The sequence below is a fragment of the Felis catus genome, chromosome A1, assembly GCF_018350175.1.
Source record: "Felis catus isolate Fca126 chromosome A1, F.catus_Fca126_mat1.0, whole genome shotgun sequence".
In the NCBI taxonomy this organism is placed as follows: domain Eukaryota; kingdom Metazoa; phylum Chordata; class Mammalia; order Carnivora; family Felidae; genus Felis; species Felis catus.
The window spans coordinates 192,056,420-192,515,122 of record NC_058368.1 but is presented as its reverse complement, the minus strand read 5'-3'; the positions used below and the strand labels follow the sequence as shown (position 1 = coordinate 192,515,122).

The window sequence follows — 458,703 nt, the reverse complement described above, 5'->3', positions numbered from 1 at the left end:
GGGCCAGGCAGCTCCTGTGGGCGGGTGTCCAGGGCTAGGTGGCCCACAGCAAACCAGCAGCCAGAGTCCACACCTGCGACAGGCAGCCTCTGCTCAGCCCCACCTGGAGGAAGTCAGGCCAATGGAGGCAGAACCTTGAGTCTTTCACAACAAGCTGGGAATTTGGAGGTAACTCTCCTTATTTTTAAGTGTCGGCCTCTAATTCAGAATATTAGTTTAAGCTGGGAACTGAAGCACCGAGAAAGAACTACTCACGGCCGGAGGAGGAAGCCCGTCAGCCTGGGGAGGGGTGGGGGTGACCCCACCGAGGGGTGACCTGGCCCAGGTTCCTGGGTTTCGCTCAGAATGGCAGGGACACAGGTTCTGACCGTCCTCCCCCTTCCCTCCCTGAACAGATGCCCCCTGGGAGAAGGAGCCAGCTCAACACCGAGTCCAAGGAGGCACCACAGCTGCTTCCAGGGCTGATCACCCAGGTAAGCAGCAACTCCGGGGGTGAAAGTTTGAGAGGCTCTCCCAGGGAGGCAGAGACAGAGAACCACCAGGGGGCCAGACCAAAGCAAGTCCCACAGCAAGGAACTGCCAGGCCGGGGGAGAACCAGCCTGCAGGCTCCCTGCCCAGAGCTATTTCCGTTCTCCCAGGACACCTCTCAGAGGACTTGCTGCTGCTCTCTGTCCCCTTAAGGGGAGGGCAGGGGAGGGGGAGGGGCTGGGTTCGTCCCCCAGGCCCGGGATCAGAGGGCGGGCAAGCTGGAGAGGTGGAGGACAGAGGTGGGATCTGATCTTATTTCGTACTTCCCCTCCCCGACAGACACACACCCATAGTCTCAGCACGGAGCTGGGCACGTGCAAAAAGTGGAAGTTAAATGTGTGATGACAAACCGTGCTAAGACAGGGGAAGCTCCACCATGCTTGGCAGGTGGAGTTCTGTATCTCCCCTGTCCCTGCACCTCCACTTTGGGGAGCCCTGGAAAGTGGGGAGGGGGGGGATTTCTCAGAGCCGGTGTGTTGGGAGCGCCACATCACCGTGACCTCAGTTGTTTGCGGACTGGTGACACCTGCTGTACCAGTTCCGAGCTCTCGCGGCCGAGAGCGGGGCGCGCTAACAAATCCCGCCACGAGGGGGCGATAAATCCCAAAGCCTGATGCTGGGGACCTGGAGGTTAGGGTCCTAGAATTTGCGCGCATCTTTGGGCCCGAGACTCGCCACGCGCGCCTGGACCGCACATCTGCTAGCCGTCGGCTGCTCCTCCGGGCGGGCTCTCTAGAGTTTGGATGAATGTGCATGAACAGGGCGAACGCCCTGCGAAGACTCGTGGCCCCCAATCCTGAGAAAGTGATGGCGCGTTTGAAAAGCTGGCATGGTGGGAGGAGGGGGCTAGAAAATGATGGAAAATCGCGAAAGGCTACGGTTAAGGCACATGAGGAGACTTCTCGTCCGTGTGGCTTTGTCTCCCTCTAGTGGAAATCAAGGGACCTCTAAAAATCTCATTAACCTGGAAGGCTCCTCGTCTATTTTCCTCTTCAAGATCTCCCGCCCTTCCTCACCCTTGCTTCATACGCTTTGTTTCTTGTTTATCTTTTCGTTTTTTTACTATTAAATGGCCATCAATAAGGAAATGGAGTACGGGCCAACAAATAAAATAGTAAAATGTATCTGGTTCCTCGCAGAGTTCCAAATCATACTGCTAATTTACCAAACCAAGTTATGAAATAATATAAACACATAACTCCATGTTTACATGTGCATATATATGAGTATGAGTAGCCTGAAAAGTCTGGGGGAAGATCTGCAGAAATGCACACCCAACGCCGTGATTTCTGAGGAGGAAGAGACAGAGATTTTGCTTTACCTGTAATGTTTGCATTGTTACATGAGAATGCACTTTGTGAAATTAAAAATTAATGAAAGTAGCCTTTTTAGTATAAAATTATGCCTTTGGAAAGAATCACAGTATTCAATATGTATTTAAATTGCTAGTTACAAAGTAATACATATCGTACGATTCCATTTCTTTCAATAACATGTGTGCATGCATGGAAAAAAGGCTGGGAAAATATAAACAGAATGTTTACCAGTAATTATTTCTGAGCGGTGGGGTCAAGGCAATCTTTGTTATTTACTCAATCATCTTTGTCAGTGCTGTTGGTCTATACTTTCGTTTTTAATCTTTTGTGATACTTGTGTTGTATGGGCATACCATGATTTATTTGACCAATCTCTTATTGATGGACGTTGAAGCAGCTTCCAACATCTTCCTATTGTAAACAATGCCGTTAAGAGACATCATTCATGACATAAGGATAAATTCTGGAGGGGGATCCTCTGGGTCAAGGAGCATGGCACATTGCATTTTGATATATATTACCAAACCCCTTCCCAGGAATGTTTGACTCATTCTCAATCCCCCTACCTACACGTGCAGACATCAGTGTAGAGAGTGTCTGATTTCTCACGTGTCCCCAATCCTGAAAATTGTCATTCTTCATCCTTGGCCGTCTGATGGGTATAAAAGGTGACTGTGTTTTCACTTGGGTTTCTTTCACGACCAAAGTGGTGAGATAAGACTGGTTTTCCTGATGCTTTTTCTTTTCTTAATATGTAGTCCCAGAGCAGTACTCTCTTAATTATAGGTAAAAAGCCTTTATACTAAGTCTGGCTATCTGATAGGAGATGTGTCCCTTCTGCGTCTTCCAGTTTCGCGAATTTCTTGACTGTTGTTTCCTCTTCCATGTCATTCTAGAATAAGTGTATTAAATTCTGCAGAAGCCCTCAGTGGTGTTTTGATTGTATTGCTTTGCACTTATAAGCTGGAAAGAGTTGACATCGTCTACGGCTAATCATGATATATCTTGCCATAAGTCAGATTTTTTTTGTTTGGCATTCTTCATTAAAGTTATCTAATTGCCTTTACAATGGCGACTCTAGAGTTACATCCTTAGCCTACAGCACACGGTCAGGGAAACAAAGATAACAACCAACAAAGGAGAACTGAAAAGCAGGACCTGACTCCTAAGAGTCTAGTAACCATATGCATCTGCCCATAGTTTTGCAGGCAGTGGAATGTTCTGCAGAAGAGGGCCGGCCGCGGGTTCCATCCCCGTTCCTCCCTGATGTGCTTGGGCAGGTCACTTGGCCTAGCTAAACTTTAATTTCTTCATGGGTAAAATGGATTTAATGATAGTGGCCCCCTTGTGCCGGCAATTGAGATAATATATTGTCTATAAAAGTGTTAGCCCAGTGCCTTGCATGCAGGGATGAGGATTTTTAAATGTGGCCTTTCCACCTTTCAGCTGTGGCACCAAATACTTGCTGTGTGATTCGGCCATGTTCACCAACCTTTTGGTTCCTGGGGCTTTTTTCTGTTGTGAAAAGGGGTGACCGTAGCATCCAGTCTCGGGATTTTGTATGTGGGTTGAGAGTGGATATTCCTGGGTACAATAAATACCAGACGAGGGTGGCCATTTCACTCCAGTGATGTCACTGGTCACGTGCTCTGCTGGGAGGTGGGGGTGCAGAGAGAAGCCCCAGGGGGGTGCTCCTCAAGAAGGGAAGGCATAACTAAACCAGGGAATATGCAGTGGAACGGGCCAAGTGGGCAAGCGGCACCCTGTGCAGCAGGGGCACCCTGGGGACTGGGCTGAGGGGCTGGGATGGGGCAGCTTTGGCCCAAGTAAAGGGCAAGTGGAAAAAGCTCTGAGCTTCTGAGGCTAACTTGGCTGCTTGCTCTAGGGTCTCTTGCCTTTGCACTGGGGCCATCTGACTCAATGGTACCCTGGTGCCACCTGCCACAGCGCTGCCTCTGGCCTGACTTTGGAGGAATAAAGATGGCTCGTGGCCCCAGAGTTGCCCCCCCTAGAACTGACTCCCCACCTGGGAGACTGGTCAAATGACCCCTGCTGGACCCTCCCTGCTCAGTAACCCTTGCTGCTTTTTTTTTTTTTTTTTTAAACCTCCCTCAGCCCTCTCCGGGTCCATGCAAGGTGCTTAACCTCTCTGAAACCGTTTGCTCAGTGCTAACATGGGAAATGACAAACTTCTTCCCACAACCAGGGGCATTGAGACTATCAGCTTAGCTAATGGGTGCGGAAGGGGTTTGTGGAGAATAGAGCACCCTGCAAATATAGTGTCCTTTCTAGCCCTGAAGGCTTGGGCCCAGCTGTCACTTAGCCTTACAAGGCTGGGTTTCCTTGTCTGAGAGCTGGGGGTAAAAGTGACACGTCCCCATGAAGTTTCTCACTGATGTATTCATTCATTCAGCCAGCCAGCTTGGGGGGGTGGGCAGTGCTAGGCACTGTGTGGGCCCCAGCCATGCTCAGGCCAACCCACCCCCTCCTCTCTTAACTCCACCCACCAGCTGCTGTGTTATCCTGCTTCAGGCAGGAGAGGAGGTTCCTGGTGCTAAGCCAGACACCAGAGCTCTGCAGAGGGAGAAAACTGAGGACCATGCGGGCATTTTGCACGAGGCTACATTTATTCACCCACAAGGGACTACCCCTTATTGTGAAATTATCTCTTTGTATCTAGACAAATTGTAAAAAGGTCTATTTCATTTATGAAGTTATGGTAACCAGAGGTGGGAGTTGATTTTCTAAGTGTTCTTCTCTGGCAAAATTAAAAGTTGGCGACTGGTGTGGCAGGCAGAAAGGTTCTAGAATGGCCCCCTGTGATCCCCTCTTCCTGGTATTCAAGCCCCCGTGTACTCTCCTTTTGTGCAGGATGGGCTGGGCCCAGTGACTCACTTCTAACAAATAGAATACGGCAATAATCCCTTCCACGATCAGGCTACAAAAGATCGTGACTTCCACCCTGCTCTTGCTTTCACGCCCGGCTTGCACGCTTTGATGAAGCAAACTCCCACGCAGGAGACACTGATGCGTGGAACTGAGGAACTGAGGGGGGCCTCTGGCCAACAGCTGGGAAGACATCAGTCCAACAATCCTTGAGAGTAAATCTTGCTAGCAGCCACATGACCTTGGAAGAAGGTAGCTCCCCAGTTAGTTCCCTTCAGATTACTACGGCCAGCTGCGGGCCCGGACTCGGATGAGAAGACAGGAACATCTAGGACACAAAATCGGTTGTAAAGCAATTTGTTAGACAGCAACAGTCAGTATGTATCTCAGTATATTTTTTTTAATGTTCCTGGTAGGTGCGATCCAAACTTCGGGCATGAGTGGTGGTAAGAAACTGCTCCCTACAACTCCTTTGCAGATGAGCATGTGAAATGGTAGCCTAAGGGTGGGGAGGCAGCTCCTGGGCAGGCCTGCAGTCTCATCTTGGCTGGTGCTCTCTTAGCCAAGTGGCTGCGGGCAAGTTACCTCGGCTTTTCTGAGTCTCGAGCTCCTCATCTGTGAAATGGGTGTAATACAGCTCTCCTAAGCAGTAAGGAGATAAGTGTGTAAATACCAATAATTACCATTTCTAGGATGTTCTTTTGTGTCAGGGCCAGTGTCAAGTGCTTTACATGCATTATTGCGTTTTATCCTTACAAAGGTATGAAGTAAGCTGTTACTACTCCCCTTCTTGAGATGAGAAAACCGAGACTCAGAGAGGCCCCGGGACCATTCCGGAGTCTGCCAGTCTCCAACCCCAAGGCACAGGAGTGCCTGACGCTTTGCAGGCCCTGGAGGAACCCAGAGGAACTTGGGTTGTGGAGAGACAGGGTGCTCTATTCTCCACAACGAATAAAGGCAGCAGGAGGGGAGCAGAAAGCGCTCCAGTGTGTTTCTTACTGTGACCGCTAGGCGACAGCAAAGGCAGGCAGACCAGCCTCCAGCACTGAAACTGAGCTGAAAGTTGACTCCTGAGAATAAATTAGTTCCGCTGAAAATGGATTCCTGCTTTATTTCCCTAAATATTTATGGACTGCTTGTTATGTGCCAAAGGATTTATAATAATTACATGAAGGCTCCTCACAGCCCTGTGAGGTTTGTTATTCCCAACTTTCAGGAAGAGGAAGCAGGCTAAGTCACTTCCCAAGGTCACACAGCTAGAAAATGGCATGCATTAGGTTAATCATTTGGTGTGACTCTTTCCAGAACTTTCCCATGCCAATAGACTTGAGTTGCCATATATGTGACTTGTTAATAAGGGGAGAGAGTTGCGGCGCCTGGGTGGCTCAGTCGGTTAAGCGTCCGAGTTCGGCTCAGGTCATGATCTCACCGCTCATGAGTGAGTTCAAGCCCCGCGTCGGGCTCTGTGCTGACAGCTCGGAGCCTGGACCCAGCTTCGGATTCTGTGGCTCCCTCTCTCTCTGCCCCTCCCCTGCTCATGCTCTGTCTCTCAAAAAAATGAATAAATGTTGAAAAAAAAAATTTTGTTTTCAAAAAGAAAGGGAGAGAATAGTTTTGTTTTACATGTGTTTTTTTTTCAGAGTTCTGTTTTTGCATGTTCTTCAACTTGCTTCTCTCACCGGCAGTGAATTTTGGAAACATTTCCAAGGGAGTCCATGCTTTAGTTTTCCATAGCGTGGTTGGATCACACGATGTCTAGACAATCAACCTCTGTGGACAATCATTTGAAATACTTCCAATATGGTTATGCTTTTACCCGCTCCCTCCCGCCAAAAAAAAAAAAAAAAAAAAAAAAAGCTTTCACAAACATGCACGAACAGATGAGCCTGTGGTAGCATTTCTGTTCCATTGATTCCCAGGAAGGTGACCCATGGGTTGTTGGTCATGTGTGTGGTTGTGTGTTGAGAGAGATGCTAATCACCCACCTGGGGGGATGTGCCCACTATCATTCTCATCCACAGTGAGGGGGGAGTATGTCTCTCCAGCCCTGCTGGTGATCAGTGCTCACACTTTTTGCCGATTTAATACAAATGATTTTTTGGTATATATTTCAGCATCCTTCTTCCTTGAGGTGGGTAGTGAGAGTTTGGGGAAGCAAGAATGTCCCAGCGGGAGCGCCCGGGTAGCTCAGTCGGTTAAGCGTCCGACTCTTAATTTCAGCTCAGGTCATGATCTCACAGTTGGTGAGTTTGAGCCCCGCATCAGGCTTTGGCTGGCAGCATGGAGCCTGCTTGGAATTGTCTCTCTTCCTCTCTCTCTCTCTCTGTCCCTCCTGCTCCTTCTCGCTCTCAAAATAAATAAATAAACTTTAAAAAAAAGGAATGTCCCAGGGGGAGAGATGAGAGAAGAAAGTGTCCCCTCCCAGGCAGACACTCAGGCTGAAGGCATACCCCCTGTGTGTGCACAGGGCACAGACACATTGAAAAGCTGCCAGTCTTTTTTAAGTTGCTGTGTTCGAATCCCATCTCCACAGCCAGACCACAAGCCCACTAGGTTATGTTTGTGCTTTTGTTGACATAAGCTGAGAGATTGCTTAAGGGCGGTGGCTATGAGAGGGATGAATGGGTGCCGGGGGGGGGGGGGGGGGGGGGGGGGGGGGGGGGAGGGGGGAGGTAGGACTGCAGGCAGTTGGGAAATACCACTGGGGAGAAGGTGGAAAAGGACAGGCAGGAACTTCTAGGCCCCACCCTGTGACATCAGGCGCAGACGGAGACCCCTAAGCCTCCTTACAGTGCAGAGGGGGTTTCCAGAATGTGGAGCTATCCCTAACATTAGAGACCCCTGGGTGAAGCCCCTCCCACTCACCTGGCATAATCAGGCCTTAGCCCCAGGGCTCCACTCTGCCCCCTCTCAGGAAAGAGCCGTGATTATCCCCATTTTACAGATGAAGAAACTGAGGCTCCACGAGGTGAATACACCACGTGGTGTCAAAGAAGTGGTGAGCGGTACAGAGCGGGCATAGGCTCAGGGAAACCAAGCTAAGTGTTCTCGGGGGCTCGTAGGTGCTCAGGGGAGGTGGAGACTCCCCAGGCAGGGCCCACAGCAGCAGAACCAGCAGGCGCTCCCAGGAAGGGAAGCCTGGGTGTCACTCTTGTCCCACCCTCTCCTGGGGCTGCCCGCCCCTCCCCGGGGCACATGTTATCTGTGTCCTGGGCACACAGCTGCAGACTCTCACCAGCTGAGGCCCTCCCTGGCAGGCAGCATCTGACCTTTGGACATGTAAACAAACCTTGGCCTGGCCCAGGGTGGCCCTGCTCGTTGTCCTTGGGGCCTGCGGATGTGGGTACACACAGACAGGCATGCGCGCATGCGTTCAGCGTCCTAAGAGCGCCTTTGAGCCTCCACGCGTCCACTTGGAGTTGAAGCTGGGGGCCGAGGATGTCATGTGCATCCTGCTGTCTGCCTACACACTAGGACTCTCAAGACTGGTTTCAGGGCCCAGGTTACTTCCTAAAAGAGGACCAAGCTGGAACCAAAGGATCGCAAGGGAACCTGAGGATCAGAGAGGGCATGAAATGTGCCCAGAGCCACACAGCGGACAGAGCCAGGGCCATACAGACTAAACAGGTCACACCTTCTCTGGGTCTCAGCAGCTTCGTCTGCCCAGTGGGGAGAAGCCTGCTCACACTTCTGACTCACCACCCCATCCCCCTGCTGTAGACCCTCACCCTGCTGGTCCTTACCACCAAGCTCCTGTTATCTCCAGGGCCACGGAGCCTGCTGATTTCTGGAACAGGGCCCACCCTCCCTGGGGGGACCAGATGGATGGGACTGCAAAGGGCTGCTCAGGCCTGATACGGGTCTCAGTGTGCCCCAGTCTTTATCAGTGGGCCTTGGGGCTCTGGGCAGGCATGTGGCCCCGTCTAGGAGAGGGAGCAGTGAGGAGACGGTGCCGGGATCCTGAGCAGATGAGATACAGGACAGGAATGTTTTCAGTAATTTTTTTTTTTAAATCTATACTGCTTTCTCTGATTGGGAAAGTAATTTAGGCAAGTTACAGTAAACTCAACAGAAATAGTTTTGGAAGTGAAAGTACCTATAAATGCACCTCCCAGACGTAACCCGTGGGCCCAGATTGGGATCACCCTTGCAGATTTTGCCTATGCATAGACTAACATTGCCAGTTATTGGCTACACTGAAATCATACCGTAGAGCTCAGTGTGGTGGCTCAGAGTGTGTCCCAGGTCCCAAGAGCGTGGCTCCTTGGCTTCATACCCAGAGTCCCGCGTGGCCTCATCTCTTTGGACCTCAGTTTTCTCTTCTGTAAAGCCTCATATGGACATTGTCGAGGTTTAACAGAGTAATGCAGGTGAGGCTCTTAGCCTGGGCCTGGCCCGCAGTGAGCTCTCAACAAATGTCAGTGTCAACAGGTCTGTCACATAATTTGCCTTTATTTTTCATTCAACAACAAAACATGGACGTCTGTCCATGCTGAGGCCACAGTTGTAGCCCTCTCGTTGTGACAAATCCAGAGCTTTCTTTGTGTGTGTGAACCATCATTTTGTTTTTTAATCAATTTTATTATGGTATAAGTTGCATACAATAAAATACACTCATTTCGAGAGTACAGTTCAGTGACTTTCAAAAATTATATAGTCATGGGGCACCTGGGTGGCTCAGTCGGTTAAGTGTCCGACTTCAGCTCAGGTCATGATCTCGTGATTTATGGGTTCGAGTCCCACATCGGGCTCTGTGCTGACAGCTCTGAGACTGGAGGCTGCTTTGGATTCTGTCTGTCTGTCTGTCTCTCTCTCTCTGTGTCCCACCCCCGCTTACTCTCTGTCTCTCTCTCTCTCTCTCTCTCTCTCTCTCTGAAAAATAAACATTAAAAAAATTTTTTTAATTATATAGTCATGTAACCATCACCATAATCAAAATCCAGACTATTTATGTTACCCCAGAAGTTCTTCCATGCCCCTTTGTAGTCAATCCTTTGCCCCCACATCTTGCCCCAGGCAAACCCTAGACTGTTTCCTGCCCCTATAGCTTAGCTTTCCTTTTTCCAGAATTTTGTTTCAATGGTTGCATACAGTAGGCACTCTTTGGGGCTTCTTCACCCCAGGCAGTGTTTTTGAGCTTCACCCACATTGTTGTGTTGCCACGAGCTGACTGCCTCTCATTGCTGAGGAACATTCCTTCATGTGGTTGTCTCAGTTTTTAATATCTGTGCACCTGCTGTGGGACATCTGGATTACTTTCAGTTTGGGGCTATTATTCCCTCGTGTTTAAAACTCCAATGAGGAAGGGGACAGAGACGGTTTCTAAATGTTTACTCTTGCCTTATAAATGATACTGCAGGGAGTAGTCGTGCACATTTTTATGGTCAGTATTGCCAGAGAAATGCCATGGCACTAGAGGCACAATAGAAATTTTATAAGAAATAAAGCTCCCCCCCCCCCCCGTCCAGCTGGGGACACAGAGGCCCAGGCATAGTGAACAATGTGCCCCAAATCACCCTGTGAATCAGTTTGCAGGCAGGAGAAGACAGAACACAATTCTGTGCTTACCCATCTGTCCCCAGGGCCTCAAACGAGGAACACCCCCAGGGTATCCCCTAACGATGTTCAAGACCTCGATGATGATGATGGTGATGACGGTGATGTGGTCACAGTGTTGACTACCAGTATTGAAAGCTAGGTAGTGTTCTAAGTGTTTTGTGTCGATCGACTTACTTTAATCCACACAATACCCCAACGAAGGAAGTAAAATTGTTATTTCCATTCTATAGTTAAGGAAACTGAGGCACAGAGAGGTTAAGCATCTTGCCTGAGGTCACACAACAGCACATGGGCCTGAGTCCCTGCTGAGCAAGGGAGGAGGGGGGCTCAGCGCATGCAACCAGAATCAGATGCCAAGTGGCCTGGGCCGCTTGTCCCCAACTTGCTGTGTGGTGCGAGTGGTCCAGCTACGTCTCTGGGGCCCAGGTTCTTCACCTGCCAAAAGGGAAAGGGAGCAGTGTGGCCAGATGGTTCTCAGGATCCTCTGACAGTGTGGTTTAGACGATTTTCTAGGGCTGGGATGCCGGGAGAGACAGGGAGCCGGGGGCTTCACCCCCTAAAGGGGGTCAGGAGAGGAGGTGGTCTGGTGGCTTTTCCAGGCGGGATATTGGAGGTCTGGTCTAGGTCCCAGTGACCAGGCTGCTGGCCCTGAGCAGGGGATCTGGCCTCTGTGCCCTGGGACAGGTGAGGCCGGCTCCCCTGTCACACTGCACGTCACTGCTGGCTCACACGCCCAGAGTCCCTGGGCATCTGTGCCCACCACCTGAGAGTGATGTGCTCCTAGTCTGGAAGCCCCTCCTCCGCCCTCCAGGCCACGTGTCTTCTCCCTCCCTTGGCCCTCCCTTCAGGACCTGTGCTATATCTGCACCCCCACCCCCCAACCCCTGCCTCCAGCTTCAGTGAAACCATGTCCATGGCCCTGCTCACAAATCTATGTCATCTAAAAGATGTGAACTATATACATTTACTGAGCACTGTTGTAATTTGCATAAATTAACATTTAATCCTCCCAATGACCCTGTGATGTAAATATCATATCATCACATTTCACCGAGGGACTATCTGAGGTTCAGAGGGGTTGAGCACTTTGTGCCTGGTCACACAGCACATACAGGGCATAGCCAGGATGCGGGCCCAGGCACTGCTTCCAAGTCCAGAATCTCGACAACCGCACTACCTCTCCCTACTTGGGGTACCCCAGAACCTCTGGCTCCTTCCTGATCGCATTCCTCCTACGACATCTGTCCATCAGCGAGGGGCTGGAGTATGATGCTGCTGTTAGGAACACAGTTCCCTAGAGCCGATTATCTTGGGTTGATACGACTGTTACTGGCTATGTGCCTTTGAGCGAGCCTCATAACATCTCTGAGCCTTATTTTGCTCATCCATAAAATGGAAATGACAACAGGAAGCACCTCACAGAGTGCTGACCACTGGTTCTAAAGTATGGTCCAGGGACCCCTAAGTTCCCCAAGACCCTTGCGATCCATGAGGTCAAAATTGTTTGCACTCTAAGACCAACGTATTACTTGGCTTTTTACTCTCATTCTTTCATGACTGTACAATAGAGTTTTCCAGGGGCTACGTGTCACGATATCTCACAACAGACTGAGTACAGAAACAAGTATGAGAACCCAGCTGTCTCCTTTTCAGCCAAACATTAAAGAGATTTGGAAAAGTGTAAGACAATGCTACTCGTCACAATTTTTTTTCAAAAATAAGGTTATTTTCATAAAATAGGTTCTATATTAGAATGTGTATTGTTATTTTTATATTAATCAATATCTATTATATATGTTTTAATTTTTGACACAGTGAATGTTGATAGATATAATGACCACAAAAAAGAAGATCTTTGGGGTCATCAATTTTTAAGAGTATAAAGGGGTCCTGAGATTAGAACGTTTGAGAACGGCTCTGGGAGTACAAGGCACTGGCTACTTTTGTGGAGGGAGACACGCTCGACCTTAAACTTGCTAAAACACATCATTCTTTTTCACCAGGGCTGTGTCTCCCCTCCTCTGCCTGCCCTGTTAGAGGTCACTGCTAAACCGCAGGTGGCTGAACACTGGCCAAGAGACACATGTCAGACCTTGGCCCTGGTTCCACCATGGTTGATTGCTATGTCACCCTGGACTAGACCCTGGGATGCTCTTGGCTTTCCTTTTCTTCACCTGAAGGACAGGCATGGTCAGCCAAGCAGATTTCTCGGGCACCTTGAACTGCTAACATGTGAAGAAAGTGTGAACAGTCTATCCTAAACCTGCCAGCCTTGAAGTTGGAGCTTGAGAACACCGGGAGGAATGCAGCCATTTGCCCCCAGCCTGGGTGGTGACACTTGCTATAGCCCTGGTCAAGAGACAGGATGCCAGTGTGGGAAAAGCTCCACAGTGGGTGCTTCTGGTCTGGGTTTCTAGCCTCTGCAAACTCTTTGTGGTGCAGGACCCGCAGCCTCATGGCGCCTCAGCAATGACATCTGTGAACGGAAAGATTGCTTGCTGATGTTCTAGCTGGGACCGGGGAAGCCCCAGTCAAGCACACCTCCTTTCCCTTTGTCTTATCATCTAGAAGATGACAGGGTACAGAGAACACTAAACAGGGAGAAGGGCTGGATTGGAAGCTGAGCAGCCTTATCTGACTCTGCTACCACCCCAAGTGACCTCAGGCAAGTCCCTGTCCCCATCTGAGCCTCAGCTCCCAGGAATTTGAAATGGGCACAGCCTGGTTGAACTTAGAGTTGGCTTCTGCATGCCCTGCAAATCTGATGGCTGGTTGGGGATTCAGCAGACACTCCTTTCTCAGGGCCTCATATCCCACACTGAAATGCCATCCCTAAACATCCTTGTCTTTCTCCAGAGGGCCAGTCTGTTCCTGAGTCACTTAATAAAACTTTATTCAGCACTTACTATTAAGAAGCCACAGGGCAGACTGGAGCCCAGGTATTTTCAATTCTTTGTATTCCATTCTACTTAATCAGGACTCCAGGTACATTGATTTGCAGCCCAGGGCTGCACTAAAGAGAAGAGAGGAATGAATCATGGTCTTTGTCTCATAATGTGCCTGGGACCTCACTAAGAGAGGCATTTGTTCATTCGTTCAACAAATACCCACTGAGCACCGACTTTGTGCCAGGTCCTGTGCTATGAACAAAACAGACCCGAGCCCCGCCCTCATGGAAATTACAGTTTAGCAGAGGAAGCAGACATTAAACAAATAAACACACAAGTACAGGTATTATTATACATTCCGATGACTTACATAGATGGTATGAGGTGGAAAAATAGGAAAGATTTTTCAGTGGGGATTGTGAACAGCTGTTACTAACACATCTTAAAGAGAGTAGCATAAGCACATAAGAGTTTACTTCTCATAATGAGCAGTCTGAAGGTAGTGGCTGCGGATATTCGTTCAGTAACTCAGGAACAGAAGCCTCTGTTGTACCTCATGTTCCCAAGATGGCTGCTAGAGTGTCAGCCTTCACGTTTGTATTCCAGATGGAAAGCATGCAGGATGGGAGAGGAAAAGGGTACACATTGGTTCTCTATCCCCCTTTTAAGGAGCCTTCACAGAAATCCACACAACCTCTGCTTATATCTTATTGGCCCGAACATAGTCCCATAGCCACACCTGGCTGGAGAGGAGGCTGATAAATGAAGAAATGAGCAGGGTATCCTTACTGAAATGAAAATTCTGTACGAAGAGTGAATGGGAAAAATGATATTGAGTAGATGTATTCATTGCCTATTGTCACCGTAACAAATTAGTAGAGGCTGGGTGACCTAAACAACAGGCATTTATTCTCTCACAGTCCTAGAGGCTGGAAGTCCAAAGTCGGTATCACTGGGCCAAAACCGAGGGGTTCACCGGGCTGCACTCCCTCTGGAGGCCCTTCAAGAGAATCTGTTCCCTGCTTCTTCCAGCTTCCAGGAGCTGCTGGCATTCTTTGGCTTGTGGCCATGTCACTCCAGTGTTCGAGGCCAATATCTTCACATCTCTCCCTGCTTTATCTTCGTGTTCCTTCTCCTCTATATATGTGATGAACCTGTCCCTGTGTCTCTCTTATGAGGATACATGTGATTGCATTTGGCCTGGCTCCCCCCACCAGATTGCCCAGGATAACCTTCCCGTCTCGAGGTCCTTAATTTAATCACACCTGCAAATGTTACCCTTTTTCTAAACAAGGTAACACAGGTTCCAAGGATTAGGGACGGATATCTTTGGGGGCCACTTTTCAGCCCTCTACAGTAGGGTACCTCACTTTCTGTTCCCTGCAACTCCATTTAAACTGACAGGTGCCCAAAGAAGAGATACCGCACCTGAGGTGGAAATGGCACATGGGAGTTAGCCTGGGGAGGAGTGGGGAAGAGTGTCCCCAACAGAGGGAACAGCATGTGTGAAGGTCTGAGGTGACAAAGAGCTGGCCATGTGGCCAGTGGGACTGGTAAGGGAAGAGTGCAGGAGAGAAAGATGAGCTGGGGTCCGAGAGCACGGAAGCCATGTAGGGTCGTTGTCTTTATTCTATTTTTTTTTTTAATTTGTTTGTTTGCTTGTTTTAGTAACCTCTACACCCAGCATGGGGCTTGAACTCACAACCCTCCTGAGATCAAGAGTTGTATGTTCTTCTAAGCCAGCTGCTCCTATTCTATTTTTATCAATTTTTTTTAAGTTTATTTATTTTTGAGAGAGAGAGAGCATGTGGGCACACATAGGCACGAGCAGGGGAGGGGCAGAGAGAGAGGGAGAGAGAGAATCCCAAGCAGGCTCCTTGCTGTTAGCGAGGAGATGCTCAGGCAGCCATTTGAAGACTGACGTTGTCGCCATAATCCAGGGGAGGAAGGATGGCAGCTTGGTCGGGGCTGTAACTGGGGGCCAGGAGCAGTGGTCAGAGAGGGTATAGGGGTTGGTGATACATTGGATGGGGTGGACCTACACTGTTGATGCTGGACCATAGGATTCAAGGCTCTCTCAAAAAATAAAAACAGAATCCTGTAATTCTATGGTTGAAAGAGACCTTCTATCATTTCCCATTTGGGGAAAATGCGTCCCAGAGAGGGAACTATGAAGGGGCCAGAGTGGGCCCATGGAATCCTGAGGGGCTTCCTGGAGGAGGTAGAGGTTAATAAGCTCTGGATGGAAAAAGGGAGGGGTTGTAGGGGCACATAACATATTTGGCCTTATAATAGCACTTCAGGAGCGCCTGGGTGGCTCAGTCAGTTAAGCCTCTGACTTCAGCTCAGATCATGATCTCGCGGTTTGTAAATCCGAGCCCCGTGTTGGGTTCTGTGCTGACAGTGTGGAGCCTGGGGCCTACTTCCAGTTTTGTGTCTCCCTCTCTCTGCCCCTCCCCTGCGCTCTCGCTCTCTCTCTCTCTCTCTCTCTCAAAAATAAAATAAACATTAAAAAAAATAGCACTTCATTTTTTCCAGGTTTCAAATCTTGCCTTCTCTTTCTAGCGTGGGAGCACTTTGGGCTGGGGATGTGTCTGAGTTTATTCACCAAACCCAAGGTATGTAGGACAAGATAGTGTGAAGGTCACAGTGGAGAGCAGATGACCTGGGACAACCCAGTGCCCTTCTAAGCCTCAGTTGTTCTATCTGTGAAATGGGGGTACTCACGGTGCCTACAAAATAGGATTGTTCTGAGGATTCAATGAAGTAGAGAATTAAATATAGGGTTTAGTAAAAAGCTAACGAAGCTTAAACCTGTCAGAGCCCCTCACTAGCTCTCACACTTCCCCTGGGAGGGGCCCTCAAAATGCATTCACACAGTGATCAGAGGGTGTGGGGCCAAAAATGTAAGATGAAGTATAACAGAGGTGTGTCAGGCAGTTAATTAGTGAAAGTGTTATTTATTTTGATTTTGTGATGTTTACGGAATTGGTCGCTTTAAAAACTATGTTATTTGCTGTGCTTTTTCTCACGTGCTAAGTAAACATTCCCGTTGGCACTAATTTCATACCTAGAATTGCGTGTCTTGCACTCGTCTTCCTAAGGAAGGCTCCTAAGATTGTGTGAGCTTCGGGCTTCACCACCCCTGCGCCCAGCGGCCCAGAGGCCCAGCGGCCCAGCGGCATGCGCTGTCCCAGTCTGCCCACGGATGGACTGAAGGTCGCCTGTCTGGAACCGGTGCCGAGAGCAAACAGCAGGCACCTAGGGCCATCTCTCTTTCTACCTGTAAACTCTCTTCTCAAGACTGAACCCTGTGGGGGCAGGAATCTCTTCTTCTTGACCCTCAGCAGACCCCCAACACTCACCGCAGCACCTGGCATGGGGCAGGCGTGCTGTCCAGAGCAGGTGAATGAATGAACATGAAGGAATAAAGGGTGCCCCTGCCTGGTTCTTGAGACACAGGAGTTGGAGACCAAACCTGAAGACAGGGCAGTTCATGAGCAGGCTAACCTGAGCTTTCCCAAGGACTCCTGGGTGGGCTGACACTGGACCAAAGCCCCCCCTCGGGGCTGATTCAGAGAGAGGACTAGATGGCCTTGGCTGATTAGAAGAACAAGTTCTACCCCCATTGCTGAGCCCCAAGAGCACCTCTCAGAGAAGCCTCTGGTTGGGGCCACCACACCCCTGACTGCATGTCACTGGGACCTGCCCCTTTGTCCCCTGACCTTGGACTGAACTTCAGACTCAGGGCAGGCTACCTGTGGGTTCTCAGGGCACAGGGCAGGCAGAGAACAAATCACCTGGAGGTAAAGTGGGAACTGACACGGTTTACTTAACCTCTCTGTACGTCGGGTTCCAGATGTATAACTTTGAGCAAAATTTTTTTGTGTGTTTATTTATTTATTTTGAGAGAAAGAGAAAGGCAGAGAAGGAATCCGAAGCAGGCTCCACGCTGTAGTGCAGAGCTTAATGCGGGGCTAGATCCCATGAAACCATGAGATCATGACCTGAGCTGAAATCAAGAGTTGGAGGCTTAACCGACTGAGCCACCCAGGTGCCCCTTGAGCAAGCTTTTACTTCACCTTTCTGAACTTCAACTTCCATATCTGTAAAATGGGGCAATAACAGTTTCCACTTCAGGCTTGTGGTGAGGACAAAGCGGGATGAGCCGTCTGTAGCTTTTAGCACAAGGTTTGGCACATAGGAAGGCTCAACAAATACCATTTATTATTATTCTTTCTTATTATTATTTCTAAACACCTATTTGTGGAAGTTTTCTTTGATTTAAGGTGAGATGAGAAAAATTAATATGGGAGAAAGCCTATTAATATCAATATCTCCATTTCCTTTTGGTTTTTTTTCTAAATTTCCATTAATGTATTGCCTTTACAATAAGAAATAAGGCACAGAAGCCACATATAAATTACAAATACACCCACTAGATCTGTTTAATAAATACTGTGAAGAAAGAGCTGAAATGTTAATGGTAATTACCCCCTCTGGGTGTTAAGAATAAAGATGGGTAATTTTTATTCTGTTAGTAATACATTTTCCAAATGTTCTACAGTGAGTACGTGTTTCTTTCACTAAGTTACTGGAAAACAAGACTAAAATCTTATTCAACTCTCTATTCTGTGATTGTGTCCTTCCCACTAGTTTCACATTAGTGTTCTTTCTCTGAAATCATGATCAGAATAGATCATTCATTTTTTAAAATCTATTCTGGGAAAAATTTTAAATGGACATCCCTGTTCCCATTTGTTTGCCTGCAATTTCATTGGTCTGTGAAGTCCTGTTATCTGATACCCATCCACTGTTCTAGGTGAACTACCTTATTTTAGAGATGGGGAAACTGACCTAGGAAGATGAGCCTTCTAAAAACACAAGCTTGCATTCTAAAAACACACACAAAATACAAACAGTAATATTACAAACATCCAAGTCTCCTCCTCAGAATTGACAACTGTTAAGAATAAGTTATATTTGCTTAATCCTGTGTTTTTATTTTTTTAATTACAAATAGACTCAACGCCCCATTTGCCCCCATCTCTGCCCTGTCCCTCCTCCCCATGGCCCCTCAGCCAGCCCACTATCCACTATCGACTATCGTATGCAAAACACAATATGGGCAGCATTGTTTAGCACATGTATTTCAAAATTACATAAATGGCATCAAACTGCACATATCATATCATTCCACCACTTGCTTTTTTCCCTCCCTTCTCAGCATTATGTTTTCTAGGTATATCTGCATACATATATACTCGGAATCATTTCTCTTTAGTATTTAGTATTCTAGCTGGTATATCCATTCCCCTTTGAGGTCCATGTAGGTTGTTTCCAGATGACATTTCCAAGGTCACAGAGGAGTCAAATGCCCTTTCTACTACCCAACAGCACAGACCCATAGTCACTCTGACAAATACAGTTCAGAATTCAGAGCTCCACCACTGTACCCCTGGTCACGGGTGGGATCCAACTGTGTCCCTGGACCCAGACTCCTCTGTTCTCCTTATATCCTGGGGCCCCAGAGATTCAAGGCAGCTGGGCTTCACAGTATGGGCAAGAGGGGGTTTACAGGCAAGGGTCTTTCCTCAGGGACGGAATGCTGAGAGACCCCTGGGCACTCCTGGCCTGGACTTCGTTATTCCAAAATGTGGTTAGGATTGCCAGACTGTTTTCAGTGATCAACAGAGGACAAGGCCTGTGGCAGTCATCCGTGCTGTTCACCAAATATTCCAGTTCTCTCCACTTGGGGCACACGGGAGAACACACATCACTTCCCCTTTAGAGTTAAGCCTATAGGATTTGCTTCATCAAAAAAAAAAAAAAAAAAAAGTGAGAGGAAGTAACAAGTCACTTCCAGGTGAAGCTTGAGGAGCCAGTGTGCCTTTGACTACATTCTCTCTTGCCTCCTGGAACGGCAACCGGCAGTGTTCAGGTTGGGGACAACACACAACAGAACCTATGGCAACCCCATGACCAATGCCTTAAGCCCTTATCTCGGGGTTGTTTGTCACTGCAGCATAACCTGGCCTATCCTGCCTGCTACAGGGCCATGTCTGGTGGGCCCTACCTACTGTGAGCCTAGTGATAAGCTGTCCTTTTTATTATTATTATTATTATTGTTTATTTATTTTTGAGACAGAGAGACAGAGTGCAACTGGGGGAGAGGCAGAGAGAGAGAGGGAGACACAGAACCTGAAGCAGGCTCTGAGCTGTCAGCCCAGAGCCCGACGCGGGGCTCGAACTCACAAACCATAACATCATGACCTGAGCCGAAGTCAGATGCTTAACCGACTGAGCCACCCAGGTGCCCCAGGACCTGTCCTTTTTTTAAACACAGGTTTGCAGAGTGCAAGATAAGTACTCCTCAGGGGCCCTAGTGGAATAAAGAACTTTAGGGCTGAGAAAACAAGGAATTCTCCATCCTTAAAAAGCACTCTGAGTTAGACAAAAGCCTGAAAGTGTCGTTGTCTGGCTGAGTTTCGTCTGGTGAAGGATTAAATGAGGTACACAAACAATAGGTACCTAGGACAGCCCTCGGCACGTGATGAGCTCCGGGCTCCAAAGATGTTCACTGAAACCTCATTGGTAACAAGAAAAACTTAGAAGCCGAGTACACAGCAATAGGGGAAATAGTTAACTAATCGTATGTCCATATATAGTCGTCCCTTACTTTTGGAAAGGTTGCATTATGCCACTTTGCTTTTACAAAAGATCTATGCTAGCACCTACCTTAGTACTCCATGAGCGACTACAAGCCAGAGACTGTGCAGCTAACTCACTCCTGAATTCCTGATCCGCAGGAACTTGGGAGATAATAAATAATTGTTTTAAGCCACTAAGGTTTGGGATCGTTTGCTACATAGCAATAGGTAACTAATACAATTACACAATCACAGCACAAGGAAAAATGATACCTTGGATACCTTTAAAGGAAAACAAAACAATTGCCACATGACTCTCTTGGTCCCCGAGAGTTGGAAGAACACTTCGGCACAGACCATCCTCTCTTACACGCTCACCTGGCCACGTTCTCACAGCTCCTGATAAGCACACCATCTTTCTCTGGCATCAGCTCTAAAACGGGCCTCCCGTCTGTCCCTGTGATGGCGTTCTATACCTTTCCTACAACCCAATTCAAATAAAAAGCACCAGAACAATATATACCCTGGCTCGGAATAAAAATAAACTTCATACACTGATAAAAACTTGGCACCACCCCTCGGAGGTCATGAGACCACAGTCCACTGTGCTAGGGATTTCATCAAAAGCTGAAAAAGGGCAACTTTTAAGCCGACCCCCTCCTTCTGCCCAGGCACCTCCCTGCCTTCTCCATGCCTGCCATATTTCCCCTGCACACCCCAGCTGGAGAGGAGCCCCCCTTCCTATGGAGAAATCTGCTTTCAGCGGAGAAGATCAGGGTGGTTAGACTTTGCAGTGACAACACTCAGGTTCAGATTCATCTTAGTTCTGTCACCCTGAGTAAGTCACTTAGCATCATGGTATCTGAGCTTCCTTTCTCTGCTGTGAGGCTAATAATAGCACTTTCCTTCCAGAGCTGTTGAAGGGATCCAATGAGAAAAAAATGGTCCGGGGCTTAGCACAGGGCCCGGCAAATAAATAAGTGCTCATTTGCATTCATTGTTCATCAAGAATCACAGCAATAGTGGTAGCTGCTATTTATTCAGGGCTCAGTAGATGTCTTGTATCCTTTCCGTGTACTATCTCATTTAGCCCTACCAGATAGGGCCTCTCAGTATCCCCACTCTAGACATGAGGAAGCTGAGGCACAGAGAGGTGAAGCGCCTTGCCCAAGGTCACACAGACTCAGGTAATGAGGTGCCAGAACCTCCGTCTTTAACCACCTTGTTCTACAGCCCCCCCAAGAGGAAATGGACGGAGGCCCTGTGAACATAGAACACCGCAGGGATTGCAGGAGAATAGGAGTGCAGGGAGAGATAGCACAGTACAGGAACACACAGGCAAGAGACGAAGGTTTCCGGAGTGCCAGAGACAGGAGTGGTGTGAAAGTGCTCTGCGGGTGTTGTCGCCTCTGTCTTGTCTGTAGCAGGAGCCTGAGGCCTCCTGCTTGCCTGGCACTGCTACAGCTCTCCCCTCCAGCTGCCACCCAGGCCCTTGCCCAGCAGCATGGATGCCCTGCCCAGGCCTGGACAGGCCGAGAGCCCTGCTAATGGCTCCACCTTGCCCTTCCTGAGCACCTGCTCTGGCTGTAACGTAGCTCTTGCTCGTTAAAACCAGGCTCTGCTGGTGGGGAGAGTCAGGCTGTTTTATTTGCAAAAATGAAACTGCATAATGATGATAGCGTCAAACGGGACCAGTTTTGGCTCAACACTATAGCATTGTATTCTCACTGAACCAGGAAAGCAAACTCGCAGAAGCAGCAGCAGCGTCTATAGCTCTGGGCCAGAGAGAGCTGGCTGGCGTGGGGCCTTCTTTCTCCACATTCGTACCCCAGGAAACCCTGTGACTTGAACGATAATAGTAAGGGCTGTAGAGGTATCACTGAAGTGCCAAGCTTTCTGTGGCTGGGGTGCATAGAGGTTCAGTTGCTGAACAAGGTGGCCCAGCTGGTAAACCTTCTGTTTGTGGCAAAGGGAAGGGGCTACCTGCATGAAAATGAGGGTCGCCGTGACAGCTGCAGCCACTGGACCTGGTGGAGACAGTGCAGCCCCTCAGGAAACATTTATCCAGGGGGGCAGTGGTTCTCAGTCGGGGGGGAGGGGTGATTCTGTCCCCAGGGGACATTTGGAACTATCTAATGTTGATTTATTTTTGAGAGAGACAGAGACAGAATGCGAGTGGGTTAGGGGCAGAGAGAGAGGGAGACACAGAAGCAGAAGCAGGCTCCTGGCTCCAGGCTCTGAGATGTCAGCACAGAGCCCAACGCGGGGCTCGAACTCACAGACCGCGAGATCATGACCTGAGCCGAAGTCGGACGCTCAACCGACTGAATCACCCAGATGTCCCGACATTTGGAACTATCTGGAGACATCTTGCTTGTCACAACTGGGGAGGCAGTTGCTACTGGCATCCAGTGTGTAGAGACTGACAATGCTGCTGGACATCCCACAGTGCCCAGCGCAGCCCCACATCACTGGATTATCTGGCCTCAAATGTTAATAATGCCGAGCTTGCAAGACCCTGGTCTAGCAGTTGAGAAGGAGGCGGCCTCTGGAGTCCGAGGCACCAGAGGCACCTTCTTAGCTGCATAAACAGGAATAGGCACTTGACCAACTCAGTTTCCCCTCTGTAAAACTGGGGATATTAGATTTCTGCCTCACAGAACTGAACCAATGCCCATTCATGACTTTGGGGGTCTAGCATACAGTGAGTGCACCATAATGTTGCTATTGTTAATTACCAAGGACGTGCACTCTGCAGAAGAGCACTGGCAAGATAAACAGTGAGGAGGCCACTAGAGAAACAGACCAAGCACCTGGGAGGGCCCAAGGAGGCCGCAAAGAATCATTTTGGCATTCAAGGTCTTGCTTTAGCCTACATTGTTGGCCCAACCTGTCACTACTCTGGATGGTCACTGGGCTGGCACAACCAGATCTTTTTCCTACTTCCACGGTCCCCACCCCATGCCCGCCAAGGGCCTCTTCCTCCAAGAAGCACCTCCACTAGCCCAACCCTTAAGAATCACATGGCCATGGGGCGCCTGGGTAGCTCAGTCTGTTCGGTGTCTGCCCTCGGCTCAGGTCATAATCTCAAGGCTTGTGGGTTCAAGCCCCACGTCAGGCTCTGTGCTGACAGCTCAGAGCCTGCTTTGGACCCTCTGTCCCCCTCCCTCCCTGTTCCTCCCCCCTTCAAAATAAAGATGTAAACTTAAAGAATTACCCGTGGGGCACCTAGGTGGCTCAGTTGGTTAAGCATCAGACTTCCACTCAGTTCATGATCTCACAGTTCGTGGGTTTGAGCCTCTCATGGGGCTCTGTGCTGACAGCTCAGAGACTGAAGCCTGCTTCAGATTCTGTGTCTCCCTCTCTCTCTGCCCCTCCCCTGCTCACGCTCGTCTTTCAAAAATAAATAAACAGTAAAAAAAAAAAAAATCACATGATCCTTAAAAAAAACAAGGAAATCCTATCATTTGCCACAACCTGGCTGGATCTTGAAGACATTATGCTAAGTGAAATAAGTCAAAGAAACATAAATACTGTATAATCTCACTTAAATGTGGACTCTAAAGACAAAAATAAAAAACAACTGATAGAAAAAGAGATCAGACTTGTGGTTACCAAAGTGGGGGGCAGAGGGGGAAATGGAGGAAGGTGGTCCAAAAAACATAAACTTCCAGTTAGACTAGGGATGTAACGTACCACATGATGACTATAGCTAACACTCCTGTATGATACCTCAGAACATTGTTACGAGTAAATCCTAAGAGTTTTCACCACAAGGAGAAAATTTTTTTCCTTTTTTCTTCTTTCTTTTCTTTTAATTGTATCTACGTAAGAAGATGGATGTTAGCTGAACCTATTGTGGTAATCATTTCACAATATATGTAAATCAAGCCATCATGCTGCACACCTTCAACTTACACAATGTGTGTTAATTATTTTTCAATAAAACTGGAAACAAAGAATACCATGCTCCTTATCTCAGACGGAATCCGCAGGATAGCTACAGAGATACATCAAGACACACACATAGTCACATCCATACAGACTCCGAAAAACACATACGTTCTCATTCATACACACAGACACACACTTGCAGCCTCAAGACATACTGGAGCCCTGGTCAGACTCAAAATGTATTCTCATACACACAGACACATCACCATAACACAGTCTCACCAAGACACATGCTTTCCCGCTCCCCGGCCCTGCCCACATATGACATTGACACATGAAAGCAATACACACCCAAGGAGTACATAGTCACATACACAAATATATAAATTCTTGTACATATATATATTTACATACAAACTCAGGCGTGCCCCTAGATCTCACCGACACACAAGTTTAATATTAAGGCACATAAACACCTATACATATACACAAAGACACATTCTGGGCACACAGATGCATACGCAGCTATCAGTGCACTTACATGCATAAACATACGAGTACATACATCACCCAAGACACACACACACTCCTCCTCCCAAACACACATGAACACACATAAAGACATTTTTAAAAAATTAGCCCCTCATAGACACACAAGTATGTTCCTACAGCACGTTTTATTCATTCATAGATTCATTTATATTATCAGAAAGTTGCTAAGGAAACTTTCTTAGGGCACCTTCCAAATCCCACCTTGTGTTTCCAGCTACTTACTTGTGTAAGCCCAGCACAATGTGCCACTAGATCATTCCTCCCTTTAAATTTGCACTTGTGGATAGGCGACGTGGGTTTTCTCTCACCCGCAAGGCCCCAGGATGCAGGGCTCCGGCTGTTTCATCTCGGTCTCTAACTGCCCAGGACCCAAGGCCCCCACCTGAAGGTGCTCACTTTTAAAAGGTCCGTGGCTAAAGGTGCATTCCCTGGCACTGCTCCAGCAAGGGCAAGGGTGGCCTGTGGGTGTGGCTAGGAGGTGTACTTCCACAAGAGCTTTCGAGAGAGGGGATCAATGGGGGGTAGCATACGACCCTCCCTTCTCCTCCCAGCCGCGCCCCTCCACTATTCTCCACCCCGCCTCCCGCACCCTGCTAGCCTGCTGTCCGCAGGCCCCCAGCAGCGGGGGGGCGGGGCTTCGGCCTCCAGGAGCCCCGCCCCTTTCTCTCCTCTCGCCCCTCCTCTCCGCCCTCCCACTCCTCCTCTCCGCCTCTCCCCCTCCTTCCCCTCTGCTCCGCCCCTCTTCTCCCCTCCTCTGCAGCCTCTCAGCCCCCTCCCTTTCCCGTCTACCCTCCTTCCTCCTCCCTCCCCTCCCCACCCTCGCCCTCGCCCCTCCCCCGCCGCGCCAGGGCCGCCGGAGGCTGAGTCATCGCTGCGGCGTACGGCGGCAGCGGGCGAGCAGGTAGGGAGAGTGAGAAGAAAGCGACGTCGTGCGCCCCATCACCGCCACCGCGAACGGGTCGGAGTCCCCGTGCAAGCCCCTCTGCCGGAGAGGCCTGGGAGGGGGCACCGATGGGGGCCGGGGCCGCGGTGGGGAGGGGCGGCCAGCCCCGGAGGGCGCGGATTCGGCCGCTCTTGCAGCAGCCGCTTTGCGGCATTCTAAAAGAGCTACACGTAGAATGGAGTCCTAAGCTTACCACATTAGGGTGGCATCCAGGCCAGGCATCTCAAGCTGGCGGCCCACGGGCAGATGTGCCGTGCTCCTGATCTCTTATGTGACCCACAGAGTGTCTAATTTTTAGCCAGATGCCAGCATTGAAAAACCATATGATATTTCAGAGTGGGAAAATCAGATTCGCAACACTTGAGAAATTAGAATCCCTAACAACACTGGACCCCTATTTCCCAGGACAACAGTTGCCTAATGCTAGGTGTAGCTGCCTTTTTTAGTCAGGGCATTGCCTTCAGTCATTGCCACAGTCCCCACTATTTCTGTTTCATCTCCTATCCTTTTCTATTTCACCTAGGCCACTCAACTTCCTTTATGTTACCTGCCAAACCCTTGATCTAGCGACTCCTAGTTCTGTCCAAGCTACCCATTTCTCAGATGCCGGTGAGGAAGTGGAGGTGGAAGTTTCCCAGAGTCACCCATTAATCTTTTCTGACAAGCCATTTTGCCTCCTCAGATATGCAGACAGAGAAAGGGAATTGTCTTGTGAAAGGTGGGTCCCAGAACATGATCTGGGGGTCAGAGTGGGCCCCCAATGGAAGATGATTCGGAGCAGAAATTAGCCCGGAGAAGGGTCAAACAGCTTTATATTTATTCCTGGGTGAGATCATAGTAAGAAATTGAGCAGAAACCCCTCCCTGGAGTTGATGGTATATTCTAATAGTCTTTCTCTTGGAGTCACAACAGAAGGCAAAACTGGGGCAGGTGGATGGATGGAACAGTTGGCAATTCTGACAAATTTGGTTATAATAAGCTGTTTTCAAGTCACAGGAGACCTGGCCTGCGAGACACTAGGCTGTTGTGGAAGGGTTATTATTGCTTGGACTGCTTTCTAGTGCTTCTCAGCCTGTGATGTGTACAGGGGTCTTGTAAAATGCAGACTCTAAGTCAGTGGTACTGGGACAGAACTTGCAAAGCCTACACTTCTGACAAGTTTCCAGGTGATGCCAATACTGCAAGCCCCGACTCCCCACCCTGACCAGCAAAGGCTCTGGACTCCTCGTGCCTTCTGTTTATTCATGAGGGTCATTGCTACATGGTAACCCAAAGGAGGGGCTCAGAATCCCGCAGACCTGGGCGTAGATCCCTGCCCACCCCTGAGTTGCCAGGTAATGTTGGGCAGATGGCTCATCCTCTGTGGGCCTCAGTTTTCTTCATCTGTGCAATTGGAATCAGAGAATACTGAGAATACTTACTTCCTTAGGAGGCTGGGAAAGGAAGAATGGACTGGACACGTGGCCCCAGCATAGTGTACGGTTCATGATGGATGCTCTGTAAAGGTAGTTTCTGGTATCGTGCACTCTATGGGCCTGCCCATGAGCGGTGACACCCATCAGTAGCATTGTTCGAGAGGGGGAGTATATAAGACATTTCAGGATAAAAATCAACCCCCCTAATATGGCCTTCTAGGCCATGCATGGTATGATCCCAGCCCACCCCTTCCTGTCCTTCCCCTCTCTGTCTCATGCTGGACATTTATTAGGTGTCTGCCACAGTACTTTCCTCAGAGGGCTGGCACATGCTGTTGTTCCTCATACTTCTACCTGCCTGGCCTCTTATCCTGCAGCCTCAGTTCCAATGTCACTTCCTCAGAGATGCCCTTCTTGACCCCCAGAATCTTTCAAGTAAGGATTTCGGGGGTATATTCTGGTAGAAAGGGAGAACGGTTCCATCTCTTGAGGCTGCACATAAATAGGGAAGTCACCATTTTTACTTAGATTCTACATTTATTTAGAGCAGCTTTTGGCTGGGTGGGGGAGGGAGGTCGGGGAGTCAGAGGAACTAAACACTGTCCCCTGCCTTTCTTCAAATTAGAAAAGGGCACAGCTTGGGCAAGCAAGCAGCTCTCGTCTGCCCTCTCAGCTGGTTACCTTTGTGCAGTATACAAACTATGCAACCTTATGTAGCAGCCCGAGTGCTAATGCTTCCTTCCCCCAAGCTGCCTCGTGACCTGCTTAATCCTCCTGACTGGATTAAGCTCCTTTATAAACTTTCTTAACTTCATAAAACTCATCACAATTGGAATTAGGTATCTTGGGAATGGTTTATTTAAAATCTTCCCCCTGTAGTAGACTCTGTATTCCATCAAGGCAACGTCTATCCATCTAGTTCTGGATTCCCAGAGCTTAGCCTGGTGCCTGCAACAAAGCAGGTACTCCATAAATATTTGTTGAATATTTCAGGAGCTCATTATCTACCAGGGGAGATCGGACTCATGGAAATAGCTATGGCATGAGATGGACAGGCACAGAGCTGAATGACTGGTGCAGCCCCAAGGAGGGAGGTGTCCCTTCCAGCAGAGGTCATCCAGGGGTGCTCATGGAAGAGGTGTTTTAGCTGGACCTGACAGAATAGGTGGAGTTCACCAGATTCAGATGAGTGGGATGGTGTTCTTGGCAGCGGGAACAGCAAAAGCAAAGGTATAGAGAGAGAGAAGAGTTCAGTGTGTTCCTATGACCAGTCACAAATTACCATCAGCAGACTGGCTAAATGTGTTTTGTGAATTAGCTGCCAATATTTTTTTAAAAATCATGAGATTTCACATAAAGATCCGGATTTCCTGATCTTCTTTAAAAAACTGGAAGATGCCACCAACGAACAATTGACTGGCACTGAAAAGTGACAGTCCCTTTGGAAAGTCTGTGCTTGCTGGAGTTCACCACAGCCCCTACCTTTCCCCGGTGCGTTCTTACCCCCAGCTTTCCTTGCTTATTACTCTTCCTTCGTGGCCCACTGTGCAGCTGGCTAGAAGACCATTTGATTGACCCACTGGAGATGTAAGGAAACTTGGTTCAGAGGGTACAGGCATTGAAATGCCAGACTAAGGAAGTTGGCAAATACCAACTGAAGGAAATGAGAAGCCATTGAAGGTTTTTGAGCTGTAAACCTTTAGCTGTAAATCACAGTAAAGCTGTGGGGGGACTCAGAAGTTCCTCATGGCCTGTAAAGAACACCCAGAAAAGTCATAATAGCCCAAAGTGAGGGAGCACGAATGCCCCAGCTCTTTTTTTGAACTGGTAAATAACAGGCCTCCTCAGTTAACTAAGTGAGCTGGTAATGGCCGGGATTTCAGGGTCTTCTACGGCTCCACAGAGCACAGCCCACAGCTGCCCTGGCCAAGCCAGGCCTGACTTCATAAGCAGGAACTCTGGGCCAAGGAGGCTGGTGAAGTTCTGGAAGCCAAAAGAGTGGGGAGCTCTGCATGGGGCTTTCAAAGAAGATAAAACGTGGACTGACCCATGGTCGGGAGACAGGGTGCTTCCTAAAGGCTTCCTAAAGGTGCTTCCTAAATCTTAAAAGGTTTCTGATTACTCACACATAGGTGACCTCTAACTTGCTTTTGCTTGGCCTTGATTGTTTTCAAACACATTTAAAAAAAAACTGTAGTTTTCTTCTGTTTACAAAAATCGTATACTTATTAGAAAAAGGAAAATTTAGAAAAATAGAGGTGAAGGTAATCATCAGTAATCCTGCCACCCAGAGGTAACTCTGTTAATATGTTGGTGGATTTCCTTACCTTTATTTTTATTTTTTAAAATTTTTTTAATGTTTATTTATTCTTTGAAAGAGAGAGAGAGCACGAGCAGGGGAGGGGCAGAGAGAGGGAGCCACAGAATCTGAAGCAGGCTCCAGGCTCTGAGCTGTCAGCACAGAGCCAGATGAGGCACTCGAACTCCCGAGACCACGACCTGAGCTGAAGTTGGATGCTAAACGGACTGAGCCACCCAGGCGCCCCACCTTTATTATTTTTTTCAGTGTATTTATACTTTTAAAAAATGAAGTAGGGGTCACATTTCATATACAGTTGATTGCCCTTTTTTGATGAACATTATCCCATGAATGTTTTACCGTGAGAATATAATAATGCATCTTTCTGTAAAAAATTTAAATAAGAAATTTACAACGGAGAAGTAAACATTGCATGTTGGCATCATTTTTCTGGGTTATTAAATATGCTTTGAAAAAAACATTTTATATGCTTGTTTCCTTCCATTCTCAAAGTAGTCAGGAATCTGAATTTTTTGTCTTGCAAGACAGATAAAAGAGGAATTATTACCCCCAATTGAAAGAGGATACTGAATCACAAAGATGAAGTGAGTTATCGGAGTAAGTAGCTAGTGGGGGGCTGCACTACAACCCCCAAGCCTTCTGAGTCTAGGTTAGTGCTGTGGGCAACCAGGCTGCTCTTCCCCACCCCAGTTATAGTTAGTTTAGATCATGTCAGCTGTGCTTTAGATTCTGTGAATCAAGGAAGGCTTTAAACAGTGCAGTTAATCTGGGTGGACTTTGTGGAGGAGGCAGGTTTTATTCAGGATCTGGAATGTTTGTCCTATTCATAGGTAAATGAGTGCCAGGCATCCAAGCCTCCTGACTCCCAGATTAATAATAATAACCAGCTTGGGGAACCTTGGATGGCTCAGTCTGTTAAGCGTGGGACAATTGATTTCAGCTCAGGTCATGATCTCATGGGTTAGTCAGATCAGATGGAGCCTGGTTTGGGGTTCTGCATGGAGCTTGCTTGGGATTTTCTCTCTCCCTCACTCTGTGCCCCCCCCCCATGCACTAAATAAATAAACATTAAAAAAATAAAAATGATAACCAGCCTTTATCATGTGGCAAGCACCTTGCTAGGCTCTTGAATACTTATGTTACTTAATCCTCATACCAAACCCTAGGAAGCACTGTTATTTTCACCAATTTAAAAATGAAAAAATAGGGGACGCCTGGGTGGCTCTGTCGGTCAAGCGTCCGACTTTGGCTCAGGTCCTGATCTTCCAGTTTGTGACTTCAAGCCCTGCAGTGGGGCTCTGTGCTGACAGCTCAGAGCCTGGAGCCTGCTTCAGATTCTGTGTCCCCCTCTCTCTCCGCCCCACGCCTGCTTGTGCTCTCTCTCTGTCTTTCCAAAATAAACATTAAAAATATTTTCAAAAAAATTTTTGAAAAAATAGAAGCACAGAGAGGGGAAGTGCTCAGCTCAAGGTTGCATGGCTGGTGAGTGAGGACAGAGATTTGAACCAGGCAGCCTGGCCCCAGAGCAGTTCCACTCCATCCCCGCACCTTCCCTGTCTAGGCTGAAGGGAGAACAGCCAGAGCCCAGACAGCTGGGAGTCCCCAACACGGTGGGCACCCCCACCTCCCCTACTGGTCGTGCCCCTCGGGACACGCAGGCCAGGAGGGGATGACAGACGCACTGGCTGAGGGGCTGTGCCACAGGAGCCAGCCAGGGGTCTGCCCGGAACCCCCGCTTCTGTGGCCGTCCTGTCCCTCAGAGAGGCTTCCCCAAATGGGGAGATAATAAATTTTAAAAAGGAGGTAGTCCCCAGAGTGTTTGGCATTCCCAGTGGCTAGTCCAAAGCGGTTTTGTCTTGATCCCTCTTTGATTCTGAAATAGACTCCATCCTGAAAAAGAAGCGGATTTAGAATTAAGAAGCACCACGCAACTTCTAGTCCTTCCTCTGCTGAGATCTGACTGATCCTGGGCCCGTCGCTCCCCCCGCCCGCTGGCTCTCGGAGGTTGAAGCTGGTCCCTCCACCGGTCTTTGCCACTCACGACTCACCGCGATGTGGCCGACCAGTTGCTGGGACGGGGAGACGATGCGGTGGAAACCGGGGCGGCTCGAAGGGCGCTGGGGTCCCGGAGTGCCGCGCCCAGCCGGCTCCAGCCCGCCCCAGCCCGCCCCGGTGGCTGCGTGCGCACGGGAAGGCTGCAGGTGTCCCGCAGAACCTAGCCCACCCCACCCTCTCTTCCCACCTCTAATCCCTTCCCCCAACCCTCCGACGCCCGCCCGGGAGAGTTGAGGATCCGCGCACAGGTCCGGGAGACACTTGAATTCCTCCCTCGATCTCTGTTCACCAGGGTCCCGCTCGCCTGAAGGGACGCCCACCCTTCCCCCTAACAGCTCACCCCAGCAGCTGTCCACTCATCCTTCACAGGGCCGAGTTCCAGGGTGTGCGTTCCCAGACACAGCCATGCCCAAACCCGGAAACCTTCACTGGCTCCCCCACTGCGGCGGGAAGAACACCCAAACTCAGAGTGACTAGAAGGCCTGTCTCCACCTGCCCCCAACCTGCCTCCCCAGCTGCTTTGCCCTGTCACCTCAACACAGAGCTTGGTGATTTTTAAATGCAGAGGCCCAGGAGTCAGGCACCCAGATTCAAATCCCGAGTCTGCCTGTTTCTAGCTATGTGACCTTAGGCAAGTTACCACATATCACTCAACTGTGACTCCACACCCTTAAAATGGGGGTGGTAGTGCCCATTCCATAGGACTGTGTGAAGAATTAAATGAGTCACTTAGCATAGTTCCTGGAACATGGTAAACTCACCCTAAGTGCTTGGTGTTGTTATGACAGCTCTCAACCACATTTGGCTACCACCTCCTACTTCCTAAAGCCAATCATTCTCTTTCCCAACACTGTGCCTGCCATGTATACCTGGAAAACCCTTCCTCTTCCCTTTTCTCCACCCGGTAGGCTCCTACACACCCTTTAAAGCCCTATTCAAATGTCACTGTGGGGGTGCCTGGGTGGCTTAGTCAGTTAAGCACCAGACTTCAGCTCAAGGCATGACCTCACGGTTCGTGGGTTCGAGCCCCGCGTCGGCTCTGTGCTGACAGCTAGAGCCTGGTTCCTGCTTCCGATTTTGTGTCTCCTTCTCTCTCGCTGCCCCTCCTTGGCTCACACTCTGTCTCTCTCTTTCTCAAAAATAAACATTTAAAAAAATTTTTTTAAACATCACTGTGAAGACTTAACCATCCTTCCCAGTTGCTTCCTCCTCTACCTGCCTGTCACCACCTTAACCCAGGGACCACACAGTATCCCCAGTGGTGGGACAACCAGCATTTCATGCCTCCCAATAGGATGCAGTAGACTTCACAGTTCTACTATTTTGGCTCTTGCCGAAAATGTTGAGCGTAAATATAATCAAGTCTTTAGAGCTGGCTGCAGTTTACTGGAATTTCAGGGGTAGAGGAACACATTAAATAACACCCAGAAAAGCAACCAGACAAATCCAGAATGTGGGACAATTTATAAGACAACTGGCATGATCTCTTAAAAGTCAATGTCGTGAAAACAAAGCAAAAGCAAGGAGAGGAGGTTCTAGATTTAAAGAGATGTAAGAGTCCAACAACTAAATATGAGATGTGATTCTTTTTAAAGTTTTTATTTTAACGTTTATTTATTTTTGAGAGAGAGAGAGAGAGCGAGCGAGTGCAAGCAGGAGAGGGGCAGAGAGGGAGACACAGAATCCAAAGCAGGCTCCAGGCTCTGAGTTGTCAGCACAGAGACTGACAAGGGGCTCAAATTCACAAACTGAGGTCATGACCTGAGCCAAAGTCTGATGCTTAACTGACTGATCCACCTAGGCCCCCCCCCCGCCCCGTGTGATTCTTGATTGTATCTTGGTTCACTTTTCTTTTAAAGCTATAAAGACCATGTTTTTACACAATGGGGGGAATTTGACTATGAATTGGGTATTAGATGATGTAAGGAAATTATTGTTAATTTTGTGAGTTGAGATAAGTCTACTGTGGTTATGGAAGGAGAATTCTTAGCATGGAAATGCATGCTAAGTGTTTAGGGCTCAAGTGTTAGAATATCTGTAATTCACTTTAAAATGGTTTAGCCACTAATTTAACATATAGTGAGATGAGGTAAATATGGTGAAATGTTTACAATTGTTGAATCTACATGATCAATATGTATTCAGTTTACAATTCTTTCTACTTTTCTGTATGTTTCAACATTTCCTTAAAAAGGGTTTTTTAATACTGAAATATAATTGACATGTAACATATTATTTCAGGTGTACAACCCATGATTCGGTCCATGTATATATTGCAGAATGATCACCACAATAAGTCTAATTACCATCCATCACCATGCATAGTTACAATTTTTTTTCTTGTGATGAGAACTTTTAACATATACTCTCTTAGCAACTTCCTAATATACAATATTATAACTATAGTCACCATGCTGTATGGTATAGCCCCAGGACTTATTTATTTTATAAATATATATTATGTATATAAATACACACACACACACTCACACACACACACACACATACAGGTATATACCTTTTTATAAATACATAAAGGTTTTTAAAAAGCTCCTTCCCCTGGGCTCCTATAGCAGGTTTCTGGGCCTTCATTAAAACACGAATCACAATATTTGGAGGTGATGTTTGCCAGTGGGTCTTGCCATTCAGATTACAGACTATGAGCTCCCCGGGGTAGGATCCAGATGAACTGTATTTCTCTCGTGGTGCCACGTTCATAATAAACAGGCAATAAACAGGTGTTGAATGAATGAAGACTGTACTATTGCCATAGTGCATGATTCCTCAGTAAACTTACTCTTAGGAATCTCCCAGAATGAAAAATGATAATGCAAACTTTTATTGAGAACTATATACCAAGCTTGGTGCTAAGTTCCTAATTTTGTTCATCATGGATTTTTTGCATTCATTTTGGTTTTTAAAATATTGTGTTCAAGTATTATTTACCTAGGTTACTAACTTTGGGGGGCCTCCCATATTTTAGTGCCTGAAGCAAGTGAGGCACCCTGATATGATCCCTATAAAACAGGGTTTGGGGCACATGTCTGAGTAATGCCCCATTGCCCTCTGGGAATCCTTCCAGATCCTATCACTTTATTTGTCTGACAGAATTGACGTTTGTTTGGTCTCACTGTACCATTGCTCTTGTCATCTGACCTAAAGAGAGGGTTTGCAATCTGCAGTGCATATTTATTTTGCTGCCCCAGCAACATTCTCCCTGCTCTGGCAACAACAACTCTATGTTGCTTGGGGACCCTCCCCTCCCCATCCACCAAACTGACTCCAGCCTATTGCCTAGAGGTGGGCATGTGACTCAGCTCTGCCATCAGAGCCTTGCAACCACTGGCCATAGTCGTGGCTTCAGAGTAGTCATATGACTCAATTACAGCCAATGAGACTCAATTCTGGGGGTTTGATCTCAACTTTGGAGAAGGGATACTTTCTCTTTTCTGGTACTGGAGATGGGATGTAAGCCACGTGGGGTGTTGAGCCTCTCTGAGACTGGAGCTCGTACAGAAGACAGCAATATGGAGTGATGGAGTCAGGGAGGAGACATCCTGATAGTATTGGAGCTCCTGGATCCAGCTGTACATGAAGTAAGACTGCTATCTGGACTTAAGGGATGTGTTGGCCAACTTTTGCCTAAGTCAGTTTGAGTTGTCTTTCTATCACTTACATGATTCACTCCCTCTTGCCTGCTGTGTGGTCAGGTTGGTCCCAGGAGATGCTTTGGTGAAGCCCAGCACCTATCACCAGACTTCCACCGTGAAGTTCTCCAACCAAGGTGCCCTTCATCACAGGGCAGCCGTGGGAGGCAGAGGATTGAGAGCAACAACAGTAGCCCCACATAGCATTCCTGAGCACTGGTGCACTGTTAGGTCCTGTGGTTAAGATTTCCACATCTGTTTACTCCTTTTGTCCTATAACAACTCTGCGAAGTAGATGCCATGAACTCCAGGCTGAAATCGTCCATCTACTTCTACACCAACTGTCCCAAATCGCCAACCAGAGGCAAAGAGAAGGCTCCAGTTAAACAGCAAACAAAGGCTGCTTCCCACTCCATTTTGTCTCTCTTGTAAATGGGTAGACTTCCTAGGGGGTAGGCTCTTTCTAAGAACAGCTGAGCCTGGGTATTAGCAAACCCCTCTCTCTATGCTTTCTTTTTTTTTTTAATTTTTAAAAAATGTTTATTTATTTTTGAGAGAGAGAGAGACAGAGTGCAAGCTGGAAAGGAGCAGAGAGAGAGAGAGAGAGACACAGAATCTGAAGCAGGCTTCGGGCTCTGAGCCTTTAGCACAGAGCCCGATGCAGGGCTCGAACCCACAAACTGCGAGATCAGGACCTGAGCCCAAGTCAGACGCTCAATGGACTGAGCCACCAGGCGCCCCTCCCTACACTTTCTCATAACACTGTCAGCATCTTGAAATAAAGGGCCTAAGGGCAGCTTCCTTTGGCCTGGTAGTGGACTCAGCACCTTCGGCAGTGTTGGCCCTCAAGACTGACAGATGGGTTGACCCACTGGCTGTGGCCATCTTTGCCATCTGTGTTCATTTATTCATTCAACAAATACTTATTGAGTGCCAGGTATATGCCAAATCCCATTCCAAGCACTGGGGATACAATAGTGAACAACACTGGGGGCACACAGAGAACACAGAGCAGTCCCTGCCTCCAGGTTGCTGACAGTCTTGTCAGGGAGGCACACATTAAACAAATAATTGCACATGTAATTATTTAATTACAAGCATGATAAGCACTGAGAAGGAACAGTTCAGGCTGTTATGAAAGTGTACAACAGAGACATCTAAACCCGTCGGCTAACTGTCTGACCAAGCAACTTCATTCGCTTCCTAGGTATTTTTTGATTGACCATTCGGTGCTAGGCACTGTGTTGGGGGCTGAGTGCTGGGCAGAGTAGGGAAGCAGACATAGCCCCTGCCCACGAAGAGATCGCTGTGCATAGCAAATACACCACCTGACCGGCTGTGTCTCCAGCCTGCAGCCTGTGAGCAGCTACAAGTCGACAGCTTTGATATCGGCTTGAAAGAACAACTTCGCTCCTGCTTCTACAGGAGAACCAAATACATTTAACTGGTTTCATTCATCTCGCAATCCTTTCTCTGATCCTTAATGGTTTTCATTCTCTAGGATTGGGGAAATTGGGACCGATGGTCACGGGGCCAAGTGGGAACATGTTTTGTTAGGCTCTGTAAAAATAGGGTCTTGGATGAAAAATATGCGTGGTTTCATTGAGAGGAGAAGGCATCAGGAAAAGGAAGGAACTGGATATTGAAACTCCCTGTGCCCCATGGCTCCAGCATACCGGGGACAGGAGCTCGGCTTTGAGGGCAGGCCTTTTATGATATTTTTGGCTGCCTGGCCCCAAGGGTGCAGACCAGAGTGTGGTGCCCAGCTCGCCGCAGGGAACTTTCTGGATGGCCTTATTATTCAGAGCATGTGATGCTTTGGCTCCAGCAGCCTGAGGTAGTCAGGGATTCTGCAGCGCTGAGAATGGGGTTCTCACTAAAAGAGGTGAGAGTGTGTGTGGGTTCAGACCTGGCAGGTCTGGCCTGGTCATTTTTAGAGCCAGCTTCCCTGCAGGATCAAACAGTCAGAATCACTTGGCCCCCTGGGCCCCAATCCGGGCCTGAAATGTGACAGCATGGGGAAAAATAGAAAGGAAGGCGTGGCCTCTGACTATCCCCCACTGGACTGAAGCACCCTGTCGGTGAAAAACGCAGCGGATTCTTTTTTGTGTCTCCTGACACCCTGGGATAGATGGCTTGCCTGGTCAACATCATAGCTCCTATATCTTGAGGGCTTACTCTGCAGTAGGGATTTGTTCATTTAACCCTCACAACAACCCCATGAGGTAGGTTCTACTGTTACCCTCATCTCACAGGGACCTGGGGCTCCAGTTAGTGGAGCAGGATTGACAGAAATCACAGAGCTGTCATGTCTCAGCCAGAACCTCCGAGAGCAGAGACAGCAGAGTGAGAGGGTGGTGCAGAGTCCTTTATGTGTGCTTTCTGTGGGGAGGGTCCGGAACACAGAGCAGCTAACTGACCTGGGACAAGTCTGCAACTTGGTACAGAGCCTCGGCCATCCTGGCTGTAACAAGTGTGGATTTAATCATTTGAGAGCAACATAGAATATAGCATTTTGTCCTTTTTGCTAAGGCTTTTCCTCGTATCAACAATAGTAAAAGCAAATAACCTATCCATTGAGGTTTTATTCCTTTATAGTCACTGGGTCAAGTGCTTTATGTATATCATTTCATTTAATCCTCCTATTGACCTAGGAAGTATTTATTATTATACTTCTAAGGAAAGAGAATAACTTTGCCAAGGTTACAGCTAGTAAGTTGCAGAGCTGGGATTTAACTTAAGAATGTATGGCTCCAAGATCTGTTTTCTGCTGAGCATCAGAGACCTGGTTCAATTCCCGCTTCCTCCACAAACCAACATTGTGCCTTGGCAAGTCATTTAATTTCTCCGGGCCTCGTTTTCCACATCTGTAATATAGGTAGGTTAGACTCAATGATATGTCAGGGTCAGGCCCTCTCTAGCTCTGATATCTAGACTTTAAACCCTTTGAGGGATATCACGTCTATATCCTCAGCACTCAGAAAAGGGCCTGGCCCAGAGTGGGTAACAGGTCAACATAGGTTGAGCTTAATCTATCCTGATGGGACCCTGGCTCCTATCTCCACATGTAGTTGCTATTTCCAAATCTCTACATTTCATAGCCTCCCCCTACCTCTTATGGTCCAAAGATACCATAATTTATCCATTTGGGTTGTTTCCCATTTTTCCTATTAAAAAATGCTTCCATATATCTCTTAATGGGCTGAAGTTTCCTTGGAATGAATATATATATATATATATATATATATATATATATATATATATATCCAGATGGGGAATTTTTAGATCATGGGATGTATACAAAACCCGCTCAAAAATTATAGGAATTTATATTCCCACCAGCTGTGAGAGTTTACCTTTTCCCCTGTATCCTTTCCAAACTTAGAGTTTGTCAGATTTTTAAAAATTTGTCAACTGGTTAAGTGTGAAATAGTATAAATATATTTTAACTTTTCATAGTGGAAAGTTTCAAGTACCAGGAAAACCTCATTCCGGAAACATACTTATAATCCAAAGCACTTGTATATCAGAGCAAATTTCAAGAAACATCGGGTCTGTTGAGATCATGTGACATTTGGCTAATGTGCTACTCGTATTGCAAGATATCACTTGTTTATCAAGTTAAAATTTATTAAAAATGTTTGCTCGTCTGGCAGACCGCTCTCAGAACAAGTTAGTCACAATCCAAAGTTTTACTGTATTTATAAAATAATAGAAACGGGTAATAAATTTATGTACCTGTCACCCACCATCCAAATCCTTACCAATTTTGTTTCTTTATATTTCACCACCCATTATTTAAAAAAAATTTTTTTAAACGTTTATTTGTTTTTGAGAAACAGATACATCATGAGCACGACAGGGGAAGAGAGAGGGGGAGACACAGAATCCGAAGCAGGCTCCAGGCTCCAAGCTGTCAGCACAGAGCCCAACGCGGGGCTCGAACCCACAAACCATGAGATCATGACCTGAGCTGAAGTCGGACGCTTAACTGACTGAGCCACCCAGGTGCCCCATCACCACCCATTATTTTTAACCAAACCGGAGATATTATTCCATTTTATCTTTAAATATTTCAGCAAATATCTCTAAAAGATAAGGATTTCCTCTTTTAAACATAACCACAATGTATCATCAAACATCTCCAAATGTCAACAATAATTCCTTCATATTACCAAATATTCGAGTCCATGTTCACATTTATCAAATTACTCTCTATATTTTTTTTCTTTTTATGCTTGCTTGAATTAAGATTCAAACAAGATCCATACAATGTGATTGGCTAACATTTCTTAAGTTTCTTTTAATCTAGAGGTGCTCCCCTCTCTCTCTACCATTCATTTGTTAAAGAAATCAGGTTGATTTTCCTGTTAGACTTTCCCCCAGTCTGGCTTTTGTTCATTATGTCCCCATGGTGTCATTTCACGTGTTCCTCAGTCCCTGTATTTCCTGTACACTGTAGTGTGGTCAGGATCAGTTGGGAAACCCATGGTCCGTGGGCCAAATCTAGCATCTACCTTTTTTTGTAAACAGGATTTTGTTGGAACACAACTCTGCCCGTTTGTTTAGCTATTGTCGGTGGCTGCCTTTTGTGTTCCAACAGCAGTCTTAAGTACTTGCAACAGACTCTAGACACTGTATAGCCTGTAAAATTTAAATTACCTGGCCCAGGGGCGCCTGGGTGGCACAGTCGGTTAAGCGACCGACTTCAGCCAGGTCACGATCTCGCGGTCTGTGAGTTCGAGCCCCGCGTCGGGCTCTGGGCTGATGGCTCAGAGCCTGGAGCCTGTTTCCAATTCTGTGTCTCCCTCTCTCTCTGCCCCTCCCCCGTTCATGCTCTGTCTCTCTCTGTCCCAAAAATAAATAAACGAAATAAATAAATAAATAAATAAATAAATAAATAAATAAATAAATAAATAAATTACCTGGCCCACTGGAGACGAAGTTTGCCAACACCTACTCTAAAGGCTTGTTCAGGGGCGCCTGGGTGGCTCAGTCGGTTAAGCGGCCGACTTCGGCTCAGGTCATGATCTCGCGGTTCATGAGTTCGAGCCCTGCGTTGGGCTCTGTGCTGACAGCTCAGAGCCTGGAGCCTGTTTCAGATTCTGTGTCTCCCTCTCTCTGACCCTCCCCCATTCATGCTCTGTCTCTCTCTGTCTCAAAAATAAATAAACGTTAAAAAAAATTTTTTTAAAGCCTTGTTCAGATTCCTGCTTGATTCTTGGGCCATGCTTTCTTCATAGGATATGGTGTTTAATTAGATCAACTAATTCATAAAGAGTTGCAAAATGGTGATATTCCAAGTTAATCCTTCTTCATTCCTGTTTCCTTTTCTTTATTGGAATGCTTACATAAAAAGCACCTTCTTCTCATCTACTACTTGGTTGCCTGAAGCACAGTTCGTACAGGAAAGACAGAATAAATGCTTAATTGTCTCTCTTGATTTTCAAAATAATGAATTGATTTCCTAATATCCTCCAAAGATGATCGCTGAGGTTTTTTGTTTATTTTTAAAATATCATTATGAACTCATGGATTTAAATGTGTTTGATATTTTCAATTCATTGCAGTTAATTAGACTGAAATTGTCTGGACTTTGGCAAGTGGGACTCCAGGGTCCCTTTGCCACGACTCTGGTTTCCTTGATTTGTGTTAAAAGTCTATGAACACGTACATTTTCTGCCCCAAAGCTGGAATCAACTATTTATTTATTTATTTATTTATTTATTTGAGAAACCTGGGTTCCTTTAAGGGGAAATAGTATTTAGAGACCACAGTCTGGGCACTAAAGATGCTCACTCAAGTGTTGGTTGTTGTTTCTAGACCTGAAAACGATAGGCAGAGCTAGAGAATATGGTATGTGCTTTCAAATCAGTTACATCAGAAATTCATACTGGAACTTCCAATTTAAATCCAGGATTATAAAGTTTTTACTTAACCCCTGTCGTCTTTCACTTCTATCTCCTTTCTCTCACACCAAAAGTCCTGGTTCTCAACACCACCAGCATGAAACTCACTGGCTACCCCACACTACCTATCCAACAGTTTCAGAATAACAATCCCAGTGTTACCACCACAATACGATGACTGAAAACAGGCAGCCCTTTTTTTCAAAATCAGAGTAAAAAATTCTGAAAGTGGAAGTGGAAAGGAATTCACCGGGAAGGGTCTGTGCTGACCCCATGTCACTGTATGGCAGTTTGCATTGCTGCTGGGATTTTTAGTACTATATTCTGTTGGTGAGGATTTGGTTCCTCACTGTGGGAAACTCTTAAAATCGTAGCCCTTGCCCTTTGGGAAGTGACACATGTCTACAGAGTTGGGGAAGCGTGAGGTTAAAGCAGTGTAGGCTCATAGAATGATTGTTTTATTGGTAAATTAAGTGTGCTGATGAACTCCAGACTTCAGTTTCCGTCCATAATGAATGATAATAAAGAAAGGAAGGAGAAATTTGCAAGAGGGAATCTTGGGCAAGCCATTGCTCTGAATCATTTCCTTATTTACTAAAAAGGGAGTGCAAGGATTGGGCTATACTCTAGCCATGGCAGCGTCTTTCTCTTCTCCTAATACACCTGCCTCAGGGCCTTTGCACTTGCAGCTCCCAATGCCTAGAATACTCTTGCTCCAGCCTTCTAATGACTGGTTCCTTGTTATTATTCAAGTCTCAGCTTCAATATCACCTCCTCAGAGAGGGCCTTGCTGACTAGATAATCTAAAATACCCCTCCATTACTTTATCATATCAGCCTATTTTATTTCTTCATGGTACTTTTACCTATCTAATCTGTTTACTGGTTTATGTCTATCTTTCCTCTTCTAGAATGCAAACCCAATAAGCCCCTTGACTTTCTTGTTCACTGGTGTATCCCTAGGATCTAAAACAGGCCTGGCACATAATAGGAATGAATGCCTGCTATATGAATGGATGAGCTAGATAATCTCCCAAGTCCTTTTTAGCTCTAATATACACTCAATATATTGAGTGTAGACAACATACAAGCATGACTGTACCGTCTTACAGATGTGGAAACTGAGACAGTGAGTGGCTTGCCAAAGGCCTCACAGAGAAGAGGGTGGTGTGGTCCAGAGGCACTGTATGGAAAGTCAAAAGCAACAGACTCAGGTTTGGGTCCTCATACCATCCTCCCCTGTCAACATTCCTTCCAAGAGCCGTGTGAGCTGAACAAGCCATTTCATCCCTCCAAAGACAGTTTCTCCATCAAAAGAGAAGACCTACAAATAACTCTGGTCTAGGGCTACCGTGAGATAGTGAAGCTTTGTGGACTGAATGGCCCTAGACACTTTGCAGAACGTTTATCCGGTCTTTACCTCCAGCCGGTCCTGGGGTTGGGGCGGGGATAAGGAAGGAAGCCCGGGAAGGAAGCGCTGTGGAAGAAGGGAGAGCCAGCTGGTCACCACGGTTTGTTTTCTCACCTGAGTCCCCAGCCCTCCCCTAGCCTGGCTTCTCTCACCTGCTCAGGTAAAGAGGTAGGGGGAGCCTCGCTCAGCCAATGAACGGCAATTATTCTCTTAAAGGCACCCAGCAGCTGGCAGGGAAACCAGCCATGCCACCTGGAGAGCTCCCTGCTGGGGGCCAGAGGCAGCTGTGCCATTTAGGTGTACTTAAGCCCTCCATGGCCACTCTGTGACCCCAGGGCCTGGTCGTTTCATGTCCGGGAGAGTGCTTTCTTCAGAGACGCCTCCTTCGCCTGGCCCAGAGCTGGCTTTCCAGAAGGCTCCCATGCCTAGCTGCCCTGGCAGACGCCCAGGGAGGAAAGACAGCGTGGCCTTTGGCAACTGCTCGGCAGGAAGGAGCCCAGAGGTGTGAGGGAGAAGCCATTTCCCTGTCCTGACCCCCTTCGACAAACCCTGGTGAGTCCTGACTGGTCTGGGTTTCTCGAACCTCAACAGAGCAGGGCCTGGTAGGAAAATGCTCCCACCTGAGGGGCGGAAACCTCGGGTGCTGGTTCCAGCCCTGCTGTGTGACCTTGAGCAAGTCACTCCAGCTTTCTGAGCCTCATGTTCCCCATCTGGGAAAATGTGGAGCTCAGATCTCCATGTCAGCTTTCTCCTTTTCTTATTCCCACCCCCCTTACACCCATTGTTTTGCAAGATTTTTGTCTGCCAGGCTGTACCTGTTACATAATGTCATTAATTGTTTTTCCCCTTCTTTGTTAATTGGGACCGTGTAATAGCCAATCAGTGTTTTCTGGTCAGCAGAAACAAACCGCGGTGATACCATTGAGCTGATATAAGTTAAACCAAAAGCAAAGAAATGTGGTGTTTTGGTCTGCCTGTGCGAGCTTATCTAGAGTCAATGTTTGCTTTCCATTTGGCCTTTTGAAATATGAGAAATAGGGCAATTTTCAGAGAATGGGGAGCCTTAGGTGGGATCTGGCTTGCGTGGTTTATGAGGGCACCAGGCAGAAACACTGCCATCACACCCCAAGCCCGGCTCTGGCCTCTACAATACATGAGATCCATTGTTGAAAATGGGCCTGCAAACTTCCTATTTGGGGTTGGACCACTCCTAGGAGACCCCACACTGGGTTCATTCCCCCTCTGACAGGCTGGACAACCCTGGGAGAGCTGAGGTGTCTCTCAGGCCTCTGCTAGGGGTCGGCCAGGGGGGTGATGGAAACAGGCAGGTGTGAGCACAGAGCCTGGAGACCAGGAGCATAGGGTGGACACAGCTTGTGCTGGGAATCAGGGCACAGGGCTAATCTGCATTGACTAGCTCTGTAACCTCAGGCAAGTTGCCTAACCCCTTTGAACCTCCGTTTTCCCAGCTGTAAAATGGGGATTGTAATCTTGACAATGCTTGCCTATCAGGATGATTCCTAGGGCCAAATAAAATAGTGTATATCCTGGAAGCTCAGAGTCCACCGAGTTTTAAATGCATCCCAAATTCAAAAACCGAAAAAACCCCCACAGACATGCATTTTAGAATTGACGAAACAGAGTAATGGATGTTTTATAAAATGTGACCTGCGTGATAGAGAATTATTCTGAGTGTGATGGATTATGGTTGCTTGTTAAGTTCTTTTACTTTTTTTTACAATCCCATTTATTGGGACTTTTTGAAATACAGACTCATATAAACAAAAAGCAGGTGGAAACAGCTCACTGAGTCATGGTATTTTCTAATGACTCCTGGAACTGAAACCCAGGCCGGGAATGTGGCCCTCATGTATGAGGCAGTCTAATAGGTGGTTGGAGCACACGCTTCGGAGTCAGACGATCTTGTGTTCACATTCAGACTTTAACACCTACTGGTGACCTTGGGTGTAAGTCACTTTTCTCTACCTCAGTGTCTTCTAAATTCTAGAATGAGGTGGGAGTGGAGAAAAATCAAAAGAGTTGGCTGGCTAAGTGGTAGTGGTGGTGGTGGTAAGTTGGGGTGCAGCTTACAACAGGGACTCAGAACCCACATACTTGTTCCCTTAGAGTCCCAGGTCGGGAGGGCTCCCGATCCTTAGAGAGGACTGAATAAACGGATTCAGTGCAAGACATTTGGGTCTGTCTCCCCATCCGTAAAATGGAACCCCTCCCAGCCCTGCCATCATCCGGGGCAGCAGGAAACTCCTGAGGATGCCGGAGGAGCAGCGGGTCTTTGGAACCAGTCCATGCCCCTGAGTGCAGGGGTGGGGGTGGGGGGTGTTGTTGTTCCTTGCTTCGGGGGCCCAGTCAAGGGATCAAGCCCCTCCTGTTCGGTCATTTGAACTTCTTTTGCCCTGTCCATCTCCCGAGGCTCCCTGCTGAGCAAATCCGGCTCAGGGAATGCTGGTTCAAGGGTTGTGACAGTACCTCCCCTCCCAGTGAGCCTGCAGGAGAATGAGAGAATAGAAGCTTCCCAGGAGCAGGAAAAGCAGCCACTCTGGCCCAGGCTCGGGACAGATGGTGTGTGACAGTGTGTATGTGTGTGCCTATTTGTACACACGAGCTAACAAAATTCAAGGTGAAAAATTCTAAGGCTATGAAGGCCCCCATCAGGTTTCATTAGCCAGTCCCCTGCACTGGGCAGGCCTCTCTTCTCAACAACACTAGAAGGTTGTAGCTGCACCCCAGGGAAGCCTCCTAAACATCTTTCCTTGGTAACCAATCTTGGCATCCATCTCAAAATCCTCCTGAGGGTGAATGCAGATTGTGTGTGAGCACGTTTGAGAGCCTTGGGTGTCTTGTTAGTTGCATGGACACTGAGCACCATGACCTTGCAGGAAAATAAGTCTGAGGTGGATAGACTGGGTGCTTTGGGGTTGGGGGTCCATCTGATCCATCACCATGAAGCTTAGAGGCACTTTGGTAGAGGAGCTACATCTACTGAGCACCTACTCTGGTCGAATGATTGTGCTAAGTGTTTAAAATTCATTACCTCATTTAATCCTCACGGTGTTCCACTTTAGTATTCCCATTTTACAGAAGAAAGCACCAAGACTCAGGGAGGCTACACATCTTGCATAAGATTGCTCAGCTAACAAATGGCAGAACCGTGATTCAGGTCTGTGTACAGCTAAATCTAGAGCCTGTCCCACCCAGAGGTGCAAATCAGGCCAAATACTAACGTCCCCAGATCCAATTTGTTTGGTCTACACAGTGTTTTATTTTGTTTTAGCCCTTTAATTTTTTTTAATGTTTGTTTATTTTTGAGAGAGAGAGAGAGAGAGAGAGAGAGAGAGAGAGAGAGAGAGCAGGGGAGGGGCAAAGAGAGAGGGAGACAGAGTCTGAAGCAGGCTCCAGGCTCCAAGCTGTCAGCACAGAGTCCGACGTGGGGCTTGAACTCACATACCAGGAGATCATGACCTGACCTGAAGTCGGATGCTTAACCGACTGAGCCACCCAGGCGCCCCCTGTTTTAGCCTTTTTAAAATTTAGATGACCACATGTGAAAATGGGGCTATTTAATATCAAAATCTCGATTCTGACTTCTCTTTAGTAATCAGGGGAATGTGGGGCTCCTGGGTGGCTCAGTCGGTTGAGCATCCGACTTCAGCTCAGGTCAGGGGATCTCACAGTCCGTGAGTTCAAGTCCTACATCGGGCTCTGTGCTGACAGCTCAGAGCCTGGAGCCTGTTTCAGATTCTGTGTCTCCCTCTCTCTGCCCCTTCCCCGCTCATGCCCTGTCTCTCTCTGTCTCTCAAACATGAATAAAAATGTTAAAAAAAAAAAAAAAAAGAAAAAAAAAAGAAATCAGGAGAATGTGGCACTATAGATCCACACCCTTCCATGCCAACAATCAACTTAAACTGATTATCAGCTGCTGCCTTTCTTTTTTTTTTTTTTTTAATTTTTTTTTCAACGTTTTTTATTTATTTTTGGGACAGAGAGAGACAGAGCATGAACGGGGGAGGGGCAGAGAGAGAGGGAGACACAGAATCGGAAACAGGCTCCAGGCTCTGAGCCATCAGCCCAGAGCCCGATGTGGGGCTCGAACCCACGGACTGCGAGATTGTGACCTGGCTGAAGTCGGACACTTAACCGACTGCGCCACCCAGGCGCCCACAGCTGCTGCCTTTCAATAGAACATGTGACCTCTGGCTTGCTGCAATCCCCATCTACCCAACCCACTGTCTCATTTATGATACCAGCCCGGCCCCACAGGCCTGGAGAGACCTGGGCCCCAGTCCTAACACTTGAACTGGCTATGACCTTAAGTAAGCTGTAACATTTGTCTAGGCTTTAGCTGTAACCTGGGATAGTTAACACTCTGAAATAACTTTCTAAGTGGCTTTCTGTGCTGTTTGGGAGAGAAGCCACAAGTCTCCAGCATATCGACATCTTGCCCACCTGGCTGTGTGCATGAGTCCACGTAAATTACACTAGGAGCTGTGGGTGGTGTTCACTCTTTGTCACCATCACTCGGCTGCACTACATGTCTGATCTTAATTTTGTGACACGAGACATTTGGGGACAGGTAGGGCCTGGCGGTACTGATCCTGGAGTGACGCCCATTCCCGACACTGCTCAGAGTTTGACTTCCATGTGCCTCTGCTCATCTCTTCCAGGAAGTCTGACTGAGATTTCACCATCCAAGTGTCCTATTCTGACCCCATTTTTGCTATAGAGTGCATAAGAGAAAATCCACAGCCCATCTTTGTCTGTTACACACACACACACACACACAGGCCTATGAGTGAGAAATAGTCATGCTTTAGGTGTCTGCACGTCTATCTAGGGTCTTACTTGGGTTCCTGGGATTAAATCTTTAGAGGCACAGACTAGTACAGATAGAAATGTGTAGATCATCTTGTCCAATAATAGCAAATATGCTTCACTTCATTTGCTAATTCCAATTGATCAGTAGAGTGTCGAAAAGGCTTCTGAAGCTGCATGGAATGATCGCACGCTGATACCTATCAGCAATGTCTACTGTGGGCATGGCAGGACTTACGCCAGCACTCATACCTGGGGAAGGGAGGTGACCTGCCCAGAGTCCCTCAGCAAGGCAAGGAAGAGTCAGATCCAGAAGCAGGGTCGCTCTTCCCCTCAAGGCCACTGTTGCTTCCACTATAGTAGCTCAGAGAAGAAAACAGAGACTGGGCAGAGAAATGAGAAACAAGACGAGGGCCCACAAGTCCTGGCTCCCCCAGAAGCCTGGCTGGGACTGGGGCTGAGGAATTCAGTTTTGTCCCACTAGACCGAGTCCTGCCAGCCTGGCCTGTTGGCTTCTGCTCCACTTCTCAGAGTCCCTTTGCTCCTGCCCCAATTTCCTGTCTCATTTTCCTCAGGCTCAGAGTGTGCACATCGGAGCACAAGGCCTCCGGAGATCCTAGGTCCTACATGCCCTCTTTTGGCAGCCTTCATCAAGCTCCCCAGCCCCCTCCATTCTGAAAGAGAAGTCCCAGGACAGGGGCTCTTAACCTACTGATGCCATGGACTCCTCTGGCAATCTGTGAAGTCTGAAGGACCCCTTTTTCACGATGTTTTTAAATGCGTTAAAGAAAATACTCAGGACTGTAAAGAAAACGAATCATATTGAAATATGGTTATCAAGGTATTTTTTTTAATTGTATGGCATAATAATGTATACTTCTTTATTAACTTACAAATGAGATCTGGCAGCAGATAGAATAACTATTGTCATTTTAAAGTAATGATGAGCATAAATGATAGTTTGTGAGATCTATGACAACTATAATGTGATAGGAAAATATCTGATTTCTCTTAGTGACATGGTCACAGGAACTGTCAATATTACTCTAGTCACTGTCGACATTTGTAATGGAATAAAGCGTTTAACTTGAGTTAGAGGTTAGTGAAAATGAATACGGAATTTTTCATTTTTTAAGTTCAGAGACCCCAGAATTCTATTTGTGGACCCAGGCGGAGAATTCCTCACTCTAGGATGTTCAAGTAGGAGTTCTCCAGTCCTGTGGTTTACAAACTCTGGGCCATGGAACCCTGGGGATTCTGAAAGTGTCACGGAGGTTGCCAGATGGTGGGAGCAGTTAAGACCTCTGCTTCAGCCTCAGCAGGTTCTTTTTTATTTGAGTTCACGTTAGCGATTCATGTAAGTTTCCTTTGTAAATAAGGGATCGCCTGTTTGTGTCTGAATGTTGAGAACCTGCACTTGGCCCCACCCACCTCTTCATAGGACATTAAAGAAAGCCCAAGTGGGGGTGTGAAGGTGCTGGAGGCAGGCTTGGGGCTGCGGAGCCCAGGGGAGGCAATGGGAAGCAGCTGGGCGGAGGCAAACTTCCCACCACCTCTGCCTGCCCATCAGTTCAGGAAAGACATCTTCTCTGGCCAAGTGCGGGGCCAACGATTAGGAGATCTGAGTTGGAGGTTCTAATTGTGCCACGATCTTAAGCTTCCCATCTACAAAACAGACAAGTGTTGGGAGGACCAAGTGAGAAAACATTTTAAGAAGCATAAAGAACTATTGAAGAGATTTTAATATATTTGTCTCTAAGCCTGAGACCCTTTTCTCAACTCTTCCTTGAGGTCTTGTTTCCCATACCAACAAAGCAGATAGTCCCTCGGGCCCATGACAGTGTAACTCCAGTCACCCAGCCCACGATACAGTTAGATTTGTGGTGGAACAACCAACCGGGCACCCAGTCTGCCAACTCACCCCCTTAATTCCTCCTCTTTGCTCTCCCTACTGCCATGTCATGATCTCTGGCCTGCGTTCTCTAACAGCCCCCAGGCTCTCTCTCTCTCTCTCTCTCTCTCTGCTCCAGTCTGCCTTCCATGGAGCCCAAACACATTGTGACCTTAAGTTTTGGCCATGTCCTTATTCTGCTTCAAGGCCCATGGTGTCCCTTCCCTGTACACCAGTCCAAGTCCAGCCTCCAGAGTATTGTACCCCAGATTCCTCGGAGGATCTGCCTCTAGCCTCCCCACACTCTTCCTTTCCCTAGCATCCCTACCTCCTCTTACAGGGAGGCTGTTGTGCTTCTGCTGCTGGTCTTCCCTGCCTTCTCCATGAGCCCAGATGGTAGTGCAAGCCCTGGGAGCTGTGGGGAGAAGAGATGATTTGGGACACTAGGAATGCTCCCGGAGGCTGAGCTAGCGGGCAGGGGGAAGCTGAACATGCACGGGACTCAGAGGAGTTCCGTTGATGGGGGCACCGGGTAGGTGTGGCTCTGCCCTCTGTCAGGGCCAGGCAGGGGTTAATTTCAGAGACCAGCCTGTAACATGTGGGGAAAGCTGGGAGCACCTGCACAGTCAGAGAGAGTACTATTTGCTACACTAATCTGAACCAGAGACAGGAACTAGGTCACCAGGAACAGAATACTGCTGAGTGATGGGGAATTCATAGAATCCCTGATTCTTAGAATGTCAGAGCCAAAAGGGACCATGTAGATTTTTCCTCTAGTCTAATTCCTTTCTGCTTCAGACAGAAAAGTAAAGCCCAGAAAAGGGTCATGGCTTGCCCAAGGTCACATGAGTTGAGGCAGAGCCTGGACTGGAGCCAACGCCTGATTTTCTTCCCAATCTCCATGCTCTGGGCTCTGGCCTCTGGACTCCTACCCGTAGACTGAATTAGCTGGTCCAGGACTGATTTACCAACAATGGGTTAATGTGTCACTTTTGGGCAGTGCAATGTTGGCTCTTACTGGAGACTGTCAACATCTTAACTGAAAGATTCTCAGCTGGGGGACAGTGACAGGTTACAAGTATGCTGAAATACAGAGCCCTCAGTTCTCAAGTGGCCAGGTGGAGCCTGGCTCCAAAGCTCTGGAGCCAGAGCCCCCAAATCTGATGAGACAGTCCCCTGCAGGCCTCAAGCAGCCTCATTATTATAGTCCAGAGGATGTCCAAATGCTATTATGTACTGTGATAGGAAAAGTTGGGAAATACTGCCTCAACCCCAGAGCAGGAAAATTTTAGGGGTGGTGTGGGCAAAGTGGGGAAAGGGAGAGTCTAAAGACACAGGTTCCAGTTCTAGCTATACTATCTCCTTCTGACTAGTATATTCTGGAGGAAAAATAAAAGGAGAAAAAATAAGAGATGCTATTTATTGTGCCACATTTAATCTTTCAAATAGTTCTGTAAGTAGGTACTATTATCAACTCCATTATACAGATGAGGAAACTGAGTCAGAAAAATTGAGGGCTTTGAATAAGATCCCAAAGTTAGGAAATGACGAAGCTAAGATGTGAACCCAATCTGTTTCTCTTTGGATTCTGTGCTCTTAACTGCTCTGCCATAGGGACTTGTTGGGGGACTAGTGGAAGAGAAAGATTTGGAGTCTTTCAGCCCTGCTGCCCTGATTTCTGAACTGCTGATTCTCCATCCACCCCAGACTACCAGGCTTCAGGGAGGCCTTCAGCATGGGGGAAGCCGGCAATAAGGTCCTGAAGACACCTAAGAAGACTACCCAGCCCCCCCCCCCCCCCAGCCTTCATGGGTTTGAGCTTGTCAGCAGGACTTGGGGGTGGGTATTTTGCATGATTCCTCTGGGAGTAAAGCCCCCAGCCCTTGGGGAGGGAAAAGTGGTGAGATATCATTGGTTGCTGCACTACCCGTGAAACTCATAGAATTAAGGCACCTTGTTTATCATGCTGACACCCCCTAAAGAATAATTCCTATTTACAGACCCAGTGACCCTGCCAAGTACTTTATACACATTGGCTCACTTTAATTTTCACAGTAGCACTTTCTTGAGTAGCTCCTATTCATCTCCACTTTACCATATGAGGAATCTAAAGCTCCAAGAGTTCATGTAACTTGGCCAAGGCCGGACAGTTGGTAAGTGGCAGAACCAGGATTTAAACTCTGGTCTATTTGACACCCAAACTCATGATGGTCTTGACCATCACATTACAGAACAATCTGGTAGAGTGGGGGAAAGCACTGTTCTGGTTCTGTATTCAAGACCCAGGTAGGCCACTCACTTCTTAGTAGACCTTAATCAGGGAACCTTTGGGCAAGTCTTCTCTGGGTCCAATACCTTGGACTATAGAAGGGTCATTTCTTTTCTGTGTACAGGTTAAAATTACGTAAGTAAAAGCAATATATAACTGTTATCCATGGTGCTATTAAGAACTTAAAGCAAGGGGGCCCTGGCACTATGGAGAGGGGTAAGGTATGGTTTTTGTCCACTTAAAAATATAACATAAATGTTAGATGAGCAAGCATTTTGTATTTCCAACAATAATGGAATAGCTTATTGAAGACCAACCTTCCCACTGAGAATTGTTAAAAGAGGTGGACAAAATAAATGTGTGTGTGTGTGTGTGTGTGTGTGTGTGTGTGTGTGTGTGTATTTGAAGGTATTAGAGTGTTACCAAAGCAACATGGACCTGAGGGCTCAAGATTCCAGAGATAAGAGAAATGCAGGGAGGTAAGGCCCATATTCAGCTGCTACTTTGTCCTTCAAGGCATATGCCATTTCTCAAGATGATTAAGAAGGTAAGCAGAGACTGAAAATCTGAAGGTGTTATGAAACTGAGATATAAAAAAAATGGATTTCAGGGTCCACCAAGTAGGATTGTCCCTAATAAACACCCCAAGCTTTCAAATGGAACCCCACAAAGATTCTACCCTAGGAAGAGAGGCGAATCAGAAACAGACTAGCTCCACAAAACTGAAGACTAGCATATAATCAATTAAACCCCTTACAAGACCTACAAGACTCTTACTTGCCAAAAGTAAAGGTAAAAAATTCTCTGAAGGAAGATAATACCATTTGGGGTCTCAAGTTTTCCTATAGTTTTTTCACACACAATATCTAGCATTCAATAAAAAAATCACCTGACATCTCAGTAGGCAAGACTAAATGGCTGAAAACCAAGACTAAAAGTAGATAATAGAAATAGGTCCACAGAAGATTCAGCTGTTGGCATTATAAGACATGGACTTTAAAACATGTGACTTACATATTCAAGAAATTAATTGACAGGATGGAGAATTTCAGCAGAGAACTACCAAGGAAATCTACCAAGGCAAATCAGATGAAAATTCTAAGCCTGAAATACAGTAACTGAAATTAAGAAGCCAAGGGGTGCCTGGGTAGCTCAATCAGTTAAGCATCTGACTTCGGCTCAGGTCATGATCTCATAGTTTGTGAGTTCAAGCCCCACATTGCGCTCTGTACCAACATCTCAGAGACTGGAGCCTGCTTTGGATTCTGTGTCTCCCTCTCTCTCTCTGCCCCTTCCCTGATTGTGGGAAGGGGCTCTGTGTCTCTCTCTCTCTCAAAAATAAATAAACATTAAAAATAATTTTTTAAGAAGCTAATAGATGGAGGGGTGTCTGGGTGGCTCAGTCAGTTGAGCATCTGACTCTTGATTTTGACTCAGGTTATGATTTCATGGTTCATGGGACTGAGCCCTGCATTGGGCTCTGTACTGACAGAATGGAACCTGCTTGGGATTCTCTGTCTCACCCCTTCTCTGCCTCTACCCCCACCTCTCTCTCTCACTCTCAAAATAAATAAATAAATTTTTTAAAAGTCTATTTTTAAAAGATGGATGTAACAGCAAAGTATATTAGCACAGCTGAAGATAAAATTAGTGAACTGAAAGACAAGTCAGTAGAAAGTACCCAGACTACAGCACATGTAATACAGAAGAGAGTCATATAAAACATGGTGAAAATGTCTAAATATGTGTAATTGAAGTCCCAAAGGAGAGTGGGAGAAAAAGAGGAGTAGGAAAAAAAAGGAGGGAGATGGAAGGAAGTGAAGGGAGGGAGAAGGAGAAGAGAGACCCAAAGAGAAATGAAGTGATACTGAAAACAATATGTTTTGATGGTCAGTAATTTTCCAAACCTGCTGAAACACATCAAGCCACAGATTTAAGAATCACTTTAAACCCCAAGCAGAATAAATAAAGAGAAAACTGAACTAGGGTCTACTATGGTGTAAATGCTGAAAAACAAAAATAAGGGGAATATCTTGAAGGTAGCAATAATGAAATTGACAGATTCTCAACAGAACTAATGAAAGCCAGGAGGCAATGTAATAACATCTTTAAAGTGATGAATGAGAACAGATACTGTATGAGCATAAATGAATGGTTCTCAAGTTTTATTGTGGGTATGAATCACCTGGTCTGGGGCTGGAAGAGGAAGGGTGTTAAAATTTTAGACTGCCAAATCCCACCCCAGATATTTGGATTTGGCAGCTCTGGAGTAGAGTCAAGGAATAGACTTTCAAAAAGTATTCTGCTGTTTCTGATGCTGTTGAACTATGGTAGGTTGTTTGCAATGATGGCTGCCATGTTCCTCCCATTCCTGTGCCCGTGCCCATTTGCAATGTGACTTTGCCACTTTTCTGATCAAGAGATAGAGTTTATTTTTCCTCCTTTTGAATCTAGGCTTGCTCTATGGCTTATTTTGACCGATAGATATCAGTTAAAGTGATGTTAGGGGACATCTGAGCCTTGGCCTCCAGAGTCCTTACATTTTCAGCATTCACCTTTTGGAACCCAGCTGCCATGTTAAAAAAAAAAAAAATCAAGACTATCCTGCTGGAGACATTTGGAGAGAAAGCCACAGACAACAGCCAGCATCAACAACCAATCTCACAGTTAGAGGGTTTGAGCCCCACGTCGGGCTCTGTGCTGACAGCTCAGAGCCTGGATCCTGCTTCAGATTCTGTGTCTCCCTCTCTCTCTGCCCTTCCCCCATTCACGCTCTGTCTCTCAGGAATGAATGTTTAAAAAATTAAAAAATAAAGAATTATTAATTATAACAGGGGGCTGGAGTAACAAGGGACTGACTAATAAGAAGTAAAGAGAACTCTAAAGAATTTCTACAACAAGAGCAAACATAAGAAGCAGCCACTATCCCTCGGGTGGACATAGAGCACCTGAAGAAGAGCCTCCCCAAGGCCAAAATCCAGATCTCACTGCAGAGGACATGGCTGTGGCCCACACAATGGCAGATAAGTCACTGTGGTACCACACCAGGCCAGTGGACATGGCAGAAATCATTCTTTTAAAGTTGCTGAAATTGTGTCCTGTTGGGTTCCAGAAAAGCCGTTCATAGGGAAATGTCTCATCAGAGACACTTTGATACAAAATCACTTAAGAGAGATTCCTGGGGAAGCCTCGGGCTGCCAGGTACTGCTGGCCACGTGCACTCTCGGAGCCTGATGCTGGAGAAGCCATGCCCGGCAGGAGCTGGGCATGGGAGACCCACACATGCCTCAGGGAGGGTGGTGAGCTGGCAACTAAAACCAGGAAGCGAAACACTTTCTTACTCTAATATCTCCCCAGCACCCTCTACTGTCAAAACTGAGCATCCCGCCAGCTGGCAAAATAAACAGGTATTTAAGGGCCCAGATTCGTTTTCCCTGAGCAGGCAAAAAGGGTGAAGTGCACAGGCCATCTTGGGCTATATAGCCCAAGTCAATCTCTCTGACTACAATCTCTTCAGTGACCTTAGAAAAGATGGCACTATCTAGCTAAGCCCAACCCAAACCGCCAACTTTCAGAATTATGAGCAAGTAAGTGTGATTGTTTTTAATGCCTAAGTTTTGGGATCATTCGCTTATTCAAAATATTGTAATACCAATGTTGCAAGAAAGCTGCCTTGTTTTCCACTTCCCACTCTTGCAACTTTCTTTGTGCTATTTCCTTTGCTCAAAGTGACATCCTCGGCCCTCTCTACCTGACGGATTTATTTGCCTACAACCACTTCATTAATTAATGTTTTATTGATGTATAGCACATATGTAGAAAAGTACACAGTAATAAATGTACAGCTTGATACATTTCTCCAGGAGCTTATACTGTGTTACCTGCAGAGAGATGCCTCCCACTATGGTCCCTTCCACTCACTAGCCCTGCCCCCAAGCGTAAACAGTGTTCTGATGGCTTACACCATGGTTAGTTTTGCCTGGTTTTGCACTTTGTATCAGTGGGTCATTGTGTCTCTCTTGTGTCCAGCTTCTTCTGCTCAACATTATGTTTGTGGATGTATCCATGTTGTTGTGTGTAGTGATAGTTCATTTTCATCACTGTATACTTTCCATTTTGGGGAATTCAGCATAATTTATTGGTCCATTCTATTGATAGATACGCAGGTTGTTTCCAGTTTGGGGCTATTTTGGAAAATGATGCTTGCACAATGCCTTTGGGTGAACATATAGACGTATACATTTCTGTTGGTTATTCTTAGTAGAACTACTGGGTTGTGGGGCACTCTCATAGTATATTAAAACTTCTAAAAATCAAAATATAAATGACACACACAGATCAACAACCATGTGAGCGGAGAAAAAAACCAACTATCTGTGCATAGAGTAAAGATACAAGAAGAGAAAAATAAAACAAAATGTTGACATAGCTTATGGGTAAAGGGAACAGGAGTGATTTTGCCTCTTGACATTCTGTCTTTTCCAATAATTGTGTAATGACCATGTATTACTTTTTTAATTAAAGAAACATTCAGTCCATTTGATCTCCGAAGTCTTGCTCAAATGCCACCTCCTTCCAAGTTGCCTTACCATGGCCAGATGACTGTAGCTAGCCCATGTCCTACTTCATTTTTATACTCTCTGGAGCAAAACCACATCACAGCAGGAGCACATTACCTTGCCTAGGGAAGGTGCTCTCAAAATATCTGACCCTTTCCCTACAGTCAGAGAAATTTTAGCAACGGCTCACATTCCTCAAAAGAGCACACCAGCGTGCCAGTAGAAGAGGCAGGAACATGAATCCAGATTGCTGTCTCCCTTTTCAACTTGAAAACACCCAACACACAAAGATTTTAAGCAATAGGCCTGGTGTCGCTCAGCAAATCATTGGTAGGGGCATTCTACACAGGTCATCCAAGAAAGAGGAATCTGCTGGACAACATACAATCTACCAACTATATTTTGAACAGAGCAAAAAGGCAGGGGTGGGAGGTTAAGAAAAAAGTGAAAATTTGGAAACCTCAGCTTTGCATTACCGGCTGTGTAGCTTTGAGCAAGTTAATTTACCTCTCTGAACTCCAGTCCCCTCTCTATCAGATTGGAGGGATGAGAGTGAACTAATTTCCAGGATGGCAAATAGGGTTTGACACTGATTAGGTGGTGGTAGCTGCCTAGAATGCTATGTTGAAAACAATTCTGAGGATAAGTCCAGGCTTAGTGAGAAAGAATGCTGTCATTGATTAATAATTTCTGCCATGAGCAGGGGGTTTTAAATTGGTTAGTACCAATATGTTTATTACATGTTTATTTGTCCTTTTTAAACAAATGGCTCTTCAAGATCCTTTCTAGGCCCTGTGTTCACAGTTCCTGGGTTTAGATCTGTTCGTGTGTCTGGTGGGCATCATATTGTTCCCATAGGCAATTCTCTTGATTCCAAAGGCAAAGGAATTTTAATTATCTTCTAAAACCATAGACTTTTCTCCAGTAATGTATGTGGTATATATTTAAACAATCTGTAAGACTCTCAGAGATCCTTAGAGATGAAAATGTTTGAATAAAAAGTGTTAATTACATAATCACAATCATTCTTTTGAGATAAATCATATTATTACAGTTACCATATTTGACAGCCTTTCCTGTCTGCCCATTGCCCTCTCCTCAGGTTGGAGATGGCCCTGGGAGGGGGGTGTGTGTCCTTCTTGGTTGTAGTGGGCAGTGGAGTTAGTATCTAAGTGGATAAGGTGAATGCCCTGGATATAGTCCCACAATCCCAAACCACTCAGAATCCCCAGGATTGGCTCTGTCTGGACCCATCTGGAGCATAATGTGGCCTGGAAATTCTGGAGGGAGGTCGACCTTTGTCTTATCTGTGAAACAAATATCCTACAACCATCAGGAGAGTGGTAGGGGTGCTGACTGAACAATTTAACACATAAATTATATGTTCATGGCTGCTGAAGGGGCCCATGCACAGGATGACAGGTTAGTACATCATGTGGGTCTAGCAGAATACCCAGGCTATCAGAAACACGGGCTTTGGAATCAGACTGCTGTGGGTTTCAACACAGCCCTGACATTTATTTATTTATTTATTTGTTGTTGTTTTTTTTTTAATTTTTTTTTTACGTTTATTTACTTTTGAGACAGAGAGAGAGACAAAGCATGAACGGGGGAGAGTCAGAGAGAGAGAGGGAGACACAGAATCTGAAACAGGCTCCAGGCTCTGAGCTGTCAGCACAGAGCCCAACGCGGGGCTCGAACTCACGGACTGCGAGATCATGACCTGAGCCGAAGTCAGCCGCTTAACCGACTGAGCCACCCAGGCGCCCCAGCCCTGACATTTATAAATGAGTTTGTACCAGCTACTTAACTCTGTTTCCTCATCTGCAGAATGGGTTTAATAGTGGTACCTATTTCGAAGAGTTATTGTATAGAATAATTCATAAAAAGCACAGATTAAGTTTTCCCTACATAGGAAATATCACTATTGCTATTATTATCTTAAAATTAATTATTAGCAGTGATTTCTAATTATATATACAATAAAACCTCAGAAATGTGAGTTCCACTTTTGTAAATCTTTTTTTTTTTTTAATTTTTTTTTTCAACCTTTATTTATTTTTGGGACAGAGAGAGACAGAGTATGAATGGGGGATGGGCAGAGAGAGAGGGAGACACAGAATCGGAAACAGGCTCCAGGCTCTGAGCCATCAGCCCAGAGCCTGACGCGGGGCTCGAACTCACAGACCGCGAGATCGTGACCTGGCTGAAGTCGGACGCTTAACCGACTGCGCCACCCAGGCGCCCCTCCACTTTTGTAAATCTTGTGGATAAACAGAGGGACTGGAATGGGATGAAGCTTTCATTATTGTTTTAATAAATAATATAACGCTTCCTTTAAAAAAAAGTTAGAGGGGCGCCTGGGTGGCTCAGTCAGTTAAGCGTCTGACTTCGGCTCAGGTCATGATCTCACAGTTAGTGAGTTCGAGCCCCACATCAGGCTCCGTGCTCATAGCTTGGAGCCTGGAGCCTGCTTCGGATTCTGTGTCTCCCTCTCTCTCTGCTCCTCCCCTGCTTGCACTCTGTCTCTGTCTCTCTCTCTCAAAAATAAACATTTAAAAAATAAAAAAAAAAAGTTAGAAAATACAAATGGTAGAAAAAACAAAATAAGTACTCAGAAATAGCCTATTGTTCATCTTCCAGTGTGTATTCTAATGATAATATATATATTAAAGTGGAAAAGGATATTTGACAAAAATAGGATCATACTGAACAGGCTGTTTTATAACCACTACTTTTCAGTGAGTAAAGGAAGGTCTACAGGCAAATGTATCGGTTTCTTGTTTGTTTTTTGTTGTTGTAATAAAAAAAATCTAACATAAAATTTACCACTTTGAAGTGTCCAGTTCAGTAGTGTTATACATCTATTGATATCGTTGTAAAACACATCTCTAGAGCTTTTCCATTTCGCAAATCTAAAACTCTATGCCCATGAAATAGCTCCCCCCTCCCTGTTTTTCCCCAGTCCCTGGTAACCACCATTCTACTTTCTGTTGACTACCTCATTATTTTTTTTAATGTAAAACCCCGAGGTCGGGAATTGCATGCTCTGTTGACTGAGCCAGCCAATGGATTTGATAGACTTTGACTAGTTTGGATGCCTCATTATAAGCGGTATCACACAGTATCTGTTGTTTGGTGCCTGGCTTACTTCATGTAGCATAGTGACTTCAAGGTGCATCCATGTTGTAGCATGTGGCAGAATTTCTTTTTAAAAAAATTTTTTTAATGTTTATTTTTGAGAAAGAGACAGAGCAGAAGCGGGGGAGGGGCAGACAGAGAGAGAGACACAGAATCTGAAGCAGGCTCCAGACTCTGAGCTGTCAGCACAGAGCTTGACTTGGGGCCCGAACTCACGAACCGTGAGATCATGACCTGAGCCGAAGTTGGACGCTTAACCGACTAAGCCACTCAGGCGCCCCAGAATTGTCTCCCTTTTTAAGGCTGAATAATATTCTTTTGTAGGTAAACACCACATTTGTTTATCCATTCATCCATTGATGGACATGTGGGTTGTTTTCACTTCTTGGCTATTTTGAATAATGCTGCTATGGCCATGGGTGTATATACCCATGGTGTGTATATATGTGTGTGTATATATATATATATATGTGTGTGTGTGTGTGTGTGTGTGTGTGTAAATATCTCTTTGAGACCCTGCTTTCAATTCCTTTGGGAATATATACACAAAAGTAGGATTGCTGGATCATATAGTAGTTCTATTTTTAATTTTTTGAAATTAATAATAGTAAGTGAAATATTTCATATTCCCACCAGCAGTGTACAAGGGCTTCAGTTTCTCCACACCTTCACCGACACTTGTTTTCCTTCCTTCCTTCCTTCCTTCCTTCCTTCCCTCCATCCATCCATCCTTTTTTGATAGTAGCCATCCTAAGGGGTGTGAGATGAACAAATGTATTGTTTTAATACAATTCTAGGGAAAATGTTTAAAGTCCTCAAAAGAACAAACTCTTTGACACTGAGAAGTGTGGAATCTTCCTTTTTATATATAAGCAACTAACAAACTGTTCTGAAACTTATCAAATCTAATCTCATTAAACATATTATGCTTTGTGGATTAACATCCTCCACCTCCATCACTCCAAACTTTAGGGTGTTTATTTATTAAAGGATGCTTATTAGTTTTGTGATGCTGTAGAAGGTGACAACCCTATGTACTTAATATCTGCTCAAAATCTAAGCTGCCTTCAAACGTCTCTCTCTTTGATGTCTTCCAGCTGTTTATCTCCTCCTTCCCTGTTTATCTCCTCAGTTCCCCACCACTGCCCTCTCATCTTGAATGAAGGGTTCTCCATCATTCGGCTTCCCAGCCCTGCTCCAACCCCTTCCCCTCAGCCCTCCCTCTTAGAGGCTGAAATCCCCCTGACTTAAGTCACATGCTGGGTTCCAGAAACCCTCAGATCCTTGTCCCCAGATCCAGGCCTTCCCTTAACCTGCTCTGGCACCTGCTCGGGGAGATCTGTGTGTGTGTATGAGATGTGGTACCATAAACCACCATTCCCTTAGCAGTCTTTTTTTTCTTTTTTTTAATGTTTATTTATTTTTGAGAGAGAGAGAGAGAGACCACTCCTGAGTGTGCACGTGTGTGAGCGGGGGAGGGGCAGAGAGAGAGAAGGAGAGGGAGAATCCCAAACAGGTTCCTTGCTGTCAGCTCAGAGCCTGACATGGGGCTCGATCCCATGAACCATGAAATCAAGAGGTCGCTGCTCAGCCGACTGAGCCACAAAGGCACCCCTCCCTTAGCAGTCTTGGTCTCCACATGTGCCTCTCACCAGGCTGAGTATCATCCTTTTGTAGAGATACATTCTTTCTCTCACAACCTGAGCCCTACATGCCAGCCACAATCTAATCTGGACCTTCTGAAGAAGCAGCAGGCTGTTGCAATGCCCACAGAAACACAGCTGAGAGACCATGTTGGCTCTGACATGCTGCCTTCCTAAGGGCTTTTCTTGAGTCCTTTACATTTTACATTATTTCTGCCTTAATGCTGGCCTTAGACACTGCCTCCTTCATTAAATAGGACTCTGCCACACCATTTTATCATTTTTTTTATTTAAAAAAATTTTTAATGTCAATTTATTTTTGAGAGAAAGACACAGAGTGTGAGCGGGGAGGGTCAGAGAGAGAGGGAGACAGCAGAATCCAAAGAAGGCTTCAGGCTCTGAGCTGTCAGCACAGAGCCCGATGCAGGGCTAGAACTCACAAACTGCGAGATCATGACCTAAGCTGAAGTCGGCTGCCCAACAAACTGAGCCAACCAGGCGCCTCACCATTTTATCGTTTTAAAAACGTGAGTTAAGTTTAAAACAATATACTGTCCAGATTTTAAGTATATAATTCAATGAGAGGTTTTCTTCTTTTTCTTTTCTTTTTTTAAAAGATTTTATTTATAAATAATCCCTATACCCAACATGGGTCCCCACAACCCTGAGATCCAGAGTCCCATGTTCCACTGACTGAGCCAGCCAGCCTCCCCCAGTTCAGTGAGTTTTGACACATGTGAACCCCTATGTAATTACAAGATTTTGAGACACAGTAAGCTAATTTAGAGAAACTGCAAGACTCCATAGAACTGTTGGAAAGAGTACAGGGTTTGGAGTCAAGAGACCTGGCTACCTGGTCAAGCCTCTGCCATTAACCAGCTGTGACTTTGGGCAAATGCCTTCCCCTCTCTGGGCCTCTGTTTCTGATCTGTGCAGTAAAGTCGATTCTAGGGGCTTCCTCATGCTGTAGGCCCCCAAGGCATGACAGGGGTCGAACAGAGATCACACCAGGCTTCCTGAAATCATGCAGGGCTACTGTGTTCTGCCTACATTTGCAAAATGAACACACCTCACCTGGGTCCTTCAAACCAAATCCCTGAAGAAGAAAAAGGGAAGAAATAACAACAATAAGCAAAGACACCAGAAATCAGCCAAACCGAGCTCTACATCCTGTAGGAATGTACCAAATGGCTTATAAATAAATCCTTCTCAAATTTGTTTGCTCTGGTACATTAACGAAAGAAGATTCTGAAGGGATTAGCTTCAAATTCACAACAAGTATCAAAAACACACTGTTTGCCAAATAGGTTGAGTTTAGCTATTTTGCTGTTTTGGAGCTAATGTGCCTTTGCTAAAAGAGGAAAGAGCTCTCTAATAAAATAAGAGGGGCATGTCGGTGGCTCAGCTGGTTAAGCTCAGGTCATGATCTCCTGGTTGGTGAGTTCAAGCCCGACATCGGGCTCCATGCTGACAATGCAGAGCTCACTTGGGATTCTCTCTTTCCCTCTCTCTGCCCCTCCACTGCTCTCTCTCTCAAAATAAATCAATAAACTTTATTAAAAAATAAGATGAATCCCTCATATCTATAGAGCTTTTTTTTTTTTTTACTTCTCAAAGCTGCCTTGTTTATTTCTCATTTGATCTATACATCAGTTCTCTGACAAGAAGCAAGACAGGGATTTTTCTCTTTCCTTTTTTCAGGTGGGGTCCTGAGGCCTGGAACAATGAAGTGGATATTCTCATAGATACCAGCGAGCCCACCCCCTAGGTTCCCAGCCCTGTGTGTTTGGGCTGGGCCCCACTATCTCTTTTGCAAACAAATCGATCAACACAAAGAACAGAGTCCAAGAAGATCTAAAAACAATAATAACAACAAGAACACTTCACAGGTAGCAGTTAACAGAAACCGACATTATCACCTTCACTCTATTAATGCTTATGGTTTTCTCAACAGCCTGATGAGGGTTCTCCCTATTTTGCAGAAGATGAACAGAGGCACAGCGAGGGGTCATGGCTTGCTCAGGCTCACATAGCAAGTAGGTTACAGAGCTGGGATTCTGCAAACCCCCTGGCTTACAGCCCAGACTTTTTGCCCCTATGCTACACTGCCTCGTGTTCCACCAACCATCTGATTAAAGGACTTCCTAAAGCTGTTCACTGGTGAGATGAGCAGCCCTAAGAGCCAGCAAGGCCCCTATTCTGAGCACTACAAGTAGAACCCAGGTGACCATGACCACTAGTGAGCAAAGTTTAGAAGGCAGTTACCTTTAAGGCAGAGGGCTGGGCCAAACGTCCAGAGATTATAGGATTTGATGAAAACTCCCAAAGATTGCAGTCTTTCACATCAGGACAGTGACAAGGCCTCTTGGCCCTTGGGCTTCCAGACTGACCAGCCTCACCCAGGTGGCTGTGCATAGATCATCCTGAAAATCTGACAGCATGGTTCCCAGCCCAGGGACTGAGGAGGAGGGACAGCAGAACACAAAATGACAGGGTGTCTGCTGCCCGATTAAACCAGTGTGCTGTGTGCAGGGCCACAGTGCTGTAACATACTAGGCTCACTCCTGGGCCCGAGGCCCAGATATTAGTCACAGACCCGTAGTCAGAGCTCTAAAGGCTCCCAGCAGCACCCCGTTCAAGCACTGCTTTTCACACGTGGGGAGACAGAGGCCCAAAGAAGGGAAGCACCTTGCTAGAGGCCACACAGCATTCGTTCAACCAAATATTAAGTGCCTACTGTGCGAAGCACTATACTTGGGACTGGGAATTAAGGGTGAAAACACAGCCACAAGCTTCAGTTCCGTGGAGTTCAAACATTAGTGAAGGAAATGGGAAAAAGGAGGTAAACACATAAAATCAGAGATTGTGATCTGTGCTATGAAGAACATGGAGTGCTTCAGCCAAGTTGATCGAGGAAGGTCTCTCTGAGAAGGGGCCCTCTAAAGCTGGGGCTTGAAGGATGAGAAGAGTATGGTGTTCGAGTGTGTGCATGTGCTGGGGGTGGGGTGGGGGGGGGGAATGTGTTCCGGGCAGTGGGAACTCTTTGCCCTAGAGCCCCCGGGCTGGAAGGGCTCTATGTGTTTAAGAAGCTGGCATTGGGGCGCCTGCGTGGCTCAGTTGGTTAAGCGTCCAACTTCAGCTCAGGTCACGATCTCGCAGTCCGTGAGTTCGAGCCCCGCATCGGGCTCTGGGCTGATGGCTCAGACCCTGGAGCCTGCTTCCAATTCTGTGTCTCCCTCTCTCTCTGCCCCTCCCCCATTCATGCTCTGTCTCTCTCTGTCTCAAAAATAAATAAACGTTAAAAAAAATTAAAAAAAAAATAAAGAAGCTGGCACATGGCAGGCAGGGGGAGAGGAGCAGAGAGGGGGGAGTAGGGGGTGGGCAGAGTCTTGAGCACATAGGGTCTTGTGGGCTGAGGTGACAGGTCTGGAGTTTATTCTTGTTGCAATACAAAGTTGCTGGAGGGTCTTTTGCAGGAGAGTGGCAGGCATGCCTTAACATTTCCTGCTTTTCTTGTTTGAAGGGCCCCCTGGGAGCCCCATCACCCTGGAGGCTGGCAGAAAATGCATCAGGCAGTGCTACTCACACAAAATGAGCCTGGCTCTCCCTTGTCTTTATCTAGGGATCATCTCTACGCACTTTACCCACGTTAAGTAATTAGACCACTCACATTATTTGAGTCACAAATCTAGAAACTCAAGTGCTGTGTGACCCTGTGGGAATTGGCAAACCTCTCTGATCCAGTGACTGTCACTGGGACAGGCAGTCAGGAGGCTTCATCAGCTTGCCACAGCCTTTTCCCTCCCACCTCATTCCTGTGACCAGCACTCATCCTCTTTGTCATAGAGGTATGAAACATTAGAAACTGCTATCAAGACTGCTAGGATGGGAAGAAACTTCCAGGACCTTCAGACTTTTTTTTTTTTTTTTTTTTTTAATGGGAAAACTAAAGTCCAGAGAAGAAAAGGGACTTATCTAGGTTCCATAAGAAATAGTAGCAGGGCCAGACCTCTTCCTACATCCCTTTGTCTGAAACCACCCCAGCAGAAAGGGAGTCAGTGTTTCTCAAAAGGGGTTCTCAGATTTGCTCTGTGTCACATGAGTTTGGGGAATGCTCTCCTTCTGAGAGATTTACCATGAATGCTAGAGGCCCCAAGACACCCCAGAGCAAAACATTTATTTAACATTGCTTAAATAAGCCCAATGTTTTCCCAAATAGTTTGATGGCAGATTCCATCTTGGTGGATTATCTATTCACATTCTTGGGAATTTCCCTTGGGAACTGCCACCCGGAACAAAAAAAGCCCCTGTCTACAGACCCTGCCGTTATCATTATTATTCTTGCTATCATTATCATCGAGGGCAGGGGCCATCCTTCATACTCCATTCAGCTCATGTGATCACACCTCCCTCCAGGTGTCCTGCATGGTGCTGAGTACTCAGGGGTGATGACACAGATGAATTACTCAAAAACAGTGACAATGCGTATTGACTCTGGACCTCCTGAGTCGCATGGCCTCATCTGAGATAAGGGGCAGCTTATTTCTTTTCTCTTCTTGACCAAGGGAAAGGCCTGCGGAAGCCTTGGCAGGGAAACTCATAAACATCCCTGAAGGTCACCAAATGCTAAAGCAATCTGCCCCCCCACCCCGTTTATACTGGACAAAGCCCATTCCCTAATTTTAAGTTTTAACTCAAGTACAGCCACCTCCAGGAAGGCTTCCCTGACTACTTCGTCCCTGTCCCTCTGGCCTGTGCTCCTCTCTGCCTCCCCTTTAGTTTCCAGAACTTGTCTACACCATGTGTTTAGTGACTGGCATTGTATCAGCCTGTGCAGGGATCTAAATAAGGGTAGTCGGCTGGTTGGCTGGGAGTCACAAACACCAGAGGAGGGGTTGGGCCTGAGGCTCACTAGCGTGTGCTGGGCCCATCTAATCACAGTTAAATTCAATTAAAAAAAGAATACTGTGTGGGCCAAACAAAACATGCCTGTGGACTGAAATTGGCCAGAAGGCTGACAGCTTACAACAGCTAGAATATTATCTGGAGAAGGAAGGCATTGCATTTGAAATCTAGAGAAGTCCTGAAGCTGCCATCAATTAGCATCAGGACTCTGGATAAACACCTCATCTTTCTGAGGATTGGTTTCCTCATCTATAGATTAGACACTTGCTCTGATTTTTTTATGGGATTTTTGAGAATGATTCTCTTGATTCTATGCTACTATAATAATAGGGAACATTTGTTCAGTATGTACTATTTGTGAGGTACTGTTCTAAGCACTTTGCATGTGTTAACTCACTTAATCCTCACAATAACCCTAAAGGGAGGTGTTTTCTTCATCTCCAATTTACAGATGAGAAAACTGACACAGAGAGAGGTGAAGGAGGAACTTGCCTGAGGTTACAGGGCTGAAAGGTGGCAGAGCTGGGACTATAAAACTCTTTCACAGATGTTGGTTTATTTAATGTTCTCAAAACCATAGTGAATTTTATCAGCTATTTTCCTTTCACCATTTTATAGATGGAAACAATAAAGCTCAGAGAAGTGAAGTAACTTGCCTAACATCACACAGCTAGAAAGTAGACAAACCTAAACTTGGACCTAATTCTTTTGACCTCAAACCCTTTACCTTTTTCCCCCTGTGCTATAGGCAAAGGACAGACAAGTGGTGTGTGAACAGAACACCGTGCTGGTGTAGAGAATTTTGTTCCCTGGGGCAGAGACCATGTCTTGCCCTTTATTGTTTCCACTCTAGTCCCTAAGTCAGGGCCCTTCTCTTCTGGGAGCTCAGTACTTGTGACTAACTATGGTCATGTTGCCAGGAAAATTGCTGTCTGCCTTTGTTTTGGCTGCTAATTTCTACCTGCCTCCGTGAACTGAGATGTTTCCAGTCACTGGAATGATTGAACATGGTTACCTGAGTTTGTCTGACTGGTGTGGTGGGAGGTTTGCATTTCCAATGCGTGCTGTATCTCCTGTGGGATGGTGGAGGGGTCTGGAATGAGAGGGTGTGACCTGGGTTCTCATCTGATTCTGCTGTCCTGGGATCCTAGAGCATTTATCTGAACTTCTGTGAAGCTCAGTTCTTCAGCGGCCAATTGGAGACAATCACATCTGTCTTGTCTCCATGAAAGCCCTTTGGGAAATGCAGTGTGGCACAAACCGAAGATGGGCAGATGTGAGCAAACCATAGGTGCTCAATAGATGACACAACTAACTGTGTGAAGGGCATTTGCAAATGATGTGGGGACAGTGCTCATAATACAGTGTTAAGGCAGGGAAGCAAGAAATAAAACTGCTGAATTTGCAGTACTGCCTCAATTAGATAAAATATACATAGAGAAAAGACCGGAAGAAAATACACCAATACGTTGCCAGTGAGTGCCTCTGGGCTGTGGGCTTATATGCGCGTTTTGCTTTGTTAGACTTAAAATACTTTGTTTGCTAAAGTTAGCACATTTTATTTTCACATTATATTTTATCATTTCAAAGTATATATATAATTTATATAATTATACTAAACATTTATTATCTACATTATATATTAAGTATACATGAAAGTTAGCACTTGGTCCTTGACAGTATCATTCTAGTTACTGAAACACTGATGTGATCAGGAGCGATCCTGCACTCATTCATTCATTCATTCATTCATCCATTCATTTGTCCAGAAAATACACTGAGGGCCTGCTGTGACGGCACCACTGATGACTACAATAAGAAACACTAAGAACAATGGGATGCAATCCCTGCCTTCAAGAAACATAATCTAGATGGAAGATAAGACATACTTATAAGTAACCATAATTGAGGGCAGAAAGGAAATAAACAATACTATATGCTTTAGGGAAATTGCCACTAGGAGTTAAGACTGGGGAGAAATCAGGGTGCCTGGGTGGCTCAGTCAGTTGAGTGTCCGACTTCAGCTCAGGTCATGATCTCATCGTTCATGAGTTTGAGCCCTGCGTCGGGCTCTGTGCTGACAGCTCAGAGCCTGGGGCCTGCTTCTGATGCTGTGTCTCAGTCTTTCTCTGTCCCTCCCTTGCTCATGTGGTCTCTCTTTCTCTAAAAATTAAATAAACATTAAAAAATTTAAAAAAGAGTGGGGAGAAATCTATTCTAGTTCTGGAAATTAAATAAGATTTTGTGAAAAGTTGGCATTTTGTGTTGAGCCTTGAAGGATAAGTAGAATTCTGGACAAATGGAAATGGAATGGCATTACTGGCAATAATAAAGTAATGAAAGGTAATGTTTACTTATTGCATACTATGTGCAAGCATTGTCCTATTAAATTATACACATTATCTCCTTTAAAAATCACCAGAGCTCTATGAGATAAGTAGTATTATCATCTCCAATGTACAGATGGGGAAACTGAGGCTTAGAGAGAAGTTAAATATTTGTTCAAAGTCAGCAGACGGTCAAGCTGGGATTCACACTCAGGACCTCACTATGAACAGGAATGTCACAGTGAAAGAATTTACATGAATTGAGGCAGGAAAGCGTGGGGGCCACAGGGTGTAAGACCAGGAGCTTCCCAAAAGCAGGGAATTTGTGTATCTTGCTCACTTCTCTATGTCCAGGGCCTAGGCAGTACCTGGCACATTGTAGATGCTTAATAAATATTTGTGGAAGGAAAGAAACAGTGAGTGGTCCACTGCTGCTGGGGTATTGGGTGTGGTAGAGGCAGCAGGACAGGGAGGGGTGCGAATGGGAGTTGTTAAGCAGAGGCAGGGCTCGGTTCATGAAAGAGTCCAGAGAACTGGCTCAGGCAGTGTGGTAGGCTGCATCGAGGCGGGAGGCGGGGGACAATCAGTGGACAAGCTCATCATGAGACCATCTGAGGAGTGTAGGCATGCCAGGGAGGGGCGTGGGGCTGGGGGAAGGGGGAAGAATGGAGGAGAGAGAGGCTGAGGTGAGGCCTGTCTCTGCGTCCAAGTGGTGAATGTGTTGGAAGTTAAATTCTCTGTCAGACCTTCTTCATTACAAACCCATGCTCCTCTTTTACTAACCCCCTGGGGAGGCTTGGCTGCCTCTGAGTCTACTTCCTCATCTGTAAAATGGGAATAATCATACTTACACAAATTGTGTTGCTCTGGGGGCTAACGAGGTACTACGGGAACACACAGTACCCCCGCCATCCCACCTCAGTTAACTATTGCCGTTTCCATTTACTTCACAAGAAGAGATCTAGGCTGAGCCTCCTCCCATGAAGTGAAATAAATTTTGTGGCATGTGCCAAAAAACCCAAGAGTTCTCAGAGTTTGGAAAAACACTCCCCAGCTGGCACTGTTCGTATAGGCCAAGGCCCCTCCCTTGCTGACCCCACCCACTCCTCCATGTCTGCTTAGAGGCCTCCTGCCCAGGAGCCCCTGATATCAGAAGATAAGTTATACAGCCCAAGTTCTTCCAGAAACACAAGGTCCTTTGGAAAATCAAACTGAAAGAGGAGAAAAACCGTACATCTATGTGTATTAAAATTTTTCATCCTAACACAGATAACTCAAGGAACCTCACCACCTTTTACCAATGCTTCCCCCAAAAGAATGAAGTTTCATGGAAACTGTACCTTTCTTCACCTTGATAAGCCAGAGAGGCAGGTATCATGCTTCCCATTTTGTGGAGAGAGAAATGGAAGCCCGGGAAGGCACAGACGCTGCCCAAAGTCATTCAGCAAAGCCAGAGATGGTCTGCAGCTTATCAATCAGGTCTCTAGGTTATCTGTCCCTCATGTGACCTCTTCTGTCTTCAGGAAGTTGTCAGCACTGGGAGCAAACAAGCACATAATTAAATACAAATAGGTATTTGGACCCACTTTATATTATTTATTTATTTATTTAAAAATTTTTTTTAACGTTTATTTATTTTTGAGACAGGGAGAGACAGCATGAATGAGGGAGGGTCAGAGAGAGAGGGAGACACAGAATCTGAAACAGCAGGGGCTCGAACTCACGGACTGCGAGATCATGACCTGAGCCGAAGTCGGATGCTTAACTGACTGAGCCACCCAGGCGCCCCCATAATTTTTATTTTTTAAGTTTGATTGTCTCACTGTGTGTCTCTGTGTTTTTAAGCACATGGGGTGTTGAAGCCCTGGGTGCCACACAAGTTAGTTTGATTCTTGTCACTTTCTGCCCAAAGCAAATCTTGTCTTACCTCCTTTTTGGCCTGAGGTGAACTATTGCTTAATTACTTGCCCCTCTCCCCCCCATTAGAGTTTACTTTTGGGGGAAACAAGATTCCATATCTTTAGGATCTTCCCTAGGCTTATGTATTTGATGGGTTCTCCATAATTACTTGTGAATTTTGCAATGGAAGGAAGAGAGGCAGGCCTTACAGTGTCGTATGGGGGTAAGGATACGGTCTGGGAAGTTACACTGCCCTGAAAAAGGTCACTCTGATATTCAGCTGCTGCCTGTGACTCCAGACACCCACCTAATTTTCTTATTTTCTTTGATGAATTTCAGTCACCTTCATTTGTGATTGAAGATAACAGCTACCTGGCCTTGGCATGCCTGGCACATAGTAGGGACTCAATAATTATTTGTGGCCAGAATTAACACCTATCTCATTGCGTTATTGTGAGAATTAAGTGAGATAATGAATGTCAAGTATTTCTCATAGAACCTGGCATATAGTTGCTACTCAGTAAAAGTAACTACTAATTTTGGTCATTATTAACATTTAGAACTGAATATAGAATGCCACATTGGGTCAGGAATTTTTAACGTTTATTTATTTTTGGGACAGAGAGAGACAGAGCATGAACGGGGGAGGGGCAGAGAGAGAGGGAGACACAGAATCGGAAACAGGCTCCAGGCTCTGAGCCATCAGCCCAGAGCCCGACGCGGGGCTCGAACTCACCGACCGCGAGATCGTGACCTGGCTGAAGTCGGTCGCTTAACCGACTGCGCCACCCAGGCACCCTGGGTCAGGAATTTTTAAAAACTTGAATTCAGGGGCATCTAGGTGGCTTGGTCAGTTGAGTGTCCAACTCTTGATTTCGGCTCAGGTCATGGTCCCAGGGTCATGGATCAAGCCCCATAACAGGCTCCACGCTCAGCATGGAACCTGCTTAAGATTCTCTTTCTCCTTCTGCCCCTCTCTTGCTCACACACTCTCTCTAAAATTAAATTAAATTAAATTAAATTAAATTAAATTAAATTAAATTAAATTAAATTAAATTAAAATTAAAATAATAAAAACCTGAATTCAAATCCCAATTCCAACATTTTATGTAGAAAAGGCTACTGGACGTAGGATCAAGAAATTCAGGTGTGAGACCTGGTTCTGCCATGAACTAGCTGTGTGATCTTGCTTAAATAACTTCAGTTCTCTGAACCTCTCTGCCCTCATCTGCAAAACAAGGAAATTGAGTAATCGTTGAGATTCCTTTTTCCAGTTCTAACAGCCTTAGTTTAAGATGTAGTCTTTTTATTTTGTCTCTGGCCCCAGTTCTCCCATTTGCAAAATGATGCACTGGTGTTTAGGAGCCCCTTTCTGGGGCAGAGCAGGCCCAGTGCATGCAGATCCCAGTGCCCCTCCAGCCTTCAAACAGCAGGCCTGGTGGTGCTTGTTCAGCTCAGACTGATGGCTGGGTAGTGTGAATGGGATACTTGTGCACACAGTCCTGGTCCCCTCACAAGTTACATGGGGGCGCCTCTACCCTCCAACTCCAACTATAGGCACATAGAAAAGAATGACCAATGACCATAATGTCCCTTATTAACAAGGTTCAGAGAAGGTCTAGTGTGAATAACCTCTTCAGGAAATACCAGTTAAGTACGATAAAAAATAGTGCATTCCAGTGGCAAGGTACAATAATTTACCTTCCGATTAAGGGCATATATAATACAATTATGAAGAATCCTGCTCAAATTCATTGAGATTCCTGTGATCATTACCTTCCTTGGTACCTCTTTTGAAGCACCAGTCTCAGTCTCTATAATTTACACCGCACTTTGACTAACGTCTCATTTGACCCCTCACAGAAGCTGAGAGGGCAGAAGCAAGTTAGGCATAATTTTACCCCCATTTCACCACCAGGAAAGGGGTGCCCATGGAAGGTTGGAATGCTGACCAATGTGCAGAGGCTGAGTTGCAAGTTATGGAAGAGCTGGAACTAGACGTCAGATTATCCCCCAACAGCACCTCTCCCCAATAGTCATGGTTACAACCAGCCTCATCCCCTGGGGCAATTCCAAGAGGCTTTTCAATAAGCCTTTTCCCATAGCCAGCAGGTCATGTATTCTAATCCTTGCCTTGGAGATGGCCAACATTCCAGGCTGTTATGTCTTGAGGTGGTGGGATCACAGCCAGTCAGAACCAGGAATTCTCCAAGTGAAGTGTGGGACCACCAGATGGGTAAGCATCCAAGGTTTGTTAGACTTGCGGGTTTCAAGGTCCCATCCCAGACATATTCCATTCGAAAACATTTGGAATCTGCATTCAAGGTTTTCCCTCATCATCCATACTGAAGTAGCAGATCTAGTTTAACCAACCACTGTAGTAGTTATCGTCTTCATAGAAAGGAAACAAGCATTTATCACTGTTTATTGTCTTTCTCCACCTCGGAGTGTAAATTCCAGGATAGAGACCTTGTTCGCCTGATTGCCAAACTCCCTTTCCTAGAACCCTTCAGGCTCTCACAGTACGAGGTTAGTAAATATTTATTGAATGTGCATTGAAGTTTGAAATCACTGTCATTTACCATTGGTTCGTTTTACAACAGAGAAACTGAGGTCCACTGAGGAAATGACTGCTGCAGAGTTGGTAAGGGGCAGGGCCAGGATAAAATCTCAGGTATCTGAGTCCCAATCACGTTGGTTCAACTCCGCCCTAAGCAATTCTTTAGAAAAAAAAACATTTCCTGCCCATGAATATTCGGTTTCAGGGGCCTGGCCAGGTTGGGGGTTGGTAATTCCGTTCCCACTTCGTCGGCACTCTTGTCCCCGTGGGTTAAGGGCCTGCCTTCGGGGCCGGGCGTCGAACCGAACTCCGGGCAGTGTCCTGGCCGTCCGGGGCCGCAGGGAGGAGCCCAGTACGGCCCGGAGAGGTGAGGGCGACTCGCCCAAGGTCACCCGGGCGGGCCCGGAGGGGCCAGGCCCGCGGGGCGCCAGGGAGCTGGCGGCGTCGGCGCGTCCTCGAAGTGGATGGGCACCCCTCTCCTTCACTCTGTAAATCCGGGATGACATTAATGGCTCCTTCTCCCGAATTCGGTGCACTTAGCCTAAAGAGCGCGAGCAGGCCGGGTCGGCCGCGTGGCCCGTTCCCATGTGCTCCACCTGCGAACGCTCTGACGTGCTGGCCCTTTAAGACACCTCCCCCTCTTCCCCCACCCACCTCTCCTGCCCCCCTCAATGCCCTCCCTCCCGAATTGCATCAGGCACGTGCTCGCCCCCGTCCGGTCGGAGCACCCCTCACCCCCCAGCCCGGGAGGTGCTCCGAGGAGTCAGAGGCTAGGGGCGGGGTGAGGGGCGGGGCCGCGAGGCTGTGCGCGCGCGCTCCCGCCGCCTTCGCCCGCCCGCCCGTCGCCGAGGGCAGGCCTCGGCGGGCGCGTCCCCGCGGCGCCGTCCCCTCCCCTCGCCCGCCGCGTCGCGAGGCGCGCGCCCGCCCGCCGCCTGCCGCGGATCGCGTGGTCGCCTCGGCTCGCCGCGCCTCTCCCCCGTCCGTCCATATTGCTGCAGCCCCCGAGCCGGGAAGCCCGGGCCGCCCCGGCGGCGGGGGGGAGGGAGGGACGGGACGAGAAGCCTGCCGGGCTCGGGGTGGGGGCGCCCTGCGAGGAACGGGCGGGGGGGGACGCGCGCCGAGGAGGCCTGGACCGCAGAGTGGGGGGCCTTCCTCCCCCCCCCGCCCCGCCAGTGGGCCTCGGATCTACGGCGGCTGCATCCGTCCGCGAGGGGGGCCGCGCCTAGCGTGAACCCCGACCCTTCTCCGCAGGGACTGGGGCCCAGCGCCCCGGAGGAAGGCGTCGCGGGTGCCCTGAAAGCCAAGTTCGAGGCGGGGGAGGCAGCCTCGGGCGCGCCCGGCTTCTCCGGGGGGGCGGGCGCGCAGATGGCCACTCAGGTGGAGCCGCTGCTGCCGGGGGGCGCCCCGCTCTTGCAGGCCGAAGAGCACGGGGGTCTAGTGAGGAAGAAGCCGCCGCCGCCGCCGCCCGAGGGCAAGGGCGAACCCGGGGCGAACGACGTCGGCGGGGGGGAGCCGGACGGCGGCGCCCGGAGATCTCGGCCGCCCTGCGCCAAGCCACACAAGGAGGGCACCGGGCAGCTGGAGCGCGAGAGCCCGCGGCCGCCGCAGCCACCCGGCGCCGAGGGCCTGGCCGTCAGCGACGGGGAGGAGGGCGGCGGCGGCGAGCCGGGAGCAGGCGGAGGAGCGGTCGGAGCCGCGGGCGCCGGGCGCCGTGACTTCGTGGAGGCCCCTCCGCCCAAGGTGAACCCGTGGACTAAGAACGCGCTGCCGCCGGTCCTGGCCACGGTGAACGGACAGTCCCCTCCAGGTGGGTCTCCCTGTTTGCTATCCTGGGTCCAGGGACCTCTTCCGGGGACTTGGGCGTCCCCTCCCCCAGCGGCCTTCAGGGCCCGGGGGTCCGCCACTGGTAGTGGTGACTCGGGATTTTTTTTTTTTAATTGCCTCTTGGGTCGCCGTGCCCTCCTTCCCGACATACTCGGGAAGCTGCCCCTGCCGGAGGGCCCAGCCCTCGGGAGCCCGCGGCCACCGCCTGGGCCTCAGCGGTTAGTGGGCAACGGCGTGGTCCGGGCCTACCTCGCCAGGAGAGGGTGGGCGCTGGTTTCGGTGAAAAGGGCCCACCTACCCCCCTCCCTCCGCGTGTTGGGTGTCGAGGACGGTTTCTAGCCTAACCCCTTCTTGGGAAGCCCCTTTTCCCACCCCGCCCCATGCTCCCCGTTTTGGTAGCGTTGCGATCGTCCCCATGTTGTAAATGTTTAATGAGCATATGTCATGGGCAGCGAAGCGCCGGGTGATGAGTTGATACCGACCACACGGATTCGGGATTTAAAAGTTAACAAGTTTTGTTCTCTGGTAGACGATTATAGGCGGTAGAATCGCCATTGGTGACGGGTTGAGGGGTCGGTTACGGGGAGAATGATGAGAAGAGGAAACCCAACGTGTCATTGAATTCGGTGGTTTCCCTTCCCGATCCCGGGGACCTTCCGCCTCGAGAGGGAGCCGGATGGCGAGTGTGCGGGGATCCAGTTAGGGGCTGGCGGAAAATGTGAGGCGAGGAAAGGGGCATGCGGCGACACGAGGGGCGTGTGGCGACGGGGGAGGGAGTGGCTGGGCTGGGCGGGCGGGTGACAGTTGGGCGCCATGCGCCGCCGGCCCGCGGACTGCTCGCGGCCGCTGGGCCTGTGCGTTCGGCGCCCGCCGCCGCGCTGGGGGTGGAAGGCGGGTGCGGGCCGGCGGCGCGGCGCGGCCCGGACTGTGCGTGTGCGCGAGTGTGAGTGCGCGGCCCCCCTTCCCGGCATTCCTCCGCAGCCGGGACAACGTGGTGCCTCCCCGCGCGGGGAGCGGCATGTGACTGCCGGCCGGCGCTCCCCGCGCCCTCCCTCTCCCCGTTCGGATTTTCGGTCCTAAGGACCCGGCCACTTGGGAGATCCCGGCGGAGCCGTGTCAGCGTGGGGAGGGGGGGGCGGGGAGGCGGTGCAGAATTTGGAGGCTCGTCTGGGCCTCCCTTTGCCGAGACTTACGGTCGGCTTGGGTGGGGGGCGCGCCCTACCGCCTCCCTTTGCCGGCGTATAGAGAGGCACAGCGGATCTGTTTTGGGTCCTGTTGAAGTGGACCAGTGTCCAAACCCGCTTGTAGTATAATGACGGCCTGTGGCCGTAGCGTTACTGCTTTTTCAGTGTTCCTCTTCTGTAATCGCTGGTTGAAGCTGACTGGTTTAAACCATCAAAATGGGGAAAGTTGAAGGAGATTAATGCCTTCACATTCAAGGGATTAGAATCACCCTTAGTCCTAGGGAAACCAGAGCAGCCAATTCTGAAAATGTCATGTTGCAATTTTATTTCTTTTAAGGTTGCTTCATTTGGAGGAGGGGACATTTGAGGTTTACTAATAGTACCTCAAACTGTGTTCTCTTCCTTCTGCCCTCTCCCCTTCCCCCCTTTCCCTTCCAGAACCCTCTTATGCAAAGGGCAGTGCTGAAACCTCCCATTTTCTTGCATATCCCTCACGATCCACCCACAGTAGGAGGGAAGGCAACTTTTAAGACAGTCTTTGGTCCTTCCCCCCTCTTTAAACTCAAAGGGGTATAATCATCCCCAGGAGAGAGCACTCTTCAGAAGTTTAAATGGGGCTACTCACCCTGGCTGCTGCTGCTTAGCTAATGGTGAACCTGCCTTGTGGGTTTTAAATCAGCCATGACATCAGGTGGTATTGGGTGCCTGAGCTGGCATTTTGTGCAAGTGCAGGGGCCCTTGATAGGGTGCGTCACTGGGGTTATTGATCGTGGGAAGAAGACAGCTTGGCTGGCATCTTGCCTTTCCTTGGAGTGGAGAAGCCAACTTGCTTTAAGTGCCCAAAGCAAAATTCTGAGTCTGGGAGTTTTGTTCTGTTCTTGTTTTTCTGGAATCATAAGGCAAGAAAGTGTTTTGTCTACTCATCCGTTTTTGAACCTTTGGACTAGTCTTTGACAGACTAACTCTCAATTAATTCAGTAGCTTCTCTGTTGTTAGGGCTTGGGTGCTTTTTGAGGGAGAATTTTGTGACTGAATTGTCTGATAAGGTTAGATGGTGGCCCTTTCTTTGGAGTCCACATGGATTGCTAAGGCCATTTTTTCAGCCCTGATATTATTTGCAGCTTGGACAGGTTTAAATGTGACACCAATGCACAGTGTGGTCTTGGGAAATTGTGTGTTCTGTGATGCATATGTTTTTGGGAGTCTACAGAAATGAGTGCCTCATAAGCAAAGCTAAAAGCTTCCAAAGCTTGCTGCAAATGCCTATTTTTAGCCCTCCTTTTGGCTCAGATGCTAGTGTTTTAGTTCTTTAAGGGACACATGCAGTAACTAGTAATAAAAGATGTTTTTCAATATCCCCCTTTCTTGTGCTGTTTTCTATTCTGGTTTAAGCTTCCACATCTTACATTTGTAGTTTTCAAGTCAGGATTTGCATTTTGGCTCTTTGTATTTCCTTCCCCTAGAATGTTTTGAAGTCGTTTAAAATTTTTTCCTTCTAGCCACAACTCAGTTTTGAGTATGAGAGAAGCAGGATGGGAAATGATACATGCATAGCAAAGGTTCTGGGGTTAAAACTGCATTGGCTCAAATGTCAGCTCTACCACTTGGTAGTTGTGCCTCCTTGGCAAGTTGCTTAGCCATTATGTGTCTGAGCTCCATTTGTATAAGAGGGATTAAATTATGATTTATTTGCTTCCTGGGGTTGTGATCATTCACTGTGGTGGTAGCCCAGTGCCTGGGAGACTGGGAGACTATGGGGCTTTCCAGGACTTTTTCTGGGTCTCCGTTTTTTCCACCTGTAAGATAAGGGCAGTGGACAATGCAGTACTTTCCTTTTCTGGTATTGTGTCACTAGTCTGTGAAATACATGGGACCCATCTCCTTAAAATGGAGTTTTGCTTATCCGCAGACACAAAGGGCATATTATGGATAATCTTAAGGGTTGCTGACCCAAAGAATTGGCTCTTTTTGCTCTGGAATGTGGTATGATGCATGTTTTAAAAATAAATTTTAATTTGTTTATTTGCCTTTCGTTAAAAGCTACCTTTGGGAGAGTGCCCATGTGCTCTTGGGGCAGTGGGGAGAGGCTATAACTGAACTAAAAGTTTGCTGTGGCTAATGCATGTGCAGTGGGTTGAGACTTGAACGTGTCATCACCACAAGCTTCTACCCACCCCAGCAGGGGGAATCAGTGGGTTGGTTGTGTGGCACCTTCATCTCCATGTCATAAGAAAATTAAGCAGTGCTGTGGTCTTTTTCTTGACTGTAAAGGAAAGCCTAGGCAGAGTCTCAGCCTTGAGTATTTATGTTCTGGGCATCACTTTTTTGTGTGTGTTCCTTTGAAGTGCAGCTAACTGATGGCACAAAATAAAGAAGACTTACAATCCCAGCTAACCCAGGGCAACCCCAGGGATTCTGTACCCCACCGAGCTGGCCCCAAATAAACCTCTACTCTCTTTCTTTACTTTTCTTCCTAGGTTTAGGCCCTTTCCCAAATCCCTCCTAGTTGCACTAGCGTGGGGCATCTCTGTGGATCTGGAGTATCAGTTTTCAGCATAGCATCAGAGCTCCTCCAGACCTTGGCCTCTTCCCTCCCCACCTTGAGAAGTGGACTGGGAGGAAGCACGAGCTCTCTCTGCCTTGGAATCATACAGTCTGCAATTTTGAATCCCAGCTTTACCTGTTTTGCTGCAGCTGCTGCTGTTTTTTTTTTAAATTGAGGTATAATGGACATATTGGTTTCCAGTATGCAACATCATGATTTGATATTTGTATATATTGAGCTTTGCCTCTAACTTGCTGTGCAATCTTGGGTGAATTACTCAGCCTCTCTGAGCCACTATTTTCTCATTCTCAAAATGAGAATATTGATAATTAACTATTTCAAAGAGTTTTGAGAATTAAGGAAGATAACGTTTATAAAGCCCTTAGTATGATGCCAGGCACAGACCATCTAATAAGTGTTGCCTATCCAGTAACTGCTATTTAATACTTTTTATAATAAGTGATGACCATTATTAAGCATGCTTGTTCCACTTCTGATTCTGTTGGTGACCAGCCTTGTGGATACCAGCCACCCCCATGCTTTCTCTGCCTCTGTTTCTTCATCTAAAAATGAGGGAATCTGATTAGGTCTAAATGTCTTCACAGTATTTTTAGTATCATAAAAACTTTCTTTCAAGAAATCCTTTCGCATGAAAGACAGAAACCAAAAGAGAGCTTTTTGTATGTGTACGTGTATGTCTGTCGTGGTGGTTAAGAACTCCAGTTTTGAATCCAAGTCCTGAGAGGGCTAGACTCTTCTGGCTTCACGAACCTTGGTGGATCACTTGGGGTACATATCAGACATTGCGGAGCAAGCAGACATTATGTGCCTTGTAGTACCCTATTAGGAAGCACACAGCACTGCTTATGAAAATCTCCCCCCACCAAAGAACTGAACCCAACCCAATAAAACCGTAGATGTGTAGATGTAGAGGAACAGATTGACCACGAGGTAGCAGTTATCTAATTTTTGAACGTGAGCGATTCTACAGGACAAACAACCAATAAATGACATTTTTTAAAGAGGGAACTGTTAACAGACAAAAAGACTTGAGACATCAGTCAGATGCATTGTGTGGATTCTGATTTGAAACAGTTTCAAGAAGATACTTTGGTGACAACTGAGGAAATCTGATCACTTTAGATGACTATTAAGGAATTACTGGTCAGGGGTGATGAGCTCCATAACTGTTTATATTGTGCACCCTTGGCTAAGAACTGCTAGGTTAGCCTCCATAAATGAGGGTTCAAAGCTGTTTTCCTGCAGTTCAAATTTCTTTCTCTTCTAAAGAAAGCACACAGTTAGGACCCTCTGAAGGGGAGGTAGGGGGTGGGGAGTTGAGTTGTATACTTCTCTGGGCAGTGAGTGCCTGCCTGGGGAAGGAGACCTTTCCCTGGTCAGGCTAGGGTCAGTCTCTGCAGTCTGACCCCTAGATCTCCTGAGGGGTGGAGTCTCTTGGCTGACCCACCCACTGACTGCTGTGGGACCTAGGCTAGAGTAAGCATTTTAGAGCTGTTACTCAGCACTCACTCCCTCCCAAAGGGAGGCCGGCAGGGAGAGGAGGAGGAGCGGGCCTGAAACCACAAAAACCTCTTTAAAATGGAGAGCTCGGCAGATGGGAGTGCCCCTGTTTGCAAAATCCAAGACAAGCTCACAAAGTGGGTAATTAGGGTGCTGGGGCCTCAAGAGGGCTTACAGGTGCCTCAGTCTGGGCTCACAAACACCCCTGGCTAGTCCAGAGTTACCTGACAGAGTGGTCAGGAGAGAGCATGGCCTTACCTTGCTGGGGGTTCATGAAAGGAAGTAAGTTTTGACACCTGGCTAATGAAAGCATAGGAAAGAGCCAGGTGAAGGAGCAGAGGGAGAGGTGATTTAAATCTGAATAGGGGCAGAGTCCCTGTGTCTTCTCTCACTTGGTGACCTTAGCTTGCCTAACCTCTGTTTTTCTTACACACAGAATGGGACTAATCTCTGTACTGAGGTTGTTTCGAGGATCAAATTAATACAAGTATGGGGTAGCCTCGTTTATTAGATAAAATGTCCCACACAGGTGTAAGCGATTTATGTTCCAGAAGATGCATTCCAAAGCCAGATACGTGTGCAGTGGTTTCAGTGACCTCATCTGAGGAGTTATTCGTGACTTTCCTAACTGAGTATGGATAATCAGGAGTTGGCTTAATTTTCAAGTAACACTATTTGCAGAAGTTACCAGGGCCATTTGGCCGACTTGTGGCAGATAGCCTAGGGTGTCTCCCTGAGGGATTTTCTGAGAATTCCAGGGACATTCTTGACTTGTTACCTTTCTGTTGGCTGTACCTCTGGACTGGCAAAGCTGTAGGTATAGGTGTGAGGAGCGTGGGTCTTTATTGATGAATTTTGTAAAGCCAGCCATCTAAATCTGTCACATGTAGTGAGGGGCTTCTCCATCTCAGTATGAGGTACTGTTAGTAAACCCAGATGAGCCCCTCCATCAGAGGTCCTGTTTATAGGGCACTTTGTAATAACCCTCCGTACTTGTGGTAACCACCTTACCCTCCAGACATGCATTCCAGTAATTCAAGGTAGGCTTTTCTCTTCTGTACTTGAAAATGAAGTTGCAACCCTCTCAGAGGAACTGAAGTCCCCCCATAGCCAGGAACCTTCTGGATGAATGGTCCACCTGGGCTCTGTATGGTTTTTGCTCTCCTTTTCGCCGGCTTAGTTAAGCTCCTGGTGATCGCAAGATCGTTAATAGTGATACCATAGTCCCCACTTACTGGGGACCTGACATGTTCTAGCCCCTGTCATCTGCCAAACAGGTTATCTTTTTTATCCCAGCTTCACAGATGAGGAAAGTGAGATTCAGAAGTTAGTATGGAACTATCCTCCTAATTGCTAGGATTGAGAGTCTTGGGGTCATCCTTTCAACCTGTTTAATTTACCAGTACATCCTTTTGGCTCCTAAAAACTGGATCCATAGCTAAACACTTCTTACCACCTCTTTTTTTGCGAGCCTGATCCATACGACATTGCTTCTCACCTAGATTGCTGCAGTGGTCTCTTACCTGGTCTCCTGTCACTCTTGCTCAAGATCCTCTCATGGCCTCTCATCGTGGAATAAAATTCCAAGTCCTTTGAGTTCATCCTCTCAGACTCCACTTGATGTGGCTTCCCACACCACCCATCTCCACCCCCCCACCCCCCCACCCCCCCCCCCGCCCAGTGCTCTAACCTTATCTTTTGCCACTTTTCCCTTCCAACAGCATTGCACCTTGCTTTTCCTAGAGTAGGTTGTGTACTTACTCTCTGCTTTAGGGCTTTAGTTCTGGAATGCTCTTTCCTCAGCCACATGGCTCCCACCGTCACTCTTTTCAGGTTCCTGTTCAAGTAACACTGTGATGGAGAGGCCTTCCCAGACCACCCTGTATAAAACAGCAGGCCTCCATCCCGTACTCTGTATCCCTATCCTTCCTACCCTGCTTCGTTTTTCTTTTTAAACCCTTAATCACCATTGAGTCAGGGACTTGGATATTTGGCTACTGCTTATCCCTGCGTCTACAACATGACTGGCACATAGTAGGCAGCTCAGGGAACATTTAATTAGTGAATGAATGGATGAATCTCTTACTTTGACAGCCTCACAGCACATTTTGAGTTTGGTAGAGAAGATGCCGTGGTGAATAACAAATCTGTGCTGGGAGAGAAGCACATGCACTCACAATCCAGTATGGAAGGTGCTGTGTAAGAAGGTGGTGAGATTCTCTGGGAGTGTAGCAGGGGCACCCAAGTCAATCAAGGTCAGAGAATTCTTTCTGGAGGAAGCAGTGGCTAAATCGCTTGAAATGGGAAGGATAGATAGGAGTTATTTGAGAAAAAGACTAGAAAGAAAGCTCATTCCTGGTGGAGCAAAGGCCCTGGGGTTCAGGGAATTGAGTAAATTCCCTGTGGCTGTACTGTAGATGATTTAGATAAATTGTGATTTTAACTGGAAGGCAGTGGAAAGCCATTAAATGTTTGTTTTATTTTTTATAGGAACCAGAGAACAGTTTATTTTTATTTTTTTACTGTTTGTTTATTCTTGAGAGAGCACGCACAAGCATGAGAGGTGCAGAGAGAGACAGAGACACAGAATCCCAAGCAGGCTCCAGGCTCTGAGCTGTCGGCACAGAGCCTGACATGGGACTCGAACACAGCTGTGAGATCATGACCTGAGACAAAGTCTGATGCTCAACCGACTGAGCCACCCAGGCGCCCTGGAAAGTCATCAAAGATTTTAAATGAGAGAGTGGCATGGTCAGATTCTTTTTTGAAAGATTACTCTGGCCACATGAGAACCTCTTAAGAATAGATGGTTTGGGGTTTCCTGCCTGATCTTTTGGGGCAAGGTTCCCAGATTACAAAAGGGAGCAGATTCTCAAGTCGTTCCTTAACTGTTGGGCAATTATCAGCTGTCATCCTTTAGGCGTAGGGAGCAAGCAGCTCCAGTTTATGGGATTTCTCTGACCTTTCAGAAGGCCGCACTACTGGAATGCATCTCAGTTGTCGGAAGAAGCACAGTTTCTGATGTACTGGCCTAAGCTGAGCTCATGCTTGAGCTTAGAGCCACCAGCCCGCTTGACACTGATGCAGCAGGAGAAGCAGAAAGAGGAGGAAGCACCGGAAGTAGTGGCAGGGGACAGGCTTGCAGGTGGCGTGGCAACTCCCATCCCCACCAGGGGAGGCGCCCATGCCGCAGGACTTCCTAGGCTTAGGCCGCCTGCTGTCAGCCGCTCTGCAGGCTTTTCCACAGATAGCCACAAGCACGAAGTTTCTTTCCTTTAGAGGCACCTCCCTTCAGCTTAATTCAGCTGTTTTTAGACTTGTGCTGGGAGTAGTGGGTCTGCATTTGCCCACAGATAGGCTGCTGTAGTGAGTCCCTGAGGATGCTCACCCAGCCCAGTGTCCAGTTGTCAGCTCTGTCCCCATTGCTGTGCTCTCAGGGGCTGGGATTTCCTTTCCTTTTTTTGTGAGAGGAAGGAGTATGTAGAGCTGGAAGGAACCCCAGAAGTCATTGAATCTAAACCCTTCGTTTACAGGCTGTATACCTCAGGCCTAGAAAGGAAGTAGGAGTTGCTCAAAATCACAGTTCAGAGAAAGGCAGAGACTTGAACCCAAGCCTCTTGGCTCCCACTCCGGTTCAGTTTTCACTCCACCTCTGGAGGAAGAAGTAGAATGGGGTGGTTGAACGGAGCCTTGGGAGTCCGTCAAGCGCAGTTTGCGTTAGCCCCAGCTGCTTAGCAACTGGGTGTCCTTAGACAGGTTGGTAACTTTTAGGCTTCAGTCAGTGGTGTTATATCTAGAGTCCTCATGTGCTGGAGTCTTTGCTGAAATGGGGTAGGTGAACATGAGAGCTTAGCCGGAGCCTGGCAGATAATAAGAAGTGATAGTTCTGAGAGTGTTGAGGACTTGGTTTTGACCTAAGTTGTCTTCTGGAAACAGAAGTCAGGTGCCAAAGCCAGCCTTTCTCTGTCTTCCTGGATCCTTTGCCCCTTGATCCCTTCTGTTGGGCCCTGAGCATACATGGGAAGACAGCCCATGCTATTTCTTAGAGCCAGCTCTTCAGACCCTGTCTTGGGGTTTCAGGCAATTCTGGTAGAGGGGGAATCAAGGAGTCAGTGGGGGTTATAATCCTGTAGCAAGAAGCCCACATTGTGGTGCTTAGGAATGCACTAGCAGTAGAATGTCAAAAAAATGGACTCATGTGGTTTGCAGTGAAATCCCGCCCCCTACTCTGTCTTTGATGGCTTTCTCCAGCTTTAGGGGTGAATGGGGGAGTGGAGGCCTCTGCTTTTCCTGTTCTCTGTATATGTATTAACAGCAGCATGAGGAAGAGATACCAATTATGTGCATGGAATAGCCTGGCTTAGGTTTTCTCCGAAGTGGAGCTGAGTGTAGGGGTAGAGTTTGGATGCGGTGAGAGCAGAGTTGGGTGTGGGAAGCCGGATGCTGCTGCTAGGGAATGTGGGAGGGAGACAGGAAATCAGGAACACACAGAGGAGGCAGCTCACTGGGATGCATGCACCTTTCTGTGAGGAGGGAATGGTTGAAGGAGCTAGGATTATTTTTCCCAAAGAATCAGAGCTTGGGGTGGGTGGAAATGCTGGCGGTTCTGAAATACAGCATTTGAATAGACCTACTTCCTGTGGCCCTATGGGTAGAGCTCTGATGGCAGGTGGGAGGTAGAGGGTCAAGTAATAACTTCCAGCAGTGCCCCCATGTGGAATCAGCTGCCATAGGAGGTACTGAGTTTCTTGATGTGGTGATAATATTTAAACAGGTTGGATGGTAATGTGCTGTAGGGCTCTCTCTGCAGCTGCAAATTTGCAAAGTACTTGCCCAGAATTGTTCATTCAGAAGTTTTTGAGTACTTATAGGTGTCAGGCCCTGAAATCCATGGGTAGACAATTCAGGGGCTGTCATTTTCAATGGGCATTCCTTACCTTATGTCCTCAGGCCCAATCCAGCCTACTGACAGGTTTTGATTAGTCTTGTGTTTTAAAAAGTTTAATCACCTATATTTTAAAATCAAGAAAATATATCTGGAAACCTAGAAATTTGGAGCTTCTCTTCAAGAGAGTAGACTCCACATGCAAAGGAACAAAGAAAACCCATTGAATTTTGTTTGTACTTTAGATAGATGAATAACGTGGCATGTGAATTACATCAGTAAAGCTGTTATGGGACACCTGGGTGGCTCAGTTGGTTTTGGCTCAGGTCATGATCTCACAGTTTGTGAGGTCAAGCCCCGAATCAGGCTCTGTGCTCTGCGCTGACAGTGCAGAGCCTGTTTGGGATCCTCTCTCTCCACCCTACCCTGCTGGTGCACGGGCAAGCCTGCATCTCCTGCCCCCCCCCCCCCCCCCCCCCCGCCCAATAAATAAAAAAACTTAAAAAAAAATAAGCTGTTATAGAAATAAATGAGAAGATCTAGCCATACTGAACCTTTGTTCCTTTATGACTGCTGTCCAGTGGCAGTACCTACTCCACTTTAGACAAGGACACCAGCATGCAGCCTGTGGGCCCGGACTTTGTATGTTTCATCATACAAAGTAGAGAGAATAGTAGTCTGTCCAGCCCGCAAATTGAAGAACATCCTTATGGGAGAAGAGTTTGAGAGGAGAAGGTAGAGAAGACTTTAAGGCCTAGGGCAGAAATTGGAGGCCCTAGAGGAGGACTCTGTACCCAGGACACCACTGGGTATTGTGTCCTGATGTTCCAGAGCAGTGATAGAAAGCTGTCTGAGGGCTAAGGGATGGGGAAACTGGCTTATGTTAGGTCCCATTGAGCCTTCACTTTCCTCCATCTGTAAAATAGATACGGAATCTAATCTCAATCTCTAAGGTCTCTTCCAGCTCAAACACTGTGTAGGTGTGGGAGCAGCTCAGGCAGATATTTCTAGGTCTCAGATGGAAAAGGAAAAAGATCCTGGCTTCGAATCATTGGTGTGTCATTGGTGCATTGAATTCTCGCTGGGGGCAGAGACACTGGAGAGAGTCTTCACCAAGGCAGGCCTGCTTCTCATACCATTTTCGGTGTGAGCGCTGTAGTAGGGGTAGAATAGAGTAGAATAGAGAACTCTGGGCAGGAAACTGGAGACCAGCCTTCTAGTCCCAGCTGTTTGGCTCACTTACTTGCTAAAACACTTAGGGCAACTTACTGATGAACCTCTTTGGATTTCCTTTTCCTCTTCTGTAAATGAAAGTGGTTAAGCCTGAAGACCTTTTCAAGGTCCTTTCCTGCTAGGGTTATGTTCGATATATCAATTTGGAGATGAAGACTACAGTGTGTTGAGAAAGATTTCCTCTAAAGGGAATTGCTTTCCCTCACCTGATTGGACCTGCTTTAGTGTTAATCCTGAGAGCTTGGGCAGGGCTGTGGGATTTTTCTGCCTAGACATGAGGCATTCTGCCTTAGGCTTCTGGAAAATGCTGGGCTAAGATGAGCTGCCCCAGAAGGTTGTGAGTATTCATAGCAGTGTGTAAACAGTGGTGATGCCTTGGTGTCTCAGTCAGTTAAGCATCTGACTTCAGCTCAGGTCTTGATCTCATGGTTTGTGAGTTCGAGCCCCACGTCGGGCTCTGCACTGATGGTGTGTGGAGCCTGCTTGGGATTCTCTCTCTCCCTCCCTCTCTCTCTCTCTCTCCCTCTCTCTCTCTGCCCCCGTCCTGCTCATGCGCTCTCTCATTCTCTCTCTCTCAAAATAAATGAATAAACTTTAAAAAATACATACCAAAAAAAACCACGGTAGTGGCGCATCTGGTGACAGAAGTGTTCTTGAGAAGATTCGCCATCTCGTACCTGGTTACACCGGGTTGTTACTGAGAGCTCCTGCTCTGGCCCTGAGATTTAGAACCAAAGTCTGGTGGAGGCTGGGGTCAAAGTATTAACTGGCTCAGTGGAAAAGAAGCTGGCCCATCTCAAGAGACTGAGTATTCAGAATCATCAGGCTAGTCAAGAAAAACACTAGGGCTTGAGCCTAACCTTCTTTTGTGTGAAAGGAACTAAGTTGGCTACCACCAAAGTGAAAATCATTCATTTAACACGTTTATTTGAGTAACCTACTGAGTGTTAGACCAGGGCAATACTGATGGGAACAAGACAGAAGGGAGCTGCCTTCATAATTTACATTCTAGTGGGGAGACATAGTAAACCAACGGGGTGGTTCTTGCTATCTCTTGCTGCCTACCCAGTCACCCCAAACTTGGTAACATAAAAAAACAACCATTTTGTTCCTCGATTTGTGTGTAGGTTGGGATTAGGATAGGGCTCAGCCAGGTGGTTCTTTTCTGTATGGCAGTGTTAGAGTAGTGGGTGTCCTGGTCTGGAGGGCCCACCAAGCTTCGCTAGCATTTTTGGTGCCGAGGCAGGGATGGCTGGAAGTCTGAGTTTAGCTGGAAGTGGAGGGCTCTCAGGTGCCCTCTCCAATGTGCTGGTTTCAGAGCAGTAGGACTTACTGTGCAGTGGCTTGTGCTCCCAGACAGAGCTTTCCAAGAGACAGGAAGTAGATGTCAGTATTCTGAGGTCCCAGACCTGAGCACTAGCACAACGTCACTTTTACCGTGGCGTGAGGATACAGGTTACGGATCCTGCTGGGAATGAAGAGAAGGGGTCATGGGCCTGGCCTTTCAGTGGGAGGAGTGTCAGTTTGCACCCATCTTTAATACTACATGGCAGCTTCTGGTAGCGGTAAGGGCCGTGAAAGAAACAGAGTAAGGCAGTGTGCTAGAGAAGTGTTGGGGATGTGTGACTGAGGACAGCTTCAAACTCCACATCAGGGAATGCCTGTAAGGGTGAGTGAGCCAAGATGGGATTGATAGCTTGGTGTGGGTATTCTTGCCTGGAGGAACAGCCAAGTACTAGGTGGTAATGAGTTCAGAGTTCTCCAAGGAAAGGACCAAGAGGCCTGTGTGGATGACAGGTTAGAGGCTCAAAAACTCAGAAGCAAGAGGCCTGGGGAGGCCAGCTTAGGGAGTTTGGATCCTGTTCTGAAAGCATTGAGAGAGGTAGCATGATACAATTTCTGCCTGAGGGTTACTTTGTTTTATGCAGAATGGACTGATTGGGGGGGGGGGGGGGATGTGGGCAGGGAGAGGCCAGATCGGAAGCTGGGAGACTGCTTGGAGACTTCTACAGAAGTCCAGGGAAGAGGTGGAAAGGCATGGAGGATGGCATGGTGACCGGGCCTGATTTTTTTTTTTTTTTTTTTACTTTACTGTTTTCCTTCGAGCTTAGCCTACTTTAAAGAGGAAGTTTTCTGATTGCTGTTTCTTACTTCCTCTCGTCTGTCCAAAAGGCAAATTATTGTTGTATTGTGCCCATTAATAAGAAGAGGATGGCCTGAGGCAGGCAGAGGTCATTCCCCTGGTTCTGGGTCTCTGGGTTGCAGGGCCGCAGGGCCGGGAGGGGTGTTGGTGTTGCCATGCTTGGCGGCTCCCCACCCCACCCACCCCCACGCCTGTCTCAGGCTCCATGCCCCAGGGTGGAGGTGGAGTGAGAGTGTGGGGGAATGGCATGGGGGCACCATCAGGAGCTCTGGGGCAGGGGTGGCAGGGCCTGGGGATGGGGAACAAGCCCGACACGAGCTCTCAGTGTCACAGTTTTCTGTTCCGAGTTCTTGTCAGAAACTGCAGTGGCTTTCTTGTTTCAGGTAAGATCTTCAGGGTGGGGTCAGAGCAAAGTCTGTGGGTCCAAGTTCTGTTTTCAGCCCTGCTGTCTTGTTTCTCCTGGCTGGACCTTCATTTCTTGACTTGTAAAAAGGGATTGGGTCCTGTGGTTATGAATGCTTTGCTCGTCTGTCACTGATGTGCCTTTATCATGTCCCTGGGCTTAGCCAGATGTCCTAGAATCTGCCTCATAAGTAGCTTGCCTCGAGGACAGATGGGCCAGGGAGCCAGGCCAGACTGCCCCAGACTCCCCACTCCTGACACGATTATCAAACTTGTGAGCCACCACACCATCTCATTCATTATCTAGGTTCATTTCCACAGTGCTGTGGGATCTGGAGTTATAATCCTCGTTTTACAGATGAGAAAACAGAAGAGTTCACAGAGGTTCAGTAATTTGCTTAAGGCCACGCAGTGTTTTATACATAGCTAGGATTCCAGCCCATGGCAGACTGACTCCACAGTTCTGTAGTACTTAGCATCTGACTTTGCGTTCTTCCAGACCACAGAAGTATACATACTTCACCTGGAAAAGTGTTTCTGGGAGAGGGAGGACCACACAAATCTTCAGGTAGCAAGAATCTCTTCGGGACTCTAGTGGCCCAGCCTGGAGTTCCCAGTTCTGCCCCCTGGCCACCTTTAGTGGGTGTGAGCCAGGCCCTGGAACTTCTGATCTTGCAGAGGAGCCCTGGCCCCTCTTCCCCCAGAGAGGTTCCTCTTCAGCTCTGTCAGGCCACATGCAGCCTGCTGGAAAGGGCCCTGCTGACCTTGTGGTTTCTCAGGCATGGCCTCTGGGCCCATTGGGGGGTGGGAGGCGGCCCTCTACTGGCACCGGGAGGCTCTCTGGCTCTTCCCAAAGGGGATGGGAACTGCTATTATGTGTTGGGCCTTTTAACTTCTTTCAAAGGGAAAATCTTTTTAGCTTATTCAGGCAACACCAATTCATTGTAGAAAAATGTCCACGAGCCACCATAAACACTACTAAGCAACCACATCCTTTAAGACCGGTGTTGCCTAATAGAAATACAACACAAGCTGTATATATAATTTTAAATTTTTTAGTAGTCCTATTTTAGAAAAGTAAAGACAGGTGACAATTTAAATGATATAACCCAACATAAGAGATTATCATTTCAACATACAATGAACATAAAAATTATTAGTGAACTATTTCATATTCTTTGTACTAAGTCTTTGAAATCTGGTGGGTCTTTTACACGCAAAACACTTTTCAATTTGGACTAGTCACATAACAAGTGCTAGTATCCACATGTGGCTAGCGACTGTTGTATTGGAAAGCACGTTTCTATATTTTGATGGAGTGATACATACATTTTATATATATATATATATATATATATATATATATATATATATATATATATACACACACACACACACACACAAAAGCCTTTTTAAAAAATGGGATCATACTATCTCATGAGCTGGATTCTCCCTCCCACCCCACTTAGAAACATAGGCTTTCAAGGGCACTTAACTGCTTATAATCCTCAAAGCAACCCTTGATAATAAAAGAACATTTTCCGGATGATGGAGGTTGAGGAGATGGCAGGCACACACACCCCAGCTCTTCCGCCTCTGAAGCCTCCACTCCTTCGCTGCCCCCTGCAGGCGCCTGGAGTTGATCTGAGAGCACTGAGCCCAGTCCAGAAATCACACGTACCACGTGCATATGTCTGCACACACCACGCACTTTGCTGACGAAAGCAGGCCCACATCGGGGAAGCTACTGACTGAGGCGGTCATGCAGGGATGCAGTGTTTCAGACACAAGCACACTGATGCCCAGGTCAGTGCTCTTTCCACCACACTCCTCTGCCCTCCAACAGCTTAACTGCTTGTATTTGCAACCAGCCAGATTACGAAAAGAAAACCCGTGTGGGGTGGGCAGAGACTTTCACTTGGGTTTGTTCTGGGGTGCTCCCAAGCCCACAGTACATCCCCAGTGGAGGCTGGTCAGCAGTGGAGAAAAGAGCACCTAGGCCACAGTAGGTGCAGAGAGGGGTATGGTTTGACCTGGATGAGGTTGGGACTTAGAAATCTGTAAATAATTGATTAGTTTGTCAAATCACCCTGCCCCCGTGATGCTATTGCAAGGATGTACCTGCTTCACACCAGGCCACTTGGGTGGCAGGAACCTCATTCCTTGGCAGGTCTGAGATGTTTAGGAGCCTGGTTTCATTCCCCACCCCACCCCCACCACACACACACACACACACACACACAAAAATTGTGCTTTAGTTTTTCAGACTGTAAAATGGGGCTCCCTTCTAAGTGTATCACTTACATGCCACTGGCCACCCCGTTCCCTTTGTAGGAGGGCTGGGGATGAGCAACAGACCTTGGATTAGCTCTCAGGTAAAGGGGATTAGCTGAAGGTTTTTCGTTTTGTTTAGTTTATTTATTTATTTATTTTGAGAGCATGTGCCCTGGAGAGGCAGAGAGAATCCTAAGCAGCCTCCTCACTGTCCGCACAGTCTAATGCGGGGCTTGAACTCATGAACCCCTGAGATCATGACCTGAACCGAAATCAAGAGTCAAACGCTCAACCGACTGAGCCACCCAGGCGCCCTCCCCCCCCCCCCCCCCCCCACCGCCCCGATGATTAAGGTTTTGAGGATCCAGGGAGGCTGGCCTTCTCCCCTTTTATTGTGACACCCAGGAGCACTGAGCCAAATCTCCACAGGCTGGGAGGGGCTTGCTCCAGGGAACGAGGAGATGGCTTCGTTTGTACTCCTTTGGGAGCTCTATTGCCTGAGGTAGGATACTGTCCAAGATGGCAGCTACCAAAGCTGAGGTTTCTGAGCCACCATCCATTTATTTATCCTAGGGTCTAGTCTTCTTCATCAAGTCCTTGGATTGAAAGGACTGGTACTGCATTTGGGATAGCCCTTAAGACTTCAGAAGACTTTATGTGTAAACACTTCTTTATTCATATTTCACAAGTGCCCTTGAGGTGGGTGGTCGTTGGCCCCCTCTTAAAGATGCGGGACTCTCGTCAATCTTTCCCGGAGCTGTGAGCACAGCAGTTTGTCCATGGAGCCGGAGGCCCTCTGGCCAGGCATGGGGAAAGGAGTGTGCGGGCAGTGGCAGCCTGGGAATGCTGGACTACTGGCTGAGAGTGGAGAGGCTGCTGAAGTTCCCCATTGGCTGCAGCTAGGCTTGGGAGTTCTCTGGAATGTTCTCTGCCATTCCAAGCCTTCTCTATCCCACCCCCTGATTTGCATCATCACTGCCATTGCCCCTCTGAGGTAGCAGCTCTTTGGAGATTGTAGACTTGAGGAAGGCCAGAATCCAAAGGGGCTCTGGAAGCCATCTGGCTTCTCCTTTTATAGAAAACTGAGGCTGTGTCTTGGCCAGAGTCTCCCACTTGGCACTAAGGGAATCATGATGCCCGTGCTGGGTCTTTTTTCATTCTGCCTTGTTCTTTTCAGGGAAGGAGAAACAGGAGCCCTTTGCACTGTCAGTGCTGCAAGAGTGTGGATGAGGAGAGGATGAGGTCTGGCAGCACCAGCCTCTAGGGCTGACAAGCACATGCTGGGGCTCCTGGGGCTCCAGCTGACTAGCCTCCAGTTGGCTTCCCTCCCCCACATGGGCCAGCGGATGACACACCCTGAGCCCTCAGAAGGCCAGGAAGGCGTGCCCAAATGGAGGAGGTGTTGCCCAGAAATGCTCTAAATTTCCTGAAAATAGGCCCACCCTTCTACTCTGCTTTACTGATGAGCTCTTTAAGCTAGAGCATAAAGCATGGTTCTGGGAAGGGTGGGGGCACTGAGCAAACTTCCAGAACTAGATACCTAATAGGAAGCTCACCTCAGAAACTGAGCTTGGGGTGGGGTAGAAAAATTTGTTGGTGGCCTTTTAAAAAAATCCTCTGCAGTGAATTTTATTGAATTCATGGGGAGAATTCCTTTATGAAAAATAAAAAATTAAAGTTGTACAGGCCCGTTTTGTGAGACAAACCAGTGATGAAGCCTGCTCGGATACACAGAGATACCTCTAAACTTCCAGGATAATAGCTAAAAAAACAAATATTGAATGCTTACCATGTGCTAGGCACGTTTCCAAGCACTTAACAAATATCAACTCATTCAGTCCTCACGGTCCCATTAGGTTAGAAACTATTCCCATTTACAGAAACCCAGAATTACCAAGGTAGAAGAGCTGCTGGAGTCCAGGCTCTTTTTTTTTTTTTTTAAGTTTATTTATTTATTTTGAGAGTGAGCGGGCACGACCAGAGGAGGGGTGGAAAGCAAGAATCCCAAGCAGGCTCTGCGTTGTCAGCACAGAGCCCGATCAGGGCTCAGTCCCACAAACAGTGAGGTCATGACCTAAGCCGAATCAAGAGTTGGACCGACTGAACCACCCAGGTGCCCCTGGAGCCTAGGCTCTTAACCATTGCACCACCCTGCTGCTGGGGGTGAAGTAGGCAGTTTTCCTGACTCCCAGCCCAGTGCTCTTTCCACAGAGGCACCCATTCCTTAATTCTCACTTGTGTTTCTGCTTTTTGTTCTTCCTGGGGCTTGCCTTAATTCCTCTAGAAGAGCCCATGCCTAAGGGTTGCAGATCTTTTCGGAGGTGAGGACCCAGTGGCTTTTGGACTGAAAGCATGTTGAGCCCACCACACCCATGTCAGCTCTAAACGTCAGCTACTAGTTTCATGGGCTGGGTCCTTGGTAATCTTACCTACTTTCTATATCCACAGTGCATAGTGTGTGTCATATATAGTTGTTAAGAAGAAGAGCATTTTTTTAGTCATTACCAAATGACATTTCTGGGAGACTTGCTAATTGATCCTAGGCTTTTCTTGAGCCCATTTACTACCTGAGGATCCTCGATACAGCATCCCAGGCAGTCAAGATCAAGCAGTCACATGTGGAGTTTCACATTAAAGCCCTTGTATAAATTGAACCCTGAGAGCATAGAGACGGTCTTGTTCACCACTGCTTCCCTAGTGCCTTGCACACAGACCCCTCCATACCCAAGTTCCTAATGGTCAGGTGACACAATAGGCTGGTCGGAACATAGGGCTGGGATCTCAAAAAACAAGTTGATATTCTTGGGACAAGTCAGGAAGCTTGCTCTGGGGAGAACTGCATCTTCCTACCTCAGACTGAGACTTAGACACCGTGGTGCATGAGGAAGTATCTTAAAGCCGATTAGCCCTGGTCAGCAAGGGTAAGGAAGGGTAGTTTACCTGGATGGGTGGTTTATGCTCTGTTCAGCTCTCCTGTGCCCCATAGCAGAAACTATACAAAGTCCCTGCTTTTTCCACCACGCTTTCCCCTCTCTCCCTGTCCTTTGTACTATAAGGTATTTACAGTTTTCTCCATCCTTTGCTTTCTGATCTGCTGGAGGAGGCAAAATCCTCTTGGGCTTGGTGCTGGCGAGGGCTCAGGCCTTTGGTTTGCCGGTGACCCTAGAGCATTGCCTTTCGATAAACAGTGCTTTGATTCCTGACTGTGCTTTGCCCTTTTCCCCCTGTGCTGAGGAATGGCATCCCCACCTGGCAGGTAAGCTAATAGTCTCAGAGAAGTGGATTCTAGTGCTGGTGGCTTCAGTCGCCTGTTGGGCCCACGGGTTTGAGCTGGAGACCTTTGAGAACCTAATACTGATCTCCTGCAGTGCTGAAAGAGGCCTAGGGTAGTCTGAGATTTCAGATTCTTGGGTCAGATACTTTCTCACCGTGTGACTTTGGCTAGCTACTCAGTCGCTGAAACTGGGATGGTAATTCCACCATTGTGAGGGTCAAAACGCACAAAAATCCTGCAACAGGAAGCTTGAGGTGAATGCTTAGTAAGTGATAGCCATTATTGTGTAGCGGACCCAGGCCTCAGGGCGCTGGGTGAGCAAAGAGCAGGCTTAGCCTAAGAGCGTGGAGGCTGGCTGGCTGTTAAAGGAGGCAGGCAAGCTGTTCCCTTCAGAGCCTCCGTTCTTCTTATGCACAGCCATAGTCTGGAGCCTGTTGTGAAACTGAACCCCGAACCCAGCCCAGATTGATCCTTTGTGACCTCCCATCTGTCAGGACGCTCAGCTTATGGCTTCTTGGTCTGACCAGTCTTGATTCCTGATGCTAGAGATTGGACTGGGGTAAATGGAGGGGATGTGCTTCTCATGTACCCCTCCTGTGGCTGCTGTTTGTGTGTGTAATTAAAACATTCTCCCTCCTGCTCTTGTGAGCCAGGTCATTTGTGTCTGCAAACATGAGGCCCTGGACTGGGGGTTGGGGACCAGGGTTCCTTCCCAGCAGTCTCCGTTCTAACATTGATTGGCATCAGCATTGCATCGGAAACTTGTTAAAACTGCAGATGCCCAAGCTCTGCCTTCCTCACCAGACTGATTCCTGGAGCTTGAGGGACTTCCAGGAGTATGCATTTAAACCAAGCCTGCCCCTCTTCGCCAAGTGGTATTGCCAGCCTGCTAGCTCACTGTTCCCAGTTTCCACAGCTGTGAGGTGAGGGTTTTTCATATAGCCTTGTGCTCAGAAACCCCAGCTGAGTGGAAGGTTAACGGGTAGGGGGCTTGGGTTCCGTGTCCATCAGACCAGCCCTGCTACATCAGAGCATGCAACTCTTGATCTCGGGGTTGTGAGTCTGAGCCCCATGTTGGGTGTAGAGATTACTTGAAAATAAAATCTTTAGAAGAGAACTTAAGTGTACCTTTTAAAAAGAACATAAATGTAAATTTAAAAATATTAAATATTTTAATTTTAATCATCAAATTAATTATATTAAACTTAATTATAAATATATGGATATGATAAATACTAATTTTAATTAATATAAAATATTAAAACAACCCATGTACCCACTACCAGTTTAAGAAGTGTAGCCCTGATTTTAAAATATTAAATGTGGTGTTGTGGTTCTGGTAACCCCTATCAGAATTAGCAGTTGAAACTCACTGGGTTAAGTTAAAAAATTTCCAAGTATGTCCAGAGAAAACCTGCCTTAGAATTAGCTAGCAGATTCCTGGCCCTACCATTTCTGAGCAAAAATCTCTGGAGGGTGCGACCCAGGAATCTACATTTTGATAAGCTCCTCAGAGGATAGGTAGTTCTGCATATTAAAATCTTAGAGCTGATATACTTTGTAGCAGTGGTTTTGGAGGTAGATTGTGCCCCTGGACATCTGGCTTCAATTAAGTTGTAGTTAGGATGATCAGTGAATACAGGGATAAAAATCAAAGCATGTTAGGCCTGGAAGGACCACAGATGACAGGCTCCCCTCCACCCCAACCACAGGCCTCTGAATGGCGAGACTGAAGACACCCAGGTGGGAACTCATGGCCATCTCCCACCACAAGGATACCAGTACCAGCATCCAGTCTCCTGACTCCCTAGCCCAGGGCCCTGCTCACTACCCCACTGTGATGGAACATGAGCAGTAGTCCTTCCTCCCTCCCTCCCTCCCTCCCTTCCTTCCTTCCTTCCTTCCTTCCTTCCTTCCTTCCTTCCTTCCTTCCTTCCTTCCTGTGGTGGTCAGGTTTAGCAAATAAAAATACCAGACACCCAATTACATTTGAATTTCGCATAAATGGTGGATAGTTTTTTAGTATAAGATGTCCCAAATATTGCATAGGAAAAATTACTTGCTGATATGAAACGCACATTTAATTAGAGATTTTTTAAAAATCTGGCAACCATTATCCATCTCTCTCTTTTTTAAAGCACTAGAGAGGGGCGCCTGGGTGGCGCAGTCGGTTAAGCGTCCGACTTCAGCCAGGTCACCATCTCGCGGTCCGTGAGTTCGAGCCCCATGTCAGGCTCTGGGCTGATGGCTCAGAGCCTGGAGCCTGTTTCCGATTCTGTCTCCCTCTCTCTCTGCCCCTCCCCCGTTCATGCTCTGTCTCTCTCTGTCCCAAAAATAAATAAACGTTGAAAAAAAAAATTAAAAAAAAAAAATAAAGCACTAGAGAGATTCAGGAGTTGCCTCAAAGAGCCAAAAAAATAGCCATGTATTTATGATAGTTCTGTGTTTCATGATGATGTCATTTAAGCTGTAAATCTGTGAGCTAGCAGCTATCATGAACCTCACAATGAGAGATTAAGTCTGATGCTAGAATTTCCCATGTAAATTGTCTTTTTGCCTCCATCATGAACCTGCTTGCTTGGCTCATTCTTGTGTGTCTCAGTGGATGCCTATCAAATTACAAGCTCCACGAAAGGTTGGTCTGATTTAACCATGTCCCCTGGTCTTGTGGGTTACTTATTTGATGCAGACTGGTGGTTAGAACATCTTTGGGTGAACTTGAGTCCATGTTCTTAACTGCTGCTCTGTCCTGTTCTTAGCCCAGCAGCCTGGTAAATTGGTGATAGAGTGGGTTTTGGATAGGACTCAGACCGCCCCCCCGCCCACTACATTTGCTGAAGGGGAAGGGACTGTAGAGTAGAGTAATAGGGTACCTGGCAGTGCTTTGAGAACATCTGTGAGAAGGGGTGGGGTGTCTGCAGGTGGGGCAGCCCCTGTCTCCTCATCTATGGCATCCCAGGGCTCTACTCTTTTCCAATCGGGCTGTAGCATGTGACACTGAAGCAGTCCCCTGGCCCAGACCCCTCAAGAGGGGCAGATCAACTGCTTCTGGGAAGCAAGGCCTGCCTTTTTGAGTTGGATCAGTATAACTAGCCCATACCTAAGACCTCCCAACTTGCCATCTGTTTCTGGGGTACCTGGCAAGTCTCTTCCATTTCTCTGGGATTTCCTGTTGCCAAGTATACCTAGCCTGCAGGGCTGGAGCTGTTAGGGCTCAATGATTTCAGAGAGCAGGAAACTGAGGGCTAGTGAGGGAGCCTAACCTGGCATACTGCATGGGTAAGTGATCAGGACTTACCTACCCCACATCTTCCAGAGGGAGCCGAGAGGTTTGGCCTTCCCGGGCGAAGTGTGATGAAAAAAGATGGGGGCAGAAGTGAGGTCCCCCTCCTAGATCCATTTCAACAAGAGCACCCCTCCTTTTCTGTCATATATTACAATTTCATGTGAGAAATTGTTGATCTTAAAAACAGCAGGGTGGTTCCTGGAATGCTTGGGTTTCTGAACCTGCCCCCCCCACCCCCCACCTCACCCATGCATGATATGCCCCTATGCCATGAGTGAGTGTCGAGGTGAACAGAGCGTATTTTGTTGAGGCAGGAAGTTGGCTTTCCCACCAGCTGGAAAAGCTCTGGATTTAGAGGCAGGAACTGGATATTCGGTGCCAACTCCACAACAATTTACTGGGCACTTTGGGCACAGCCTGGTCCCTCCTGGGCTCAGCTTTCCTGTCTCTCTACAAGGAGAAGAGTTCTCAAGTCCCTTCTAGCCTTGGCTGGGTCTGAGAGCCTCTCCACTCCAATAAAGTGGTAATCCAAAGTAATTTGGGGAAGGCGGAGGACTCAGAAGCCTCTTGAGAATGCCCTAGATTAAGACAATAAAAGTGAATTTGCATTACCTGAAGTGGTGGGTTACGGGGGGGGGGGGGGGGCGGGGGGGGGGGGAACCAGCTTTGAGGTCACTAGCTTCCCACATCAGAACAATGAAGTCAGGTGGGCAGTGGAGGGTTACTTGTGCCTCAAAACCTTCCTGAAAGGGGTGGCTCCTGAAATCCAGGGCCCAGCTGCCCAGTGCTTGGCCTGTCCCTCAAGAGAGCATGCAGGAGCCCACTAGCAGAATATGATGCATGGAAGAGGTTGTTTTTTTTTAATGTGAATTGATTAGCAGTATTTATAAAGCCAGAAATTTCTTTTTAATCTATTTTTTTACTTTTCTTGAAAACTCAGAAGCTCTGGAAACACTAAGTCTGTGTTTGAGGGTAGAGCCTTGGCTGCTTTTGCACAGATGCTACCCCCTTAGCTATAGCTGTGCTTCCCAGCTCGCCGGGGTTGCTGGCCAGACTTGTGATTTCTAGTGTGGCCCGAGGCCTGGGGGCTTAAGTCTGGGACCTCTGGGAAGTTCCTGTGCTGGCTCGTCTGCCACATACCCTCGCGGTCCTCTGTTTTCCACGGCTGGCCCGTGGTGTTTGGATTAAAGCACCCTGATTCCAATTCTGAGTACAGAACGCAGGTCTAGACCCCAAAGGGGTTGCAGCTGCTGGACTGTACAGCTGTGTGCTGCTCAGTCATAATGCAGAGGGGCACTAACCTCTCTTCCCTTTCAGAGTTCTTTGAGAAGCACCTGTGCTTCTGTAAATTGCTTCATTCAGTAAATGTTTACTGTGGGCCTGCCATGTACATGCTGCAACCCTGGGTTTCAGAGGCCAGTGGGCATGGTGGAAGAGATCCCCACCCTATGGAGTTTGCAATCATTGTCCACAAAGGATGTGTTATAGGCCGACAAAGCCCAGGGGTAGGGTCAGGCAGTACCTGGGATTCAGTCCCAGCTCCGGAAGTTCATAGCCTGCTGAACTGTGGACAAGTCATTTAGCCTCTCCGAGCCTTAGTTTCCTCTATAACCTGGAATCAGCATCATACCTCTCTTGAACGGTTGTGAAAAAGAAATGAGTTACCGTATGTAAAGAACTTTGGCACCTTCCAAGGATGTATGTAATACAGTCTCAGTAATTGATTAGTGAGGTTGAGATACAAGTGCAGCTGTTTCAGGGGGTGGCTCTGAAGACCCCAGGTTACAGACTGAATTAGGACTTGATCCAGAGTTGCTAGTTGGGTAGTTCTTTATAATGGGCCCTCAACAGGGAAGGCTTCCTTGGAAGAAATCTGAAAATAATGCTGAGATGTGTGAATAACGTCACACAGAATATATACTGTGTGACCCTAGGCAAGTTCCTTGCCTCTATTTCATTTTCTGAGGGACAGAACTAATAGTGTCTTTTTGAGGCAATTTAGTAAAATCACACATAACAAAACAACTTAGACTAGCACCCTGTAAAAGGGGGTTGTTACTATTATTACTGCTCTATTTAGAACCATATGTGCTCTTCAGAAAGGCTGTGTTAGGGTGCTGGCACTTGGAGACCAGGAGCTTCACTGGCTGTTTGTGTCTTCCAGTTGTAATATTATTAGTTAGCTTTTGGTCAGACTTTAGGGGCTAGGACCAGCTGTGGGGGCAGATTCCATGTCTGATCATGAAGAGTGGGGTTATCAGGCTGCCTGGGTCACCACAGGCTAAAGATAGTCTACTGAGGTTGGGCCTGGTCCAGGCCAGGCAGCATCATGTGACTGGAACCCAGCAATCCTGCCCCTCCTCCCAGGCCAAGGGGCTCACACTGGGGCTGGCAGCTTCCTTTGAGCAGAGCCTCTAGATGGTCTGATGTTCTGAAGCCCCCTACACACACACACACACACACACACACACACACACACACACACACTCTCTCTCTCTCTCTCTCTCTCTCTCTCTCTCTCTCTCTCTCTCTCTTTCTCACTCACTCCTGCACGCATGGATGCCCTCCAGTCCCTTCGTGTGTTTCATCTGCAGGTCTTGGGTCTGGGGGGAAGTCGGGGCAGGAGGGCTGGGCAGAGAGAGACCTCTGAGAAGTGGCGGCAATGGCAGTGACAAGAACTGGTGAACAAGGTGTGGAAGTTAACCCAGTGTACTTTTTACTCGGTAGAAGAGTGTTTCTGCTTAAGGGGTGTTAGGATGAGTGGGGTTAGGCTGAAAGGCCTGTGGTCCCCAAACTCTTTCTCCCTGACTCTGTCCTCAGGCTGGCTTAGGAGGGATGAGCACAGTTGGGCGATGTAACCCAGGCTCCTTCTGCCTCACCTTCCCCTTAGATGGTTTTGCTCCCTTCCACATTTGGGGTCTCAGTTTGCAAATATCTTTGGCAAATAATCTTTCCACCGTGTGCTTTAGTTTCCTCATTTATAAAATGAGACCAGTTATGGGGCGCCTGGGTGGTTCAGTCGGTTGAGCGTCCGACTTCGGCTCAGGTCATGATGTCACAGTTCGTGAATTCAAGCATCACGTTGGGCTCTGTGCTGACAGCTCAGAGCCTGGAGCCTGCTTTGGATTCTGTGTCTCCCTCTCTCTCTGCCCCTTCCCTGCCCATGCCCTGTCTTTCTCTGTCTCTCAAAAATGAATACATTAAAAAATATATATTTTTTTTAATAAAATAAAATGAGACCAGTTAGAAAAACAAGCTCAGTGTTAAAACAGCACATGGCACCTAGTAAGTGCCTAGTACATATCGTGTGCACTTGTTAATATTATCACCACAGCTTGTTGCTAGCATCTCTTTGATGAGAAATCTCAGTGGTTGAGGTCTTGCCTTCTCTCTCCTCACCCCTCCAGATCTCATGTTACTACCTTTTGTTCAGTTGAGAAAGATGAGACGCGGAGAGGGTGGTCAGTAGTGCCCCCCAAGATTATACAACTGAAGAGTGCTGGAGTCTGGACTAGGACCCAGCTCTGATTTCAGGTAATCAGGTGCCTCAGAGTCAAGGCAGGGCTGGGCGTGGGGTTCCTCTGGAAGCCAGCAGTGCCAACGATACTTGTTCTTTGCCTCCGGAGAGCTGTGGCTGAAGGTGGAGGATGAAGCTGTAGCCTGAGGAATTAGTACTCGGAAAACAAAGCCTCTTTCCTTGGTGTGAAATCATAGAGGAGATGGGTTTTGTGAACTTACCACTCATTCAACAAATGTCAGCGCATTGCCAGGCCCTGAGCTAGACGCTGGGATTACTGCTGTCAGAACGGTCTGCTTCCTGGCCTCAAGGAGCCACATAGGGGGTGACGGTTCCAGCGCTGTGAGAGCATGTAGGAGGTACACTTTACTTGAGGTCTGAGAGGGTCCCCGAGGAGATTAACCTCATGGCCACATACAGATTAGTGAGTGTCAACTCAAGAAATACAGCCTAATAAATAACCTTGCTCCCCAAAGTAGAAATTCTTTCTGGTTAGGCTAAACTCAGCCTATTCAGCTGCCAATCTCCAGGAGATGGTGCCAGCCCCAAAATAAACATTTGGCCCTCCCCATTCTTCTGGCACTGAGGCCGAGATCTCTGACCATCCATTCTCAGTCCCCAGGCTTTCTCCCATCCGGCCTAGGCCCGTCTTGCCTTTTACCCACATTTGTCCCCCAGTCTCATTTCCAGCTTCTCCCTCGTACTAGTTCTTTGTTACCATGACCTGAAGAGTTTGACTCAACCTGTGTGCCTTCTCACCCTAAAAACCACTGGCTTCCCATTGCTTGACCAAGTCTTTGCTCCTTAGATTTCCTAGATCTAGTCCCTCTGGGTAGCTTTTATTTCAAAGGGTCAGCAGCATTAGGATGTTTCTAGAACAAGACAGCATAGAAAATATTTCTTTTTATCTGGCTTTGTAGTGGGTGTTGATGGGTTTGGCCCCTGGGTAGGCTGAGAGAGATTCTGGAGGGCGAGCTCTGTCCCTCTTCCATGCTGAGTAAAAAGTTGAGTCACTAAATTTCTTCAACTGAAAGGGAACTCCAGGCCTTCCCTGTGCTCTTCCTTCCTCTACTGCAGCAGGGGCTGATGTCACAGCCCACCACCACCCCCACTCCGCCCCCCAGGACTTGTGGTGAATCCTCTCTCTTTCTTTCCTCTTCCCCTGGGAAACCTGCCTTGGAGCCAGGACAGCTTCTGGAGGGCGGTGTCCGGAAGAAGGGCCAGGCTGGAGCTGGACAGGGGATGGCATTTGTAATCTGAATCAGTGAATTGAACCACTTGATTCCCAGAAGTTGCTCTGATTGCTCTCATATTAAGAGATTATTTGATGGTCTCTTTTTCTCTTTAGCCCTGAGGATGAGGGTTACTTGGCCATAGTAAACTTGGTGTGTGAATCTGAATTGAAATATTTAGCATTACTGTATGCTGAGCACTCTTATGCTCTGTTCCTTTAACTGTCACAGCAGTCCTATGAGATAATGGTGACTTTAGTTTTACAGATGAGAAAACTTAAGTTCAAAAAGCTTCTCTGGATGCCTGGGTGGCTCAGTCGGTTAAGCATCAACTCTTGATTTCGGTCATGAATCTCCTGGTTCATGGGTTCGAGCCCCACAATGGACTCTGCACTGACAGCACGGAGCTTGCTTGGTATTCTCTCTCTCCCTTCCTCTCTGGCCCTCCCCCACTCGTGTTTTTTTTTCTCTCTCTCTTACTCTCCCTCCCTCCCTCCTTCTCTCTCCCTCTCAAAAAAAAAAACAAAACAAAACTCAAAGGGCTTGTTAAGGGACAGAGTATGTAGGGCCTCCAGCCAAGTGCAGTGGATGACAAAGTCCATGTTCTTATGATGGGCTGTCTGCTTTCCTAGACAAGTGTTTGAATGAAGGGGTGACAGTTGAGGAAGAGAGAACCTCAGAGGGTTAGATAGTCAGTGTTGTGCAGTCAGCCTCTCCGCTTTGCAGGGAGAGCCGCTCTCTGCCCTGCTCACCCTCAACGCCCACATTCTGCCCCCCCTTGTTTCCCGGTATCCTCCATTAGCCATAGTGGTTTAGCTGCCTTGGTCCCCACCGCTCTCAGTAATCTGAAGGGAAAATAGTGGGTTTGCCATGCAGATACAGGTGCATAGTCTTCTGGTGTTCCACAACCACACATAGACATTCTGGTGTGCTTCATTTAATACACAAATGCCTGTGTGTCTTTAGGGAAGCCCCTTCACCCCCTGGAACTAGAGTCATTCAGTATTGGCTCCTGGCTCAGGATGTTCCTGTGGGACAGAAAGTAGCTTTTCTCCTTTTCCAGATGCCTGTTAGCCCTCGACTTGTTTTAATCAGGAGGAAGGTACTCCTAGGGCCTCTGTCTGCCATCTGGCTCCCTTAGAATGCTGGGCCTCAAGTAGGGTCCATCTCTCCACAGTTCTACTTCCTTCTGTACGTGAGAACCTTTCCCTGTCTTCAGTAACCCTGTTTACCAGGAAACACCAGGGAAGCGCCCCTAAGATTGCACCAGGAAGGAGTGGGTTGTCGTTTGTTTGTTTCTTTGTGAAAGCCAAAGTGCGAGTGGGGGAGGGGCAGAGAAGGAGAGAGAATCCCAAGCAGACTCCGCCCAGTCAGCACAGATCCCGACATAGGGCTCAAACTCACGAACCTGTGAGATCATGATCTGTGTTGAAATCCAGAGTCTCGTGCTTAACGGACCGAGCCACCGAGCCACCCAGCCGCCCCCAGGAAGGACTTTTGACCCTACCAGTGGCAACATGGGATTTGTGGCAAGCTGGAGGGAGCACTTAAACAAAAAGAGTGGAGACCTGTGGCTGTCATCCTGGTTCTTCCCTAGGGAAGCCCCTTGAGGGCCTCTGCTCCCTATCTGCAAACAGGGGGGATTAGAACCATGGGTCCTTTTTTCTCACCTTCTACAGTCGTTTCCTTGGGCAGATGCAGAGTGGTGAGTTTAGTGTTTTTTGAGCTGGGCTCTGGTCACTGGCAGCTGGCACAAGTTTGAGAACGCAGAAGTGGGAAGAGGGGGCTTGTTCCCTCTTTGGGCTGGGATGATGCTGGACTTAGGGACTGGCACCTGCGTAAAGGATTGGTTTTCCCTGGGAACCATTTCAGATGCTAGGCCCTGTATATTAGGGAGCCGGAGAGAGACTCTTGGTTGGTTACCTGGTGAAGGAGGATGGCTGGAAGGGGACCCAGAAAGGGACGTGTAATTGAAATCAAAAAGCCGAGTGTTTTTTCTTGTCTCCCGCAGGGCCTGAGAGCAGTGCATCTGACTGAGCCCTCCTGCCTTTGCTTAAGCCCCACAGGATCTTAACAGATCTAGGAATTTTACGTAAAGGTAGAAATAGTCCTCTCTCCCTAGTGGACTTTTCTGTCTGTCTGGGAGACTTTGTTCCTCCTTGGAGCGGGGGCAGCATGAGGATGTAGCTGTGAGCAGAGCAAGAGCAGGGCACTGTAGGTCCCGGGGGCAGAGGGAGACTAGCTAGGGATGGGCCTTTTTCAGCAAACTTCACACAGGACTACTTGAATATTCCTGTGTATGCTCAGACTAGCCATATTCCCTTAGTCATCTTGGGGCTAGTGGGAGAATGGGGACATTTCCCAGGATGACAGGATGACTCTCCCATTAATCAGAGACTGAACTTTCAGTACTTGACCACGTCCCTTTGTGATCTCGGCAAATGGAGTGTCAGGCAGGGTGATCGCAGGATAGGACTCTTTCCAATTTTAAGAGTTTTTCTTAGGTTTATTTTTTATTAGAAGAAGCAGACAATGCCCTGAAAAACTTTGCCTCACTTTTTCGAGGAAAGTCTTCAGGAACACCTTGCCCTATGAGCCTGATTCGCCCTTTCCACGTCTTGTTAACGAGCTTGAAGTTGCAGGTCCTTTGGCCTGCTCTTGTCCTGATAGCAAGCAGGGGGGTCCTTGGAGAAGTGATTACTCCCGTAACTCAGGTATAGTCACGGGAGATGATCCTGGGGTGGCTCCCTCTACCCAGTTCTGGTTTTGTTTTTGTTTTTTTAATATTTTAGTTTTTATGTATTGGGGGGGGGGAGGGGCAGAGAGAGGGAGACACAGAATCCGAAGCAGGCTCCAGGCCCTGAGCTGTCTGCACAGAGCCTGATGTGGGGCTCGAACTCACGGACTGCAAGATCATGACCTGAGCTGAAGTTGGACCCTTAACCAACTGAGCCACCCAGGCACCCCTATGTGGTCCTGGTTTGAAGCACCAGCCTAGTCTGGGAACTGGGTGGTATTAGGCTTCTCAGAGCCACCGAGGATCAGCAAGAAAGTCGGTGCATAGTAGCTCCCTGATCTATGGGCTCCATCCTCTTGGCATTGAGAGATTTCTGGGTCTCCACTATCCAGTACTGGGTGTAGAGGATGTTGTGGGCTGGGTTCCATAGCTCCAGCTCTCAGAAGGCATGAGGGGTGTCTTGAGGGGGCAGTGGTTCTGGTAAGGGTTGGAAGCCAAAGATGCCATGGCCTCATAGTTAGGAGTCAGGCAGGGACTCGTTCTACTCATTAAGAGAACATGGGTGTGCTCAAGGACTAGAAAACTCCTTTTGAGACCAGCTAGGCAGATTTCTCTGTTCAGGGACTGTGGGGGCAACATGATGGGAGAGAAGTGGGTGAGTAGAGCCCCAGGATGTACCTTTCCCGTGGGTCTCTGAGGGAGGAAGGGTTTAGAAACCCTTGTTCTTCAGAAGTGTGTTGGGAAAGCAAGTGTAGGTGTAGAAGGGACCAGACCTATTAGAGTTCTTCCTTTAAACAAACAAACAAAAGGTTTTCTTTTTAAAAAGCCCATGTCTCATTGAAATGACTGGAAAATTCCAAACAGAATTAAATCACTGTTAACATACTACTTTACTCCTGATGATACTTAGTTATATGGCCTTCCAGAATTTTGTGAATATGTGCATATACACATTTTTTCTTTGCTTTACAAAAATAGAATTGCAGCTTTTCTCACTTACTGTGTTTCACATCTTTTATCTCTAGTAGAACATTATCTTTTTAATGACTGCTCTAAAAATTGCTTAAAAATTTTTTTTTAGTGTTTATTTTTGAGAGAGAGACAGAGTAGAGTGCAAGCAGGGGAGGGGTAGAGAGAGAGAAGGAGACACAGAATCTGAAGCAGGCTCCAGGCTCCGAGCTGTCAGCACAGAGTCCAAAGTGGGGCTTGAACCCACAAACCGTGAGATCATGACCTGAGCCAAAGTCAGATGTTCAACCGATGGAGTCACCTAGGCACCCCTGCTCTAAAAATTGTTAAGCTTTAATTTCTGTAGCCAGTTTTCTACTGTTGGAAATGTAGGTTGTTTTCAATTTTTTGAACTTACAAACAGCACTTTTGTTATGGACGGCTTTGTACATAACTCTAAACACTTGTCTAATTTGTACTGATAAATTCCTAAAAGGAACATTGAGTCAAATGGGTCTCATGTTTTCTTTGGGAACTTGGAGAACAGCAGAGTCTTTCCTAAGTGGCTAACCTTTCTGTTGACTGCAGGTCATTGAGGACAGAGCTGGTCCTGGTTGGGGGTGGGGATGCTTAGAAGAGAGAGCCCTGGATTTCTTGACTGCCAGCTCAGGGTTCTCCCCTTACCTTCCCCATGATCACTAGCCCAGGTCTGCTCACACACAGACTTCCACAGTGTTAGTTAGAGCCAGAGAAGGTCTTTCAGATCCTTCCTTCGTGGAACCTGCTGGGATTAGGGAGCCTTTAATTACAGAGCCAGCTCTGGCATGGCCCCAGTCTGTTGTAGACTTACCCTCTCCAGGCCTCAGTGCCCTCTTTATAGGAGAGTACAGAGCTGGGAGGGCCCTCCTGCCTCACTTCATGGGTGTTCATGGGGTGTTGTCCATTGGTTGTTTCCATGGTCTCATTTTCCACAACTTCTTCAGAGAGAGGCTGGTATACTTGTTACTGGTGTTTGAGCACGTGTCCTTCCCTCTTCACCATGTCTTCCTCCTTTGGAAACCTGCAGGTTGCTTGATGGAGTAGAGGCGGTCATGAGGATGAGCTAGCGGTGGCCACCTCCGTGGGCTGTGCATAACCATCTCTCCCTTCTTGTTCCCACAGAACATTCTGCTCCAGCTAAGGTGGTGAGGGCAGCAGTTCCTAAACAGCGCAAAGGCAGCAAGGTAAGGAGTAGGAGCGGGCTGCCTAAAGGGGGCTTCCTTGAAGAAAGAGGTGATGGCCTCTTCTGAGCTGTGAGGTAGTTCTGGATCCTCTCAATAGCGGGGGAGCCCCTCTGGGCCTCCACTGTGGATGGTCCTAGTGGACAGATGATTGTGGGTTCTGATCTCTCGGGGGAGCTGTATTTTGTTTGGGTGAGGGGCTGAATGGCAGGGGCATGGCCACCCCAGGGCCTTCACAGAACGTGCCTTGCAGGTTGGTGACTTTGGAGATGCAATCAACTGGCCCACACCTGGAGAGATAGCCCACAAGAGTGTGCAGGTGAGTCTTTGGTGAAGAGGGGGCAGGTTTAAATGCTATGTACAAATGCACATTTGGCCTAAGTTCTCAGAGCCTCGGGTCTTAACTTTCTCGGTTTTTTCTTTTGAGAGGAGTGGTTGGTACAGTATGGGCAACTCTGAAATAGCTAAGGATCATCATCATTTGAGCCCTTGCTGTATGTCAGGGACTGCCAAGTGCTGCTTACCATTTCATCGAATCCTCACAGTGACTTAAAGATAGGTCCTTTAGTAATTCCCATTTTACAGATGAGACCACTGAAGCTAATAACCAGCCGTTGGGAGAGGCTAATAATGAGCCCTTGATGGTGGGCCTTGGAAGTCAAGTCTGTTGTATTATTATTCCAGAGCCTGTGTTCTCCATCAGCTATACTTGGGTTGCCAGTGAGTGAAGCAGGAGAGTGGTCATTAGGCCAGGTACCCACCTCCAGACTGTATGTCTTGGGGAAGCTTATGTAGTGCTCTTTAGTCCCAGCAGAGGAACTCCTGATCAGTCCCCCCCTTCCAGTGCTTTTGTTCTGGACTGATGGCCTAGATCACTCACTGGCTGTGGCCATTGGCCTTCAGTTCACACACAGGGTTGCTGTGGACAAGCCAAGGGCTAGCATCTCTTTCGTCCCACAGACTACCTGGACGGTCTGGTCCTATAGGGAGTAAACGTATGGCTCCTGTATCCTGGTGGGTTGTCTCATCTACTGAGACTCAAGGAAGATGAAGAAACAGGTTGTTTCCTACTTCCTGCCTGTTTGAGCACACTTCCCAGTGGAGGCATCTCAGGCATAAAAACAAGACCTAAGAATATATGTAGTCCAACCTGCCGTTGCATGCTGCGTCTTCCCTGCCCCACCTTTCTAGTGGCAGGGGTCCTTCTGCCCCATCCTAGGAGGCTCTCTGATTCACCCCACCCCCTGTTACTCTGCTTCCTACTGCAGCCACAGCCCCACAAGTCCCAGCCTGCCCGGAAGCTGCCCCCCAGAAAGGACATGAAGGAACAGGAGAAAGGAGAGGGGAGTGATAGTAAAGAGAGCCCGAAAACCAAATCGGATGAATCTGGGGAAGAGAAGAATGGGGACGAGGACTGCCAGCGAGGGGGCCAGAAAAAGAAAGGTGAGTGGCTTGGAACAGGCTTGGGAGAAGTGTGCAGGCAGAACTGTGAAGTATCAGAACTCGGGGCTGCTGGATGAGTTTCAGGAGCCCCGAGAAGTCCTTGGGAGGCTGAGTGGTGTAGGCCACCGGGCCAGCAATCTTCACTTCCGCCTGCTGTCCATCAGTTCCTTCTCTTACTTAACAAGCATCCGGTAAGCCCTGTTCTCGGCATTTGGGCTCCAGCAGTGCACAAGACAGATGAGGTCCCCGCCTCAGAGGAATCTTAATGTGTCTTGTTGTATTGCTGTCCCATGTAAGATTTCATTTAAAACAAGAGTTTCCATTGCCCTCGCTAAGATGTTTAGGGTACAAGTTTGGCTGCTTTGACAGAGATTCAAAGTAACAGTAGTTTAAACAAGATAGAAGTTCATTTCTCTCATCTGACAGCTGAGTGTAAGGAGGCCAGGCCTAGAATGGCAACTATTCCTTTCCTTTCATCTTGCTGTGGTGTCTTGGCTCTTTTCATCCAAGATGGCTCACTCTTTCCCTCTTCATTCCACTTAGCAGGAACGGGAAAGGGGAGAGCAGTTCCCTTTTAGGGACTCGGCCTGGAATTGACTACTTTCACGGAGCTCTCCATAGACAGTATTTTGACAATGTCTACAGGGAGCCTGGAAGTGCAGTCTTGATTCTGGGCAGCCATGCGTCTGGCTCCGGAAAGGGGTTCTCTGACCATGGAGAAATTGATATTAGGAGTCAGCTGTGAGTGTCTGTCGCACTGAGGTCCATGGCTTCCTTATTTTAGAGATGAAAATGAGGTCTAGTGTGGGTCATCAAATTGTGAATCAGGTCTGTTGCTCGAGACAGCAAAGAATGGTTGGGGGTAGGGATGGCTAGGAGAGACCTCTCCTTCAAGCCTTCCTCATGTGCCCATGCTGTCCTCCAGGGAACAAACACAAGTGGGTTCCGTTGCAAATAGACATGAAGCCTGAAGTGCCCAGAGAGAAACTGGTCTCGCGCCCTGCTCGCCCGCCAGAACCACGGCACACGCCTGCCAACCGCGGGGAGATCAAAGGTATGCGCCGCCCACTGTGGAGGGCCTGGGCATGGGGGTCACCCTCAAGCCTGACCCAGCGCCCCTCTCCCCATAGGGTCTGAGCCTGCCACCTACGTGCCCGTGCCCATGGCCCCCCCCACCCCAGCCTGGCAACCAGAGACCAAACCGGAGCCTGCCTGGCACGACCAGGATGAGACATCGAGTGTGAAGAGTGATGGGGCTGGTGGGGCGCGGGCTTCCTTCCGTGGCCGTGGACGGGGGCGTGGTCGCGGCCGGGGACGCGGCCGGGGTGGCACTCGAAGTACGTGAGGCCCCTTTGGGCTCCGGGATGTCCGAGGGAGCGTGGCGGGGGCGGCGGGCAGGGCTCTCCTCTCCCTTATGGCGCCCATTTCCCCCATAGCCCATTTTGACTACCAGTTTGGCTACCGAAAGTTTGATGGTGCAGAGGGGCCTCGCACCCCCAAGTACATGAACAACATCACCTACTACTTTGACAATGTCAGCAGCACTGAGCTTTACAGCGTGGACCAGGAACTGCTCAAAGACTACATCAAGCGCCAGATGTGAGTGGACAGGAGCCTTCTTCCTGGAGGGATGCGTAGGGGCTCGGGAGCCGTCAGAGGTGGCTGCTGGCAGAGTAGGGATGGTCAGGTCCTTCTGGTGCTAGGGACAGTGCCTGCCCCTGGCTGGAGCTGAAAAAGTTAACTGCTGCTCATTCTTTAAAAGTTAAGTTTTCATAATAAAAGCTAGTTTTTCATAAAGGTAATATTTATTGCAAAAGTAATACCATATTCGCCTAAAGAAAATTTAAAATTATCACAACAAAAAGGAGAGGCAGTGTCCAGAGTCCAGCCCTTTGTGCACTTCTGTTTATAATGGCAGCACGGTCAGAACGCTAGCAAACACCTAAGGAGTCCACACAGTTAAGTAAGGCTTGCTATTAAGTGCTTTCTAGGCATCCTCTTATTTAGTCCTGCGGCTATCTTGTTCCTATGAGCTGGGTTTTCTCTCCAGTTTGTAGGTGAACAAACAGACCCAGAGTGTTGCCCAGAGTTTCATGGCTAGTATTTCAAGGCACAGATTTGAATCCATTTCTGTCTGATGGCAAAACCCTAGCTCTGAACCACTCTGATGGTCCCTCAGTCGGGGGAGCCATACAAGGAGGTGGATCATTTCAGTAAAGTGCAGTAGTATTTTAGGAGCAGAGGAGAAAGTGGCCAATAACATTGGAACTGGGTTTTAAAGGAAGGTGAGGGGTGGGCCAGGCATACGAAGAAGCCGAAGGGCAGGGGGAATGGTTAGGGAGCCATAAAAAGATAGCATCTCTTTTCAGCCTGCAAAATTGTACGTTCAGCTGGGTCAGGGTCGGTCAGAGGCTATGTGCGGTGGCCGGGGTGTTCCGAACAAGAAAAGCAGACTCCTAAATGATGCTGCAGCAATCATCTGTCTTCTCCCCTCCACCTAGTGAATACTACTTCAGCGTGGACAATTTAGAGCGAGACTTCTTCCTGCGACGGAAAATGGATGCTGACGGTTTCCTTCCCATCACCCTTATTGCTTCCTTCCACCGAGTGCAGGCTCTTACCACTGACATTTCACTCATCTTTGCGGTAGGTCTCCCTTCCTGGGGCTGGGGTGCAGGGGAAGGAAAGGTCCTTACTTAAGGAGCTAGAGTTTGGGCCACGGCAAAAAACCCTGGAGGAGTCCCCATCTGATGAATTCTGCTAAAGTCGCAGGGCTTGGCCAGCCTCTCTGCCTCCCTTCTTGCCTCTCTCTCTCTCTCTCTTATTATGGAAAATTGCAGATATTTCAGAAGTAGACAGCATGGTATGATGAACCCAGCCTCAGCAATTACCACCTCATGGCCCATCTTACTCCATCTATCCCCCATCTGTGTTTCTTCTTTCAAATTACTTCGCAGAAAATGTCAGGTAACCTGACATTTCATCCACGTTTCAGTACTTATCTCAAAAAGATAAATACCTGCTAAAAACCTAGTCACCATGTCATTATCACATGTACAAGTATTAATTCCTTCATATGTCCAGATACCCAGCCAGTTGCAAATTCACCCCACTCGTCAAAACTGAGACTCAGGATCCAGACAAGACCCATATGTTGTCTTAAGTCTCCCCTTCCCTTCTCTTTTTCCTTGCAGTTTATTATTTCAATAAACTGGGTTGTGTATTTTGCCAAATTTCTCATGGGACACAGTGGTGTCATTTAGCATATTCTTGTATATTCCAAATTTTTTGTAAATTGTTGGTCCAGAAGCCTGATCAGATTCAAGATTCAGGTTTGGGGGGTTTTCCTCCCATCTTCGTCGAGAGTAAAGATCATGATAGATTCTCTCAGGTGGCACATAGCGTTTCATTTGTTCTCTTGTGCTAGAAGCTGCTATTGATGACTGTCTGGTATTTCATTAGGGATGGTAAAATGGTAAGATTCTAATTCTGTCAATCTGTCTTCATTTGTTACCTGGAATACCTCTTTAAGGAGAAACTTTGCCTCATGAGCTATTCAGTTACCAAGAGGTATGGTTTGTACAGAAAGGGCGGATAAATGCTTGAACTTTCCTTTGTTAACCAGTTTTCAGAATTATGAGTTGATCCCTAATAGCTTTAAAGGTTTGGCGCTTGGGATTGTTTTTTTGTTTTGTTTTGTTTTGTTTTGTTTTGTTTTGTTTGTTTTTTTCTTTTTCTTTTTTTCCTTTAGTATCTTTTAGTACCATCACAGTGTTACAACCTGTGAATTCAAACATACTGCAGTTTTTTCAACCCATTGCAGTTCATATGCTGAATCAAATTGTCCCATGTTTGGCTAGTGGAGCCTTGGTTCATCTTGTGCGTTTCCTGCCTCAGTTAGGGGATTGGCCATATTTTCAAGAAATTCTGGGTCCTCACTTCTGGGGAAGTGGTATTTATATACTACAGTCTGAGTTGATTGTTGCTGTTTTGATTGGTCATTGTTTCTGGAGTTTTTTGTTTTTGTTTTTTTGTTTGTTTGTTTTTATGCATCATGAGATAATACTGATATTTTCTTTTTTTTTTTTAAGTTTGTTTTTTATTTCTTTTGAGAGAGAGTGAGCCAGGGAGGGGCAGAGAGAGAGGCAGACAGAATCCCAAGAAGGCTCTGCACACCCAGCACAGAGCCTGATAGGGGGCTTGACCTTCCAACCGTGAGATCATGACCTGAGCTGAAATCAAGAGTTGGACACTTGACTGACTGAGCTACCCAGGCACCCCTCTACTAATATTTTCCATTATAGTTCAGGACTACAGGATCTTTATTCAACCCCAACTATCTTCTATTTGTAATACTCCTTTATCCTGTGCCCCAAATTCTAATTGCTGATGACATCAACATAATTATTCATTTGTTTTATTCAACAATTTATATAGCCTATTCTTGTAATAATAACCTCTACTACTAAAAACAGGGTTTTTTTCTTATACACTCAAATGACTGTATTTTCAAGTTATTACTTGAAATAATCTCTGTGTGGTCATGTCTCTAACTTGATGTGTATTAGTTTTGTTAGTTTCATTTTGCTCTCGAGTTTTAGGGATTGCTTTTTTCCCCTCTAATTTCTAATTTGTTTTACATTTAGGTAAAACATTTACATGGTTCAAAGTCAACATGGTATATTCCGAGAAGTCTGATTTAAAATTCTCTCACTTCGACTTTTTTCCCTTTATTTTCCTATAGGCAACTTGTTTTGAATCCTTCCGTTAAAAAAAAAAACCTAAGTAAAAGTCTCTCTGTGCATTTATATCCTACCCCTTTCTTAGTTAAATGACAGCATATAGTGCCTGTATTTCTTCACCTGTTTTTTGTTTTCACTTACTAACTCTGGGAGCTGACCGCATAGTAGTACATAATAGGAAGATGCTCTTCATTCGTATTTACAGTTGCATATATATCTTTTCATATATTTGCCAGCGTATCTTTGGTATAGATTTCTAGAAGTGAGAAGCCTGCACTAAAGGGCAAATGGCCAGATTCCTTTTCTCCAGAGGTTGGCCTTTGCATTCTCACCAGCAGAATGGGAGAGTGCCTCTTTCCCCAAACTGTCTGTGCCAGTATTTCTCTGGGGGCAGATTCCTGGATGCAGAATGGCAAGGTCAAGGGGCAGGTGGGTTTTTCATGTTGGTACCCTCCTACAAGTTTGCACAGCTCCTTTGCCCACCAGCTGTGGAAGATGGTGCCAGTTTTCTTATACCCCTGCCAGCACCAGACTCCTGCCTGAGCTCGTGGGGCCCAGTCCTTCGTCTGCCAGCTTCCAAAAATCTCATTCTGTCCAAGTCTTTTCTCTGCATCGTCTCCCTCCTTCTCTCCTGCAGGCCCTAAAGGACAGCAAGGTGGTGGAGATCGTTGATGAGAAAGTGCGCAGGAGGGAGGAGCCGGAGAAGTGGCCTCTTCCTGGTCCCCCAATAGTGGATTATTCCCAGACCGATTTCTCCCAGCTTCTCAACTGCCCCGAGTTTGTGCCCCGTCAGCACTACCAGAAGGAGACAGGTAGGTACTGCAGACCTGTAGGTGCCTTCCTGTTGTCCTTGTCACCCAGCCAACTGGCATCAGGAGGACTAGAAGGTTGAGGGTCTCACCTTTCCACCCTCCAGAGTCCGCACCTGGCTCTCCCCGTGCAGTCACCCCAGTGCCAACCAAAACAGAGGAGGTCAGCAACCTGAAGACACTGCCCAAGGGCCTGTCTGCCAGCCTGCCTGACCTGGATTCTGAGAACTGGATTGAAGTGAAGAAGAGGCCGCGGCCGTCCCCAGCACGACCCAAGGTGTGTGGGACGTGGGCTGGAGCATGGAGAGAGGGGATATCGCCTGGGTACAGGGCTCTGAGGGGCTAGCTGGCAGGCTGGGTGGCTCAAGGTGGCGATGTGATCTGAGGTCAGCAGTGACTGCAGGAAAGCTGGTAGGACTGTTTCCCTTTCCAGTGAGGACCACTGCTCAGGATAGCCCTAGCTGAGTGGGATTTTCCATGGGAAGAAATCATACAGCCCTGGGCAGCAGTGTCCCAGGTTTCTTGATGTTTGGCTCTTATTTTTGCCCCATCTAAATTGCTGGGGCTGCTTTAATGCCTAAGTGTGACCTCATTGTCCCCTGTATAAGCCCCTCAGGCCCTCTGAAAAGGGAAGGGAGAGGAAACAGACACACGGCCTGGATGTAGCGTTAGTCTAGACTAGAGCACCAGTCTCCTGTCACCGATGGCTGTTGACCTTGGGCAGCTCGTTTAATATCTCAAGTTTTTAGTGTTCCCATCTTCACATGAAAGAAAGGAGGGCTTAGACTGCTCTAGAAATTATAAAGCAATATGCCAGTAGTGTGCATTGAGTCCACTGTTAGAGAACGGTTTCCATTTCCGACTAAAATGAGTGCCCCCTTTCCAGAAGCGGATGTGTGCTCTGTCCCATTCCCCACCTCCTCTTAAAGATCTCTTTGGTCTGAGGCTTGTAAGGCGGCTTCATAGATGACCTTGGACTTTGGGGTCTGAAATTCTATGCCCCCTTTTCCATTGTGCCACTGTGACTGTCTCCCTTGTCTCCCTCTTGTTCAAACCCCAACTTCCCTGTCTCTTCTGGCTGTGATCCTTTGACCACAGAGTGTCAGGGATCAGGCCAGAGTCCTGAGGACCTTTAGGAGGTGCAGGCTTACAGACTGTGAAGGCTTTGGAAAGACAGGCAGGCTTAGCCCCCATTCCAGAAACAGAGCCCCGCTTGCAACCTGGCCTATCTTGAACCTTAAAATCGAGTAGGTTTGGGGTTTACATGGGAAGCTTTTTGCAAAGCATGGAATTGACTTTTTGGATATAGATTATGAGGTAGACAAATGCTTCTGCGCCAAAGTCTCAGATAAATTCAGTCTAGCAACGGTCTGAAATATTTTCTTTTGCTGAAAGCCCCTTGTTGTCTCTTGCATCTGGAACATGCTGTTCTTCCTGCCTAGCACACTCTTGGTCCCTGCCTTCACCTGGCTTACTTACACTCATCCTTCAGTAATTACAGCTCCCCGGAAGCGTTCCCTGACTGTCCCCACCTCTAGTTCGTTAATAAGTGCCTCTCCCTATGTACTCCACAAATTCTATTTATAGTTAGTCTTTACCAATACCACATTACACTTGGCTGGCTGGTTGTTTGACTTTTTCTCCCACTAAACTGTGAGCTCCTGAAGTTCAAGAATTGTGCCTTGTTCATTATTCTGCTTTTAGGTTCTTCATTCAGGGCCTGGTGCCAGTGGGTGCTTGCTCACTCATCAGATAGTTGAACATCTGCTGTTGCTAGGTCCCAGTCTAGGTACTGGGGATATGATGAAAAGCAAGGCACCTGTGGCCCTTGCCTCATGAAGCTTCCGTTTTCTTAGATTTTGGATAGATGGAACAGATGGATCAACCTGTTGAACTTCTGCTGTGTGCTCACTCCCAGGCTAGGTGAATGAGAGCACAGGTGGCTGCAGGGAACTTGTCACCTCATTGTTTATGAGTGACTGTGTTGTGAGCCGGGAGAGAAGAAACCTGGAGTCCTAGGGGACTGGCTCCAAAGCTGACAGCTGCGGCTTGGTGGCATGGCCAGTGCCTCTCTCTCGGCGGACAGCTACAGAGGCCGGTCCGAGGGCACCCCGGTGATACCCTCTCCCCTTGGTCTGTCCCCATTTTAGAAGTCCGAGGAGCCCAGGTTCCTCCACCCGACCTCTCTGCCTCCGCAGCTGCCCGCTCAGCAGCTGACGTCCAAGGAGCAGGATGAGCAAGAGGAACTGGATTTCCTGTTTGACGAGGAGATGGAGCAGATGGATGGGAGGAAGAACACCTTCACCGCCTGGTCTGATGAGGACTCTGACTATGAGATCGATGACCGGGATGTCAACAAGATCCTCATCGTCACCCAGACGCCACCTTACATGCGCCGGCACCCCGGGGGGGACCGCACTGGCAACCACACCTCTCGTGCCAAGATGAGCGCCGAGCTGGCCAAGGTCATTAACGACGGGCTCTTCTACTACGAGCAGGACCTGTGGACTGAGAAGTTCGAACCTGAGTATTCCCAGATCAAGGTGAGGCTCGGACACGGCACTGGGGGTGGAGCCTGGGGTACCTGTAGCGCGTGGGACAGGGGAAGGCTGATGAGCGGTGTGGCCTTGGGCACAGAGCCTCAGTTGTCCACTTGTATGGAAAGGGGGTGGTGATGGACGCCCTGCTGGAGCATTTGGTGAGAAGAGACGTGTAAACACTTTGTAAGCTGTGCCAGAGCAGGAGATGACTGTTGTGCCAGCTGAGCATTGCGTTTAAGGTCGTAACAGTCGGCCAGATGCCAGTGGGGAAGAGAATGAGGATTCGATTGGCACTTCTAGTCTCAAATATTTAGGCCCATATAAAAGTTGAAAGGCCTTTTAAGGCACTTGTTTTGAGTAGAGAAGATAGAGAAAAGACAGGCTTTTAAAAAAATCACTGTTGCCCGGAAGCAGTCAAAACTTTCTGTAGGTTTTTACAGAGCGACTGTGTGTGGTGGTAGGTGGGCCTGAGGGGAGCCTGTGGAGCAGGTAGCGGTGTGTTTGGTGGAGGTGAGGAGACAGTGGTGGGAAGCAGGTCGGGGGTCTGCAGTGAGTTCCGGAGAGCTGAAGTCCTCGTCTCGGTCTTGCCGTAGAGAGGGCCGGGCGGGCCCTAACCCCTTCTGGGTAGGCACGCTCGTGCCCTGGTAACTGGGGGTGGGGAGTGAGGAGGCTGCTGCTGAGAGCCTGGGGACCAGAATTCCACGTATGTGGACGTGGGAGCTGCCCTTTGCAACTTCCTGCAGGTCCCGATTCCTAAACAGGCTGGGGCAGTCTTCTTACTAACCTCTTCTCCCCACCCATCTTACATCCTCTGCAGCAAGAAGTCGAGAACTTCAAGAAAGTCAACATGATCAGTCGGGAGCAGTTTGACACACTAACCCCAGAGCCCCCCGTGGATCCCAACCAGGAGGTCCCTCCTGGGCCACCCCGCTTCCAGCAAGGTGAGAGGTGACACCTGGAACCCTGGCCTGGGTGGGAGGGTCTGCAGCCCTTCAACGGGGAGCCTTCCAGGGACAGACGGTCACAGGCCTACCTCTGCTTACTGGCCTGCTCTGCCTCTGCAGTTCCCACTGATGCCCTGGCCAACAAATTGTTTGGTGCTCCTGAGCCCTCCACCATCGCCCGTTCTCTACCAACCACTGTCCCGGAGTCGCCAAACTACCGCAACGCCAGGACCCCCCGCACTCCCCGGACACCACAGCTCAAAGACTCAAGTCAGACATCACGGTTTTACCCAGTAGTGAAAGAAGGACGGACACTAGACGCCAAGGTGAGGCTCTCCTGCCGGGCTGCTAAGAGTCTTGGGCTCACTTCACCTCTTTCCCCTGCTTTGCTTTTTACCCTTGCTTAAGCCAGGAGACTGCCAGATCCCAGACCTGCTCTATATTCTTAGGCAGCTGGGCCCCCCCCAGGATCGAGTGGCCACATCTGAAGAAGGGACCGGGTGTGGGAGTGGTGATTCCATGTAGCCAGGATAAGGCCTCAGGAGGATGGACCAGGAGTGGGTCCTTAGGGCTCCCAAGCCTCAGTTTCCTCACCTGTGAAATAGGCATACCATTTCCTGACTCATAACTGTGGACATCATGTAAGAGAATAGATATGAAAATGCTTTGTAAATTGTGAAATAACTCACACACATGAGAGGTCTTAGTCCTACAAGTGCTTGGTGCTCCTAGAGTTCTGTGAGTGCGATTAATAACAAAATCTGGACTGGCCTTTGCAGATGCCTCGGAAAAGGAAGACAAGACACAGCTCGAACCCGCCCCTGGAGAGTCATGTGGGCTGGGTGATGGATTCCCGTGAGCACAGGCCCCGGACTGCTTCCATCAGGTGCCAGGGCAGTGGGGAGGAGAGATGAGGCCGACTGCAGGATGGGTGGGAAAGCCAAGCAGCTGATGGGACCAGGAAGAACGAACCTCTTCGGTCTGTAAATTAAAGAAAGGGACCGTTAATCTAAATCCAAAAATCTGGAGGAGTCTAGAGAACTTAATCCAGAGCCTGGGAAGATTTTCCTAAAGAAGTGGTGTTGCATCTACATGGGACCAGAGTGTCTTCAGAGAGAGAATGTTTGTGAATGATTTCAAAAGTGTGTATCTGCTGCCTGCCCCAGGAAGGGGCGGTCATTAAATAAAAATACAGATTCCTGGGCCCTGCCCTCGATCTACTGATTCAGCTTCTGGGGGTAGGGTTTAGGTGGCTTCCCCCATCCCCCAACCCCCAGCCCCAGGAAAATTGTCCCAGTGTTTTCTGTTCAAGAGCAAGGTTTGGAAGCCATTGACCTATATATGCACTCTACTCCCTGCAAAGATGGCACAGACTGAGAATGGTCATGGTTTTAAAGAAAACATATAGATGGATTAACCCATAATAGCTTATCAAAGAAAGTTGAACGTGAACTCTGGATAAATAAATGCTTAGAAGCTCAGGTTTGGGCATTGTGCCGATCTGGGATGTTAAACAGCCCCGTGACTCAGGACAAGTCTCCCAGTCTCTGTAAGCCTCACTGACTACTTTGTAAAACGCACCAAAGGTTTGTGTGTGCAAAGAGTGATTTGGGCCCGTGGATGTAAGTTAAGGACCTAGCACAGTACTTGGGTCTCTTTGCTGCCCTACGAGAAACTAGATCTTGGCTGATGGAAGGACCAGAGGGGCCCCTCCTAAACTGATGGCTAGCTGCTCCAGGGAACCTGGTGACATTGTCTCTTTCCTGACCTCTAGTTCCAGCCCCTCAGAAGGGACACCTGCAGTTGGCAGCTATGGCTGTACCCCTCAGTCATTGCCCAAGTTCCAGCATCCTTCCCACGAGCTGCTCAAGGAAAATGGCTTCACACAACACGTCTACCACAAATATCGTAGGCGCTGCCTTAACGGTAAGTAGCACAGGGGCAGAGGGGCTGAGCCTCTGGGTCCACTACTTAGATCCGAGTGTAAGGGTGGTGGGTCAGGTGATTGTTTTCTCTGACCTTAGATCAAGAAGTGACACATTGCAACAAGAAGGATTGGAGCTAGACTCAGGCCACGTAGTTGGGAATACAGAAAGCTAAAAGAATCTGCTACTCAGAATATTTTGTTCCTTGATCTTCCTCTACGGATGATAAAAAAAATATCAAAAGTTTACCTTTTTTTACATTTTTTACATTTTTTTACATTTTTAAGTGGTTGTGAAGAAGAAAGAGAAGAACTTTTGACAGAGACAATATCTGGCCTATAAAGCCTAAAACATTTACTCTCTGGCCTTTTGTGGGAAAGAGTTTGCTGACCCCTGCTCTAGAAGATGGTATAGGGAAATAAGCTTTCTAGATACTCTCATGTGTTTCTTTTTATCACAGAATGAGATTTTATTTTATTTTATTTAAAAAAATTTTTTTTTACATTGATTTATTTTTGATAGAGGTAGAGCACAAGTGGGGGAGGGGCAGAGAGAGAAGGAGACACAGAATCCAAAGCGGGCTCCAGGCTCCGAGCTGTCAGCACAGAGCCCAACGCGGGTCTCGGACTCCCAAACCGCGAGATCATGACCTGAGCCGAAGTCGGAGGCTTAACCAACTGAGCCACCCAGGTGCCATGAGATTTTTTTTTTTTTTTAATTTTTTTTATTTTTTAGAGAGCGAGTGAGTGGGGGAGAGGGGCAGAGGAGGGAGAGAGAGAATTTTAAACAGACTCCATGCTCAGAACAGAGCCCATTGCAGGGCTTGGTCTCACAAACGCCGGGGATCATGACCTGAGCTGAAATCTGGAGTTGAAGGCTCAACCGACTCAGCCACCTGGCTCCTGAAATGTCTTTTAACTATAGATTTCTGTCAGGTTGGCTGTAAAGATGCTCAAAAGCAATCTCCCCCCCCCCCCCCCCCAATTTTTTCTTTAGAGAGAACAGTGGGAGGGGAAGAGAGAATCCCAAATAGTCTCTGTGCTATGAGCACAGAGCCCGACGCAGGGCTCAATCCCATGAACCATGAGATCATGACCTAAGTTGAAAGAAATCAAGAGTCAAGACGCTCAACCGACTGAGCCACCCAGGGGCTCCACAGAAGCAATCTTTAAAAATTTTCTTTTTAATGTTTATTTTTTGAGAGAGGCAGAGTGTGAGTGGGGAGGGGCAGAGAGAGAGGAGACACAGAATCTGAAGCAGGCTCCAGGCTCTGAGCCGTCAGCACAGAGCCCGACATGGGGCTCGAACCCACAAGCTGTGAGATCATGAACTGAGCCGAAGTCAGACACTCAACTGACTGAGCCCTAGGCAACCCCCCACAGAAGCAGTCTTAATGCTCCCTTGTATTAATTTGCCTCACCTCTTTTCATTTAGCAAAACATGGCTGCTAAGTGCTTCTTTCGTCTGCCTTACTTCCCTCTGCGTTTGTGTATGACAGTTCTATTGAGATAGGATTCACATACTATACAGTTTACCCATTTAAGGTGAAAGGTGCTGTGACTTTTAGTATATTCAGGAGTTGCACGTCCATCAGCAGAATCGATTTTAGAACATTTTCATTACCACAGAAAGAAACCCTGTGCCCCTGACCAGTCATTTCCCATCCCCGCCCCCACAGCTCCTTCCGGGCCTGCACAACCACCAGTCTGAATGGTTTGCCTTTTGTGGGCTTTTCATATAGATAGAATCCTGTATCACACCATTCTTTGTGACTGGTTTCTTCCCTTAGCATACTGTTGTCACATTTCATCTATATTGTAGCATGGTGTCAGTACTTTATTCCTTTTCCTTGCCAGATAATATTCCATTATTATGGGTATGGTCTGTTCTGTTTATTTGTTTGTCAGGTGATGGACATTTGGATTGCCACTTTTTGTCTATCATGAATAGTGCTTCTGTGAATATTCGTGTACAAGTTTTTGTGTGGACATAGGTTTTCATTTAACTTGGATAGAAGAGCGGAATTGCAGGGTCATATGATAGCTGTGTTTAAACCTTTGGAGGAATCGTGAGACTGTTTGCCAAAGTGGGGGCACCATGTTTTCGTTCCTGACAGCAGTGTATAGGGCTTCTGGTTGCTCCAGTCCTCCCAGCACTTGGTATTGTGTGTCTTTTTTATTACAGCCGTCTTCATAGACTTGAAGTGATAAGTGATACCTCCTTACGGTTTTGATTTGCATTTTCCTGAAAGCCATAACATTGAAAATTTTTTTCATGTGTTTATCGGCCATTTGTATACCTTTGGAGAAATGTCTGTTCAGATCCTTTGCCTATTTTTTGACTATTATTTGCCTTTATTAACAAGTTATAAGAGTTTTTTATAGATTCTAGGTACAAGTCCCTTACCAGATTCATGAGTTGTAAATACTTTTTCCCCACCCTGTGGGTTGATTTTTCATGTTGTTGATAGTGTTCTTTGAAGCACAGAGGTTTTTAGTCTCTCTCTTTTTTTTTTTAATTTATTGAGAGAGTGTGCATGCACACGAATGGGGGAGGAGGAGAGGGAGAGGGAGACAGATTCTTAAGCAGTCTCCGTGATCAATGCAGAGCCAGAAACGAGGCTCGATTTCATCATGACCGTGAGATCATGACCTGAGACAAAGTCAAGAGTCAGACGCTTAACCAACTGAGCCATCCAGGCACCCTAGGTTTTTCGTTTTTAGTTTTTAATTTTTTTTAATGTTTTATTTATTTTTGAGAGAGAGAGAAAGAGCCAGAGTGTGAGTCGGGGAGGGGCAGAGAGGAAGACACAAAATCTGTAGCAGGCCCCAGGCTCTAAGCTGTCAGCACAGAACCTGACACAGGGCTCGAACCCAGAAACCATGAGAGCATGAACTAGTTGAAGTCGGATGGATGCTTAACTGAGCCACCCAGGTGCCCTTTTAGTTTTTTTAATGATACTAAATTTATCTATTCTTCTGTTGCTTGTGCTTTGGTATTGTGTATTTTTAATGGTACCATTTTGTAATTGTTAGATTCCTAAAATAATTGTTGGTAATGACTAATCAGTGTAATTTGTTGGGTTGTCGGATTATTTGTTCATGCTTTTCCTTATTCTGACTACACTTGAGAGCAGTAGCATTTGAGATGAAGAGCTAGACCAGGCTGGCCTGATTTAGAAGCTGATGCCACCTGCTTGTGGCGAGGCTCAGGCCCACTGCCTGGCAGCAGGGCCTGACACGGAATAGCGCTTAATGACCGTCTCCTGAAAGACTGAAAGGACAGGGGATGAGCAAGGGAATTGGGGGGGACAGGAGAAAGGACCAAAGTCTGACCCCAGGAGCATTTGTCCCCTCAACACGGGCAGCCTGGCCCTGAAAGGTCTTTCCTCCTCTGTCCCCAATCAGAGCGGAAACGCTTGGGCATTGGCCAGTCTCAGGAGATGAACACTCTCTTCCGCTTCTGGTCCTTCTTCCTCCGAGATCACTTCAACAAAAAGATGTATGAGGAGTTTAAGCAGCTTGCTCTGGAGGATGCCAAAGAAGGCTACAGGTGAGCAGGATGTGAGGAGTGTGGCCGGGGGCGGGGGGGGGGGGCTGCTGGTGGGTCCTGTGGGAGGTGAAGCATTCCTGGTGGGTCTGCCTCCAGAGCTATAACCAGAAATCTGTTTTGCATACACATTTGCTTTATAAAAACATGATTATTTTTGAATGAGTAATATGTTTACATGGTTCAAAATTCAAAGAGGACAGAGGTTATATAGTGAGAAGTCTCCTCATCCCTGTCCCCATGCCATCTAGTTGCTTTCTCCACAGATAGCCAGCATGGTCAGAATCCCGAGGGGCTTTCCTAAAAATACTTGCTTGTGTGAGCAAGGACATACCTATAGTCTCCCACCACCCTACTGTTGTTTACCCAAAGTATAGCCTCTATTAGATAATAATTTGTACCGTACTTTTTAATGTATTTAGATCATCACATGAATGCCTTTTTGTATCTTATCATTTATAAGCATGAGTGTGTTTCCACGTTGCTAAAGTATTTAACTTTTAAAACTTTCTTACAGAAATTCTTACATACCTTTTGCTGAAAGTTTAGAAAATATAGATAAGATCATTTGAAAATTCCAACCCCCAGAGATAACCATTGTTAATATATTTAAGTGTGTGGCCTTCTAGACTTTGTATGCATGGGTAGATGTAAAATTTACATATTTGTTTATAAAATGGGCTCATTCTGATGTAACACTTTGAAACCTGTCTTTTCCACTTGGTGATATATCATAAGCATCTCAGTATCCATCAGTGTGTATTTACATTATAATTTTTTTTAATGTTTTATTTTTGAGAGAGAGAGACAGAATGTGAGCAGGGGAGGGGCAGAGAGAGGGGGAAACACAAAATCTGAAACAGGCTCCAGCTGCTCTGAGCTGTCAGCACAGAGTCCGAAGCGGGGCTCGAACCCACGAACCATAAGATCATGACTGACCGAGCCACTCAGGGGCCCCATACGTTATAATTTTTAATAGCTTATATTCTGTTGTACAGATTTACATTATTAACTGTCTCTTTAAGACATTTAAGTTTTGTTGAATAATGTTAATGAACAGTTTTGTACATCTGTAAAATAGAAACAATGTATTTTTGGTCACCTCCTTGACATGTTCCTAAAAGTAAAATTTCTGAAGTCAGATAAACAAACCTGCTAATTGACATGGTCACGTGACTTTGCGGAGAGCTCATCTCAGGGTATTGGCAAACTTGTTCTGTGATGGGACGGATAAGAAATATGTAAAGCTTTGCAGATGTAGGGTCTCTGTCGCAACTACTCAGCTCTGCTCTTACAGCAATTGAATGTGGGCAGAGGGCTGTTGTTTGGCTGAAGTTTGCTGACCTCTGGCAAACAAACCATAAACTGCTAGACCCACTTAGACTAACGTTAAATGCTAGCCTTTTTAAGGATTTTTTACCATTTTCTCAATAATCCACGTGCTTAAACCATTTCCTCATTCATTTATTATGCAGGTGCAATCCCGTTTTACAAATAAACTGTGTCCTGATTTCACTGACTTGTGCTCTCCTACAGATATGGTTTGGAGTGCCTTTTTCGATACTACAGTTACGGCCTGGAAAAGAAGTTCCGGCTAGACATCTTCAAGGATTTTCAGGAAGAGACGGTGAAGGACTATGAAGCTGGTGAGAGCCAGAGTTGGACTCTGCAAGCCCCAGTCATCTAGGCCTTTTCTCCCTCCTCCCTCCCCGGGGCCACCTGGGTCTGGCTGTGTGTCAGTCACCTCACACCTCCCGCTCCCCTGAACCTCTTAATTCTCAACTCCTCACCAGCCCCGCTTCTCTCTACCTCTCTCCACCTCTGCCTCCTCTTTCCTGCAGGCCAGCTCTATGGGCTGGAGAAGTTCTGGGCCTTCTTGAAATATTCCAAAGCCAAAAATTTGGACATTGACCCCAAACTTCAAGAATACCTCGGCAAATTCCGACGTCTCGAAGACTTCCGAGTGGATGTGAGTGAAAGTCTCTTGTCTTTCTCACCCTCGTTGTCCTGGAAAGAAAACTGGACCAGAGGTCAGGATACCTGGGTTCTGGTCCCAGCTATGCCACTAGCCCAGAGACCCTTTTCCCCCATTTTGGCCTTAGTTTCTTTGCCTGTAAAATAGAGAGTGAGAAGTGGACACTGACAGCCAATTGAAGGGGATTATGCAAGTTGCTCCTCCCTCCTTCCCATGGTCCTATAGCTAAACCATCATAATGCTCTCTCTCTTTTATCTTAGTGTGCCCTGGTTAGCCGGGGATGAGTGCCCTAGTAAATGTACTTGCTTTTTCTGGAAGAGGCCAGTTCCAACCCCGCACCAACACAACCCCTGTCTTCTTGGAGTGGGTGACTCAATGGTGACATCCAGTGGTGGGTCAGGGTTATTGCTACTGGGTATAATCAGGGAAGTGGTAGCTTTGAGTCATGGATGTCAGTCAGAGACTCCAGAAATGAGTGAGACTCGTTCTTTCAAAGACTTTATAATATAGTAGAGATGTGCCAGTCCTCTTATTCCCTTCAAACCTTTTAGCCAAAAGACAAATAGCAATAATAGTCCTCTCATCTATTAAAAAATTGCCATTAATTGAGTGATTACTGTGTCCCAAGGGCTGTGTTAGGCACTTGACATTGACCTCATTTTAATCTTTATAATGTGGTGAAGGAGGCAGAGTTCATTGTTACAGTTGCTGTACCAGTGGATAAATGGAAACCCGTAGCCACCCAGTTAGATAGTGGCAGTGCCCTTCAGGCCTCCCAGTATAAAGATGAATCTGTTGTTTTCTGTCCTTAAGCATTTCCTCCTCTGGGGGTTGGAGGGGCATGTGTGCAGAGAAGCCTTGCAGTGGGAAGACCTGTGGAAGTGGGACTAGAAGGGCTCAGCATTGACCCTCAGAAAGGGAAGGAAATGTCCTTGAGGTCACCAGAGCTTTGGCAGAGGTAAGGCCAGACTGGATCATGATCTCTTAGATCAGTGTCCTCTTTCTGGCCTGGAAGGGGATAAGGCAGAGCCCAGGAGCATGTGGGCCTTCTGAGCTGAGACGTCTTAGCATATTGCATATTGCCACATTCCATGCATCATTGCCTGAGAAGCAATCCCTTCTCAGAGGGGAGCAGAAACGTGTGTGGGTGAAGGCCTGGGCTTCAGAGTTAGATAGATGGGCCTAGTCCTGCCTTGTCTCCACCAGTTATGTAATTTATGCAGCCCTGGGCAAATTATTTTTCTGTGCTTCACTTTCCTTATCTGTAAAATGGGATGATTGTGTCTTCATCAAAGGGTGGTGTAGACTCCCTGAGTGGGTTCTGGTGCATAAAGTAGCATGGGGCTTTGGCATCTTGGCATGGAGATGTGCCTCATAAACTGGTAATTAGTTTTTAAGGTTATAACTGTTACTGCATTTGGAGGTAGGAAGTCTCTAGAGAGCCAGCCATGGCAAGGAAAGGGGTATGGGTAGTGGCCCCTGGTCACCTGTGACTTCCTCCTCTGTTACAGCCCCCCATGGGTGAGGAGGGCAACCACAAACGACACCCAGTGGCGGCAGGAGGTGGCGGCGGTGAGGGCAGGAAGCGGTGCCCTTCCCAGTCTTCCAGCAGGCCCTCCACCGTGATCAGCCAACCCCCCACACCACCCACTGGCCAGCCCGTCCGGGAAGATGCCAAATGGACAAGCCAGCACTCGGACACACAGACTTTGGGAAAGTGAAAAAGCCCCTTAGCCCTGGGGTTTTGGAGGGGGGGGATGGGGGGTTGGGTAAGAGTCCATGGGGGTGCCCAGTCCCAGGAGAGGGGACAGAGAAGGGACAGGCCTAGAGTTATTAGCATGGGCCTTTGTGCTGAGTAGCAACATGTACACCATTTGGGCTATCAGAGGTACCCCTGGGCAGGAGCCTCCACACACCCCCTTCCCCCTCCTCTCTCCATGACTCTTCACATCCTAGCTTCTTCTAAGGGGGGAGGGAAAGGGGGGAGATTTTTTTTATATATATATATATATATATATATCAAGTTTTAAATTATTGATAGTTCGTCTGGATTACCAAAATCACTCTGCAGCCCTGCCCACGGCTGGTAAGCCGTAACCCTGGTTCCCACCCACAGCCTCCTCCTGCTCCCACTCAACCAACTATGCAGCCCACAAGAAGGCCCTGTGGGCCCCATTGCCCAGCACTGTCCCATGGAAGGCTCTGGCAGCGTCCCTGGGCCCCACGAGCACCAGCCCCCTCATCATCTGGGGCTTACCATCACCATGTTCTCCCCCTGCTGTCCCCACCATGCCCTTCTGCCATGTTCTGGGAGAAGGAAACCAAAGGATCTAGAAGTGGGAGTGGGGGAAGGTTTCAGCCTCTCTCCACTCCCCTCTCCCCATGCCCCTTACTCCCCAGCCCAGAGAGACGCTGCTCATACCAGAAAAGACTATTGAAAGATGATTTATTTTATTTTTCTCTGACCTTTCCATCCTTGGAAAAATGGAAAAACAAACAAAAAAAAAAACAAAAAAACAAAAAAAAAAAAAAAAAAACAAAAAAACAAAAAAAAGACAAAATCGACCATAAAAGACCAAAAAAATAAATCAGAAAACCCCCACCTAATCCACAGAAAGTGATGTCTTTCCCCAGCCCTTGGATTTTGTTTTGTTTTGTTTTGTTCTTGGAAATAATATTTTTTTAAAAGTTGCCTTATTGTGGAGCGGGAATCTGAAATACCCAAATGCCTGTTTTCCTCGGTGGAGTCAACTCGAAGAGCTCACACCTTCTCTGGATGTGCCTGGGCTGGATTGGCTAGAATCTTTCTCTGGACTGAGTTGCATGTACAGTGCCTCCTGCCTATAGGCAAGAGGGTTGGGGGCGGCTCAGATCAGAGCCTTGCCTGAAATACCCCTGCTGTTGCATCGTTCGAAGCTGACGTCCTGTGTCTATACGCTGCTGCCACTGTCGTGTCCTCGCTCTGCTTGCTGTTGCTTCACGACAGGCCCCGTCCTGCCGTGACACCCTTCATCTGCCCTCGGATCCCCAAGGCCAAGCGTGCTTCAAACTGTTGAAGAAGAGCATTGGCCTGGATCTGGGACACACTTGGCCTCAGCTTGACCGTCTCCCCAACCTCAAAGGGGAAAAGTGAACACCTGGCAGCTGAGGCTTGGAAATACGTTGCCCTGAAAGATCTGAGGCCTCGAGGAGGCTCTGTCTCATCAAAGGTGGAGAAGGATGCCATTCTCCCTGGGGTCTGGTGGGGTCTCCCCATCTTGCATCCCCCTTCTGCAAGCCATCTCTGCCCATCCTCCAACTGACCCTGCCTGGGAACGAGGGACAAGGAGGATTTGGGGGCTGGGGGGAATCCTGCCAGTTGGAGAAGCCCCGCGGCAGGAAGGTATATGTGGACATAGAGTATACCTGACTTCTCTTCTCCAGCCACTGACTGCTTGGGTTGGGCTGTGAGTGATAATGGACTGGCTGGAGTCTACTGACATCCGAAGCTAGGGAGGGTGACCGAAGGACTGACCCACACAGACTGGGCTGTGTGTTGGGTGCGGGCGTGATGACATAGTCACCCCCAGTGTGGACCGGGCAGCACAGAGAAGTTGATGGTAGTGTTGCTCAGTTGCTGACACTTCATTGGCCCTCTTTTTAACTGTCCTCTGCTGGGCCCGAAGATTGGGAGTCGGAGACAGTATCCCAGGCTGGCAAGGGCTTGCCCTCTGTCACGGGCACCTCATTGCTTTCAGCCTGTGCCCTCTCCCACCTCTGCCCTCCCAGTGGTTATTGTGTGGGGAGCCCACCTCAGTTCCTGTTACCCGGTTGTCTCGAAAGCCAAGGATGAGTGTGTCTGGTCACTGCTCTAAAAGTGGGATCTGAGGCCTTTCCCTGCCCAGTCTGGTGCCTGCCCCCCGTTGTACCAGACACTGGACTCCTGCACCCCCTCCTCCTTCCCTTTATCCCCCTTCATTCCTTCGGGTCGCTCAGCCCAGTACTGTATCCAGCACCATAGAACCTCAGTGTTTGTCCTCTGCTGGGTTTGGGGGCACAAGGAAGCCTTGGGGGTATGGGGAAAGGCTGTTCTTATCTTGAGTTTACTCCCAGGCCAGGGGGCTGCCATCCCCTCCCTGATCCTCCCACAGACACCCCAGAGGGAGGAAGCCCCTTTGGGGTGGGGAGGTGAGGACTTCATCTCAACGTTGGCTGAGGATGGGGGGGGGGAAGAGGGCTTTTTTTTTTTTTTCTTTCTTTCTTTCTTTTTTTGTAACATGTTAGGAGTTAATGTTGCAAAGAGTAGTTTACATCTTCACTTTCTGAAGACACTTGAATTTAGGACCGACGTATCTGTGACAGGCATGCCGGGAGCGGCCAGAGCCATCAGGGTTGGCCGCTCCACACCCACCACCCTCCTGTGGGGGTCCAAGACCTGAGACACAAAGCAGCAGCCTGCCCAAACCCTTCTGCTCATCCTGTACCCTTCCACGCTCGGTCCATACCAGGACGACCTTTGGGCATCAAACATCACAAGGTCTGTGTGCCTCAGCCCTGCTAAGGGGCCGGTTTCTTTCGCCCCCTCCTGAATCTGGGAGCAGATGCACTACCAGAAGAGAGGGGCTGCCTGGGCCTGCCCCAGCCTGGACCCCCGGGGCTCAGGTCCAGGTGCCGAGCCCCCATGTCAAAGTTGTTAACGTTTTTGTTTTGTTCATTGTAGCTCTTTTTTTTTTTCCCCTTTCCTGATGATTGATTTTACAAAAGAAAGTAAGCTGCTCAGAAGGCCCTAGAAGTGGGGAGGAGGGGCAAGGAAGACGAGCTAGGGCGGGTGAGGGTGGTTTTTTGCCAAAAAGCCTGGGTACAACGGTCTGGGTCATCTGGTGCCCTCCTGAGTGGGACCCCAAAATGTATCCTGTCTGGAAGGGTCCCTGGGTTTATTTGCCCCAGCCCCCACCCTCTCCTTCAGCCATGTTGATGGCAGAGGCAGAGAAGATCAGAACTTATAGCCCATTTCTCACTGGAGAGGAAAACTTGTCATCTGGCTTTGCGGAGAAGGTTCCACCTTATGCTCATAGTACATTATCTTTACCATGTGCTAGGATATCACATTTAAAAGGACAAAAAAAAATGTAAAATACTTGAATGAGCTTGTATTATAACATTAATATTATTGAGAATATCTGCTTTCCAGGCTGAAGTGATTCATTCATTATTCTAGTCCTGCTTTAGTCCTTTGTAATTTGTGGTAATTATGCTTTTCTTTTTAATACAAAAAAATGTATAAAAATAAAAACTTGAAAAGGCAAAGTACTGGCTGGTCTCCCATCTGGGGTACAGCTGTTGAGGGATGGAGCCTGGTTAGGGCCCCCTCAGATCCAGGGGAACCCTGCACTCAGGATGTGTACATGAAAGCTTTGCAGGGCTCTGCCATTGCGCTTTTGGGGAATCTGCCCGGGGAATGGGCTCCAGAGGCTGCTAGTGAATACATCCAGGAATGTATTCATCCAGGAATTCCTCCGTGGTTTTGAGAGCATCTGCCAGCCTGGAATTCACGTCCACCATGTGTCTTAAAACATGGCAGCTATAGCCAGTGCTAGAGAGCAGAGAGATGCCAGTCCAACAGAATCCCAGGGTTTCTGCCCACTTGTCCCACTCTCAGGATTTCCATCCTCTGGCTGTGGCCTGGCATCTTGTAAGGAGATCACTAGGAAGGTTGCCGTGATTCCCTGTGGAGGGTCAACACAGCCCCTCTCTGAACAGACATCCCTGCCAGAGTAGAGGAGAAACAGGTCAACACTCTGGCCTTACAGGAATCCAGGTCAGCCACTGAGCCCGGAGGATTGAAGCTGGGAAAGGATGGAATGATGAACACACCCTAGCCTACTGAGGACTGGCCCCTGGGTTGTTGGTGGCTTTTCCCTGACTCTTGAGGCCAGGTGCTGGCAGCGGTAACATTCTCAGTGCCAGTCTGGCCTACGTGTATATAAAACTAGAAGTGAGGCGTGTCCTTCCTTAACCATTAGTCTGACAGCTGTCTCCCATGCCTGGTGCTTGAGCATCCCATCAGAAATGTTCTTCCAGAGAATTCTGCCATTCTTGAGGCGGGCAGTTACTTTAGAACCTCCAGTGGCCTTTGTAGAGTTGAGGAGTTGGGAACCAGGGCTTCTGCAGACTGACTTGGGGACAGGAAGACAGACCCACTTCACAGCCTGGTAGGGATGCTCATGAGGTTGGCCACCACCAGTTGTTTAATTGCACTGCAGTAGCTCCCAGATGCCATGTGATCAGGAGTGCTGGAACTAGGCATGTAATGGAGAGGAAGAAACGGAAGCATCTACTGGCATTAAAAGGAACCCAGTTTATTTTCCATTCCTTTCACTTTCACGTGATCTGGGAATTTTGAGACCTCAGCCCTTTATTTATTTTTTTTTCAATTTTTTTCAATTTATTTTTTAAGTCTGTTTATTTTAAGGGAGAAAGCAAGCAGGGCAGGGGCGGGGGGGTGGGGAGGAGGGGAGAGAATCCAAGCAGAGTCCACACTGTCAGGCGCAGAGCCCACTGCAGGGCTCCACCTCCCAAACCATGAGATCATGGTCTGAGCCAAAATCAAGAGTCAGATGCTTAATCGGCTGAGCCACCAGGCACCTCAAGACCCCAGCCTTTTCTTAAGCCTTACTTGTTTACCAACCTCAGGGCCATTCTGTTTGATGAAGAAGAGGATAGGGCTGGGACCCTCTGCCAGAGCCCAACCACCCGGCTGCCAAAAGGGATGAGACACCGACAGCCTCTTGCCCCTCGAAATCCAAAGACCTCAAAGGGGAAAAGAAATGCATCCGTTCTTCCTCTTTCTCCACGCTCCTCATTCCCTACCCTTCTTAAGTGTACAGAAGATGGACTATTTTCCGTATGTTTACTTGTGTAGGAACAGGCTGCAGGAGCAGGCGAGCAGCCGTGAAAACGGACCATTGGTGCCGCAGAAGCTCAGGGCATGAAGTGTCCTAAAGAGCTGTCCTGGGGACAGAGCCAAGCCCACCAAGGCCTGAGGAGGGTGGGTGGGGTTTGAAAGGCCAAGGAGGAAGCTTTAAGTGCCCAGTTGGTCCACTAGGCAGATTTCGAGTGGCAGGGCCAATAGGAAGGGATCTTAGATAGTTCTGCTTCAAGAGTTGGCCTTATCCAATGCTAACGTATTCTAAAACAATGGATGGTTTTCTTGATGGAAGAGAACTGAGAGTTCAGGAACAGACCCAAATATATGTAAGAACTGAGTAACAATATGGTGGCCTTGCAAGCCAAAGATTGGTCTTCAAATTGTTCTTGGGAGCCACAGGGCTCCTGGCAATGTCTGCTAAGGGAAGGCCAGGCTGGGGACTGCGGCAACCCAGGCAGCTCTCTGGTTTTGTTTCAGGTAAGTTTCATTTGAAATAAATGGTGTTGAGATGACTGGTTAATCATTTGGGGGGGGGGGGGGGGGGATGGGGGGGTGGAAAGAGGGTTCTGCCCTCTTTTAGCCATGTTTTTCTTTTTTCTTTTTTTTTTAATGTTTATTTTTGAGAGAGGAGAGAGAGACAGCACGAGCAGGGGAGTGGCAGAGAGAGAGGGAGACACAGAATCTGATGCAGGGCTCAAACCCACAAGCCATGAGATCATGAACTGAGCTGAAGTCAGACACCTAACCGTCTGAGCCACCCAGGCGCCCCTCAGCCATGTTTTTCTTGCCTTCTCACTGGAGGAAGAGGGTTTCAGCCTCTTTGGTCCTACTTCAGGGAGGCTAATAAGGGGGCCTCAGGTGGGTGTCCCCAAAGGTCAGGAACTCTGACCCTTCCCTCAGTGGATAAAAGGGCCCCCAGCGTAGATCAACAGGGTTTAGCCTTTGGTTTCCGCATATGGCTGAAGGTAGGTGTCAGGGTCCAGTCTGCACCTCTTTGGTATCTCAGTTTTAATCCAGGGAGGGGCTCTCTCTGATTGGCATTTTTCTTTTCATAGAGGGATGATGTCTGTAGTGGAGCAGAGTTGAAATGGGGCCTTTGTTGGCTGACTCAGAGTGTGTGTGTGTGTGTATCGGCAATGGGGGTATCCTGGCCCTGGCCAGAGTAGGGTATAAGAAAAGCTTTTTGGTGCAGGAAGGGGCAAAGCAATACCTTCTGGTTCTCTCACCCCCTGGCACCAGAAGGAGCTCTCTCTGGAGTTGGGAGTGGCTTCCAGTCTTACTGCCACCTTTGCATTCTTTGTGTCTTGCCTAGGCCATAAAAAAGTCACCCGGGGTCTCACCTCTCCCTTTCCACAGCAAAGGACCATGGGGGACTTGCCCCGAGCCCTAGTAAGGTGGTTTCTTCCTTCTCACTGGCCTCCATTCTGGGGAACTGTTCTTGTTTCTCCCCCTTAAGCCAACTCCTGGTCCTGTTGAGGGACAACAGAGGCTGTTGGGGGAGCCCTGGCCCCATCCTTGGCCCTACCTTTCTGGGAAGCTGTGCTTCCCCTTGCCACAGTGGTGCTGTCATTAGAAAATGCATGGCTGGGGCACCTGGGCGGCTCAGTCAGTTGAGCATCCAACTTCAGCTCAAGTCATGATCTCATCTTTCATGAGTTCAAGCCCCACGTGGGGCTCACTGCTGTCAGCACAGAGCCCACTTCGGATCCTCTGTCCCCCTCTGTGCCCCTCCCCTGCTCATGGCTCTCTCTCTCTCTCTCAAAATAAATAAACCTGTAAAATAAGACTGAAAGAAACTGCATGGCTGAAGGAGCGAGTTAGAAACAGCACGCCTCGGGCCACCTTAGCAGTCCACTGAGGGGGACAGCCAAGGTGGCACTTGGGCCCTCTCTCAATCCATCTTCTTCGGGGGATCCGGGATGCTCTCAGACAGTGGAGTGAAGCCCAGCAGGAGTCTGTGTCTCTCGTAGGCCTTGGTCTGCTTAAACATGGTGTCAGTCCCATGGAGGTGGTCCAGCACCCCCAGCACCCCGTAGCACTGGTTGAACCTGTTGGAGAGAGGAAGGTGCTGGAGGTCGGTGCGCTGACTTTTCATTTGCGTCAGCCTCACCCACTTCTAGGCCCCCCTACCCCACAACCGTTCCCAACCATGCTGACCACCTACATTGGAATATTCCAGGGAGTTGCACACATCCTGGGGCCGCTCTGGACTGAAAATCTATGATCTGCCTTTGAAAAGCTCTCTATGTGAGTCCAATACTCATAAGTCAACCTGTGGCAGAGCTTGGCTTGTCCAGGTAGGTTCAGGGACCACCTCCATCAGAATCCCCTGGAACACTCACTAAAATGCAGATTTCCAAGTCCTCCCCCCTGACACACACACACACACACACACACACACACACACACACAGTTTGATTCAGCATATTTGGAGTGGAACCCGAGAACCTGCATTTTATCAAAGTATCTTAGGTGATTATGGTGCTGGAGGTTTGTTGACCACACTTGAAAAAGCCTGGAGGCTTTCAGAGAGCACGCAAGTCTCCTTGAACTGCATACAGGATTCTTATGCATACATGCATTGTTGTGACAGTGTCTGTAGCTTACGTTTGATATTCAAAGGGTCCAGGACCTAAATAGAGGTTAAAAACACACAGCTGCTGGAAGACCCGGTGTCAGAAGGAAAAGAGCAAGGAGGTCTAGGTCCAGCATGGTCGTTATTTTCCCAACCTCCAGACCTCTCCCTTCACTAGCACCAGCACATTCCCCCCACGCCAATGGAGCCCAACACGGGGTATGAACCCACAATCCTGAGATCAAGAGCTGAGCTGAGATCAAGAGTCAGACACTTAACCGACTGAGCCACCCAGCCGCACCTAGCACTGGCACATTTAAACTGAGACATCAGGGTCTCTACTAGAAGCCTCAGGGGTGAAGGTGAAGGCTATTGCCCAGGGACCCACAGTGGGGAAGGAGGCCTTACCTGAGATGGTGGTAGTCATGGAATTCAGGTGAAGGCAGGAAAGGTAGGTGGTAGCCACAGTGGGAAACAGTGGTGCAGATGAGGGCCAAGGAAAACCACACGGCAATGGAGGACAAGTGGGAGCCCATTAGGATGGGACCCAGTACCACTGGCAGCATGTTGGAGGCCTGTAAGGGTAGGGCTGTTTGAAGGTGGACCCAAGAGAGATGGAGGGGACCAGTTGTGTGTCTAATTTGCCCCAGGGTGTCACCCAGGGTGTCTACTTTGCCCCAGTCAAGACTTCCTTGACTCAGATCTAGAGAAGCTGAAAGAGTTGCAGAACCTTGATTTGCCCACGTCATTTAGCTTTATAACTTTGGGACAAGTAATTAACTGTTTGAGATAAGTTATGTTGGGCATCTCACATAGCCTACCATAGGCCAGGCCAACAATAAATGGTAGCTGCTGAATGGGAAGACGAGAGAAAGGGCCAATGTCTAATTCTCTGCAGGAGACCTTAGGGTAGGGGGTTGGGGCCCTCTGCCCTTTGCCTCTGGGGAGAGCGGAGCTCTACTGACCACATGCTCGATAGGGTGGGCGTACAAAGAGATCACGCCAATGGGAGCTGTCCACTCATGGTGTTTCTTATGGATTTTCTTGTACAATGTTGGGTGGTGAAGGAGCCTGGGAAAATAGTTAAGTTAATAATCTGCCAATCTCCCTTTTCCCTTTCCCACCAGGCCATAAGAAACCAAAGGTAGGAACTAGGAGTTCTACCTATCAAGCAAAGTTGCAAACACATTGGACTGGCACTCAGACCTGCCTTCGAGCTCTACCCCCACCTCTTATGCTGCATCATTTGGATTACTTTGCCTCTCCCTACCTCAGTTGCATCAGCCATGGTGGGGATGATGCCCACAAAGGATTCAAAAAGGAAATGAAAGTGCCCTGCTGCACACATGAATGCAGAAGGCTCTCTTCTGGACGTTTCTCACTTGTTGCAACTTGTCAGTTGTGGCACAGAGATGTCTCCGTGTTAACTAATAAGCTTTTGAGGCCCAGTGGTGGTGGTCCTACATCTACAATTCTGAGGCCTCCATTTCCTCCCTTAAAAGTGAGCCCTAGGAGAGGGAGAAGCCAGCTGTGCTCCGGCAGGGCCCCGCTCACCGGTGTGAGTAGTAGAACAGGACTTCGTTAATCAGAGTGAAGATAGCCAGCTCCAGAAGGAACCAGTGGAAGGTGGGTAGCTCTCGGCGGCAGGGGTCTCCCCGCACCTTGATGATGGGATAGAGGAAGACCACCATGGGGACAGATATCATGCACTGGTTGAAGAGAACTGTGCGTATAGACTGGCGTAGTTTCATGGCATCCACCTGCATCAGGGAAGGAAGGAGGGAGATGGACAAGAGTGTGAGAAGTAGGTCTTTCCCTTCTAGAAAGTAGGCTGTACTGTGACCCGCTCACAGGAGGCCCTCACTCAGAGTGGATGCTAGGCATGATGTTTGGCCATAGCTGGCAGCCCCTGACTGCTGCCCAAGGTCTGAGGTGGAACCATCTGGCAACACGCCTGCCCTTGGAAACTCCCTTCCCGGTAGCCGTCTCCTAGACCTGAGCCTGCGTTCTCCTCCCTGCAACTGTCACCACTGTTCTCTGCATTTCTCTGGCCAGGCCCCACCTATTCCTGACAGGCACCTTAGGGCGCCTCTAGGGTGCTTGGAGAAGGCTGTCAGCTCTCAGGTTGATATCCTTATTCAGCCTCTGGGCCCCTCCTCATCCAGGAAGGCTTGATCAGAATGCAGAGATCAAGGTCCTCTGCCTCCTTATATGGCCCAGCCCCGTAGACAAGGCCCAGAGTGAAGCATTTGTGCAAGAATCAGTAACCCCCTGACCCTTCCCTTCTTCAGAGCACTGGGGCTCCCAGGAATAGCCCCATGACCACAGGTCACTTCTCAGGTCCTGAGGAGCTAGTGTCAGATTGGTCATAAGGGATTTCTCCCTGAGTTCTCTTTGTGAGCTGGAGGGGTTCCAGCTGCAAGGTAAAGCTGGGTTCAGAGTGATCCTCAGTCTTCAGGCCTTCCTCTTCCTCTAACTTTTGCAGGCACTGCATATATTGACTGACTGGAATCCACTCTCTATGCTTTCAGTTCCATCCCATGGTGAAACCAGGTCTGGCCAGCCTGGTTTGAGAGCACCATTAGACGAAGCCGTATACCTCTTCTGGAAACCTCTACCAAGAGGAGTGTGTCACATCTGTTTACTCCTTCATTTATTTGACCGATACTTCTGAGCACCCTCTATGTCGCAGGCAGTGTCCCATGTGCTGGGAAGGAAGCAATAGTCAAAACAAAGATTGCTTTCTTCATTGAGTTTATATTCCTGGCACCAGTAATTTTAAATAGAATGGTCAGGGTAAGCGTTGTGGAGATGGTGAGGTTTGAACAAAGAGATGAGGAAGGTGAGGGAAACAGATACCTGGGGAAGAGAGTCTTCAGGCCAAGGGAACAGCTGGTGAAAAGGCTGTCAGGGACATTGCAGGTATACTTGACTGCAGAGGAGCGAGCGAGTGAGATGGGGAGAAGTAGGAGGTGAGGCCAAAATGGTGGGGAGGAGCCAGAGCATATAGGGTCTTGTAGGTCATTGGGAAACTTTGATTTTTACTCCAAGGGAAATGGGGAAGGGGGGGCGGTCACTGTGAGAAGACAAGTGACAAGCTCTTAACAGGAATCCTCTGGCTGCTGTATTGGGAACAGACTGTAAAGGAGCAAGAATAGACACAGGGAGACCAATGACAGTTGCGGTAATATTGACAGAAGACAGTGATGGCTCAGACCAGGGTGGTGGCAGTGGAGGTAGTGAGAAGTGGTTGGATTCTGGAACTATTTTGGAAATAGAGCCAACACGGTTCCTGACAGATCGGATGTGGAGTATGAGGGAGAGAAAGTAGTTGAGGACCAACTAGAAATTGAGGCATTGCCATGAACTCAGACTGGGGAGGATGTGGGTAGCAGTCTTTGAGGGATCGATCAGAAATTCGCTTAGGGACATGTTGGACTAGAGATGTCCGTTAGACATCCACGTAGAGATGTCAAAGAGGCATTTGGCAACTTGAGCCTGGAATTCAGAAGAGAGTTCCGGGCTAGAGACAGAAATGTGTGAGCTGTCGGCATATAGATTGTATTTAAAGTCATGACACTGGAACAGATAAGTGAGGGTATGAAGACAGAGACAGGGAGCAAGGCCCAAGCCCTGGGACACTCAGCAGTAGGAGGCTGGGGTGGGGAGGGGCGGGGGGGAAGAGGAACCAGAAGGGCTGGAAAAGCCAGGTATGAGAAGATATAATAAGGATATAACAGGCCCACTAGTTCTGATGAGATAAGCCCACCTGCTGAGAGCTATTTAGGCGAAACAGTGCCGTGGTGGGAAAGGCCCCACCAGAGGAGGTTCAAAGAAGATGCGAGATGATAAAGGTTTGTGGCTATTTAGGAGATACAGGCTGAAGGATTTAGGGTGAAGTTTTGTAACGTCTAGAACTTACTTTCAGATGGTTAAGCTAAAAAGTATAGATGCATACATAGCTATATATTTTTACATAGAGATAAAGCAAATCCTGTAAAATATTTAGAATTGGTGGAGCTAGGAGGTGTGTAAATGAGTGATCATTGTACTGCTTTTTCAACTTCTGTGTCTATGCTTCCAGTTTTTCATGATTACAAAATGTCGGGGCGGGGGGAGGAGGAAAGCGGATGGAGAGGAACTGGAAACTATACAGACAACTCTTTCAAAGAGCCCGGTTGCCAAGGAGAGCAGAAATAGGAGTGGTATTGAGTCTGGAGGATGGGGGCAAGGGGGTTTGCTTTGGTTGGATCTTAAGATGGGAAAAATTACAGCATGTTTAATAATCCAGAGGGAAAGAGCCTAGGAGAGGGAGGGGGAAAGGGAAGAGAAAGGAGAAATTTCCTGAGGTAAACAAGAGGTAATAGGGCATAGCACTTGGAGAGGGGAGGAAGAGGTTAGCAACGGAAGCAAATAGAGTGCACCTGTTGTATCAGGTGGAAGGCGGAGCTGGAGTGGGGAAGTCTGTGGGATCTCTCTTCAGCTTGCCCCTGTTTACTTAGCGAAGTAGGAAGTCGGGGATGTGAGGAGGGAGGAGGAGCTTCGAACTGGCTATCCAGGAGAGTAGAGAGCAAGCAGGGGCGGGGAGCTGTGCGCCTGAGGTGGGAGCACTGGACCTAGAGTCCGGTGAGACGACGCCCCGCCCCGGCTCTGCTTCCTAGGGATGCTCTGCCCTCGAGCTAATCACTGCACCTTTCTGCGCCTCGGCTTCTGCAAAATGCAACCTGCCCTTCCCTGTGTGCCTCTCCGATCACTGTAGACGGTCACAATGAATGTCGTCATGGTAGGTAATACTCTTGACAGCTGATGTGGCCTGGTGGTTAAGAGTACGAGTTGGGTCAGAGAGCTTGAGCGTGAATCGTCTACCCATGTCCCACCTCAGAGCCTGTTTGATCATCTGACCCCTGAAGGCTATTACAGTACTTGGCCTTGAAGACCTAAGCCTGTAGCCAATGGTGCCTGGCAAAGAGACCGCCATGGTCTGACAGATGAAGGGCTCTCGACAGCCAAGCACTGGCTTTGATAGGCTCCGGTCCATGCCTGCCACGCTGGATCCGGGGGAGGCCCCCGGCTGGCTGGCAGCTATTGTGTCCAGTGAGGGGGGTTGTAAGCCCGGCCAGCAGCCCTGGTTCAGGAAGGGGCTATTCCGAAAGCCTGGGTCCGGGGCACTATTTTTCTGCTTTCTGGAGTGCTGGGCTGGGGCAGGATGCCCTGAATGCTGAGATGAGCCACCCAGGCACCTGGACAGCTAATTAAAAGATAATTGTCTTCTCTGGGAAAGGAGCCAGAATGTGTTTTGGGTGGAAACTGGACAAAGAACCCAGGGTTTAAGAATCAGCTCCCCACTGCACAAGAAAAGGCTCTTGGAGGTTGTCAAAGCACCAAGGGGGTGACTGGGCTCCAGGCACAGTGGGGCTCATTTCCCGTGGTGTGTAAGTCAAAGATGTATGTACTGGCCTTCTCTCCCTTCCCGGGCCAGGGATTCCTCATAAGCAGAGTCCAGGCCTTGTTCACTCTGGATCTGCTACGCACCAGCAGTTAAATGACTGGGGAGAAGGACCTGCTTAAAATCCAGCCACTGCCCACACATTCAGAACCCTCTATTCACAGTGGGCTAGCCACTGTCTCAGCAGCTGTGTCCCTCACTCATGACAGCTGTCATCCGCGCTTTCAGCCTCCAGCCACCGCCATCCCTGCTTCGGGTGGCCGAGGTGGGGGGCTGTCTAACACCTCTGCACTCAGCCCAGTGCCAAGCTGACCCCATCATTTTGGTTCCCAAAATGCTGATGGCAGTGCTGTGGGGGCAGTGCAGGCAGGCACAGAGCTGGGGCTGGGAATCAGGAGACTGGAACATTCGTCCTGCCTGGCTGGCTCTGAGAAGTGGGGCAGATTACTTCCTCTCTCTAAGCTTCTCAGCTGGGGAAGCCTTGTGCACAATAACTTGGCTCACAGTGGCCATGCTCTCTCCTGGGCCTGCAATGAGAATTTTTTTTTAAGTTTGTTTATTTATTTTGAGAGAGAAAGAGAAGTGGGAAGGGCAGAGAGAGAAGGACAGAGAGAACCCCGAGCAGGCGCCACACACAGTCAGCACAGAGCCCGACGTGGGGTTCGAACCCATGAACCGCGAGATCATGACCTGAGCCGAAACCAAGAGTCAGACCCTTAACCGACTGAGCCACCCAAGCATCCCTGCAGTGAGAATTTTCAGTGTGGCTTCAGCTCTTGCTTTCTGTGCTTTGACCAAGAGAAGCCACAGCAACACTCACTGGTTCATTCTGGCCAACTTGAATTCGGTAGCGGGAGATGAAGTTCGGTTTTCTGGCTGTGTCAGCCACCAGCAGAAGCCCATTGAAGCTCCAGAAAACCAGAGCAGGTACTAGGATGGTAGCTAAGGTTGGGAAGTAGAAGGCAACAATCAGAACAATTAAGGTTCTCACAGCACATGTATTAACCGAACACGAGCTTGATGGTGACGAAGGCTGCATTGTAGACAGTCCCTTACCAGGGAGGTCTTGGAGCTCCGGGCCATAGGGCCTACCTTTAGTCCTGGGGTGACCAACTAGCTGGGGGAACTCAGCCAGGTCACTTAAGGAGTGTCTCTATTGTCTTAGTTGTAAAATGGGGACAACAACCTTCTAGGTAGTTGAAGACAAAAAAAAAAAAAAAAAAAAAACAACAAAAATTTGTTAAATATAAATAAAATTTATAATACATGTATAACCTATATAATACAATAATAAATAAATAAACTACAAATAAATTTAGGTTGACATCTGGGAGTCTGTGCCCACTGAACCCTTTATGAATTCGAAGGAAGGTAGAAACAGAGGGAGCTCCTGCTATGATTCAGTTCCCAAATGAGCCACTGGACTAGGAGTCAGTTGGGAACCTAATCCCTATTAACCGAGCAGTGGGACTTCAGGAATCCAGTCTGCATTTCCCAAAGTGGAAAACTCATCTCTCAAGGCCCTCCTTGATTAAACAGCGTTCATACCTAAGTCTCTTGGAGAGCCATGGTCCAGACTAACGTGCCAACGGCTCTAAAAATCCCTGCAGTGGAGAAACCTATTTGACTTTGTTAAACTCAGCCTTTCCCAGTCTTTTTTTTACCCTAGAACTTTTGTTTTCTCAGGCCACTAAGAATAGGGTGGCCATGCATCCCTGTCTGCCCAGGATAGTTTCAGTTTACATCTAGCAGTCTAGCATAATTGTTAACAGTGCCTCATTTACTCTCACAGATGTCCCTATTTGGATGATAAATTGTATGGCCACCCCACCTATTCACATCCCACAGCACTGATGTTCTACAGGATACTTTCAAAAATGCTGATCAAGATTTAAAATTTAGATACGGGTTTTTTTTTGGATCCACATCCCACTTTCCTGGCAAAGTCATTCCAAGTATCTCTGATATCCAACTGTGAACAAACACTTTGTCCCCCCTGTTGGCAGTTATTGGAGTGACAGTACAATGTTACCTAACTCTTGTGCTGTTAATGCTGCCCATGGTTTGCCTCTTCCTTCTAAATATCCCAAGGGGCAAGGACATTTTACTTAACTCTATGCCTCTGTACCGCTCCTCCAGTACCCTTCTTGCTGCCACCAGAAACCCAGTGCCTGTGGCAGGTGGGATCTGAGAAATATTTGGCCAGCACTGTGGGGAAATATGATTAACACAATGTCCTGGAGAGCAGTTTGACAGTATCAGAAGGTATTAAAAAAAAAAAAAAGCGAGTGTAACAGAGACAGGAAAAAAGAAAAAAGGACACACATATATCCATACACACATCCTTTACTGCATTAAAAAAAAAAAAAATCGTAGTAGAACACTTAAGGAGCCTGAATGTCCATTTATAGGGAATGGACTAAATAGAAGAGTATCTCTATACGATGGATTAGATGAGGCAGCTAAAGATAATAAGTCGGTCTATACTAACTGACATGGAAAGATGTCCACAATCTATTCAATGAAAAAAAAAATGGTGTCTTAAAAGTTCAACCATATATCCAATATGTAAGACATTTATACTTATATATTAACTGTGGTTATTTCTTGGGTATGGGATTGGGTGAGTTTCATTTTCTTCATGCTTATTTGAATTGTCTGATTTTTATTTTTAACACTGAACATGTATTTACTTTTATTCTCAGAAATAACAAGCTTTCTTATTTTGGAAAAAAAATGTTAGGTCGGTAGTTGCCTGGTGGGCCATCCATCAGGGTGGCTGCCTGCTTGCGAATCCAAAAGCTCCTTGAGGGATATGGAATAAAAGCCCCAACAAGAGAAGATCTTGCACTTTCTTCCAGTTGTAACACTTAAAATTGCAAATACTTAACCTCCCTGGTATTTGCGTATCATTGGGGTGAAAGGTAGTTTTCCTATCACTGCAACAGAAATATATCAAATGTTTCACCACCACTTTCCCCATATACGTTTGCAATCTGCATTGTTCTTTTCAATGACTGCATAAGATTGCCTTGAACCTGTCATAGTTAATGTTTAGCCTGTTCTCAGAGTTCTCCTTCCAGCTGGAAAAAAATTGTCAGGGACGTTTTATTTGTACTTTTGCTTTGTGACAACTGGCACTTTTTTAAATCTCCCCTTCTGGACTATGACATAGCTTTTGAAATGAGGGAAACATTTCATCTTAAATACCTCTATGTCCTCCATATATATAAGTTTGGCACAGACTAACAGTAATAAATATTATTTGAGTGAATGAATGCGTCATTGAGGACATTCACTATTGCAGACAATGCTGTTATAAATACCTATGTTGAAATGATACCTTTTCTTTGGCTTGTTGACCGCCATTCACACTGCCGGTAAATATTGATTAAGTGACCACATGCTGTCAAGCCCCGAGAGCTAGATTTCACTAGATACAAGGACATAGTCTCACAGGATATAGAGCAGCTCTCTGTGCTGTGGACCTGACATCCAGAAGCAGGATTATTACTCTAAACATGCATTCAGTTTTACACAAATCACTTCTTTTTTTATTTTTCTATTTTGGGAGGGGGAGATCTCAAGTTCTTTTCTTAGATGTCCTTAGGCATCCATTACAGATTGCCCACAAATTTAGCACTCTTTGGGATTAACACTGTCTTAAATTGTAAGTCTTCATTCCTTGGAACAAAGAGCTGAGAAATCTCAAAATAGAGAAGAAAACAACAGAAAAAGAATTAAGCTATAATCATGTACCCAAGCCCTAAGCACTGGTGGTCTGGGAACCTCACCTATAATGTAGAGGATCCACTCCTTCCCTTCGAATGTAGACAGGAGCCTCTCCCATTGGGCTTGCTGAAAACAGCCAGAAGCATCCCAAAATCTCTGAAGTTGCCTTGGGAGAAAAATCATTCAGGTTTCTGGGTGAAGCTCCTTACCCCATGCTCTGCCTCCAGACCAGCAGCACCCTGCCCCCAGCTCCAGAATTAAAGCTGGTTGTGTAGACTTACCCTGAGACTGAGTTCGAGAAGGCCACAAGCAAGAGAAGGCCAGAGCCCAGGATGAAAGCCGCCTTCTTCATGGAGCCCCAGATGCGTTCCTCCTAGAGGAGGACAAGAAAAGTGTGAGGCCCCAGCAAGCCTCCTACCGTCACGGCAGAAGTCACAGCCCACAGTAGTGAGCTGCTACCCAGTCCTGGCAGGAATGATGTGGGATCAGGATCTCCACCACGTCAGCGTGGTGCATTGGTTGACTTTTTCCCAGCCTCTACGGGAAGTTCTTCCTGAGCAAGAGCTCTCAAGCTGTATTTGGGTGTGTTTATAAAAATAACTCAAGGTTGGGGGAGGGAAGAGAACAAACCTGACCCCAGAGAAACTAGCGAACGGTTTTGTCACCCCGAGAGGGTCAGGTGAGCCTCCCGCAGTGGTAGGCTTTCATAACCAGTCCTTCTGTGGAACAGAAATGCCCATCACTTATCCGGTGGAATCACCCGGGAGCTTTTAAAAAATCCCGATGACCGGGTTCCTCTGCAAGCTGATTTCCTAGGAGTCTCCAGGGTGAGACCTGGGCTTCTATGTTTCTGAAAGCTCCCTAACTAATTCCAGTAGGCAGGCAAGGCTGAGTCAGCCATCACAGAAAGATCTGCAGTCTGTGATGAGGGCATAGGGACTTCACTGTGTTCATGGGCCAGGCCTCTTTCCCCATCCCCATCACCCTCTTGCTTGTGAAGGAAAGAACGAACACATGTTTTGACTTTTAATAAGGCCTCTGTTTCTGGTGAGATTAGCCTGGGATGCCAGTGGGACAGGATAATGAGAAGTTCTAGGGGCAAAGAACAGACCCTTGGCAATCCCTGGTCCCTTACCTATGCTCCTCCAAAAGTCTAAAGCAGAGACAGATCATTGCAAGCTCGATGGCCAAACAAGGTGCCAGATTTGGAGAGGGAAAAATACTGGCTGTCAGGTGTGTCACCAATTTCCATTGTACCATGGACAGAAATTACAAACGTCCTTTACATGTTCTATTCTAGATCTAAGCCCAGATGGAGTCTGGTTATATTTCATGGGACAGAACTGGATGGTGGCCTACAGGTATGTGCCTGAAGCTTATCTGCAGTTTGTGACTTGTACCACGTACACAGGGTCAGGGGGGTGCTGTTGGGGGAAGCCGATCCCATAGGGACACTACGTTTTAATCCAGACTTTGGAGATCTGAAGGAGCAGCTTGTTTTGACTGACCCATTCACAGCAATCTGAACCTGCACTGGATTATTTATTCTCAGCGTACCCCATCCCACTTCCGATCGGAAGACCAAGAAGAAGTAAATCATTTTCCACGGCTGGTGAAAAGTTTTTGAAGTGCTGGTGCTCCTCAGGGTCTTGAACTCTGGAAGTGAACTTTTCCCTCTCTCCTGGAGGGCTTGATGGGCAGGACCAATCAGAGGAGCTTGTTCTTTTAAATAGGCCACTGAAAGGTCGCTCTCAAGCTTGCCAGACATTTAACTTGGACTTTGCCTTTATTCCTTTTTTAGTATTCAGAGGATCCTTTTCATGAACTTTTCCAGATTCACTAGGAATCTTTCATTTCAGTGTAATCAGATCAAGTTAAATGAAATTAAAAACCTCAATTTTAGGGTCACCTGGGTGGCTCAGTCAATTTAGCATCCGACTGGCTCAGGTCATGATCTCACAGTTCGTGGGTTCGAGCCCCGCGTCAGGCTCTGCACTGACAGCTCAGAGCCTGGAGCCTGCTTCAGATTCTGTGTCTCCTTCTCTCTCTGTCCCTTCCCCACTCCCACTCTGTCCCTGTCTCTTTCAAAAGATAAATAAACATTAAAAAAATTTTGGGTGGGAATGCAAACTGGTGCAGTCGCTCTGGAAAACAGTGTGGAGGTTCCTCAAAAAATTAAAAATAGATCTACCCTATGACCCAGCAACAGCATTGCTAGGAATTTACTAAGGGATACAGGAATGCTGATGCATAGGGGCACTTATACCCCAATGTTTACAGCAGCACTTTCAACAATAGCCAAATTATGGAAAGAGCCTAAATATCCATCAACTGACGAATGGACAAAGAAATTGTGGTTTATATACACAATGGAATACTACTTGGCAACGAGAAAGAATGAAATTCTGCCATTTGCAACAACATGGATGGAACTGGAGGGTATTATGCTAAATGAAATAAGTCAGTCGGAGAAAAACAGATACCATATGTTTTCACTCTTATGTGGATCCTGAGAAACTTAACAGAAGACCATGGGGGAGGGGAAGGGAAAAAAAAGTTAGAGAGGGAGGGAGCCAAACCATAAGAGACTCTTAAAAACTGAGAATAAACTGAGTGTTGATGGGCGGGTGGGTGATGGGCATTAAGGAGGGCACCTGTTAGGATGAGCACTGGGTGTTGTATGGAAACCAATTTGCCAATAAATTTCATATTAAAAAAATAAAACCTTAACTTCATGATAGGCTTAGCCATTTTTTTTTTTCAGTAGTTGTGGTGTTTTCTCTCTCTCTGGCAGCCCAAGGGAACAGAATAGAAACAGCCCAAAGGGCTCTGTAAAGTGCAGAAGTTAGCTGGGGTCGAGAGCCGCTTCCCAGTCCTACTTTCTAGCCCCCAGTGGGCCTCTCCTGTCTCTGGAGCAGTTACAGAAAGGGTGGTTTCAAAGGCCTGAGGCACGGGACATTCTTAGGGGCCGAGGGAATGGGAGCACAGTTAGCGGGCTTTTGGGCCACTCTCATGCGGTCCTGCTCCCTCTCACAGGCAAAGGGGCTATGGTTACATGGCAGCCTGAAGTCCAAGGGTTTCTGCTCAGCTACTGAAATGAGCACCACCACCACCAATGTGTCAGCGACCCCTAAACCTTGGGGGAGACCTCAGATACGCAGCACCTGCAGATATGGAAAGAGTCACGGGCTGCGTTCTCCCCAGCTTGGGGAAGCGGGGGTGGTGCTGGCATTTACCTGTTTGGGCTTCTCCTGTCGCATACTTCCGGCTTCTCCCTTCATCTGGAATAAGAAAGCACCCCGTGAGTCATGATGTCATGTTCACGTGCAACCAAGCAAGTAGAGAATGAAGAAAGTCAAGGTGAATGGCTAGCCCTGATTTAAAAAAAGAAAATTAAGTTTATTTATTTTGAGAGAGAGAGAGAGAGAGAGAGAGAGAGAGAGAGAATCCCAAGCAGGCCCCACACTGTCAGTGCAGAGCCCAACATGGGGCTTCCTCCCACAAACCATGAGATCGTGGCCTGAGCCGAAATCAAGAGTCGGAAGCTTAACTGACTGAGCCACCCGGGTGCCCACCAGACATGATTTTTAATGCTGGGTACTCATTAAAAGTCACCTGGAGAGTTAGAGAACCTCTGTCTGGGCTCCACCTCTGGAGACTGAGTTGGTGTGGGCATAGGTAACATGAATCACAGAGAGCAGGCAATGGGGGACTCGATCTTCGTGGAACTAGCTTTCCAAGAGATGGGCTGTGACTAATCCTTCTTTTGAATAGTTTCACTCCCAGCCTCAGCACAACCCTGTCTCACTCAGAATAGATCTTTCCTCCACATCTCCACAGTATCCTAACTGCCAATGGCCCACAGCCCCAAGGAGCCAGGACTGAAGCCAGGACTCTGCCTGGCTGGCTGGGACAGCTTACACAACCTCCGGAAGTCAGGTTACCACACACGTGGGCTGCAGTTTTAATGCCGATGAAAATTGAAGCATTTTGCAAACTGTAATAATGATTCAACGTCTCCAGGACACTAGGTTTGCCAGGAGCATTCAGACCAGAAACCAACTGTGTATTTATCTATAGGAATTGTTAAGACAGCCAGTCTTGAAATCTGATACCTTCCTCAAGGTCATGTCAGAAATGTGTCTATCACTTATTAGTTTTATGATCGTGGTCAAGATGTGTTCTCTGGGCCTCAGTTTCCTTAGCTGTGAAATGGGAATAAGAACAGGGTATCCCACTCATGTGATTTCTGCTGGGAAGCTGTACGCGCCATGAGAACAGGCTCTCTGTGTAGCTTTCCATGGGCCTTTGCTGAGTAGGTGCTTAGCATAGGTAGCGTGGATGAATCGAGCAGAGGGTCTGGTTCACTGGGCCAGTGTTTCCCTAGATGTATCTCAGGAACTCCTATGAGTCATCAGAGGTTTGCTGAAACCCAGATTTACCGGCTACACTCTAAAGCAGGGTCTCTTAGTGTGGAGCCTGGACACCTGCATTTTAGACTTGTTCCCGAGGTGATTCTTCTGAGGGACTTTGCTGCCAGCCCTGGCTAGGTATGCCATGTGCTGTGAGTTGGTCAGGATAATGGTAGGAGAGTGAGATAAAAACTGGCAGCAATCACCTGAGGTGTATGGGTCACAGGCTGGCCCCGGAAAACATCTTCTCACCCACTCCTACTCCCATTCCCTCTTCTTGGCAGAAAACTGAAGCTGGAAGTTTTGACTGCTGCAGGACAGTACTTCCCTAAGTCTACCAACTGGGGGAGAGATCACCAACATGATGAAATTCAACTCACGTTTAATCAACTAAGTAAGCACCATCCATTGGGTCCTGCTCTGAGCAAGGCCCCGCGGTGGTACTGAACTCTTTATATACTATGTTTTTTCCTATACATGCATACATGTGATAAAGCTTTATTTACAAGTTCAGCACAGGAAGAGATCAACAACGATAAAAGTTATAACAATATACTGGAATAAAAGTTATGTGAATGTGAGTGATCTCTCTCTCTCTCTCTCTCTCTCTCTCTCTCTCTCTCTCTCTCATTCTTTCTCAAAATATCTAAGATCCTTCCGGACAGAAATCTTTTGTCCACGTTCATACTCCCCAGCATTGCAGCCGTGATCCAACTGCACCTGCCACAGACTTGCCTTTGCTCATGGTCACTACAGTTTGGTCTCAGGCAGCCACAGCATCAACGTTAGCCTTTATTCTCAAGAAATTGCTTGGTTTTCCTGACGGCTTGCGTCTTTGGTATGTGTTCTTGCAACTACTGTGCGCCCTTCTGAATGCATTTCCTAATCTTGGCCTTTTCCAGTATTATCTTGGCATTCTGATGAAGTTTTTTTTTGTGATGAACTTAAAGCGTTCCTCCATATGTGAAACAATGCCATGACTTCTCTGGGAACGTGGCAGCCTGGACAGTGACTGGATTTGGCAGTCGGGGGTGGCTGGGGATTGCACTTGCCCTGAGTTGCCAGCCAGCTTGACTTTGTTGAGTGTCTCACCACCTGTTTTATTGTAAAGCTTTAATAATGACAAATGTGGTGCTAGCCTATCAGTAGGCAGACATATATAACAGGTTAGAAAGTCCAGAAACAGACTAAATCTATATATGTGTATATACATATATATGGGAATTTAGTAGATGATAAAAAGAAGTCATTATAAATGGACTTTGAATTGAACAGATGCTGAACCTCCCCTATGATAAGAGAAGTGTGAACTGAAACTACGAGAGATTATTTCTCACCCATCAGCAGGGCAACAATCCAAAAGTTTGATTGCATGAGCTGCTAGTGAGGCTGAGGGGACTTTGAAACTGTATTTGTTCTCTGTGTGTCAACTATACTCAAAATAAAAAATGTCTTTATTGATATGTAATTCACATACCATACAATTTACCCATTGAAAGTGTACATTCATGTGGCTTTTAGTATATATTCACAGAGTGGGGCATTCACCACCAGGACTGATGTTAGAACATTTTCATACCCCACAGAAAAACCCTGCACCCTTCAGTCATCAATCTCCAGTCCCTCTCTCCTTCCACCCCCACCCCAGCCCTAGGCAACCATTAATCCACTTTCTGTCTCTATGGATTTGCCTATTCTGGGCATTTTTCTATAAATGGAATCATACACTATGTGGTCCTTTGTGACCGACTTCTTTTACTTGGCATGTTTTCAAGGTCCATCCAGGTGGTAGCATGTATCAGTATTTCATTTTTTTTTTTATTGCCAAGTAACATTCTATTACATGGAGAGATCGTATTTTGTTTACCCAATCATCTGTTGATGGACATTTGGGCTGTTGCCACTTCGTGGCTATTACGAATAATGCTGCTATAAACATTCAAGGACAAGCTATTGCATGGATGTATGTTTTTATTTCTCCCAGATATGTACCTAGGGGAAGAATTGCTGGATCATCTGGTGACTACATTTAACCTTTTTGGGACTATAAAGTGGTCACACCACTTTACATTTCCAACAGCAACGTATGAGGGCTCTAATTTGTTTATGTCCTCACCAACACTGATTATGGTCCCTGCCAAATAGTGTCATAACTATGACTGTATTTGTCATCACTATTTCTAGCTGAAGAGCGTTACAGGGCACCTGGCTGGCTCAGTCAGTAGAGCTCGCAACTCTTGATCTCAGGGCTGTGAGTTGGAGCCCCATGTTGGGCGTAGAGATTACTGCATACGTACATACATACGTAATACATACATAAGTAAGAGCATTACAGATCATCTGGTTCTGCCATGTGACAAGGGTGAAGAAACCTAGATAAAGGAGGCCAGGTGACTTCCCAGAGTTTGTAGAAGGCACAGCCAGGATCAGAGCCCGGCTTCCAATATCTCTAAGGATATTTTATTCTTTTGTGTTTGATTGTACTCAGTTTTATTATTCTGGATGCACGTTTACCAGCTATGTCCTTAGGAAATACTGCTTCCCTTTGACTCACACTTCTTATAGATTACTTAGGCTGGAGAAGGGAAGAGAGAACAGTGACCTATGAAGTGCCTTTAGGGGGTTAAGGAGTTAGGACAGCAGAAGGAGGTGAAATAAATGTAAGCCGCTTGCCATCTCCAGGAGATGACGTTATGCAGCAGGGATGCAGTTAGTTCAGAGGAAAGGTCTGTCGAGGAGAAAAACTGGGACATTGGATACCCAGTCAGTGAGACAGCCTCTGATATAAGAAAAGGCACCAGAGTGGGGCGCCTGGGTGGCTCAGTTGGATGAGCGTCTGACTTCGGCTCAGGTCATGATCTCATGGTTGAGAGTTAGAGCCCCGAGTTGGACTCTGTGCTGACAGCTCAGAACCTGGAGCCTGCTTCGGATTCGGTGTCTCCCTCTCTATCTGCCCCTCCCCCACTCACATTCTGTCTGGCTCTCTCTCTCAAAAATAAACAAACGCTGGGGCGCCTGGGTGGCGCAGTCGGTTAAGCGTCCGACTTCAGCCAGGTCATGATCTCGCGGTCCGGGAGTTCGAGCCCCACGTTGGGCTCTGGGCTGATGGCTCGGAGCCTGGTGCCTGTTTCCGATTCTGTGTCTCCCTCTCTCTCTGCCCCTCCCCCGTTCATGCTCTGTCTCTCTCTGTCCCAAAAATAAATAAACGTTGAAAAAAAAAATAAAAAAATAAAAAATAAACGCTAAAAAAAAACCCAATAGCCAAATTATGGAGACAGCCCAAATGTCCATCAACTGATGAATGGATTAAGAAGTATATGTATACACATGTATACATGTATACACATATATACATGTATACACATATATATACATACATATATACATATATATGTATATATGTATATACATGTGTATACATGTATATACATATATACATACATATATACATATATATGTATATACGTATGTATATATGTACGTATATATACATATATATACATATGTATATATATACATGTATACACACACATATATATATAATGGAATACTACTTGACAATGAAAAAGAATGAAATCTTGCCATTCACAACATGGATGGAGCTGGAGGGTATTCTGCTAAGCGAAATAAATCAGTCAGAGAAAGATTATGGTTTCACTCACATGTGGAATCTGAGAAAGTTAATGGATGAACATAGGGGAAGGGAAGGAAAAATAAGATAAAAACAGAGTCAGAGGCAAACCATAAGAGATCTTAAATACAGAGATCTTAAATACAGAGAGAACTGAGGGTTGATGGGGGTGGGTGGGTGGAGGACTGGGTTAAATGGGTGATGGGTATCAAGGAGAGCACTTTTTGTAATGAGCACTGGGTATCCTACGTAAGAGATGAATCACTGGGTTCTACACCTGAAGCCAAGACTACATTGTATGTTAATTAACTGAGAAAAAAAAAGGATTCCGTTGACCTCTCCCTTCGATAACAGTTTTCTCACTTGTCCTGAGCAATTCCTGTTGGCCCGATTCCGAGTTCGCTCCACATCCTCAATGTGGATAAGGGCCCATTCCAAGAAGCCACCCTCTCCCCAGTGATAAGATTCTTTGACGATCCAGGGTTATTTTTAATCTGGCAGTTTGCTGCCTGGAGTTCTGAAAAGCACAGATCTCTCAGCACGAGGAAGGAAGTGGTGCTAATACCATTTTGGGGCTAAGCCTGTCAAGTGCCTTAATGATAAGGAACCAAATGTCAAAGGAAGCACCTCAAGCTGAGAAAGACTTGGGGATCTAAACGTCTGCAAACCGTTTGCAGACAGGTAGAACCTTCCTATCACCATGAATTTCCCTCTTCAGTTCTTGTGACAAAATGGGAAAGGTTCCATTGACCCTGTTGAGATAACCATCCCTTTAGGGAAAGAAATGGAGGGACTGGGGTTTGTCTGTTAAGCTTTCAAAACTAACATACCAGGGGAACTTTGCTTACAAGTAAGAGTCTCACCATTATCTTTTCCAAGAGCTTGCAAAGCTAATTTGATCTTTAGAAGCTCATCCATTCCTTTCAGGAATTTTTATGAAGAACTTATTTTGTGCAAGGAACCATGGACATGTAAAGATAAATGAGAAACTTTCAGTTTAGATACATAAACCCATCATTCCAAAGTCCATGTGGAAAGTACTGGGCTAGAGGTCTGGACCTGAACTGAGTAGATCAGGAGATCTGACACACCTAAGAAATCTTAAGAGGAGGACAATGCCAAGGTTTTCTCTGTGCTCTTAGACATATGGTCTCCAACCTCAAAACTGAATCTTTTCCTCCTATATTTCATTTTAGCTTATCCAAGGGATGCTGGGTTTTAGTCAGATCATACTTAAAAAAAATCAAGATAAATGTCACAAAAATAGGCACAAAGATCAATGGAACAGAATAGAAAACTCAGAAATGAACCCACAGTTACACGTGGGTAATTAATCTTCAACAAAGCAGGAAAGAATATGCAATGGGAAAAAGACTGTCTCTCCAACAAATGGTGTTGGGAAAACTGGACAGCAACATGCAGAAGAATGAAACCGAACCGTTCTCTTTCACCATACACAAACATAAGCTTAAAATGGATTAAAGACCTAAGTGTGAGACCTGAAACCATGAAATTACTGCCTTTGCTTTCCTTGAAGAAAGTAATTTCTCAGACATTGGCTACAGCAACTTTTTTCTAGATAGGTCTCCTGAGGCCAGGGAAACAAACGCAAAAATAATTACTGGGACTACATCAAAATAAAAAGCTTTTGCACAGTGAAGTAAACAACCAAACTAAAAGGCAATGTATGGAATGGGAGAAGATATTTGCAACCGACATGTCTGATAAAGGGTTAGTGTCCAAAAAATATAAAGAACTTCTAAAACTCAGTAGCCAAAAAATTAATGATCCAATTAAAAATGGGCAGAAGACATCAGCAGACACTTCTCCAAAGGCATACAGGTGGCCAACAGACACATGAAAAGATCCTCAACATCACTGATCATCAGGGAAGTGCAAATCAAAACTACAAGGAAATAGCGCCTCACACCTGTCAGAATGGCTAAAATCGATAACACAAGAAACAACAGGTGTTGGCGAGGATGTGGTGAAAGGGGAACCCTCACGCGTTGTTGGTGGGAACACAAACTGGTGCAGCCATTGTAGAAAACAGTATGGCGGTTCCTCAAAAAGTTAAAAATAGAACTACCCTATGATCCACCAATTGTACTACTAGGTATTTACCCAAAGAATACAAAAACACTAATTCAAAGGGATACATGCACCCTTATGTTTATAGCAGCATTATTTACAATAGCTAAGTTATAGAAACAGGCCAAGTATCTGTTGATTGATGAATGGATAAAGAAGGTGTGAGAGGTGCCTGGGTGGCTCAGTCGGTTAAGTGTCCAACTTTGGCTCGGATCATGATCTCACGGTTAGTGAATTCAAGCCCCACATTGGGCTCTGTGCTGACAGCTCAGAGCCTGGATCCTGCTTCAGATTCCGTGTCTCCCTCTCTCTCTGCCCCTCCCCCACTCACGCTCTCTGTCTCTCTCTCTCACACACACACTCAGAAATAAATAAAACATTAAAAAATTAATTTAAAAAAGATCTCTCTCTCTCTCTCTCTCTCTCTCTCTCTCTCTCTCACACACACACACACACACACACACACACACAGTGGAATATTATTCAGCCATAAAAAAGAATGAAATCTTGCCATTTACAATAACATGGATGGAGCTAGAGAATTTTATGCTAAGTGAAATAAGTCAGAAAAGGACAAATAGCACATATTTTCACCTATATGTGGAATTTAAAAAACAAAACAAGTGAGAAAAAGGGAAAAAAAGGGGGGGAGCAGCAAACCAAGAAACAGACTCTTAACTATAGAGAACAAACTGCTGGTTGCCAGAGGGGAGATGGGCAGGACATGGGGGAGACAGATGATGGGGACTGAGGAGGGCACTTGTGATGAGCACATGGAAGTTTTGAATCACTATATAGTACACCTGACACTAATGTTACACTGTATATTAATTAACTGGAATTTAAATAAAAACTTAAAAAAATCAAGATAGATGTATGAATCTACCACATGGATATCAAAACTGCCATTGGAAATATTCCCTACTCCATTATTTAGTTCTCCGAAAGAAGCAACATACTTCGTATGAGGATACAGATGATAAATTCCTACAAAGACATTAATGTACAGTTTTCCTCTTTGAAAGCAATGGTAAGTTTTTTTTGTAAAATGCAAACAAATTTTAGGCAATCCATTTTGGTCCCCTGATCCCTGCCTTTTTGCTTTGACTGCCAGTAAGCTCAGAGTTAAATTTAATATTCAATTGCACTTTGGGATATTTTTTTCTATTATATAATCCTGTATAAAAATGATGTATGTACAAAGATGTTCCGTGTGACAGTTTATAATGGCTAAAGATTAGAAACAAGTTAAATATCCATCAGTAGTGATTGGTGAAATAAACTATATAGAACGTCCAGTAGTGAAACATTTGTAGCCAGTAAACGATGTGTGGAACATATGCATGCATGTGTGTGTGTGTGTGTGTGTGTGTGTGTGCTGTTAATGCAAGCACAGAATAATACACAGAATATTAGACTATTGCTGGAAGAATATCTAAGAAACCGGTTACAATCGTGGCTTCTGGTGAGGTGAACTGGGCGGCTGGGGGGACAGGGGAGGAGGAAGGGTATCTGTTTGCTACGTGCCTTTTGAATTCTGTGCCACAAGTAATATTTTACCTATTCAGAAAATTACAGAACTGTCCAAAAGTTTTAAATAAATTCAATGCCCATTCGTAGGAAACATTGTATTGAAGCTTTGTAGGGTAATTAGCTCTCCCTGTAATTAGCTCTCCACTTCTCTAAATCAGATTAATTTCAATTTCTGAAAGGCTTTGAGAAGTCTTTGTTTCCCCTGAAAGTGTACGCCAATTTTTCCGTGTTCATTTTCCAGGAGAGAAAGATTCATAGCTTTCGTTAGATTATTAAAGGTGACTATGATGAAGAACTAGTGCCCTGTTTCTTCTTCTTCTCTGTCTCTGCCTCTTTCTTTCTTTTTTCTTTTCTTTTCTTTTTCTTTTTTCTTTTTTTTTTTTTTTTTTTTTTTTTTTTTGCTAACAGCTTTACATGATCCCAAAGCAAAGCAATGGCAATAAAGCAGCTGGTTCTTTTCTCTACAGATCACAATGCAAAACAGTATGAAAGGTATTTATTGAATGCCTGGTGGTTTCTAATCAGTTTTTACTTATTTGCAACCATTCTGTTGTATATATCCCTTATTGGAAGCTATCTCAAATTCCTTTGAGATGGAGACTGGGTATAAAGTATAAATAAACAGAACCAGATATTAAAATTAAAAACAAAAACTAAGCCTAGGGTGACTGTTCAGTGAGACCTTGACCCTGGGAGGAGGCAGCCCTGCTTGATTCCAAAAGGCAGAGTGCTGACGCCCAATGTATCCATGTTATGGAAACTGAGTGTGGCTGGCCTGAGTGATTAGGGGCTGATATATAAGCGGGACCTGGGAACCCTCTGCTCCAGGTAAACCTTCTGGCCAAAGGAAAGGTGACTGCTTACGTTCTGATGGTGGGAAGGCTCTTTTTGGCTGCAGGAATCACAGCATTTAACTGTTGACCTCTGATTTCACTAGAAGCAATGAAACATTTCCCAGCAGGCCATTTGTTCTTTGGCTAGGCTACTATGCCCACATGCTATCTCCCAAGATACTTGTCTAGGTGGTTGACCCTTCTAAGCTACACAACCCCACATTCTGTTGACTATTTTATGCCAAAGCAGCTTGTCTTCTGTGTCTCTCTACACGCTAGCAGACATGTTTTCAGTTTTAAGTGGACACAGTCTGTCAGAAAGGTTCTAGGAGAGACCCCAAACATGGCAGGCCGATGTGTCTTCAACCAAAGACATTCCTCAACGTTGCTTGCCAATGGTCGTGCTCAAGCTAGAAATTCTGGCAAACAAAATCAACCACAATGATTACATATTTAATTCAATATCCTTCTACTTTAGAACAATGAATTGATTTTGCTTTAAAGGGAATTTGATATATATTGTGAGATTACCCAAATTAGATACTCTTAAAGTATGGTTCTTTTGAAAATAAGATGATTCTGACTAGGCAAGCTTCTTACTGCAGAATCTCCAGCCTAGGAAAGTGATTAACAGTGAGGCTACAGCTGATGTTCATGACCTCCGAGAATCTGAGCAGAAGAATGGGCAAGGCAGAGATTGTTTAATTTTAAGTTTTATCTGCTGCCTGATTCTTTCAGATTTTCTCTCAGATTCTAGGTCCCTGAATATTCTGCATGGTTGATGAGTGCTCCCATATTCTAGGTATAAGATACAGCATCTTTATAGGACTGTGCACTGTTCGTTTGTAGACATTTTGTGAAATTGTTAGAATTATTTACTTTTAGAGGAGAAAAAAAAGACAAAAAAGACCTCATTGATCACCTAATCTACCCCTTCTATTTTGTAAGCCAAGAAGATAGGCCTCTGTAGCAGAACTGGCTTGTTTCAAACTCCACACAGTTTCTGGAAAAATCCAGGCTTCCTGAGACTTTGCCGGACACTGCATGTGTGTCTGGAATAACACAGATTCTCCTGTGTGAGTGGGAAATGACCCTGGGAGAGGGCTACGGACACGACTAGAACTAGCCCATTACTTCAGCGGGGCTGTTCGTATTCTTGGGAAAAGCTGAGCAGTCTGCCTCCAGGACTGAGGACACTGACCGGAAATGTACTTACACAGCTTAAAGCCTCTGGTGAGGAAGATTCTAGGGAGCTGCTAAGAGCAATGTCTGTATGCAAGTGAGGATTTTCCAGATGAAAAGACATGCATTCAAGAAGACGAAATGCCTGAAGGAAAAGGTTAAGCTCCAAGCCAAAAAGACCGTGAATCTGGATCATTCTACAAGTGTTCCTCTCACTGCTTTTGCTTGCTGCAGGGGACTTGCACCCCTTGAGTTAACTGTTCCCACTTGATTGCGTGCCTGTGACAATGAGCTTGCCTTTGTTTACTGTGAGATCCGCAGCACCAAACAGATACTCGGGAAGTATTTGTTGAATAAATGAAAGAAGGGGAATTGAATAAAAAGCATTGTTTTTTGCCCTCGTAAGGTGTCTAACATTTGTTATTAAATACATCAGCCCCTTTTCCTTGTCCTTGTCCTAAGTCCTTTCCTTTCTTAAAAAAAATTTTTTTTAAAGCTTATTTATTGAGAGAGAGACAGAGAGAGAGAGAGCACTTGGGGAAGGGGCAGAGAGAGAGAAAGAAAATCCCAAGCAGGCTCCACACTGTCAGTGAGGAGTGGGGAACTCAGGAGCTGTGAGATCACGACCTGAGCCAAAATCAAGAGTTGGACACTTAACTGACTGAGGCACTCAGGCGCCCCAACATTTCCTTTTCTAAGGCCAGAGGCTGATGCTTGGAGCATTGCTGTTTTACCAAACTGAATTGGATCTTGCTATCGCAACCAGAGAAATCTAGTTGGAATTGCACATAAAACTGAAGCAAACCACAGTCTATATCCTGTCTTGCTTGCCTGAAGCCCCAGAGGGCCTGTGTGAGCACCCTGAACACCACCCCCATCTACACACACTGGCTGCACCCTCTCGCCCAGTGAGCTTGGGAGAGTCCTTCCAGAGGCACTGCCTAGCTGCTAGTAATTCTGAAGCTGTTGATAAATCCTTACTTAGGACGTTGCAACAAGACAGCGTTGACGTGGCTGCCCACTCTCAGCTCACACACATTTCTTGGTGCTTTACAGTTTCAAGACATTTAAAACGGGCTGCGTGCCTTCCAGGTGATCCTGGCAGGTTCGAGAAGCAATTTGATGGCAGTTGTGGGAGCTGTGTGAGAAGCGATTTGATGGCAGACTTCCCGTTGGATTTTGCCCTTTCAAGTTCTGACTTGAGAGCTTCTCCTTTATTCACCTGGTTGTGAAGCCAAATCCAGTCCAATCTAACAGGCCTGCCTGTCAATTGCTAGAAAAACAAGACCACTGAGGAGGTGAATGGTACAAAGGCAGAGGATGCATACCTTAGCGGGAGGTTTGTAGGGACTCCGCCCTAAGAAAACGTCCCAGGACGTTGGTGGGAGGCAAACCTCACCTGTAGGGTAAGTGGAGAGGCCAGGGAGGCAGCAGAGGTGACCAGAACATTCTTTGCCTTTAAGTGAACTCCGATGCGTCCTGACCCTGGCAAACCGCTGCCCTCCCCAGCAGGTCCCACTCACCTGCGCAACGGGCCGATTCCCAGCTCCGCGGAGGTCACTGCTCAGTCTTTCCCTCTCTTGCCTTCAGCCCCTACCTAAGCGGCTGCTGGCTGTCACTGCACCGCCCATCCTGGCAGCTCTTCGGTGATCGAGTTACGAAGCAGCCGACTGGCCCGGGCCAGGCACGTGACGAGAGAAAAAGTTTGGGTCTGTGTGGACTGGAGACAAAAACGCCCTCTGGTCGAAGGACATCTCTTGAAAGCGGAGAGGAAATGCGCACTTCAAGTAGGAGCCTCCAAGAGCCCGTTCGGCCAAACTCTGAGCTTTTTAACCCCCTCTTTTTAAAAACTTCCTTCATCTTCCCTAGCTTAAGAAAATGTTGCTGTCCCGTAGGAGGCTGGTGCATTAAAAAATGTGGTTATATATAAAAAAAATCAAATCAAATCAGATTTTTAAAAATAGGGCACCTGGCTGGCTCAGTTGATGGAGGCTGCTACTCTAGATGTCTAGTGAGTTCCAGACCCACGTTGAGCATAGAGATTAATTTTAAATTTTTTTTTTCAACGTTTATTTATATTTGGGACAGAGAGAGACAGAGCATGAACGGGGGAGGGGCAGAGAGAGAGGGAGGGAAACAGGCTCCAGGCTCTGAGCCATCAGCCCAGAGCCCGACGCGGGGCTCGAACTCCCGGACCGGGAGATCGTGACCTGGCTGAAGTCGGACGCTTAACCAACTGCGCCACCCAGGCGCCCCGAGATTAATTTAAAAAAAATAATAAACTTAAGATGTGGGTATCCTATACTGTGGAAGGCAGAAAGTAGGCAATTCAGGTGGACAAAAAGGTTACATGGACCAGAAGATCTCATTTTCTCATTTTTATTGTTTCTGTTGCTGCTGAGGGCAGGCAAGGAGGAGAAATTCATCAACTATTATATCACTATATATTCTGGTGAATCTAGTTGCAGGAAAGGTACTCCTGTAGAGGTTAAGTTTACATGTTGACTGAAACAGCTAACATTAGGATACGGGATCCATGACCTGAAATGGTGAGCTCTTTTGAAAAAGAACGGAGTTTTATTTTTAAATTTCTAAAAACTATTTTTGAATAGGCAATATGTGTACCTGATATAAAATACAAGAAGATCAAAGAGTGTCTATAGTAAAAAGTCTTTTTTCACTCTTTCCTAGTCCCTTAATTCTCCCAAGAGACACCTTCTGTGACCAGTGTTTTGCATATCCACCCAGAGCTTGTCTGTGTAAATATAAACATGTAAGTCTCCCCCTCTTCTTTAGAAACAGCACACTGTACATGCTTATTCTGCTCCTTGCTTTTTTCACTTAGCACGCAAACTTGGAGATTGTTATATACAGTTCCTTTAAGAACTACCACATTCTTTTTAATAGCTTCATGCTGTCCCATTACCCACATGTGTCATTATTTGGCCAAAGAAGGACTATATCTTAGTCATCCTTCCCTGCCTAATTCCTGGCACCATGTAAGGGCTCAGGAAACACGCAATTATTGCTCACAAATTAATTAATTTTGTATAACTTATCCATGTTTTCCTCCTCTCTCCTTTCAGAGGTAGCAGTATTTTTTTTTAATACTCCAGATATTTCTATAACGTATAGATTTCCCTGCAGACCGAGTCTGCCTTCTGCACTGATCAAACCTTGCTACCTGATCCAATGCCCACTTTAATCTAGCTCCTTTCATATAACAGTACTCCCCACTACTTCCTACTTTTTTTTTTAAGTTTATTGGAGGGAGAGAGAGAGTGAGCGCACACGTGTGTGCATGTGTGTGTGCAAGTGGGGGAGGGGCAGGAAGCAGAGAGTGCTGAAGGGAGAGGATCCCAAGCAGGCTCCACACTTGAGTTCAGAGCCTGACGGGGAGCTCGATCCCACCAACCACAAGATCATGACCTGAGCCAAAATCCAGAGTCGGATGCTTAACTGACTGAGCCACCGAGGTGCCCCTACTTCCCACTTTCTAATGCTCTGGGCATCACTGTTATGTGGACGCATTGTTGATCACTTACTATGTGGAGAATTTGTTTTTCTCTATCTTCTGTTATCCCGACCCTTATATCATTGCTCATAGACTTTCCCATCCAGACTTTCCTTCCTGGTCCTGTCCACGATTCTACCTCTGGTTCTTTTCTTCCTGAACGTTTTTAGCTTATATGGTCAGTGTTTCCCTGGAGTAGCAGGCAATTTTTTCTATAGTCATTTCAAGCAAGAGCTTTGTGTATCTCGGTGGTATAATTCTGGTGCATAGTAGGTCCTCAGTAAGGCTTGCATAAATGAGAATCTCTCTTTGGTCCTCCTGGGTTTTCTCTTCATCCTGTCTTTGAGGAATTGCTCAGCTTTCTTGTCACCCCAAGGTTGTGTAAGATGCCCCTCTCCTGGCTGCTCTCCTTTAAAGGAAGTGCTCTTGAGAAGAGGTCCTGAGATCCTGGAAGAGGGTGGGTCTGGGTTCAAACTGAACGCTGCCACCCACCAACTTTGTATTTCAAATCCAAAAACAGTTGACTCTTAAATAACACAGGTTTGAATTGTGTGGGTCTGCTTTTATGTGAATTTTTTTCCATATGGTACAGTAATGTGAATATATTTTCTCTTATGATTTTGTTAATAACATTTTCTTTTCTCTAGCTTACTTCATTGTAATAATACAATATATACGGGTGTCTGGGTGGTTCAGTCGGTTAAATGTCCAACTGTTGATTTTGGCTCAGGTCATGATCTCACAGTTCATGAGTTCTAGCCCTGCGTGGGGCTCCCTGCTGACAGCAAGGACAGTGTGGACAGTGTGGAGACTGCTTGGGATTCTCTCTCTCCCTCTGTCTACCCCTCCCTGCTTGAGAACTGTCTTTCTCTCAAAAAAAAAAAAAAAAAAGAATACAGTATACAATACATATAATATACAAAACATGTTAATTTGTTGTTTATGTTATCAGTAAGGCTTCTGGCTAACAGTGGGCTATCAATAGTTAAGTTTGGGGTGTCAAAAGTTATATAAAGATTTTCAACTGTGCAGGGCATTGGAGCCCTTAACCGCTGCATTGTTCAAGGGTCAACTTATATTTCAAACATTTTATCTTCCTACACATAATATACTTTAAGAAATGCATCTCAGGCACCTGGGTGGCTTAGTTGGTTAAGTGGCTGACTCTTGAGCTCAGCTCAGGTCTTGATCTTAGGGTTGTGATTTCAAGCCCTGTGTTGGGCTCTGTGCTGGGCATGGAGTCTACTTAAAAAAAAATGCATCTTGGCTTTGGGAGTAGATTCCATGATTCATCACTTACATACAACACCCAGTGCTCATCCCAGCAAGCACCCTCCTCAATGCCCACCATCCATTTTCCTTTCTCACCTGACCCCCATCTCCTTCCACCCTCAGTTTGTTCTCTATTTAAAAGTCTCTTATGGTTTGCCTCCCTCTCTGTTTGTAACTATTTTTAATTTCCCTTCCCTCATTGTCTTCTGTTAAGTTTATCAGCTTTCACATATGAGTGAAAACATATGATATCTTTCTCTTACTGACTTATTTCACTTAGTATAATGCCCTCCAGTTCCATCCACATTGTTGCAAATGGCAAGATTTCATTCTTCTTCATTGCCGAGTAGTACTCCATTGTGTGTGTGTGTGTGTGTGTGTGTGTGTGTATATATATATATATATATATATATATATATATATATATATATATAAACCACATCTTTATCCATTCATCAGTTGATGGACATTTGGGATCTTTCCATAATTTGGCTATTGTTGAAAGTACTGCTATAAACATTGGGGTACAAGTGCCCTTATGCATCAGCAATCCTGTATCCCTTGGGTGAATTCCCAGCAGTGCTATAGCTGGGTCATAGGTAATTCTATTTTTAATTTTTTGAGGAACCTCCACACTGTTTTCCAGAGTGGCTCTACCAGTTTGCATTCCCACCAGCAATGCAAGAGGGTTCCCGTTCTCAACAACATCTGTTGTTTCTGAGTCATTAAATTTAGCCACTCTGGTGTGAGGTGGTATCTCAATGTAGTTTTGATTTGTATTTCCCTGATAAGAAATGCATGCATTGAGAATAACAGGCTTGGCTGGACAAGGATTTCCCCCGTCTGCTTCTTAAGCAGAACCATGTTACAATCAGTGTTTCAATTTATTTAACCAATACTCTCGTGCTCATGTTGGCAACACATATACTAAAATTGGAATGATACAGAGAAGATTAGCATGGCCCCTGCGCAAGAAATTCGTGAAGCATTCCATATTTTTTTGTATGGAACCAGAAAAGACCCCGAGTAGCCAAAGCAATCTTGAAAAAGAAAACCAAAGCAGGAGGCATTACAATCCCAGATTTCAAGCTATACTACAAAAGTGTAATCATCAAGACAGTATGGTACTGGCATAAGAACAGACACTCAGATCAATGGAACAGAATACAGAACCCAGAAATGGACCCACAAACGTATGGCCAAGTAATCTTTGACAAAGCAAGGAAAAATATGCAATGGAATATTTAACCTATACTCTCCTAGCTGAGATTTGTTCAAGCCTTACTTACTTTCTATAGTTTGTGGTCCAAAAACAAAAGTTTTTTTTTTTATTCACATAGGAAATTATATTATTATTATTATTTTTTTAATTTTTTTTCAACGTTTATTTTATTTTTGGGACAGAGAGAGACAGAGCATGAACGGGTGAGGGGCAGAGAGAGAGGGAGACACAGAATCGGAAACAGGCTCCAGGCTCTGAGCCATCAGCCCAGAGCCCGACGCGGGGCTCGAACTCATGGACCGCGAGATTGTGACCTGGCTGAAGTCGGACGCTTAACCGACTGCGCCACCCAGGTGCCCCAGGAAATTATATTATTGGATATATTCTTCTCCAACTACCCTCTCATTCATTTGGGGCCTCCCTCCCATTGAGAATCAGTGATTTACACAATTGTTCTAATTTTGCAATCCATAAATACAGCATAGGCTCCACTGTTTACAACAGATACCCAATGCTGCCTGAACTACAAGCCATCTGTGTTTTTCATTTCTCTTCAATAACCTGAGAAATGAACACCCAGTTCTGGGTGAGGGTGGGGGTTCTGGAGATGGAGACAGTGTGTTTCCTGTTTGATTGTTTCAGTGTACACACCAGGCCCAGTGCTGCAGGAAAAAAAAAAAAAAAACAAACAAACAAACCAAAAGTCTAAGAAAGGATTGCGGAGACTGCTCTTCATGTGACTAGCTCCTGATAGGGCTGTCCTCTCCTGAATGTAGTTGCAAGTGGGTGAAAGGACATTAGAAACCCACAAGATGGGTGGGGTGTGGAGTGTTTTGCCTGCCTTCTCCATGTCAGCATTGCTCAATGGAATGATTGTTAAGCCTGCACCAGAGCTAACAAACACTGAATATCACAGGGATAACAGACACGCCAGAAACAATAGTTTATTCAATAGACTTACATGTCTTCCTCAGTGTGAGGTGTTTTTCTTCTATTAATACGGCAATAACCTTATGAGATAGTTACAGCCCTGTGTTACAGATGAGACAGACCCTCATTTGGAGGGGAGATGAGGAGTGGGGTTCAGAAAGTGCACTTGATGCTCTGATCTGGGGACTTGGGGTGGGAGTTCACCTCCCTGGAGAATAGCTTTTGGGTACTCGGTTTGAAATTGCCGCTGAAGGCTTGCTCTGCCTCCCAGCCTCGGAAATGGAAGCAGGATTCTGGAGAATCCCCGTTGGAGGAAATGTTTAAAAGCAGCAAGGCCCCGTGGCTTGGGAGTAAATTTGCTATCCACTTGCCAACAGCCTTCTTCAAGGGAAGGCTCCTAGGGTTGTGGCTAGAGCCTTGCTTTGGGCCGTCCGCACTAGCCAGTCTCGGGGACTGGGTGGAGCTCTTGCGGGAGAGGCTAGAAGGGCGGCTGGGAATTGACAGCTGTGTGCAGGAAGTCGGTGCTTTGTCTTCTTCCCCAGGGCCGGAGAACGAGGCAGCGCTGCAGCCGAGCCTGCTCAAATGATGCCAAGGACAGCAGTTGGTAGACAGCCCCCTCTCTCCAGAAAGGATCAGGGCGCGGGTGGAGGCTTTGGAGGCTCCTAGGCCAGGCCCGGGCCCAGTGTTCTCTCAAGGAAAACGTGCAGAGCCTGCCTACTGACCGCCGCCTCCAAGCTCCTCGGACCGCCGGGCGACGCGGTTCTCCCACGGGAGGCCGCATCTTCTTTGTAATTCGAGCAGGCCCTGGCGGGTCGGTTGCTGTGGTAACGCTGCTTTCCCGACTCTGTAAGGCGGGGAGGAGGGAGGCGGGCCTTGCCGGACGTCACGGAGACTGGGTTTGGGGGTGCTGCCCACCCCCGACTAATTGTTTGCCAGAAAGGAAGCCTAGAGATAGATGTTTCGTAACTGAGGGGTCCAAGGGGCTGCATTAGTACGGACGGAAGGGATCAGGATCCACCCCCATCAACCTCCCCCCAAAGTCGCCTCCTGCCAACGATTTTAACGGTCTATCAAAGCAGGGCGGAGGGGGAGTTGCAATTCGGGGATTTGGTCAGATGGTCCACGCCCCTTCCTCGGGTTTGATGTTTAGGCCACGCCCACCCCGAGCGGGGGCCAGTTCTAGACCACGCCTCTCCCCTGGGCGCGCGGAAGAACCAAAAAGGAGTAGTATTGCGAAATTGAATTGAGCCAGAGCAACTAACGCGCCAAGGCCTGGGACGGGTCGTGTTCCGCAGGCGTCCGCCGAGGCCGCCCCGCCCCGCATTTTCGGAGAGCCCTCATGGTTTTGCGCCTGCGCACTGCCCCCGCGAGCTCACGGGTTGGACGAACACGCAGAGTCGCCGCGGCGCGCAGAAGGGGAGGAGCAGGCATGAGCAGGCGCGCGCGCGCCCGTCTGGAGGACGCTAAGGGAGCAGGCGAGTCGGGAGGATCCAGTGGGTAGAGTGGTTCGCCCAGGTTTCTTTGGGCAGTGCGTAAGGCCGCTCTGGGCACGAGGGCGCCCATCTCACTGGCTCGCTCGGTTCCCGGAGCAGATCCGGGGCAGTAGGAGAGCGCCGGGTCAGGGGCCGCCGCCGCCGCCGCTCCCGGGGGACTCTGCCCGCCAGCCCGCAAGCCAGCGCTTCGCGGGCCCAGCCGTCAGGGTAAGCGGGCTCGCGCTCACCAGAGAGACGAGCGAGATGGAAGAGTGTGGGAGGCCATCGGGGACCTGTGGGAGGAAGGGGCTTTGGGGCGTGCGTGAGGGGCAGGGGGTGTGAAAAGAGAAAGAGGGCCATCGAATAGTGGTAGTATTACCAACCACTACCACACGATAATGATATTCTAGTGGTTTCTGCCAGGACTTTATCAAACACCTTATTTGCTTTCTGTTAACATCTACTGCAGTCTTCCGAGGTGTATGTTATTAAACCCATTTTACAAGATAGGAAAACTGAGGCACCAGAGAGGTTAAGTAGCTTATGCAAAGCCACACAGCTGGTCGGTCTGGGTTCGAACGCAGGTCGTTTTGGCCCGAAGGCGTGTCATTAAAAAAAGAAAAAAAAAAAAAAAAAAAGAGGGAGGGTAGAAGGAGGAGGGGCGGGATGAGTGTTGTTTGGGGAGGGAGGGTGATCCAGAACAGGAAGAGAACGATGATGGGAGACTGTAAGGGAGAGGACCTGAGTTTGGAACCTTGCGGGCCTCCGCCTTCTTGGTTCTTTTGGCCCCACAACTTTTCTTTGCTATTCTGTTTATGAGCCGTAGCTATTGCTCTGGAGGCCTGGACCACATGGTTGGTTTTAAGAACTGGTTGAACTGCGGTTAAGTCCAGGGTAGTTGTCTTCGGACACTGTTTTGGGGGCGGAGGTGATGGAGGACGGCGGGCCGTGTATGGAGAGGACCCTCTTCCAAGCTGCTGCCATTTCTTCTAACTTGCTCCCACTTCCTTTTCCATCTTATCCATGTGCGGTAAAGCCTTTGTTCAGTTCTCTAGAATTGAGGAAGTGATGTTTATGGTCTCCTTGCACACTTAGGCTTAAACAAAACAAAACTGGAAAAACCAAACATTCTTTTCCTAAGCAAGTCTCTGGATTGCTTGCAGAGAAAGCTTGCCAGTGGCTTTATTCGTAGTTGCTCTTTAGAGCTTGTCTGGGTAAATAGCTTTGCTTTGGAGAAGTTTATCCTATAGGTCAGCAGGAGCGAGCTCACAGATTTTACTGCAGATCAGCATAGGGCAAGGACCTCAGTAATTCCTGTATCTGACCTTTCCTTCTTGAACAGTCTAATGCTGGGAACCAACAGGTATCAGTGTTTGTATTTTGCTTTCATATAGAGTGGAGTAGCTCACGGGAGACTCAAGTTTTAAAGTCAGCCTGTGAGGGAAACTGCATGGGGATCAGAATTATCCTTAAAAATTCCCTAGGAGGTACAAGGTTGTACATCAGGGCCATTCCGTTTCTCAGTAAATCTAGCAGAGTTTTTCCTTAAGCCTTTAAACTTGTTACTGTTTCTCTGGTTGCAACCCAGGTAAAGTAATTAGCCTAACTTTAGGGTCTGTGTTGCACCAATAAACATACTTGAATGGAATAGAGTCCTTCCACGTTGTGAGGTGTGCTATGCCCTGCTGGCACGGAGAGGCACTGAGAGAGGAGGAAGACTAACCAAGGAGAACAGTATGTTTGTGATTCCCGTCTTAGGCTTCTTCTGGAGCATGTGCTCGCTGAGTGGAAAGTAGCAGGCAAAATTGCTGGCATCATTCAGTATCATTATTTCTCTTCTTTGGCTAGCATAACCAGTAATCTATGCTAAGCTAAATGTGCATAAGGTGATTCCTTTTCAGCTTTCGAGTGGCATTACATTTTGGGGTTTGCAAGCTATTCCCCCACAATTTTCCTAGATAAGGGTTTGGTGTGAGAACTCATCTTAGGTATTTTTGCCAGTGGTCTGCACTTATGTTCCCCATTTATCAGATATATATAGCAATGGTTAGCTTTTTGAAAGTGGCTTAGCTTTTTAAAAAATTTTTCTTGGAAATGGAAGTCATGATAGTGCTTTTTAAATTTAATGTGTCTAAATGTCTGTTTTATCTGCAAAATGTAGTGAAGACACCACTGTACAAAGTTGTTGTGAGGTTTGTCCACTGTTAACTTTGAAGCAAAATCCCACATTTTGTATCACCTGTACTCTGTTTTGCATTATCTCTAAAAGATGAGGACTCTTTAAAAAAAAAAAACAAAAACGTGACAATATAACACCAAAAAAAAAAAGCAACCCCCCTAAACAAAACCAAAACCAGCCATTATTCAGACTTTTGTCTTAAAAATGTCAGTTTAAAAAGATTTCTAATAGTTTGTTTAAAGCGGGACCTAATTAAGGTCTGTAGATTTTGATGGGCTGATACGTCTCTTGAGTCTTTTACTTTTTAAAAAAATTTTTTTTGGGACGCCTGGGTGGCGCAGTCGGTTAAGCGTCCGACTTCAGCCACGTCACGATCTCGCGGTCTGGGAGTTCGAGCCCCGCATCAGGCTCTGGGCTGATGGCTCAGAGCCTGGAGCCTGTTTCCGATTCTGTGTCTCCCTCTCTCTCTGCCCCTCCCCCATTCGTGCTCTGTCTCTCTCTGTCCCAAAAATAAATAAACGTTGAAAAAAAAATTAAAAAAAAAATTTTTTTTGTGTGTATTTATTTATTTATTTATTTAGTTAGTTAGTTAGAGGGAGAGCATGAGCAGGGGAGAGGCAGAGAGAGAGAGAGTCCGAAGCAGGCTCCACACTACTAGTGCAGAACCCGATGTGGGGCTTGAACTCACGAACCATGAGATCATGACCTGAGCCCAAACCCGATTTGGGCGCTTAACCGACCGAGCCACCCAGACACCCAGTAGAGTCTTTTACTTTTAGTACTTGCAATTTGTTGAAAAATCTGGGTTATTCTGTAGATTCCCACAGTAGTTTCTGGATTTTGCTGATTGCCTTTCTGTGGTGTCATTTAACATGTTCCTCTGTCCTCTTTGTTTCCTGTAAATTGGTCTAGAGGTTTGGTCAGATTCAAGTTAGATTTTTTTTTGGCAAGACTTATTCATAGTGGTGATGTATTCTGTCAGGAGGCAATGGTATGTGGTTGTCTCTTTTTATAGTAATTACAGCCATTGTGATATTTTAACAACTTTATTGATGTGTAATTCATACTATAAAACTTACCCATTTTAATGTAGAGTTCAGTGATTTTTACTAAATATATGGAGCTGTGCAGTCATCAGATAGTGGAGTTTGGTAACATTTCTGTCACCTCAATAGCATACCTCATGCCATTTACAATTAATCCCCATTCCCATCCCACTGTTGTAGTCTACTTTCTGCCTTTATAGATTTGCCTTTTCTGGGTATTCCATATAGATGCCATTTTGATATTGCCCAGATCTATGAATTCTTTGGGAGTTACAGAACAGTGAGATTCTCTCAGTCCGTATTTCTTAGCTTTATAATTTCTATTAAAAGAAACTTTCCCTCACCTCTTAAGTTACTTAGTACAGTTTACGTAGGAAAGACAAGACACGTATTTTAAAAAATAGATTGATTTACTAGCATTCTCTAGTGGTGACCAGTGAGGTTTATTTTCTTAGGTTTAAATCCATGAGTTCATAGTGAATTGTCGGAGAAGTCTGAATACATTGTACTGACTATTCATAATGGTGTTTATATTATCTTTTCTTTGACCAGAGGGAGCCTCTTCAGATTATTTCCTGAGTTTTTTTTGTTTTTTTGTTTTTTGTTTTTTGTTTTTTTTTTTGACACACCCTTAAGAGCTTCTTAGCTGGGGAGCCTGGTTCTAAGGGTTTAGTGTAAATACTTAATTGTCTTCTTTTTAAGTCTGCTCTTTTCTGTTTGGAGGCCAAAGGCATATTTTTGCTTGGGTCCCTTTTGCTGCTTCACTCTTAGAGAAACGTATTCATAGTCATACCCACTTCCCCTGCAATAGTTTATGGTTGTGTTTGAATCGATACCAGTCTACGGCCATACCACCCTGAATGTGCCCAATCTCTGAAATGACACCAGAAAGGAAGTGCATTGTTTCAGTTAGGAAAATAAGGAAGTGAAGTGGTACTGATTTAACATTAATGGGCATAAAAATGGCTTTGTGCCATCTTGCAGGAGAAAACCTTAAACACAACGTAGAATTGAATCAGAGTCCTTGCATTCTCTTAATTATGGTCATATAGTGGAATTTACTCCACACTCAGTTTGGACTTCACCCCTTTTTGGATGTTCTTTATATGTTCATCTGCAAGTCTTTAATTCATACCATTGTGTACAGAACGGAAATGAGAAGAAATGGATTCTGCCTTTAACAAGTGTCCACCCATATTTGTTAGGAATATACCACAGTCTACTTAAGTTTTAGAGTAATTACAGTAAGTCTGTTACAATTTCAGAGAAACATCTGTTGAAGTGTAGGATACCTTGAATAAATGGAATCTTTCAGGGTTGCTGACAGACCAACAGGTTTCCCAGAACTTTCTCGGAGAAATGATGACGTTTGAGAATGACAGTTTTGTTTTGATCCGCATTCTTATGGTTGCATCTACCTGTCAGGAAAGTAGGAAGGAAAGATTTCATTTTACTGTTTCTCGGAATTTTCCTCTGAATATGTGTATATACTGGAGTCCACTCTTACATTGTATTGAGTATTCCCTGTGGTGGGGTTGCCTTTTTAATTTTTTAAAGTTTATTTATTTATTTTGAGAAAGAGCATGAGCAGGGGAGAAAGGGAGAGAGAGAGAATCCCAAGCAGGCTCTGCGGGGTCAGCAGAGAGCCCTATGTGGGGCTCAATCTCATGAACTGTGAGATCATGACTTGAGCTGAAAATCAGGAGTCAGACACTTAACTGACTGAGCTGCCAGGCGCTTTGGGGGTTGCCTTTTTAAACGCCATTATGATAAGCTCCTTTTGGTCATTTTATGATCAAGCATCTCATTGCTACAATAATAGCATTACTCTGAAGCTGAACTATACTGAGTTTCATTTTGTAGACTACTGTTTCCCCCTAGTTTCCTCCCAGAATATACATTGTAAATCATTATCTTTTCCTGTTGAATTATTTATACTTGCCATCTTCTCGAGGCACCTGGGTGGCTCAGTTGGTTAAGTGTCAGACTTTAGCTCAGGTCATGATCTCACATTTTGTGAGTTTGAGTCCCCCATCGGGCTCTGTGCTAACAGCTCAGAGCCTGGAAGCCTGCTTCAGATTCTGTGTCTCCCTCTCTCTCTGCCCCCTTCCCCACCTGTGTTCTTGTCTCTTATCTGAAAAGTAAATTAACATTTAAAAAAATTACATACTTGCCATCTTCTCTACTCCTATTGTTGAATTGCTTAGTTTCTTTATATTATTATGTGTTTAAAAGTAGACTTTAATAACTCCAATTCTGATTTTCATTGTGGTGGTTAAAGATTCATTTAGTGGTGTTGGTTTTTACAATCTAAAATCCCTCACTTCATGATCTATTTGCACAAATGTAAAGAGGCACTGTGTTACGTTAGTTAATTGCCTCTAGTTATATGTGACTTTTTGATGGTGGAGAAAAGGAATTTCTCCTTTTTTAGGGGGTGGAGGGAGGAGTCACTAAGACTTAGATGTACATTCTTTCAGGCTTTCAGAGATCCAGGTACATGTAAACTAGCTAAAGACATTCTTTTAAAAATGTTTCCATGATTTGGTCTCTGCAAGTGTTGTGAAAGTTACAGATAAGGGAGTATTTGTGGTCATTGGAGGCTATTTTAGTGTTTAGGTAGTCTGGAAAGGGCTCAAAAACTGATTTAGGGTGGTGGTTTCACTTCTGTGCTAAAGGGCAGCTTGGGCAAAAGTTTCTTCAGGTTTGTTTCTGTCTGTCTGTCTCTCTCCCTCCCTCCCTCTCTTTCTTTTATTTTATTTTTAAGTAATTGCTATACCCAACATGCATCTCAACTGTACAACCCTGAGATCAAGAGTCACATGCTCCACTGACTGAGCCAGCTAGGCACCCCAGTTTCTTCAGATTTCTTAAGTAATTTTAGTTTCTTCAGGTTAAAGACGTGTGTGTGTGTGTGTGTGTGTGTGTGTGTGTGTGTGTGTCTTGACCAAGATAGGTTTCCCCGTCATAATAAATGGGGAATAAATACAAATATAACTATCTTAATGTTTTAGCTTATTAAACTGATGAAGTGATTTTTTTGATACCTTTGTTTTGTTGGCATCTTGCCAGTGTGTACATTTATGTGATTTCAAAATATGTTTTTGAATCTAGATCAGATCAACCATTGGCTTGCCCTCTAATAAAGTCAGCTGAAAGTGACTGCTCAAGTTTCTTCAAGATGCCTGCAGCACTTGTGGAGAACAGCCAGGTTATCTGTGAAGTCTGGGCCAGCAATCTAGAAGAAGAGATGAGGAAGATCCGAGAAATTGTGCTCAGCTATAGTTATATTGCCATGGTAAAGAGCTCCACTCTTTCTAACTCACCTTCTGCTGCGGACTTAGGGAATACTCAGTGTGAGATTTTGAAGGAAAGACTTCCACCAAAGCCATGGTAAATTAAACTTGGTGGAAGGTTGTGAAGCTTTTATGAAACCTCAAGGTAGCTAGTGGGTCTGAGAAGGATGTAACCTCTAGTATCTTAGACTTTTTGTAATGTTACTCTGTATTGACAAGTGTTTAAGGCAAAAGTTGTGTTAGCCAGTAGGGCACATCTATACCACAGATGCGGTGAATTTGACAGTGTTTTTTTAAAAATTAGTTATCAGCATTTAAATATAGAGAGACCTCTCTTAAAGCCCAGATTTCTGGTATCTCTGGAAAACACTGGGAAGATCTGGCATGGGATTCGCATTCTTGCCTGGTGGTGAGTGGCTGGAGAGGCAGATGTGTGTCATGGTGATACCAACAGCCTCTTCTAGAGGAGGATGTACCTTCTGTGCTCCAGTCCCCATTACTCATAAGCATTATGTCTTTAGCCGTGTATTTAAAATTCTCTGTGGTCTTGTTCCAGGCTTTTTACTCAAGGTAAGTATAGCAGTTGTTTTTTTAAATTACTGTTTCACTTCCCCATGTTTGTATTTTTGTTCATACTTTGTTCTTAATCTAGACTTTTTTTAATTCACTGTATACGAACCTAGCATGTCCTTAATTGATCTATAGTTAGTCAGCCGCTCTTACATCCTGCCTAGGATCTTCTCTAAGTTGCTGCACAAAGCTTCATGATTCTAGTGCTCCTTCTGTAGATATCAATGAAATCAATATTTAATTTTTAAAAATATTTATTTATTTTTGAGAGAAAGAGAGCGAGTGGGGGAAGCGCAGAGAGGGGCACAGAGGATTTTAAGTGGAGTCAGTGCTGACAGCAGAGAGCCCGACGTGAGGCTCGAACTCATGAACTGTGAGATCATGACCTGAGCCGAAGTTGGATGCTGAGTTGACTAAGCCAGCCAGGTGCCCCAAAATCATACATTTCTTTAAATAATTTTTTTAATGTTTATTTATTTTTGAGATAGAGACAGAGCAGGAGTGAGGGAGGGGCAGAGAGAGAGGAAGGCATACGATCCAAAGCAGGCTCCAGGCTCTGAGCTGTCAGGATAGAGCCCAATGCAGGGTTTGAACCCACAAAACCGTGGGATCACGACCTGAGCTGAAGTCGGATGCTCAATCGACTAAGCTACCAGGGCGCCCCCCAAAATCAATTATTTTAAGATAGGTTTTTGTGCCCAAGCTTGGGCTTGTCATATAACTTTTATAAATTGAGATAAAATTTTTATGAATGATAAATTCAGCATCCACTGTTTTGTGAAACCTAATGATGACAGACCTTTTCCTTTTCTAGGACACAGAATTTCCAGGTGTTGTGGTGCGACCAATTGGTGAATTTCGTAGTTCCATAGATTACCAGTATCAGCTTTTACGGTGCAATGTTGACCTTCTAAAAATTATCCAGCTGGGCCTTACATTCACAAATGAAAAGGGAGAATATCCTTCTGGAATCAACACTTGGCAGTTCAACTTCAAATTTAATCTTACGTAAGTGAGACACTTCTCAGTGTTATTCTTAGATCTGCTACATTTGTACAGACTGTGATCTCTAACTGATTTTATTAATTTAAAGTTTTCTTTCTATTGAAACCAGGTAAGGATTGGACACAGCAGCCAAACAGAGAATGGAATAAGGAATCTCAGAAAGTAAAGTCCCTCTTAAAGAACACTTACAGGTCAACAATAAAAAGACAACTCAATTAAAAATGGGCATCAGATCTGACTAGAAATTTCTCCAAAGAAGATATAGATATGGCTAATAAACCCATGAAAAGATGGTCACCACCACTAGTCATGAGGGAAATAAATGTAAATCAAAACCACAGTGAGCCACCCACTGGGTGGCTATAATGAGAAAGACACAAGAACAAATGTTGGCAAGGGTCTAGAGGAATTAGAATCCTCATACATTGCTATTGGGAAAGTAAAATGGTGCAGCCTCTTTGGAAAATAGGCAGTTTCTCAAAAGGTTAAACAGAGAGTTACCATATGTCCCAGTAATTTCTTTTCTAGGCATATACCTCAGAGAAATGGAAACACACATCCATACAAAAACTTGTATGTGGTGAATGTTCATTACAGCATTATTTGTAAAGGCCCTAAAGTGGAAACTATCCAGATGTCTGTGAACTGATGAATGGATACAATAAATGTGGTATATCCAGGCAGCGGCTTATTGGACAGTAAAAGAAAGAAGTACTAATACATGTTGTATATTGATGTGCTTTGAAAACATTATGCTAAGGGAAAAAAGCCAGACACAAAAGACCACGTATCGTATGATTTTGTTTATATGAAATGTTCAAAATAGGCAAATCTGTAGAGTCAGAATAGGTTAGTGGTTGTCTAGAGTATAGGGGGGTTATGTTATGGGGTAGTGGGGAATGATTGCATAATAGGTATGGGTTTTCTTTTTGAGGTGATGAAGTGGCCTGTGGTGGTGGTTGCACAACTCTGAAAATATTGAAAACTGTTGAATTGTATATTTAAATGAGTGAATTGTTTAGTTACGTGAATTATAGCTGTTTAAAGTGAAAAAGTAAAGTCAGTTCCCCAGTTAGGGGATCAGTGTTTGAATTGCATTTCTGCCATTTTTTAGCTGGGTGGTTTGGAGTTCATTTTATCTTCTGTAATTCAGTTTTTTTATCTGTAAAATAAGATTACTATGTTTCATAACAGAAGAAATAAGCTATAGAGTAGATGCTAATCAAGAGTAGGTGAAACTGAAGCCTGATAGTGGGCAAATTTTGATGTTTTAGAAACGTGGGTAAAAAAATACATAACATAAAATTTGCCATCGTAACCATTTTTAAGTTTGCAGTTCAGTAGTGTTAAGTAAGTTTGCATTGTTGTGAAACAGAACTCCAGAACTCTCTCGCAAATCTGACACTACCCACTAAACAGCTCTCCTTTTTCTTTTTTTTCTCCAGCTCTTGGTAACTACCGTACTACTTTCTGTTTCTGTCTATTTGACTATTTTAGATACCTCATATAAATGGAATCACCCAGTATTTGTCTTTTTGTGACTGGCTTATTTCACTTAACATAATATCCTTAAGGTTCATCCATGTTGTGGCATGTCAGAATTTCCTTTGTTTTTAAGACTGAATAACATTCCGTTGTATGTTTAGACCACATTTGTTTACCTGTTCATCCACTGATGGACATTCAATTGTTTCCACCTCTTGACTTTTTCAGTATTGCTGCTATGAACATGGATGTGCAGATAATCTTCATGACCCTGCTTCTAGTTCTTTTGGATATATACCCAGAAGTGGGATTGCTAGATCGTTTGGTAGTTCTGTTTTTAAGTTTTTGAGGATGATATAATTTTTTATGGGGAAAAATTAGGGGAGACTATCATTTTGCTGATTGTATGAGGTGGTTTTAGTGTATTTCTTACTGGACCACAGTTCTTGAATACTGCATTCTTTAACTGGGCACCCAGGAGCATTTGGTAGCTCAGGAATAATTTTTTGATTGTTCATGTACTTTGGAGATTTCTTTGAGGTCCAGGAATAATTTGGGGAGACGATCTGGATTTTTCCTTTAACTTCCTTTCCTTTTTCCGTTAATTCTTTTTTTTTTTTTTTTTTAGTCCGTTGTCAAAGCCTGTTATTTATACCTTAATGGTAATTAATACACAAAGGAAAATAAAAAATTCCCTAGTTGTCTTTTAAGTTTATGTGAAAAACAAATGAAAGGAAAAAAAAAATAGTGAAATCTAGTGGAAAAGAAGTTAACGTAATGGAAGGATCCATCAGAAAATGATGTCTTTTTCCCCCTACTTTTGTGATAGGTGGTATTATAAATATTCCTGTGTTTAAATTGATGGATGTATCTTTGCAGTGGAGTATTATGCCAGAGTTGCAAAGGATGTGTATTTATCAATAGTGGTCTGGAAAGATGGTCTGTGCTATGTAGGTGTAGAGATGGAGGTTGTTGTGTACATGGAGAAAATATAGTCTGAAGGCTATATAAAATGAGTTAACAGTTATTTCTGTGAGGTGGTATTATAAGAACATTTTTAAGAGTATTCTATTTTAAATGTTTTTGTATTGGTTGATTCTGTTTTTCTTTAAACAGTGAGAAATGTGGATGTTTTGTATTTAAGAAATTTATTTTGTGGGGACAAATCTCACTTTTCCATCTGCCGCAGAGATAAGATTATCTACTTTGCATGCTTGTTGGAATATTGGAAAGAATGAATTGATCTGTTCTTAAATTATGAAAGCCTTTCAAGGATACCTGTTCTGTAATTATAAGATGTTAATTTTAAGGGGGTGTTAACATTGCTGCCCACTACTTCTGTTAGATTATCCACCACTAAGAAGTGAATACCTTCTTTTTTAGAGAGGACATGTACTCCCAGGATTCCATAGATCTCCTTGCTAACTCAGGACTACAATTTCAGAAGCACGAGGAGGAGGGGATTGACACATTGCACTTTGCAGAGCTGCTTATGACATCAGGGGTGGTTCTCTGTGACAACGTCAAATGGCTTTCATTTCATAGGTCAGTCTCAGAGCATCTATATTTCTCTTTCTTTGGCAGCAGGGGATTGCATTCTGATGTTATTTTTGCAGTACTGATTGCTATCTTCTTCCGGTGACTTATGAAGCAGTTATGAAATTGAAATGGTAACTGGCCCATGTTTCAGTTTTTAAAAAAGTACTTTGGAGCACATACTGGTTTGTTTCATACAGTATTGGGTTCTGTCATTTGGCTATCAGTGGGTACATTCCAAGTGGAAAGATGGAGGAGGGGAGATCAAAGCACTTGATCATCTTTTTCTCTTAAATGAATGGCCTGGAATTTCCTAGGTACTCCAAAGACAGATTCCTCTTAAGAGATGTTAATTTACATTTTCAGTACTTTAGAATTTTTGGTGGATAAAACCCACATTTTTAAACCCTTGGGTTCTCTTATATGTCTCTCATATTAGTGTGGTTTGTTAGTATTTAATAGAAAGTTGAGATTACAGTAGGATAAACTAGTTTGGAACACTGAAAGTTACGGGGAGTATCATTAAGTTTTGAGAAATAAAGCAGTTGAATGCTGGGGCCTGGTAACTGCTGTTTTTTCACTCCTTGCTTCATTTTCTCTTGTAGTGGCTATGATTTTGGCTACATGGTAAAGTTACTTACGGATTCTCGTTTGCCAGAAGAGGAACATGAATTCTTTCATATTCTGAACCTTTTTTTCCCATCTATTTATGATGTGAAATACTTGATGAAGAGTTGCAAAAATCTTAAGGTACACAATATATATATTTTTAAATTTTTTTCTTAATGTTTCTTTATTTTCGAGAAAGAGAAGAGACAGAGCATGAGAGAGAGACTGAGAGCATGAGTGGGGGAGAGGCAGAGAGAGAGGGAGACACAAAATCTGACGCAGGCTTCAGGCTCTGAGCTGTCAGCACGGAGCCCGATGTGGGGCTTGATCTCACGAACTGTGAGATCACTACCTGAGCCCAAGTCGAACACTTAACTGACTGAGCCACCCAGGTGCCCCTACAATATTTTCTTAATATTAGTAACAACAACAAAGACAAAAAAGCAGACTTGTCATTTGGCTTCATTGCTGTTTTTAGAAATTATTTGTCGTGGTTCTGCATTCTTGAGCGCCAGCTAGGTGCCAACATGGTGCTAGAGAAGTACATATAGAGCTGATTGGCACAGGGATTTGTGTGGTGAATGTCATTAATCTGGGTATGAAGGGAGCCCTCTGCTTCTTTCATTTTGAGGGAGGAGTTCTTCACTTAGGGCCCACAAACCTAGTGAAATAGTTGGCATCGTGAGGTGTATGTGCAGTTTGTTAAGGATGGGGTCTGGAGCGCACCAGACTCTTAGATGGATTCGTAACTTGAGATAGTTCGAGAACTCAACACCCTAATAAATTGTTGACATAAGAGATCTGCTGTCTAGAATTGGATTGGTATTTGACTATTTGCTCAGTTTTTATAGCAGTTAGGACTTTAAAATGGGGCAGAGGTCTAACACTATTAATAGTGTATAAAAGAAAGGAGTTGAAAGTGAAATATAACACAGTATATCGTGTGGAGGGCTGAACAGGGGATATTGCTGGGGTAATAAGGCTTTAGCAAATGGCTCCCACTTGTCATTCCCAAAATAATTAAACACAAGAATGGACTTAGTTGACTCCAGTAGATGAGTGGCGGGTCTGAAATATTATCTTTATTTTCTTTACATCTGCAGGGAGGTCTTCAGGAAGTTGCCGATCAATTGGACTTGCAGAGAATTGGAAGGCAGCATCAGGCAGGCTCAGACTCGCTGCTGACGGGAATGGCATTCTTCAGGATGAAAGAGGTAAGGTGGTGGGTTATCTTTGTGGACCGAGATTTGTTGAAAATTTATAGTTCTTTTGGAAATTGACCACTTTGAAAGCAGTTGTTTTGTTTGTTTGTCATTATGTTCAGTATCTTAAATGTAGTTTGGGAGGCAAAGACACATTGGGAAATGGAGGCCACTCAGCATGCTCAAGTGTAGACATGTACTGGGCGTTCTTAGCAGTTCTCATTCTTGCAGTTATTTGCTTTTCTTCTCGTTTTTTCTTCTCTCATATAAACAAATTCACGTTTGTTCAAACACTCATTTTATGCTTAAATTCTGTTACTTACCAAATGTCTGGCAGCTAACATCATACTCAGTGGGGAAAAGCTGAAAGGGTTTCCTCTAAGATCAGGAACAACACAAGCATGCCCCCTCTCACCACTTTTATTTAACATGGTATTGGAAGTCCTAGCCAGAATAATTAGGCAAGAAAAAGAAACACAAGGAATCTAAATCGGAATGGAGGAAGTAAAACTCACTATTTTCAGATGACATGATATTATACATAGAAAACCCTAAAAAGTCTACCAAAAAAACTCTTAGAACTAATAAATGAATTCAGTAAATAAAATTTCAGGATACAAAGTCAATATTCAGAAATCTCTTGTGTTTCTGTACATTAATGTACTATCAGAAAGAAATTATGAAACAATCCCATTTATAACTGTATCAAAAAGAATCAAATATGTAGGAATAAATTTAACCAAGGAGGTAAAATACCTATACCCTGAAAACTGTAAGACATTGAGGAAGGAAACTGAAGAAGACACAAATAAATGGAAAGATATTCAGTATTCATGGATTGGAAGAATTAATATTGTTAAAATGTCCACACTATCCAAAGCAGTCTACAGATTCAATGAAATCTCTATCAAAATTCCAATGGCATTTTTCACAGAAATAGAACAAATAATCTTAAAATTTGTGTGGAACCATAAAAGACCCCAAATAGTCAAAGCATTCTTGAGGAAGAAGAACAAAACTGGTGGCATCATGCCCCCCCAAGCTTCCTTTGGCAATATCTGGAGACATTTTTGGTTGTCACAATGTGGAACAGCAGGGGAGAGGTCCTCTACTGGCCAGGGACACTGCTAAACATTCTACAGTACCATAGTGCACTGGACAGCTCCCCTCCTTGCCCCTCAACAAGGAATTGTCCTGCCCAGGAAGGCCAAGGTTGAGATAACTCTGCTGAAGTGTGTGATATCCAGTATCTCACTTGTAACATCCTACTGTTACATTATCCTGTTTTATAGATAGGGAACCGTAGCTTACGGACAGGTATAGAGTGTAGAGCCCAAGCTCTTGACCACTGCACTGCTTGTTAAAGAGAAGGGAGATGGAGGTGGCCGTATTAAATAGCAGCAGCAGCAGCAGCAGCAGCAGCAGCAGCAGCAGCAGCACACGGATCCTGCCAGTAAAAGAACTCATGGAGAATAGAAGTCTGTTCAGAAAGGAGAGCCTATATATAAAAGGAGCGTGAAAAGACTGTGTATAGGAAATGTCTTGAGCCTTTCTTAATGAAGTTACTTTCTAGTTGGGTAGATTTTCAGGGCTTTAAGACAGTTGGGAAGTGCTGATATAGTAGTGTAGAGACTTGGCTGGACTCTGGGCGTGATTCTCACCGTGAGTTCTCTGTCCTATTCTGCAGTTGTTTTTTGAGGACAGTATTGATGATGCCAAGTACTGTGGGCGGCTCTATGGCCTAGGCACGGGAGTGGCCCAGAAGCAGAATGAGGATGTGGACTCTGCCCAGGAGAAGATGAGCATCTTGGCCATCATCAACAACATGCAGCAGTGATGGCGGCAAGGCTCTGGAGGGTGGGCCTGATCCCAGAGTGGTGCTTATGTGCTGACTGTTTGTGTGTACTTATCTTCCTCCCCAAGAGAAAACGCTTCTTTTGAGCAAACCGTACCTACCATCTGCGTTGACAGAAAGACTTCTGTTGCATTGAAGACAAAAGACGTCTTTATTTTAGATCCAGAAGAGGGGTTTGCTCTGAATTTGTAAACAAGTCTTCCCTATTCCTCATCCCCAAGCCTCTCCAATTGCTTCCTGCCACCAGCATCCATGGCTCATTTGACACCTTTTTAAATATCCGGGACCAGTCAGAGACGAACTAGTAAAATATATATAATTCTCATCTGTGTCATTATTTTTCTTTTAAATCTGTTGCTCATCTCTGAGGATGAAGACTTCTTGACGTGATTCTCAGCTGAGCTGAGGGCTTCCAGGGAAAGTGGAACGACGTGGCGTTCTTGTGAAGTGGGATATAGATGTCTTTTCCTTCCTTTCCTTTTTAAAAATCTTTTTTGACCCTTCTCAAGGACATTTGCTTTCTTTACGCTTTGTTAGTCTTTCGTTGTGTACTATTATGTGGAAATGAATTACTCAGTGCTGACATTTTGAAGAGATAATGAAAACTTTTATTAAAAACAAAATTCTTCTGAATCTGTCTACCCTTTATTCATGAGGAACTCCAGAACGGGTGTTAAGTTAACCACTTATGCGTCTTTAAGTCTCTGTTCCATTGTGCCACTGAGATTTGCTGTCACATGTTTATCATTTGAAATCATTTTAAATTTTAATAAAATATGCTGGATTTGTTCCTGAAGGAAATAAGATCAGAATTTTGGACCATAAGTCTTATATTTTCAGTAATGTGATTTCAGATGGTCATGTGTATTCCCCCATGTCTCTTTGTTCTCCCTGCCTTTCCTTTCAGCAAATCTGAGAAGTTAGGGAGATGGATTATGTGAGTACCAGCAGTGTGTTTAAAAAGTTATAGTGGTACATGTAAACAGGGCAGTAAGGAATTTGTTAGAGTTTTCTTGGAATAATATCCCACAACGGGTGTAGGAAGCTCAGGACTGTGATTTTTTTTTTTTTTTTTTAAACTGGTCATTTAAAAAATGCATTGTTTTTTGAATGACTACAGTATGGCCAATTTAGAAAAACCAAAAACCCCTTTGAAATGGTGGAAATAAAAACTGGTAACTCACTGAAGTGGATGAATAGTCTTGCATTTTAAAAGCTTATGAAAAACTCAATTTCAGATGATTCAAAATGTCAAGTATTATAAGCTGGTATTTAAGATGCTTGTAAATATTATTTATGTTTTTAATTTTGTAAAATAAAGATTTCTTTTTAACCACTGGCATGAAGGTTTGGTCTTTTATAGCTATTAATTACTGGCTGTAGGAGATGGTCATTTGCAGTCAGTGCCTGGAAGCATCTTGACTGTCCCCAAACTCTTGTCTCAGTTTTCCACAAGTTGGTGTGCATATAAAATGTCTCATTTTGTAGGAGGTTTTTAATGACCAACTGTGTAAATGGAATTGTCTCTTCACTTCACAACCCCCCACTGATCGTCCAGCCTTAGTGGGAAAACTGGTTTTAATTCTAGTTCTTGGGACCCCTTTACTCCATTTGGTGGATTAGCTTGTTAATTAGCAGACTTTATAGACAAAGCGAGCTTCTGGTATTGTAGAGTTGGCTCCACACTATTTACAACCCTTCCTATTGGCACAAAACAAGGGGTTGTAAGAAGTCTGGTATAGGAGCCAATCTAGGCTTTTGCCTGGGATGCTCACATATAGGAAGAGAGGTATTTATCACTGTGATTTGTGGTAAAGGCAGCACAGGTCAGGGTCAGTGGTTCTCTTTCAAGTTCTTTGGCATGCTGGTGACTGAGCCCTGCATAGGTGTCCTAAATTTAGATTCAAATGGGGAATTTTATCTTTGCCACACTTGAGGACAGATGTACATGTCAGGAGAAGTATTGAGATGAAGGGTTGAGGAACTCTGTGTCGAGTGGGGAGTCTGGTCACTGCATGGGAGGGATGAGAATTTATTAAGGTGTTCTTAAAGGGAACAAGTCTAGTAGAATTGGCAAAAACTTCACCTTGTATACAGATATGTGAGTGCATTTAGGGTTTTGTGAGTGGTTATCCTCAGAAAGGGATGGTCCTGTAGAGTAACCAAGAGAATGCTAATTACGGGTGAATTCAAGCCCCTCTGTATAAACTGCCAAATGTTCTTAAATTTGTGGTTCTGCTAATGCAATAAGGTTGACTACCAACGACAAGCTTAATTGTTAGCTTGTCCTGATATGCATGAGCTCAGTTTAGAGTCAGATTTTAAGTCCAAGCTATTAATGAGTATTCTAATTTCTCAATTTATTCAGTCTGCAAGTTTCTATTGTGCACCTACTAGATAACAGACACTGTAAATAGGTGCTGGGAAAATAGCACATGGAAGACATAATCTCTACCAATCTCATTGGAGCTTACAATCTGCATTGCCAAAGTACATAATTCACAAAAATACAGTGTGAGCTGTAAAGTACAGCACGCTGATGTCTTTTAGATTGAGGTTCAGGGACAGTTATTAGAGAAAGGACATTTAAGCTGAGATCTAAGAGATGGCTAAGAACGGACCAGGCAGAGGAACAACATGAAAAAGCTACTGAGACAATATGAGAACTTGGTGGATTCCAGCAGCCTAAGAGACCAGTGCGTGTGGAATCTAGAAGCAAGGATGTGAGTGTAAGAACAGGAGTCCAAGAGGTAAAGGCTGGGATCAGGCAGGGCCTTTTAAGCCCTGCAAGATGGTTTTTTTTTCCAGTAACAATGGGAAACTACTGCAATAATTTTTTATCAGGGAATTGTCAAGATCTGATTTATAATTCAGTCACTGATACCATACCAAGAAGATTCTTCATCCCCAGTAACAGTGCATCTTCTTCTCAAAGTTCAAGCAACTGTATAAAGAACTATGAGTGTCTAAATTCTATGGTATTTGCTTTTGGGTTTAGCATTTTTAAATTCTAAAGCTAGGTCGAATTCAAACAAACAAAACCCCTGGTCAGTCAGATCTGTGTCTTAAACTTTTCTTCCTAGAGTTCCTGTGAATGAATTTTATTCTTGCTGTCCACAACAATGCCAGCCATAGGAAACTAAAAAATAAACTGGACATTCAAGCAGAAAAGCTTTCATAATGAATCCCCAAAGAAAATAGTTACATTATTGGGAAAGAGTGCTCCCTCCCAACCCTACCCAGACTGATGTTTATATCCCAGCAACTGGGCTATTACAGAAACATCTGTTCCTGACATTGTTCAACTACTTAACCAAAGAGAAGAACAGACCTCAAGAGAATGCTCAATAATGGGGGGGGGGGGGGGAAGAACAAGGATTTATAATTAAATAGTATATAGGATCCCATTATGCTGGAGTCCAATAATCCAAAAGCTACATACACAAAATTATGCATTATTCTTCAAAGAGCATCTGTGGTTCTAATTCTCAAAGGGTCTATGATCGAAAAAAGATTAAGAACCACTGAAATAGCAATTTCTTCCTGAGCTACTGTGATCACCATTAATAATTTCTTATAAAACTGAAGGGATAAGACACATCTGAGTTTTAGTTATTTGTTCTAAAGCTTTAGTAAATGATGTGTTCAAGTAAGCAATTACATGAAACAAAACCAAATTTTTGATCTAAAGTTCAGATGGAGGGTAGAGTCAACATGATGGGTAAAGACCTATTTCACATTCAAAGTTTAGTCTTTGAAAGAATAGAAGGGAAGAACCCAAGTTAACAAAAACAGTAAAAAAAAAACCAAACAACAAAAAACAAGCCAAGTCATAAAAGATATCAATTCTATCTCCAACAAGAATGGCACATTTACCACCAGGCAAAGTATTTATAAAGGTAGTTTGTGTTTAAGAACGTAACACTTTGGGTGATTAAAAAGTTTCTCCTCTTTGGGTGAAACCTGCATAAGGCTTTACAGATGACCAACAATGAATCATACTGCATACTGTGTTAGTTCTGAATACCTACTTCTAGCTTTTCATGATCTTTTCCTCCAGTAGGAAACCACAATTGAGTCCAAAGTCCGATTCCACTATGTCTAGGGGTAGAGTCAATTCAAACTTGACCCTCATTTGTATTATTTGGATCACTGCAAAAACATCTAGGGATCAAAGAGAATGTCTGGTGCGGTGTCACGGTGGTGAAGGGTGTTGTACGTTGGAATTTGGCACAGTTTCCTTAAAGGTCCTTGAAAATTCACGTGCAGAAGGTCTGGCAGTATCTTCTGTAAACTTTAGTGTTGCCATATTTCTGAAGGAGCTCTTGGGCCTGCTGCTGCATGTCCTGGGTTACGCTGCCAGGACACTGGGCCCCGATGTGAAGCAGAATGAGACAGCACTCCAGCACATCTGGGAATGGCCAGATCTGAAAGGGGACACAAGGATGAACAAGGAAGCATTTGGAGGACTCACAAATACCTGTACAGAAGGCACCAGCAACTCAAAGTCTCATCTAGTGACACTACTCAGGCACGGCTGAACTGAGGAAGGCTCTTCCTCAGTAACTCTAAGGGTAGATGATACTCAAAACTGGGAGGGCTCAGACTGGGGTATCCTTCTCAAATGACAGAATCATCTTCTAGAGCCCTACTCAATTCATTCAAAACATGACTCTCCTCTAATACCAGGGCCACATTCAAATATACCTATCCATCTGTAAGCTATCAAATACATGGTACCAATTTTAATTTTATTTTACTTCCCAGATGCAAAATGTGTTCCATTTCTCTGAAGACCGAGGTATAAAATTGCTTGTGTTGTCAATAATCCTATTCTCACAAAACATTTTAGTTAACCCAAGACAACAGGATCCTAAATTTTTAAGCATATACAAATGTGTAGCAATTTTATAAATGGAACACAAAATTAGATGACCTTAAAGAATTTGGTCCAGTCAGTGGATAATATAAACAATAATGTTTTATTAAATGAACTGATATCTTACCTTAACACTCTCAGGAAATTTAGCTATTCTCTCATTTGCCTCCGTAAGACTTTTGGTTAATTCAGGCAGAGAAAGTGGCTGATTTTTTTCTTCTTTACTGGTAACAATAAAAAAAAAAATTACAAGTCATATGCCTTGCCCCACAAAACTTTTAACTGTTACCCTATAAATAAAATTCTTTTGTTATCTCTTTCATCTTTAATACAAAGGTCAAGAGGAGGGAATTTAATGTGATGTGATACGAAGTTTTCAAAGTGAAATATCATTCCTCACCATTTGCCAAATCCCCACTTCTTAGATACATAGCTCTAATGAAAAGTTAGGCCCTTCAGGGGATTCGATCTGCAGCTAAGTACACAAAGCCTGGATTTCTCTGGGGAATGGTTAGACACAGCTCAGGCTCCTAACTGTTGTTATATGGATGCACATTCTTCTGGAAAGAGTGTCTGAATCTTCTCAAAGGAGTCCTGTGATCCAAAGGTTAAGAGCTGCTGAGTTAGAAAGATTTTTAGTGTTTTTCTTGTTACTAAAACCTAGTAACTGCCTAGAGTGTGATAGCTTACTGGAGAAGTGACTCAAAACTCTAACTCAAGATTTCAATGGGACTATTTTTACAGCAATAAATGTATAAGGGCTTCAAAACATTTTAGTTTTTTTTTTTTTTTTTACAGTTAGTAATAATAGCTATCAGTTTATTGATGGTACTAGTTACAACGTTTTATTTACGCCCTGTGCTGGGGAGAAATAATCTAGGTAAAAGGCCCTCAGCATAATGACCAATCAATAATTGTTAATCACTGCAAATGCCCATAGCAGAAGACCCTGCAATATATGCAAATGAGCTCTACAGTGATTACGGATCGGCTCCTGTCATCCACCTGGGCCCTATGTTCAGTGGAAGTGATTAGGATGTTACATTCTGATCATTTGGGATTTTCTCAATTCAGTGTGCAGTTTTGTACACTGCTCTTTTTGTGTATTTTCTGGGATAGCATAGAATAATCGAAAAACCGTGGTTTTCATTAATGATACAATAATGCACTTCCATTTTACTTGGTTAATTTTTTGGGGGGAGGGGAATCTATTCATCGCCTAGAGATAAGATTTTATTGTCCTATTGTTATTTTTTACTGAGTTTTTTTTTTTTTAAGTTTTTTATTTTTATTTGAGAGAGAGAGAGAGTGCAAGCAAGAGAAGGGCAGAGAGAGAATTCCAAGCAGGTCCCATGCTCAGTACAGAGCCCAACGCCGGGGCTCAATCCCACAATGGGATCGTGACCCGAGCTGAAATCCAGAGTTGGACGCTGAACCTACTGAGCACCAGGTGTCCCTATCCTATTATTAACACTATTTGTGATTTCATTTAATTCCCCAAACAAGCAAGGTAGGAGTAGGTACTCCCAGTTGTATATATGGGAACAAATGCTCAGAAACATTAAGAATCTTGCCTGAGCTCAGTCAGCAGAGCCGGATTAGAACCCCATGTCAGACTCCAAAGCCTGTGCATTCTACATGATGGTGCCAGCAAGTGACCTGATAAAGCTCATCACATACTGATTTTTATCTGAGAAGCCAGCATGGTATTTCCAATTCCACCTTATACTTACCACTGGTTCTGAGGACTAGAGAGGGGCTGTTCTGCTACCTGCTCAGATTCATTCTTATCAGGACCATTCGTTGTGGATTTACAGACTTGACTCTTCTGGTGTTGGCGGATCATTTCTGCCAAGGTCTCTTGTACTTCAGCAACGGTTCTCTGTGAGTTTTGGAGACTGGCGTGTTTTTCTGAAAAGAGCTCTTTACAAGTGATCAGCATTTGCTCACTTTCTTCTGTGAGGCTCAAGTCTAATTCTGGAGGCCCGCTTGGCTTTGGCTGAGAAATATTAGGGTCTGTTTCTTCAGGGCTGGCACTGTCTATCTGCTGGCTTTGCTCCACAGAAGTTGTCCTTCCATGAGCAGCTCTTACCCAGACACTGGATTTAGGGCAAGGCTTGGAGAGAGACCACCAGAATTCATACAGACGTCCATAAATAAAAAAGGCCTCCAAACTTTTGAAAGCTGGTGTGGTAGGGGACTGATGTTCACCCAGTGTGTCTCTTAGGTGGTCACAGCCTAGAAGAAGAGAAGGATTTAGGGTTGTGCATTTCTGTTTCTGCTAGATACACATTCCTCTTCCCGTTACGTTTCCTATCACCCAAGGGGCAGAGCTCAAGAACAAGGACAGCACTGATCCATGGGGTTACATGCTTTTCACCTAAAGCCAATCAGAGCTAAACATCTCCTGACCTAGGACAGCGTTCTTGTTGCTGTAGTCTGCGAGTCAATCAAAGCATTACAGAAAAAGTATTCCATCTTCCTATGAAAGCTCTGGGGTATGATCTCACTATGTCTCTGAAAAATCAGTGATTTAGTTTAGTGACTAAGTATGCAGTTCAAAGAATGTCCCTTCTGTTGTGCTTCTCCATTCTTTTTTTTTTTTTTTAAGTCTATTTATTTATTTAATGTAATCTCTACACCTAATGTGGGGCTTGAACTCACGACCCTGAGATCAAGAGCTGCATGCTCTTCCAACTGAGCCAGCCAGGCGCCCCATGTGCTTCTCCATTCTTAACTTCTGAGCACATTGCTATTTCTCTTAAACCATGGAGAAAAATCTGTAGAAGGCAGCAAGGTAGGTAAGGTAGGTAGGGCCAGGTAAAGGAAAACAGCTTAGCCGTTCTGGCCCCCTCTTAGGAGCTTGGGTAAGAGAATTCAAACTTGGTGCTAAATGACACAACTGGCCAGTCTCTTTCAATAATGTTTGTATTCCTGGTGCTACACCATCGGTGGTGTTTACATCATCCATTAGTAGGCATGCTCCGGCAAAGGTTGGGGTCATTTACCCTCAGGAAGAAAGGCTGAGTGCACTTCCTGCATGATGGTGAAGTTTCCAGAGTCGTAGCTCCGGACCACAGCCCGAAGCAGGGCTTCCACAGCCACGTCCCAGGAGGCCACCTGCTGGCTTAGCACTGCCAACGTCAGATCATGGCAAATATGAAGCAGAAGCTGGAGGGAAAAGCCAGAGTTTCAGTTAAACATTCTTGCACAGCAAGCACTGGGATGATACAGAAATATTCCTATTGACTGCACTTGGAAGGAAGGACACAGTGCAAGTTTAAGAAAGGTCCTTCTGTCTCCATCACCCATTTTTGCTTCCCTGAGAAACTTCCATATCTAGTTGCACAGCAACATACCTTGTCTGGTGTTAAAGTCTGTTCATGCTAAAAAAAAATGCTGTGACATTTACATTTAATTAAAAAGTGAGTTTCAGAACTAAAAGCTGTAATTCAACCAACCAACCCGGAGTACAATTAAGAAAATTGTACAAGTAAGAAAATTTATCAGTTTTAAGTGAGCCATTTGATGAATTTTGATAAATACACGTATCTCTATAGATACACATGCTACAATCACCACCACGATCAAGACAGAACATTTTCGTCACTGCAGAATATTCCCATATGCCCCTTTGCAGGCATTCCTCTCTCCCCACCCCCTGCAACCCCTCACCTGGTTTTTGTCACTATAAATTTTGTCTTTTCTAGAATTCAGATAAATGGAACCACAGCGTGTAGTCTTTTGTGTCTTGGTTCTTTCACTTACCATAATGCTTTCCAGATTTACCAGTATGATTTGTATATCACTAGCTTGTTCCTTTGTATTGCTGCACGTATAGTATTCCACTGTCTGGATAGGCTAGTTTGCACATCCATTCAGCAGCTGATGGATGTCTGGGTTGTTCTAGCTTTTGGCTGCTGTCCGCTAAGCTGCAACGAACAGCTGTGTACAAGGCTGTATTTCTTTTAGTGAAATATCTGGGCAGTGGGATTGCTGGGTCACTGGGCACGTCTATATTTAACTTAATAGGAAACTGCCAAACTGTTTCCCAAGGTGCTATATTATCATTTGAGGAAGTCTCATTCCTCAAAAATAAATGAGCCTTCCTCCATTTTCAAAAGAAAAAGCAGATAAATTGACATACATTTATAGGATGGGTATAGCTGCTATAATGAATCAACCTTATCTCTCTGCATCAATACAGATAGATTTTACAAACTGGTCACTGAAGTGAGGCAAAAAATAATACTATGAGTGACCTAGGGGCTGACTTTGGTAAGCTAGGAAAGGAGAATGGGACCAAAGGAAGGTCCGGGACACCAGGGACTTCAAACTTACTTTATTTCTTTTACTAAAAACTAGAAGAATATATGCAAAATAAAACCAAAAAAACTCTATGAAGCAAAATGACAAATCACGTGAACTCTGGTAATTCCTGGTTGATGAGTACTATATTTTTCTCTGTGTTTTTGTGTAGGTTTAGGCTTTTTTTTTTTTTTTTAAAGAGAATACTGATCTAAGACTAACTTCAAAGCTAAAGGGCCTTAATTAGTCTTGAAGGGATCTTTCCAGGTTGCCTGTGCCTGCCTTAGTCTTTTCTGAAATGCAAACTGGCATTCAGTTGGTTTCCTTATTATACTAGACGTGGATTAAGGAAGGCTTACTGCAGAGTGCAGACAGGGTACCTGTTTGGAGGGAGTGTTATTTGTAGCAGATGGGTACTTGATAGTTTGCAGCTGCTGTAATGCTGCCTGGTACTGCTCTGGGGTCTCCAGGCTGAAGGTGCTCTTCCATACTGCAGTCACCCTCTCCACGAAGGGCCCTTCAGTGCCTGCAGCCCACACATTGTAGGAAGAACTTTTGCCCTCCGAAAGCTGCCTTTCCTCCAGGCGCTTGGACAGGAGCTCAAGAAGGCAAAACACCAGTCTCTGCCCCTGAAACCCAACAACAAGGACAGGAACTGTTAGGCAATGGAAGTGCCTGATTATCTCAAGAGCTCTTCTCAGTTTCTCTGTGTTCCCCATCGCATCTGCAGCAACCAGACCCTTTAGGGGGCTGCCTCTGGCCAGTGTGAGTCATTGAGTGAGGGGGCGGGGGGTAAAGAGGTGATCTAATAGACATTTTTCCAGATGCCTTTGCAGGAATCCTGGAGGTAGCCTGGAGCCCAAGCAAATAGTTTTACGACACAGAATCCCAACTACAGCCCTATCCACTGCAGTGTAGACCACATACAGGACAGTCACCTAAGACTTATGACCCAGTTTGAGAAAAGACAGCCTGGGCTCATCCAGTTCTTTCCCCCGTCCAAACTTTACATTAAGGGATACAGAAGCAAAGTGCAATGGGCAGAAGGTGCTAGAGCAGATAAGCTGTGCAGATATGACAGCTGCGGCAGGTATCGGGTGCCATGTCCCAGCAGGCTTCAGAGGAGTCAGCAAGTATCTTTCTTTTTGCTAAGACCTTCAGTTGCCATGAGGTTCACGTATACCCTTGTAACAGTATTTTCTCAGTTCGGTTTGGCAAAATATTAGCCCAAATAGCCTGACAATGACCAGAACAGCATTCTGCATAAACGTAAAGGTTTTCTTGCTTTCATAAGGATGCTTTTTAAAAGAAAAAAGAAATGCTTAAATAACCATTCTGGAATTTTTTTTTTTTGCTATGGATAAATTAAAATCTCTTTAGATTCGGTCATTTTATAAGTAACACACCAAGTGACACTGTCTTTGAGGGCATATTACTTTTGCTAGGAAGTAGCTTTCCTAGAAAGCTACTATTTTTCTTGGGTTTCAATATTTAGGTAGGAACTGTCTTTAGGTCCAGTTACTCTATTAGGGAGAGGGGAGCTTACAAAGTTCATGTTAGTATCTGAGCAGTAAAGCTATCTAAAATGTTTATGTGTTTTAGAAAATGAGAGTGCTGATGCTTTTAAAGTAATCTCAGTTTGATGCGTCAAATAAAACAGTGGTGAGTTACTCATAGTTAACCAGAAAGGGATAAACAGACATTTAACAAAATGTTGATTTCGCCACACTTCGTTATGGCTTATAGTTAAAGAGTGATGCTATCTATGGCGGAGCACCTTGATTTCTGTTGGAAATCCTCCCCTTCCTCTCCCTCTTCAAAGAAGACCTGATGACACCAATAAAGAAACACCAGACTGCTGGCTCAGGGCTATGCTGACTAAAATCGACTCATGTATGTTGTACACAAATTGATAAGGAAGGAGAATAATATGAATGATTACATTATCTCTTACTCTGAATATGGCAGTGGACAAGCCATGGTACTTCCATGGGATAGTATGGCCAGGGCTTGCTGGACACTTCTAAGGGTACCTGCCAAACTGGGACAGCTGTGCAACTGGGTTATTCATTTGGAATTTGACTAGAAAAGGACTTGTGGCCTTTCCCTCTTAAATACCTGGAGATACAAGAACAGACTGACCTTTAGACTTTCATGTAGCTTCAGTGCTTCCTGGGCTCCCACCCAGTTCCTGGCCAAAAGCAGCTCCTGGGCACATCTGAGAGCCAGGGAAGAGGACAACTCATTCTCTCCTACAATTGAAGCCAGTTCTGCAGCTGTTTTAAGTGATGCTGCGTCTCCCTTCTTGGATAAAACTTTGGCTGCATCATAAGCAGAAGCAGCCCCTAAATAGCTGTAATACAAACAAAAACCCAAAAGTGTCATGAACAGATCTCCTATACCCTCTTCCATCTCAACATAGAGAATGAGTGGCAGCATCCTACAGGGTAAGGACATACATTTGCTGAACTGAACCCAAATAGAGTTTTTATTCTCTCCCAGTTTCCTTATTTGATAGTACAGACATTACTAGAGAAAGGTGGAATTTCTGAGTCTGCTACTGAGGTTTCTTCAGTAGTTATGGTGATTTATATAAGGGAGGTGGTTTATATAAAGGATTCATTCAAGGACGATGAATCTTATGAAGCTAGCTTTAATACACATAAGGCTTTTTGTTTTCTAGTCACTTTACCTCCCCCTCTAAACTTACTACTCTGGTCCTGCTCTTCTGCATCACAGCTCTTCGATGTTTGGGTACATGCCTGTTCCCTCCAGCTTACCATTTGGCGGCCACGGCATAATGGCCGTCTTTTTCCAGGATGGCTCCCCAGGTGAGGTACAGGTCCTTCAGGATCGGGTCTTCTGGGCGCAGTCGGGCCTTGGCAACTGCAATAGCTTCCCTAGAGGCCAGAACAGATAAAAAGCCAATTTGAAAAGTCTGGAAGATAGGATAAACTGTCCCTCTTGTGTTGTTTATACTGTTCCAACTTCCTGTACAAAACCATTTTCCTGCACTATGTGGGAAGTTAAATTTTTTTTTTTTTTTTACATTTATTTATTTTTGAGAGTCAGAGAGAGACAGCGTGAGCAGGGGAGGGGCAGAGAGAGAGGGAGACACAGAAGCTGAAGCAGGCTCCAGGCTCCGAGCTCAGCACAGAGCCCAACGCGGGGCTTGAAACCATGAACCGTGAGATCATGACCTGACCAGCCGAAGTCGGACGCTCAATCGACTGAGCCACCCAGGCACCCCACGTGGGAAGTTAAAACCACATGCTGAGCTCAATTCTTCACCTGGGTCAGCAGTTCTTAACGTGTGGTCTGTGGATTCCTGGGGATCCCCAAGTCTGTCACTTGACAACCAACAGTATTTTTGCCAATGATAAATTTTGAGCTTTCAAGTGAAAACGAGAATTTTAGAAAATCTATGCCTGCCACTGTGGGCTAGATAGCTTCCCAAATGCTAAAGACTTTTCTGAAGAGACTGATGGTGATATTTAAGAATGTGAATGTTTCTGGATATTTTATAATGAAATGTGTTAACATCTGGAGTATCTGTATAATTCAGTGAGCTAATATTTTCAACTGACCTACAACTTCTGAGTTGTAGCCAACATAAAGTTGTAGCTAGAATAAAAGTATTTTAGATTAAGGTGATCTATGCAGAGCAATGTTTAAGAAGTATTTTGAGACATCAACTTACCAGACTTACCCTCCTGCCACTAAACTAGACAAAATATGTATGAAACAACTGTTTTCAGACATTGGATCCAGGCAGCTCAGGATTGTTATCCCCGAGAGAAGGGAACCTCCTAATAGCCATTTTCCTATAGAGAACCCAGCAGAGCCCCAGCAGTCTTACTGAGTGGAGGAGAGACAAAATAATTGGAATATGAGGGGCAGGATAATAGGAAGGAAGAAGCTATCCAGGGGAAGCCCTACAGAACTCTGTTTGGGGATCTCATGAGTCTTTGGCTAAACACAAAGCCATGCATGTGTAGGACATTCCTTAAGGCTGGATAAAGAACAATCAGGGAATTATAAGCTGAATAATTCCCAGAGTTCACTCAGGGCATAGGGGACTTCTGTGTTTTGACCAGCCAGACATTTGAGTTCTGATTTGTTGAACACACAGGCATTCAGTAAAGACACCAGAAGGTAGAAGGACAAACTAATTCTAGAATATAGATTTCTCTGGGTGGCTCGGTCGGTTAGGTGTCCGACTCTTGATTTTGGCTCGGGTCATGATTTCACGGTTCGTGAGTTCAAGCCCCACGTTGGGTTCTACGCTGACAGTAAGGAGCCTGCTTGGGATTCTCTCTCTCTTTGCCTCTCCTGCACACTCTCTCTCTCAAAATAAATAAACTTAAAAAAAAAAAAAAAGATTTCTCTAAACCTGTTCTAAGAAACCTTAAAAACAAGCCATGAAAAGATCAAGCTGTTCTATTAGCAACTTTAGTGCTCACTAAAACAGAGTTCAACACCCTTCAGAGGAAGACAAACCAAAACAGGAAAAAGACAAAGTCTCACCAAAGCCATCACATCAAATGGCTGAAAATCAGTGATGGAGAAAGTTCTAAAAACAGTGAGAAAAAAATGACAGTTCCTATATAACAAAGATGGGAATAGATGCAGTCAAGTCAAGAACAATGTAAGAGTAAATAGTCATCTCTGAAGCCCTGAAAGACAAAAACTGCCAATCTAGAATTCTACCCCCAGAGAAAGATCCTTTAAAATGAAGGCAAAATTAAAGACTTTTATAGACAAACAAAAGCTGATGGAATTGGTCACCAGAAGAATCACACTACAAAAAAAATGAAATTCTTGTTCAGGTGAAGAAGGAATTGATAGCAGTTGGAACGTTGGACCTACGTAAGAGAATGAAAAATGCTAGAAATAAGTATGTGGGTGATATAAAAAAAGTTTTAAAGTTAAAAAGTTATTTAAAAAGATGACAGGTTAAAGCAAAAATTCTAACACTGTAATGTGGGGCTATAACATGTCAAATATATGACAAGTAAGTAGCAGAAAGGACAGGAGGGAAGGAAAGAAATAAGTTTTATATAAGGTGTAGGACAATATTAGTTGAAAGTAAACTGTGAAAATTAAAAACGCTAATCATGGGGCGCCTGGGTGGCTCAGTCGGTTAAATGCCTGACTCTTGGTTTCAGATCAGGTCACGATCTCATGGTTTGTGGGTCTGAGCCCCACGTTGGGCTCTGTGCTGATGGTGTGGAGCCTGCTTGGGATTCTCTCTCCCTCTCTCTCAATATAAATAAATAAACTTAAAAATTAAAAAAACATGCTAATCATCATCAACCCTAAAGCAACCATAAAATAGAGTATAGCTAATAAGCCAGGATTGGAGATAAGAAAATATTCAAGTAATCCAAAAGAAAGCAAAATAGCAAGATGGTAAATTTTAATTGCACCAATATTTATATTTAATGTAAATGGCCTAACCATTCCAATTAAAAGACAGAAACCATCAGAATGGATAAAAAAAACCTGTATGCTGTTTATAAGAAATATTTTACTCCTTTTGTTTGTCATTACTTACAAATGTATTATAGTGAAAGTGTAGTAACTTGGAGAGGAAGGATTCAAACCAATCTCAGCAGAATGGTTGCTTCTTAGAGAAAGGATGAGGACAGAACTAGAGAAAGGCAATTCAGTCAAATCTGGAGTGTTATAATTAAAAACAACAACAGTTGGGGACATGGGGAGCTTTTGGGGTGGCTGACAAGATCCCATCTCTTTTGTATTACATGGTTTCTCTATGTTTGCAACTTTAGGGATAAAGAAATTCTGAAAAAGATCAGTGGCAAATACTGATCGAAGTTAACGCTTGTTAAGTATGGGTAGTGGGTACACTGGTGTTTGTTACGCTAGTGTGCATGTATTTCTGTACGTCTGCAATGTTTAATTACAACCAAGATTTCTGCTGGTTATCGTTAAGTGGTACCGGTCAGCAGATTAATTCCACACTGTGCCCAACTGGTGGTTCAACTGTAGGGTCCTACAAACCTGTAGAAGTGGTTTGACCTGAGCAGCTCTACAGCTTCATATACTTTGTGGATAGAAAGGAGGTGAGAGGCAGCCTTAACGTACTGATCTTGAAAACACAGCTGTTTGGCAAAAGCTTCCACGGCCCACAGCCACACATGGTAGCCAGCTAAAAAAAAAAAAAAAAAAAAAAAAGACGGTTGAATAAGCAGCAGCAGCAGCAGGGGTAAGGAAAAAAAGAATGTACATTTGGAATAAAAACACCTTGGTTTTAGTCACCACACTAAGTAGAGCATTTAGATACTCTGAATTCAGTTATCATTACAGATTATCTGCTTCATTTACTCGCCCTATACCCATGTTTTGAAACATAAATTTTTTTCTCTTTGATTAGCTAACACATAAAAAATAATGCAAAATTCAAAAGGTACAAGAGAATATGGAAGTCAGGGCAGTGATTAGCCTTGTTGGGGTGTGTGGAGACTGAATGAACAGGAGCATGAGGGAAGCTTCCTAGGTGCTTTCTGGCAGTGTTATACTTCTTGATATGGTGCTGGTTACAAGGGTGTATTCAGTTTGTGCCATCATAACCTGTGTACTTCTTTTTTTTTTTTTTTTTTTTAAAGTATACTTGAATAAAGTTAAAAAACTGGGCATGGCATAATTTACCTTGTTATTCTGGTGTCCTCCCACCCAAACTCATCCAAATTCCTTTGCCTAGAGACAACCATTATTTCTAGTTTCTTTTGAAACCTTTTTGAAATACTATGTGAAGACAAACATAAATGACAGAGTAGTAAATATTGTCATGTATCAACATCTTGAGTCTTCTCCCTACTACGCTTTTGGAGCTTCACTCCATACTAGAATGCAAAGAGCTGCCTAATTTTTCCCAAGAGATTCTACCGTAGAGGTATGAGATTTAGCTAGTCTCTTACTGATGGACAGAGAGGTTCCTGTGGTCTTTTGCTATGACAAACACTGCTGTAATGACAGTGCCTGTATACTTGTCATTTTGCACGTGTGAGTACAGTTAATTTCCAACACCTAGAATTGCGGAGTTAAAGTTTTTAGACATGGCCAAATTGTCCTGCAAGAGAGTGTCCATCTTTAGTGGACTTATCTTCAAGGTGACAGCCCTTTTGTCGAGAAGAACATACCAACTGGTGCCATAGCCACAAGACTGTCTGTCAGCTCCCCCCTTTCCGCTGCCGTCTGAAGAACACCTTTTAGATCTCCTTTCCAAAGCATGAGCTGGTGAAATAACTCAGGGTGGCCATTCTCCAAGTGACCCTTTCCTGTTTGGAGGAGACATAATGTTGGGAAGATGTTTCAGAAACCTGTCTGCACAGACTTTAAGAGAAAGAAAGTCAGGATGAAAAGAGGGGAACAAATTCCTGTAATATGTTGTTGCTGGCTGATGGGTGAGTCATCTCTCAGAGTGTTCATAATGTGGTTTAAAGCCCACTCAGTCCCTTGTCCACCCACTCATTTTCACTTACACTCAGAGTGAACACTGTATGTTTAGGGTCCTATGAGAGATGCAAGGGGTATATGGGAATATGCAGATTGGGGAACTCAAAACCTAGTTAGTTGAAATGTAAAACCAACCAGTATGATGCCACAGGATGGCAGCCATAAAACAGGTGTGTACAAAGTATTAGGGAAGCATGGAGACAGACTGGGTTATGTTGACTGGACCTGCCTCACCTTCAACTTCAATCATTCTGTACAGGGCAGTCCTGTCTGTGAAAAGTCCCAGGTGAAATCTTTCCTCAAGATCAGCAGACATGTCCTCATTTAGCTCTGCGAATTCAAAAAGACAAGAAAATGAGGTTACTGTTTTCTGTCCAATTACTTCCAAATGTGTGTCCAGACGACCCATTTCAGACAGTGAAGAGAAGTCCTGTGCCCTTGTTTACCCTAACAGAGACCCCTCCTGGTTACAAGGGTAGCAAAACATGAAAACACTGTGTTAAAGCTCAGCCTTGGCAAAATCCAGTGAGACAATTTAGTCTGCAGTTTGCTCAAATAAAGGTGGGGAAGGGGTGAAAGAGGATGTAAAGAGCTAGCCCCAGGGGCACCTGGGTGGCTCGATTTGAGTGTCTGACTCTTAATTTCTGCTCAGGTAGTGGTCTCACAGTTGTGAGATTGAGCCCCTCGCTGGGCTCCATGCTGAGTGTGGAACCTACTTGGGATTCTCTCTCTCTCCCTATTTCTCTGCCCCTCCTCTGCCTCAAAAAAAAAAAAAAAAAAAAAAGGCCAACCTCAAATCCCAATAAGAAATGTCCTTAACATTTACTAGGACCCACCACAAAGGGATTCAATAATCATTCTGGTTTTTAAAAAGTCAACTGAGTAACTTTCCAGTAAAGTTAATAATGTAAAGCTATATGATAAAGTGTGTAAGTTACAGGAAGTCAAGATAAAGTCCCCAAAAGAGGCTTATGTATGTAAGAAGAGCATAAAATATTTCTGGAGAGAGACAAAAACTGTTAACAGTGTGGTCTTGAGGGGAAATGTGAGGATTGGGTATCAGAGTGGGATGGGGATTTACATTCTTTTTGAAGCTCTGAATTTCATTTTATCATGTGTATCTATTTTCAACATGTAAAATTCAAAAAAATACAGCTGTTCAAATATCAAAATAATGGGCCTTAAATGAGAGCTTTGCAAAAGTAAAATAAAAAAAACCCTTCTATAACAAAAACTTCCACCAAATCCAAAAAAAGGAACTGCCATATTATGGGTATATTTCCAACAAGGAAATACTTTTTTTTCTAATTGAAGATACTGTTTTCCCGGGGGGAAAATAGTTGAAGGAGTTGATTCATGCTGAGGTATTTAAGCCATCATACCAATTCCGGCACATAGATGGCTGGTGACAACTGGATTTAGAACAATAAGTCAGAGCACTACATCGCAAAGGCACGGGGGAGCCTGGCGGTGGGGCCATGGGGGGGATGGAAGGTTGGAAAAGAATTTAGAAATATAAACAACTCTAGACATTTGTGTGCTCATTCATCCAACAAATATACAAGCAAGCGCCTCTTATGTGCTAGTTCCCAGAAGACTATGGATGGGCCAAGGGAGTGTATTTTTGTACCTTTGGAGTGTTTTGCCGTTGCTAATACCAGACAGTCCTGATGAAGCTCCTCTTTAGACCTGTGGTCCAGGCTGGTAGTCAGTGGAAGCATGGAACGAGCTTTTCGCTTCTTGGTTATGGATTCTGAAATGTAATAAAAATATAGATGGTCTAAGAAGAGCTGATCAGAATCACAAACGGGATGGCCATTGTGCGACTGTAACCTACTGGAGGGATAATGCCACTCATCAGAAAATTTGCTACTTAAGAAGAAGCTTTCAGGTTAAGTTAGCTGGGGGCAGTGTGTACAACACACACACAACACGCCCCTGTGAACCCCTGTGAAGCATTATCAACAGTTGCAAAATGACACTTCCTCATGAAAACGTTAAAAAAAATGTTTAAAATTGTTTAAGTGCTAAAAATGTTTAAAAGCATGACCCAAAATTGAAATAATCAAAACACAAACATTTAAAACCCAAGAAACAAACAAAAATCCTAATAACCAACCAACAACAATAAAAACCAAACATTTTTGACTGTTTTCAGTTGCATGTAATATTTGAGGATGCTTTAACAAAATACTTTAACCATTAGACACCAACCTGACTTCTCTTTAGGTGGCTCCTTTTTCAGTATTGTGACTTTGTTATTAACAGTGATTTTTGACTTTTCAAAACCTATGGAAACCGGAGTGCAGGTAACTGGTTCTCTAGAAGCTGTATCATAGGAGATAAAGAAAAAGTTTGGAGGAGAACAATATAGAGTCTAGTTCTTTTTAATGATTAAGAACTAAACCAGGCTTAATATTATTTATGTATTCCATAACATGAGATAAAATACTTTCAAAAGGAAACATGGGTAGTCTCCCTTTTCCCACCTCACAAAATGTCTAAGTCTTAGAACTCTGACTGATTGATCTCAGGAGAAATTGTAAGTTTCCAGCTGCCACAACTTTATACCATAGGCCCAGGAATTCTGAAACCTTGCTCAGATGACAAAAGACTTGTTACATATTTAGGTAACAAAGTATTAAGTGTATATATTTAATTACACAAACAAGGAACAACTTTACTAATAGAAATTATTAAGGGTATGTGATATGGAGTCACAGTCCTGAGCACACACAACCATGAACTTTAAAAAAAAAGCCCAGCTGGGGGAAAAAAAAAAAACAACAACCCAGCGGCTGGTATACAGGGGTAAAGAACATTTTGTACAACCATTCTGTGATATAAAGGCATTTTGATGAGCCTAAAAAAATAAATCCATTAAGCCTTTAGCTCTTTATTTTCCTAACCTTTTCCCAGGGTGGCGGTAGCTTCTAGGTCAGATGCTGGTAAGGGGCAGTGGTTTCTTTCAATAACTGTGGCTAGATGTGATACTGTGAAAACTTTTCCCATGTCAGTTTCTATGAGTAAACTGCCCTGGTTTCACTTTGCCCCACAGTCTTATCCTGCCCAAGGTGCTAAGAAGTTTTCTCTAAAGACCTTCACTATTTCGATCCCAGTCTTCCACCAGATCCACTTTACCACTTCAAAGGGGTGTAGAGGCTTAAGATAACCTTTTAAGAAATGAATGGAGTTTCTAACGGCACCAAAGATACAGTTTAAGTTACAGAGATGGGACAATACATAGGTCAGAGACAGAGAAATTTCAAACTGAGTAAGGACCTGGCTTAGTTCCCTGGTCATGACTATAAAGTCCTAGAGAGTCCACGAAACACAGGATTTGGCCACATACCCACTGAGATGATGCTACTGGGTAGCTCTGGCTCCCGGGCTTCCTCCTCACCCTCCTGGTCCGACAGACCGTTCTCAACAGGTCCCGAGCTCTCCCTGATGCTCTCGTCTTCATTCCCGTCATACACATCCTGCTTTACAGGAGCTCTCGAGGTGGGCTTTTTCTTCTTTTTGGGCTTTGGCTTAGGTTGAGAGAGCCTTTTTTTCTCTAATTCAATACTTTTCTTACCTAGAGGTATCGCGATTAAGACAAAAGGTAAAGTACAGATTCTTGGTTAAAAGCACTCTAGGAGACAATCTCTAAAACGTCCTCACTCTTTTTTTTGATAGTATTCTCACCACTTCTCTTCCTTCCCCATGAATTTTTAGAGTTAGAGTATCAAAAAGTTAACCATACCAAACCCTTTTAGGATTTCATTAAACCATGAATATGATGCCCAATTATCCTTGAATACTTATAGTGTGTATCCTACACACAGGGACATTCTCCTACATTACCACAACACAACCAAGAAAATCAAGAAATTAACATCAATGCATTACTACTGTCTACTCCACAGACTGTATTCAAGTTCTGCCAGTTGTACCAAGAATGTCTTTTATGGCAAAAGGAATCAATCCAGGATTACATGATGAACTTGCTTGTTACATCTCTCTAGTTCCCTTCAGTCTGGAGGAGGCTCGTTTTCCTGTTAATTTGCATGACTTGAAACTTTTAAGATTACAGGGCTGTTATTTTGTTGATTTCCCCCACCGCCTGATGTCTGCTATGATTAAATTTAGGTTTTACATTTGGGGTTGGAATACATAGGAGTGATGCTGTCAATGTAACACAGTGGGTAGCACATAGTTTCTACTTGTCTCATTATTTGTTTACTTCCATCACTACATTAAGGGGGCAGGTTTCTCCCTGAAAACTTATTTTCCCTTTGTAATTAATAAGTTTGTGTCCACTAGTTTTACTATCCACCGATGTTTCTTGACAAAAAACTGTTACCATGATGGCTGAATGGTAATTTTCTAATTCCATCATTCATTCTACATTCATTAGTTGGCATTCTGTAAAGAGCTTTTGTTTCCCCGTTTATTTAGACCTTCATTACCCACCCCCCCAATAGGGACTCATGGATTCCTATTTTTTTTTAATTTTTAAGTTCATTTATTTATTTTTAGACAGCAACAATGAGCAGGGGAGGAGCAGAGAGAGAGGGAGAGATTCCTAAGCAGGCTCTGCGTGATCAGCGCAGAGCCCGACGCGGTGCTCAAACTCATGAACTGTGAGATCGTGACCTAAGCCTAAATCAAGAGTCAGATGCTTAACCGACTGAGACAGGCAGGTGCCCCCTAGTTAGTTGTTTTTGTTTTTTTTTGTTTTTTTTTTTTTAAATTTTTTTTTCAACGTTTATTTATTTTTGGGACAGAGAGAGACAGAGCATGAACGGGGGAGGGGCAGAGAGAGAGGGAGACACAGAATCGGAAACAGGCTCCAGGCTCTGAGCCATCAGCCCAGAGCCCCACGCGGGGCTCGAACTCCCGGACCGCGAGATCGTGACCTGGCTGAAGTCGGACGCTTAACCGACTGCGCCACCCAGGCGCCCCCCCCTAGTTAGTTTTAATCCATTACTATTTATTTATTTTTTAAGTTTTAAAGCATTTATCCCTTGCTTTTTAAGTCGTCTTTATTGAGGTATAGTTTAACACAATATACCCACTTTTTAATACTTCGATGAGTTTTGACAGATGTATAGTCATGTAACTCACCACTGCGAATAAAATATTTCCATTATCTCATTTCCTCATGCCTCTTTGCAGTAAGATGCACCCCCTTCCTGAGTCCCAGGCAGTCACTCATCTGCTGTCACTATAGTTTTGCCTTTTTAGAATTTCATATTGTAGATACTTGTGTTTCTGACTGTACATTAGAATTACATAGCATGCATTCTTTTGTGCCTGGCATCTTTTGTTCAGTGGAACATTTTTTTGGGATTCACACATTTTGCTATGTTTATCAGTAGTTACTGATAACTACTGTACTGATAGTACAGTACTGATAATTCCACTGTAGGGATATACCAGTGTATTTACTGTGCCAATTGACATGTGGGTTGTTTCCAGTTTGTGTTCATTACAGATAAAGCTACCATGAGCACTTTTTTTTTTTTTTTTTTTTTTTTTTTTTTACAAATCATCATGTGGATAGATCATTTCATTTATTTAGGCACATTTTTAGTTGTTTAATATATAACTGGTATCAGTTAATCTTTGCTAGCCAGGGAGTTCTTCTGTTCATTATTTTCAAGTTCAGACTGTCTCAGATTTGGTTAGTGGGAGCCCCTGCAAGCTGGCTTCTTTGTCCTCTTGACAGATCTCAGTTCTTTGGACATCTCCTTCCTTTGTGGCATTGGATGATGTGCCAGGCCCATCTTGTATTTTTCCTGGCTCAACCTGGAATTAGCCATTTCTCCAAGAAGCCCTGGTTAGTCTCTCTTAACAGAGAATGCTATCTAGAAACCAAGATGTGGGCATAGGTCTACTCGACACTATTTGGATGTTGTCCTTAGGCCCCTCATGGCTGCCTTCCTTGATTAGGAAAGCAACCCGTGCCATGCTGTTGCTGCCACCTTAGAGAGCAATCCTGAATCTCCAGTGACCATTACAGAGCCCTACATGAATGTCCTCTTTGCTTGAGCCTGATCAACTTAGTTACTGAGGTAGGGAGAAAGGGAAGTAGGCAAGCATTTATGGGCTCCCAGTTCTGACTGACCTTGAGGAGGCCGAGAATGTTCTTGCATGGGAGTGAGCCATTTGTACACACAGAAGTCATCTGCCCCTGAGTAGATGCAGTCTGGATCCAGTGGGGACCATGCCACACAAAGCAGTCGACCTCGATGTCCTCGGAAGTTGCACAGAGGCTCTTCTCTGAGAGTATCCCACACCTAAAACCAAAAGCCACATGACAGCATAGATAATTTTTGGTTATTCTATTGCTTTGGGGAGCAGGTATAAATTTAAAAAGATTTAAACAAATCTGTGTACTCTTGTTTACTCTTATGACTTATTATTTCCTCTTAGGTGTTCAAATTTCAGAAATGGTATTTCCTGTGTCATGAGAATTCTAATTCAGAACTCACAGCTGCATGTGTAGTCCATGCTTACAGTTCTAATTTTTTGCAGGTGATTCTTCTGCCCCATTTCTTGGCAAATGATCAATTTCCTTACTGTTTCTTGAATTACTCCAGTCTCCATTTCACAGAGGGCAGCCCTTCATGGCTTCTTGGTTTGTGCAGATAACTCAATTACAACTCAACAGAGACTGACATCCATCACAGAGATTATTAGCTCTCTAGTTACTAATGTCTATTCTGGTTCTGATATCTGAAAGTCCTATCTCATAGCTCAGGCTTGGCATCTCACTTTTATTTCTTCCAACCTGAAGATTTCTGACTTACAATTTATTATTAAAAAAATTGTTCATGATTTATAGCCATTTGTGTTTAAGACAGGAACAGGTACTTCTCACATCAATTTAGCCCATCTTATGACAGTAAGAATGAAATCTTAAAAGATACTAGAATTTAGCTAGTTCCCTATCAATACTTTCCCTTTCATCTAAGTAAAAAAAAAAACCCCAAAACCCCCCAAAAAACAATCTTAGCCTGCCAAAGTCCCAGATATGTGGGATGTTTTCTAGAGCTCAGAATATCCCTTTCTGTACAAGATAATGGTGAGGAAAAGAATGTACACAACTGGGGGAAAAGAGGAAAGAGTTCAAATTAGAGTATGTGGTGAGGAACCCACAGAATCAAGGACACAATAGTACCTGAGCTGTACCATCGTAGGAAGCAGATACCAGCCTTCCATCATGATGTGGGCTCCATGCCACACTGGTAATCTTGGCTGTGTGCCCTGACAGGGTCCGGTAGGGCTCTGTAATGGTCACTGGAGATTCAGGATTGCTCTCTAAGAGACAAGGAAAGATGACATTTCTATCAACAGCCAACAACAAAAAGACCCAGAGGAAGGTATTATTGTGGAGAGTCAAGATTTTGCCATATGCTTTCTAGATGACTTTCAGCAGGCAATGTTATTTATTGGTTAAGACTGTGGGCATGTCCACAGTGCTTGGCATATGGGTTTACTGCATTGTTAGCTGTCATTTTGTCTTTTCAAAAGCCACCAAAGTGAAAATAATGCCTTTTGCATATGGTACCAAGGAGGATGTATCATCACTTTTATGGTAGCTAAAGATATATAATCTGAATCTATAAGAAAAACACCAGATTAAAGGGGCATCTACAAAATAACAGGGCAATATTCTTCAAAGATTAAAAACAAAATGGCTATAGGGCTCCTGGGTAGTCCAGTCATTTAAGCATCTGACTCTTGATTTTGGCTCAGGTCATGATCTCTCAGCTCCTGAGACCAAGCCTCATGTTGGACTTTGCGCCTGGGTGGCTCGATTGAGCATCCGATTCTTAATTTTGACTTAGGTCGTGGTCTCATGGTCATGAGATTGAGCCCCTCATTGGGCTCCATGCTGAGTGTGGAGCCTGCTTGGGATTCTCCTTGTCCTCTCTCTCTCTGCCCCTCCCTTGCTCATGCGTGTGCTATCTCAAAAATAAATACAGTTTAAAAATGAAAAAGGGCTGAGAAACTATTCTAGATATAAAGGATATTATTGGATCAATCAACAAAACTAGAATATGGATGATAGATTAAACCACTGTATATTGTTAAATTAACTACAGTTGATAGTGGAATTGTGGATTGTAAGGGAATATCCTTATTCTTACAAAATACACAAATATTAAGGGACATGGAGAGAATGACGCATTCAACACAAAAGGTTTGGGAAAAGTACATACACAGACACATAGAGAACCAAGCAGCAATTATCCCTTTCAGCCAGAACTGCCATTTTCTAATAATTTGCCACAAGGACCAACACAAAGGGAAAGAGGAGAGGTACTCGCTGTATGTTCCCTATGCCTTTTAGAAAACTTGGAGTCGTTCCTTTGGCCACATACATGTTAATCTACAAGAAAAGTGATATTGTGGACATCAAGGGAATAGGCACTGTTCAAAAAGGAATGCCACACAAATTTTACCATGGCAAAACTGGAAGAGCCTATGGTGTTACCCAGCATGCTTTTGGCATTATTGTAAACAAACAAGGACAAGATTCTTGCCAAGAGAACTAATGTATGTATTGACCATATAAAGCACTCGAAGAGCCAAGATAGCTTCCTGAAGCAGTGAAGGAAAATGATCAGAAAAAGAAAGAAGCCAAGGAGAAAGGTACTTGGGTTCAACTGAAGCACCAGCCTGCCCCACCCAGAGAAGCACATTCTGTGAGGACCAGCAGAAAGGAGTCTGAGTTGCTGGAACCCATTCCATATGAATTCATGGCATGGTAAATATAAAAAAAATAAAAGACCTTAAGGCTGTAAAAATGCTTCCCTTAACTGAGTAGGAGTGTGGGGTCCTCTCCCTGAAAGAAATATTTAAAGCAAAAAACAAAACAAAACAAAACAAAACAAAATGAAACAAAGCAAAAACAAAAACCAAGCAAATATGACAAAATGTTAATAGCTGTTGAACGTTTGAACAAGAGTATGAGAGTTCCCAGTCTGAAAGGGATATTGATTCTGGCCAACTTTTTTTCTTGTTCTATTATTCAGTAGATAAAAAATAAAAAACAAGCTAAGATATTAGTGTTAAAGTAGACAAAGATCTGCATTGCTCTGAGGAATTAAGTCAATGCCCTCAGCCGAAGTGGATGCTTAACTTGGCATCCCGATAATAATGATAAAGACCAGGATAAGCTTTCTAACATATCATGCTCATTAGTTACTGTCTACTACTTATTGTTAGGAAAATCTGTCTATACTTTAATAGTTTTCCATTTGCTTTTAACTTGAGAGAACCACTGCTGGAATCATTTTTTGTTGTTACAGATAAGGATTCTCAGAAAACTACTGGAAATTCTAGAGAAAATGAAAATGTCAACTGTTTTCACTATTTTCACAGCACATACTTGGCACTACTCTTCAAACAGCACAGTGTCAGATTATAATTTCTTCATATTAGGAAAGAAGTAATCGCACTTCTTTTGTATTAAAAAAAAGGGCTCTTCTAACCACCTATTATGGTTTTTGTGGGTGCTGAGAAGGGTCAAAGACTCCTTAAGGAATAAGTCATGGAAATGTGAAAAAGATCAACCTGCTAGGCAGGAATAGTACTTACCAGAACACATAGGTTCTGCAATCAGGCTTGAATCTAGGCTCCCCTCCACACTAGCTATGGGACTTTAGGAAGTTAAGCTAACTTCTCTGGGCCTCAATTTAAACATCAGGAAAATGTGGCTAACACAGTCTACCTCACAGGACCATGAGAATTAGATACAGTCAAACATGGGAATGGGATGTGTGTGTAAAATACTCAAACACTGAAGGAAGAGGGTATAAACTGGCACAATCTTTTTGGAGCCACTTAGCAATAACAATACTCTATTATTTTTTTTATTTTTATTTTACTAAAAAACTTTTTAAAATGTTTATTTATTTTTGAGAGAGAGAGAGAGAGACACCACACGCGAGCAGGGGAGGGGCATGGAGAGAGGGAGACACAGAACCTGAAGAAGGCTCCCGGCTCTGAGCTGTCAGCACAGAGCCCAACACGGGGCATGAACCCACGAACTGTGAAATCATGACCTGAGCCAAAGTTGGAGGTTTAACAGACTGAGCCACCCAGGTGCCCAGCAGTAACAGTACTGAAAAAAAAACTGGAGAAAACATTCAGCAAACTAATCATGCTGGTTATGACTGAGGGATGTTATTATGGGAGGAACTTCATTTTTTAAGTTAACCTTTTTGTCATGTTTGAAATTTTTGTCTTATAAGTAAGATGAATATATTACTTTTGAAAGCAGAAGCAACAATAAGAATAACATTTTAATACCAAAAAATAAGTAAAAAGGTACAAAACTTGGAATGCAGAATAGCTGAACACATATGGCCCCAGGATGTAAGAAAGCAAAGTTACCTATGACAGTCTTCAGGTTGTGCACATAAATGACCGCATTGTTGGACCCAGAGGCCATCAGATAGCTCAGCTCCGGCTGACTGCCGTGCTCATGATGCCAGCTAATGGTATTCACAAGCTTGTGATGCTGCTGGATGGTACATATCAGTTTCAGGTTGGGAACTTGAAATATTTCTATCGATCTGGAGTCACAAACCCATGAGACAAGAAAGATGGATGGTCAAATTACAATCTAATGCAAACAAGTATCTCCCTCATTCCATCACTCAACTAAAGGTGAAATGGAATAGGATAACCCTATCTATCACTGCAGAGGTCACTCTCTTATAGAGAGCCAAAACCAAAAAGTTGTTTTTTTAAACAAATGTATTCAGTTTTGAAAAAATCCCATCAATCTCTGGGCAGCAGTTGTGTTTATCAGGCTCTTGTAATAAACGGTGCTATGGAAAAGCTAAAAGAATTAATGAGCCAATGGCTAAATTAGGACTATGTAATTAGGATCAACATTTGGAAAGAGCATGGTGAGGTCTAAAAACCATTTCTTCCCAGGCTTAGTTTAAAAAAATGAAGGACGATTTATGCATTTCAGTGCAGACCAACATTTTGTGAAGCATAACACAGCTGAAACACTGAATGGGCAAACATTTCTTTAGACTGAAAATACCCAACTTATTTTGCATTCTCAAAAATACAAAGAGCTTCCAGATCATTCAAGGATATTAAGGACAGATCAGAATATCATATTCAACTAGACTACCCCAACTAAAACTATAGATGGCATTAGTCAGCTTTTGATCAAATGTGTAATACATACAAAAACAAAGTTTTCTGAATTTGTGTTTTTTTAAGAAACAAACACATACCCATCTTCGTTGCCAAGGGCCATGATTTTGCCATCTGCTTTCCAGCTGACCTCTGTGTGTACAGGCAATTTGTACTAGAAAGCAAAACAAACCAATCTTGACTAAAAGCACACTGTTCTTCTCTCTGCATATCTTACAAATCAATGATGACAGCATGAGAAAAAAAATCCCTAGTTTAAAATGTTCTAATTTTACAACTTGTACATAATCTACATAATTAGCCAAAGAGTTACTAAGAGCACATATTCAAATTGTAATTTCCTTAATTGGGACAAACAAGAGAGGCTAGTAAATACCCAATGTCTACAGTGTCTAACCTTGTAAAATAAACTTTTTAATTTTTATCCCACAACAGAGAGTGTAACATGTCCATTTTAAGAACGTGGGGGTCATGTCTCCTTAACAAGATAAGTAACATGTATATATATATATATATATATATATATATATATATATATATATATATACACACACACACGTCTATACATATACATACATAGACACATACACATGTCCTTGTTTTCTTCCTATTTCTATTTCTTTTCTTCCTTCCTTTCCCTTTCCCTTTCCTTTTCCCTTTCCCTTTCCTTTTCCCTCTCCTTTCCCTTCCCTCCTCTCCCCTCCCTCTCTTTCTCTTTCCTTTCCCTTTTCCTGTTCCTTTTTTTAATAACTCTGTTGGTCTTTCCCCAAGGCTGACTGGGCCCTCTTGTTTTCTTACTTGTCTCTTTAGACCACCTCATGTATGCCCAACAGCTTCATCAGCTACCATTCACGTGAAGGAATTCCAAGTTTCTTTCTTTTTTTTTAAAGATTTTACTTTTAAGTAATCTCTACACCCAATATGGGGCTTGAAACCACATCCCCAAAATCAAGAGTCGCATACTTCACTGACTGAGCCAGCCAGGCACCCTTCCTTGTATATATATTCAACTGCCACAAAACTAAAAGCTCATTAGGAACAGGAATTTTGTCTCTTTTATTCATTGCTGAATGTTAATGTTGAGACATTTAATGAAGGGATATAGTCAATAAAAATAATTCAGTTTATGACTAAATGTAATTTTTATGCTAGCCATTCAAAAATAATGAGCACCAATAAAAATACTCATTTGAAAGAGTAAAAGAACTCTCAACATATTTCACTTCAAAAGACAGTTCTGACGTTGATAAAATGGTAAGGCAAAAGTGATTAAATGTGGATATCTGGGTCAAGGATAAAAGGGAATTATTTGTATTATTTTTGTGTAAATGTGTTAACTATTTCACTAAAAAATGGAAAATTAAAACGGCAATTCTGTCTTGAGCAAAATACCTTCTAGCCACACTTGGCCACCATATTATAGTTATCTTTACCAAGGTCTCACTCTGGAGGAAGTAGCTAGCCTAAAAAGGATGCTTCATATCCAAAATCTGAAAGTTTATCATAAATCACCATGGCAATTGAGACAAACTTTTTTTTTTTTGTGGTTAAGTTCCTTGCTTTACTCAGGTATAATGACTTCTACATTATGTTTTATAAATCACAAATTCACTGAAGCTCTTAAGAACATCTAAGAAATCTGAGTGAGCATAATGGATATCTTTAATAATGGCATTTATTATGCAAAATGGGAAACCAAGAAGATGTAGAGACTTGGAGAAGACTTTACATCATAAGAACTCACTTTGATTGAATTGGTGTCCCTGATTAGTTTGTTGATGTCATAGGCCTCTCCACCAAGCTTCCAAGGGTTATGCTGTAAGACAATCCCTTCCCCTCCACAGCTGTATAAAGTAAGGGAAGGTCTGTCTCCTTCTCCTCCTAAATGAGGTAAGTAAAGAAAGCTTATCATTTTTGCAATTCAGCAGCTTAACTACTGGTTACTACAGTACAAGTATAGCATAGTCTGAGTTGTTTTAAAAGAATTATATTAACACACCAGAATAAAGTCACTGTTCTTTGTATATGAACACAGTTGTTGGGAGAAGTAAAAAGACACTAAATCTAAACTAATATTTCTAATGTAACAGATCTGCTTTAAACACTCTTCTGCCATTCAAATAGTACGGGTGCCAAAGTTGGGGTCAAAAAACATCTTCTCAGTGTTTATGAGAATTTGCCTTTTGTTTCAGAAATGAGCACCCTACTCTTTGGGCATTTAAATATATGGAGCTGCAGGCTTTCCTATGACTAACTCTAAGTTATAGGAAGTCACAAGCTGTCCTCAGAGCAATGATTTCTTTATGTATTATGGCAATCTTCTTGTTGACCTTTAACAAGCAAACAGTGGTTCTTGTTGGTTTCTGTAAGGACAAGTTTTATTTTCACTACTGCTAGAACTATGCCTGGTGCAAATCAAGAATCCAATAAGCAGTTGTTAAATGAATGAAGGAATGAACTACAACTACGGGGCTGCTTGAGTTCCCATGACTTCCATTATCGTCTCTGTGTAGTGCAATTACTATGGAAATGGACAGATGTTTCATTATAGCTGGTTAAGAAAAGTTAACCAAATACATCTGAGTACACTGACTGATTTTTTTTTAAAGTTTATTTATTTTGAAAGAGAGAGGGAGGGAGGGAGTGCATGCATGAGTGGGAGAGGGGCAGAGGGAGAATCCCATGCAGGCTCTGTACTGTCAGCGTGAAGCCCGACATGGGCTCCCATGAACTGTGAGATCATGACCTGAACTGAAATGAAGGGTCAGATGCTAGACCAGCTGAGCCATCCAAGCACCCCATGAATACACTTAATTTAAAAGATACTCTGAAAGACCTATCTTTTTAGGGATAAGAAAGAGAGGGCTGAGCAGCCAGAAGAGGGAAAGGGTCAGAATACAGTAAAGACAAGAGATCATTTCAGGAATTCTAAGTTTGCTGTAACTATAGGTGAAAACAGATAATCATTACTGCATTACTATAGTTAAATAATATTCTAATTCTGATCAAATTAAAAAGTGATAGCAAATTTTGGTGAACAAATTTTAGGTTGGATACCAGGAGCCAACATGAGACAACTACATGCACAATGGAAAAATTCAGCTAGAAGAGACCAAATAATGCTTAAGAGTTTGGGGACGCTTAATATGGGCGAATGATTTCTAACATCACCTGCTATGACTGCCCTCATGGACCCCTGGGGACACAGTAGTCTGCATAAGCAGTCACTGCACTAGAATATTTATAACTTTCCAGCTTGAGTGTCTTACAATTAAATTAAAAGAAAGAGAATACTCTCATGTTTGCTAGAGAATGGCTCAGATACTCACCGAGTGAAATGGGGGGCAGTGGTGGCCCCCAGGCTAAAGTGTACACAGTCTTCTTATGATACGTGCTAGAAATCTGTGGCGGTCTGGAGGGAAGGGGGATTACAAAGAAAGATTTAAACAGAAGACACAGTGGAAAAACAGACCCATCTTTTTCTAAAAGCTCCCTTATTAGTTGCTGATGTTAGAGAAAAGCAATTTAACAGCATCCTTCTCCAAATAGCTGATTGTAGAGAAGCCAACACTTCAATAATATACCATGTAATGATATCTACTACCAAAATGATAAAGTCCCAAGCACACTTTACCCAGAAAAAAATATTATCCCCCCCCAAATCTGGCCAGTTTGTAATAACTTTTCCCCCCCATCTCTGAGTTGCCCACTTTACTTAAATGTCACGTATTCTAATATTACTGTAGTTATAAGCACTGTAAAGGCTATCGCAACTGGAGAAATACTGAACAAGGCAGAAAATGCAAACTAGTCAGCCCAGAACTAAGGTTACTGCTAAGCATATACAGTCATCATATAAATATAACCCATCTCCCCTTTAGATAAAAGACTAGAAGTCATTTTAGGCTTACCCTGTCATTAATATCATATTCTTAAACTAAGACAAGATTTTAGATTAGTTCAGTTTTAAAGTTTTTGTAAGAAAATTTGCTCTTGAGGGTAATTTTGAAGGCTGTGGTGATTAATGACATGTGAGGTGTCAGTAATGGGCAGTGTGGCTGTTACCTTTACTGTAAACTGTATTCTTTGTAGGATTTGAGAATTCCAGGAATCCAGAACCTATGACAAAACTAGCTGCTGACTTATTTATTTCTATGTTTCTGGCACATTTGTTGTTGCCATTCTGGACAATAAACCCCAATTTCTCTGGGCTGACAGAAACAGAGTAAGTATCTGTGGCTGAATGCCTAACAGTGTATCTAGGGCAGCACCCTTCCTTCTACTACACACCTCATAATAACCAGAAGATAGTAATTTCATGGAATTAGTCGGTTTTGTGATGACATATAGTTTTATTTTCTTACATGCCTCTTTGCAATAGTGTATTATTTTTTGAGAATTGAAAGTGGAGTTAACCAGCTGCAGAACGAAAGAATGCAGGTAACTAAGTGCATGTAGGTTCACATGTGTACCTCAAAATTGCATCTAAAAAGGTTAACTCTGAGTATAGTAAATAATTCTTACTTAGAAATGAATGATCTGGAACAGGTAGGCAAACTTACCCTGTAAAAGGACAGACAGTAAATATCTAAGGCTTTTTGAGCCTTGAGGTCTCTGTCATAACTCCCCCACCCTGCTCTGGTAGTGTGAAAGCAGGCTCCGATAAGGTGTGAACAAATGAGTGTGGCCGGGTTCCAATAAGAGCTTTGTTTATGGACACTGAAATCTGAATTTTAATTTTCATGTGATGAAATATTCTTTAATATTTTCCCAATAATTTAAAAAGGTAGAACCATTCTTAATTCATGAGCCATGGCTCCCCAATCCCTGGTCTAGAACAGTGCTGCTCAGTAAGCACTGGGCCTTGTGCACTTGAAATGTGGCTCATGAGACCAAGGAACTGAACTTCTCATTTTATTAAATTTTAGTTCTTTTAACTGTAAATAGCCACATGTGGCTATCAAACTGAACGGTGCAGGTATGGAATCTACTCAAGCATCTAGGATAACTGTGTTCAACAGTTGCATAATGTGAGTTTTATGTATGAACCACATAGGCATCTTAAAACTTTCTTGTAGCCACATTAACAGAAGCAAAAGAAATAAGTGAAATTCAATTTTAATAATGTATTTTATTTAGCTCAATATACAGAAGTATTATCTTTTAAAATATAATCAAAATAATTACTGAGACATTTTAATTTGGAGGCGGGGGAGGGACTATCTCTGAACTCTGGCATGCATTTTACACTGACAGCATATCCCAGTAGTCCCCTTGGCTGAGGACAACCAGAATGGACGATGAAGCTCAATACATAACTTCTAGTTTACAGGACATATAGGGAATACTGATATGAGTTAGAAGTCAACACAAAGACCAAAATGTAAAATATTCTACAAAAAACTTACCCAGAATCTTCAAACTGAAAAGGCAAATGTTATGAAAGAAGTGGGGGTGGTATTCTAGAATAAGAGAGACTAAGGAGACCTAACAAAATGCAGTGTGTGAACCCAAACTAAAAATGAATTTGAAAAAAAAAAAAAAAATAGCTAGGAAAAGCATTTTTGGTTGAATTGAGGAAATCTGTACATCGACTGGATATTAGATATTACGGAATTACTGTTAATTTTAAGTGTGCAAAAATAAGGCAAGTATGGCAAACTGTTAACAGTTGGTGAATCTAGATGGAAGGCAGAGATGTTCTTTGTACTACGCTTTCAATGTTCATGGATGCCTGAGAACTTTTGTTAAGAAAAGCTGAGGGAAAAAAACCAATGGTTTATTTTAGTGGTACCCATAGGTCAGACAGGCTGAACCACCACCTGAAACATTTTTTAAAAATCAAATTCCAAGCTGTAAGCCTCAGACTCAGAGCCAGAATCTGAAAGATGTTTCCCAGGCCAATTCCGACCATATACCCAGGTTTATGAATCAAAATTAACTCCATCATCTACATTATGGTCAATGGGCTAAACAATCTTTTATTTCTTACTTGTTGGAGTAGGTGTCATACAATCCCACTTTTCCATCATCAGTTCCAAAAGCTAAACAGCCTTCCTTGGTTGGGTGCCAGCACAGCTAGAAAACATGAGGGAAGCGGCATACTGTTAAGGGAGCCCTTAGGTTATCTTTTGAGCATCCAAATGGAACACTTTCACTCTTGGCGTCTCCTAATTTAAAAAGTAACAAATTCTCATTATTTAAAAGAAACAAAGTATTAAAAACAATGTGAAAGTCACTGGTAATCTCACTTATTCAAAACACCGCACTGCCCATTTTATATCTTGCTAGATATTTTTTATGAATAAAGTTAAATATATACAGTTGAAAAAAAAATAGGCTAAAATATTTAAATGATGTGTATGAAACACTGTTGAGTGGGGATAAAAGATTCCAGAATAGTTTAGAAAATAAGATCCTGTTAATAATAAAATTTGGAAAGATATATCACAGGTTGTCAACAGTGCTTCTCTGGATAATGAAAGTGGGAGCATGGAGTGGAGAGTAGGAAAATATTTTGCTTCCTACACTCCTATACTGTTTGGTTTTCTTTTTTTCCCTTTTAATTGGTACAATTTTTTTTTTTTACTAAAGTATAATTGACATGCAATGTTGCATTAGTTTCAGGTGAACACTATAGTGATATGACAATTCTGTATGGTCTTCTTTTTAACCACAAACATTTACTGCTTTTAGACTAAAGAGCCACAACAGAGGTATCACTTTGGAGAAAAACAAAAAAATTATACATATTGTTGTGTAACCTGCATTCCATGTTTTGTAATTTTCATTTTTCATGAAACATCAACATCTTTCCACATCAAATAAAGACCCACATTATCATTTTTAATAGTGTGATACTGTTTATTATGTTTATAACTTTATGTATTTTCTGTGAGTGCACATGCAGGTTATTCCAAATTTCTTACTAAAACAACTACTTATTTGAAAAAAAGTTCAAGAGAGCTCAAAGAAATCATCCTTACCGCTGTAACCTTGGACTTGACCCCCTGCCAAAAATTTTTCACATCATAGTTGTTCTTTATGGAGAGTGTATTCCATACGCGGATCATACCATCTCCAACGCCTATGGCCAAACAGCCCATGTCCACAGGAGAGAAAGCCAGGCTGTAGGCAAATCCACCAAGGGAAGGCAGGGACCAGCAGCATTCTAGGGTGGCCATGTCCCAACATTTTACCTAAAAATATCCAGGGTTAGGGTTTAAATGTAAAAAAAAAAAAAAAAAAAAAAAAAAAAAAAAAAATCATAAAAACAGGAAAAAGAATCAACATCTCAAACAGGATGGACTCAAAGAATGGGTAATATAAAGAATATATAATAATAATATATAAAGAATATATAATATACAAATATAATTTATTCTAATAGGTAGTAGGAAAAGTATCTCTTAGGAAAAGAAAAAGTAATAAATTGTAGGCCCAAAGGGATCTTAGAATATATTTATTCCCAGAGATGTTAAGTGAATTCAGGGTAAATGAATAAAACCAGATCCAGGCCGCTCATTTCCCCGAGTCCAGCAGCCTTTCCACTGTACTGTACTACAGCATTGGTAATCTCATTTAGCAAATCCTAACTAAGAATGAAGATGGTCTCAGGACAGTGGGAAAATGAGAGGGGCTATCTCAAAAAGCAAAATATCTTATCCCCAGGGGAAGGAGGAATGCTACATTTTTAATCTTCACTCATTTAACAGAGAGGTTTGGGAGAAAACAAAGTCTATCAAATAAGCCTAGCCTAACTGCAAAACAATGAAGTCACAGATTCTTAAATATAGCCAATTCTCTCTTGGAGATTTCATCAAGAGCAGATGGTTCTGCTACCTTAACTATAGACAAGAATATTTTAAAGCCAAAGCATGATGGTCTCATACATCCTTCCCTGGACACATCTACAATCTTTCACCATAGCTGCTCTAACAAAAAGGCATCTTGGTGGTTTCTCACCTTTCCCCTAACTCTCTGCTGTTCCCACAGTTAGCTCTGGTTAGTAACAGTAACTCTGAGATTGGGCTGGGCATGGGGGTGTAAGGCGGGGCGTGAGAACTGATGGATGGTTTGAAAAGCCCTCTGATCCTATCCAATTCCTAAATCACGGGCCCTACAATGGTGAATGCAAACTAAGCAGTGCTTACATCTCTATCCATTGATGTGGAAAGCAGCAGCTGTTTGTCGTCCTCCGTTTGTAAAGGGCATAAGTTAAACACAATTCTTGAATGATTCTGCCCTTCTGATGAAGCACTAAAGAGGGTATATTTCCGTCTCCAGGACTGAGTGAGATCCCACAGCAACAGCTCACCTCTGTGAGGAAAAACAAGCACTAGTTCTCTTTCACAAGCAATCTGGAAACAAGAGATGTGGGGAGAGTGTGGGCCCTCCGTTGCCAAATAATTTCTATCAGTTGTTCTTTTAAGGAGAAAAAAATTGCATATTCTGAAATGTGCACAGAACAGCTCAGAACGAACTCACACAAAAACAAAGTGTCACTGTCTATGGGGAAGGGAACCTAGTTGCTTGAGACAGAGCAACTCTGGTTCTTACCTAATTTTGAACCCCATCAATGTGCTGCACTTCCTCTGGAACAGATTTTCCTAACAGTTTTATAGTAAAATGCCACCATAATTTGCACAGCCCCAAAGCTTAAACACATACTATACTCTCTCTTTTTTGGGATGGTGTGGGAGAGTAGGGCCATGACCAGCATTTTAGGGGGGATTTTTATCTGCTTTCCCTGTACCATTTCATTTGAAATCAGGGCCTTTATCTGCTAAATTCACTTATTACCTCAAACAACTAGAAGCTAGTACTCACTAAATTCTGTTCAATGAATGGCTATAATCATCCAAAGAGATGGGAATTCTCTAAGCTCCCTCTTTTACACATGATGTAATTGAAGTTCGAAGGGTCACACTCATGAACACATAGAAGGTAAGAGACTGATTTGGAAATGCAATTTGGTCTGACTTTGGAGTCCAAGCTCTTAATTACCAGGCTATACTTATTTGGTCTTTTTTCAGCACTGTAAGTAGACAACACAGGTATCTGTCCCATGATTTTTCCGTTACAAATGGCCTGTCACAGTATAAGCCTTAGCCCTTGCTTTTTCCATCTTCTATGTCTAAGAAAGAGGAGCCTAGGAATTCCTCAAGAAGCTAGAGAGGAAAACAAAATATGTCAGAGAGGGCATGACCAGAAAAACTTACCCAAAACAGCTGGATACCAGCTGTGTTGGTTGGTCCTTGGGCCAATGGAGTGTCAACCAAAGGCGTTCTTTAATAGTTGGGTCTATACCCCCTCCTCGTCTCTTCAGAAAGGGCAATTTCAAAACCATCACCCCTGCAGATGGAAAGAAAGTCGGTGGGTGCTCAAGTCAGTGAAAACACACGTGCGAAGTCCCCAGCAGTTCACAGTACAGTTTAAAAGTTTGTTAGTTTGGTTACTTAGAATGCAGACCTCATTTTCTCATGGAAACGTTATTACACATAGTTTTAATACTTGTCTAATTCAGGTAAAACAAACTTTTTATAGGCTATCCTGGCAACCTGAGCACACATTAATATTGTCTGTTTGGGAAAATGGGGTTTCAACTGGAATTATGAACCCAGGTAGTAACACAACTCCAGATTCTCCAAAGTTGGCAGGGGAGAGTGGCAAGAAATCTAACAAAGGTTTAGAAGTTACCCTTCTGGAGGGATCCTGGGCCTTATGTTGTCCCACCTGGGAGTATCAGCCCTAGTATCTCCAAAAGCAGTCCAAAATTCTTTAAAAAAATTCCATTTTCCAAAATTATTCTATTAGTTACCACTGACTATGTTAGAATTATGGCCAAGCACTATGCTATTTGCTTTATATGCACTAAAGCATATAGAGAAAGACTGCTATAAAGACAAAGGCTAGAGTTTTACTATAAGTGTAACATCCACTCTGCTTGGAGTTCCTCTCAATTTATATATTGAAGGCAAAAGTTCTGTTCAAAGAGAGAAGCCTGGGAAAGCCAAATGACTGAGGGTCCCTGTAATTTGGATAAAATGAACTTTAACATTTAAACATGCGCTTCTACACTGGGTATGTATTATTCTGCATTTGTGTATTAAAACCTTTAGCTCTAGAGATCTTTCCCAATCCTCTGATTCAGGCCTTGCCAAGTTCCAACATTCCTATCCTTATAACCAACATCTTGCCTTCCATGACAAACGATGACCCTTCTGTGAACGCATCAGAAACCCTCTTTGGTCCAAAACCAAAGTCAGATGTTCAGAGCACAGGGAGTTCTAGCCCAGGCTAAACTGGTGAAGCAACTTTCTGGATAGAAAAGTAAAGAACTGCCTTCTAGCTGATGACACACTCTTAGGATAACAAGACACAATAAAAAAGTTTCTACTTCTACCAGTCACTATAGGTTATATCACAAAAGAAACACCAAACATGAATCTTACCTCGGCCTCTAGAGCAGCTCCAGATTCGAATGGTCTGATCTTTGCTTCCAGTGGCTAAGTAGCAGCCTTTTGTTACTGGAGTTTGTGCTGTGACTTTACCATTGGGAATTGCAGGTTCTTCTAGGGTAGAGATGATAATTTTGTTTTTAATTTACATGAAACATGAACTTGTCAAAAGAAAAACTAGTTTTCAAGGGATCCTAAAACTTAGATATTACATTTATAGATCTGATCTGTAAGAGCTAAAGTTTTAAATGTAATTCAAATGATACAGTTTTATCCACATTGTTCTTTAGGTCTTAAATCATCTCTACCTGAATTTTCCTCTTGACTTATGGATAAACAATCTTCGCCAGGCAGGGGACACCAGGCTATGGAGTGAATCTCATCATCGTGGCCTCGAAGCCTGTGAATAACTTCTCCTTTCTTACTGATGTCAATTATAACCACTATGCCATCCTTGTAGCTAAAAAACAAGAGTTAGAAATATTACTGGAAAACGAAGACAGAACAGTAAACATTCTGACTTAAGAGTTATCACTGTACATTTCTAAAAGGTAAGTGTATTTGGGGGAAGAGGGAAGGGAAGAAAGAATCTTGTTGTGTCCTTTTTTCCAAAGTGTTCACTTTCTGTTTCCTGGTGGTCCTGACACATTTGTGCCCCACCTCTCCAATCAAGCTCTTGGCACTAAGTAATATTGCATACACTGCCTGGCAGCAAGCTCAAGGTGTAAAGCATGCTTGTGTTTGAAGGGAACTTACAGAAGAATGGTTATTTGTGGGGCCCAGCAATCCCTCTAATTCCAGATGAATTTGACCTAACGCACTTAAACCTATTCCCCGCCCCTTTTTAAATACGTGATCCTGTTTCTCTAACTATGACCTTAACAAAAGCTGCAGTACTGTAGCTTCTAGATCTGGATATTTCAAGACTATCATTTTTTGAATTCAGAGGAAACTGAGAAATTCTAATGGTTTTTTCACACACATAAATACCCAAGAACCAGCTTAAGAAAAGAATACACCCAATTACCAATATAGTTGAAATCCTTTGTACATCCCACCCCAATCAAACCTCTTTCCCAGAGGTAAACTGATATTGATGAATTCTGTGTTCCAACATTCCTAGCCTTTCTTTGTATAGATTCCTAAAGATGACAGAAGATGATTTTGTAGGTTTTAAAACTTCATAGAAATGGTATCATGAGGTCTGTTTTTCTGTAGATTGTTTTTTTTTCACTCACTGTTAGTGAGTCATCCATGTTGAAGCATGTAACTCTAGTTCCTTCACTCATTTGTACTATTGGATAGCACTCCCTTGATGAAGACAGCACAAGTTTATTCATTTTCCCTTTTGAAGGGCTTCTGTTTTTTGCTATTACAAACAAAAAAATGACATTAATAATCTTATGCACACTTAAGACAATTTCAGATTTGATGCCTAGTAATGGAACTGCCAGGGTGTAAGATGTGTACACCTTTGCTTTACTAGAATGTGCAAAACTGCTCTCCAAAGCGGGTATACCTATTTATGTTTCCTACATACTAGATAGCTGGAAAAACACATTCCAGCTCTACTTATTTTTCTTTTATTAGAAACATTTCCCCCATTACAGCTTTATTTAAAAAAAAAAATCATAGACTGTTATTGGTCTTTGCAGACACAGACTTTGAAAACCTTCAAGTTATGCAACCTTATAGTCCAGTAACCGAGCTGTCCTGCAATTTTAATCAGCCCTTTAGAGAAGGATCACCATTTTGAAGATCCTCCAGAAACAAATCATTCTGATTCAATCCTGTGTCTATGCAGTTCCTTATACCTGAAAGATTTCTTCTCGTGAATTCTTGCTCATCTTTCAAGGTTGGTCTGATTCAACCTTCTCTGATCCCTACCTGCCACCTTTTCTGCTCCCTCTCTAGTGCCCCAGTGCACCACTGCTGCCACTTCACCTAGCAGGCCACCAATGCATGCATGCACAGATCCCTTCCATTTCACTATTAAGCTCCCACACCTGTCTTCCTATCCTTCTCCTCAGGCCACAGATTTCATGATCCATCATTATGATCACAACTTTAAAAACACCATTAGCTCCTTTGTGCCCTCTCTCCTAGAGGTATTTATTCCACAAAACCCCAAACCTTCTTGAATCCAACCAAAGTCTTTCTCAATCAGCTTGAATAGTTTACTTTGAATTCATAACTTTGATCCATAGCCTGGCACTCAATAGGGACCATTTGTCCTACATTCTCTCTCAGTAAGCTCATTTTCCTATTTTCTGAGAGGACTATTTTCACATCTTTCTGCATGCTTTCAGCCCCACTCTGAACCTGACTCCACCTTCTGATTTATGCCTCATGGAGAAAAGCAGAAGCCTGGAGGATGAAACACCCTCCTCTTCCAACCAGATCTCCAAACTCACCTGCCCTATTTCCATGTTCTCACTTATCCTTTCTACTTGTAATCTGGATCCAATCCCCTCTTGACTTCTCAACATCACTCCTGTATTTACTACATTTTCCGTGTATTCAGCTCTCCCTCTTCTGCCTCATTTCCATCAGCATAAAAACATGCCCTTATTATTTTCCATTTAATATTCCCTTAACTGCCACATACCTCCTCTGGCTTCATGTCTACGCACATTTGTTCAACAAACAAAAGTTTGCTGTCTCCACGTGTACCTTCGCTACTGTACCTTCAGTCTCGAGTCCACTCCCGCCATACTTTCTCCTCCAACACTCTAGTGCTTATGTCATGTGTTCAAACTAGTGTGAAAGGACATCTTTGGGATAGAGGTAAATGGAGTGGTGAGGGAAAGGGGGGTGCCTGCTCAAGGCAGTTCATGTGAAACAACCTTGGTGATTGATCAAGGTGGAGGCAGAGCCCAATGCCAAAACACTCTCCCAATCCAGAGGGAGGGCTGAGAACCAGGACAGAACTGAGTCCTCTGACACTCCGGGAGTAAATGTTATCTCTAAGCCTGAGTACTGAGGGAGAAAAGGGGGGAAAGAGGGTATTTCCTACATTTGGAGGCTGACTGAAGAAATCAGATATGAAGAATGAGCAAAGTACATTATCGAAGAAACTAAGGAAATAAAAAGACAGCGAGAGAGATAGCGAGGACCTGGAGGTCATAGGAATAAAGGCTACCAAGGGCCCAAGGAGTGGTTAATACCTATAAATCATTTCCTTTGAAGAATAAAGGGACAGGAAAAGATAAAGCAAATGCAAAATATGCTCATTAACAAAAATAAATTACCAATACAGAGGGGATAGTACTTACCCAATGGCTACTAAATCTTCATGATGAGGTGAGCAAGTAAGACAGAAAATTGTCCTGGGTTCTATAAAGAGGTGCTGGCTGTCATTTCTGTTAAGCCAGTAACAGAAAACTACTCCTTTTTCATCTCCAGATACTATTAGATCCTTTACTTGAGGAGACCAGTGCAATGCTGATATTGTATGCTTTAAAACAAAACAAACACACATTTGCTTCTCATTTGTCAATGCTGAATTTTTACCTCATTTTAAACCTGTACTATACTAGGCACGTTGAGGGGTACTTAATTAGTGTTAGTACCACTTGTATGCCAAGAGTACATTAACCAAGTGGTAGAAGAATTTAAGCTCCTAAGGATTAAGGAACCATTAAAACCATTTCTTCCTTTAATAACTGAATGCAAAGTTCTTACTAAGATTAAATGAGTCTTCTCCTTTTCTACACTCTCTGAAAAGGCAGGTTTATCAAGTAATCATCTGGTTTAGAAACAAGTTTTATTCACGCGTTTACAGTTTATATTAGGAGTCTTTTTCATGGACAGAACCAGATAGTAGATGTTTTTTGATTTGTGGGCCATACTGTCTCTAGTGCAACTACCCAAGTCTGCCTTGTAGCATGCAAGCAGCCAATACTTAAATGAATTGACTGTGGTAGTATTCCAATAAAGCAATCTGCAAAAACAGGCAGCACACTGTAGTTTGCTGATCTCTGATTTATATGTTATCTCCTTCCAAAAAAGTTTTGAGGCATCTTATTCTTAATGAACATTATCATAAAAATTAACAGATGAGCTAGCAGACTTGAAACAAAAGAACCCTCAGCACAGATATCTAATAACGGTCTGAGAAAGCAGTAAGCCATGGTACCTGATGGAGTGCATGCTCTGTCACAACTGCTTTTGTCTCTACATCCCAGATTTTCACAGTCCCATCATCAGAGCTCGTGGCACAGAGGTTGTATTGACCCGGGTGATGTGAAAACGTGAAGCCAGAGACCCTTTCGGTGTGTCCCACCAATTCCCCTATGACTTCAAGCAAAACCAGATTCCAGGTTAGAGTGCTACCTGAGATTCCTGGCAGAATCATTCTGTTCTTAGATGGGTGGGGTGGGACCTCACTTATCCCGTGGTATAACAAAAATATCCAGGCACTCACAATCAGAAATCCCAAGTGCTGGTTCTGGCTCTGCCACAAGACTTCAGCCCAGTCATTTTATCTCCTTGAGCCTCACTCTTTTCAACGGTAAAATGCTGTTGCTATCCCTTGGTGCTGACCGTTCACAGGCTGAGGAGTGGCTCAAATGAAGAATGTAAAAGTGATTCTTATTTAGATCTGGCCAGAGGTCATTTGGGAAACAAGAAATACCTGGCTTGCCACATCCCAAGGCATGATCAAAATCTAATTTGGAGCCCGAAAGCATCTGGCTCAACACATTAATCTTACAGCAACGAGTATTCTGTATTTGCAGGATCTTGCGTAGGGCCTGGCGCTGTAGGCAGCCCCTTAAACCCAGAAAGGCTTCTAGGGGGCCGGCGCGCGCTGCGTAGGGGGAGGGAGGCCACACATGTTACAAATGCCTGGGTCTAGATAGGGATAACTTCAGGGAGTGAGCGGTCCGACGTGAGAGCACCAGGAGGCGGGACTGCTCAGCCACAACGTGGTGTAGCTCAATCTTGGAGATGCGGACGCAACTAAGCTTAGTGACTCTGAGAGATCTTTCTGCCTACCTGGGCCTCAAGTTTCCCCATCTGTAGAGAAGGGTAGCTAGAAAAACCCACTTAGCGCCTCTGGCGAACCCAAGAAGGGCAGGAAGGAGGGGGCCCAGAGGTGGGGAGTTACCTCGAAATGGGGGCGTCCCAGGGATCGCGCCGGCGCCCGGGCCCACGCGGACAAGGAAAACGGAGGTCCGCGCCGCGAAGCCGAAGAGGCCCCCAGGCACGGCATCACTGCATCGGGCGCAGTACCAGTTAGGAGAGGGCGGCAGCGTGCGCGGCTCCTGCCCCATGATCACAGGCCACTGGGAAAAGACGAACGAGCCACAGGCGCAGACCGATAGCAGCCCCACGCCGTAGCCGGGAAGGGGGCGGGGTTGGCTCGGAGCCCCGCCTCGCCGGGCCCGCTGCTACGGCGCGCGCCGAGGCCCAGGAGGCACCGCGCGCTCCGCTCCCGCAGCCCCCGGGCTGGGAAGAACGCTGACGCGAGCCTGGCGCTCTGCCCCGCAGCCCCGCCCAGGGCCGGAAGGTCTGGTGCTGCCACAGTCCAGCCTGGGGGTTAGGCATTTTCACCTTCTACAGCAAGGCACATAATTAAAGGGTTAGTCTAGCGGAGTCACCTCCCCGCACAGCAGCTTTACTTTTTGGACCTGTTCAACCTCTATCCCGTCAAGTATTTTTGAACGCTCTGGGCCCTTTGCTAACTCTGGAGATTCTTTAAAGATACCTACAGCAAGCCAGGTAGCAAAAAGATAAAAGTTCGAATCAGAAATCTGAAAGGAAAGGAGGAGATTCTGCAACTGGCTGGAAATTCTGGCTCTAGAGTCTTGGTGCCCAAAGAGGAATAGAATAGAATGGCCTCGTTGATTGCCGACTCTGTGAAAGGGACTGCTGTGGAAGAAAAGGAATGGAAATGTCAGATTCTGCGTTTACACTCTCCTGCCCCTGTGTTGCTTGTTTGCATAGCGTACTTGGCACTCCTGCATCTGTAGCGAAGGAAACCTGAAATATCGATTCTAATACAGAGAGGTCAAACATATATTTGGTTGTGGGTAGGGGCACTACCTTCCGAGGCATCCAATCCTACACTGAATTAGTGATTTTGCCAGTTATCTGAATTTACCCTAAACGAATCTGTTTCCTCATTGGAGAAGGAAGATGATAATCCATGCCTTGTTGGATTGCTGTGAGGAATACTTGGGATTTAGTGAAATGCCTGCCGGGCATATATAATAGCAAATTCCTGATGTATATTAATTTATCTCTTGGAGGCCAACCTGGAGATTAACAGGGATTAGGACATCGTACTTTGTATTTGAGCTGTTGTTTCTTTAAAAGAGCTTTCCACATGATCTCGTGATTTTTACAGCAAGCCTCTGCGGTAGGGATCGTTATTTCTGTTTCTCTGACACGAAAACTGAGGCCCACCCACGTTAGGTGGCTTCTTCACGGTCTCTGTTCTTTCTAATCCTTTCAGAACGTTTGTGAGGTGAAGTTTCTCAATTTCTCGGGATCCTGATGAGTTTCCGGAAACTCACTAGTTTTTGGCCTTTATTAAAGTCATTCATTCCCAGGCAAAGCTGGCCGGATCACATCTGAAGTGCAGGCAGCGCGTTCGCGGTCTCCATGACAACATCGCGGGTGTAAATACAGCTGCGTCTCCTGCAGGGGAGGGCAACCGGAGACTTGCGCACTCGCCTCGTCCAGGCAGCGCAGGAACTCGGAGGCTTCCGTAGAGGGAGGGAGAAAGATGGCGGCGGCAGCACTGGAACGTTTGGGTAGGGATTTCTTAGTGGTTTAGGGGAGGCAGAAGGGAGTGGAGGTGGGCTCAGCTGACGGCTTGTGTTGATGTTTCAGGTGCATTATGGATGCAGAATCTGAGGGGGAAGCTGGCCTTAAGGTAAGTCTTTCGCCTTGGAGTTACAGAGGGCTGGAGGCCTCTTTGCAAGTTGGTCGGTTACTGAGCCCCTGTGCCGCCCTCTGCCTTAGGCTCTAGGGCTGTGGAGGGGAACAGAACGGCCAGTCTCTGCTTGGTTACTCCGTCGTCCCGCCGCCGTATTGCATGGCCCTGAGGGAATCAGGGTAACCTATCACTCAAGGGACATTTTGGATCTCTTTTCCAGTCTCCGAATATGGTTATACTCTCCCAAACTGTGTTGGGAGCCTCCAACTTTTCGAGTTCCCCCTCTAGTTACTTGATTACATGAGCAGGGACTGTGTTGTAGACAACTGAGCTTTACGACGTGCCTGGAATTGTGTTACACGCTTTATATGCGTTATCTCATTCTCATAACATCCAGCATAGTGTAGGTATTGCTTTACCATTTTTCAGACGAGGAAATTGAAGTTCCCCAAAGTAAAATAAGGTTCCCCCGGTCATAGGAAGTTTTAAAGCTTTATACTGTCTTCTCCAGAACATTCTTAGACCTAAGGACGGAAGCGTTTTTAAGGTTGGGGAATGCAGTTAAATCGGCCCTGGCAAGGAGCCTTTCTCTGTCACCTTCTCCTTGTCCCTCTTCTGCAGTACAGCTATTGATATTTGGAGATTGATAATCTGATTGTAAATTGTCTGATCGGTGCATTTGTTGGAGTTTATCTTGGTTTAGTTCGTAGGCTTTGGAGAGACAGATAAGTTGGGTGTGAATCCACTTTTTAAGCGGTGTGATTTTGGAAAAACTATCCTTTTTGAGTTTTAGTACTTATATATGCTATGAGAGTAATATTAGTACCTATGTCATTGATTTTTGAATGAGAATTAAAGGAGGTAGTGCATATGAAGTGTTTAGTATAGTGCATGACATATAACAATCCCACCTTAGATTCTGCCATTACTGTTTTATTCATTATAAATTATTAATGTGTTCCCATTATATTTAGCTCTGTTCTCGGTGTTTGGGTCAGTGGGCTAAAGAAGAAAATAGGAGGCACTGCCCTTTAGGATTTGTTTATGCTTTGCTTTTTCAGATTATTTTTTATCATTCCACCCCAGCTATGCTGATTTACTTACTTTTGTTGAATATGCTGTCCATTTATTTGCTTCTTGGCTTTTTCATGCTGTGCCTTCACTTCTTGTCTATAATATGAGTTCTAATTATTTAAACCCTGTTCAAATGTTTCCTTAGGAGGTTTCTCAGATCGCACTAAAAAGGAAACAAATTAATCTCTTCTTTTAGCATGTGCCTCTTAAATAGGGACTTCATGTTAATGTGTCTGTGCCCTTTACTAGCTGTATACCCTGGAGAAGTAGCAACAGTTCTTGTTTCTCTTTGTAGCTCCAGGTTATGGTCTTGCACAAAGTGAGTATTTTGTTAATGTTTGTCAGCTTAAATTGTCCTGCACTGACTATACTGGGAAGCTCTGAGCAAGCAACTTAAGCAGTTTGGCCTCAGTCTTTTCATCTATGTAATACAAAAGGGTTCAATTTTGCTAGATAATCATTAAGGCTCTTTCTGGTTGTGAAAGAGTATAAATAATTTTGTGAATCCCTAGTCTGGACTTTCTAATAGACAAATGGTTATGTAAAAACTAAATAGAGAAGGTATAATTAATGCTCATGATAACTCTGTAAAATCTTAGAGATTTTCTAATTCAGTGATGAAACTTCATGGCATATAGATGGCACTCAGTTAATGGAAATGAACTGGAAGAAGCAGTCTGTGTAAAATGAGAGAAAGTGGTAGGGCCTGTGGCAATTAGTAGAGTGCATTCCTCATCTAAAGGCATTGAAATGGGTTAAGAAAAAGTGCTAACCAAATAAAACTTTTCTGTGGGCTGTATTTGGTAGTGGAATGACAGTTTCCAGCTTTTGAATTCCAAGTCTCCCCATTTTACTGATGGATGCATTTGAGAATTTTAATGACTTACTGAAGGCTACACAGTTAATACAAGTCAAATCTAGGACCTAAACAAAACATTGTCTGGGTGATGAATCAGGCCTGCAGATGTGTTTTGTTTGGACTACACAGGATTTAAAAACTTTTGAAATTTAAATTAAAAAAAACTGGCAGCTTCTTATAAAAATCCAGGTTTCCAGATTATCTTATGCATCACAAAATATGGCAACAATTTTCTAGAGCTAAAAAGTGTACCACTCTTTAGATAGGGCCTATACTCTTCAGTTTTCCTCGTTTAAAAAATTTTTTTTTATTATTTTTATTTAGTTATTTATTTAGAGAGAGAGTGTGTGACTGGGCAAGGGGCAGAGAGAGAGGAAGACACAGAATCTGAATCGGCGCAGAGCCTGATGCAGGGCTCAAACCTGCAAGCCATGAGATCGTGACCTGAGATGAAGTTGGATGCCCAACTGACTGAGCCACCCCAGTGCCCTCAGTTTTCCTTATTTTTTAACCATGTATAAAATCCTTCACTAATTCCAGGCCCTCTTATTTATGTTACCTGGCTATTCCCTGTATTCTTTAACTCATTCTACAAACATATGTTTAGTGCCTTATGTGTACTAGGTACTATTCTGTTTTTTTTTTTTTAATTTTTCACATAATTTTAATTATCATATCCATTCTTCAAAAAATATACATATATAATTTAATTATTTATATGTAACTAAAATATTATACAGTCAGTGAATTATATAGAGGTAAAATCATACTATTTATTTTGATTCTAAAACATCAAACGTTATAAACTGTCCAACCTAGTCCAAATGAATTATTTATTGCATGTGTACTCCAATATTTTTTTTTTTTTTTTTGCCCCCAGAGTGTGTTCTGTGGTTGTTAGAATTTGTTAACAACATTTAAAAATTTCACAAAGAAACCCAGATTTTCAAACTTTTGAAATAATAGTGATCTGGCAGTACTGGGCTACATAATAATTGTGTGTGTGTGTGTGTGTGTGTATTCCTTGGTATGCTTCTAGTTAGGAAGAAAAATAGTAAATCCATGATAGTTTTTAATAAAAAGTGTAGAGGCATAGTGGCCTCATATATAAAACATACTCTCTTAAAGTTTTAGAGGTATCTGTGTATGTGTGTGTGTGTGTGTGTGTTGTGTGTGTGTATATGTATATATATGTATATGTATGTATATATATGTAGATACTTTTTAACAACTGGGATTAGGGGAATATACAGAGTAACTTTGTCACAGTGTACTGGGGAGGGATGCAAGGCCCAGTGAAAGAGCTAGAAAGCATGAGTTTAATGATGGTTGTGCCTATTGCTTGTTAAGGGGGCTTTGACACATAATTTAAATTCTGAATCCAGCTAGATTTCCTGAAAGTGGATAAACTAACAGTCCTAGGTGTAGACCACTAAATATATAGGAAACTAAAAATTAGATAATGCATATTATAACAATTTGAGAAATAAAAAAAAAGTGAATAGATTTAGTAGACTGTGCCCAAGATAATGACTGAGCATCAGACATGTCCCCCTGAAAGGCAGAAAAAGATTAAATGAAAAATATGAGGCCAAAAAAAAAAACTCGTAAATTTTTTAATTTTTTAAATGTTTATTTATTGTTGAGAGAGACAGAGCGCGAGTTGGGGCGGGGCAGAGAGGGAGACACAGAATCCAAAGCAGGCTCCAGGCTCCCAGCTGCCAGCACAGAGCCTGACGCGGGGCTTGAATTCACGAACTGTGAGATCATGACCTGAGCCGAAGTCAGACGACTGAGCCACCCAGGCGCCCCGCCAGGTACTGTTCTTTTTTTTTTTTTAATTAAAAAAAAAATTTTTTTTTAATGGTTATTTATTTTTGACAGAGAGAGAGACAGAGCATGAGCAGGGGAGGGGCAGAGAGAGAGGGAGACACAGAATCCAAAGCAGGCTCTAGGCTCTAGACTCTGAGCTGTCAGCACAGAGCCCGATGCAGGGCTTGAACTCACAGACCACGAGATCATGACCTGAGCCAAAGTTGGACGCTCAACCGACTGAGCCACCCAGGCACCCCTCCCGAGGACTATTCTAACATTAGAGATTTTGCAGTGAACAAAACCAGAGTAATCCCTCACAGTCTATTGAGGAAAGCACTTGATAAGTAAAATGTAGAGTGTATTAGACAATGACAACTGCTTAGGAGAAAATGTAAGCAGAAAATGGGAACAGGTAGTGTGTATATATTGGAGAGGGGTTACAGGTTTGGATAGGTAAGTCTTCACCAAGAAGATAACATTTGAGTAAAGATGTGAAGGAATGAGGGAGCAAGCTATCAGAGGAGCAGATTTTGGGGAGAATATCACAAGTTCAGTTTGAGGTTTATTAAATTTGTAACATCCAGTAAGCTTTCAAGTGTAGATGAAAGTAGGCAATTGAATATATATGAGTTTGGAATTCAGGGAAAGGATGTCAATTCAGGAGTCATCAGTGCATGAAGAGTGTTTAAAGCCATGAGACTGGTTGACTTCACTATAGAGTGAAGTAGAAATTATAAGAGTACAAGGATTGATTCCTGAGGCAGCCAGCATTTACAGATCTCTCTCAAAAATAAATAAATTGGGGTGCTTGGTGGCTCAGTCGGTTGGGTAGCCAACTTCGGCTCAGGTCATGATCTCATGCTTCATAGGTTCTAGCCCCACGTTGAGCTCTGTGCTGACAGCTCCGAGCCTGGAGACTGCTTTGGATTGATTCTGTGTCTCCCTCTCTCTGTTCCCCTCCCCCGCTTGCCCTCTATCTCTCAAAAATAAATAAACCTTTAAAAAAAAGTTAAATTTTTTTTAAAATAAAAATAAGTAAGTAAGTAAATAAACTTAACAAAAAGGAATGTGGAATTTAGGCATTTGGTCCTTCTTGGTTTACATAGTGAGAAAATCTGGCTTATTAATCATCCACATGTGTATAGCATAATAACAGAAACCTTTTGGAACAGAGAAGTCATGCTCCCTAGTCTGCAAAAACTTGCAGCAGGGGTCAATTTTTGCCCCTACCCCCACCTCCAGCCCCCTAGGACATTTGGCAATATCTGGAGACATTTTTGGTTGTCCCAACTCAGGCCAGGGGTGCTACTAGAGTGGCTAGAGTTGAGGGATCCTACTAAGCATCCTACAAGGCACAGGATAGTCCCCACAACAAAGAATGATCTGGCCCCAAATATCAATATTGCAGTGGTTGAGAAACTTCTGAGTTTACCATGGTCCAAAGTTGCTGGAATTTTGTTTGCTTGCTAAACTCTTGTTTCCTTGTGTGATTGTCCTTGACTTTAACCAAATGAAATTATATTGAATTATGACAATATACATATCACTTCAGCCATTTAATTTAGATGCTAATTGAGACAAGATGGAGGATATTCTTTTATTCAGTTTCAAGTGTGGGATTAACAGTGTTAACAGAAGTAATTTTGGAACAAAGAATTTTTCACCTTGATGCATTTAATAACCTGCATATAGTAACCTCAAGATTGAGCCAGAGGCCAGTCATATCTTTGCTTGGGATTTGGGTATACCTTGCACTAGATTTCAAGATGAATTTTGAGTAATACATAGGAAGTATAATTTCTGAAATTGTGACTTTAGAAATTTTGAGATCTTGTTTTATCTGAATTCTTAATCCTAAAATTTGCTTTGTATCTGCCACTCTTCAATGTCTGATGACTGTGGGAAGAATTTGAAAAGTGATAGTCCTTAAGTATCCTTAAGTATTGGTAGATAGAAGACACCAGAGTAACAGGAGTAAGGAAATTCATATGCTGGTTCCAGTATACCACCCACTTTCCGTTTGAGCTCTGGCAGTCTCACCAGACTGTGGGCACCTGTGTGTGTGCTTGTGTGTACAGGCATTCTGGAGACTTGGTTCATGCCTACCTTCCTTCATCCAATTTACAGAGGTGCAGTGAAGCTAAAGGGATTTGGGCTTTCCAGTAAATGTGAGGATGTTGTAAATATCAGTAATGGTCCTTGAACTTCAAAATGATAAAAGTTGATCTTGGATGCCTTTCAGTGTTTTTTTTTTTTTTTTTTTTAAGGTGTTAACTTGCTTTGATTTTTTAGAATGCTAACAATAAACTAGATTGCTAGGCGGACCTAAAATTTAATGTTTGTTGGAAAACAGTTTTATAGAAGGAAATGGATTCTAGCAATAGCTCATGTTATCATTTGTTAATTCCACAAATTTCCTTTTCTTGAATCCGTTTTCTCTAGTGACTCTTTGCAGTATTTCTTACACAAAAAGGTCTCAAAAGTTGTAAGTTTTGAATTACATAGTTAAGTTTTGAATTACATATTTTCAATTTACCCCATGCTTGCTTCATTTTCTGCTTTAATTCCAATAGTTGACCAGGAGAGGGCGTGTAAGAACTTTTGTTTTAATACACTTCTGAATTAAGTACTCTGCTTGGAATAATAATTTAATTTGATTACAATTGTTTAGTATTTGCCTGATAGTTTGTTTTATGAACCATCTGAACCCTGAAAGTATTGTAGGTATTCAGAAAGCTTTGTCATTGTTGATTCATAATGTGTTTAATTTATTAAGCACCATATGTAATTCACTAAATGTGTATTGATTTGAGTACAAGACACTGTGTTAGATATGATGTATACAGAAGGCATGGGCCTCACCCTCAAGCATTCTTTAAGACTGGTTAGTGTAATAGTGGTTTCACAGAAGAATTAAGTAGAAGCCAAGAGGCTTGTGTTTCTGTAATCCTGCTGTCAACAATGAGATTTGAGATAGAATTAAGGTTCAGAGAGACCCTAGAGATGATACACTCCAATTCCTCTTTTCATAAAGAAGCTGAGGACCAAAGAGTGGATAAACTTAGTGTACCCATGAATTACAGCTTCAAGCAAACAGTCATGATTCCAAATGTGAGAAAGTTTGGAATTGTGTGATAATAAAGTTTACAGTTCACAGTGTTCATTTTTTCTGGAGACTAGGAGAGATGAACTGTTCAGAGGGCCTTATTTAAAATTAACACTAGGAATGCCTGGCTGGCTCAGTCGGTTAAGTGTCTGATTTTGGCTCAGGTCATGATCTCATGGTTTGTGAGTTTGAGCCCTGTGTTGGACTCTGTGCTGACAGTGCAGAGCCTGCTTGGGAGTCTCTCTCTCCCCCTCTCTCATTGCCCCTCCTCCACTGGCACTCACACTGTCTATCTCAAAATAAATAAAATAAAATTAAGGGCACCTGGGTGGCTCAGTCAGTTGAACGTCCGACTTTGGCTCAGGTCATGATCTCACGGCCTGTGAGTTCGAGCCCCATGTTGGGCTCTGTGCTGACAGCTTAGGGCCTGGAGCCTGCTTGGGATTCTGTGTCTCCCTCTCTCTCTGCCCCTAACCCACTTGCATTCTCTCTCTGTCTCTCTCAAAAATAAATAAATATTAAAAAAAATGTTTTTTAATAAAAAAAATTAGAAAAAATAAAATTAATACTAGCCATCAGTGTTTATTATGTGCTAGATGCTGTAGGGTGCAGTATATTAATTATCCACCATCAACAGAATGAAGTGGGTATTATTCTTATTCTGAAAGTAATAACATCAATTTTTTAAAAAATTTTTTTTCAACCTTTATTTATTTTTGAGACAGAGAGAGACAGAGCATGTACGGGGGAGGGGCAGAGAGAGAGGGAGACACAGAATCGGAAAGAGGCTCCAGGCTCTGAGCCATCAGCCCAGAGCGTGACGCGGGGCTTGAACTCATGGACTGCAAGATCGTGACCTGAGCTGAAGTCGGACGCTCAACCGACTGCGCCACCCAGGCGCCCCTATAACATCAATTTTATTGAGCCCTTTTAAGCGTCAGGTTAAGTATTTTACTTAAAATATCTTATTTGAGCTCCTTAAGAAGCCTATGAGGTAATTACTGTTATTACTCCATCTACTGATGAGGAAACTGAGCTCGAGAAAGTTATGTGACTTTCCTAAGTCCATTTACCTTGTATTAAAGTTGGGATTTAGACTCAGGTTTACTTGACTCCGTAGTCTCTGCCCTTATTACTTAGCTTATGGTTTTGCCTTTTTTTTTTCTTTTTTTGGAAATTCTGCCCTCTAGCATCATGTCTCCTAATTTTGTACTTTTCACTTAAAATAGTGGAGCCTATATGTGGATGGCAAAGGTTTAGTCAAGTATTTAGATAGTACTGATCTTTTTTTCTTTTTTAATGTTTATTTATTTTTGAGAGAGAAAGAGAGAAACAGAGCGTGAATGGGGGAGGGGCAGAGAGAAGGACACAGAATCTGAAGTAGGCTCCAGGCTCCATGCTGCCAGCCCAGAGCCCGATGTGGGGCTCAAACTCATGAACTGTGAAATCATGACCTGAGCCGAAGTCGGACACTTAACCGACTGAGCCACTCAGGTGCCCCAGATTGTACTGATCTTAATATTGGGATGTAAAATGGTGAATTTGAGGTAGAATAGGAAAAATGAGCCAGTAGGAGAATAGGTTTTTTAAATTCTTTAGTCCGAATGATTTAAAAACTAAAAGACTTGGCTAAATATATCATCCAATTGCATAAATTGTGTGAAAATCTGCCACTTTACAATAACTTTGAATATTTAAGTCTGGGTTAAAGATTTACTTAGTATCCATGTGCCAGATATGGTCCTTAGTGCTAGAATACAGAAGATGTTATATTTGCCCTCAGAATGCTCAAATCTGTACACTTACTATAGGAACTCATTCTTCTGTAGCCAACTTACAGTACCATAGTACTAACTCACTGTTGCATGGTTGGCAAGAGGAGAGTACTTTTATATGCTGTTGAATTTGATTTGCAAGTATCTTTTTGCGAATTTTTGCATCCATATTCATCAGGGATATTGGCCTGTAGTTCTCCTTTTTTGTGGGGTCTCTGTCTGGTTTGGGAATCAAAGTAATGCTGGCTTCATAGAATGAGTCTGGAAGTTTTCCTTCTCTATTTTTTGGAACAGCTTGAGAAGGATAGGTATTAACTCCTTTAAATGGCTGGTAGAATTCCCCAGGGAAGCCATCTGGTCCAGGACTCTTATTTGCTGGGAGATTTTTGATAACAGATTCAATTTCTTCACTAGTTACGGGTCTGTTCAAATTTTCTATTTCTTCCCATTTGAATTTGGGAAATGTGTGGGTGTTTAGGAATTTGTCCATTTTTTCCAGGTTGTCCAGTTTGTTGGTATATAATTTTTCATAGTATTCCCTGGTAATTCTGAGAGATTGGCTTTAATAAATCCATTTTCATTTGTGATTTTTATCTATTTGGATCGTCTCGCTTTTCTTTTTGAGAAGCCTGGCTAGAGGTTTATCAATTTTGTTTATTTTTTCAAAAAACCAACTCTTAGTTTCATTGATCTATTCTACTGTTTTATGATTCTATATTTTTTACTTATGCTTTCATCTTTATTATTTCTCTTCTTCTGTTGGGTTTGGGGTTTCTTTGCTGTTCTGCTTCTAGTTCCTTTAGGTATGCTGTTAGATTTTGTATTTGGGATTTTTCTTGTTTCTTGAGATAGGCCTGGATTGCAGTGTATTTTCCTCTTAGGACTGCCTTTGCTGTATCCCAAAGGGTTTGGATTGTTGTGTTTTCATTTTCATTTGTTTCCATATATTTTTAAATTTCTTCCTTAATTGCCTGGTTAACCCATTTGTTCTTTAGTAGGATATTCTTTAACCTCCATGCATTTGGAGGTTTTCCACACTTTCTCCTGTGGTTGATTTCAAGTTTTGTAGCATTGTGATCTGAAAGTGTGCATGGTATGATCTCAATTCTTTTATATATATTGAGGGCTGTTTTGTGACCCAGTATGTGATCTTATCTTGGGGAATGTTCCATGTGCACTTGAGAAGAAAGTATATTCTGCTGCTGTAGGACGTAGAGTTCTAAATATATCTGTCAAGTCCATCTGGTCCAGTGTATCATTCAGGGCCATTGTTTCTTTACTGATTTTCTGTCTAGATGATCTGTCCATTGTTGTAAGTAGAGTATTAAAGTCCCCTGCAATTACCACATTCTTACCAATAAGATTGCTTATGTTTGTGATTAATTGTTTTATATATTTGGGTGCTTCTGAATTCGGTGCATAGACATTTATAATTGTTAGCTCTTCTGATGGATAGACCCCATAATTATTATATAATGCCCTTCTTCATCTCTTGTTACAGCCTTTAATTTTAAGTCTAGTTTGTCTGATATGAGTATGGTTACTCCAGCTTCCTTTTGACTTTCAGTAGCATGGTAGATAGTTCCCCATCCCCTCACTTTCAATCTGAAGGTGTCCTAAGGTCTAAAATGAGTCTCTTGTAGACAGCAAATAGATGGGTCTTGTTTTTTTATCCATTCTGATACCCTATGTCTTTTGGTTGGAGCATTTAGTCCATTTACATTCAGTGTTATTATTGAAAGATATGGGTTTAGAGTCATTGTGATGTCTGTAGGTTTCATGTTTGCGGTGATGTCTCTGGTACTTTGTCTCACAGGATCCCCCTTAGGCTCTCTTGTAGGGCTGGCTTAGTGGTGATGAATTCCTTCAGTTTTTGTTTGTTTGGGAAAACCTTTATCTTTCTTCTATTCTGAATGACAGGCTTGCTGGATAAAGGATTCTTGGCTGCATATTTTTCCTGTTCATCACATTGAAGATTTCCTGCCATTCCTTTCTGGCCTGCCAAGTTTCAGTGGATAGCTCTGCTACTACCCTTATGTGTCTACCTTTGTATGTTAAGGCTCGTTTACCCCTAGCTGCTTTCAGAATTCTCTCTTTATTCTTGTGTTTTGCTAGTCTCACTGTGATATGTCGTGCAGAAGATTGATTCAAGTTAAATCTGAAGGGAGTTCTCTGTGCCTCTTGGATTTCAATGTCTGTTTCCTTCCCCAGATTGGTGAAGTTCTCAGCTACGATTTGTTTGAGTACACCTTCAGCCCCTTTCTCTCTCTTTTCTTCATCTGGAATTCCTATGATACAGATATTGTTCTCTTTGCTGGAATCACTTAGTTCTCTAATTCTCCCTTCATGATCCAGGATTTTTTTTAATCTCTCTTTTTCTCAGCTTCCTCTTTTTCCATAATTTTATTTCTGATTCACCTATTCTCCCCTCTGCCTCTTCAATCTGCACTTTGGTTGCCTCCATTTTATTTTGCACCTCATTTATAGCATTTTTTAATTCATCATGACTGTTTTTTAGTTCCTTGATCTCTGCAGCAGTAGATTCTCTGCTGTCTTCTATGCTTTTTTTTCAAGCCCAGTGATTAATCTTATGACTGTTATTCTAAAATTCTTGTTCAGTTATATTGCTTATATCTGTTTTGATCAATTCTTTAGCTGTCATTTCTTCCTGGAATTTCTTTTGAGGAGAATTCTTTTGTTTGGTCATTTTGGTTAGTTTTCTGTCCTTTGTGTGTTCTAAAAGCTTGTTATGTGCTCTGCACCTGTGAGCACTGCTATATTAAAGGGGGTCATATACTGTCCAGGGCCTGGCCCTTCAGGATGTGTTTTGGAGACTGTTACTTGCTCTCTGTTGTTGTGACTTTGGTTATTTTTTTCCCCTACTTGTAGTGATGTTTTGGATCCTCCACCAGGTGTGCTTTGATTTGTGCCTTGAAGTATCCCTGGAAAGGAAAACAAACAGATAAACAAACAGAAAACAAAAAACACACAGACACACAAATAAAAAAAAAAAAAAAGAAAGAAGGAAAGAAAAAAGAAAAAAAAAAAACCCAAAAGCAAAAAACCAGAAACACCAGCTGTAAGTAAAGAACAGGGTGGAGGTGGTGCCGATGGAAGATCACATACAAAGAGAGAAATGACAGGGACTGGGTGGGGGGGAGGGGAATAAACATTGATTAGGCAAAGAGGCTAAACGGCTTAATCCAGAGAGAGAGAAAGGAAAATAAAGAAGGAGGCAGGGGGAAAAGCAGATAAAATTACCCAGAGAGTGAAACTATACAGCTTGATTATTCCAGAGAGAGAAAGGAAAGAAGGAGGTGATCCATGTGTCAAGAGAATGGGTTAAATATGTCTGTTTATACAAACCAACAACCAGAGTAACCAGACTAGAGGAGGGAAGAGATAAGAAGGAAAAAAGGAAGGAAGAATATATCTATATAACAAGAATTGTCTGAGAGTTAATCCAGGCGATGCAGCAGCACTGGTCAGGAGGAGGGGTCCCTCTGGTTCCTCAGTGTCCATCCCGCTCCGGTAGATGCGCAGTTACCCTGCACGGAGGGGCGTGGTTTGGTGTACATGGTTCTCGCCTCCACTGTGGGCCCGAGGTTAGATCCCTGAGGCCCTGCCTTGGTGGTGGTGGGGTGAAAAATGGCAACCCCCCCAGTCTCTCCTCCATGGACCTGGTGTCTCAAATCACTCTGTTCGAGCCGTCCTCACTGTGCCGCAGGCGCAGACGAGGCGGTTTGCCCTGCTCTGCCGACTCCTGTGCCCCGCGCTTGGCTGGGATTCAAACTCCCGCTCTGTGCGCCCTGCTACTGGGGAAGCGCCTCTCTATGCCGCGGGATCTGTGGTCCCTGATGGCTTTCTCCTGTCCCGCAGCACTCCAGGGAGGGAGTCACTTTCTCCTACTGTGGACTGCGCCCTGGACCTAGGCACCGAGCCTGGGGCTGGCTCCCCTCCTCCCCAGGTGCACCAACAGGGCAGCCAGCCCCAGTCCAGAGAAAGCCCCGCAGTTAGAGATTGGATCTTTCTCCATGCTGCTCTGAGGTTTTTCTCTTGTCCAGATACAGTCCTATGCTTCCCCAGCCACTCTTTCTCTTCCCTTTGTCTGTCCACAGAAGGGGATCCCTCCCTTCCATTCATTTTATCTCTCCCAGTTTGCAATCACGCACCTATGGCCCGTCAGGTTGTCCCCGTGTATCCCTGGTAGCGACTCAGTCTCTTTTCCTCCCAGTCTCTTCAAGAACAGAGTACTAACATAGTGGGGAGGGGGCACCTGGGTGGCCAAGTGTATGACTCTTGATTTTGGCTCAGGTCATGGTCTCACAGTTCATGGGATCAAGTCCCGTGTTGAGTGCTGTGCTGACAGCATGGAGCCTGCTTAGAGCATGGAGCCTCTCTCTGTCTCTGTCTGTCTGTCTGTCTGTCTGTCTGTCTCTCTCTGTCTTTCAAAAATAAATAGAAACAAAAGACAGTGGGGAGAATGGTTGGGAGAAGGGATCACGTGATAGCTCGCAATGAGGTGACATTTGAGCTGGAGTTTAAAACCGGACAAACATTTCATTCAGGAGATAATGATTGAGGAAAAAACAATATGATCAAAAGCATAAACACACGAAAGTATGTGGTTTGTTCAGGGAACAATGAACATCTGTGTGGCCAGGCCAAAAGGTGAATGAGCCAAGATGGCAAGGTTGGGGTTAGATTATAAAAGGCCTTGTGTGTCTTGCTGGGATTTTAGACTCTGTATTCTGCATAGCATGGAAACACCAAGTTTGTGTGTTACTTGGATATCCCCAGAGATACAAAAATAGATAATATGATGAACCCTCTTAAACTCATCACCCAACTTCAATAAGTTACTCATGGCCAATCTTGTTTTGTTCCCTACTATGTTCCCTACTCTTTCCCATCATATTTTGAGACAAATCCCAGACACTATATTATTTAATCCATGAATATTTCACTATATATCTCACTAAAAAGCATCAAATATCCAGTTAATATTCAGATTTCCAATGGTTAAATCACTGTTATACTTTTAAAATTGTCATAATCTACACATTGAAATTAATTGATATTGCTCTTAAGTCTCTTAATTAGTAGGTCCTTTTTTCAGCTCTTTCTTTTTCCCCTTGTAATTTATTTGTTGAGGAAAATAGGCTGTCTTGTAGTTTGTACAGCTTGGATTTTGCTGAGCACATCCCATGTATTGTTTAACATGTTTCCTCTCTTTGTATTTCCTGTATTGAATCTAGAAGCCCAATTAATTCAGGTTTGTTTTTTGCAGAAAAATTACTTCATGGGTGGTGGGTAGTGTGTTCTTTCATCAAGAGGTACATAATGCCACCTTTATTAAGTTCTTAGGGATTACGAAATGATGCAGTTTGTCTTGCCTCCTCGGCAAAGTTGAGTAATTCTACAGAGCAAGTCAGGGATCCAATGTATCTTCTTTTTTGTTTTTAAACGTTCATTTATTTTTGAGAGAGAGAGAGAGAGAGAGAGAGAGAGAGAGAGAGGAGTGCGAATGAATGAGCATGAAGTGAGAGGGGCAGAGAGAGGGAGACAGGATCTGAAGCTGGCTATGTGCTGACCACAGAGAGCCTGATGTGGGGCTTGAACTCACGAACCACAAGATGATGACCTGAGCCAAAGTCAGGCGCTTAACCAACTGTGCCACCCAGGTGCCCCGTGTCTTCTTTAAGTCTGTTTTAGAACTGAACTGGCTTATATTAGAGAGTCAATATTTTTTGGCTAGTCAGGGCAAGAGATCATGGGTTAATATCTGTTTACTGTTTGACTTATGCTAATCTTTAACTTTTTACTTTTTTTTTTTTTAATTTTAAAGACAGAGAAACTAAAATTTAATTTTAAATTTAGGGGGGGAGAGGGACAGGGCTCTCAGCGTGGAGCCAGACTTGGCGTTTGATCCCACGACTCTGGGAACACAACCTGAGCTGAAATCAAGAGTCGGATGCTCAACTGACTAAGTTACAGGTGCCACACAACTGTTTACTTTTAGCTTTCAGTAAACTGACTCTTTGTGATATTTTATGTAAAGTTGTTCTCTGTTAATGAATACATCTAGACTGTTTCCACTTGTGATACTAAATAGTTTTGATCAAAATGGAGCTAATGTGGTTCAGAAGATACCTAAGCTCTGGAAAAGATTCTAAGTGTGTCTTGTTTTACAGATTTCTTTCATCTCACAGCATTTTACCCCAGTCACATATCCACACAACTGCATCTCTGGACATATCTCGAAAATGGGAAAAGAAGAATAAAATTGTTTATCCTCCACAATTGCCTGGTGAACCTCGGCGACCAGCAGTAAGTTTGTGGCTAGAAATAATCTCTTAATTTTGATGACGAGCTCTTACTCTTAGGTGGCTAGCAATGAGTTACTGTTCCATGTGAGGAAAGGGAAAAAGCATATGGCAATTTGCATGATCGTTTGATTGATACAGAAAATGTTCTAGATTTACCTTCTTGGTATTGTTAAAAGGTTGTTTTGTTTACTTGTTTGCCTTGACTTTACCTTCTGTATGGGGGCCTTAATTCTAAAACTAAGCTAATAGCTTGAGGCATCCTGATAGATTTTTGACTGTTAGGAGGCTTGCTAATGTATTCTTAGTAATGGAGCATGAGGAGTTGGAAAGGATGACTTAAACCATTGACCATATTTAAATCATATATATATGGTTTTCTAGTGTTTTAAATTTGGACATAGACGCATTAAGTTGTGATTTTCTGTGTGTTTGTAATTCACAAACTTTTGAATTAAGGTTTAAATTTAATCACTGGATTCCTTTCAGAGATACTGAGTTTTATCTTTAGCTGCTCAGAATTCTTTTAACCTCTCCAAACTGCTGGTGAGTTATCTAGTCTGAGATATAAGACTAATTTCCAGCTTAATGTGAATTTATATCTGTTAAAAAGTTTAAGCAGCTAATGATTACATCAACAAGGTGGGACATTTGAATCCTTAAGAAAATAAACTGTGGTAAGTGCTTAGAAAGAGAATTAATTATTAATAACGCTATTAATAGAATATCAGTAGTGTTAGTGTCAGTTATATATCATTCAGTTTAGCAAACATCTTTTAAAGACCTTTGGGATTCAGGGCCACTGGATCCCAGTATCATCTAAGTAATATTATTTGCTTAACTTAAAAAAAAAATGTTATTTTTTTAGTGTTTTATTTATTCTTGAGAGAGAGAGGGCACGAGTGGGGGAGGGGCCTAGATATTGGGACACAGAATCTGAAGCAGGCTCCAGGCTCTAAGCTGTCAGCACGAGCCCGATGCGAGGCTCAAACCCACAAGCTGAGAGATCATGACCAGAGCTGAAGTCGGACGCTTCACCGACCGAGCCACCCAGGCTCCCTTCATTTGCTTAATTTTTATATGAATTTGACAGCATGCATTTCATTAGGATTTAGTTGCTAAGTATTGGTCTGAATTAGTACAGTATTAGGTTTTCTTTCTTTTTTTTTTCTTATTTAGGGGAGTTAATTTATTAATTTAAAGAGCTCCCACATTGGGAAATAGGAAAAAGAGATGCTAATAGTTTAAACAAATAACTTAAAAAAAATTTTTTTTTAATTAAAAGAAATTTTTTAATGTTTATTTATTTTGAGAGAGAGACAGAGAGACAGAGTGCGAATGGGAGAAGGGCAGAGAGAGAGGGAAACACAGAATCTGAAGCAGGCTCCAGGCTCTGAGCTGTCATGACAGCACAGAACCCCATGCAGGGCTTGAACTCACCGTGAGGTTATGACCTGAGCCTAAGTCAGATGCATAAGCGACTGAGCCACCCAGGCACCCTTAATTTTTTTAATGTTTCTTTTTGAGAGAGAGAGTGCATGTGTAAGAGGCGGGGGGGGGCAAAGAGACGGGGACAGAGGATCCGAAGCGGCTCTGTGCTGACAGCAGTGAGCCCTATGAGGGGCTTGAACCCATGAATTATGAGATCATGACTTGAGCCAAAATTGGATGCTTAACCAACTGAGCCACGCAGGCACCTCTAAACAAATAACTTTCTATCTTTCATGTTTTATCTTGGCATCAGAACTTAAAAGTTAGATTTGTGACAGAATCTATGCTCTTAAGTATTGATTCCATTTTATAATTAACCAAAATTTAGAAAAAGTTACATATGTGTACAAATATCATAAATAATTTCCTATTGTTAATGAGCTTTCTTCTTGAGCTCTTTGAATTTAGATATTAATTGAGAAAGAAATCATAGCATTTGTCAGGTTCAAAATCTAAAAGTAAAATTGTGTATTTTGTAGTAGTAATCTTTTAGGATACTAAAACAAATGCACTTCAGGATATATCCGAAGTGGCAAAATTCAAGTAGTAAACAGTTGAGATCACAGATTTTGAGTGAGTAATCCTTTTGGGAACAAACTAGGACTCTTAGAAAATACCTTAAGATTTTCTGAGTTTAAATAGTATTTGGTAAATCGACATTGGTGCATCATTTATACCTGTTATGACTGAAATATTGATGCCCTTCATTAAATACCTAGCTTAATAATGGAATAATTTGCACATCTAGCCACATAGCTCTTAATTCTATGATTTTGTGCCATGTGACCTTTTACTTGTCAATCTGCTAACTGCAAATATCTTAAAAATTAGTTTTAGGGGCGCCTGGGTGGCGCAGTGGGTTAAGCGTCCGACTTCAGCCAGGTCACGATCTCGCGGTCGGTGAGTTCGAGCCCCGCGTCAGGCTCTGGGCTGATGGCTCGGAGCCTGGAGCCTGTTTCCGATTCTGTGTCTCCCTCTCTCTCTGCCCCTTCCCCGTTCATGCTCTGTCTCTCTCTCTGTCCCAAAAATAAATAAAAAAAAAAAAATTAAAATAAGCTATTATAAATATGTTTTTTTATTTTTTTTGGTTTTTTTTTTTTTAATTTTGATAGTTTTTTTTTTTTTTTCAACGTTTATTTATTTTTGGGACAGAGGGAGACAGAGCATGAACGGGGGAGGGGCAGAGAGAGAGGGAGACACAGAATCGGAAACAGGCTCCAGGCTCCGAGCCATCAGCCCAGAGCCTGACGTGGGGCTCGAACTCACCGACCGCGAGATCGTGACCTGGCTGAAGTCGGACGCTTAACCCACTGCGCCACCCAGGCGCCCCCTATCCCTAGTTTAAAAGGGGGTCAGATAATATTTACAATTTTAACTCATTCTGATCTTCAGCGTTGAAATATGCAGTTAAATAATAGTGGATCCATAGTGAGTAAATCCTATAGCAGTAAGTTAAAATGAATGTCATCAATTTAAGCTTTTTTTTTAGGCCATTCCTCTTATTTTTAAGGCTATTTTCCTAATTTAGCTAACACCAATTTCCAAATAATAGAGATTCCTGTGTAGACTTTATCCAACATATGGCTTCACATGGTACAGAAAATGAGCCAGAGAGAAATTAAATGGCTTTCTTCATAATAGTCATATCTTGTTAATTTGGTCTTGAGTTTACTTTTGCAATACCTTTGAAGAAAACTATGTTAAATAAGTTAAAAATGCAGGGAGACTGTATCAAAACTGTTTCGACAACCATTTCCATAGGAGACATTTTTTTTTATTTTTTATTTTATTATTTTTTTAAATGTTTATTTTTGAGAGAGAGAGAGAGACAGACAGAGCATGAGCGGGGGAGGGGCAGAGAGAGAGGGAGACACAGAATCCGAAGCAGGCTCCAGGCTCTGAGCTGTCAGCACAGAGCCCGACGCGGGGCTCAAACTCACAAACTGTGAGATCGTGACCTGAGCTGAAGTCGGACACTCAATCGACTGAGTCACCCAGGCGCCCCGGAGACATTTTAAATTTATGGATTAATTAACATACTGAGAATAAGTCATACTTACAAGTCATTATATGGATCCCATAAAGCTCTAGTTTGGACTTTTATTAGGTGCTACGTTTTTATCATTTGAGTTATGTGCATTTTAAAACAAGTTAACTTCTTTAAAAGTTATCAAGGTAGACATTTCATAATTTAGACTTTTACCTCATTTCAGTAACTTTTTTGCACATTATATCCTAAGTTAACTTTATCTAATTTACTATAGAGGTTGGTTAATAATGACCTCTAACTTGATCTTGTGACTTTCAACTTTGCCACTTTATGTATTTGCTATGATAGGTTTGTCTGGTTTATCTTTAGAAAATGCACTGAGACATTGCATCTGCCTAAAGTAAATGCTGAGCTTTTTAGTTTTCAGAGAGCATGATTGAATAACTTTCTTCTTCTTTTTTTTTTTTTCTCTTGTAAATACGTCATTCCTTTTTTTCCCCCATGCCCCTTCCAGGAGTACAGTATCTTTGTTACAAAATTGGAAGACAATCACATACAATTCAGGTTAGGAGATAGCCCACCATGGGAAACCAAGAATTGAAGGGTTTCTATATCAAAGATTTTACTGAGTGTATTAATTTTTGCAGATGAATATTATCAGTCATGACAGTTCTTCTTTCCCCTCCAGTGCTCCCCAGGACACTTTATTGCTGAAAACGTAATTAGGCTATTGCTACAGTTTTCAGCCTGTCAGCTTCTATTGCAACTGAAGTGAAATCTGCTCCATATTAAAAGATGGCCACTTGAGAAAACTGTTTCTAAGGCATTTGAAAATTTCCAGCAGGAGTCAGAATGTTAGGAAGTTCTGAGGTTTCCTTGTTATTGTTTACCTTGACAAATGGTTTCTAATTTTTTTAAAGGGACAATATGGTGTAATATGGTGGAAGGAATGTAGGTTTTACAGTCATAGGGGAACTTTAAAGATACACCTGCTAGACATTGTATTTAGGCATTTCATATACTTTCCCTGGATGGCACTTTGACTTCCAGCTTTGTCTCTCACAAGCTTTGTGGTCTTGGATTAGTCACTTGATTGTTCTGATTTTTACTTTATAAAAATAAAATTAGAGTGAGAGCAAATGAAATAATGGCCTTGGAAAGTACGTTGTGAACTGTAAATTGTGTAATGGATGATTGAGTAAAAAAATTAAATGGGATATAGCTACCACCATAAATAGAAGATAATAAAGATCTGACCATGTGCTGAGGCACTGTAGAATGCTTCTTTTACATAGATTATTTTATTTAATTCTTACTATATTTTTATGGGGTTGGTGCTGTGATCTTCATTTTAAAGAGGAAACTTAGAGGTACAGAGAGATTAAATAGCTTGGATTCTATAGCTAGTAGATGCTAGAAGTAGAATTCAAATCCAGGTAGTCTGATTCTAGATCCTGTGCTCTTACCAAATAACAAGAATATCCTATGAAAACAGGTTTTTTTTGTCCATTTCACCATTATTCTCCTCACTGAGGAAAAAAGGAAACTTTAGTCTTGTTGTACCTTTTCTTTTGTTCTTTTTAGCCAGCCAGCTAAGTGTTTTCAAAATAAATTTTGAAAGTTATTATCTTACATCAAAACGAAATCTTTTACTATTTCTCTGGATAGAAATGTTGCAAATATGGCACAAAGTAGCCAGGTTGTAGTTCTATTTCTGCCTTAATAATCCTTTTAACATAGTGATAATTTGGAAAAATATAACTTTAGTATAGGGAAAAATAATCTTCAAATTCTTAATAATGTTTTTATTTCCTGTGGCAGTATTTTCATTAGGCATAAAAAGTGAAAGCTTTATTAACAGTGTATGTTATTGTTATTTTGATCAGTTTGCTAACTTTTTTTTTTCTTTTCCCTGTTTGCAAGGAAATCTACCATTGTCGAAGGCAAATAAAATACAGCAAAGACAAGATGTGGTATTTGGCAAAATTGGTAAGCTAAAATGACTATAAAGAAACTAAAAATTTTCTACCAGGATTTGAAGAATTGAAAAAAATTTGTCCTGATTTCTCCAAAAAGTGAGAAATATAATTACATGTTCAGACAGTCGTAAGTAATCCACAAATGATTGCCCAGAGATGTGTGATTTTGCTTAATTTTTACCTTTCTTCTGAGAAACTAAATCATGTTGGATACATAGATATTTAGAAAAAGGCATCAGGAATCTGGCTATACCCTAAAAGGATGCAGGAGGCAAGCTTATTTATCTTAAAAGTTGATTCAACCTATTTCAAAACTATTGCTGTTTAAGATTTTTCTCTGGAGAATGAAATTTATGTATAAAAGAAGGCAAAGCCCCAGATATACATATAATATATTTATCCTGTAGGAGAGGGAGATGCCTTTAATGCGTAGTGTGGTCCTTGCCACTCTGTGATCTCTCTCTCACATCTGCTCTCTTAATATTACTGAAACATTTATAACCTAAGTTTTATGGTTAAAATGTTTAAGTTTGATTCTTTTAATAATTTTTTTTTAAAGTTTTTATGGGGTGCCTGGGTGACTCAGTCATTTAAGCGTCCAACTTCGGATGAGGTCATGATCTCACGCCTTGTGGGTTCGAGCCCCACATCAGGCTCTGTGCTGACAGCTCAGAGCCTGGAGCCTGCTTCAGATTCTGTGTCTCCCTCTCTCTCTGCCCCTTCCCCACTCGTGTTCTGTCTCTATCTCTCAAAAATAAATAAAAATGTTAAAAAAAAATTTAAAAAATATTTTATTTTCAGAGAGAGAGAGAGAGAGAGAGCGAGCGAGCAGGGGAGGGGCAGAGAGAGAGGGAGAGAGAATTCCAAGCAGCCTCCGCACTATCAGCCTAGAGCCTGATGTGGGGCTCAAACTCAGGAGCCATGAGATCATGACCTGAGCTGAAACCAAGAGCCAGATGCTCAACCAACTGAGCCATTCAGGTGCCCCTAACTTTGATTTTGACTTAAAGAGGATGGCATCCCTTCTCAAATATCTTTTCTTCTTTGCCTGCATTTAGTTAGCTGTTTTTATTTTTATTTTTTTTAAATGCCCCCTAGTTTTACTGAGATATAATTGACATATAACTAGTTAGCTACTAGTTAGAGTTATTTGTGTTATATAAAAGGGTTTACTTTTCATTGAAAAGAGAACATTGACTTTTTAAACAAATTTGTTTATCTTCTCTTGCCTGTTACCCTTTAATTCTAGATACGAGGAATGTCCATTGACCAGGCTTTGGCTCAATTGGAATTCAGTGACAAAAAAGGGGCCCAGATAATTAAAGAGGTAAACTAAGATTTGTGGGGAGGGAATGCATAGCTGTCTGCTGGTATTAGTAAGCTCAACCTCAGTCCTGAATTCTCTGGTGTAAATGCATCGTTCATATAATACAGATTCAGGGCCCTCAGTTTTATTGATGTCCTTATACCTTAGGAATGTTGTATGCCCTAAGTTTTTTGTTTTTTGTTTTTGCCTGGAAATGCTTTTATTTGTACCATTTATTCATTTTTTTTACTGTCAATGAAGTGATAAATCTTTCTTTTATTTATTAAAAAAATTTTTTTAACATTTATATTTATTTTTGAGAGAGAGAGCGAGCTAGTGAGAGCAGGGGAGGGGCAGAGAGAGACAGAGACACAGAATCTGAAGTGGGCTTCAGGCTCTGAGCTGTTAGCACAGAGCCTGATGCAGGGCTCAACCCACAAATAGTGAGATCATGACCTGAGCTGAAGTCAGACGCTTAACTGACTGAGTCACCTAGGTGCCCCTGAAGTGATAAATCTTTCTTTTAATGATTTGGGGCTTGATAGATTTTTTTAGACGACTTTTTTTTTTTTTTTTTTTTTTTGGTCATTTCTGCAATTGAGGCTTATGATTTTATAATTAATTGGGTGGAAAGAGCACTGGCCTGGGACCCAGGAGACTTCGAGTCTAATCTTTTCTGTGACAGATTCTATCATGATGATGGGCACAACATTTAACCTGTCCGGTTCCATTTTTCTTATTTGTAAACTGGGTGGAATTGCTTAATGATTTCTAAAGACCTTTCCAGTTCTGAATGTAGCTGAATCAGTATGTACAAATGGGCTAATGGTATTTGAACCAGCTCCTGGTTTCATTGATCTATTCTATTGTTTTTTTAGTTTCTGTATCATTTATCATTTATTTCTGCTTTAATCTTTATTATTTCCTTCCATCTGCTGGCTTTAGGCTTCATTTGTTTTCTTTCTAGCTCCTTTAGGTATAAGATTAGGTTGTTTATTTGAGCTTTATTTTGCTTCTTGAGGTAGACCTGTATTGCTATATACTTCCCTTGTAGGACTGCTTTTGCTGCATCCCAAAGGTTTTGGACTGTTGTGTTTTCATTTTCATTTGTTTCCATGTATTTTTTAATTTCTTCTTTGATTTCCTGGTTGGTCCATTCATTGTTTAGCAACATGTTGTTTATCCTTCATGTATTTGTGGTCTTCAAGATTTTTTTCTTGTGGTTTGACTTCTAGTTTCATAGTGTTATGGTCTTTAGAAAAGGGGCATGGTATGATTTCAGTCTTTTTGTTTTTGTTGAGGTCTGTTTTGTGACCTAATATGTGATCAGTTTTGGAGAATGTCCCATGTACACTTGAAGATAATGTGTATTCTGCTGTTTTAGAATGGAATGGCCTAAATATATGTTAAGTACATCTGGTCCAGTGTGTCATTCAAAGCCACTGTTTCCTTGTTGATTTTCTGTTCAGACGATCTGTCCATTGACAGATGTTAAAGTCTGAGGTGTTAAAGTCCCCTAGTATATTTTAAAAAATGTTTTTTAAAAATTTATTTATTATTAGCACACATATGGGAGGGCCAGAGAGAAAGGGAGAGAGAGAATCCCAAGCAGGCTCCCTGCTCAGTTTGGAGCTTGATGTAGGGCTTGATCCCACGACCATGAGATCATGACCTGAGCTGAAACCAAGAGTCAGATGCTTAACCAACTGAGCCACCCAGGAACCCCATGACCGTAGTATTGTTGTGTTATTATGAATTAGTTCCTTTATGTTTTTTTTTCCTATTTATTTATTTTGACAGAGAGAGAGGAAGAACGCACAAGCAGGAGAGGGCAGAGGGAGAGGGAGAGGGAGAGGGAGAATCCCCAAGCTGACTCTGTGCTGTCAGCACAGAGCCCGATGTGGGGCTCAATCTCGTGAACTGCAAGATCATGACCTGAGCTGAAATCAAGAGTCAGATGCTTAACTGACTGAACCACCCAGGCACGCCCTTTTATGTTTGTTGTTAATTGTTGTTATATATTTGGGTGCTTGCATGTTGGGTGCATAAATATTTACAATTGTTATATCTTCTTGTTGGATTATCCCCTTTATGATTTTATAATGCCCTTCTTTGTCTCTTTTTACAATCTTTGTTTTAAAGGCTAGTTTGTCCAACATAAGTATGGTACCCACCTTTCTTTTGGCATCCATTTGTGTGATGAATGTTTCTCCACCCCCTCACTTTCTTTTTTATTTTTTAATTTTTTTTAAATGTCTATTTTTGAGAGAGAGAGCGAGAGAGAGAGAGCGAGCCAGAGTGCGAGACAGGGAGAGGCAGAGAGAGAGGGAAACACAGAATCTGAAGCAGGCTCCAGGCTCTGAGCTGTCAGCACGCAGCCTGATGCAGGGCTCGAAACCATGAACTGTGAGATCATGACCTGAGCCAAAGTCAGACACTTAAACGACTGAGCCACCCTGGCTCCCTATCCACCCCCTCACTTTCAATCTGCAGGTGTCTTTAGGTCTAAAATGAATCTCCTATAGGCAGCATACATACAAGATTGTATTTTTGGTTTTTGTTTCTTGGGGTTTTCTATTAAACAAGTTAAGGACAGGGGTGCCTGGGTGGCTCAGTTGGTTGGGTGTCTGACTCTTGCTTTTGGCTCAGATCATGATCCCAGGGTCCTGGGATTGAGCCCTGCATCAGGCTCTGTGCTGAGTGTGGAGCCTGCTTAAGATTTTTTATTGCTCTGCCCCTCTCTCCTGCTCATGCTAACGCTCTCTCTCTCCTTCAAAAACAAAACCTCCTCTCTACCCAAAAAAAAAAAAAAAAACAAAAAACAAGGATGGGAATTCCTTGTTTATTTATTTATGTTTTTTTATAAAATTTTTTTAGGGTTTATTTTTGAGAGAGAGAAAGAGCGTGGGCATGGGAGGGGCAGAGAGAGGGATACATAGAATCCGAAGCAGGCTCTGGGCTGCTGCTCCCACGAACCATAGGATCATGACCTGAGCCAAAGTTGGATGCTTAACTGAATGAGCCACCCAGGTGCCCCATATTTATTTGTTTATATTTTTTAGAGAGAGCACACACACAAGTGGGGGAGGGGGCAGAGGGAGAAAGAATTTTTTTTTTTTTTTTTTTTTTTTTTTTTAGTTCATGTTAGTTAACATACAGTGTAGTATTGGTTTCAGGAATAGAACCCAGTGATTGATTCATCACTTACATATAACACCCAGTGCTCATCCCAGCAAGTACCTTCCTTAATGCCCATCACCCATTTAGCCCATCTACCACCCTACCTCCCCTCTAGCAACCCCTAGTTTCTTCTCTGTATTTAAGAGTCTCTTATGGTTTGCCTCCTCTGATTTTATCTTATTTTTCCTTCCCTTCCCATTGTTCATCTGTTGTGTTTCTTAAACTCCACATGAATGAAATCATATGGTATTTGTCTTTTCTGCCTGACTTATTTCACCTAGCATAATACACTCTTGCTCTATCCACATTGTTGTAAATGGCAAGACTTCATTCTTTTTGACTGCTGAATAGTATTCCATTGTGCGCACACACGTGCACGTGTCTGTACACACACACACACACACACACACACACACACACACACCACATCTTCTTTGTCCATTCATCAGTTGATGGACATTTGGGCTGTTTCCATAATTTGGCTATTGTTGATAGCACTGCTATAAACACTGGGGTGCATGTGTTCCTTCGAATCAGCATTTTTGTATCCTTTGGATGTATACTTAGTAGTACAATTTCTGGCTCATAACTCTCTCTCTTTTTAATTTTTTGAGGAACCTTCATACTGTTTTCCAGAGTGGCTGTACCAGTTTGCATTTCTCTTGTAAATTAAGGACTTCTTTTGTCTTGTTGCTTTTAAGATGCTTTTCTTTATCACTATATTTTGCAGGTTTAATTATATTGTATCTTGATGTTGGCTTGCTTTTGTTGATTTTGATGGGAATTCTCTGTGCCTTCTGGATCTGGATGTTTGTCTCCTTCCAGATTAGGGAAATTTTCCACTATTGTGTCTTGAAATAATTTTTCTCCCCTTTTCTCTCTCTTCTTGTCAGACTCCTATAATATGAATGTTATTATGTTTGATGGAGTCACTGAGTTCCATAAGTCTGTTCTCGTGTTTCATTCAGCTTCATTATTTTCCATTATTTTGTGTTCTAGGTCAGCTTCATTATTTTCCATTATTTTGTCTTCTAGGTCATTAATTCGTTCCTCTGCTTCTTCCAGTCTCTCTTCATTGCTTCAAGCATGTTTCTAGTCTTGTTTATTGATTCTTCAACTCTGATTCTTTTTTTTTTTTTTTTAACTCTTACCACTGTAGTAAGGGTCTCACTGATGTTTTCTATTCTTTTCTGAAACCCAGTGAATTTTCTTATGATTGTTGCTTTAAATTCTCCATCAGGCATGTTATATCTGTTTCATTTAGATCTCTGGCTGCGGCCTTGTTTCATTTGGGATAAATTCCTCTGTCTTGGCATTTTGTCTAAGTCCCTGCCTTCTTCGCTCTGTTAGAAAAGCCAGTTATGGGGTATCTGGGTGGCTCAGTTGGTTGAGCGTCTGACTCTTGATTTCGGCTCAGGTCAAATCCCAGGGTTGTGGGATTGAACCCTGCATCAGGCTCTGTACCGAGCCTGCTTAAGATTCTCTTCCTGGGGCACCTGGGTGGCTCAGTCTATTAAGTATCCAACTTTTGATTTGGGCTCAAGTCATGATCTCACTGTTGGTGCGTTTGAGCCCTGCATCGGGCTGTGTGCTGACAGTGTGGAGCCTGCTTGGGATTCTCTCTCTCCTCTTTCTCTCTGCCCTTACCCTGCTCACCCTCTCCCTCTCTCAAAAATAAATAAACATTAAAAAAAAAAAAAAAAGATTTTCTCCCTTTGTCCCTCTCCCCCACACATCCACTCTTGTGCTCTCTAAAACAACAGCAACAAAAACACAAAGTAGCCAGTCTGTCTCCTACTCCTGACAGTAATGGCCTTGTGAAGAAGAGGTCAAGTAGTGTCCAGGGCCTGGTGCTTCAGTGAGTGTCTCTGGTGTGCGCTCCATGTGCTCCACTGTTGTGTTTTGGCTGCTCTGTCCTTCAGGCCAGTCGTCTGCAGAGGCCCTCCTTGCTTGTTATGGGCAGTGTTTTGTCCCTGGCCTGAATGTGATGAGTTTTAACTAGATGTGCTCTGGTCTGCTTGTGAAATGAGACCTGAGACCTGATACCAACTCCACCAGAACTGAGGACTTGCAGAACTCTCTCATTGGGAGACGTGATGTGGGCAGGGGTTTGTGCTGGTCTCATGGGGGAGAGGAGCCTGCCACGCTGGGATCAAGGCAAGTGTGGCTGAGAAGGACAGTCCCACAAAAGCACAGGGGATTGGGGTTTGGCAGCAAGTTAGGCAGCCATTGTTGGCACTGAGCTGCTTCCATCAGGTGGCTCTGCGTTTATGCTGGGGGACCGGGAGGGAAATGGTGCCAGCTAGCTGCCTTGTTCCCAGAGAGGCATCTCTGTGAATGCCGCCTCTCAGGGACATGCTCTGAGAAGAGCAATAGTCTCCCTACTGTGTGCCGCAGGCGCTCTTTAGATAGCTGTTTCCATGATGTGTGTCCCCGGGTTGTTTGCCTGCCTTCTTTCCAGGAGCAATGTGGTGCCCTCTGGGGTTCTATTCTAGCCAAGGCGCTGGCCTTTAAAACTCCAGGCTTTAAGTCCCACTGGTTTCAAGAACTCACAAAATTTAGCACCTCTCGTTTTCCAAAGTATTGCCTATGGGGAAGCATTCTGGTGCGTTCCCCCGTGTGCTCCTCTCTCTGTTGCCCTTCTCTGCAACCACAGCTCCCTCCTTCTGCAGCACCCACTATCCGTTTCTCCCTCAAACCACAACACTGTACTTTCTACCTTCTTCGATGTGGATACATGGTGTTCGTATTTCAAAAAGCTGCGATGAGGACATCTGGGGATATCAGCATTATTTTCTATATTTCAGTTAAATCTCACTTAGAGCCAGATCTTTTTAGTTTAGTAGTTCAGTAGTTGAGATTGATGGATTCAGACTTTTAAAAGGTTCCATTGTAATGCCTATATTTAATTCAGTTCAGAATGCAATTACTAAGTATCTTTTGTGTACTCAGCTTTTTATTATATTCTCTAAGTGAGTAGAAGATTGGTTTCTGCTATTTTTGACAATTGTCCTCTTTTTAAAAAATGGGTTCTGGAGGAGGTTAACTTAATTCAAAATATCTACAGAATATAAATTTAATAATTCTTAAAATTTTCAAGTATGATTTTCTCTACTTGTCTGATGTTGTTTAATGGTTATTTTGGATCCAAAGTTTGAGAATTTTCAATAAGATTTAGCTCTTAAGCTTCTTGAACTTTTTGACAAGTCTCTTGACTCAAAGACATACTAGTGTTCATTACCAAGGATACTGTTACCAATGCTGCCATTTCCTCCTTTGCATCTCATACATTCTACTTTAAACTTAGCAGGATGGACTGTGTTGCTTGAATTTACAATTCTTGTCTGAGGAAGGAAAGCTCAATGTATCCCTTTTCTTTAGTACTGTTATCATTTAATGTTCTCTTTTTAAAATAGACTATAAAACAGAGGCATGTGATTAGCAGTCATATTATAGAGATAACAACAAGAAATGAGAAATTTAATTCCGTTTTAGTTCAGGGTCAGCCATATGAATGCCTGTCTTTTCTTTGTTTAAGATTCTCTTAGAAGCACAAGATATGGCAGTGAGAGACCACAATGTGGAATTCAGATCCAATTTATATATAGGTAAGATCTTTAATATTCTTAGCATTGGAAAATGTTTTCCAATAGTGATGCCAAGTTCATTATCTAAAAACAGTCTTTGATATCTAACTACTTAGGACCGGGTTTGCCAGTGAAAATTGCTGGTAATAGCTTATTCTTCTGCCTTCAGCATGCTAAAGTTAGTCTGTTATAAATGGTTATAAATGGCAATAACCTTACTGCTTTATTGTTACCTGTTGTGCAGTATGACTGAGATCATGAAACCATTGCCAATAATTTATTAAATAGTGGGTATCAGGATGGTACATGGAGTGGTCCTTGAATCATAATAAAACTAAGAAAGAACAAGACTGAGATTTTAATTTTTTTTTAACATTTATTTATTTTTGAGAGACCGAGAGACAGAGCATGAGTGGGGGAGGGGCAGAGAGAGGGAGCCGTAGAATCTGAAACAGGCTCCAGGCTCTGAGCTGTCAATACAGAGCCCGACGCAGGGCTCGAACTCATGAACTGTGAAATCATGACCTGAGCCGAAGTCAGATGCTTAACCGACTGAACCACCCAGGTGCCCCAGAACTGAATTTTAAAAATGAATTCTTTGTCAACCTGGAGGAGGTAAATAAAGAATCACAGGTGGCCTTACAAATATATTTATTTATAATTTGCCAAACCAGGTGTCTAATCCATAAAGGTGTCCTGTAATTTAACCTTCTAGTCACCAGGATGGAAAATCTGTTGAATTGTAAAAGCCAAGGGGCTTTGGAAGGCTCAGATGATCCAGCTGTCTTTGTTTCTCTTTGTTTTTACATTCTGAAGCATTGTCTCAGGTTTTGTATGCTTGTTGCATATCAAATTAAATTAAGTGAAAATGCTTTGGGAAGCATGATGCACTGTCCAATGTAAGGGATTTTTTGTTTGTTTGTTTCATACCTTCACACAGTTCTCTTTGGAGAAAGAGACCAATGCTATTACAAAGCTCCCTCGCCCCCTCCCAACACTACACAGTGGAGCGGTGGTTGGGGCTAATGTTTTCCTCTCTCTTCGGCAGTACTTACTCCTAACCTCAGCAGTTTTGTAATCAAACAGAGATGTTGATGTCGAAGCAAAATTTTCTCAATCTGCCAAACCTACATATAGGAAGGACTAAAGGTATTTTAAATTCAAGATATGGGGAACTGCTACTCTCTAAATAGAGAGAAAAAGGCTGAATCATTATGGGAGAAATTAGTTGTCCATTAGGATTTTTCAACAATTAGAATAAAAACAGATCATGTAAATTCTACTTAGCCACATGACCACTGCCCTACTGGAGATATTTATGCTGGTTACGTTAAAATCCTACCTCAGCTCACCTGGAATTGATGCTGGCGACCACACCTACTCCTGAAATGCAAATGAGTTATGATTTCAAATTGAAATGTCTTATTTTAAAGCTGAATCTTGTATAACTGATTATATTCTGATACATGCACAGATGCAGAGGGAAATCAAAAGGGCAGCTCAGAAAATGCAGGGCCTTAGTAGTTAATCATAAGCATTTTCTTCTGGGAGCAGCATGAATAAATAATGCTGGGAGGGTCCAGAATCATTGGAAGAGATGAAATGGATGAAGAGCGAGACTATTTGCTTAAAGCCTCTTGGTGACCTTTCCTGCTCTGTGACTGAATATCAAATCTAATTTAATTAATTTTATTCAGTTTCATAGGAATATGGCCTTCTTAGCTGGCAGACAAAACGTAATGGAATTCAGATACAAATGAAATAGAATTTGTCTTTAAATCCTTTTCAGTAATTTTCGTAAAGTGAGAAAGGGTGAGGAGCTTAATCCTGTCTTCCCAAATGAAGGAGCAAAGTTCAATGTTGCCATTAAGCAAAAATAAACTTAACCAATCCTACGTGAATGGGCCTTTAATTCGTTGGTCTCCTTCTGCACATTTCCGCTGAAAAAACTCTATCCAACCTGTACCCTTTTTTCACCCACTTTTGTGTAAAAATCTCTTCTTGAATGGGACTGATAAGTTTAGATTTGTCTTATGATTATAAAAACCCATTTGCTAAGTATTTTGCTGCCTACCTCCTTTCTGAAGGAAAAAGGAATGAGTACCTTTGAAAAGATGAAGAATCTTACCGTGACATGTCAGACATTTTATCCCTGTATTTGCCAAACTTCCCTGATAAGAATCATCTGAGGTTCTTATTAAAAAAATATAGATTGCCAGGCCCCACCACAGACCCACTGGATCTGAAACCTCAGAGGGGGAGGAGGCCTGGGGAGCTATTTGTTTAATAAACATCTTAGTGATTCTTACCTATAAAATACGGGACACTGATTTTTCTCGTTGTATTCTTGAAAAAGGCCTAAACATTTCATTCCATGGATAGATGTCTTTTCGAGTTATGAAAGTCTAGTCGCTTGTTGGCTATGATTTTGGCTTAGCGGTGGCCCCTCAGTCCCTTGACATGAGCAAGTCTAGCATTATAAGGGAAGTGCTTTTTGGTAGCGTATGTTCTCATTATGTGGTAATTCCTTCAAATGCCTGTCATCATTCTAAAGCTAATACCTGGTGTTGCATGACCACAGATTTTGAAAATTCATTTCCTTTCAAACTTATAATGATGACTAATGGCACTGTGAACAGGTCTTAACAAGTGGACATGGACTAATAAAATGTCAGTGCTTAGTGATTCATGGCATCTAACGTGATTCTTTAGGGAAAGTGATTGACTGACTTTGTAAATCAGTCTTCTGGGCAAAGAGCGATGAAGGGGGGAGAAGAGTGGTTTCCAATTTTAGAATGTCAGGATTCACATTTACCTAAATACTAGTAATAGGAAATACTGACAGTATTTTAAATTCTGGATGCCTGTTGGGCATTAGCCTTAGGCTGTTCCCATTTTTGAGATGTTTTAATGTTTTTTTTTCTTTGATTCAGAAAGTATTTGAGTACCTTCCACGTGCATACTACCCACACAGTTAGAGGTGGCAGTATATCATATTAAAGCAATTTAAAACACTTAGCACATGTAATTTTGTTGTTTGTAGTTCTTTGGAAGGACACATAAATTGTTCTTCTGAGCAAGAATAAACCGTTTACACTGTTAGTACTGTATGTACTTGGAAAATTTTGAAACTTATTTTAGAATTTGAACAAATTTGCCAGATACCTGTATTGAAAAAGTGATAGTAATTAGCAGAAGTTGTATTTCAAAATCATTTCCATTCCTTGTTGAACGTGAACTTTTGGGGCAATTCAAAAGACGCGTATGAGGCAGTGACTTTTACAGATTCAACATGAACACTTATACAAGATAGCGTATGGTTTGGGACCAAAAAGAGTAATGTAGGTAAATAGTAGGAACAGATAAGAAGAGGTCAGTATTGATTAGAAGAATCATGGTAATCTTCTGGAAAAATTTGGCTTTTGAAGCTAGCTATTTGGGTATTTGAAAGAGCATCCAGGAAGAAAGAAGATTTTCAGGGTGGAGTAACCACATGAGCTAAGGCACCTAGGGTGGAATGAGCAGCAATTGTGTGGTCCAGTGAGAATAGTTGAAGGAAGCAGCAGGTTGATCTTGAGTAGATAAAACTGAAAGGGCAGACTGGGCCTAGATCCAGAGGGCCGACCATGGGAGGCTCTGGGATTTGGTTAACACTGTATTGAAAAGGAACCACAGGAAGTTTGGGGGTAGGAGATTTACGTTATTGAGGCAGTGTTTTAAGACTATTAACCATAAGCAGTGGTTTTGAAATTGTGCCTTGGGGCCTCCACGGGTGGGGCATAAGGCAGACAGAAGGGCTCCTCGATGTCTGGGTCACTGCTGAAACCCTGCAGTCCAGGATAGAGCCTGGCACCTAGTAGCAACTCAGAAATAGTTGGTGAGTGAATGAATGGCACGGTTTTGGATCTCTCTCCACCTGTGTTTCAATTGGAACAGAGCCACAGGATAGTGAGCTTCTATATATTGTTTCATTTTAATTGAAATGGTTCCATACAAACACAGTTGAAACCCCTAACATACAGAATTATTATGTGAGACTGGAGGAGTGGAGACCAGAAACCAATTTGGAATCTATACTTCTAAGTCCTGATTTCATTCAGACCTCAGAGTGACTGTATTGCATATTCCCATTGTAGTGTACTAAAGAATCCTGGTGTTTCAGAAGAATTAATGTTCTTGTTCTGAACTAAAAAATGATGGCATTATGTGCCACAAGATAGGTAGATGGTATTTCATGGCTTTAGGATGAAATCGTGACTGACATTTAGCAGATACTGATGTTTGCTCTTAATGTGTTTGGCGGAGATGGAAAGTGGTAGTTAACATAGACCCTGATAAGGCTGATCATTGTGTTTGGATAGGTTACGTAGTACCGCACAGTTAGCTGGTTAAAATACTGTATTCAGTGGAGTAGTGTTCCTTTTCCTCAGAGCGTTTGGAAATTGGTGCTCAAGTTGAGCCGCGTCACAAGTGTGGATAGAAGCAGCCGTCATGTTTGCAAAATGCCTTTTAGAAGATTTCTAAACTTTTTCTAGTGTCATCATGCTTATTTGTAGGTTTCCTCCTGACAGGTGGATCCAGAGGAACTAGTCTTACTTCATTATAAAGTGATTTGTGTAATTTGTCTTTCTCTTTGGAAATCCTTAAACACATTTCTTTAGTGCCCAGGGATGAAGTTGATAGAAGGATAGCACCTCTTTCCTTATCTCACTGAGACCTGAAGAGGTTTTCTTAATCACTTTCATCCTTAGCTTTCTCTCTGGCAAAGCTAGGATGTTTCTGCTGAAACCCATTTCATGAGAGGACTCTAGTGAGAGGGTTGTCAGGTGCATACTTGAACATAGTCCTTGTATTTATAAAGTTATGTCTCAGCAAGAATATAAGAATGGTGAGTATTGAAGTGGATTAATTTGATACGTATTCTATAGGTTTTGGCTTTGTAAAAGCCTTATTAAATTGACTCACGAAGTAATGGACTAAATAAATTCAGAAAATAGTAGAAGGCGGCTACCACTCTGATTTACTGTGTGTGAAAACAGGTAACAGATTTCTTCTTAACTAGTGTTGGAAAAATTTTCTTAAATTTTACAAGGTCAGACTTTAACGTGCAGAGTTGGGGACGGGAGAGGGGGAAGCAGCCGTGATGTGGGAGTTCCTAAAACTGGCCCCAAATCAGAATTACTGGGGGAAAGGGATTGGTCTTATTTGTTCAGAATGTAATTTCCAAGGCCCACCCCAAATATACTAAATTAGAATCTCCAGAGATGGGGGTCTCAGCATCTGCATTTAAGATATGTTCCGTAGGCTAGTCTGATGTAGTCAGAGGACCAGCATTTGGGAACATTTGGTTCCAGTGACTTCCCATCACAATTAGAATAAAATAAAAACTCCTTAGGTCGGCCTTCAGGGCTCTATGTAATTTTGCCTTCATGTCTGATCTCTTTCCCTTGTTTGTAAGACTCTTTCCCTTGTTTAGGATGCTTCAGCAGGCTGGTCTTTTTTCTGTTTCTAAAACAAGCCGGGCACCATTGGTCTTTACACTTGCTTTTCCCTCAGCCTGGAATACCATGTCCCTAGATATTTGCATGGATGACTCATTCTGGTCTTGGATCAAATGTCCCCTCCTCAAAGATGCCTCGTGACACACCCTCCAGTCTGAGGTCTCTCCCGGCACCCCATCATTCTCTGTCACATCACTGTTTTATTCTTCGTACTTGTCACTGACTGCAATGATCATGTTTATTTTCTGTCTTTCTCCTCTGGATTGTACACTTCATGAAGATAGGACCTTTGCTACCTTCTTTCTCCAACACCTAGAATAGAGCCTGTTCCTTAATAAGTACTCAAGAGATGCTTGTGTTGAGACAGATTTGCTCTCACCAGCCAGGGAACTCAGGTAGTCTAAGAATCCAGTCGCAGAAAGGACAGATTGCTCACCTGATGGAGCTATAGTCTTGGGGATGCAGTCATTTCCTGTAACTCTCTTTGTCTTCCCTGTTTAGCTGAGTCAACCTCAGGGCGAGGCCAGTACCTGAAACGCATCCGATACCATGGCAGAGGTCGCTTTGGGATCATGGAGAAGGTTTATTGCCATTATTTTGTGAAGTTGGTGGAAGGCCCTCCACCTCCACGTGAGGCACCGAAGACGGCAGTCACCCATGCCAAGGAGTATATTCAGGAGCTTCGTAACCGGACCATTATTCACACTCTGTGATGGGGGGGTTCAGATTCCACAGTGTATATATTTTGCCATTTATTTCCTAAAACGAGACAAATTAAAGACAAATGCTTTTTATGACTTGTCATTGAATTATTGCAATATGAAGTATAATTGCTCATTTTATATGAATATTCATAAGGCTTTTGCCCACCTCTTTTGTCCTCTGGGTATATTTGCAACCTGCGAGGGGAAATCAGCTTTCAACATAGTAACAGACTATAATTCAGAAGGCTTTTTTGAGTACCTTTGGGAGGGAATGTTAACTTTTCATCTGCAGCAGGGCAGTTTCAGTAAGGGACTTGAGTAGAAGGTTACAGAAGAAGAAAGCTTGTGGTTGTTTCCCTTGCTTTTCTCTTGGGACTAGGGAAGGAAGTGGTGGAGGTGAGCATAGCTGCATGCATTTTAGGACATTGTGTAGTTCTGTTTTTTTCTTTCACTGTTGGTGTGGGCCAGCGGGTGAGGAATTTTATTTTCCTTGACTGCTTTAGCAGTAACTAGAGATTACAGAAGTTTATTAAATACATTAATCTAGAACTCCAAAACCCTCTAACCGGGAAAGTTTAATCCTAGTTAAATAAAGACTGTTTTCATGTCTCCTTCCAACAATGCTTTCTGTTACTTGGCTATCTTGTTCTGGATTGATTCATTTTTCAGAGTGAATTCTATTACGGAGAGAGGAATTGAACTGATCTGAGCACTGCATTCCAAGACAAGGCAGTAGGTGGCACTCACTGACCTCTTATTCACAGAAAGGTGTTAGTATTAAAGTAGAGCAAGTGTTCAGCTCTACTTGGCTCTCACTGATGTGTGTTTTCACTGACAAGAAAAGCACTCCCACAGCCCTAGACCAGTGTTACTCAAACTTTGGTATGTAGAGGGAGAACCTGGGGTGCTTGCTTGTTAATGCACACTTCTTGCCCCCATGACTCTGATTCACCACCTCTTGGGAGGAACAAGTTTCAGAAATCTATCTATTTATTTATTTAAATTATTTTTGAGAGGGGGATAGGGACAGAGGGAAGGAGAGAATCTTAAGCAGGCTTCACGCTCGGCATGGAGTCTGATGCAGGGCTTGATCCCACAACTCTGGGATCATGACCTGAGCTGAAATCAAGAATTGCATGCTCAACCGACTGAGCCATCCAGGTGCCCCCAGAAATCTTTATTAAAAAAAAAAAAAACAGGGACTTCTAGATGATTCTGTTGTAGGGAACCACACTTGAGGATACTCCTCTAGTATGAATAATGTGGTTTTAGTGCCACGTTTTAAGATGACAATAATAGCTACTATTTACTGGAATCTCATTATTTGCCAAGGTCTGTGATAGTATTTTATGTAACTCTTCACAATATCCTGCAAACTGTAGATACTGTTTTGTCATTTTATAAAGGAAGAAACCGAAGTACACAGAACTCAAATAATACTCTCGGTCACATGGTATGTAAAAATAGTGGAGCTACGATTTAAACAAGGTTCCTAAAGTACCTGGTTCTGTGTACCTAATGAATAGACAGATGGGTTTCGCGCCTCTCCAGTTAACCTAACGCATGGGTGAAAAGGCCAAGGGCTCAGGGCAATAAGCCATGAAGGCTAAGGACAGATTCACTCTGGGTCCTAAGTTACTGCGGCATGGCTTCATGGAAATAACACTGGAGTGGTAAAAGGCTACCTCCATTCCAGTCCTGGCACACTCATTCACCAAAAGAAGGCCCTGGGCGGGTCCCTTCTCTCCTTGGCTTCTATTTTGTTTATCTACAGAACAAGAGGTTCAGTGTTTCTTGTAGACCACCTTCAGATTCACTTGAATTACTGGTTTAAAAGATGCCTGGTGCTACTCTCACACTAGGTGAATCAGAATGTGGCATGGGCACTTGAACTTTTCACAAATGCCGCAGTGATGTGCATACTGGAGAATCACTGGACTAGAGGGTCTCTCTGTTCTCTTTCAGTGCAGCTGTTCCATGATTCTTAGCCTGGGAATTCTGAATTCCTCAGGTGTGGCCAAAACAAGCCAGGTGGTGAATGGGCTCCATAACTGTTTTAAAAGAGGTAAGGGCAAAACAGACCTTGGATTCTACTGAAGAAAATTGGCTGTGAGCTAAGGTGAAGCCTTCATTTGGAAATTCTTCTGATGTGTTAAAAAGTATAATTGTAGCAAACATGTAGCACTATGCCCCTAGCACTGTTTTAAGCACTTTATATACATCATCTCAACGAAACTTTCCCATTGCAACAAAAGCAGAGTACATCTGGTTAGTTTCTATGGTTGAGAGTACATTTTCTAACACAAATGAACATTTTGGTTCCTACTTACAGTTTAAGTTTACATGTTTGGAAACAATGTCTGTTAAGTATTACTTTTGTTATTATTTTTTAAGTAGGCTCCATGCCCAACGTGGGGTTTGAACTCCCGACCCAGAGATCAAGAGTCACATGCTTTACCAACTAAGCCAGCCAGGTGCCCCTGTTAATTTTTGTTTAATGGTGATCTCTGAAACTCTTGTAATTTCCTTCTTTGTCAGGTAATCATGATAGACTTAAACTTTTTTTGCTGGAGTGTAGCATATTCAGAAAGCACACTAAGTGTAAATATATAGCTCAGTAAGTGAACTAGTGAACATGCTCAAGTAACCAGGTGGATAGAACCTGACAGCAACTCTGAAGTCCTCTTCACGCCCAAGCCCAGTTACTAACCCCCTTCTCTTCCCCAGAGGTAACCATTATCCTGACTTTTAACATAGGATAGATTTTTTTAAAGTTTACTTATTTATTTTGAGAGAGAGAGCACATACATGCAAGAACGAGTGGGGGAGGGGCAGAGAGAGGGAGAGAGAATCCCAAGCAGGCTCCACGCTGTCTGTACAGAGCCTGACACAGGGCTCCAACCCAAGAACTGTGAGATCATGACCTGAGACAAGATCAAGAGTTGGCTGCTCAACTGACTGAGCCACCCAGGCTCAGACTTTTTTTTTTTTTTTTTAATTTTTATTTATTTTTGAGAGAGAGAGAGACAGAGCATGAGCAGGGGAGGGGCAGAGAGAGAGGGAGACACAGAATCTGAAGCATGTTCCAGGCTCTGAGCTGTCAGCACAGAACCCGACACGGGGCTCGAACTCATGGACTGTGAGATCATGACCTGAGCTGAAGTCGGACGCTTAACCAACTGAGCCACCCAGGCGCCCTGCCCAGACTCAGATTTTTAAAAAGTGATTAGCTTTTCGTTTTTTTCAACTGAATTTATTGGGCAACCCTTACAGGCCTGGTGCTGAGGGTTCAAACAGTGGAAGAGGAAACAGCCCTGCCCCATGGAGCTCACGCTGTGATAGGAAAGACAGACTGTAAATCAGTGATTGCAAGAGTTTACTGTGCTGCATATTAGGGAAGTGGAGGGATGAGGCTATGCAGGCAGACATCAGGTGTCCTGAAATACAGTTACTGCTTTTTGGAAAAGTAAAGAGTTGCATTAGAATGCCAACTTGAGTTCTGTTTTTAACACTATGAACATGAGGACCACTTCATGCTTCTGCAAGTTAAGATGGTTGTGGGATGCAAAGGAAAAATATACTGTCATTGGAGCGGACTCAAATTTACCAAACCTTATAAGGCTCCAGCTAAGCCCCAGGGGAAAGACAGGTGAAGTGTACTGCAAACATTGCAAAATAAAATGAGTGCGTTTTCTGTAAGTGATGAAAAATAGTAGAGTCTTTTCCTTTCCTTTCCTTTCCTTTCCTTTCCTTTCCTTTCCTTTCCTTTCCTTTCCTTTCCTTTCCTTTCCTTTCCTTTCCTTTCCTTTCCTTTCCTTTCCTTTCCTTTCATTGATTGTTCCTTTTGAGAGAGAGCGTGAGCATGAGTAGGGAAGGGACAGAGAGGGAGGAAGAGAGAGAATCCCAAGCAGGCTGCGCCCTGTCAAACATGGAGCCCAATGGGGGCTCGAACTCCCAAACTGTGAGATCATGACTTGAGCCGAAACCAAGAGCTGGACACTCAACTGACTCAGCTACCCAGGCACCACCCCTTCTTTTCATTTTAATGCAGAGGTTGTAATAATGATTTCAGTTGATTAAGATGGGCCCACTCACGTATGTAGGTTTAAAACAGGAAATGTTTTGGGAGTAAGTAAGCTTCCAGACAGATTCTAAAGCAGGAGAAAGTTGCATAGGTGACATTAACACCAGTTTGGGCCCTTTTCCTTAAGCCTGTGTCTCTGATGTAACTGTCTAGGGTCAGATTTCTATATGAGAGCTTTCTTTATTTTTAAGTCAAACCAGCCAAAAGGTCAGATACATCTGTTATGGAATCGCAAATACATTGGTTGGAAGAAAAAAATATTGGTAGGTAAATCACACTTTTTCACTCAAGTAAAATTTTTTTTATGTTTGTTCAGTAGGGACTTGAATGAATCATTATATTCATTTATGGCCCAAAGAGACTCAGAAAAATTCCACTCTGTAAAATAAGGGATGGCAATATTAATATCAAACAGTGGAATTTAAGGAAAAGGCATTAAATAAAACTAAAAGGGTTGTTGAATACACATATGGAGGAACATGTTCTGCAGTCAATTTGAGAAAATTTCTAGACCTCCTGAAGGTCATCTATAAATTCCAAGTATCTGTAGTGGACCCCAGGGTAAGAAATTCTGATTTCAGTGATTTAAGTTCATGTATCTATCTGGCCACAGTTCTTTGTTCTTTCCCTATATCCATGCCCTTTGCAATGTGACTTTGCAGGTCCTCTTATAAAGAGGTGGAGTTGGGGTTCTTGGGGTTCTGTCAGTGTGGAGCCTGCTTGGGATTCTCTCTCTCTCCCCCCCTTTCTCGGCCCCTCCCCTGCTCACATGCACCTGTGTGTGCGCGCGCTCTCTCTCTCTCTCTCTCTCTCTCTCAAAATAAATAAATAAAAACTTAAAAAAGAAAGAAAAAGTGGAATCTATTCTGACCTCTTGAATTTGGGCTGGCTTTGTGACTTCTTTAGCCAGTAGAATGTGCCAGAAGTGACAGTTCGCAGTTTTCAGCCTAGGCCTTGTGTGCTTCCCCTTTCTTTCTTACACCTCTGCTTCTGCCACGTAAACAAGTCCAGGCTAACGTGCTGGAGGGTGAGAGACCACGTGGAAGAACTGTGGGCCCCCAGCTTACAGCCAGCCGACCATTAGACAGCCCATCTTACATCGGCACTGCTGTCTACCCAACCAAAAACTGATTATGGAAGCATGAATGAACTCTGTTGAGACTATAAAAAACCACCACAACTGACCTATAGACTCATGAAAAGTAGTAAGTTCTTATTGTGTAAGCCGCTGAGATTTGAGGTGGTTTGTTATATAATAACAGCTGTGATAAACACCTGTCTGTTCCAAATGTCTGTAAGAATTTGTAAAATTGATTCCAGGCTTATGACAAAGAAGTCCTCGGTAGACTCCCCCAAATAGGAATTATATAGATCACTTTTGGGCTTCCTGGGGGGTTTAGTTGGTTAAGCATCTGACTTTTGATTTCAGCTCAGGTTATGATCCCAGGTTCGTGGGATTGAGCCCCATGTCCAACTCTAGACTGGGAGGGGAGCCTGCTTAAGATTGATTCTCTCTCTCTCTCTCTCTCTCTCTCTCTCTTTCTCTCTCTCTCCCTCTGCCTCTCTCCCTGTCTCCCTCTCTCCCTGTCTCCCTCTCCCTCTCCTCTGTTCATGCATGCTCTCTCTCTCTTAAAAACAAATGTACATATATATATATCATTTTAAAAAATCCTACTGCGCTAAAACTAGAGATTTTTTCTTTTTAAAAAGAAAGTTTAAACATAATTTACTTGATAATAGAACACCCCTAACTCTCGGTTCTTGGGGGAAAAAAAATCCTGAAATAGATCCTGTGAGCCCAGTCAAGAATTACCAATGAAAAAAATAGGTATGAGAAAAAGGCATAAAGCATGCAAAGAAAATTAGGAATTCTCTGTAGAAATGTGCTGGATCATTTCATTGCCCACTTGCCTGACCTGGAACTACATTTCCCAGAATCCCCCTTTCTTTACGGTTCTGGTTTAGAGTTGGCCAAAAGATCAACTTGAGTAATACTTGAGAGTTGGAAATGATGCCCTCACAATCATTTTGGCATCCTAATAGCTATAACAGTGGTATAAGACATCACAATAAGGCAGCAGGTGTCTAATTCTGACATCTTCTAAGAATGATTTGAGCAAAAGGGGATTGTTAGAGACTATTAGCTAGCTCAAAGGATTTCCAAGTGGCCCAAGAACTAAGTTTTAAAGCTACATGCAACCTGGATGATACAGCCACAAAAATACTCCCTCCACCACTACAGGACTGTGTAGTGGAAAGACCACCCATGATGCTATGGACTCGATACCAGGATCCATTGTAGCTGCTCTATAAAGGCCAGATGTCTGTATTTTGCTTTCTAGAATATGTACTCTGTCAGTCTTTGGCCACCTCCTCACATTGTTTTCTTTCTTATCTGAATCTCTCATGGGTATAAATTATTGGCAGAAATGTCATAGGACTTGAACCTTAGCTATAAGGGTGTCTAAAACTGTACTTTTTAGTTTTCTGAACTTGTAAAGCATGCCCATGTTCTCTAGCCAGAGACTGCCGTGAACACATAACTGAGTGAGGTGGGTTCATTACTTGTTGCAGCAAGGGAGAGCACACATCATAAGGAACAATGGGAACCCTCCATAAGAGGGTGTTAGATAGAACCTTTATAGGATTTGACCTTTGGTTGGGTGATTTGTGGAGGGCCTGAGGAAGCAAGGATTCACTCTAGGTAGGATGCCATCTGAAAGTTGGGGTGAGGGGAATTTTATGATTTAAAATCTCAATAGATTTTATAGATAGGTAAACTAGAGGGGAAAAAAGGTATAATTCGTAAAGAATTAACAGTCACTTATTTTAGCCAGGAGAGGGAGATGTTTGGTATTTTGTGGGTGGCACAGGACCTTATTTTTGTCTGTGCTTAGGAAAAATTATAGTGTGGACTTGCTTCATCTCATTTAGTCATGGTCTCAGAGTGACCTTGTCTGAGCTGGTATTCTGTGAGATGGTTTATGTCCAATGGGAGAACAACACAGGTTAGTGTTGAACGCCTGGCCAGCTTCCGAATGTCAAGGGCTGCTCTTTTCTTCATCAAGTACAACATAGAATGGAATTGGAGAGGCTATTGGATAAGCAGATTTATTGTATTTACCCCAGGTATCATACTTACTGGTGAAACTGGTGTTCCTCACCAGAGTCAAGTATGCCTACTGTCCATGGTCATTTAATATTTCCCAAAAGTTTAGTGAAAATAGTAAGACAAAATGAAATAAGAGAAAAAGCTTCAGAAAGGAGGAGATAAATTACTACTTGCGTGTAATTGCCTACCTGGGCATTGAAGAAAAGCAACTGAAAAATTATTAAGAGTAAGAAGTGTTGAACAAGTCTGTTGGTTACAAAATCAGTACACAAAAATCAACGCTTATCTTTTAAATCAACAATTATCAGTTAGAAAATACAATTTTAAAAAGGCATTAAGATAGAGGCTAAATATAAGATATCTAGAAATAAACTTGACGTAAGAAAAGTATGCAGGACCCATATAAATAAAACTAAAACTTCACTGGGAGACGTGAAGTCTTAAATAAATGGTAAGGCATACCACATTCTTGGATGGCATCTCAATAATTCTGCCATTTCAATTCTAATAAAAATGCCAAAAGTATTTTTTTTAACTAGACAATATAATTCTAAGGTCACCTGGGAAGATTAATAAAGGGCTGAAGAATTTTTGGAAGATTGAAGGCTGACTTACACTGTTAGAAAGAAAGATTTATTATCAAAGTAGCATGATTCTTGTGTAAGAATAAAAATAGCCCTCTAAACAGAGTCAAGTATATACATTTGGTATAAGGTAAAGGTGGGATTTAAGTGTTCTTAGGCTTCTGCTTAAGATATAGAAAGCTGTTAAGCTAACCTAATAATGAGGAAATGACAGAGAAACTACAAAATCATTACTTTTGTTGATCCCAGGAGGTAGGTGAGGTTGTGAGGCCACCGAGTAGCCTGATTCAGAAGAGAAAGCAGTTCCTCTCCGCTGAGACGGGCTTCGCCACCTCTGGGCTCTGGCGGACCACAGGAGCCTGAGGCACCTCCACTCTCCATGTGGGTGAGAAGAAACCAGCTGTCGAATGTACCACTATCATCCATCTGTGCCAAGAGTGTAAATCGGGGATAGTGGAGGTCGCCGAGAAGTGTCACACTCAGCGGTAACCTTTCCCACAGACTTCCACCACGTGCTCACGAGAAATACGGGGGGCAGGAGCCTGGCTCTCTCCAGCCCACCTCGGAGGTACAGGCAGGGCAGAGGCAATTGATTAATGGTGGTTGGGGGACACAAAATGTCATGTGCTTCCTGGGTTCTTCTCTCTTAGGCATCAAAAGCCTTAAGCTACCAGGGTCACGGACGGCAGCACTTGCTCACAGGGCTTCAAGTGCTGTGGGGCACAAGGCCCTGCCCGTTCCACTGGACAATTTCCCCTTGAATGTAGACTAAAGCTTCAAGTCTCCAGGGTGGCGAAGTCTGTTACTCCCAGGGCAGACAGACAGAGATGCATCGCTCAGTAGCTTCATGAAAGGCATTTGATAAAATTGAATATCCATTTGTGATAAAAACTCTCAGCCAAGTAGAACTGCCTCATCGGATAAAGGACATCTACAAAAACCCTACAGCTACCATCATCCTTAATGGTGAAAGACTGAACTGTACCCTGACGATAGGATACTACTCGTCAATAAAAAGGATGAATTACTGATACAAGCAACAATATGGATGGATCTCAAAAGCATCGTGCTATGTGCAAGACGGCAGACTCAAAAGGCTAGAAACTGTATGTTCATGTTACGTTGACAATCAGGAAAAGGCACAACTATGGGAACAGCAAACAGATCGGTGGTTGCCAGGTGCCGGGGTGTGGGACTCACTACAAAAGGGCACAAGTGAACTGTGTGGGATGATGGTGGTGACTACACACTTGTGTATGTTTGTGAAAATTCATAGAACTTTACCCTTAAAGAGGATAAATTACAGCTCAGGAAACCTTTTATTTATTTATTTATTTTTAAATGTTTATTTATTTTTGAGACAGAGGGAGACAGAGCACGAGTGAGGGAGGGGCAGAGAGAGAGGGAGACACAGAATCTGAAACAGGATCCAGGCTCTGAGTTGTCAGCACAGAGCCTGATGCGGGGCTCGAACCCACGAACCGTGAGATGGTGACCTGAGCCGAAGTCGGATGCTTAACCGACTGAGCCACCCAGGCGCCCCAAACCTGACTTTTAAAAGCATGGTTCAGGAAGAAAGTATTGTGCTGTAAGCAGTGCCAAAATAATTGCTAAACCATCTGAGGAAAAAATAACTTTTAATTTCTCACATCGTAAAATAAGATAAATTTTAATGGATTAGAGATATGAATGAAAAAAATCAAACCATTAAAAACTTAGAAACATGCAGGAAATTTAGGTGACGAATACATAGGGGATCAAAGCCTAAAGCACAACAAGGAGGTGAAGACCTTAACAGTCAGGATAGTGATTACCAAGAGGTAAGAGGAGTGTGTCCTTGAGAAAGGACCTTCAGCAGGAATCTCTCGTCTCTCTCCCTCCCCCAACCCTGTCCTCTTCCCCCTTCCCCTCCGTCCCCTCCCCCATCTCTCTATCTCCATCTCAATAACACAGATGACAGTTATATGGACAGTTGTCATGATTATTTATCACTGTGCAGCCTTCTGTTTTTGTGCCATATTTTATAATAGGAAAAAAGGGTAAAATTGAGGTCCAAATGTAATTTTCTACATTTTACAACACAGAGGATTTAGGCACAGAGAAGCAGAATCTATTGAAGATTAATTTCTCCCATTTCCTCTCCCAATTCCCCACTCCCAGTCTCTGCTAGCCAAAGCAGCCACATTTTTTGGAACAAGTTAGCAGACTCTGAACCTTATAAACCAAGGCCACTTTGAAAGGACCTAGGTTACAGATATGTGATGTTTAATTAAAAATGAACAAATGGTAAATTCTGAGTTGGAATGGAAAAAGCCTTTTAAACATCAAAGTAAAGGCAGAAGCCATAAAGGAAAAGATCAATAGATTTGACTACTCTCATGTTAAAAATGACATACAAATTTTAAAGTATCAAAGCAAAATCAAAAGACAATATACAATTGGGGAAAGTATTTTTAAAATACATGGAAAAAATAAATACATAAAAAAACACATGGTAGGTAACAGGTTAACATTCTTGACCTACAAAGAGCCCTTAAATCAATAAGACTAATATCCCAATAGAAAAATGACAAGGAATATGGTTGGCCATTTTTAAGGGAAGAAATACATATTTTTAACAAGCATCTAAAAATATTCATTCTGGAGTGCCTGGGTGGCTCAGTTGGTTGAGCATCTGACTCTTGATTTTGGTTCAGGTCATGATCCCAGAGTTGTGGGATCAAGCCCCACATTGGGGTCTATGATGAGGATGAGTTTCTCATCCCTCTCCCTCTGCCCCTCCACTGCTCATGCTCTCTCTCTCTCTCAAATAAAAAATAAAAACTGAAAAAAACCTAAAAATAAAAATATTCATTCTCTCTAGTAATCAAATCATTGGACATGAAAAATGTGCACTTGTCATACATTCAATTGTCCAGGATTAGAGAAGATGGAAACATCTAGAATGGAGAAGCTGTAGAGAAAAGGGCACTCTGAAATATGTGGTAGGAGAGCAGTTCAGCAACATTAACAAGAGCCTCAAAAATTATGTATTCTTTGATTTAACAAATTATGCACAGGAGTGCCTGGGTGGCTCAGTCGATTAAGCATCTGACTTCGGCTCAGGTCACCATCTTGTGGTTCGCGAGGTTGAGCCCCACATTGGGCTCTGTGCTGACAGCTCAGAGCCTGGAGCCTGCTTTGGATTCTGTGTCTCCCTCTCTCTCTGCCCCTCCCCTGCTCTCTCTCTCTCTCTCTCTCTCTCTCTCTCAAAAATAAGTAAACATAAAAAAATAAAAAAACCCCCAAATTTATTTATTTAAAAAAACCCCAAAGATATTTATAATAGTGATACATGGAAATGACCCGAGACATCCCAGTGATGGGGAGCTGGCTAGGTTATGTTATTTTTGTGCACCTGGGCATTTTCTAGCCCAAATGGCACCTTTGTGTGACCTAGGAGAAAAGGCTCCTCTTGCTCGAGGGAGACCTCACCACATGCCAGTCCCACAGCTTATGCAGGCAGTGGCTTGTACATTGGACACCAAGGCTCTGATAATGCACAGTGTGGTGCTATAGTATGTAGCCATTAAAGCACATGTTTGAATAATTTTGAATGACATAAGGATATGTTCACAATACGCTATTAATCACATAAAACATATGAAGCCCCAAGAGTAGTTTCTGGAATGTAACAAAAGCCATTCTTTTATTTATTTATGTATTTACGTATGTATGTATTTTTATAGAAAAGCTAGATTTACTTGTTAAACTCTTACAAAGACAAAATAATTATCATCTGAAGTACTTTGAGGACTTCATCCCAATTTCACTTGTTGTTATGGAGATGGACCTAAGAGGTTATAACAAAACAAACTGGTGAGAGACATGGTCGGAGGCACTTGTTAGTGGTAGTAAACGAGGCTGGGATGTTTCCCAAAGGGCTCCATGAAGATGCCTGAATGAATTTATCTGGGTCCCAAATTAGTAAAAAGACCCACAACCCTGTGGAGAACGAGCAGAGGCCAGGATTTCTCAGATCTCTGTCTTTTTAAGGGGTATGGGGATCCTTAGGTTCTAAAGGGGTGTATCTTAGACTCAGCCTCCCTCCTTCCCATCCAGTGTACCTGCATCTTCAAGGGCCTGCACATTCCCATCACGTAGGCCTGCTGGGTGACAGGCGATGCATAGAGTGGAGGCAGGAATTGTAGGCCTACTCAGAGGGTACCTATGCACAGAAAGTTTGGGGGTAGATGATAAACTACAAATACCCTCTTGGTCAAGTTAATTCGCCTTTGTTAATAAAGGCCATAGTATCCAATGCTCATGAGAACTTTTTGTCTCAGTATACTTTGTCTCTAAAAAGAGCTGGTTGGGGAAAGACAAAGACTCTCATCAACACCCACTCCATAGTAGAAGAGGCACCAAGTTCTTTCCTACAGTTACGAGCAGAATCCCACAGCAGAGTAAATCATCCTCAGTGGTCAACATCTGCATACTCAAACTGAGCACCAATGGTTGGGGTAGTACCTCTCTCTATCCCCTCTTCACAATCTCACTGAATCTTCTGTCTGCTCTCCAGCCATGTTATACTGGCTGCTCACAGACTGAGAAAGCATACCTTCTTATCTCTCCAGTGTGACTTGGCCATACTCTGTTCGATGGGGTAGTCCTGCTTCACAGGTGTGAAGTGTAGGGATGTCTCCCCGCCCTTGTTCACGGGCTTCCACATCGTATTCTTCTCCATGGTGGCCGTCTGAATCCTCACCCTCAGGATCAGGATGCAAAGCCTGGCATTCACACATTGCAGCGAATATTGCCTCCGATGTAGGTTTATCACTAAGCACAGACCTAAATTGAGCAATAGGTTCAACATCGTCACTGCCTTCTCCTCCTCCTCCTCTTTCTCCTCCTTCCCCACCTTCTTTTTCTTCTTCTCCTCCTCCCCCTCCTCCTTCTCCTCCTCCTCCTCCTTCTCCTGCTTCTCCTCCCTCCTGTTCTTGTTCTTTTTGTTCTCCTTCTTCGTCTTCCTCCCTTTCTTCTTCCTCCCCTTCTCCTCCTCCTCCTCCTCCTTCTTCTTCTTCTTGTTCTTCCTCTTCTTCCTCCTCCTCCTCTTCTTGTTCTTCTTCCCCTTCCTCCTCCTTCTTCTTCCTCTTCCTCTTCTCCTTCTCTCCCTCCTGCTTCTCCTCCCTTCTGTTCTTATTCTTGTTTTCCTTCTTTGTCTTCCTCCCTTTCTTCTTCCTCCCCTTCTTCTTCCTCCTCCTCCTCCTTCTTTTTCTTCCTCTTCTTCTTCTTCCTCTTTTCTTCCTTTTCTTTCTCCTCCTCCTCCTCCTCTTCTTGTTCTTCTTTCTCCTCCTCCTCTTCTCCTTCTCCTCCTCCTGCCCCTCCTCCTTCTTCTTCTCCTTCGCCTCTTCCTCTTCCTCCTCCTCCTCATGCACCCTGATATACAAATGCTCTTGTGGATAGACATTTAGGTCCCTGGATGCCACATGAAGCTAATGACGGGGTATTTCATCAAGAATCCTAATCCGGAGCCATTTGACCAAGTCAGGTGGCTCTCAGCGATGCAAAGGGTGCCGGTGCCAAGGCCCTTGCGGCTCAGCACAGCCTTGGTATCCGACTGCTGCTGCTGGGGCCCCTCAGTGGAGCAGGGCTGTAGGAAATTTTTGAGGAAGCTCATTGCTACAGGGAATGTGGAAACAGGCAGGGAAGGGAACTGAAACACAGCCATCCAGCTGCTCACCTCATCCTGCCCCAGGAAAAGCTATCATTTTAAAGGTAAAATTTTAAGTTGTGTACACAAGCCCAACTTAACAAAGTGATATATGTATAGAAAGAAAACTAGAAGAAAAATTAAAAAGATAATATACCAGTATTTTAAGAATATTACATCTGGCTGATTAGAGTATAGGCAGCTTTTTAAAAGTTTTTTTTTAATGTTTATTTATTTTTGAGAGAGAGAGCAGGAGTGGGGAAGGGGCAGAGGGAGACAGAGATGCAGAATCTGAAGCAGACTCCAGGCCCTGGGCTGTCAGCACAGAGCCTGACATGGGGCTCAAACCCACGAACTGTGAGACCATGACCTGGGCTGAGGTCAGATGCTTAATCGACTGAGCCACCCAGGCGCTCCTATAGGCAACTTTTATTCTTATTTTTTGCATTTTGCTATACTTTTGATATTTCCTAGGTGGGATATATATTGTCTAGGTGATTAGAAAACAAACATTAAATTCCAAAATCTATCTCATTTAAAGGACCGAGAAGAATGAACAATACAGCTAACCCAGGAGAGATGTGTGATTTGGGGTACTTTCATTACTTTGAGTTTTCACATAAAATCTTAAGCCTTATTGATAGAAAAATCAGTGGAGAGGAACTGTTAAGAAGGACATTTAGTGATAGTGGTGGAATGACCACACAGCAATGTGGAAATAAGCCCAGCCGGTGTGACACAGGCCTTTGACGTGCAGGTTGTAACCAGAGTAAAACTGTCTTCTGACCCAGCCCTGCTCAGCACAGATGTTAGGGGTCTAAAGAAAGCTTGGCACGGAGCAAAGAACAGATGGAGAACACTGTGGGAAGCCCCCATGTCCTCCACGCAGTGATTAAGGAGGGAGATAAGGAGAGCAGTCTTTTTGGAGCTCATGCTTAAGCCTGAAGTGACTTTGTAACATGGCTAGTTACCTCTTTTATTTTATTTTAAAGTTTATTTATTTTGAGAGAGAGAGAGAGAGAGAGAGAGGACATGCACAAGCAGGGGAGGGGCAGAGATAGAGGGAGAGAGAGCATCCCAAGCAGGCTCTGGGCCCTCAGTACAGAGCCCGATGTGGGGCTCGAACTCATGAACTGTGAGATCATGACCTGAGCTGAAGTTGGACGCTTAACGGACTGAGCCACCCGGGAGCCCCTAGTTACCTCTTTATATCTGAGATCCCTGTTCTGAGAGGGTGTGGAGTGCAAATGAGGGTGTTAAATGTGGCATGTCCTTAATGGTTTGTTTTCCCTTAAGTCAATGGTAGTAATTACCAGTGTTAATGGGGAAGAGAAAGCCCATGACTGAGTGAAATAATCAGATGTTTGTGTCCCTAAAACTGAGCTTAATACTTACCCCGCCCCTCTCTGCTTTCTTCTCTAATGTTTTCCTGCGCTGTTTACAACCCCTCAGTGACCCCTCACAAGCTTCAGAACAAAGGTTAAACTCTTCACCTGGGCACAGAAAGACCTGCTTTTCGTTCTAGCATCTTCCCTTGTCACTACATCCTTTAACCATACCAAACTGACTTTCGTTCTCTTGAACACTTGTGGCAGGTTCTTTCATGTCTCTGGGTGGTTATAGTCTTACTAATATTATCAAATGCCTGCTGTGTGCCAGGCACTGTGCTGAATGTATTAGCCTGTGCCTCATACCAATCCTATCTTATCTCCATTTTATAAACGAGAACCCTGAGGTTCAGAGACACTAAATAATTTGCCTAGAATCACACAGTGAGTAAGTGGCAGAGTCAGAATTTGAACACAGTTTTTTTTTTAAACTGATTTATTGAAGTATGATTGACATACAAAAAGCTATGGATATTTAATGGATACAACTTGATGAGTTTGGAGATATGTATACACCTGGGAAACTATTATTACTATCAGTGCCATAAACTTATCCATCACCTTCAAAAATTTCCTCCTGCCACTGGAACCCAGCTTTGACTCAGAGTTTGAATTCTTTTTTTTTTTTTTTAATTGTGGTAAAGTAGATACAACAGAAAATTTCCCGTTTTAATCTTTTTTTAGTGTATGCTTCTGTGGCGTTAGGTCCGTTTACGTTGTACAGCTATCATCACCACCCACTTCCAGAACTTTTCATCTTCCCCACCCGAAACTCTGTACCCATTAAACATAAACTCCCCAGTTCTCCTTCCTCCCAGTCGCTGGAAACCACCATTCTGCTTCTTATGAATTGGATCACTCTAACTTCATGTAGGTGGAATCAAACAATGTTTGTCTTTTTGTGATTGGCTCATGTAATTTAGCATCATGTCTTCAAAGTTCATCTATGCTATAGTATGTGTAGAATTTCCTTCCTTTTGAAGGCTGAGTAATATCCCATTACGTGTATATATCACATTTCGTTTATCCCTTCACCCATCAATGGACGCTTGAGTTGTTTCCTTCGGCGAATGTGAGTATTGCCGCTGGGAACACGAGCGTAAAATATCTGTTTGAGTCCCTGCTTTCACTTCTCTTATTTATACAGAGGTTGAATTGCTGGATCATCTGGTAATTCTGTGTTTTGTGACATGCACAGGTTGAAGATTGTAAGTCAAATTGTAGAATCCCCCTCAAGCTGGGTAGACTCAGGTTATGGTTTTGGCTGGAATGTCACAGATGCTGAGTTTTGTCTCCTCACACCCCAGGGCGTGGCACATGATGTCTGTTTGGCTACTGGTATTTTTAGCTTGGATCACTTATAATGCTGGGGCCTGCCGGTGTCTCTATTGTAAAGTCTTTTTGTGATTAATAAGTACCTTGTGAGGAGATACTTTGAAACGACCTAAATCTCCCTTTTCCCACCAGCCTCTCACCCACTGGAGTTTAGCATCCATGGGGATGTTTCTTGATGAATAAGTTATTCCTGTGATGGTACCAAACAGTGATTTTTCTAATGCCATCATCATTTCTTCTGCATTTATTCATTATCTCTCTGCTATAAAGAGCTTTCTCTTCTCATTTATTTATTCATCAATTTCTATCAGTATAGATTCATGGGTACTACTCTACCCAATGGGTTATAAGCTGTTACAATCATGACTTATTTATTTATTTTTAAATTTTATTTATTTATTTGTTTATTTATTTATTTAGAAAGACAGAGTGAGAGCATGGGACCAGGGGAGGGGGCCTAGGGAGAGAGTGAAAAAATTTAAAAAAAAAATTTTTTTTAATGTTTTATTTTATTTTTGAGAGAGACAGAGACAGAGCGTGAGTGGGGGAGGGACAGAGACAGAGGGAGACACAGAATCCAAAGCAGGCTCCAGGCTCTGAGCTTGTCAGCTCAGAGTCCGATGTGGGGCTCGAACTCACGACCCGTGAGATCATGACCTGAGCCGGAGTCGGACGTTCAGCCGACTGAGCCACCCAGACGCCCCCATTATTTATTTTAATGCTCAATATTTCTCAGATTTACTCAGTGGAAGCCGCTTCAAATTGGTTCTTGTGTCCCCTTGACATTTCTTCTTCATTGTTTGGGCATGCCCTCGCTTTCTGACACAAAGAGATGGTCCAGGTTTATCTTATGTTCCCCTCTGTATTCGGTGGTTTGAAGAGAGCGTATTTATTTATAGTATAAATGTTTGGAATGCAAACAATGCTACCCAGGCTGTTTCATTTCATGTGCACCCCCTACTGTTTAGCCTTGCGGGTTTCGGATTTCACGCTGGTTTGTCACTGGATCCGTGAGGCCGTCACCTGCAACAGAAGATGTGTGCATTTTATAGCCCACTGAATGTTAGCTGTAAACCTGGCCCCCTGAGGCAACCCCCAAAAGGAGCTAGCACTGATACGTGTGACAGGATTGTTTGGTTTCCTTCTCTCAGATACTCAAGGGCTTGCCAGCATGGGAGCTCTGTTTGGAGAGAAAACAGTTTTTACATATTTCTCCTTAACGGTAATAGAAACTATTGTTGTAAAGAGGCACTAGGTTTAGACTATGCCATATGGCACTGAGAGGCGTTCATCACTACAGCTTCCAGGGGCTGAACTCAAAATAGCCCATATTTCTGCATTGATGGAGAATTAGCCCTTGGCTGCCAGGAAACACCCATTGTAGCAGCTCTTCAGCCATGTAATTTAAAATAATTACTAATTAAATGAGAATAAAATAGAGTCCATAATAACAATAATAATCACTGTAGCATTGGTCATTAGCCAAGTTACTATTTGTTGGAGCGTCACCTGGGGGAAGATGGCTTGCCAAAGGGGGGAAGACCCGTGAGGGAGCCGTGGCTTTCTCGTGACTGCTGAGGTAAGGGATCGGGACTGCTCTGGGGGGCCTCGATAACTACAGACCCAATTTTCCATTCCATCTAGATCGCGCGTCTCACGTTGTTTCCAGGAATTCGCTAATACGGCAGGCAGCATGCAGTTGAAAACCAAAAAGCAGGAACAGCTGCGTGGCACTTGTCAACGAAATTATATCATCGCAGGAAACAACTCAAGCAATCACCCTGTCTTCGACAGGCATCGCTCTTCTCCCCTTCTCGGGAGAAGCAGGGCCCTTTCGCGCGTGGGCCTTTGGGTGTGTGTGTCCGAGCCAAGCGGGTGTGAGTATGTGGGTCAGTGTTAGGTATAGCAGGTTTTAGGTCACGGCGCAAGGGCTTGTCGGGCCATCTACGAAAGTGAAAGGTGGAGGCTGTCTGGGCGAGATGCAGGGTGTCTGGGGCTCGCTGTGTGTGACTTCACAGAACATGCCTTCCTTTACTTCATCTGACCAATGAGTACCTACTAGGTGCCGGATAGGCTACTGAGTGCTGGGAATACTGATTAAGACACACCTGGGCGCTGCCCTCGGGGATCTGACAGCCCCCGGGCTGGGAGGAGTATACAAATCCAGACGTGTGAAAGTGCCACAGGGGCAAAGAAGGGAGCACACGAGAGGTGAGCAGGGGGCTCTTGGAGACGTGGCATCTGTGAAGGACTCAAGTATGCCGTTTATGTTGAGGCCCGAAGTCAAAGGAATGCTTGGCCAGGTGAACCACGAGGGAAGAATGTTCCCAGCCAAAGGGGTGCTGCGGGCAAGGGCCCTGCACGACGATGGAGCCTCATGAGTTTGGGGAGCTAGCGGAAGTGCATTTGTAGGGAGAGGCACAGAGGTGCTGAGTGAGGGAGACTGTGACACAAGGGAGGGGTCCCCTGGCTCCAGGGCTTCTGTAGGCTTGGGGAGGGGCCCAGATTTGGTTCTAAGTGCCGGGGGGGGGGAGGGAGGGGGAGCTGGGGGATGGGCAGCTTCAGAGCTGAGCAGCGGCAGGACGTGGTTTATGTCCGTAAAAGCTCAGTCTCGTTGCTGGTGGAGAGTGGCCTGGTGGGGACGGGACCTGGGCTGGCCCAGAGCCCAGGTAGCAGGTCATTCAGAAAAGAGAGGACAGTCCCCTAGGGGGATGGCAGGGCGCGGTAGGAAGTAGACCGACGGGGCATTCATTTAGACAGTAGACTTGACCTGGGGTGGCCAGGACTTGAGGAGGTGCCAGGGCTGGTTCTCAGGTCTCGGGCTTGAGCAAACTGGATGAACGGATGTGTTGTGTGTCAGCAGGTTGCTATCTGAGGACAACTTTATCTGAGGGTTAAAATATTCAGATTTTTTTTTATGGTGGCAAAATACACTTAACGACCTTTGCCATCCCAGCCATTGTTACGTGTGCACTTCTGTGGCTCTCGTTCCCAGTGTGCCACCGCAATCGCTACTGTCCGTCTCCAGAACTCTTCCTTCTTCCTCACCTGGATCTGTACCCGTTGCTCACGGACTTCATGTCCCCCTCCGGCACCTCCTGGCCGTCAGCAGTCTAGTCTGTCTCTATCAACGCGACTGCTCCGGGAACCTCGTAGAATCGCACAAGGTTTGGCCTTTGGTGACTGGCTTATTTCACTCTGCGCGCTGTCTTCAAGGTTCACCCGTGCTGGGGCCTGTGTCAGAATTTTCCACCTCGGGCTGAATCATTCTGTTTCACGTATACACCGTATTTTATTTATTCATTCATCCATTGATGGATATTTGAGTTGCTTCCCCCTCTTGGCTGTTGTGAAGATGGCTGCCAAGGACGTGAGGGTACAAATATCCGTTGGAGTCCCTGCTTTCATTTCTTTGGGGTATCTACCCAGAAGTGGAATTGGTGGATCATATGGGAATTTTATATTTAACATATCGAGAAACCACCAAACTGTTCTCTATAGGCTGTCCCATTTTACGTTCCTACCCGCAGTGCACAAGGGTGCCAGTTTCTCCACAGCCTCGCCAACACTTGTTATTTGTTTACTTATTTATTTTTCAACTTTTTTTAAAAAAGCTTATTTTGAGAGAGAGAGAGAGTGGGCATGAGTTGGGGAGGGGCAGAGAGAGAGAGAGGGAGAGGGAGAGAGAATACCAAGCAGAATCCTGGCTATTGGCACAGATCCCATCACGGGGCTTGATCCTGCAAACCGGGAGATCATGACCTGAGCCAAGATCAAGAGTGGGACACTTAACCAACTGAGCCACCCAGGCTCCCCTATTTATTATTATTATTATTATTATTATTATTATTGTTTATTATTTTATTTTTTTGATAATCACTATCCTAATGGGTATGAAGTGGCATCTCATTGTGGTAAGATGCTCAGATTTGTGGGTGAGAGATATTCAAGGGATGCTGTCGAGTAAATGGTGGGCTGTACCAGGTGGGATTTCCATCGAGTGGTCTTCTGGCCCTCAGATCGCTTCAAATTCTGCTGACCCTGCTGTGCAGCGGGCTCTTGTGAATGCCTCGTTGTCGTGGAACTTCCGTGGTTGTCCTTACGGCATCCTATCTCTGCCAGTGTGCCTACTCTTTGAGGATGGGAGCCTTTGGGCATTTGGATTCACTTCCGGTGAACAAATGACATTTTGTACCTGGTTCTCCCCTTTCTACTCCACATTGCAGCTCCTGTGGAAATTAACCAGGAATAACTAACTGTGAGCTGTGGATAAAAGTGGTGGAAAGCTTCAGAAAGGGAATTTATCGCCAGGGTCTTGGGAGGTACATCTAGCTGAAATCACACAGGTCTGATGATCTTTTAGAGTGAGCGGAAGGCATTTTTGTTTGCTTTTCTTTTTTTTTTTTTGTAACAAAGAAAATTCAGCTTTAAAGTGTTTTTCAATTTCTCTCTCAGCTCCTTTCATTCTCTGATTTCTTCCTCTTAATGGGATAACATAAACCAGTTTTCTGTCGTCTATTATTCATCAAAGCTGTCGATTTACCCTGAACAGAATGAAGGCAAGGATGTTATTAAAATAAAACAACTTCCAATTGAGCTGCTAATAAGTGCTGAAATGCATCCACATTTCTCCTATTGATTATATCCTGCCGACAGAGGCAAACACAAGCCATGTACCATACGCTGCCTGTGGAAATGAAAGATTTAATTAGATGAAAACCGAATGAGCTGGAAGATCTACTGCGCTCGGCCATCAAACAATTGTTATTCATAATTGGCTGTTTGAAATGTCCCTGCTTCTTGAGCCTTTTTCACTTAAAAAAATTCCCTACCACGCATTAAGATGAACATGGTTGTTAGTGAATTTTCCCCTGTGCATTTTACAAGCTCAAGGTTGTGGGCTAGAATGAGCCCTGTCAGGCCATTAATCAGGTGTAATAGAACATCTTGAAATGGAGAATTAGCAGGCAAGAACAGGGAAACGGCATGTCTTCTCCATTTCAGGCCCATCTTCAAATGCTGAAGGTGGGAAAAGAGGGGCTGGTGGGGAGGATGTAAGAAGAGGTCCATAAACCCAGAGAGTGGGATTCTTTAGAACTGGCTAGCTCTGTAAGTGTGTGCATGTAAAGTTTAATGTCTGGTAAATGCACTGATGTTTAGTGACACGAGTGTATTAAAAAGTTGGTATGTTTCAGGCACCCATCAAGTGGCCTGCTTTTTAAGACAGCTGGGAGGAGAAAAATGGACAGAAATCGTTGCCTATGGTAGCCATGTGGCAGTTAGCCTATTCAGCTTTTCCTTCTTGGACCTCTGAGGCTTTGGTTTCCTCCTTTGCACAATGGGGATATGAGTTACACCTGTCTCATCGATTTGTTGTGGGGATTAAGTGTTGTGGGGATTAATGTGGGCATCGCTTTTAGCACTGTTACTGGGCACACGGGTGTATGCTAAATGAATGTCAGCTATTTGCAGAAAGAATTCACCTTCCATGTCTTCAAGGCCCTGAAGGAAAGATATCACCTCTTCTATTCTATTTCCCATAGCATCTTCCTCAGTGCTGAACACCCTGCTGTCAGGAAAAACGTTCATCTGAAATAAAAGAAGTGTCAATCTCTCAATCTTTTTTTTTAAGTTTAGTTTATTTATTTTGAGAGAGAGAGAGAGAGAGAGAGAGAGAGAGAGAGAGAGAGAGAATGCAAGAGTGGGGGAAGGGCAGAGAGGGAAGGAGAGAGAGAATCCCAAGCAGGCTCTGCACTGACTCTGGACTGACTCACTTATGCGGGGCTCCAATTCATGAACTAGGAGATCATGACCTGAGCTGAAACCAAGAGTCAGATGCTTAACTGACTGATCCACCCAGTCACCTCAATCTCTCAGTCTTGAGGTTCTTATAGACTTGGGTGGGAGTTAATAATCGTTCAACAAATATGTATTTAACATCTTAAATAATTTTGATTTTTTTAAAGTTTGTTTATTTTTGAGAGAGGGAGAGAGAGAGAGAGAGAGAGAGAGAGAGAGTGAGCACGTGCCTGCCGGGGCAGGCAGAGAGAGAGGGAGAGAGGGAATCCCCAGCAGGCTTGGGGCTGTCAGCGCAGAGCCCCACACGAGGCTCAGTCTCACGAACCGAGAGATCACGACCTGAGCTGAAATCAAGAGTCGGACGCTTCACCAACTGAGCCACCTGGGCGCCCCAACATCTTAAATCATTTTAAAAATAATATTTTGTTTTTCTGATGACAAAAGGAATAACAGCTGCTCCTTGACAGAGGCAGTGAGGGTCATGGTCGAGAGGGCAGGGAGCGGAGCCAGATTGTCTGCTCCCCTGGCCACCCTGTGAAGATTCGATGGGTTAAGACCCCACCAGACACTCGCAACAGGGTCCGGCACATAATACGTGTTCAATAAGTTCCAACTGGTATTTAATGAAATATAGTAAAAACCAACTACAGATCATGTATCCTCATGATCCCGAGATAATGGCCAATAAATACTTACTGAAAGTGTGCTCTGTGATTAGCACAGTGCTATGGGGCTGATTCTTTGTGTCGTGTTGCACTGAGTTTATGCTACGGTAGAATCTCAGGCTGGATATTTTTTCTTTAATATCTGGCCCCCTGTAGTCACCACTTCTGTACAGAAACGCCGCGGTGTGTTAGTTCTTGTTTCTCAAGTGTAATTTGGAGTCAAGTGGACCAGATAAACAATGTCAGTGAGAATATCTCTTGCAGACACTGACGGGACTTATCCGTCTAGGAACGAAGAGATAACGGATGCATAAATGTTTAATTTTTCTTTGCATGTTAATGTAACCACTGAACTCTCTTGGTCCCCAAGCAAATTAATCATCACAAAATGAGAGTAAATGACACACGATCTGTATTGAGCTGTTGTCTCTTGGATCAGCCACCCCTTGGCGCGGGTATCATGGAAGAGGTGGGTCTCTGCAGCGGAGCTGTGTGAACGGCTGTGATAGATCTAAGCACATTAGGATGCTCCTTGGAAAGCTTGGGGCCCTGATCTTCTAGCTTGAGGTCGGTTCTTGGTATGTTTGGGGAGTGAAGGTTCCCTCTCCCTTGTGGAGGAGGGCCGGCGCTGGACTCTGAAGTCCCGACATTAAGCTAGCTTCTTCAATCCCTAGCTGTGTGATTGTTCTAAGTCACAGCCTCTCTGAGCTTTATTTGCTTCATGCGCAAAATAAAGTTGTGCAAAAAACTGTATGTATATCCTTTTTGTTTTTAATTGTAGTAAAATACCCAGAACATAAAATTTACCATCTTGCCCACTTTTAAATGCGCAGTTCAGGAGGCGACTAAACCATGTTTAGCTCCAATGATAATGCTACCAATATTGCCACCACATGCCCGGTAGAACTGTCGTGTGGAGCAAATTAACAAAAGGAGGTGAAGGTGCTTTCTCAAGGAGGCAAGGCTTTGCAGGCCTCAGTTTGTCCTGTCAACGTGGCCCCATCCCCTCTCTGGGCTCTGTTTCCCCACCAGGGGCTTGGAGCTCAGATTCCTTTAGTGCTGACGTTCTGCCCATCTGCCCAGCAGAGGGTCCCAAGTCAACCGGGAGGCAAGCCTTCTGCTAAAAGGCTGCGTTTTCTCTGGTGAGGCGTCAGCAACATTATGCCCGCGGAGGTTTCATCACTTTTCTGGTCACCCTTTGCAAGGAAGCCGTTGGTAAAATCTGACTTGTCAGTGACACTGATATATCTATGCCTGGGTCTGCATCCATATCTGTAGCTCTATCTATACCCATAGCTATCTTTATTAGTTCATTAAAAGATGTTTATCTAGCAACGCCTCATTGCCAGGCACCCTTTGAGGTGCTGGGGATGCAGCCGTGAACGAGAGGCAACTCGCCTGGCTTCACAGAGCTTGCCTTTCAGTGGGCAAGGCAGACAGTAAACCAGTATAACAAGTTAGTGAAAGGGCGGGCCTACGCCGGCCGACTCCATCTTGTTCTGTGTTCTCCACCTTGAGTGACTATGTCCCCGACATTACCCCTTTTCCGGGAAAATCGCAGAAACCTCAGATCGTGCCTCCTCCCCTTGAGTAACCTCCCACTCACACGTTCAAACTTCCTGATCAAAACACGCCTAGCGACCTGCATAACAGGACTCTGACCCTTCCCCAGCCAATCGGCCGAGGCCACGCCCCTTCCCCAGCCAATCGGCTGCCCCTAGACCCCTATAAAACCTTTGTGCTTTTGAAACTCTCTCTCTCTCCCCGGTATCTCACCGCTGCCTCGGTGCAGGTAGGGGATTGAGCTCGAGCTAGCTCGAATAAAGGCTCTTTTGCTTTTGCATCGGACTCGGCTCCCTAGTGGTCTTTGGGGATCACGAATTCTGGGCATAACATTAGAAGTGATAGATGCTGGATGGCGGACACCCAGGACTCCCAGATGGCGTCATCCATACCAGCGAAGGAGAAGAAGCTCGTGGAGGTGAAGCTAGGAGAGCTGCCACGCTGGATGCTGAGGCGGGATTTCACCCCTAAAGGCATTGCTGAGCGTTTCAAAGTTCGTCAGTGTGACGAAAGGGGGCGTCGCTGGGATTCCTATGGTGCAGGCAGTTTAGGTGCTTTTCAACTACTGTCATGGTTACAAGGAACACAAACGTGAAGGGTGACGCAAGTACCACTGAAGGGGGCCCGGGGTGGAGGCACATTCGGCATTCCTAACCGTGACCTTTGCCTGGCACCCTTGAATCCTTTCATATCCTAATTCAGAATTACCCTCCAATAAAAGATAACTGGTACTTGGAAAACAAGAAAGAAGAAGTGATAGGTGTGGAGAGAAAAACAGTGCCAGGCCTGGAGCTGGAGGGTGACAGGGGCTTCTCTTTAGAAGGACTGGTCAGGGAAGGGCTCGTCAGAGGGGACACTGAATGAAGGGAGTCCTGAATGAAGGAGCAGGCCTGAATGAAGGGACAGGACCAGCCATGGGAAGGTGTGAGGAAGTGTGCTCCAGGTGGGGGCGGAGGGAAGAACTTCCCAGAGGCCACAGAGGCTCCTCCCTGCCTTGGGCCAGTGACCGAGGCTGAGCCAGGGTAGCCCCAGTGCAGAAGGACTTTGGGTTCCTTCTCTTCTCCCTGGGTCTCCATAGATGACAGAATTTCTTTTTTATTAAAAATTTTTTAAAAAAGTATTTATTTATTTTTGAGAGAGAGAGAGACAGAGTGCAAGCAGGGGAGGGGCAGAGAGAGAGAGGGAGACACAGAATTGGAAGCAGGCTCCAGGGTCTGAGCTGTCAGCACAGAGCCCGATGTGGGGCTCAAACTCATGAACCATGAGATCACAACTTGAGCCTAAGTCAGACGCTTAACCAACTGAGCCACCGAGGCACCCCATAGATGACAGTATTTCAAGAGCATCTCCAGGCAGCTGGGAATCAATGTTGGGGGAACAGAAGACCTTCTTGGTCCCTTTGGTTAATTTGGCCAAATTAACCAAAGGGACCAAGAAGGTCTTCTGTTCCCCCAACATTGGTTTGAGCCCCTCTCCTCGGAGGCCAACAGGGCACCTGGCCTCTGCTGGCAGCCGAGTTCCCACGGCCCCACCCTGGCGCTTGGAAACAACGACGGCTTCAGAGTGCCAAAGAAGGACAAAGATGCCAATGTCCTTCAAATCAGAGCTGTGAAATTTGGTAATGAGGGGCAACTCTGTTAGTGAGGACATGAGAAACGCACATTTATTAAGGCTTTCTGAGATAATTTTGCACAATTTATAATTTGGCACTTGTTCAGATACTGGTTCAGCTGCTTTAGTGGCGAAGAAGCTAACAGAGGTTTTAATGAGGTGGAAGGTAGTTTTCCTTTCATGTACAAGTCCGAGCCAGGAGGCCGGCCTGGAAAGTAGAATGGCCCTGTTCCATCACATGTGCCCTGGCCCGGGGGCTCCTTCCATTCTCTGCTTCGCCACATCCTTGAATGCTGTGCTGGTCCACTGAGTCACTGGTGACTCACACTGCCCCTTATGATGGTGTTGAAGCCGGCAGGAAGGGGAGTGGTAAGTGAGGACATGTCCTTAGTTTTAAGGCTGTGACCTTGGAGTTGTAGACATTACTTTCTTTAAGGTTTAACAGAAGTAAAACAAATGAATCGCTGAAGTAGTGTTTCATAAAAGTTTACTGTGTACCCACCAAAAAGATAGTTTCCAAACCAGGAGCCCTCAAACCAAAACGTGGACTGAAACTCAGACGTATGTTGTTAGGAAGCAACTTGTATAGAGCGGAGGCAGTGACGGTTCTGTGTTCACAGTGATGGGTTCCAAAATTAAAAAGTTCTTAAATGACGGGAAATTGGTTAGTGGATACCTCAAACCCATCTTGGGGGAACAATTTAACTTTTGCTTATGATTTTCAGAGGTATGGAGCCAGATGTGACCCAGGTCAAGGTAGCCTCGCTTGTCTTGCAAAGTAAGCTCAATTAAGCTTTGCTTGTATGACTGGTTTTGCTCAGGAAGTTTTTAAGTCCTGTCTTTGCTTGTGTTTGGTTTTGACACAATTGATAATTTTTTCTTTTATTGAATGGGACATAATTATACTAAAGCAATTATTGGACTTAAAATTTTTTTTAATTTAATTTTTATTTGAATTCCAGTATAGTCAACATACAGTGTTGTATGGGTTTCAGGTGTACAATATAATGATTCAATAGTTCTGTACATTACTCAGTGCTCGTCATGGGGAGTGTACTTTTAATCCCCTTCACCTATTTCACCCCAAACCCCACCCACCTCCCTTCTGGTAACCACCAGTTTGTTCTCTATAGCTGAGTGTGTTTTCTGGTTTGTCTCTCTCTCTCTCTCTCTTTTTTTTTTACTTTGTTCATTTGTTTTGTTTCTTAAATTCCACGTATGAGTGAAATCATATGGTATTGTCTTTTTCTGACTTCTTTCACTTAGCATTATACTCTCTAGATCCATCCATGTTGTTGCAAATGGCAAGATTTCATTTTTTATGGCTGAATAATATTCCTGTGTGTGTGTGTGTGTGTGTGTGTGTGTGTGTGTGTGTGTGTTTGACATCTTTATCCATTCATCTATTGATGGACACTTGGGCTGCTTGCATATTTTGGCTATTGTGAATAATGTTGCATGATTACTGAACTTTTAATTTGGGAGACACTTATCCCCCCAAATTGTTGGTTGTTTGTCTGATACTCATATTTAACTGGGCATCTTATCTGGCAATCTTAATTGGCAAGAACCTAGTCATATAGACACATCTAGTTTCAAGAGAGTCTGGGATACTGAGCCTTTAGGGGGGCAGTATTGTGTCCGACTACAACCTGGAGTTTTAATTACTAAAAGGAAGAAGGGGAGAATGGATATTGGGGACAACTCGCAGTCTTTGCCCAAACTTATACGGTCTCATTTATTCATTCATTCTACTAATATTTATTAAGCACCTACTGTATGACAAGTATTGGAGAAATAAAATAGGGAAGGCTCCTGCTGTCAGGGAGTATATATTTTAGTGGAAAAGACAGATAATAACAATTTAAACACGTGTAGAATTTCAAGTAGTAATACATGTTATGGGGAAAAATAAGGCAAGTAAAATTCTAAAGTGTGATAGGAAAGCTGCTTTTTATTTTCTTTTAATGTTTACTTATTTATTTTGAGAGAGAGCGAGCGAGCAGGAGTGGGGGAGGGGCAGAGAGACTATCCCAAGCAGGCTCCACACTATCTGTGCAGATTCCAACGCAGGGCTCGATGTTACGAACTGAGAGATCACAGCCCGAGCCGAAATCGAGAGTCAGGTGCTCACCCAACTGAGCCACCCAGGCTTCCCTGGAAAGCTGCTTTTTAAATGGGAGAGGTAAGAGAAGCTTCTCTGGAGAAAGGACTTTTGAGAAAGTCCTGAATGAAGTGAGGGAGGAAGCACGTGAAGCCCTGGGGAAGAGCGTGCTGGCCAGAGGGACAAACTAGTGCAAAGATGCTAATGACCTTGGCACGTTTCAGGAACCAGAAGGCCCATGTGGTGCCATGGAGGGATGCAGGGGGAGAGGTAGGGAGGGTTGGCAAGGGAGGGCCTTGAAGGCCGTGCCAAATATATATTTTTTTAATTCTAGGAATTATCAGAAGGCACTGGAGGGTTTTGAGCAAGACAGTTGTGTGATTTAATTTATATTTTAAAAAGATCACTGTGCCTGCTGGGTGGAGAAGGTGGCTCTAGGGAACAAGAGTGGGAGAAGGGAGATGAGTGAGGTGCCTGTTGCAGGGGACCGAGCTTGATAGGGCTGTAGGGTGAAGGGAGGGAGAAATAGTGGGACTCAAGATGTCTAGGTACTAATATCACCCTCATCTTACAGATGAGGGAGGCTCTGAGAGCTGGGGTTGGAATCTAGGTCTGTGTGACTTGAGTGCTTGCTGGGAGGCGGGATGGGGGGCAGCTCCGAGGAGGACGGTCTTGCAGCTTTGGGAGACTGCAGGAACCATTGAGCCCTTGGTTCTGATATTTTAGCAGGAGCGAGAGCGAGCAGGACCAAGGATGAGGGCCACTTTCACCTCTTCCTCCTGCATTCTTCCCAAGCATTGATTCTGTCCAAGACTCCAGATCTGAGGCAGTCTTCTTGTTTTTGGCATCATTAGAATAAAATCTTGTCTCCTCCTCCATGAAAAAAAAATAAAAAGAGTACTTGCTGTTGGAAGTTGGCAGCTGCAACAGCAACAGCAGTGTAAACTCTACGAAGAGGGAGGTGACTGTTTTATTCTTTGTGATCCTCGGGGCCCCGGGGTGTAGAGGAAAGAGGCTTTGGAACCAGCCACACCTGGTGCTGACTCTCATTTACCAGCTGAGCCTTGGTTTTTTGCATCTGCAAAGTGGGATCATAACGCAGCTGCTCCGCATAACTGCCGAGAGCATCAGAAGAGAAAATGTGCCTGAGACTAGGAGCGTACGATAAATGTGATTCATTTTATGATTTTGTGATCACTTTGGCTTTAGCTTGCTCTGAGCGCTGTTCTTTATCTTTCCACCAGTTCCCTTACTGACCCTAATGTTTTCGTTATTGCCCACCCCCTTCCCCTGCTTGCTTCTGTCAGGGTGTGTCTAGAGCCCCACATAATGTGGCCTCGTTGGAAAATGGAATGAAAAGTAATGGGCAAATGCCAGGAGGAGGGAGTCAGGAAATAGGGAATACCTTCCATCACCCTGTTCTCTAGAACTAGAATATGAAATATTCATTTAAGTCAAGTGAAAGACATCGCGAACTTGATGTTCTTGCTGAGTTCCAGAAGCACACTGCTGATAAGAGACAAATCAGAAATTCGAGTTTTTCCCCAAGGGCTGCCAAGATGTGTGTTTCCAGGGGGGCTGGTCTTTCCCTGCGGGTCAGTTAGGCTCTTCCTGAAGCATAAATTTGGATGGAAATGATGACTGCGTCTGATGAGGCCCTGAGAGCCCACTGTTGGGATTTGGGAAAGGTATTTGACGTCCCGTTTATTTGAACCATGTGAAAACCCACTTTGCAGTGTGTCAGGTTGCTCTTCAGCAATGAGGGGGCCGGAAACGGATATTGACTCAGTGGATTTCAAATGTAGATCAGCTGGCCAGAGTGGGTGGTTACCCTGGATGAAAAGACTCACAGAGCTGTGGACTCACAGCAGGAAGAGCCCCTAGACATCTTCAGGAACTGTTTTTTTTTTTTTTTTTTCCCAGGTAAGGATACTAAAGCCCAGAGAAGGGTGTTTACTTGTTCAAAGTCACACAGCTTTATCCAAAAGTAAAGCACGGAAGAAATTTGGTAGGCTTTGCGGTCAGAGAGAGTTGGGTTCAAATCCTGGATCTGTCATTATGTTCCGTGGGTAAGTTACTTAATTTTTTAAAGCTTCAATTTCCTCCCTAGGGAGATGGGGCTGGTAGTTGTTCCTCCTTCATAGGGTGAATACGAGGATTAAAATAAAATCCACGTAAAATAGCACAATGCTTGGTACTTAGTACTCGGTAAATATTGGTATTTTGTCGCGTTGATGATAATACCTTTTTGGTGCCCCAGGAGCCGATAATAGGACAATATTTCTATTGCTAACATGCCACAGGACTCTGTTTTGATCCTTATTAGAGAATGTGGTGGGCTGAACCGTGTTACCCCAAAAGATCTGTTCAAGAAACTCCCGCCACCTGTGAATGTGACCTTATTGGGAAACAGGGTTTTTGCAGATATAATCAAGTTAAGATGCAGTCACACTGGACTAATGTGAGCCCTAATCCAATGGCTTTTGTCCTTTTAAGAAGACGAAAATTTGTCCACAGACACGGAGGGATAATGCTGTGTGAAGACAGAGGCAGAAATTGTAGTGATGCTACCATGAACCAAGGAATGTCAGGCGTTACTGGTAACCATCAGAAGCTAGAAGAGGCAAAGAAGGATTCTTCCCTAGAGACTTTGAAGGGAGGATGGCCCTGGCAACACTTTGATTTTGGATCTCTAGCCTCCAGAACTATGAGGCGACCAGTTTATGTTGTTTTAAGCCACCGAGGTTGTGGTAATTTGTTATGGCAGGCCTAGGAATCTAACACAGAGGGAATCAGTGGGGGTGGGGGAGGGTTCTGGGCTCCTATTTGAGCATCCACGATTAGGATTGGTAGCTATAGAACATTCATTTCCTTATTTACGGATAGAACATTTACCTACTGACTTAGTGATGCTGGAGGGGTGTGTGTGTGTGTGTGCGTGGGTTAGGTGGTAAGCCCAAGTACTGAGATTAATGAGAGCTAGGAATCTTCACGGTCATGAGTGGATATTCAGGATCACAGAATCCTAGGAGCACACTCAGAAAAGACAGGAGGGGTCACAGTAGGATAGATGGCAAGGGCTGTTTTGTCTCATGTGCCCCACTTGTCCTGTTAAGTCTCCCCCCTTCCCCTTCCCTGTCATGTGAATATAGGTATTTTCTTGTTGGGCTGAGACACAGAGAAAATGGAAACTGACTCGGGAAACTGTTGGGATTTGTAAGCCCTTGGTGCATGCCTCTTTCTTCAAGTCAGGTGAGGACGAGGGGAATATTGTCAGGGGAGTGTCTTGTGCCCACATTTCCCAGAGACAGCAGGTGGTCTCTGTCTTAATTCACGTTTCTGCAGGATGGTCTTGAGATGTGTAGGAGCCCCTTCTCATAACAGAATCCCTCTACCCCCTGTTGACCTCATTGGTCCTTCCTCTCCATCAGTCATTCCTTCTCTGCCTCTCCCATTCTGCACTCTGGCCTATCATTTTGGGCAGCTTTGAAGTTCTCTTCCTTTTTCCAACCAGAAGGAAAAACATTCCCAGGTGGGCTTGATAAATGAGTCTTACTGCTTTCTGCTGTAGCTACTATGGAAAGAACTAGCATTCATCTCAAAAGAAGAGGTGACACATTATAAGGATGTACACAGTTTTCAGGGCTCCTGTGCCAGGAGGGAAGGCAAGTAGGGGTGGAGGTGGAGGGAGGTGACAGTTCAACTGTGGGCTCATGGACTGAGGACGCCTGTAGGAGCCCAGGCTAAAAGTTGTATTTGAACTGCTGAACCCCAATAAAAAATCAGTGCTATTTGGTCTTGACCCTCTTGAGCCAAGGGAAAAAGGATCAAATCATTGGATTTCTCAGGTTATCTGCTTAGAAGGAAGCACAATCCCTGGCTCATTGATTGGGAAGGATTTTTAGAGGGAATGTGAAGGGGAGGATGGGGGAGAGGGTGGGTGGACAGTCGAGGAGAGAATAGCCAAGAGGCAGCACCATGGCAAAGTAGGAAGACAAGATGGCCAGTGAAAGAATTCTTTCCACCGTGTGCTTTGAGGACTTCTCCCTTATCTACAAAAATGAGTAACTTGTGAGAGCTGCCGTCACCCATGAGAAATCTCCTACAGGTGATTTCATTTGTGTGAAATATTCAGAATAGGTAAATCTACGGGGATGGAAGGCAGATCAGTGATCACCAGAGGCTGAGGTGAGGGGGGAATGGGAAGTGAGTGCTTAATAGGGTTTCTTTTTAGGGTGATAAAAATGTTCCGGAACTATTGCGAACGTACTAACTGCCACTGAATTGTACACTTTAAGATGGTGCGTTTAATGTCATGTGAATTTTGTCTAAAAACACAGAAGTCCAAAACACCCCCTCTCCACCCCAGGTCCCTTGTGACCCTGTTGATGCTGTTGGGGTGGCCTCCTGAAAGATAAAGACCCTGGCTGGACTCCGAGTCTGGTGGCATCACCTGAGCTGAGTGGTGTGGGAGTGTGGGGGTCCTCACTCCCTCTGTCTGCCCTTCCTACCTCTCCTCAGAGGAGCTTCACCAGAGCTGAGAGGTTAGGAGCACAGGCTTTCAGGACCCTTAGTCTAACTGTGAATCTGGCCACTACCGACAGTGTGAATCCAGATGTTACAGCCCCTCTCTGGGCCTCAGTTTCCTCTCTTACAAAAGGGAGGTGATGATATCTACTTTGTAGGGTTTGTTAGCATGAACGGTGTAAGGCGTTTAACACAGCGCACGGTACATTATCACTGCTTGATAAATGGTAGTGGCTATTATAAGTAATAATTCTATTATCTTTGTGTCTGCCCGAGCATAGTATTGATTGCCAAGATCCAGTGGTGGCAAGAAGTTGTGCCTTGAGCCATGTGCTCTAAACAGAATCCCAACCCCCAACAGCTGACTTGTGGGGTGGGGAGAAGTGATGCAGCAACAGGGGAGGATATTATTGTCTTAGTCATGGTTTGGAAGGCGTCTGATAAATAGCATCCTTCCCTGCCTGAGTCCTACATCAGTGAAATAATAAGACAACCTAAGAAGACCAAAATATCACCTTTATACCAATTAAACTGATTTTGGAGAATAAAGGGGCTTCATACGGCTGAATCTCAGAATGAGACTTCACACGCTGTCATAGACAGGCAGATAATGGCCGGGCTGCCCAGACAGGGGCCTCCCCTGCTAAACTTGCCACTTGAAGGGACACAGAGAGGCGCTGGCTCTCATGGAGGGCTCCTTCCCAAGCCCAACAATCATGGCGGCACTCACCCTCCAGGTGGAAAGAGGCCTTCTAGCAATTCTCCTTCCTGATAGAAGTCATCAGAAAGATAGAGGCAGCTTAACAGTGGGTAGATACAGTCGCTGTGAGTTATCTCCATGGAAAGGCAGAGGCTTCCCCCATGTCTAGATGGTACTCCTACCGCCTTCCCTATGTGATCTGACATGGTGATGGCCAGGGGTGCTGCCTCCTTCCTTTCCATTCCGCAAGGAGCCATTTGTTACAAAAGGAAATAAAATAGCAAAATAACCAAGCAAGCAAACAAAAGCAAAACCTGGAAACATCCTCATTTTGTCTAACGCTTGGGGAATGGTAAAATAAATTCTAGAATATCCATTCAACAGAATGTTAAGAAGCCACTTAAAAAAGGCTATTTACAAAGGGTTTGTAATGATGTAGGAATTATGTGATAATGTCAGGTGAAAAAAGCATGATACAAAATTGCACATACAGTTTGAACTCAGCTATATTAAAACCTCTCAAAGATTATACACAGAAAAATGAAAACATTGAGAGGAAATTTCCAAAATATTAACAATGGTTGTCTTTCTGTTTATTTTTCCGCTATAGTTTACAAATTTTCTGTAATAAGCATGCATTTTTTTTGTATTGGAAAAGCTCAACTTTATTAAAAAGATGTAACTGCTTTTTTACAATGGCAAGGGTTATACATTATCATATTAGCAGTTAAGCCAACAATTTTGAACTTCACAGATTCGTAAGATTACAGAGCGCTAATGGTATTCATAGTACTAAATTTTCCTAGTTTCTTGTACTGAGATTTTCCTAGTTTAAGGATTAAAAAGTTTTTTGAAGATTTCCTAGAGACTATGGCTTCTCTCCTCAGAACATCTCAGATACGAATGTACTGTCATTGAAATTGCTTTTAATTTCATGTTACAGAAAGCCCTATAGAAAGCAGCTGAAATAGTAGAGGTTCATGTAACTAAAACTTTAGGGATATCAGGTGAAGCTTGATCCAGCAATTCAAGAATTTCACTAAGACTCTCATTTCTTCTGTTTCTTTTTTTAATTTTTTAAAAAAATTAAAGAGAGAGAGAGAATGAGAATGAGTTGGGGAGGGGCACAGAGGGGGAGACACAAAATCCAAATCAGGATCCAGGCTCTGAGCTGTCAAGCTCTGAGTGGGGCTTGAACTCCTGGACCATGAGATCATGACCTGAGCCAAAGTCAGACGCTTAACTGACTGGGCCACCCAGGTGTCCCTCCTTTCTTCTGTCTCTATGCTCAGTCTCCTACAGTGTCAGCCTCATCCTAGGACTGGCTACCGTGTGGGTTCCAAGATGGCTCGTGGGAGTTCCTGGTACTTCATTATTTCTTGTTCTCGTCTAGCTGGAAAGAGTGTCTCTGTTTCAGTATTCCCAGCAAATGTTGTAAGATTTGATGTGATTGTAAGATTTAGGTACATAGTTCGTCTATCCTGGCCAGGAAATAGAGAGCACTGATTGGCTTAGCTAGATCACTTGTCCTGCCACGGACAAGTCCTGATCTGGAATCAGGATCCCTGGGACCACATTATTTTCTAAATAGAAACTGGGGACATGGATGTCCCTTATGCATATGACTTACTGTATATAATTTAGGCTTATTCTTAAATTCCTTGGACCTTGCCCATGTACCCAGCTTAAGAATTCCTGGTCTAAACCAATCCTGTTATTTTAGAGATGGGGATTCAAGACCCAGAAGTCACAAATGCCCAGAGCCTTATAGTCACCTCACTGTCCGTCTGCTGCTTGCCTCCCCACCAAACTCCCTCCAACTTCACATGCAATAGTAAGTCAGAGATGAATAAGTGGGAAGTAGAACCCTTAGCAAACCTCTAAGCCCCTGTAGGACCCAGGATGGATGCATTTTGATGAAGACGACCTCATGCCAAGGGAGGAAGTGTCCAGAGTGGGAGAGGTGGCTGCATTGAGCCTCCCATCTAAGACGGCATGGAAGGGAACGATAAAAACAAGGAGAGAGGAGGAATGATTATATTATTCATGCCTGTATCTTGAAGATAATCATTGTAATTTCCCTTCTAAAAACGCCGCTTGTTCAGAGGAAACAACTGTATTCTAATAAGCCCTTGTTTATGAAACTCGCAGTAATTGGATTGGAATGTGAATTATTAAACTGTATGTGGGACGGCACTTCTTGCTAGGTGTTTAATGATTATGTTCAAATGTGCGGGGCTGGCCTGTCGGCTGGGAAGATAATACTCCTGGGAAGAAAATTGTTTCTCTCTGGGTCAGGGCCAGGGTGTCTCTCACAGTTCTATGAAATAGCTGGGCTGAAGACGCCCTTACAAATCCCATACATCAGCCGCCTCATTTTGGAGATGGGGAAACTGAGACTCGGCATCTGCAGGCGCTTGTTGAAGCCTGTACAGTGATCACACAGGCAATTAGTTTTTCCTTTACCTGGTTTCTCGTAGTGTGTGTCCGTGACTTGTCCTTCTCCGCTGCCACTTCTTCTTCCTTCTAACTGGACAAGCTAGAAAGCTAACAGCTTCCTTGCAACGAGGATTCCAAATGCAAGGTAAGTTCCACCAATTAGTTGCCTTTGCACAGGTGGTAGAGATGTGTTAAGAGGTTGCCGTGGTGACTGGATTCAGTATTCCAATGGCTGGCCAGCAGCCTTCAGGACTTTAGGGCGCAGTGACAGCAGCAGGTTCCTGACTCTGGGACCGCAGCTCTGGTAGCATGTCTTTGAGCTCTATAGTCCCTGGGAGAGCCCTGACTTCTGCCTCTTCTAGCCTTCCAAAGCCTTTCTTCCCCCGTGAGTACTTAATTCCCTGCATTAAACCTCTTTCTGCTTGATGTACCTAGAGTGACCTATTTCCTTCCCTGAATTCTGACATATCCCTCTGTGTTAGCACAAATCACATTTATGACAGGTAATGATGTTCCTCTCCTGGCTCCTGTTCTTCTGCTTCCTATGTCCTAGAGAATATAGCCCCATTCGGGACACCCTAAAATATTAAGCTCATGGAATCCAAAACTAACTTTATTATTTTCCTTCCAAAACCTGCTTTCTTTATAGACTTTCATTTGTCTATCATTATCTCTACTTCCTCCCCATGACTCAGGTTTGGAGGCAGCTTTGCCTTTCTTCTTAGTGTTGTCATATACTTGTCAAATCTTACTGGTTCTGGTTTCTCTGTTTAGTTGGGGTTATTGGTTTTAAGCTATCTATCCAATTAGACTGGGTCAATGAACACAGAGAACGTAATAGATAATATGTATATAATAGATTTGCTGCATCACTGGAGAGACCAACATCAGGTATGGTTGGATCCAGGGGCTCAGAGAACACCATGAGGACTTGTTCCATCTCTCCTTCCTTAGGCCTGCTTTTTGCCAGTCCCTCTCCAATGATGATGGGCCCTGATAGCTTCAGGTTTATATAATTTTTACATCAAACCTTGTGGGGATAAGGTTTAGTTTTTCTTCTTATTTCCAGAAAAAGTTCTAGAAAAAAGTCTTCTTGGATAAGATTGAACCAGCCACTTGTTATGGGTTGAATTGTATTCTCCTGAAAGACACAGTGAAGTCCTGACCACCAGTTGGTCAGAATGTGATGTTTTTCGGGCATAGTTTTGTTTTGTTGTAGATGTGATTTGTCCAGTTATGATGAGGTCATGTGGAAGCAGAGCGGGCTGTGAATCCACTGTGACTGCTGCCCTAGGAAGGAGAGGAAAGTGAGGCACAGAGAACAGAAAGCCACACAAAGATGTGGAGACCCAGCAAGAAGATGGCTGTGAGGCAGAGATTGGTTTTTATGCCACCACGAGCCGGAGAATGTCTACAGCTACCAGAACTTCTTAGCTGGCCATTTTCACTGGCCTCTGAGCTTTTTCTTTATCTCCACTAAGGCATTTGTAGTAGTCCATTCTTGCTGCCATAACAAAGTACCACAGTTCTCTGGAGGCCTTTCTCTTGGGCTCGCAGATAGCCTCCCTCTTTCCGTATCCTTGCCTGGCCCTGTCTCTGTGCCTATGCTTCCCTGGTGTCTGTTCCTCTTCTAAGGACACCAGTCCTATAGGACAGGGCCCACCCTAATGGCCTCATTTTAACCTAATCACCTCTCTGAAGGCCCTATCTCCAAATAAGGTTACAATCTGAGGTGCTGTGGGTTCAGGCTTCCACATAAGAATTTTGGGTAGGGGTATGCAATTTAGTCCATAGACAGTACTTAAAACTTTCTCTTTTATTTTACTGACCCTTGTGTGCTTATTTTCACTTCCTTAGAAGATGGTAAGTTTCTTGAAGGCAGGGACGATATCTTGTCTATGTCCTTTTATCTCCCATAGTGTTTAACATACTCCTTGGACTTAGGAAATGCTCAGCATTTCCTGTTGAGGGAATGAATGGCATATAAAGTAATTCTTGATTAATAAGAATTTCTTATTCTCCAAGCTTTCGGTGTAAAAAGAGTTAGATAGTGCAGGCAGCATTGGACTTGATGTCAGAGACCCAGGTTCTTTTCCCAGCTCTGTCACTTTCTAGCTGTGTCATCTTGGACAAGACACTTAACCACTCTGGGCCTCAGTTTACTCATTTGTAAAATGGGAACATTAACGCTTTCCCGTCTGTTTTACGAGGTGGTTTATGAGTATTAATGAGTTTCACCACTCAGAAAATATTTTGGGGCACCTACTTGTAGCAGGCACTGTTCTAGGCACATGGGATACAGTGGCAAACGAGCGAAACAAGGTTCCTGTCCTCATGGTTCTTGTAGGGGAGCAGGTGATTAATCAGATCATCAGTATAGATAGTAATTTCAGAGAGTGCTAAGTTCTGTGTAGCCAATGAAGCAAGGGATGTGACCGTGAAGTCTCGCCTCCTAGCAAGAGTAGTCAGGGAAGACTTCTCTGAGGAGGTGACATGGAAAACAAGATGCGAGTAATGAGAAAGAATTGCCTATTCCTAGGGGAGGAACATTCCAGGCAGAGGGAGCCGCAAAGGCCCTGAGCTGGGAGATAGTGAGTGATGTCATTACAGCAAAGTAAGGACGTTGAAACATGAGGCTTAGTAATGGGGAAGGTTTCCAGAGCATTGCAAAATGATTCCTCGAGTTGGGACTTTATCCCTGATTCAACCACAGTGTAGACTTCGGACATCGCTTCCCACGTGCACAGCTTTGGGCACGTGATTGCCTCTTCTGGCTTCCTCTTCGCTGCTCTGCCTGGCTGCCAGCACTGGGGGACCGTGCTGGTGAAGGCACTTTGAAAATGTAAAGTGCTGTACGATTTCCAGGTGGTATCATTATTTGGAAACGTGTTACCCACGATTAAGGGATTTGGACTTTGAATTCAGCAAGTAGCTCGCTGATCAAATTTTCTGAGGAGAGTGGCAGTCACCTCCGTTGAGGGCTCAAAAGTGCCTGTGTCAGGCTTTTCAAAGCAAATTGATAAGAATTAAGTAGATGCTGGGGTGCCCGGGTGGCTCAGTCAGTTAAGTGTCCAACTTCAGCTCAGGTCATGATCTCATAGTCTGTGAGTTTGAGCCCCATGTCGGGGCTCTGTGCTGACAGCTCAGAGCCTGGAGCCTGCTTCAGATTCTGTGTCTCCCTCTCTCTTTGACCCTCCCCTGCTCATGCTCTGTCTCTCTCTGTCTCAAAAATAAATTAAAAAAAGACATTAAAAAAATTAAAAAAAAAGATTTAAGTAGATGCTGCAGCAGGGAACTGCAAGCTGTCCTTTGTGGGGGTTGAATTGCAACGTTCTTCCCTATCCCTTCCCTACTGAGCCTCTATACACAAAATTGGATATGGACAATCACCTTGTTGGGGCTTTTGGGTACCTATGAGTGTGTGTGTGTGTGCATAGTATTGTGTTTATATTGCAATAGAATATTCCAGAAAAAATACCTTAAGCATTCCACTGCTGCCAGAGCTGACATGATTGAACACGATACACATAAATTTCTTGAGTAGTGATGTTGCAGCAAAGACACATATAAATGACATAGTAACAGAGCTTCTTTTAAGAAGAGCGGATTGCCTCAAAGTTCTTGGTAGTGAAGTGTATTGCCTTTGAACTTGTTCCCAGGTTTTTTCCGTACGCCGCATGAACGACCTTCCTTTCCCCCAGTCTCACCTGCCTTACACATAGGCTTTCATAATTTAAGCCTCCTTAAGTGTGCAGCGACTTCCCCCGTATTGCTTGCTCTAAAGGTTGCTGGGTGCTGAAGCCTTTAAAATCATGAATATGCATGCTGGAAAGGTCACTGTCAGAAAAAGGGAGCACGTCTTCCTATTTTCATCGGTGGGAAGTGCCAGGGGAATTGTACCAAACTTGAGTTTAGAAAACAACTAGGAATGTGCTAAAAAACCTTGGGTGATGCTTGGGCTGTTGGAAGTTTGAAGAATTCATCCTCTCTCTCTCTCTCTTCCTCTCTGTGCCTATATGCTGGACTCTAGTCTCTGTCTCCATTTACGTCTCTTTTTTTCTCTTGTTCTTCCCCAACCCACCCCTCTCATCTCTTATTGATTTGCCTCATTGGAATAAATTCTATTCAACTAGTGGGGCTTCCATAATTGAAGCTCTGGGGCATATCAAATGGAACAGCTAATGGTGACTTTTTTTTCTGTTTTCCAAAGGCAGGTTATCAATTATGAATGGCTAGGCAATCAGAGATCAAAAGAGTCTTGTTTTCCCAAATGAAATAGTGGATTTTAGAATGAGATGAAATGAAATAGAGCTAATAGGCATTTTTTTTTAAATAGAAGGCTGAGTCATTTGGAACTGTAGGTATGAAACTCAGGACTGTGGAAACCTCCTTGCTTTGGTTTCAGAGCTTTGGACATCTTGTGCACAATGCCCGAGGGCTGGCAGGGTGCTCCAGGATGAGCAGGAAGCTTAGAACCTGGGAAGGTGAGCAGACTGGCAGCTGTGTGAAAGGGCCTCTGCAGTTCAACGGGCTGATGTGAATCTCACATGGGCTGCCAGGGCTGTGTCCTTTCTGTGCCTCACTCCTGTTAGCCATCTCCATGCTGTCCCAGTGGCCTAGGGCTGGTGACTTCCAGAGGAGAATGGCGCCAGAAGATTCTCCAGATACCCACCAGGAGGAAACACCCAGGGTGTTATCTTTGCTGCGTTCCTGGATTTACTCTCCAGGGAAATTGCAAAAGCTCTCTGTCACTGGCTGGCTGGCTGGCTCTTTGTCTCTCTCTCTCTCTTTTTCTGTCTCCCCCTGTCTGTCTGTCTCTCTCTCTCTCACACACACACACACACACACACACACACACACACACACACAATCTCTGCACAGTAGCTTTACTTCCCAGAATAACTGGAAACCCACATACTCTCAGCTGTGGGGACAGAAATTCTGCAGAAGTGCATTGGGCTAATTAGTTAGGGGAAGTGACCGGTGACTAAAACTTTTATAACTTTCTGAATTCACTAGAAGTGAATTACTGAGAATGTACTAACAATGGATGTTCAACATTGAAAAATTAGAAAATCTAGGTCAACCACAAAAAGAAGTTCACTCTGTGTTAGGAATTTCTTATTAAATAGAAAAAGGTCTTAAATTGAAAAAGTAATCTATACACAGTAAAAAAAAAAAAAAACACTCAAACACTTCAGAAGAGCATGAAATAGAGTAAACTCTCCTCTCACTGGACTCCCAGAAAGAGAAAATTCCAGACAGAACATCCAGAAGTTTACTATGACTGTACAAATGTACATACCTCTAGGTATATGAACTTTAAAAAGACCCCACAAATAAGAACATAATGTACTGACTGTTTTGCACCTTATTTTTAACTTAATATATTTTGGCCATCTTTTCGGGATAGTATGTCCAGATGAATTTTTTAATACGGCAAATATTCCTTAGCCACCATGTGCTTGGATATTATGAGTACCGTGCTGATCTGTGAATATTCTGAAATAATATATTGGAACACGGAAGAGAAGCAAAAAATGGACACTCAGCACTACTGGGAAATGATACTTCACGATTCACGAATCTATCATGTTTATGCTATCTTTGTGGAAGAATCTGACACATTAATTAATTTGTCTTTCTCCAACCTGAGCCCTCTCTCCACACAAATCCCGCTTGCACTCTAAATTCCTGTCTTCGAGGTCAGCAGAGCCGCAACCCACAAACACTCCGACTCAGTCATCTTTTGTTCAAGAACTTAGGGTCAGAGCTGACGAGAACTGCTTCTCTCGGGCCTGAATGGTGTTGGTCTTGAGAGCAGGTGTTTAGGGAGTGGGCCATGCTTGCTGGTGTTGAATACTGATGGACAAAGGTGTCCGTGTGTTCTTTAATGGTATATTTTTTATGACATGTGAGGCCTTCTAAAATGTGGGGGCCAGGGGTTCCCTCCTTCCCAGGTCTGTGGGTGGTATTTTACATTGGTATGACCATAGTGGTTGTTAAAACATTAAGTCACATCCATACCATTGGTAATAGCTGCTGCTCTGAGACCCAAGTGATCTTTCCCAGGATTCCTGATGCCCTGGTCCTCCTCAGAGACCCCCTCCCTGGTCTTCCCCATGATCTAACAACTAATAGGTTGATGGCAAGCACAGCAAAGGCCTCCAGAACACTCCTCTAGAGCTGCTGCCTGTACCATTCTGATTGGATGGTGGATATACCAATCTGGTTGTTAGATATCTGACCATGACCTTTGCCTACAAGTAAATAGCCAATGAAAACACTGCCCTTGCTTCTGTAGAGACAGTTTTGTGAGAAAGAGACCAGTGATGATAAGAGCAAGGTGGGTACTATGACAAGACCAAACCCAGGTGACAGGCTGGGTGCTATTGGTCACGTCCGTTTGATCAGGTGGCACATTGAAGCACCTTAACCACTTTGGTTTCCCCAGAGCAGGCATCTTTGGCAGGAACCCAGCAGCAAGGCACGCTAGAGTTATGAGGGGTGAGTAACTACTGCTGGCCATATTAGTTTGAGGGTGATGCTTAGGCCCTTGAAAACATCCTGCCCAGGACCAAGAGTAGAACATTTATAAAATCATGGGGTTGATGCCAATTTTTTCTTATTTGTCTAAAATGCTGATAAATACGTCCCTTTTGCTTTTAAAGAAATCTGACATTTAGTGTGTTGAATTTAATTGGGTGGATTAGGTAGAAGTGGAGCAAGTTGATTTTCCTTGTCCTTAATTCTGTTGTGTAACAGGACTAACTGGAACAAAACAATAGTCTGGCTAACAGGGATGATACCTTGTTAGCACGGTTTTTCATTCTAGTCTTTTTTTCTATGCATATGCATATAAGTAGATATCTATACTTTTACAAAATTTGGATTATTATGTTTTATATAGTTTTGATTATGACTAAATTTAGCATTATATTAAAAACAATGGTCAAGTCATTAAATATTCTTCTAGGACAGGATATTTAATACCTATATAATATTTTATCAGGGGCTCCATCAAAATTTATTTAAAACCTCTCTTATTTTGGACATTTAGGTGACTTTTCCTTTTTCCTAACAGTATAAATGACTGTATGATGGACCGCCATACCTTACACACATCCTTTCCTTAGAATCAGGAAACTCAGCTCCAGAGGTAGTATTCTTTGTTTAGTTCGTATGCCAGTGCTTAGTTGCCACCAGTAGAGTGAATCTTTTTTATGGTTTCTGCACTAAACACTTCCTTGACTATCTCTGAATTCCCAGAAGCTCTGTAGAAAGTCTGGAGGCTGATTAGCAACCTTAGTCCTTGGGCACCTCTGATTTATGGATTTTCCAGTCCGTGGGGCAGACAACGGCCAGTGCCAATAGCTCCTAAGTTTGTATGAATAGTACAAGCATCTAATAGCAGATGGGATCCTTCTTTTTTTTTTCTTTTCCTCTTCCTTCTCTTCCCCTTCCCTCTCTCATCTCTCTCTTCCCCCACCCTATGTTTCTCTCTCCTCTCTCTTTCTCTGGAAATGACAGATAGGCAAAATCTGAGTTAGATGCCCGCCTCTAGATCCATAAACTGTAGGCCAGGTATTGTAGGTTACTTTGATGGACTGTAGCAGCTTCTACTACAGCCCTGTGCATAATTGGATAAAGAAGAAATTCCTGGAAAATAAACACTGGGCGAACAAAACAACAGGGTTCATAACAATTGGGTTTGATAAGGCAGAGTTCTCAGCCAGACTCTGTCACTTGCTGTTTGAACTTGAGCCAGTCTTTCCCTTTCTTTGGGACTCAGTGTGCTCGTCCCTGAAAAGAGGCCCTTTGCATGATGGGTTCTAAGATTCTTTCAAGGATTCTTTAGCTTGCTTGGTGAAGCTGAGGCTCCAAACCAGACCTTCTGTCTTAGGATGCATCTACTTTCTCTTGTGGTCATCTCCAATCCATACTGTTCTTTACCATGAGTTCCCGGATTCCGCCTTTGCTCCATGGGGCCAGAATGAAGACACTGACTTTGGCATTTCACTTCCAAGAAAGATGTGTGTGAATGTTTCTTGATTTAGCTGCAGGTGAAATGTGAATCATCAGAACCTTGGGGACTCATTTTCCCCCATTGACTTTGTGATTGCATTGTGATCCCAGACGTGATTTTTTCTTCAGAGAATCCAGAGAATGTGAACTATTGGCAAGCCCTTAGAAGCCATTTAGTCCAGGAATTCTTAGTCTGGATTGTGTGAACTTTTGGATCTGGGAACATGCTAAAATTACAGGAAAAATGTTGTGTGTATGTACGTACAGGTATGGATCTGGTGAGAGGGTCCATTCTTAAAGCCAGATTATTTGGAATTAAGGTATACATTAAAAAATGAGCATATTAGGTATTTAATTTGATGAGTCTTCACAAATACATAATTTGAGCAACCACTATCCAAAACAGAATATAAAACATTTCTATGGCTCTTCCGGAAAGGCATCTCTTGTGTCCTTTTTTAGTTAGTCTTCCCCTGTCCTCTGCCTTGGCTATGACTTTCTGATTTCTATCTCCACAGATTATTATTTCCAAATTCTAAAATTTTATGTGTATGGAATTATACAGTTTTTACTTTTTGGCATAGTATTTTTTACTCTGCACATGTTTTTGAGATTCATCCATGCTGTTTCATCTATTAGCAATTGGTTCCTTTATATGGCTGAGTAGTAGTCAATTGTACGAATATATAACAATTTGGTTATCATTGTCCTATTGATCGACATTTGGGTTATTTCCATTTTACCCTATTATGAATAAGACTGCCATGAATATATTTGTATGGGTCTTTTTGTGGACATATGTTTTCACTTCTCGTGAGTAAATATCCAGGGATGGAATTGCTGGGCATTGGATAGATGTATGTGTAATTTTAAAATAAACTGGCAGTCTTCCAAAGTACATGGACCCTTATACATGCCCACCAGAAATGTACAAGAATTCCAGTTGTTCAATTTCTTAGTCAACATTTGTTGCTGTCAGCTGTTGTAATTTTAACCATTCCAAGATATGTAAAATATCTCGTTGTGGTTTTAATTTGTATTTCTCTTACGACTAATGATATTGAGCACATTGTCATGTGCTTATTGGCCATTTGTCAATCCTTTGTAAGGTGTCTGTTCAAATTGTTTGCCCCTTTAAAGCCAGTTTGAGTGATCTGTTATTTGCAAGTGAAAGAGTTTTGATTAAAACAAAATCCATATGTGAATATGCAGATACTCTAGAGTTAGTTGACCTTGGTGTTGGGTGTTGGTAAAGGGATGGCTGTTTATCTTTGGACAAAGTATAGAAGGTGATGCCAGGCAGAGGGAGCAGTGTGAATCAAGATACAGAAGTATTCCATTCAGTGAACGAACCATAAATAGTGGAGTATGGCTGCAAATGGAATGTTACAAGCAAGGAGTAGAGTTTCAAAGCATAGCAAGGTAGGGGGCTGGAGAGACAGGCATTGCTAACCTTACAAATCATGCTGAGGAATTTGGACTTTTTTTCCAAAATGAGTACAGAATGACTTAAGTTTTACTCAGTGGAGTGGCATGATCAGATATGCAAAATGCACACACAAAAAATATACCTACTTTATGACTATGAATAGACTGAACTATGGAAGACCCCTGGAAAGATACTCTTTATGGAACCTGAGATAGCTGTCATTGGAAGGTGATAATTTTTCCTTCCAGTGGGAAGAGATAAGTTTAACAGACTATGACTACTGTTGTTAAGCGAGCTTTACTAAGGTTTTGGTGCCTCTCATTAAAGATAGGCTGCGTTCGGAGCGCCTGGGTGGCGCAGTCTGTTAAGTGTCCGACTTCAGCCAGGTCATGATCTCGCGGTCCGTGAGTTCGAGCCCCGCGTCAGGCTCTGGGCTGATGGCTCGGAGCCTGGAGCCTGTTTCTGATTCTGTGTCTCCCTCTCTCTCTGCCCCTCCCCCGTTCATGCTCTGTCTCTCTCTGTCCCAAAAATAAATAAAAAACGTTGAAAAAAATTAAAAAAAAAAAGATAGGCTGCGTTTTTTTTTTTTTTTTTTTTTTTTTTTACAATAGGGGGTAGATTACATATTTTCTGAAAAATCATCATGTAACGCTCTGTTATCTAGAAATTATGCTTATTGCATTTATGTCTTTTTAACATATTATGAAAAACGTCTTTCAGGTTCGAAGGGGGATGCCAACATGGATTCTAAATTGCTTTCAAAAGGCAAACACCAAAAAGGGGTCAGAGCAGTCCTGTCACTTGCATTTGTGGCTCTATGAGACAAGGCAGCGCAGGTGCTCAGGACAGTCTAGATGGATGAAGAATCCCATCTTCAGGCAGAGGTTGGAACAATGCCAGAAATATTGTGTATCAGCCAGTATTCTCAGTTGCAAGAAATTCATTCCACGTTTGCTGGTTTGTTCAAGAAAGGAGGTCCTTAAAGGATGTATAAGGCTCACAGAATCTCAGGGAAGTCTAGACATGAAGCTTGAGACTGGCCATTCATTCAGAAACAAAGCCCAGATCACGTCGTGGAGGCACCACCATGAGGACCGCACTACTGTTTAGCATAAATACTGGCGCTTTCTCTGATGATGTTTGGGACTGGCCCACAGAATCTGTGCTATTCTTGCCCCCCTAATCTAGATACTTTCATTACTTAGCTCCATTAAAATAGGCGTTTGGAACAGAGCTTGCTTCCTCATGTGCGTGGTTCATTTCCAGATTGAAGGCTTGCATTGATCTGATTGGCAGAGCTAGGTCACATGCTTTCTTGAGTGCAAGGGATGCTGGGAAAGTGAATTCTGGCTTCTATCTTGGAGGAGATGACTTAGGACGTGGCTCACAAGATACTGGGTGGCCAGAATGTCCCTTATAGATTATGGTATTACTAAGCACTACAGTTACTTGAGATTAAAGAGAAATTGAAAACACTTTGACCCGTCTCTGTTTCTCTGTTACTTGGAAAATTGAAAAACAAAAAACGAAACACAAAACACAGAATGGTTTGAATAGAGAGGGGAGAAATGCCTAACTTGACTTATTTGTATGTGGTTTTATACATTTGCCTACTTATCTACTTGTTCTGCAGCTGAGTTAGCAGGCTAATAACATTGCATGGTTAAAGAGTCTTTTGTAGGCTGGCCTGGGAACCTACCCACCATGTACTGAATGGGGACAGCAGCAACATACAGGGCAAGGCTTCCCACTTCATGACTGACACCTTCCTGTTACAGCCCCAGCCAGGCTGGCCTCAAGAAACATTTTGGCAGTAAAAGGAAGTCACCTCTGGCTTTATGGAAGTCTTTTGGTTGCAGGATAGAGAATCCACTCAAACTAACTTGCACCAAGGAGGAAAAGTTATTGCAAAGATACGGAAGTATCTCCCGGAATTCAAGGGTAGGAAGTGCACGCTGGTCCCATAAAAGGACTGAACGAGGGCTATGAAAACACTCAGCAACCAAGGCAGAGTGTCTTGGTGTCTCTTGGCTTGTTGGTCTGTCTGTCTCAGCGTGATCTGTGTGATTTGTTATCGCCACTTCTCTCTGAAGAGCTGCTTTGTTCTTTTTCTCTCTACAGACCGACTTCCTTTGCTTTTATATAAATGGCAGAAAATGGCCAGTCTAGCTCCTTACATGTCCTTTCTGTTCAAGAATCAACAAAAGCAAATAGGTATTTCCAACTCTTGTTTGTAAATATGTGGGACAGAGAATCTCTGTACTAGGTTGAATAGTAGCCCCTCAAGGTTCAAGTCTACTTGGAACCTCAGAATGTGACTTTTTTTTAAAAAAATTTTTTTTTCAACGTTTATTTATTTTTGGGACAGAGAGAGACAGAGCATGAACGGGCAAGGGGCAGAGAGAGAGGGAGACACAGAATCGGAAACAGGCTCCAGGCTCCCAGCCATCAGCCCAGAGCCCGACGCGGGGCTCGAACTCACGGACCGCGAGATCGTGACCTGGCTGAAGTTGGACACTTAACCGACTGCGCCACCCAGGCGCCCCATCAAAATGTGACTTTTTTTGGAAATAGGATCTTTGCAGATGTAAGTCCACAAAATGAGGTCATACTGAATTAAGATGGGCTCTAATCCAATGACTGGGGTCATTGGAGACACAGACACAGGGGAGAATGCCATGCGAGTACAGAGGCAAACCCTGGAATTATACTGTCATGAGCCAATGGATGCCAAGCATTGCTAGGAAACACCAGAAGCTAGGAGAGAAGAATAGAACAATTTTCCCCTAGACTTTCCAATAGAAAAGTCTGCCACCTTGATTTTAGTCTTGTAGCTTCCAGAACTGTGAGAGAATAAATTTCTGTTGTCTCAAACCACCCAGTTGTGGTACTTGGTTATGGCAGCCCCAGGAAACAAATAAAACGTCTTTGGCCCAGCTGGGTTAAATGTCCACACTGTCCATCCATCTGATAAGCCCTGAAAAAGGCTCTCTAAGAGCGAGGTGTGAGGGAAACTGATGGACAGAAATAATAATTCTTTTCTCTGTTCCTCCTAACCAGAGTAGTCTGTGGGTATGTGGCAGTGACCAGAGGGAACGGGGGGACTCTAGGAAAATGCCTGGCCATTACTCCTCTTTAGAAGATCTATCTCTTACTGTTGGTGGGAATCAGATTTTAGTAGATTGCAAAAATGGCAATAATCCTTCATTCCTCCCTGTATTCATGGCCTTACAATGTGTCTTTGTGCCTCTTCCTATCATAAAGTAGAATCTATTTCCCTTCCCCTTGATTCTGGGCTGATCTTGTCACTTGTTTTGGCCAGTAGAGTGTACTACAAGGAATACCAGTTCTGAGCCTAGGCTTCAGGAAGCACGGTGTGGTTTCACTTGCTCCCTTGGAATGGTATTGTTGCCGGGTAAAAGACTTCAGCTAGCCTACTGCATGGCCAGAGATATGTGGCCCAGTCAGTTTCTATGCCCCAGCCATCAGCCCACTGCCCAACATGTGAATGAAATCCTCCCAGACCAACTGGATCCAGTTGACCAGTCAAGTGACTGCAGACACATGAGCTAGTCTAGTGAAGATCGCTGAGTCTGGTCTAGGTCAGCAGAGTCAACCAGCTGTTCCATAGATCCCCGAGCAATATTGAGTGTTGTTTTAAGCTACTAAAACTTGCAGAGGTTCATTATGCTGTGATAGCTAACTGATCCAGATTGGTAATCTGGATTTTGGTAAACCAGATGTTTGGCAAGTGGGGAGAATTTGTTCATAAAATTAAGGTAATTCCTAGCTAGGTTCCATGTTCATAAATGTGTCAACTTTGGCAAGTCGGTTTAACTTCCTGTGTGCCGGTTGCCTCATCTGATAACTGAAGTTATCAGTTAATAAAACCAGTTTCCCTGAGTGGGTTGCTAGGCAAAGCAAGAGGGAGACAGTGTGGGGCAGCACATTATAAAGCATCAAGTAAGCTTCATTTCTCTATGCTCTGCCTTTTGTTTCTTCATCAAAACATTGATAACTTGAGTGATTGGCAGAGTGAGTGCACTTGATAGAGTTGAAAGCAACTTGCTCCTTACTCATGGACATGGCCCTGAGGGCCCTGGGTTATCTGACCTCTTGGTTCTGCTCAACCTCTTCTCCTGCCTGTTGTGGCCTCCCCTCACACATATCTAGTGGTTCCTTCCCCTGGGATGATCTTCCCATCTCTCTCTCTCTTTCTCTCTCTCTCTCTTTATTTGAACAGGGATTCAGGAACAGTTTGTTATAATCTAGATAAGATTAGATTAAGTAGCATTCTTAGTAATTAATATGTGTTCTCTGTTTTGAGTGAAAGAAATCCAAGGGGTGCTGGCCTGGGTGGCTCAGTTGGTTGAGTGTTGGACTCGTGATTTTGGTTCAGGTCATGATCCCAGGGTCATGGGATGGAGCCCCACGTCTGGCTCTGCACTGAGCGTGGAGGCTCCTTAAGATTCTCTCTTTGCCCCTCTCCCATGCTTGTATGCTCTTTCTCTCTAAACTAAAAAATTAAAATTAAAAAACCAGGGGCACCTGGGTGGCGCAGTCGGTTAAGCGTCCGACTTCAGCCAGGTCACGATCTCGCGGTCCGTGGGTTCGAGCCCCGCGTCAGGCTCTGGGCTGATGGCTCAGAGCCTGGAGCCTGTTTCCAATTCTGTGTCTCCCTCTCTCTCTGCCCCTCCCCCGTTCATGCTCTGTCTCTCTCTGTCCCAAAAATAAATAAAAGTTGAAAAAAAAAATTTAAAAAAAAAAAAAAATTAAAAAACCAACCCAAAAGATAAGTTAAAAAGAATCTCTGTTCTCTCCTATCAAGTCTCTTTAATTCAGGGATCAGAATCTTGAGCAACCCAGGATAAGCACTGGAGAGCCTGGTGAGGGCTGGTCAGGGGACCCTCAGAAAAGATTGTTTCCTGGGACTTATTCTCTCTGTGTGTGAATCTGTCTCATTCCATTACCTATCTACTTATCGATCTTTTGCTTTCTCGAGGTCAGTTGATATCATAAAATGCACCCATTTAAAATATACTGTTCAACTGAAGGTTGATGGGGGGGGTGGGGGGTGACAGCCATTGAGGAGGGCACCTGTTGGGATGAGCACTGGGTGTTGTATGGAAACTAATTTGACAATAAATTTCATATTTCAAAAACAATAAATAAACGTTAAAAATTAAAATAAATAAAATATACTGTTCAGTGATTTAAATGTATTTACAGAGTTGTGCGATCACAGTCACAATCTAATTTTAGAACATTTCCCATCACTCCAGAAAGAAACCTCAGGCTCATTTACACTCCCTCCTTATTCCCACCCTCAGCCCCAGCCAACCTTCCGTGTACTTTCTGCATCTACAGATATGCCTTTCTGGATATTTTATATACTTGGAATTACACGATGCCACATCTCTTTTAAGGGCTTTCCTTTCTTGTTCTTTGAGGCTCAGCTAAACTGCTCCTTCTTCTTTCCTCAGACTTTACGATTATTCTCCATGTCAGCTCCTCCTTTTTCCTTGCTCGAACTTACTGCAATTAGTGTTTATTTCTTTGTCTACTTGCTTTTGTCTGTCTTTGCCACTAGCATATAACTTCTCCAGAGGGTGGAATCCAAACTCCTGTGTTCTTCGCTGCTGCATATTCAGGAACTAGCTCAGTGCCCGACAGAGAGTCTAGTAAATATTTGCTGAATGAATGAAGGTTTTAAGAAGTGGTGCCTTTGGAAGGGCAGCACCAAGCTTTTCCCTGGTAGAGGTCATAAACTACGATAGGTAGCACTCACGAATTGTCCAAAGTATTTGGAAGTGGCTCTCCTGTTAGAAGGTCCAGTGTAGCACATGTCCCTGTGCTAAATGACTTGGAAAACAGAACAAAGACTGGGGATTGATTTGTAGGCAGCGTTTTCCAACCTTCTGTCATCCAGTCTGTGGTACTCTTGGTTTGGGGCTTTGTTTATTTTTCAGTTTGTGGGAGTGTTATGGTATCTCCTATTGTTCTCGCAGTTCTATTAATACTGTTAGGCTATTTACTCGCCCTGCTGTCAGGCTGCTCTCCTTCATCAGCCCCTGGCTTGTTTCTTCTGAGGTTTTAGTCCTGAACTAGAAGCATTTCTTTTGTTCATATGCAAACCAAGGATTAGCAGCATCTAGAGCTATTCACACGTGACCCACCAGCAGCGTGTAAAACGGAGTGAAGCTGCAGGAACCCATGGGGGTTGAGAGCAGATTAGGAATTGAACAGAAGTGGGGGTGAAGACTTTCAGGGACTTTGAATGGGATTGTGAGTGCCTCCCCTCTGGGTGGGGACCAGTCTGAGTATCTGGGTCTTTGGAGCCCCTGGTTTGATACACCTGCACTTTATGAGGAGCTGTGAAGAAGCTGTGCTTCCTTGAGCCTTTGCCATTTCTGGGGGTATGGCGAGGGGACCTTGGTCTGGAAATGCTACATGCAAAATGCCAATATTGTACTGATCTCTACAGCAATCTCTCACTTAATCCTCCTGACCTCTGTGGAGGTGGAAACTAATACCCTTTTGTAAGATGAAGAAATATATGAAGAAACCCACCCAAAGTTCCTGTCAGTGAGTGGCAGGGGTGGGATTTGAACCTTCTGGTTCCAAAGCTCCTTTCTTAAAACAATTGTTTTTATTTATTAAAAATAATAATAATTTCTTAATTTTTAAAATTTTACCATTTTCAAAAAATTTTATTGTGGTAAGAAACACTTAACATGAGATCTGCTCTTTTAACAAAGTTTAAAATGTATAATACAGGGTTGTTCACTATAGGTACAGTGTTGTACAGCAGATTTCTAGAATTAATTTATTTTGCTTGATTGAAACTGTATGCCCATTGATTAGCAGTAACTCCTGGCTTCTCCCTTTTCCCAGCTCCTGGCAGCCATGATTCCACTCTTTGATTCTATGAGTTTGACTATTTTCAGTACCTCATGTAGGTGGAATCATGCAGGATTTGTTTTTTGGTGACTGGCCTATTTCACTTACGATAACCTTTTCAAGTTTCATCCATGTTGTAGCATGTGTCAGAACTTCGTTTTTTAAGGCCAAATATACCATTGTAGGTGTATATCACATCTTCTTTATCCGTGGACATTTAGGTTGTTTCCACATCTTGGTTATTATGAATAATGCTGCAAATGAACATAGGAGTGCTAATATCTCTTTGAGATCCTGACTTCAATTCTTTTGGATAAAAACCCAGAAGTGGGATTGCTGGATCTTTTGGTAGTTCTATTTTTAATATTTTGAGGAAACTCCATACTATTTTCCATAGCAGCTGTACCATTTTGCATTCCCACAAACAGTGTGTAAGTTTCTTATACAATTTCTTCACATCTTCACCAACCCTGTTAGCTTTTTATTTCTTTTGATAGTAACTGTCCTGACAGGTGTAAGCTGATGATATCTCATTGTGGTTTTGATTTGCATTTCCCTGATGATTAGTGACAATGATCATTTTTTCTTTTATCTGTTAGCCATTTGTATGTTTTCTTTGGAGACATGTCTATCTATTCATCCTTACCCCATTTTTTAATTGGCTTAGGTTTTTTTTTTTTTTTTTACACTACTGAGTTTTAGGAATTCTTAATATATTTTGAAGATTAACTCCCTATCACATATCTGGCTTATAACGAATTTTCTCCCATTCCATTGCCTTTTCCACTCTGTTTATTGTTTCCTTTGCTGTTCAGAAGCTTTTTAGTCTTGTCTATTTTTACTTTTATTGCCTATGCTTTTGTGTCATACCCATGAAATCACTGGTAAGACTAATGTAACAAGGTTTTTCTCCTATGTTTTCTTCCAGGAGTTTTACAGTTTCTGGTCTTATGTTTAAGTCTTTAATACATTTTAAATTGACTTTTGTTTGTGATGTAAGGTAAGGGTCCAATTTCATTCTTTTGCATGTGGTTATCCAGTTTTCTTAACAGCCTTTCTCCATTGTGTATTTCTGGCATCGTTGCTGAAAATCATTTGACATGTACATGGATTTATTTCTGGGTTCTCATTTTGTTCCATTGGCCTATAGGTCTATCTTTATTCCAGTTCCATATTGTTTTGATTACAGCAGCTTTGTAATATACTTCAAAATCTGGAATTGTGATGCCTCCAGCTTTGTTATGTTTGTTGATATTGATTTAGCTATTCCTGGTCTTTTGTGGTTCCATATGAATTTTAGAATTGGCTTTCTACTACCATAAAGACTGCCTTTGGGATTTTGGTAGAAATTACATTGAATCTGTAGATTGCTTGGTGTAGTATGGATGCATTATCAACATTAAGTCTTCTTATCCATTAACAGTAGACATATTTCCATTTGTTTGTGTCTTCTTTAATTTCTTTCTTTAGTGTACAAGTCTTTCCTTAGTTAATTCCTATATGTTTTATTCATTTTGGTGCTATTGTAAATAATGAGGCTGTTTCCTTAATTTCCTGTTCAGATAATTTGTTGTTATTGTATACAAACACAAGTATTTTTTTTTTTTTTTGTATCCTTCAGCTTTATTTAATTTGTTTATTGGTTAGGATTGTTCTTTGGTAGCATCTTTAGGGTCTCTATTATGTAGGATTATGTTATTTGCAAACAGGGACAATTTAACTTCCTTCCTTTCCTCTTTGTATGCCTTTTATTTATTTTTCTTGACTAACTGCTATAGCTAGGACTTCTAGCACTATATTGAGTAGAAGGGGTGAGAGTGGGCATCCTTGCTTTGCTCCTGATCTTTGAAGAAAAGCTTTCACTTTTTAACCATTGAATATGATGTTAGCTGTGGGCTTTTCATATATGTTCTTTATTCTGTTGAGGTACTTTCCTTCTATTCCTAGTTAGTTGAGAGTTTTTATCATAAAAGAGTGTTCAATTTTGTCAAATGCTTTTTTCTGCATCTATGGAGATAATCATGTGATTTTTATTCTTTATTCAGTTAATGTGGTATATTGTATTAATTTTTATTTGCATGTTGAATCATCCTTCCATCCCAGGGGTAAATCCCACTTTGTCATGTGTTAGATCCTTCTAATGTGCTTTTAGACTTGGTTTGCTAGGATTGTGTTAAGGATTTTTGCATTTATATTCATCAGAGATACTGGTCTGTAGTTTTCTTGGGGTGTCTTTGGCTGCCTTTGGTATAAGGATAATACCTACATACCTCATTAAATGAGTTAGGAAGTGTTTCCTCAACTTCAGTTTTTTTTTTTTTTTGAAGAGTATAAGGATTGTCATTAATTCTTCTTTAAGTGTTTGGTATAATTCATGAGTGAAGCCGTCTGGTCCTGGGCTTTTGTTTTTTGGGAGGTTTTTAGTTACTGAGTCAATCTCCATAGTATTTATAGGATTGTTCAGACTTTCTATTTCTTTATGGTTTAGTCTTGGTTGGTTGTATGTTTCTAGGAATTTATTCATTTCTTCTGGCTTCATTCCATGGTGGTCAGAAAAGATACTTGGTATGATTTTAATCTTCTTAAATTTAAGACATGTTTGTGACCTAACTTGTGGTCTATCCTACATTGTCAATGATAATTCTTAATAATTAGATTTTCCACTGCGTCTTTAGGGGTCAGACACTGTGATCAATTCTGTAAAGGAAGGGCCCACGAATGGAAAACATGTGGTTCAGGTCTTCAAGGAACATAAAATCACTGGAATAATTGTCAAAAAATCAGATTTTATTACAGTCATCTATATGGCCTTGGGAATGTGACCTGAAATTTTTTTAATTAAGTTTTTAATTTTGATTCCAGTGTTAACATACAGTATTATATTAGTTTCAGGTGTACAATATAGTGATTCAACAATTCTGTATATTACACAGTCCTCATCATGGTAATTGTACTCTTTAGTCCCCATCACCTATTTCACCCATACTCTCTCCCAACTCTCCTTTGGTTACAATCTGTTTGTTTTCTATAGTTAAGAGTTTGCTTCTTGGTTTATGTCTCTTTTTCCTTTGCCTGTTCCCCTCCCTTCCCTTAAATTCTACATAGGAATGAAATCATATGGTATTTGTCTTTCTCTGACTGACTTATTTTGCTTAGCATTATACTGTCTAAATCCAACCATGTTGTTGCAAATGGTAAGATTTCATTATTTTTTATGGCTGAATAATGTTTCATTATCTGTATATACCACATCTTCTTTATTCATTTATCTATTGATGGATACTTGGGCTACTTCTGTAATTTGGCTATTGTATATAATGCCTCAATGAACATAGGGGTGCATGTATCCCTTTGAATTGGTGTTTTTGTATTTTGGGGGTAAATACTCCATAGTGCAATTACTGGATTACAGGGTAGTTCTGTTTTTAGCTTTTTGAAGAAACTCCATACTGTTTTCCAGAGTGGCTACACCAGTTTGCATTCCCACCAGCACTAAGAGATTTCTCCTTTTCTCCACATCCCCACCAACACTTGTTTCCTCTTTATGTGTGTTTTAAGTTTCTATTTAAATTCCCGTTTGCAAACATACAGTGTTGTATTAGTTTCAGGTGTACAATATAGTAATTCAACAGTTCCATACATCACCCTGTGCTCATTATGACAAGTGCACTTTTTAATCCCTATCACCCATTTAACCTATACCCTCCACCCCCCTTCCCTCTGGTAGCCATTCAATTATTCTCTGTGATTAAGAGTCTGTTTCTTGATCTCTCTCTCTCTCTCTCTCTCTCTCTCTCACTCACTCACTCTCATTTTTTCCCCCTTTGCCTGTTTGTTTTGTTTCTTAAATTCTACATTCAAGTGAAATCATATGGTATTTATCTTTGTTAACTGTGTTTTTGATTTTAGACATTATGACAGTTGTGAGGCAATATCTTGAAGTTTTGATTTGCATTTCCCTGATGATGAAGGATGTTGAGCATCTTTTATTGTGTGTGTTGGCCATCTGTATATCTTGTTTGGAGAAATGTCTGTTCATGTCTTATGCCCATTTTTAAATTATATTATTTGTTTTTGTGTGAGTGTATTGAGTTGTATCAATTCTTTATATATTTTGGATACTAACCCTTTATTGAACATGTCATTTGCAAATATCTTCTTCTATTCAATAGGTTGCCTTTTAGTTTTGTTGATTGTTGCCTTCACTGTGCAAAAGCTTTCTATTTTGATGTAGTTCCAATAGTTTATTTTTGCTTTTATTTCCCTTGCTACAGGAGATATACTTAGAAAAATTTTGCTACGTCTGATGAAATTGCTGCCTGTGCTCTCTTCTAGGATTTTTATGATTTCAGGTCTCACATTTAAGTCTCTGATCCATTTTGAGTTTATTTTTGTATATGGTGTAAGAAAGTGGTCCAGTTTCTTTCTTTTGTATGTAGCTGTTCAGTTTTCCCAATACCATTTGTTGAAGAGACTGTCTTTTTTCCACTGGATATTCTTTCCTGCTTTGTTGAAGATTAATTGACCATATAGTAATGGGTTTATTTCAGGTTTTCTGTTCTGTTCTATTGATCTATGTGCCTATTTTTGTGCCAGTACCTTACTGTTTTGATTACTAAAGCTTTGTAGTATAACTTGAAGTCTGCAATTGTGATACCTCCTGTTTTGTTTTCTTTTTCAAGATTGCTTTGGCTATTCAGGGTCTTGGATGTTGGGTGGCCCAGCTTTGCCACTGGCCTTAAGTGTTGCCTGGACAAATCATTTCTCCCCTCCAGAATGTGCGTGCCATGAGGACAGAGATTCTGTTTATTTTGTTCACGAGGTATCCCAAGAACCTACACAGAGGTTAGCAAATAATGATAAGTGTACAACAGCTGATAGTTGACTGACTGATTCTTTGGGCTCTCATTTTTTGCTTCTGAACACAGGGATTGGAACTGGAAGGGTATTGAACTGTTTGATCTCTAAGTGCTTTTCTGAATCTGTAGTTGAATCACTAAAAATAGTGAAATCCAAATGAAGGAGCATAGCCATGTGGTGTTGGAAAGCTTCATTAACACTTGAATACCCAGTAAACAAGTGTCTAATTTTAAATTCTTTAGTTTTTGGCTTTAGCTTTTCAATAGAACATACCTGTCTCACAGATGTTATTTTTCCCATTTGCCCTTTGTGGCATCTCTTGATGAGCTTCCTGAATTTGTTAGAAATAGTTTTGGAATAATAATAGGAAAGGTAAGGAAATAATACACTTACTACCATTATTGCTGTTGGAACAAACAACCTAAAAGATATGGCATTTACAAATGGTAGTTTCCAAGAAAAGTAAAGACAAACATATTTGAATAGATTTATTTCCACAGTACGTGGCTGCAAACTTTGCATTAGCTTGCATGATGATGGAGTGATTATCCTTAACAAGCTTATATGTTGTTCAAAATAACATGATAGGATTTTAAAAAGTGCTGAGAATCTGTAATGTTGCGATTAGTGTATTATGTGTGATCTCATTCAGCATTATTGTAGATATGGTAACTGAGGCTTAAGTGATGTGTTACAGAGGGAATAGTAGAGTGTTGAATTTGTGACATATAGGTAGTACTCAATGGCTATTAATAACTGTTATTATAATCAATAAAGTCATATCTAGTGATTGGCAAAGCTGGGCTACAAACTTGAGTCTGATATTCCGAATCCAATAATGGCATAAAATAATGCTGCATCCTAACACTCTATAGTGAATTAAATATATGTATATTTATTTTATATCTATATCTATATATAAAATTTTCTGTTTTATATTTGGTTTCTAGAGTTTGTTTCTGTTAATAGAGATTTTTTTAAAGCCTCTTTTCCCCTCCCTGACCCCACTGATATAACACAGAAATATCTGTTTTACTTCATGGAATTATGCCTTGTCAGAGAAGAATGAGGTTTTTTTTTTAATTTAAATTTTAATTAGTTAACATACAGTGCAATATTGGTTTCAGGGTTAGAATTCAGTGATTCATCACTTACATTATAACACCCAGTGCTCATCACAAGTGCCCTCCTTAGTACCCATCACCCACCCAGCCCATCTCGCACTCACCTCCCTCTATCAACCCAGTTTGTTCTCCATCATTAAGCGTCTTTTGTGGTTTGTGTTCCTCTCTTCTCTTCCTCTCCTTCCCATTTGTTCATGTGTTTTGTTTCTTAAATTCCTCATATGAGTGAAATCATATGGTTTTGTCTTTCTATGATTGACTAGTTTTGCTTAGCATAATACATTGCAGCTCCATCCACGTGGTTGCAAATGGCAAGATTTCATTCTTTTTGATGGCTGAGTAATATTCCATTGTGTGTGTGTGTGTGTGTGTGTGTGTGTGTGTGTGTGTATCACATTATCACATTTAGAGAAGAATGAGTTTTTAAAGCTCATGTAGTTTAACTTCTTTTTTTTTCTTTTTTAAAAAAATTTTCCTAGAGACAGAGAGAGAGAGAGAGAGAGAGAGCGAGCATGAGCAGGGGAGATGGGCAGAGGGAAAGAGAGAGAGAATCTCAAACACCCTCCACGTTCAGCATGGAGTCTGACATGGGGCTTGATTCCATGACCCTGGGATCATGACCTGAGCCAAAATCAAGAATCAGATGCTCAACCAACTGCCTTACCCAGGAGCCCAGTGGTTTAACCTCTTTTATGTGACGGATGGGGCAACTGAGGTCCAGCTTGCATGACTTACTCTCGGTGTTGTGAAGAGTAGTGCCAGAGCTGGGGATGGGAAGCCAGTTTTCCATGATGCCACTGAGCCTCTCTGAGAGGAGGAAAGAGAGCCTTGGTCTCTGCAGCGTTCCACACTATAGTCCAGCTGGGGGGGGAGGGGGGAAGAACTGCTGGAGGAGGGCTCATTGACCCTTGGCAGGGCTGAAGTAACTGACTCTTGTGTTGTCAGGTGCAGAAAACTAGAGTGAAGTATCAGAGAACACTGTCTGGAAAATGGTTATGGTAGGCAAATTTTGTGCATTTATATAAATACCACCGTTGTTTAGTGACATAAAATTATTAATGCGATAAGCTTCTCTCAAGGTACACATTTGTCAGTTCTAAAAAGTCCTGTAGGACAAAGTATTAGTGTTAGTTTAATCTTTATTTCCTATAGCTGAAATATCTGTTTTTTTTTTTTTTTTTCTCTCTCTGTACATTGTATTACAGCATAATCCAGCACAGAGGAGTGAAAGGAATTCTGGGTTAAATCCCATTATGGCGGTAAGAGAGAACATTATGAAGACAGACATCCCAGGTGGAGACCCAACCCTGCCACTTCCTGGCTGTGTCAAATTGGGTGAGTCATTTAACTTCCCTGAGTCTCTGTTTCCTCCTCTGCAAAACGGGATAATAATGGAATACATTGTGAGGATTAAATAAAATAATACATGTGAAGTTCTTAGCAAGATGCCATGAGGAATAAGCTCTCAGTGAATGTTAGCTCCAGAAGAAAATAAATCCGAACTCTTCGAATGTTGCTGTGGTACATGAGAAAAGTGAATTCGTCTTCGAAGCTCAGGTTTTTCAGGTATAAATAAGAGGGTTTGATAAAGACTCTTGGTGCTTGAATATTCTATGACTTAAGGCTTGCCTTTGTCCCTCATCAGCAATAATCTCTCTTTTGCTAACTCACAGTCCTGCATTTGGGTCCCTGGTACGATACATCTTCCACTCTTTGTCTATAATGCTTTGTCTCTATTTTTATCTGTGCCTCCTTGAGAGCCTGTTAATGCCAGTGATTTGCTCATTGCCAATGCTCAAGAAATGTTTGAGTGGATTGACAAATATTAATCTTTTTGGTCCCACTGCATCTCAGCGACTGGTCAGGTAGGTTTGTTGTGCCTTTCTTTTTTAGTCTTTTATTATGGAAAAATTTGAATATACACATAAGAGATAGACTAATAAAATTGACATCCGTGGACTCATTCCCAGAAACATGAATTACCCACTCATGACTAATCTTGTTTCATCTAGCCCTCATATTTCACCACATCCTTCCAAATTTTTTGAAGTACATTATACACATAATATAAAGTTATCTCGAACAATTGCAGAATGTGCCTCTAAAAGAAGTCTTTCTTCTTAGGCATAACTACTATACCCTTATCACATCTAAAAAATTGACAATAATTCCTTAATATCACCAAATATCCAGTCTGTGTTCACATTTCCCTGATTTCTATTCATGTGTGTATGTATATATATATATGTATATATATGTATATATTTATGTATATGTACATATGTATATATATGTATGTATATGTATATATATGTGTATATATATGGAATATAGACACATTTAAACATGCACATGCCTGTGTATAAATAGGTGTGTGTATATATATTTACAATATTATTATACATTATATATAAAATATAACATTATAATTAGGACAGCCACTCTAACTGCCTTTTGGCTACTATTTGCATGAAATATCTTTTACAGTCCTTTTATTTTCAACCAATTTGTGTTTTTGAATCTGAAGTGAATCTCTTGTAAGCAGCATATAGTTGGATCATTAAAAGAAATCCACTCTGCCGGTCTCTGCCTTTTAGTTGGAGTGTTTAATTGATTTATATTTAATTCAATGACTGAGAAGGTGGGATTTATGTCTGCAATTTCACTATATGTCTTGTGTTTTTTTGTTCCTTTGTTCCTTTGTTATTACCTTTCGTGTTAAATACAGACATTTCCTAGAGTAACTTTTTAGTTCCCTTGTTCTTTATTTTATTATATTTTTGAGTTATTTTCTCAGTGGTTTCCTGGAGATTATAATTAATATCTTAATTTATGACAACCTAGTTTGGATTAATATCAACTTAATTTCAATAGTATACAAAAACTTTGCTCCTTTGTAGCTCCATTCACTCCCTCCTCGTTTGTGCTGTTATTGTCACACAAGTTAAATCCTTATAAATTGTATGCTCAATTACACAGATTTATAATTATTACTTTATGTGGTTGCATTTTAAGTCAGAGAGAAGAAAGAAGAAATTACAAACAAAAAATCCTTTTATCTGTCTTTTATATTTACCTACGGAGTTACTTTTAGTGACGTTCTTTATTTCTTCATGTGACTTTGAGTTGCTGTTGAATCTTTTCGTTTCAGCCCGAAGGATTCCCTTTGGTATTTCTTGTAGAGTGGGTCTGCTAGCAACAGATTCTCTGTTCCTATTTATCAGGGAATGCCTTTATTTTTGAAGGATAGATTTACTGAACATAGAATTCTTGTTTAATGGCCTTCCTTTCGGCACTTTGTATATGTTATCCCGCTGCCTTCTGGCTTCCCTGGTTTCAATCGAGAGGCCAGCTATTAATATGACTGAGAACCTCTTGAGCATGCAAGTTGCTTCCTTCCTATTACTTTCAAAGACTCTTTCTTTATCTTTGGACATTGATTATGATTTGTTTAGATATGGATCTCTCTGAGTTCATCCTATTTGGAATTTGCTGAGACTTTTGGATTTGTAGATTAATATTTTTCATAAAATTTGGGAAGTTTTTGACCATTGTTTTTTCAAATACTCTTTCTGCCTCTGTTTCTTTCCCATTATGCATGTACTGGTATGTTTGATGGAGTACCAGGGTTCTCTGAGTTTTTATTTTTCTTTGTCTTTTTTTTTTCTCTCCATTGTTCAGACTGGATAATCTCAATTACCTATCTTCAAGTTCACTGATTATGTCTTTTGGCAGCTTGCATTTGCTGTTGAGTCCTCTAGTAAATTTCTCATTTAAATTATTGTATTTTTTTAACCCCAGAATTTATACTTGATTCTCTTAAAAAATAATCTCTATCTCTTTATCAATATTATTTATTAGGTAAGATGTCATCTCACTTTCCTTTCCTTATTATTTAAATGTAATTTACTTTAGTTGTTTGAATATGTTTAGAATACCTGGTTTGAAGTTTTTATCTAGTAAATCCAATATCTGGGCTTCCTTGGACAGTTTTTATTGATTTTCTCCCCCTATGTTAGGGCCATATTTTCTTACTTATTTACATGTTTCATAATTTTTTTGTTGTTGAAAACAGGACAGTTAAAATCAGATTCTCTTTCCTTCCCATAGGAAGATTTGTTATTGCTGCCGTTTGTTGTTTGTTTAGTATATTTGGGGAGAGAACTAATTCTGTACACTTTGTATTCTTTGTCATGTTTGGCCACTGATGTTTCTGTTTGATTAGCTTAGTGGTCAGCTAATAATCGGATAGAGATCTTCTTAAATTTCTGGAACCAATAAGTTGCCCAGTCTTTGCTGAGGGTCTCTGTGTTTGTGTCGGGGCACATGTTCAGTCCTGAGCCAGGAAGTTTAAAGCTTTCCTTAGCCTTATCTTCCTGCTTGAGTAGAGCCTCAGTATTAGCCAGAGATGAGAACCTAGGACATTTTCAGGTCTTTTTTCAGCACACACACAACTCTGTAAATTTGCAGCAATGTTTTAGAGCTCTTCAAAGCCAATTATGGACATCTCATTTCTTATTTTTCCCTTTTAAGCTTTTGGTTAGCTTATTGTTTGCCTTAAACATTATCTATACTCTCCCACCTCCCCCACCTCAACAGCTGTGATGTTAAACAACTGTGTTCAACAGATGCCCCTGGGGAAAAGTCAAGCTCCAAGTCAGATCAAAGAAAGACATGCTCCTACTTTCAAGTGGAGTCTTCCAAGGAACCAGAAGATAGGTCAAATAGTGATAATTCTCTGAAAATGAGACTTTGAAGGAGCTCCAACTCCATGCTACCCTCTTCTGTGGCTGCTAGGTTGCTGCTTTCACCACTGTTTTTTAGGCATTGCTGAGCTGGGCAGAGGGGATGGGGCAAGGGCAAGTTAAAATACCACAAAGCTCACTGTTCTTAATGAGATTCAATCATTTATCCCGAATAAATCTTCCCTAGATTGCTGTAAGCCTTTGGCTAATTTGCAGGTGATTTTGACAATTTTGCCACTGTTCTTTCTCACTGCTTTTATGGAGAAAATTTGCGGAGGTTCTCATTCTGCTACTCACTGACATCAGTTCCTTAAGTTTATTTTCATCTGTACACCCCTCCATTATCACATTTTTTTCTTTGCAATGTTTTGTTGATGAAACCAGGTTATTTTCTGGTATCCACTCTGGATTTTGCTGATTGTGTCCCTGTGGCATCATTTAACATGTTCTTCTGTCCCTGTATTTCCTGTGAATCAAGAGTAGGAGGCACGATTACATTCATATTTGTCTTGCTTTTGCAAGACTCTCATAGGTGCTGTGTTCTTCTGTTGGGAGGAAAGTAAGTGTGGTTTCTTTCTTTCTTTTTCTCTCTTTCTTTCTTTCTTTCTTTCTTTCTTTCTTTCTTTCTTTCTTTCATGTTTATTTATTTTTGAGACAGAGAGAGACAGAGCATGAATGGGGGAGGGTCAGAGAGAGAGGGAGACACAGAATCTGAAGCAGGCTCCAGACTCTGAGCTGTCAGCACAGAGCTCGACGTGGGGCTTGAACTCACAGGGTGTGAGATCATGACCTGAGCCAAAGTCGGAAGCTCAACTGACTGAGCCACCCAGGCGCCCCTCTTTCTTTCTTTGTTTCTCTATGATTTCAGTAGACATTGAAAATCATTGCAAAGATCCATAATTCATTAGGGAGAGCAAAATGGTGATATTCCAATTCCAAATTTCTCCACAGTTTAGTAACTGAAATTCTTGTTTAATGAAAATGTTCCTTCATCAACTATTCAATATACTGACATACAGCTTATAAAGGAAAGGCATGTTAAGTTGTTATTTTTACACACTGAAAATATGGATTCATGAAGATGAGTTAATCATGTAAGCACTGGGCACAGTATCTAGAATAAATGTCATGTAGGGTGGTAAAATTATTATGATTATGTTGGGAGGTGAAATATCTTTTTAGTTGGTGCTATTGTTCCTCATCTTACTTTAGGGAAATATGCTGGATAACCATTTGACAGGAGACATGAGATTCTAAGGTTATCGGTCACCGAAGAAGATGCATAAACTGTTTTACATTTAGATTTAATAGGAATGGGTGGGGGTGAGATTTCAGAGGCCATCACAGTTTGGATTAGGGTTAGCAGCAAGTAATAGAAAATAAAAATAATAGCCATTTAAACAAGGTAGAAAGGTATTTCTCTCATGTGTAAATGGTTGCAGTTAGGTGGTATGGTCAGATATCTATGCTCCTTCCATCTTGTTTCAGGATCGCCTCTTGTTCCCAGTGACTCTTGGAGTTCCAGTCATGATACCCACACTCTAGCCAGCAGGAAGTAGAAAGGGCAGAGGAGAACGCATCTCTCCCAATATGGATATTCCTCAGGGACCATGAACAAACTATTTCCTCTTATATCTCATTGGCCAGAGCGAAGATGGCTGCACCCCATTGCCAGGGAGGCTGGAAAGTGTGTCCTTACTTAGATTATGTGCCCAGGTAAAAACCAGGGGTTCTGGAAGTGAGGAGGGAGAGAGAACAAGTATTGAGAACAGCTAGTCATCTCTTCCACAAAGGGGGAGGAGGAAAGGAAGCCAAGAGATGGCATAAAGCTGGAGTGAGTGAGTTGGAATTTTCTTGAAGTGGAGTACACAAGGGTTTTTAAGAACAAAGACGTTGTCTTAATTTGTACTCCCCTAGAAAGAGGCCTTGAGGCAATAGTTTGAAGGCGTGTAGTTTATTTAGGAGGTGATTCTAGGAAGCACCAGTAGGGGAGTGGGGAAGTGAGACAATAAAGGGAGGGCAAAAATAAGCTGTGTTTTTCTAAGTTAAAACTTTACATTAAAATTTTTTTTGAATTTCAGCTTTCTTGAGGTATAATTAACACATAAAGTTGTAAGATATTGTAGGTGTATGTTGTGATGATTTGATATACATGTACATTGTGAAAGGTTCTCCGTATCTAGTTCATGAACACATCTATCATCTCACATATTTGCATAATCGTTCAAGAGCTGGAATACTAGGAAGTGGGAATCATTGGGGCCAGGTGATAAGTCTGCCTACCTCAGATGCTGCTGCTGTTGCTGCTGATGGTGTGTGTGTGTGTGTGTGTGTGTGTGTGTGTGTGTGTGTGTGCATTGAGGCAATCTTATTTATTCAAAAATATTTGATGCAGAATGATAATGCACTACTCCAGGCACTGAGGATACAGCAGTGAGGAAAAAAAAGGGCAAAATGCCTGCCCTAACCGAGCTTACATTCTGACTTCTCGGGATGACAAGTACGGAGAGATCCCAGCTGACATGTGAGCCACTGTTAGCTCTGAGATGTTGATTGTACTCTTCTGTAACTGGAAACATGCCGGATGTGATGTAAGATCGAAGCATGTCTTTCTAGGCAGGTGGTCAGAGGGGGAATTGGATGGAGGTTGTTGAAAGGTACACATTCTTGGCTATAAGATAAATAAGTAGTAGTACAACATGATGGTTATGGTCAACACTCTGTGGGTGTACTTGAAAGTTGTTAGAGTAAATCCTAGGAGTTCTTGACACAAGGGAAAAAGCATTTTGCTCTCTCTCTCTCTCTCTCGCTCTCGCTCTTGCCCTTTTTGTGTCTATAGGGGGTGATGGATGTTAACTAAACTTATCAACGTAATCATTTCACAATATATGTAAGTCAAATCAGTATGCTGCACACCTTAAACATATCCTGTGCTGCATGTCAATTATATCTCAATAAAAACTGGAAAGAAAATAAAAAAGACAATCAGGAAAAAAATAGAGCGTATCTTTCTGTTTCTCTGACCTGTCTACGAGGATTTATTTCTCCATAGAGGAGTAGATAGTATTTGGCTGTTTTTGTTTTCTTGTGCGGAGAACCTTGAGAATTCAGGATAGACAAATGGAGAGACTGCTCACCCTGAAGCTGTGTGAGAGCCAAGCAGGAAGCAGGAAATGGAAAGTGTGAGGTGATTCTTGGCAGCAGGGACGATGGCAGACAAAGGATTTCAAAGAGGTTTCCCCAAATTTATCATAAATCTCCACCTTTAGGGGCTTTAAGGCAGACATTTCCTATTGTTCCTTCAAGAAGCATTTGAAGCCTAAACTTTGATACCTCTTGCCAATTCTCTCTGCACATCTTAGATTTCTGTTTTTAAAAATCTCTAGCCACGATGATGGGATATGGATTTGTCAGCGCCTTTGTTCCAGAGCTCTGTGAACTTGCTGGACTGGGTGGCATCTGAGGTGTTCCGGGGTTAAGCCTCTTGTCTTAGGTTTCTGAAAATGGTTCCAAGAAGTCTGCAGCTGGGTTAGGAGATAATTCAGGGGTGGCGGGGTAGGCAGGGGGTGGGGGGGGAGGTGAGGAAGCCAAGTTCCAGCCAGATCAGGCGGGGCCGCTGCCAGGCACATAATGAAGATGAAGACCTGTCGGTGGCTTTGCCCTTTCCTCTTTCACTGCCACTTTTATTCTCTTAAACACAAGTCAAGGGAAGCCAGCCTGCAGCTAAGAGGGTGGAATTTGGAACATGACCATTCTGCCTTTGCTGGTTATGTGAACCAGGACTAGCTGTGTGAACCAGCTCTATCTTTCTTTCTTTTTTTTTTAAACAGTTGTATCTTTTGGAACCTCATTTTTGTCACTTATTAAAATGGGACTGTCATCTCTACCTACTAGGGTTCTTTAACATAATATGCAAACAGGGGCACCTGGGTGGCTCAGTCAGTTAAGCATCCAGCATCAGCTCAGGTCCTGATCTCACAGTCCGTGAGTTCGAGCCCCACATCTGGCTCTGTGCTGACGGCTCAGAGCCTGGAGCCTGTTTTGGATTCTGTGTCCCCGTCTCTCTCTGCTCCTCCCCTGCTCATTCTCTGTCTCTCTCTCAAAAATAAATAAAAATAAAAATAAATCTTTAAAATAATATGCAAACGTGTTTAGCACATTGCCCATGCTTGATAAATGGCATCGGTTTCTAGGCAGGACAGTATGAGGATCCCAGCTTTACAGACGAGCATGCTGAGTTGCACACAGTGGTTCTGTGCTCTCTACCTTCCCACATTTGCCTCTTAGAATCCCATGTCCTCTCCAGGCTCAGCAGGGCTTAAAGCCTTGGCCATGCTTGCATGCTTTGCTCACCACCCTGAGCCGGGAGGGGCTGTTGGCAGAGAGATCCAGACTCCTGCCCACCAGAGCTGCTTCCAGCTCTCCTGGATCTTCAAGGAGCAGACTGGGTCAGAACTGAAAGGGAACCTGAATGGGGCTCCCAGGGAGGCATCCAGTGGGTAAGTGCTGACCTGCTGGTGGAAAGCATTCCAAATGATTCTCTGGAATTTCTTAAGAGCATTCATATGCAATCCAGGGCAGGTGGAAATGCATCCCTGCTGCTCTTGGGAGGGCACATTTGGCAGGCTCTTGTCCAATTAAAGTATTACAGAGCCCAGCTATTCCTCAAGGTTATTTCAGAAGAGGGAGGGGTTGATTTTTGTCTCTTTGTAGGGTGGAAATGAAGCAGAGGCCAGCACCTGACAAAGAACAACAGGATGCCTGAGTCTGTGCTCATGTAGCTGGCCTGAATTCTGTGTGTGTGTGTGTGTGTGTGTGTGTGTGTGTGTGTGTGTGCATGCACACATGTGCACACACCTTCCCTCAGTGTCTGTGTTTGTTCTGGATCTTTCTCTCTCTCTTATCTCTTAGTGGCTCTGAAGATTCAGACTACCTAGGTGTGAATCCTGCATGTCCTTGAGCAACTGGAGATGATAATTGTACCTGCCTCATTGACAGCAGGTGCATGTAAAACTCTTAGCAGGGTCCCTGGCACATAGTAGATATTCAATAAACTGTGTATGTTTTCTGATAACTTTTCTTTCTGTGTGAACATTTCCCTATAATGGGGCAAGTGTAGGGGCTACACTACAGGTCCTGTGTTGCAGATAAACAAGTTTTTGTAGGTCAGATCCGAGGGATCAGGAATGGGTCTGTTGTGTATACCGCCATCTCTCCAGCACCAAGGGCAGCCCCTGGCTCAGCTTAGGCACTCAGCCAATAGTTGGTTGAGTAATTCTGACTGGAGCTAACTTAAGTAGAAAAGGGCAATTAATGTAAAGGCGCCAAATGTCACATGGAACCCACGGGTGGGCATGAGGAAGGTCTCAGGAAGAGATAAAATCGGGGTCTTGAATGCCACCTGGTCAGGCTTGTCCGCTTTCCACCTGGGCATGGTTACTTTGTTCTTTTTTCTGCTGTGGGTTAGTTTCTTCTCCTCAGGCTATCTGGTGAATTTGGGCTACCTCATAATTATCAGTCTAGCTAATTTCAGATATTGACTAGATGCCTCTGAATCTTGATTTCACATTCCCAGGAGTGAATCTGATTGGCCTGGGCCAGGTCTGGTCATTCCTGGTCTAATAAGAAATGGTGGTGAGTAGTGCCAGATGGCTCCCACCCTGTCCCATGGACTGGGGTTCTTTTCTAGATGAGATAACTCTTGAGAGCTGGCAGATGACTGGTTCAGTGGCTGCCTTGCCCTGCTGAGTCTGGAAGAAGGGACCAGTCCACAGAAGGGATGAGAGTGAGCTGGGGGCACAATCTTAAACTCCAGAGCATGGGTAGGAGGAAATGTGTATGTAGAATTTAGAGGACAAATAGCTTCCCTGGTCCTGGCCGGGTGGTTTGTATGGAGTGGTATTTGGGGGGATAGAGGAGAAACTCTTCCCATTGAGGCCTGAAATTCCCTGGGCACCAGCCTTAAAACATTTGCCATTCTAATGGCAATGATGAGTATTAATAAATGTAAGACGTGTTCTTGAGCAAGTGTGCCAAAGATCCTTGCATTCTGTCCTATAAGATAGCTGTAAGTGTACCCTAGGGAGAATGAGTTACAGACGCAAATCCCTCTTACTTTACTGTTCCTCTTGGCCCTTGTATTGAACTGTGTTTTTCATTAATCCACTGGTTCTCAGAGAATGGTCTCCCACTGACCACATCAGAATTACCTGGGAACTTGTTAGAAATACAGATTCATGGTCCCTACCCCAGACCTACAGAAGCTTTCCCAGGAGTCCCATGCGTGTTGAGGTTGGGAAAACCATTGCCTTTATCTGTTTAGGGAGAGGCGTGTCCCTTGGTTCAAAGCTTCATAGGATATATCTCTCTGAAGCCTTTTCTGAGCCAGGCTTTTGAGATTAAGCCCTGAGGAGGCTTTGAGTAGATATTGCCATTAGTTCCAACGATTGCTTCTCTCAGCCTTGGGAAAAGTTACAATTCCTGAAGAGTCGTTGGCCTGCAAACTCCTTTTAGAGTCTCAGCTAAAGAAGTTGACATTGCTCTCTGTCTGATCTTTCAGAAGAATAAGTGATGTCAGCATGAGGTTCATGCTGAGACAGTGGACATTTTCCACCTTTAGGCAGAGGTGGTGTGTAAAGCACTCTGAATTGAATTACAATGGGTCACTGCCAAGTTTCAGCCTTTATTTGTAAGTGGAGGGGGAGGAAAAAGGCTGATTCAGTACCTGTGTCCCTTTATCTCACTGACTTCCCACAATGGCCCACGAAGGGAGATAGGATGATAGCTCATCCTTGAAGAAAAGTGGAATTATTTGACCACTGCTAGCAAGTGCTAAAACGGGGATTCAGACCTAGACAATCGTATGTCAATCACCAAACCTTTAACTCCAATGCTACCACATTTCCACGTGGCACTTAGCCGCTTCCTTTTTCCCCTTCTCTTTTCCCTCCTCCCCATCCCCACAGCCTGCCTGTCCCTGCCCAGCACTGAGCTTCCTCACCTCAGGGGAGGAGGGTGAGGCGGAGCTTCTAGGTTTTTGTGCTGCCCTCCACTGACTTAGGGGAGTGTGGGAAGACAGATGGATTTACATCTGCCCCCAGCAGCCCTATCCAGACTGGAAAGATGTCCTGTGGCATGGAGAAGCGATAAGAGCAGTGTGCTCTGTGGGTCTGGGAAAGAGACGTCCTGCCCCCTGCCCCCTGGGCTCAGTGCCAGGAAGGGAGGAGCAGGGGAGCCACTGGGGCAGCTAGGCTTGTTGGAGAGGCAGGGCAGGCCATGCAGAGAGGGCCCCACTGGGAAGCAAGGGGGAGGTTGCAGGGCCTGAAGAAGCTGAGTGCGAAGCCCCAGGCATCTTGAGGAATCCTGTGTAGACCTGATCCCACTCCCAGCACCTTGGCCCACGGAGACCCCACCCGTGAACTTTGGCATGATCCTGGTGTTATTTGTGGGTAAACCGTGCGTATTGGGAGTGATGGTGGAGATAGAGCCAGGGGTACTGTGTTGACGGAAAATAAGTTTCTGTTATCTTGGCAAAGTAAGAACTCAAAATGCAAGTTTAGCTGAGTTATAAAAATAAAAGAGGGGCACCTGGGTGGCTCAGTAAGTTAAGCCTCTGACTTTGGCTCAGGTCATGATCTCAGTTTGTGAGTTGGAGCCTCGAGTCGGGCTCTGTGCTGACAGCTCAGAGCCTGGAACCTGCTTCTGATTCTGTGTCTCCCTCTCTCTCTGCCCCTCCCCCACTCCTGCTCTGTCTCTCTCTGTCTCAGAAGTAAATAAACGTTAAAAAAATAATAAAAAAAATTGTGTTTCTTGCACACATGAGTGCATGAACTGGGAATCATAGCCTCTACACATACTCGGCTCAGTTTCTTCTCTCAATGACCCCTGAGGTAAGCAGGGCTCTCTAGGGCCCCTTTTGTCACTAGTCATTGTGCAGCATTTAGCTATGAAATCCATCACAGGCGTCCTCCCTTTGCAAAACGGTATTTCTCTAATGGTTTGGGCGCCTGACATTCACCCGTCTGCCACTAGGTGGGGTTATAAATCGCAGGATGTTTGGGGTCTTGCAGGGGAGTGTTGGAGATTGTGGGATAAGCCTATTAAAATGACAAGAAGTGAGGGTGACTCACTCCTACTTGGTGGTCAGAAATAGCCCTCTCTTCTTCCCCGGTCGGAGCATTTAGTGCTCTTTATTTTGCTAAACTGGGTTTTCAAAATTACAAAAATAATGAATGTTAGTTTACAAACAGTTCAGAAGTTTGTCAGTTTAAACCATCCTTGTTCTACTCTTCAGAGAGATCCACTGACAACAGTTTGGTCTGTTTCCTTGTTTGTTTTTTTTCCCCTTTGAGTTTACTATGTACACATTCATTGTACATACATGCCTGTGTAGGTATATCCACATATCTTCGTACACAGATATGTCCAGTGTATACATTGTTTTCCAAATTGCTTGTTTTCACTTAGCATATATATATATATTTATATTTTTTTAATTTTATTTATTTATTTTTGAGAGAGTGAGAGAGAGAGAGCAGGAGTGAGTGAAGTGCAGAGGGTAGAGGGAAGGACAGAGGGAGAGTGTGGAGCCCGGAGTGGGGCTTGTGTTCACCCGACACCAGGCTCGAACACACAGACTGTGAGATCATGACCTGAGCCAAAGTCGAATGCTTACCTGACTGAGTCACCCAGGTGCCCTCACTTAGCCTATTTTATAAACATTTTCTCAAGTCAATACAGATAGATGCCTCATATTTATTGACTCCCTAGCAATCAATGGTATAAACGTACCATAATATTTTAAACCATCATCCTCCTCTTTTGTTTTCTTCCTCTCTCCCTGCCCTTCCTTCTTCTTTTTTTTTTTTTGCTATTACTGACAATGTTGAAACGAATATTTTTATACTGATAACTTTCTGCCCTTGCATTAGTATCTGCTGTTTTAGTGTAGTTTGCTTTGTTTTGCATCTGCTGGGGTCCTCAGCTATTCACATCTAAAATTTCCATAGCCACTGCCAGAATTGCTCTTCATAAAGGTTGTACTATTTTAAACTCCCACCAACAGGGTTACAAAGAGCAATGTTTCTAAATCCTGCCCTGTACTTACCTGTTTAATAAGCCTATGAAACATGTAAGACGCCCTGAGGACAGGGATCTTGCCAGCCTGGTTCTCAGCACTTAGCACAGCACCTCCCCACTGCAGGTGCTCCGTGGGCATCTGCATAAGTGAAAGAGGTGTAGAGGAGACACCTGCCAAGAGCTCAGTCTTGAAATTATGCTTGGGAGGGTTGCCTGGGGGGCTCAGTCAGTCAAGGGTCTGATTTTGGCTCAGGTCATGATCTCACGGTTTGTGGGTTTGAGCCCCACGTCAGGCTCTGAGCTGACAGCTCGGAGCCTGCTTGGGATTCTCTCCCTCTCTCTCTTCCCCTCCCTCAGCCTCACTATCTCTCTCTCTCTCTCTCTCTCTCTCTCTCTCTGTCTCAAAACAAAAAGAATAAAACTTAAAAAAATATGCTTGGGAAGATTTTAAAACAAGAAATTTAACTGACAAGAAAAATATTCCATTTTGCAGGATGATAATTCCCTAAGTTCACTTGGGATGGTGAAATTAAAAAAAAATCTGTTGTTTTATTTCAAAATTTTCATCTGTTGCTTTGGCTTGATAGTAATACAAAGAGTAGGGAAAAAAAACCCCAACTTTGGCTTCTCCAGGTGTGTTCGATGTGGATAATAAATTTGCAAGAGGTGCAGACATGAGCTTCCTCTGGGAGACCGGCCATTCCTGCTGTGATGCCCAGGCAATCCCCCCAGTGCAGGACCTGGATCGCTTGTCCTACTAAGTATAAGGCACACTGCCAAGGCATGGCTGAGAGGCAGCGAGTGGGGCCATTTTGTGGCAGAGAGGGCCTGGCTTATGTCCTGCCCGGTTTGCTCTGTGACCTTGGGCAAGTCACTGTGCCGCCGTGGGCCTCAGTGCCCTTGCTTCGAGAGGCAGTGCCTGCCTCTCGGCTGGTTGTGGGCCCCAGAAGCAGGTCGTAAATTACAGTGCTATGCAAATGTGAAATGTTAGGTGCAGACTCGCTTGCTGGCCTCTTGGGAAGACTAGACATAAGCAGGTAAGAAGTTCGGTGGGAAAAGCGAGAGTTATCTGATTCTGAAGGAGAACAGTGCGCCATGGGCCACTAGAGAGAACATGTTAGGTGACCAGAAGGAGAGATTGAGAGGAGACTGAGGGCAGGGTGGGCACTCTCTCCTCCGGGGGAGAGAGGAATGCAGCCCAGCCTTTCAGGGACACAAAGGACCTTCCTTCCCTGCATCTCACAGGGACCTGTCTCCTTGGGGCTGCTTTGGCTTGATTTGCTGTGCTGTTAACCTTTGCTCAGCCCCAGGCTGTGTTTAACCTGGGGCCACGGGCAGGGGGAGAAGGTCACAACAAATTCAGTGGGAGGCATTTTAAGTACCTCAAAGCCATAAATCCTCATGTACCTCGAGCCTGCCCAGGCTTCCCCAAACCTGGGAATTCAATTTTGTGCAGTGCACACAGTTTGCCAAGCACGCTAAGTCACCGGGAGAACAGCTTGATGTATTGCTGTGGGGAAAAAAATGGCCGTGTCCCTTTCTTCATTCAAATTAACACCTTTTCATACCGGGCTGACAGGTGACTGATCACCTGAGAATACATCCTGGCTTCAAGTGATTCGATAGCTCTTCCTTCTCTGTTTCCCCGTCTTTATTTTCACGCCTTAAAAAAGTCAGGAGAAAACATTATTATTATTATTGCTATAGAATCAGGACCTGATTCATAAGCCCTAAGCCCTGGGGCCTGGCATATGGTAGGCATTAATAAATGATGAACAAATAAATGACTAGATTTGGTTGATGTCTGCAGAATGCCCTTTTTCCTTCCCAGAGGGTCAGAGGAAGCTTTTGCTTTGTTTTCTGTTTTGTTTTGTTTTCTTTTTTTTTGATTCTTTTTTTTTTTTTTTTTTTTTGCATGATGGACACCGCATGTCAGTGCGTGGGTGCCCTGCTCAGACGCCCCTCAGAGGAGGTAGAGGACTTGTCCCAGCTGTTGGCAGTGCTGGCGGCCCCTTGAGGGACTGACTGCCTGAGTTGTGAGGAGTCCTCTTGCCCAAGGTGAGGCCTTCCTTGGGGTGACCCATATCCAGCGATTGATCCACATGGGGTTATAAAGGCCCAGTCTTCCCAGCCCAACCGGGGACAGTTCTGAAGGGTCAGTTTAGCTCTGCATCTCTCCCCGTGGGGCTGGCTGTTGTTGGGCCACATCACAGCTCCTCCGTCTCTCCCTTCCCACCCCTCCCTTCCCTTCTACAGATGTCGACCTCAGGAGCACTCCTCGATAAACCTCCTGCGCTTGAAACTCCATTTTGAAGTCTGCTTCCTGTGGAGCCCAACCTGTGACGCTTTGTTCTGTTTTTAAATAGATTCTACTCTGACCTTCCTCCTCACTGGCAATAATGCCAGTCGCCATTTATCAAGTGCCCATATGAGGTAGGTCCCGCTGCCTCCTTTCACCCAGTCTTCCTGAGAGCCCAAGGGGACAGGCCCTGCTAGAATCTGCGTGTTACAGGCAGGGAAGTGAGGCTGGGGGGCTCAGTGACTCACCCAAGGTCACAGCTAGTAAGCCAGTAAGTGCTGGAGCCAGAACTTGAACCCAGTTGGATCCTAGAGCCCCTGCTCTTAACTAGCCTGCTGTCCTTCTAGCGCCCCTGCTGGTAACTTTAGATGAATGTGGGGAGAGGAGTCATTTCCTAAAAGGCAAACATTTCCTAAAAGGTTATGGAGGACTCAAATGCTTTTTGTTAAAGGGGTTCTAGAGTCAAATAGGGAGGAAGTATTTCATGTTGAGGGCGCTCTGTGCAGTTCACCAAGTGCATTAGTGTCGTAGAAGCTTCCAAGAAGTCCTACCGTAGGGACACCTGGTGATGTTTTCCAAATTTACTTGATCACAAAAAACCACGGTGTTCTGGGTTGGGGGGGGGGGGAAGGAAACACTGGCCTAGACCTGAATTGCTTGTTTTGCTTTATGGGGGATTGGTTAATGTTTGCTGGGTTACCTTTTCTGGTCCTGTCTAATCATTATGCTACTAAACGAATTGTTTCAAAGCTGTAAAGTAGAAGTAACTCGTTACCTCATGAAACCCACATTGTCATCAGTTGAGGAACGAGATACAAAACCTTTGAAAATCGTTAGTTACTGTACAGATGCCAGGAGTTTTAAAGATGTTAATATTTTCAGATCCAGAAACGTTAGGTGGTTGGTCTATCGAAAGCCATCCCTCATACAAGTTCTAGCTTTGGAAAAACTTCTGAGGGGGAGTCTGGTCTACACATATGTGTATTTTTTTTTAACGTTTATTTATTTTTGAGACAGAGAGAGACAGAGCATGAACGGGGGAGGGTCAGAGAGAGGGAGACCCAGAATCTGAAACAGGCTCCAGGCTCTGAGCTGTCAGCACAGAGCCCGACACGGGACTCGAACTCACAAACCGCGAGATCATGACCTGAGCGGAAGTCGGATGCTTTACCGACTGAGCCACCCAGGCGCCCCTACACATATGTGTATTAAGAACTGTTTGAAAGAATTATAATTAGAATACATATGATGGATGCATTAAAGTTAGGTCATTGTTAAAATGGGAAATACTTATTCTTCAAATAATTTTCGGCATGCTTTGTGTGCCTATGCAAATGTTCCTGGGAACATGAGCAAGTTTTCATTATGGACTTGTACATTACTGTATATAGCAAAGAGGGCAGACATATGCCATATATTTTCCTTCTCCACCCGGCCATACCTGTGGCAAGACTTTGCTAATCAATAATTACACTTTTTTTTTCTTTTTTCCTCTTTTTAGAGAGAAGGTGTATGAATGCGGGAGAGAGGCAGAGGGAAAGAGAGAGAGAGAACCCTAATCAGGCTCCACACCCAGCGCTGAGCCCGATGCGGGGCTCAGTCCCAGGACCATGGGATCATGACCTGAGCTGAAATCAAGAGGTGGACACTTAACCAACTGAGCTATCTGGTGCCCCAGTTTACACTCTTTTTTTTTAAGTTTATTTATTTATTTTGAGAGAGAGTGCAAGCAGGGAGGGAGAGAGAGAGAGATGGAGAGAGAGAGATGGAGAGAGAGAGAGAGAGAGAGAGAGAGAGAGAGAGAGAATGCTTGAGGGGCAGAGAAAGAGAGGGAGAATCCCAAGCAGGCTCCACACCATCAGGACAGAGCCCAGCGCAGGGCTCTAACTCACAAACCGTGAAATCATGTCCTGAGCTGAAACCAAGAGAACCAAGAGTTGAACTCTTAACTGGCTGAGCCACACAGGTGCCCCTAATTTAGACTCTTAACCACTGAGCCCAGATGCAGGCTGAGAGTTGTTGCTGTGGCCCTCTAGGGCAGCCACTACTAACTGATCAGTGGCAGGTGACGTGAAACCTATGTCTACAGAAACATGATCTATAGAGTCTAGACCTGCATACATAAAGAGCATGCGCCAGGTGAGAATGTGAAAGGTGCCAGTATAATTGTAGTCAGAACATACAGTACACATGTCTGGGCTAGGGTAGTCAGGGAGGGCTTCCTGGAAGAGGCAGCAATTAAACTGGGTCGTGAAGGATGGCAGGGAGATGGATGGTGATGAGGATAGGGGAGGGTATCCCAGGACACCCCAAAGGGGAGGTAAGTCCCAAATACCCAAAAGGCAGCCTGAGTCTAAAATCTTTGCTGATGGTTTTAGTGCTGAGTGTGGGCATTGCTGTTTCTTACCCTAGATTCTAGAGGACTGATACATTTCAGAGTCACTTTGACCTTCTGATTGGCTGCCAGCCTCCAGATTGTGATTTCGGTCTGTTGCCGAGTGGGAGACAGAGAACCCAAATTCCAGGTGCCCGTAAATTACTTCTAGTTATTGCAATGACAAAAGGCCTCTTCGAAGGTGATTTGCTCACTCCCTGTTTTATAGCCTCATACATCAAAGAGGAAGATGGAGTGGAGTCAGTTACTGCGAGGAAATCCAGACTGCAGGAGAAACGGGTGGCAACTGTCTGCGAAATTGAGCCCTTTCTGTCAAAACTTAATTAAATTAGCCTCGATTCTATAAATAACGGAGCAGGTTTCCCTCCGCTCCCCCTCCGGACCCCCCTCGACGTCTCCCGCTATCTCCTGAGAAGACGCAGTTCTGCGTGCGTTGCACGAGGAGACAGTTTGTAAAAATGAGGCGATGATGAGTTTAATTCAGACTTGGCATTAATTTACAGAAGCAGAATGTGCTTCGGGTTAGAGGGGCAGTGATCTGCGAGATGTGTGACGTGCTCGGTCAGGTCTAAAGGAAAGACGACTTGATGGGAAGCGGTGGGGGGCGTGGGGGCGTGGCTCGGAATCTTGCCCCTGGGTTCTTGTAGGTAGCCAGCTCTGTGATGCTGGACAGATCTCTTTCCTTTTGGCTCCTCGGTTTCCCTATCCAGATCACATTTAAGGCTTTGTGTCAGCCAGGTTTGTTGTCTCATTCATGCCGCATGTCCACTGTGGGTCAGCACGGGCTCCTTTCTGTGTCTCCTTGCTCTGGGGCTCGGGGAGACGGCGTAGCCAGTTTCTGTTGCTGCAGAGTGCTGGGATGGAAAGTGACAGAGGAAAGCACTCTGGGTGGGGGGGTCTCTCACTGGCAGTCACGTGGCCTGGGAGTGACAGGTGCCATGTCCTCTCACGGTTCCCCTCACGATTCCTTCCAGGCCCATGCAGGCACAGGGGGCCAGGGAGTACCGCGGACCTGGCATTCGGTGAGCAGCACTGATGTCCCAGGCCTCTTCCAACACGGACATTTCAGAATTCTCTAATTTTCATCAAGCTCTGAGTTTTTATTTCTACATTTCACTTTGATTAGGATTCTTGTCCACTCACTTTCATCCACCAAGTGCTGACTGATAGTGCTTTAATTTCCTCAGGAATGGTGGGGTGCCTGGGTGGCTCAGTCGGTTGAGCATCCCACTTCAGCTCAGGTCATGATCTCATGGTTTGTGGGTTTGAGCCCCATGTTGGGCTCTGTGCTGACAGTGCAGAGCCTGGAGCCTGTTTTGGATTCTGTTTGTCTGTCTGTCTGTCTCTCTGCCTCACCCCTGCTCACACTCCGTGTCTGTCTCTCAAAAATGAATAAATGTTAAAAAAATTAATTTCCTCAGGAATGCGTCTACTTTCTTTAAAAAAATTTTTTTTTAATGTTTGTTCATTTTTGAGAGACAGAGACAGCATGAGCAGGGGAGGGTCAGAGAGAGAGGGAGATTACAGAATTCGAAGGAGGCTCCAGGCTCTGAGCTGTCAGCACAGAGCCCGATGCAGGGCTCAAACTCATGCATCGGGAGATCATGACCTGAGCCAAAGTTGGCTGCTTAACCAACTGAGGCACCCATGCATCCCCTGGGTCTACTTTCGCTTTATGGTTCTATCAGCCTGTGATCCTGGGCAACTGTGCTGTGATCTAGTTGTCCCATCTCTGCAACAGGGGTAATAAAGGTACTCTCTCTAAGAAGGTTCTTGTGAGGATGAAGTCAGAATGCAGAGCAGTGCCTGACATATATTGAGTGCTCAAAAAAATGTCAGACATTACGGAGGAAGACAGTACAGTCTGGTGGTCGTAAGTGCCAGCTGTGAAGTTAGACTGCCTGGCTTTGTATCCCTACACTGCCTCTTACGAGCCATGGGAAGGGGACGGGCTAGTTTTCTTATTTGGCAAGTGGGGATAATGTCTACCTCATGGGAACTTTGTAAGGATTCTGTGAACTAGTGTCCCCAAAGCTTTTAGAATAGTACGTAGCACTTAATAAGTGCTTGGAAATATTAGCCTCTATTATTTGATATGTAACACTTGGCACCACTAAATTTATGTGTGTGTGTATGTGTGCATATGTATTTATTTATTTTTTTAAAGAGCCTTCTAGCTTTTAAATGTTGAGGCTCCCCAGGGTTCATGGATTTCAGGGCTGCTGCTCCAAGCATTCTCTCCTTAAGTTTGTTTGTTCTCAGGGCATCAGCTTTCACCGGCTCACGGATGGCTTCCATAGACTCATCTTTACCCCAGCCCTTTTCCATGTTTACTGGATTCGTCCGTCTGGATATCCCATGGCATTCCACATTTCCGGAAGTGAACTCATGCTCTCCCTCTGTTGTCGTCCTCATCATCCATTTAGCCATCACCTTTTATTTAAATTTTTTTGTCTTAACATTTATTTATTTTTGAGAGACAGAGCATGAGCAGGGGAGGGGCAGAGAGAGAGGGAGACACAGAATCTGAAGCAGGCTCCAGGCTCGCAGCTGTCAGCACAGAGACCGATGCGGGGCTCGAACTCATGAGCTGTGAGATCATGACCTGAGCCAAAGGTGGACGCTTAACCGACTGAGGCACCCAGGTGCCCTTATCTCTATGTCTTCTTTGGAAAAATGTCTGTTTATGTCTTGTGCCCATTTTTTTTTCTGCCCATTTTTAATTGGATTATTTGTTTTTTTGGTGTGTGTGTGTGTGTGTGTGTGTGTGTGTGTGTGTGTGTGTATGTATGTGTTGAGTTGTGTAAGTTCTTCATATATTTTGGATATTAACCCTTATTGGATATATCATTTGCAAATACTTTCTCCTATTCGGTGGGTTGCCATTTTGTTGATGGTTTCTTCTGCTCTCTAGAAGCTTTTTATTCTTTTTTATTTTTATTGATGTAGGCCCAGTAGTTTAATTTTCCTTTTGTTTCTCTTGCCAAAGGAGACATAGCTAGAAAAATATTTCTACAACTGACATCAAAATTACTCCCTGAGCTCCCTTCTAGGAATTTTATGGTTTCAGGCCTCACATTTAGGTCTTTAATCCATTTTGAGTTAATTTTTGTGCATGGTATAAGAAAGTGGTTCAGTTTTACATTCTTTTGCATGTAGCTGTCCAGTTTTCTGAGCACCATTTGTTGAAGAGATTGTCTTTTTCCCATTGCATATTCTTGCCTCCTATGTTATGGACTTGTAAATACATTGTGGATTTATTGCTGGGCTCTATTTTTGTTCTATTAATCCGTTTGTCTATTTTTGTGCCAGTACCATACCGTTTTGATTACTATAGCTTTGTTGTGTATCTTGAGATCTGTGATTGTGATACTTTTAGCTTTTCTTTTCTTTTTCAAGATTGCTTTGGCTATTCAAGGTTTTTTGTGGTTCCATACAATATTAAGTGTTCTAATTCTGTGAAAACATGCTGTTGGTATTTTGATAGAGATTGCATTAAATCTGTAGACTGCTTTGGGTTGTATAGGAATTTTAGTAATATTTGTTCTTCCAACCCATAAGTATGGAATATCTTTCGATTTGTTTGTGTTATCTTTAATTTCTTTCATCAGTGTTTTATAGTTTTCAGAGTACAGGTCTTTCACCTCCTTAGTTACGTTTATCCCTAGGTATTTTAGTCTTTATGGTGCAATTGTAAATGAGACTGTTTTCTTAATTTTTCTTTCTGTTACTTCACTATTAGTGTATAGAAATGCAACAGATTTCTGTATAATGATTTTGTACCCTGTGACTTTATTGAATTCATTCATCAGTTCGAGTAATTTTTTGATGGAGTCTTTAGGGTTTTCTGTATATAGTATCATGTCATCTGCAAACAGTTAATGTTTTACTTCTTCCTGACTGCTTTGGATGCCTTTTGTTTCTTTTTGTTGTCTGATTGCTGTGGCTAGGACTTCCAGTACAATGTTGAATAAAAGTGATGAGAGTAGACATCCTTGTCTTCTTCCCAATCTTAGAGGAAAAGCTCTCAGTTTTTCACCATTGAGTAGTGTTAACTGTGGGTATTTCATATATGGCCTTTATTATGTTGAGGTATGTTTCTTCTAAACCTACTTTGTTGAGAATTTTTATCATGAATGGATGTTATATTTTGTCAGATGCTTTTTCTGGATTTATTGAAATGATTATATGATTTTTATCCTTTTGATGTATCATATTGATTGATTTGTGAATATTGAACCACCCTTGCGTCCCAGGAATAAATCCCATTTGATCTTGGTGAATGATTTTTTAATGTATTGTTGGATTTGGTTTGCTAATATTTTGTTGAGGATTTTTGCATCTGTCCTTATCAGAATTATTGGCTGGTAGTTTTCTTTTTTGTAGTTTCTTTATCTGGTTTTGGTACCAGGGTAATGCAGGCTTCATAGAAAGAATTGAGAAACTTTCCTTCCTCTTCTACATTTTGGAATAGTTTGAGAACAGGTTTGACTCTTCTTTAAATGTTTGCTAGAATTCACCTGTTAAGCCATCTGGTCCTGGACTTTTGTTGGTTGGGAGTTTTTTGATTACTGATTCAATTTCATTGCTGGTAATTGTTCTGTTCAAATTTTCTATTTCTTCCTGATTCAGTTTTAGGAGGTTGTATGTTTCTAGGAATTTACCCATTTCTTCTAGGTTGTCCAATTTGTTGGCATATAATTTTTTGTAATACTTTCTTATAATCATTTGTATCTCTGGGGTGTCAGAGATACTGTTATTTCTCCTCTTTCATTTCTGAATTTTATTTACTTGAGTTCCCCGCCCCCCCCCCTTCTTTTTTATGAGTCTAGCTAAAGATTTCTCAATTTTGCTCATCTTTTAAAAGAGCCAGCTCCTGGTTTCATTGATGTATGTATGTATGTATGTATGTATGTATGTATGTATGTATTTTAATCTATTTTATTGATTTCTGCTCTAATCTTTCTTATTTCCTTCCTTCTGTTTTGAGTTTTGTTTGTTTTTCTTTTTCTAGCTCCGTTAGGGGTAAGTTTAGGTTTGAGATTTTTCTTGCTTCTTGATATAGACCTGTATTGCTATAAACTTCCCTCATAGAACAGCTGTTGCTGTATCCCAAAGATTTTGGACTGTTGTGTTTTCATTTTCATTTGTCTCTGTGTATTTTTGGATTTCCTCTTTGATTTCTTGGTTGACCCATTCATTGTTTAGTAGCATGTTATTTAACCTCCATGTATTTGTGCTCTTTCCAGACTTTTTCTTATGGTTGATTTCTAGTTTTATAGTGTTGTGGTTGGAAAAGATGCATGATATAATTTCCGTGTTTTTTGAAATTTTTGAGACTTGTTTTGTGGCCTATCATGTGATCTAGTTTGGAGAATGTTCCACATGCACTTGAAAAGAATATGTTTTCTGCTGGTTTTGGATGGAATGCTCTGAGTACATCGGTTAGATCTATCTAGTCCAATATGTCATTCAAAGCTGCTATTTCCTTGTTGATTTTCTGTCTGGATGCTCTATCCACTGATAGAAGTGGGGTGTTAAAGTCCCCTACTATTATTGTATTACTGTTGATTTCTTCCTTTATGTTTGTGAATAGTCGCTTTATATATTTGGGTGCTTCCATAGTTGGGTGCATACATATTTACAATTGTTATATCTTTTTGTTGGATTGTTCTCTTTGTGAGTATGTAGTGTCTTTCTTTGTCTCAGTCTGTACTTTAAAACCTATTTTGTTCATTATAAGTATTGCTACCTTGGCTTTCTTTTCACTTCCATTTGTAAGATAAGTGTTTTTCCATCCCTTCACTTTCAATCTGCCTGTGTCTTTAGGTCTGAAATGGGTTTCCTGTAGGTAACAGATAGATGGGTCTTGCTTTTTTATCCATTCTGTCACCCTATGCCTTTGGATTGGAGTGTTTAGTCTATTAACATTCAAAGTAATTATGGATAGGTATGTACTTATTGCCATTTTGTTACTGGTTTTATGGTTGTTTTTGTAATTCTTTTCTGTTTCTCTCTTGTTCTGCTCTCTTACAGTTTGACGGCTTTCATTAGCGATATGCTTGAATTCCTTTATCTTTATTTTTGTGCATATCTATTACAGGTTTCTGATTTGTGGTTACTATTAGACTTACATATAATATCCTATTCATAAAGCAGTCTATATTAAGCTGATTAGCCAGCTACCTTCTTTTATTCATTTTTAGCATGATGGCTCAGTGATGAGATTTGAAGTTTCATGGGTTGAAGTTGAAATCGTTGCCACACGGTTGCTGTGTGACCTTGGGCAGGTGACCTGACTCTTCTGAACCCTAACCTCAGAAATGGGGATAAAAACAGTACCGACCTCACAGGCTTTGAAATTGAATGGGGCCATTATGTAAATCACTAAGATAGCATATGGCTCTGCCTTAGTTTAAGCATTTATTTTTCCCATCCAGCTGATTGTAATTGCCTGTTAACTCATTGATCTCCCTGCTTCCTCTGGTCTTGCTCACCTCCACTGATTCTTATTTCTACCAGAATTTTCTTTCTAAAATATAGCTCTGATCACATCATTCTACTGCTTAGGACCTTCACATATCTCTTTATTGCCTAAAGGAGAAAGGCCAAGCTGATCAGCTTCAGGTGCCTCAACAACGTTAACCTCTAAATAAATATCTGTTGAATACAAATCTGCTTATTTTACCTGTGATCCACTCCTGACATAGGCTGGCTAATTCGTGTAGGAGGAGCCGTGGCTATCCAGTAAGGTTTTGAGCAGGACTGGGCACTGCACACCTCCAGGGGCCACTTTTTACATTATGTCCTATTGAACGGCACCCCTAGAATCCAGCAACGTTCCCTGGAGTCGCGCGGGGCAGTGGCTGGAAGAATCCTGGATTCTTGTATAATCTCTTGGGCAAGTCCCTTATTGGCTTTGAGTCTTGATTGTCAAGTGGGGGTAGCAAGGCCTATACTACCTTCCTTCACGCTTGTGGGGAGGCTTGTGTATATGAAAGGGCTTATAAACTGGGAAGTGATGTCTCTCCCCAATTCTCTTGCTGTTATTATCATTGGTAGGGACTATAGCAGTAAAGACTAAAAAGAACCTTATCGCCTGCAGTTAGTTTCTAAGATAAAAGCCCCATTATGTGCAGTGGGTGGATGATAGGCCCAAGCATATTATTTATTTATAATTTAAACTACCTTGTTTTTCTTATTTCAACAGCAGTACTCCTAATAGCAGAAAATGATAGTCTGGCAGAAAAGAGAAAATAAAAACATCCATAATCCCACCCACAGAGGAGCCACCGTTAATTAATTCCTTGATATATTTTCTTCTAGAGTCTTTCCCAGGCATATGTGGTGTATGTACCATTTTATAACCCGCTTTTTTCCCTCACTTAATGTACCACAAACTTCTTTCCATATTAATAAATACACCTTCATGGTGTGATTATTAATGGATGCATATTATTCTGATGTGAGGCCGCACTTTATTTGACTAACACGCTATTGCTGGCATTTAGGCTAATTTTCACTTTTTCCTGTTAAAAATGGGCTGCAAGGAACATCTTTGTAGCTAAATCTGTGTGCATATCCATGCTTATTTCCTCAGGTTAAATCACAGAAGTAGAATTACAGGGTCAAAGAGTGGGCATATTTTTTTTTTTAAAGGATTTTGCAAAGAACTGTCAGTTGCCTCTAGTAAGATTGTATGCTCAATTGGATTTTGAAGGTCATTTCTGTCTAATAGTGGAGCGTGCAAAATAAATAAACTTTGAACTTTCAAATGGAATTAGTCTCTGCTGGGTTGCAATATGGGTTTAGTCAGAAATGTGAGGGTGGTGTTTAGTGATGGGGTAGTAGAAAAGCCCTGTTAATAGGTAATAGGCTACTTTCTTTTCTATAGATCTTTTAAAAAAATGTTTATTTATTTATTTTGAGAGAGAGAGAGAGAGAGAGAGAGAGAAAGCAGGGGAGGGGGAGAGAGAGAGGGAGAGAGACAATCCCAAGCAAGTTGAGTGCTGTCAGCACAGAGACCGATGCAGGACTCAAACTCACACACTGTGAAATCATGACCAGAGCCAAAATCAAGAATTGGATGCTTAACTGACTGAGCCACCCAGGCGCCCCTAGATGATGAAGAAGATGATGATGATGATGGTGGTGATGTTCTTCTTCTCTTCTTTCTCCTCCCTCTCCCCTCCTCCTGTTTATTTATTTTGAGAGAGACAGAGACAGCATGAGTGGGGGAGAGGCAGAGAGAGAGGAGGAGAGAGAGAATCTCAAGCAGGCTCCACTCTGTCAGCACAGAGCCCAACATGGGGCTTGAAGTCACGAAACTGTGAGATCATGACCTGAGCTGAAACCAAGAGTCGGAGGCTTAACCGACTGAGCCACTCAGGTGCCCCTAGATCTTAATTTTTAAAATTGGGGGTATAATTTTCATAGAATATATTTTTATTTTAATTGAATTTGGTAGAGATGGCTAGAGGTCACACATATATGATTCTCTTCTCCTTCCAAACCTGTGGAAGATAACATTCTCCAATTTTTGTAGTAGGTGGCGTTGGTGATGTGGTCTAGCCAGGGGGCTATGAGCAGAATGATATGGGTCACTACTGGAGCAAAGGACTTAATTGCCAGTAGGAGACCCCCTCCTCCCCTCAGAGCTCCCCCTCCACCCAGAGCTCTCTCTTTTCCATGTTGATTGAGGAGACCCTGTGTGACACCACAGGATGGTAGGGCCTCTATCGACCTGGGTCTCAGAGCATCTTCTTAGGACAGTTGCAGTGGGCTTTGTATGAGTGAGAAACAACCTTATGCTGAATCACTAAGATTTGGGAGGTTATTTTTTAACTGAAGCATAATCTCGTTCATTCCAGCTAATACAGTACATAATTTGATTCCAGAGCTAAGTTATTAGTCACTTCACAAACACTCCTTAGAGGGCCTGTTCTATGCTGGGCACTGTGGAGGATAGAAGAAAGATAATCTTAATCTCTGTTTGCAAAATCTATACAATTTATGGTTCATCTCTATTGTTTGTCGAATAATGTGTACCTGTTGAATATTATAGATCTGCAGAGGTAGTGTATACTCTTTAAAGGGACTTTGTTCAGGGGTGCCTGGGTGACTCAGTTGGTTAAGTGTCTGACTTCGGCTCGGGTCATGATCTCACAGTTCATGGGTTCAAGCCCCGCGTCGGGCTCTGTGCTGACAGCTCGGAGCCTGGAGCCTGCTTCGGATTCTGTGTTTTCCTCTCTCTCTGCCCCTCCCCTGCTCACACTCTGTCTTTCTCTCTCAAAAATAAACATAAAAAAAATTTATAAAAAGAAAAGTAAATAAAGGGACTTTGTTCGTAACAAGCTGGTTTACGATAATAGGTAGAATGAGCAGATACTGTTCTAGCTCTGTCCAGTGCAGTGCAGCCTTCTTCCTTTGGAACACTTCTGTCCTGCCCCAGATGTTTCTAATGGGGTAGACAATTGTAGCCTCCACTTCCCTAGCCTCTGGAAAGGCATAGGACCTCCCTGGAGTTTTTTGAGTTGATGGTGGAAGTGGTAGCTCTATCCTGTCCCCTGTGTCATAAGCTGTAGGAATTGATCCCTGAGGAGCCTGAGGCAGTGAGGCCAACTCGTAGACCAAGGCTGAGATGAAATCCAGAATGTTGAACAGAGAGCGATTCTTTTAATGTTTATTTATTTTTGAGAGAGAGAGAGAGAGAGAGAGAGAGAGAGAGAGAGAGAGAGAACGAGTGGGGGAGGGGCAGAGAGAGAGAGGGAGACACAGAATCTGAAGCAGGCTCCAGGCTTGGAGCTGTCAGCACAGAGCGCGACGTGGGGCTCGAACCCACGAACTGTGAGATCATGACCCGAGCTGAAGTCGGATGCCCAACTGACTGAGCCACCCAGGTGCCCCAACGAGAGCGACTCTAATGTTGTTTCAGCTCTGGATCCTGACTAGCCTGGGGCCAGTACCACTTGTGTACCTCCAGATGTGTCACCGAATACCTTCCCTTTCTTTTTTCATTTAAACTAATTTCAGCTGGTTTCTGTCTCTTCCAGTAGAATTCTCATCAATTTAACAAACATCATATTTGTGGACAAAAACTAACCACATGCTGATAACTACCAGCATTTATTAAAAAGCTTTACATAGATAATCTCATTTAATTCCGATAACAATCCCATGACATTGATATGCTTATTAATGTCATTCCCACTTTACAGAGGAAGAGAATAAAGCTGGCCAAGGCAGGTCACTTGCCCAAGGTCATACAGTTTCTAAATGTTAGGACAAGAATAAAACCCAGGCAGCCCAATTCCCAAGCTCATAAACTTAGCACTACTCCATGAGCGTGAGTCTTAATATCAAGGTTTATAGAAAGTGTTTTCTATCTTTTCCTTCTCTATCTGACATTATCTTCAAAGGATGACAATATAATTTGTGGCTGGTTTGTAGAAGTATGTATAATTTCTTCTGTTTTGTGGAAGAGAAATGCAAATCCATATATATATATATATATATATATATATATATATTCATTTTTAAAGAATCTAGAAGAAACATTTGATTATTTGGTGTAATTCTAGAATCTTTGTTTAGAAGTATTTGAGTTTGGGAAGGTGACAGATTGTGATAATAACAATCTTTGATGAATGAATTAATGTTTTCAATGGAATAAAACCCCCATTTTTTTCTGCTGTATTATCTTTCATCACCCATGATTTTTATTTTATTGCTTTCACTCCTTTTGAATGTCAGGCCAGCTTGGAGAAACCCCTGGGTCTTTCTGGTGAACTGGCCACAGGGTGAGGGCGGCGGTTGCTGAGTGGTTTTTAAGACTTTCTTGCAGTAGATGAAGGAGGCTGTCTGCGCTCTCCAGTCAAGCATGAAGCCTAGGGGAGGCTGTGGGAGGCAGCCACTCTCACAGGCACTGGCGGCATGGGGGCTGAGGCTGCAAGCATGGCTGTCATTATGCTAATGACATCTGTGGAGCCAGAGCCAGTGACCCTTTGAGGGAAGCAAGAACTCTTGAAGGTCCATTCGAAGTCTTTGTGCTATCAGTTTGAAGGCTTGTGACACCTGTAGCTGGCACCTCCTGACAGATTTTATTTTATGCTCGTATAGTGAGCATTGCTCCACTAAGGTGCAAAGACCTTGCAGACCTAACAGAAATTTAAGGAGAGCCTGTGCATTGGAGGTGGCAGTCAAGTGCAGGGGTTCGGACTGTGGACTCTGAGACACCCTGCCTGTATTTGGATCTCAGCCTTTGGCCTCATTGGTTGTGTGAGTTCAGGCAGGAGACTTGACCTCTTTGCTTTCCTTCCTCCATCTCCAAAGTAAGGGTGATAGTAATCTGCCCTCCCCCACCCCCCATCCCCGCCAAAGAGGGTTCTTCAAAGTATGAAATGAATTAGTACATGTAAAACACTTAATTCACACTGTATATATACTTTGGCTCCCTAAATGGTAGGGAGCAAGCTTCAGAGGGGACTGGTATTTACATAGAAAATGAAACAGTCCTGAGTGAGACTTGAGTAAGTTCTTAGCAGCCAGGTGACCTTGGGCAAGTCATATGTTCTTTCTGCCCTCAAAGGCAACGTGGTCACCTGAGAAAGCATCTTAAGAGCTGTTTGGCATATCAGATGTGCTTAGTATACAGTGCTTTTCTTTCCTTCTGGGCCTCAGTTTCCCCATCTGTAAAGGGAAGGCAGTTGGAGTCTTTTATATCTTTAACTGTTTAAGAATTTCAATCTGCTATTAGAGGTCCTGATTAAAAAGGGTCCCCTTCGGGGCGCCTGGGTGGCGCAGTCGGTTAAGCGTCCGACTTCAGCCAGGTCACGATCTCGCGGTCCGTGAGTTCGAGCCCCACGTCGGGCTCTGGGCTGATGGCTCAGAGCCTGGAGCCTGTTTCCCATTCTGTGTCTCCCTTTCTCTCTGCCCCTCCCCCGTTCATGCTCTGTCTCTCTCTGTCCCAAAAATAAATAAACGTTGAAAAAAAAATTAAAAAAAAAAAAGGGTCCCCTTAAATACAAATCAAAACCACACAGAGATACCATCTCACGCCAGTCAGAGTGGCTAAAATGAACAAATCAGGAGACTATAGATGCTGGTGAGGATGTGGAGAAACGGGAACCCTCTTGCACTGTTGGTGGGAACGCAAACTGCTGCAGCCGCTCTGGAAAACAGTGTGGAGGTTCCTCAAAAAATTAAAAATAGATTCACCCTATGACCCAGCAATAGCACTGCTAGGAATTTACCCAAGGGATACAGAAGTGCTGATGCACTTGTACCCCAATGTTTATAGCAGCACTTTCAACAATAGCCAAACTATGGAAAGAGCCTAAATATCCATCAACTGATGAATGGGTAAAGAAATTGTGGCTTATATACACACTGGAATACTACTTGGCAATGAGAAAGAATGAAATATGGCCTTTTGTAGCAACGTGGATGGAACTGGAGAGTGTTATGCTAAGTGAAATAAGTCATACAGAGAAAGACAGATACCCTATGTTTTCACTCTTATGTGGATCCTGAGAAACTTAACAGAAGACCGTGGGGGAGGGGAAGAAAAAAAAAAGAGGTTAGAGAGGGAGGGAGCCAAAACATAAGAGACTCTTAAAAACTGAGAACAGAGGGTTGATGGGGGTGGAAGGGAGGGGAGGGTGGGTGATGGGTATTGAGGAGGGCACCTGTTGGGATGAGCACTGGGTGTTGTATGGAAACCAATTTGACAATAAATTTCATATAAAATAAAATAAAATAAAATAAAATAAAATAAAATAGGTCCCCTTTTTGGGACCTGGCTAGATGAACCAAAACATCAAGGTAGAGTAGGGTTCCCTCAGGATTCAGGATCGCCACCCAAGAGAGTTGCCGTCTACCGTCACCCAAGCTAGAGGGCAGGCTTCCGAGGAATGGGCACAGGGAGGGCACAGGGAGTGCCACATTGCCACTAATTAGTCGTGTGGTCTTCTGTCTCCCAGCCTTCAGCTTCCCCCCATGGAAAAAACAAGAGGGCCTCTTTTGAGGAGTCTGAGGAGTGGAGGGTGATGAGGCACGGAGGCAGAGCAGTCTAGCAAATTTAGGAGATGATGGCGGTTAGGGATGGAGGAGTGCCCCACGCCTCACACAAGCTTCATCTGTCTCGTAGCTCTCTTACCTTAGCATACTGTTGGTGCAAGTGCTGTCATCCCAATTCGACCCAAGAGGAAAGTGAGAGAGACTCTCAGTGCTTGTAAGGTCTGGCAGTGAGTCAGCAGCAGAATTGGGTCTTAAATCCAGATCTGCCAACTCCCAGCCCAGGGATCTTTCTCCAGAAGACTGGGTTAAGTGTCAGGGTAGCTGGATACTGATACCAGTTCTGCCCAAAATGGAGCCTTGTAAGCTGGGGAACAACATGTTGGCTTCCCCAAGCCTCTGTTTTCTCTTCTGTGAAATGGGGGTTTTCATGAGATCGCCTCTAAGGTCCTTTCCAAGTCTGAAGTCCTAGAAACCTCCATCTGCCCATCAGACTCACCTCTGTTGCCTTCCAAAGAACAATGTTGAACTTGACAAAGACTCTCCATCAGGCCCCGTGTGCTTACCACTTTCTTGACGACGCTGTGTGAAAATTGCTTTTATTGCCGGATAGGGAAGTTGGTAATAAAAGCCAACTCCTTGGGTGCCCTAATTCCACTTTAGGAAGAATGAACATATTGTTTTAATTAATCATATGAAAGCAAAATTAGCATGATTGTGTGAAAGGTGTTGTAAATCATCCTGATCCACATCATTGAGCAAAGAGCATTTAGTTATTCCGGAGTTGTTAAAGATTTTATCTACCCAAGTGAAAATTCAATTAGTACTAGCTCCAGCTTATATAAAACTAAGGATTTTCAACTATGGGAAAATACTCTTTGTGTGTGTGAATACCACCTTATGCCACTTTGATAAATTACTGTAATTAACTGTATCCTACGCAAGCTAAACAAAATTTACTGAACTGTTGTTGTATAAAAGGGATATCTTCTCTTCCCTTGTTTGGGAGATTAATCTATACATGATATTGCCTCAAATATCATGCTTTTTATGCTGAGGTTTGAAAATATCTACAGAATTCTGGCTGGCACCCGTAAGGCACAGTTGGTTTTCATCACAATCCACCTTTTCCCCTCTGGGTGTAGAGACATCAGCTATGGGCTTCACTATGATTCAATTAAATGTGCTGTGTTTAATTAGCTAGTTGGGGAAACACTGTGAGCAGAACCAACGTGGAACATCCTGATAGCTTAGCCAAAGGGCTGAGTTATTTTGGGAAGGGAAGAGGATGATGGAGAAGGCAAGGAAACTTCTCGTCACAGCCCTCCGACACACACACTCTGCTTTAACTATAGGTCCCTCATTGTGCTGGACACTGGGCTCTGCCCTGCCTCTCACACGCAAATCTTACCTGTGTGTCCAGGCTCCCCCCATCCTCCTTTCGGAAGCTCTCCAAAGAGATTTGTATGTATATTTTGCTTGCAAATGTTTGCCGGGCTTGCCAAGTTCTCTCCCCTGATTTATCAATATATTTCTTTATGGGTTCTTTGACCTTTTCTCCTTCTTCACCCTCCATGGGGTCTCCTTCTCAACACGAGAACACCACAGAAACTGGCAGGAGTTTTGCTGGAATGGTCCCGTTTCATCCTGAACTTCATCATATCAACTGTCCAAGTGTCAACTCCGTGGGCAAAACTCTGGGAACAAGGTCATTCAGCCAGAGTTGATCCTAGGGTGTTATGGTTTTGGAAAGATTTTTCAAGCAAAATTTAGCAGCATTATGGCTGCTATAATTGGTTGACACTTAACCAAATGCATGCTATATGCCAAGCCTATTGCAAAGAGTTTTGTATGAATTATCTTACTTATCCCTATGGGGACCCTATAAGATGGAATTATTATTCCCAATTTATAAAAACTGAGGCTCAGAGAGATAAATAAGCTTACTTAGGGTCACATGGCTAGAAAGAACAGTACTCAGGGAACACACTTATGTTTACCAGCTTATTAAGGAACATGATAAAGGGTCCAGATGAAGATATACATAGAGTGACATGTGGGAGGGTCCTGAGTGCAAGAACATCTGTCCCTGTGGATTTGGAGTATATCACCCTCCCAGTGTGGAGCTCTCTGAACCTTGTACTATTGGGATTTCATGGAGGTTTCCTCATGTAGGCACAATTGATTACTAACTCCATTTCTGGCTCCTCTCTTCTGGAGAATGGGGGGAGAGGGGGTGCTGAAAATTCCAAGCTTTTTTTAAAAAAATTTTTAATGTTCATTTTATTTTTGAGAGAGAGAGAGAGAGAGAGAGAGAGAGAGAGAGAGACACTGAGTGTGAGTGGGGGAGGGGCAGAGAGAGAGGGAGACAGAGTCTGAAGCAGGCTCCAGGCTCTGAGCTGTCAGCACAGAGCCCGACGTGGGGCTTGAACTCACAAACTGTGAGATCGTGACCTAAGCCGAAGCTGGATGCATAACCAACTGAGTTACGCATGATTAGAAGCTTGGTGCCCCAAAATCCCAAGCTTCTAATCATGGCTCAGTCTTTGTGGTGACCAGACCCCCTGCGAGAGCTCACCCAGAGTAGCCTCATTAGAACAAAAGACGCTCCTAGTACTCTTGTCACTCAGGGAGTAAGGTTTTGGGGAGCTCTGCATCAGAAACTGGGAACAGTGACCAATAGAGATACTTTCTCTGATCTCACAATACAAATAATAAAGTGCTCTAGAGCCATTCAAAATTGTCATCATATTATAATAAAACATTTCACATTTGAATGATGTTTATACACTTTCATTGTGTGTTGATATCCCTATGTCATTATAATATGCACCCCATTAGTTACTATCTCTACTTTATAGATGAGGAAACTGGGGCCCAGAGAAGTTAAACGCCATCTCTGAAGTTCTGTCACAGATCAGCACGAGGGCAAGGAACGAAGACCAAGGTCTACACTGCGCCTTTGCTTTCTTTGCCAATTCGCTGTGTGTTTCTCCAAATGAATCTTTTGATACTCTATTGGTCTCTGTCCAGAGGTTTATCCTTCCATACTACACAGTGTCCTTCGGTAGCCAACTGGTGCGTTAAGGAGATTGTAAGGGGGTGGGGGAGACAGGAGAGCACGTAAACCCAGCTTCATTAAAACTGCAGAAATGATCACCTGGTTGTTCTCTCAAAGAGTCAACGGGCACTATCAAGCTGGAAACCCAGTAGGGTTTCTAACTGGTCAATAGAACACAGCACAGCCTTGAGGGGTAGCTGTGAGGGAACAGGATTTTAAACGGAAAGAAAGAACTAGGCAGAACTGAAGGACAAGAGGAGGTTGCTCTGCCGGTTTTGCAGAATCACCACCAAATGACTACCAAACTTCTGCCCCAGTGGCTCCAGGGTCAGGCAGCCACTGCGTCTGGAGGCAGCTTATTTCAACAGCCATTCACGCCATCAACAAATATTAACGAAGCACCAAATTGCAACTGAACACCTGCCAGGCACCGTACTAGATGCTGGGTGCAGTGAGCTGACTGACATTGACTCAGTCCCTGCTCTGGTGACACCAACAACCTAGTGGGGCTTATAGGTGCTAACCAATTCAATGCAAGGGTGAAATAAGTATAATTTACAGTGCCTTCTGTGGGTTGAATTGTCTTCCCCAAAGTTCATGCCTTGAAGTTCTAACCCCCTGGTTCCACAGAATGTGACCTTATTGGACACAGGGTCTTTACAGAGGTAAGCAAGTTAAAGTGAGCTCATTAGGGCAGACCCTCATCCAATATGACCGGTGTCCTGAGAAAAAGGAGGAAATTTAGACACCGCGACAGGCAGAGAAGGAAGAGGATGTGAAGAGACATAGAGGAGAAGACGGTCGTCAGTAAGCCAAGGAGAGAGAGGCTGGAACCCGTCTTTCCCTCACAGCCACCAGAAGGAACTGGGACCTTGGTCTCAGACTTGTAGCCTCCAGAGGTGGCTGTGCTTGCGAGGTGATGTGCTTGTGTTGATAAGGCTCCCCAGTTGGTGGCACTTTGTTGAGGCAGCCCTGGCAGATGAATATAATGTCACACAAGACAAATGTGCTGTGAGAGAAAACAATGAGACTGAGGGAGGGAAAGGGAGTTCAGATTTGGGGATTCACAAAGACCTCCCTGAGGAGATGCCTGTTAATCTGAAGCCTCAGTTGCCCCTGATGCCTCTCTCATCTCCTCTCTGACTACACCCCCTCTGGCTCACTGCACTCCATACCGGCTACTTTGCTGTTCTCAGAACATACTCGAGATGCTTCTGTTTCCAGGCCCTTGCTTTGCCTGGAATGTTCTACACCCCCCCCCCCAATGTATTCTTTGACAAATTTTCTCACCTCCTTCAAGTTAATTGGCTGGATATCAACTTCTCAATGAGGTCTACTATCACTATGCCACTGTACTTAAAATGTCAGCTTCTCCATTACCACCCCTACCTCTTGCACCGGAACTCCTACTCTTCCCTTCTTTGTTGGAGCTTTCTTTTTATTCCATAGCACTTACTCATTTATTATGGTCATTCTTTACAGTGTTTATCTCTGGCTAAAATTGAAGTGCCACGAGAGCAGTGATTTTTGTCTGTTTTGTTTGTTGGTTTGTATCCCAAGTACCCGGACTAGTGCCTGGCATGGAGTGGGCATGGAACAATACACAGATGTTGAATGAATATATGAATAAGGCCTGTGAAGAGCCAGGGAGAGTGTTTCAGGTCAAGAAATCTAATGCTCAGAGGCAATAAAGAGCCCATGATGCTCGCAGATCTGAAGGAAGGGTGGGTAGCCAAGGGGAGCGGGGTGGGAGGTAAGATCAGAGGTTGGGCGGGAACCAGATCTTTGGACATCACTGATTCTTAGGAACTTTTTTCCTTATACTGGGTTATGATCAGTCTTCCTACAAATACTAGCCCTGGTCTTAGTTCCTTCCTTTGGAGTCACATCAGGAATTTTTTTTTTTTTAATTTTTTTTTCAACGTTTTTATTTATTTTTGGGACAGAGAGAGACAGAGCATGAACGGGGGAGGGGCAGAGAGAGAGGGAGACACAGAATCGGAAACAGGTTCCAGGCTCTGAGCCATCAGCCCAGAGCCCGACGCGGGGCTCGAACTCACGGACCGCGAGATCGTGACCTGGCTGAAGTCGGACGCTTAACCGACTGTGCCACCCAGGCGCCCCACATCAGGAATTTTTTTAACTTACAGTGGCCCGTCAGGTGTTTGAGGTAGGATATCACGATTCCTGTACACTTCTGAGTTTCCTTCAGGCTAATGGTTCCAGTTGCTTTGGCAAGAATATCTTAAAAGGAAGATGAAACTTTTCTAAATACAAGTTTACTTCTTGCTCGTATGAAGCTTATTCAGTGTTTTTGATTAGTGGGGGACTTGTCCCCAAGCAGTAATATAGAGACCCAGCTCCTTCTGCCTTGTGGCTCTGCTCTCTCCAACAAATGGCATCTGTGGGCCCTTTGGAAGGAGAAATGACTTGAAGGATTGCACATGGGAGATTTCTAGGGACCAAGCCTGGCCGTACAAGGGTAGCCTTTGGATCTCTTCCCTGTCTACTCATTCCCTTGTGTTTATGCATGGATTTGTCAGCACTTCTTGGAAAATGTCATTTCCAGAACTGAACGTGGCACCCAGGAGTGATCTGAGCTGGGTGGAACTGGTAGGTAAGGCCGTTGGAACTTAGACACTCCACTGTCATCCCTTAGGACCCTAACAGAGTGTTAGAGATCTACCCCTCTCCATTCCTCTGCTGCTTGGCCTGCTCAGAAGTTCTTGGAACCTGCCTCAGGAAAGAGACATCTTCTTTTCCAGCCAGGCCCCTGCCTGTCACACAAATTTAGAGGTGATGTACTGCAGTACTTACGGCATGGGCTTCAGGATCTGATAGCCCTGGGTTGGAGTTCCGGCCCCTTTTCTTACCAGCTGTGTGACCTTGAAACAGTGTTTTCAACTTTCTAAGCCACAGTCTCCTCCCATGTAAAAAGGAGGTGATGATTATGGTATAGGATTTCTCTGAAGAGTCACTGAGATAATTGACTTAAAGAGTTTAGCATAGAGCCTGGCGTGTGGTAAGTGCCCAGTAAGTAGTGGCTAATAATGATACTAGGGAACAACTTTGTCCTCCAGCCAAACGGCCCGACTCACTGCTTTTCAAATAGTTCTCGTTTCCTTGTCATATATATTTGTTCCCGGGTTCCCATTACCCACGCCGTCTTCCGTCTCCTCTCTGTCAACCCAACTCCTCCTCGGATTCCCAACTGGATTTTTGATCTTTTTAACTCAAAACTGCACAGCCGCCCTAGCTCGCCCCTGTTGAGAGATGAGCAAGAGTAGACACTCAAGAATTAGGGGGAAACACGTGGCACAGGCTTTGCTGGGACCCCTTTCTCCTCCTCTCTAGGAGCTGCCGGAAATGTTTTACTCATGAGGCTGATCCCAGGCTTTCCAACCCTTCTCTGTTGCAAACCCAAGACTCCCTCCGTTTTCGGAGAGAACAGACAGCACAGACAATTTTCCGGTCTGACAGGCTGCTGTGGAGTATATTTGGCGAGTCATTTTCTGTTTTCCAAAACTAATTAGAGATGGATAAATTTAAATGGTTGTGGAAGCCAACAACAAAACATTATGTCCTCATTAGCTGAAATAATGCTGTGGCTTCCCCTCTCTTATGAAGGCTCTTGACTCACAAAAATGAGGCTCTGGCCGATTGGCCTGCTGGAGCTGGTACCTGCTCGTGCCTGCTCATGTGAGCCAACTGCACGCACCCCTTCCCACGCCACGTTCAGGGACGTCGCCTCGGTGGCGTGGGATTGGCCCCAGTTAGAGCATTTACTCCACGGAAACTGGCAATTGCAACAAATCAGGGCTCCACCCCAAGGTGCTTATTAAACCTTTACCAACACCCCATTGCTCTCTGGCTGTTGTAGAGGGATCGGGTCCAGCTACCCTTGAGGCTGACACACAGAAACCACCAGTGCCAGGCATTATTTTGAGTAATAAAAGTGTCCTTGGAGATAGGTTTTCTCCTCTTGGGCCCCAAGGCTCCTGTGAATATGACAGAGCGCTTTGCTTTGGGGGAAGAGACCGGAAGTGGGGGCAGAGGTTTGGGGATGGTGATGTCCATAGCAGCACGGGTTGGGAGTGGGGCTGGGGAGTCATTTGTAAAGCAGCGCTTCTCAAATTGTGATGTGCAGGTGAGTCACCTGGGCATCCTGTTAAAGTGCAGATTTTGATTCAGGAAGCCTGGGGTGGTGCCCGAGATCCTTCATTTCTGACGGGTGCTCCTGCTGCTCTAGTGTCCAAGTTGATAGTAGACAGAAGAATCTAGCACTTTGAGAAGACTTATCAAACGTTAAATCCACCGAAGCTTTTGAGGACAGGTGCTTCTCTTGAGTTAGCCTCAGTCTTGCCAGTTTAGAGGGGAAAAGGGTGTTTTAACGATAGAAGTACCATCGCAGGATTATGCAGAGCTGGATTCAAATCTCACCTCTCCCCAAAGTGTGGCTTCAGCAAATTGCTGACCTTCCACGAGTCTCAGTTTTCTAAGGTATAAAATGGGACTATCACCTCCTGGGAGGGTTGCGCCGATTAAAGGAGAGAAAACAAGAAAGGTGCTTTGTGGTATGAGATGAGAACCCCACAAATGTAAGCTGCCCTCACCCCACTTCCTCATGGGCCTCAAGCATCGGGTCAAAAAACCTTTAGCCAACAAACCATCTTTTAACCCCAAAACATCATTCCTAAATTATGAAAATTAAAAAGTACATTTGTACCATTGCAAAAAAAATTAAAAATTATAGAAAAGAAAATAGAGATACCCATGTTCCCCCTACCCAGTGATTACACAGTTTTTGGTATATTTCCGACCAGACTTTCTATATGTATTATGTTTTGCAACGAAAGTGGGATTGTATTCAATATATTGTTTTGTAACCTGCTTTTTAATTTAAAAATACAGGTTTCTTCCACCCTTCAAAAGTTCACCTTATGCCAATTCACTTTTACAAAAGAACTACAGTCTTACCTGTTTTTGCTAACTGAAAGAAATCCAAAGGGGATATTCCCTTCTACGAAATGGTAATTGCTTCTTCGTCAGATGCTGTTTCGATTTAAGAAAGTTTTCATAGGAACACTCTACTTTCGGATATTGAGGGAACCTGTATATCATTGGTAGAGATCACTATTATTATTTTAATGGCTGCACATTTAAAGCAGCCTTCTAAAGATATGACTGGAGACAAAATCACCTGCTGGATTCAGTTCACCTTTCAGGAAAGAATGGATGGGCCAGGCTGAGAGGAGCAGCGTTCTGGAGACTCCCTCTTGGTTTCTGCAGGTGTCTACGTCTCCAAACACCTCTGTGCGATCTAGAAGGAGGGATGCCAAAGGTCAGCAATGTCTTGGGCTGGAGGAGGTCCCAGCTAGCTGAATCTGGAGGAGCTCCCTCTGGGGAGATGCCAAAATAAGGTTTTGATCCAAGGACAGTCTGAGACCAGAAAACATCCAAGGAATCTGCAGTCATGGATCTGCAGATTGAGTCATGGAACAAAAAATATTGTTCCAGGGAGAAGGCCCAGGAGGCAGGAGATAATGTAGTCAACTCTGCAACCTCTTCCCAGGAGTATCACACAATGCTTTTCCAGGTCTCCTTAAGAATGGTTTTCCATCACTTTTTTTTTTAATGTTTCTTTGTTTTTGAGAGAGAGAGAGAGAGAGAGAGAGAGAGAGCGAGAGCAGTGGAGGAACAGAGAGAGAGGGAGACGGAGAATCCCAAACAGGTTCTACACTGTCAGCGCAGAGCCTGATGTAGGGCTCGAGCTCACAAAATGTGAGATCATGACCCGAACCAAACTCGGGTTGGACACTAAGAGTTGAACACTTAACTGACTGAACCACCCAGGTGCCTTTCTTCATGACCTTTTAAGGCTGGAAGCTACTGTGGGGAGGTGGGCATTCATTTATCCATTCACTCCATTTGTCAGAGAGTATTTATTGAGCTCTTACTGTGTGCCAGACCCCTGGCGCCATCCCAGGATGTTATGGTGAATACCCGTAGGACATAGGATACCCAGAATCCCTCCTCTTACAGATGGTACAGTGGTCTGGAAGGCAGCATAGGCTTCGGTGAAAACCGGGTAACTCTGACTAGCATCAGGTGCAAGGAAAAGAATGCAACAGGGTGACATGGCGGAGGGTGACTGAGCTCTTCAGACCTCGTAGGTGGGTCTAGCTTCTGCCTGGAGGAAGATGTCAGCTGACCAGTGAAGGATATGAGGATTTCTTTTGAATCAAAGCCTGCCTTTCCTTCTGGAGCTATGTTGTTGGAAACACCGCCTCCTGGCAGGAGCAAGACCTTCACATATCACACCCTGCACGGTGGATGTGTCCTTTGGACTCTCAGTCTTCTCTTCCCCGGACGAGTGTCCCCAGTTCTTTCAGCTGTTGTCATGTGACCCATTTTGGCTTTGCTCCCATCCTTCTCAATCATAATTGATGATTGATTAAGATATATATAGATATCTTGAATCTGGTGCCCAGAATGAAACATTGTATATGACCAGCATAAAGAGACTCTATTATGCCCTTTGCACTGCACTCAACATTTTTATTCATTCAGCCAGTGGAGTAAGAACTTTTTTTTTTTTTTTTTTGGTTGAGTGCACCACATTGTTTTCTTAATTAAGCTTGAAGTCAAATAAATCACCCAAGTCCTTTATATATCTTGTAACTTGTGCCATGGAATTTTGGAAAGTGAATGCAGAAGCTTACATTTATTTGTATTAAATTTAGCCCTGTTATTTTTGGCCTAATTCTTCAAGCCAGTCTACGTATTTTTGTCTCCTGGTTCTGTCAGTCAGTGTTTTTTTTTTTTTTTAATTCCTTCAGCAAATTTACCGAGGAAGCTAAGCGAACAGCCCACGTAAGAGATGGTGGCAATTTGGCCTAAGGTGGCAAGAATGGCAACAGAAAGACAAGGCTGGAATCAGGATATATTTGGAAATTGAGCTGATGGGTGGAGGTATAAAGAGAAGAGAGGAGCCAAGCATAATTCCTGGGTTTGGGGCCTAAGCAACGGGGCCAATACGGTATCAATAACTGAAATAGGTCGGAATATGATAGACTGAATATTTGTATCCCCTCCAGCTTCATATGCTGAAACTTTATCCCCCCACTGTGATCTTATTAGGAGCAGAGGCCTTTGGGAGGTGATTAAGATTTGATGCGAGCATGAGGGTGGGGCCCTCGTGGGGAGATTAATGCCCTTAAAAGAGTCATGGAGAGCTTGCTTCTCTCTGTTCTCTGTCAAGTAAGCTTACAACAGGAAGTTGCCAGCCTTCCACCCAGAAGAGGGCGCTCACCAGACCCCAACCACGCTGCTACCCTGATCTTGGACTTCCAGCCTCCAGAATGTGAGAAAATAAATGTCTATTTATAAGCCACCCAGGATATGACACGTTGTTATAGCAGCCCAAACAAAGACCATTGGGGAGGGGGCATATTTGTGAAGAAAAATGATTTCAGTAGGGGGATGATAGTAATTTTTATTTTCTTCTTCCTATTCTATTTCCAAGTTTTATTTATTTTTTTATTAGTTTAAAAAAAGTGTTTTTTAATGTTTGTTTATTTTTGAGAGAGAGAGAGAGAGAGACAGACACAAAGACAGAGTGTCAGCTGGGGAGGGGCAGAGAGAGAAGGAGACACAGAATCCGAAGCAGGCTCCAGGCTCTGAACTGTCAGCATAGAGCCCAACACGGGGCTCAGACTCATGGACCATGAGATCGTGACCTGAGCCAAAGTGGGAGGCTTAACTGACTGAGCCACCCAGGTGCTCTTCTGTTTCCAAGTTTTAAAACAATGCTATTTGGGGGCAAGAAAGAGAAGACTGTGAGTGTCAGTTCTGATTATTGCATTCAGAACAAGACATGAGGATAAGGCAGGAGTAGCTCTGCATGCATAGAATGAGACAGATTATTTTCTCTTACACCAGACTGTAAAAACCATATCTGTATTCCTTGCAAAAACAAAGACTCAGAGGTGACCCTATTGAGCTACACAACTTTCTGTTGGGAATTGAAACGAAAGATGTTCTCAGCCTCTTTCAGCTTTTATCAAATACAAAAACCAGAGGGCATGATCCAAGCTAAGTAAGGATTGAGCCCCAAGGAGCTGTGGATGAGTGTGCTAACCAGGGAGCAGTTAATCCTTGGAATATACTTATAGAGGGTAGCAATAAAATAGCATAAATGCTTTTAAAATAGATTTTATATTTAGAAAACAGAGAGCTGGGGCACAGACATCATTTTTATTGCCAGGTTCTGGCCTTTGGTTTGCTGTAGGACCTTTGCCAGGAGATTTTCCCTATAGTCACAGAATCCCAGTCTATTAACTTGAAGAAACTTCAGAGATCCATCTTGTGTAAGGGTTTTCGCCGGAGTACGTATCAGAATCATCTGGCAAGTGTTTTTCCCCAGCACTTATTTATGCCAGGGTTTTACTGCCTTTGATTTTGCTGTTGGGTTGGGCACATTATTTTGGAAAAGTTTCCCGTGTCATTCAATGCTCACGGCTCATCAAGGATCTCTGATCTGGTGTAACCCTCTCATTATACAGTTGAAGAAACCGAGACTTGGAGAGATGAAGAGATTTGTTCAGTGGCTCACAGAGAAGGACAATAATTACCCTGGGAGCCATCTTCCTCAGTGGAAAAAATATAATAAAATGAGACCATTTAATCTCCTTATGCCACATTTGAGAGGCTAAACATTAAACAGTTAATAGCTAGATATATTAATATGTGCGGAGGTGAAAAACAAAGAATTGAGTAAAAATTTGAAGAAAGCCCAAAAGAGGCACATCTTGACTGATGACAAGAGTGTGCTGTGAACTGAGGTTTGAAATCTGGCAGTTCTCTGCCTTCAAAGAATTTAAGACAAAACAAAACCGAACAAACCTATAATCAATAGATGAATGAATAAACAAAATGTGGTCTATACATAGAATGGAATATTTGTCAACCGTAAAAAGGCATGAAATTTCATACATGCTACAACATAGATGAAGCTTGAAAAAAAAGATGCTAAGTGGAGGGAACCAGACACAAAAGAACAAATATTTTACAATTCCACCTAAAAATGGCAAATTTTGTAATACATATATTTTCCCACAATTAAACAATTAATAATATACACCACTGATTTTTGCACTTTTAATGAGTATATGATGTGTGAATTACATTTCAGTAAAGATGTTAAACATTTACAAATATAATTTTCCTTCCCCTTTAAGTCCTTCTTTGGAAAAATAGAAGAATTTAAGAAGAAGGGAAATAGCGTGTCCTCAGGTAGGCATGGCAACAGCTGTAGCAATTGTGTTCTCTTCTCTAAAGCACCCTGAATGTTTAGGGTAAAGTTCTATGTTGGACATTTTGGGCATCTTGACATTTGCTGGCAATGCAAAGATTTGACAAGGGAGAACTGGGAATTTGTTACATAAATAGTAGCTATTATTAAATACTCTAATTTGGTGTCTACTTGGCATGGGACATTGTTGTCCATGCTATTTGAACAAAAGTGTGAACAGGTCTGCCTTCCTTCCATTTTAGCTTTTGGCAGCCAGTGACTTTGGCATGAGGACAGCGTGTGGTGTATGTAAGATTTGAGTTTTATGCAACAAGGGCATTTGAAAAATGCAGCTGGGAAGGAACAGATCCTTGAAGAGTCATCCATTAATTATATTAAAAATTTCAGAAGTTCCCTCAAGTTTCTTATATTCTTGCCATCTCCTGCCTTCAGTCCTGGAAAATAAGTTGAGAACTGTTAATCTCTCAGACCTCTGGTCTCAGGAGGAAGGAAGTGAAGTTGATAACTTTTATTGTTTTAATTGGCATGACAAGTTTAAGTGAGCTCTTTCAGATTTGAAAATAAGTTTGATTTGCGTAGGTTAAGATCAGTTCCTACTTCATTTAAACTGTTTTCATCCAATCTGAATTATATCCATGTGTCTTACAGAGGCCCATCTTCTGGTCTTGTGGAATTATTCCAGCCAAAAGGGTGGGTGAGAACTGCCATTCCCAGTGACTGACAAAAGAAAGGAGTATTTGTCCTATTGCCTCGCCCAGTGATAAGCAAGGGGCCCAGCCACCATGGGTCATTTGCATGCATAGTGGACCATTTCATTAAGAATTTCATTAAGATGGTAATGTTTAATGTTTCCTGGGAAAAATGAGTTTTTGCCTTGTTCAATTATATAATTAAAGTCAGAGAATTAGGGGAGATTGCAAACTGCTTGCATAATGTGGGCAAGCATAATGATAAAACTTGTAAATAAGTTCAAAAGAGTCAACTTCTGCACGAATCCTGATGCTGAATCAGATTAGGGGGGTAGGTGTGTGGAAAATGTGGGCTGAAAAGTTCACTAGAGTTTAACTCTGGTGTCTACTAGCTGAGTGCCTTGCTCTCTGGGCCCTCTAAGGGAGACAGATGGTAGAACAGAGTTAGAGCTGAGGGTTGGCTGTTCAGGTTCCAGAAAGTTCCAGGAACACACTTCTTCACTTTTTCTATAGGCCATAACTTCCTATAGAGGAATGAAAACCAGTGGCATAGGTTTGCAAAATTTCTTAACTGGTGACCGGGGTCCTCTCACGGCGTTTTTCTTTCCTTGTTTCTGAGGTGACACCATCTTCGTCCTGTATTTCTTTTCGCATAGAAGACAGGAAGTTTCACCATTTTGAAAGAATTAGGAAAGCTGTTTCTGACCTTGCTTCTAATCTTTTCAGTTACTTTTCTCTAGGGAAGGAAAGGTGATTAGTGGGTTAGAGAGGTCAAGCTAACTTTCCTAAAGAGTTGGGGAGGAGGGAACACTTAAAAGTGCAGTAAGTACCTCATGTGATTCATATGTAAGCATGGACATATTTCTGTTACTTACGAGTATTCCCTGAGCCATATATACCCACAGAGGCTCCAGCTCCCTCCTACCTCTACCTCTCTACTATTCCTCTAACAACAAGAATTCCTTTCACTTTATTATGCACAGCAGTTAGGTCCTCTCTAGCTCCTGCTTCCAAACTTGGTTCTGAGTGCTCTTTGCCTAACCCAAGGCCCAAGAGCTCTTATCTTTCCCCATAGTCACACACCTCAAGGCCTGTGTCAGGAAGATGGGTTGGTGTAATCTGTGTGAGTTTGACCTATATGTATGTGCACTTGAGGATTGTTTATGTGGCTGGGTCCTAGGAAATCTAACACGCATGGAGAAGGAGCGAAGGAAATGTGAAATATACTTGTCTCTAGTCTCTGGTAACTTTTAAAAACCAAATATCAGTAGATTACTCACTTTTTGCAAAATACATGTTTTTACCAGCTCTAGGACCCCATTTTAAATAGAAAACTTTGGGGTTCTAGAGTAACATAAGAAGGGCATACATAGATCTGACTTTCTGCATCTTAAGCTTTATTGACCTTTGATATCTGGGACATGTCATGGGAGTCAAAACTGAGAGGCTTGAGAGAATCAGTCAGACCACTGCTTAGGTTCTGGTTCTCCACTTCTTACTGTGCACCAAGATCCCTCCATATGTGAATATGAAGGTGATATTTCCTTCCTCCCAAGGGTCTTAAGAGGATTAAGTGAGATAATATATGTAGCACATAGCAGGGCAATTGATATTTCAACGGATTTGTTCTCGTGATTGCATTCTAAACAAGGCTTACGTAAAAAAGAATGAGATTGTCTCTTCCCACTGTGCCCTTTCTTGGAGCCCTCCTGGTGTCAACCCCCTCCCATTGCCAGAACAAGGGGTTTAAATTGGGAGGAGCTGGAGTGCCACTAGGACCCTTGCCTCTAATGCAGAGGTATTCATCTTGTCCAGGGTCTTTTTTTCTGGGAGCTCTTGGCCTTCAGGTTGACATTGACACAAGGGGTATTGCTTTGAGCCTACCTCTTCTGAAAGGAGTGTACTATTAGATGATAAGACACAAAAGTTGTATAGATTCTTCATATGTGACAAGGGAAAGATGAGAAAAAATCTAAGTCAAGAAGTATGCAGGTCTCTCCAATAACATTTAGAAATAGATAAGCATAAGGGCGACATCAGGAAGATGGCAGAATAGAAGGTCCCTAGCTCTAGTTCCCTCACAAAAATATGGATTAGTGTCTCTTCACAAACAAGAATGTATTTGTAGAAAGCCCTGGAACCCCAGGAATGAGGCCGAGACACTGAGAAAAGCTGCATTAAAGGGTTAAGAAGAGCAGTTTCATTTTGACCAGCTTCCCCGCCCGTGCCAGGCTAGCACAGAACCACACTGAGAGGGTTTTCCTGGGCCTACAGTTTCTCCAGTGGCTAAAAGAAAGCCTGAGACAGACATCAGCTTCCCCAGTGTTCTGGAGCACTTATAGGAAACACTGGGGGAGTCAGTAGGGCTTACTCACCTGGAGTCCCCTCGGAACGTAAAAGGGGGTGGGGCTCACAGAAACCAGCACTGAGATCTTGGTGGTAGTATCACCTCCTTACCTGTGACTCTCTGACCAGAGAGCCCAGCCAGCAGCTTTGCCCACCTCTGGTGCCAAGTCAGTGGCTCCATCTGCCTAGGAAGAATGGCTAGTAGTTCTGTCTGTCTGGGGTTCTCAGCCAGCATGTGGCCAGCTGAGACGAGAGGCAAGCCAGCAGCCCTGATGAACTGTCACACTCAGCCTGCGGCCATACCCAACCAGGGATGATTATGGAACCTAGCCTGTGGCGCCATCCAATCACAGAGTCCAGTCAGTGCCATTGTCCGTAGGGAGCACAGCCTACAGCTCGTGGCAAAGGCAATTGCAGAGCTTGGACAGCAGCGTCACCTGATTGCAGAGCCTAACCGGTACCCTGTCTGACTGAAGAGTCCAGCCAGTTGCACTGCTCAGTCAAGGAGCTCAGCCTACAGCCCCACCCAGCCAGGGAGCCCAGCCAACCCCTCTTCCCAGCTGTGAAACCCAGTCAGCAGACCTGCCCAGCTGCAGAATCCAGCCAGGGGCCTCACCTGGCTTTAAGTGTCCCCACCCAAACAAGACCCCGACAAAAGGCCCTGCCTGCCTGAGGGTGCTACCAATGGAGTTCAGAACTCCAGGCTGAATGACTGGTAAAGTCATTTTCTTGCCTAAGCGAACCTATAAAAACTGGAAGAGCTGACCACTTCCTCAAATGCACAGACACCAAAACGAGGATACAAGGATCGTGAATAATCAGAGAAATAAGAAACCACTAAAGGAAATTAATAAAGTTCTAGTAACTGACCCTAAAGAAATGAACATGTATGAACTAAAGAATTCAGAAAAAAATCCTCTTAAAGACGTTCAGTGAGCTACAAAATAAACTGAACAGAATTAGAAAGAACTAAACAAAATTAGAAAAACAACACATGAACAAATAAGGATTCAACAAAGAGATAGAAACTATCAAATAGTCCAAACAGTAATACTACAGCTGAAGCATGCCACTGAATTGAAAAATTCAACAACAGACTTGATCAAGCAGAAGAAAGAATCAATGAAATCAAAGGCAAGTCATTTGAAATTACCTGGTCAGAGAAACAAAAAGGGAAAAGAATGAAAAAGAGTAAAGAAGGGCACCTGGGTGGCTCAGTCAGTTAAGCGTCCAACTTTGGCTCAGATCATGATCTCATGGCTTGTGGGTTCAAGCCCTGCATCTGGTTCTGTGCTGACAGATCAGAGGCTGGAGCCTGCTTTGGATTCTGTCTCCGTCTCTCTCTGCCCCTCCCTTTCTCTCTCTCTCTCTCTCTCTCAAATATAAATAGGCATTAAAAAAATTAAAAAAAAAAGAGTAAAGAAAGCCTATAGGACTTATGGTAAATAATTCATTGAAACAATTCATGTATTATGGGAGTCCCAGAAGGAGAAGAGAGAGAGAAAGGGGAAAGAAGGTCTATTTTAAAAAAATTATGGCTGAAACTCCCTAAATTTGGAGAGAGATATGAACATGCATGTTCATGAAACACAAAGAACCCCAAACATATGGATCCAAAAAGGACCTCATTAAGATACACTAATCAACTGTAAAATACCAAAGACAGAGATTTTTAAAAGCAGTAAGAGAAAACAGACTTGTCACAAGGGAAACCCTATAAGGCTATCAGTGTATTTCTCAGGAGAAAATTTGTAAGACAGGAGAGAGTGGGATCATACATTCAAAGTATAAAAAACAAACAAACAAAACAAAACAAAACACTGCCAATACAAAATACTGTACTTAGCAAAGTTGTCCTTCATAAATGGAAGAGAGAAAAAAGATTTTCCCAAACAAAAGATGAGGGGATTTAGCAACACTAAACCTGCCATACAAGAAATGTTAAAGGGAGTTCTTTAAACTGAAATAAAAGGATGCTAATAACATTAAAACATATGAATGTATAAAACTCAGTAGTAAAGGTAAATATATAGTCAAATTCAGAATTCTCCAGTATTGTAATGGTGATGCATAATCACTTTTAACTCTGGCATTAAGTTCAAAGAGAAACATATTAAAAATAATTACAACTACAATAACTTGTTAATGGATACACAGTATAAAAAGAGGTAAATTATGACATCAAAAACCTAGTACATGGGAGGATAAAAGAGTGGAGTTTTTGTATGCAGTCAACATTAAGTTGTTATCAGCTTTAAATAGACTGTTTAACTACAAGATGTTTAATGTAAGCCTCATGGTAATCACAAAGGAAATACTGTAGTAAATATAGAAAATATAAAGAGAAAGGAATCAAAACATACCACCACAAAAGGTTATCAAATCACAGAGAACCACAGCAAGAGAGAAACAAAGGAACAAAGAAACTATAAATGTCAGGAAACAATCAACAAAATGGCAATAGTAAGTCTTTACCTGTCAATAATCACTTTAAATGTAAATGAATTAAATTAACCAATCAAAAAGCATACAGCAACTGAATGGATTCAAAAAATAATAAGATATAACTATGCTGCCACTAGGAGACTCACATTAGTTTTAAGGACATACATAGGTTGAAAGCAAAGAGATATTCCATGCAAATGGTAATCAAAAAGAGAATATGGTGGCTATATGTCTATCAGAAAAAATAGACTGTAGGTCAAAAACTGTCACAAGAGACAAAGAAGGCCATTATGTAATGATAATGGGGCCAATTCTTCAAGGGGATATAGTAATTGTAAATATTTACATACCCAACATCAGAGTACCTTTATATATAAAGCAAATATTAATGGAACTGAAAGAAGAAATACACAGCAACACAATAAGTGTAGGGGGCTTTAATTCTCTACTGTCTATGGTAGATAGATCGTTCAGACTGAAAACCAACAGGGAACCAGTTCTCTTGAACAACACTGTAGACCGAATGGACCTAACAGACATATGCAGAACATTCCATCCAATGGTAGTAAAATGCACAGTCTTCTCAAGTGCACATGGAATATTCTTTAGGATAGATCATATTTTAAGCCACAAAAAAGTCTTACATTCCAGAAGACTGAAATGGTATCAAGTATCTTTTCTGACCACAGTGGTCTGAAACTAGAAATCAATAGTAGGAAGAAAATTACAAAACTCACAAATAGATGAAAATTAAATAACACACTCCTGAACAACGAATGGATCAAAAAGGAAATAGAAACACATCTGGAGACAAATGAAAATGGAAACCCAGCATACCTGAACTTATGGGGTGTAGCAGAAGAAGTTCTATAAGGAAAGTTTATAGTGATGTATGCCTATATTAAGAAATAATAAAGATCTGAAATAAAGAACCTAAATTTACACTTCAAGGAACTAAAAAAAGAAGAATAAGCTAAGCCCAAAGTTAACAGAAGGAAGGAAATTAGAAAGATTAGAGCAGAAATAATGAAATAGAGTAGAAAAGCAATAGAAAAGATCAATGAACCTAAGAGGTGGTTTTTTGAAAAGATAACCACAACTGACAAATTTTTAGCCAAACTTACCAAGAAAAACAGAGAGAGGACTTGAACAAATAAAATTATAAATGAAAGAAAAGACATTGCAACTGATACCACAGAAATACAAGAGATCATGAGACTCCCATGAATGATTAAAGAAAGCACCAATGAATTGGATAACTTAGGAGAAATGGATAAATTTCTAGAAACTTACAACTTACCAAGTTTGAATCATGAAGACACAGAAAATCTAAACAGACCAATAATGAGCAAGGAGATTGAATTAGTAATCAAAAACCTCCCAACAAAGAAGAGCCCAGGACCAGATGGGGGGAAAAACACAAGCAATATGACAGAGGTTGTAACTAGTTCAGTAAAGAAGCTATTTCAGTTCAGTTGCTACTTCTGGAGACTCATGAGAAGAATTAGTACAGAATAAAATAACTTTAATTCCATGAGAAGATTTCAAGATGGACCAAATTTGGATTTTTTTTTACAGTCTTTCTCTTTAATGTCCAATCTTTTATTTCAAGGGATAGAGATGGTATTTAACAGATACTTTATATTAGTGATACAATCAGAAGTTGATAGTCAATGAGATAAAAATGATACTTTTACCTCTTTTTCTCATAATACTTAAGCTACAATTAATAACTGAATGAAGATGATTACTGGGTCAGTACTCAAGTATTTTAGAGTGAACTCAATGATGGCTATTAAGAAATTGGATGGAAAAGTTAGCCATTCAATCAATTGAAGGAATGATTAATATTTTTTGGGTGAACAGGAAAAAAGTGCTCATAAAAATACTAAAATTCAGCACCTGATCTTTACTGAGACTAAAAATATGTCTTTGAAACTGTTCCCTGTATACACTGACACTAACTTGGCAGCCTTCTGTAACACGATGTGCTCATGTCCTCTCTACACCATCACTTTGGCTATTTTAGAATCATCTTTGTGGAACCTAAGCTATAGTATAGGACACCAAATTATTTGGGAACCTGTGGCATTCCCATGCCTTTGTGAAACAACAACTATGGTAATAAAAGATGCTTGAAGTCTTACAAATCTTCATCCCAATCATATTCTATCAGATTGTCACTTCTTAGACCCCATGTCAGAATTGTAAATATGAAAGGATGTGAAAAAATAGGGTAGCCCTTCATTGCTTCTGATTGTGGAAGTAAATGAAAACGTTTAAGAAAAATGCTTGTGTCCCTAGCTCTGATTCTTTCAAAAGGTGAGTCTTGGATTTCAGATGTGTAGACTTCGACTTTGCGCCCTAAGATTGGGCTGAATGCTGCTCAAGCAATAATTCAAGTACGGGGTGAAGTGGCAACAGTCAGTAGGGTTCATTGATGGCAGCAAAAAGGGAAAAGAAGCATGAATTGAGAGGGAGAGTGAGGGAAGTGACAGAGTTTGATGTTCTTTTTCTTAGAGGTGTAATTTATTAGAGTTCTATCATTTTACTTTTTAAATAGTTGATGTGGGCAACAGCATACAGTTTAAAATTGGATTAACTGAAGTTGTTAGCTCACAACAATGGGCTGATAAGTGAATTATTGTAGAACTGGAAACATAAAGGATATTTTTCTAAAGAACGGACACTGATATAGAAGCCCACATAACAACACATAGACAAATCCAGGTCAATATACCGTTTTTGCTGCTTTGTATTACTTGTGACCTGGTGGACAAAGTGGAGAAAGAGTTCTCAGTACCCGAAGTCAGAGGCATATGATGTTAGCATTCAAACGTCCTATGAGGCCATCTTCTAGACCAGAGGACAGCAAGCCTTTTTCTGTAAAAGAACAGATAGCAAATATTTTAAAGTTTTCAGGCCGTATGGTTTTAGGTGCAACTCTGAGCCCTGCTCTGGTAGTGGGAAAGCAGTCATACGCAATTTATAAACGAGTGGGCATGGCTATGTTCCAATAAAACCTCATCTACAAAACTGGTATTTTGATTTAGCCCATGGGCTGTAGTTTGCCAATCTCTGCTCTACATTTCTTCATTTTGTACGTGAGAAAACGGACTCAAATGAGTATATTTGAAGTAGTTAGCATGGCGTCTCTCCCACAGTATATATTCAACAGATGGTAGCTATAAAAGTATCACCAATCCAAAGAAGACATCTGGATGGCTAATACAGACATGAAAAAATGCTCAGCATCACCCATCATCAGGGAAGTACAAATCAAAACCACAAGATACCACCTCACACCGGTCAGAATGGCTAAAATTAACAACTCAGGCAACGACAGATGTTGGCAGGGATGTGAAGAGAGAGGAACCCTTCTGCACTGCTGATGGGAATGCAAACTGGTGCAGCCACTCTGGAAAACAGTATGGAGGTTCCTAAAAAATTAAAAATAGAACTACCCTATGACCCAGCAATTGCACTACTAGGTGTTTATCCAAAGGATACAGGTGTGTTGTTTTGAAGGGGCACATGTTCCCCAATGTTTATAGCAGTGATATTGATAGTAGCCAAAGTATGGAAAGAGCCCAAATGTCCATCGACAGATGAATGGATAAAGAAAATGTGGTGTATATATACAATGGCATATTGCTCAGCAATCAAAAAGAATGAAATCTTGCCATTTGCAACAATGTGGATGGAACTCAAGTGCATTATGCTAAGCAAAATTAGAGAAAAACAAATATCCTATGACTTCACTCAAATGTGGAATTTAAGATACAAAACAGATAAACATAAGGGAAGCAAAAATAATATAAAAATGGAGGGGGACACACCATGAGAGACTCTTAAATATAGAGAACAAACTGACAGCTGTTGGAGGGGTGGTGGGTGGAGGGATGGGCTAAATGGGCAAGGGGCATTAAGGAAGACACTCGCTGGGAGGAGCCCTGGGTGATATATGTAGGGGATGAGTCACTGGACTCTACTCTTGACATCATTGTTGCACTACATGCTCACTACCTGGATGTAAATTTAAAAAAATGTATAATCAACAATGATAACAATGGTAGTATGCCTTTTGTTCGCGTTAAATCCATATACTCACTGTGCCCCCCAAATTTTTCTTACAATTTGGAGGAACTTTGCTCTGCTAGGAGGGATTTGGAAACTTTTGCCTTAAAAAAAATAAACTCAGCATAATACTATTCAAAATGTGGTTATGTCCTTCAGCTCACTATTCCACGTATAAATCCACAGGCTGTCTCCTTGGAGTTGTAGGTAGGCTTCTGAGATCTCTGTTATTTTAGAATATGACATTTCCCCCTCCTTCCTCCCTTCTTACCTTCCTACCTTAAACCAGGTTCAAACTAGGCTCTGGAGTGTAGTGTATCATTTTGAGAGACAATGAATGCTACCAAAGTGACTACAAAATTATAGGGCCATTTCTGACTCTCTCTCTTTGCAGTTAACATAGTGAAATTGTATAGTTAATGTTCCTAAAGAGTGATGGAGATGAAAAGCAATATCTGAGCACTAAGTGTTATTACTAAGAGAAGAAGGAGAATAACTCTTTTTATATGTGTCCTTAGCCACCCCATCCTAAACCTAATATGAGCATAGAATTTCATAACTTTAACAGTTCTTTTAATAATGTTCAATCAAATATGAAATTAGGAAAACGAGGCTCACTGACTGCTCCCACTCTGCCTGAGCTGATGTCTTAGGCAGAGTGTGGCTAATATTCTCTCGTTCCCATGAAACTGACTGAGCCAACAGTATGAGAATTTCTTCAGTTCTGTCTGAGCTGTGGGGATAAATGGGGCACCACTGAGGAAAATTAATAGGCAGTAACTAAAATAGGTGTGAACAAGATACAGCTTGGATGGGAATCCATGGTTTATTGCAGGCATGTTTTAAATTGTAAGCATTTGGAACATCCCAGAGGAAAAGCAAGATCATTTTGAGCCCCCTTTGATTTTTAAGAAAGCCTGACAATGTGAGTTCTGAGCAGGCCATAGTCTCTGACTCTTTGAGTGGTTTATGACCATAGTAATTCTAACACTTTGAACTTGTCAGGGCTAAAGGCAACAGGTAGGCAGATACAGTCTTCACTAGGAGGGTATGGTAGTGGTAAAGTTAATTCGAGGTCGAGTTTTCACCTACGTACAATAAGCTGTTCGTGTCTCATTTTTATGCCCAGATAGAAAGAGATGTTTTTCCAGCTGATACATACAGAACAGTCCCACAGTCACTTAAATTATGCACAACACACTGAGGTCTGCTTTGCTGATCATAATTGCAACTCCCACCTGGTTCTTTTATGATTTAAATGCATCCTTTTGAGTCCCCCTCTGAGGACTGATTTACCGTGTTGGGTCCTGCCAGTGCTGTGTAGCTTGAGGGAATGTGGCTGGGGTCGTTGGAAACACTGCATGAGGAGCTTGAAGATTTGCAGTGGGAAAGACAGAGTAAATTGAGAAGAGATATTCAAGTTTAGATATCAAATTTAGATACGAATTCTTGTGGCCCGGGATGTGTGATTCTCTTTTTTGGTAGCCATCAGAAAATAAGAGTCATTTGGTGGTGACGTTGGAGATGCCACACATTTGTTGGTTAGCTATTAATTGAGTGAGTGCCTGCTATGTGCAAGGATCCATTTTATGGTACAGCAAATGTGACTAGAGTAGATTTTAGAAACCCAAATGTATAAAATGAACTATTATCCAGGTGCTAATGAGAAGGAAAGGGTCATTGTTTACACTGTCATAGGATTCTTGTTTTCTTTACATAAGAATCTCAGTCCTGTGATTTCCTATCCATGGCTTGCCCGACACCCTGGATAGTGAGTTATTGCAAGAAGTCCACAAATCCACATGTTCACCAAGAATAAGTAATAAACATAAATGTATTTACATGTAGGTGTTTACACATGAATAGATGGCTATTATTAAACATATGTGGATAATATTATAAAATTAAAAAATATCCATTGAAAACTGTTACTGAATGTAATTGCTTTTTAGCAATTGAACATTCTTTTCAATTAATCGGTAAAGTATTTATATATTGCCATCACATATTTGCATAATACTTTTATAGTGAAATCAATCCTCATACTTTTTTATTTAAATATTTTTAAAGTGATGTATAAATAAGAACAAATTATTATATACTTACCTACATATTTACCATTTCCAATGCTTTTAATTCCTTCGTGTAGTTTGTGATATCTGTTTGGTACCGTTTTCCTTCTGCCTGATGGACTTCATTTTATGTCTTTTTATTCTTTTTTTGTTTTTAAATTAAAAATAAGTTTATTTATTTTTGAGAGAGAGAGAGAGAGCACAAATGGGAGAGGAGCAGAGAGAGAGGGAGACACAGAATCTGAAGCAGGCTCCAGGCTCCAAGCTGTCAGCACAGAGCCTGATGTAGGCTCGAACCCATGAACTGGGAGATCATGACCTGAGCTGAAGTCGGACCCTTAACCAACTGAGCCACCCAGGCACCCCTGTATTTCTTTCTTTCTTTCTTTCTTTCTTTCTTTCTTTCTTTCTTTCTTTCTTTCTTTCTTTCTTTCTTTCTTTCTTCTTTCGAGAGAAAAAGAGAGGGGGGAGGAGCAGAGAGAGAGGGAGAGAGAGAATCTTAAGAAGGCTCCATACCCAGCATGGAGCCCAACGTGGGGCTTGATTTCACGACTGTGAAATAATGACCTGAGTGAAAAATCAAGATTCAGAGGCTTAATCAACTAAGCCACCCAGCTACCCCCATTTTACATTTCTTATAGCATGTGACTGCTGGTAATGAATTCTTACAGGTTTTTTTTTTTCCAATAAAGTTTTTATGTTGCCTTTGTTTTCAAAAGATATCTTCACTGGGTATAGAATTCAAGGTCGACTTTTCCTCTTTCAGTGCTTGGAAGATGTTGCTCTACCTTTGTTCTGGTTTTCTGTTGTTGGTTCACAACCCTCTTAGGCACTTCCTAGCTATAACCTGAAATTGGTCCCTGTACATGGAGGTCTAGAGATGAAAGAAAGACGCAGGCCATTCAGGTTGGTAGGTGTAAGTTTTAATACACAAAGGGAACTTATATATAAGGCTTATCTTGGGCAGCAGCAAGTAAAGTAGATCCCCATGCCCACCTGCCAAATCTTAAAAGTTTCTACAGCAGCCTTAACTGAGTTCAATCACATATACCATCTAGATGTTCTCAGCACCACATCACTATCTCAAGGCTATGTCCTTGGGACAAATTCTGGGAGCAGGGAAGGGAAGTGGAACCCACATTCCTAGGATAGGGGAAGAGGTGAGGAGCCTCCAATTGCCAGGATCCAGCTCAAGGGTCAACCAGTGGTCGTGTCTTTTTGATGACTTCTCCAACATCTGTCAACCATCATTTTTATCTTTCTTCCTTTGTACTTCATGTACTTTTTGTTCTCTGAGTGCTGTTAAGGTTTTTCTCCTTATTGGTTTTAGGCAGTTTGATTATGATGTGCCTTGGTGTTCTTGTTTGGGGTTCATTGAACTTGTTGGATCTGTGGGTTTATTGTTTTCATCAAATTTGGGGAATTTTTGGTTGTTTTTTCTTTAAGTACCTTTTTCTTTTCTCCTTCCTTCTAGAACTCCAATTACACATAGATTAGACTGCTTAAAGTTATTTCAGGGTTACTGATGCTCTGTTCATTTGTTGCTCCCAGTATGATGTCTGTGCTGCATTTGGAATAATTTCTATTGCTGTATTTAAGTTCATGAATATTTTCTTCTGCGGTGTCTAATTTACTGGCAAAATGGTGTATAGTAATCCCTCTTCTAACTCAGCATGCCTGTCTTCTGGTTCCCCTGTGCTAAGGCAACTACCGTTACCAGTTTATTGGGTACTTTTTCAGTGATAATGTAGACATTTAAAAACATAGAGATAAGTACTCCTCCCCCTCCTCCCATAGTGGCATACCATGTATACTACTGTGCACTGTGCTTTCATCTTTACAGGGTACTTAAAGATGTTTCCATATAGATATGCTGCATTCTTTTGAAATGACTGTATAATGTTTCTTTTGTAGACACATCATCATTTATTTAAATTCAGGTTTTAGGGTTTTTGTTTGTTTTGCCTTGTTTTTATTTGCTTTGAAGAGAGACAATTAGTTTAAAGTCCATATGTGAGTGAGTTTTTAGGCTCATTAATAGCAGAATCCTCAGTTTTAGTAGTTTTTACCTTCTTTTCTCTGATGAGTTTCAGGGAGGCTACCATATGTCTACTCTCATCATATGATTTCATGCTTCATCTTTCTCTTGGTATCATAAAGTGGAGCGTGTCTTATGCTGGAACAAAAGGTGGGCAGGCATATGGTAGACAGCTCTGGAAGCTGGGAAGCCTTGATTACTCCTTTCATGTAGCACTGAGAGTCTTACTGCTCTCCCTAAGCAGGTGTGTGGAACTCGGCCAGTTCTAGCTTCATTCCCCTCAACATGACCATAAATCACTGGGAGACTGATGTATTTCACTGTGAGAGAGGTAAGGTAATGCTCAGCATGGTAGCTCTGGAGAGAATGAAGGCAAACCCCAGAGAGAATCAGAGATGTGTGAAAGAGAGAAGCAATGTGTGTTTGCATGTCGTCGAACCCCGTCCTAGTCACTGACATTCCCGAAGTTGGATTGTCATGCTGCTCTTTCTTTAATTCTCGAGCTTTTCATCATTTGCTTAAGTAGGTGTAATTTACTTTTATTTCATTTTATTTCTAAAGATGACTTTAGCAGCAAGGGGCCCATCTATTATGGTCTGAATTGTGTTCCCCCCACCTCCAAATGTATGTTTTGAAGGTCTAACCCTCAGTATCTTGGAATGTGACTGGATTTGGAGATGGAGTCTTTGAAATGCTACGTTAAATTGAGGTCATTATGGTGCACCCTGATCCAATCTAATTGGTGTTCTTGTAAGAAAGGAAAATTGGACACACAGAGAGAGACACCAGGGAAACATGTGCATAGATGAAAGGCCATGTGAAGACATAGCAAGAAGGTGGCTGTTTGTAAAAAATGAGAGGGGTGTCATTAGTTAACCCTGCCAACATCTTGATCTTTGACTTCCAGCATTCAGAACTGTGAGAAAATAAATTTCTGTTGTTTAAGATACCCGATCTGTGGTATTTTCTTATGGCAGCCTCAGCAGGCTAATACACCATTTAAAAGGGCTTAAACTCTAGAGAAAGTAATTAGCTTGCATAACCAGCAGTCCAGAGACAAGGCAGTTCCAGGGTTGGTTAATTTAGCCACTTGGTGTTGCCATCAAGGAGACAGGTTTTTCCATCTTTTTACTTTGCCCTTTGTCTCAGTTACTTTTGCTCCCTGAACAATCTCCTTCAAAATGTAGTGGTGTGTAAATCCATTTTATTATGCTCATGGATTCTGTGGGTTGGGACTTTTGACAAGGCATAGCAGGGATGGTTTTTTTCTGCTCCATGATTCTGGGCCTTCAGCTGGGTCCCATGAAAGGCTGGAGGTGACTTAAACAATGGAAGGTGACTCTCACAGCTTGGAGCTGGGACAGCAGGGGCTGGAAACCCCATGTCCGAGATGGCTGGAAACTTGGGATGCTGGAGGACACCTTTGCTGAGATTGTCAGTTGGAAAATGTACACTTGGCTTCTTTAGCATGATGGCCTCAGAGTAGTCAGACATCTTACATGGTGAATGCCTTTCCTCAGAAGGAGCATGCCAAGAGGTTGTTTCAAAAGAAATAGGCAGAAGTTGCATGGCCTTTTATGACCTGGTGTCACTCCTATCATATTCTATTGGCTGAAGTATTCAAAAGCCCTCCTGGGTTCCAGAAAAGATTGCATAGATATCATCTCTTCTGAGAGGAATGTCAAAGAATTTTCAGTCATTAAAAAAAAAATTCCACTCCACACTCAACATGTGAGCTAGTTCCCCTGATGGCTGTTAAGAGAGCAGTGACATTTCTACACATCCTGATCTTATGCGTCAACCTCCAGAGGCAGAAAAATAGAACATTTTCCAATGGCTCCATCAACAGGCTTCTTCTCATGTCTCGTGGCCAGAATTGTGTCAAATGTCCCTTCCCAGGTCAGCCATTACCAAAAAGAACATAATTAGCTGTAATCAGCTCAGCCAAGTCAAGATATACCCCTCCTGGGCTAAAGATAAGATAATTTTTCTTGTGCATCAGGTCTCATGGATGTAGGCAAATATTCCTCAACCTGGGGTTCTGCCACCACAGAAGGGCCTCAGGAGAGAATGGATTTGGGTGAGTGACAGACAGTGTTTGTGTAAACTTCCAGTAAGGATAGTCTGGCCCAATTAGGAAGCATAGAAGAAAGAACATAAAGATGGCTTTTATTATTTCCATAGACTAAGACCCCCCAAAAAGACCACACTTACAAGTCTTTATTACTCTTGCCTGCTCTCCAATTTTCTCACTCTTGTATTTGGTCCTTCTCTCCCCTTACCACTCCACAGAGATCCATTACAATTTTTAGTACCAAGAGCAAATGACTCTGTTCTTGGGAAATCAGATGATGGCACAAATAGCGTGTTCCTAAAGCAAATGTGACAGTTCCAATAGGGATCTGGCCCCCAGATGGGGTCATGAGAACCCAATGTGACAGCGACAATGCATCTCTGATTCCCCATAATAAGTATAACAGCCTCTGAGAATATTTCAACAAGGACTAGGTTATAAATGATTGATTAATAAGTGCATGAGTGCTGTACAGATCTCCACAGGCCACTGCTAAGTTCTGCTAGGAGCCATAATATCCCATCTAACATGCTCTTATCACTGAGCTCACAGAGGGAGGCCTGATTTTTATGGAACAAGGTCAGGGACTGTGATGTTCTCCATGACTCACATTGGTAAAGTCCCACAGAAAAATGGGATTTTCTAACCTGGGCCTATGAAATGAAAGTGTTTAGTGTTTAGTGTGTATGTGTGTGTGTGTGTGTGTGTGTGTGTGTCTGTATGTGTCTGCCTCTGTGTCTGTGTTTGTAAGTGCCTGTGTGTGGGTTGCTATGTGTGTATGTGTCCCTGTGTGTGTCTCTTTGTGTGTCTGTTTGTATGCATCTATGTGTGTGCATCTCTTTGTGTCTCTCTGTGTGCCCTTCTGAGTCTGTGCCTCTGTATCTCTCGTTGTATGTCTTTCTCTCACTCTCTGTTAAAGTGTGTGTGTACATGTGTATGTATCTCTTTCTTTGTGGATATCTCTATGTGTAGGTTTCTTTCTTTTTTTTTTGAGTTTGTTTATTTATTTTGAGAGGGAGTGTAAGTGGGGGAAGGGCAGAGACAGAGGGAGAGGGAGAATCCCACACAGGCTCCACGCTGTCTGCATGGAACCTTATGCAGGGATTGATCCCACAAACTGGGAGATCATGACCTGAGCTGAAATCAAGAGTCGGATGCTTAACCAACAGAGCCACCCAGGTGCCCCTCTGTGTGTAGGTTTCTGTGTGTAGTACATCCTGTTCCGCATGAGTATATGTATAAGTGCAGATGCATCTTTGTGTATCTCTTTCTGTGTGCGTGTATGTATCCTGGTCTGCATGAGTGGGTATGTATACGTACGCATGCACGTGTGCAAGTGTGTATGCGTGTGCATGCACATGTGTGTGTGAGCTCCAGTGGGGCTAAGGGAGGAAGCATTATATCTTGAAGCTAAGGCTCTGTCACCCTGGGAGATGTAGATGAATAGGATGCAGTGTGGCGTTGGCCACAGAAGGGTGTGGAGTGACAGCGAGGTAACCTGGATGTGCAACCCAGTTTTTCCTTTCACCCGCTGGGTGATTTTCTGTGATTCATTTCAACTCTCTGGGCCTTCGTTCTCTTGGAGCTAATACTACTTGCTTAACTTAGCTCACAGGGATTTTCTGAAAATGAAATAGTAATGCAATTTAGAATGCTTTCAAAAAAGTTAAAAGCACAATAAAAAGGAAGGCATTAAATGGATTAACATTTGACTTGATTCAGAGAAGGCCTCTATGTTCAAGATATGCATGGAAAGGGCACTTTGATTCAAATCTAAATCTTTGGTTGATAGATCACAGGACTTGAGCCAAACGTGCAGCTACATGGGAAGAAGGGAGAAAAATCTGCTTAATTTAAGAAGGGCACTGTGTTGTAAGTGAGTATAGGCAAAGAAGGGTCATTTTGAATGCTGATCCTGATCAAGTAAAGGTGGCTGCCCAGTACGTGATGTGGACGAGCTTTCAGAAGTCACATCCTGGTTGTGGAGAAATGGGAACACTCTTGCACTGTTGGTGAGAATGCAAACTGGTGCAGCTACTCTGGAAAACAGTGTGGAGGTTCCTCAAAAAATTAAAAATAGATCTACCCTATGACCCATCAATACCACTGCTAGGAATTTACCCAAGGGATACAGGAATGCTGATGCATAGGGGCCCTTGTACCCCAATGTTTATAGCAGCACTTTCAACAATAGCTAAATTATGGGAAGAGTCTAAATGTCCATCAACTGACAAACGGATAAAGAAGATCTGGTTTGTATATACAATGGACAACTATGTGGCAATGAGAAAGAATGAAATATGGCCTTTTGTAGCAACGTGGATGGAACTGGAGAGTGTTATGCTAAGTGAAATAAGTCATACAGAGAAAGACAGATACCCTATGTTTACACTCTTATGTGGATCCTGAGAAACTTAACAGAAGACCATGGGGGAGGGGAAGGGGGAAAAAAGTTAGAGAGGGAAGGAGGCAAACCATAAGAGACTCTTAAAAACTGAGAATAAACTGAGGGTTGATGGGGGGTGGGAGGGAGGGGAAAGTGGTGATGGGCACTGAAGAGGGCACCTGTTGGGATGAGCACTGGGTGTTGTACGGAAACCAATTTGACAATAAATTTCATATTAAAATAAATTTAAAAAAAAGTCACATCCTGGTAAGAGTGATGAGAGCATTAGTGGTACCTGAGGAAGAGGGACATGCGGCTTGCTGGCCACGGGCTTATCACCCCTCCCAGCGCTGGAAGGAGTCCGTAGCAGACTTGGAGCCTGACACAGGCTGGTGTCTTGCATTTGCTGAAAGTTTTGAAGTCAGTAAGCTTCCTTTCTCTCACGCAACCTTGGTGTCCCTTCCTAGCTGTATTTGACGAAAATTTAATTTATTTCTGTTATGTGAAAGTGTCAGTAACTTTATGTTAATTCATGGATAGATTTATGCAAAATGGTATAAATTCGGGACCTTACTGGGATTGGGGAAAAAGCGATGATTTAGGTTGTCACCATGAGTGTGAGACATCTTCCGTACTCTGCCACTTGAATGTCACCTCTCTGTGGCTGGGTTTTGTCACAAGTTAAAAAAAAATTCTCTTTGGGGCGCCTGGGTGGCGCAGTCGGTTAAGCGTCGGACTTCAGCCAGGTCACGATCTCGCGGTCCGTGAGTTCGAGCCCCGCGTGGGGCTCTGGGCTGATGGCTCAGAGCCTGGAGCCTGTTTCCGATTCTGTGTCTCCCTCTCTCTCTGCCCCTCCCCCGTTCATGCTCTGTCTCTCTCTGTCCCAAAAATAAATAAACGTTGAAAAAAAAAATTCTCTGATTTTTCACTTGCTCCCCAGAGTCCAACTGAGCTCTTAAGAAAGTTAGAGACAAATGGCACTGGAGAAACCCCTAACACTTCTGTGTTTGTTCCCTGTGTGTTAAATATTTCCTTGCCTCCCCATTCCTTACTTCTTGAACTCCATAGGTCTTCCCACGATACCTTCATGACTCAGCACATGCTGCAGGGACTTAATTTTCTTTTCTGATGCTCCTTCACCTAGACCTGTTGACTTGAGTGTATAAATTCCTTCTCCCTTTTTCTGAATGAATAATTGTTGTTATTTTGTGTAGGTGAGCATGCGTGTGTGTGTTGGCCTCAGCGATCAGTCACCTCTATTATTGATTCCTTACAAAAGTCAATAAGGAGAGAAATGCTGTTCAAATAGATTTCATGCGTCTTTCCTTTTTTTTCAATTTTAGGGATCTAGAGGCAGAAATGTAGGCTGGATGACAGTATAATTAGGAAATTGAACATCGTTTTTTGGTTGAGTGATTGATTTCATCCAATACTTTATCTGGGCACTGCTCTAGGCACTAGGGATACGAGGAGAACCAGGACAAACCTGATCCCTCGTCTTGTTTTGTTGGAGAGAGATACAACTTAACCCACAACTGCAAATGGATATGGCACTGGGCTATGAGCATGCACAGCAGGGGCATGTAAAGTAGCTAAGGCTGGGGGTGGGGTGGGTGATGGGCAAGGATGGCTTGTAGAAAAGAGTACTGTTTAAGCTAAGGCTGAAGGAACGAGGAAGGCGTTGCTAATACAAAAGGAGCATAGGAAGGGCAGAGACGGCATGTGGGAAACACTGGAGCATGGAAAGAATTGGCACATGCAAGAAACATGGACATGTTCAGAGAGGCTTGAGTGTGAGGTGTGATAGATAGGAAATGTGGCTGTAGAGGTAGCCAGGTCATATGACCTTGAAAATTTCCTTAAAGACTTGAGATCCATGCTTCTCAAACTTTAATGTGTTTATGAATCACCTGGAGATCTTGTGAAAATGCAGATTTGGATTCAGAAGGTTTGGAGTGAAACCTGAGATTCTGCATTTCTTTTTTTTTTTTAAGTTTATTTTATTTGAGAGAGAGAGAGAGAGAGAGCAAGAGAACACCTGCATGTGAGCCGGGGAAGGAGGGTAGAGAGAGAAGGGGAGAGAGAATCCCAAGCAGGCTTTGCACTGTCTGTGCAGAGCCCAATGCGGGGCTCAATTACATGAATTGTGAGACCATGACCTGAGCCGAAACCAAGAGTCAGGTGGGTAACCGATTTAGCCATCCGGGCACCCCAGATTCTGCATTTCTAACAAGCTTCTTTCTAGGTGCTACTGGCACCCCCGCTCTACGGATCACACTTTGAGTAGCAAGGCTGCTGACTCTCTCCTACGGGCAGTGGCAAGATCGTGGAAGAGTTTTAGGTGGGAGAATGAAATGACCTAATTGTGTGGTAGGAATATCCCGTTTCCAGCAGTGTGATGAATGGATATCAAGTGAACAAACCTAGAAAATGGAAATCAGTGAAGCAGTGGTGGGCGCTGCCTGTGACTCATTCCTTAATCCTGTCCTGCTCAAGGGGCTGCAGTAACAGTGCTGTCCATTTCTGCCTTTTCCATTGGGCAGTAGCTCCTTTGTGGTGGGGTTTGGGCAGTGTAGGGCATGCCAGCACAGCATCGTGCTTCACAACTTGGTCCTTGGGGTAGCCTGAGTCTGGATTCAAGTCCTGACTCCATTACTCCCTCGTTGCTTAACCTCTCAGAGACTCCGATGTCACATTGGCTGCAGATGGAGAATGATGCCTGCCACATTGTTGAGAGGATTAAATGAGATAATGTGGATAAAGTGCTTAGCCCTACACCGGACATTCACTGATTATCAAAAAATCCATAGTGAGCACTTGCTCCAGTGCATTAGGCTTTGGGGATTCAGCCATGAACAAAGTGGATTCAGTCCCTGCCCTCTTGAAACACTTGATAGATGGTAGTAGTAACTGCTTATTATTCTCAGCAATAACTCTCTGCCATTAGTACATTCGTTTTGTGCTTGGAGACTGAGCATGAAGCTCCACCGGCGACTTGTATGGACAGTAAGCCCTCAGCACCTTCTAGAACAAGTTGTGGAGATAAATACTCTATTCCATACCTTCAGTTTAATTGATCCTTCAAGCCGTGGCAGCACTTTCAGCTTAATCACCCACAACACTGGAGCAAGGATACTTGAGGTCTAACATCATTTTCCAGCTCAGTAATCTATATGTGGCTGACCCTGCAACATTATATTTAACTGTTTTCAAAGGCTTGGGAGGGTGTATGCATGGCTCATCCTTAACCAGTGGCTAGATATGGCCCAAAATACCCATGTGAAAGAACTTCTTGGGTTTTGAGGCTGTAGATTTTCAAGTGAGGAGTTGAACTGCTGAACCCTTGAGACGGAGGACAAAAGATAAGAGGAGTGTAAAGGTGGCAATGGAAGGAAGAATGGCTGGTAGTCTTTGGCATGGCGGATGTGACCCGAACCAGGGAAAGCTTTGGTGGGCTCTCGAGCCTTCCACAACAGGTCCAGCTGCAAAGGATCTTTTGTTGTAGACTCCAGCTACTTAAGGAAATGGGAATTTACTGGAAGGTTATGGGAACTGGATTCTATATGAGAAACTATGGGAAGTTCTCAGGTTACAAGATAGGCTGTTGGAACAGCTTTGGGAAAGGGCAGGAACCAAGCAGGACTCAAGAAGCCTGGGCAGTAGGAACAACATCAATGCTTTGTGGCAATAAGAGGCTGATGTACCATCAACTCTTCCTTCTCTGCAGGGAGGGAAGGACTCCACAGTCTAGATGTTGTTCTAAACTTAAAGTCCCAGAAGAAGGTCTACCTGGTTAAGCACAGGCTGTGGATCTGCTCCCTGGCTGTTTTGAGAGCAGGGGCAGGGCGAGGGGGAAGGTTCTGGTGACTTCAGCTTTTGTATTGGGAGGTGGGGGCCTGGAATTACCTTCCCTCCATTATACACAAGGGTGTGGTGATAAAGGAAATTGCATTGTGATGAAGATGGAGGAAATGGGTGTAGGCACCTGTAGCATGTAGAATGACAAGGTTGATTACTTATTAGTGAAGAGTCACCTTGACACTATTTTTTCCTTTGAGGTTTGAGGAAATATACCTTGCCTTTCTGGGATCTCCCAGGCAGCTCCTCCATTATCCATGTTCCTGTCATGCTTTATTTCCCATTGTTAGCTCTTTCACACTGTATTGTGGGTATTTGTTCATGATCCCACTTCCGAAACAGCACGGGACAAGGGACAAGGGACTGGGACTGACCTGATATTTGTCTGCATTTGTAGGCTTGGCCAAAAGCTTAATACATAGAAAATATTTGATGAATTATAGCTTGTGGAAACAGATATCTGTGGGTATCTTACTGGGCATAAAATCATAAGAAGCTAGGAATTTTAAGGGATACATTTTTTGTGTGGAAAACTTTTAACCATCATTTTGTAGCATGTACGTGTTTAAAACTGACTCCACTTGGGGTGCCTGGGTGGCTTAGTTGGTTAAGTGTCTGACTTCGGCTCAGGTCATGGTCTTATGGTTCTTAAGTTCAAGCTCCCACATCAGGCTCTGTCCTGACAGCTCAGATCCTGGAGCCTGCTTCTAACTCTGCGTCTCCCTCTCTCTCTGTCCCTCCCCCACTCACACTGTCTCTGTCTCTCTCACTTTCTCAAAAAAATAAATAAACATTAGAAAAAAATTGAAAACTCACTCCACATAAGTGTGCTGCTTTGAAAGTGCAGAGTCATAGAGAGTAAAGCACTGGGACTTATACATCCTGCATATTTCAGCTTTTATTCACTTGATGATTAAAGAATGTTCTCTTTCACAAAAACCATCTTCACATAGGAAAGTTCTTTGCCTTGTTTAGATTAGTTTCCTTGTCTTGTTTAGTATCAGTTGAATATTTTCTCTTTAATCTATTTAATATTATCCCGCTCTCCAGGATATTTTGTATTTTTGCGAATCCTGTGGTCTTTGCTGGGGTCCAGCTCCATACTTCTAAGAAAAGACTTGAATTGTTTGGGGGCATTTGCAGGCGTGGTAAATTTAGCCGCAGTGGCCAAGTACAAATAAATTATTTCAGAGTCGACTTTCACTCGTAGATAGATAATCTCATTTATAGGTAGAGGAATTTCAGATTCTGGATTTTATCATAACATTAGATCCTCCTATCCCTTCCCCTCCCCTCTAGTGAGATGATTGGTGAGGGGTTGTGCAGAATTGAGACATCTGTGATCCTAGACTTCTGCCTTCTTGGTCTAGTCAGAGCAGGCAATGAAAACTGACTGTTACAAGTGGAGAAGAAATGTATTGAAAGAGCATAGAGAAATCCCCGCAGTGGCCTGAAAGCCTGCAGAACTGGGGAGCCAGAACTAAGGTTAGAATTGCAGCCACAGAACTAACCTGGCGAGTCCCCAAGGCTGCTGTCCCTGCCCCTGGACACCACAGACCTGTATGGTTGTGGCTAATGCACCAACACCACTGACCCTGCTTCCCCTGAGAATGTGGTAGTTTTTGCTACCACTTGCCTGCAGGAGGGATTTTTCACAATCGCGGCTTTTCTACACCCGTAGCTGCTGTTTCAAAGTCCTAGGTGGGACTGTTGGAGCAGATGGGCCTAGACCATGTCCCATATCCTGCCTTCAAAGAAGGTTGGGAAGGCAAGCTTCACATTTTCAGGCTGTGCCTCGTAACAGGATGCTTATAGTGGAGGAAATTGCCCAAACACAGGAAAGAATTTCATTGCTGGGCCACCAAAATAAAAATGCTCATGATGTTTTCATTTTAAGCATTTTTGGTAATAAAAAAATCACTTCCTTGATGTTTTAGGTTCAGATATTAGATTCTGATATTTAGATTCTGGTGACTTTAGCTTTTGTATAAGGAGGTGAGCACCTCAAATTACTTTCCCTCTGTTATACACAATGGGGGGGCCTGGGTGGCTCAGTCAGTTGAGCATCCATTTCTTGATTTCAGTGATTAGGGTCATGGGATCGAGCCCCATGTCTGGCTCTGTGCTGAGTGTGGAGCCTATTTAAGATTCTCTCTCTCTCTCTCTCTCTCTCAAATCAAGTAAGATTAAAAAAAAAAATGTTTGGTTGGTTCAGCACAATGACATGGGTGGATGGAAGACCATGATGGATTCCACCATCTCTGTCATTTCCTTGAGTATCTGAATGAAATGTCTATGGCTGCGAGGCAAGGTTACGTAGAATTTGGGACAGAAGGCTTTAATCCAGGCTTTGCCATTTACTAGACTTCAAAGACATTATTTAATCTCTCTCATGCCTCAGTTTCCTCATTTGTAAACTGGGGATTACCTTATCATATACCTCATACTTCGGGTTCTTATGAGAGGACATCCATATATCTCTTGGGACTGTGCTAAGTATATTCTAGTCCTTATGACCAACTTAGAGAAGTCGAGTTTGAGGACTGGCCAGAAGAGTAAAAGTGCAAGGCCTGCTGATGTCCAGAATGTACCAGATGTATGCCTTCAAGGCTAATCTGGGGAAAGGAGGTCATAGTGAAAGTTGAAGTGAGTGACCTCCATCCAACAAGAGGGGCAAATTATCAGATGTACCTGGCCACAGGTGCCTGAGAATACAATCTGCTTTCAGAGTAAATTAGATGGGAAAAGACCCAGTGATCTCAAGTTGTAGACCCATCTTGAGGCCCCTCTGCTCAGTTTAGAAACAGATTAGAGATGAGGCAGTATAGGGGAAAGGGTTTAATCCAAGTTTATAGACTTTTTGTCGGGAAACTTCTTTGCAGAATTAAAAAGGCGAATGTTCTCAGATACAGATGATCTCAACAACCTTTATTTAGGTTGGAATTCTGGGGAAGTCATCAATCTTTGGATCTATGCATACTTCTATTTTTGTTCCAGTTACCCAGCAAATAATAAAGAGTTTTATTTCTGCTAAGTGCTAATTTAAGAAGCATCTCTTTTAAAAGCTTTTTTTTTTGGGGGTGAAAATACGAAAGATACAGTCAGTGCATCTAATGGATGCACATTTTCTAATGGGAAATGATCTGTTGATGTTGGATGACTCACCTCTTCAGGTATGTTATCAGTTTTATTATTATTTAGCATTTTTTGCTAAATTAGGAATGAGAATGAATCACCCAAAAAAGTAAGATTCTAAGAGATGCACCTACATTTGTTTCCCCATAACTGAGGATCATTTGAGTTTATGTAAGATGTTATTTCAGTGTTAGCACATCACCTCTAAAGGTGCTGCACTTAAAGCTGGGTTGATTGTAAAAAGCACCATTTAGATGTTTCCATGGAGGGATTAAAGGCGGAATATGTACATACTGGTCACCCAGGGAGAGGTTGATATAGTCATTTACCTTTTTAATGGAAGCAGGGGATGTAATTAACAACCATTTGCATGTAACAGTTGAATATTTCATGGTGGTGACAATGATTCATCCCTGCTTCCTACAGCAACTAGAGGAAAATTAAACCCAGATCTTATGACTCTCAGGCAACTATAGAATATGCAATTCAAAATGTATCCTATCTACTGTCCCACTAGCTCACATTCCTGTGTTCATCTAATGCTCATCCTCCCGTCTCAAGCAGCAGTTTTCACTCTGCATTGCTTTTCACGAGGGGCCCCCTAATTTACAGAGGGAGCTTGGTTAGTGTACTGAAGGCAAATAGGTTTCAACTCTTAGGTTTAACCTGACATCCATTGATAGTGGCTTCTAAATAAGGTGGGATGGAGGGCAGTGGTTGATTAGTAATGCCTGCTATGGATTAGAGAGGGCAGAGAGTCATCACTTTGCCAACCTCAACCAAGGTGAGGATTGCAAGATGAGCAGTTGGGTCTGGACTTGCCTTAGCCATAATGTACTATAAGACTTTGGACAAATCTCAGCATTACGGTTTTCTTAAATGCCACTTTGGGGAAGGGAGATAAATAGTCTATCATACAAAATTCACAAGTCTGTCATAAAGATCAAAACAGATATAAAAGTATAGAAATCTCTATAATGCATTGTTACCTTCCCATTCTGAAGGACATATAGATCTAGGTAAATAAGATTTGGACCTACTGTAAGCATATTTATCTATTTCTCTTACTAGTGTGGAAGGAATAAGGAGAGTTTGGAATCCTTGAGAGGCAATGGGAAAGCTATAGGAGGTTAGAAATGGAAGGGCCTTAGGTATTATCTAGAAAAACAATTTCACATTTTTGAAAAATATGTGGAACTCCCTTTTCTAAAAACCCCTATGGCACCCAATACAGTAAACCAATAAATGGTGCTATCCTGTTGGAAGCTCCTTTTTCCTTGCTAGGCTTCCCAGATTCTTAGTGTAGAGTAAGCACTATTAAATATGTGTGAATTCAATTAGGTGCCCCACGTATCTTTAGAAAGTGGTAATTAAAATGTTCCTAGCCTTACCAATGGTGTCTTGGACCTTGACCTCCAGTGTATGTGTGACCAAATTCCCCTCCTTGAGGAAAAGCAGATGTATTTGTGTGAGATATGAATGACAGAGTGCCTGGTATGGGGGCAAAAAAAAAACAAACAAAAAACAGATTTATGTGTGAGAGGAAACACACTCATAATTGTTTGATAAACACGAGGGCATAAAGATCAGCTATTCCATTTGAAAAGCCTTGAGTGGATTGAGTTGTTTGTAGTGCACCTTTGTCTTTTGCCCTTCATCCATCCGACAAATATTTATTGGGCATCTAATGTGTATCAGGCCTTCTTTACTGAGGATATAACTCTGGGCAAAACCAATGAGGTCCTTGTTTTCATGGAACATGTATTTTGTTGGGAGAGGCCGAATAAACATAGATTAAAACAACTTCAGATGGTGATATGTGTAATAAGAATAGCGCTTTCATACAAAGAAACTGAGCGTACAGCTTATAGATAGCAAGTGCTCCATACTTGTTAAATGAATCAATAAAGGCTTTTTATTGGTCACTAGTGGCCCAGACCACAGGATGACAGTAGGTGCTCTTAAGAATGTGAGGAGTAGAACCATATCAATTGTAATCTTAGAGTTCCCAGAGGGCACAAGAGAAACTTCATTTGCCTGATTGAATGGGAGTTTGGCTCAGAGGATTGTGGCTAGAGCTTTTTATTTCCTTATGTTTCTGAGCTCTTTGGCAATGTTTCCACACCTATAGCAATGTCGTAAAAGCTACTCTGTCTTCACGATAACGGAGCACAGAGGAGTTGCCTCAGGAATTTATAGCCACTGGAGAAGGGGCACTGGTATAGCCAACTTATAACAAAATAACTTTAATAAATTTTGTTGACTGAGGAAAAGCAAAGCATTTTCCAGATCTAGAAAACAAATCAGAATGGGTAGGACTCAGAGCTGGGAGAAGGTGGTTATAGGAGAGAACTCAAAGTTGAGAAGAGAAAGGGGAGAAGCAGCTAAACAAACAAAGGAGCCGGAGCAGCCAAACAGGATGCAAAGCTGGTTTCATCTGGGCCGTGATTACCCACCCCCATATGGGAATGAAAAGGGGAATAAAATACCCCATGTGAAATGTGTTTCAAAAATGCAGAGTGCACAAAAAGATCCATCAATCTGACCCCAAAAAAAGATGCCTTCGGAATGAGGCATTTCTCATTTGTGCTCTTTGAAAAATTGACTCGTGACGTCCACAGAAACAGTGTTACAGAGTTGTGAAGCATCTGTCCTGTGCCCAGTGCCCACCATCCCTTTCTTCCAGGCCTGAGCATATCTCTGTAGGTCCAGGCCTTCAGTTGAGAGGGAAGACAAGAAATAAACACCTTTTTCCTCTTTGTGTCAGCTGGGCAAGCTGCATGGCCCCCTCCACCCTGGCCTGTCCTGGCTGTCGTACAGGAAGGGAGGCTGGTGGGGAGGTCTTGGGACTCGTGTGTTCAGCCTTGTCTGGGTTGCCAGGCGAGGCAAACCAGAAGGTCAGCGGGAGGCATATGACAGGAGGAAAAAATGGAGCAGCTGTTCTGGCTTCTCCTTACCTTTCAAATGTGGTCAAATCTCATTATATCTCCCCCCAACACTGTGAAACTCCAGAACATTCTGAAACCCCAGGAGCCTGTGGAATATGAAAGTGTTTGGATTTACCAAACCATTTCCCATCTTGTTTAGAGGTCTCCTGTATCCTGCTGTGTTGGCTTTGCATGCCCTTTGCTGGTCGTTCTCTCCACGTCGCCTGCCTTGTGTCCTTGGATCATCCTGTGAAGCATACCCTCCCAGGGTCAAAATCTTTGCTTGGCTGCCTCCCATTCACCCCTTGGGATCCTCAACCAGGTTTGATGCTTCTCCCATTGTTTCCCCAATCTTAGCACTTACCACACGTGTCTGTTTAATTTTGGTTTTCTCCTCCCTCAGGGTTGCGGAAACAGAGAAGTTCTGTCTTGCTCACCATTGCCTCTGCAGGACTTGGCACAGAACTTGCCATTCATTCATTTGCCCAGTGGATGAATCGATGGCCAGCCCGTTCCATGACGAGCCATCTTCTGTTTCATTTCCTCATCTGTGAAATCAAGCACCTTCTTTCCTTGGGTCACAGAGTTTCCTTGAGAGCCAAATAAAGTGAGGAACACTTTTTTTTTTAAGAGTACAAAAGCCTATGTAAAGCTGTAAGGTTGTGTTAAATGTTATTCTGAGTGGGAAGATGACGTGTGAGGCACCCCTTTTGTTTGCTGTTCATTCCTGCTCTTCAGACATAAATACGGGCCAGTGTCTAAATGCTGTCTTTTCAGAGGAAGATTGACAGAGACAAGCTCTCCTCTCTGCTCCTGTCAGGGTAATGGGCGGCTACTGAGGCGCTCATCTTAATTTATTTAATAGAGGGCATTTGCCTCCTGCACACTTACTGTTTTGATTTATTCAGCAGGCTTGCCATGATTAAGGTGTCCTCTTTGTTCTTAAGATAAAGACCGACCATTTCTTTTTCGAGGCGAATGACTGATGAAAGATATATATATTAATTTAATTTAATTTAATTTAATTTAATTTAATTTAATTATTATTTTTTGCCACCCATTCGGGTTCATTGTATGGTTTCTATCCAGAGACAAACATGTTCTGATTTAATATCAAAATCTTTTTGCAAAAGGCTCAATGGTACTGAGATTAAATCTAGAACTAACCAATGCGCCCAAGGGATGAGGAGAGAGATTATTTAAACAGACTCATTATAAAGTAGAGCTACTTCACAGAGGGGCCTGGAGGTGAGGGGGTGTGTTTTACACTGGAAATGTTCATGCAGAGGTTGGATGATCACCGAGCTAGATGCTTGGAGGAGCAGATGTGGGTTCCAGTCTTGTTTCCATGAAAACAACAGCAACACAAAAGTAGAAGTTAATTCTTACCAGTTGCTTACTTGGTGCTAACAGGGAGGGCGCCATTTTATGTGCGCCTCCTTACTCTTCAAAGAGGCACAGCTAGGTGTTCTTTCCTCCCTTTGCCACTCTGTTGCTGTGTGACTTTGGACTGGTCCTTTCTTTACCTCTCTGAGCATCAGTTTCCTCACTTAAAAGAGTCGAATTAGGTAGCTCCTCCAGCTTGGTCGTGTGATTTTCCCCACCCACCCATCCTTCCTTTTTTAACTACATATAAAAACCAAATAGTGGCCTTAGAGGTCAAGCTTCAAGGTTAAGGAAATAGGCCCACTGAGTAACATTAAAAAAGGGGCAGTGAAAGAGGAGAACAGAGTTCTGTCTGATAATTGGGCCCGTTATTCTGGACTGGGCCTGTTTACACACTTACTGGCCTAGAATCACTTTATCTCTTATTCTCACACTGTGCTTTTCTCAAGATGGTTTGAAACGAAAAGGCTTAAGGGTAGATACATTCAGATAAAGATCTAGGAGTATCTCTGGTCCCTGGATGAATCCAGGAGTTTGGCTTCTGACCCATCCAGATGGAGGGTGAGGCCAGGCAAGGACTCAGCCAAGACGTGGTGCATAATCCTTGAGTGACACAGTGGGTGATGGGGGTGGGGAGGAGTATTTTATCACTGACACTGTTTAGAAGCACTGATGCGTGATGATAATAAGATCAGACTGACTTTCATTGGTTTTAAATTCTCTAAAGAAAATATTCCCCTTTAACTCCTGCACAGAGCTGATGGCTCCTACTGCCTGCCCTAATATGCCTCTAAACACAGGTCTAGGATCTGGGAGTCTGGGGCCTGGGGATTGAGGGCAAGGAGGAGATGGTTATGGGATCCAGGGACTGAGCAAGCTGCCCTTGGAGAATCCACGATTTGCCTGGATTTTTTTAACTAGGAGTCTGAATGAGGGAATTCGTTATCTAACGTTCCACAATATTTGTTGAGCACCTACCTGATAATAGACCCTGTATGTGATATATGTAGCATTGTTTACTTTAATCATTGTATCTAGTCCTTAAAGATGGGTGACATGCCTGCAGATGAGGAATTCAAGCTCAGAGATGTGGAGTACTTTGCACAGTAGAGCTTGGATCTGTATTGCTCCCAAATGTGTGTATATCTGGTCAGTGATGCTGGCCCCCATCTAGGCTCTGTGACACTCTAGGTCTGCACTGGCCTAGTTGTGCATAGTGAAAGTTCAGTGCATTCCTCAGATTGAGGTAAGACTGGAATGTGGTAGTCAGGAAGGTGGGTCTGCCTGTGTTGTCATGAATACCTTGCCACTGGGGACATCAGTGGAAAGAAAAGAGCTAAGGCCAAACGTTGTAGCCTTGGAAATGGGAACTAAGGCCCTGAACTTGGCTTTTCATGTGTGATCTGAGGGGAAGTTCTTAAAGAGAAGATGGGAACAAATAAATTATGTTTTTGCTGAGGAATAGCATCATTAACAGTTTTCCAGTGGTTTAGTCTAGCTGAGTCAGGCGCATGGGAAATGTTTTCTTTTACTTTGTGTGATTTCTCCTGTGTCCCTTCCTGACATGCCTCAGAGCCTCCTCAGTTTCTCTTCTCAATTTCATTCACTCTCTGGAAGCTCATCTTGTCCCCAGGCTCAGGGTGTGTAAGTAGCTACATGCTGTCAGACATAAATTCCTGGGCAAACTGAATAGCACTAGATTAACAGTTTGATTTCGTGTGTGTGTGTGTGTGTGTGTGAGAGAGAGAGAGAGAGAGAGAGAGAGAGAGAGAGAGAGGTGTTTATCTGCTGGTTTGAGTAAACTATTTCCAAACACAATCTAATTGCTGAGGAACTATTTGGAGAGTTCCCAAGGTAGAAAAAGATCAACCACAAACAACAGCCTTGAGGAAGTTGGTAGAAAAGTTTGATTGTTTTCTCTTGGCAGTAATTTCTTCCTTGCCTAAGAAGGGTGTAGGGGAGACAGCAGTTCTCAGGAAGAGCTCTGGGCCAACATTTTCTAAGTGGTCTCAGGAGGGGGCTGAGGCTTTCGGCCAAGTAGCTGGTTGTCACTGAAAGCCAAACATTTGGTTTTGAGTTCAGCTCCCATTTGGAATTCATTTCCCAGACCTCAAAGTACGAGATGTCACTGTTGTTATTTATTTATTTTTCTTTATTCTTAAGCTTGTTTGTTTTCTGGCAGGAAGCCAAGGTAGTGTCTGTGAAGGCTACAGTCCTTAGGTATTTGTAAGATGAGGAAAATGCCACGGATGGTGTGTGAAGAGGATGTACAGAAATTGGACAAGAGGGAATTAAGCCAACTCTGCCTGAATTACCTTGTTTTTCTTCTGTTTCAGGAAATCAGAAAGTCAGAAGCAATGTGATCTGTCATTGTCAGACTGACTCTTCCCCCTTCCCTCCCTCCCTACTCCCTCATCCATTTTTTCTTCTCCATCTGCCTTTTTTCCATCCATCCATCCATCCATCCATCCATCCATCCATTGTTTCTTCTATCCACGTATGAAAACTGAATTCAGCATCTATTATAAGCTAAGTAATACAAAGGTAAACTAAACACAGTCCCTGGCTTCCAGAAATTTATGATTGAATGGGGAAGACAGGCAAGCAGGACACTGCAATATAGCAAAGCTCTTACTACAACAGAAGTTTTACACCATAGTGAAGAGGGCTGTTGTTGCCTCAGTCTGGCATGGGTTGAGGGCCAGGAAAGTCTCAGAGCAGTGTTTCCAGCTGAATCTTGAAGGGCAAGGAAGAAGGGTAGACTGTTTAAGAACCAGGTTTATATGATGGGTGGACAAGAAATGGATGGAAAGGGGTAAATTAAAGGGGTACCCTGGAGAAGAAACTAAGTGATCTTGAAAGACAGGAGGAGTGAATGACAATGCCCTTTCTGGAGGCTTCTGCAGTGATAGACCCAAGCTGTCTGTATCCACTGTGGGGTGGGGTGGGCAGGGTTCTGTGTCAGAACCAAAGTGGCTTGATTCTGTTAACAAGAGCAATCAAATGAACACTTATCCAGTCACATGACAGACCTAGTGACAAGTGCTTTGAATTCATTATCTCAGTGTACCTTGAATGTGGCATACATGTTATGAGTGTTTTAGGTGATACCCAGTTGAAGCCCTGAATAATACTGAATCCCGTACAAAGTTTCCTTTTTAATTCTCTTTTGAGATTTCTGAAGTTGCTGTGTTTTTAACTATTCTTATGTACAGTCATCTCCATTTTAACACAGCCTCAGGCCCACAGCCTTCAGCAGGAAATAGTACTTCGCTTGAATGTAACAAAAAATGTAATTGTTATTACTGAGACATAATTTTCAATATGATTTTTATTGGCATTATTCTTATGGTTACTATCAATTTATGGTGATAGCAATTTTCTATTTATGGTAGCAATTTAAAGTTTCCTGTTACAGTATATTAATTTAAGTAAAAACATAGACTGATTTAAAGAAAAATATTATTTAACTAATATTGCAGGTTTTATGCAGATACGGCAAAGATTAAGAAGGAATATGCCAATGACTAAAGTTTGTATTATTTCACTCCTTCCAACAACTCTGTCAGGAAAATGTTATTTTAATCCCAATTGATTACAAAATTACGATTTATAGAGGTTAAGTAATTTGACCATGGGCATTCATCTGGCAAGTGCCAGAGCTGGGATTTGAACCCAGGTCCGTCTGACTGTGAATCCCATGTTTTTAACCTCAAGGACATAGCCCTTTTTATGTGAAAATAGGATTCTGGAATGTTAGCCGGAATGGCCTTTTAAAACCAGTTGGTCCAGTGTTGTCAGACTTCTTCACTACCAGTCCCCCTTTTGTTACATATTTTTCAATTTTTTGGAAGAACAAACAAACAAATTAACGTCGTCTCCCAGTGATTATGAATCAGTTAAAGATGTACGATGCCAACTGGAGCTTAGGATCAGCTTAAAGAATTAGCATTGCCTTGGGGTCTTAAAAACAGTATGTTGACAATCGAGTATGAACCTCTCTTAGCATCTTCAAGGATTCTTAGATGTCTGTGGTTCCTAGGTTGAAAACAACCCAAGCTAGGCACTGCCCTATTTACCAAGACATGGAGAAAGGGAGTGGTCTGTCACACGTAAGTGGTAGGGTCAGAAACAGAGTCTTGATAAGGTACTTTTTCCTTCTGCTACATTATTCAAATGGGTCCAATCACTTCTCTAAGAGCTTTGGTCCAGGGAGTGGCTACCTTCTTATTTCCTAGCACTCCTGACCCCCCTGGCTACTTCCTTGTAGCTCTGAGTTCAATCTCATCTTCATTGTTTTCCCCGGTGGAAAGCACATGCTTCTCAAGAAGGTAGGTATGAGGTGGTTGGCAAGTCATTCCTGTGACCATAGTGCCCTGAGGAATGCTCTGGACTTTGTGTCTTGTCGAGTAACACTACTCTGCAACTTATTGACCAGAGGTAATATTAGAAGAGCCTCCCCAATCTTACCTCTGCTTCCCCCTCCAGGCTCAGCATTTACTGTTCCTCTGAGACACATCGTTCATTCGGCAACACTGAACTACTTCCCTTGAACTTGCCATGTTCTTTCATACCTTGTAGCCTTGGCATATGCTGTTTCTTCTCAGAAATAAAGTGTTACCATCCACTTAGCATGTACCATTGCCAGTCACGGTGCCAAGAGCTTTGTTAGTTTATTTAATTTGGTTCTTACCATAGCTCTCTACAAGGAAGGAATTATTATGCCCACTTTATATGGACAACAAGACAGAAAGTGAATTAGTAACTTGTCACAGGAACTGGCAAATGTCAGAGCCAGGATGTGAATCTACAACTCAGAAATTTGACTCAGGGTATATGCCTTGAATCACTTCCTCTCGTAATCTCGCATTCACATGGCTTATTTTTATACCGGACCTCTTAGGTTTCAACCTTATTATTGACTCCACTCGGAAATCCTCTTGACTGTGGTAGAATTGTCCTGTAGCTGTATCCACAGTATCATCTTGCTTCTCCCACTTTGTTGTGATTTCCTATTTACTTGTCTGTCATGATTACCAGAGTGCAAGCAACATGAAGTCTCCCTCACAGTTGTAACCTCCATGCCCGGCACAATGTGGAAAATTTAGTGGGCACATGTGTCTAATTGTTGACTGAGGAGAAGGCACCATCTTCTTTTTTTCTTCTCTTTCTTTATCTCTGTGCTGAGTCATCATATATTATAATGCCTGCCTCCCAAGTGCCCTCTCTTCCCATCTCAGTGCACACCCCCCATTTCCTTGCCTCTATCTTACTTAACTCTGTTTGATGATCTCTTGTGTGGGTAGTAAAGTTCTCAAGTGTTTGTTCCTGCAAAGAAACAGTTTATTGAGTGCTGAAACAGCAAGATTGTTCTGTGAAATAAGGTTGATCACTTTCAGTGACTATGGTTCATCTTTCTGTAAGCAATCTTTGAATCTGGAAGCAAAGATTCTCTGATAGGGTGTTACAACCTCACTGAATGCCTCAAACAGCCATTCAGGAAAATGGAAAGTTGACTGTGAATTAGAATAAACTGTGGTCTGTTGGTTAGGTCTGTGTTCTAGGCTGGATGAGGCTGAACTTTGACTCCTGAATTTTCTGTAAGTTCATGTGGGCACTGTCACACTGGAGGAATACATCTTTCCAGTTTATCAAAGCCAAATAGCAATCTTTCAAAACTCCTCATTCAGAGAAACATGTCGTATTCACAACCCAACCACATGGAACAAATGTAAGCTGGAGTACCTCTTTGAAGTTCCAATGCATGGCCTCCATCACCTTCTTCCTGGTGAAACTACAGGTGAAGTTTTTCATGCTGTCCTGCATTTTGACCCTACTTCCACCTTCAACTTCACAGACGTTTTGGGTTACTGGCTTCTCACACAAATGCCCCCCTACATGTCATACCCCCCAAGAAGAAAACATAAGTACTTGAAATCAATTTTGCCATCAAGCATTCTGGATTCCAGTTAGCTTAAAGCCAATGAAATGGATAAAGAGATATGCTGTCATGGGTGCCTTGACACACATTTCAAGGTGATACCAAACATGCTCATCATACAATATAACTTTCATGTTGACAACTTAGCATGAACCAAATGTTTACTTTTTGGGAAGAGACTTTTGAAACACCTGATATTTCAATGACTTCTCAACCACTGACCCTGCCTCTCAGCTCTTTCTCTTCATTTTCATTCTCTTGCTGCCATCTTAAGCAAAACTCTGGCTGGCTTTCCTTTGCTGGGCATCAAGACCTTCTACAAATTGGGCCAAACAACCTTTCTGGTGTTCTCTGCCCTGTAGTCACTGTTCAGCCATGTTGGATTGCTCACCCTGAAGATGCCACCTTGTTTCATGCCGTTCTGCTTCAGCTATTTCTTTTGCGTCTCCCAGGGGGATCTTCTCTTCATATAGCCTCCTATTTTGTTTTTCAATCTTTCGCAGCCCTACTGAAATGGCTTCATTGCCACATTTTCCTAGATGTCCGCAGTCAGGGATTTTTTCTTCCTTGTATTTCCAGATGTGTTGATTTCCATATTTTATCTTAAATTTCTCAGTAAGCTCTTCTTTATTAAAAATTAAAAGCTCTTTTATTCATATTCAAAAGTATATGGAAGAAATTTTAAAAAGGCTCATAATTTACTTACCAAGTAATATTTGTTTTTTTAAGGAGTTTATTTATTTTTTGAGAGAGAGAGAGAGAGAGATTGAAGATCCCAAGCAGGCTCCACACCATCAGTGCAGAGCCTGACACGGGGCTTGAAGTCACAAACTGTGAGATCTTGACCTGAGCTGAAATCAAGAGTCAGGTGCTTAACCGACTGAGCCACCTGGGCGCCACCCAGATAATACTTATTGATACCACATATTATGCATGCATTTTGCTGGAAAAGTCTGAATAGTACAGAAAGGAAGGAAAGAAAAAAATAAAAGCTCCCCCCCCCCCCAGTATCTTTAACTGTAGCATATGACAATCTGCTGTGTTTTATGTGACTGTGTTTACTTGCTCTACTACTGGACTTTCTACATCCCTTCAGTGTTGCCACCACGGCTATGCATCCAGTACTGTACGTTGTACACAGGGAGCACACAATAAATGTTTGCATTGTTGTTGCCACATGCTACCCTTTCTAAGTTTTTTATTTAGACTTTATAATGTATATAGTATCTATCATATACATCTGTGCGCACACACACACACACACACACACACACACAGATGGCAAACCCAGTTGAAAAAGTCTACATTTGGAGTAGCGTGGAAATATATGACTGCTCTCCAAGAGGAAAGCCACTAAAAAGAGCGTTTCTAGCCCAAGGTCTTAGGATTAAAAGGGATAGAGGTTTTCTCAATTTTCCTCATCCTTTATTGAAAGGCTGAAGATCCCTGGGGTCCCAGAAAAACTACAACTCAAGTCTTGGGATAGGAATGAACGGCCCTTCTCTCATCTCCATATTACCTGCTCCTGGGGCCTCTGCTTCTCTCTGTATCTGTTTTAATATTCTGTCTTTCCTAAAATGCTTCCTTCTTTTGCTTAGTCATCCTGCTCCTGGCCTCAAATGGCCACTCCTGCCCTGACTCTGCCTAACCCTGCAGCTTGATGGCCCACATTTGAATGACAACAGTCTCTCAGCTACCAAGGTCCCAGTTTTCAGGTACTTAACCTGATTGGCCCAGCTCATCGTTCCTTGCCAGACTGATGATGCAGGATGGTGAAGGATGGCTGTGCATATGCCAGATGCCCACCCCTGGACCAATCACACAGGACCAGGAGGTGGGGTCACATGGTATGGAACCTGATCAAGCTGCTTCAGCAGGGCTCTGGTGGGGGAACAGGTTCCCTGAGGAAAAGATGTGCACATGCTAAGGGCAGAAATTTGAGATTAAATCAAGTAGTGAATAGTTAAGTACTTGGGAGATATTTGAAGAAATAAAGATTTGGGGGGACTTGAGAGTATCTTTAATTATTTCAAAAGGATTATCCTACGGACAAAGAGGCCCTTTTGTTTCTGCATAACTCCAAAGGGTATAACCAATTAAGTTACATATAACCACTTACAAGTGATATATGTATACATATATATATAAATACGTACATAAATATAAACATACATATATAGATATATAAAAATGTTTTATAAAATATACTATGTAGGGGCACCTGGGTGGCTCAGTCGGTTGAGCGTCCGACTTCAGCTCAGGTCACGATCTCACAGTCCGTGAGTTCAAGCCCTGTGTCAGGCTCTGTGCTGACAGCTCCGAGCCTGGAGCCTGCTTCGGATTCTGCGTCTCTCTCTCTCTCTGCCCCTCCCTTGCTCATGCTCTGTCTCCCTCTGTATCAAAAATAAATTTAAAAAAAATTAAAAAATTAAAAAAAATATATACTATGTATACATATGTTTATAAATGTGTGTGTGTATGCGTGTGTGTGTGTGTGTGTGTGTGTATAAAACCAGAGAATATAACCAGTAAGTGGGAATCAGTAAGTGGGAGTTGGAGTAAGGAGCTGAGCATATTAGGAAAAACAAACTCTAATGATAACTGTCCCAAAATGGACTCCTCCTGAGGTCATGAATTTCCTTTATGGAAAGTTTGAAACAGAATTTGTGTGAACCCTTTTGATGAGGGTTTTTAAAAAATTTATTTATTTATTTTGAGAGACAGAGACAGAGACAGAGAGAGAGAAAGAGAATCCCAAGCAGGTTCTGCACTGCCAGCGTGGAGCCCGATGTGGGTCTTGAACTCACAAACCATAAGATCATGACCTGAACTGAAATCAAGAGTCAGATGCTTAACCGACTGAGCTACCCAGGTGCCCAGAGGCATTTGTGTATTTAGAAAGGTCTAGATTAGATGACCTTGAAAAGTTCTTTCCAACATTTACAATTCCAAGGACTTAACTTGTAAGGGTTTCTTCTCACCCACATTCACAAAAATGACTAGACAAACACATGTGCACCTCTGAGTTCCACACCTTGTACGTGGCATTTGTACAACTGGGGAGCATTCCCTGATTTGTGTCTCCCAATTTGACTGCAGTATCATCAGAGGCTACTTAGCCATCTGGCTGTTGATACCTCCTGTCTCCTGGAGCGCTTGCTGTTTTCAGCTAGGTTTGGTAGTCTTGAGCTCATTTCATTTTCTAAACAGCTAGGCAATTATAATACAGGAAGCAAAAGCAAGGCTGATGACAAAGCCTCCCTGTTGGTAGTGAGAGCAGAAAAAAAAACTCGACTGCCTGGAAAGAATCTACTAGTGATTTTGAATCACTGAGCTCGTTGCTAACTAACATTGTAATTAGAGTTAAACCACGAAAGCCAAGATTTAGGAGACCATCTGGTCTGCTGTTTGGAGAGAGGGAAAGAACATTCCAACCTTGGAGAATGGAGTTGCTGGGGCTCCTGCAAATGACCTTGTACTTTGCTTGACTTCTTTCTGTTTCAATCTCCTCTATGATGGATGGCAAATGCTGCGCTGAAAAAACACAGATGTTTTCCAAGACCTTGACAGAATGGGTTCCCTCCATTCTCTGGCTTGCATCCAGCAGCACCAGATCTGTGGACATTTACTGAAGGCCTGTTAAATGCAAGAGACTGTGCTAGTCCCTGTGGATTAAAAGCATATAGCGTCTTCCTTTAAGGAGACTAGAATGTTACTGGAGGGCAGAACATAAATACTTGAACAGCTGAAATGACAAGTCCAAAGAGGTCAAAGCAGAGGGACCCTGGCGATGAGTTTTGAAGAATGCAGGGATAATTATGGCCCACAGGGGCCTATGGACATTTGATTATAGAGAGGTTAGCTGGGCCTTGTGGACTTGAATAGTTCAAAAGTGCACTCAAAGAAGAGCTGTTAGGAACGGGGCAAGTTGCCGACAAGCCAAGGCCCATTCAAAGGGCCACAAGTCTGTCAATTTGAGAAGAGCACTCAGAGGATGTTAGCTTTAGCCTTCACTGAACTAAGTGATTCAGTTAAGTATCCTTAGCATGAATATCCAGCATTGTCTCTGTGAACTTGTAAAGCAGCATTGCAAAGGCACTTCTGTTTGGTGTTACTACCTTTGACCTTGAGTTACAAACTTGCATTGTTTATAATAATTTCCTGACTTGTGTCTCTTCCATTGATCCAGGAACCTACCTTTCTCTAAGGCCCACCTGTGGGGTCTAGCTTTGACCTCGAAAGGCTTTAAGGAAAAGGCTTTAAGTCTTTTATCTTCCATACGTTGGTCATTGTCATATTTGAAGTCAGCTATTCCATCCTTCCTGAACATTGTCTCTTTTGAGCTAGTTAGTCATCTCCAGTTCCTTCCCATGTTTCTCAGAATATGGCCCTCACCATTTGGGTATTCCTTGTTAACACAAGCTACTTCACCAGTTTTGCCCTTTGGTACCTTGTGATAAGATAAATGGGGGGAAGGGAAGACTTGTGTCTTTGGTAGCCTTCAGTAAATGCAATTACTTGTCTTAGGAAGAACTCTTAGTCTGTTGGAACCCTATGAGCTGTGAGATTCTTGGGGGGTGGAGCTCTGAGGCATCTGTGTTAGAGATATATCTTCATCAGAGAGAGCTTTGAAGAAACAGCTCCCTACTTCCTGTACCTGTCCCCTTTCACCTCTAGTGCATTCGCTGTAGAAAGGCCACATAAAAGGTAGCACACATCTCTGTTCAGTTTTGCAAAGCATGAAGCCTTGCTGAACATTTACTTTCTAGATGATCTTCCTTATTTTATTGGCATTTGCTGATGAAACTACTCAGGCCATTAAATCATTTGCTCACCTGCTTACTTGTTGAGCACCGTATATAACAGATTTGTGCTGCAGATGCATATTCAGAGTAGCATCTGTGTCCTCAAGGAGATTACAGGCTAACTGAGACAGTCTCCCAAGGTGAGTGAATACAGTTCAGAGGGATAAATGCTAAAATGGGGGTGACAGGGCACAGAACAAGGAGTCAGGAAGTGGGCAGTGCTGGGGGAGGTTCAGGGAACTCACCACCAGATCATAATGATTAGATTGTGTGCTATCTGAAAGCAGGGATGGTGCCTTGTTCATCCACTTAGCATCTGTTCCTGGCATGGTGCCTGGACAATTACAAATGCTCCATGAATATTTATGGGATTAGTTGACTAAGCTGCCATCCTCCATCAGAGCCAGAGCAGCTCTTCTTCGAAGTTGCATTCAGTAAGCAGAAGACTGAAGAGAAAAAAACCCTGAAAGGTGACCCATGACCACTGGATTTTTACCAAGAGATGGCAGAAAGAGTCCACTACGTTGTGTTATTCACTACAAAAAATGTCATGTCTGTCAATAACTTCATGTTTCCGTTTGCATCTTTCTCACTCCTGCTGGGAGCTGGTGTTGGGAGGCCACCTGTTTCCCCACATTTGGTCTTGGGGAAAGAAGAAGCAATGTCCCATTCTTGTGGCATTCCCCCCACTTCTCCCGCCATGGTGACTCTCCTCCTCCACTCCAGAGGCCCAAGCCTCACATCACTGGGTGGTGACCACTGTCAATGTTCCTGTCGAAATGCACAGGTTCCAGTTGCTCAAGCTGTCAGCTCCTGTGGTATTTGCAAATTACACAACCACTGGGCAAATGCCCATTACCCTACACACTGGTCCATCTCACATGCCAAAACACCCAAAGCATAATTTTTGAAATATGCACAAATCTTATTATTCTTATTAATTCTTCTACAGATAGTCTGGGCAGGTGTCCTCACTGCCATTTATAGTGAAGAGACTCTGAAGAGCTGACTGAAGTTTCCCAACATCAAACGTTTTTAAGAGTAGAGACTCAAACCTTGGCTACAGCAACTGCTTACTCAACATGTCTCTGGAGGCAAGGGAAACAAAAACAGAAATGAACTAATGGGACCTCATCAAAATAAAATCTGCACAGCGAAAGAAACAATCAGCAAAACTAAAAGGCAACCGACGGAATGGGAGAAGATATTTGCAAACGACATATCAGATAAAGGGTTAGTAACCAAAATCTATAAAGAACTTATCAAACTCAAAACCCGAAAAGCAAATAATCCAGGGAAGAAATGGGCAAAAGACATGAATAGACGCTTCTCCAAAGAAGACATATAGATGGTGAACAGACACACGAAAAAATGCTCACCATCGCTCATCAGCAGGGAAATATAAATCAAAACCACAATGAGATACCACCTCACACCTGTCAGAATGGCTCGCATTAACAACTCAGGCAACAACAGATGTTGGTGAGGATGTGGAGAAAGAGGATCTCTTTTGCATCGCTAATGGGAATGCCAATTGGTGCAGCCACTCTGGAAAACAGTATGGCTGTTCCTCAAAAAACTAAAAGTAGAACTACCCTATGACTCAGAAATTTCAGTACTAGGTATTTATTCAAGGGATACAGGTGTGCTGTTTCGAAGGGGCACATGCACCCCCATGTTTATAGCAGCACGATCAACAATAGCCAAAGTATGGACAGAGCCCAAATGCCCATCGATGGATGAAGGGATAAAGAAGATGTGGTATATCTATACAATGGAGTATTACTTGGCAATCAAAAAGAATGAAATCTTGCCATTTGCAACTACATGGATGGAACTGGAGGGTATGATGCTACGTGAAATTAGTCAGAGAAAGACAAATATCATATGACTTCACTCATATGAGGACTGTAAGAGACAAAACAGATGCACATAAGGGAAGGGAAACAAAAATAATATAAAAACAGGGAGGGGGACAAAGCATAAGAGACTCATAAATATGGAGAACAAACTGAGGGTTGCTGGAGGGGATGTGGGAGGGCGGATGGGCTAAATGGGTAAGGGGCACTAAGGAATCTGCTCCTGAAATCATTGTTGCACTATATGCTGACTAACTTAGATGTAAATTAAAAAAATAAATTAAATAAAAATTTAAAAAAAGAGTAGAGACTCAAACCCAGGGCTTTTGTTACTATTATTATTTTTGAAATAAATTTCCTCCTGATTTTGAAAGGTGGATATCTTCCCTGTAGAAAATTGGAAAAAAAGAAGGAAAGTAAGATTATGACACAGAGGCAGTTGCTATTAACAGCTTGGATTTTCCTCTGGCCTTTTAAATTTCTTTGCCCAGATGTTAGAATTATATGTGTATACACATTGATATTGAAATCCTATTACACATACCATTTTATAACCTGCCTTTTAAAGATTGAGATATAATTGACTTACAATATTATGTTAGTTTCAGGTGTGCCACATAATGACTTGATATTTGTACTTATTGTGAAATGATCACCACAACACATCTAGTAAACACCTGTCACCTCACATAGTTACAATTTTTTTTTCCTTATGATGAGATCTTTTAAAATCTGCTTCTCTTAGCAACTTTCAAATATACAATGCAAGGGTATTAGCTATAGTCACCATGCTGTATCTTACATCCCCAGGACATATTGTTTTTTGACCAACTTCACCCATTTTGCCCCCACCCCCACCCCCGCCTCTGTCAGTCTGTTTTCTGTAACTGTGAGTTCGTCTTTTTTCTTTCTTTCTTTTTTTTAGATTCTACCTATAAGTGAGATCATATGGTATTTGTCTTTCTCTGACTTCTTTCAGTAGAACCTGGCTTTTATGAATTACAATGTCATTCATTTATTCAGCCTGCATTTATGGGGCATCTCCCTCATGCCTGGTGTGAGATAAGTCCTGCAGGGAGGTGGGGAGACTGGCACTTCAAACTGATCCCAGTAATAAATGCAGAGTCAGAGACTGAGAAGTCACGGGGAGGAAAAGAGGAGATACCGGGACACAAGGAAACCTGATTTAGACTGAGGGGTTAGGAAATGGCTTTCCGGGGAAGGTGCACTTAACATGAGCCTTCTGGAATGAGGAGGCCTTTGCCAGAAAAAAAGCCGGGTACCGGCATCATCCTAAAAGAGTGATATGAATGAAGAGCCAGGAAGATCTTTCCAGGGCTGTGGGCCTGAAAGAGGGTGCCTGTGGCTGGTGGGAGAGTAGCAAGGGAAAGGAGCCTGGCGGGAGGTGAAGCTGGAGAGAAAGGCAGGTCCAGACCCCAGGGGCCATATGTGGATTAGGGGCTTCATGCTAATACCAAGTGAAGGCAGTGAGGGTTTTAAACAGAAGAGTGACATAGTTGGCTTCACGATAAAAAGATCACACATGCTGAATTGGAGAGTATGGATGGAGGAGGGGGAGGGAGATCTTATCATTAAGTATTCTGTTGCACAATTTTTGAAAGTTACCCTCTAGAAAGGCTGTGTAAACGTCAACTCTCCCAGGCAGGGAATAAATACACTGATTTCCATATACCCTCGCTAACTCTGACTATAATTAAAAAAAAAAAAAAAAAAGCCCGTGTCCTGATAGACTGCAAATGAGATCTCAGGTTGTAATTTCGATTTCTTTGATTACCAGCATCAGATAACATTTTCACAAGCGCATTGGTTATTTGTAGTGCTTCTTGAGTTGCTGCTGACCCCCTCTAATTATATCTCTGAACCAGAGCACCTCTCTCAGATGCCTTCTAGAGAAGGTTTCGCGAAGTTTCCCAGGCAGGCTGGCTCTAGCTCTGGGGAGGCCGTCCTCAAGACTCCCAAGTGCCGACAGACAAAAGTGACCATCCTATGATGCTGCTGATACATAAGATAACTGTGTGCTTTAAACGTTCCACTGTGTAGAGTGAAGCTATTCGGTGGAAATATGACGTGAACCATATGTACAGTTTAAAATGATCTAGGGTCACAATTATAAATTAAGGAGAAACTGGAGGAATGAATTTTAATAACATTTTTATTTAACCCAATATAATCAACGTATTATAACAACGTGTAGTCAATATAAAAATATGAAAATAAAAAAAAATTTCATACTAGGTCTTTGAAATTCAGTATACATTCTATATTTACAGCACATCTCAGATTGTTTAGCTACATTTCAAGGTCTCAACGGCCACACATGGCTGTGGCTTCCTATAGCGGACAGTATGAGTTTGGATGGTGACTGGGAAGCCTGACCCTAATACAGGCACCCCTCGGAGAGACCACAGGGACAGTTCTAGAATGCTACAAAACAGTGAATGTCGTTACAAAGCAACGCAAATGAAGTTTTTGGTTTCCTAGTGCATGTGTTTACCCTCTCCTGTAGTCTATTCGGTGTGTAATAGCATAGGTTTAAAAACATGTATATATCTTAACTAAAGAATATTTTTTGCTAGAAAGTGCTAACCATCATCTGAGCTTTCAGCGAATTGTAGTCACTGACCTTAGAGCACCATCACAAATATAGTCATAATAACAAAGTTGAAAATGTTGTGAGAATTACCCAAATATGACCCAGAAACATGAAGGGTGCCAATGCTGTCGGAAAAAAAATGGCACCGATAGGCTTGCTCCAAGCAGGGTTGATACAAACTTTCAATTTGTAAACAAGGGGGTGTCTGTGAAGTGCAATAAAATGAAGTGTGCGTGTAGTCACAGTTTCATAGGATTATTGTGGGGCTGGAGAGGAATTCGGCGTTGGCAAGCCAGCCCTGGCTAAAGGCACTGAAGGAAGAAGCGCCTTTATCAAGGCCACGTGGCTGAGGGGCAGTCTGTGAGGACGTGGACTCAGGTGTCTGCCTTTTAAAAACAATTTTTTTTTAATGTTTACTTATTTTTGAGAGAGAGACAGACAGACAAAGTGCGAGTGGGGGAGGTGCAGAGAGAAAAGGAGACACAGAATCCGAAGCAGGCTGTCTGTGCTGGGAGCACAGAGCCCCACCCGTCGCTTGAACTCAGACTTCGAGATAATGACCTGAGCCGAAGTCGGATGCTTAACGGACTGGCCACCCAGACGCCCCATCTCTGCCCTTCCAGTAGAACACCTTCCATTTTGGGGCTGTTGTGAGGTCATGCAGTGTGGACCACACTCTCACTGGATGGGGAAGGGAGTGACATAGTTGTGGTTGTTCACACACACACACAACAGCGGTGGTATTTATTAAAAGAACAACAAAACACGAGTTTTGACCCTAGAAAGCAGAGGAAGTGTAAGCAGAGACATTCTTAGGAAGAACTGCCCGTTGGGTCCGTAGGAACCTTTGACTGTTAGCCTCAAAAGGATGCTTCTGCTCCTCAAGGAAGACAGATTCTGGTTCACCTTTTGGGACCTGATCTTTGTTATTCGTTGTGTCCCATGGATGCACTGAGTGGCCAGCAGGTGGTGCCAGAGACAGTTGGTAACCGCAGGAAGTGTTCTTGTCCCAGGTTTCCACAATGGGCCTCGGGTGGCTGCAGATCAGCCAGCTGGGGGCTCAGATGCTGTTCTGATGGGAAACTAGGTGTGGAAATCTGCTCCATCCTTGAAATATGAAACGAGGGTAACTGGAAAGTTACTTATTCTTTAAAATAGCAGAAGAATAGGGGGTGCCTGGGTGACTCAGTCAGTAAAGTGTCCGACTTCGGCTCAGGTCATGATCTCACAGTTCGTGGGTTTGAGCCCCATGTTGGGCTCTGTGCTGACGGCTCAGAGTCTGGAGCCTGCTTCGGATTCTGTGTCTCCCTTTCTTTCTCTCTCTGCCCCTGCCCCGCTCAAGCGCGCACTCTCTCTCTCTCTCAAAAAGTAAATAAACATGAAAAAAAATTTAAAATAGCAGAATACTTCTTGCTTTAATAAATATTGATCAAAAGCCAATTCTGGACCTGACCAGGAAAAAAACAGAGAAAATCCTCAAGGAGGAATTTTGAAGGCTTGATGTGAAAAATATGAAACATTGTGTTAGTAAATTGTATATTGAGCACATCTTAATACAATACCCAGAGTGGAAAATAATAAGAGAGTTGAAAGAAAGATGGCAGAGAAGCGGTTTGTAGAAGGAAAGATACAAAATAGGCCTAGTAACATTGGCCCTGAGACAACCTGGGGGCTGGGGTTGAGGAGGACTTTAGTCAGTGGTCAGGAATGCAGGTGGGAGATTCTCAAGTGGAGTGACAGGGTCAAGGAAGCTGAGATCTCACCCGGGAGGGGCTGGAAATGTGTTATGGTCCGACCCTCACTTCCTACATTTGATGCTCAAAGCCACTCCTCAGAATTCCTACAGAGTGAGTGTGTCCCTGAGGTGTGAGGGGAGAGCCTGTACGGGTCTGCTTAAGAAAAATCTGGTTTTGCAGGGTTTGTTGACGCAGAGGGTATTAGCTAGCAATTCCTGGAATGAATCTAGTCCACGTGTGTGTGCTGCATGACTTGCACCATGGTTTCAAAAATTTCCAAATTAGTTGCTAATGTGTAAGCATCTGGATTATTGCCGAAATATCCAGATTTCTATTTATTTCTTTAAATATTTTTTAATTTTATTATTTTATTTTATTTTTTTAATTTACATCCAAATTAGTTAGCATATAGTGCAACAATGATTTCAGGAGTGGACCTTAGTGCCCCTTAACCCATTTAGCCCATCCCCCCTCCCACAGCCCCTCCAGCAACTCTCAGTTTGTTCTCCATATTTGTGAGTCTCTTATGTTTTGTCCCCCTCCCTGTTTTTATATTATTTTTGTTTCCCTTCCCTTATGTGCATCTGTTTTGTCTCTTAAAGTCCTCATATGAGTGAAGTCATATGATATTTGTCTTTCTCTGACTAATTTCACTTAGCATAATACCCTCCAGTTCCATCCACGTAGTTGCAAATGGTAAGATTTTATTCTTTTTGATTGCCAAGTGATATTCCATTGTGTGTGTGTGTGTGTGTGTGTGTGTGTATATATATATATATATATATATATATATATATATATATATATCACATCTTCTTTATCCCTTCATCCATCGATGGGCATTTGGGCTCTGTCCATACTTTGGCTATTGTTGATCGTGTTGCTATAAACATGGGGGTGCATGTGTCCCTTCGAAACAGCACCCCTGTATCCCTTGGATAAATACCTAGTAGGGCAATTGCTGGGCCGTAGGGTAGTTCTACTTTTAGTTTTTTGAGGAGCCTCCATACTGCTTTCCAGAGTGGCTGCACCAGCTTGCATTCCCACCAACAACGCAACAGAGATCCTCTTTCTCCATATCCTTGCCAACATCTGTTGTTGCCTGAGTTGTTAATGTGAGCCAGACAGGTGTGAGGTGGTATCTCATTGTGGCTTTGATTTGTATTTCCCTGATGATGAGTGATGTTGAGCATTTTTTCATTTGTTGGTTGGCCATCTGGATGTCTTCTTTGGAGAAGTGTCTATTCATGTCTTTTGCCCATTTCTTCACTGGATTATTTGTTTTTTGGGTGTTGGGTTTGATAAGTTCTTTATAGATTTTGGTTACTAACCCTTTATCTGATATGCTATGAAACATCCAGATTTCTGACTAGAGCTGAGTAGTAGCCCCTTTGGTCAGGACATATGTCTGTCTGCCTCCTTCTTTTCAACTCCCTGCCTGACCTTGTGGACCTTTCAAGTTTGGAAACTTTTATTTAGCTTTGTATGGGAAGCAAAATTTTACCTCCACTTTCTTTAGGGTTTTTTGGCTGGACCTGAGAATTATATTGACATAAGACAGATTAACAGGAGAAAAGCATGCAAATGTACTTAATACAAGTTTTATGTGACAAGGGAATCCTCACAAGGAAATGACCTGATAAAGTGGCAAAACCTAAATGTTTTTATAGTAGGTTGAATAAAGAGAGGCAATTGGGGACAAGGAAACTGTGTAGAGAGGCTAAAAGAGGGTAAGAACTATTTTAACAAGGTCCGTTGGTATAGGATTTTCTCTGCTATGATTCCCCATTGAAAAAATGTTTCTTTTTTCCTGGTACAGTGAGGGCGTCTTTCACCTGGGAGTTTTTTATCTCCTGTTTTCAGGAAGAAAAGGAGAGATTAGAATTTCCTTCTTGCTTTTTAAAGAGACTTTAGCCCCAAATAATCCTTATGCCAAAGTGGCATATTTTGGGGAGGCATTTCCTGCCACTTCTCAAGCTGAACTACTTTATCACACTAAGATTTCCATGTTGTCTGTGAGCACAGGGTTTAAGAAAAGTAAGAGTGTATATATATTAAAAAGAAAAACCCGAATGAAAAAAACTCTACTTGTTCCAAGCAGAACCTGAGAAAGATCAAGACCGTGCGAATACCCATGGAACTTTCCCCAAATACACAGCATGAGGGTAGGAGAGTCAAGTGTCAGAGATGCAGAAGAAAGTTCTCTTGAAATAAACTTTCTGGGGCACCTGGGTGGCTCAGTCGGTTGAGTGTCTGACTCCAGCTCAGGTCATGATCTCACGGTTCGTGGGTTCAAGCCCCATGTGGGGCTCTGTGCTGACAGTTCAGAGCCTGAAGCCTGCTTCAGATTCTGTGCTTCCCTCCCTCTCTGTCCCTCCCTTGGTTGAGCTCTGTCTCTCAAAAATACACATTAAAAAGAAAAAATTTTTAAAAAGGTTAAACAAAGGAAACTCAGTTATCACTTAAAAAAAAAAGGAAAAAAACTTTCCAATGAACTGAAGCAAAATTTAGGAGGTAATTGACCCTGGATAAGATAGAGGATGTTATTTCTTAAAAATATTTAGGATGAAAGAAAGTACAACAAAATGAAAGTCACGACCAGGATTATTGATTGGAAACAGGGAAAATGGAGTCTACACTGTAAAAAAAATTCATCAGGAACAGGGGACACATTTTAGAAAGTTCTTCCGAATGCAGAGAAAGGTGATAAAGATGAAAGGCAGGGAAAGATACAGCAGCCAGAAGGGACAAGTATAACTTGCAAATGATAGGAATATTGAAAGAAAAATATGGAGCAAACAGATTATCTGCAATGATCGAGGGAATGACTGAAGAAAGCTTTCCAAGGTAAAACAACAACAAACAAAAAACAAAAAAACAAAAAACCACTTGGATAGAAAGTGAACCTTTTCCCAGTTTACCGAGGAAATCGTAAATAGAATCTATACCAAGACAAATCCCGGTAAGGATTTCAAGCTTCAGGGACAAGCTTCCACACAAAAAAATTAGAGGAAACAAAAGAAGAGAGGCCATTTTAAAAGGAGATACATCAAATTAGTTTCAGATTTTTACTTTAAATAACCAACATTAGAAGGACACAGATAAGTCCCACCGAGTATGCAAGAGATCTTGGCTGTGATCCCAAGATTTTAGATCCAGAGAAGACGGTATTCTCTGACCGAGGGATCCAAAGAAAATGCAAAAATCGCAGAAAATATACCTCTCAAATAAGCCCATTTATGTAAAGTAACTGTAAACGTTTCTTACCCAAAACAGTAAAATCAGAAGCAACTAACAAATGAGAAAATTGCAGGACGAAAAGAGGGCAGCGGCAGAACAGCTAGCTAAAGTACTGAGTGAACAAAAATACTAACAAGGAGAAAAAAGTGATCGAGCCCATGATTGCCACCTGCAGACAGGAAGCTATTTGAGCCACCTAAAAGCCTCATACCTCTGAGGGCAGGTTTGTGTATTCACAACAGTTTGTTTATAAAGCAACTTTTAATACTATTGAAATGTCCAGCCTAGCAGCAGCCCCTGGAACATGGCCTCTCTGTGGTTTTTCATACAAGATTCCAAACAAAGTATCCCAACCAAGTTCACAGCCACAAAAAACACTGAAAGGACTCATGCTAGGGCTTTCTCCTCTTGGTGACTATTTCAGAAATGACTCTTCGGTAATAACTGCTCATCGCTGACCTACTAATCTAGTTTAGACGAAGATGGCTCCCATCCCTTTGGTTAAATTAAATCAGATGACTCAAGAACAGGCAGGGGTGTGTATTTATTTAAAAATCTTTCCCAGCACCGTAAAGATTGATAATTGTATGAAACAAGATATGGGCATTGTGCTCAGCTTTTGCTAAGGTAAATGTTTCCATTGGGTATTGAACCGTAAATTGCCACATCAGGACTTGAGCAGGAACCAGCCTGTGCTAAATATTTCCACAATGGATGTGACCCGACTCAGTGCATTTTTTATGTTTTCCTTTTGATTCACGATTAATAATGTGCCTGTTCAGCAGGCTGCCTGCATCTGGTCTTTACTTCCCCAGTGTTTATGAGACTTTAATGAATCCTAACAGCAGCCAGTGGTTTTCCTTTTCTTTTCTCTTTATTTTCTTCTCTTTCTTTCTTTTTTCTTTAAAAGCAGAACACAAATGTATCTATTTCAAACAGTATCTTAAATTGATTTTCTTTCTGCCAGTTGCAAGATGATAGTATCCTGAAGTTAGATTTGGAAGCTTTCTAAGGAGTTGATCAACTTTAATTCTCCACCTGGGGCAGAAATCTCTAGAATGTCTGGACAGTGATGATTTAGCTCTTTTATGTTTATCTGCAGTGCCAGGGAACTCACTATTTCAGCTTGGGACAGCTCACTCAGGAGAACACTCTACCAGTTCTTGAAGGTGAGTGATACTGGCTTTCTCAGTGTGGTCTTCTGACTCTGAAAGGAGCAGCTTTGTCTGTCCAACTAATGGAGGTCCCCATGTCCTTGATGATGAGGAACACTTTTTTATTCCAACTGTGTGCAGGCAACTTGGATAGGTTGCGCTTTGAATGCACATGATGCACTGAAATAGAATTTTTTTGCTACGCTACACTTAGGTAATGACCACACTGCAGGCAGATCTTAGCTTATAAATGGAAAAATACATGGTGAGATCCAAAGGACCCATGGATGGACCCATAGGTAGGACCTCTCTCTGCTTCTGCTCTACTTATGAGTAGAGTATAGTGATGAAGAGTTTGGTTCTGGAGTTAGAATTCCTGGCTTAAACACTGTCCCTGCCCCTGAATACTTCTGTGGCTTTGGCCAAGTACCTACCTTGTAGAATTGTTAAGAGGATTAGGTGAGATAATATAGGTAAGATGCTTAGCATAATTCCTGGCACATAGGAAGGACACAGTACATAGTTGTTGGTTTTTTTTAAATTTTTTTCTATGTTTTTATTTACTTTTGAAGGAGAGAGAGACAGAGCATGAGCGGGGGAGGAGCAGAGAGAGAGGGAGACATAGAATTTGAAGCAGGCTCCAGGCTCTAAGCTGTCAGTACAGAGCCCGATGTGGGGCTCGAACCCACGAACTGTGAGATCATGACCTGAGCCGAAGTCAGACGCTCAACCCACCGAGCCACCCAGGCGCCCCAGTACATAGTTGTTTTTAGAGCTGTTATTACTGCTACTATATTTCAATGCCTGAAATTTTACCACTAGGCAAAATTTTATGTACAGAGGTTCTGATTCAGTAGGTTATGACTAGGGCTGGAATCTGCCTTTTTTTTTTTTTAATTTTTTTTTCAACGTTTTTATTTATTTTTGGGACAGAGAGAGACAGAGCATGAACGGGGGAGGGGCAGAGAGAGAGGGAGACACAGAATCGGAAACAGGCTCCAGGCTCCGAGCCATCAGCCCAGAGCCTGACACGGGGCTCGAACTCACAGACCGCGAGATCGTGACCTGGCTGAAGTCGGGCGCTTAACCGACTGCGCCACCCAGGCGCCCCGAATCTGCCTTTTTTAGTAAGCTTGCAGAGTGATGCTCATACAGGTCATTCTCAGATTATGTTTTGAGAAATGCTGTATTGGAGGAATACATTGCTTTTAGGATGTGAAGGTTTTAGGGACTTAGGAAGCCCCCAGCCAAAGTGTAAGCATCTTTGTAAGGGGCTATCACTCTTATCCGTTTGTTAACAAGTATTCATTCAGCAAATGGTTCTGGAGAACCTGCTGTTCACAGTGCATTGTTCTCTAGCGGGTGAAGTAGAAATGAGACCACCGTTCTTACACTTAGAGAGCTCACAGCCCAGTGGAAGAGGAAAAAAGTCAATATGGGTGCTCCTGGTGGTGTCCAAGAGGATTTTAGGTCCCATGTGACTAACCATGTAAAAATGTTAACTGTTACATATTACCTTCCTGCTTTGATGTGGGATACTGGCTTTCCCTTATTGTAGTGTTACCACCTTTATTTGCAAGGGAAAACTATTTTACTTATGTAAGGTGATCCAAACAAACCTATTCAGTAAATAGAAGCGATAGCGTGAAATTTGAAAGTGGTACATGGATGTCTGAAGTTTGGGAAATGCAGTATTTTGGTGGGACAGTAAATGCCATAGTGTGATTCATTAGAGGAGAGGCCAGTGAACTCAGGAGAAGGCAGGCAGTGTTTCATGGATGAGGCAGTAATCTTTCTTCCTCTTCTCTTCCTGTTCCTAATATAATAATTACCACAGAAAGAGTCTTCACCTGTAAGGAGAGTGTACTCACTCTCCTTTATGTGTCTGATCTCATTTAATCCTTGTAACAGCCCTGTGAGGTTGGTGAATGTTAGGCAGATGAGGAGATCCAGGTCACAAAAACTCATAAGGAGAAGGAATGTTTGAACCCAGCAGCCCACTCTGAACTTCAGCTCTGAAAAGTGTTCCGCCATTTTGATCTAGTGGAGGTTAGGACAAGTGGGTATGATGAGATCCTGAGGAAGATGTCTGAGGAGTGTGTGTGTGTGTGTGTGTGTGTGTGTGTGTGTGTAGTGGGGAGTCTTGGCAGGATTGTCTTCATAATTTGTGTGCCCCAGTGAGAAATGAAAGCATGGGGCCCTTTGTTAAAAAATTACTCAGAATTTAAAGACAGCGACAGCAGAACATTAAATCCCTCACGGGGCCCTTCCCAGCCCAGTGCTCTGTGCACAAGCCGACCGATGAAGCTGGCCCTTGGACATGAGGTCTATGGAGAGGGGCTGAGAAGGGCCAAAAGAGGGATCCCAAGACCCTGCACCTCCTTTTTCTTTTTCTAACATGTGGCCAGAGGAGCTGTTGTTATAAAGCAATTTATTCCTGGTTTTCATGCCTTCTGGGGAGAAGAAAAACCTCCCCAAACACTAAACCAGATAAGGAAGTTTCCATTGCCCTGTGATGACTTCAGAGACCTTAACACACCTCCAAATGTCAATATTCCTTCAATGGGTTCTGCAAATAAGAGTCTTGTGGGTAATTACATTTTTAATAAATTACAGTCTGCAGGTTGATAGTCAAATAGATTTCCTGTTCTGGAAGCTGGCCCTTCTTCCCAGCCCTGTTACCATGCCCTACTCATGCTGCTCCCTTCTTGTAAATCCTTCATAATTAGGACAAGAGTTGTTCATTGACTTAAACCTTCCTGTAGTCTCAGTGCCTGCTAATTCATTGTGTGAAAGAGCTAAATGTTACTAAAATTGCCGTTTATTGCCTCATATTCATAATGTGCCTGTTTAATGAAATGAAGTGGAAATGAATTATTTTTGGACTTCGTTGGTGGCTGCAGACCACAATGACAAATAATCATGTGCGTGGAAGGTTTAAACGGAATTTTCTTGAAAACGTGCATTTAACTTGTTTTATTAGGCAACCTTGATACATGACAGTCTAAATTTATAAAATATATTTCAGTACTCATTTTTACTTTTCGAGATGATTTCTAGCACTGCAAAAGCATTTGCTGTAGTTTTCACTTAAAGAATAACTACTTTAGGTATATTTGTTTTTGTTTTTGTTTTTTGTAATATGAAATTTATTGTCAAATTGGTTTCCATACAACACCCAGCGCTCAACCCAACAGGTGCCCTCCTCAATGCCCATCACCCACGTTCCTCTCCCACACCCCCCCGCCCCCATCAACCCTCAGTTTATTCTCAGTTTTTAAGAGTCTCTTATGGTTTGCCTCCTTCCCTCTCTAACTTTTTCCCCCCTTCCCCTCCCCCATGGTCTTCTGTTAAGTTTCTCAGGATCCACATAAGAGTGAAAACATATGGTATCTGTCTTTCTCTGTATGACTTATTTCACTTAGCATAACACTCCCCAGTTCCATCCACGTTGCTACAAAAGGCCATATTTAATTCTTTCTCATTGCCATGTAGTATTCCATTGTGTATATAAACCACAACTTCTTTATCCATTCGTCAGTTGATGGACATTTAGGCTCTTTCCATAATTTGGCTATTGTTGAGAGTGCTGCTATAAACATTGGGCTACAAGTGCCCCTATGCATCAGTACTCCTGTATCCCTTGGGTAAATTCCTAGCAGTGCTATTGCTGGGTCAGAGGGTAGGTCTATTTTCAATTTTTTGAGGAACCTCCACATTGTTTTTCAGAGCGGCTGCACCAGTTTGCATTCCCACCAACAGTGCAAGAGGGTTCCCGTTTCTCCACATCCTCGCCAGCATCTATAGTCTCCTGATTTGTTCATTTTGGCCACTCTGACTGGCGTGAGGTGATATCTGAGTGTGGTTTTGATTTGTATTTCCCTGATGAGGAGCGACATTGAGCATCTTTTCATGTGCCTGTTGGCCATCCGGATGTCTTCTTTAGAGAAGTGTCTATTCATGTTTTCTGCCCATTTCTTCAGTGGATTATTTGTTTTTCAGGTGTGGAGTTTGGTGAGTTCTTCATAGATTTTGGATACTAGCCCTTTGTCCGATATATCATTTGCAAATCTCTTTTCCCATTCCGTTGGTTGCCTTTTTGTTTTGTTGATTGTTTCCTTTGCAGTGCAGAAGCTTTTTATCTTGATGAGGTCCCAATAGTTCATTTTTGCTTTTAATTCCCTTGCCTTTGGAGATGTGTCAAGTAAGAAATTGCCGCGGCTGAGGTCAAAGAGGTCTTTTCCTGCTTTCTCCTCTAAGGTTTTGATGGTTTCCTGTCTCACATTCAGGTCCTTCATCCATTTTGAGTTTATTTTTGTGAATGGTGTAAGAAAGTGGTCTAGCTTCATTCTTCTTGCATGTTGCTGTCCAGTTCTCCCAGACCATTTGTTACAAAGTTGTAATCATCAAGACAGCATGGTATTGGCACAAAAACAGACACATAGCCCAATGGAATAGAATACAGACCCCAGAATAGGTATATTTGAAGTGGACTTCCATTTAAGGAGTAATCAATTTGCACACAATTGTTCAGGATGCCGTCTCTGTGGAGAGGGAGGCCCACCCGCTGTCCCCTGGAAAAAAAGTAAGGTGCTTCTGAATTCTGTGTTGTTTTCTGTTTAGAACTGGTATTGGCCTTGGCTTCTAACTCCGTTTCATTAATTTTGCATTTATAGGTCTTATTATGAGAAGCTTCTAATCTGAACAAATATGCAGCATTGTCAAATTAATGCCTGACTTAAATTTTTTTCCCTTACAAAACATGCAATCTGGGGGACAATATGGAGCTTCTCTGATAAGTCCTTCTAGCTGAATGGTGATTGTCAGAAGTGGAAAAACATTCACAGACATTAAAAGAGCAACACTACTTTTTGAAAGGATCTGCCCTTGTTCCTTAGTGCCTCTTTCAGGGAAAAATATGCACACTTCTATATACAGGATAATTGTCAGGTTCCTTGGGTGCTCATGTCCTGCCTAACAAGGTATCTGGCTCATGCAAGGTTGGCAATAATGGATGAATGCATGGCTGAGTCAAGAAGACACTTCTACAAAGGGATGCCTGAGTGGCTCAGTTGGTTAAGCTTCTGACTTCAGCTCAGAGGCTTGTGGTCCATGAGTTCGAGCCCCATGTCGGGCTCTGTGCTGACAGCTCAGAGCCTGGAGCCTGCTTTGGATTCTGTGTCTCCCTCTCTCTCTGCCCGTCTCCCATTCACACTCTCTCTGTGTCTCTCAAAAATGAATAAACATTAAAAAAAGTTTAAGAAAACACTTCTACATGAACATTCCAGAGGGTGAGATAGTAATCATCTAATTATTTGGAACCAACCAATTATTTCAAAGGAATTTCTAACAACCAGTTTTCTGTTATATGTGGTCATATATGGGCTCAGAGTATCAGAAAAAGCTGGTCATGAGCTTAAAGCTCATTTAATTGCACTTTGAGACCATAATAAGTCATGATGATGATGATGATAATTATGAAGTAGATGGCATTCTTTGAGCGTCAACTATTTTAGACCCTTCACACATTTAATCTTCAAAATAACTTTTCAAGAGGCATATATTGTTATCCTATTTTCCAGGTGGGGAAATTGGGGTTCAGAGAGGTGAAATAATGTCATCAGGGCCACAGTTAGTAGCTGGCTTGAACTCAGGTCTTTTTGGCTTCAAAGCCCACATTCTCTTCTGCCTTGGTTTTATCTCTCCACAAAGTCCGAAAGCTTGTCATTGCCGGAGGCGGGATCAGAATACAAGTCTCTGGACTCTTCTGTCAGCGTTCTTGGCTCTGTGGCAAGCTGCTCCCAGAACTCAGATAAAAGGATAAAGAAAATGCTAATCAAAGTGTTTCAAAAGGCATATTTTAACTCTAACCAGGGGTCATAAAATGGGGGCCAAAGGCCATCCTTGGTAAGTCTGTTGCAAATTGGTCAAATGGATTAGGGTTACTCAGGGGATATTTAGAGTAATCAGGGTGAGATGTGCCAATGTAGCAGAAAAATCACACAATTTGTGATTAGACAAAGAACATGAACTTGGTTTTAGGTCATGATTTGATCTTATTACTCATGTGGTCTTGAGCACTTATCCTTGTTGAACTTGCCTCCTCATTTAACAAAATAGAAGCAATCCAAACACCTGACAGCGTGGTTGTGATACTACATGGAACCAGGTTTAGGAGAGTTCTCTAGACTAAAACATAGTTAATATATCTTCATTTTCAGTCACTTACATTCCTCTTTTCCTTATTTTGCAGTTTGTTTGTTTTGTTTTATAGACATTGTTTTATAGATACATTATAAACATTTTAATGTCACTTTTTCTTATGTGCTTCTTTGACTGTTAATAGTGATTTCCTCTATAATGAGGGCAAGTGTAATTTTTTATAAAGTTCATTAAAGTTGGAAAATTATGTCCAGCATCTGGGCTACAAAAACTATTTGCACAGAAGAGGTTCGAGGGAATAAGCTTCACCGTAGTAAATGCAAAAATGTCTCCAGAATGTCAGCTGATGACCTGATGACCAAGTTGGTAGGAGTCAGGATAAAGTCCAGATGGATTAATGAATGGATGCTGAAGGTCCAGAACAGAGGAGATAACTGTACCTGGAGCCAATCAACCAACACAATGGGTTGTATATGCAACTGAAGAGTCTCCTTTTGAAAGCAGTGTTGTTTGGCATTCTTGCCAACACTCAGAGTCATCAGTCTTTTTGATTATACCTATTTCACTGCGTGTGAAGCGGTATCTCTCTGTGGTTGTAATTGCATTTCCCTGAAAAATTAAATATACACCTACCCCGTGAACCCAGTTATTTCACTCCTGGGTATTTACCCAAGAGAAATAGAAAGATACAACCAAACAAAAACTTGTTTAAGAATATTCATAGGGGGCGCCTGGGTGGCGCAGTCGGTTAAGCGTCCGACTTCAGCCAGGTCACGATCTCGCGGTCTGTGAGTTCGAGCCCCGCCTCAGGCTCTGGGCTGATGGCTCAGAGCCTGGAGCCTGTTTCTGATTCTGTGTCTCCCTCTCTCTCTGCCCCTCCCCCGTTCATGCTCTGTCTCTCTCTGTCCCAAAAATAAATAAATGTTGAAAAAAAAATTAAAAAAAAAAAGAATATTCATAGGAACTTTATCGAAAGAGCCCCAAACTGGAAATAATCAAATGTCCATCAAGAGGGGAATGGATAAAAAAAATTAAGGTATATTCCTGCTATGAAATACTGCTCAGCAATAAAAATGGAATTTACTGTAATTTACAACACAATGAATTCCAAAAATATTATGCTGAATTAAAGAAGCCAAATGCAAAAAAAATACTTATTGTGTGATTGTAGGTAATATTACTCTATGGTGATAGGAATCAGATCAGAAGTTCTCTTGGGTGGGAATGGGCAGGTGAGTCACTGGCAAAAAACACCAGAGAACTTTCTGAGGTGATGGAGATAGTCTATATTTTAATAAAGGCATGGAAGTCATAGGCGCTTTTGTCAAAACCCATTAAATTGTAACATTTAAAGTCTATGTTCTTCATTGTATGTAAGTTATACATAATAGAGTTGATTTATAACATAAAAAACCAAGGAGGTGTTGAAATGAAGCCCTTTTGGATGTTGAGGAATCTTGGAATATTTGCACAGGAAGACTTAAGGACCGAGCCAGAAGAGGAGAGAGGGGGCAAAGGGCAGGAGAGTTGACTCCAGCGACTGGAAGGACTGTCTTGTGATGGAGGAAATGCCCATTGTATGTCACTCCAGAGGAGAGAAAAAGGGAATGTCAGGGAAGCAGATGTTTTGAGCTCCCTGGAAAGAAGAGCTTTTTAAAAAAAGAATCAGAGTTTTCTTGTGATGGAATAGTATGTCTCAGGAGATTGTGAGCTCCTTGTCACTCAGCAGAAGCTGGGTAGCTTCTTGTCAAGTATGTTGTCGAGTGGGTCCTGTAGTGATTGAAAGATTTAACTCGAAGGCCTGAAGATTTTCTCCTGTTCAAAGATTCTGCAGTTACAGGTGGTGTTGGGTAATGGGGAGAGCATGAGCTTTGGAGTCAGGCTGCCCATGTTTGAATCTGGAGGTCACTAATGAGATTATCTTATGCGGGATGACATCTTTAAATTTCAGTTTGTGTGTGTGTGTGTGTGTGTGTGTGTGTGTGTGTATCTTCCTTCCTTCTAATTTGTAACCCACTCAACATGCTGCAGAACTTCAAAGAATTGTAACTGAGACTGAAATTGAAATGATTGATGTAAAGGGCATAGCAAAGCACCTAGTACATGTCCTAAACACATGATAAGTGGTCAATACATTTTAGCTATGCTTATTATTATTATCACTCCTATTATGATTTTAAGAATTTTAGGTATTATTAACACATGCCAAAGGTAGATTTGGGGGCAGAGTCTAAGAGCTCAGACAGACCCTGAAAGTGGCTATCTTATTACCTCCAACAGAAAGAATGATCCATACTCTACAGGTTAATTTCATTTGAATGGCTACATTTTATTCCATTGTATGTATATCAAACTCCACTTAACCAATTTGGTATTGAGGGATATTTAGGTTTTCCCCAGCTTTTGCTAAAAAAAATATAAGTCTTCCATAAATAATTTGGTTCATAGATCATTTGACACATGTGCAAACATATCTGTAGGATAAATTTCTGGAAGTGGAATTGTTGGGTGAAATGGTGCATGCATTTTAAAAACATTTTGATAGCTCTTGATAGTTTTCCCTCCATTAAGGTTATACCAATTTACATTTTGTCAGCAATGTATTAGTGTCTGTTGACTTCAAATCCTCACCAACATGATACATTCTCAGACTCTTTTGACTTTGCCAATCCAATGAGTATAAAAGTGGGGTTGAGCATATCTTCATATATTTAAGAGTAATTTATGTTTTCTATTCTGTGAATTGTCTTTATATCCTTTACCCATTTGGGATTGGTTAAGATATGTAATAGTTTTCAGTTATCGAATGTATTAAATATGTTGTAACATTGCTTTATAATACTGTTCCGTGCAGACTTTAAGCTTTATTTAAAAATTAACATTTAGTCAAATGTATTTTCTTTGGTGTACAGCTCTATGACTTTAATACATATATAGATTCTTGTAACCACCCCCCACAATCAGGACATGGAGAGGTTCCATCATCCAGAAAATTCCCTCGTACTGCCGGTTTGTAGTCCAATCCCCCCATCCCCAAACTTTGGTAACTATTGCTCTGTTCTCTATTGCTGTAGTCATGCCTTTTCTCAAGTGTAATATAAATGGAATCATGTAGTATGAAACTTTGGGAGACTGGCTTCTTTCTCTCAGCATAATGCCTTTGAAAGTCATCCTTATTGCTGTAAGTATCTAATAGTTCATTTCTTTCTCTTGCTAAGTGGCATTCCTTTGGATGGATGTGCAAAAATTCGTTTATCCATTCATCTGTTGAAGGACATTTGAATTGTTTTCAGTTTCTTGTGATTATAAATAGAGCTGTCTTAAGCATTTGTATACAGGGTTTTTGTGTGAATGTAAGTTTTAATTTCTGTTGGGTAAATACCTTGGTCAGTTTCTCCTAATTTTTTTCTTCACTACAGTTTGTGTATGTGTGTGTGTGTGTGTGTGTGTGTGTGTGTGCGTACCTCTTGTAATATTTTATTGTGTACTGCTCATTTGGTGATATTTTGTAGATTCTGGATTCTGTAATCTTCCTCTGAAGATGATTTATTTTTGTTTAGTAGTTTAATTACTGAATGATCACCTAATAATTGTGTAGACTTGTTTTTATTTTTTGTTATGCCATATCTTTGAAAGGCCCAAGGTAATTCACAAGCCCCTCTAATTTGGTGGGACTCAAGTTCTAAGCATTTTCCTTTGTGGATATAGTCAGGGGATCCCTAACATGGGGGAACCTCATGGGTTTGGGAACCCTAACATGAACTTCTAGGGTACTTCTCTGTTACAGTTATCTCCTCTCCATTGCCCTGTGTCAGCTGCCCCACACTTTGATCTTTGCCACTTTAGCTCAGCAAGACCACCCTGCCCTGTTTGGACTTCAGCTCATTGTCCCCAGGCATATTGCTGGGGGGATTTTGCAGCTCAGCTCATGAGTTCCCTGTGTCTCAGAGGTGCAGTTCTTGCACTGTCTATTGTCCAGTGCCTGAACACAGTGGCTTCTTTGATGTATCAGTTTTTATGGTTGTTTTCAGCATAGGGAAAGCCTGGTACCAGATATTTTTATCACAAGCTTACTTGAATGACAGATCCAGCATGATTTATTAAGGGCCACCAGGGTCTTTTGCCTGCAACCTAACTTTTCATCAGGGTAACTTTGTTTTTTCAACTGCCAAAGAACTCTGCTGAAAGGTACTAGGGATCTGACCTGGTTTGATAATTTTTGTGTTCTTATGTTTGCTATATTGAGTGGATTGGGAACCTTTTCCAAGGAGCTGAAACATAGCTTCTGTAAACTACACAAAGTAATGAATTTTTAATTTTTGGTCCAGTTTTATCGTGGTAGTAAAAACAGGTTCAATTACATGCTTATTGGGAATTCCTGATTCTTATAAATTCTATAGAGTTTTATAATAGCAGAGATTATATTTTTCCCCTAACACAGTATGCCTTCAGGACAATCCTGCCCTTCTCAAAAGAGGACTTTTTGTATTTATAGGATGGAGACGAGGTCAGTGAGAAAAAGAGAGTATATAACAAAATTGGAAAATTCTGTCCCTTTGTTTAACCTGATGTTAAATAGTAACAAATTATAGGTCATGTCTACTAACTTTTCAGATGTGGCCATGGTACTCATATGCTTTCATACCCAGTTGAAGGAGAAACAGGTATTGAAATAATTCTCTAGTGTTGAATGACCTGGTTTCTTTCTCTTTACTCTCTAGGAGATAACTAATTGGTGAATGACAGTACTGAAGTCCTGGTGCTTATTTATTTATCAGGGGTTGGCTGATAGAAGCTCAGTAGGGGCCATTGAATTCTGCTCCCAATATTTCCTATACTCCTTCTGAGACTGGAAGGCTAGCCTAGAAATTCTCTTCTCATGGTTATGCCAGAGGTCCAGGAGAGCAGGAGCACATTTTCAGCCTTGGCTGTATTACATGTGTTAGCAGCTTATTGTCTAAACCAAGTCACATGGCCCAGCCCAAATCAGAAACATGTTACTCCTCAGAGAGCAAAAAAGAGGAAGTAAATATTACTGAACAATAATCCAATTCCCATAAGCTCTTATTATACGCCAGTCACTAAACCTGCAAAGATGAGTAAGACATCTTAGGAACACTAAAAAAAAATTGATCCTGAACCATAAGTATAGTGATCTTACAGCTAAAGGAAGGGCAAAGAAGGAGTTAAACTCTAGTTCAAATGAACAGAAACTCTCAGGCTTTTAGAATTCTTTTTTCCTTTTAATTTCACACCCTGGAGGATGTTAAACTTGGATTGCTGGCAGTCTACCAGAGCATTGTGTTGAGCTGAAATCCCCTGCTATTAATAACTAGGTATACTGTGATTTTGAGATTTAAAGTCATGATCTCATGTTAGAAGCTGAAGTGGGCCAGGAAGTTGTTTGGGTTCATACCACTTCTAAAAGCACTTGGGCAAAAATTCTGGGGATTAGAGAGAAAACTCATAAGCAGGTCTGTACACAGGGACTTGGAGCTTCATGGCTTTGTTTCAGGAACTCTTAGTAAGAAAGGTGCAGTAGAAAACTGAAATATGCAGGCCATCCAAACACTTGAAACGACAATCTAGTATTATTGAAATGGATGAATATAGGGACCAAGGAAGATCTTGATGGATTGTAGAGAGCAGGGCAATGACATGGAAATACTGATGCCTCATGCCTCCTTCCCTCTTTTGAGGGTCTCTCCTTCACCATTTATTGTTGAGGTTGTAGTTGGACCTGAGAAAGGCTCAGAAAACTTGGACCATTAGGATGCTGAGAATTTCAGGTTTGTTTTTTGGTGTGTGTGTGTACAGAGAGGGGGTCATCCAAAATTCATGACACTAGAGTCAGGGGTCCCGAACTGATTTCTGGGTGTCCAGGATCCCCAGACTCTTCCACCTCTGACTCTTGACCACATCCAAGGATGACTCAACAAAGGAACAGAAGTTAAATAGGAAAAAAATTGATTGGGACACAGGAAGGAAGATTTCAGGTTTTGTGGATCCCACTTTAGAAATATCTACTCTAGTCCAGCTCTCTTGTTTCCAGGTGAGGAAGTAAAAGGCCTTTCTTGAGGTCACATGAGTTTATGGCAGGACTAGGATAGAACCAGTTCTCTTGCCTCATGGTGGCAGCTAACAGCTGACATTACTAAGGACATTTATGTGCTAGGCTCTTCTGAGCACTACATGTAGATTATAGTTTTTTGTCTTCACCAAAGTTTTATAAAGTAGGTACTGATTGTTCTCATGTAACAGAGGAGGTAACTGAGACAATAAGATACCACACAACTTGTCTAATGTCACACAGCTGGTAAGTGGAGGAGCCAGGACTCTGGACCCAGAATAATCTGACCCAGAGACTGGACTCTTAAGTTCATTGTTACTCTTCAGTGAGAGAAATGGTTAGAAAATCACATACATTCAAGATCCTTAATAGACAAGAATGTTGCTCTTTCTGGAGACTGCAAAATTCTGTAATTTGTTTGTTTATTTATTTATATTGAGAGAGAGACAGAAACAGAGACAGAGACATAGAGAGAGGGAGAGAGAGAATCCCAAGCAGGCTCTGGGCTGTCAGTGCAAAGCCTGATGCAGGGCTGGGTCTCACGAACCCTGAGATCATGACCTGAGCCTAAATTGGCTCCTAAGGGTTGAACGTTTAACCAGCTGAGCCAGCCAGATGCCCCTAGATTCCATACCTGTAAGGCAGAGAGCCTTATCCTTACAGAGAAGTGAAGGTGGAAAATATCTTGGGCTGTGTCAGAGCTGCAGCAGAAATGCTGCTAAAACCTGAGCTGTCCAAGGTTCTGAGTTCCAATTTCATCTCAAGTATCTTTTGTCTGTTGCACCCATCACCAATATTTAATGACTTTTACCCTAGAGGTCTAGAATTTTAGAGCTTGATAGATTGCAATAAATAGTCATTGATTCTACTGGATTCTAGGCAGCTTAGATTTGTTATTTTACTATAGCCCTACATAGATTCAGTAACCTTGCTTTCTTTTGAGAAAGACAGAAGCAGATAAGCTGCTACCCATGTTACAAGGCAAATGAAACAACTACTTGTTGGAAGTATGAAAATTGGGATATAGAAAGGGGTAATGAGGAAGTATTTATGGAGTCTTTGCATTGTAAATATAGGGCTGATTTCAGTAAGGTTAAGGGAACAGTATGAGTGAAGGAATGGTCTGATGGATTAAGGAAAAGTAAATCTGTATGGCTATGTTGAGACAATCAAATATAGAACATACATTTCCAATCTCCTTCCTACATGCACAATACAACATCTTTGAACAGTCATCTTATTTTTACACTTACTGATCTGAAAGATCTCAGAATCCTTCCCAACACAGAGCTTCTGGCAGGCACTACCAATTGACTAGTTTGAACATGTGAGGTAGGCTTTTTTCATCCTCCTGGAGTGGCACATTTGTGAGTGGAATATGCAGTAAAAAGTTAGATCATCTACACCTTCCTCCTTCAGTGGACGGTGATACAATTGAGAGTCAGGAAAATAGTTATTCAAGGTCATACAACAAGTGAATGGCAGAGCCAGAAGAAACAGAACCCATATCTCATGACCATTACCACACAGTGATTACCTATCTCAGGTTTTCTCAAAACTAGAGTCATGGACCAGTTACATGAGCTGCATCAGCAACACCCAGGTGCTTAATAAAAATGTATGGTACTGAACACCATGCAAGACCCAGTGGAATAGAATTCCTGAAGGGCAGAGCTAGAGAATCTGGATTTTTTACAAGCTATCTAACTTATTATCATAGAACACTGATAGTCTATTAGATGTTAATGAGATTCCACTGGGAATTTGATCCTAGCAATATTCTTCTTTTTACCATTGACTTAAAGGATATATCAAAAAATAATTTATTTTATTATTATTTTTTAAATATGAAATTTATTGTCAAATTGGTTTCCATATAACACCCAGTGCTCATCCCAACAGGTGCCCTCCTCAATGTCCATCACCCACTCTCCCCTCCCTCCCACCCCCCATCAACCCTCAGTTTATTCTCAGTTTTTAAGAGTCTCTTATGGTTTGGCTCCCTCCATCTCTAACTTTTTTTCCCCTTCCCCTCCTCCATGGTCTTCTGTTAAGTTTCTCAGGATCCACATAAGAGTGAAAACATATGGTATCTGTCTTTCTCTGTATGACTTATTTCACTTAGCATAACACTCTTCAGTTCCATCCATGTTGCTACAAAAGGCCACATTTCATTCTTTCTCATTGCCACGTCGTATTCCATTGTGTATATAAACCACAATTTCTTTATTCATTCATCAGTTGATGGACATTTAGGCTCTTTCCATAATATGGCTATTGTTGAAAGTGCTATTATAAACATTGGGTACAAGTGCCCCTAGGCATCAGCACTCCTGTATCCCTTGGATAAATTCCTAGCAGTGCTATTGTTGGGTCATAGGGTAGATCTAGCTGTAATCATCAAGACAGCATGGTATTGGCACAAAAACAGATGCATAGACCAATAGAATAGAATAGAGACTTCAGAATTGGACCCACAAAAGTATGGTCAACTAGTCTTTGACAAAGCAGGAAAGAATATCCAGTGGAAAAAAGACAGTCTCTTTAACAAATGATGCTGGGAGAACTGGACAGCAACATGCAAGAAGAATGAAACTAGACCACTTTCTTACACCATTCGCAAAAATAAACTCAAAATGGATAAAGGCCCTGAATGTGAGACAGGAAACCATCAAAACCTTAGAGGAGAAAGCAGGAAAAGACCTCTTTGACCTCAGCCGCGGCAATTTCTTACTTGACACATCTCCAAAGGCAAGGGAATTAAAAGCAAAAATGAACTATTGGGACCTCATCAAGATAAAAAGCTTCTGCACTGCAAAGGAAACAATCAACAAAACAAAAAGGCAACCAACGGAATGGGAAAAGAGATTTGCAAATGATATATCGGACAAAGGGCTAGTATCCAAAATCTATGAAGAACTCACCAAACTCCACACCTGAAAAACAAATAATCCACTGAAGAAATGGGCAGAAAACATGAATAGACACTTCTCTAAAGAAGACATCCGGATGGCCAACAGGCACATGAAAAGATGCTCAATGTCGCTCCTCATCAGGGAAATACAAATCAAAACCACACTCAGATATCACCTCACGCCAGTCAGAGTGGCCAAAATGAACAAATCAGGAGACTATAGATGCTGGCGAGGATGTGGAGAAATGGGAACCCTCTTGCACTGTTGGTGGGAATGCAAATTGGTGCAGCCACTTGGGAAAACAGTGTGGAGATTCCTCAAAAAATTGAAAATAGACCTACCCTCTGACCCAGCAATAGCACTGCTAGGAATTTACCCAAGGGATACAGGAGTACTGATGCATAGGGGCACTTGTAGCCCAATGTTTATAGCAGCACTTTCTTTTTTTTTTTTTTTTTTTAATTTTTTTTTCAACGTTTATTTATTTTGGGGACAGAGAGAGACAGAGCATGAACGGGCGAGGGGCAGAGAGAGAGGGAGACACAGAATCGGAAACAGGCTCCAAGCCATCAGCCCAGAGCCTGACGCGGGGCTCGAACTCACGGACCGCGAGATCGTGACCTGGCTGAAGTCGGACGCTTAACCGACTGCGCCACCCAGGCGCCCCTATAGCAGCACTTTCAACAATAGCCAAATTATGGAAAGAGCCTAAATGTCTATCAACTGATGAATGGATAAAGAAATTATGGTTTATATACACAATGGAGTACTATGTGGCAATGAGAAAGAATGAAATATGGCCCTTTGTAACAACGTGGATGGAACTGGAGAGTGTTATGCTAAGTGAAATAAGTCATACAGAGAACGACAGATACCATGTTTTCACTCTTATGTGGATCCTGAGAAACTTAACAGAAACCAATGGGGGAGGGGAAGGAAAAAAAAAGAGGTTAGAGTGGGAGAGAGCCAAACCATAAGAGACTGTTAAAATCTGAGAACAAACTGAGGGTTGATGGGGGGTGGGAGGGAGGGTGGGTGATGGGTATTGAGGAGGGCACCTGTTGGGATGAGCTCTGGGTGTTGTATGGAAACCAATTAGACAATAAATCTCATACATTGAAAAAAAAAGAAAATATGGTCCTTATTTAAAAATAGACTTCATGGCATTTGAATTTTTGCACTGTATTTATTGGCTGAATGATTTTGAATACATTCCTCAGTCCCTCAACACTGCAGTTTTCCCACATGTAAATAACACCTACCTTATGACATTGCTGTAATATTTATATAGACAAAACTAGCAGAACATTTAGAACATTGTCTGGCATATAATAAGCATTTTGTACATGACAGTTATTTTTAGCATTGGTTGTTTTAACATTATGGCCATAAAAATCTTCTTGCAACATTTTTGGTAATTTTTAATTGCTATACATATTCTCTATTCAAGCATGCATTATATCTATTGATTTTATTTAAAAATCAGTATAAAAATATTTCCCTCGATCAAATACTATTGTAATGCATGTGGTGGTCAAACGGGAAAGGTAAGAAAGCATCAGATCATGACGTGCCTCATATATCATGCTGAACAGTTTAGATTTTATCTTGCAGACAGTGGTCAGCTATTGAGGACTTTGATCTGGAGAGTGATGAGGCACAATGTCTTGGGAAAATTAATTTGGCATAGGACATATTGGAGACAAGTAGGCTAGTTTAAAAAATTAAAGCAGTGACTCATGTAGGAGGTGATACTCTTTTGTATTGAGTTTGGCCAGTGGGATTATGAAGTCACGAAGAGATCAGAGAAGTCATTATTAGGGAAAATAGAAAGTATTTCATTAATGGCTAGAAGGTAGAGGAAAAGTGAGGATAATTGTAGGAGTTTCAAGCTTTGTGATGAGAAAATTGACAGTATCCTTGACAGAAGTGGAGATTATCTAGAGGGAGACCAAGATATGAGTGGGAAATCAGTCTAGATCTTGATCCTGTTTTATAAATTGTGAAAATGTGATAATAGCCAGAGGTATTGACTCCTTTCTACATGAGTCAGTTTGAGATTTTCCATCAAGTACATTTCAATATAATTTTTAAAGAAATTCTACTTCATCTCATCCCTCTTATTTTTCTTACATTTTAATTTTATTCATTGATGTTTCAGGGTTCTTAGTTGCAAGCAAAAGAAAATGCCCCTGGATGGCTTACACAGGAAAAAGTTTATTACAGTGATACTGGTTTGGTCAAAGAATCCCTGGAGTTTGGAGATTCAGGCTCAGAACATGGACAGAAGCAAGGGATAATGTGCAGAAGCTATAACCACCACCAAAATCATGCTTACAATCAGTTTGTGAAGACAACGCTGTCCCCTCTGTGGAATGTTGGATGCCATGGCTCGCTCTGCCACAGCAATAGGCAGAGGATTCCTGAGTCGGATGACTTTGGAAATCAGAAGCTTCTGCTGCTATTGTGGCTCCCATTACCAGCACAGATTCTCGTCTGTTCTTGCTTATTTGTGTCACTATTTCCTTACTCAAAGTCCGGGATAGAGGCATCTGATTGATCAAGCCCAGGTTTTATCCCTTAGTTGCAAGGGAGGCTGGGAGAGGAGTGTCTTGCCTTTTCAGCCTCTGTGATGGGACGTGGATACTGCCTCCAACCAAGATTCTTAAGATGAGATATTTGCAGTGGCAGGAAGGACATTCGATAATTGGCAGCCAAAATGAAGCATAGCAAACTAAGAAACCATGAGCAAACATTGTCCATCACACATGCCTGTAGGTTATATTTTATATCATGAGAGCAGAGTTTCTAGAAACAGCTTTTTTAGTTAGTTTCAAATATATATATAGAATGTCCCAAGAATCAAAGCACTTACAGCCACAGCTAAAAAGGTCAGGAAATTGCCAGGTATTTCATGGCTGGGGCCGCTCAAATTGCAGCCTATTATGGACTGACACAGAGTATCATTTGACCTTTTCATGTGGCAAGATGTTGTATTATCAGAGCTCCCTCTTTCTATGATTTTTTTTTGCCCTTTCACCTTTTCCTGCTTATTTGAATTCAGGCCCAAGAGGGAAAAAAATGAAGATAAAATTTATGATCTGCAATTTTAGGCTGGTGATGAGCTGATTCTAATTTTGAATTTAGTAAGGATAGAGTTTTCTCTTATTTATCTGAGTGGAACATTGCATTGGGAATTGGGAAGTTAATCCTAAATTTGGGCAAGTCTTTGCCTTTCTTGGACTTGAAATTCCTCATTGATGGGCCCCACTAATTTGGATTCAGGAAGACCCATATCTGAGCTTCCATTTGCTGGCTGGTGTAAATTTGAGGGTATCTTTTTCTTAGCTTCATTTTTCTCATGGGAGAAATGTAGATAATAATAGTACCTTCCTCATGGGTTTATTATGTGAATTAAATAAAACAATGTTTGTAAAACTTGAGGAAAAGAATAGGGCGGTTGAACTTTAGGTGATCTTTAAAGACTTCCTAAGTATCAGAGATTCCAATATTTTACATAATTTGCAGAGTGATCTACACAATGTGTGTGTGTGTATATATATATTATAGTTCATATAATGTAAAAGTTAGAGTAGGTCTTAGAGCAACAGGTGTTCTCAGAAAATAGAGAAAAATTCCTTCCTTCTTGTCTCCATTCCATGACCCATGACTATAGCTCCATTTAAAATACTGTGAAAGATACTCAGAAATCATGTGTATGATAAATAGTTAATACTTTCTGGGAGCCAATGACCCAGATGAGGAGACCAGAAAAAGTTCTATATTGATATGGGTTGAAATATGGAATAACCATCAAAGCATTGTCATGATGAGAGAGTGGGTGCTGTGAGCTCAGAAGAGGGAAGATGAAGGGTTAAATTGGACAGAATGGACAGAGCCATCTTCCTGGAGTTCCAGAGTTGTTCCTTGAAGAATATAGTTGAGCTTATACTGGGGGTGTCCAAGCAGCTTTAGTTAAAGCTTCCAGATTTGACTGTGGGAGCTGAGATGCTCATATTTCTCTGAAGTTTAGACAAAATGGCGGGGATAATAGTTTTAAAGCATATTAGCAAATCCTTTGGCATGCTTTCCATCAAAAGATGGGCTTTATTTCCCTTCCCCATGAGTATGGGTTAGTCGTAGTGACTCACTCTTAATGAGTAGAGTGAAGTGATTTTGTTGACATCTGGGTCTATGTTAGAAAAAGCAATACAGCTTCCACCAGACTCTCCCTTTTGGGATGCTCACCCTTGAAACATTCAGGCAGTGTAACACTATATGAAATTCTTGTATTAATTTTAAATTAATAAACATATTTATTCATTGCCTTTCCCCATCCTGTATAAAGTAAACCCCATGAGATCAGCTCTCTTATTTATGTATTTTATTCTCCATTCAACATCTAGCTCAGGCCTGACATGTAAATGCTTGATGGATATTTGTTGAATAAATGAATGACTGGATGGTTGGGTAGATAGATGAATATAGAGGCCAGGATGACAGAAATTTGGATACTATTAGCACATAGGTGATGGTTAAAACAATAAGGTAGAAGAGATCATCTGGGGATATTATAGAGATGATGGTTAAGAATAGAACCCATGAAATGTCCCATGATCTCACTCTTTAACCAGATTTTTCATAACTAGATTTAATAAAATCTCTGCTTTCCATTTAGGAGATAGCAGAGTACTGTGCTTAAGAGTAGGGTTTCTGCGGATGCCTGGGTGGCTCAGTCGGTTGAGTGTCTGACTCTTGGTTTCTGCTCAAGTCATGATTTCACGGTTCATGGGATGGAGTCCCCCACATCAGGCTCCTTGTACTGACAGTGTGGAGCCTGCTGAGGATTCTCTTTCACCCCTCCCTCTCTCTCTGCCCTTCCTCTGCTCTTTCTCTCTCTCTTTCTCTTCCTCTCTCTGTCTCTCCCTCTCTCAAATAATAAATAAATAAACTTAAGAGAATGGGGTTTCTGGAACCAGACTGCTTGGGTTTGAATCCAGACTCTCTAACTTACTGTGTGACCTTAACCTAGCCCTTTAACCTCACTGAGTCTCAGTGTTTCCTTATATAATGGGGCTAATGATAGTATTTAATACATAGTAATTTTATTGGAGGGTTAAATTATATTATAGGCTAGAAGCCTGTAAGCCTTAAATAAAAATTGGTTATTATTATTCCAATTACTAAGCATGAGATTTAAATGCATTGACCTGAGAGGCAATGATTATAATAAGAATACATTTATATAATACTTTATAATTTCTGAGGTGCTTTTGCATTTGTCAGCTTATTCCATTCTCACAAAAAGTCAGCGTCTGAGATATAATGACCCCTATTTTTAATGTTAATAAATGGCAAAACTTGGGCAAGAACATAGATTTTATGTTTTCCAAGTCCAGCATCATTTCAGATTGAAGACTCAGAAGGAGAATAACAAATACAAAGATTTAGAGCTGACATTCACCCATGTTGGATAAACCTGACTTATCTCCAAAACAGTTCGGTGCCAAGCCTTTGAATAATATATATCCTAAAAATTTCCAGCATTCAGTAGAAGAATGTTACTCTGACATGGTTTGTTTGGACTGCAACATTGGAGCAGTTGATATTAATCTTTTTCATTCCTTAATTCAACAGGTATTTCTAGAGCTTTGCACTAGGTCCTATGTGGGATACAGAGAAGTGCAATTGGTAGATTTTGCCCTTTAAGTTTTTATTGCTTAATTGGGATGAAAGGAGGGCAAAGACACACAATGTGAAGTTATAGCTCGATAGAGCAGAGTATGAACTTTCAGTCTTTGTGTTTGAAGTTTAGGGAAACTTATATGAAATATGGACCATATTTCCTGTTAATCAAGCAAGCATCACCTGGCAGAGAAGCCATTAATCATTTCTTTCTTGTCATGGATTGACTTGTTCAGCATGGGGAGGAGATTGTTCAAGGTACTGGGGACTTTTTATCATCATGTATTATGACATACAGTTCCTGTGTGTGGGACTGGAAGGTGAGAAGGAGCAATGAGATGAGGTGAGCCTCTCACAGGTTATTGCCTCCAAACCCCACTTTGACTTTCAGGGCCAGGAGAAAGGCCTTTAATTACTTTCTTCAACAAACATTGACTGAATGCTTCTTTTGAATGAGACAATGTGAAAGACTCTGGAAAAATAAACACAAGAATAGGACTTATCTCTGTCCCCAAGGGGCTCTTAAGGCAGAGACAATAGTATAGAATCATAGCACTGCTCCTGAGTCAGACCATGTGGGTTTGTATTCAGTGTCTACCACTCAGTGACTGTGAGACCTTGGGCAAGTTAACTGCTCTATCTTGGTTTCCTAACCTAGGAAGTGAATGTAATAATGGTGAGGATTAAGTGAGCTAATTCATGTAAATCCTATAGCACCATGCTGGGCACATAATAAATACGCAATAAATAGTAACTTCTATTATTACTGTGTACAAAAACATAGAGGACTATGTTTCCACTTAGCATATAGAAAGTTGGAAAGAGCATCATTCCCACTAGAACAATGAGAAAAATTCAGCTGATCACAAAATCATAACTTGTTTTTCAACTTATTAAAGAACTGAGGTCACAGAGCAAACAGCCTAAATTCAGAGATTGGAAGCAGCCTCTCCAACATGAGATTCGACATGTAGACTGTCTCCTCTGTGACAGAAAACCAGAAGGGGGAGGCTGCTATAAACATAAGTAAGAAGAAATTAAATAACATGTAAACGAAATTGTTTTAGGGTGAGTATGGGGTGGCATAAAGTAAGAGAAATTGGGGACTCTCTACATCCTCACCAGGTATTCACGAGAAAGTTTGAAGGTAGGACAAGAGACCAGAGACAGTCATCCTTGTTAATGCAGGTATGGGGGAGGGGATTGTGAGAAAGGTATAAAATCCTGCCCTCTTGCCCAGAACTCTTTCTCTTGACAGAGCGAAAGACTTAAACTGCTGGGAAAGGGCAGCACTTTGTAACCCTCTGAAATACCTAAGGGTTCATTATTGCTAGAGGAAAAAGCAGAGGCTCAAAAGATCAGGTGTACTGCATGAGCACATTTCTAGCCTCAACTGCATTACATTTGCTAGACTGACTCAGTCCCTGACACTGATGGCCTGACTAAAGTAGAGGCATGCCTATTTCCAAGTAGAAATGCTATTGATCTCACTGCTCTACACACAATATCTGTCATTTAATAAGTAATCATGAGACACACAAAATAGCAATAAGGAAAACCCATCATCAAGAGACAAGGCAATCAACAGAGCCAGATTCAGAGATGACCAAGATGTTAGAACTATCAGGGACTGTCAGGACTTTAAGTAATAATGATTAATATGTTAAAGGACCTAGTGGAAAAGGTGAACAAAATAACATATATGAGCAGATGGGGGAATTTCAGTGGAGACAAAATCTGTAAGTTACCTAGAAATGCCAGAAACACACACACACACACACACACACACACACACACACGCAACACACAAATCAGACATAAAGAATTCTTTTGTTAGGCTCATCAGGAGCTTCCTTGACACAGGAGGAGAGGATCCGTGAACTCAAGATAGGTCAGTAAGAATTACCCAAACTGCAACGCAATGAAAAAAATACGTAACAGAATATCCAAGAGTTGTGACACAATATCAAATGGCTTGGCATTTGTATAGTTGAAACACTAGAAGAAAATAATGGAGACAGAATGCGGCAGAAGAAATATTTGAGAATGTTCCAAAAATAAGTAAAACTACCGAAGTACAGATCTAGATAACTCAGAACACTCAGAAGGATTTAAAAAAATGAAAATAACAATAAGAAAACCCACAACTAAACACACACAAACTGCTGAAAACTAATAATAGCAAGAAAATATTGAAAATGTTCATAAAAAAGACACTGATGGGAATAAAGGTAAGAATTACAGCTGACTTCTTTCAGAAGATATACAAGTAGGCAATAAAGTGATATCTTTAAATTACTGAAAAGAAAAAAGAAACCCTGGCCACCTAGAATTTTATACCCAGTGAAAGATCATTCAAGATTGAAGGGAAAGTAGAGAGATTTTTCGGACGAACAAAAGCTGAGAGAATTTATTGCCAATGGACTTGGCTAGAAGAAATGGTAAAGAAAATTCTTCAGGTACAAGTAACATGACACCAGAGAGAAACCAGGATGTATGCAAAGAAATGAAGAGCTTCAAAGATGGTAAAAATAAAGATAATTATAAATGAATTTTATTCATATTTTGAAATCATTCTGAAAGATAACTGCTTAAAGCAAAAATGGTAATAATGCATTTTGGGGTGTGATGCCTATAATGATAAAATGTACAACAACAACATTACGGGGAGGAGGAAAATGGAAGTATACTTTGTAAAGTTCATTTACTTTACATGAAGTAACATAATATTTGAAAGTAGACTGATAAATCCTAGGGAAGCAACTAAAAATATTAGAAGGCAGTATATTTAATAAGCCAATAGTAGAGGTAACATTGAATTTAAGAAAATAAAAGCATAGATATATAAATATTATTTCTTTAATTATTTTTAAACATGTATTTATTTTTGAGAAACAGAGAGGCAGAGCACGAGGAGGGGAGGGGCAGAGAGAGAGAGGGAGACACAGAATCTAAAGCAGGCTCCAGGCTCTGAGCTGTCATCACAGAGCTCAAACTCACAAACTGTGAGATCATGACCTGAGCTGAAGTCAGATGCCTAACCAACTGAGCCACTCAGGTGCCTTGTAGAGATGTAAATATTATGATATAGTGGGGGAAATTGTAAGAAGCCAGGTAAAATATTGACTGTATAGAAAATGTGGGGTGAGCACAGAGTGTTAAGATAAATTTGGAGGGGCGCTGGGGTGGCTCAGTCGGTTAAGCATTTGACTCTTGGTTTTGGCTCAGGTCATAATCTCACAGTGGTTTCTGAGTTCAATCCCCACATCGGGTTCTGCACTGGCAGTGCAGAGCCTGCTTGAGATTCTCCCTGTCTCCCTCTCTGCCCCTCCTCTGCCTGTGTGCATGCTCTCTCTCTCTCAAAATAAATAAATAAACTTAAAAAAATAAAAACAAGAGATAAAGTTGACAAAGGATATAAGAGGTTGATCATGAAATACTTTATAAACTGGTCTAGATTAGTGATATTGAATATTTTTAAAAAATCACATTTTCTTATTAACTTTAATAAAATAAGATTTTTCATCTAAGTTGATTTCATTGTTCTCCTTTGTAGATACAATTTCTTTCTTTCTTTTTTTTTACTTCATTGTTTTTTTTCTTCAAATTTTTATTTAAATTCTAGTTAATATATAGTGTAATATTAATTTTAGGAGTAGAATTTAGTGATTCTTCACTTACATACAACATCCAGTGCTCATCATAAAAAGTGCCATCCTCAATACCTATCACCCACCTAGCCCATTCCCCACTCACCTCCCTCCAACAATCCTGTTCTCTTATGGTTTGCTTCCCTGTCTCTTTTTTTCCCCCTTCCCATATTTTCATTCATTTTGTTTCTTAAATTCCACATATGAGTGAAATCATTTGTCTTTCTCTGACTGTCTTATTTTGGTTAGCATGATACTCTCCAGCTCCATTCACATCATTGCAAATGGCAGGATTTCATTCTTTTTGATTGCTGAGTAATATTCCATTGTATATATACAACATATCTTCTTTATTCTTTCATCAGTCAATGGACATTTGGGCTTTCTCCATAGTTTGGATATTGTTGATAATGCTCTTATAAACATTGGGGTACATGTACATCTTTGAATCTGTATTTTTGTATCCTTTGAGTAAATACCTAGTAGTAAAATTGCTGGGTCGTAGGGTAGCTCTGTTTTTAACTGTTTGAGGAACCTACATACTGTTATCCAGAGTGGCTGCACCAGTTTGTATATCCACCAACAGTGTAACTGGGTTCTCCTTTCTCTACATCCTCACAGACATCTGTTGTTTCCTGTATTGTTAATTTTATCCATTCTGACAGATGTGAGATGGTATGTCACTATGGTTTTGATTTGCATTTCCCTGATGATGCATGATGAGCATCTTTTGATGTGTCTGTTGGCCATATGGATGTCTTCTTTGGAAAAGTGTCTATTCATGTCTTTTGTCTATTTCTTAACTGGATTATTTGTGTTTGGGTGTTGAGTTTGATAAGCTCTTTATAGATTTTATATACTAACGCTTTAGTAGACATGTCATTTGCAAATATCTTCTCCCATTCTGTAGGCTTTTAGTTTTGTTGATTTTTTCCTTTGCTGTGCCGAAGCTTTTTATCTTGATGAAGTCCCAATAGTTCATTTTTGCTCTTGTTTCCCTTGCCTCTGGTGATGTATCTAGTAAGAAGTTGTTAAGACTGAGGTAAAAACGATTGCTGCCTGTGTTCTCCTCTAGGATTTTGACGGTTTCCTGTCTGACATTTAGGTTTTTCATCCATTTGAATTTATTTTTGTGTACGGTGTAAGAAAGTGGTCCGGTTTTATTCTTCTGCATGTTGCTGTCAAGTTTTCCCGACATTATTTGTTGAAGAGACTGTCTTTTTTCCATTGGATGTTCTTTTCTTCTTTGTCGAAGAATAGTTGACCATATAGTTATGGACCCATTTCTTGGATTTCTGTTCTGTTCCATTGATCTATGTGTCTGTTTTTGTGCCAGTATCATACTGTCTTGATTAATACAGCTTTGTAATATAGCTTGAAGTCCATATTGTGATGCCTCCAGCTTTTTTTTTTCTTTTCCAGGATTGCTTTGGCTGTTTAGGGTCTTTTGTGGATCTGTACAAATTTTAGGATTGTTTGTCCTAGTTCTGTAAAAAAAGTGATGGTGGTATTTTGATAGGGATTGCATTAAATATATATTTTGCTTTGGGTACACATTTTAACACCATTTGTTCTTTCAATCCATGAGCATGGAATATTTTTCCATTTCTTCGTGTCTTCTTCAATTTCTTTCATAAGTGCTCTATAGTTTTCAGAGTACAGATCTTTTACCTCTTTGGTTAAGTTTATCCCTCGGTATCTTATTGTTTTTGGTGCAGTTGTAAATGGGATTGATTCCTTGATTTCTTTTTCTGCTGCTTCATAATTGGTGTATTGAAGTGCAACAGATTTCTGTACATTGATTTTATATCCTGTGACTTTCCTGAATTCATGTATTAGTTCTAGCAATTTTTTGGTAGAGTCTTTCGGGTTTTCTACATAGAGTATCATGTCATCTGCAAATAGTGAAAGTTTGACTTTTTCCTTGCCAATTTGGATGCCTTTTATTTCCTTTTGTTTTCTGATTTTTGAGGCTAAGACTTCCAGTACTATGTTAAATAGTAATGGTGAGTGTGGACATCCCTGTCTTGTTCCTGACCATAGAGGAAAAGCTCTCAGGTTTTCCCCATTGAGGATATTAGCTGTATGTCTTTTGTATATGGTTTTTATGATGTTGAGTTATGTTCCATCTACAACTACTTTGTTGAGGCTTTTAATAAAGAATAGATGCTGTATTTTGTCAAATGTTTTTTCTGGATCTATTGAAAGGACCATATAGTTCTTATCCTTTGTTTAATAAATGTGGTGTATCATGTTGATTGATTTGCAAATATTGAACCACCCCTGCAGCCAGGAATAAATCTCACTTGATCATGGTGAATAATTCTTTTAATGTACTGTTGGATTCAATTTGCTAGTATCTTGCTGGGAATTTTTGCACTCATGTTCATCAGAGATATTGGCCTGTAATTTTCCTTTTTAGTGGAAGCTTTGCCTGGTTTTGGAATCAAGGTAATGTTGGCCTCATAGAATGAGTTTGGAAGTTTTCCTTCCATTTCTATTTTTGAGAAGAGTTTGAGAAGAAGAGATATTAATTCTGCTTTAAATGTCTGGTAGAATTCCCCTGGGAAGCTATTTGGCCCTGGGCTTTTTTTTTTTGTTTTTTGTTTTTTTTTTGTTTTTTGTTGGGAGATTTTGGATAACTGATTCAATTTCTCTGCTGGTTATGGGGATTTTCAAATTTTCAGTTTATTCCTGTTTTAGTTTTGGTGGTTTGTATGTTTCTAGGAATTTGTCCATTTCTTCCAGATTGCCCAGAAGGTTGGCATATTATTTTCCATAATATTCTTTTATGATTATTTGTATTTCTGTGGTGTTGGTTCTGATATATCCTCTTTCATTTGTGATTTTATTTATGTTGATTCTTTCTGATTTCTTTTTGATAAGTCTGGTTAGGGGTTTATAAATTGTATTAATTCTTTCAAAGAATCAGCTCTTAGTTTCACTAATTTGTTCTACTTTTTTGTTTGTTTGTTTCTATATAATTTATTTCTGCTTTAATCTTTATTATTTCCCTTCTTCTGCCTACCTTAAGCTTTATCTGATGTTCCTTTCTAGCTTTAGGTGAAAGGTAAGGTTGTGTATTTGAAACTTTTCTTGATTTTTGAGGTAGATCTGTATTGCAATATACTTCCCTCTTAGGACCAGCTTTGCTCCGTCCCAAAGGTTTCAACTGTTGTGTTTTCATTTTTATTTGCTTCCATGTATTTTTAAAATCTTCTTTAATTTCCTGTTTAACCCATCCATTCTTCAGTAAGGATGTTCTTTAACCTCCATGTATTTGTTTTCTTTTCAAATTTTTTCTCGTGGTTGACCTCAAGCATTGTGGTCTGAAAATATGTATGATATGATCCCAATCTTTTTGTACTTGTTGAGGAATGATTTATGACCCAGTATGTGATCTTTTCTGGAGAATGTTTCATGTGTACTTGAAAAGAATGTGTTTTTGGTTGCTTTAGGATGAAATGTTTTGAATATATCTGTCAAGTCCATCTGGTCCAGTGTGTCATTAAAAGCCATTGTTTCCTTGTTGAGTTTCTTCTTAGATGATCTGTCCATTGTTGTACGTGGAGTGTTAAAGTCCCCTATTATTATTATTATTATTATCATCATCATCAATGAGTTTCTTTATGTTTGCTATTAATTGATTTATATATTTGGGTGTTTTCAAGGTGGGGGCATAAATATTTGTAATTGTTACATCTTGGTGGATACACCCCTTAATTATGATATAGTGCCCTTTTTCATCTCTTGTTATAGTCTTTGGTTTAAAATCTAGTTTGTCTGATATAAATTTGGCCACTCTTTCTTTTTAAAAATTTTTTTATGCTTTTATTTATTTTTGAGAGAGAGAGAGATAGAGACAGAGTGAGAGATGGGGAGGGGAAGAGAGAGAGGGAGACACAGAATCTGAAGCGGGCTCCAGGCTCGGAGATGTCATCACAGAGCCTGATGCAGGGCTTGAACTCACAAACTGTGAGATCGTGACCTGAGCCAAAGTTGGGCATTTAACCAACTGAGCCACGCAGGCGCCCCCACTCTGGCTTTCTTTTGACATCCATTAGCATGATAGATGATTATCCATCCGCTCACCTTCTTCTTTTTTTTAAATTCATTTATTTAAATCAAGTTAGTTCACATACAGTTTAGTATTGGTTTTGGCAGTAGAACTCAGTGATTCATCACTTAAATATAACACTCAGTGCTCATCCCAAGTACCATCCCCTCACTTTTTAAAGACAATCTGCAGGTGTCTTTATAGGTCTAAAATGAATCTCTTGTAGTCAGAATATAGATGAGTATTTTTTTTATCCATTCTAATACCCTATGTTTTTTGATTGGAGCATTTAGTCCTTTTATATTCAGAGTGATTATTGATATATGTGAATTTAGTGCCGTTGCATTACCTGTAAAATTGGTATTTCTGGTGATGTTCTCTGTTCCTTTCTAGTCTTTTTTTGTTTTTGGTCCTTCTTTCCCATGCAAAGATTCCCCTTTAATATTTCTTGCAGGGCTGGTTTAGTGGTCATGAACTCCTTTAATTTTTTTTGTCTGGGAAACTCTTATCTCTCCTTCTATTCTGAATTACAGCCTTGATGGATAAAATATTCTTGGCTGCATATTTTTCCCATTCAGAACATTGAACATATCTTGCCATTCCCTTCTGGCCTGTGAAGTTTCTGTGGAAAGACCTCCTTTGAACCTGATCTGTCTCTCCTTATAGGTTAGGCACTTTTTTTTTTCCTTGCTCCTTTCAGAATTCTTTCCTTGTCTGTGTATTTTGTGAATTTGACTACAATATGTCTTGGTGTGGGCCTGCTTTTCTTGAATTTGTTGGGAGTTCTCTGTGCCTCTTGAATTTTGATGTCTGTTTCCTTCCCCAGATTAGGGAATTTTTCAGCTATAATTTTCTCAAATAAACCTTCTGCCCCCATTCCCTCTCTTTTTCTGGGACTCCTATGATATGAATGTTATTATGCTTTAAGAGGTGCTGAGTCTTTAAGTCTGCATTCTCCAAGTCTATATTCATGATCCGATAATTTTCTTTCTCTCTTCTTTTTAGCTTCGTTATTTTCCATAATTTTATCCCCTATAGCACTGATTTGTTCCTCTGCTTCTTCCACCCTCATTGTCATTGCATGCAGTTTTGCATCTCAGTTATAAATTTTTTATTTCCACCTAATGTTTAGTTATTTTATCTCTAAATAAGGGATTCTCTAGTGTCTTCTATGCCTTTCTCAAGCGCAGCTAGTATTCTTATGATTGTTGTTTTAAATTCTGGTCCAGGCATCTTATATCTGCTTTGATTACATCCCCGGCCATTACTTCTTCCTGTTCTTTCTTTTGGAGTGAATTCCTCCATCTTGTCATTTTGTCTAGACCACCGTATTTTTGTGTGATTTTTAAGAAAGCCTTTTATATGCGTGCTCCTGAGAGTAATGGCTATATTAAGAAGAAGTCCTATACTGTCTGGGGTCTGGTACTTCAGGATGTGTTTCAGAGTGTGCACTCTGCTGTTGTATTTTGGCTGCTCCTTCCTTCAGGTCAGTCCTCTGCAGAGTTTCTCCTTGCTTGTAGTGGGGGCAAGGAGTGTTTGGACTTTGTCCACTGTGTGGCAAGTTTTAACTAGGTGTGTTGTGGTCTGCTTGCTAAAAGAAGCTAGATCCTATTTCCCCTAGAGCTGAAGCTTTACAGCATTTTATGATCAGTAAACTTGGTGCATGCGAGGGGTTTGTACTATTCTTCTTGGGGAGGGTCCTGCTGCGCTGATTCTCAGGCGGACTTGCCCTAGTGGAGATACACCTGCCAGGGTGCAGGGAGTGGGGGTTGGTGTAAGCAGCTTCAGCCTCCACTGGGGGGCACTGTGTTGGTCACCGAAGTAGGTCAGTACTGATAGATGTGGGAGAAAATGGCATCACTTCACTCTCTCATCCCTGGAGTGGGGAGTTCGTGCTCACCATTCTTCAGGAAGCCCTTATAGAAGAGGAAAAAATTTCCCCTCTTGTGTCCCCAGTTTCCCTCAGATCCCTGCCTTCATCCTGTCTGTGTCTGAGCTGTCTGCCTGCAAGGCAGTACAGTACTCCTGTGTTTTATCTCAGGCATGTGGCTGGGTTTTAAAACTCCAAATTTTAGGGACCTGCATAGCACGGATCCTCTGATCCACACTGATCCTCTGGGGAGGGTCTCACTGTGCTGTAGCTGGTGCCAGTTTGTCTCAGAAAAGCAGTTGCACCACTGTGCAGTGGTTCACTGCTTATGGTAAAGTACAGTGAAAGGTTTGTTGCCCTTGGCAGGTGTCTATTCCTCTGTAGCACATTGGCTCCCACCAGTTCTTTTGTCCCTGAAGAGGCCATGCCACCATTCCCAAATGCATGCCAAGAAGGGAAACTATCTCTCCCTGCGTGACCCAGTGATCCTCAGGGCACAGTGCCTGCTTCTGGGCCTCTGTCCTCCTTCTGCACCAGAGCACCACTAAGCCTACCAGGCATGATCCCAGTGATGGTATGGACTTCTAAAACTTCCAACTTTGAGCTCCGTTGCTTGCACAAACCTGTGGTAGTCAGCCCCTATCCTTTTACAAGTCAGTGGTTTTAGGGAAGAGTTTTTCTTGTGCAATCATCTACTTCTGCGTGCTTTCTCTCTCTCACTTATTTCTCTGTCATCAGGGCTCCCTCCCCTCCACAGCACCTGCCGTTCTTTTTTCCCCCAAATCCACTCTCTGCAGCTCCTACCTTCCATGATGTGGCTGTTTCTCTCCCTCTAGATGTGCAGTGTGTTCTTTTAGTCCACAGATCAATTCCTTGGGTGTTCAGAATGATTTGAGATTTATCTAGCTGTGTTTGAGGGACAAGGTTAGGTTTCCCCTACTTCTCTGCCATCTTAATTCTCTATACAGTTTTATTTAACTTATAAATAATGCTTGTGATAAGGTTGTGAAGTTTGCAAGAATGCTTGAATGCTATTCTTTTAAGAAGGCAAATCATTTCATTTCAAACTTTTGGAGAAAGGGTAGTGTAGTCACAGGCATGATGCTTGTTTTCAAACAGAAACCTATTCCTTATGGGTAGGGGATATCTTTTTGCTGCTTACCTATGTCCTTTCCTCTAATTCCATCTTCTTGCTATGGATCACAGTATGCCAAGCCATGTAGTTTGGGTGGGAGGGACCTAACTCTCAGCTCCAGGGACAGGCTCTGAAGGGCATAAGTCAATAAGCATGCTCTATCCCCCAGGTCACAGTGATTGGATTTTTCAGTGTGAACATAGACGTTTCTGGGACTACCAGGGACAAGAATATTTGAGAAGGAAGCCCAGTTCTGAGGTTAAAAGAGGTGATCTGGGACCACGTTGAGACCTGAGTAAAATCTCCCCTGATCAGTGGATCAGTTAATAACTTAAAATATCATCTTTTAAAAAGTTTCACCAGATTCTATATGGCTTGGCAACTAAAAGCATCGTGTGTGTGCGATTTTGATTTTAATGAGGTTTTCCTTCATTCTTGCTTCTTTCCCTTGCTCAAAATCTTTACAATTTTTTCCCTCCCTTCACCCTTCTTAGACATCATTTCTAGCCTTCTTTTGGATAAAAGGTCAGTGGTCTCCCCATTTTCTCACAGGTATCACTTATTCCAATTGACATTTACACTTGAGTAAACCTTAAACTTCTCTGACCTTTTTTTAAAAGCTAGCTTTTTAAAGAGATATTTTGTCTGTTTTAAAAGAGTACATTATTGTTGCTTTTCTTTGTAAAAGGCCATGTCATGCCTCCTAGATTTTTTGGATGCCTTGTGTACCCATTTTGATCTCCCCCCTCTCTAAATTGGGGGTCTCCTTTTCTTTTCCCCTGCAGCATGGGACACAGATGTTTTGTAGACACATGGGAACTATTTAACAGTAATTTAAAAAATTTAGCCAGTTTCACACGCCATTCTTAGTCATGTGAAATAAATAAGGGGATAAATCAGCCCTTAAATATGCCATTTAGTGTTGAAAATGAAAAACAACAGATGTAGGTATTTGAGTCGGATAAAATACTGATAGATTTAAGTCCAAAGTCTTGCCTAGTTCTCAAATTCAATTCAGCTTGAATTGAAGATATGCTGAGCTCTTCCCCTAGCTGACTTTTGGAAATGTATAGGCAAAAGGTGAGTAAGACATAGATTCAGAGTCTACCTGCCAGGGTTAGCCTTAAAAACAATTTCAGTCAATCTTGTCCGTAAATGATTCCAAATTCCTCTTTCCACTGGGGGACGGTATTTCTCACTCGTCTGTTGTTCAGAGCCATCAAGCCCTTCCTATAGCTCCTTCTCTGTCAGTAATATCTTGGGTTGACACTCCTTCAGGCACTGTGCCACATGCTTTACCCATATTGTTTCCTTTAGCTCTTATAATGACTCTAAAAGATATCCGTAAGGTGGGCATAATTGGAGTATGTGAGGAAACCAGTATTTGGAGGGTTAGGAGCTTACCTGGGCCCTTAGCTCATGAGTAGTAGAGCTGAAGTCCACCCTGAGGTTTGTCTGAATCCAGAACCCACATGCTAACTGGTTGAGCACCTCCTTCACTTTCGCTGAGGGACCTAAGCTGATAAGGCAGAGGCCTCTGAATGAATATATAAAACATTTCATAATAGGTTGAATCATTAAGACAAAGACCAGTCTCATGTGAATTGATTTCATGCTGCTGCGATATTTCACTGGGGAACTGTTGGGGGTAGGCTGGTATTCCTGTAATCATTATATGTTGGGGCCACCAACTCCCTCTAGGTTGTTTATGTCCATAGAAACTTTGGGTACTCTACAATCTTCCCCCAATGTAGCCTCCAATATTTTAAAAGTCTTTTCCTTAATGTTATTTGCTGTTATTTATAAAGTCTGTTGGTCTTTGATCTTATAAATACATATATTTTACATATTTAGAAATATTGCCAACAAATCATGCAGAACAAAAAGCAACTTGAGCATCAGACTATTACTGAGAGGAGAGGCTCCCCAGGCGCCTAACCTGGTCTCCCTGGGAACCTGGAACGTCTATCTTTCTTCACATTTAGGGTACCTTTGCATCGTGTTTATTTTTTCTTTATACCCCAGGGAATTTGAGAGATCTTAGGTTCTTACGCTGCTTGAATCCTTCACTGGCATGCCAGCAAAAGATTTTCATTCTCTCTTATCCACAGACATCTCCCCTCTTCCCTGTCCATTCTTCTATTTCAATGTCAGTAGTCCATATCGTGGTAAGTTCTGGCAATAAAACTCCACATCCCCCTTTTTTGAAGTGCTTGCTGAGGATGTGCATGTGTCCTTGGTTCTGCTCTGTACCATTGAGCTCAGGGGACCGCATAACAGAACTACTCAGAGCAGAAAGTCATGCCCCTGAGTCATCCGATGCCTGGACCCTCAGTAGTTGATAGAGCTTCTGATTTCCCATCTTGCTGGGGTGGAGCTTTAATGCCCAGGTTTTGAACACTGGAACTTCTCTCCAGTTGAAGCCATCAGGACTGGAAGTACAGTGGAGCCCTCTGTGGAAAGGGGTTGTGTCGCCAAGCAGCCTTCTGGTTTCTGACTCTGAGGGATGAACACTGGGTGTGACCGAACAAAACTCTCATTGGACCAATCTTTAATGCCAGGCTAGTGGCAGGAGGCTTGCTGTTATTGGTCCAGAGGAAACTTTGAAAGCAAATCATTCACTACAGCACACATTTTTTGGAGGACTGGAGCACCAATTCCCATCAGAAAACCCCCCTTGCCTGGCTTGGCATGGGAGAGTTTTTCCTGTGGGTGGCATCCTCCCAGGGAGATGGGAATCCATGCAGCGAGGTCAGCCCCTTGCTCTGGGAATGTGCAGAGAGGGGCTGCCCACTCACCAGGAGTCAATTCACAAAGGCTCAGATTTCAACCTTTGTGATATTTTATTTTATTATTTTATTTTATTTTATTTTATTATTATTTTTTACAGAGTGCAAATGGGGGTGGGCAAAGGAAAAGGGAAAAGAGAATCTCAAGCAGGTTCCTTGCCCAGCAGGGAGCCGGATGCGGGGCTCAAACTCATGACCATGGGCTCATGACCTGTGCTGAAATCAAGAGTGGGACACTTAACTGACTCAGCCACTCAGCCTTTGTGATATTTTATATCTTTAGGTTTGTCTAAGAATTTCTTCTATTAGACATTCACTTACCTAATTTGAAATCTTTGGACCTATTTTCACAGGAGACCTTTGAAAAGAATGTCCTGGGTTAGGTTCTGCAGGGGCCTTGCTGTGCAATGGTTGGTTAATATTTCACCAACAGGTCCTGGTTTGTGCTAAAAGCTGTTATCTCATGATTCCAATCTATAAAAACACAGTAACCAAGGGAACAGAGGTGAGGTTTATCTGAAGGATGTTTTTAAAATCATTTCATCCCAGTTAGCTAAAGTACAGGGTAATACTAGTTTCAGGTGTGGGATCTAGTGATTCATCATTTAGAAGTTAAATAAAAACTTGGAGGAAAAAAAAATCATTTTATCCCACAACTGGTTAAAGTGGGAGAGAATGTCTTCACAATGTTACCTTCATTAAAAGAAACCAAGAAAGAGGAAAAAATATTGCTGACGTCAGTCTCGTAACATGCTCCTCTGACTTAATGAGCAAACTGAATTTCTAATGGTAACAATTCTTTGGCTTGTCTTCGTGGAAGAAAGGTTATTGAGTATTCTCCAGCTCTCCGGGGAATCACTTATAAAATGAAGTACTTTACGCATTAGGTAAACCGTCAATCTTGTTGACCTTCCGGCAGTTAGAAGCATTTAAAGGTGCATCGCTCCTGTCTTCTTGGGATTAACATTTGAGGAAATCAGCTACCAGTTATTAAGTAACTTCTAGGTACCTGCTCCCCCAACAGACAGAGTGAAGTAATGTGGCTACTTCCTGTGAGCGGTGACAAATTGGTTTTTAGGGAGGCAGAATTTTAAACTGATTGTCCTTATGAATTTGATTTACCAGCTGGTTTATAGAAACAATTCAGGTACTTATATGTTTGCACATTTTCCAAATATGAAAGCAGATATGTTGCAGAATTGACAAATGCCACCAATTTTAATTTCTGAAGTGGAAAAAGGACATAAATATGAACCCGAATGTGAGCTCATCGAGGGCAGGGATCTCTTGCTTACCTTTTTGTATCCTTAGCACCTAATACTCCCTCATCCATTTAACAACTGTTTCATGAGACAAATATTTACTGAGCACCTACTATGTGCCCAGCACTGTTCTAGGTGCTAAGGACATAGAAGCAAACAAAACAGAATCTCTGCTTGTATGGGGCTCGTATTCTCAAGAAAGATGAGGATAAAAAAATAAGAATATAATACATCAGGTATGAGAAAAATGAAGGACACAGAGTGAAGGGAGGGGTGCATGTGCTGTTCTGCATATGTGTCTTCTCTGCTATGGTGACATTTGAACAGACACTGAAGGAAGGGTGGAAAGCGGCTCTGTGGTTGTGGAGGGAACAGAGTTCCAGGCAGAAGGAACAGAAGATGCAAAGAGCAGATTCCTGAAGTAGGAATGTGTTTGGTGTGTTTAAATGACAGCGGCGAGGTTGGAAGGGTGGAGTGGAGGGAGGAAGGGTAGAAGAGGAGGTAGGACAAGAGTTTAGAGGTAGTGTGGGAAGAGCACGGGTCACCTAGGGTGGAGTAGGTCAAGGTTGGGACTGTGGACTTATTCTGAGTGTGACAGCAACCTTGGGCGTCGGGTGCTGGACAGGGAGTGAGGTGAGCTGGTCCTTGTTTTAGAAGTCCATCCGCTACTCTACGCCCGGCGATCATGCAAGCAGGGAAGGCTGTTAGGAGGTTCTTGTAGTAGTTCTGTTGACGATTCATGCTGGCTTCTTGGTGGAGGTGGTGGTCACCTCTCAGCAGAGAGCCTTATGTACCAGCAGTGCTCAACCAACAAATGTTTATAGCTTTCACTCCTCTAGATCCCCATCTTCTTCCTTCCTAATATCTGTAAAAGCTTACCCTGTCAAAGCAAATGCTTTTACTTCCACTCTTATTTTCTTTTTCAAAGAATTTTTAAGTGTATTGTTTTCAGACCACAGAAAAGGAGATGTCTTCTTAGAGATTCCAAATGGTAATATAAGAGCACTACCTTAAAAGGAATTTTTTTAATTGAGATTAATATACCTTTATAGTTTGCTAATATACCCATCATGTCTACTGTTTGAAAGAGACCCTCTATTCTCTCTTCTCCACTTTTTTTTTAATAAAGAAAAATTTAAATTTTTTTAATGTTTATTTATTTTTGTCAGAGAGAGAGAGAGAGAGAGAGAGAGAGAGAGAGAGAGAGAACGAGCGGGGGAGAGGCAGAGAGAGAGGGAGACACAGAATCCGAAGCAGGCTCCAGGCTCTCACAGAGCCTGACGCAGGGCTCAAACTCATAGACCGTGAGATCATGACCCGAGCCAAAGTCGGACGCTCAACTGACTGAGCCGCCCAGGCAACCCTAAATAAAGAAAAATTTTAAACCATTGCTCTATACTTTCTAAGTCCTGGTGAAAGCTTTGCTGCAAATGATCTTTCCTATTATACTGATCTTTCTCCACCTGTCAGAGGGGACCCTCTCCAATCTTTGTTTTCAATGAAGCACATGCCAAGATGGTTCTCACCAAAGGTACTTTTTGTTTCCATCAGCATCTCTGATGATGACAGTAATGATGGCAGCTCAGCTCTGGAAACTGGGAAGTTAACCAGTTGATTTGCTTTAATCCTCATTTGGTGTTTGGCTATAGTAAAGGCCAAATGTCTGGCAGGTGACAGAGGTATTTTTTTTATATATGTAAATATTTTTAAAAATATTTATTTATTTTTGAGAGACAGAGAGTGGGGGAGGCGCAGAAGGAGAGGGAGACAGAGGATCTGCACTGTCAATGCAGAGCTCAGTGTGGGGCTCGAACCCATGAACCGTGAGATCATGACCTGAGCCGAAGCCGGATGCTTAACTGACTGAGCCAACCAGGTGCCCCAAAAGAGGTCTTTTAATGCGGCCGATGACTATTTAGAAATATGGATAGCATGGTGAGGATTTCAAAGTGTGTAGCACATTGATCCCAGTTACCGTGGTGTTGGGTCACACAGGCACTTGGTTTAGGGCAGTGGTTCTCCAATGTAAGTGTGCATCAGGGTCACCTGGAGGGCTGGTGAAACCATGAATTTCTGGCCTCTATCCTCAGAATTTCGGATTCAGTCGCTCTGGGGTGGAGCCTGAGATTTTGCATTATTAACCAGTTCCCAGGTGACCCTAATGCTAGGGACCAGGCTTTGAGAACCACTGAGCTAGAGGCACTCACCTCTGAGAGAGAGACAGAGAGAGACAGGAAGATGAGAGAGATGGAAAAAGAGAGAGAGAGGGACAGAGAACTTTCAGAGTAGAAGCACTGGTCTTTATCTTTGAGACATTTGTAACCCAATTAATGCCGGAGAAAAATACTGCCACTTCTGAAATAAATGCATGTCAGATAATAGAAGGTAAGTTGTCCTGAGTGTTGAGTTACAGGATAGAGCTGGAAAGACAGAGAGGGGAGTCTGAAGCCAGGTCACCATGCACTTGGTTGGACTTGGAGGAGTGAAGGCATGTGTGGCTGGGTCAATAGCAGGAGTAAAATCTCACTGGCAGGTGGTGAGCAAGAGGGATGTGTGGGGATGGAAGGGCTGAGGAGTTGGGAACCTGGCTGACTAAAGGAAGGGACCAGTTTGGGGAGACCAAGGGAACGGACTTTGGAAACAGGGCCAAATGAGGAGGAAGCCAAAGAGGGCTTGGACCCTGGAGAATGTAGATCAGTGAGTCATACCTAATGTAAAACCAAAAAGTTTCCTTGAGGGGAAAGAGCATAAGGATGTGTCTGAGTACTTGGTGAATGAGAGCTGCACGTGTGTCTCAGTTTTCTTTTTTCTGCTAAAAGAGACATTACCTTATGAATAGCAAGAAAATGGTTACAAGCTCTAAGTAGGTGATGTAGTTATGCTTTTAAACATCGCGGGAGAAGCATCTACTATCAAAACTAAAGGGAAGGGTACAAATATTAACATTCTATAAAAAGCCTGCAGCACCTGATTGAAGCAGGTGTGCCGAATGCTTTGGTTTTTATTTATCTGTTAATTTATAGTCTCAAGTATTGTGATTTGGAAAATTGACTTTCACAACAGGCAAAAGAGCGGTTGAAAATTCTAATAACACTCTAAAAATATATGCTCGCCTTTTCTTTTCAAGTGTAGTAAAATAATGAGGGCATTTGTTAACCTTCTGTTGCAGCTCCTGGAATTTTTGAACATACGAAAAATTTGATAATAGGCATTTTAAGCAAGCAGATGATCCCCTAAACATAAATAGCTCTCAAGCTATTTCAGGACAATAGCCATGGAAGTGATGGGAAATGAGAGTTTAATAGCAATAATAAACATTTCAATAATATGGTAACATATGTGATCAATATCTTGCAAGTGATTACCAGGTGCCAGGCACCGTGTGTGGGGACATGCACATATACACACACTTTTAAGAATAACTTCATTGAGTGGCTAAAATGAACAAATCAGGAGACTATAGATGCTGGCGAGGATGTGGAGAAATGGGAACCCTCTTGCACTGTTGGTGGGAATGCAAACCACTCTGGACAACAGTGTAGAGGTTCCTCAAAAAATTAAAGATAGAGCTACCCTATGACCCAGTAATAGCACTACTAGGAATTCACCAAGGGGTACAGGAGTGCTGATGCATAGGGGCACTTGTATCCCAATGTTTATAGCAGCACTTTCAACAATAGCCAAATTATGGAAAGAGCCTAAATGTCCATCAACTGATGAATGGATAAAGAAGATGTGGTATATATCTACAATGGAGTATCACTCGGAAATCAAAAAGAATGAAATCTTGCCATTTGCAACTACGTGGATGGAACTGGAGGGTATTATGCTAAGTGAAATAAGTCAGGCAGAGAAAGACAGATACCATATGTTTTCACTCATATGTGGATCCTGAGAAACTTAACAGAAGACCATGGGGGAGGGGAAGGGAGAAAAAAGTTACAGAGAGGGAAGGAGGCAAACCAGAAGAGACTCTTAAATATTGAGAATAAACTGAGGGTTGATGGGAGGTGGGGGGAAAGGGGAAAGTGCATGATGGGCATCGAGGAGGGCACCTGTTGAGATGAGCACTGGGTGTTGTATGGAAACCAACTGGACAATAAATTATATTTAACATAAAAAATAAAGTAAGTTCAAACTTACAAAAACAAGAGTAACTTCATTGAGGTAGCATTATGTATCATAACCTTTGCTGCTTGCAAATGTACAAATCAATGATTTTAGTAAAATACAGACCTGTGGAGCCATCATCACAATCCAATTTTAGAACATTTTTTGTTGCCCCAAGTTCTTCTCTCGTGCCTGGTTACGGTCCATCTCACCTCCACCCCCAGCCCTGGACTGCCTTATTTTCTGTCTCTATGGATGTGCCTTTTCTGGATGTGGCACATACATAAAATCATACAGTATGTAGTCTTTTGAGTCTGGCTTCTTTCACTTAGCCTAAGTTTTTGAGAGCCACTCATGGAGTACCATGTACGAGCAGTCCATTCATTGTTATTGCCAAACAGTGTTTTATGACGTAGTTACACAACTTTTTGTTTGTATTGTGAATTGCTGGGCATTTGAAATTTCTCCAGCTTTGGATTATTACGAATAATGCCGCTGTGATTCTTGGCTCACATGTCTCTGTACATACATAAAACTTTAATCATCCCGGTTACCCTATGCTTTAGAACCGTTAGAAGTTTTTTCTCCAGATAACGAAACTGAAGGTCAAGAAATTATGAAACCTGCCCAAGGCAGTAAATGCAACAGGGGGAATATTTTGAAACAAAATGTTGACTGCGCTTTTTTCCTTGGCAGTGCCCTATGGTTTGCTGATGCCCAACAAGCCCTGAGTCACTCACCCACGTCAGGTGGGAGATGGGGGCGTTAGGAGCGCTATAGCAGAAATGCAAAGACAAAAGAATGAGTTCATCAGCTGCTGACATTTAGCCTGAGATTTGCGGATAATTAAGTAATTAATTAATTATAGGCGTATCAAGAGGACAACTTGGAAGATTTAGATCATGGTTCCTTTCATGGAGTGGAGAAGAAAACTCTTCCACCTGTTGACTAGGTTGTTTGACATCCGGCCCCAGGTTAGGATGAGGTTAGGGCAAAGTGTGATCGGGAGAACAGAAGATCTGCTCCTCTGGCCAGGGCTTTTGTGAGGAGAAGTGGCAAGAGAGTCAGGGCATGGCACATGGGCCCGAGTCTCCCCTCTTGGACTTTGGGCTGGACAGAGTGGGGGTGGTGGGGTTAGTTGAGGGGGCGACTAGGTCAGAGGCTTTGGATGTGAGGCACATTTGGGGCTCGGGGAAGAGACTGCTTCCAGGTTGCCCTGCTCTATGCTGGGGGACAACCATACCAAGGGAAGCTTGGCAGCCCAGCATGGTTAAGCAGAGAGAAGGCCAATGTTTAGCTTTCTAAGTCACCTTCAGTGTCCTTGCAGTGCGGCGGGACCCCCAGCATTTCTGCATGTGCCCAAGAGTGTGCCCAGTGGTCCGTGGTCTGGGGGCCATCAGACTGCATGACAGAGGATGGAGGTGGATTGCCTACTTCTGGGATCTGGATGGAAGACGTGATTGGGACTCAGCAGCTTTAGCAAGAGATGGGGTGAGAATCCCTCTAGGTCATCATCAATGGAGACCAGACACGGATGGGTCAGGCACTGATGTCAGCAGTAGCAGAACATGCAAGGGACAGAACTGGTAACAACTGTGAGGTTCCCGAGTGGCTGGCTAATGTCCAAAGTCAGCACGAGACCAGGGGTACTCTTGCCCCAGGGCCGGGGCTAGAGTGATGGTGGCAAGGTGCCTTGGTCACGCAAATTTAGGAGGCACTTCTCCAAGTTTACATAAATCCACCTCCCATATTCCTGGTCAATGTCTTGGGAGGCAGTGGAAATCTATGGCAGAACATCTATATTTAAAGTGAATGCGGGGCGCCTGGGTGGCTCAGTTGGTTAAGCATCTGACTTCAGCTCAGGTCATGATCTCACAGTTCATGAGTTTGAGCCCCACATCAGGCTCTGCATGTTCAGCACAGACTCCGCTTTGGATCCTTTGTCCCTCCCTCTCTCTGCCCCTCCCTCCCTCCCTCTCCCTCTCAAAAATAAACAAACATTAAAAAAAATAAAGTGAATGAAACTTACCTAAGGAATTGTAAAGTACTGCATCTGTGTAGGCTTGCTGGAGTAGAGGACATCGAGAGTTTGTTGTTTGTTTATCTGCTTACTTCCTACTACCCTGGTCCTGTGCTCTTTAGTGCGTGAAAGAGCAGGTCTGTTAGGGAAATGGATAAAGAAACACCGTTTCCGTGGCACGTGGGAGAGCAATGTGACCTATTGACTTATCACTAGTGAGTTGTGGGGCTGGGATATGAAACCACATTTGCCTGAATCCAGAGCTCACTGTTTGGAGATTAGTAATAGCAATAACTAACATGCTTTGAGAGCTTAGTATGTGCCAGGCACCGTTCTAGCTGCTTTATCTGTGTGAACCCACGGAATCTTCACGTTACCCTATGTAGTATTATGTGCTATTCTTGTTTTACAGAGGAAGAAACTGAGACACAGAGAGGTACCGTACTTCCCCCAAATCACACAGCCCATAAACGGTGGTGAGCCAAGTCCTTTGGGTGTGGAGTCCACTCTCAGGAGCTGGCATAAAGGCAGCCAACTTACCCGGTACCATCTTTTGTTGTCTAGCACTTCTCACTCGGACAGGAGGCAGAGCTGCCAGTTTCCAGCCAGGGTAACCACGATGCCAACAGCAACTTGAAAGTGCCAGAACGGCTCTGATCATGGGGAATAGAACTTTAGGGTGTGCAGAAGCTTGCAGGGAGGCATCTTGGAGGACACTACGTATCACGTCAAGGAGTTTGGTGGGAAAAGTTAAATAAAGATAAATCAGAGCTCAAAAAGAAAAGAAAAGAAATGGAAGACATAGTTGAAGTTGACAATGTGTTTAATAGTTTTCAGTATAATTTTGTCTGGATTTTGAAGAAAATAAAAAGCTGTGGAATGTGTCAGCTTTCTTAAAGTCCCATAACCATGTCCTTCTTGCCATCAATTCTCATTACAGGTTGGTTGAACCTAAAGAAAATGCCAGTTTTGCTAATTACTAAAGATATTTAAAGAATAATCTTCATCGTACAGTGTTAGATGAAGCAAGTAAGTGGCGGCAGAGATTGATTAATGGCCAAAGCCAACTTGAGGTAATCAATCACAAAAGTCATTTATTCCAGAGCATTCAACAGAGAAATGTTTTCTAAAATGTGGCCTCTGAGATGGTTTTAGGTCATATCCGAAATGAATATTTTAATTGCAGTAGTTATAATTTTTATTTTATTAGAGGAATATTGATTTCCTACTTATGGGAACAGCATACTGAAAGTTAAGTAAAAGTCAAGTTGATTTACAGAAAATATTAAATAATAACACAACATACCAAAATATGGGAAATCACAAAGATGGTATATAAATGATCAATGTTTGGGGAACACTGTATTAATGCAACAAAGACCAGCCAGTTATATAATAAGTCAAAAGTGAAGATAAGAGATTTTATTCCCTTCCTTCCCTACTCTCACCTTTTATTCGGGGTTTGCTATTTATCAGGACTGTACCAAATATTTTACCTATATTAGATCATTTTCTCTTATAGCATTTGTCTTCTGAGAATCACTTTCTTCTTATTCCTCACAGCATTACAGCAGAACTCTGATCTTATTGGGGTGGTAATGACTCCCAGTGGAAAGACTGCATTCCCAGGTTGCTTTGCAACCAGAATCATGTGACTGTTCTAACAGATGAGCTGTAAGAGAGAGTGCTGTGTGGAACCTCTAAGACTAGCTGCACAGAGGGAGCTAACTCAGGTGGAAGAAGTGCCCATTTGTCCTTCCCTTTTCCTCTTTCCTGTTGCCTGGAATGCCTTTGTGATGGCTGGCAATCCAGTAGCCATCTTGGAACACGAGTTAGGTTTGAGGATGGAAGCAAAATGCTAGGATAGTGGGATGGTGGAGTGGAAAGAGAGAAGCCACAAGATGACCTGGTGACCATGGAGCTGTACCTTCTCCTGAGTGTCTACTTCAGATCTCTTTTACCTGAGAGATAAACTCCATCTTTAAAGCTTTCATTATTTGGGGGTTTTGGCCAAAACAGCCAAACTTAATACTAACTGAGAGAAGATGAAATATCAGTTTGGAGTGCTTTTGGATGGAGGTACCAGTAAATAAAACTTCTGGAAGCTTAAACCTAGGGTTTTATTTTTCTCACTTAAAACAGTGAAGAATTACGTGGCTGTTCAATGATGCCATTCAGAGTTCAAATTTTCTCTAGCCTTCTGTTCTCCACCCTTAGCTTGCTGGCTTTTATCCTCATGCCTGACACCTCATGGCTGCAAGCTGGCCGCTGTAGCTCCAGGCTTCATGTCCACACAGCAGGCAAGAAAGAGATGGACGAGCCAAAGTTCTGCTCCTTACGAGGTGTTACCTTTTTATTTGGAAAAGAAATTGCTCCCCAGCAGAGTTCCCTAACATCCCATCATTACAGAACTGTGTCTTCCAGATTCTAGATGTGTGGTGGGATCCACCCTTCTGAAACCGAGGGATCTCGGTTGACTGCTGAAATATATTGGCTTCTGTTACTCTAGAGAAGAGGGAAATGGGGGAGGATGTGGGTGGGCCATGGGCTGTGAGGAAACCAAGTCCTAGAGAGGAGCTGACATGCTAATGTTACACAGCTGGCTGGTAGAAGGTCAAACACTGAAGCCTGGGATCTTGACCACTTTGGTAATCTGCTCTCGGAAGACCTTAAAGATCTTAGCTTCCCCTTCCTCAAATTTTATCTTTACACGTTATTAGGAATTTTACACAGGAAGTTCTAACTTGAAAGGTATATGGGACTAGAGAGACCTGTGAGACCACTTCCAATGTGAACTTACAGAGAAGCTCTGTCTACAAGAAATTTTTCTTTAAAGTTTATTTAGTTATTTTGAGAGGGACAGAGACACCGTGAGTGGGGGTGGGGCAGACAGAGAGGGAGACAGAATTCCAAGCAGGCTCTGCGCTGTCAGCACAGAGCCCGACAACACGGGGCTCGAACCCACAAAACCGTGAGATCATGACCTGAGCCGAAACCAAGCATCAGACACTTAACCAGCTGAGCTGCCCAGATGCCCCTAAGAGAAATTTTAAAATAATGGAAATGTTCTATGTTACGGTGTTTAATATGGTAGCCACTAGCCATGGCTCTGGGAATCTGAAATACGGCATTTGTGACTAAAGGACTGAATATTTAATTTTATTCCATTTTAATTAATGTAAATGAAAATAGCTACACCTAACTCAAAGTATTGCTTCCCAGAATACCCGAGATGCTAAGAATCAACAACATTCCACTCCCAAGACCGATCTTTTTTGTTTTTAGGAATTGAAGGCCCATTGTTGCTTTGCATAAAGTGGGGTTAAAGGCCAGTGTAAGTAGTTATTTTATGGAAGAAGTTCAGTGTAGACACAATCATGTTATAAACGTTGATACAAAGGATTGGCCTGTGAGAATTATGGAGCTCCAAGTTTCCTTATATTCTAGCAAGTCAGGCTTGCTTTTCTGAAGGTGCAGGGGGACAGGTGTTCTGGCCCGATGTAAGAAGAAAGCTGTGGTGAGCAGAGCTGGCCCACAGTGCCATGGGTTAGCAGGCAGAAGCAGTGAGGCTCCTAGTAGTTCCCAGGCAGGTCTGTCAGTACCACTTTTTAGCTGCAAAAGCCTATAATGCCTTCCCTGTCAGTCAGTGGTAAGTTCAAATCTTTATCTTCCAGGACACAGTTTGCCTAAACGCTTTGCCCTGATATTGTTATCTAAAGAGAGGACAATATTTTAAGATGTGTCCATCTTACAGCAACTGGGGATGAATCCTACCTCTGAAAAGCGGGAGATTTTGTCTTTTTGCATCTGTTAATTTGGTTCAGGAGGCAAGAGCCTGCTAATCTGGATACTTTAGTTTCTTAATGTTAGGTTACTGATCTACAGACCTACATCAGAGAAAGAAGACAGATCTATTTTAATGTATCAGCATTGCCGGTGTCCTAAGCCCATTGCCTTCCAGTGACAACAGTAACAAGAGATTGATGATTCCCAAGAGTCGGGGGTGGGTGGGGGGACTATGTCTGCCTTGCCATTCTCCGTTGCAGAAAAGAAGCCTGGGCATCTATTGTGGGAATCCCTGCTCTCGGTCTTCGTGTGGATTTTCTGGGAACACTTCATCACCTGACTTCCATAATTAGCATTTAGGAAACTCCAGACAGCATGTAAAACTAGCTAAATGGAATCATTTTGCTTGATGTCTCTAAGGGTCATGGCACAGATATTTTCACAGCACTTATGTTTGTTCTGCTTTGTGGTACCACGTTTTCTACTTAAGAAAAACATTTTTTAAATGTTTATTTATTTTTGAGAGAGACAGAAGGAGAGACAGAGCACGAGTCAGGGAGGGGCGGAGAGAGAGGGAGACACAGAATCTGAAGCAGGCTCCAGGCTCTGAGCTGTCAGCACAGAGCCCGATGCGGGGCTCGAACCCATGAACCGGGAGACCATGACCTGAGCTGAAGTTGGACGTGTAACTGACTGAGCCACCCAGGTGACCCCCAGATTTTCTACTTTGATGTCTCCCATGGAGGACACGATTGGCTGAAGGATCTCTGAGCTTCTCTGTGTCCCGTGATAAACTGGCACAAGAAATCAGGAGCAGGACCTACAGAAGGGGGCTTTTCTCACCCCTGGGGTTAGGCTGCCTGGCATTCTTCTGCTCTGAGTTACATCACCTGTTAACCCTTTGGTTGGCGCTTTGGCCCTTCAGCATCCCCCAAGCTCTGCACCTTTCCTGTGCTGTTCCTCCTACTAGAACACGTTGCAGGCATCATCCCCACA

The 458,703-nt window shown here is 43.4% G+C and overlaps 5 protein-coding genes, 5 long non-coding RNA genes and 2 pseudogenes across 21 annotated transcripts; 7 read left to right on the top strand and 5 right to left on the bottom strand.

Moving 5' to 3' along the window:
- Positions 1–1,946: 1,946 nt before the first annotated feature.
- On the bottom strand, positions 1,947–71,564 carry LOC102901291. Of its 2 annotated transcripts, none has more exons than XR_002162525.2 (3): positions 71,139–71,564; positions 68,879–69,074; positions 1,947–5,059 (listed from the first exon to the last, which is right to left on the bottom strand). It is a non-coding gene; the product is annotated as an uncharacterized LOC102901291 (long non-coding RNA). The 2 variants fall into 2 exon arrangements; XR_006584687.1 differs by lacking the exon at positions 1,947–5,059 and adding an exon at positions 47,632–48,468.
- Positions 33,474–36,111, top strand: LOC109503511. The gene is made up of 2 exons (XR_002162531.3): positions 33,474–34,603; positions 35,862–36,111. It is a non-coding gene; the product is annotated as an uncharacterized LOC109503511 (long non-coding RNA).
- LOC109503513 lies at positions 41,772–62,460 on the top strand. Its single transcript, XR_002162532.2, has 2 exons — positions 41,772–42,525; positions 62,008–62,460. It is a non-coding gene; the product is annotated as an uncharacterized LOC109503513 (long non-coding RNA).
- Positions 71,565–73,039: 1,475 nt separating the features above from the next.
- LARP1 (La ribonucleoprotein 1, translational regulator) lies at positions 73,040–129,436 on the top strand. Of its 3 annotated transcripts, none has more exons than XM_045036443.1 (19): positions 73,040–73,804; positions 106,164–106,225; positions 106,476–106,541; positions 107,491–107,665; positions 108,591–108,719; positions 108,796–108,903; positions 109,102–109,264; positions 110,167–110,311; positions 113,045–113,219; positions 113,324–113,493; positions 115,367–115,759; positions 116,574–116,697; positions 116,821–117,026; positions 117,480–117,586; positions 118,475–118,626; positions 122,033–122,177; positions 123,711–123,820; positions 124,016–124,143; positions 125,662–129,436. In XM_045036443.1, the coding sequence occupies exons 1-19, from the start codon at positions 73,363–73,365 to the stop codon at positions 125,869–125,871; spliced, it is 3,210 nt and encodes a 1,069-aa protein (XP_044892378.1). In that variant the 5' UTR covers positions 73,040–73,362; the 3' UTR covers positions 125,872–129,436. The 3 variants fall into 3 exon arrangements, with proteins under 3 accessions (XP_044892378.1, XP_023115994.1, XP_044892380.1); XM_023260226.2 differs by having other exon boundaries at positions 108,796–109,002; XM_045036445.1 differs by lacking the exon at positions 108,796–108,903.
- Positions 129,437–130,467: 1,031 nt separating this feature from the next.
- On the bottom strand, positions 130,468–158,166 carry FAXDC2 (fatty acid hydroxylase domain containing 2). The gene is made up of 9 exons (XM_011285891.3): positions 158,016–158,166; positions 146,047–146,091; positions 143,092–143,183; positions 142,873–142,976; positions 139,899–140,020; positions 135,187–135,392; positions 134,598–134,703; positions 134,041–134,207; positions 130,468–133,105 (listed from the first exon to the last, which is right to left on the bottom strand). The coding sequence occupies exons 2-9, from the start codon at positions 146,089–146,091 to the stop codon at positions 132,949–132,951; spliced, it is 999 nt and encodes a 332-aa protein (XP_011284193.1). The 5' UTR covers positions 158,016–158,166; the 3' UTR covers positions 130,468–132,948.
- A 4,015-nt stretch (positions 158,167–162,181) lies between these two features.
- Positions 162,182–162,278, top strand: LOC111556750 (annotated as a pseudogene).
- A 1,638-nt stretch (positions 162,279–163,916) lies between these two features.
- On the top strand, positions 163,917–181,027 carry CNOT8 (CCR4-NOT transcription complex subunit 8). 5 transcript variants are annotated; one of them, XM_011285880.4, is made up of 7 exons: positions 163,917–164,254; positions 171,242–171,425; positions 172,808–173,001; positions 175,867–176,028; positions 176,625–176,769; positions 177,732–177,842; positions 179,518–181,027. In XM_011285880.4, the coding sequence occupies exons 2-7, from the start codon at positions 171,309–171,311 to the stop codon at positions 179,665–179,667; spliced, it is 879 nt and encodes a 292-aa protein (XP_011284182.1). In that variant the 5' UTR covers positions 163,917–164,254; positions 171,242–171,308; the 3' UTR covers positions 179,668–181,027. The 5 variants fall into 5 exon arrangements, with proteins under 5 accessions (XP_011284182.1, XP_044892368.1, XP_011284175.1 ...); XM_011285873.4 differs by lacking the exon at positions 163,917–164,254 and adding an exon at positions 164,327–165,130; XM_045036433.1 differs by lacking the exons at positions 163,917–164,254; positions 175,867–176,028 and adding an exon at positions 164,317–165,130.
- Positions 169,222–175,965, bottom strand: LOC123379805. Its single transcript, XR_006584677.1, has 2 exons — positions 175,855–175,965; positions 169,222–169,545 (listed from the first exon to the last, which is right to left on the bottom strand). It is a non-coding gene; the product is annotated as an uncharacterized LOC123379805 (long non-coding RNA).
- Positions 181,028–182,020: 993 nt separating the features above from the next.
- On the bottom strand, positions 182,021–223,361 carry GEMIN5 (gem nuclear organelle associated protein 5). Its single transcript, XM_003981475.6, has 28 exons — positions 223,100–223,361; positions 222,128–222,288; positions 221,265–221,446; positions 218,298–218,449; positions 217,984–218,103; positions 216,751–216,883; positions 215,683–215,848; positions 214,516–214,728; positions 213,522–213,607; positions 210,859–210,941; positions 209,274–209,410; positions 207,610–207,683; positions 206,747–206,928; positions 203,523–203,662; positions 202,467–202,638; positions 199,704–199,931; positions 198,566–198,679; positions 197,982–198,104; positions 196,586–196,681; positions 196,036–196,173; positions 194,897–195,044; positions 191,653–191,772; positions 191,015–191,225; positions 189,253–189,501; positions 187,573–187,735; positions 186,298–186,802; positions 184,692–184,788; positions 182,021–184,112 (listed from the first exon to the last, which is right to left on the bottom strand). The coding sequence occupies exons 1-28, from the start codon at positions 223,263–223,265 to the stop codon at positions 183,945–183,947; spliced, it is 4,527 nt and encodes a 1,508-aa protein (XP_003981524.3). The 5' UTR covers positions 223,266–223,361; the 3' UTR covers positions 182,021–183,944.
- Positions 223,362–224,395: 1,034 nt separating this feature from the next.
- MRPL22 (mitochondrial ribosomal protein L22) lies at positions 224,396–259,661 on the top strand. Of its 3 annotated transcripts, none has more exons than XM_003981358.6 (7): positions 224,396–224,750; positions 224,830–224,872; positions 239,717–239,834; positions 245,235–245,300; positions 246,540–246,617; positions 253,315–253,384; positions 259,366–259,661. In XM_003981358.6, the coding sequence occupies exons 1-7, from the start codon at positions 224,723–224,725 to the stop codon at positions 259,575–259,577; spliced, it is 615 nt and encodes a 204-aa protein (XP_003981407.2). In that variant the 5' UTR covers positions 224,396–224,722; the 3' UTR covers positions 259,578–259,661. The 3 variants fall into 3 exon arrangements, with proteins under 3 accessions (XP_003981407.2, XP_006928026.2, XP_006928027.2); XM_006927964.5 differs by having other exon boundaries at positions 224,407–224,750; positions 239,699–239,834; XM_006927965.3 differs by lacking the exons at positions 224,396–224,750; positions 224,830–224,872 and adding an exon at positions 239,436–239,501 and having other exon boundaries at positions 239,699–239,834.
- Positions 259,662–271,804: 12,143 nt separating this feature from the next.
- On the bottom strand, positions 271,805–273,056 carry LOC101095470 (annotated as a pseudogene).
- Positions 273,057–288,237: 15,181 nt separating this feature from the next.
- Positions 288,238–335,192, top strand: LOC123379777. 3 transcript variants are annotated; one of them, XR_006584654.1, is made up of 5 exons: positions 288,238–289,574; positions 318,715–318,844; positions 333,269–333,390; positions 333,589–333,765; positions 335,133–335,192. It is a non-coding gene; the product is annotated as an uncharacterized LOC123379777 (long non-coding RNA). The 3 variants fall into 3 exon arrangements; XR_006584656.1 differs by lacking the exon at positions 288,238–289,574 and adding an exon at positions 294,897–295,316; XR_006584655.1 differs by lacking the exon at positions 333,269–333,390 and having other exon boundaries at positions 288,244–289,574.
- Positions 335,193–458,703: the final 123,511 nt, after the last annotated feature.

Excerpts from the sequence above, each read along its gene's own strand:
- MRPL22 (XM_006927964.5), top strand. The coding sequence starts at position 224,723 with ATGGCGGCGGCAGCACTGGAACGTTTGG. Across the intron at positions 239,835-245,234 it reads GTGAACCTCGGCGACCAGCA|GAAATCTACCATTGTCGAAG; the intron begins GTAAGTTTGTGG and ends CCTGTTTGCAAG. Across the intron at positions 245,301-246,539 it reads TGTGGTATTTGGCAAAATTG|ATACGAGGAATGTCCATTGA; the intron begins GTAAGCTAAAAT and ends CTTTAATTCTAG.
- CNOT8 (XM_011285880.4), top strand. The coding sequence starts at position 171,309 with ATGCCTGCAGCACTTGTGGAGAACAGCCAGGTTATCTGTGAAGTCTGG. Across the intron at positions 176,770-177,731 it reads AGAGTTGCAAAAATCTTAAG|GGAGGTCTTCAGGAAGTTGC; the intron begins GTACACAATATA and ends TTACATCTGCAG. Across the intron at positions 177,843-179,517 it reads CATTCTTCAGGATGAAAGAG|TTGTTTTTTGAGGACAGTAT; the intron begins GTAAGGTGGTGG and ends CCTATTCTGCAG.
- GEMIN5 (XM_003981475.6), bottom strand. The coding sequence starts at position 223,265 with ATGGGGCAGGAGCCGCGCACGCTGCCGCCCTCTCCTAACTGGTACTGC. Across the intron at positions 218,450-221,264 it reads GAAGATTTAGTAGCCATTGG|CTACAAGGATGGCATAGTGG; the intron begins GTAAGTACTATC and ends CTTGTTTTTTAG. Across the intron at positions 184,113-184,691 it reads AATTTCCTGAGAGTGTTAAG|ATCTGGCCATTCCCAGATGT; the intron begins GTAAGATATCAG and ends GTCCCCTTTCAG.
- FAXDC2 (XM_011285891.3), bottom strand. The coding sequence starts at position 146,091 with ATGAAGGGAGAAGCCGGAAGTATGCGACAGGAGAAGCCCAAACAG. Across the intron at positions 143,184-146,046 it reads GACAGGAGAAGCCCAAACAG|GAGGAACGCATCTGGGGCTC; the intron begins GTAAATGCCAGC and ends GTCCTCCTCTAG. Across the intron at positions 134,208-134,597 it reads CCCACCCTATCGAGCATGTG|GCCTCCAACATGCTGCCAGT; the intron begins GTCAGTAGAGCT and ends CTACCCTTACAG.
- LARP1 (XM_023260226.2), top strand. The coding sequence starts at position 73,363 with ATGGCCACTCAGGTGGAGCCGCTGCTGCCGGGGGGCGCCCCGCTCTTG. Across the intron at positions 73,805-106,163 it reads GAACGGACAGTCCCCTCCAG|AACATTCTGCTCCAGCTAAG; the intron begins GTGGGTCTCCCT and ends TTGTTCCCACAG. Across the intron at positions 116,698-116,820 it reads GCCACCCCGCTTCCAGCAAG|TTCCCACTGATGCCCTGGCC; the intron begins GTGAGAGGTGAC and ends CTGCCTCTGCAG.